Here is a 476,397-nt window from a genome sequence, read left to right on the forward strand (position 1 = left end):
ATTGGAATAAATTAACGGAAAAGTATGCAAATTAGGAACAGATTTTTGTTTTCCCTTTTTCGTCTTCAGCTCTATCCGTGCGCTCCGTGGAGGGAGGGCGCAAAAACGGTGGAACCGTTGTAACAGCCTTGTTAACAAAACGGGCCAACGGAAACGCTGTCCACAGAACAAATGGTGCAATTTGTTGTAATTAAAGCGATGCTTTGGAAGACTCGCTGTTGTTACACTTTTTGATGAATTTTTATACAAAAAAAAGCTTAAAAAATTAAATATTTTTACTTATGAAATCACAGATCTGTAAATGTTTGCTAAAGTGTTCCGAATAGTAAAAATACATTTTCAATTCAAATCACCTGCACACTACAAAAAATCTAAACAACAGCTCCACTAAAGCTCTCAAAATGCATTGAACCCTTCCCGGTGAAAAGTGGATAAAAAGAAGAACCACAAAGAGAAAAAGCGAAAAAAGTGCGATTGCAGAATCCGAACCGACCAACTCATGGACAGAACAAATACAACATTTTTACAATCGATCAAAGAAGACGGCAAACCAAACGCGGACGGAAACAGAACAGAAGAAAAAAAAATGCGCCCAACACAAACCGGATAAACAAACAGGACCAGGAATCACGAGCATACAACCTAGGAGCTAGCATACAAAAATGTATTTAAAAACAAGCATAAATACTCTTTCCTTCAACTTTCTTTTTTCTCTCTTTCTTTCCTTTTCTCTCTCTTTCTCTCAAACACACACGTGCATTCTTTTACCATCAACGTAGGCGAGCGTGTCTGCTGGGTGCGTGTATGTGTTTGCATGGAAAATCTCTAAATATACCAAGGAAAACTCGGGCGCCCGTTTCCGGATGCCCGAGCATTAGGTGTGTGTGTGTTTCAGCCTTTGCCCTTTTCCCCTTTTGATTCTTCCGCGTTTTGCCACCCGGCTAGCCACGCGGCATGGTTTTTCATAACCAACCTTTTATGGGAAATGCGCTCGATCAAGACAGGTGCGTTTATTTATTTTGTGTTATTTGATTTGAATTGATTTCGGGATTGGCAAACATACTCACACACACACACATACATACACATCAATATTCGAAAACTTATCGTAGAGTGTACACAGGGGCTCAATTGTATTAGTACGGTGCGTTTTGAAGTGATTTATTTGAAAAGTAATGTAAAAAATCTCATAAACTGTTTTTGTTTTTTTTTAATTGGACAATTTCATGCAATTTTCCTCCGTTTACGTGTTGTAATGTTTTCTATCTACTTATTCTCTTATCTATTGCTTTCTTTGCCGTTCCTATTTCTGTTTGATATTTTTATTCATAAAGTTTTCATGCTTAGGTCTTCTCTTTGCCTGTGTTTGATGTTTTCAATATATTTTTTTATTTTTTCCTTTTCTTTCTTATTTTTTTTAATTTTCTGCCAGTCTTCTTTATTTATTTTGTTATGTTTCGTATATCGTGTTGCATATGATTATTATTTTAGTAAATTTACTTGTTTAGTTACTCATTTAGTAATTTTAATATTTTGTTTTTTTCCTTTGTTATTGCGGTTTTCTTTATTAATTTGATTTGTTTTTTTTTTAATTCCTGTAGAATTGTAGGAATTAAACTTGTTCTTACATTTCGTTCTGCTTATCTGCATCTTTTGATTTTACAACTAAAATGAACTTTCGGGAAACATCAAATTTACTCTTTCTTGGCTCATTAAAACATCCAAAACGATCCAAATGATTAGCCAATAAAGAAACATTATTGAATCACCATTTCGTTACGGTAGTTCCGTACTCATTTCAACAGTCTCGTTTATTCGTTTTGATTTGCGCAGCACAGTTCCCTGCCACAACAACAGATTCCCTATTAATTAGTTTTCCATTTACACCTAACCCACAACGCACACCTCTTCAAACGCCTACTCGTGCGTGCCACGCACACATGAGTTGATGCTTTTCAAAGCGAGAAGACCTTTCGATAGACCCCAGCGAGGGGAGCGGTATGGCTATTAGTTTTGAAATTTTCATCCAGATGATTGTTTTAGAAGCGTTTTTTTTCGTCTCTCCGTCAGCTTACAAAAGTTATGCAAAGCAATACCTCGCTCGCTTTCCTCTAACTTTCAACCTCCCAGACGATTACTGATAAGGCCAATCTCGCTGACCAGCCCGGCAAAAGCACCGGCTGACCTATCAGGTGAGGAATTGTTTGCTTTTAATATATTCATTTTCGTTTAATTATAACTACCTGCCTGCGGAACTGACAGTCGCAAACCAGAAGTCGGTGGGAGATGGGCGCAACGAGGGATGGGTCCGGCTGGATGCGCTAACAAATGGGTGCTTCATCCTAAACTCACGCAAATTAAACCGTACCGCCAGAATAACAACCGAAATTCAGTTAACCGAATTGCCCCAACCCCTACCCCTTCTCTCCCAAGTAAGCATGTGTTAAGGGGAGTCAAAAACTTCTGCTTTTATTTGAACAAACAAGCAAACGGATAGTTTGGATGGGTGTGTGTACGTGTATATTTCTAACGCTTTTGAAACACACGCACATGTAAAACGCTACGCAATCAAGCTCTTGTGCAAACTCGGAACAGGACATCAAAACTATGCCGGTGTGTTTTCACTGCCAGACAAAATTTCCTTTCCAATGCTCGAATTAGATGAGTTGGTTTCGGGATTAGAAGCAAACCAAATCTTACATTATCTGTCTGACAGGAATAAGGGTAGCATCCCGCAACTCAGTGAATGTAGCCTAAGCTGTAAATTAATTTTAGTACGCGTTATTCCCCCCATCAAAATTAATCGAGGTAACATGTCTGCTAGCTGTCAGCAAGCTAAATTGCTACTTTTTAGATTGAATTTTCTCTGTAGGAAGTCTCTAAAATGTTGAATTCTGTTCGCTTTAGTTTAGGGTTGAAAAATAAGTTCATTATAAAAAAGCTAGTGTGCACTTCTTCTTCTTCTTCGGCACAACAACCGCAGTCGGTCAAAGGCCTGCCTGTACCCACTAGTAAGTGAGCTTGGCTTTCAGTGACTTGTTGTTACTATAGCAGGATAGTCAGTCCTACGTATGAGTCACGGTCTATTCGGGACTTGAACCCATAACGGCTAGTGTGCACATCAGGTACATCACGTACAAAGTAAAACTGTTATTGAATCCACATGTTTATAAGCCATGAAATCCTGGAACTAGTAGTGAAACTCATACAAGTCCTGGGAAAAATACTGGACCCACAACGGTTCTGGAGCTAATACGGAACTGATACTTGACCCACACCAATCAATGAATATTGAGCCAAAACTGGTCCTAGATTTGACACTCAAGCCATACCGGTCTTGGAACTGATGTCGAATCCATACCAGCCCTATCTTATTTCTGAACCTATGTCGCTCCTGGAACTGTCACTGAATCCTTCTCTCGCCCCCTCTTGTTATCCTGTTCACGATAGAGCACGTCGACGTGACATGACTCGGCTAACAGTACTTCTCCAGGATGCTCGGTCCCAACCATGGCTGCAGCCTCCCATCTATGGAGACTCCCGATCTCCGACAGGTCTCGCTTCACCTGATCCAGACATCGAGGTCGCTGTACTCCCCTACGTCTCATTCCGTACTAGGGATGGCTGTTCGACATCCCCTTGATGGTTGTTCTCTTCTTGATGGGGAAGATGAGTCCAGCATCTTCATAACAAGCCAGAACCATCGTATCCTACCCGCCTTTGCCACCGTCAGGATGCTCGTTTCGCCGTACAGCTCAGCAAGCTCGAGGATCATCCTTCTCCTCTAAACTCCATGCTCGAATATACCGCCAAAGATGGTCCGGAGGATGCATCGCTCAAACACGCCCAGAGCGTTTACATCCTCCGCTCGAGTGGTCCAAGACTCAGGTCCATAGAGGACCACCAGACAAATCAATGAGTGATATATCTCACATTTTGTGCGGACTTGAAGTCTTCTGGATCTCAGCAGTCTATGAAGCCCATAGTATGCACGATTCCCATGCACAATACGTCTCCGGATTTCGCTGCTGATGTCGTTGTTCGAAGTAACGACCGTCTCACGATAGCAGAAGCAGTAAAGGAGCCTCGATATTGTCGCTGTCAACTAATGCACTATCTCCCATTTGGGACCTATCACAGACCGAGCCTCCGGCAAGCAGGTACTTCGTCTTCGTCGCATTAGCCAAAATCCAATTCTTGCAGCTTTGTGTTTGAGTCGAGTCAACCTGAACCCATACCAACCCTTGAACTGATTGCAAATTTATACCGTTCCTGTAACTGATACTGAAAACACGCCAGTCCAGCAACAGTTACTGAACCCATACGTATGTTCGAACTGATACTGAACCAATAGCAGTCCTTGAACCGGTCACTAATTCACACCGATTCTGGAGCTGATCTTAAACCCATACCGGTCCTGGAACTAATTCTGAACCTATACCGATTTTAGAACTGATACTGAACCCATACCGTTTCTTAAAGTGATACTGATCCCATACCGGTTTGGAACTGATACTGATACCCAAACTGATCCTGGATCTGATGGTGACGTCATATCGATCATGGAACTGTTCCCAATTTTCTTATTCTTCTATTTGGCTATTAAAAGATGATAGAAAACTCATCGATTTTAAAGACATGAAGAGCGATTAAAATCTTCCCAAATCTTCACAAACCATCCCATCGACAGCTCAAAAACAAACCCACCCTAAGCGTCTACCTTCATCCATCAATGCGGCAGTGTTCGATAAGCAAACCCAACCACAGCTCAAAACCACAATCGTGCACTCGAAACTATCCCTAACAAGCAATTCAACAAGCGAAGTACCGCCGAAATGCAATCATTTCGAAACTGCCTCTCAAGTATCATCGAAGCACTTGCCGTCGTTCGAGAAGACGGCGTTTTCCCGTCGAGAAGACAGCCAGCCACAGTCGTTCTCATCCGACTCAAGATCATCACACGGGCAGTGCCACACACCCATCACACGCGCCCCTTGTGCACTTGCTTTTCTTCTGTGCTCAACCTGCTACCATCCTTCCTTCCGGTGTGCCGGAAATGACAGTAACAATAATAAACTTCGCAGGACACGAACCTTACAGTCAAACTGCTTCCTCTTGTCTCTTCCTCACTCTCTTCCGTTTCTCTGCAGCTGCAACCATCCGTCGCCCATTCTACGAATCTGCAAAATCCGACCAACGGCCTCCACAAAGCTCCACGGGACTTCGATTCCGGGAGATCGGTTTTTGGGCTTTCGAGCGGTGTGTGTGTGTACAGGGCGAGCGAGTGATTTTTCAAACGCCAAAACCAGATTCTTCGCCCGATATCTTGTTAAAAATCACCCAAATGCGCCCTCTGCGCTGGTTTGGCACGGTTTCGACTCCAGCAGCGTTCGGGATGTGAAATCAATCTCCCGCCACCCGCGTGTGCAATCCGGTCCCGGAAAACCGGATGAAGGTTTTTAGTACGAAAGCGATGCGGAGTGGAGGAACACCGAGACACCGAAACAGCCACGTTTAGTCGAGGGACGTTTGATGGTTGTACTCGGAAAAAAACGGACCAAAATAGGTAGCTTGTCAAAGGACACCGAAAAAAGTACATGACATGTACAGATGCGTACTGGAAGGAAGGCGCTACAGTTGTTTTAAAGGTTCAAAAATTAAAAAAAAAATTCAAAGTGTTTTACAATAATTTAGATAGGTGTCAGTTGAATCAAACTGAGCATGAAGTTGTACATTATGGGAAGATATTTAATTAAATTAATAAACATTTTGATATAACTTCGTAGTTTCAGCGACAAAAATATAAACATTCCAAAAATAGAGCCCAAAAAAACAAATATTTACCTTCCCTAGGCGCAGTTTAGTAACAGCATGCAGCCGACAAACCAGACTCTCTACCTTTTCCCCTATCAGGTACTCCATTCCCTTCCCAAATGTACAATAAACTGCCCAAAAAATTTACGCCAATTTTTGCACGACTGGTAGTGACAGAAACAAATTAACGCGCTGCGAACGATTTCAAACCTAGCTGGAGTGACCCGGTTTTCACCCTGTGCCATGTCCAACCGTCACTGACACCTAAGCCGTACTGCGTGCAAATAAAACAAACGATTTAACACAACCTGGATGAGTAATGGATCGCTGGGTGTCGGCAAAAAAGAGCCACATTTGAAGGAAATGCATGATTTCTTGCCATTTTTATGCCTAAACATCCTTCACTCTGTACAAATTTAGCTTCCTTTCAGTGCGTTCTATACCAACGCCAAATAAACTGACCTTTAAAAAATGTCAACCCGAGAACATCTCACTCCACAGTTTAAAACTTTTGTCGGTTTGTGCTGTTTGCATTCCCTTGCGCACAGGTACAAGGTTGCGTGAAAGTTCTTGTTCTATTTTCCACGACGTTCATCAACAATCAAACTGTACTCTGACAAAATTTGGCTACGTTTTTCTCCATCCGACGGCCACCCGTGAAAAGCAGCTGTCAGCGGCAAACGATGCGTCTGGTGGAAATTAGCTAAGGAACCCCGTAGCGAACGTGGCCGGGCGCATTCACGGTACGCCGTTGGACACTTTCGCGAATCGAGCCCAAGAATGTAAAATGTTAGCAGCACGGCCTGCTGTAAACCGAGCTTGTTAATAGATTGTAAACTTTTAGTCAAGGAAGGATCAGTGTACAGAGAACGAAGGTAAGTATTTCATTGTATCTGTTTTATACTAAAAATATTTATCATGTTATTAAATTTTACTTTTTCGGTGAAAGCAGTTGTTATAGAGTCTCCCAAACATGATTATGTGTTGAACACATTTTTAAAACTTATTTATTTATTTAATTTATAACTAAATTATTTTTCAGCTACTAGATCATAAATCTAGGGTAACTGTATCAGTATTGGGCAATGTACCTGTTTTCGGCAGGGTAACTAAAAACTTGTAATTACGCAAAAACGCGTTGAAAATAGTCTCCACACATATTTTTTAAATAGAGATATACTCACTTGTTATTCATTTACTTGCAAATATTTCAAAATATCAAACAAAATGTGCAGAGATCACAATTTTTCGGCAGATTTGCTGTCAGCCAATAGTTCGGCAGGTTTCATTATTAAGAGAAACAGAGCACTAAAACAAAGACAGTGTGGTTTTTATGAAAGATTCTATGATTGCAGAATTGATTCCAGCCCGCTAGGAATTTTAAAATGACGATAAACAAGTATTTTTTCACTTTAAATGCTGCCGAAAATAGGTACACGGTAAATGTTGATTTTTGACAGATCAATGTTGTGGGCTCCTGCCGAAACTTGAAACAAAAATACACTTTTGATTTCGTTGAATATTCATTTAAAACTTTATCAGAAAACTGCTATGCGTATGTCGACACATAAAACGACATTTCTTATATCAAATATCGCCAATTTCACTATAACTAATCAAATAGCTTGAGAGAAAAATTATAATTTGTGAGCCGGTGGGAGCCGTACTCCATAGCCATTTCTCCAATGCCTACTTTGATTGTAACTCACATCAAAGTAACTGTAAAAATTGCGAGCAAAATGCCCAAAATGGGCAACATAAAATTAATAATTTAAGTACTTTTCAACACTAATTTTAGGAAAGTGAAAGTGTAAAACTGTTTTAAACATTTTTGTCTACCTTTTGGCATTAATTAAAACATTTACCGACCCGTATTCGCGTTGCCGAAAATAGGAGCACAGCCTGCCGAAAATAGGACCAAACTGCCGAAAATAGGAACAAAACCATTGTTTACATTTTCATGAATTTCGCTAGAAAATGCCTTTGAAACGGCAAAAAAATAGCACAACATAATACGATAGTTTATCGTCCATAATAATGTCACATTTAAGAAAAATAATAAACATTGTAAGTGTACGAGCAGTTTTAATGAAACTGCTGCACTAACCTGCCCAATACTGGTACATTTACCCTAATCTTATATAGGAGAAAGCACAAAAACTGAAAAAAATTATCAGAAAATCTTGCAAACTCTACAGGGTGGCATCTTAGAAGTGATGGTGTTGGTACATTTTGACAGATTCACTTGTTTATCATGTATAGTTTAAAATTTACACTTAGTATTCAGTTCAGTTTTCTAATGAACTGTAGAATATAGTCTGTTTCCGACTTACACGGTTCTCGACATACGCAAATTCGGAGACACGCGGTTTTCTAAATTTGACAGATCAAATGTGACTTATCCCAATTTAAGTCGATTATTTGTTTACCGGACCATCAAGCGACACGAGAAGACAGGCAAGGTTGTTCCAAAGAAGAAACCGGACAAAAAACGGAGTGTCTGGAATCCAGCGGTTATCAAGTGTAAAGGTGAAATATTTGAAATACTTTAAGTGAAAAGCAAGTTTAGTTCTAAAACATGTTATTTTAATCGATTTCGATGAGAAATCCAACCTAAATTAAAAATCAAATAAAAATTGGTTTCAATTTTGTTACATAAACAATAGCATTTGATATTTTTAAACATTGTGTTAAGGCATACCGTGTGCCATCGTAAAAAAGATATTAATACGGTTAAACAATGTTCAAAAATATCAAATAAGCATAGCAAAACATTCTTCTTCTTCTTTGGCTCAACAACCGATGTCGGTCAAGGCCTGCCTGTACCCACTTGTGGGCTTGGCTTTCAGTGACTAATTGATTCCCCCCATAGCAGGATAGTCAGTCCTACGTATGGCGGCGCGGTCTATTTGGGGATTGAACCCATGACGGGCATGTCGTTAAGTCGTACGAGTTGACGACTGTACTAGGAGACCGGCTAGCAAAACATTAAAAAAACTATTTAAAAATTATTTCATCAAACAAACTTCTAATCCCCCAAAATAATATACATAAGCGCCTAAATTTATGCTAAAGGATAAACTAATAAAAAATTAATAATTTAAATTGAATTTATTTAACAAAAAAAAATAATATTCATTGAACAATTCAATGCTTTTCATAAGAAATGTCAGGAGCTAAAAAATATAACAAAATGTTTGACCATATCAAATTGAGAAAAAATCGTTGACAGTAAAATCAATACAAAATTGCTGCCAAAAAGAGATGCAGCGCCTACGTGTATGCTAATCAAATAAAAATATAAAATACGCAGACTCAACTAGAAATAAAGCATTCAAATAAGTAGAAAATTCTCAAAATATATAACATTGTGCACAAAAATAATGAACAAACTTAAAAGCAGTAATATAAACCAAATATGCTTGAAAAAAAAAACTAATCGCTCCAAGCAATCGCTACATCAATTAACAAGACATCCCAAGTCGTCATCAATGGCAATACACTAGTAAACGGCTAGATATTATGACGGCCCAAAGTAAACGGTATTACTAGCCCCATCCAGCTACTACTTCTCAGGCCTGTGCGATGCATATCGTCCTCCAGTCCGCTCACAAGACAACAAAACATTGCCCCGGCGGCTCGATTCTACCGTCTCATGCACATATGCACATGATAGTACCAACCATTACAAACGTGAATGAAAGTTACGCTGCCCCTTTCGCTCTCCACCCACTTCCATCCCAACCACAACACAAGGCTCTCACAAAGTCTTGATGTACCGTAAGCATCAGTGCGTAAGGCACCGGCAAGCACACCCACGTCACATATCAAATCATGATGTGGATTTTAGCAGCACTCCCCAGGGATAGGATACACCCCCCTGCTTACACTAAAACCCAGATCCGATCCGAGATACAAGCGCAATCTTGCCCGGTTTTGCGTGCACCACCCTTCAAAGATGTCACGCGCAAAAGTGCACCGGCCTCCCGAGTGCACCACCGGCAGCCCTCCCGTGGTCTTGGACCTTCGGGAAGATGAAACAAATTAGCCACTCTCTCCCCGCTTCCGCACAATCCCTCCAGCCCGGCGTACCTTGACGGAGATCTTGTACAGCGCCACACCGGGCACGCAAACCGTTTTGCACACAAGACGTCAGTGAAGGAAATGCGCAAGGATGTCTGACGGAGCCTTTCGGCTGTTCCCGAACCTCGGCTGGTGCGGGAAATCACAGACAGATCCAATTTCGGAGTCGGACCATAAACCGTAAAGCGCAAGGGCGAGATGCATGCGAGAATACGCACCAACTTGCGGTACGGACCCACCACAATTTACCAAACCTGCACCGAAATCGTATGTGGTCGCGAAATTACATTCCCTTCCACCCGGCCGGCACTTCGGTTCGGCGGTTAGTTCAATTAAATTAGAAATACACCGGAGTTGTTGGCGAATATGTCGGAACTGCTAATCGCAACTGTCAAACTGCACCGTAAGCGCACAGGATTCGGGAGGGTGATCAAATGATCAAACGATTTGCGATTGCAGCTCGCTGTCGCTGCAGTTGCTGCGTGTATGCGTGTGCTGAGGGGGATAAATTACGTTCCTGGGTGCAATGATGCCGTGTGTGCAGCATCGCGAGAGAAGATAACGATTCTTGGATGAAATGAGGGATATCCAACGGGTTTTGATTACCTGTGTTTCGTAGAGTCGTGCCGGTTTTGACGGATCTCTGCAAGCTGTTACTGTTGAACGATTTGGATGTCGATTTAACTGAAAATAAATCATTCACACAAATGTTTATGAAACATGGATCAAAAGAATCTCCTTAAAGATCCTTTAAATAAAAAGTTGCTAACGTTTGATGATCTTGATATTATACAATATTTAACAATTTAATTTAGCTTCTTTCAATTTTCTCAACTACACAGAACTACTTTTTATCACACCATCAACCCTTCGCTTCCTTCCCCTTCCCTTCGTCTGCTTCTCCACCGCACCACCACACTCGCGACACTTCCCATCATCGTCCAGCCGGTGCCGCCTAAAGAAGCGCAACTCTTTTTCGACCTTTTCAATCTCCTCCAGCAGATGATACGCTTCCCTCGCTGTTTCGGGCCGTTTCGCATCGTACTGCAAATAGATGTGCCGCTGCCCGGCACCACAGTCACCGCTGCCTCCCGGTCTACGCCAGTGGTAATTGCATACCATCCACCGTCTATTTCCCAGCCGCGAGCACGGCATTATCGAGCGCTGGCTAAACATGCGCAGGCACGTGCCGTGGTACAGATGACCGCAGCTTACCGCTACGACACCTTCGATCAGCCACTGGTTGCAGATGGTACAAATTGGAAGCATGGCGGACGATTTCGCTTTTATTTTGCTTTCTTCTTGAGAGGGGCCGTTTTTCTTAGCTTACTAAGGATTGTTTTGGATAACCTTGAGGAGAAATAAACGTTTAGACTGCTATGAAGATTGGGAAGGATAGCACCATCATCCAAGTGAGCATCTTCTTCCAGTGTTAAAGGTGTTGTACAACCAATCTTCTACATCGTTGCGTTTCTATCCGAAATCTGGTTTTGTTTCTGGAATGATGGAATTTGATCTCTTTCTTTAGTATTAGTAATGCTGAAAATATTTACATTCTCTATTGAAGATTTCAGACTTTGAACTTAAACCATCCAGATCTTGAATAGATATCATTTCAAATTCTTGATCTGGACTTCATCTGAATCATCCAGGGATTGATCTTCAGAATTGAGGAGATATCTCCTAAACTTAAATTCTAGACAATCTAGAACCACTTCAGCTGCAATGCCGTTGTCTGCCAATCCCCGATATTGAAGGCATTCAAGCTGTTTGGGAACTTCAGCTTGGTTCAACCAATGCACCTACTTTACATGTTAGCAACCAGAGAGGCCTTGCAATAGATAAGTTCAGTAGCATCTTCATGACATGTTCGGACCAATTAATCGTGTAATGATATCAAATTATGAGACATATTATAGACAGACTGTAGCGGCTTCTTGAACGAAGTTTGACGTACACATTGTACGTGTCATCATATTGAAATGCTCTTTCAAGGTAGGTTAGGTTGTACACCTAACTTATTGCCCACGAATGACTGCTTATGTAACAAAAAGACATTCGTGTCAAAATGGTGAGACGTGCACGTGGCTCACGAAATGCTTAAAATTGAACCGAAGTCGTATCAAAATTGAAAAAAAAACTGCAGAGAGCAGAGGATGTGTCCAATCTACCCTCACAATTACTCTTTTGAGAGTTGTTATGCTCCTTATGTATTTCTTGCCACTGAATGTACTTGCACTTGTCTTCCACTTGTAGTTCCTTGTAGATATGGATGAAACGATCCTTCCATATTCCACACTCATCAGTGACTAATCCAATGCCTTTTTCAAATTGCTGAATAACCCAAAGCTGAACGCAATCTATCTAATAAATCCCTCGATTTAAGGCCATCTTATCCTCCTGTCATGCTCAAATACAAATATTCGTCTCAACAACCTGCAACGACCACTACACACACCTCTGAAAGTTCGCTTATTTAATCATATTCACAAGTTCCTGGAACTGAAATGTTGCACAGCCCAATTTACACTTTGTTTGAGCCACTCCCTTCCGTTCGTTGCTTTCTTTTTATGCTTCCAGTTGCAACATTACATTCATCTGACACACAATTTTCCACACTCACACACTGCAGCATACCCGACGTGACGAAAGCGTTCGACCGTCATCTCTCCCCCCACCGGTAGGCGGACACAATTTTCAACTGGTCATAGTTGTCGCTCTGTCAACGACAGCTTTCTTTTGGCAAGCGCAAAGCGAACAACCCCACCAGTTTCACTTCCGTACACCCCCCCCCCCCCCCCACCATCCAAAAAGCGTCACACATATACAACAAGGTACACTAAATGGGGACCACGTGGAAAACACATTAATGGTTCCGGGCAGCACGACAGACGACGAAATGGTAAAAAAGAACACCCTCTCCTTGCTCACCTCACTGTGAAGGCATGTTGTGCTGTAACGGAAATCTCCCGCACATAATTACATTTCGCAAATGCAGCAGGGCAGCCACGGCACCCCCACTCACCATCCGCCAAATCCTCGATGTAACCGGTCGACTGTGGCTGATGTGTTCGGTAATTGATTTTATTGAAAATTAATAATGTCAAAAGCTTGCCGGTCGGAAGCCATCACATCTGCTTTCTGGAGCTTGGAGATGAGGTAGAGGTGGAGGTCGTTTTTTATCCTCTCCCAGCGGTGCCGCCGTTCTTTTCATTGACTGTTTTGGTGGGTGTGTTTCGGATACGTTGTGGTTGTGTTCGAATGGGGACTTTTTTTGACAAATCAGGAAAATTTGTGGCAAGGGTAGGTAAAATGTATATGAGGGTAAGAAACACGAACTGGTGGGTAAATCATACACATAATCGTGCTTTTGATTGATTTGTCTAGCCGCAATACGAAACCATTTACCAATTCATTTACCTATCCTAGAAGTGGGACTGAAACAGGAGTGAAAAGCAATTTATTCCAATGGGTGGAATGGAATGTGTAAACACATGCCAGAACGGTAAATAGCAATGTCTGGAAATTTGGACGTTCCAGTAAAAAAATCGGCAAAAATGTAACGGTGAATTCAACTAGATTTTTCAGTTTATTTTATTACTTACAAACATAAAAGCTTTGTGAAATGATGTCTTTAAGCTTAGAGCAACACGTTTATTTCTTGAGCAGTGCTTTATACCATTTGTTAAGTGTTTTATACTCATTTTCGCCTCATTTATTAGATTTATTTGATATTTTAAGCCTAAAAGACCAATATACCCTTGAAATTGTATAAATTTAGGCGCCTTGGCATAACTTTCGGCGCATTTGTATTACTGTTTGAGTAATTGCATATAATTAGGCGTTTTATATTGTTTTGTGTATAAAAAAAGCAGATCCGCCTCTCCCTTCTATTTATCATATTAAATTTTTATTCTTTATGAAATTCACAGTCAGATATCTCCCTTTTTCATTGCTTTAGGATCAATGATTCTTACATTTTTGGTCGCTTTAAGCAGTCATTTGAGAATCAATATTCATTTTATTTGAAAACTTTTTATTTATTTTGAAAATGCAATTTATTGCAATGGGTGGAATGGAATGTGTAAACACACACCAGAACGGTAAATAGCAATGTCTGGAAAATTGGCCGTTCCACTAAAAAATACGGCAAAAAATGTAACGTTGAATGTAACTAGATTTTTCAGTTTATTTTATAACTTACAAATATAAAAGCTTTGTGAATTGATGTCTTCAAGCTTAGAGCAACACGTTTATTTCTTGTACACAGTGGCGGATTTAACGGTAGGCGGACTAGGCGGTCGCCTGGGGCCCCGCCGATTAAGGGGCCCCGTAGATCGCCATTCTATAGTATGCCGTAGGGACAGAGTACTAGCGCCAAGGGCCCCCGGAAGGATGGACGTTGGGGCCCCGAGGTTGGCGAATCAATTGCACCCCCCCCCCCCCCCGTCAGCAAAAATGCTAGAGCCTGTGACTGATAATCGTAGGGCCCCCCGACGGCGTTCAATCTCCCAACAGCCAGCTTAGTGCCGCAACCACCCCCCCCCCCCTCCGAACACCAGTTACCATTTACGGGGGGCCTCCACTCGTCTTACCGCCTAGGGCCCCCGATACCCTTAATCCGCCACTGCTTGTACAGTATTTTTTACCATTTGTTGAGTGTTTTCTACTCATTTATTAGATTTATTATACAGGGTTTTCAATGATATTATTGACATGTTCAGCGAGTTGTTGATTCGTTCGGGCATATAATTGACACTTTCAGCGAGATATTGAATTGTTCGGAAGCAGGCGTTGACATGTTCAGCGAATCTGTAGTGCTGTCATTTGTTTTGTTTACACACTGTGCCGCAGGGTTCAATTTTTCGTTCTTAAAAGTCCTAAAAGTAGCTAATAATAAATCCCCAAGCTATTTAATACATGAATTAGTTAAAACAAACATATTTTTACGAAAATCGTTTGTTTACCTTCTGATGAGAATGATCCAAGCTGCAGTCCAAGGGGTACGAAAGTGACAGCTCTATAGTATCGCCGAACTTGTCAACGCCTGCTTCCGAACAATTCAATATCTCGCTGAAAGTGTCAATTATATGCCCGAACGAATCAACAACTCGCTGAACACGTCAATAATATCAATGAAAACCCTGTATACTCTTTAAATTGCATAACTTCAGGCGCCATGCCATAACTTTAGGCGCATTAGTTTTAATGTCTGCATAAATGCATATAATTGGGCGTTTTATCTTATTTTGTGTGTAAAAAAAAAGCATATTCGCCTCTCCCTTCTTGTGTATCATATAAAGTTTTAAATTCTTTAGAAATACACAGCAAGATATATCTCTTTTTCATTGCTTTAGGATCAATGATTCCTACATTTTTTGTCGCTATAGACAGTCATTTAAGAAGTAATATTCATTTTATTTGCAACTTAAGATTTGCAATATACCTTATCTTATTTCCTAACCTATCAGCATCACAGCACTAACCCGAAACAACGATCGATCTGATTTGTTTCCATATTACATCCCTCGTTCTTAGTTCTACTTTTCCAATATAAAGGCACCCTTACTCTTTCACGCCAAGTGCTTTATGCTTATGTTTTATTACATCAGTCCACTACTAGTGCACCGTTCGAGTGCCATGATCGATTTTTCTTCCATCCTTCCAAGCTAGTGTTATATTATTTTAATTTTTCTCAACTTCCCTGTTTGCAAACTCTCAACAACCAAAAACGGGATAAGCAGTCTATCCGCTGCGCGCACCGTGGCGAATTACTGGAAACTTCCTCCTTACCTTCTACTTAGGAATCCAACCAAAATTGTGCTACAGGGGGGGGGGGGGGAGAGAGAAAAAATCAAGTTTGTAGAACAGGTCCTTCCAGAGACCGACCCAACTAGCCCTTTAGCTCGATCACATCGTGGACGGGTTTGGTGACGGTTGCGTTTGTTGGGTGTTTGGTGAAATAAATTTTCTTTAAAATTCAATTAAGTAAACTTTCGATCGCTCCCGCCCCTTTTGCTATTGGTATTGGAATTTAAACTCCCGTTTAAACTACTGCAATGAAGCATTGCAGGTGTGGAAAGTTACGGTGTGGAAAAAAGCTATAATGCGCTGTAACAGCAGCAGATGGTGTTGGTTGGGAGTTGTGCAAACGGTTCTAACCGGTTCTATAAGAATCCTATGCAATGGACGACCGAGGGATTGTGCTAGTGAGGAAAAGGTTCGAAAGGTTTGCAAAGAGAAATTCAAATTTTGCATTCGAAATTCATTAAAAAAATCAATACAATTTACCTTAATTTGCTTGTTTATTTGTGCGCTCATTTTCATAGTATGGGAAGCAAGGTCCTTAAACTCGTGATGAGAGTTGCAGCTGTTCGCATTACACTGATTGAGAGAATAGTTTTGTAATGCAAAAAATACGAAAATTGCACCTATAAGCATTAAAACTGAATTCAATCAATCTTATTAAGTTCCATTCCAAATCCAGTTCAAACACAATGGTTCAAAAGGGAGCTTCTATATCGCTTGAATATCTGTCTTGCTAAGCATACGATATGCAATAGAACATGAACATTTGTAGTGAAAATTGTGACCAGCAGTGGACAGCTAACAAAATTACAAGAACATCCCTAATGTTGTATTATGTATAAGCTTTCATCTTCGAAGGCACAGTTAAATACATCAATCGATTGATGCAATGCAAGAATCTGAATCCCTAATTGAAAAATGACCAACTTGTCAACGAAATATATCCCACCCGATACCATGCCAACTCTTAACTGCAGTTTTTCCACACTCTCTCTGCTCCTTCTCTATCTCTCTTTGCCATTCCTACTACGCTGTCCAACTTCATGCCAATTCCCAATTTCCTCAATCAGTTGCAGTTAAAAGCACGATTTCCTCCTGCACATTTCCTGTCCAACCACCATCTCCTGTGACCAACAGCAACCATAATGTTCCGACCATCCGGTGTGCGGTGTAAAATATTTATGGAAATCGAAAATCATTAATTACATCTGTGCCACTTCCAATAACGATGCGCCACGTGCAGTCCCGAGCAGCAGCAGCAGCAGCATCAGCAACAGCAGCAGACGGAGTTCGTTTTACTTCTTTGAGGGTGAGGGGTTTGTCCTGCCTGATGGGGAGCTTTTTGAAGAATTTTTGACAACATGCCACCCACAGCCACACAAAAAAAAACACGAAAGTCAAATGAAAGAACCTAGCGTGAATCTGGCACTCAACCCAGTGTCTTAGTGGCGCTCCTTCCTTTCCTTCCTTTTCCTCACAGAAGGTAGCCATCTGCATGGCATTGAAGTTGGCACGATCAGTCCTGCTGCGTCTTGCAAGCGAGCAATAAAAAAACCGGTGAGCTACCCATCGACCAGGAAGACGTCGGTGATGCCAATAAGAAAAACGGTACCGCTCGGTGTCAGGTGCGACTGGCATATGCTGGAATGTGGAATATAAATGGTTTGGTTTTCGTTTCTGTTTTCGAGACAGTTTTTAACTGCCTCAAAACTTCAAAATAGTGACTAGATTTGAAGGTAGAAAAAAGGGGCAAAATGGGAGTTCCAAAATGCATATGGGTGTTGCTGGAAATTTGGTGCAAATTCTTCCTCAAATCTTGCTGCTTAGAATACTCTCAACTTTCTTACATTTCCTGCTATTAGCAAGGGCTTGCATTTGAGTGATTTTGTAAACTTAACATGCTCACACAAAGGGGTACTACACACCCGGTGGGAGTTTTCAGTTAGAAGAGTTGCTTTGCCCTTGATCCTTACCTTCCCGGAGTGGAATTGATGCGCCAGTGGTTAGAGAAACGCGTCGACCCAACTCCCCAAACTCTATGTATCGCGTGGTTTTATCTTATTATTTAGTTCACCCGACGAGATAAGACGGATGCCAAATGCAGAACTACTGTTCCTGTTCACGGATCAGGAGAGAGAGAGAAGAAGAATGAGTTTGGGAAAACGGGTGTCCCTGGTACCGGTAACCCATGTTGTCGTTACGTCATGGCCAGTGATTCAAAAGTTTTCACCTTCATCCACGTGGCAAGCTGGCAAGACAAGAGGGCTGCACCACACACAAGTGTACCGGATCACTCAAGCATCCGACCGAACTCAGGTAAAAAGGACGGGGGAAGTCGTAAGTCGAGAGAGACCACCGTGTGGGGTGAAAATTGAGTTTCGGCCAGAAAACTGTTAGCGCATCTATCGGTGGGACTAATCCGAAACCAACAATCATGACGTTGGGGTGAAAGGGCACAGAAAGGGAAGGGAAGTATTTTTCTTTCTCTCGCTGTACTTTCCCTTTCCTTCATGCTTTCGGGACGCTATTTTAGGCTACGTTGGGTGCTGTGTTGGGCACTGTTTTCGACAGTAGGAAAAATCAAAAATCCTCTCCTGCTGACAGCTAAGAGGGAGCTTTCAGATAAGGAAGGAGAACAAGTTCGACCAGCTGGGTTGGTGCTGTTCTGTTCTGGGAATTCTTGAATTCTTTAACATCAAGAATTGTTATTCAACAGTTCAACACTTAATCAGGTTAAAATAATGAAATAAAATGAAAAGATTACGGCAGTCTTGTCTATATCAGCCTAATAACCTAGACTTGATATCTGAGACCAAACTTACTTTGAATTTTGATGTTTCAGTTAATTTTTTTTCATTTATCGATCACCCCAAGTAATTATTTTATTTATTATTAAGATTCATAACTCCTCAGTTGAAGTGTGTTGTTTCTCTTATAAGTTTTGATATTTCTGTTTGCATGTTTAATAATTATCTTTTCATACATTTCTATCATATTACTTGTTTGTTAGATTTTTCATTTTTCTTAGTTTTTTTTGAGTTCCGTAAAATTCTTTCAAATTATCAAGTTCAAGTTCTTTTTCATGGTATTTTTTTTTTGATTGTTTTTTATTTTCCATTCGAAGTTGGATGTTTCTCTTTCTTGTTTTACATTCTGTGACATCTATACGTATCGACGGACTGGACTAGACTGACCTACTTTATTACCAATACAAGTTACACTTTAAACTCACATATACTAATACATATTACTCTTAAACTAAAACCTCACGCATACACTACATTCTCCCGGACTAACTTGGATTTACACTATTTACAATATTTTCTTCTAGGCTGACCCTTTAATCGGTCAGATCGTCTGATCGGAGGCGATACCTCTTTTGCGTATTTGATTAATGTGGACTAATCTTGAAGATCTCTTTAAATTTACTAAATAGATGAGGGGGCTAACTTTCTTTAATACCGTAGCCGGTATCCATCGCAATATCTCTTTAAAGTGATTCCTGTACCATATTTTTTCACCATATTTATATACTACAATTTTGTTTCTTTGGTACTTCCCCTTTCGATCCTTTCTATCTTGTTTACCACTTAGGTAGTTTTGTTCGTTCGGCTTAGTGACGGAATCTGATATAAAAGAATGCGTTACATCGTATTGCGTTTTTGGTCTATATGATAACATCTTACTAGATGGTGTTACTTTCGTTACTGTATGCGGCGTATTTCTATAATTTATGAGGAATTTGTTTATCTTCCTTACTAACGACAATGGTTTGCTTTTTTCATCCAATAAAAATTTACTCAGCACTTCCTTGACAGTTCTCACACCTCTCTCTGCTAAACCATTCGACTGTGGGTGGTATGGTGGTGATTTTGTAACTTTGACTTTATGTTTTTCTAGAAATACTTTAAATGCTTCGGAATTGAACGGAGGACCGTTATCAGACACTAACTCCTTTGGACTTCCGAAGTAAGCAAAGACTGACTCTAACTGTTCGATTATATCTGTAGCTTTCGACATATTAAGTACTCTCACGTCAATGTACTTTGTATATGCGTCTACGATTATTAATAACGTACGCGACTCAAAATAGAATAGATCGACGTGTATCCTTTCAAAGGGCTGTTCTGCTTTCCTCCAAGTGGTGTCAACTATTTCTCTCTTTATCGGTTGACGTGCTTGACATATCTCACACGCTTGTACAAATTCAATTATGTCTTTATCCAACTTTCTCCACCTCAAATGTTGCCTTACGTGCATTTTCATTCTAACTATTCCTTCGTGGTTTCCATGAAATTGGTGTAGTATTTTCGTTTTCAAGCGTTTTGGTACCACCACTCTTTCGTCGAAATATAAGACTTCTTGCTCAATCCCAAAATGATACCTTATTTTAAAGTATGGTATAAACTCTTGGTTTAGTTGTTTTGGCCATCCTTTCTTAACGTATTCATATAATTGCCGTATCTCTTCATCACTTTTTTGACTTTCTTTTAGTTTTTCTAGATCGATTGTCTCTTCTTCTAACACTTTTAGACTCAACTTTGTATCCTCTATCTTATTTTCCTCTGACAAAGGTAAACGCGACAGTGCATCAACATTGCTCATTTTCCTTCCAGCTCTATGTTCTATTGTGTACTCATAGTTTGCTAGTATTAACGACTATCTCTGTAATCTTGCAACAGCAATTTTCGACGTTCCTTTCGTAGGATTGAAAATCTCTTTGACTCCACTGTTGTCCGTTACTAATCTAAATTTTCTCCCGTAAAGATAATTGTGAAATTTCTTCACTCCGAATACAACAGCTAGCGCTTCTCTATGGACTTGAGCGTAATTCTTTTGGGCTTCTGATAGTGACGCTGACGCAAACATAATTGGCTTTTCCTCGTTATTAATAACATGCGACAAAATTGCACCTATTCCATATGGACTTGCATCGACTTGACATGATTTAGTCCATTCAAACTTTTTCTCTTTTCGCAACAATTGATATAAAGGGCATAATGTGGTTGATACATTTGGAAGGAATCTATGGTAATAATTCAGTAATCCCAAGTATGCTTGAAGTTGACTTATATTACTCGGTACTGGTGCTTTTACAATAGCTTCTACTTTGGATTCAATTGGGTGTATTCCATTACTCGTTATAGTGTGACCCAAATATTCTATACGTGACACATAAAAAACTGACTTATTCGCATTAATCTTTACGTTATGACTGTTCAATTTTTCCATTACTTCATATAAATTCGTTTTGCATTCTTCCGCATTTTTCCCTCCGACAATAATATCATCTATATATGCCAATCCTTTCGTATTTCTTAATATTTGATCTATTATACTTTGAAAGATCGCTGGGGCTGTATGGATTCCAAATGGCATACGTGTATAATTGAACAATCCTTTGGATGTATTAATCGTGCATATTTGTTTCGCAGACTCGGACAATTTGACTTGTAAATATGCACCTGATAAATCGATTTTACAAAATAATTTCCAATCAGAAATTTTAGCAAATATATCCTCAATTTTTGGAAGTGGATAATGTTCCATCGACAAATACTTATTCAGCGTTGCTTTTCCATCTAGACATAGTCTAACAGAACCATTTTCTTTTTCCACTATTACCACAGGACTCGCCCATTCGGAATACTTTGTTGGCACTAACACACCTTCTTCGACCATTTTGTTTAACTCTTCTTCGACTTTCCTTTGTAAGGTGAAGGGAACGGAATAGGCTTTATGAAAAATTGGACAATAATCCTCTTTCAATACTAAATTTGCCTCAAATCCCTTAATTGACTCATTTGACGCATTAATATTACACGGAAATTTTTTCTGTAACTCAGCCAGCACATCTGATTCTACACTTTTTAACTCGAATGCTTTTCTCCAATCCGGGAACAAAACATCTAACCAATTTCTTCCTAGCAGTGGCGTAACACTTCTTTCCGATCGAATTATTATTAGTTCTAATTCAAATAATTTAGCGCACCTCGCTATTTCCACTTTTACACACATTTTTCCCATTGGCTTTATCGCTTGCCCTGACGCTGAGAAAAAGGATTCCTCGGTTGGTAGTATTTGTACATCGTTGAACATTTTAGTATATGTTTCTTCCGAAATTACACTAACACACGCACCGCAATCTATCTCAAACTCTAATTGCTTACTATTACAAGCAAGACGGACCATCTGAGGATTTTGACCTTTATCGCAATCTACTTTCCGTAGCTGACCTCTACTAGCGTTACTCATATGTTTTTTTGCAAACCGACACTTCGATGAAACGTGTCCCATTTTTCCACACACGTAACACTTCCACGCTTTTGCTGGACAAGTTGCAGGATTGTGCGCACGACCACAACGATGACACTCCGCACTTGTCTTTTGCTCCTGGCTGCTTCGACGATACACATACTCTCGTTCCAACTGCTTGCTCTGCTGCTGTACAGGTGTTTTACGCACGCTCGCTACCGCATGCCTCTCCTTCTCCACCATCGCTGCGTTCTGCTGCTGCGCCCCTTCCCACGAACGCGCTATTTCACACGCATCCGCAAATTTCACTCTCGATTCTCTCAGCAACCGCGTCCGTAGCTCATGGTCTCGGATTCCAGCAACAAACTGATCCCTTAGCGCATCCGGTAAAAACGATCCATAATCGCACGATTGCGCTTTCGCTTTAAGGCTGATAATGTAGTCGTTTATCGACTGATCCGATGACTGTTTCAGCTTGCGAAACTGGTAGCGCTCCGACACGATATTCTCCACTGGTGTGAAATATTCACTTAAGGCATTCACTAAATCCTTATACGACTTTTCTCGTGGATCATCCGGTGAACAAATCTTTACTGCGGCTGAATACAATGACGCTCCCGCCATTGTCACCATGATCGGCACTTTCTTCTCTTCGGACACATCGTTGACCAAGAAAAACATTTCAAGCCGACTAGTGTACTCCTTAAAACATTCTCCCAAGACGTAGGGCTCAATGTTTCCCATAGTATTCATTTTTAACACTTCGACTTTTACTACGGGCTTGTTTAAAACAGGCTTGACTTTATCCTCGTCGCCAATTTGTGACATCTATACGTATCGACGGACTGGACTAGACTGACCTACTTTATTACCAATACAAGTTACACATTCCAAGTATGATATTTATGAATCAAAGTCTAAACATTCGGCCGGTCTCGTGGTACAGTCGACTAACCGTATTGTTGCGAATGCAACTCCGTCGGCTCCTCGACGGCAGCGAACAAGGAAATTAACGACCGTTCTTAACAACAAAATCAACTAATACATTATTCATTATCGGGTCGGCCGATACTATCACTGGGAAGTACAAGTTGTCAATAAGTTTAAAAAACGCGGTCTTCGTTCGCAGGTTTAAAAAAGAGACCGTTTGGCCTACACGCGGCGTATTTATTCCTTTTTTTCCTGGTGATGGACGTTGCACCATCACGTTACGCAGCGCACATTGCCCTTTTACCGATCGACCTTGACAACCGATGTGTCCAAACCTATCTCCTGTCATTTGCTTGTTTGTCTATGTTTTCGCATGCCATAAAAAGGTCTCGCGGTTTGTCGACACGGTGACTCGTAACACGTACGACTTAATAATATGCCCGTCATGGGATCAAGTCCCGAATGGACCATGACTCCATACGAAAGGCTGACTAATGCTGATGAGGGTAAATCAATAAGTCACTGGAATCGAAGCCCTCTAGTGGTACAGAGGCCAGGCCTTGGCCAACCACGGTTGTTGTTGTACCAAAGAAGAAAACGACGAAGAGAAAGAAGAAGAAGAAGAAAAACTTTAATCAATCCTTATCAAATGTGGCATTATATTTCTGACGACATAGTTTACAATAGCTTTTCGAATTAATGTTTTATTGTTTAAAATTGCTGTTTTGAAGTTTGATGGTTCTGTTTGTAAACCTGTTTTGTTTTTCTCTGATATTTGACACTTTTTTCACATATTTATTCATATTTTTTTCTTTTTCAAACGTTTAAATATTTGTGATTTTGTTTGCTGACTAGGTTTCTTAATCTTATGCATTTAATTCCCTTTTAATATTGATTTATCAGTTTGTACTTAGATATTTACTGTTCAAGGGCATATATTTATAGCTCAAGGCTTTCTCTAATACTGTTTAAGTATCTTATCTTCTCTAATGAAGCAAGTGACCAGTTATTGTCATTAAATAGAGTCCCAAAATCTGTATTACACCTGAATAACCATTTTGAGTCCCTTCTACAGCACGCACACCGTTAAATTCCATCATGACGAAATTAATTTGTAATAAAATCCCTTTCCCATACGGTCTCAAATGGTAGGATATTTTCTAGCACCGCAAGCACAGCAGCTACACACACACCGATCGTTCAACTCTCCCTCCGACCGATGACGGATTCGAGACATCCAGTGCGCCTAAAATATGTTTGTAGGGAAAATGTTCCACTCTCCACTCCTGCGGTGCATTTGTTGCAGCTTTACCGTCTCCTTTTCCACAATTGCTCTCCCCAATGTTACCATTCCCGTTGGTTCCCGTGGTCATTATCCTTCCGCTTTTCCATTAGATTTCTCTCTCGGCACTCGGTGCGTGTACGTGACGGTGTGTATGTACGCTTGTGCCACCATGTCCTACATTCAACCCCGAGAGAGGCGCATCACGGGCAGAGATTCAATTCAAACATCTGTCATTTTGATAAAAACATGTGTTTTTGTGTTCCATCGCTTTTACTTATCGCAAACTCAAATCCATTAGTGCACGACGAGCACAACGAGCGCACACGGACACGGGAACGGAACCCAGGAGTTGGTGAAGATGGTGGTTGGGAGCACTGGTTGGGAGGTTGGGAGTTGGGGAGAAAACGTGAAGCTCCCGTTGCAACTTTTTCGCCTTTCACGTTGAAAATGTGTCGAAAACTGTGTGTGTTTGTGTCGAGTGTTTGGGGAGGTCCATTCCACACACTACTGTTCCCACTCCTCTGCCAATGGATGGTAGTTTTAGTGCGAACAAATTCCGGCTTCGGTGGGGCTTTGCGAGGTAGGGGTAGTGAGCAATGCTCCTCAACACTGTTTTCGCGCTGTAGCAAATTCATTGCCACTGATTCGTTTTCTAGCGAAATCTGTCATAAATGTACTTTTACAACGCTTTGACGCTTAGAGGATGAAATTTTAGCGTGAAGTTTTATGTTGCTGTAATCGGACAGGGGAGACGTTTGATGCGTTGCCTGCTCCGGTACAATGTAGCGCCGGCTGTCATTCGTAGAGCGGAACCGAATTGTATGTGCAGAAAGCATCGATTCGCTGACAGTTGCTTGTCGTGTGCGTTGGATGCGTTTCCGAGGCAATTTATAATATATGCCGTTCGAAGCGGTACCGATGGTGTGGAGCTAAACGGCCGGTAGCAGAGCAACTGCCGGCAAATCATTAGATTGATCGCTCTTGCTTAGTTAAAAACGGTAAATCATCAACGGTAAATTATCTAAGCTTGGCTTACTATTTTGAAAAGAATAATCCACCACAGTCTATTTGACCTTTGTATGGTGGGACGATTCGAATGGATATCCAACCTTAACTTACAGTAATCAGAGAAACCATTTCATAACAATACAACTATAAACTACAAAGTCCTTTATTAGTATCGAACTTCATTCATTCCTATAACAATTCTAGGTAACGAGTAGAGCTCAACTTTCGTTCTTCATTTAGTTTTTTTTGGTTTTGGGGCTCGATAGGCGACCTTTGTCTTATCTGAGGATATTATCTTCAAATTTATTATAAATGCATTTCGTCTTTCATCCAAGTCTTTCATTGTCCGTCTTTATTGATTGTAACTCATGGCAGCCTTCTATGTTTATCCTATCCAATGAGTGGACTCGTGGTACAGTCGTCAACTCGTACGACTTAAAAATATGTCCGTCGTGGGTTCAAGCCCTAAATGGGCCGTGCCGCCATATGTAGGACTGACTATCCTTCTATGGGGATAAATCAATAAGTCACTAAAAGCCAAGCTCACACGTGGTACAGGCAGGCCTTGGCCGACAATGGTTATTGAGCCAAAGATGAAAAGAAGAGAGATGATGTAGAGGCTCTTCGTTCTCTATTTTCTCTCAATATTGTTATTTTTATTTTATTTTATTTGCTTTATTTAACATATTTTTTTATTAATTTTATTTATTTTTTATATTAATGTTTTATATTTTATTAGTGCAAATTTCTCAGCCACTTTGGGTTTTCAGTAGTACTAACTAACTAAAGCTTACAGTACTTCAGGAGAAAGTAAAGGACGCAAAGACGAGGAATGAGATTATGATATGAAAAAGGAGCGAAGACGGGATCGGAAAGACGGAAAGGGATAGGTTGAAATCGAACAGATATAAAGGACTATTGAAAGATGAAGTAGCTCTTAAAAATGGCTTTGCGAGCAAAACCTGTACTGCTTATCAGTATGTGGAGACGAAAACAATAACGTATTTTCGACAAGGAGCTCAAAACATAAACACGGGACAGAAGGGAAGGAGCATCGATCGTATTAAACAACAGGCCAGCCACCAAAGAAGCCTGCGCTACCGAGAGGCGGTGTTTCAACTTAGCTAGGCCTAATAGAGTGCATTTATCGTTATACGAAGGAAGGGGAATAGAGTGATAACTCAGCGAACTACGAAATACAATCCATGTATTTCGTCTCTGGATCCTCTCAATCCTTTGGACCATAGATACTTGGACAGGAGACCAGATGATACAGGCACAATACAATACGGAACGGACTAAACAACAATAAAGGGACTCGAAGGATCGCAAATTTCAGTGGACATACGACAAATATAACCAAGACATTTATAGGTTTATTGATGACATAATACCTATACTCTTTCAAAAAGACTCGGATCAAATAAGGCGCCAAGATCCTTAGACAAAGACACGCAGAGAATAGGGGCATCACATAAACTGCATATGACTAGGCTGTTAAAAGCACACCATGTAGAGAATTTACAGAGCCAGGATTAAAGGACAGTCAGTTGTAGAGGATACAGGAAGACAAACCTTCACGTCATCCTTGTATAGCTAGAAATCTTCTAAGTCCTTCCGGCCAAGATTGCCATTAAGATTAGAATTCAATGAGGAGAGAACATAGTTTCGTACCCATTATCGCGTAAGATTTCAAACTGTTGTACTTACTAATGAAATTTAAAAATGGAAATAAAAGAACTAACTAACTAACTAACTAACTAACATCCTTGTATAGCAAGAAGCCGTTGACAGGAAAGATAGAAGTACAGTCAGTCATTGAGGAAGAAAATAAAGGGTTAACTCGAGGAATTTAAAGCATGCACAAATGATAGAAATGCTTCGTACCAGCAGGAGGTTAGTTGCTAGTATGCGATCGCCTTTCTTATGAATGAGAACGAGTCAGGCTAGTTTCTATAGAAAAAAATCCTACACTATGCTAACGGACTGGCAAACGAAGGCGCGAGCGGTTTCGGACACTCCTGAGGCGGGCCAAGACCGCAAAGCGGTTGTAGCGCCGGATAAGTAAGTAAGTAAGCTATCGAGAAAAAAACATGTGAGAATAGGAGTGAGGGTATTGATTCATCTTTTTCAATACCTCGGCAAGAATGGCATCTGGGCCTGGTGAAAAAGAATTTTTAAGTTTGGACAAAGCATACTTCACATTACATGACAAAATATCAGAAGTAGTGTGGGACAGGCCTACATCACAAAGACGTTAAAGGAACTGGGAGCGACACATTTACCATTTCAGAAGATTATTTCATAATTATGTCATTACTTTTTGCAGACTCAATCTTCTGGGCCGGTCCATACGACTTAACAACATGCCCGTCATGGGTTCAAGCCCCGTATGGAAAGTGTCCCCTCACTATCCTGCTATGGGGACTCACTATCCTGCTATGGGTTATCAATAAGTCACTGAAAACCAAGCCCATTAGTGGTACAGGCAACAGTTGTGGTGCCAAAAAAGAAGAAGAATTTTCTGAACATTCAAAGCGTATAAAAAACTAACGCAAAAATAAATTTACACTGAACCTAATTTTATACAAGGATCAAGTACGGTGGAAAACAAATCGTCAAGGATTCGAGTAGTTGCGTTGCTTTAGAGACTCGATGCCCACCAGCACTCAGCTAGGTTTGAGTTGTGTTAGATTAAGTTAACATAGACAACACATTAAATTTTAATTTGTGCACTTATTTCTACATTTATTTTTTATTTATGAAACCTAGCCTCGTCCACTCTGTGTCCTCAAAATAGACGAGTGTGTTTTACTTTACATATTGCCATAACAATAGTGCACTTGCGCGTTAAACTTCGCGAATCATCATTCGCGAGTATGCGAAACCTTCAAACGAGTCTTTGTAGTGGAACCATGCTTTGAGGGAATTGCCATTTTTGTAGCGTCCACTAAGATTGGATGTGGATAAACGGTTATACCACCACGCTCCCTCGGAAGTAGTTCTTCCATCAGGTTCCCGATCGTTTGTTATAAACTTCATTCCCTTATGAAATTTTAATGAATCTCCTGCAGTGCCTGCGTACACACCCAACATTTTCAGCGAATATTGCTCCACCTCACTGCCAATCTTGAACACACTGTATCGTGCGTACTTGTACTTGCCGGAGAAATCTTTCAGCTCCACCAACAACTCATGGATTTGTGCCGCGGTAATGCGATGTAAACGCTCCAGCCCGAGCCAAAACTCTCCATCGACACTACCAAAACCATTCCGATACGCTACCCAGTCGCGGTTAAAATCCACCGATCCGTTAAAACGATACTGGAACACAAGCCATCCTCCACCGAAACTAGTTTGTTCGCAATAGCCCAGAAATGGTTCGTCGTGTTCGGTAGGTTTTATCCAGTACTTGCCCGTACGCTTCGATGGTTCCTCTTTGCACGATCGAACTAAGACTGCACGAGAGACTGCCAGGCCAGAACTGTCCTTGAGCTGATCTTCCCGCGACACGTGAATCACCTGTGGCATATAACATTCGTGATAGTTGCCTTTCTGCTCCGTGATCGTTTGATTCCACTGATGCTTCTGCGGTGGAGTGGTGCAATTGTTACTTATCGACCTTAGCTGATTGATGGCTCCAGTAAGATCGACTAGATTGTTACTCATCCGCTTCATGACTGCCAGTATCCCTTCCGATATCGCTTCTTGATATGCCAACCTTCGATCGATGATCACACGATCCTCCTTTAGCGAATAATCCATCACCGTAAGCTTGTGCTGCAAGTAGTCCAGTTTGGCTGTTAAGGTTTTATATTCAAGCCCTTCCAGGATTGAATCAGTGACGTTTCGTTCGTCACCGTGAGCTTTCGTTATGGTAAGTAACAGAAACGCTAAGAACAACCGCACTTTTAACACACTCATGATGATACAATGGTGAACAGTGTATTTGCCACTCCGTTTTATACTGGCCCAGCGGCAGTACATCAAGCACTTCAAGCAAAGCAAGGGACGTGCAAAGGGGCTATTTTTGGCGTACAGTACCGTTTCATATCACTTCTTATGAATAACATACTTTGCCAATGACAAAATATTCCCCTTCCTCAGGAAAAAAAATCCCCTTCTAGAACTAGATTGTGACTCTAACTCATCCAGTTAATCATCGAAGTGACACGGGATTCCCCTCCAAAAAATTTGAGACTATCCTAAAATCACAACCCAGTCGACACTCAAGTTGTCGCTTGTGAGGTCACATGGTATCTTCCGGTAAGCAGTACGACTCTTTCTTGGACAGACTTCCTTCTTTATTTCTTACAGCATCCGGTGACTTCGTATCAACGATATCTTCTCCACATAACATTCTATTGCTGCTGCCGGCACTTGTTCCGTCCTATATAAACAAAACGTGAGGGGCAAAATGGTCACCTCAAAACAGCTCTTTTCTGCAGTATTTTTTGACTGGAGCAAAATAATGAGGCTATGATGTAAGCGAAGGTCGCTACAATATGTTTGTTTTACTTACATAAAACAATGCTTTATGTGTACTCTATCGAATAGAAAAATAACAACCAACAAATGAACGATTGAAATATTCCAGCATTTTACTAAATTATTTACCAAAAGACGTAAATACGAAACATTAATCTCTACCCTTACAATTCGACATATATACAAAGGCTTAAACCATAGCATAAAGTCCAATGTTGTGGTCAATTTTGTCCCTTTGTTTTGATGTATTTATACATTTGACATCATATACAAGACCATTTTACCCCATAGCAAGATTAACCCGCATAATACATTTTCGCGACTTTAGATTTCATTTTCTATATTTATATTTGTTGTTAATACATCTACTACTACTTTTATTTAATGAATACAGGGTTTTACAAGTCAGTTTCGAATGTAAACATAATTTATCACTGCCTCAAAGATTTTTTTCAACAGATTTCAGATGATTTATTTGAGTCGTAATAAAATTTCAGTTCTTACACATGATTTTCAACACATCATAAAGAAATGTCAAACTCAATCCTACTTAAGAGTGTTGAATATCATGCTGAATAAACGGATATTATGATGATGGAAATGAAGTACCGCCATGTTCCCGAAAATATCAGAATTTTCTGCACGAATCTTCTTCTCTTCTCCTTCTTCTTTGGCGCAACAACCGCTGTCGGTCAAGGCCTGCCTTGTACCAACTGGTGAAGTGAGCTTCTTGGCTTTCGGTGACTTTTTGTTACCATAGCAGGATAGTCAGTCCTAACACTACGTATGGAGGCACGGTCCATTCGGCGCTTGAACCCATGGCGGGCATGTTGTTAAGTCGTACGAGTTGATGACTGTACCACCAGACTGGCCCTTTCCAGACCGGGTTTCTGTACGAATAGTATCTGATAAATGATAAATTGTTTAAAACAACCATATTTAATCAAAAATATCTAGAAATCAAATGTATTTCAGCTGAAAACGTGAAATTCGATAGAAGCAGATAATCGAGTTACGCAGATTCCTCCGGATCGTATAAACCGTGATTCTCGGGAACAGACTGTATAAGATTGATGTAGATTATAGGCATTTCCAAGTTACTTACTAATGTGTACATCATTTTTCAACAGCAGATGTAATTCAACAGCTGCCAAATGGTGTATTTGCATCGGAATAAAATTTCAGCTCTTACACATGATTTTGTAATCGTGCACCACAAAGCACGGTCAAACTCAATCCAGCTTGAAACGTATTGAAAATCATGTGAAAGAACTGAATCATTATCTCGCAAGCAATGCAAAATGTTGTAGGCATCGGAATTTGACTCTGAAAACCCTGTAACATCTTGCACACGATTAAAAACAACGTTTACATTCTACACTGACTTGGAAACCCCTGTAAGACGTTGAAGCATCGATTGCCGTCAAAATATCAGTGTAAACTGGTTTACCCAATGAGATAAATAGCGAAATCTTAAACAGTGCCATTATGCTCCGCTTTCCCCTGCAGGATTTGTTTCCAAATTGATAAAGTAGTTTACACAGTCAAACTAGTTGAAAATGCCCAATGTCTCTTGTTCCTTATTATTGTTGGTATATATTGGTCGTTGATTCTTGATGCCTAATTGACGATAGACAAAAATTCAACAAAAAAACTTATACTCTGCTACGGAGGAAATGGTCCAAATGAGGATCGAACTATGTTTGTGGGTTACAAAAGCCAATAAATCTACCATTAACCCTTTTAATTGTCACAGCATAGTCCAGCCATTTCTTTAAAATAACGACCACTATCATAGGATTTACTATCCTTCTATAAGTAAAACTAATTAATATGCCTTCACTAATATATCAAAATGGAGTTGTCAATCAGAGAACTATAGCTGGATTTGGACGGTCCTGTACGACTCATATAAAGAGTTCATTTGTTTAAATTCCAATATATGATAAATGGAAATTGGATTTAGGTGTTTATTCTCGGCTAGCTCGGCTGTGTTATCCAACTGACGTTTTTGACAATTCAGTTGGGCAAGGTTTATACAGTGCTTGTATAATATTATACTGGTATAGACCAGTTTAAGTTATACCACTCATAACTATATGTTAATTTGTGCATGTTTGACTGTGTTTGTTTGTATTTATAGCATAATAGTTTCTCCGATATCTGTTGATGATAATGATGATTTTTTATCAATTGTCAAATTTTTATGAACTTAATTAAAAAAAAGAATGACACTCTATTGCTCTATTGCTTTATCTCAACTGCTCTAGCGGATTCACTGACCTTTTAAGCATGGCAACGGGAATCCTGTCGAGGCTACGGCAATCATCTACTTACAATTTAATTTTCCTTTAAATCTACTTGGTCTACCATTAATTTCTTCGTTTGTACATTTTTATTGTTTTTTTTTTTTTTTTAATAAGAACAATCTCTTCGTAAACTTTATTATTTTAACGATAGCTTCATCATCTCAATCCTTTGCAGGGGTATGAGGTGAGCATCACCATCATTAATAGTCAAGCACATTACTGGTTAGAGCAGGCAAAAACCGACTACGGTGCGAAATAAAACTAGAACAATTGGGCAACAAAACTAAGCTGTTTTGACTTGCTTTACAAAATATGTAACATATTTTACATTTCTGTGGCAATAACATGTGCCACTTTGTGTTATCGTTACTGCGTTTGCGTTTAATCTTATTAAGGGACTAGCAATGAATGTAAATTAACATTCGTTCTTGATAGACTCTGTATAATCAACTATTAAATGATCGTGTTCAAATGTTCGTTAGGATCGTTAGAATTTCGGAATTTTTTGAATTTTTATTTCGTCATTTCCGTCAAGAACGAGCTCATGTAGCATGCTGGCCAAAAACTGTAAAGTCACTGTACTGTAAAGTAAAAAATAGTAGAATAGTAAAATATAAAATATAAAATTAACCTACGATCATTCTTCCCTTCGCCACAAACGCGCGATGGAGACGCCTGGTAGCTGGTCATCAGCGGTGGAGTGTCCCGAACTACAAAAAACCCTTCCCAGCTCCCAGTCTACGCAATGCCTCACCACGCCCTAAATAATGTAAATATTCATCGATAATACAAAAGCCACCGTGGTCCTCGGTGGTCCGATTAAATTAACGATCGCTACACACTTTTATCGCCAGATGACCAGCAGCACCGGCTTGATGGTGCAGCAGAGGAACCCGCCCGGGATCGTACCGGGCTGAAGTCCCCTTCCATCAATCTTTCGAAATAGTTTTCCACCTAAAGCTCCCTGCTCCCTTCCGATGTTTTTGGTGGGGACCGGGAACCCCGTAATCTGTCGATAACATTCTGATTTGTTCAATCATAACCGCACCACCTGCTCCACTCCCTCTTGCGCTCTATCTATGTCTCTCTCTCCCTCTGTGCGCTTTTAATAGTTGCGCGTATCGTGAATCATACATTTTGACAGTCCTCTCTCTCTCCCTCCCTCTCTGTCTCTATGTATGCAGAAAAGCAATTTAATTCCCGTTAGATGCCCCTTCCCCCTTTTGCAGCCATCCCCTCCCTCCTGCATCGCACACAAACACACACACACACGGGTTTGGATGCAGGTTCGGCATCGCTAATTGGTTATGCGACGATAAGTATTTGTTATGACAATAGCAACACCAAATTTGCATAAACACTACCAGGACACCTCGCAGCGTTCACATCGCGGTCGGCATGTGTGTCCGCGTGTGTGCCAGTGTGTGTATAGTCGTCGGCTTGTATTTGCTCGTCCACCCTTATCTGCGTCCCCCACCGCATTGTAGGAGAGGCCTTTTGTGTGCCCCGGTCACTTTAGCATATTCGAGTAGGTGCGCGCGTGTGTGTGTGTTTGTAGCGCTATCCCCCCCCCCCCCCTCCACCACCTTCCTGTATAGCCAAACAAACCACCCATCATTCGGACCACCCCTCCCATCCCCGTTCTGTTTTGTGTTACTCCACAATTATCCTCTTTCCCCTCCCCCCTCCCAACGGACACCTAAATGTGTGTGTGTGTTTGGATGAAACTGTGCGGGACGGGGATGGCAGAGGTGCGTTGGAATCGTGGCAAGTTGCACACCCGTTTTTCGGGTAACATGCAGCGACATGCATGCTGTGGTGGGCTGGGTGTTATGTGTATATGTGTATGTGTATGCCAAAGCAAATCGAAAAGTGCTAAATTGAATTTTATGGAAATTAAACTCCCCCCTCCCCCTGCCTGCTTGGGTACGTCTATCCTGTTTTTTTCGCTCCTTTTTTGCAAAATGCTACTCATTTTTTCACCTACTCTCTCTCTCTCTCTCTCTCCTTCTATTCCTCTTGTGATCAACCTTTTTTTTGCTCCCAAAATATCAACCAACCGTCGGGCGAGTACGAATTTGATATGGCGAAAATAAATTAATACAAACATTAGCGTTTATTTTCTTCCCGCTCGCTATATTATACATACATAATGCGCTCACCCCTTTCTTCTTGCCCAACGTGTTTGGAGTGTCGTTTTTTATTTCTTTATGCGCACCATTGGCAGGTGGCTGGGCTGCAATCATAGGCTCAGCTAAATTTGCATTTTGTCATGCTGGCAGGCGCAAAGAGAAAAAAAATGTGCAATTGACATATACACACACACGTCCATCCTAACATGGCACACAAACAAAAGCTTGAAAATGAGCCACAGGCCCTCCCCCCGTTTGTGTTTTTTCTGTGCGTGTGTGTGGAAACAAATGGGTGAAAATTATGCATCTCTATTTGATAATTGCTGACTCGCGTGTTTACTCAGCTACGTTTTTTATTCTCTTTATTTAGCTTATTGCGCATTTTGATCCTGTTTTTTCACACAAAGGTTTGTTATGCATTTTGCAAACAAAACAAACCTTTTTTTTTTTGTTTGGGGCTCCATAAATACATTCAGTTGAGTTTAGTTCAACAAAACGTTTAAAAGTCAAGTGCGCCTGTCATCCTTCACTTTTTGCATTCTTTTTCCCTATAAACGTTTAATGAAGCAAATAAAAAAGCATTGATTCGGATATTTTAGATGAATACACCTTGCAATACACACTCACGTTGAGTATTGTACGAATATAGACACTAGCTTTATTACTATCGCTACTGGTTAAGCTTTCTTACCAGGTTGGCGCAACCAACCGTCGAGCATGAATTACAAAATGCAGCAAAAAAACGTGTCCTACAAACGATATTAGAGACTAATTTCTCTTCTCCTTCTGTCTCTCCCACTCCTTTCAATCGAGATTGTGTGCAGCTCTTAGATACGAAGGGGATTCAGTATCTTCAAAGATAGAAATTTCAGTCCATTGTTTTTCCTTATTATTTGGTTTGTTTAGTTTTTCTTGTTTTGTTTTTTGTTTTTTTTTTTGTGTTGATCGTACCGTTACAGTACACCTACAACTACACGCTAAAAGAGAAAAAAACACACCCAACTAATGGAATCGCTTCACGCACATATCGCCCGTCTTTTTACAAAGCCTGTCTACTCCAGCCCACCATAGCCTCACTATAGCCTCGCCTTGCCGCTCTTGATCGTTTCGTGATCGTCCGCCGTAAACCGTCGGTAGGTGCCGTTGCTTTGCAGGAAATAGATCGGATCCTGTATCTTGCCCAGATCGTACCCGTCCACCTGCAGGTCGCGCTTCTTCAGCTTGAACGTCGTCGTCATCGGCACCTCGGACAGGACGCGTATAAACAGTGGCCGGGCGTACGCGGGCAGGCTAGCGCGAATGCCGGCCGCAAGCTGCTCCAGATCCACCTTGCCCTCCGGGTCGACGATGGCAGCCATGCCGGCTTTGCCCTCCGTTTCGGGGATCTGTTGTGAGTGTGATAAGAGCGCATATACATTAATAGAAAAATAACACTGATAACGTCAAATAAACTTACATCAACACCGTACACAGCACAATCCTTCAAACCGACGATCGTGGTGATGACTCCTTCAACCTCCGATGTGGCAACGTTCTCACCGCGCCATCTGAAAATGGAATCCAGTTAGATTTTTTTTTGCCGAAATTAAGCGTTTACTCGATGCGCCCAAACGTATGCAAACATTGCTAAAAGCAATTAATGTATTTTGTTTGCATACTTTTAGGCGCCCGCGCACAATTGTACCCGTTCGTACCTGAACGTATCGCCCGTTCGGTCCTTGAAGTAATAGTTGCCGAGCAAATCTTGCACCAGAATGTCGCCAGAGTTGAAGAAAATGTCGCCCTTGCGAAACACGTCGTGCAGTACCTTCTTCTCCGAGGCTGCCTTGTCCGCGTACCCAACGAACGAGTTCAATGCCTTCTTCGGGTTGATCTTCCCGACGAAAACGCCCGGCTCGCCCGCTTTACACTTAATGCAGAACCCATCCGAGCCGCGGATAATCTCACCCGTTTCTTCATCACATCTGTACATTGGGGGAAATGGAAGATTAATATCATAATTAAATAAATACAAACAATGGCATGAAGATACTTACCTTATCAGCGTTACGGGATAGATGGCTTTGGCGAAGTTGGGAACGAAACCGACCGCTCCCATCGTGTTATCGATGTTCACTGAAACAACCAAAAAAAAAACGCCACAAAGACTCACATCAGTTCAATTGCATTTCTCATTAAACATTAAAACCATCCCACACTTACACAAGTTGGAATTGCCTTCGGTGGAGCCGTAAAACTCGCCGATCTGCTGAATGTTGAAGCGCGACACAAACTGGGGCCAAATCTGGGGCCGCAAACCGTTGCCAAACATTAGCCGCACGCTGTGCTGGGTGTCAGTCGGTTTCGGCGGTGTCATCAGCACGAACCGACAGATTTCCCCAATATACTGTGCCACCTGCAACGGTAGTACAGACGATGGACATGGGTTTGAATTGTAACACACACACAAAAAATCGAACACAAACGCGCAAAAAACTTTTTAGGTACCAAACAGGCAGGCAGCCTCTCACTTACCGTGCACTTGTACCGGATGCAGTCCGTCCAGAAGTTGGAAGCGGAGAACTTTTTGCGCAGGGCAGCGGTCACACCGCACAGCAGCACACTGCCGACACCGATCATACCGCCCGCCGAATGATACAGCGGCAATGAATTATAAATGATGTCGTCATCGCGGAAGCTCAGCATGTAGTAGCAGCCCAGGGCCATGAATGTGTACCTGTTCGGGGTGGTGGAGGGAGAGGACAGTTTGTTTTATTTTAGATTCTATTCTGCTTCAGGTGGTGAGTGATGGTCACACAAGACAAATGACACTAGCGATAAAGCACAACAGGGCCGTTACGAATCATGTGGCTACATACATTGTCGTGAGGATGACAACGATAGACACTTCATAGAAAAAGAGAAGAGCTTTTTTAGAAGTAAAGGGTGCTTTCAACAAATTTGTTCAGTAATTATTTTGAAAAAAGGGGTATAGTTTGGTGGAAGAGTCAATTTAGTGATTTAAAATATTATATAACACATGATAACTTCGATAAAGTAGCATTATTAAATGTACTGGAACCATTAATTACAAATGTTTATAAGGTTTTGTTATAAGTAACTGTAGTGCTTCATTGATATAGAGGGATCCGGATAGGTGGAAAATGGGATCCAATTAGAATTTTTTTGCCGAAATTAAGCGTTTTCTTGATGCGCCTAAAAGTATGCAACCATTGCTAAAAGCAATTATTGTATTTTGTTTTCATAGTTTTAGGCGCCTTCGATTACGATAAAATAGCATTATTAAATGTACTGGAACCATTAATTACAATTTTCTATAAGGTTTTGTTGTTACTAACTGTAATGCTTCATTGTTATAGACAAAAACGTTATCAACAATTAACTACGTCTTAGGAACTACATCGTTAATGCTAGCAAACCAACTAACTAAATATGCGCAATTTTCTGCGATTAACCGTTTCATTTACGACCGTAGCGCTATTCTCTTCAGCAAGATTCAATGATAATATATTCATGTATGTTTATAGTCATAATTATGTTCGCTGAATATCACACTGCTGACAGACGCTTCGTCGAAACTCACGCATGTAACAAGCGATGTAAACTACACGCCTTACATTCAACGATCGTTAACTCAATGCGTTCGCAATGTCACAGTCGAGTAGGTTTTAACGACTATTGTTAAATTTTAACGACTAATAATTGTTAACGATTGCTTTCGCAATACCGGCATTATCTCTAGACGGCCTTGCTAAGCGACTAAAGGTATACACAATACAGGGTTTTGCACGTCATGTTTGAATGTACACATCATTATTCACCGCCTTCAAGATGTTTTTTTCAACAGCTGTCAAATGTTGTATTTGCATAACAATCTTACGCATGCTTACATTTTACAATTCTTACGCATGATTTTCAACACATCACAAAAGAACTGTGCAACTCAAACGAGCTTGAGACGGGTCGGTTGAGACGGTAGAGACGGGAAAATTTATTGTGATGCTAATACAACATTTGACAGTTGTTGAAAAACATCTCGCAGGCAATCAAAAAAATGTTGACTTGGAAAATCCCGTAAAAATCAATCACATTTCTTGCTAAGTTTGTTTTAAAATTGCTTGAATATTTAACAAAACTGTCAATATTTCAAGCGCATAATTTTATTTGCCGTAATCTGTACTCATAGCGGTTCATTCATATACAGGGGTTTCCGAGTCAATTTTCAATGTCTACAACTTTTAGTTTTTTTTTAGTTTAGTTTAGTTTATTAATCGATGGACTATGAAGCCCTCTCGAGTCAAAATTTGTTTACAATACATTACATTAGATAACGAACAGAACATTTATATATTTGCTAGCGAGATGTTTTTCAACAGCTTTCAAATGTTGTATTTCCATCAAAATAATGTTTCAGTTCTTCCACATCATATTCTTTCATGTGCACATTCGAAACAGACTTAGAAAACCATGTAAAGATTCATTTGCCTCACTTCATTTGAATCACGATCAAATAGCCATATGATTCGCTAATCGAATCAGAATCGAATTCAAATCTTGAACTCATGCCTAATTATTTTTTGGTGGAATATTTTACGGTTCGTGAATCGCGTGTTTCATGAATTACGAAAGCGGCGCAGATTTTGCAATAATTCAGATATTTGATTCATAAATTCATTCATTTTTCACATTCAGGAACCCTCAAAAAGCTTGATAAGACTTCAATAATCAAGAATCTAGATCATTTGAATTTAGAATCATTCGGGATATATGGTTCTTCACAATTTTGGTAACCTTCTTGTTTTGATATTCATGACATGTTCAGATTAACCCCAACATTAACTGTTTCCCTTGAAGTAAGAGATGACTAAGTTGATTCTCACTAAATATGTGATTCAGATATTTGTTTCGCTAGACTGGAATTCCGTACAATTTCAATAGAGAATTTAGAATCGCAATAATTATTACTAAAGACATCAATGATGACTCCACTATTAAGGTAACAAGCTTTCAACAACCCATCCACTGCACAATGATAGGAATAAATTCGCAACCAGGCGCAGTAAATAAGCACCCCAAAGAAATGACTCGCAAGAATACACTCAACAAACAAACAAAAAAGAAAGACCCCCGAACGCAACTCACCTCAGGTTCGTGATGACGGCCGCCTTCGGCATACCGGTCGTGCCGGACGTATAGATGTAAACCAATTTATCTTTCGGTGATATATCATTCGGGATAGCGCTTAAATCTACGTATGAGCTACTGCTGCCGCTACTATCCAAGCTGAGCCTTAAATCTTCGGCATCTAAAACAGAAAAATTGCGACCACACGTGAGAAGAGATGATTTATGATTATCAATTATATCGTATCGCATTAAAAGGCGCTCTCGCTCGGTCGCTTGCGTTCGCACAAACGTTTACATATCTGTGGTTCTGAGTGTGTGGTGGGAACCAGCTCCATCAGCTGCGACACACACTGTACGTTTCCGCCCTCCCTCGGCATCAGTGAGGTGTGAGTGTGTTGGAGTACACCACCACCACTAACTCCTAGAGAGCGATTCACACCTTTCACACCAGGATAAAACTTCGTGCCAGACCAGCCAGCCAGCCAGTCATGCCAGCAGACACGAAGCAAAGGGAGAAGAAGCCCATCCTCCCCCTATCGTGGCTGTTCGGTTCCCAGGGCTTGAGCGCCCAAGGTTGAAAGAAAAGGCACCGTTACGAATATTCATCATCGGAATCGAGATGTGTGCAATTTATGGGAAAACAGCAGAGGTTTCGGACAGGCTCCTTTGGCGCTCTGTCTCACGCAGACCGTCGAGCGTCCCCACCGAAGCGGAATGTTGTGGGAGCATGACTCGGTAGGGAAGGGTGTTCTTAAACGCTCTCCAGGTGGATTTGTCCTCGAGCAGTGCCGAGGAGGACTGTCGGTTTCGGTCACGGTACGGTGACCATGAATACGAACGATGCTGGAAAGCGAAAGGTAAAGGAATGGCGACGAACGATTGAAGCGCGCCGAGCGCTTTAAAAGGACGCTGGGGAAAATTGGAAATCCTTTCTCATTGGGTCAGAGAGGTGAGCCCAACGCAGGAAGAAGAAAATGTGTCCTCCTGCCGCCAACCCCTTTAGCACCCTTTCAAAAGAAGAGCAGCAATTGAGTGCAATTGAATAAAAACTCATTTACCTGGCAATGGGTCACTGCTGCTGCTGCTGCTGCTGGCGGTATCCGGGGCACCGTCGGAGCGGAATAGATGTACCGGCAAGCCTTTTATGCCTTCCTGCTCGTTTATTTCGGCGATCGCTGCAAAAGACAGTGAGAATATTAACGATTTTTACTCGCCCTTTCTCCAACGGTGTATTGTGGCGAGATTGTGTGTATGTGTGTGTGTATTGCGGTGAGTGTGCTCGATTAAGGTTGGGGAACCGATGAAAGGGAATGGGTTATGATTTCTTAATTACTTCCTACAGTTATTGACGGGGAGAGGTTTTGTTTGTTTGTTTGTTTTGCACTGCTAAGGTACTCTAGTGGAAGCTATTTTCTATTTAATCTGATTGGAAAATGGGGACTTTAACTCATCACCACAACGTGATGCTGATTTCTATAGAAAACGAGCTTCGAGAAAATGACGTAAAATAAAGATAATTTACATAATTTTAAAATAAATAAAAAACAAAACAAAAAAACAACATTACAATCCTGCATAATTATGATATGTTTCAAATTTAATATTTAAAATAAAGAAAGACAGAGTACGATGGCCTCCTTTATTATAAATAATTTGCATTTTTAAAACGACTAACCCTCTAACTATTAATCGTACAACAAATGCATAACATAAACACTAAAGTAAACCAAGAAGTTCATAATGACAAGCGCGTGGACGAAGGAGAAAACGAAAAATAGAAAAGGAAAGACACAAAAAAACATACACAGAATTTAGAACAACAAAAGCAATGAAAAAGCAAATAAAGCCAAATAAAGGAAAATAAAAACAATGTAGAACAAAATAAACATGGACAAATAAAGAAAACAATAAACGACAATAAGACAGACAGATAGATTCAAGCATACATAAACATAGATAGATATTTCATTTTAATAAATATTGTTTTGTACTTTCACTCTCCTATTTTTCATTGTTTTCAATAGGGAGATATAATGTTTACATACTTTTTCCTTCTTTCTATGTTTTCTTTTTTACTTATCATTCTTATTCGATGTTGTATTTTTTCTTTAAAAATTTGTATTTTGTTTTGTTATGTTTTAGTTTTTTACACCTTTCTTCATAAATCCTTCTTATTTTCCCTAATGTGTTGTTCCCTTTAGGTTCTGTAACTAATTTTGCATTCTATTTTCTCCCCTTTGATTCAATGCTTTTCAATGCTGACACTGTTATAACCAGTAGTTTAGATCTTTACGTTAAATGCTTGATTTTTTTTAATCTTGGCCCTCATCTTCGCCCCTGGTTACCTTACACAATTATACTTCTGTAGAAGCTCATCTAACCTACACCCAACTTCATTCTCGGAAATAAAACAAAGCACAGATGTCTATCAAAAATTGCATCTATTCACCGATGCACCTAGCTTCAAGCGATTTGTATGATTAGTTCGGGTTGATTAGTTAAATCATTCGCAAAATTATTCAATTATCCGGGCTCTTTTTTCGCATCTCCATAAACTGACCCAAAACCGATGCTCATTTCCGAGTGCATCGCAAACGTTATGCAAACTTGAGCACACACTTCACTTTTTAATTAAAAAATCGCTCGAAAGCTCAATTTCAATCCTGTCTCAATGCAATTCGTCAGGGGCGGAGGGGCAAAAAACAACACACAAACTGATTGCTGCATTCGAGCAGTGGACATGCATCAAATGTGCCCTCTTTCAAATGTGCCTCCTGATGGACGGATGAATCCAGCCCGAAAGGTGCTCTATTCCTTTTTTTTTTGGAGGCCCGAAGACAAACGTGGAGGAAAAAAACGTATCCCCCATTAGGATTACCAATCCTGTGTTCGGTTAGCCAAGCTAAAGGGACTGACAATGAGCATACAAACGATTGATGACCGCAAAATGGCATTCCGAGATCACTACTGCCTTCCGAACGAAGGAGTATTGACGGGCCGTTTTTTGCGAGTTGAAGTAGCAAGCTTGTTTTGGGAGTTCAGGTATCCCTGAGCTTTGTGCAATCAGACACACACACACAAGTAGCACAGCACAGCAGTTTTTCTCCTTATCCTTGTGGGAAATGAAGTTCCTAGGCACATCGGTGCGACGGGTGAGTTGCCCAGTGAAGCGATGAATCGGTAAAACAAGAATCCTATTTCACCGAATAAGACAAGGCCCGGCGGTCGAGGTTTTCACCGAGCACAGCGAAACACGAACAAGGGAAAGCAGCTGATGCCAAGATGATTGATTGACAGTTTCTATTATCACTTACCTCCGGCCAGCTCCGTGCTGACGATGATTGCCTTCGAATTAGCCACCGTTATCGAGTGACGCAGCGTTTCCTTCCGCAGGTTCGAATTGATCAGCGCCGTCACGATGCCGACCTTCGAGAGGCCGAGCCAGATGCACGGATACTCGAGCCGCGTCTCCATCAGCAGCGCTATCGTGTCGCCCTTGCGGAAACCTTTCGCGTAAAAGTGGGCCGCCACCCGGTCGGCCAGCTGCTTCACCTGGGCGAACGTAAGCTGCCCATCGTCCATCAGGAACGCTACCTTGTTCGGTTGGCGGGCGACCACACGCTCGAAGATCTGCACGACCGTGGCGCCGGCCCGCTCGTACCGGTACAGGCAGAGGTTAAGCTTCAGGAAAATTATTGCCGTGCTGGAAAAGGAAATAAGATTTAAGGAAATATTCTTCAAATAAGGTTCTAATGTGTGCACATAAAGCGATAGATTGTTATTCACACTTTTTGGTAATTGAGCCCCTTTTCATGATTGCCCATGAGGTGGTTATCTCCATAATCGTACAACAATTTGCGACACGCTTCGTTGCACGCGATGCAATTTGCGAAGCGCAACAAAACCTGCACGGTAATTTTAAAATTGTAAAAATAAATACAGTGGAAGCACTCATAACGAGTACCCCTTACAACGAGTTTTTCGCATAACGAGCAAATCTAAACGCTCTACAAATACCCTCCTTAACGAGTAAAATCTCGCATAGAGAGCAATTTCATTGTTTTTCTCGATAAGAAATCGTGATCATTCCGAGTGTTTCAATACTAAGAATCGTTAAATATCAAGCTATTTCCAAAACGGGCAGTGTATAAGTGCGGAAGAAATGTGTAAGGGAGGTGATTAACCCCCAGTACCTGTCCTGTTCAGCCGGTCTCGTGGTACAGTCGTCAACTCGTACGACTTAACAACATTCCCATCATGGGTTCAAGCCCCAAATAAACCGTGCCGCCATACGTAGGACTGACTATCCTGCTATGGAGGGTGGTAATCCAAAAGTTACTGAAAGCCGACCCCACAAGTGGTGGTACATGCAGGCCTTGACCGACAACGGTTGTTGAGTCAAAAAGAAGAAGAACCTGTCCAAAACTCACGAAGTCATACAAAAATCGAAAAAAATTGTTTACATTTTGTTCGCCACAGTGCATAGCGCCATCTGTCAAATCAAAGCAACGTTACGTTCCGTTAACAATCGATTTTGGAGAGCATTTTCAAGCGCTAATTACTGAATAAAACGACTCAGTTATGGGTCAAACGACACATCATTAAAAAGCTTAAGTTTTCCTCTTTCAGTTTTTGTGCATACATGTGTCAAAATGTGTAAAATAATGTAGAAAACATAGGAAAACCTGCACCTTCATAGGGCTGTCGAAATTAAACTTGGGCGGGATAAAATTAGCATTGAACCAGTCCAAGTACGCACTAGGAGTCAAAGTAAATTTCGTGCTCGACAAAATATGCAGCACATATTGCAAAATGACTTGTAAAACCCTGTATTCTCTGTAACATTTGCATTCAATTTTGAATTTACGCTCAAATTTGCCTTTTCATAAGCCCTGATCGTTACCCACTGAGGTTGAAGCCCGTGGTAGGGTTGTCAAGACGAACGACCAAACGTACGTAATGATATGCACATCATGGGTTCAAATCGCGTATGAACTACCAACTAGAGGTGGGCTTTTCGGTTTTTTTAAGTGATTTCGGTTTTTTCGTTCTTTTGCAAACAGCAATACATGTAAAGTCTGTGAATCAGTACACTATTAGAAAATCGGTAGAACTATCAATCCTTTGGTCGGATTGCATGAAAAGCAAACCAATATTAACAATCTATCATTTGACACTAAAAATCGATTCACACAAACAGTTTCAAATCGGTCATGTCTTGTTTTTACTCTAAATTTGCGAATGTTGGAAGGTTTTTCTGTTCATTATTTCAAAATGATCATAAATTGATATATCCAAAGAGCCATAGCGTTCTTTTCTTGTGAACCGGTTCATTCATTTTTTTTCACGTGAACTGAATGAACCGTACGGTTCTTGTTCATTTGGCACACCTTTACTACCAACCCCATTAATTGGTGAGTGGTTTATTCAAATTGGAATAAATATATTTGGGTCATATAGACTCCAGTTGTCTTTGACTCTCTCGATATTCACGAATCTTCAGAGATTTATTATACATATTATACTTAAGATTCTTGAGTCCCATTTTCTGTAATGAATAGGCAAGAGGGTATGATTGTATGAATCAATCATTATTATACAACTAAGTATAGAACGTCTCGAAACGCCAACAAATTTAAGTTATAGATTTCGTAACTTTTAGATTAAAAAATATTGGGTCCGTTTTAACAAAAAGTACCTTTTCCATCACTACTTTGAGGGCAATGGCTTTGTTCTTTGTGGAAATATTAATTTTTACTACTTGTTTCTAATAGTTTGAGGCGCGAAAATGGGAAATAAAACCCGGTTTTTCAACACTCTGCCGCATAAAAGCGCAAAAAACAATAGAAACTTGCTAATATACCTCTAAACCGAGACCTATATTTACATTCCTTCTACTCCACTTCTACCATCCCATAGCAGAAAAAGAAAGTTCTCAACATCCCGACCATTTCAACCCATTACCTCTCCACCTCGTTTGATCTCGCTTCCAACTGTATGCGCATCAGACATGCGATAACTGTTGAGCGCTAAACCCTGATTGAAGGGTATCATCTCTACTGCTAACACTCGCGAAACCAACGCTTCACAAGCACTGCACTCGCCCCAATAAGATAAGCCTCGCAGCAATATTGCTTGCCTTTGCCCCCGTCCGGAGGGACCGTGCATGCATGAGATAACCCACCGACCGGGGCCGGCTGTAATTTGGCATTGATTTAACGAGTTGTTCGCCAACTGCCACGGATACAGCGGAGAGTTGGCCCGAACCCTGGATGGCCTAGAGAAATTTCACCCCTTCCAGTCGCTCAACATGCACACAGCCGAAAGGTATTACGCATGAACATTATGCCTCTGTTCCCCTTTCTTCCCTTCCCGGGATGACAAAAAGGGGAGGACGACCCTTTCGCACGTCATTAGGAATTGAAATTTGTACCGCGGCTGCAGCTCCACACCGGCGTCTAGTTCTGTGGTGTGCAATTTCGACGTTTCAACGATATGCGAGCGCGCGACGAGAATTGAATCAAAGTTGCGTCCTTCCCTCACTCTCTCTTCCAGTTCACTCCCGGCGAAATCCTGGCCCGATTTCGGCGCGCATTAGAACGTGTTATCTCTACTTAGAAACAATCACCACGCCGGGTATCATAACGGGGGAGGTGACATAAATCATCATCAGTAGCAGCAGATTGCAAGCAAAGTGCATGCCACTGTAGGCGACACCGTTACCGAGATGCGTCCACAGCTTCACCTTCTTAAATGCTTCATCGGTTCTCTCCCATATATGTGTGTATATGCCTTACCGTATGTCCCGCGGCAGCGACACGATGGACGCGTACACGGTGGACGGCCGTTCGCCGGAAATGAGGTAAAAAACGACACCGGTCAGTATCGACTGCGGTATCAATCTTTGTCCGATCGCTAATGATGCGGCCATGGCGGCAGCTGTGATGCCGCACAGTGTCAGAAATTTCTGCTTCACGCTCAACTCGACCAACATTTTGACGGCCGCTGGTGGTGTGCGATGCTCCTGCGGGATGATTCGTATCACACCGGTTTTCACACCGGAACCGAGGGGAAGGCGGATGTGGCGATGTTGTTTGCACTCAGTGGATGGGTTCCTATCCTGGGGTCTGAGATTGTGCCTGGGGATATGTGCCCCCTAGCTTTAGATTGCAAGCGGATGAGTGAGCTTCAATCGAACACTTAAACACTGATGTCACAGATGATTTAGATCTGCAATGAAAAGAAATAAAAATATGTTTAATGCAAATCGCCTTACAAATTTTAGTTGAGAATATACGTGGAAATTATTTTCGATTTTTTTCACTGTTGCCTTTTACTATTAACATTCCTATGGAGGAGTGGGAAACATAACAGTTATGGATATGAACAGTATCAGTATGATCTCTATCGGAATAAGATCAACATCAGATCATTCCAAGACCTAAATGAATTCTGGATTGGTCGCTGAACCATTATGGACGTTTAGAGTGTCAGTTGTTCCAAACAGATTCGAGATTAGTTCTTGACGTATGATTGGAGGGCCGTTGACGTATGACGTATGATGGGTACAGTAGCAGTTCCAGGGTCGGGATAGGCTCGGTATTTGTTCTTGGATTAGGATTCGTTTAAACCGGACATATGCTTTGCAATGGGATATGATCTGTAGCTTCTCTGAGGGATAATATAGGTTGTCCTATTCAACTCCTATCCGAAGGTCCCTGTTTGTGGTAGCATATGTCAGCACATATCCATGCTTGGGTACATGGACTGGCGAAGCAGGAGGGGGATGGGTATTCTGTGAACGTCGGCTCTCCAGTCAAGAGGCTGTCAAACTGTCAGGAAGCTCTCCAGAGGCACTGGAGCAAGGTTTCAATGACTACAGAAAGATCAATTAATTTTAGAAACGGTTGTTCAGTTGTAGCCTTGATTCAAGTTCTGAACCCTATCAGTTCCTAAGCAGACGTAGTATGCAGATCATAACTGAGATATGTTCGAGACAAGTTCCAGACAAGGAACTGTCCCTGGATTATGACACGTCAGGACTAGGACAAGTCGTCGGAATTGATTTCAGAATCAATACCTGAATTTAGATAGGTTCGGGATAAGTTCTGCGATGTTCTAAGATTATAAAATGTCCAGAATCAGTCCCTCCATCCATAGAGATCAGTCCCTGGGTAGGAATGGGTTTAGTATCAGTTCCAGCACAAAATTATAAATCAATTCAAGAAGCGGAACATACTCAGTATCATATCCTAAATTAGATAGGTTGAACATCAGATTTGCAAACAGATAGATTCGTATGTTGGGAATTTTTACCAGACCCAAGATAGCTTCTGCAATAGTCCCTGATTACAAGGTTGTCTTTGAAATAAATCCCAGGATGGTGACATCTTAGCAGCATCTTTGTGAGACTACGTTCCTTAGAATATAATCATCATCTCTAACTCCACGCTTCTGCTCACTCTACACATTTGTGGCTTTTTGATAAGCACATGTTCAATTGAACGAAACGATGATTCAACATTTTTGTGCCATCGCCCACCATCCTCACACAATCTCACATACCGCGATGTGTCTGTTGATGAAACCATCCCGTTGCCCTAATCAATTACCCTAATCAAAATGCATACCCACTAGAAAAAGAGAGTGGTTCGTTTACGGCACGTTGCTGGTGCGTCCTCGTAATCGTGCTAATGATCGAATCCTACTACTAAACGCTTCCCCATTCATTGCGATTAACCATTTCGGGTGATCCCGCCCCACCCCATTAGCGGCATATGTAAATAAACGTTGGAGGTAGTGCGAGCGGAGGCCACACGACTGTCACTTGGCGAATGCGACGCTCTCGATGTGTGTGTGCGTGTACATGTGCCGGGAATTTAATTAAGCACCGGTTGGCTGGAAGGTTAACTGACTATGCAATTGATTATCGCGCGTCAAGTTCAGGGTGCTGTGGAAGACCTTCTGCTACACACGCGTGCCCTGCGTCCGGGGAATGGCGCGCGTAGGCGCGCTGGACATTATGCCAAAGCTCCGCCGAGGTCCAAATAGATTTCTCGACAACTGCGAGTAGTCCACACGGGCGTGCACGATCATAACAGCTGATCAAGAGTGTGGAGCATTCGCAGAGATATTGCGCACCATCATCATCGGTACTAGTTAGCGGGTCGTCCGTTGTCGTCGCCATGGCTGGAAGACGATCGTCGATCAGCCGAACGGGCTCAAAGTCCACCGGACGTGCCTGATTGGCCGCTGTTGTATGTCTCGCGGGCGCACACACACACACGGTCAGGCCGGTTGACACGTCCGGGGCTTGGCCAAACAACTATGGTCCGAGTCCAGCCAATGCGTAGCGCAGAGCGAGATCATCTCTCAGATCCGGAGATCAGCCAGGGTGCGTTGGTGGACTTTAGCACCGGCCGGTATCAGTGTTGGACTTAAGCATTCTAGGTCCACGATCACTTCCTTCCTCGAGCGATAACGATTATCACACCCTAGAACATACCGGGATGAACCTGACAGGCGACGGGCGAGAGATAAGCTTGATTGGGAAGTAAACATTCGCAAGCTATTAACCCACTTCCCATAGGCGCCTACTGGCGCGGGCATTGGACCGTCGTAAACCTTTCACCAGAATGCAATGCAATACCATTTCGGTCGTACTATGAGAGGGTAGGATAGGGCATCACATCCGTTGGGTTCAATTACAATATGTCGCACATTCGCATGGTCGCTCCGACTGCTGCTATTCCAGCTGCTACAACGTGCCGGAGTCGGTCACCTTGGAGCTATGATGCACTAGCGGTTGGGACATTAGCTCATGCACACTACCACTTAGTACCACCTACACTCGATTGAAAGACACAATTAGTAACACTTTATTGTTATATATGTGGCGAACAGCAGCACTTCCAGTGATGACGATCATCATCATCAGCAGGGTGATGCCTATTCCAATGTCTTCCAGTCACAGGCATTCCACTACGTTTCAACGTTGTTGATCCGCATTGTTATGCTTGAAAGGTTTTTACGCTGACTTAATGAGATGGGAAAGAGACGGAAACTGGAAACTCAAACCTCAAAACACACTCAACAGTGTATCACAATCCACAATCCAACGATCGAGTGGCAATCGTAACACCAGAAACTCGAGCACAAAGTCGGCCTATTACCTTTTTTTTCAATTTACTTCTATCACATCCGACCCCGACTTGACTGTTCCGTTCTACCCTACCAATAACGTTCCCGAAACAAGCACTTCACAGCAATAGGGTCGGCTTATGATCTCGGCACAACAGTGAGCCAACACACAACGCACACACTGCGAGGGCTTTAATCTTATCACAGAAACCATATGTCATTCCGATAACCACATCCTCCGTAGTAAAAGCACACAACGATTCCGGAATCCGAAACTCTCTCACCTATGTTTTTCGGCGTTGAAGGGGATTGCTTTTAAAAATCCACGTTCTTCGTGTAGAATCACCGTACCGAAACACACGACTTCGAGTGGGTGGTACGGCAGACAGAAACGTTGAAACTGCGCGCAAGGGAGGAGAACGGGCGCGCGCGTTCTGCGCAAATGTGATCGCAGCGTTCGCGCGAGATGTCACGACCACGCTAGCAGACAAAGATCAACTGTTTGAACGTCGCGAAAGCAACCCAACACCCCCGGCACGACCGGCTGGTAAAAGGGACTGTGTAACATTGGCCGGGTGGTAGACGCGGAACGCTGCACTATGGGCCGATTGGAAGCGACCCGGTGGGAATAGGACGGCATAGATGGATCGTGTTGTCGATAGGGGATTGTTTGAAGGGACCTAACGCGTTATGGCATACATTTTTTCTAGCAGAGTTATTTTTTTGCGTATATACAATGACAAACTAGTAAAGGAAGTACTTAGACATTTATGATTATGATGAAATATATGGCCAATCTTTGTACCACTCTGAGGCCCACTAAATTGGCCCAACCAAAGCAATCATGCGTGACGGAGTTGATGCAACAGAGAAATACAGAGTTAAATCGTTGTAAGGCTTCTTCAAGAAGCTATATCATAGTCAAGTGCAAATGATATCTTGGTCTGAAGATGAGCATCTAGCGTCATTGAAACGTTCAATGATCCTCGCAAGACCAAGGGAATGATTTATCCAAAACCACAGCATTCAGAACAGCAGAGACACAAAAACAAGATAAAAAGATACACGATATTATCACAGAGAACGATCAACTTTGTAACTGATTTTCGTAGGACTGATCAGATTGATCTGACCTGATGCTGAACTTCGCAACTTTAGACTAATTTTAATTAGATATTAAAACGAAATCGCAGACAAGTCTTTCTAGAAAATTATAATATGCTATTGATGTCTATGGCTATCCAAAGAATAACGTGCACAAGAGATGAGATGGTAGATCAACTAATATGATCTTCGTTTAAGTTGATGTTCTTGAAATGTTGAAATTATAAATGGAAATAATGTCTAATGTTTCCATTCTGCTTGCCCTGCTTAATTACAATATCATGGGAAGATCAAGATACAAAACATTGAAATGATCTATGATCGCATCTTCTGTGGACTTGGTTTCTTAAGATAAGGATTATCAGCTTCTAGAGATATTCCACAAGGTATTTTTCTTAGAATTTTTATAAAACTGTGATTCTGTTCTTTTAAATGTCATGAATAAAATTCGTTTGAAGAGATATAAAATTCCCGATGCATGGAATTGCATTAGATGATCATGTGATCAAATATATGCGTTAAAATAGATAAATTGCTTCAAAATAATAGAAATATTTTACGAAAATGATAAAAGCCTAAGTTGTCCGCTGTTACATTTTCTCCCGATCAGTGTGGCAAACACTCCCAGAACACCACCACGCATCCAGAACAGTTCTGAGCAGCGCCCTTGCCTTAATGTCGCCCACTGTATCGTGGTTTGTGTGCTGTTCAGCGTATAACAACAGCGAGATAGAGAGAGACAAGAGGAGAAAAAAGCAACCAGAAGATATCATTCACATTGGTGGAAGTGAGCTATTGTTTCCTTCATTCAGATCGCGCGACCCTAGCAGCCCTCCACTCTCGACCTCCATCCACACCAGAGGCCCGCACGCCTACGAGATGCTTGGCGGTCGCATGATTGGAACGAGCGTGGCGCGGCGGCAACTGCGTCGTACGATACAGGAACGGATGAGGGTAGCACGGGCATTCGCTTTACATCGTTCCGTCCGTCCCAAAGCCGGGCTCTTTTCGATGCACTCTCATCGCTCATCGCACGCTGTGACGCACCATCACCACATCCGAGCTCACAATTGTCCCTCATCGGATGCGGATTAACGTTAATTTAATGCTTGCGTTCTTTCACTCGCGCGGCCTGTAACACAAACACAGGCGCAGGGTGTTGTCTTTCTTTGGGAGTTGCTTTTTTTGCAACCGTTTTTGCCGTCACCCGCCTTCTGTAGACCTAGGTCACAGAGAATGTAGCCCGGCTGTCGCAGAAAGCGAAAGTCATTGGCACCGTTAGGCAATATGTTTGCGGAATGTGATGCTGAATGCATCGACATGTTACAACCGTTTGATCGACGCAGCATGCAGCAAGTAATCTGATCATAGAAGAAAATTTCATCTGTTTTCGATGCAGGCTAATCAAAATTAACAGAAGATCATGTAACTAATTTCTTAGCAATAAAAAAGATCCAAATTATGCGAAGATTTCAATAAAGTTTCATTTTATGAATTTAATTTGTCTTCCCTCATATGACTCATCTTGAAGCAACAGGTAGTTGGTGTGTTGTTTCATGTTGTGAAATACGCACGCCTTGTAAATGCTATTTCGTCAAAAATCGAAAATCTTTAAAAAAAAACTATAACTGATTCTAGTCTACAAAGTTGACTTGATTTTTTATCGGGTTTGCTAAAAACTTCTCAAACATTTATTTTAAATGCGGGCAAGAGAATTTGCTTCCTAGTTTAGTGCATTACTTTGGTACTTAAGGTTGATGTCATACAATAATGATTAATATGTTAACCTTCATTTCTATAACCACCCACCCCGGGTATGTCAAGCGCTTCTTGTAATTCCTACGCGGATATGCCGGCTTTTACAGACTCTCGAAAGTTAATTCATTACCACCCAGCCAGAGAGTCAGTCCTTGCTACCGGGGGGACAGTCCATTGTAGGCTTGAACCCATGTTTAGTTGTAGGCCATGATACTAAATAATTCGTAATTTGATACAATAGAGCTATCGACATCAAATTTTAACAATGCCTAGAAAAAGATGTATTTAATTTTATAGTAAAAAATCCGAATTTTTGAAAATTTTAACTATATCTTTAATTGAACACTCGATTTACTTCTTTAAACCACGTTACTTCTTCTTTACTTCTAGGACCACCTACCGGTGTAGGTAATACATACAATAACCAGGTTTGGTTTCGGTTAAGTCGTTAATTTTGTGATGATATCAATTAAAATGCATATACTCATATACATACATGCTATTCCAAATGTTGTGTAGCTCTAAATATTCTTCTTAAGTTATATACCTTGAAATGCTTGGCCTGATATTCAGGAATATACGGCGATTTATGAGTGTCAGTTGAACTATTTTTTATGCATTAAATTTATGTAGCTATAAACCATACATCATACAGTTGTATTTTTATCATAGAATACAATAACATAAGTTAAAATAATAAATTGTTCCACCAAAAAAAGGCTAATCCCGTTTAAAATGTATGACCTACCCAGGTAGGTGGTTTTAGAAGTAAAGGTGTAGTTTTGGTCATAGAAACGAAGGTTAAGCAAAGTTAGATTAAATCGCTACTTTAAGATTATCTGTGGACGTGGATGTAATAAGCAATTGAACTAATGTTGTTCAAGTTCAAACTGCGTTATATTTAATCCACAAACTAATGAGGGAAGATTATGGTTGAATCGACTTCTATTTAAGATACTTTAAACCACGTTCTACTAATTTTCTTAACTAGCTGATAACGGAATAACGGACTGGCAGACGAAGGCGCGAGACCGTGAGCGGTTTCGGACACTCCTGAGGCAGGAACAGACCGCAAAGCGGTTGTAGCGCCGGATAAGTAAGTAAGTTAGCTGAAAATTAATTAAATTAATTTAAAAAAAAATAATTAATTCCATAAATTAATTCAAACATTACTTACAGTCGTACAAACGAATCTTCTAACTAATAAAAAGGTTTGTTAGTTAGTGGCTTACACGTACAATATTACAGTTTCGGATGTAAGCTAACTTAATACATGTCAATGTTTCAAATTCAACAATAAATCGATCTACTTAATGAACACATCATTTAAGAACCAGCACACACGTCCACTACAGTAACTTCAAATGCCCGACCAACGAATCTATCGCTTCGGTACGATCCGGCCCCAGCCCCAGTACGGTCTCCGTTCCGCTCGCTACCTGTGTCCGGCCGGCGTCCCGCACAATCTCCGCAATAACCCCGCTCGACTCGGCCCGCTCCGTCAGCAAATGCAGCTCCTGCAAACTATCTACCCTAAGCACTATCTTTGGCTGGCCCTGCCGCAACCACGCGTCCAGCATCTTGCCCCTACCCGCAGCATCGCCACCCGCCGACGCTGCCCGCATGCAGCACAGTACGGCCGCGTGTGCACACTGCGACGCTATCTTGCCCTTCTTCAGCCCTAAATCGGACCGCACTACCAGCACCATTTTCATGGGCGCACCACCAACAACACTACCTCCTACCGTGGCGAACAACTTCCGGAGCAGCGCGCTCATTACTTCCCGCTATACTTTGCCCGCTGCTTGTCGGTGTAATCTTGCATGCAGTGTTTGAAATCTTTAACTACGTCCTGACAGAGCCGCCAGTCGCCGGTTTCGGCAATGCACTCCTAAAGGAATAGCACAGGACTTGCATTAACTAGGTACGGGGAGCGTGGTTACCACACACACACTTACCTGCACCTTGTAGTGGAGATTCAGGCAGCCGGTACTCTTTAGCATCTGCTCGACGGGATCCACCGCATCGGACATGATAGATTTGGGGCCACTGTTGGGGGGGAGATGAGGAAAGATCAACTATTTAGCAGACCCGGTAAGCCGCTTACGAAACACAACGCAGCTGCACGGACGCGGCGAGCTGCCGAAAACGAGGAGGGAAAATGCGTTGTTGTGTTCTGCTTCGCGATTGTAAACAAATCTGACAACTGTCAACAAGGCCTTTAAGAAAAGGCCTTTCTAAAGACCGGTTTTCGTGAGCTCGCCAATGCTCCAAATCGGTGCGATTTTCCCTCGCTCGGCGATCATTTTTGCAAGTCTTTGCGAGGGTTTTTGAGCAATTCAAGCATTTCGTAAAAAAAAAACTTACTTGACGCCAGTTTGCTTTGACGTTTTGCCTGACTCGAACTGCTGCGAGCGTGCGGCCGATTTGAACTACGATCCTCTGCGTTGCACACCAATTCCAAACTCTTTAGCTATTGGTCTAATAACATATGCATACATTTTAGATTGATTTTTATGCAAAATACTCAACCAAATAGAGCACTTCTAATTCACATCAGTTACACGGTTTATTTATGTTTTTTCAAGCTCCCATGTGCGCGAGAGAGATGGCATTGTCACCAGCATAACGAAAGGCATATGGAGGAGGCAGAGAGGGGGACGGCTAGAGAAAATGAGCAGGATGCAGCTATTTTGAACGTCAAAATCCCTCGCCATGTTGTACGGGACTGTCATCCGGCGTGAAGTAGGGGTTTCCTTTTTTTTCTCCTGCCTTCAGTTCGCGTTTGTAGTTAGTTCGTGCGCGTTGCACGGCTTTGCAAATATTCCGTGCAGATATTTCGGAAAGTGGAATAAAATTGCAATCTCGTGCCGCCGCGTCCCGCGCGTATCTCGTTATCGCCATAATCTATTTGTTGCTTCTGGCCGGATACGGTAAACGCACACCCTGCAATTCCGAGTAAGAAGTGAAAAGTGCAATTGTTTAACCTCAACCACTGGTGGTAGTGGTGCTGCTGCTGTTGTTGTTTCCCTTTCCCGTTGAAAAGTGTACACACAAACATGCCTTTACACGCCACCCCGACGCCATCAGGTGTGTTTTGAAGTCGCTGTGAGGCTGATGCGCCGAAGGAACAACGGCGTAACACAGTCGATGCGTGAATTTTCGCAAACGCACTCAACTGCAACACACAAGCGAACTTCCATTGCTCGTCTGCTTCGCTGGAGCTGCTTTATACCAGCACCGCCGCTCGTAAAGAACCGCGTTCCTCCCTACGCAGCTCGTTAGAGAAGGGAAGAAGCGAATCGAACGCCGTGAAGAAAATCCCGTTGACCTACAAAAAGAACGGAACGAATGTCTTGGCCGGTCTCCGTTTCACCTTGAGAGCAACTGAACCATTCTTCGTCCCGTACTGTGCGCGTATGTCGCTGTGTGTATATGTTTAACCAAGTGCAATTCGTGCCGTATTTTATGCGAACCGCGAAACATTGCTGGCGCGTGACATCATCGAACAGTGCTGGTGATTCGACGCGAAAATAAACATTCGTTAAGTTACCATCCATCCCCCTCTGCGAGGTTAAAAGTGCGTCCATGTTCCAAGGGGCCAACACTCCAATCATCAACGACTGTAATGAAAAGCAGCGTTAACGCTTCGCCCACCAATCGAGGAAGCTTCTAGGCTGCTATAGCAACCAGCCAACGAAAACAACAGTTCCCGGATCTTCCCGGACCCAGCAAATACGCGCACACCGTGATAGAGAGCAAACCGTGAGCAACTCCCTTTGGCAGATTATGAGTGCGAGCCGATTTCCAAAGTTTCTTAAACCGGGTAAGCATCTTCAGCCGTTTTGGTTATTTGCACCATATGGTAATAATTAGCGAACCACCTTCTCCACATACAGCAAGCACACACTCACACACACGCACACTCTTGGCATCTCATTCACACGTACACGCGGGAAAAGCTAATTGAGTTTGCATGCTTAAGGGAGAAGCGATTTTCCACCACCATCACCGCAACGCCGCCAACTGATGGGGGTAACCGATTTTCACCGAGCTGGCTTCGACGTGCGACGCCGAAGGGTTGGCGCCGACGATCGAACGATCTTGGCCCGCTTTGATTACAATAACCTTTGTTGGATCGTTCGTAGTCGAAGCTAAAGACTATTCGCTGCATTGGCCAGATTGTTTGTGCTTTGCAGCAGATGTGTGGAAACGTTTTTCATGGGAAAATGATTAGAAATGCTGTTTAAATTTTAGGTTTTTTTTAGTTCCCATGCGATGCTAGTCTTGGTTTTAGTCAATTTTCTGATAATTGTCCTTAGCTTATAGGCTAAATTCTTGTATTCAGTCTCATGTTAATGCTTAGTTTAAGTCATTCTGATGCAGTCTCGTGCCTCTCCGCTTCTAGTCCCGGTTCTGGTATCTTTTCCATTATTTGCCTCTATTCTGGATCTTTTTATCAGTTCCACTCCTATCATAGCCCCATATTCAAGATCCTAATCCTGGTTCATGGTATTGGTCTTGAATTGGGTTAACCGTAGAGTTGGCAACCAGATTTACACACGTAAGTTGGCAACCGGCATACCCGGGTATTCCACACGTTTTGATGCAAAAAATTAACGATTTTCATAGGTAAACAATGCTTTCTATATTTTAATGCTGTAAGCAAGTAATGCCGACCATATATTCTCTTCTATTTCATTTATTCATTAAGTTTTTTTCATTTTAATATAAAAATAACGGTCATATTGAAATTTGGAATCGCTTGAATTTGACTCGAAAATAAGCACAATACGAAAAGAGGAAGAAGAGAAACGTCATTCTCCATACAAAATGTATGGAATACCCGGGTATGCTGGTTGCCAACTTACGTGGTAAAGTTAAAAAAAAATCAAAATAAAATACTTACAGGATGTTTAAAATTACAACTTATGCACCAAAAAATCATAAATTAAAAGTTGGGAGGCTACGGCAAATTTCAGGTCAATAAAAGCAATGAATCAAAAGTTATGGCAGTTTAAAGTTGAAAAAAATACCCGGGTATCCGGTTGCCAACTTAAAGGTTAAGGTTCTTCTTCTGCCATTTGGCGTAAACGTCTTAAGTGGACATGCCGGCCTATACAGACTTATTCAGTAGCACGCAGCGGTCCAGCGATGGTCCCGTGATACAGTCGTGAACACGACAGACTTAACAGTAAGCCCATCATGGATCCTAGTCAACAATTTATTTATTTAGTTAGTGGTACTAATTTGAACGCCATTATTGCAGTACAAGCTTCGACGAGTGAGGATGGCTAACAGCGGACGAGGACGGAGATATTTAGAAGGAACGATGACATGAATGATAGAACGAACGTCAGGAATATCGATAGTGCTAAGGATCAAACCAGCAGTGAAGCAAGCCTGAGCAAAATGCCGTCTCTTTTCTAAAGAGTTAATTCCGAAAAGTTGACTGCAACGGACTGCTAACGGGGGCAAAGGAGAAATAGGTATTATGCGCCGAATAGCGGTTCTAATGAAGAGTCTCTGTACTTTAGCCGAGTAATGCGTCTAATACTGGTAGGACCTCAAATTATGTTGGCATATTCTAATCAAAGAGGTCACAACCAGAGCAACATACAGAGTTTTAAAGCAGCGAGGATCATTGAAGTCACCTGATGTGCGAAATATTAGGCCGATAATTTGGCTGGCTGAGCTTGAGCTTCTTATTATTCTTGTTGGAGTAACAACCTACGTGATCATGCTAGCCTATACAGGCATTCGAGACTTCTTGGCAAGTACCACGCAGCCGGATAGTTTGTTTTGCTATGGGGAGACGGTTCATGCGAGGCTTGAACCCACGACAGACATGTTAGTAGGCGGAATCGCACAAATTCAATATTTGGATAAATCCATGAATCCCTGGATTTCAATCGATTTATGAATCTTAAAGACTCATGAATATTTGAAGATTCACAGATCTTTCGATCCTTGGTGATTCATGAATCCTTGATGATTCATGAAACCTTAGAGATTCATTAATCTTTGAAGATTTATGCATCTTTACTGATTCACGTATCTTTGAAGAATCTATTCGAGATTCGAATCACTCATCACTGAAGATTCATATGAATGAATCTCATCGAAAGATTCATGAAACCCTACACTAATCTATCTACTACGAGCACGAGAAAATGATTACTACAGAGCATTATTCTGGAGACACATTTAAAAAGCGGCAAAAGGAGTTAAGAAAAAAGGCTTGAACAGACATCATTTACGAAAAGAAGGATAAGGAGGGGCAGGCCAGTAGGCATTAAATATTGACGGATGCAATTCCGATTCGAATGCCTTTGCACATGCACAAAGTAGGGCGATGCCGCGATAATTGATTACATTGTCCTGATTATCTTTTTTATGTATGGGAAAAAGCCAATTGTATTTCCACAAGGTGGGGAACGTTTGGAACACTGGCTGGAATACCGACCGGACCTGGAGAATAAGAGGGTTTAAGTTTTCCGAGCACAACCTCAACCAGCTCTACATCGATGGCAGGGAAAGAGAACGTTTTCTGGAATATAATTTAAGCACTGAGACAAAGTATTTAGTATTATTAGGATGTATGTACTTGCTCCGGCATGATCATGCATGTCGTTGTGCTATAGAATGACTGGCCATTTTCGGTGCTGACCTTTGACCCCAGATAGGTGAAATTTTGGACGCTAAAATAAGATTCAGATTTGTGAAATTGAATCAGTCCTTGGAATGATTCAACGAATCTTGAATAAATAACATTTAGTTAACTTTTCTCCAACTTTTTTTTTAAATTCATGAAGTTCCCCGCAGCGGAAAAGGGCCGCTCAAAGGTCGCTGACTTCTGTTTCCACCACCTGCCCGTGAAATACTAAGATGCGGCGCCATAGCACGATGAACGACTCACGTGCAAGACGTGCCAAACAACTGCAGGAACCCACCAATTCCGGAACAGAAACGTGCGATCGTGCGTTAATGGTGCGGAATGTTAATGAGTCCACCGCGACGTAGACAGTAATAGTTGATCGATTTGAGCAACCTAGCTTTTCCATTGTGGACCATTAGAAGGGAACATTGTGTAACCCGTTCTGTCATCCACGGTTATCTCTCACTCTCGTCTCGAACGTGTATGGCGTGGGGTTGATGAGTGTGCACAAATGAACGCGCGAGTGAAACACCTCCAACGCCTCGCTGATAAGCGCAAAAGCGTACGAAGGCTAAATTCCACGCGTCATCCTAACAATCGATTAATCTCCCTCCACGAGAGAGAGAGAGAGAAGAAGAGGGCACCCGCCAACAGGTGCTTTTCATTGGCTTTGACTTATCAAAGTTTAAACACGAACGGTAAGGACAACGACGACAACCCCTTTGGAAGATGATTACGACGGACGCAAGGTGCGGCAGCACATCGGCGTGCCCAGACCGGTGCAAGTACAGTACGTGGCACTGTCAAAAACCCCCCGCGCGTCAAACACACGATACGAGTGTATTGGCCAATCTCAGCCACCATCCAACACCATCACCACCACCACCTTTATCATTGTTATCAGTGTAACGAAGTAGAGACGAGCACAAGCAAGTGTGTGTGTGTGTGTGTTGGGCCCGTCCAGTCACGGATCGCGATTTTTGCGGCGGCAGGTCACATTCTCCACCATCGGCGTGTGGTATTGGTGCGGCAGAAGTGCGCCCGACCAAAGCCTCCCCACTACGCGAACTGGACCCGCGCGCGCGAAGTGGTAATTGAATTAGTTTCGCGCATTTGCACGTTCCGATCGGGACGCTCGGACGCTTTTGGAGAACGAATTTGTGCCCGCACGATACACACCACCACCACAGGGGACACAGATTGCAATCCGCTTCCGCTGCTCCATTCGCGTTCTGTTCGGTTTGCTTTGCTGCCACTTTGCAACACTTTTGGTTGATGTAATGTTTACACATGTTTACATGGCGGTGATTTAACACACGATTATTCTAATTGTTTTTTCTCCTCTCTCTCTCTCTCTCTCTCTCTCTCTCTTCCATACTTTCCTGCCGGATAGATGACGAATCGTTTGCCTCGGAACGGGACGCGGCACCAGCGGATGATCACGTAACGTCGTTCGTCTTCAACGCCCACCAGTCGCTGAATCTTGCGGCGCAGCGCGAACGGCTCCCGATACGCCAGTACCGTGACCAGATTCTGTACTGTCTCGAGCATTACCAAACGCTCGTGCTGGTCGGTGAAACCGGATCCGGCAAAAGCACACAAGTACCGCAGGTAAGTGAGAGCAGGTGTGGTGGAGCTGGCGTGTTTTGCAGCAACCATCGAACGCCAATGGTGAAAAAAGAAATAGAAACAAAACCAATCGGCTTCAAGTGTCCCTTGAACGGTGAGGGAAATCGAACGATGTTTCCGGTGCGGTCCCATCCCGTTGATAGCGAAATGAATCACCGGCAGAAGATTAGCATTATCATGTGCAATATAGCGCGCGCTTTCTGTTCTTTAAACGAGCGCCGGTTTCTCGTCGTTCTTATCATCGCTCAGTTATTTCTCTCTTTCTCTCACTGTGGATGCCATGCGATCGTGTAATGAACCGGTCACACACTCGAAGTGGAAATAGATCTTTCTTACGGTTTGCGGCGTTGTTCCGGCAGTAGAGACGTGCTTCAGCGATGAGAACCTAACCCTGGGGTCAGAATGTTTAACGGCCACGATGATTTGTGCAAACTCACGTTGGAAACCGATCCAGTTGGCGTTGATAATTCGCTTGGTTGCGCGCGACAATCACAATCACAACACATGAAACAATCACAAAGCAAGCTTCTGCTTTCCTGCGTGGAAGTCAGTGATATCTCGTGCTCGTTGCTTCGATTTGAGCGTCGGTTTACGCATACGTTTAGCTAGGGATTTGGATTTAGAAATGATCGAATCTCTTTGGTTGAAATTATGGCACACACGCGCAGTGCGCGCGCGCAAAATCTCTCACGTGTGCAGGCCGGACGGGCTTTGTTGATTGCGTTTGCGTGCGTTTGGCGTATTTGTTCGTTACGGGATAAATTGGGTAGTTAACAACGAGATGGTGTAGTCATATAATTGTTTATTATGTGTTTTTTAAGCCGTGCATTATTACGAACCTGTCTTGATATCATGTGCTTCGTCTTGATATCATGCTATTTGAATCGATTATAGCAGATGTGTCTATATATTTTTTTTTCCTAATTTCGTGTATAGGAGTTAGTACTCTTAATGTTATTTATCCTCTACCCGAAAACAAAGGGCATGAAGAGCTCTTGGAATCTGTTTAATGGATTTTATTAATTTTAGGAATTACAATGTTGGTATTAGTGATGGAAAAAAATGAAGTTTTGGTCGGAATCGATTCCGACTAGCTTAAATTTTTTATGGGATCGATTCCGGATAGTAGGTCCGGAATCGATTTCCGAAATCGGCTTCGGAATTGGCTCCGGAATCGGCTACCGAATTGGAATCGGCCCCGGAATCTGAATTGGATCCGAAATCAGATTTGGGTTAGGCTTCGGTAGATAGGCGTTTTGGGTCCAATGATACTACGTATTGATAGCCGCAAAAGAATCAAAGTTTACCTGTAAACTATCCCCTCTCTTGGAGATTCCTGGACTATTTTCCGGACTAATTCCGGACCTAATTCCATTTCTTTAATTGGTCCAGAGTCAACTTCGGAATCGGCTCTGGAATCGGCTCCGAAGTCGACTCCCGAAACAACTTTAGAATCGGAATCGATTCCAGTATCAGAATCGGCTCCGGAATTGATTCCGAACACAGAATCGGAATCGAGTTGGTCCGATTCTGAGTTCCCACCACTAGCGAAGAGCTCTTGGAATATGTGTTTTATGGATTTTATTATTTTTTGGAAGTACAATGTTGGAATCGCTGATCTGCGTTAATTTCCAGCGGTTGCTTGGATGCGTTTAGTTTAGCTTAGGCTGGAAATAGACGAACCGAGATCGCCGCGGTACCGCGAAATTCGCGCCTTGTTTATAACAGTTGTAGAACTTGTAGTTGGGCTGTCAAATCTGCCGCGCCTCCGATGGCGCCTGCTGTTTCGTAGAGATACACATCTTCCGTATTCCTGAGATTTTCGCGGTAGCGCGAAACGATTGTTTTTACTTTTTCTGGTGAATTTGTTTGAAAAAAAACATGTAGAGAAACGAGTTTTGTATTTTATTTTGCATAGACTATGTGAAATAAATAATTTGATTCGCAAATTGATAAAAAATATTTCTTCTTGGCACATTCAATCGTCACCAGACCTCGGATGGTTCCATACACGAACTGCGTTTTATCTCGCCTATCTGTCAGATTTTATAACAGAATTGACAGCTCAAGTCATACACGATTTTCGCAGTACCGCGACAATCTCGGATCGTCTATTTCCAGCCTTACATCCATACAATAGCAACCGGAACGATTTCGAATAAGTGCTCCAAGGAACTGTCCTGGAAGCTTGAAAATCAGAAGATACGTGTCCTACTTGAGGTGGTCGTCACTTTAGGTCCCAAGATATAAAAATGTCACGTTAATATTTCTACAAAAAAGTTGTTGCATCCCGAAAACCGGTCGGATGCCGGCTGTCGAGACTAATTAACTACCCGATTAGTCAATCATTGCTTAGAGCGACGATCCAAACGAGGCTTGCACCCAGGACGGGCATGTTGTTAAGTCGTTCGAGTCAAAACCACTGGGACAGATTCAGGTATTATTTTTGGAGACGAATTAAATAGGCAACAGTATCAGGGCCCGGAATGGAGTCAGGATCTTTTCTAGGACCGATATGGAATCTCAGAGAATCTCATCTCAGACCGATTAATCAGTTCAAGGAGTAGTCGGGGTTTGGGATCAGTTCCAGTACCGGTAGGTATATGTTACAGGATCTGTAACATATACTAGTTACAGGGTATATGACATTTTTGTAGAATTTGGCTCTTTCGGTCGTAAAATTTGTCGACGGCTGGTATAGGGCCAAGATTAAATCCAGCCCCGGTATGGGATTGGGATCAATTCCACAGCCGGCTTGGTGTACTGTTGGGTTAATCTGATTCAGATTTATGAATCTGAATGAATCTTTTAATGAATTCAATGAATGTGAATCTCGGTTAGAAATATTCATGATTCCTAAAAAAAATCATGAAACTCAAAGATATGAGAGACGCATGCAGTCGTGAGGCTCAAAGACTCTATGAACAAATAAACCAACCAACCAACCTCAACAGATTCATGAATATCAAAAGATTCACGAATTTCGAAATGTTCATGAATCTCCAAAGATCTCGTCAGTGGTCATACCAGCCTATACAGGCTCTTGAGACTTCTTGGAATGTACAATCCTGCCGGATAGTTTGTTTTGCTACAGAGAGACGGTTCATGCAAGGCTTGAACCCACGACGGGGATGTTGTTAAGTCATGCAAGTTACACACTGTACCACTGATCCAAGGAAACCACCAATTTATGGCAATTTGACAATCGCTACGATAGTTCTCAAATTCGATCGAGTTTGGGAAAGTGGCTGAATATTTTTAAAATCATACATCCCTAAAGATTTATGAATCACTTGGAAGATTCGTGAATCTTAATGGATACCTGAATCTTGAAAGATTCATGAGTCTAACGAGATTCGAATCTCTCGTCCCTTTAGATTCATATGAGTTCTGAATGAGTTCTTCATGAGTCGGTATGATTTCTTAATGATGTTTTTCTTAATGTGGAGTTAAAAGTCACAAGGAATTTGCATTTATATTTTCAAAAATCCCAAGTTTTTTAATACTTCTGAAAATATAGTGCAAAACCCTGTAACCGGGCCAAATTCACTAGTGTTTAAAAAATATCTGAGATGATGTACTAGCTGTGGACAAGTGTGAAAGCAATAACAAGACGTCAAAGGTTTTGTCGTGCCCCGTGGACAAGAAAATCCATTAACTATTGCTATGGATTAATACAGTAAAGTGCATTTTTTGGCAGTAAGATCATAAAAGAAGCGCACGCGGAATGTGGAATCTATAGATTTGATCAACCCTTCTACTCTAAGGATAATCCTTTTGTCAAGCAAACGTCTCCCCTTAGTCGCCCAAAATATCTCGGACGCACACTCAGCATGTCACAGTAACGACAAAACAAACAAAATCGACCCGATGGTTCGCATGGCCTCGCGAGCAAAAGGCGCACACGTGGCACGATACACTAAATCATTCATCCTATCTATCCTAACGATAGGTATGCATCTAACATCGTAAAAATGGGCTATACTAATGAGGCGAACGCCTGATGTGTCCTGTACACTATTTTTAGCTCAACCCCCATCATCAGACAGTCAGTCAAGCCCACTGTGTTTGATCGCTCCTGTTTGTGTGGTACCACCAAATGATGTTGTGCCGGCTCCTAACGTAATTGTGACACGTTAGGAAGCGAATGTCACCCAGGTTCAGGAGAGATGGTGCGTTTTTGGCTTGTCCCTCTCACACTCTTGGTCGTATCGTATCGAAACGATCTAAACTATTTATGGCGGGACTATCAACAGTTTATGACGCCCCCAGATCGTCCGTCCCGTACCCGTGTATTAACCGACACGATACATTCGAAGCCACGCCAAGCCAAAACACTCACAACCAAGCCATTCCGGAGGTCGGAATTTTCGTGTGCAATATTTATGAAATCGAAATCGGAAGGATATTTTCGGGCTTTCCTTTGAAATACGGACGGTGTCATCGTACCCAACCGGAATATTTTCACAGACACACACGCTCGGAACTATGGAATGGCCCCAAACATATTGAACCCTCCGCCCTTGTGAGCCTTGCGTGTGCTTGTTTCTTTGGTTTTGCTCCAATTTCATATGCATGCGAAGAATAGTGCAGAAAACAAAGACCGCGGACACATGATGTCGTAGGAAAACTGAGCTCATGTTGATTTGGTTTAACACGTCGAGGCCTTTTTGTTGTGCCCACAAAAAACGGGTTTAGAGAAGATACCTTCTCCTCAGTAGTGATAGCGCATTGCGTTTTCTACACCGTCTTCTTCTGCGTCTTTCCTCGGTGTTTGAACGCACAAAGTGTTTTGGGCCTCGTTGTGGCGTGGTCGAAGCATGATAGTCGTCGCTTTTGCCAATCTAGTACTCACTGACCACCGATACGCTTGTTTGCGCACGAAAGTTTTTCGTGTCTGCAACGAAAAGGACTGGTTTGCGGACAAAATCAGTGAAAGTGGTCGCTGCTGCTGCTGTTTGCTTATTGTGGTCGTTTTATTTCTGTGATATTGCGGGAAATTTTGATAGTGAAAAGCGTTCATAAAAGCTGAATTTCTAAAATAGGTAGCTAATTTTTAAATATTAGGTCATTTTTACGGCGTTTTTTAAGTGTAACGGCATTAAAACTCCTTTTAATCGAGATTGGCAACATCCTTCGCTTGCATGTTAATCCCCTCCCATTCCCTACGCTACAAAAGCTCCCACCGTTTTTCTGCTCCGTTAAGCGATTTGTATTCCATTTTAGCTTTTGCGGCTCGAAAATCGACCCCTCAGTACCCATGCCCTCTCGGGACACCGAGCAAATCCGTTCGCTCGCCATCCATAAGTTCCTCCCCACCTTTTGTGCATTATTCAAATCACTCATTCCTCAATCTCCACCCACAACGAGGACAACGATGAATGGATGGACACGGCAAGCGAACGAACGAATAGAAGAAAGGGGACATAAAAACGCGCGCAACATGAAAAGCACCCAACTCACCCACTCACCAGTTCTATTTTATGTTTCGTCCTACATCCGGGTTTCCTTGGCTTTCCCGCTGTGGGTAAATCCCTATTCCCTATTTAACCCATTCACCCCCCCCCCCCCTCCCCTCCCGGAACCGTTCGATTTTCTAACACGACCACCAACGCTCTCGGTTCGGACCTATGAAAAGGATTGGCGCTTTAGTGATATTACCTTGATAATGTGACATTTCCCGACCGCGCCCCGGGCCACACTACTCTTACAATTGTGTCACCGTTTTCTGTCCCTCGGCCTCGGAATTCCCCAAAACGTGCACGCTGGTCCTTTCCAACCGTCACACAACAACGTTCAGGGCGATACGAAACCCCAACCAAATACACACACACACACACGATGTCAAGGACTCGCGGGGTAGTGTATGGAGTAGTGGTGGGTGCTCGGAATCGGACCTACTCGTTTCCGATTCCGTGTTCGGAATCAATTCCTGAGCCGATTCCGAAGGCTATTCCTTAGTTGAATCTGGAGCCGATTCCGGAGTGGACTCCGGAGCGGAATCGGAATCGACTCCGGAATCAGAATCGGGTCCGCAATAGGAATCGATATTGGAATCGCAATTGGTGCGGTAACGGAATCAGAATTGACTCCAGAAAAGGAATTAGTTCCGGAATGAGAATCAATTCTTGAATTGAAATAGGAAGTTTCAGAAGCGAAATCAGTCGGGAATCTCGATGAGAATGGATCGTTTACAAATAAATTTGGACTCAGCTGTCAATACGCATCATTGGACCCAAACGCCTTTTCCGATTCCGAAACCGAATCCGATTCAGGAGCTGATTCCTATTCCAAAGCCGAATCCATTTCCGATTCTGGGGCCAATTCCTGTTCTGATTTCAGAACCGATTCCGGTTCCGATTCTGGAGCCGATTCCGGAATCGATTCCGACAAAAAACTACGTTTTTCCCATCACTAGTATCAACTAGTATTTTTCCCACGAAAGGATCAACTCGCGGCGCGAATGACGCCATACTCTCATACTCCATACGGTCTCCATCGGTCGTGTCGTGTGTCCCGAGCAATGTCTCACTTATGCAAATTGCTGCACTCTTCCATCGTTTCGTGACTTTCAGTTTCAAATGGACGCGGTGGGGTCGCTCCCCCCTATCCACGTCTTCCTGTGGTTGGGGAGTCCGTCTCCGTGAATGGGGTATTGAACGATGAATTATAGATTGGTGCAGCCCACTTCTTTTTGCTTTTGTGAAGGTACCACTTTACAGATTCTATCACCCTCTATCACCAGGGGTGGTGAAGGTATGCAATCCTTGCACAAAGCGCACAAATGGCGCTTCGGAATGAAGAAGAAAAAAGATTGTCGCCATAAAATATGAAAACCGACACAGGACGGGTAAACAAGTTGTTCAATTTGTTGATATTGACGTGCTGATACACTGTACTTAAATTGATTCCTAGATCTTTATGAGTTTCCAATTCGCGATGGGGTTTTCCGTACTTAGGCACAAACTAACCTTTAGGACACGCATTGGTCCCTTGCAACATTTCCTGTTTCTGTTTGCTCTGTTCCGCATTCAGCGCACATCCAATGCACATGCACACACTAGTGGACACACTCAGCAATATTTTTGCATCCGTCATCAGCAAATGCGACAGCACTACCACTACTACTACTGCTACTCGGTTTTGTTTCAACCCTTTCTTTTTGTTTCTCTTTCCGTTTCGTTTCAGTTCGTCGCTGTGCTGTAGAACTGCTGCGAACAGAACAGGCGCAACGAACGAACCTCCACGTCCCTTCCCTCCGCCACCCCTCCCGTTTGTTGTGAGGCACATCGTGGGTGTGCCCGGATCGCGAAGGAAAGGACGCTAGCACGCAGTGACCGAACGAACAAACGGACGGGAGCAAAACGAACGGTTCTTAGTAGTAGTTGGTGTCGTTGTCGTTGTGTTGGTCGTGGTAGTAGTGGTGTTTTAGTCATTGTCCACCTGTTAGTCAGGGACCACAGGGGGACCGTGTCAGAGTCGCGCTGGTCAGTTAGTCTTTTGTGGTCGATTGTCACACACACAATCGTTGAAGTCTGGGAAGTGTACCCAATAGTTGTTAAGTTAAGTTTTTGTTATCACCTCCATAGGGAAGTGGGAATATAGTTGTAGGTTAACTAAAGAGAGAGAGAGAGATAAATAGGGAACGATAAGGTTAAACATAGTGAAATACATCTAGGAAAGGTTTTTTTTTTATTTTAACGTATTGTTTGAAGGACCAAAAAGTAATCCTATTTATAGCAGAACGGTACACAACACGAGTAAAAACAACCATGGTGGGTCCGAGTTCGCAGGTCAGCAAGATACTGCTGTCGCTGCTGTTTCTGCTCATCGCGTTCTTCGCCTGGATGGACGTGAACCTGTACATTCGCATCCAGGACTATCCGATCCGGGACACCGATCCGTTCCTGCTGGCCGCCAACAGCACACTGCTGAAGCCCGCCTCCGCCGGTAGCCACCCGAGCACGGTCACCTCACCCCTGCTTGCCGCGTCCTCCTCGATGCCGCTGCAACTGAACCGACACATCGTGCGGTACGAAGACGTGGCCTGGGTCAACTGTGACCTGAACCCGCTCTGTGACGTCACCGTCAAAGCGATGATGCTGGACCACACGAACCACTACCTGTTCGCACCGATCGCGACGATCGTCGACAATGTGGCCGGCTTTTCCCAGGGCGATCTGGTCACCCCGAACATGATCTCCTTTTTCCACGTGTTCGTCGCGATCGCGGCCGGCCGGATGATTGCGTCCGATTCGCTCGGCTACCGGCGGATCGGGGTGGTGCTGTTCCAGTTCCGCACCTTTCTGGACGATCTGGACGGGCATGTGGCGCGGGCGAAGAAACACATCCGCGGCGAACGATCGGACATTGGTTCGGCGGGCTACTACATCGACGGGATCTGCGACGGGCTCGGGTGCATTGCGCTGATGATTGGGGTGTTTGTGTTTTTGAAAAACAATCCACCCCGACGGGGATACACCCAGCTGCAGTCGATCATACCGGTGTCGGAGTCAAAGTCCGGGTCCGAGTCGGGCGTCATTTACAAGGTCAAGGTAACGACGAAGAAGGTCGCCCGGAAGGTGCTGTGCTACACCGGCATGCTGGTGCTCAGCTCGACCGGCTGGAACCGGTACATCGCGATCTACCAGGATATGCTCGAGCGGGAGAATGTGACGCCGGCCCAGTACCTGCACCAGGAGTCGGTGTTCCGGTCGACCGGGTTCTTCGTGATCGCCTGGCTGTGGCGCATCTTTAACGTGCACGCGCTGCTCCACTTTCTGCTGCTGAGCGTGTTCTGTGATAAGCTGTGGGAGTACCTGCGCATGATCCAGTACGCCGGGTACGTGGCGCTGCTCGTGATCATCAGCTTCGCCGAGATGCATCTGCTCGGCGTGCAGACGTTCATCTACAAGTCGCTCACGGTCAACAATACCTCGTTGTGATTGCGCTAAACATTGCGCAAAAAAGCGCCGCGGCGGCTTGTCAACGATTGTTGTTTTATTATCTTTTTTTTATTTCAGTTTCATCATTTATTGTATTTTGTGTATGTGTTCCCCATACACGTGTGTGCCCACGTGTATGTGTGTGTTTAGGATTATATTATACAGGCGTGCGGTGTGTAAGTGTTAGACATTTTCACCGCAAACCCCCTCCACCCTTTTCCGTCACTGAAACATTACGAAAACCACGAAATTATTATCAACAAATGCTAAAACAATAAGCAGCCCTCCCTTCCTTATTAAGCCTTAAGAAGAAGCGTTTAAAGCAGGTGTGAATGGATTATGTTGCGCGCTCGAACCTAGTAAGAGTATTGCAATTGCATTCGGACGGTTAGGACGTCCGTTATGTATGTGTGTGTGTTTTTGTTTTTTGTTTTAGATGAGATCATTGTATATCTACATATTATGTATGTGTTGTATAGTGTGATACAAGCGCGAACCGGACGCGTCTTATATTTATCGTGAGAGATAAAGCGCGTCTGCAGAGCAATTTGTCGTAAAAAAAATCAAAACCAGCCTTCATTACTATTAGTACGATCCTTTCTATCTACATATATATACTATACATGATGCTACTTTCTACACGCGCGCGTGTGCGTGTTTATGCTGTATTTTAGTAATCCGTTTTCTAGTACGTCAGTGTACAGTGTTGTAGTAGCAAGCACCAAGCCACTCAGAACGCATCCAGAGGGCGCTAGAGAGTTCTTTATCAATTGAAAAAAAAAACAACAACAAACCAATTGTGTACAGTGATTAATGGCTAATATTTGTACTGATTTTTTAACACACCGGTGTGGAATAGTTATATATTTCTAGGCAAGAGGTTATTTTCTCTCAAGTACCGCTACTTTTACGAACATGTGTGTGTGTGCGTGTGTGTTTGTAAGAAAATCCACTGATGAATTCTGTCAGCTGGGTCATCGCGCTAGCGCGCTTACCCTTTTGGTCGCCTTGTTGTGTAATTTGTTAGCAGCTAAATAATGCAGTTCAGCGCCACACTCACTAATCACACTACTAGCAAATACACAGGCAAACGGAGGTGCGTTCATTAACGTGTTCTCTACTAATCAACAAGCGGCATAAATAAGTTCGCCCTCCTTTTATGCTGTCCCTCTCATTTTCCCTCCATCCGGGGAGGATTTGTTGTGTCCTTTCGTCCTCGTTCGTCGTTCGTCCATTTCCCTGGACAGCATAACAAATCGACGACGGGGCAAACACGGCTTGTTCTTAACATTTAACCGTGACTTTAACAAAACAAAACAAAAACGGAGTGAGAGATGTGTCATTCTTGCCAGGAGAAAACAAGAAGAAAAAAACAACATTTAACGGATGTTATAAAACAAAATATATTAGAGAGAAATAAATATTAAGATCCGGGAGAGCGAGAGAAAGAAAATGGGACAAAATGAAGCGATAGAGAGATTGTGGATTATTTATAATGAGGAAGAATATATATATAAAGAGGGAAAACAGAGAGAAAAAGATATCTTTGCGTTGTGACTGTTGTCGCAGAATTTGCAAACTCTATGAGGTGCGATTATCAAAAATCGAAAAAAAACAAATCACACACAAAAAATAACAGATTAAATAAAACTATTAAAAATGTCCAGCTGTTTGTAATAATGCTGTTGTATTATTATTGCCTTTATTTTAATGATTGGGAAATTAACTCCATGATCTACACAGCGCATCGTCTCTTCTCCGAACCGAACCGAACAATGTCTCTACTACATGACTGACATGTTTACTTTTAGCTGTCCAAACATTTTTGGATGCTTACTGAATCCTTTTTAAATTCGTCTCACGATTCATTAACCTTTTTGTGTTTGTTTTTTTAATTCGTTCTTATTTTATGTACAGATCTTTTCCCACTTGTCTTTGAATTTTTGGTATCGTTTCAAAATTTTCGAATTAAATTATTCAACATATTTTGGGTAACAGTCAATAAATCGTAATATGAGCTGAAACATTTTCGGGAATATAAAAAAAAACCCACACAACATACAAAAGATTTTTTATATAACTATCGCTTTGATCCATTGATCTTTTATAAAGATTCATACATAAGAACTTACAGTAATGAGTTATTTAAATCCTGCATGGAATCTCCAAAGATACATGAATCTGTAAAGATTGATGATCCTCTGAAGAGTCAAAAGTCATTAGAGTCATGAATCTCTAGAGGTTCACTTGTCTTCTGGAGATTCATTAATCATTAAAGAATCGTAAATCGTCGATAGTTCATATGAATCGTGGAATTTTTGATTTTTAAAAGATTTATTTGTATTTTATGGATCACATCAGGCATTAAAATACAAAGTATCATTCAGAATATTGATTAAAATTCATTAATCTCAATCAGTGTTACCCATCTCTAGTATAAACGTGAAACTCAATTTCAATGGTTCATATAATAATTTATATAAATAACCATAAAAATCATAAAAAAATCTATTATTCATATGAATTATAATAGATTCATATTTATGTTCCATGATTTATGATTCTCTAAAAGTTCACGAATCTCCTATCTTCAACGACAGATGAACCTCTAGAGATTCGCGACTCTTCAGAGACGTTTGACTCTTAAGAGGATCATCAATCTTTACAGATTCATGAATCTTTGATATCTTCTTAAGACTCCGTTTGATTCAATCGTTATTATTACAAATATGACCAACAAAGACAATTTGGAATAGAATCTATAAGAACTCTTCATTCTGCGATCGAATGATCTTTCAATAACTAAAAATCAACGAATCAAAATATTCCTTAGGACCACCCTTTCATATTTGGATCATATTCTCTCTTTCCAGTACCTGTACGAGTTCGGATGGCACACCAAGGGCCTGATCGGCATTACGGAGCCGCGCCGCATCTCGGCGATCACGCTCGCCGACCGGGTCGCAACCGAGCGGGGCGAACTGTGCGGCGAAACGGTGGGCGTCTCGATCCGCTTCATCTCCAAGTGTGACCCGGCCCAGACCAAGATCAAGTACATGACCGAGGGCATCCTGCTGCGGGAGATGCTGGCCGATCCACTGCTCACCCAGTACGCCGTCATCATGGTGGACGAGGCGCACGAGCGCAACACACTCACCGATACAGCTCTGGGGTTGCTGAAGAAGATTGCCCGCAAACGACCAAACCTACGCATCATCATCTCATCCGCCACGGTTGATGCGGAGTTGTTTCGCGATTTTTTCAACCTAAAGTCCAAGGGTGCAGCTAAAGACACGGCCGTCATTCTGACGGTGGAGGGTCGGATGTATGCGCAGGAAATTTATTACCTACGCGATCCGTGCCCGGACTATGTGAAGGAGACGGTCAACACGGTGATGAAGATCCATCGGGCGGAAGGGAAGGGTGATGTGCTGGCGTTTCTTACTGGGCAGGAGGAGGTGCTGCGGGCGGTCGATTTGTTACGCGAGCATGTGGAGGCGAGCGGCAAGGAGGACATGCAGATACTGCCGATGTACGGGACGCTCTCGAATGCGGATCAGCTGAAGGTGTTCTTTACCGCGCCGAAGGGCGTCCGGAAGGTGGTGCTGGCGACAAACATTGCCGAAACGTCCGTCACGATTCCCGGCATTGTGTATGGTAAGAATTGTTAGGACTAAGTTTTAAACAAACTCGTTGTCGTTCGATGGTAGCAGAAAAAGGTGCTAGAGAGGAGTAGGATATTGTATAGGTTTCTGTACTGGGTCAGGGTAGTGATCCTTTGCTTGGATGATACAGGTACAGTTTTGGGACCGGAATGAAAAAGGGAGTAGTTTCAGGAAAGGTATGGGTTCATGATCAGTTCCAGGAATGGTTTGAGTATGGTATCAGTTCCAGGGACTGAGTTGGTTGAGGATAATTTCCAAAATTGGTTTAGGTATAGGTTTAGGTATCAGAATAATTTCTAGGACTAGTATGGATTAAGCATTAGTTCCAGGATCGTTTAAGATCAGTTCCTGGACCTGTATGGATTCAGTATCAGTTCCAGATCCGGTAGGGGTTCAGTATCAGTTTAAGGATCGGTATCAATTCCAGAACCTGTATAGGTTCGAAGTCGGTTCCAGGACCTATATAGATTCAGGATCAGTTTCAACCTGTCTGGGTTCGAGATCGGTTATAAGACTTACATGGATTCGGGGTTGGTTCCAGGAACGGGGTATGGTTTCAGTATCAGTTCAGTATCGTGTACAATTTCAGGATCTGTATGGATTCAGTATCATATCCAGAACCAGTATGGGTCCAGTATCAGTTTTAGAATCGGCATGGATTTGTTATCAATTTCAGGACTTGTATGGGTTCAAGATAGGTTCCAGGACCTACATGGATGCGGAATCGGTTCCTTGACCGGTATGGATTCAGTATCAGTTTTAGGATCGGTATGGGTTCGTGATGAGTTCCAGGACCTTTATGGGTTCGTAATCGGCTCGAGGACCAGTATGGGTACTGTATCAGTTCCAGGACCGGTATAGGTTCGAGATCAGGTCCAGGACCCTATGGGTTCGGGAGCAGTTCCCGGACAGATATGGGTTCAGAAGCAGTTCCAGAATCGGCATGGATTCGGGATCGGTTTCCGGATCGGTTTGGGTTCGTGATGAGTTCCAGGACCTATATGGGTTCGTAATCGGTTTCGGGACCGGTATTAGTACTGTATCAGTTCCAGGATCGGTATGGGTACTGTATCAGTTCCATGACCGGTATGGGTTCGAGATCAGGTCCAGGTCCTCAATGGGTTCTGGAACAGGTATAAGAGCTGTATGGGTTCGGGATCGGACCAAGGACTGGTATGGGTTCAGTATCAGCTCCAGGACCGGTATTGGTTTTAGGAGCAGTTCCAGATCCGGCATGAGTTCGGGACCGGTTCCCGGACCGGTATGGATACAATATCAGTTCCAGGACCGGTAAGGGTTGATGATCGGTTCATGGAGCAGTATAGGTTTGTGATCGTTTCCAGGACCGGTATGGGCTCAGTGTCCATTCCTAAACCAATATGGATTCAGTATCAGTTCCAGAACCGACATAGGTTCAGTATCAGTTCCAGGACCGGCATGGGCTCATGATCGGTTTAAGAATCTATGTGGGTTCATAATTAGTTCCAGAACCGGAATGGATTCGTTATCAATTCTTAGGCCGATACGGGCTAGGAATCAGTTGCAGTTGGTTCCAGTTGGTATGGATTCAGGATCCATATCACGATTGGTTTTCGTTGAGTATCTGTTACAGAACCGGTTAATGATCAGTTCCGGTACTAACACCGATTCTGGATAGGTAGCAGAGCATGGATGCAGGATATATTTCAGCATGAGTATAGGTTCAGTACCAGTTCCAGGACCAGTATGTTTCAAATCCGTTATAGGTTCAGGATCAGTCCCAGAACCGGTATGGGTTCACCAACAGTTTCACTTCGGGTGATGATTCAGAACCATGTTTTGAATTTCATCCAAGCATTCCTTGTATGTAAGAGCCAACTGGGAATTGCGTTGTCATTAAAAACCCTAACCCTTTAACCATGCCAACGTAACTATAACTATATATTCTTGCTCTCTCCTCTTTTCCAGTTATCGATTGCGGCTTTGTGAAGCTCAAATGGTACTCGGCGGACAGCACGACGGACAGTTTGGTGGTAGTACCAGTAAGCAAAGCGGCCGCCGAACAGCGTGCTGGCCGTGCCGGGCGTATTCGTAGCGGCAAAGTCTACCGACTCTACACGGAAGAAGCGTGGGAAAAGCTGCCCGAACACACACCGCCCGAAATGCGCCGGTCGGACCTTTGCAGCACGGTGCTCTTCCTGAAAGCGCTCGGTATCGATAACATCCTGCGCTTTACCTTTCCATCGCCACCGCCGGCCAAAAACCTGCTCGCCTGTCTCGAAACCCTTTACGCACTGGAAGCGCTCGATGCGGAGGGCCAGCTAACGTCCCCCGTTGGATATTTTCTTGCCGAAATGTCCATCCCACCGATGATGGCAAAGATGCTGTACAAAGCGGGCGAAATGGGCTGCTCGGAGGAGATTCTCATCATCATTGCGATGCTGCAGGTACAGTCCGTGTTTTCCAAACCGGCCGGCGGTCAGGCGGCGATCCGTGGGCGGATCGCAAAGCGCAACTTTGAGGTAGCGGAAGGTGATCTCATCACGCTGCTTAACGTGTACTGTGCGTTCGTGGAGTCGGGCCGAACGAAGGAGTTCTGTGGCCGCAACTTCCTCATTTACCGCAATCTAAAGCGTGCGCATGAAATTAAAACGCAACTCGCGGGCATGCTGGAAAGGGAGTTAAATATTCCGCTCCTTTCCGCCGGTGGCAATGTGGAAACGATTTGTCGCTGCATTGTGGCTGGGTTTTTCCCGTACGCGGCCTATCTGCACCATTCGGGGGTGTATCGGACGGTGCGGGGCAACACGGAGCTGAGCATACACCCACTGTCCGCCCTGTACACCGAGCAGCAGCCCCAGTGGGTGGTGTTCTGTGAGCTGATTCATACGACCAAGCTGTTCATGAAGGATTTGACCGTGATTCAGCAACAGTGGCTACCGGAGATAGCGCCCCACTACTACCACAAGGTGACGGTGCGTGACCATCTGCTATAGAAGTGTGAACGAGAAACGAGAAAATCTTTTTTTAAATATATACAAATACACTTTAACAACACTTAGTTTTATTGGCCAACCGTCGTAAGCGTTCGAACCAGTTCCCTCAACACTTCGCTCGTCGTACAGTCGGGCAGTTCCTTCACGCACGCTTTGCCCGTTCCGGCCAGCTCACCGACGCGCGGATCGATCGGCAGCGTGCCGAGATGGGGCACCTTGGCCAGCTCCGCCAGCGAATGTCCACCGCCGGACGAGAAAATGTTCGTACATTCCGAACAGTTCGGGCACACGAACCCGCTCATGTTCTCCAAGATCCCCAGTATCGGAATGCCTGTCTTCTTGCAGAACGTCACCTCCTTCCGCACATCCTCCAGGGCCATTTCCTGCGGTGTCGTCACGATAATCGCACCCTCCGTGCGGACCATCTTCAGACACTCCATCACGGTGATGTGCTCGTCGGACGTGCCGGGCGGTGTGTCGATGATCAGATAGTCCAGCTCGTCCCAGTTCACGTCCTCGAGGAACTGCTTAATCATGGCGGTCTTTTTCGGCCCGCGCCAGATGACGGCATCGGAACGATTTTTCAGCAGAAAGCCGATCGACATCACGGCCAGCCGCTTTTCCGCGCTAGTGTACACCGGCACCCAACCCTCGTCGCACTGGTGCACATCGCGATCCTCCAGCCCGAGCAGGTACGGTACGGAAGGGCCGCAGAGGTCGATGTCGAGCAGGCCAACCTACAATGGAGGGGGAACATGCGTGTGTTAAGATTGGCCTCAGCGAGCTGATAAGAAAAGATGGATTGTGTGCACTTTACCTTGTGATCGGCTTCGGCCAGCGTTAGGGCGAGCTGTGTGCTGACGGTAGATTTTCCTACCCCACCCTTACCAGAAAGCACAAGGATAATGTGTTTCACTTTGTCTAACATTTTGGCAAAGATTGTATCAATTTCACAGTGGAATGACTAAGTTCCTGTGGGAGAGCGGTGCGTGCGATGAAATTCAAAACAAAACAAACCAGAAACAGCTGACAGCAGCTGATTTGACAGCAACGAGCGAACGTGACGACTCAAAGCGTTCAAAACTGCTGTTATTTGAGGAGCAGCTAGGGTGCTCTCTACTACGATCTACATTAGTGATGGATAAAGTTGGCAAATAGTCGGATTCGCCTCCGATCCGACTTTGAAAATTTCGAAATCGACTCCAGGAGGTAGGTCCAGCCAGCTTTATCTGGAGCCGTCCGGAATCGTCAGAATCGGTCTAACCATAGTCGGAGTCAGATCGGAGTCGTGGGTGCACTCCAGAGAGCTAACCACCCCAAACGCCACAGATTAAGCTTAAACGACTGAAAAATCAAATACAGTGAACCCTCTCTTATTTGACACCTCTCCAATTTGAAAAACCTCGCTTATTTGAACATTTTGCACAGTCCCTTGATTTCCAGTACATTTTTGTTCCTCTAATTTGGAAAACCTCTGAAATCTGTGTCCCTCTTATTTGTGTATGGTGTTGCCATGGTTATTGAATGATGTATGCTCAAATTGGCGATTCTGTTCGCAGTTTCCTATAGCAACAGTTAAGGCTGCATACTAAATGTTCTGTCTCTTTCTTGTTTGTATGAACCTTTCATTCACTTTCAACCTCTGTAATTTGAAAACCCCTCTTATTCGACAGTCCCATCGCCTCTCAAATAAGAGAGGGTTCACTGTATCCATAGAAAAAATGAAAGCTATATATGATATGAATAGTCGCTTGGTCAGATACCATTGAACATTATTAAAACCGCACTTGCTTCAGTGCTGGTGGTTTCCATTGGAGTTTAATATTTAAACAATCGTATCGCTGTTCTAGTTCTAGCGATGCATGCTTTAATGCGAAACCATCAGTACAGAAGAAATGAGAAAGATCTCCTCCAAGCGAGGAAGCTCCACTGGTTAGGTATCCCACAAACAGATGGCACCACCAGCTTTTTTGCTATTTTTAGAACGAATGAGTCGTTCACCGTCTGCTAAACGAATTCTTTCTAAGGCCAAAAATACACGGACCGGAATTTCGCGGTCGTGGAGTTCCACTTGCTGAAAAATGTATGGATATGACAGTTCAGGAAAGTTGCTGTTGACACTTTGTATATGGGTTTGACAGCAGGCGGAATTCCGCGGCCGCGAAATTCCGGTCCGTGTATTTTCGGCCTAAACCCAAGTGCCACAAATTCACTAAACGACCACTAAACGGCTTCTAAACAACTCAAGCACTCTACCTAAACGGAATATAGAAAGACTTCGTTTAGCAGACGGCAAACGACTCATGCATTCTAAAAATAGCAAAAAAGCTGGTGGCGCCATCTTTTTGTGGGATACAAAACCAGTTGAGCTTTCTTGCCTGGAGGAGAGCTTTCTCATTTCCTCTGTACTGTAGTATGGTTTCGCATTGAAGTTATGCATCGCTAGAACTAGAACGGCGATACGATTGTTTAAATACTAAACTCCAATGGAAACCACCAGCACTGAAGCAAGTGAGATTTGAGTAATGGTCGTTGGTGATGATACCCACGTATCTGACCACACGACCATTCATATAGATTTTTGGTCAGAAAGTTAGAAGGCTATATAGGTCATGATAAAATGAAACTTGTCGAAACACATTGCAAGAAAAGGATAGCAATATAATGATGAGTTGTAATACGCCATCTATTGATCAAACCAACGAAGCTGTGGAGCTTTCATTTTTTTTCTATGGATATTCAATTTTCCAGTCGTTTAAGCTTAATCTGTGGCGCTTGGGAAGTTTCTATAATCCGTTTAGGTAGAGAGCTTGAATCGTTTAGAACCCGTTTAGTGGTTGTTTAGTCGTTTAGAGAGGGAGAGAGAGAGAGAGAGAGAGAGAGAGAGAGAGAGAGAGAGAGAGAGATAAAGAGAGTAGTTTAATTGAATTTTCGGTTGTTGGTCATGTTGGTCCATCACATTTGGTTTCGTTGGCGTTGAAATGATTTTTATTTTTATGTAATTTATTTTAACACATAGTGCTACCCAAGCGCCACAGATTAAGCTTAAACGACTGAAAAATTGAATATCCATAGAAAAAAATGAAAGCTCCACAGCTTCATTGGTTTGATCAATAGATGGCGTATTAAAACTGATTATTATATTGCTATCCTTTTCTTTCAATGTGTTTCGCATAGCTTCATATAATCATCCCAAGTGCCACAAATCCATTAAACGACCACTAAACGGCTTCTAAACGACTCAAGTTCTCTACCTAAACGGAATATAGAAAGACTTCGTTTAGCAGACGGCAAACGACTCATGCATTCTAAAAATAGCGAAAAAGCTGGTGGCGCTCTCTGTTGGTGGGATACCCCAACCAGTTGAGCTTCATCGCTTGGAGGAGAGCTTTCTCATTTCCTCTGTACTGTTGTATGGTTTCGCATTGAAGTTATGCATCGCTAGAACTAGAACGGCGATACGATTGTTTAAATACTAAACTCCAACGGAAACCACCAGCACTGAAGCAAGTGAGATTTGAGTAATGGTCGTTGGTGTTGATACCCTCGTATCTGACCACACGACCATTCAAATAGATTTTTGCTCAGAAAGTTAGAAGGCTATTTAGGTAATGATAAGAAGAAACTTGTCGAAACACATTGCAAGAAAAGGATAGCAATATAATGATGAGTTGTAATACGCCATCTATTGATCAAACCAATGAAGCTGTGGAGCTTTCATTTTTTTTCTATGGATATTCAATTTTCCAGTCGTTTAAGCTTAATCTGTGGCGCTTGGGATGGCATATATACCCTTCTAACATTCCGAGTAAAAATCTAATGATCGTGTGGTCAGATACACGGGTATCAACATCATCGACCATTATTCAAATCTCACTTACTTCTGTACAAATGGTGCACAATGAAGTTTAGTATTTAAACAATCGTATCGCCGTTCTAGTTCTGGCGATTCATAACTTCAATGCGATAACAGTACAGAGCGAAGGAGAAAGCTCAAAAAACGAAAAAAGATTCACTGGTTGGGGTATCCCACCAACAGATAGCACAACCAACTTGTTTGGTATTTTTAGAAAGCATCAGTCGTTCACCGTCTATTAAACGAAGTCTTTCTATATTCCGTTTAGGTAGAGAACTTGAGTCGTTTAGAAGCCGTTTAGTGGTCGTTTAGTGGATTTGTGGCACTTGGGTATTTAGTTAATTTTACATAGCAAGCAATTTCAAATATGCAAAATCGTTGATTTCGATACATTTCCCGCTAGGGTTTTGATGTCGACAACGACCGACTTAAATCAACTCTGGAATCGACAGAACACGTAGAAGTTTTCACCGAAACTCGCACTCTTTACACATTTCTATGTTAACCTCGAAACCACAATTAGAAGCGGCAGAGTTTAGTTGCAAAGTATACCTGATTTCTTGAGCAATATTCTACTCGACGTCGATGCAGTTTGGTTGCAATTAAAGAACAAGCCTGCAAAACCAAACAAAAGTCAATCTCTGCATACGGTAATTTAAAATTTTCACCATATTCACCACACCCAACGGTCTATTACTTGGGCATCCTTAGCCAATGCGCCTTTTGAACTGTACTCAAACCGCACAATACAAACACGCAGCCATTTTGCAGCTATTGTCAGTGTGGCCAGATTATTTTGGCGGTTTTCGGTAGGCGCATCAAAATTTTGTCTGTAGTTTTCGGTAGGTTAAAACTCGAAACTTAACTGAGTTAAAAGAAGTGAAAGCGAAAGAAGTGTTAAGCGGGGGGGAGGGGGGGTTGCTAATGCGCAAAATAAAAGTTCCATCTCACGAGAATATGCAACCTTTATCTAGGATATGGATTAGATTTGGTTCAGCGGTTACACAAATGAAGTTCTTTCTGAAGTGTTGCTCTGAAAATTTTACTAGGAATTCTAAGCCAAAGAAGGACTAAGATGCTATTTTTTTTCACAGTTCTTTTTCTCGGGGCTCCACGCGACCGCTTAGGGCCGCAGCAGTGCTCTATTGGATACGATTTTATCGTACGTGCTGTCATTTGATTTTCGCTGGATTAATTAGATTTATTTGATTGTTTTTCTGAGTTTTATAATTCAATGATTAAAAAATTTAGATTTTTTCCTTCAAACTTTAGATTTTCCCTAGACATCGGTATTTCTGGTCACTTTGCCTACAGGTCAAGGTGAGCTTTTTGGTGGCCACCGTCGCAAAACGTCAAAACCGACGTCACAAGTACTTAAAAACGACGTCGCCAGCAAGGTGTTATAAATGACAAGGTGAAGTTGTTCAGAGCAAAATGACATTTCTCGACTTGACATTTCTCTTCCTGGGGCTCCAGTATAAAAATCGGGGAGGGGTGGTGCGGGGTAATGAAATTTGTATGTAGAGAGTGACAGATGTCCCCCACAATGTCGCCCAGCAAAAGCGATAAAAATCAACCTTCTAAATACATTATCCTTGGTAGGAATACAGATATATCGGTATTTCTGGTCACTCTGGCTATTGTTGAACGTCAAAAACCCTCGCCCTGCCCAACGGGGCTCCAGCCAAAAAAGGCGCTTTTGACATTCCATCCCAAACTGGGCTGGAAGAAAAGGGCTTTTAACGCTCCCGTCGCAGACGACACAGACACCAAGGAAGAGGCTCACCAGTTTGTGATCCGCTGCTCGTCGCGCATTAAATACCTTTCCACAGTTTCGGTTTCCCCTCGTTTACAGTACTATCGTGCGTTTAATTTCGTATCGTTTTACGCGTGCATCCTTCTCTTCTGCGTGAGGTGATAGAGTGAGTGCGTGAATGCTCAGCAAGGTGCAGAAAAAGATGTGTAAATAAAAGCAACGCACACGCACGCACGCACACAGCGCTACCTTTTTGTAAGGGTAAGGGCCGGGCGCAGGACGCGGATGTGAGGTGGGGTTTGCCGCGGGGCTGAAGAAGCCCTGGAACTTACGCGAGCCAGCAATACACAGTGAGCGAGAAATAACAAAGAAAAGGAGCGTGGTGTGCATCTCTTGGGAGTTGGGGTCTTCGTCCCCCCGCTGAATTTGTCATTCGGTTTGGTGGTGCACCAGCGCTGTCCCACTTCCCGGGGCGACGGGGTTGAAGTTGCCCGCGGAGCATACATTCCCCTACACACAACACATGCAAGGTGTGTTTGCGAGTGTGTGTGTGTGCGCGCGCGTGTCTGTCTCGCTGTGTGTGTCGCCGCGTCGTCGTCGTGTCCGCCTGTGTGTTATGTTGTTGAAGGCGCAAAGGGGCGGCTGATCGTCCGACTTCCGACGCGAGTGTTGTGAACTCTCCGTGCAGCATTCCACACGCCCGTTCGGTCATTCCCAGTTTTGTAAGAAACGTGTCTTAAAGTGCCTTACTTAAAACAAAACACAACTCGTGTGTGTACGCTTACTGTGTTGAGAGGCTTCTTCTGTGTGCTTGTGTGCAAACGCCAACAACAGCAAAAAACCAGCAAAAATGTTCTCCAAGAAAAAGAAAAAGCCCCAAATTTCCTTCCCGAGCAACTTCGAGCACCGGGTGCACACCGGGTTCGACAAGCGGGAGGGCCGCTACGTGGGGCTGCCGCTCCAGTGGGCCTCGATCGTGGGCAACAATCAGATCCTGAAGTCATCGAACCGCCCACTCCCGCTGGTCGATCCGTCCGAAATTACGCCAACGGAAATACTCGACCTGAAGACGATCGTGCGCCCGCACGGCCCGCAGGGTGGTCCGCCGGTAGCGGGAGTACCCGGCGGTCACGCGGTGGCTGCGCCCGACCAGCAGGGCAAGCTGATCCTTCCCAAAACGTCCAACGTCGCCCGGTCCAACTCGCTGCGAAGCTCGAGCCCTCCGCGGGTACGCCGGGGAGATTTGCGTGCCAACACCAATGTGCCACCATCCGTGCCGGAAGAGCCGTCCCAGCAGCTGGGAGGTGGACAATCACCCTTCCCGGGGATGAACAACAATGGCGCGTTCCCGCCGGTGCCGGCCGCCAAGCCGTCCGGTGCAAACTATCCGCCAGTTTCACCCACCGGCACGATGCTGGAGACGAACTTTAACAACAACTTCGAGGCACACCATCAACAGCTTCAGCAGCAGCAGCAGCAGCAGATGGCACAGCATCAAATGCATATGCACCACATGCAACAGCAACAGCAGCAGCAGCAACACCACCACATGCATCCACATCAAGCAGGCGCCGTTGGCGGGAATGTACAAGCAGCAGCAGGCCATGCAATTGCTCCACATATGAACGGTGGCAACCTATCCAACGCGGCCTCGCTGAACGGGACGACGGGCTCGAACGGCAACCTCACCAATCCGGTCAGTGTGCTAACGGAAACGTCCTCGCTGTATCATAACAGGTGAGTGGTGGATGCGACACAGAACCGGATTATGTTACGACGCCAAATGGTGCGGACCTGCCTGCCTGCGGGGCAGTGTGGTCAAATTTCGATTTCATAGACGGGGAGGGTCGGGCTTACAGGGTTTTTCAGGTGTTCTCATAGCTGTGGAACACTTAATTGACACCTTCTCACGTGAAATTAACTTAATGTAATGTGAATTGGACTCTATAGCACCCTTATTGGACATATCCAATAGGAATTTTCAAGTAGGATGACATAGAGTCCAATTGCCATCTTATGAAGTTCAATTCCCCTAAGAAAGAGTCAAGGAAGTGTCCCACAACTATGAGAACCCCTGGGAACCCCTGTTATGCTTCTTTTCTCTCCGTGTCTGTGGTTAGGTAAATGCAGAGGCCACACGAGGTGCATTTGGGGGCAAAATCGATCCAAGAAGCGCTGTGTGTAAACAAACATTAAAAGTGTGTTTGGTGGTAGACTTTGTTGGAATGTGTGAGATGCGCTGCAACGACACACCAAGAAACGCCCCGCGAACGTCCAGGGAGGCCATCAAACAACGCGTAGTGCGCAGTGGAATGTGTTGTTGTTTACCTCCAAGAATGTGCGCGCGGTTTGTTTGCGTTTGCGAGGGGTTCCCGGGGGGCGGTGTGGAGAAAGGGTGTGGTTTTGATTTTTATCATATCCATTGCTTTTTTTTGTTCACCCAACACCGGGGCGCACATGCACATTAAACTTTGACTCTGTTTTCTTTTTTAGATGTTTTTTTTTTCTTCTCCATTTCCTCTATCGTTTGCCTTCTCGGGGCTCGAAGCTGCACTGGAAGAGAGAGAGAGAGAGGGAGTGGAAATGCGACGGCAAAGCGACTCTGATTGCATCCGGTGGCGCGGCTGCTGCATGGCCCAGATCTCCGTGTGCAGCCGCGTAACCATTTTGCGGAAATAGAACGCAAAGACGCCTATCGGTTGCTTAGCCAGCCATGACAGAGCGGATGGGGGCTTCTCCGTTTGGCTACTAGGCAACGACGCCGCGCTTCCCTGGAGGAGAGGGGGGGGGGGGGGGGCAAAGACACAAATTGCGCGACACCTTTTCTTTGTACAAGATGCTTTTCCTAGCCATGCTAAGGCACATCTGCTGCGCTTAAAGTGCAATGTTTAAAGGGCAAAACGGGTTAATGACTTGTTTAGCTGTTGTTTTTTTTGTGTTGCACTTGGTGTAGAGAATTTTTTGTCATTTAACGCTTCTGTTTTGTTGAATAATTGATGAAATGGTTGTATGTTTGCCCTCCAATTTCTGCAAATCAGCTCTCCAATGTTTATTTAATCTTTTTTTCAAATAATTAATGTCAGTTGTTTGTTTTTAAATTAATCATATTTTGTCTTAAATTCAATTATCCCATCTGTATGGGTTCAATTTACCAAAACAATCCCTACCTATTCTCTACCTGCTAAACAACAGTGATCGGTGAAGTTCGAAATCAATGAACCGGAACTAACGAAAAATACAAAAAAAAAACGCCGGAAGCACTTGACACACCACCACCCTGCACAAACAACAGAACGGCGAGTAATTGATACGTAATTGAGCAATCGCAGCCAAAGCGCAATGTCAATCAAGGAAAGTCGAAAGTAGAAACTAATGTCGTTCGGCCCCCCTCCCTGTCTCTCTCTACTCTTTCCTCAACGGCATTTCACTCCGGCATGAGGGGAAGCTTTTTACACATCCATCCTCATCAGTTGTGTAATCTAATTAGCTACACACGGCCAGCCGTTTGGACGCCGTTTGGTGCTGGGGGACAATGTTTGTGGCTGTGACATTCTCCTGATCTGCTGTCTCTTCTTTTTTTTTTGGAAGGTGACGTTAAAATTGAATTTCACGCGCATCCACTCCCGAAAAAGGGATGCGAAAATTAGATTTTTTGTAAAGCTACACCCAGACAAAGCTTAACACAATTTATTAAATATTTAAAAGCCACCTTCCCGCGCGAAAGTAAATACAAAAAAGGGAACGCAGGGAAAGGGAAGAAAGAAAGCTACCAACCGCTAGAACGAGCGTGTTGTAATTAATGCTTTCTGGTCACGTGTATGTGTGAAGAGATGAAACTACCGACCAGCGGGGGTGAGAAAGGCAGGTGAGGTAACGGTAACCGGTAAAAGATTTGGTCATTTGAAGTCGTGCCACGCGATGTTTTGCTTACGCCGGACACGTTTTCGGCTCAAAATAGCACATTCGATTTGCCGCTCACAGCAGCACCAGTTTCCCCCATTTCAGTTTCTCTCTGTCTCTCTCCCTCCCTCCACTGCTGCTGCTGCTCCGTGTCAATCGCTTTAGGGTGATTTGGAATTCAAAATCTTTGAAGCGGCTGGCAGCAGCCCTATAGGGTCCACTAGCACGCTGGCTGGCTGTGGTGGAGTCACGCCAAACGGTGTGAATTAATATTTGACCCACTAGTCCCTCCGGAATACGTGCTTATCGTGATGTTGGTGGTGGAGACCAAATGAAGTCTGATGATGTTAAAAAAGCATTGTAAAATGACTGTCTTTTGTTAGTCGATAGCCTTATCTTGAGCCTTCATGTTAATACAGCACGTGGTTGCCGTTTTACTGGGCGCATTCGACAGATATTGGTGTGAAAACTACAGAGCAACTAAATTGTCAATTCAAAGTAATACATTTTCTTATCTTGTATGCAAAACTGTATGTTGTTTGGAACTATTTTTAATAAGTTATATGCTATCTTATTTAATATTTGCCGTTGGTAGCCACATGTAGATGCAAAGTTAATGCGCAATTTCTTATTTTGTGCGCAAAATACTATGTTTTCTATGCAATACTGACTTGAAACATTTACTAATTGTATTGTAAAATTAAATTTAAAAAAAAATCTTGTCAAAATCTAATAGGCAACCAAATATTTGGATAATGGCTAATAGGAAGATAAGGGCAGCAGCTTTAAACAAACAATACCAGGACGAAATCTCAACTGTTTATGACAATTACTTTTAAATTAATAGTTTTAACTAGCGGTGGGAACACATTTTTCATTGCTTGCGAGATGTTTTTCAACAGCCGTCAAATGCTGTATTTGCATCACAATAATTTACAGGGTTTTTCAAGTCAGTTTCTAATGAAAACGATGTTATTCATCACGTGGAAAATGATATTCCACATCGATCAGACATTTCATTTTCATCATAATAATTTTTAATTTCTTCAACATGATTTTCAACACTTCAACTGTCAACGGGTGATGCGATCCGGCTTCAAATCTCGCTGAAAAAACAGCAGCCAGTTGAAGTGCCGAAAATCATGCTGAAGAAATTAAAAATAATTATGATGAAAATGAAATGTCAGATCGATGTGGAATAACATTTTGCACGTGGTGATTAACAATGTTTACATTCAAAACTGGCTTGGAAACCTTGTATCCAGTTTATCCTTACGATTTTCAACACGTTTCAAGCTGGATTGAATTTGACTGTTCTTTTTGTGATGTGGTGAAAGTCATGTGTAAAAACTGAAATTTTATTATGATGCGAATACAATGTATGACCGCTGTTAAAAATCATCGTATAGGTGGTGAATAATGATGTGCACATTCGAAGTTGACTTGGAAAACCCCTGTTACATTACCCTTTACAGTAATGGGAAAACCTAATTTTCTTTAAAACAGTAGTTCGTTTCCCAGAGTCACCAGCGCGCTCATCGTGCATCGATTGTGTCTCCTCCTGTTTTTTTCTGGCTGTTGTCTTACTGCTGTGGCCAGATGTGCATTCATCCGTGGCCAGCACTTGCACATGCACTGTTTGGTCGCTGGAACGGGAACTTGCGGGATGGATAACACCGCTTGCACGTTTGCCCATGCAAAGGACAGCAATGAACCGGAACGTGGCAAGCGTCGATGGTGGCCGGGTGTTCAATTTCATATTCCTGTCCCCTTTGCGCCGGCACAACAAACTTTCATCCCCATTTCCTCCGTTCTGGCTGGACACCGCACGGTCTAATGGACTCACGAGCGCTCTTGCGTCGCTCTACCGGGCGTTCGATTTGTTTGGCAAAAGGGAGGAGCAGCGTTTGTTTTCATGCTATAAACCTCCCCCCGTAAACGTGGTGTGGGAGTTTAAAATATAAGAACTTAATTGTGTCTCGTTCCCACACCGAAAGGAAGGAGAGATTGTGTTCACTGGATGTGCTGTGTGTGTTCCTTGTTTGTCGATCATATGAGCACACCGAAACCGAATGTTGGTTAACCTTTGTGTGTTTTAGGAGGGAAGCGACGTTTTTTGTTGAAACAGAGTCCGAAAATTTAAAAACATTGTTAAAAAAGGGGGAAAAATCAAATGTTTGTATTTGTTGGGACAAGCATCTACATTGTTTGGAATGTAAATTGCCCATCAAAACACCCTCACACACACGCATACCATACTAAAAGCATTTTGTGTTTATTTTTAGATCGCAAAAATCCTCCCCCACCGGTTCGGATGGAATGCAGCGGCCCGGCGGCTACCCGAATGCAGCACCATATCCTGGCCCGATGCAGGCCGGTAACAGCTTCCCCGGAATGGCCCAGGGTGCTGGTGGTGGTGGTCCACCACCTCCATTACACAGTAAACCACAGGGACAAAACCATCCCGGACAGCAGCAGCAGCAACAACAGGACCCGCACGGTCATCTGAGCGACGCTAACAATGGCAACCATCTTCCGCCGGGTCATCACCATCACCACCATCATCATCAAATGATGGGCGTGCAGGGTGGTAACACCGGTTCACAACCCTCCGGTTCGCAGCTGTCCCCGTCCGGTCTGCACCATCATCATCAGCATGCTCACCATCATGGAGCGCAGCAGCAGCAGCAGCAGCAACAACAGCAACAAATGCAACCGACGCCATTACAGATGGGCGGCAATAATCAGATGCCAAATCACCATCATCACCATAACCACAATGCGATGGTGCACAACCATCAGAAGATGCCATCCCCGTCGTCGTCGTCGTCCACTGGCGCTCCGACCGTAGCGACCGACCCGAACCACATGTTCAGCAACAACAACTCCATCAGCAATGCGAAGAGCAATTCGCGGGCCTCCAGCTCGAGCGGGGGCAATGTGTCCGTCGCGCAGAGTACCGCGTCCACCACGCAGAGCGGTCAGAGCCAGCAGCAGCCACCGGTGAAAACGGAGCAAAGGCTTACCCACGAGCAGGTACGGGCATCGTTTTGTTTTGTTTTCATAACACACTTTTAATTGATTATTGATTTGTGTTTCCCTCCCTCCCCGCCTTTTTTGTTCAGTTCCGTGCCGCGCTGCAGATGGTGGTGTCGGCCGGCGATCCGCGCGAAAACTTGGAAAATTACACCAAAATCGGCGAAGGATCGACCGGCACGGTGTGCATTGCGACAGACAAATCAACCGGTACGTTTCTGCTCGGTGAACTGAACGCCAATCCAATGACAGGAATGGCCTTTTAATTAATCGTTTTTGTGTACTTTTGTAACTCCCCTTTCCCCCATGCACAGGACGCCAAGTGGCGGTGAAGCAGATGGACCTGCGGAAGCAGCAGCGCCGGGAACTGCTGTTCAACGAGGTCGTCATTATGCGTGACTACCACCATCCGAACATTGTGGAAACGTACAGCAGCTTCCTGGTGAACGACGAGCTGTGGGTGGTGATGGAGTTCCTCGAGGGCGGTGCACTGACCGACATTGTGACCCACTCGCGCATGGACGAGGAGCAAATCGCAACCGTGTGCAAGCAGTGCCTGAAAGCGCTCTCGTATCTTCATTCACAGGTGAGTGATTCTTAAAAGTTTCTCAATAAAAAATCAAATAAAAGCTAACACAACCACGCTATCTTCTTCCTCCCACCCCACAGGGTGTCATCCATCGAGACATCAAGTCCGACTCGATTCTGCTCGCCTCGGACGGACGCGTCAAGCTGTCCGACTTTGGCTTTTGTGCGCAAGTGTCGCAGGAGTTGCCGAAGCGTAAATCACTCGTCGGCACACCGTACTGGATGTCGCCGGAAGTGATCTCCCGATTGCCGTACGGCCCGGAGGTAGACATCTGGTCGCTCGGCATCATGGTGATCGAGATGATAGACGGTGAGCCACCGTTCTTCAACGAGCCGCCGCTGCAAGCGATGCGCCGCATCCGCGACATGCCACCGCCAAAGCTGAAAAACTCCCACAAAGTATCCAGCCGGCTGCAGAACTTCCTCGACCGGATGCTGGTGCGGGATCCGGTGCAGCGTGCGACGGCCGCGGAACTGCTCGCCCATCCGTTCCTGCGGCAGGCCGGGCCACCGTCGCTGCTCGTGCCGCTGATGCGTGGCGCCCGGCACAGTAACTGTTGAGGCCGGGAATTGCCATTCCAGAGCCATTCCAGCGCCATTCCAGAGCCAACCAAAAGAATCTCCTCTCTCTAGCACTCTGCTTGTTTCCGGGAAAGCGGAAAACGGCAAACGGAGTTTTGCACATCGAAAACGAATGCTCGTAAAGCATATATGAGCATGAGAACAGTAATGGGCGCGGCAAACCACCCGTGTGAGTAAGACATTTTGTTGCATTTATTTGTGGGAAGGGTTTTTAGCGGAAAGTGAAAGGATTGTTAAGCGAAAAGAATCGCTTTCCTTCTGTTCGTTACGTATGGTTTCATCTTAAACGAATTATTGCTGTACATAGTTTACCCAGCGACATCGAAACATTGAGGATACACGTACAATAACGACGTGTTACTTAGGGTGTAACGCGTTACACTACGTACGAATCGGACGAATCAATTGAATCTGCTTAACACAACTGGTAGCTGTAACACATGAGCCTAGTATTTAGCTACGACATTCCAGTATTTAGTTGCACGGATTAAACTTTTAACATTAATCTCCCTTCTTTCTTTGATCCCCAAAACGAAACCAATAAAGAAACGTAAATGGTTTCCGCGTATAAACTGGCAAGCGAAACAGCAAAGGGGCCATTGTTAGGATATGTTTCTGTAATATGTTTTGTTTTTAACATTTGTATAATCCCGCTTACCGTTACGTATTAGGAGTTGAAAAGTTGCATTTTTATAACACCGAACGCGAGAGTTAAGTAACACTTTGCAGTTAAAATGTTATATTTAAAGAATCGCGAGTGAAACGAAACGTTGTTATTACACAATTAGTGCAGGTGCAGTGTAGTGTTGAGCTGCTGATAGTGCGGCGTATTTTAACGTGTATTAGATATTAACCTCTGTGGCCTTTCCCGTATTTCAAATGTATAAAACAAAAACACCGAAACGAACGAAACTCATTCACTCCGAAGAAAGTATTGGAGCTTGGCTAGCTTTATCTCACCACTACCCCCCACACAAATACGTCAATTAACAAAGACTGCACGAAAAAAAGCAGTCAAAATGCGGGTTTAGACCTTTTTTCGCTTTTGCGCTCAATCTGTTGCTCACTGTACTGGTTTTTGAGAAACTTTATGAGACTGTCTCCTGTTTTCCTCTTGTCCGATCGGGTTAGAATCTCCTCTGGTAGTAGGAAACATTCCTTGTGTGTGTAAAACACACACACAATCACACCGACACTTATACATATAACCGAAATGTGCCGAACAGAGTGTAATCGTTGTATTAGGTGCGATTGCTACAATAACAACAACAAAAAAGCTGTAGTAGAAGAGCGATAGTTGCAAAACAATACAAAGTATTATAAAGTGTGAGACAAGAGACGTTTTTAGACATAAACAGCTAAACACAGAACACAGACAGAAAGGGAAGAGAAGTACACGCGCTTACCTACCTTTCCGATAGGGACAGTTTGTAGCAGCTGTTGGAGTTATTTTATACTACACAAAAAACGACGTTCGAATTTTGGGAAATAAATTGATTAAAAATCTCACATTATTATTTGTGATACAGCACAGCGACAGAGAAGAGAAAACACATCCGATGAGACCACCGTTTTGAATGTTGTAAGAATTTATTGTTAGAATTGTTTTTCCCACTATTTTTAAGTGATTCCTATTTACACGGGGTACGCGATTGGTATTTTTGCAGTATTATAAGGGTAGTTTTGTTTGTTTGTTTGTTTTTTTTTTCAATACGATAGCCTGTAAAACTTGTTCCAGCATAATACGACATTTAATAATGCTCACATGGATGGGTTCGATTTACGACACCAGGCGAACAACCAACATAAGCTCATCCGCTCTCTTTTTGACCAAACTGTCTCTTATTCATTCTAGTCTTTTTTTCTAGTGTGTAATGCTTTATCTCGTTTAGCTTTCATGCAGCAAAACCTATACTAATCGCGCCAATACTTTCATTCTATTTTGCCTCACATCATCAATTCGCACCATTAAGCTGCATCGTCACACTCGCTGTGCCTATTATTGGCCATATTGGTTGATTATATTTTTATTTTTATTGGTTCCTCGTTAGGTTTAAAATTATGCCACTTTGAAGCAAAAAGCCACTTAACATGTCACGGACGCTCCTGCCGCCGCCGTCTTTCTACCATCCAAAAATGTGAAATCTGCTCTATCTAATCGATTTTAAAGTCTATTTAATGTAAAGAAGTACGGTATCAAAACACCAGCGACGTGTGGTTCGTTTGTGGAAAAAACGATGGCAAAAATGGCAAAATATGGCGGGGATTGCTGCGCGGTAGTGGATCTCTAGTGCATGCTTCCACCACGCATATTTAGGACGATTAAGGGAACGGGGGGAACGATCTGAGAACCTGTAATCCTTCACAACAAGTAAAAACATCGATGGCAACAACGGGAAAACTGTAACCGATAACACCGATGACCTGCAGAGCGCTCACACTACACAGGCCTCCGCGTCTCTATACCCTTTACTATAGTACTTTAGTACGTTCAACAGTGACAAGGTTGTGGCTCGCTTTGCGCTTATTATTCAGCAGCAAACCACATGCACATTCATATGTGGAAAAGGGAGCCTTTTCGTAAAATATATGCGTTTATTTGTTAATGTTTTGTTGCTGCATTGCAGACACGCTTAGCGACGTTATAGCGAGCGAACAAGCGCGTTACCCCTCTTAGTAAGCGTTAAGTTACTGCGCGTTACGGTTACTACACTCTACGTTACTGCTGTTTGGGTTGCCGTTTTTGTTTGGTTTGTTTTGGTTGTCTTTTTTTTAGTGATAAGTCTTTTTTATAATTGGTTTTTACTGTAACTGTGGTAGTATTTTGGGAGTGTTAAACGTTAACCATCAAGAAGACATATGTATTCTGGGTGTATGATACGCCCGTGGTTTCGGTCCTTGTGAAGACATTTTATATGTATCGTTTTGAACTGCTTAATTGGCATCATATTTTTTGGGGACGATTCTCGTTTACTGTAGATGGTTGTGTTTGCGGTGAAAAAGGACAAGAGTGCTAAGCAGATACATATACACTTTTGCCTTTAATTTACAAAAAAATAAGAGAGAAACAGGAGTTCTCTTGGAACCGATCAACTAAAATCCTAAGAGACACAGCAAATATAACTTAATACGTTACGTAGAAGACATCACATATCGTATAGAAGTAGTTTTTCCTACATTGGAGGTATTCCCTTGATTGCACACTGATTAGTAGAAAATAACACAGTTAATAAGAAGTATTCCAAAAGAGAAGAAGCTTTCCCCTTACAGAAGTGAAGAGTACACGTAAAGACCATTCCATCAAACATCAGCTAAACCTCAATTAAACTACAACACACGCACGAACTCCGAATGCACTTTGTGACACTTTGTAAAAGCAGGACGAGACAAACTTGCTGGGGACGAGGACTTATTCTGGGCTCATTTACTTCCTCCTCTCTCTCCCTCTCTTTGTGTGAGTATGGGTAAATAAATCTTACTCTTTTGTGCAGAAGAGACTTGGGTCGCGTCCTCCTCTTCCTCCTCCTCCTCCTCCCGGGAGCTCCTGCGGCGATCAGTTCTCGATCTCGAGCGCCGTATCGTCGATGGTGTGCAGCCAGTTGAAGATCAGCATGTGCCGCTCGTACTTGGACAGCGGTTTGCCCCGCTCGTTCTCAATGTCGTGGAAGGTGAGATGCTTCTTCGGACCGTGGTGTACACCGCGAGCAACACCTCCGCTTGTCTTTTTACCGGGATGGTCCGCGAGTGCCTCACCACCACCACCACCACCCGGTGGTGCCGGTGAGCTGGTCGATTTTCCACCCACGGGTGAGGCGGACGCATTGGACAGGCTGGTCGAGGGTACGATCAGCTCGGTTGGCCCCGGATTGGTGGCGGCAAAGGCGGCCGCCTCTAGCCGGTCGAGGTTGAACTCGCTCTGGGAGAGTCGCTCCAGCGCACGGTAGGTCGTGAACAGCCGGCGGCGGATGTAGTTCTGCCGTATCTTCTTGTTGACCGAGCTGATCAGGTCCGTTACGGTGAAGCTCGGTGCGGGCGGGTTGGTCGTGGTCAGTGTCGGTACCTGGCCGGACGATTGGCCACCGTGCGGGGAGGGAAGTTGCGAGGTGGACGCTAGCTCACCGACCGCTACCCAGGTCGAGTAGGAGCGGGACGCATGCTCCAGCCGGGAGTGATCGAAAAGGTACCCGACCTTCTGGAAGGGCGTGAGCGCGAGCTCCGACGAGGACAGACGGCCAAGTTGGTGCTGATCGGAGGGCAGCTGATAGATGTCGGTCGTGCTGAAGCTCTTGTGGATGCCCAGTGCGGCCGACAGTGTGGCACAGTTCCGGATGAGATCGTTACTTTCGTTCCAGCGCTCGGTCAGGGTGGAGGACCTACTTTCAGAATTTGAAAGAAAACTTTAGAAATCACAACTCCCAGATATATGTAGTGCCCAAAACCATTCCCCCCTCCCCCCCTCCCAGTTCCTTTCATACCGATTCCTTTTGCTATCCTTTGGATTGAGCAGACTGCCGAGCTTTTCCTCCATCGTGCGGTTGAGCAGGCTGCAGCTGGACCGGTTCAGTACGCTGGTCGCCTCCGAGTTCATGGACGACACGGAAATCGATATCAGGGACAGGTCGGTGGAGAAGCTTTCGTGCGACGGCGAGCGCAGGATACGGTTCGTTACCGCTAGCGCCGGTGTGGTGGTGGAGGTGGAGGCGGTGCTTTTCTGTGACGCCATTCGAGTTCGGGACGCACCGGGGTGGAGTTGTCTGGAATAAACGCAGAGCGGATGCCTGATGCTTTATGATCATTGGAAGTAGTTGGTAGGTGTAGGCTCCATGCTGTTTGTCTAGTAATATACCAGCCCTTCCCCAACCTACAACTTCCAACCAGCAGCGGGTGAATACAAATGAGCTAGCAACCGGGCTACCTGAGCCTGGGAGTTTAAATTTAGAATAGCTGCGACAACGGATTAATGCCAATCAATTTCCCCCGAATGATGCGACACCGGGCACCGGGCTCAATAGTTATAATCGCTTTCACTGCTAATCGCGATGTATGGATTATTAAGTAGAGCCACTGTGTGTCCTTTTTTATGGACACGGTAATAATCGGAAGGTTCCAGTTTTTTGTTCCAGTTTCCTATGAAAGGATGTAGTGAGCGGTTGCAGAGCTCTAGAGATGGACGGCGCGCGATACCGGTTGATATGCATGAAAACCGTGGCAGGCGTTCGTGCCTAATGGGATATTGTGGTGGATATATTTTTACACCATCGCCCTTCCCTGTTCCCCGTATACTCTATTGATAGTCGGTTATGGCAGCATCGTCACCCGGCGCGGGTGTATGCATGTATGATTTATGGATGCTCGCTACGCATGGAGATAGACTAAGAATGGGGACTTTTGTCTTTTTTTGTTAGTGGTGCTTTTTTTACATTAATTGGAGCACACCACCAACGTCTGTTTACTGTCTATCTTCTAAAGAAGATCCTTTAAATGTATTGATGGCAACCAAAAAGAGTTATACATTTTCCTTCTTGATGTCATCCAGAATTTTCCAAAAATTCTTTAAAGATTCCAGAATTGCATTCATGTATATCTTGAGGATTGGAGAAGCCTGATCTGACCTAGACCTTGAGAGATGACTTCGATAGGTTGAATATGAGTTTGTCCCCAGATAGGTACAGGGTCCTGAGACAACCAGCAAATGCTCGAAACCAATTCTTGAATCCTGACAAGTAACCAGCACTAGGACCAGGGAAGATATTATTTTGAGGATCCAATTCCAAGAATTGTGTAACCGTTTTATCAATTCATTTTCTTCTCTTTTCGATTTGTCACCATAACGTTAGTCGATCTATTCCGGCCATAAGGCACTAATTGACTTCTGTGGACTACCTGTGACGGATTTGGTTTACGGGTAATAGGATAGTCAATCCTCAGCTAAGTTGTGTAACGAGTGTTCTACTGGACTGGGGTAATACGTTCTACGGCTGGAATAAACTAAAATATCAGTTCCTGGTTAGTAATAGATCAGGCAAGATGGTTCCAATGGTTCTTGTCCTCTACAAAATACTTTGCATCGTAGCTCAGCAAATTTACCAATGAAAAGTTCAAGTATTCCGTACCATGAGAAATACGAGATATGAAGAGTACAATTCTTAACTTATTTGAATAAACTTATCGAAATAGCTGCATATGAATGCTCGTTATTCCAGAATGATTGTTTTTCGTTAATTCCAGCTAGTGGAAAAAGTTTCTAGAAAACCTCTAAATCTGGCATCAAAAGTAACCATTTCGCAGTATTTCACGTTTCCAGCGAAGCGTCTAATTAAACACCTCCAATAATCGGCAGACATCTGCAGAAAGGATAGAGCAAAGTGTAATACGAACAAATCCGTCGTTCGACATAATTGCAATTCGTACGGACCTTTAGCACGCCATAGCCAGTGGCGGGGGACAATGAGAATCGTAGAATTTTGCACCAAAAGCCCCTTTCTTTCCAAGGCATATGTTTTGTCACAATTAACTCAGCAAATCAGGCCTGTTTTCCCCGACAACGACAGTTTCCCCGAATGTCTATTTCTGGCCCCCTTCTGGGAAAGTTTTCGTACGTGTGCGAAACACACGAAAAAGTGGAAATCATGCTTTCGCTGCCGGATCGAACGCGATTAGCCGACAATCGTGGTGCGTACAGTTCTTGCCCGTTTTTCTGTGTAATTAATTAATGGGGTTAAAAACAGACTTAAGCGCCTTGGCATGATGTCTCTAGAATGTTCAAAAGTCACAATTGGGGACAGGTTACACGAAGGTTTGGAAGGTTCGTGGAACAGGGAGAAAACAAGCCACTGGGCATACTGCTGCATAATTTAGTTGCAGCCAGTGCCTAATTCACGCTTTATGTCTCTTATTTACCTTGTGTCACACGCCTGGCTACTGGGTACCGGACCAGTTGACACGGTTAGTAGCGTCGTCCGTCCGTTCCGTCGGGTGTTGTTGATGATGAAGTCCTTAACTCCAAATCAGGACCGAAAATCTCGGAACAGTGTGTATGTGTGTGTGTGTTTGTCCTGTTGAATCAATACCACACACGCACGCTGTGATTTTGACTGGATACGTTTTGATGTTTCTATTCACAAAATCCTGCCAGACAACGATAAGCTACGAATAATCGACAAACCGTCTTACCGGAAGTCGCGCAAAACTTTCCACACGCACACACAGTTTTTGGCACTCCCAAGATAATCTCCCCGTTTTTCTGCTTTTCTATGTGACCATACAAACGAGTCAATTCCGACACCGAAACTCCTCGTGCCACTGGCTTCGGCACAAAACTGAGAGGCCGCTGGTGTTGCAAGCTGTCCTGCTCTATCCTACTCGCTCGCCAACCGGAACCCGCTCGAATATCGATTAGCTGCTGCTGCTGTGGGGCTCCCCGGGGCACTTGGCGTGTGCACTGGTCCACTGGTCATATGGCACGGTGCCAAGTACGGGGACGGCGGGGGCAACATTTACCAACAAGGAAGTATCATCCTGTCGGCATCCTGTTTCTCAGGGCAGACAAGGGCGATGTAATAATAACCACAGCTGGGAGCTGGGGCGTCCGTATGGTCTACTACTGGATATCACACACACAGTTTTCACGCACTTTTCACGCCTGCCTTCCCGACATCAAACATCGAATCAAGGGTCCAATCCCGACAGGACCGATTTATTATCACAGATTACCCCTATCCACAACGGACACGCTTTGATCTTGGGGTTTCGCACACGTCAACGCCCCATTCGTGTTATGTTATCCTGCCTGGAAAAAAGGGGGGCTTTTGCGACGGAGCTTTTTCACGTTTGGTTTTTCGCTTTTTCCGTCGGCCTCGCTTTAGCCAAAACACCCACAAGAAGGCTCCGCGTTCACGATGTTCACTTCACATGCACACACACACACACACGTGCGCAGTTAAATTTTGCTCCCACTCCCTCCCCGAGGTCTGGCAGAACGTTTCCCTTTTCCACCTATTTCTGCTGCCTGCCTAGACCGTGACCAAGCGTGCTAGCAACCAACGGCCGCCTTTGATGGCGAAAATCCAATGCGACATTCGCAACACGTCGTCCTCGTCGTTGTGGTCGATTGTGCTGTAATATTGCGTCCGTCCGTCCGTCCGTGCAGCGTCGAGACTGAATGCCCGAGATGGGCCCGAGCGTGTGAAGGAATGTTCCCTACGACCCGGCATTATTATATTTTGGCCATCGCAGCCTTCCCCATTTCCTAAAAACCCTTCCCTGCTGATGTTAAGCAGCTCGTTCGTCCGTGTGTCCGGTCGGTTCGGCTACTGTTCGGCTTCTCTTCTCGGCAAATCGGGCCGAAGGGCTGCGGGCTCTCGTTTGCTGCTCGGAATTTTCCTCGCACAGTGGGAAAACCCATTGGCCACACTTTCGTTCAGTTTGGGTTTCCATTTTCTCATTAATTTCTCTCCTTTTCGAGTGTAAATGTGGAATGTTTTTTAGGTGATTTTAACGTTTTTTTCTTTTTGATTTTATTTCCACCTAGTGTTTTACATCCTTATCCGCTACCCCATCTCCACAGACACACACACGCGCTGTGCGGAGAGGGGAGGCTGGGTGATTAAATATGTGCTAAAAATATTTTACCTATAAACACGGAACAAAATTAAAAACACGTTGAACTTAAACTCAAACGATGACCCTCTTAACTGTTTAAATGGTACCAGTTAATGTTGCATTGAATATCATGATGCGGTGACGAGCATAGGAAAATGGGGGGGGGGGGGGTTTGCACGAAAGCATGGCAGCAATAGCGGGAAGCTAACAAGAACACGAACCGGCCGCTCCCGCCGCCCGATTGCCGTGCAGATCGACCCCACCATCGCCGTAGTCGTTCCGTTCCCACAGTCCGTCCGTTTCCATAATCTGCGCAAAAAACAGAGCGAATTACATCAGCAAAAAATCCTTTCATAATACACCCCTCACCCGTTTCCACCTTACCTTGCGCACCACCTCCTCGAATGCGTCCTTCACGCCCTCGCTCGTCTTCGCGGACGTTTCGATGAACATCATGCGGTGCTTCTTCGCGAACCGGAAGCCCTCCTCCCGCCCGATGGCCCGGTTCGGGTGGTCGATCTTGTTGCCCACCACCATCTTGGCCATGTTGTTGCGCGTGCCGTAAATTTCCAGCTCGTTCAGCCACGACTCGAGCTTCTGGAACGTGTCCGGCTTGGTGACGTCGTACACGAGGATGGCCCCCTGCGCGTCCCGGTAGTAGCTGGGCGTCAGGGTGCGAAACCGCTCCTGGCCGGCCGTGTCCCAGATCGCCAGCTTCACCTTCACCCCGTCCAGGTCGAGCATCTTCGTCTTGAAGTCGACCCCGATCGTGAGCGCCTGATCGCTGTCGAAGTCGTTTTCTGTGAAGCGTAGCATAAGACTACGGAAGAAAGGGGTGAGGGTATCAAGGGCAAACACAACACCAATCATATGGTAAGTGCGCCATTCGCGGAGTGAAAGAGGAAACGTGACGTCATTGTTTACATGTTTTTTGGGGTCCGATTACTCACTGTACGTGGAGCCCGGGAGCTGGCCCGGGAGCTCTACCACAAACGGAGGGAGGGAAAAAGAAGAAAAACATACCTAGATTTTCCAACTCCGCTTTCGCCGATTATTAATATCTTGAACGTTGCCAGAATGCGATCCGGATCCATGATGATGGGCTGTTGTCGTTGTTGTTGCTGTTTGTGCGAGCTTTGGTGCGTTTTTCTTCACGGAAGGGTGCGGCGGCGAACCTGCACCGCTAATCACAGCTTGTACAATTGGGTTGGGGAAATAAAATGCACACGCACAAAAAACAATAAAGAAATCTACAACAAACGGAGAAAGAAGGTCGTTTTTCGACCGTGTAGTTCCGTGTTTTTTCTGCGTGCTTGCCTTCCCTTTTGTAGAACGTATCTGACACACACACACAGGTCCGAAAAAAACAACAAAGCGAATCAGACGGATGATTTTGACATCACCGACACGGATGCTGTCAGCTGTGGGCACAAAATGCTGCTTGGGAATGGATGGAAATAATTTACAGTGTACTGAGAGTGGAATTTATTTAAACCCTGTCACTGGCAACCAAAAAAAAACAAAAAAAAACTTCATCTTCCAGGCAACCGGGCTACCCGGGTAGCCTGCGATTTTGGAGGCTTATAACTGTTGAATGCGGAATACAATATTTATGCAATGTTCTGATGAAAATTTAATAAACTAATCTAGTTTCTATAACAGTACTTAGATCGGTTCAACTTGCTACCGTTTTTATGTTATAGAGCGTTTCTACATACACCCAGAAAGCAGCTGAGAAAATAACTGACAGCATGCTTTGACAGCGACTGACAGCGTTTTCGGCGAGAGAAATCTCCTCGGCATGCAAACCCAAGCGCCACAGATTAAGCTTAAACGACTGGAAAATTGAATGTCCATAGAAAAAAAAATGAAAGCTCCACAGCTTCATTGGTTTGATCAATAGATGGCGTATTACAACTCATCATTATATTGCTATCCTTTTCTTGCAATGTGTTTCGACAAGTTTCATCTTATCATGACCTATATAGCCTTCTAACTTTCTGAGCAATAATCTATATGAATGGTCGCGTGGTCAGATACGTGGGTATCAACACCAAGGACCATTACTCAAATCTCACTTGCTTCAGTGCTGGTGGATTCCGTTCCGTTTAAGTGGATTCCGTTGCGGTTTAGTATTTACAAACAATCGTATCGCCGTTCTAGTTCTAGCGTTTGATAACTTCAATGCGAAACCATACAACAGTACAGAGGAAATGAGAAAGCTCTCCTCCAAGCGAGGAAGCTCAACTGGTTGGGGTATCCCACCAACAGAGAGCGCCACCAGCTTTTTTGCAATTTTTAGAATGCATGAGTCGTTTGCCGTCTGCTAAACGAAGTCTTTCTATATTCCGTTTAGGTAGAGTGCTTGAGTCGTTTAGAAGCCGTTTAGTGGTCGTTTAGTGGATTTGTGGCACTTGGGAAGAACGATGGAGCTGAGAAAAAAATGAATTGGCAGTTTATGGCGACACACATTTTTCGCCTTCGATTGCGCAACGCTTGGATTCGGCACGGTTTCTTGTGGTTGTTGCAGTATTAACAAAATTAATGTTTTGATTTATTGATATGTATGGTTTGTACAGCATTTTGCTACATGGGTATCAACACCATCGACCATTATTCAAATATCACTTGCTTTTGTACAAATGGTTCACATTGGAGTTTAGTATATAAACAATCGTATCGCCGTTATAGTTCTAGCGATGCATAACTATAATGCGAAACCATATAGCAGTATAGAGGGAAGGAGAAAACTCTCAAAGCAAGGAAAGCGCTCCACTGGTTGGGTATTCCAACAACAGATGGCGCCACCAGCTTTGTTTTTGCTATTTTTAGAATGCATCAGTCGTTTACCGGCTGCTAAACGAAGTATTTCTATATTCCGTTTAGGTAGAGAGCTTGAGTCGTTTAGAACCCGTTTAATGGTCGTTTAGTGGATTTGTGGCACTTGGGAGGTCTGGATTGGATAAAACTTGTCGAAACACATTGCAAGAAAAGGACAGCAATATAATGATGAGTAATAATACGCCATCTATTGAGCAAACCAGTGAAGCTATGGAAAAATCTGATATTCAGGACAAAACAGAGTCAAAATGTATAAAAAAATAATTTAAATTACATGATATTATCTTTGTTATACTAAAATTTTTAAGTCTAAACTTACTAAAAAACAGAACGAAAAGCCGTTCACCCTGCCGATATCGCTGCAAAATGCCACTTGGGAAACGTCCCGTCGAGGTAAATTCTAGAAATCAGTTTGACAGTTCTCTCCCCCCACCAACATTCGCGCTGTCAAACGCACGAGGAGGTTCGGAAGAAAAATTTTCCAAACAATTGCATCATAACTTGCTCCAGCGTTGAACCGTGCGTGCGGATCCCACGAAATCCCTAGTGCGTGTACGTGCGTGTGTGTGTTACCGAAAACCGACCCCACAGAAAGAAACGAAAATGCTGAAGGCAGCCAGATATTTGTCCCGCACGTTGGTGGAAAACCACAGTTTGCTACAAAATGTAAGTAGAGTTTGGTTGCTAGGGAGGGGAAAACATCGAGCCTCCGTGCCGGTCGTGTTCGCGATCCGGAACAATCTTGCACTGCTGGTGGTGGCGCAGATTGTGAGGTTAGAAAACATGGGGAGGGCTTGTGTAACAGGGCTCGCTCTCCCTATCATGCGAGAAGGGGGTCGCACAACTTTCGATGGAAAGGAATTGTTGTATGAAATGGAATAATATGTGTACATTTAAATTAAAGTCTTTAATTTCGTCTCATTGCTCAATCTCATGCAACTAACACAAGCTCTACCGTTCGATCATTTCTATTACAGGGACGAGCATTGCCCAACAATGTGCTGGCCCGGTTCAAGTAAGTATGATGAAATACTGCGTGAGCAAGATAGATTAAGGAGGAAGTGGTGCCGAAGTGCACATGACACCCGGTTGCGAAACTAATTTCAAAGGGATGTTATTACAATATTGCAACATCGAGACAGGAAACTGCAGTGAAAATAGGCAATTTGAAACATAACGCGTAGTTAGGCAGTGCGGGCTGACCTGCTGGTGCGTAATTAGGAGAAGGGTTAGCTGATCGAAGAAGTATGTAGTTGCCGATACACTGCGGTGGTGTTGCTGCGTAGAACGTTCTAGATTGCAGGTGTACCCTGCTGCATCCTGGCAACTGTGATGTACGTTTGTAAAAATAGGCTTACAGGAATGGTTTATTGTGACCTGACGTTTAGGATTTAATGTTCATCTGTTGACCTTGACCATGACTAACTGCACAATGACGTAAATTCGGTTCGAACCATGAGGGTATGTTGTACCGGCAAGCTCTTTAAATGAAAATGTGCATCTTCTGTCCTCGAATGTCCCAAGCTCAAGCAAAGAAAGGTTTAGAAAGGACTTTTGAATAGGTTGAACCCCCCTTCCCTCTTGCTTCCGCTCACCCCTGTCCTGTCTCATCTCCCTATTTACAGATCGGAACAGGTCAAGGGTGCAGTTATCGGTATCGATCTCGGCACCACCAACTCGTGCGTCGCCGTGATGGAGGGCAAAAATGCCAAAGTCATCGAGAATGCGGAGGGCGCCCGTACCACCCCGTCCCATGTGGCGTTCACCAAGGACGGCGAACGGTTGGTGGGCATGCCGGCCAAACGCCAGGCCGTCACCAACTCAGCCAACACATTCTACGCCACCAAGCGACTGATCGGCCGCCGGTTCGATGACGCCGAAATCAAGAAAGATCTCGCCAACCTGTCCTACAAGGTGGTGAAGGCGTCGAACGGTGACGCGTGGGTGCAGGGCAGCGACGGCAAGGTGTACTCGCCCAGCCAGATCGGTGCGTTCGTGCTGATGAAGATGCGCGAAACGGCAGAAGCGTACCTGAACACACCGGTCAAGAATGCGGTCATTACGGTGCCGGCGTACTTCAACGATTCCCAGCGCCAGGCGACGAAGGATGCGGGACAGATTGCGGGCCTGAACGTGCTGCGCGTGATTAACGAGCCGACGGCGGCCGCGCTCGCGTACGGTATGGACAAGAGCGAGGACAAAATCATTGCGGTGTACGATCTGGGCGGTGGTACGTTCGACATTTCCGTGCTCGAGATCCAGAAGGGTGTGTTCGAGGTGAAGTCCACCAACGGCGACACGCTGCTGGGCGGTGAGGACTTTGACAACCACATCCTGAACTATCTGGCGGCCGAGTTCAAGAAGGACCAGGGCATCGACATCAAGAAGGACGCGATGGCGATGCAGCGGCTGAAGGAGGCGGCCGAGAAGGCCAAGTGTGAGCTGTCCTCGTCGGTGCAGACGGATATCAACCTGCCCTACCTGACGATGGATGCGTCCGGGCCGAAGCATTTGAACCTGAAGCTGACGCGTGCGAAGCTGGAAACGCTCGTGGGCGATTTGATCAAGCGCACGATCGCACCGTGCCAGAAGGCAATGTCCGATGCGGAGGTGAGCAAGTCGGACATTGGCGAGGTGCTGCTGGTCGGTGGTATGACGCGCATGCCCAAGGTCCAGTCGCTCGTGCAGGAAGTGTTCGGCCGGCAGCCATCGCGCGCGGTCAACCCGGATGAGGCGGTCGCTGTGGGTGCGGCCGTGCAGGGCGGTGTGCTGGCGGGTGATGTGACGGATGTGCTGCTGCTCGACGTGACGCCCCTGTCGCTCGGTATCGAAACGCTGGGCGGTGTGTTCACTCGCCTGATCAACCGCAACACGACCATTCCGACGAAGAAATCGCAAGTCTTCTCCACGGCGGCGGACGGCCAGACGCAGGTAGAGATTAAGGTGCACCAGGGTGAGCGTGAGATGGCGTCGGACAACAAGATGCTCGGTTCGTTTACTCTAGTCGGCATTCCGCCGGCACCGCGCGGTGTGCCACAGATTGAGGTTGTGTTCGATATCGATGCGAACGGTATTGTGCACGTGTCGGCAAGGGACAAGGGAACGGGCAAGGAGCAACAGAGTGAGTATTTGCCCCGGGGGGAGGACACCATTCATAATTTGCAATCATTGAAATCTAATGAATTATGTCGTTTTTTTTAATGCCCACAGTCGTCATCCAATCGTCGGGCGGTCTGAGCAAGGACGAAATCGAAAACATGATCAAGAACGCGGAACAGTATGCACAGGCCGACAAACAGAAGAAGGACCGCATCGAGGCGGTCAACCAGGCGGAGGGTATCGTGCACGATACGGAAACGAAGATGGAAGAGTTCAAGGATCAGCTACCAAAGGAAGAGGTAGGGGAAAGAATCATTTGAATTTGAATTTTAACACAAATTAATCAATTTTTTCACCTATTTTCCTGCAGTGCGACAAACTGCGTGAAGAAATTGCCAAGGTGCGAGAAATTTTGGCCAACAAGGAGGAGGCCGACCCGGAGGAGGTGCGCAAAACGACCAGCGCCCTGCAGCAGTCGTCCCTGAAGCTCTTCGAAATGGCGTACAAAAAGGTAATGCATTCGTTGCTTCCTTTTATAGATGAATTAACGGTTCAAAAGGAGGGTTTTTTTAACTAAAAATTCAAATATTCTTGCTTACAGATGGCATCCGAGCGCGAGGGTAGCAGCGGTAGCAGTAGCGGAAGCAGCAGTAGCACCGGCTCGGAGGAAGCGGAAAAGAAGGAGAACAAAAACTAAAAGAGCCACCCCCAAAAGACTCAAACCACCACCAAGCAAACCCCCCATCACTCCAGCTACACAAAAAGGAAAATAATAAGGCATACAAACCACCACATAAACACAAAAAGGAAAGGATTATAGGTATATGTAACTGTAGCGTTTAAACCTCCGTCGAAAATCGATTTGTGTAATAAGTGCTGCGTAAGAATTCTATTTTGAATTGCACTGCTGCAAAGCACAATATCCCTCGCTCAGAATAAACACACAACTCTGTGTCTGTGGAAAGGAAATGATTGATTGTCAAAATCAATCACCACCGTAAAATACACAGCAGCTACTACACGGATGTGATAATTATTTGCGCGCCTAGCAGTTGATTTTGCGGAGAAATTTCCTTAATAATCTCTTTCGCTTTTCGCAATCCTCCCATGTTGACGAGAGAACGGGAGAGAAAGATTGAGAGATTGAGAGAGAAGAATTCTTTCAAATGGCCAGAGACCCTGAGACAAAAAAGGGCATGTAAAATTGCGTAGTGTTATCGGTAGTGTTAATTGTAACTTTCTGCCTGCTGCTCCACTTGTGAACATCGGGGAGAGAGAGAGAGAGGGAGTAGCTTCCCCCAGGAGCGCAGGATTAAAATCACAAAGAAATTATGATGCAAAAAGTTAAATAGTAAAGAGCATTTTATTAGGGGAAAAAGGGGTGACGAGAGAGACAAAGAGAGGTCCCACTTTAGGTTCAAGCTGAAGCGGAGGACGTCGTCGTCATTGGCCCTTTTTCCTCTACTATTATATTACACGGAAAAGCAACATATGTTTGTTCTTTCGATTTAGCGCTTAATCGTCAACAACTACAATAAAGATAAAACTTGCAGTTTTTTAGTTGTGTAGAATAACAGTGAGTAGGAAATTTTGTATTTTTTTTTTTTAATTTGAATTTTACATTCGTAGTGTTTTAGTGATTTTTTTTGTTCTTTTCAAACTCGTTGGCAATAAATGGATAACATTTTAAAGGTATATAACAACAATTTTTGTTTTTTATTGGTCTATAAATGCATTTTCGTTCGTTGTCTCTTTTAGGAATCAAGTTGATCCGAGGATTTGCTAAGTTCATCGCTCTTCAAGAGGCATAAAAAGGACAAATTGAAAAGAACATGTTATAGCATCATCCAGGAGCGAAGAATTGGCTAAAACAACCTTAAAAATAAACACCAAAATTACATCTTCACATGTAATAGATATACAAAATATTTAGATTTTCATGAATCTCGAGATTCATAAGAATCATGTGATTCGTGTAATTCGAGTCGCGATTCAAAACACTCTTCATTGAAGGTTCGTATGAATGAATCTTTACGAATGATTCATGAAGCACAACACTAACAAGATCCTAACGTACTTTATTCTTCGTTTGAGAAGATTCCTTGATATGAATTATTTTCCATTTTAAGGCATTTCGCTCTCGAATTGAATCATGAAACCGAATATTAAGAGTTATGTTTCTTTCTATCTGCTTGAAACGTCAACTAAGAAAGTTTTTCGAACGGTTCTTTCGTCATGATTGGAAAGAATAAAGGAAAGTATTAAAAAAGGGCATTATATGAAGTATCCGGAATTGTTTAACATCTTGTTGCATGTTCTCTTAACTGTTCAATTAACTCAACTGAATCAGAATGAAGTTTGAAATTGAGTTTTTTTTTTAAATTTCAATCTAAAAGCGTTAGATTCTTGAATCGGTATATACTGATGAATCTTTAAATGACCTTAAATCCATTGATATAAATGAATCACTAGAGATTTATTAATCTTTAAAGAATCGTGTTTCCCTTCGGATTCGTGATTTGAGATTCAAACCATTCATCACTGTGTACATTCATTCATATACGAGAGAATCGCGAAGCACAACACTAACAAGATCCCAACGTATTTTATTCTTTTGAGAAGATTCATTTATATGAATCATTTTTTATTTTAATTGATTTCGCTCTCGAATCGAGCCAAGAAACCGATTATTCTGAGTAGTTCTTTTGACATGATTGGAAAGAAGAAAAGAAACTATGAAAAATATTTATTATTTAAATTATCTGGAGTTCATTAACACCCAGCTGCACCATGATATCTCAACTGCTTAATTAATTCGATGAATTTCACTGAATCAGAATGAATCTTAAAAATGAATGTTTGAATTTGTATCTCAAATCTTGAGATTTGATTCGAGAATCGAATCGCTCATTACTGAATATTCATATGAACGATTTAAAACGAAAGAATCACGAAGCAACAACGTTTTTTTGAATTTTGAATGATTTGTGAATCGCTGAATTCATTGCGATATTCTTACCCAACAAATCCAATTCATTTGATTCCCTTTAAAGACTCATTTAGATGCATGAATCTGAATCCAAGATACGCTAAATACAAAGTAGAGTCACTAAGTCCTGATTCGGAGACACAAACAACCCAAATTTACAGCGTCTAGTACAAAATTGTCAGTCAGAAAATACCAGTAAATCAGTGAAATAAACGATCAATTCAAAACCCCATTAGTAGACAGCCTGCATTTAAATAAAACACAATCATAACTAGTAAATTTTGAAAAAGAACATCATTTATTAACATTAATATGTGATGTATTGCGCAGAGCAGCTTAGCTGTACCTTGTTACCACCGAAACTTACTAGGTAAGTGAAAAAAAAATTTAAAAAAAAACCTGTAGATGAGGCCACTTCAAAGAAGACTTTCCCTTGAACTACCCATTCTCCCCAGTTACACTTCAAAAACATTCAGTCAGGACGGCAGAACGAAATCAAGTAATAATCGCACTACACGACTACTGAACAAAATAGTTCCCTTCTTATCGCCCCTCATCACCCTTATCAACTATGGTTGGCAGCACGCGGGCGGGGTTTACTTTACATTCACTTTCACCCGGCTGTACGCATTGCCGACGACACCCCGCAGATTCCAGATGTTCGCGAACGATTCCGGCTGCGTGTTGTAGTTACTGTCGACCGCTTTCGAAACGATCTCGAGCGATGCCCCGCGCTGCCCCTTCGGTACCGGAATTTTCGCCGTCCACAGTGACCACGACCAGTGCCGCCCTGGCCCAGAACCCTTCTCACTCTCATCCAACGTTGCCACCGTCCACGTTTTCCCACCATCCGCCGTCAGATCAACGCGCACAATCTCCGACCCACCGCCGGACCAAGCGTACCCCCGCACCGTCACGTATCCGTCCTTTTCCACCTGCACCGTCTCTCCGCTGGCCGGTGTACAGATGGCGGACGTGACGGGCATGTTCTGTATCGCCGGTGCACTCTTAAAATCGACCGTATCCCAATCCGTGCTGGGGCTGAAAGATTTGTAATCATTCTGCTGCCAGTGGGAGGAACTTTCCGCCCGCGACACCACAATCCGGCCCAACCATTTCACGTTGCGCGATCCAACCACCCCTGGGACAATCACGCGCACCGGGAAGCCATGATCGCGGTTCAACGGTTGACCGTTCATCTCGTACGCCAGTATCACGTCGCCCCGCGGGTCCATCGCTTTGGCCAGTGGAATGGACGCACCGTACGGTGTGCTGGTTGGGTCCGTATCGAGCCCTTCGAACTGTACGTGACCCTCTTCATCGCCCTCCTTTACGCCCATGTCCCGCAGGACATCGCAAAGTCGTGCACCGGTCCACTGCGCATTGCCGACGGCTGAAGCACCCCACGGCAGTCCCTTGATCGGTTTGACCTCCATCATTTCACTTCGTCGATTGCCCCCACACATAATCGTTGCCGTGACGGTGTGCTTCGGGTACTTGAGAAGATCCGGAAAGCGAATCGTTTTACTCCGGCCCGTCTTTTCGTTCTCCATCTCCAGCTCGTAGCTTTTAATGTCCACCTCCGGCACCGGGAGATGGTTGCGGACATAGAAAAATTCACTAAAATATAAAAACAACGTTAAAAATTGGGATTTAAATGAGATGACAGTTCATTGCTTACTTCGGCGTCAAGAAACTGTCCACCAGCACGGACGCCGGTGGTTCCGCGTTGAACGGTTTCTGTGTTGCAGGCTTCAGAATCGGATGGCGCTTCGGTTCCGCAGACCAGGGATCGTGCAGGTCCTTCGTACTGACCACATCATCCGCCCGCAGATTACCGATGCGGTACGATTCCAGCAACGTTAGCACCTCCTTCGTGTTGTGCTGCTGGAAGATGTGCCAGAACGGGTCGATAGCCCCGCCGGCCGCTAGCATCACCTTATCGCTGCCCGGGTGCTTCGGCACGAAGGAGGTTATGTCGTACACGCCGACCCCGTACGTTACCCAGATGCCGGCCGAAGGGCCGTTGTGCTTCACAATCTCGTCCATCGTGTATTCGGGCAGGTCTTTGCGCACGGTGTCGTGTGCTCTGCGGATTTCTTCCAGTGATGATGCTTCCTTTGCGTACACACTGTTGCTGGCTTTCTCTGCAAAAAGGAGGGAGAAAGATGAAATTTTAATATTCAAGGGACTAGTTCCTTCATATGTACTCTTCAATACATCTGAAGTACAGCTTGGTGGGATTGGTTACTAGGCAACCAACCTAGGTTTCTCTCTATTGTTGTGACATTCATAACTATGCTTTCCTTGGCATATCTAACCCTAACAGTACAGCCAATGCTTGTTTAATTAGTTCCATAATTGCTTTTTAATCTATCTAATTACCCCAACATTCTTATCTCATCTCTTTGCCATTTCAATTAATTCGCATTCAAATATAGAGGGAAAGTGGTCCATCCCACGACCAACACCCCCCACTCCCTATTGTAACCACGTCAAGCAAAAGATTGGCAGCAAACCAGCAGACAAGCAAGCAAAAAGCAACACGTACTTATCTTCTCCGTTATCAAGTATGTCAATAACGATCCACCGAAGATGACGGCGGCTGTCGCCGATAGCGGCGTACTATCAGCCGGCCGGTTTCCACCCCTTCCACCACCTGATTGATGCTGTCGTTCATGGTAAAGTGATCGAGTTTGCACAGTGCCACCGTCAATGCTGGTTGCATTATCCGCAAGTGAAATCACACGGCACGAGGCAGATTGCAACAAAAGACGGTGCCTAAAAAGAGAGAAGCAGAAAAAAGACGACACACAAATTATCAATTTTTTTGTTTGCAATTCTTCTGCAATGGCGAACATCACCTCCCTTTACTCGTACCTGTTTGAGGCGAGAATGCGTCTGACAAACATGGTCTAGTGGCTGCGCTCTTCCCGTTGCTATGTAACAAACCGGTTTCTTCGAGCGAAACGATGTCGTCTCATCCAATTTGGGCACTTGGATTAAATGAAGCTGAACCACAACAGCAACAACAAGTGTTGGGGTACGCGCTTTTTGACGATGCGTATGCTGCTGCGTATACGCTGTAACTGGGACGGGGCGCGTTGTTTGCGCCTCAACCTGTACCTGCCCACAACGTGGCGCAGGTATGCTGTTGTCGCGGTTTATGTTTTCGTTCTGCTACGATGAAATCTACAGCTGATAAGAGATAAAGTGTTTTCTTTTGCGGGGTGTCTTGTTTTGGGGCCCGCTGTTTAATAGATTCTGTGGGGGAGGGCAGGCAACTTCGCAATCATACCAATTAATCCACTTGAAATGCTCTGTGAAGGAGTTTGATATTGAGTTTTTTAACGATATAAGGGAGGGGGCACACCTCCAAGGATGCACACAACAATGTACGTCTAATTTACTTTTTAAAACAAATCCGCAATATCAGGATTCTTGCTGTTCTTTTATCACTTTTTTATAACACTCTTTACACAAAATATTCGTACATTTAATTAAAAATAGTAATCCAAAACCAGAAATAGCCCGATTGCGATCGGTACGAAAACAACACCGCGATAGGGACTGACAGAACAGCTGAAAATCATCGTTATTTTTGTGCAAAACAAACCGCCATCGATAAGCGGCGGCTAGACGAGCCGGCAACATTCGAGCACCAGTGCACTGCTCGAATCGAGGGAGATTTGTTCGTTCGAGTAGCTGTAGGTGCAAAAAAGACACTTTTTTAGGAAATAACAGAAAAATCAGCGAATTTTGAGGACACATTTTTTGCAACCAAGAATAATTCCTTGGACCGACCAAGTCTTTATCGCAAAAGTATTGGTCACAAAGTTCTTGGTCGCAAACTTCTTGGTCGCAAACTTCATGATCGAAAAATTCTTGGTCGCAAAGATCTTGGTCGCAAAATTCTTGGTCGCAAAACTCTTGGTCGCAAAGATCTTGGTCGCAAAACTCTTGGTCGTAAAATTCTTGGTCGCAAAATTGTTGGTCGCAAAATTCTTGGTCGCAAACTTCTTGGTCGCAAACTTCTTGATCGCAAAACTCTTGATCGCAAAATTCTTGGTCGCAAAATTCTTGGTTGCAATATTCTTGGTCGCAAACCTCTTGGTCGCAAAATTCTTGGTCGCAAAATTCTTGGTTGCAAAGATCTTGGTCGCAAAATTTTTGGTCGCAAAAGTTTTGGTTGCATTTTTTTTGTTTTTGGTTTGCAAAACACTTTTTAGCTAAAATCTTCGTCGCAAGGATGTTTTTCACATAATGCGTGGTCGCAAAATTCTTGTCTGTCTGCAAATTTCGTTGCTGAATTGTTTTATGTAGCATATTTGTTGATTACAGATTCCAAAGATTGAAACCAAACTCACACATCACCATCGGCCACAAGTACATAGTGGGCACAACATTAAATTAAATTCATATCAACAACCCTTCATCACCAGCTCACCCCAACGCCGATGCGCCTCATATGCAGTCAATCCCCTTAGCGACGACCACGAGCAACCACGAGCAAGTATGCTTCGTTAACGACCGGTACACATGCTCACGTTTTTGTTCCTCCCGTGTTTATGATGCTGCTACTCCTGCCGCTGCCCTGTGGACATTTGCTCCCCACCAAACGGTAGCATAGCGGCAATTGATGTGGGGAAACCTTTGCCCATCCAAAAGTGTATCTTGTGTGTGTCGCTCGCTGGTCTGGCGGTTTATTTTTACATCACACCGCGACAGTCCGCCAGTCGGTGACCGATCTCGATCGTGAGCATCGCGAGCTGCCCAGAAACTAGTTTGCTGTGGCGCGAAAAAGTGGCATAAAAGTATTATCATAATAAGTTTGAGGTTATGGTGCAACTTTAGGGTGTGAATTTTGAAAACAGAGAACGAAAAAGTTTGAAAAGTTACTTACTTACATATAATAAACGAACGACCATGGCAACCATAGAGCAGCTGGGCTACAGTGCATTCTTCATTGCGCTTACCTGCATCTTCGCGATCGTAGCGCGCCGCCTAAACGAACGCATGTCGAAAGATGGGCTGGTGAAGGATTTAATTTTCGAGGCGATAGCAGCGGCAGAACTGTGCGGATGTTGCTTCGAGCTGATAATTGGTAGTGAAGAAAGACCAAAAAGGGAACAATTTCGAACAAGTTCTAATGGTTGAAGTTTTTGTGAACTTATTACAGTGGCGGACAATTTTGGCGTCGCGACGTACGCGGTGTTCCTGTTTACGCTTACCATTTGGTGGGGCCGCAACTGGGGCTCGGCTACCGCCTGCCCTTACACCTACATGGAACAGATTGTCGAAGGTTAGTGGTGGCTTTTGTTACATAAGAAAAAACACTCTAACTGACTGACGAGATCAACGTTTGATCGTTGCCAGTGCAATTTGATTTAGGGCTCAAATGACCATCCGACCGTCTAGAATCGTCCGTGGAATGTGCAATGATCTGTGTTCTCTGTAAAAAAAATCTGTGTCCTATTCTTTTATGCGTTTTTGTTTCTGTATTTTTAGTGTTTTGCTCTTTGCAAAACACAACCTTCATCATATAGGCTTGCGAGAACGTTTTATTTTTAACTGCTTTCACCATCATCATCAGCTGCTAGACTAGGGCGGGTTTTGTATGTGTTTTTTTTTGTATTTTGGTCTAAACTGTGAGACACTTGCCAACCGGAAATGAGCGTTGCTTGGTTCGGTAGCAAAGCAAAAAGAAAAAAAAACGAAAAAATGTTTGCAAACAAATCTATATTAACGGAATGGAGGATGAAATCATTTAAAACAGTAATTTGTAACAGTAGTAATTTGGAGCATTTATAAAAGCTTTTCTTAAAAAAAGGTTATTTTAAAAAAAAAACCTTCAATATAATTTGCCTCTTTGGATTCTGAAGTTCTAAGAAGGCTCCAGGGACGCGAAAACAGTTTGGCTTGCGCAACAACCAACAACACCTAGAAAACACAGCATGTTTTACTATATTATATTACTAAGAACTTGAATATCCAACTAAGGTTCCATAATAGATTATCTTCGACTAAAATCATTGCTGTAATTTATTAAACGCTTAGTCATTACTCCATGAGATCATCTCTTTTTTTTGTAAAATAAATATTTCAGAATTTTAAACGATTTATCATACAATTTTTCAAGATAAGATAATTAGATCAATTAAAGGAATGTGGCATTCCTCTTTCAAGTGATTATCAGAGTTAACTATGTTGTGATAACGCCATTCTTTTATCGGTTCAATAACGACACTTATTGGTTTCTGAAGATACGGTAAAACTATTGTATTATAAGACTTCTTGCCCGCGCAGTAATCCACAGTCTAATGCCCCGTTTTGCCAATCGACTCTCTTTATGGGCCAACTTGCTACACTCACACATCACCCGAAGACCATTGCCTGTCATCAGGTGGAGTCATAACAGATTAAATTATTCGTGAAAACCCGATCTACACAGAGAAAGTTTGAGTAGCGTAGTGTAAGACATCATGTATTTCCCAAGATGGCTCAAGATCACCTACTTTTCAGTAATGATTTGATAGAGGAGTGTTCATAACCGTATCAGAAGATCATCAGGGCATGATGATAAAGACATTCAGAGTGACAGTAGGATTAGATAATTAATAAGATCAATTCTTAGATAATTCTTGATAATTCTTCATACGGCTTGAAAGATCGTTACATGTTGTTGAGAATACGAGATGTTTTTTGAGACATCATCCATCTGATCTTTTGCAAACATCTGCTAAACCATGATTCTTATTATCAACCATAATACCATAATCTTCCACACAACAAGATCACTAAATATCGTGACTATTTCTATAGGTGAGGTAAGCTTCAAGGAGGCTTCGCTCAAGATCTGGGCCCAGCTGATGGGAGGCTGCTGCATATTCCGCTACGTGCAGCTGTATTGGTGGTTTGAGCTGGCAGAAACTCACGAAGGCCGTGCCTTCGAAGACTGCAAGGCGGACCTACAGGTAAGATAAATATAAACGATAAACCATCAACTCCTCTACCAATACTTTGCTTGGATTGATTGCACAGGTGAACCAGTACCTCGGTGCGTTCATCGAAGGTTTTGCGACGCTCTGCTGCCGGCTCGCATCGAAAGTGATCTCGGAGAAGGATGCCCGGTTCGGTGCGTTCATCGATTCGTTCATCGGAACGAGCCTGGTTGTTGCCGGTAAAGGGAAATCCGAGCAGGAGCGCGATGCTACCGGCACGAACGTAACGATACAGCTATCTTTGTATTTGCAGCGTTCAACTACTCGGGCGGCTACTTCAACCCGGTGCTGGCGACCGCCCTGAAGTGGGGCTGTGCGGGCAATTCCGCCCTCGAGCATATCATCGTCTACTGGATTGGATCGTGCATGGGTGCGGTGCTTTCGGTGCCACTGTTCAAGACGGCCACCTTCCGCAACATGTTCCTGACCGACACCAAGACCAAGAGCGAATAAGATGGACGACATAGGGGTGGAGGGGGGGGGGGGGGCGGTGCTTCAAAAAGCGTAACCTATTTCTAGTCAACGAATGAAGCCTGTGGAAGGTTTATTTATACAATGTTTATTCAATCCCTTGAATTCTTCTACCCCTTACAAGCTGCTAGCTACGAGATCTAACGAAATTTGTGGTAATTTGTGGTGCATTTCCGTCCCAGCGTAAGAATAGAACGAGCTATGTGTGTGCGTGTGAGAGAGCTATGTGATACAAGCTTTATGTCCTATTCGATTAATAAAAGGTCTTCCAATTACTCTCCACTTCACAGCCCATTCTTTAAAACCCATCCAGCACGTTGTCATCGTAGAACGGAAGATCGAACCATTGCCACATATCACTGCGCGAGGTGTCCAGCACGTACCGCACGCAGCGTCGAAGGAAAATTCTACAGAGAAGAGATAATTATAAGACATCTAATAAGGAGTTAAGCTTTGCTGAAACTTACTTGTTCGTATGCTCGGCACAGTCCACTATTGGGTGTTGCTTTTTGTAGCACTGATCACGCACGGTGAAGTAAAAGTTGCCCAGCTTATTGGAGAAGGTCGTATTGACACGTCGCAGACAGTTCTGGAAGTCGCGATCACACTTGCAGTGCAATCTGAAAGCAATAAGGAGCATGCTAGTTCGACAGTTCATCTCCAGTACAACGTATTTTCGTACCTTGTGAAGTAATCGTTGTTCTTTAGTCCATATTTCGATTCTCCAGCCGGTATGTTATCGCAATGATCGTGATCGCGGCAGCACTTGTCCACTTCCGAGTTCGATCCAAGATCCTCATAATCGCTGGCCGTATTACCCGGTCCACACCATTTAGTTCCTGTTGAAGATCGACAATGATCAATCAGAGTGATCGTTCCAAATCTCTTTCTCAAGACACTGTACCTGGTACAGTTAGATTGATGCGTTCCTGGGTACGATTTGCACGTGACTTTCCCTGTTCGCCGTCACGATTCTCCAGCTCGTTCCCAAAATCGAACGTTTCTACATTTTTGTACAGCAACTTCGAACACACCGTGCGCACACCGAACGAAACGACACACAGCAGTGGCAAGACAGCCAGTCCCTTCATGCTAGTAAGATGTAGTAAAGCACTTTCGGCAGTAAAGGTGCAGCGCGTAAAAGGTAACGATCGCGTTCGCGTATTTATACCGCGTTGGTGGCGCGTTGTTGTCATTCCAAGCGGTCGCATAGTTGCGATTGCTGGAACGCCGACGACGAGACGCCCTGCCGTGTTTCCAGCGGGAAAGGTACCGCGCGCTCTACAGCTATCAGCAACGCGGAACTATGCATAAAGCAGGTCGGAAGTGTTTTCTTTTGCGAAAAATTCTACTCCCGCTTGGGAACTGCTCCGTCGCATGGTGTGCTTTGGAAGGTTTAGTGTGCCAGTGGCTTATGCGTCGTTGGATGATAACCTCCCGCGGCGCTGACCTATTGAAGGTGTTTATTGGGCGCAAAGAGGTATAGGGAGTGGTTGTTACTGTGTTGCGGAAATGTAGAAAAGTTTTGCTCAATTTATTTTTGGGGGAGAAAAGTGCGGCTGCCAAAAACCGTTAAGGTAAGAGGTCATTGTATGAGTTGATTTTTGGAGGTTATGAAGAGTTCAAGTTGAATGTTGAACGCTACGGAAGGTCAGATGTTGATATAGCATAGTTGTATGGGTGCATAACCCGGAAGCTCAGAAGCTTTTTTCAACATTAATTGTGGCGTACAACGTCGATACCGGTCTATACAAGCTTCCCAGACAAGTAGTCAGTCCTTGTGTCGTTGAGGAGGAGCCACATCTATCGAATAGACCCCCAGGCCAGCATTTTCTTAAAACAACAATGTATGATTGTGGTCAATTATTTTGAATTGACCCATTGTTTTGAATATTTTTTCATTTTTTTTTTTCATGTAATCCTCGATCCTGTATTCTAGAGGCTAGGAGAGATCAGGTGAAAAGCTTGATTATTATCATAAATAGTTTGAGGCGTTGTGGTTTCCGTAGATATTTATTATAATAAATATTCATTTGTTCATTACAATGCATTGATTATTTAAGTATAATTATGTTCTTAATCCATAGGTTCAATCTGTTTTTGGCGTTTAGCACAGCAATCTCTGAAGGAATTTGAATCTATAGCACAGTTATTGGACAGACACATAGGAAATTCCAAGTGAGTCTAAAAGATTCCAATTGGATTCCAAATGAGCTTGCCCAAAAACGGTGCTATTGGGGAGTTAACTAAGAAATTAAGAATTTACAGTATCTGTTAGAATATTATGTGAATATTGAAATTCTTCACTTTAGTTGATCTTTCCCAAATGGGATGTTCCAAATGAGAATGTTCATCGTTTATCCCATGTTCTTCATCAGGTAATTTAAAAATACTAATGACTCTGCCGAGCAGAAATGCAAAGTATCGTTTAATTGAATAGAATCAATTCTGACATAATGAAAGCGAGCAACACAATCTTTACACAACAATAGAGTTAAAAACAACCATCAGCATATTGCTAACTCCAAATACTAATAATATGAGTATATTGAGAGATATAATGGTCAGGGTCATCCCATGCTTCGCGTGATGTGTAACGGGTATGCCTGATGTATGTGTATCATTATTTATAAAAGAAACGATTAGATCAATAGGTCCGTCTGTTAAATAAATAAATATTAAACAGTGAACCCTCTCTTATTTGACACCTCTCCAAATTGAAATACCTCTCTTATTTGAACATTTTCCACAGTCCCTTCATTTCCAGTACATTTTTGTCCCTCGAATTTGGAAAACCTTTGAAATCTGTATCCCTCTTATTTGTGTATGGCATAATTCCAGCATATACAACAGGGTGTACAGTAGTCTCATCGAGTACTTCTGTGCCCAATAGGGGCCTCATGCACGAAGAGACTCATAATTGTACTTGGTGTCTAAAAATGATCTAGAGCTATCCCTTGATAAATTTTTTTTTATTATATCGTTTCATAGACTTCAAAAAACGTTGTACTTACAACCATGCCATGTTATCGCTTGCATTGCCTTCTGCTTGGCCTATAGACGCTCGAACACCGTTATAAAGTAAACCAATGTGTATTTGTTGCTAAAAAAATACGTCTAAAAATCGAATTAGACGTTTTTTATTCGAGCAGAGCAACATTTACGTGCCTTCGAGACCTCTTCGCTCTCATAACTTGCTTGTTGGTGAGAGCAGGCATTTCTTATATGGATACAATGAGCCGTTACTAGCTATGACAAGGCAATTCAATACATGGTCTTATCACTTGGATTTTAATTTAACGACCAACACATTTAAAGAGAATATTTTATTAATTTTTATTTTTGGCGATACCGGATTAAGGCAGATGTTAGGGGAATAAGTTAGGGATTAGGTGTTGAATAGCTATATAAATAAATTAAATTAACAAATAAATAATTAAACTTTATAGGTACTCGAGAGATCTTAAACCCCCCCCCCCCCCTCCCCGCCAGCAAACCATCACGATGAGTTTGAAACAAAGCCAAATGAAATACCCCCCCCCCCCCTCGCTCGACACCAATTAGGGCCCCTGATACCCTAAATCTGTCACTGCTTTCAACTTCTGTAATTTGAAAACCCCTCTTATTCGGCAGTCCCATTGCCTCTCAAATAAGAGAGAGAGTTGACTGCAACTATAAAACTTCTAAAAAGCACGACATGTTCAATATATTGGATGTACCGATATCTCAGATATCATTTACAAGGTGTAAGGTTTTAAATTCCTGTCGAAGATCACACAGATAGCAATCGATATCTTTCACGATCTTCACCAACAACATCTGAGAGTAACGGAAAGTGTGTTATAGTTGTCTACTATGCCAAGGTCAATGCAAGGTCAATGACATTAAAATGCAGTTTACAAGAGGATAGTGGCAATTGATATCATTTCCATATTGTAGAATAATCATTGAAAACTTCTTTGTAGCAAATTGCTGTTTATGTTTCAATAATTTGTCATAATTTGTTAGAATATACCTCTTAAAAAATAAACGAATTTCTTCCAAAATTCCAAAAAAATCTACAAAATCTGGAAATTTGTATTCTACCCAACCCTGGATTCAAACGTTTATGATAACTCGCCTGATTCGCCACCTGATTCTGTCATTCCCTGCCAGCACCGACCACCGACACAAAACCGACCGAAAACATCCGAAGTGCGCACGTGCAGCCATCGCCAAAACGGCACAAATCGTCTGATAACAAATGTGCGCAGGAGTGGAAGAGAACTATACCCGAAACCTACCGTCAGGATAATTGCAATGTCATCTCGTTCTGGCACAAACGCTCCGGCTCGTAGAAAAAAGAAAACCTCGGAGAAGCCAAGAAAAGTTAGCCCACCATAAGGAAGGCTGTACTTGCACGGGGTGGTCCACTGTCCACGGGCAGTCATTTTCTTTTCGACCACTGCGCTCAGTGCACCGCCGGAGTTGTGTTTTGTGCAAGTACCTAATTCCAATAGAATCAGGCTTTGCTGTCCTGACCAGCCTTCCTTGCCTCCCCTCTCCAGCAGAATTCTGGTAACGATCCAAGTGTGTGTTCTCGCGCCCGCGTGTGTGTGTGTGCAGGTGAAAAAAGAAGCAACTAAAACCACCGAATTTTCCACGCTTCCAGTTGTGAAAAGAGAGAAAAGAATTTGGCTTTTAACCAACGACCACCCGCGCGCAGTGTGTGATATAGTTAGATAATTCGTACGGGACTGGCAGGAACTAGCCCCGGACAGAAAAAAAAGTTAGGCTCAAAAGGTTCGACACCGTGTCGGATTACGTATACTCTGGACTTTTTTTGTTTTTTGTTTTAATTTGGTTTGGGTCTTCGTGTGAAGGCTTTTATCTGTACGGTTTTCGCCTACTACAGATCCTTACGAAGGTGTTGTAATTTTTGCGAGAGTTACGTGTACAATAGCCAGTGCAGGAGGTACACAAGAAACGGATTGCCAAAACGAAGCAAGCACAGAAAGTAAGAGGTTACAGCAGAAAGAGAAGAAGAGAAAGAGAGAGGTATAGCTTTACCACCACACCACCAAAGTTGATTTGTCTCAAAGACAAGTTCAGTGGTGATAGTATTACATAAACTGGTGCTCTAGACTGGAGCAGCAGTTAATAACCTCAGTCAACATTACGGAGACACACTTAGGCACCATAGTATTAGACTACACTATACCGTATTGAAATAGTTAGACATTGAAGTTGGAGGCGACCACTTCGCGAACTTCGCGCATAGGAAAATTCTAGATTAAATCCTCCTCAGCGGGTGAGGACCGCGTGACAATACTGTAGTGAACAATTGTTGTAAAATTCGTAAGCAAGTCATTCGGGACATTCGGCAGATTCTGGAAAACCCAACAAAGAGAAGCGTTTCGTGCTACAGAAAGAGTTCCAATTTCCTGCGCCATACAAAATGTGTGACTAGACACATACACACACACACAAAGAGAGTGTGAGGAACGGAAGACACATCGTCGTTCTCATTTCCGGGAAGTACGAGTACGAGCTAGCAGCAACAGTAACAACAGTATTACAGTGGAGGCTTGTCCAGCACAACTGTCGTGAACGTGAACGGCGGCAATTGCGTGTGTGTGTGTGTTGGGAAAGCAGCTCGGGAAGTAGCAGGTGTATCTGCTCTGGTGCCATCTTGTCGTGTGTCCACAGCACACCGCCGGAAAACTACTGCCGACCGAAGAAACGAACCACGGAACCAGCAAACACCGTTAGCAGTCCAATGAAACCAAGTTTCAAGAACGGAAAGTTCGCCACATCCATCTACGAAAAATGTCTCTGCCAAAAGAATGGAATCTCCAGGTAAGTGAGGCGTGGCAAAGGGGGTTGTTAAGGAGAGGAAGCGGCTGCCCTTGTCATTTAGCTGGGGGGGTTTTGATGGCACTGTTGCAGCAGCAGAAGCAGCAGCAGCAGCAGCTGCACAAGTTCGTGGAAAATCGATATTGTTTCATCTCCACCAACTCCCTCACACGGAGGTACGGATCACAACACTGTGTGGTCGGAGATCCGGCCCATTCTTTCCTCTCTTTGTGGGTGAAGGTATCATTTGCTTACAGTCGCAATCGGGGATGATGATACCGATGATGATGACGATGAAACCAGAACCGGTAGCGTACTTGCGCAGGAACGTGCTTCGAGAGTTTTGGAGCAGGAACATTGAGGAGCCGAGAGTACTGAGCGCGGAGTAGGCGTTGAGATAGACAGACATTGCGATGGCTTCGGGCTACGCGGGTGATGTTGTGTGTCACTTTGCTCTGTTGTGCTGCAGCAGGCAGGATCTACGCTACTGACGACGGATGGTTACGAAACACGGGATGCAGTAGTAGGCGAGCATTGGGTGAGGTCTAGAGTTTCACTCTCAACGAGCCCGTCGGGCTTTCGGGCCTACACATCGGCAAACAACAGCTGAACGGAAATAAGCTCGCTGCAAGGCACTGATGCATCATCGCCGCTTTATGCGGGGAGCGCGAGAGTTATTAATTAAAACAAAGACGATCTGTAGTAGGTGACAAGCACACATACATACAGGGCAAAAATAAAGCCACCAAAACCCTCCTCTTTGTCATCCTACCAGGATGGATGTGGAATGCAATGGCGGAAGCTAGAGCTCTCGGTGCATCTGCGGATGCCACGGCAAGTGGGTCGTGTGCCCTTGCACTTTGTATCAACGACTCTTTGTGTGGTGCGGCGCTATGCCGGTGGATGCTGCATAAAATGTGGGTCACAGACACAGGCAGGCAACACACCATCGTTAGGTTCCAGCCATTGGTTGGAGCGTGGATGGCAGACACTGGGTGGCTGCAGTTATCATCGCTCCCCCCTTTTTCTTTTGCTATGAACGGTGGTCCTCTCTGCCGCAGTTGTTTGTTGGTCCGGTGTGCCGCAGTGCCATTGTTAATGTGCGCTGTCTCTAATAAATGATCATTATTTTCGTATCGTTCTTTGCTTCTTTTTCGGATCTTTTGCAGCTCGGAGTATTTTTGTCGAGTAATTGCTGTGTGGAGAACATGGGGGATATAATTTAATGATGGCTTTGTTTATTTTTAACAGCAGTTTTCCTGTCTTTCGTATTGCACAAGAAAGAGGCAGGCATATGATTGATTATTTTTGAAAGGCAACGGAAAAAAATCTAATCCAATTATTTGAACATCGGAATTATTTAGTGTTGTTCTTCGATCGCATTGGGCAGGTTATTCATTCAAGCGCCTTACTAGTCAAATTTATATTTTAATAATGATAATCTGGATATCAGCACACTTAAGCTATGTTGACTACTATATTATCATTATTTTTAATTAATAGAACAAGTAACCTATTCATAAGTTACGTATAACAGGGCTCCTTTCCCTTTTAAGATCGTAGGCCGAAAAGCCATAGCCATAGTAAACCGGCTGATAGTTTGCATTGTATAGCAGTTTTAGAGAAACTATCAAAGTGGATATAATATATAGATGGTTTATTTCATGGTGTATGTATTTAGAAGGTTGATTTTTATTGCTTCTGTTTCAAATAATCTTCTGATAATAATAATGTTTTGTGTATTCGTCAAGTTACCAGAAAGCCTGTTTGAGCAAAAGTTTTCACCAGTCCAATCAAAAAGTGACGTTCAAATTTGGTAATAAAAAACATGCTACGAGACCACCTGGTCTACCTACACTTTGATTCCAGATTCCACCACCTGATCTCTCTAATGCACTTTGTGATGAATGAGAACACGATCATGTTTTGACATTTTTTCGAGCAAGTACTCGAATATAATTCTAGCTTTGAGGCTGTATTATCTATGCTTAACATTGCAAGCTATGGAGTGTTGACATGGTTTCAGCAGCCAACTATCAAAATCCGTATAAAAAGCTGGCTAGTATCGTGAAAGGCACTACAAACAGCATTCATTTTAGCTAATGTTTTTGCTAAATCTCTAATGTGTCTTGGTAGATCAATAAAGGTATTGTCCAACTGGAGCACTGAACGAAAGCAATCAATAAGTACCTGTTTATGTTACATTGTTACTTGATCAACCATCCGTTGGCCTAGCAACTCAGAAGAAACGGGTGATGGTGTTGTAGGACAGCTACAGCAGAACGGAACAAATTGGTACATGTAAAGCAGACTGTTAGCGGTTGTACTGTCTAACATAAGAATGAGTCACGAATATGGATCGTTCTTTTCTCCGGTGTAATAATCTAAAACAGTATGGAAATGATGCATCCATATTGCGATTAAAGCAGTTGTTTGCGCACTGTCTAAATTTATTCCGTCATCTCCCGCAGCAAAAAAACAGGGCATTAATGCATCTCTAGATGTTCACAAATAGAGTGAGCTATACCACAACGTCTGAGATATACTGTTAAAAGAAGTTTCTGCTAAATGAAGAAGCTACAATTTTCTCCAATTTTTGTCATAACATAATTCCAGTTTTTACTAGACAGATAATGCCACTTTGAATATGCTTTTAATGGATGATACTTTAATCGCGATAGTAACCATTAAACATTAATTTTATTTCACCACAAACACCTGCTATACGAGCCAGCCTTACGATAAAGTCGTAAAATATCGACTTAGCAGTGTACAGCTAACTCGTACTCAGCCCTCAACCATTAGGATGAATAATACATGGTACTTGACGAAGCGCCTTATTATTGGGTCGATCAATAGGACACATACAGGCAACGAGTTATTGGTTAGACAAAGAAGCTTGTCAACCCAGTCAATCCAGGAAATAATACACTAAGTGGACGTTTGTCTTGCTATTCCAATCGATTTTTCAGCAAATCTGGTTAAATTATTAAATGTATTTAAATTGCATACTTGCCGGCGCTTACCATAGCTGCCAAAAAGAAGTTTTTAATTTTTCACTCACAGTTTCATGTTTCGTTGACTGGCTATTTGAAAACAGATTGAAGATAGAAGTGAATTTGAAGTTTGAAATAATTTGAAGAAATTTTGGAATAGAAAAAGTAATATACTTTTTTTTTACAAAAGCTAAAATAAGTAAAAAGCTTTCGTTAAGCATGAGCTCATGCAATTAACATAAACCCGTCGTAAAAAGTCAGAAAACAATCAACATTGCATTCCTAGGAATTCCCTTTTTTAATCGTTTCCTTCCTCACGGGTACCACCCGTACCCCCTCTTTCCCTTACTCCCATCGGCAAATGGGTGACACCATTTTATGTAGCAGTAATTGCAAAACGAAAAACGATGACATCATTATTAGCCTGTGGGACACACACTGAATGACTGATATTGATTGCCTGTAATAATCATGCCTTCTTTCCGCCCTGCGCCCATGAGTTTCCCGGTTGAAGTGGCATTAACAATGCAACATCCTCCCGCCCGAGTTCCAGCACACACGTCCATCGAAAGGTTGGTGTGCTGTCTTTGTACTGGGTAAAATCCTTTACTCCCAAGCACCAGTACAGTCGAACAGGCGCACAAAACAACAACACTTTAATGGTTTCGTTACAGAACTGTTCCGGCAGATTGTCTGGTGTGGGCTGCTTCATGAACATGTTCGGCTGGCATTTGTTGTATTAGGAGCTTTTTCAGTAGAGAGAAAGGGAGAAGAGGGAGAGAGAGAGAAAGAGAGAGAGAGAGAGAGACAAAGAGTGAGAGGAAATCAATCAATTTATTGTGTGCACACAGCCAGGAAATGTACGGCCATGGCCGTGGGACAACCACTCCCCAGCAGTGTACCATCGCACCGACACCGAGAGCTGTTGCAGTGACAGGTCGGGAAAGACGTCACCCACACCCTCGGTGGTACGTCTCCGGGCCGTGGAGTTTTCCGTTTGCCCTTGGGGATGATGATTGGGTTGAAAACAGTACGCGCCCGGCCAGCGCAGCAGGCCACTCGCCTTTCCGATCCAACGAGAAAGCTGCGGCGCATTTGGTGTCCTTTCGCAATGTTAAATCGCTAAATTTAGCAGCTTTCAAAAATAATAAACAGCGTTCGAGCAAGTTTGCTACACGTACGTGACGCAAGCGTTTGTTTGGAGTTTATAGACAAAAAAAAAAGAATTTGCTTCGGTAACAAACTAGCCTACAGTATGCATAAACTCGCCTTATCACAGATCGATTCGGGCGCAGAACAACAAAGCCATCGAAAGACAAAGTTTGTCCACGCACACTAAAAAGCGAAACCCAAAAAAAAGTACGAAACCCGAAGGCTTTTCAAAGTTTAATGAGCATAACTATTAATTTCAATCTCGCACGACCTTGCTCCTCCATTTTTTGGGAGGAAAAAGCGATAAACAAACTCTTCTTCGTCTTTACGTGCATCTTCCTTTTCTGTGCTGTAGCTGATCTTACAGCGCACAAAGTTTAAAGTTTTGTCGATAATGGCTGTCACCGGACTTGGCCGGTAGACATGAGACAGTAGGGGAAGGAGTAGGAGGGAAATTACATGCTATGTAGAATGGTTTTTGTTCAACCCCACCTCTCTCCCTCAAGCTGAGCATTTCGCTGCTGCCGATTGAAACATTGCTCTATTGTGAAGCTCCAATCGATCGAGCTTTTCTCTATTTTGTTTGACTGATAAAGCAACGAACCCGGGAAAGCGTGATGGAGCAGCCTGGTACTTCACGTTGTGCCGTACAGTTAGGCGCATTTAGCATGATTTAATGGGTCAACTTTTACGTTTGGAAGCAACAATCAAACTCCATAAAAAAGATGTGTTGTTTAGTAAGTTTAGTAACGTTTTTGTATGGGATTAATAAAACAGATTCCCCGCTATCGCTCTCTGCTTGCGCGCGCGGGCGCCATATTGTGCAATACAGCCCTGGACGACACGTGCCCTGTCAGCGGGCCACGTGGGCAAACAAACAAATCAAAAGAGTGGGAGCGGGAGGATTTTTTTCCTCGGACCATTTTGATGCCACATTATGAAGAAAGGGAGCATTGTTGCGTGTTGCTTTGGGACATTACACAGGGCCGTTTTAACTTGTCATGCATTGTGGTGGGTTATTGATTAAATAGTTCCAACAAAGTTCGATTTGTAAAGTGAATCATGTGAATCATTCGTCATCTGGAATGTCCCGTGACATTTCAAGGTCTTTCGTGGCCACGTGCGGATAGCGTATGAGTAAGCGAGCTTTTCCTTCCAAATTGGTTTTGTACAAAAAAGGGGATAATAAAAATGGAACAAAATTAAGGACATAATAAAGGGGTTAAGATTTTGGGCATTTAGTTTGATCAATCTCTGTTTCGTTTATCTTTTTTCCCTGCCAGACATCGCAGGAGTGTCTTAATCAGTACCTGCGCCCACAAAGCCTCTTTTCGGAGGATATCGAAATACAGCCCCACGCGGACGATAACCGGCTCCGGTTCGACGGCGTGTACCATCCCTCCATCCCGGAGCAGCGATGCCGGGCGCCTCTCAATGCTGCCCTGCTGGCCGAGTTCGAGAACAGTGGCTCCATGTTCTCGATCCAGTCCGCACCGGTCGTTACCGCTGCTGCAGTCTCGACCACGGCCGCACCGACGACGACGACCGTCACCGAAGGTCCGAGCCTGCTGCTCGATGACTTTGGCATCCCAACGCAACCGGTTGCAGGAACGACGACGACGACCAACGGCGCCGGCGATGAACGCAGCGACACACTGCTCCGGCCTTCCTCACTGGCCCTCGATACGCACTACAACCTGGCCAAGCCACACACTGGTAAGATCTTTGATAGCAATGTTGTTGAGTGTGTGTGTGTTTGTTCGTGCTAAAGGTCCACTTTCTATTTATAGCAGTGGAGCCCCAGCCTTCGACCGAGCTGGACGAGGACGACAACGAGAACCTGTTGACTGTCTCGAGCCTAACCGCGCGGCCGCTGATAGCGAAATCGCGTGAAATCCGAAACAAAAAGTAAGTACCATCACATTCAAAAACCCAAACAGAATTACAGTGCCTACCATAACTATATGAAAATTGCTTACAATCCGGAATAGATACAGTTTCGAACAGCTATTCAGAGACAACTCATCGCCTCACCTCACTTTCCGTTATGAGTTCCTTTTCCACAGGCTACTCACTATATGGTTATATGGGTCTGAACTCAATTAGTATCATTTCTTATTCTTCTTCTATTTGGCGTTACGTCCTACGCGGCTTACATGCCGGCCTATACTGGCATTCGAGGCTTAATTCACTACCATGCGGACGGTACCATCCGGTTAGTCAATCCTTGCTGCCGGGGACGGTTCATCGTAGGCTTGAACCCATGACGGGTATGTTGTTGTCGTGCGAGTTGACGCTTGCACCACGGGACTGGTTCAGTCAAATATTTTCGAAATATTAGCGATTGAACGCTCGAATATTAGCGTATGTCAAAATTCTAGGATTTCAGTTAAATTATATCTAATTTTCGTATAATTTCACATGCAGTGGTAGATTTTAGCTACTAAATTAGTTAAGTGATTTGATTTCATCTAAAGATTAAAATTTTGTACCTTTTCCAATGGTTTTAAAAATTTGAATGAAAGGGAATTTATGATGCATTTGATAACTGATGTTTCAAATTAGTACAAATTGCTCAAATAACTGTCATATTTCAAAATTGGCGTTTAGCGCAAGGTCCATAAATTACTGCAGGTCGGTTCGTCCAGTGTATTTTAACAAGTTGAAGATATTTATCAACTTTTAATTTAAATAAATTATATTAATTTTTTTTAATTGGTCTTGTATTTTGAAACGTTTTTAAAATGCATTATTTATTGCCAAATCAAAACTGTTTGGAAGTATCTTAGTTATATAATTGCCCTTAATAGCTTTTTTTACAAAAAATAGTTTTGAAAGTATGCGAAGTTGTGAAATCATATTATTCACAAATAAAACATTCAATTTTTTATCTCTTCTGGATTTTAAATCAACTTAATCGGGAAAAACGACTGTCCATATAGTTATGGTAGGCACTGTAGAGCTTTATGGCAGCTCCAGCCGGAACTAACACACATACATTCTTGCACTACCCTCTGCCAGACAAAAGCTTCACATCCAGAAGCAGCGGAAACCGGTAGCGTCCGATACGAGCGAGGACGACGATGACAGCCCACCGGACGGTGGGTACGGTTGGATCATCGTGTTCGGCGCCTTCTCCGTGCAGTTCTGGGTGGCCGGGCTGGTCAAATCATACGGCGTGCTGTACGTGGAGATAATGGAAAACTTTCCGAACGCGTCGGCCACGACCGCCTCCTGGATACCGGCGATACTGTCGGCACTGTGCCTGGTGCTGGCACCGCTCTCAAGCGCACTGTGCCAGCGGTTCTCGTGCCGGATCGTGGTCATCATTGGAGGGGTGTTCTGTGGCCTAGGTCTTACGCTGAGCTACTTTGCAACGAGCATGTACCATCTGCTGTTTACCTTTGGAATATTGACCGGTGCGGCTGCGGATTTCTATAACGCCGTTTGAGTTATTCTAATATTCCATATGTTTGCAGGTATTGGCGGAGGACTTTCGACCACTCCTGGGATCGTTATCGTGTCGCAGTACTTTGAAAAGCATCGCGCCCTAGCGAACGGTATCACAATTTCGGGAACGGCTGCCGGCAGCTTCGTCTTTCCGATGCTGATCGAACGGTTGATACATCTGTTTGGATTTCACGGTACACTGCTGATACTGGGTAAGAAGTCGTTACTCTATGCCTATTCTTCTGGATTATCGTTTACTAATCCAATCATTCTTCCCTCCAGGTGGATGTATGCTGCACGTATGCGTTTCCGGTGCTCTTTACCGACCGGTTGAGAAGAAGCAAGACCTTGTCCCCTCGAAGGAAGGCACACAGTTCTCGTCCCGCAGCGATTTCCGGGAAAACCTGGGCCACCTCAGCTCATCCGAAGACCACCTGAGCAAGCGCTGCCTGGAGGATCTGTTTCTGGACGATCAGAACCGCAACAGCCTAACGATCGACAGCAAGTTCGGTAAGTACGACGTGTTCTACGCTCTCTTCCGCGTACTCTCGGTGCAGTTCCATTTTACTGCTTTACTGCGCAAACTGTTATGAGTTGTTTCTTGTGTTTTTCTTTCTTTCTTGCAAATCCGCAAGAAAATACCTTTTCCTTAATGCCTTACACACGTTTTGCTAAAGCGGCAGGGTGTCTCATGAGGGGTTAGAGGTTAGAGGTGTCGTCCTTCCTGAGATTTGTTCCACTTTCTTACAATCTGTTGAGGGTCTGTGTTGAAGTTGCTCTGTCAGGTGAACATCGTTTCTTTGTTCCTTTTCCTCATCATCATTTGTTTGGCTTATTTCCTTTTTGATTGTTCAATTGTTTTATGTTGGGGGTACAGGGTGATCTTGAGATCTTGGGAACTAAACGTAGAAGTCGAAATAGAACCGTTTAGTCTTGTGTTTGCAGCTCTTCCACTACTCGATCATCGTTAGGTTTGTTGCTCTTCTTCTCTTCGCTTCGTGTAGCACATGTAGCCAGCCAGTTCAGGGGATGGAATAGTGGGGACTGGCTTAGACACTAGGCTTTTCTAGTTCACGACGGAGAGTCTCTAGGGACAGTTCGGCGGCTAGAGTTCGATTACAGTTGTAGACACTTTTCACCCAAACATAGGACAGCGCATGTGCATCTAGGCATCTGCTTTGGATCGCTCAAGTCTTTCATCTCGAATCGGTTACTTCACACCACAGCATGATCAGAGTTGCAAGGTGTTTCATTAGACAAGCGGGGATTAGTACTAGTCTTCATGCAGGAGCTTACTCGTGTCCACTGTGTCCACATTGCACGTGTTGGCTGGGTTTTGAGGGTTTGGCGAGAGTGTCCTATTGGTACGTCGTACGTGCGTTCGTCGTTTGATCGTGTTATTATTTAAACAAATCTCCCAATATAATGCATACTGTTTTTCTTATAATTTTAGCCATTATGTCCGCGAGCCTCCTCCTTTTGCCGGGGGCATTTCAAATCGGCTTCGTGGGTGTTAAGCGGGGGCTGTGTGTGATTCACTGTACACCACAATCAAGTGTTACTTATGTTGCGATTTTACTCACAAAACTCATCATACAGACACAACAAAATTAAATACATTATTCCCCAAAAGAACACCCTCAGACACACACACACTCACAACAACACACACACTTATACTTTGAAATGAAACACTGACACATCGCCACAAATCCACTCCACTCACATTTATATGCTCCTCCATCTTGCCCTTCGTCGGGTAATTGTTAAGCAGCGCATAAAATCGCTTCTAATTTTTTCTAGATTTTTTGCAGATAAAATATCTCTCATCTGTACTTTGTTAAGAAGTAGCCACCCCATAAAAAAAAAAAACAAAACCAAACCTCAAAATACCCTCCATACGATTTTGGGGCTTAGTAAAAGAGAGAGAGAGAGAGAAAAAGCGCGCGCTTTACTGATACGTTGAGACGTTCAGAACTTCAAAAAAGAAAACAAAAAAGAATGTTACGATGCTTAAAAATACTAAAATCGAATGAATTACCGCCAAATGGCATGGACGATGCATCGGTCCACACACTGTGTCCATGTGATTTGTAACGGTGCGGGAGGTGATGTAACGCGTCAACGTGTTCAGCGTGATCCAAGGTGGGGGCAAAGAGGTGGGCATTTGCACCTCCCAGTAGTAGTGATGCTGTGCGTTCAGCAAGACAGGCGCTCAGGGAGAGTACAGCAAAAAGAGGAAAAAAGGTATGAGGCGATGTACACGTGTGTGCGTGTCTGTGTGTGTATGTCGGTGTGCATATCCGTCCGATTATGCGCACAAACATCACACAACATTCAGTATCACATTACATTACCTTTGGTCCGGTTTTTTTACTGTCATCATCAACAACATTACTTGCCGTAATGATGCCGGAAATGTTGAACCTGACCCATTATCAACCCCACAACCAAACCGTGTCGATCGTGTTTTTTCTCTATTGTTTTACTTACACATTTCTTTCTCGCTCATTGATTGAAGTAGACTTTTACACTATCATTTGTGTTGTGTTTTTTTTTTTTGGTTTTGTCATGGTTTATGTTTGCCAACCTGTTTGATTTGTGTGAGAAGTTGAAACACAACCGGCTTGAAACAATATCAACGTTGAAATGAAAAATGCACATTCTCGTTAGTTTGACTCATGTTAAAGATTAAGATTTGCACAAACTCTGTTTAAGCTGCTTTCGGTCCAAGAAGTCTTGTTTGGGATGCTCGGTTTTGATAGATTGGAAATTTAAGTATCAGTTTGTTGGTGTAACTACTTTCGGTCCATTCGGTCACAAGTCTATGTCCTTATAACCTCTCGAATGAATGAGCTGTTTCAAGCCAAGAAACATTTAATTTGTAATATGTTTCCATTATAGTTTTACTTTACAAAAACAAAGCAAAAAATAAACAATCGGTAAGCAGCTTCGGGTTCGGGATGGGGGAACATCTAAAGGCTCTTCCTGGAATAGGCCAATACATGGAATGACAGTGAGTTTACCATAACTAGTGTGTCATTGCGTGCCGTGTGTGCCGATACAGGGAACTGTGTGTATGCGTGTGTGGAAAGCAAAAGGGGATAAAGCAACAATAAGACCATCGGGACACTAGCACTTCACAGACTAGGCAGATGTACTATCAGTGTTATAATTTACCTATTACGATATGACGAAGTTAAAAGAGAGCCTTCGGCATGAGATCTTGCTAGGGGTGGGTTGTCTCCTCTAGTATCATTTCCTTGGTAACGTCAAACAGTTTAGTGTGAAGAAGGATTATCCCTTTAAACTGAGAAGGAACTCTTGTTGTGTGGTACTACTGCAGACATTAAGAACTTAACCTCCCACACCAGGCAGGTTGAGTCATCCGTAGTACCAATACCGTTCAAGGTCCCCCAACATTTGTTTCCCCTTCACTCTCTGTATCTGTATGTGTGTGTGTGTTATTAAAACAAAAAAACCCGTGTTACGTGTTTGCCAGCAAGCAAGAGCGGATAATCTATATACTTTTCTGCCTACCTATGTATCTGCCCACCCACAACCCGCCCCGTCCATCCATTTTCTAGTCAACATTACCGAAAAAACGCTCCAAGAAAGTGAAGACGAACTGAAAGATATCCTCTCGAGTGCAATCTTTCTCAAGCCCATTTCGTCGATCCGTAGCTGCAGCATACTGCACTCGGTCGAAGATTTGAGCACCGATTCGACGTGCGTCTATAAGAACCGCGCCAGTGGCTATGACTCGAAGCGGAACAGTATGCGCTACAAGCAGCAGCAGCAGCAGTTGCACCAGGCCCGACCTCAACAACCGCCACCGCCCCAAGCAACGGATCAACCGGTTGGATCACAGACGACACTGGGAATGGCTGAAGGTGGTGGTGGTGGCGAGGCACCACTGTTGGGACCACTGCTGCTGGCACCGAACGAGCTGGACAAGCCGGTATCAAAGGATGTTCCGACGAAGACGCTCGCTGCTAATGCTGGCCCGTTACCGACGGTGATGAGCTCGAACAACATGTGCGCGATGGTACCGACGAAGGGACTGGCGCAGAACAACAATCGTGGGCTGAGCAAGAGCATGATCATACCGACACCGGTCTGCGATCTGGACGAGATCTTCGACGAGGACCCGTACACGGTGTACAACGCAACATTGCTGGAAAAGATTAGCCAGTAAGTGTGAAGATCGTTCGCTTCTCCAAAAAACATCTGCCGTTAATTTGATGTAATCTGGTCGTGTGTCTTCTACCCAGGTATCTGGACATTACGCTCCTGCAGGACATCACGTTCATACTAATGTGCCTCTCGGTAGCTTTAATGTCGGTTGGATGTCCGTACATGCTTTACTATCTGCCAGCGTACGTTATTTCTGCCGGTAAGTGTTATTTTTGACGACTTCTGGAAGGAATCTGTGATCACAACAACAATTTCAAAATGCTATGCCTAGGCTACACCAAATCGGAGGCAGGATATTTGGTTGCTGTCAGTGCGGCCTTAGACTTGATTGGACGACTTGCTCTGGGCTGGCTCTCGGATTTGGATCTGTTTGATCGCAAGAAGGCTTACATTGTCTGGTAAGTAGATGAGTTGATACACTATTCTTGTTAGTATCTCCCAATCTTAATCTCTTAATCAATTATGACTTTCACATTTTTGGATGTCTCCCCCACAGTATTCTTGGTGCTGGAACGGCCGTACTTACCATCCCGACGAGCAGCAACGCCTGGTTCGTGATCGTGATCAGTGCCGGATGCTACGGGCTGTGCTTGGGCAGCTGGTACCTGCTGGTTCCGGTACTGCTGGCCGATCTGTTCGGGACGGAACGGATCAGCTCGAGCTATGGATTGGTTCGGATGTTCCAAAGTATTGGTGCAATCTCGGTGCCACCACTAGCAGGTTTTTAACCGACGGAAACCAGAATTATCGATTCCGTCGCACTTTCCACAAAATCCGCCACCGGTGTGGACCGAACGTCCCATCGTTACTAACATATTTCTTGCCCTTGTCTTCTTTCTTTTTCTCTTGCTTTTTTTCTCTCTTTCTCTCTTTCTCTTTCTTTCTCGATGTTTCGTCCTTTCATTCTTCCACTCCTTCGCTCTCGTTCGATCGTGTTCCACTCGGTTCGCTTGTTCGCCGACTGCCAAATCTTTTCCATCCACCAAATGCTTAACTATTATCATCTTCAATATCTTCACATCACATCACAAAAACTAAAAAAAAAAACAAACAAATCAAAAACACTGCTAAAATACAGGTTTGCTGCGCGATCTTTCCGGTGGGTATGAGATCTGTTTCTACTGCATGGGGGTTTGTATGGTGATGGGTAGTGTGCCGCTGGTCGCCATTATACTGCGGGACTCGATCGCACTCAAGGACAAACGGCTCCAGCTGGACCAGGCAGCATAAGGTGGCAATGGGTCGAGATCTCTACGATGGATTGGAAGGACAGACAAACACACTCACAAAACCCATTTGGTGGTGCATGATGAGGAGAGCAAGTACATCCAGGGACGGAGGGAATTAGAACTGAACTGAACTGGCGACGACCTACAGCTAGTAACTAAGTAATGCATGCATATTAATTCTAGTACGTAAGCAATCTGAACCAAAACAACCAACCACAACCACAACACAGAAAAGAAGAACAATAAAGGAATAAAAGACGTAACATGGTTTACAACTCATGTAAACATACATCAACCTGTTCTGTTTTTTTTTACAAAATTAACAAAGTTTTGCAAAGGAAGACTTACATGAGAGCGAAAGATGAATTCTACAGGCTGTTTCCAGATGGTCTCTACATGTTCTTGTCATCTTTTCTTGTCTCTACATGTTCACCATAATCAAATCTTTCGATGGTGGTTAACAATAACCTTCTTTCATCGTTCATTTTCTGGAGGCCAGGACGGTTTACTCGTACACAAAACTGAACTTCTTATCACAATAAAGCACGTCGTCGTAACATGGCCTAGTGAAAACAGATTCTCCAGAATGCTCGGGCCTTTTGATATTCGATGTAGGAAACTGATATTCGATAAGTCTTTCTTCACGTGATGCAGCCATTGACCTATGCTCTCCTACGCCTTGTACTTTACTGGGGACGCTGTCGAACAGCATCTTCTTGGTGCTACCCCCCCCCCCCCCCTTTCGGACAAATGTGTGCAGTCACGAGTGACGTATGGACTGTTCAGATGAAATTCAACGCATGAGGTTTTCGTAATGTTCAAAGGTTGCATGACCAAAAGACGTGGACTTCTGTTACTGACCGTTTACATAGTAACATTTCATTACTCAAAGGCTTCAAAATTGTTTTTTTTTATATCATTATTGCGTTGAAAGGTATATTTTTTTAATTGGAAGAAGAAAGTGGCGATCTCAGTACCGAGATTGGTTTGGGAACGATGTAGGTTCAAAATATTTAGGATGTAGGATTTAGTATCATATCCAGGAGAGGTAAAGATTCAGGATCAGTTCTAGGCCCGTTATTAACTGTTCCAGGTTGATGACCAGTATCAGGACAGTTCAAAATCCCGCTTTCGGTTTGGGATCGCTTTCAGAAAAGGTATGGTTATGGCATCACTTCTAGGAATATGGGAAAGGGTATGGGTTCAATTTCATTTCTTAGAACGGTATAGTGTTGTATCGGAATTATAGTAAGCCGTATTTGGGTTATGAGTAATTCAATTATAGCAATTTAATTATAACTAGCCGCACCGAGCGTCCCTGCCGAGAGCTCTTGCTCGATCGGCCTTCGTGCACACTTCTCAAAAGTCCACTCACACTGCACACTTCTCAAAAGCAAAAAGATCTGCGATTGTCACAAAAAGTTCTGCGGTTGTCGCAAAAAGTTCTGCGATTGTCGCCAGTGTGGACCTAACGGTAGGTGGACTAAGCGGTCATCTGGGGCCCCGCCGATTTAGGGGCCCCGTAGATCGCAAGTCTATAGTACGCCGTATGTATTACACGTATGCCGTATGGACAGAGTACTAGCGACAAGGGCCCCCGGAAGGATGGACGTTGGAGCCCCGAGGCTGGTGAATTATTTGCATCCCCCCCCCCCTTCTCCCTTAGCAAAAAATTTGGAGCCTGTGACTGATGATCGTAGGGCCGCCCCGACGGCATATCAAGTTTACTGTTCAATCTCCCAATAGCAGGTTCAGTGACAGGGGACCTCAATTTGTTTTACCGCCCCGGGACCACGATACCCTTAATCCGCCACTGCGACAAACCTGCTGCGGCGGCGGATGCATTGTTGTATCCAGGGTGGCCTCGCCCTCGAAGGACACTGTTGCTGATGTTGTTGATACTGGGCGGCATGGACCCTCGCCCTTCCTTTACACGCTCCTGCTGCCCGCTGCTGCTGGTGCTGCTGCTGATGCTAGTGATGCAGCATCCAGAGCGGCATGACACCCTCACCCTCTTGGTCAGGATGCAGCCAGGCCTGCTGTTGTAACTGCAGGACGACATTGACCCTCGCCTGCTGAAGTTGGGGCTGCAGCCTGGCGGATGACGCTCTCGCCCGTAGCCCGGCAGCAAGGTGGAAAGCTTCCTCGCCGATGACGCTGCGATGACGCCGATGTTGCTTGGGCTGCAGCCCGGCGACCTTCACACGTCGCCGAGAGTGTGCACCGCTGCCCATACGGTCCCTTTGATGGGACGCCAGCCGAGGGCCTCGGTCTTGGCGGTGGCGGCTGCCCAATCCTTCCACGGAATTTCGAACCTTTGCCATCGCGATGGCCGCTTTGCCCGCGAAAGAGAGCCCAATCGCGATGGCGTCTGCGGGTTCGTACTGGGATCCCCCTTCACAGGAGCATCCCATCCTTGTCACCACTGTTATGAACTGATTACTTTGCACTTAATATTTTATTAACATATATTAAAACACACTTAATCAATAATGACAAAACGTACAACACTTTAAAACGTATACTGCACGGGCATTGAGCGCCCCTGCCGAGAGCTCCTGCTTGATCGGCCTTGGTGCGCATTTGACGCTTAGTGTGTGCGACAGTGTGCGTGTCGCTGGTAAGCGATCTAAAAAATCAAGCAGTGCTAATGGACCGAAATGTCGAAAACGCTCGAAATTTGGCCATATAGCGAAGGATTCCTACATCACGAGGAGAGACGATTCGTTCTGTGTAGTGCTTTCTAAATGTGAATTGAAGGAAAACGGAAAATGGTATTTCGATTCCGGAGCGAATGTCCACATGACAAAAAATAGCAAATTTTTGGTGCATGCGAAACCATCCACTGGTACTGTGGTAGGAGCCAACGGGGAGAATAAACAAACACCGCGGACAAATTGGTTAATGGCTGGTATCATTGAATAGTGAATAGTTATTTACTGCAGCGTTGTAGGACCAGGCACAAGAAATGTTTTGCCATCCTTAGAATTTTAATCGCTTCTCGGCCTAAAGACTAAGGTCAAAGTTTAGTATCCCTAGAATTTCTTGTGAGTACCGTACTTTCCCGCTATGAACGGATTCAATGATACCAGCCAATCAAATTGTGAAAAGGGGTACTCCATTACGTTCAACAATGCCGGAGTCAGAGTCGTCCAGAGTCGTTCGGAGTCATTCAGAGTCGTCGAAGTCGTCCGGAGTCGATCGGGGTCGGAGTCATTCGTAGTGGTCTAGAGTCGATCGGAGTCGACCGGAATCGGAATCGGTTGGAGTCAACAGGAGCCTTGGTTGACTCTGCTTGTAATTAGGAATTTCATTTCGTTGTGTTTTTGTCTTTCACTTTGCGCGTGTAGTTCGTATACAGGGTTTTGTTTCGAAGGCTGACACCGGTCGACTCCGATCGACTTCGACTCCGGACGACTCCGGACGACTTCGACTCCCAATAACTCCGGACGACTCCGAACGACTCCGGATAACTCCGGCTCCCAATAACTCCGAACGACTCCGGACAACTCCGGACGACTTCAAACGACTCCAGAAGACTTTAGACGACTCCAGACGACTTCAGACGACTTCAGACGACTCCAAATGACTTCGGACGACTCCGGGCAATTCCAGACGACTCCGGACGACTCCGGATAATGCAGGGCGGACCTACCTTCCAGAGTCGATTCCGAATTTATCGTAGTCAGATGGGAATCGACTCCGGATTTTTACCTACTTTATCCATCACTACACCGTGCTACAATCTGGTTGCCTGCACTTCTCCCATCAGAATTAAAACATGTTAAGTTCCTATACCACTATGGGTCGAGAATTAGCTCCAGAACCGGTCAGCCTATTTTCGACCTTAAACGACTGGAAAATCAAATATCTATAGGAAAAAAACGAAAGCTGCACAGGTTCACTGGTTTGCTCGATATATGACATTTTACAACTCATCATTATATTTTTTATGTTCTTTAACTCATACATAAATAAGTCCGAACACCAGGATAAAATACTTAAAACAGTATATTACAATAACGGTTTAACAACGCATTAAAACTTTACACATAAACACCGATACGCCCGCTAGTCCCTAACGCTCGCGCTCGCACCTGTTAACGCTGATGGCCTGCAGTGAAGTGTGTGTGAACTAGTTGGCAAAAATCCGGAGTCGACTCCGATCCGACTCCGATAAATTCGGAATCGACTCCGGAAGGTAGGTCCGCGCTGCAATATCCGGAGTCGTTCGGAATCGTCCGGAGTCGTACGGAGTCGCCCGGAGTCGCCCGGAGTCGCCCGGAGTCATCCGGAGTCATCCGGAGTCGTTCGGAGTCGTTCGGAGTCGTCCGGAGTCGTTCGGAGTCGTCTGGAATTGCCCGGAGTCGTCCGGAGTCATTTGGAGTCGTCTGAAGCCGTCTGAAGTCGTCTGGAGTCGTCTAAAGTCGTCTGGAGTCGTTTGAAGTCGTCCGGAGTTGTCCGGAGTCGTCCGGAGTCGCCTGGAGTCGGAGTCGTTCGGAGTCGTTCGGAGTCGTTCGGAGTCGTTCGGAGTCGTCGGAGTCGTCGGAGTCGTTCGGAGTCGTCCGGAGTCGTCCGGAGTCGCCTGGAGTCGGAGTCGTCTGGAGTCGTTCGGAGTCGTTCGGAGTCGTTCGGAGTCGTCCGGAGTCGTCCGGAGTCCCCGGAGTCGCCCGGAGTCGGAGTCGTTCGGAGTCGGAGTCGTTCGGAGTCGTTCGGAGTCGCCTGGAGTCGGAGTCGTTCGGAGTCGTTCGGAGTCGTTCGGAGTCGTTCGGAGTCGTCGGAGTCGTCGGAGTCGTTCGGAGTCGTCTGGAATTGCCCGGAGTCGTCCGGAGTCATTTGGAGTCGTCTGAAGCCGTCTGAAGTCGTCTGGAGTCGTCTAAAGTCGTCTGGAGTCGTTTGAAGTCGTCCGGAGTTGTCCGGAGTCGTCCGGAGTCGCCTGGAGTCGGAGTCGTTCGGAGTCGTTCGGAGTCGTTCGGAGTCGTTCGGAGTCGTCGGAGTCGTCGGAGTCGTTCGGAGTCGTCCGGAGTCGTCCGGAGTCGCCTGGAGTCGGAGTCGTCTGGAGTCGTTCGGAGTCGTTCGGAGTCGTTCGGAGTCGTCCGGAGTCGTCCGGAGTCCCCGGAGTCGCCCGGAGTCGGAGTCGTTCGGAGTCATTCGGAGTCGTTCGGAGTCGTTCGGAGTCGGAGTCGTTCGGAGTCGGAGTCGTTCGGAGTCGTTCGGAGTCGTTCGGAGTCGTCGACTCCGGACGACTCCGGTCGACTCCGACTCCGGGCGGATCTAGTGGTTCCATTTTGCCGGAGTCGTAATCGAACTAACAATAGTCGAAGTCGGATCGGAGCCGTGGGTGCGCTCCATACAGCACATCACTAGTGTGAACGGTCACCCCGAGGTCGTCGTCCCGACCTCGGTCCTCGGAAGGATCGCGATGGCTGCACCCTTTAGCTGCACATGGATGTTGACAGCTCTAGTGTCTGAAAGCCGTCGCTTGTAGCGAGCGGCCCAGAGCACAATGTTGCGCAACGTTGATTCCGTCCACAACAATATTGCTGTCCTTTTCTTGCAATGTGTTTCGCTTAGCTTCATATAATCATGGCCCTTCTAACTTTCCGAGTAAAAATCTAATGATCGTGTGGTCAGATACACGGGTATCAACACTATGGACCATTATTCAAATCTCACTTGCTTCTGTACAAATGGTGCACATTGGAGTTTAGTATTTAAACAATCGTAGCCGGTCTCGTAGTACAGTCGTCAACTCGTACGACTTAACAACATGCCCGTCATGGGTTCAATCCCCAAATAGACCGTGCCGCCATACGTAGGATTGACTATCCTGCTATGGGGGGAAATCAATTAGTCACTGAAAGCCAAGCTCACTTCACTAGTGGGTACAGGCAGGCCTTGACCGACAACGGTTGTTGTGCCAATGAAGAAGAAGAAGAAGATTTAAACAATCGTATCGCCGTTCTAGTTCTGGCGATTCATAACTTCAATGCGATAACAGTACAGAGCGAAGGAGAAAGGTCACAAAACGAAAAAAGATTCACTGGTTGGGTATCCCACCAACAGATAGCACAACCAACTTGTTTTGTATTTTTAGAATGCATCAGTCGTTCACCGTATATTAAACGAAGTCTTTCTATATTCCGTTTAGGTAGAGGGCTTCAGTCGTTTAGAACCCGTTTAGTGGTCGTTTAGTGGATTTGTGGTACTTGGGATATCGTGTAAAATTGTGAAATTTTTTGGATAGATTAAGGAGTGAGTATATAGAAAAATCATCAAAGCATACAGTTTGGTATGGATCTCACTGTCAAATCAGGGTTTCATCCTCTTTTTTATTTTAAGAAGTCAAAGGTTGAATTGTAATGAATAGAGAATAATCCAGGGTTTTAATGCCTTTTCTCATATTCTAGATTTATTTAATACCCCCTCCATTATTTAGATGTTGCTATGTAACCGGGAAAAATTAACTAGCAATAAAAATGACTCATACAAAAAGTTATTTGTAATAACGGCCAAAACAGTCAAATCTTTATACCAGTTTTAAATCTTTGACAGCTGCACTTAATTATACGCCGCACACTGTAACTACACTGTTTTCAATGCACAAACGTCAAACATGTTTTCCATTCCGCCACCAAAACAGTAAACAACTCAGGTGCAGTTGGAAAATTTTGGTTTTACCACCGTAAAAATGAAATTTTCATGTGCAATTTGTGCGGAAGTGCACAATTTAGCGCAGTTTAAGAAGCTGCTCGATGTGGCGGAAATATTTTCCCAGCTCACATCGCTGGAGGTATGTGTGGAAGGCAGCGCCAGGGCATGCACCAAAGCCGTGTGTGCATTCTTCCGTCGCTTCATGTCTCATACACACTCTTCTGTTTCCTTCTCCGCAGGTGTCCTCGTTGAACGAGGTAGAGCAGTTGAGAGTTTGTGAAATTTGTCACCAGAAATTGATCGATTTCCATAGCTTCCGTTCGCTGTGCGTTGCTGCCCACACCAAACTCTCACAGGTACGGATTGACCGGAGTGTTTATGCCATTATTGTGTAAGACATTACGGTTTCACATTCATTGTCTCTTTTTACATACCCCCGCAGGACCATGAAGAGCTATCCAAACTGTGCATCGTCAAGCTCGATGAAGCGGAATTTCCAACCGACTGCCCAGGGGAAGATGGTAATGACGTATTGGCGGATAATGACGCCTCCTTCGAAGAACCATCGCTCGTAATTGAACCCATTACCAGCGTCGTCGTGAAGGAGGAACCAGATGCGCACGAATACGACGAGGAACGGCCCCAGGACACAGCGAGCGAGGAAGAATTCGTCCCACCGGAGCCGAAAAGACGGGGAAGAAAAAAGTTGGTCACCAAAGAGAAGAGTGCCCCGGTAACACGCCGGGTCGAGCTGGCGTGCCATTTGTGCGACGATAAGTTCCGCACCCAGAACCGGCTCGATGGGCATCTGCGGATGCACCAGGGGCTGAAGCCGGCACTGTGCAAAGAGTGCGGCAAAGAGTTTGCCGGCTGGCGGAGCTTGCGGCGCCACATGAAGGAGAAGCACCTGAAGCTGGACATTGGATACTTTCCGTGCGATTACGAGGGCTGCACCTACTCGTACACCACCCGGAAGGTGCTGCTGCAGCATAAGAAGAAGCACGAGCCGGGCTGGGTGAAACCGGTGCCGAAGAAGTGTGTCTGCGAAACGTGCGGCAAAACGTTTTCCTCCGCTGGTTCGCTGAAGGTAAGGACTATTTTCATATTGGTTTTAAAATTTGTCTCATATTTCATGCTCTCGTGCGTTACAGAAACATACACTCATCCACACGGGAGAGCTACAGTTCCGGTGCGAAATCTGCGACAAGCGGTACTGCACCGCGTACAAGCTGAAGGTGCACGTGATGCGCCACCAGGGCATCAAGAACTACGAGTGTACCTACTGCGGGCAGAAGAAAACCACCCCGGACGAGCTGAAGCGGCACATGAACTTCCACACCAAGGAGAAGGTGCTGAAATGTGACCTGTGCGGACAGGTGTTTCTCTCGTCTGGTAAGATATAAGAATTCAAATTAAAAAAGGCAGATTTTTCATAGTTAAAATGCAATTTTTCCTCCCTCTCCGCAGGCAATTATTCGCGACACCTGAAGATTGTGCACTGCGGAATAAAGAACTTTAAGTGCCCACACTGTGAGCGTAGCTTCGGGAAGGCGGAAACGCTCAAAAACCACATCATGACGCACACGGGCGAAAAGCCGTACGAGTGTTCGATCTGCTCGAAGCGCTTCATCCAACAGTGCGCACTGAAAACGCACCTCAAAACGCACGACAAGCGAAAGAAAGAGCCGAAGCAGAGTAGTAGTAGTAGTAGTAGTAGCGCAGCGGAGGTGCAGTAGGCCGCGAGAAGCGCGCTATCAGTTAAGTTAATTTAAATTTAGTTAAAATTTAAGGCAGGCAAAACTGGAAGTATTTCACGTAATGTTAGCACAGAACAGAAGTAGGGGGCGGTTTTACGCTTTCTCGTGTGACACTTTATTAACCACAGAAACAATTTAATACATTGATAAATGCATCTTTGTGTGAGTGTGTTTTGTCTTGTACGCATGCAGGAAGAAATCTTGGGACGGTGAAGGTTTTCCAGTAATCTAGCGTCTACTCGTAACAGTTTCGGGAGGTTTTCTTTTCTCCACCCCGATCTTACACAAACACGTACACATACGATTTACAGGATGACTACATGGACAAACGGCTCGATTCAACAAACATTTCACGCTACGAAACTAACACCGAAAACTGAGCAAACTTTTGTTGCGGTTTGATTTGCAAGAACGTTGCGTTAAACTTCTTGTACATTAATATGCAAAAAACAAACAAAAAAAACAGAGAGCTCTTGAGATTGTCGTTCTCTTACGGGGGCCCCTTCCTACTTGCTACCCCCATCGCTCTGGATGATGATTTTGTTCTTCTCGCGCGTCACCTTCGTCAGCGAGGGCCGGGAGGCGCCCTGCAGCTGCTTGAGATTCTGCTGCGGTATGTCGGACTGGAAGATTTTGCGCTTATCGCTGCCATGGTAACGCGACAGCACCTGCAGCTTCGAGAACAGCTTGCTCTTGGGCCGGTGCTCCTTTTCGCCGAGCGCTGCGAGCGGCGGTTGCTGTACCTGCTGCACGACACCACCACCCCGATGAGCGAGCGCTGCCGAGTTGGAGCTGTGTGCCGCTGCTGCTGCCAGTGCCCCCGGTTTGTAGTGTGCCAACTGTTTCGAGCTGTGGCCGGCGGCGAGCAGCGATGGCTCGGCGCTGGTCGTCGTTTCACCATCGTCCGTTTCGTACTGCACGTGATGATGGTAGCGGGCCGCCCCGGACCCCAGCACAAACTCCGCATGGTACGGTGGCGGGTGCTGCTGTAGCGCATTGTCCGGTATAGTGCTCGTGATCGAGGCGGACGTGTCGGCCGCAAAGTGGCGCAGCATAAGATTGAGCTTCGTCTCGTGCTGCTTCTGCAGCGCCACGATCGACCGCTCCTTCTCGAGCCGCGTCTGCCGGATCGTGTTGGTCAGTATCTTCTCTTGCCACTCCCACGCGTCCCGTTCGCGCTCCAGCGCAATGAACTGCAGCTCCAGCTTGCGGCTCGCCTCCTTCAGATCGACCACCTTCTGGAAGTACTTGTACAGCAGCGTGCGCATCTCGTCCAGCGACAGCTTGTTCAACCGCGCCATCAGCATCTGCTCGCCCTTCTCCCGCTGCAGGCTCTCGTCCGTATCGATGCTCTTCCGCCCGCAGATCAGCTCGTTCTTCATCTCGATCGCCGCATCGATCGCCTCGATCGCTTCGTCGCACTCGACCAGCTTGCGCTCCTCGTCGAATGACGGCATCTTGTCCTCGCGCAGCTTCCGATCGAGCTGGCACCGCTGCTCCACCAGATGGTCCCGCGTCCGGCGCAGATTGCGTATCTCGCACCGCAGCGACTCCTTCTCGGCGCTCTTCTTGTTCACGTACTTTTTCAAGCTGCTCGACTTTTCCTTCAGCACGTGCTCGATGTGCGAGATGCGCTCGTTCATGTTGCGTATCTTGCTCCTGCTCTCCGTCAGCTCCTGCAACGGTCCCCCGCTGCCGCCCTGCCGCACCGCCTTCGCTTCCCGCTGCGCCACCTCCAGCTCCTTCTCGAGCGATTCCTTCCGATCGAGCTCCTTCTTCAGCAGACGCTGCAGCACGTCCAGCTGCTTCTGCGAGTCCTTGATCGATTGCTGCAGCTTCTTCTTCTTGTGGCCCGACTCGCCCGCAATGAACCCGATCGACTCGAGGTCCTTCAGCCGCTGCTCGAGCTGTGATGTTTGGCTTTTCAGCCGATTGATGTCCTCCTTGTTCGCCCCGTGCACGACCGCCTTGCGCAGCTGCTTCTTCGCCTTCTCGTACTCCGCCTCGAGCTTGTGCTTTTTCTTGCTGAACCGCGACTTGGCGACCGAGCGCGTCTCGCTGTTCTCGATCAGATCGGCGATGTACTTCTGCTTCAGCGCGATCGTGCGCCGGATCTCCTCGATCTGCGCGTGCAGCGACTCGATCCCCGTCTGGCAGATGCGCAGATTGCTGCCGAGCGTGTCGAGTCGCTTGTCCAGGGCGGTCGGCGCAGCCGGAAGGGTGCTTTCGCCTTTTAGCGGCAACATCAGCGTCAGCTCGGTGCTGCTGTTCACCGTTTCGCTGTCAAAGATCGATTTCCTTCGCGCTGGGTTGTGGAATTTGTTCTCCTCGGTGCGAGTGGGCACCGTTTGCAGCTTCTGCTCCTGCCCATTCGCACCCTCCAGCGCACCAGCACTACCACCAACACCACCACCGCCCACCGCGGGTCCCGTGGGGTGTGTTTTGAAAAATTCCTCATACTTCTCCATGATCAGCGTGTTCGTTTTCTCCTGGAACGTTTTCATGTAGCTCTGGATGCGATCGCTCACGTCCGTCAGATGCGTGCAGATGTCGGAATCGCTCTCGTTGTCGGAAGGAAACGCTTCCTTCCCGCTTCCATGCACCGTGGTCGTGCCGTCTTCCGCCTCATCGATCTCCTCGATTGGGCCGAGACAAGCGCGCGCTGGGTGGGGCGTCCCCGTCGGGATGCTGACCTCGGTCGAGCTGAAACAATCGTCACATTCTGCCTTCAGGTACAGCCACTCCTCGATCTGGCTGCGCTCCGTTTGGTTTAGCTCGCCCGTACTGAACAGCTTGGTGAACAGACATTCGGCGTTTTTCAGCAGCTTCGCCCACTGCTGGGACGCAAAGTACAGCCCGTCGAGGTTGGTGTTCGGGCCGGCGAGCGGATCGTGCTCGGGCTGGTCCACGATCGGCACGTTGTTGTCGGAGAACGTGTTCATCACCACGTGGTTGACGATCTCTTCCGCCCGTTCACCGAACTCGAGATCGCGCGCCGTACCCTCCGTTTCGAGCGTTGTGGCAGCCACACACAGCAGCAGCAAGGTTTGTGCCCGGCCACCGAACGAATCCTTCAGGAAGGCGGTCAGTACGGACTCGTTGTACTGGTCGCTTCGCCGCACGACGATATCCTCCAGCTTGTGCAGCCCGTTGTCGAGCGGGCGGAGGTCGTGCCCTTCCCGCTCCGAGCCGCGCAAATCGCAAAAGCTTATCGTAGATTGGCGGTGCTGATTGAGCCCCCCGACCGATGTCCACTGCTGCTCCAGCACCAGACTAAGAATACTGTGATTTTCCCCATTCCGTCGGTGAAGGCCCAACCCGAGAAGGGCGTACGTGTCCTCCACCGAGAAGCACTGCACCATGGCCGCATTTTCCAGCACGTCGATCACGTCACCGCCGGCCGTAATTTCGCTCCACGCAATACTGATCGAAAACATGCGCTCCGGGTGCGCATTCAGGCGGCAGAACAGGTCCCGCACAAAGCACAGCACAATGCCACACTCTTCCTCCGGCGGTGGTGATGACGGTGAGCCGCCGGTTGTGGCACCGTACAGGGTGAAAGTTTTGCCCGTGCCCTTCGCTCCGTACGTGACGATCGAAAAGTCGTACCCCTCCAGCACGGACTCCATCAGCCCGGCGACGGACTCAAAGTACAGCTCCTGATTCCGGACGGGCGGTGTGCGTGAGACGTGCGAAAAGCGAAACGTTCGTCCGCCGGCACTGGTAAGGTGTGTTTCTGGGTCACTTTCATCTCGCTGCGGGTTGTTACCATCGTTGCTGGTGCATGGTTTGTTGCTGTCCTTCGACGGATCGGACCACAGACGCACCACAACCTTTAGCGGTATGTTCATGGTTTATTGCTAAAAGCAAAGGGGATGTTAGTGATGATGTACAGAAATAGAGAAAGTGGCACAGAATGTATGTTTCAGCTTACCTTTTTATGGCATCGAGGAACCGATTTGTGCGCGTTGCGAGAATGGCTGCAAGGAAATGTTTATTTTTCTTCGCCTTTAGTTTTCAAACGCAAAGGAGCCCGTTTGACAAGGTGCAGACAGAAAGAAAAAATCGCTCCCCAGCAAAAGGGTTTGACAGTAGAGTGACCAGAAAACCCGTGTAGGGCATGAGATTAACCCTGTCACTGGCAACCAAAAAATACCTCATATTCAAGGCATCTGGGCTACACAGGGCAGATACTTTGGAGACTTATAACTTGCGAGTGCGCAGTCCAATATCGATGCAATAATCTGATGAAAATTAAATAAATATAATGCAGTTTCAATGACTATGCATAGATTTCCTCAACTCACTACCGTTTTTATGATAGAGCTTTTCAAAGTTGATAGAATTTTTTTTTAATAGAGGCGAAAAAACATTTTTTTATTACTTTACAAAATTTTCACAGCAATAGTTGACACTAACAGTTTTGAGGACTGTATGTTACACGTCTAGTGTTTTTATGTTCTTTAACACGTAAATAAACAATCCGAACACCAGGATAAAAAGTACTTAAAACACTATATTACAATAACGATGTACAACGCAATAAAACTTTACATACAAAAAACCTATACGCCCGCTAGTCCCTAATGCTCGCGCTCGCACCTCTTATCGCGGATGGCCTGCAGTGAAGTCTATGTCAACGGTCACCCCGAGGTCGTCGTCCCGACCTCGGTCCTCGGAAGGATCGCGATGGCTGCGCCCTTTAGCTGCACGTGGTTGTTGACAGCTCTAGCGTCTGAAAACCGTCGCACGTAGCGAGCGGCCCAGAGCACAATGTTGCGCAACTTTGATTCCGTCCACAACATCTCCCCCTGTTAATATAGCTGGTACTGGTCCAACCAACGTGAGGGTCTTATATTTCTAGAAGACCTACGTGGTACTTGTACCAGCTGTTCTTCTTCCTTGTGGTCATCTAGTTCATCTGTTGGAGACTCTTCAGGTGATGTAGGTGAACAGGAAGTGTAGACTGAACCCGAATTGGACGATGACGATGGCGAGGACGCAGACGATGTGATAGCAGACTCAGGCGGTATTGTAGACGATGGTGGAGTCGACGATGACGATGGTGACAAACAACTCGGTGATGGAAGAGACGTTGTTGGAGCCAATGATAACGATAACGGTGGCGCCTGAACAGGTGATGGAGTGCACTGATCGTCAAGCAACGGTGGTGGCTCGTGCATTACATTCCATGAATCCAGAAATACATCCAGAGCTAAGGGTTTCGAAGAGCGGCTCTGCTGATGACGATTTCCGTTACGCCTACGCATTTGATTTACATGCCTTCGAAGTGTACGTTGATCACCGGTTACAACTTCATACATAACGTTGCCACATCTTCCGGTTATGACTGCTGGCTCCCATTTCCAAATGTTTCTGCTGTATGTCTTGACGTACACTAAATCTCCGCAGGACAACTCTCTCACCTTCTCAGGTACACTGTGTTTAAATGGATTTAAGGTAGGACGAAGCAGATCCAAAGTTGTTCGCATTTTACGACCTAACATGAGCTCAGCTGGTGATTTCTTTTCTTCTGTGGACGGATTTGGAGTCGATCGATAGGTTTGTAAAAATATGTCCAATGCCTCCGGAAGTGATGTATCTTCTGCACTAATCTTTTTCATCGATCTCTTGAACGTGTCTACAAACCTCTCAGCCTGGCCATTTGACTGAGGATGAAATGGTGCTGTTCTCAGATGTTCTATGCCATTGTGAGCGCAAAAATCAGCAAAAATCTCGCTAGTAAACTGCGTGCCATTGTCACTTACAAGCGTGACTGGATTTCCAAAACGTGAAAATATTCCTCGTAGAATTGCTATAGTCGCCGATGCCGTAATGCTTGATGTTTTTACAATCTCTGGCCATTTTGAGTATGCATCCACGACAATTAAAAAATAGTCCCCTTCCAGAGGGCCAGCGTAATCGATATGCACACGCTGCCATGGTGATGAAGGTTTAGGCCAAGGAACAGGAGCTGAATGAGCAGGTGACTTTGAAACAGCTTGACACCTCTCACAAGAGGCTACGCATTCGCTTATGTCTTTATCGATGGATGGCCAATATACGTAGCTACGAGCTAACGATTTCATTCTTTGAATGCCAGGATGGCCACGATGGAACTGTCGGAGGCATCGTTCCTGAAGGCTGTTTGGAATTATGACTCTCTCGCCAAATAATAAACACTCATCCACTGCTGATAACGCTTCCCTTCTTGCATAAAAACTTGCTAATTCTCCTGTATAAATAGTATTATGTGGCCAACCGTTTTGTGTAAAATGTAGTACCTTTGATAAAATTGAATCTTTTCCCGTTTGTTTGGCTACTTCCGTAAAATTGATTGGTAGGGATGAGATGTTGCTGATGACTACTGATTTTACATCCTTCTCTAGCTCCAAATTGGCGATTATATAGTCTTCATCTGGCTTGCTGTGCTCGCTTATCAATCTTGATAGGATGTCGGCATTTCCAAATTTCTCCGTGGTTACATATTCGATTTCAAAATCGTACATTAAAAGCGTAAGGGCAAAACGCTGTAACCTGTTTGCAGTGTAAACAGGAATACCTTTCTTGTTTCCAAATATTCTTAGCAGAGGCCTGTGATCTGTCTGAAGACGGAAATGCCGACCAAATATCATCTTATGAAATTTGGTCACTGCGAAAATGATAGCTAGCCCTTCCCGGTCGATTTGACTGTATCTTTGCTCGGCTTTTGTAAGAGATCGTGATGCATGTTGTACAACCTTCATACTGCCATCAGAAAATTTGTGACTTAGAGTTGCTCCCAGACCAACGGAAGACGCATCAGCTGATACCACTATCTCAAGTCGCGGATCATAGTGGGTTAATAATAGGTTTGAAGACAATACTGACTTGAATTTTTCAAAAACTTTCTGGCATTCTGCAGTCCACGCAAATTCTCTCCCTTCTTTTAGTAGTGCATCCAGTGGGTACCGCAAATTTCGTAGATTTGGAATAAAGCGCCCATAATAATTGATTGCTCCGAGGAATGACCTTACTTCACTGACATCTGATGGTGCTGGCAAATTGGTTATAGCTTTAACTTTTTCCGGATCTGGTCTGATGCCTTGATTATCGATTATGTGCCCTAGATACCGTATTTGCTTCTCATTAAAAAAACATTTTTCTACGCGAATTGTGAAACCATAATCTTGAATTCTAGCGAGCGTTTCATTTAAAATATCATCATGTTCTTTCTGATTCCTACCTCCGATAATGATATCATCCATGTAACTGGAAACTCCCCGCAATCCAATGAGCATTTTGTCCATCAACTGTTGAAAAGCCGCAGGAGCTACCTTGATGCCCGGTGGTAGTCGGTTGTAGGAGTAAAGCCCTTTATGCGTGTTGATGGTTAGAAACTTCCGACTCTGCTCAGCAATTTCGACCTGAAGGAAAGCATCCGATAAATCTATTTGTGTAAAATGAGTGCAATTACCTAGCCTGGCGAAAATATCTGCTGGTAGTGGAAGCGGGTACTCCTGGGGGTGCAAGGCTCCATTGAGACCGGTCGAGTAATCTCCGCAGATCCTTATCTGACCGTTTGCTTTCCGCACGACGACAATTGGTGCGGCCCAGTCAGAGAAATCGACCGGTGTGATGACTCCTAGCTTCTCCAGCCGGTCCAGTTCCTTGTCGACTGCATCCAGCATAGCGTACGCAACTGGACGTTTAGGGCAGAAAACTGGACGACACTTTTCTTTCAGCTGCAGAGTAACGTTTCCCTTTGTACATAGGCCCATTTTTTCCTGATTTTTCTATGAGTAATTATAACATGAACATACCGATTTATCTGTATTCCTACCGATTTTTTATATGACTACCGAATCACAGATGGGCACTGTAAAACTACAGATGTTTTAATTTTCTCTATTGAAAAACACAGTTTTTCGATAATACTGTTATGTAGCTATCCTACCAACAGACGGCGCCACCAGCTTTTTTTGTATTTTTAGAATGCATGAGTCAATTGCCGTCTGCTAAACGATTTTTTTTAATATTCCGTGTAGGTTCAGAACTTGAATCGTTTAGAATCTGTTTAGTAGTCGTTTAGTGGGTTTGTGGCACTTGGGTCTCCTAAAAATAGATTAAGGATGCACATGAAATCGTCATTTGAAACATTCGTTGTGCAATTCCCCCCTTTAACATTAACACCTACCAAAAACTTCAAATAAAATGTTGGTGCTCTTACCAAAATTCTTCAAACTTATCTGGTCACACTGTGTGACAGCTCAAACTTGGACCAGCTAGGACGAAGATGGTTAGACAAATTTATGCCAAAAAATGATAAAAATTACACTTAAATCATTCTGTCCCTGTTTAAATAACGTTTCTGGTTTCTCGTGTAAATTCACAACCAAAACAAACCCTCAAACACTCATCTCCAACATGGCGCCCGATACCATCAATGACGCAACCCGCCTCAGCCGACACCTGTCAAAGCGCACTTTGCGTTTGTGTTTTTTCTTCTCCCGTTCATCGGACCCCGGCTGCACAGCAGAAGAGCAGACACAAAACATAGCATTTGGTGTTTGGTGGGTGAGGAAGTCGTGCCCTGAAAGTGGTCCGCTGAAAAAGATCCGTGTGTGAAGAAAAATCGAATTTTCACTGTGAATACTCGTGCAAATCAACATCCCTGCCGTACAGCACCAGGGTAAGGAGCAGAAGTTACACAATTTAGGCCGTGCGGAAAAGCGTCCCATCGTCTCCGTCTCCCCGGACGTGTATCCTTTTTTCCAGCAGCAGCAGCAGCAGCACACACATACACACGGGTGGTGCTGCTTCCTGTTTTCCCATTGCATTGGCGTGAATGGTTGTGAAAATTCTTTGCCTTTTACCATCCCCGCTGGAGAGTGTTGTGAAATTCTTGGCCCTTACTTTGTAGGGAAAATTGCATTCGCTGTCCGCACTACTGTTCATGTCCTGCATGTCCTGGTGGGAGCGGTACCAAAAACCCCCCACCTCCCCGCCCAACCCAGCCCCGACTAATCGATTTTATTTTCCATGCGTCAACTTTCTTTCACGCTCCCTCCCGGTCGGTGTTTCTGGCGACAGGCGCGTGTATCCTTTCGTGTTCGCGGGAGGAGTGAGCGAAAGCAGCCCCGTCGTCGTTTTCCCCTCGCTCTCAAGGTGCTGGAGCTCCCGGTGGTGCTCCAGACACAGGAATCAATCCACCGCCACCACCACCGAGTGTGTGCGACGGCATATTAAAAGCGAAAAATCCTAGTGTAAGCGCGCGTGTGTGTGTGCGAGCGTAAAAAAAGGACTCTCCGTTGGGCGTAATCGCACGGCCAACTGCAGCCAGAAGCATACAAAAAAGGAGCAAAAAACAGCAAACCACCCCCAAAGATGGTGATGCTGGTTCGCGAGACATCGCGTACCGTGGCAATCGCGACCGCGTTGCTCTGCCTATTAAGTGGCTTCAATTGTCTCAATGGTGAGTAGATGTGGCCGATGGTGTTGCTTGTTACAGTGGTTACCTTTTTTGATTGGATTTGTGACCCGGTCTCGACAGACAAAAAAAGAAAAAGATTTGCCAATAGCCGCTTCTTGGCCTGCTAGATTGGGATTTCTTTATTGGCAAGAAGAGGCGTGTGTGGGAAAGTCGTTCTATTTTCTTTTAAATAGAAAATTACCCACGCTTGAGGGGAAAAAGCGGGGCCTTTTCTAATTGTTTTTCTCTCAATCAACAACAGGAGTGGCCGGCGCAGGCAAGGTGGACGACTCGAAGGGGCCGGTCTTCCTGAAGGAACCAACGAACCGTATTGATTTTTCCAACTCGACCGGTGCGGTCGTGGAGTGCAGCGCAACCGGCAACCCGCCCCCGGAAATGATCTGGATCCGCAGCGACGGTACGGCGGTCGGCGATGTGCCCGGACTGCGGCAGATCCTGCCGAACGGCAATCTGGTGTTTCCGCCGTTCCGCGCCGAGGACTACCGGCAGGAGGTGCACGCCCAGGTGTACGCCTGCATGGCTAAGAACCAGTTCGGGTCGGTGATTTCGCGCGACGTCAACGTACGGGCCGGTAAGTGTGCTGTGGCGGTGCGGTGTCTTCTCTTTCTCTTCTTTGCTTGTAGGTTGTGGAAATGTGGGCACTACTCCGTACGAAAAGAAAAAAAAAACATCTGCCCGGGGTTTGTGGTGCAGGCGAACATGGAGCTCAAAGCGCAAAGCAGGATTATGTGTGCGAGTGTGTGTGTGTTTTAGTGAGAGAAAATACGAAAAAAAAGGATAATCTAGATCCTTTTTTCGTTCTCTTTGTGTGAGGGCGCTTCGTTCAGCGTGGAAGCTGCCGAAATTGAGAATGCGTGTGAAATGAAGGAATGGTAAAAATGCCATGTGTTTCTCCAACACCAAAAAAAGTCATGCATACTTACAGTGTGAGGAAAATCATATGCTTCGAAGAGCATTTATGTGAATCGTCTCCGTATGTGTGGTGTGTGAAGCGTAACCGACCGACGAAAGGTCGAAGCAAAGAAGGCCGGTGCCATTAAGAATGGAAAAGCAAAGCCGTACAAGACGAAAAGAATTCCCTTTCGTTAGTGGTGGTGTTGGTGGTGGTGGAAAGAAATGGGCGAAACGAGCTAAAAAGAATGTAAAAGAAGTAAAAAAAAGGTGAAAAGTACCCTAATGGTGGTTGCTATGGTGAAAGAAGAGGGCCCTTGCCCAAACGTGTGATGAGAAGTGCATGGCAAGTGCGACCGATTGCCGATCGAAAAGTGTTTGTTGGTGGGTGTGTGAAGAAAAGATGAAAGGGAAAGAAAGCAATGTTAAGTGGGAGTGAGAAAAAAAAAGTTCAATTGCATCTCGGTGTGTACCATAAAGTGCATTTTTGAATCACAAAATGCAAAAAGAGAAAAGAAGTAATGCGAATATGTGTGTGTTTGTGAAGTCGGTGGAGCAAATATGATTCCCTGAAAGAGGAATACCGTGTCAAGGATGATGCGTCATGATGTCCTCGTGCGTACGTGATGATAAGGATAACAAGCGGATTAATAAGCCAGCGCATCTCTGGTCCCGGCCGGCAGTCAACGTTCCGGGCAAGCTGCTAGAAAAAACCCACCACACCACACCACCCCCCCCGGGCAGAAAGGATTACTCATCAGATGTTTTCGTACTGGAGGAGGGTGCCCCATTTTCCGATGTTTATTTCCCCCCCCATTTTTAGGCTTTTAAACTTTTGCAGCTCAAGAAGGTTTCCACCGAGAGATTGGTTGTTTGTTCAGGCGCCTTTGCTTTTCCCTTTCTCTCTACTTCACGTGATCTTAATCGTTCGGTTTGTTGTTGTTGTTTGCGGTTCGAAAAAAAAAAAAACAGTCGTTTCGCAGTACTACGAGGTGGATGTCAACAAGGAGCACGTCATACTGGGCAATTCGGCCATCTTCAAGTGTCTGATACCGTCGTTTGTGGCCGATTTTGTCGACGTCGTTTCGTGGACCAGCGGCGACGATGAGGAGGAAACGCACGTCTACTCGGCCGATGCTTACGGTTAGGATTGAGCAGGATTCTGCTGAGCTAAGGATTAGGATGAGCCCCCCGGAAACTCCTTCATCGTTTCATTTCCTTCTGTTCTTTTGGCCATTTTCGGTGAATTTTTGAATGATTGGTGTCCTGAATAGCTGCCACACTTGACATGTTGTTACAACATCCTTAAAAATTAGTTTAATTTCGTTTGGACGATGAATTTAGTCCATCAAGAACGCTAGACCGACGAGGAAACTGTGTGTAATCGTTTCGCCAATCGCTAATTCTACTGCAATGTCCATCTTTTATTGGCTGTCCTCCGCCTGTCGGGCGCTTATCAGTGATCGCACAGTACTACGATGTGGACGTCAACAAGGAGTATGCGATCCGGGGCAATGCCGTCCTGATGAAGTGCCAGATACCGTCGTATGTGGCCGATTTCGTCAAGATCGTCTCGTGGCACACGGACACCAACGATAGCTTCTATGCCAACTCCACCGACGAGGGTTTGTTGTGCTCCAGCCGGAACCTCCAATTCTGAGACGACCTCCTTTTCCCGTTTTTCCCATTGAACACGTGCGATCCTAAAATTATCGAATAATTCATTTTTTACTTTAGAGCCTTTATGAGTTTGGTATGATGATTTGAGGAGTGCCTAGGGGCTTTGGTAAATGTTTTTGCTCCTTCCCATCGTTCTCCAGTGGTCCAGCAGTACTACGACTCGGAGGTGAACAATGCGTACGTGATTCGCGGCAACTCGGCCATACTGAAATGCTCGATACCGTCGTTTGTGGCGGACTTTGTTGCGGTCGTGTCGTGGAACGATGATGCCGGCAATGTCTATCAACAGCTCGACAACCGCACCGTCCAGTCAGCCGAGCTGGAAGTTGGTTCGTGTCTGCGTTTGAGAGCATTCCTTGCGGGGAAATTTCGTCCAAAATTCCCTTCGTCCCTTGTCAAAGCATTCCCAGTGGCCTTCCTTTGCTGGTTGTTATTAATTTTGAGGCTCTTCTAGCATTGATGTATTAGTTTACTCCAATTTCCATTTTGGCCATATGTTTCTTTATGTTTCATTATCATGGAATCATTTCTGTTCTACTACCAAAAACACACAGTCGTTAATCAGTACTACGAGGCGGAGGTGGTGTCTGAGTACGTCATCAAAGGTAACACGGCGGTGCTCAAGTGCAACATTCCCAGTTTCGTGACCGATTTCGTGAAGGTAGAATCGTGGATCGGCAGCGACGGTAGTCTTTACAACGCATCGAGCTTCGATACTGGTACATCCCAAGGGTCTTCCTCTTAGGGCTAGTTCTACAGAGGTCGTCTGCTGTTCCCATTGGTCCCAAAATCCCATCCCCCAATCAAAATAGTTTCGTTACAACTTATTGTTTCAATGTAGCAATCTCTTTAAACACGGAAGAGCTTCCTTTTGCGTTACGTTTAACATGACACACGCCACGCGCTACTGGTTCGCGTGCACCTCTATCGTCTTCACCTTTCACAGTCATTAATCAACACTACGGCGCGGACATACTGATGGAGTACGTGATTCGGGGCAACAGTGCAATCCTGAAGTGTTCCATCCCGTCGTTCGTGTCCGATTTCGTGCGCGTTGAGGCGTGGATAGACGAGGAGAATAATGAGCTTGTTCACTCGGAAAACTATGGTTAGCAGCGTTTGCAGCGTCTTGGGGCAAAACGAAACAATCTCCCGCAAAATCATCCTCCCATCCCGCAATTCCTTCCTTCACCACATGTCGATTAAATTTCAACATTTCAATCTCAGTTACAAGAGTTGCTTATTTTATCATTTTGTTTTAATTTCTAAACGTCTTAATTCTCCATTTTTCGGTTATAATTTCCCCCGTTTCGTTGCGTATGTCAGTCATCAATCAGCACTACCAGCCCGAAATACTGACCGAGTACGTCATCCGGGGCAACTCGGCCATTCTCAAATGTTCCATACCGTCGTTCGTGTCCGACTTTGTGCGCGTCGAGTCGTGGATCGACGAGGAAGGCAACGAGCTTGTCCAGTCGGAAAGCTACGGTACCTACTGCTAGGATCTGACGTTGTCATTCGCTGCAAATTCCCAACACTTCCCAGTCCTCCCCATAACCTCCCAGAATCAATTCCCGCAGATGCATCAATCCTTATCGTTTGTCTCTTTATGAAGGTCAGCAACCTTTGGTGGAAGTGTGTGTGTGTGTGCGCACTTTTTTTTTTAGAATTATGGTTTGCCATTTTGTTGTCGTTTTTGCTCATAATTATGTTGTCATCTTCATCCTCCAGTCGTTAATCAGTACTATCAAACCGGCTCGGAAGACGAGTACATCATCCGGGGCAATTCGGCCATCCTGAAGTGTAAAATTCCGTCCTTCATTGCGGACTTTGTGTTCGTCGAGACGTGGCTCGATAGTGACGGGAACGAGTACCACTATCAGGGTACCGACGATAGCAATGGTGATTGCCGGGGGAGAGGGATAGGATTAGCAAGTGTTTCGAGATTCCTTACTTCCCATTCACATCTTCCCAATTCTCTGTACTTCTCACACGTTCGTTGGCATTTCTTTTGGTTTAAAATTTACATTTGTTTCACTTAATTAGATGCAATTTTGAGCTAACAATTTGGTTCCTTACTTTGTCCTCTCCGGTCCTCCGTTGCAGTTGTGAATCAGTTCTATCAGACGGACGGTGAAACCGACTATGCCATCCGGGGCAATTCCGCCATCCTGAAGTGCAAAGTGCCATCGTTCATTGCCGATTTCGTGCACGTTGAGGCTTGGATCGATAACGATGGCATCGAGTATCATAGCGGAGAGCAGGATTACGGTTGTTTGTTTACGCTTGTTAGCTTTTAAGAAGCGAGGGAGAGGTTTGATCTTTGGAAGGAGTCCCTGTTCCCTGTATCCTTTAAGTCTTTCCTTTTGTTTTCTGTCCTTTCTTCGATTATTTTGAGATAAAGTAGTCAATTTGGCACAAATTAGTTTCTATTATTGCGTGATTTCATTGCTTAAGAAATTCAAATTAATAAATAAAACCCATACTCTATCAGTTTAAAATGGTTCCAAGTTGTCGCGTAGATTTCAAGGTCCTCTCACTGTTGCCCTTCGCATCTTTCACATCTCATCTCCAGTTGTCAATCAGTATTACGTGACTGAGGCTGAAAACGAGTACATCATCCGGGGCAATTCGGCAATTCTGAAGTGTAAAATCCCTTCCTTCATTGCGGACTTTGTGTCGATCGATGCCTGGATCGACGATTCGGGCGAGGAGTACAACCAAGCGACCAATAGCGAACAATTGGGTTAGCTAAAATTAACAAGGGGCCAATTCTTCAAAGTTACTTTCACGCCTGAAATTCCTGAATATCCCAAAGTTCCTCTTCTTCCCGTGCTATGAATTTTCATGATACAAATGTCTTTTTTTGTTACAGAAAATCGCATTTTCTTTTTCCTTGATTTTGAAAATATGTTGTCCAATGCAAGGTTTTTCACTTGTTTTTGGTTGCTTCTCTTCTCCTATTTGGGCCCTTAATTCCTCCACACTGTAGTGGTAATTCAAAGCTACGAAGCGGAAGCGGATAACGAGTACGTCATTCGGGGCAACTCGGCCATTATGAAGTGCGAGATACCGTCGTTCGTGTCCGACTTTGTCGCCGTCGATCTCTGGTCCGATTCCGATGGGAACGAATACTATCCGGGCGCAGAGCCAAGTGGAAATGGTAGGCGTGGAAATAGTACACCCCGTGGTCATGTTCGCTTGCGTCTTCGTCCCAGCTCCGGCTCCTGATTGTCTGATTTTCCCTGAATATCCTCGTTAGCTTTAAACCTCTTAAGATACGTTTGGTTTCAATTTTTGTTGGATTTCTTTATGAATATGTTTGTCAATAATAGTTCATCTCATACCCTCCTCCCATACGTTCGTTTGTTCAGTTGTACATCAGCACTATCAGATCCGGGTGAACGATGAGTTCGTGCTGAACGGCAATGCGGCCATCCTGAAGTGTCTGGTACCGTCCTTTCTGCAGGATTTCATTACCATCGAGTCCTGGGACATTGACGATCAGACCGTAATGATCGATGCGGATGAATCGACGAACGGTTGGTCTTGCTTTGGCACCGTGGTTCATAGAGCGTTCGACTGATAATTCCTCTCCATCCTATCCCCTCACATTCTCGACAAAGTCCCCCAGTGTTAGCAACATTTTTATGAAACCGTTTGCTATAATTGCAAATTACAATCTGTTCCTTCGATTTAACCAACGTTCAGTTAATGTAGGTTTGGCAAAATAAGATTATCATTGATTTCGTTAGCTTCAATGTTGCGTTACGTGCCTATGACGGGGTTTAAATGTATGTTCTTGATCCTGCAGTGGTCCACCAGTACTACCAGACGCGACTGACGGATGAGTTTGTGCTGAACGGCAACGCTGCCATCCTGAAGTGTTTGATCCCGTCCTACATTTCCGACTTTGTGTTCGTGGATGCCTGGTTGACGGATGAGGGTGAAGAGTATCTTCCCGTCACGGATGGTGGTTTTGGTAATTTCGAGCTCCAGGATCGTTGATATCTTCCTCCAGTGATTCCTTTTTATATGTCCCTGATGCTTTCCCTACATCGTCTTTAGTATTTGCGTTTGGAGGACTTTGAACATTGTTGTGAGGTCATGAAAATTTGGATTTTTGGTTTTGCTTTCAATTTAGGAAAAGGTTAGAAGAAGTGTCTTTATTTATCTCAAATTGCTTGTTTTTGTATTTCTGGTATTTTGTTTCTTTTGTTCAGTGATCCATCAGTTCTACAATACTCGCGTGATCGATGAGTACGTGCTGAATGGTAATGCAGGCATCCTGAAGTGTCTGATACCGTCGTTCGTGTCGGACTTTATTAGCGTTACCGGCTGGTTGGCCGACGATGGCACGGAGATTGAAATGGATGATTCCACCGGTACGAGGGGATAGGAAAAGGAATATTTTTACAATATTTTAAGAATAGAGTAACTTGCTTGTGATACAAAATCCTTCCTCTCAAAATGTCCCCCTATTTTCTCGATTTTGCATTGGTTTACATTTGTACTGGTATTAGATAATTGTCTCAAATATTCTATTGTTTTTGTCTTCTTCTTTGTGCTTTAGATTAATGATCTTAGGAAGTTTTCTAGATGCGCGCGTGCGTGATATGATGATGATATTTTTCATCCGATTATAAGCTTTTTTGGATTAAATTACACCTGTTTCCATCTACGTTCGAATCTCGTGCCGTTTGCATCGAATCGCAAACCGCCTGCTTCGAATCGCATGCCACTACGATCGAATGCGTGCACCCATGGTTGAATCGCGTGCCAGTACGGTTGAATCGCGTTCCACTATGGTCGAATCATATGCCACTACGATCGAATCGTGTGCCGCTACCATTGAATTTCTGAAAGCAAGAGCATAGTAAACTGTTTGTTTACGTTTGAAAGCTGTTTCCTTCGTCGCCGACGGCATTTCATTTGTAAAATACTAATAAAAGGGAATTATTCAATGATTATAGATAAACCCGACGAATATTGGTTGAAACCATGGATTTTACCATCAACAACGAACACCGAATATTAGTTGAACACAAGGATTTTACCATCAACAAGGGACCACGATATTCGTCGATAACAAGGATTTTACGTGTAATCAGTGAATAACTGCCTTTTATTAGTACAATTTTACAAATGAAATGCCGTCGGCGACGAAGGAAACAGCTTTCAAACGTAAACTAACAGTTTACTATGCTCTTGCTTTCAGAAATTCAATGGTAGCGGCACACGATTCGATCGTAGTGGCATATGATTCGACCATAGTGGAACGCGATTCAACCGTACTGGCACGCGATTCAACCATGGGTGCACGCATTCGATCGTAGTGGCATGCGATTCGAAGCAGGCGGTTTGCGATTCGATGCAAACGGCACGAGATTCGAACGTAGATGGAAACAGGTGTATTTCACACTACTACTAGTACAAGTTAGTTGTTGATGGTGTGTTGTCAAGATTAGATTTGAACTCGTGATCTTTGGTGTGTCATGCCGACGACATTGCAACGACACCATAAGAGCGTTGCTACAGATCAGCGCTTGGTGTGATATAGATTCTGTTCAACATCATAATTCATTGTTGATTGATTTCATCTAAATATGCCTATGACTCTTGTTTGTTCATGATTCATGACTATTATTCTTCGATTTCATTCGCCTTTTCCCTGCTCTACAGTTGTGAATCAATACTATGAGGCCCAGGTGTACGATGTGTTTGTAATCCGCGGCAATACGGCCCTGTTCAAGTGCCAAATACCGTCGTTTGTGGCCGATCATGTCGAGATCATTGAGTGGACCGCAACCGATGGCACTAGTTTCAAGAAAGATGAAACGTTTGGTAATTTTTATACATGAATAATTACTCTTAGTTGCTGTTGCGTATTTTCCCTCCATCCAGTTCGCGTTTGTCTGGCGTTTTTGATGTTCTGTTTTCATTTTTGTTCGGTTTAATAATGGTGTCAAGATTATCTTACGAGTAAAGTCAATTTGTTGTCATGTTGTTGTTGAGATGTTGTTCATCACACTTTCTTAAAATGGCGTGTTCAGGATGCTTTCAATTTAGTTTTTCATTTATTATTTTATTTGTTGATTTACTTTTGCATTGTTTGAATTATTTTGATGATTGGCACGGTTTTTGTTTTATTTTCATCCCAGTTCCACTTCCTTTTCCAACACTCCATGGGTCTCACGGCCTACCTTTTCCTTGCGATCCTCCTTCCTGGTAGTTTGTAAGATAGTTCGTAAGCGTTGTCGATCGATTTGAAATTCATTAAATTTAGAAACTCGTTCTCCGCGTTCCTAGCAAACACTTGCGAATGAGAAGAAAAAGAAAATAACGTAAACAAACCTAAAGCGCTTCCACAAAAAAGAAAAACAACGAACAGATGGTTTTGATCTTTTAATTTTTTTTATTTACTTTTTAGCTTCCATCGTTGATTGCGGTTACGGCAGGTGTTTGTAATGAAAATTAAAACTCCAAAAAAGCTTCATACATACACACCCGTATGTTTTTGTGTGTCTTAATTCGTAATGCTACAGTTTTGCTTCCCCCTTTACCACCATAATCGTCATAGTCGTCGTCGTTGTCGTGCGGCAGCATAATATCGCGAAGAAAGCTTCGTGTCTGCTTTGCAGCTCGTAAGATCGAAGGTGATCTTGAATGCGTATGGGGTCTGTCCGTTCGAGCTGGGTGATCAACGAGAGAGAGAGAGAAAAAAGCGCAATCTTCCCACTGCCGGCCTCGTTTATTCAATCTATCCAATCGTGGCAGCTGTGGTGGCGATGGTTGATGTAAACATATATCCTCTACCCACCAACGGCACCAAACAACGGCTCAAGAAAGCGGTCCAGTTGATGGAGTTGCAGTGAGACAATTTGAAAAGGGGAAGAAGAAGACAGCACGACTATTTTCTTCAAACCATTTGGGTGTTTGGTGTGCATGGTGCATGGAGCGGCAGAACTACTTTGCCAAAATGCCGTCCAACTTCGCGAAACAACTTGATTTTCAGTCCCGCTCGAAATGCTCTCGTTAGAAAGCATCGGTTGAATAAACATTTGGTCCACACATGTGTGTGTGGGTCGTGGTGTTTTTTTGTGAATTGAAGCTGACTCACTGTATGTCACCGCGTTTAGCATGCGTGCACGAGGGAAACAGGAGGGTGCAGCGAAAGATGAGAATGAAATGATAATTTTGTGTTGTTTTGAGTTCGTCTTTTTTTTGCTGCCAATCATCACGACGCCAAGCGAGCGTGTACGTTTGTAGCAAAAATGCGCGTACGGTTGCGTTTATAATTTATGGACATTTTTGTGTGTGTGTGTGTGTAGTAGCCCGGCGCTAGGGTGTTCGTTTGCTGTGTGTCGTAGCCGAAGCGTAGTTTAATTTTTTTACGACCCTTGCTTTTGCAAATGACCGTTAGAGTCGGTTGCAATTTGTAACTGTCGTGCGATTTGAATATTCGTGTTTGTTCATGTGGCGGTTGGATTTGATTTTGTTTCCTTTTTTTCGTCATTTTGAATTATTTGTTTGAAGGATTCAAATGAGAAGAATAATGCCTTACGTTTGATTTTTTTAAAGACTTTTTAATTTAAAAATTAAAATTAAATTTAAATTAAATTTAAAATTTTTAAAAAATAAAAAGTAAACTAAAATTATTTTAATATTTTTTAATGAATATAGAACAAGTATTTTTAATTTGCTTTTTACTTTATTTTACTTCTTCTTTATTTTGCCAATTAAATTAATTAAAATTGCTTCTTTTCATTTAATTTAATTAATGTTTTTTGCCTCCTGCAATAAATGTGGGAAGAGCCCTTTGCAACATATTTTCTACTCTATCACCACTACACGCACAATACGCACCCTGTTTTTTGTTGTACCAATCGCAACTCCATTCATGACAACGCCATAGTGGTGTGTCCTAGATTTTTTTTCGCTGACTCGAGAAGGGTGAGCAAAAGCGGTAATCCACGTTTGCTAGTGAGGGAGGTCCTTGGGAAACGGTTTTCGCGCCCAAAAACCTTTGCCCGCGGACTGCGCATGTGCCTGCGGGGCCACGATGTGTTGTTGCTATAGCAGCACAGCAGGAATCGATTTCGGGAGAAGGCACACTATTTCTGCTCTGTTGTGCTGTCGGCCGGGAGTGGAGAGAAAGGAAAGCAAGGATGGGGGGCCCGGGGTGTTGTCACTAGGGCACTCACCACGCTTTTTTTTGTATCGCGTTGCCATGGTGCTGCTACTACTGCTGGTGGAGCACTCACACGGACGGTGCAAAGCAAAACACACGTTGGCTTCGGTGCAGCGCGCAACAGGTTGTGAATGGGCTGTGTGTGCCCACTAGTATTTAGTGTGAACGCTCACTAACACCCGTGTTGAATGGGAGACCGTGGCACGTGGGAAGGTGGAAAGTCCTGGACAGCCGTATGGTTGGTGTTTTGCGTTGGTTGGTGTGAATCGCACACTATCGGACAGTTCGGCACATGCTCAGCAATCGGTCTGAAGGTTGACGTTCGTTAGGGGCCAAAAAGAGACGAACAGGACGGGGTTTGCATTGGGGTCGGTTACGGTTACGCCACGCTTTCTCGTAAAAAGCACGTGCTTTTTGGTGGGCGCCTGGCCACGCGGATTTTCCTGCCATACCGGCGTCGACTACAACCGGCCGCTGCTTGGTTCAATGAACCGTGGGGTTTGTATCAGTGAACGCGTTTGGTATTTCGTCGGAGTGTGTGTGTATGTGTGGGTGGGGGATGAGGGGTAAACTAAAAAGAAATAAATAAATTCGCATATTCTACTGTCAAACGGTGGCGACAACGAAACGAAACGATATGGTGGTGGGTTACGACAATTTTACGCGCCATTTTTCAATTACGTTCAGGAACTGCAAAGAGCATTAAATTAGATTTAATAGCGCATTACAAAGGTTAAAATTCTTGAATATTTGAATAACTTATTTTTCTTAATTTTCTCTACAATTTGATGTAAATAAACATTTCGTTTTTCGATTTCGCTAGGATACAAACAAATGAATTTCAATCGATCCACACAACAAAGGTAGATAATTGGATGGATAAGAAATAGAGCCGATCTTGCAAATTGATCACGTGTGGGATGCCGTTTGTGGATGCATTTATGTTGCAGTTATTTTTAACCGCACGGTGTTACAGGAAGCGCGCATGCTGGTGCTGGTAACACAATACACTGACGGAGGGGACCCAACGTGATCTATTTTGGGACGAAGAAAGCAATAGCAGCACTATTTGTTTCCATCGGAGTTAGTAGGGCAATAGTGTGTCGATGCAGGAATCGGGAGAATTTACGAAACGATTTCATGGGCTTTGTGGCACCATGAAGCGGAAATAATGTTCGTATCGAAATAGATATGAGTCAATCATTGGGTTGTTCTTTTCGATTTACAATGCAGTTAGAGCTATGGTATCAATTAAGAATGTTTTGTTTGTGGAAAACAAGCTATTCATTATATTGGTGATAGACTCAGATAGGGTTGACATACCTTTATCCTCTTAGTAAAAGATATTTCAAGAATAATGCATTGCTCATTCCTATTGTCATTCAAATAACACAAAAGTAAAAAAGCAAACGAAAAGATGAAAATAACTACAAGAATTTCTAAAAAGAACGTTCGAACTGCATCGACAGTGAAGAAGAACAACTCATCGATGATGTTTCCCTCTCAGACGATCCGCGTTTCGATTCGATCGAACTCAGCCGGCGACTCATTTACATACGGCACGCAACAGAAACAAAACGCTCCTCTCTTTCGGTGCGGAAGAAGCACCAAACGATGCTTGATTGCTCTTTGCACTCTTTGCTGGTTCGTTTGCAGTAGTGGTGGTGGCGGCAATGGTTACGACAAATTCCAGCCATAATGTGATGCTAATGTTTACTCACGCGATGTTAGAGTTTTATGTCGGTTAAGCGGCTTGAATCAACACGAATCGCCTGACCAGCCCCCCCAACCACACAGTGTTCCATAGTGGGCGGCGGCGGACGTTTAGCGGCATGATGAATTGCAGGGTTTTACTGCTTGTTTTGGAAAACGGTTCATTATTCGATTTTTTGTAAATATAACCAATAATTATGAGTACATTCTTCAACAAATAATGTTGATAGTCCTGTGTTGAAATTGGTAATTGAATTTCAAATTGATAAAATAAATTTTAATAATATTAAAACCAGATTCGGTCAGTATGAATTGAGGATCAATGATTATAATGAGCTTAATTCAAAATATAAATTTTAGGACAGAAAATACATTTTAAGGGGACTCAGATTAAATCATAATATTTTCAAATTATTCTAAATGAGTTTTAGCATTTTTACAACTTTTTCAATCAAACATTAAAAGCAAAATTAAACTATAAACTTTACTGTTAGTAGCTACGCTTTTGTTAGCGTTTATGCATCTGCCGTCTTACAGGGGTTTCCAAGTCAGTTTGTAATGTAAACATTGTTATTGATCGTGTGCAAAATGAAGTGAAGTGGTTGTTGAAAGTGTTGAAAATCATGCTGATGAAGTTACAAATTATTATGACGAAAATGAAATGTTAGATCGACGTGGAAAAACATTTTGCACGTGGCGCTTAACAATTATTATATTCGAAACTGACTTGGAAAACCTTGTATATTAGGCTTCATTAGAAATTCATTAGGAGATTTTCAGCTGCATTTGTTTTCCTTTCTTAATGAATATTTTAAATAGCTATATGAATTTCTTTTTTTATAAACATCATTAAATTTAAGATAGAAGTGAGCAATATAAAAACAGATTTCTTTAATCCGATTTAATTTAATTTCCAATCGAAAGTGAAATAGATACTAAAAACGAGCAGTTAACCCCTGCATCGTGCACCAAACTAATAGAGTTGTCGCACATTCCTCGTTTCTGTTGCGTGTTTTGTAATGTGTGTGTGTATGTGTCGTCTGTAATTCTTTTTTCTCTGAGTCTTTGTTTTCGGAAATGCGGAAACGCCTGAGACGGAAAAGACTCTCTGGCACACGATTTGCCCTACGTGCTCGCGATCGTTGTGACGCAAAGAAGGGTTCGGGGTAGGCAAGTAGATTCCACAGCAACATGGCGACGGCCGCTCTACTGGTCGGTGTCATCATGCCGGCAGACTCAACATGGAGATGCAACAGTTCCACCCGCATAGCAGCACAACCCTTCATTCGTGTGTTGGTGGGTGTGAACAGTCATCACGCAATGCTGGTTCATGCCTTTAACACGGAGCAGGAGGTGTGCTGGAAGGCGGTAGCTCTCGTTTTGTAGCATAAATTATCTTCCCCACGCCATGTTATCTTTATTAGAACACCGGGCAAACGAGCCCGGTGACAGGAACTTGCCTCTCGGTTTCGTGGCAAGTTTGTTGGCCCTACAGGTTAATTTTCTTGGAAACCGAAATCTGAAGATGCCCTGGATGTTGTAGAAAGGGGGCAGGCCTAGAGCTAGATAAATATCGCTACAAAACGGACTTAAATGTCTAAACGCTCGCTCTTCATTAGACCCCAGCTCGCGCAGTATGACACCGACCAGTAATGGCATCCCGTTTGCATGTTGGAGTGTGAAGCTAAGATATGCATGTTTGTGGGTTACACCCTACTTCTTTGCTAGCGCGTATAGTTTCTAACAAATTTCTTCTCTTATCTTCCCCGTCATCATCAACTACCCAAATGTCTGCGATCGTGTTGCCGCCTTGTGTAGACGGTAAATACATGGTGCTACCCTCCGGTGAGCTGCACATCCGCGAAGTGGGACCCGAGGACGGCTACAAGAGCTACCAGTGCCGCACCAAGCACCGGCTGACCGGTGAAACGCGCCTATCAGCCACCAAGGGACGACTGGTCATCACAGGTAATTTGAAGGCAGGATCGCTCGGCCATGACACGCATTAATAATGCGCCTGGTCCGCGCACCTCTCAGCATCACTTCGGTCATCGTCACACACATATAGACTCATTTGTAGCTACAATCGACGGTCAGTAGTCGGCAAAGAAGTTCGGTGGAGTTTGGAGCAGGATGTTCCGATTTTGGTTCTTTTCTTGTAATTTTGAATTCAGAGCACGAAAGAGCTCAAATATTAAGACACGTTGTGTGACGTCTGTTTGAGATGCCTTTGCCGGCTGCTGTCCGCTGGGAGACGCTGGTCGATCACTTGAAATATAATGTAAAGCATTCTCGCCCCGCTATTAACGCTTTTTCGTTTCGTTTGTTCCTGGTCCGCGTAAATGGATCCGCGCGCGCGCCTATATTAAACACAGCTTCATCACATTAGTACACCCTTCCCGAGCGCTCTCACCATCATTGGTATGCATTTTTATCACTCACTCTGTATGGGGGGCTGTATGATCGCCGAAGATCGCCTCTTTTAGAGCTAAATTAAATACCACCACCCCCAGAATCATTATTATTGTACACCGCACTTGTGGCACCGCATCATCTGCTTCGCGTACGTGTAATATAATCCCACGATCGATATGCGATATCTCCGAGACAGAAGTCTGCCGGAGCACTGGACACAGTTAACTCTGCTGCACTACTTTTACACTTCATTTCGACACGATACGGTTTGATGCGCATGTGGAAGGGGTTTTCGAAGTTTACTCACGTAATCGGAATGAAAGTGAGCTGATTATCCGGTGGATGATCGTCGAGATGATGGGTTGTTACGATACTTAAATTGTACGATAGAATCACATAGGATACGCGGTAATGGAGATACCTTGAGTAGCCGAATGTATTTTAATGAGTGATTAAACATTAACACGTGATGTTGTGGTGATCTTTTGATCATAAATTGTAATTAATTGAAGTAATTTGGGTGATAGTTAGCAGCAGAAGCAGAGTTGTAATCATATTGAATTCAATATTGTACTTAATTTTTCAAACGATATGCTTTACATTATTTTCTGAATCTGCCTGTTCGTGTCTATGTGTGATTGCAATGCCGAAGTGATTGCCGAAGCGTATCGTAAGTGTTTGGAATCCGTGATCCGCGTTCGTCTTCACCCATCACACTAATCCGGTCGCGGTTCGCATTCCAAATTTCCCGTGTGTGCGATGTTGGTCTTACTCCTGCCCATTTTGCCCTCCACTCGATCATGCGCGCGCCCACCGATTATTATACATCATGCTTCCAATCACTTGCGCTAATTCCGTCATCCGTCATAAAAATAATAAAACCTCAATTCCATCGAATCTGGAGCTTTATCGAGCTGCTTGATTTTATTTCTGTTTTGTTCTAAAATCGTAAAGATTTAACTTTGTGCGTGTACTGCACCACCATTCATGCTGTGTTACTAAATCATGTCACAACTAATATTGCGTCCCATGCTCCTCGTGAGTGTACTCGGTTACATTTGTGTTATATTATGGTTCGCGTGTTTTTTGTGTGCTGGGTGAATAATCGTTTCGCTAGTACAAGCTACATGAAAGCAAGCACATGAGTGATGGAGCAATTGCTTCCGTTATTCCGTTTCGTGGAATTGTCGCTCGTTCAACGATCACTACATGTTCAGCTTTCCATTAAAATCATTTGCGTTGGTAGGGTGTAGTATCTCACGAAGGCCACCTGTTGGAATTTGCTGGAGTAGAGAAATGTAAAGTAAGATATCCATTATTAAAGCGATGAAGTCACTGCGTGCTTGAGGAATAGTTTAGCTTTTTCATGTAGATAAATGTGATCTGAGTGAGAACTAGATGTAGTATTTGTTCGTTATTAACGTTTCATCTGCGCTGAGAGACATTAGTCTATTTGATACGTGACTAGACTCCTACATCGTCGGACGTCGTTCTAGTCCCATTAGTTTCAAGCATGTAATAATCAACACGAGATATATTTGAAGATTTGATTCGTAAAAGTTTTTAATTAATCTAGGAAGAATTGTATATTAGGTTGTTTTACTAAAAGATGTAGGAAAAAGAAGTATTATGTCAGTATTGTAAGCACTGTAAAAAGTTTAAAGTGTAATTTAGCGTTAAATTCTGTCGTTCCATTAGATTCGATAATGAAACTGCATTAAATTAATGTTATCATCAATTAATTTGGTAGGTTACAAAGTATTTTCTTAAATTGGTTATATTTCAGCCTTTCCAATTATCTTAGTTACCATTACAAGCGACTCTAAATGACACTAATCGAAAGCTGAATGTACGTTGTGTGCTGCGTTGAAAGTGATGCGAGTTTTATCTTATTTTTATGACGCTGATGATCACCGGCAGCAAAATAAACAGAAAGAAATGCAATCTCACACTTATTTTGCTGCCACCACTAATCATAATTCCAAATCAAAACAAATTGCCTGAATGTTGGGATAGGGTACCCTGTGTTGCGTGTAGAAAAATTGAATGTCCGGGCACCTACTGGCGCCTGTTTGACGCAGAAGAATTACAAAATCAGTTTAGCAAAAATGGTTGCAAGAAATAGGTGTCTCAAATCAGATCGCTCGTGTTTTAACCATGTTGGTGTATGTGTTGCCCATAAAAAATGAGTTGGAAAAAACGGAAACTCGGTTCAACATTGCTGACAATTTGTGCTACTAACAATCGTACACAGTTATGAAGAACACACTGGACCACGGTGCATGGTGTGTCACACGCGTGCTTGTTGGAGTGCTTCTCATCACAGTATAGGAAGAAAAAAAGAGCGATACCCTGCCCCCTCTTATACTGCCACAAACAATCTCCCCCCTCCCCCACCTGGTACGGTTTTGCACTAGCCTTGGTGCTTCCAGTTGTGCCTCACAATTAATCAAATCAACTAACAATCCACCACATCTCATCCGGCCAATGCTGCGCTGCGGGTGAGATAATCGCGTGCGTAAAACGAGGTGAATGTATGCACAAACAAACACACACACTCACGCATCAAATGCACCCGTTTACATCAATTAAAACAGACAGAAAGGGAGAGAAAAATGCTTGACACAATAATTGAAATCCTTTTACTTCTACTCTAGAACCACTTGGCAGGGTGTCTCCCAAGCTAGACTCCACGTCCAAGATCGTGACGGCCGAAGTGAGGCGTAGTAATACGATCGCCCTGCTTTGCTCAGCGCAGGGCTACCCGATAGCAGTGTTTAGGTAACGTGTCTTTAGTTCCTTCAACCTTTAACGGTCGGTCCATTGGCGTGTGCGTGAGTGAGTTAGCGGCCACGGTTGCGCATCCCAATTCTCAGCACGGCAATCGAAAAGTCGGAACAAGCTAGAACAAATGTCAAACAGTTTTGCGCATAGTAGCGCCAGGGAAAACATTGATATTAATTCCAACTTCTCTGTTTTTGCACACCTACTGCAGAGCCACTGGCAAGCGTTGCGCCACGTCTTACGACCGGTGACAAGAGCCGCAACGTGGACATCCGAGAGGCGCACAATGTAACACTGCTCTGCCCGGCACAGTCCTTTCCGGTGCCTGCCTTTAGGTGAGCTGCCACATCGAGTGTCAATTTTCACTTGTCCGTTGGTGAATTGTTTACCAAAGGGCTTCAAGGTTTTCATGTACTGTGGGATGTTGTGACGTAATTGGCATTACTCTTGAAAGATCAGATGAGGTCAGAAACATGTACAGACGTTGATGTATAGAGAGACATTGTTTTTTTTTGCGTAATTAATTGGCAAGAGCACTCTGTTTTGTTGTTGTCTTTATTCCCGGATGTTGGTGCATCACTTCTCACTGTCTTCCTCCTCCTCCTACCCCAGAACCTATTGGCAGCGTTGCACCACGGCTTACGTCCGGCGATGCGATGCGAGTGCAGGTGGAACGGGTCACCGCCAACGCCACACTGCTCTGCCCGGCACAATCATTTCCGGTTCCTGCCTTTCGGTAAGCCCGAATCTTTTAGCTTTGTACACCAATATCCCAACATTTAGAGAAAGAATGTCCTAAAATAGTTGATGTAATTACAAATTACACCAATCACTGTCTCTTCTGGGGATATTCTGCAGAACCTGTTGGAAGCGTTGCACCTCGGCTAACATCCGGAGATGAGAGTCGGAAGCTGCTCGTTCAACGAGACGCAAACGTAACAATGCTCTGCCCTGCTCAATCGTTTCCGGTGCCGGTGTTTAGGTAATGTGGATAGATTTCAACTTTCCTGAGAGATGGATTCTTTTGGGACTTTAAGGACCAAACTTTAGGGACTTTTGGGACTCATATACCAACATTCTTACAACTTGTGGAGAATAGGAGATTTTACGGCACAGATATGTCATCTGTGCCGAATAAGAAACTTCATAGAAGAGATTTTGTTTTGTGGACACTTTCAGAACCGGTCTCCAGTACCGCACCTAAAACACCCTCCCTGACACAGAAACCAATTTTTGCCGATCCCAACAGTGATCTTGCACTACTGTGTCTGGCGCAAGGCTTTCCAGCACCCAATTTTAGGTGAGATAGTAGGATGAGCTTTTGAGAAACAGTGGGTTTACCTAATATCGATCAATAGTCGTTCAATTTGTTTTGATTTTGAGCATCAAATATTTTATTTGAACTTCAAAAAAAAATAATGCTTTAGACGAAGTTGTCGATATGGCTGTTCTCAATTTCTAGAACCGATCGGTGCAAAGCCTCCGGTACTTTCGTCCGATAGTAAAAAGATCTGGATGGAGCGTCGTATGAACAGCAGTGTAGTGTTTTTCTGTCCCGCTCAGGCGTACCCGGTTGCTTCATTCAGGTTAGCTTGTTATTTAGCACTAAAAGTCTATCTAAACCCGTAATTCCCACTTCTTAGAACCGATCGGCAGTAAATCGCCCTCGTTCTCCAACGATGCCGTTACGGTTGCGGTGAAAGCAGCCAGAAATACGAGCATTGCACTGACCTGCCAAGCACAAGCCTTTCCAGTTCCGGTGTTCAGGTAGTTAGAGCGCGTGACTTGGGGCTTATTCTATTCCAACATTTAGGAACTGTGTTTGTTTCGGGGGGTTTACAAGAAGGCAGAGGTAGGTGTGTGATTGATGGGGGTTGTTATATTCGTTCAATCAATCCCAATACAGAACCGATCGGCAGCAAGGCCCCCTCACTGTCTTCAGAAGCGATTGCAGTTGTAAGGGCTGCTTCAAACGCCACGATGGCACTGCTCTGTCAGGCACAGGCATTCCCAGTTCCCGTGTTCAGGTATTTTGTTTTTTTTTGTTGGGTTGGGTCGGTTGTAGATGCCGTAGTTTTGAGAGCTGGGCCCACATTTGTCTATTCTTTGTAGAACCTATTGGGAGTAAGGCTCCTTCGTTTTCGAGCTCCGTGATCACGATCATGATGACGCAGATGAACAGCAGTGTTGCGCTGCTCTGTCAGGCCCAGGGTTACCCTACACCAGTGTTCAGGTAGGCAGCATAGTGCCTTGTGTTGATTATTCAATTTTGACGAATATTTCATAGAACCGATTGGAAGCAAATCACCTTCCTTCTCGACTGATGCTATGGCATTCGTAAGAAATTCAGTGAACGGAACGGTAGCACTGCTCTGTCAGGCACAAGCTTTTCCGGTCCCTATTTTCAAGTAAGTTTACTTTTCCACTTTTTTTGAGAAATCAATTTAGCTCTTCGATGACTTTTTGAAGGCTATAGTGTTAGTTTAACTGGGCCATAAAGCCTCATTTTGAGAATAATTTAAGGCGAGGTTAGGACCCTTATCCCAATACATCAAGGCAAGATATGGTCCATTGGTACATTAACAATCCCAATGATCGTTTGTACGTCGTTCATATTCCAATCTAGAACCAATTGGTAGTAAGGCTCCTTCGTTTGGATCGAACATTATGACCTATTTGGATGTCCGAGTAAATTACAGTGTTGGCTTACTATGTCAAGCGCAAGCATATCCGGTACCGATCTTCAAGTAAGTGCAGATAGCAGCAGTGCAACCCTACTCCAACAGACACCAATTGGCACAGTTTGTTTCTTTTTGTTTATCGTTATCATATCATTTCCCAATACTCGCCCACTAGAACCGATTGGCAGTAAAGGACCTTCGTTTGCTACGCATTCGATGAACTACGTGGATAGCTTGCTAAATCAAACTGTTGCGCTGCTGTGCCAAGCACAGGCATATCCTGTACCAGTGTTTAGGTAGGCAAAGGGTACCTTTCACAGTTGACGGCATTTTGTAGTTATTGGTTTTGTTAAAAACTTGGTTTTGTTTGTAACTATCCATCAGAACCGGTGGGATTTAAGCCTCCGAGTTTCAACAACGATGCGTCACAGTTTGCACTATCGTGGGAGATTGGGACGCGCATTACGCTGCTCTGCAATGCCCAAGCATTTCCGGTGCCTGTTTATAGGTAATTACTCAGTGATAGTAGTGTGTAAAAGGGTACCCTGATCTTTATCTGGATGGCAAGATAATTTGCATTATCTGTTGATCTGATTAACTTGATCGTTTTTGTTGTCAACCACGAAAAAAACAGAGCCCATCGGATTTAAGGCACCTTCATTTAGTAACGATGCGGCACTGTTCGTGTCGCGCGTTGAAGCTGGGGAGCGTCTAACCTTACTCTGCAACGCTCAGGCATTTCCCGTCCCAGTGTATCGGTAAATCTTAAACACTTTTTCTCTCTTAAATGTACGCACCACACATTCTAGAACCGATTGGATCGAAGGCACCTACATTTGCTTCGGACGAAAACAGTCGATCGTACACAAAAATGAGCGATCATAGTTTGGCTCTATTCTGTCAGGCGCAGGCTTTTCCAGTTCCCATCACTAGGTAGGTTTGGGAATGCAGGAACGGAATTGTACAACTCAGGGTAGCCAACATTCTCCAATATTCAGGAATTGAGGTCCGAAAGAGGTCGAGTAGGTTACGAATAAGTCTTTACGAATTTTTTGCAGAGCCAATCGGTTCAAAAGCGCCAACATTTCCATCTGATGCGCGTAGCATTACGTACAACAAACCTAGCAACACGAGCTTGGCGTTGTTCTGTCAAGCCCAGGCATTCCCCGTACCGATTAGTAGGTATGTCAAAGATATAACGGAAATCGTTGTTAAAAGGTCTACCTTATCCCAAACATGAAGGTCATGAATGTAGTTTCACGCGGTGGTAGAAGAGATCATTTTTAAGCTTGTCTAGATTATTGTGATCAAAGAGATCATTGTGGTAGAAGAGATCATTACAGTTGGGTTGTAACTGTTTTGCAGAACCGATCGGCTCAAAGCCTCCCACGTTCAGCTTTGACTACAAGAAACTGTACTTCGTTAAGCCGAGCAACTCGAACATTGCACTGTTTTGTCAGGCCCAAGCGTACCCAGTACCGGTGACCAGGTAATCCATAATCCACCGTTCCCTTCTCTCATTCGGGCAGTTTTGTTTTGTGGACCGAAGAACTATCAAAAATTTCAATTATCTTGTGCTTTATTATCTTATTCTCTCATAGAACCGATCGGTTCGAAGGCACCGACGTTTTCGTTCGATTCTAAAACGTTCACCTTTATGAAGCCGAGCAATACAAGTGTTGCACTGTTTTGTCAGGCACAGGCTTATCCTGTTCCGATCACAAGGTAAACCTATGCTTTCCCCATTCCTACACGCATCTCAGGCAGTTTGTTACGATTCTTGGGCCAGAGTGCCGTGGTTTTTTCTTGGCCAAAACCCATTTTCCGTTCCATTTTTTGTTCCTTTCTTAAAGAACCGATCGGTTCCAAGGCACCCACTTTTCCGTCCGATTCTGGCACGAGCTCGTTCAAAAAGCCGGCCAATTCTACGATCACACTGTTGTGCCAAGCGCAAGGTTTTCCTGTTCCTATTACCAGGTAAACTGTCATCCAACATCTCTGTCAGGCAATTTGTTTTGGGTGGGTTATCTTCTCCGTTAGAATGTAAATTTAAATATTGTGTTTTATGTAGAACCGATCGGTTCGAAGGCTCCCAGCTTTTCATCCGCTTCAAAGACGAGCTCCTTCGTTGAACCGAGCAGTGCTAGTTTGGCCCTTCTTTGTCAGGCGCAAGCATTTCCAGTCCCAGTAACAAGGTAACACGTCCCAAGCAAATTCAGGCAGTTTGGAGAGGTTTCTAGAATAATTTTTCGTTTGAGTCAGGCACTGATATTTCCCAACCAATTTGTTCCACAGAACCGATTGGACTGAAAGCTCCAACCTTTTCTTCCGCCTCGCTTAGTAGTACGTTCAAGCTGCCAAGCAGTTCCACTATTGCTCTATTCTGTCAAGCACAAGCGTTTCCCGTACCGATCACAAGGTAATTCGCACATTGGGGAACATCTTAACCAACATTCAGTATTACGAACCGAGCTTCTCCGGCAGGCCACGCGAAGGTTTGGCCCTCAGCAAGAGTTGCAGGGTTGTAACGGAGGAGAAACAAACAGCAGCAGAGTGGACAGAGTATTTGATACTTCGCCTACTAACCAGTCCTTCCCGCTAGTTGCTTCTGATCCAAGGTTGGGAAGCCTATGCAGACGGAAGGGGGTGTTTGGCTCGGAAATCCAGGGGCTCTGTCCTATTTCGGATATTTAGAATTAAACCTCTTTACTCCAAGAGCTTCTGCGTTTGAATCCTGCTTTATTCAAAATATGGCCTACTTTTATACTAAAATTATCCTCCCAAGTTTACCCGAACATCCGTTCGGACGGGATAATTCGTGTTTCCAGAAACATCTTATTTTGACTTGGAAGGATAAACAATGGTTACTACGATTAGATTGGTAAAAAAAAAAATTAGAATCGCGTGCGTAACATTCAGGGTTTTAAGATTTGATCATAATACGTATGGTCATGATCCAAAGATTGATTCACAACATTTTTACGTTACTTTAGAACCTATCGGGTTGAAGGCACCATCTTTTGCATCAGCACTGCTTAGCGGTTCGTTCAAGTATCCGAGCAATACTACGTTCGCATTGTTCTGTCAGGCTCAGGCTTTTCCGGTGCCAATTACAAGGTAGGCCTAGAGGTAGAGAATAACCTAACCACAACACAACGGGCAATTTGTAGTTTGGGGCGTAGAGATAAGAGACACTACAGTTGATGTATTTTCATACGTTCGTTCAGAACCTATTGGACTGAAAGCGCCCTCCTTCTCTACGACGGCTCGTAGCAGTTCGTTTGTGGAGGCAAGCAACAGGACACTGGCTCTGTTTTGTCAAGCTCAAGCATATCCAGTTCCTATTACAAGGTATGTGACAGAGAGGTCGATATTTTCGATCGATTTGGGTACAAAAGTACACCGTTCCACGTTCAGGCAGTATTGTGTTTGCATCGGAATTGACTCATTTCTAGACAATACGTCATATATGTTTTTTACTTCTGTTAATTGTTTCTGATAGAACCGATCGGGTCTAAGCCACCGACATTTTCCACCGACTCCAAGATTAGCATGTTTGTCAAACCGAGCGACTCCGTAGTAGCATTGTTTTGTCAGGCTCAGGCATATCCGGTGCCAGTTACAAGGTGATAAGAATATAGAGACTCTCATAATATTTGAAATGGTAAATCGTTTTGGAAAATCCAAATTCCAATATTTAGGCAATATTCAGGTTAGGAATGATTTAATTTACGTTTATTTATGAAATTGCTCTATAGAACCGATTGGATCCAAGGCTCCCACGTTTTCATCTGATTCGATGGGAAGCATCTTTCGGCGGAACAGGCATACAAACTTTGCACTGTTGTGCCAGGCGCAGGCTTATCCGGTGCCCATTACTAGGTTAGTGTTAGTGTACTGTATAACCATTCCATTGAAAGCCTCTAAAAATCTGAAATGGAGTTTATATTCAAATGACACAAAAAATTAAACACACCAAATGCGCAACACAGATCGCCAACATCAAACCTATTGCAAGTCTTATAATGGCTGTGGAATTGATTATTACCTTAACCTTCCCTGCTTTTCCGGTACGACAGAACCCGTCGGTTCCAAACCGCCAACGTTCTCGTCGGAATCGAAGGGGAGCATTTTCGACAAAGCGGCCAACAGCAGCTTTGCGCTGCTCTGTCAAGCCCAGGCGTTCCCGGTTCCAATAATGAGGTAAGCAGTGCGGTAAAACAAGACACAGCAACAGCAATGCTTATCACGATCAGTTTGGTCTGAAGAAGCGAAGGAAAACGAGGCGACATTGGAAATGAAATAGAGCGGTTCTAAGGTACCTAACCTACAAAAAGAACTGAATCAAACGAAAAATTGGGATGTCAGACATATGAGATACCCATTGAGATAAGCATAGCTGTAAGACTATGAGTTTTTGTTTCTTCCTTTTTTCTCTCAGTTAGTATACTTTCTATTCGTACCTGTTGTTGTTTGGTTAATGTTACTTTACTCCCAAACCACTTCTTACGCTCTCACTCTTCTTTTCTTTCCCCGCAGAACCTGTCGGCAGTGTTGCACCGAAAATTTCCGGCGATCGCCTGCAGGAAATGCGTGTAACAAGTGCGCAGGATTTTGCAATACTCTGTCTCGGGCAAGCCTACCCAACGCCGGCCTTCAGGTGATTGCTGAAATAGTGGCTTTGATTTGCGTTGCGTTGCAGTGTCTTGTTTCCGTTCTGTTTTTTTCCTCGATCATAACCGCACAAAAAGTAAAAAAAAGATACGTTGCTGCTGGTTGGTTTTATGCAAGAAGAAGCATCAGCGTATATTTGCGTTTACCTCGATCATGCTTTTTCTTTTTCTTCCTTGCGGGTTTCGATGTTGGTGCGTCGTTTGTTTGGAGCGATCTTATTTATCGGTGATTCTGATTTTGTAAATTCTTTAATTTTGCACTGGCAGGAACCCTTGTTTGCTTTTACTTGTTTTCCCATATCGCTATACCCATTACTCTGCCACATTCAGATGCGTTTTGATTGGATAACAGGGAAGAAATAAGGATTCCAAATCTGAATGAGTTTATATTGCTATTTCTAGAACCAGTAGGCAGTGTGGGACCTAAAGTGTCCGGTGGACGGCTGCAGGAGATGATCGTGGAAATGAATACAACTTTTGCACTGCTTTGCCTTGCACAGTCCTTTCCAGTGCCGGTGTTTAGGTAATGAAGATCTGTATGGTTGTGTACCCTAGCTATGTCTTGCGTTTGAGGCAATTTGTTTTGGATGTGTTCACCATTGAGCGATCACAGGACATTAACCACAGTCCGTATGTATGATCTCACTTGTTAGAGCCTATTGGAAGCGTTCCACCGAAAATTGCTGGACATCATCTGCAGGATTTGCTTGTTAAGGCCGGGAATGATTTTGCTATTCTCTGTCTCGGGCAGTCGTATCCCACGCCAAATTTTAGGTAATTTTGGTAGGCTTTTAGAAGGAAAAAAGGGCATTTACCAGTGTCACAATACCATATATCCCAACAGAAAGATTTTTTTGTTTGTATTTTGGGACTTTAACGTTAATACTAATGTTCAAAGGTATTAAACGTATCTGCAGAACCAATTGGTAGCGTTCCACCCAAGATATCCGGGGGACTGTTGCAAGAAATGAAGGTGAAATCGGGTGCAGATTTTGCCATCCTCTGCCTGGGCCAATCATTCCCAATGCCTAGCTTTAGGTAAGCAGAAGAGTACAGGGGCCATGTTTGACATGAGCAGTACGTTATTACAACCAATGGATAAGAAACTGTTCATTGTTTTTGCACTATTTTGTGTACTAAATAATTGGGATTTCTAGAGCGTATTTGGTCATAAAAGTCATCCTCGAATGGGTAACTAGTTAGTTAAATGTACAGAAATGCAGATTCATTGGTAAGTATGGAGTAATGAAAGTAAGATCAGAACAATAACCATTCAACGAAACGTTGAAGTAGATTCCATTTCTTGATAATTGAGTATCTTAGTATCATATGTAACTTTTCCATTGTTGTTTGATCTTTCGAAGCTGTGTTTCTTTGAAACAAAGTCAGATTAATTTGTAAAGCAATAAAAAATATCTCTTCTAATTGATCAACATAATAATTAGATTAATTCCTGGTGTCAATAAGACACTAACTTATTTCTGATCTTACTTTCATTCTCTGAAAGGTAATTGTATAAATTAAGGAGGGTTTTTGATCGTCCTCGTTAGAATTCAAAATATTGTGCATAAAAAAACACCAAAAAACATCACAAGCTATATTCCATAGTCATTCGAGCTTATATTTCCTATTTTAGTTTTCTTGTGTGCTATTCATCGAATGTGAAGACTTTTGTTCGTTTTCATTTTGTTTTACTTGTTTCTAGTTTCGCTTTCAACTTTTCATATTTTTTTTTTCTATTTGTATAAATTAAAATATAGATTTTCTGTGTTTTTCTTGTCGTTTTTTTAATTGGACTATGGAAAAGGCTGACCTACACTATTGCATCTTGCTAATATGGTTTCAATTTTCTGCTCATTTTCCCCCGCTCCACAGATGGTACAAATACATCGAAGGAACTCAGCAAAAGAAGGCCGTCGTGCTGGACGATCGTGTAAAGCAGGTGTCGGGAACGCTCATCATTAAGGACGCTGTCGTGGACGACTCGGGCAAGTACCTGTGCGTTGTGAACAATTCCGTCGGTGGCGAAAGTGTGGAAACCGTCCTTACCGTGACGGCACCGCTGGCAGCAAAGATTGAACCACGCACGCAAACGGTAGACTTTGGCCGACCGGCCGTGTTTACGTGCAAGTTCTCGGGCAACCCGATCAAAACCGTGTCGTGGATGAAGGATGGCAAGTCGCTCGGTCACAGCGATGCGGTCCTGCGCATCGAGTCCGTCAAGAAGGAGGATAAGGGCATGTACCAGTGTTTCATTCGCAACGATCAGGAAAGTGCACAGGCTAGCGCCGAACTCAAGCTGGGTGGACGCTGTAAGTAGCATGAACAAGGAATTCTTACGATATTTCGATGTTTCATAATATCCATTTTTCTTTTCTAGTTGACCCACCGATCATTCGTGAGGCATTCCCGGAGGAAACGCGCCACCCAGGACCGTCTGTGTTTCTGAAGTGTGTTGCCGGCGGTAACCCAACGCCCGAAATCAGCTGGGAGCTGGATGGAAAGAAGATCACCAACAGCGAACGCTACCAAGTCGGACAGTACGTGACGGTGAATGGAGACGTTGTGTCGCATCTGAACATTACCTCGATCCACTCGAACGACGGTGGCCTGTACAAGTGTATGGCAAGCAGCAAGGTCGGTGTGGCTGAACATTCCGCCAAGCTGAACGTGTACGGTCTGCCGTACGTGCGAACGATGGAAAAGAAGGCGATCGTTGCGGGCGAAACGCTGATTGTCACCTGCCCGGTAGCCGGTTATCCAATTGAATCCATCGTATGGGAACGAGGTAGGTTAATAAATGAAATTTAAGCTTTGTAGACATATTTTAATGAGTTTTCGTTTGATTTATAGACAACCGACAGCTGCCGATCAACCGCAAGCAGAAGGTATTCCCGAACGGAACACTCATCATCGAAAATGTCGAACGAAACTCGGACCAAGCCACATACACCTGTGTCGCGAAGAACTCGGAAGGCTACACGGCACGCGGTACACTGGAAGTGCAAGTAATGGGTAAGTTTAATGTTCCAATATGACATGAGATTGATACATGTTGTGCAGAGATATGGTAGTGACAGTGAAATGTCGCTTGGTTGTAATTTTATTACAATCGGCATTACTGGTTGCTGTCGCTACCGTGCTCGCAATATTTATATACGTGTAAATAACAGGGTACTAAATGTTGAGTGTACACTGAAGATGGTTACTAGCGTGTTTCACAGTGTTGAATGTGTTTCGTTACGAGTAACTAATATTGTTCGTATTTGTTGGAAATGAAAGGTAAAATGCGTGAAATAACTTCCTCTTGTTCATGTGATCGCACACAGTTCTACCGCAAATAGTCCCATTCGGGTTCGGTGAGGACCAAATTAACCAGTTTGACATGGTGTCTACCATGTGTACGGTGAACAAGGGCGATATGCCAATCGAAATCGCTTGGGAGTTCACGCCAACATTTCCTAGTCCAGGAAAGGCGAGAAAATTGTACACCAACGATGGTATACTGATCAGTCGAACAAGTACGCGCATTAGTACTCTTAGCATAGACTCGGTACGTGATCGACACAGTGGAAATTACACTTGCCATGCGAAGAATCAAGCAGGGCTGGTAGAGTACACGGCAGTCCTCTTTGTGAACGGTGAATGTCGCTTGTTTGTTTACATTATCCTGCTGTTTTACTGCCTCCAATATTCACCTCACCACGATTAATGTTTCCTTTGCGTTCGTGGAGTTCAATTCCACATTATCGTCCAGGGACATTAGACAGATAGGTTTAAAAACAACTTCGAGGACATTTTGCACAGTTTCTCCGCAGATCGTTCCGTTCGACTTCGGCGAAGATGCAGTGTTCGCGATGGACATGGTATCGGCAACCTGTACCGTGAACAAGGGCGATCTACCGATCGATATCGTCTGGCTGCTGAACGGGCACAAAATTTACTCGAACGATGGCATCCTGATCAGTCGGCCGAGCCCGCGGCTCAGCACGCTCAGCATCGAATCGGTTCGGGATCGGCACAGTGGAAACTACAGCTGCATCGCGATGAACCACGCTGGCAGCATGGAGCATGTAACGCCACTGTTGGTGAACGGTGTGTGTTTGCATCTGCGTAGATTTTTGCAAGCTTTTTGCGCTCGCTTTCGACTTCAACCCAAAACTTCTCCCGCGTCACCCGTCCACTGAGCGAACGTGTTTTTCGTTGGCAGTTCTTCCCCAGATTGTTCCGTTCGATTTTGGTAGTGAGGAAATTTTCTCCCTCGACACGGTGTCCGTTTCGTGCACGGTTAGCAAGGGCGACTCGCCGGTTGATATTCGTTGGCAGTTCAACGGGAACCATCTGACCACCAACAATGGGGTGTTGATCTCACGCCAAACGCAGCGCACCAGCTTCCTAACGATTGAATCGGTTCGCGATCGTCACACCGGCAACTACAGCTGTATTGCGGAAAACCCTGCCGGACTGGCTGTTCACACTGCGTCACTGTTTGTGAATGGTTTGAGCTGTGTTCTTTTCTTGCCGCTTCTGCTTCTTTGTTTATTGGTTCCTTGAAATCAGCAACTAACAAAACATCCCCAATATCCCCCTCCATCGAAGTTCTTCCCCACATGCTACCGGTCGAGTTCGGCAGCGACATTATTTTCCTGAACGATATGGTCACGTCATCGTGCACGGTGAATAAGGGTGACTTCCCGATCGACATCTTCTGGCGGTTTAATGGCAGGCGCATCGCGTCCGAGGACGGCATTACCGTGAGCCGAACGAACCAGCGGATGAGCGTGCTGACGATCGAGGCGGTGCGCGATCAGCACAGTGGCAACTACACCTGTGTGGCTCAGAATCGTGCTGGGCAGGTGCAACAGACGGCACTGCTGCAAGTGAATGGTTAATACGCATTCAGCAACACATCTGATTAAGCATTCCAGCATTAGATTTTGATATCCCTGTAGAGATCCTAAACCAACATCCCGGAACTAAAACGAGTACTCTGCTCTACCTTTTCAAGTTGGACCGTCGGTGTTTCCGTTCGATTTTGGGGATGAACCGGTCGACATGATGAACACGGTTTCGATCAACTGTGTCGTGTCTAAGGGTGACACACCTATCATGATCGAGTGGCTGTTCAATGGTAATCGAGTAACGACGAACGATGGGATCAATATTATGAAGAGTGGTCAAAAGATTAGTATTCTTTCAATTGAATCGGTTCAATCACGTCATGCCGGAAATTACACATGCGTGGCAAGGAATAATGCGGGCGAATCGCAACATACATCGGAGCTGAAAGTGATTGGTAATGTTTAAGAGTTAGGATACATGCGGCAGTTTTAAATCCCTTCCTTCTTCAAGAACTTCCTCGGTTTTCAATCGTTAGGTCCTCCAGAGATTTGTTCCGATATTCGGTAATGTCATCCAGAGATTTTATTTCGGTATTTCATGTATGAAATATTATAAACGTCATTTAAATTTCTACAGCCGTTCCTCAAATTATGCCCTTCGAATTTGGAGATGAGCCATTCGATTCATCCAGCACGGTTTCGATCAACTGCGTTGTGTCGAAGGGTGACACTCCGATCATGATCGAGTGGCTTTTGAATGGCAATAGGGTTACGACGAATGATGGGATCAACATAATGAAGAGTGGTCAAAAGATTAGTATGCTTTCGATTGAATCGGTTCAATCACGTCATGCCGGAAATTACACCTGCGTGGCTAGGAATAAGGCTGGAGAATCTCAACACACATCGGAGCTGAAAGTGATTGGTAATGTTAAAGAGTTAGGACACATACGGCTTCCTTAAATCCCTTCCCTCTTCAAAAACTTCGTCGGTTTTCGATTGTTAGGTCCTTCGGAGATTTGTTCAGATATTCGGTTATGTCGTCCAGAGATTTTCAGTTAGGTATTACATCAATGATTACAATCGTCATATACATTACTACAGCCGTACCTCAAATTATGCCCTTCGAGTTTGGAGATGAGCCGTTCGACTCATCCAGCACGGTTTCGATCAACTGCGTTGTGTCGAAGGGTGACACACCGATCATGATCGAGTGGCTTTTGAATGGCAATCGAGTTACGACGAACGATGGTATTAATATCATGAAAAGTGGTCAGAAGATTAGCATTTTTTCCATCGAATCGGTTCAATCACGGCACGCTGGTAACTACACCTGTGTGGCAAGGAATAATGCAGGCGAATCGCAACATACATCGGAGCTGAAAGTGATTGGTAATCATTATGAGTTAGGATACACGCTGTCCCTTTAATTCCTTTCCCTTTTCAAGAGCTCCCTGATGGTTTCGGTCGTGAGGTCCTTCAGAGATTTGTTATTTCAGTATTCTACCAAGTTGTATCATCTACTGTTGCATTACTATAGCCGTACCACAAATTATGCCGTTCGAGTTTGGAGAGGAACCGTTCGATTCGTCCAGCACGGTTTCGGTGCAGTGTGTCGTAACAAAAGGCGATGTTCCGATCGATATTGGCTGGATGTTTAACGGTAGACGTATATCCAGCAACGATGGCATTACTGTCTCAAAGCTGGGTCAGAAAATGAGCACGCTCTACATAGAATCGATTCGTTCGCGACACGCTGGCAACTATACCTGCCGGGCAAGCAATGCGGCTGGAAGTGTAGAGCACAGTTCGGAGTTGAAAGTGATCGGTAGGAGAAGTTAATTGTGTCTGACAACATTTTTGATTGTTTTTCCCTTTCCATTTCCTGTATTTCTTTCCTTGATATTCCTGAAAATTAAATAGTTGTCCCAATCATTCTGCCGTTCGAGTTCGGTGAGGAGGCGTTCGATAGTGGTAGTACGGCGTCGGTTAGTTGCATCGTCACGAAGGGTGACACTCCAATCGATATTAGCTGGATGTTCAATGGAAGACGGATAACACTCGATGAGGGAATTCTGATTACGAAGGGTAGTGGCAAGATTAGTATGCTTTCAATAGACTCTGTCCACTCACGACATGCGGGAAATTACACTTGTTCAGCCAAGAATAAGGCTGGTAGCGTGCAGCATACGGCTGAGCTGCAGGTTATGGGTAAGAGATGTACAAAGTGTTCCTCAAGATTAACCCTTTCCCTATTTTCCCATTGCCCTTCTGAATTTTTTTGCTGATCACTCGCGAATGGTAGTAACTCCACTGATCCTGCCGTTTGAATTTGGGGAAGAAGCGTTCGACACGGGCAGCACGGCGTCGGTCAGCTGTATCATTACGAAGGGAGACGTACCGATCGACATTGGTTGGTCGTTTAATGGGCGCCGGCTAGCGGCAAACGATGCGATCATGATCACCAATGGTGGACCACGCGTTTCCATATTGTCGATTGATGCGGTTGACTCACGACACGCGGGCAACTACACCTGCCACGCGAGCAACCGTGCTGGCAGCACCAAGCACACGGCAGAGTTGCAGGTTATGGGTAAGATCTGCTGAGTTTCCCTCTTCAATAATTCCTGCCCCCGTTTTGGTTTCCTCTTTCCTATTCTGCGTGATCTCGGAAGTCGTTCCGATCGTGTTTCCGTTCGAATTTGGTGACGAAGCGTACGATACGGGCAGCACGGTTTCGGTAAGCTGTATCGTAACCAAGGGTGACGCCCCGATCGACATCAGCTGGATGTTCAACGGACGCCGACTGTCTTCCAACGACGGTGTTTTGATCAGTCCAAGTGGCAACAAAATCTCAATCCTTTCCATCGAATCAGTACTTTCCAAGCAGGCCGGTAACTACACGTGTAGTGCACGCAATCAGGCAGGAACTGCCGAGCATACGTCGCAGCTGCGAGTGATAAGTAAGAAGAGGGTGTTTGTACCAGATAGCTAAGATGTGCACTTTTCTTTCCTTCCTTCTGTTCCCATTTTGTCCACTCGAATCGAATAGCCATTCCTATCATTCTACCGTTTGAATTTGGCGACGAACCGTTCGACACTGGCAGCACGGCGTCAGTCAGCTGTATCGTTACGAAGGGTGACACACCGATCGACATTAGCTGGCTGTACAACGGGCGTAGAATTGCGACGAACGATGGTATTTTGATCATGAGAAGTGGCCATAAGGCTAGCATGCTGACGATCGAGTCGGTACAGTCTCGGCATGCCGGGAACTATACCTGCCACGCGGCAAACAGGGCTGGCGAAGTGACGCACACGTCACTATTGCAAGTTATGGGTTTGTGGAGAATTTCTGGTATAAGTTGCTGTTCTCCAAGTGTTAAATCCTTCTCCAAATTGTCGTATTTCACGATTCCACTTCGTTGTTCCTTTCTGTACAAGTTCTGCCTGTGATTCTGCCGTTTGAGTTTGGTGAGGAAGCGCTGGATGAGGCGAGTATGGCAACGGTGAACTGTGCTGTCACAAAAGGGGACACTCCGCTTAGCTTCAGTTGGTTGTTCAATGGACAGGATGTAGTGTTAGGTGACTCCGGTATACTCGTGTCGAAGAGTGGTCAGCGCATCAGTATGCTAACGATTGAGTCCGTCCAATCGTACCATGCGGGAAATTATACGTGCATGGCGAAAAACGTTGCCGGACAGGCGAACCATACGTCCGAGCTGAAGGTGATAGGTAAAGTGTGATTTGGGAAATTGCTTCAGTATATGTGTTTGAACATCTTCCGTTGAAATTGGAAATTTCGATCCTATTCCTACAACTCCTCGTTCTGTTCTCCCCTTGTGAAAGTGAAACCCCTGATAATGCCGTTCGAGTTTGGTGAGGAACCGTTCGATATGCTTACCACGTCTACGGTAAGCTGTGCGGTAATCAAGGGTGATACACCGATCGAAATCAACTGGATGTTCGGTGGGGAAACGTTAGGCACGGAGGATGGCATTTCGATTACCAAGTCGGGGCCGAAAATGAGCATTCTGTACATCGAGTCGGTACAGCCGCGACACGCTGGAAGGTACACGTGCGTTGCGCGGAACAAGGCGGGCTTCGCTGAGCATAGTTCCGAGCTGAAAGTTATAGGTTAGAACGTACTTTCTTATTACTGTACCCTTCCTGTCCGTTTTCCCTTTCGCACACTCCTGCTCCATGTCTAAGTTGTGCCTGTGTTGCTTCCGTTCGAGTTCGGTGATGAGCCGGCCGATGTGCTCAGTACGACGATGGTCAGTTGTGCGGTGGCGAAAGGTGACACGCCGCTCGCGATAGAGTGGTTGTTCCAGGGGCGTAAGATTGAGGCGAGCAGCGAAATATCGATTACGAAAAGCGGGCAAAAGATCAGTATGCTGTCGATCGAAACGGTACAGCCGAGGCACGCCGGTAACTACACGTGTCTGGCCACCAATCGAGCCGGTTCGGTGGAACACACTTCGGAGTTGAAAGTGATTGGTAATTGTCTCGGAGAGGGGTGGTTTTGGGTTAATTATTATGTATCCTATTTCCTACTGAAGAAAATGCTTTGTCAGCTTCCCTAATTTCCTTTGTCTACACTTACCTCATAAGTTCCGCCTATACTACTGCCGTTTGATTTTGGGGAAGAACCGGCAGACGTGCAGAGTACAACGTCGGTAAACTGTGCTGTCGCAAAGGGTGATCCACCGATCGAAATCAATTGGATGTTTAATGGTAGCAAACTGTTCACTTCGGATGGAATCCTAATCACAAAGAGTGGTCAAAAGATTAGCTTTCTATCGATAGAATCAGTCCAGGCTCGGCATGCCGGTAACTACACCTGTGTCGCTAAGAATCGTGCTGGATTCGCTGAACACACCTCAGAGTTAAAAGTGATGGGTAATGCTTATTTGATCCTTCCAGATATAATATCTTTCCGTTTGTTTATATCCTCTCCAAAGTTCCTCCCATTCTGCTTCCGTTCGATTTTGGAGAAGAACCGGTAGATGTTCACAGCACCACCTCTGTTACCTGCGCGGTAGCAAAGGGTGATCCGCCGATCGAAATCAACTGGCTGTTTAATGGTAGCAAACTGTTTACCTCAGATGGCATCTTGATCACCAAGAGTGGTCAAAAGATTAGCTTTCTGTCGATAGAATCGGTACAGGCACGTCACGCTGGCAACTACACATGCGTTGCAAGGAATCGTGCTGGTTTTGCTGAGCATACGTCAGAATTAAAAGTTATGGGTAACAGGCATTTGTGTTTCTTGAGTGTAATATCTTCCCGTCGGTTTATTTATCCCCTCCAAAGTACCTCCCATTCTACTTCCGTTCGATTTTGGAGAAGATCCTGTAGATGTTCAGAGTACTACAACGGTTAGCTGTGCTGTCGCAAAGGGTGATCCACCGATCGAAATCAACTGGATGTTTAATGGTAGCAAATTGTTCACATCTGATGGAATTCTAATTACAAAAAGTGGCCAAAAGATTAGCTTTCTATCGATCGAGTCGGTACAGGCACGGCACGCCGGTAATTACACATGTGTCGCAAGAAACCGCGCAGGATTCGCGGAACATACGTCAGAGCTAAAAGTGATAGGTAAATAATCAGCCTTGGTACATGTCGAGTAATGTTTTTCTGCATTCCTGTTCAAATCCTTCCCCAAAGTGCCTCCCATTCTACTTCCGTTCGAATTTGGCGATGAACCAGCGGATATGGCTAGTACCACTACCATCAGCTGTGCCGTCGCGAAGGGTGACACACCGATCGAGATCAGTTGGATGTTTGATGATAGCATGATATTCTCGAATGATGGTATATTGATCACGAAAAGTGGTCAGAAGATTAGTATCCTCTCGATCGAATCTGTGCAACCGCGCCATGCCGGGAACTATACGTGTATTGCTAGAAACAGGGCCGGCACAGCGGAGCACACCTCGGAGTTGAAGGTGATCGGTAATGTGCTCTCTAGCTTATAAAGTACAAATTTTGCTGCTTATTTTGGGTTTCAATTCCAACCATATCCTCCTAATATCCTGTGTCAAAAATTATCTTCGTTTTAAACTTCCCAAAGTTCCTCCGATACTTCTGCCGTTCGAGTTCGGCGAAGAACCCTCGGACATACACAGCACAACGACAGTGAGCTGTGCTGTCGCGAAGGGTGACACACCGATCGAGATCAACTGGATGTTTAATGGTAGCAAAATCTTCTCCAACGACGGTATAACGATCACGAAAAGTGGCCAGAAAATGATTTTGCTTTACATCGAGTCAGTACAGGCACGCCATGCTGGCAACTACACCTGTGTCGCTCGCAATAAGGCAGGCTTTGTGGAGCACACGTCTGAGCTGAAAGTGATCGGTAGGAGTGAAGATCATTTGAATATAATAGTTTGTAAACCCCTTCTTTGTTACCTTTGCCTGTATTTCCAACGAAAAAAACCTCCCTGTCTACTGAATGTGGTCCTTCTTCTTCTCTGGTTTCGCAAGTCACGCCAATCATAATGCCGTTCGAGTTTGGGGATGAACCATTTGATATCTACAGCACCACTACGGTGTCGTGCGCTGTTACGAAAGGTGATTCACCGATCGAAATAATCTGGTTGTTTAACGACTACCGGCTGCGCACTAGCGACGGTGTGCTGATCACAAGCAATGGGCAAAAGATAAGCTTCCTCTCGATCGAATCCGTACAGCCGCGCCATGCCGGGAACTATACGTGCATTGCAAAGAATCGTGCTGGCGAGGCGCAGCATTCGTCCGAGCTGAAGGTTATGGGTTAGTTTTTTTGGGAGTTTGTTTTAGTTTTTATGTTGCATTTCGCATGCTTGTTTTTGCTGTTTTAATGCCTTTCCTCGTGTCTCCAGTCATTCCAATTATTATGCCGTTCGATTTTGGTGAGGATCCGTTCGATATCTACTCCACGGCGACAGCGACTTGTGCCGTTACGAAGGGTGATTCTCCGATCGAGATCAGTTGGTACTTCAACTCTTATCGGTTGCGCACGAATGATGGTGTACTGATCACACCTGGCGGGCAGCGGGTTAGTATGCTCTCGATAGAATCGGTACAGCCGCGACATGCGGGAAATTATACATGCATTGCGAAGAATCCTGCTGGATCGGCGGAACATTCTGCCGAGTTGATGGTGATGGGTGAGCGTGGGATTTAATCTAAGCCTATATTGAATTCCTATGATTCCTTTTCCAAATGTGAACCTATTTTACTGACAGCAACAATAGTTTGAAGGTTACCATGTATCATGTCTTCTTCAGTACTTCCCATTATATTGCCATTTGAGTTTGGTGAGGATCCGTTCGATATCTACAGTGCTACCACCGTCAGTTGTGCGGTTACAAAGGGCGATTCTCCGATCGAGATCAGTTGGTACTTCAATTCTTATCGACTTTATACTAATGATGGCATACTGATCACACCTGGCGGTCAGAGAGTTAGTGTCCTCACGATAGAATCGGTACAGCCGCGACACGCAGGAAACTATACCTGTATTGCGAAGAATCCTGCTGGATCGGCGGAACATTCTGCCGAGTTGATGGTTATGGGTGAGCGTGGGAATTGATCTAAGCCTATATTTGAATTTCCTATGATTCCTTTTCCAAATGTTGTTTCCAAATGTTCCAAATGTTTCCAAACCTATTCTACTGACAGGAACAAACGTTTGAAGTTTACAATGTGTCATGTCTTCTTCAGTACTTCCCATTATATTGCCATTTGAGTTTGGTGAGGAACCGTTCGATATCTACAGTGCTACGACCGTCAGTTGTGCGGTTACAAAGGGCGATTCTCCAATAGAAATCAGTTGGTACTTTAACTCTTATCGTCTTCACACCAACGACGGCATACTGATCACACCTGGTGGTCAAAGAGTCAGTATGCTTACTATCGAATCGGTACAGCCGCGACACGCAGGAAACTATACCTGTATTGCGAAGAATCCTGCTGGTTTGGCAGAGCATTCTGCCGAGTTGATGGTTATGGGTGAGCGTGGGATACATAATTTAACCTTATTTTTAATATATCCTTCGAAAATCCTTTTCCAAACTCCTCTCCTGATGGGAACAATACTTAAAAATGTGATGTTACGTACATTGTGTAATGTTTTCTATAGTACTGCCCATCATTTTACCATTTGAGTTCGGTGAGGAACCATTCGACATCTACAGTGCTACTACCGTTAGTTGCGCCGTCACGAAGGGGGATCTTCCCATCACTATTGCTTGGTTATTCAACGATCGTCAAATTCATAGTGGTGATGGAGTATTGATTACAAACAGTGGACATAGAATCAGTATGCTTTCGATAGAATCAGTTCAGCCTCGACATGCAGGAAACTATAGCTGTGTAGCTAACAATAAGGCTGGTAGTGCGGAGTACTCCTCCATTCTAAATGTGATGGGTTAGTCGTGCGGTGGCATAAATATTTATTGTAAATGCTTGTTAAAATCCTCACCTCTCTCTCTACAAAAAGTACAACCAATTTCCACTACCATTCGTTCCTCCGTCGTAAGTTCTGCCCATAATACATCCGTTTGAGTTTGGTGAGGAACCGTTCGACATCTACAGCGCGGTAACAATTAGCTGCACCGTCACGAAGGGTGATTTACCGATCAACATTACTTGGACGTTCAACGGACAGGCTATTCTGACGGGTGAAAGTACCTCCATCACGAGAAGTGGTCAACGCAATAGTCTACTGTCGATCGAATCTGTGCAACCGTGGCACGCTGGGAACTATACCTGTGCTGCACGCAACGCCGCCGGAACGGTCGAGCACAGCTCGGAGCTTGTAGTGATAGGTTTATCAAGATGTTCTATAGTACATCTCTTCTACCTTATAGCTTACCTTCCAATGTCTCTAACCTTTCTACTCCTGTATTTCCACAAATTCGTTTGACGCTTTCAACTAGTTGTCCCCTACATAATGCCGTTCGAGTTTGGAGATGAACCGTTCGATACGTCCAGTATGACGACGGTTAGCTGTGCGGTTACGAAGGGCGATATGCCGATCGAAATTGTTTGGTCGTTCAATGGACAGCCACTATACACGGATGGTGACAGTGGGGTCATCATAACGAAAAGTGGCCATCGCGTCAGTATGCTGACGATCGAATCAGTTAGTTCGCAGCACGCCGGCAACTACACCTGTCTGGCCCGTAACAAGGCCGGCGAGGTGCGCCATGTCTCGCAGCTGAAGGTGTTAGGTTGGGTTCAATGTCTTCTATTAGAATTAATTGCCTTTCTATCCCAACCCCTTTTGTTCCCTTTTCGCTTAGTACCTCCCTCAATCACACCGTTTTCCTTTGGAGAGGAACCACTCAACTCGGGCGAAAGCACTGCAGTAAATTGTATGGTATTTAAGGGTGATGCACCTTTGGAGATACGTTGGTATATGAACGGTAATCAGCTACCGACGAACGAGAATGGTGTCATTATTGGGCGCGTTTCTGAGCGACTAAGCTCGCTCAGCATCGACCCGATCGGTTACTTCAATAGGGGGACCTACGAATGTCGGGTTAAAAATCGTGCCGGCGAAGCGTTCTACTCTGCGGAGCTTGTCATTAATGGTATGGTTGGTCTTTTTTTCTGCTGTTTCTAATCCCCTTTCCCTATATTTCCTTTGTTATTGGGTCATAATTCCCGGTCCTTGTAGTGGTACCCACAATCATGCAGTTTAGCTTTGGCGAGGAGATCCTCAACACGGGCGACAGTGTTGCGGTCAACTGTATGGTAGTGAAGGGTGACTCTCCGTTAGAAATTCGTTGGTATTTGAACAACGTCCCAATATCGTCGGAAAATGAAGGCATCGTGGTAGTGAAGCTGTCGGAAAAGCTAAGTTCCCTCAGCATAAATGCAATCGAACCGCAGCATCGTGGGCTGTACGAGTGTCGGGTGAAGAACAAAGCTGGAGAAGCGTCCTCTAACGCTGAGTTGATTATTAATGGTTTGTTTCGTTGAAGTGCTTAAGTTTAGTAATTTCCTTTGTTTTTTAATCCCAACTGCTCCATTTCGTTGAAAAGCTCTGCCAGTCATTAATCCCTTCCACTTTGAGGAGCATGTCGATTCGGAGGAAAGCGTTCAGGTTACTTGCCACGCCTCCAAAGGTGATCTGCCGATCGAGATTAGCTGGCAGTTTAATGGGCGCTCGATACGCATCAGTTCCAACATTGAAATTACCTCGATCGGTAAACGGTCCAGCTCGCTCAACATCCCGTCCGTTGGTGCGGACCATTCGGGGGTGTACACTTGTATTGCGAAAAATGTTGCTGGCAGTCGGAATCAGTCTGCCGAACTGTTTGTTAACGGTACGGTGTTGGGAGGCTAAACTTTAACTGCGCTAAGTCTGCATGTTGCATCTTTTACATGTCCATGTCCTATTAAATGCATGACCTTGATTTTATTCCATTTAATTTGATACATTATTTTTACTTAAATCCCTTTGATGTCGGTGAGTAGTGCTGCCGAAAATATTTCCCTTCTCGTTCGGCGAGGACCCATCGCACATAGACAGCTTCGTGACGGTACAGTGCGCTGCGACGGTAGGTGATCTGCCGATCGATATCGAATGGCTGCACGATGGGCAGCTCGTGTCGAGATCGAACGATTACGGCATTTCGATCGTGCACTCCGGTCGGCGCGTCAGTACACTGACGATCGAGTCGATCCGGGACCATCATGCTGGCAACTACACCTGTCGGGCCAATAATCAGGCAGGCACGGTCGAACAGAGTACCCAGCTGATCATCAATGGTTTGTGGCGTGATTTTGCTCCAGTATCTTATGGATTTCCTCCCCCTTTTCTCTACTTCTATCTCTCTCTATATCTCCTAATGGGGCCTGGTGCTGGACAGTTCCTCCCAAAATATTCCCCTTCAGTTTTGGCGATGATCCGATGAACGAGGGCGACTCGGGTTCGGTTCAGTGTAATGTACCGTCGGGTGATTTGCCGATCGGTATTCGCTGGTATTTTAATGGTGCTGTGATCGAGGATCTGGCCACCACGATCACCAACATTGGCAAGCGGGCGAAGGTGCTGACGATCGATTCAGTCGCGGCACGACACGCGGGCAACTACACCTGCGAGGCGTCGAATCTGGCTGATGTCGTACATTACAGTGCCTCGCTGGTAGTAAATGGTAATAAATCATCAGACACACTTATATATTCCTTTCTTTTTACTCCTTTTCATTCCAATTCGCCTGTGCAAGTTCCACCCAAAATTGTTCCGTTCAGTTTCGGCGATGAGACGATGAACTCGGGCGATTCGGGCTCGGTTCAGTGCAATGTGCTCTCCGGCGACTTTCCACTTTCGATCCGGTGGTACTTCAATGGGTATCTGATAGATGATCACACGGTTACGATCACCAGCATTGGCAAGCGACTGAGCGTGCTGAACATTGACTCCGTACACGGGCGACATGCCGGGAACTATACGTGCGAGGCTCAAAACAAGGCTGAAACGGTGTCCTACACCACGGAGCTGCTCGTGAATGGTTTGCTTTTTAGTTGTTTTGGTGGCTAGAATAGTAGCTTTAAGGTTTGCAATATCCTGATCTTTGTCCTCGAGATTTCCCTTTTGCATTCTGTAAAGTTCTTTTGGTTCTGGAACGACTCCAATGCCTGAAGATCCTAGATTGATGCTCCAGAATATCTTTAATAATTACATATGGCATTGTATTTGCTGTCTGAGTGCTTAATCCTTTCGCTGTTGAAACTTCCAGTCCCGCCCAAAATAGCACCTTTTACCTTCGGTGATGAACCCCTGAACTATGGCGATTCGGCCCTAATCTACTGTAGTATTACGTCTGGGGATTTCCCGATTAAAATCCAGTGGTATCTCAATGAGGTGGCCGTTGATCAGTTGGACCCGTTCTACAACATTAACCAGGCTGACTTTGGCAAGAAAGCCAAGGCTCTATCGATTGACGGTGTGAACGAGCGGCACGTTGGAAACTACACGTGTCGTGCGACAAACCAAGCGGAAGTGACCACCTTTTCAGCGGTGTTAAATGTTAACGGTTAGGACCCGTGTAAAGACGTCTTTAATGTTGATTACTGTCCCTCTAGCCCTATTCCTTTATTGTCTTTAGAGTTTGAATTTGAATGTCGTATTTTGTTTTAATTCTAAAGCTCCTCCAAAGATTGCTCCTTTTGTGTTTGGCGAAGACGCGCTTAATTACGGCGATTCCGCATCTGTCCAGTGCAGTGTAATCTCTGGCGATATGCCCATCATGATTGAGTGGTTGTTTAACAATGCTTCCATATCGAAGGCGTCCTTTAGCGACAGCGTGAACATTGCGGACTTTGGCAAGCGTACTAAAGCGCTCGCTATAGACGGTGTCGATGAGCGGTATGCAGGCAACTACACTTGCCGCGCCACTAACAGGGCCAGCTCGACCTACCATACGGCGGAGCTTATTGTGAACGGTTTGTAGCAATCCCAAGCAACTCTACTAACAGTGCTTTTCCTTTCTGTGTTTTATTTGTTTGTCTTCCCTTCAATCCCCGTTGAAACCTTCTGTCGGAATATAGTGCCACCGAAAATTCTACCCTTTAGCTTCGGTGCCGATCCGATGAACTATGGCGAATCGGCCTCAATACAGTGCAGCGTCATCTCGGGTGACTTTCCGATGACGATCGATTGGCTGTATGAGGGGCGCGCGATCAGTACGATCGACAGTCTGCATGGGATAACGGCGCTGGCGTTTGGGAAGCGTGCCAAAGCGCTCAGCATTGATGGGATTGCGGGCAGTCATGCGGGCAACTACACCTGTCGTGCCACCAATGCTGCCGGTGTTGCCGAACATACAGAGCAGTTGATTGTGAACGGTAGTAGACACTAACTCCTCTCCTGTATTTTTTCGTTGCTTCCTTTCCTTTTTTTGTAGTTCCTCCTAAAATATCGCTTATAAATACGGGCGAAAATCCAACGTTTGTTGATGAGTTCTTCCAGATCATCTGCACGGTGGTGCATGGTGATCTGCCCGTCGACTTTGTGTGGCTGTTCAATGGTGAGGTGAATCTTCACTCCAAGCACGTGCCGGGCGTCCGGATCGAAACGAGAAAGCGGGGCAGCACGCTAAGCATTGAGGCGGTTCGTGGTGCTCATGCTGGGAACTATAGCTGCCAGGCTACGAATGAGGCAGCGACAACCATCGCTACCGTCGAGCTGATCGTAAAGGGTTAGTTGGGTTATCTGTGGGTGATCGTCGTTCAGTGCCATCGCGGCGACTTGTATTAGGATTTTCCCTGTATCGCCCGTCTCCTGATATTCCTGGTTTCAGCGCTCCGTTTGAAGATTAAAATGGGATTCCAATGCCTATCAAAAAGAAGATCCTCTGGGTACAACGAACTTATTGAAGTCTACATTTTAGGGACATTGCCCCACTATAACGTCGTTGGCTTTTCTTCTCTTTCTGCCGCATAAAGTGCTTTCAAACTCCTTTCAAAACATTCCCACAGATCCCTGTTCCCATCCTGCACAGAAAGCACTTCTCTTCGCTGCCTAAATGTCTGACGATAGGGCGAACTTGGGGCCTTCCCATTACCCTTGAACTGTCCCATATCCTTATCCTATCCCATCTTTTATGGTTTGTAGTAATGCGCACATTTCGAATGTGTTTTTCGACGTATTCTGCGCCCTTACGGTCAAGAACACACATTCGCAATAGTGCCGAGTAGTGCATGCAACTCCTAAATATCCTCACCCCCCCCCCTTTTTAAGTTGTCCCATTTATTGCTTTCTTGCGCTAAACGTGAGACCCACAAGGCTCTTAGTTTGGGAAATCATTCTGGTTGTCGATGGATGTCAAGTAACTTGTGGGGACAAGATCCTTAAACACAAAGTAATTTGCATTTTCCTTGTAAAGGCGCTTGTGCAAAGAAATGCAATACAGCATCGACAACCTTAATGTATCTTGTGAAAATACAAATCCCAAAGTAATGAGCGTGGGAAGAAAAATAGTACATATCCTAATGATCTTATATCTTTATCTATGGAACATCCGCGTTGTCCTGATCCGTCCTATGACTTGATGCAACAGTACCTCCGAGATGGATTCTTGAACCAACTGACAAGGCTTTCGCTCAGGGATCAAACGCCAAGGTCGAATGTAAAGCCGATGGTTTCCCGAAGCCGCAGGTCACCTGGAAGAAAGCAGTGGGTAAGTATGAGCGCAAACAGTGCCTAAAGATTTGACTTTGATGAACCCCAAACTCTATTACAGGAGACACTCCCGGAGAGTACAAGGACCTGCGATCGAACGACTCAAGCATCCGTGTTGAGGAAGGCTCGCTTTTCATTCAGAACATCCAAAAATCGAACGAAGGCTACTACCTGTGCGAAGCAATCAACGGCATCGGCTCGGGACTGAGCGCTGTCACACTGATCACAGTTCAAGCGCCGCCAGAGTTTGTCGAGAAGCTACGCAACCAAACCGCCCGCCGTGGTGAACCGTCCGTACTGCAGTGCGAAGCGAAGGGTGAGAAACCAATTGGCATCCTGTGGAACATGAACAACATTCGCCTGGACCCAAAGTCCGACAACCGGTACACGATTCGTGAGGAAATTCTACCCAACGGCGTCACCTCCAGCCTGTCGATCAAGCGCACGGAGCGTAGCGATTCGGCACTGTTCACCTGCATGGCCACGAACGCGTTCGGTAGCGACGACACGAGCATCAACATGATCATCCAGGAAGTGCCAGAGATGCCGTACGCACTGAAGGTGCTGGACAAATCGGGCCGCACCGTGCAGCTGAGCTGGGCCAAACCGTACGATGGAAACTCACCGCTGAAGCGCTATATCATCGAGTTCAAGCGTTCGCGCGGCTCGTGGGAAAACGATATCGATCGGGTGATTGTACCGGGTGACACGAACGAGGCGCAGGTACAGAAGCTAAGCCCGGCCACCACGTACAACATTCGCATCGTGGCGGAAAACGAAATCGGTGTGTCGGATCCGTCGGATGTGGTAACGATCATTACGGCGGAAGAGGCACCGTCCGGCAAGCCGCAGGCAATCAAGGTGGAAGCGATCAATCAGGCGACACTGCGCGTCAGCTGGAAGGCACCGCCGCGCGCCGAATGGAACGGTGACATTCTGGGATACTATGTGGGATACAAGCAGACATCGCTGAACACGTTGTACGTGTACGAAACGGTCAACTACTCGCCGGAAGGTGGAGAAGGCAAGGAGCACAGTCTAGAGATTAACAATCTGAAAACGTACACGCAGTATTCGATCGTGATTCAGGCGTTTAACAAGGTTGGCGCTGGCCCGATGAGTGACGAAGAGAAGCAGTACACGGCAGAAGGAACGCCCGACCAGCCACCAAGCGACACGATGTGTACCACGCTAACCTCGCAGACGATTCGCGTGTCCTGGGTAAGCCCACCGCTAGAATCGGCCAACGGTGTCATCAAGGGATACAAGGTGGTGTACGCACCGAGCGATCTGTGGAACAACGACAAGAACAAGGACTACAAGAAGACGGCCTCGAGCGATACGGTACTGCACGGGCTGAAGAAGTACACCAACTACACGATGCAGGTGTTGGCGACCACTTCGGGCGGCGACGGTGTGCGCAGTGCGCCGATCCACTGTCAAACGGAACAGGACGTGCCGGAAGCACCGACCGCAGTGAAGGCGCTGGTCATGTCGGAAGGATCGATTTTCGTTTCGTGGCAACCACCGGCACAGCCCAACGGACTGATTCTGCAGTACACCGTGTACATCAAGAGCGGCGATCAGGAACCGAAGAGCTTCAAGGTACCGTCGTACCAAATCAACTACGAAGCGTCCGGGCTGGAGAAGAATCAAAAGTACGAATTCTGGGTAACGGCGTCCACCACGATCGGGGAGGGTCAGTCCTCGAAAACGCTTTCCGCCATGCCGAGCGATAAGGTCCCGGCCAAGATTGCATCGTTCGATGACAAGTTTACCGCTACATTCAAGGAGGACGCGAAGCTGCCATGCCTGGCCGTGGGATCGCCGGCGCCGGAAATTACCTGGAAGATCAAGGGCGTAGAGTTTGTGCCAAACGAACGCATCCGTCAGCTGCCGGAAGGTTCGCTGTTCATCAAGGACGTCATTCGACAGGATGCGGGTGATTACACCTGTACGGCGGAGAATTCCATCGCCAAGGATTCGATTACGCACCGACTGATTGTGCTGGCGCCACCACAATCACCCCAGCTTACGCTTACCGCAACGACGACCGATTCGCTCTCGGTGAAGCTGAAGCCGCACGAATCGGACACTGCCCCGCTGCAGGGTTACACGCTGCACTACAAGCCCGAGTTCGGCGAATGGGAAACGATCGATGTGGCGCTGGAAGCACCGAAGTACACGATCGAAAAGCTGTACTGTGGCTCACGCTATCAGGTGTACGCGACCGCGTACAACTCGATCGGTGCCGGTGAACCGTCCGACATACTGAACACGCGCACGAAGGGCTCGAAACCGTTGCTGCCGGAGAAGTCTCGCTTTATTGAAGTTTCGTCCAACTCCATTACGCTGCATCTGCCCGCGTGGAAGGATGGTGGCTGCCGCATGTCGCACTTTGTCGTTGAACACAAGAAGAAGTACGTGTGCGGGCGGATTTATTTGTTGAACAACGGTTTAATGTGCTCTTACATTTTAGGGATCAAATTGACTGGAACCAGATCTCGAACAACGTCAAGCCGGGTGGTAACTTTGTGGTGCTGGATTTGGAACCGGCCACCTGGTACAATCTTCGCGTGACCGCTCACAATAACGCTGGATTTACTGTAGCGGAGTATGAGTTCGCTACTCTCACCATTACCGGAGGTAAGGTTTTAAGTTTGTTTTAATTAATGCTTTGTTATGTGACGAACAAAAAATAAGGGTAGGATTATTGTTGCTTATTTTTATGTTTAGTAAAATATGCTTTATCGATCAATTAATAATCATAATGATGATAAACTACATCACATTTAAATATTTACATATTGTAAGATAGCGTATTCTTCAGCATCTATTTGGTCGTCATATTTTATTATTTGCTAAATTGTTTTGAAATATGATTTTCTTTTCCTTTCTTCATCATTCATACTATATTTTGCTGAAAGTTACAAATCAAAGAACGACTTGCGCGGTTGCTTAAACATTTATTAAATATCAAAATTTAATGCGACTCGTTTGAACATATTGGCTATTGGTTGGTTAAGATGAAAGGTAAAACAAATAAGTTGTTCTTTTTATTTAGTTTTTGTTTGTTTTGTCATACCTTTTACGTTTCAGCTTATTCATTGTTAATTTTATCATGTAATTTAAATTATATTACTTTCATTCAACATTTACATCAAATATCTCTGAAACAACCATCAGAAAGTTACTGGAGCGAACGAAACCACCCGAATTGCGTTTAATTTTATCGTTAAGAGAGAGATTCGATAGTAATTGAAATACAGTACACATTGTCATTGCATAAGTGCAAAGTTCCACTTACACACATCATTCAATAATAATTGTTATTGTTTGTTGTGTATAATGTAAGCTTTAAGATAACCGAGGCTTAATAGAAAAATGTTTAGTATAACAATATCCAGAACTATCTGTTATCATGAATTTTGTTGCTAATGAGCCGACAAATCCATATCATGGAAAATAAGACACTTCACTAACACTGTTGTGCAAAATTTGGTTAGATTATAAACGATTATTAATCCGCAACGATTGATATGTTTTCCCTTGTATAAAATAACGCACATAAACACACACACTCACACATGTTGTTGAACATTTTAAATTAGTTTATAGTTGATGTTAGTTTTCAATTATTGTTTCTTATCCCCTCAATGTCAATCAAGTCATAGAGATTAACGCAGAAAGGTTATACAGAACCGAAAAAATAATTTAATTTAATTTTGTTTTGTTGTGCCGTAAGCAAACGCTGAAAGTTACAATCTAATTTACCGGATGAAGATATTTTTTATTCATTTAGTTTATTCGCTATCATCTTCATCTTTTCTCACACCTACAGCCTATAAACTGGAGTGCGTGCGCATAAGCACATCTCCCTTTTGCATTTTTGTAGTAGTTTAAATGTTTTTTACTCCATAATACGTATGCAATATCAAGGCACGACTTACTTGTTACCAGTTCTCAGCACACTTTCCTTATAAGCTTGACTTGTTGTTTTTTTTTAATAAACTGTTAAACCACTTTTTTGTGTTAGCCCCGTTGTAGTTGTTAATAGAAGTTTTTATAGCTGTATTTTTTATGGTTACTTTTATACGTTGCTGTCGTTAACTGTATGCCTTGCCAAAACAATAGTTTCCTTTTCGAAACGAAACGAAAGGAACATTATGTTCTAAATCGCGCAACAAAGCAATAGAGCGTTGCTCAAGATCAGGAACGTAATTGAGTGTACGCCCCTTTCTATGCGTATCGGAATGTAAGAGGAATGTTTACGTCTAACGAAAAGAGAACAGGTGATCTATATTTTCCATTTTCAATCGTTCAAATAATTGTTCGAATGGGTTTGTAGTGTGATCTTGTTAAAAATCTAAACCAAAACGTTTAAGTGTTAAACTGTTAAACGCGCGCAAGCCTCCAAGAAGAGAACCAAACTATTAATGCAATCTCCCCCATTCAATCTCTCTTTCTTCTTCTTTCTTTCTGATTGGTTGTTTCAGGGACAATCGCACCCACACGCGATATACCCGAGCTAACGGCTGAGGACACGATCCGTATCATCCTTTCCAATTTGAACTTAGTAGTGCCAGTCGTAGCCGCTTTACTTGTTATTATCATTGCGATTATTGTTATCTGTATACTGCGTAGCAAAGGCAACACTAACAAAGGTATACTGATGTTGGAACATCTTTTTTCTCTCTTTTTTCTCTTTCTCCGTTCTTGTTTTTCCTTTTCATAAATATGCGTATAATTTACTTTATATTTGTGGCTAACTATCTATTCGGGCGATTCTGTCAATATAAACAACGCCATTTTAAATCTGTTAAATGGTTATCTTGTGGGGTATTTTCGAACATTGAAACGATACAAACAATAATCATGAAACACAGGAACGGTTGCGCCCATCTTCGGCTCTGTACAGCCCGGTACTATCTACCCGCCGTGGATTCCGCACTGGATCGATCTGAACGTGATGGTACCACTGATCGCAACCGTGATCGTGGTGGCGGTAGGCGTACTAGTGATCTGTGTAGCCATTTCCCGGCGCCGAGACGACGATCCCCGATGCGGACCGAAGGATGTATACTGTAGGTTACTTTACTGGCATTATTGTTTGTATCGTTCTAACCCAGTGGTTTCGGTGTTTTGTGGGGAGTGAGTTTGCGCATAAACTTTAGTTTTACAAACGAAGCCGCTCCTTATTGACACACCCATTAAACCACCAGTGAGACAGAATCGATCCCCGATCTAGATACTTAGCGATAGGGTTAATTGTATTGTCGAATAATATGTACTACTTTTACCTCACATCTGCTCAATGACGCTCCATCGCGAAGACGATGTCGTGTACAATCAGTCGATGGGACCGGCGGGAGCCGCCACACTGGACAAGCGACGACCGGACATCCGCGATGAGCTGGGTTACATTGCACCGCCGAACCGCAAGCTGCCACCGGTACCGGGCTCAAACTACAACACCTGCGACCGAGTTAAGCGCGGAACTGTCATAAGTGAGTATGGGGGAAGGGTGTTTAGGGGGTTGAGGGGCAGTTTGATTTAGGGTTGAGGTTGTGGAAACGCGGCTTTGCTGCTTAGCTTTTAATACCGTAATATATTACGCAAATCAGCAGTAATCGTAAGTATGGTTTAGTGAACGACACCGAAGGAAATGGAAGAATGGAGTAACTGTGTTAGTATTTTGGTATCTTTTAAGTGTTTAGATGTCATCTCTCTTTGTATTTGTCTCGACGTTTTAGTCACTCTTCAATCATTTGTTTCCACTTCCGCTTCTAGTAATTCTCCATGTGTCGTTTGGGTGTCATCTAATTTAGTCTTTAGTACTTAGTAAGTAAACAGTTTGAAGAGTAGATGGCGCTATAGTCATATCATATAACAAGTGTCTTCAAGGCTTTAGTTTAGATCTAATCTGAGTAGCTTAGTCTCAAGACTATTTAAAAAGTTTTTTTTATTCAGGAGGGACTGCTTTGCCGTATTGCTTAAAAAAGTACCCTATTGTTAGTATCTAAATACTAATATCTAAAGACTAGTATCTCTCAGATTTCAAGATCTCAAACGTCAGCTAGTAAATAATTGGTGAGAGATGTAGTTATTATAAAGAACACCATCTACTCTTTCAAACTGGATACTACTATTGGATGACGCCCTTAGTGGACTGTAAACTGTGTGGCTTTCTTTTTTTCTTTGCATCTGAGCCGCTTATTATGCCCTTTTGTTTTTACTTTACATTCGCTGCGCTAAAATTAAATTTCTTTCGTGATCTGTGAACCATTTCTTAAAAAATCATCCACTAGCATCACGCTGTTATGATTTTCCATCGTCCATAAATTTGAATATAATTTGTATTGTGTCAAATTAGGCCATAATCCTTCCATAAAATCCAACCATACCACTTGGGACCCGCGTCGTCCGTTGTACGAAGAACTGAAGAAAGCGCCGCCACCACTGCCCAGACGTTTCAACCATCCGCCGGCGTGCTATGGTAAAGTTGTTTTACACTGTTCCGATTTTTTTGTTTTATGTTTTTGTTCTAAGTCACTTTAAACTACTTCTTCTCTCGAGATCACGAAGTTGTATTATTAGATTTGAATTGGCACATTTTGGTTTGAAGTTTTTTTTCCATCCTTCTTAATTTAACCCTTATCATGCTTGCTATGTAACATCATGACCTATTTGTCAATCTTACCTAGATTACACGTGTTTAAACCTATCTTTCTATCTCTCTTCTTAAATGTATAACACAACTTAACCAATTGGACTTTTTATTACAAAATTCAAATTTCACCGTTTGATTACAATAAAAAAAACTATCTACTAACTCACTCGGCGTACTAAAGATAAGGGTAAGGTGTACATCAATTGGATTTCTCTTGTGTGAGTGTGCGTGTGATTACTAACGATTTGCAAAACTGTAATGTTTGGGGTTTTCTCTACTAACAAACCGTACGTTTACCTTGTGAGTGGCTTCATTTTATTTATGTTGTTTAATTTAAATTTTCCTATTTTTGCGCCGCGCTTCCTAAAGGCATGGAAGATGAGATCTGCCCGTACGCCACGTTCCATCTGCTTGGATTCCGGGAGGAGATGGACCCGACCAAGGCGATGAACTTCCAAACCTTCCCGCACCAGAACGGTATGGGCGGCCCGGGACACATGGGAACGATGGGATCGAGCATGGCGATGCAGGTGCCCAGCCACGTCCACTCGCGGTCCGGCTCGCAGTCGATGGTAAAGTATAGAGCAGCCAACTTGCTCGAGAAAGCGTCGCTCATTTGCTCACTGCTAGAATGATGAGTTCGTAACGTTTTCAGCCACGCCAGAATCGCTATGCCCGCAAGAACAGCCAGGGCGGCCAGAGCAGCATCTACACCCCGGCACCGGAGTATGACGATCCGGCCAACTGCGCGGAGGAAGATCAATACGTAAGGAGGAAATGAAAGCTACTTTTCGTAATTTGGAATGAGGTTTCATGTTGTCTTTTTCCACCTTTTTTATTATTATGTTTAGCGACGTTACACACGCATCAACTCGCAGGGCGGCTCGCTGTACTGTGGCCCCGGACCCGAATACGACGATCCGGCCAACTGTGCTCCGGAGGATGACCAGTACGGTTCGCAGTACGGTGGCAACTATGGCACACCGTACGAGCACTACGGCTCGCGGGGATCGGTCGGACGCCGTAGCGTTGGCTCGCCGGAACCGCCACCACCGCCACCACGCAACCACGATACGAGCAACTCGTCCTTCAACGACTCCAAGGAAAGCAACGAAATCTCCGAAGCCGAGTGCGATCGCGACAATGGGCCGCGCGGAAACTATGGAGGTAAGTAAAGGGGGAAAAACAAAAAAGGTTCCTTTCTTAGGGATGAAAATAAGAGAAAAAACGTTAGCACAAGAATGCCAAAGCTAAGATGCTGCTGCAATGTGAAGAATAATCCGTACACGTTTAGAGATCCTGCTCTAATGCTCGTTTTGTTTAAATTTTCCATATCTCTTCTGCCGGGTTTTTCGACACCAAACCAATGCCAATTTGCAATTGATTCAACCCCCCTTCCCATATCGGTGACACGATTTGCAGAACCGTCTGAGGGTGAGTTGCCGGCGTTGTTAGTTGTGCCTGCAAACGTTACTTCACCAGTTTTGTATGCGCATATTCTCCCCCCTCTCATAACCTCACGGATTCGTCAATCGTTCATAACCTTTTTGTGCTCATATACTACCTGTTTGCATCATCCGTCACCATTCACTCACATACATTCTATGATTAGCAAACATTTTTTATAGCGAAAGTACCTAATAGATTACCAGGAACATCATTGTACCTTACGATTTCATGTTCATGACTTCTTTTTGTTGCAAGTTAGTTGGTTTGTTTTAACTTGTTAGCAACTGTTTGTTACAAGTTATTCAAATTCAAAGTCATTTTGATAGCAAAATCCGCTTATTTGTACCCAGGTAATTTAATTGTGGCCATATTTAACATGTACTCGTCGTGTGAGCTACTAACTAAAAGCCTGGCCATGCCTAACTAAACATAAATCCTTTACATAGATGCATGGATATTACCAGGCATTCCTTACATATTTGTGTTTTAAGGCAGAGAGCACCGTCATCCTTTTGTCAATGACCTTCATTCTAAAGCAGGACTACATGTAGAAAGATGAATTGAAGGTCGTTTTTTATTTTATTTACTACCAGCAAGAATTTAATATACTAAAGTCTCCAGAATTGTGACGTCAAGTGACGTTCTTTGGTAGGAATTCAGCTTCAACGAAAGCGTGTATTAAGATGGGTTAAATTGGCAGAGAGAATGCTCTGTTAAAATAATTTTGCACCAACCGTGTGCAGCAATTTCATGTCGTTCACTCACTTCATACTCATGTTCACGTTTACCAAACTCTCAGTGTTAACAAACCTTTCCGATACAGTAATTATGTTTTAATTGCATCACCGAATTCTTTGCATGCATTTGCGTTTCATGTGTAGTGATAATGCATAATAATGTTCGTGCGAGTGTGTGTTTAGCAGATAAGTTTCGATTTTTTTATTAACTCCTACGCTAATTTATAGAAATTATAATTGATAACATTGTTTGGCCTAATGTCCCCGGTTCGAGACCATTCTAACCATTCTAGAACGGCGCATATTCATGCATATCTTCAAAACTGCTGAAACTTATTCGTTTGTTTTTTTGTTTTCTTCTCAAACATACTTCATATTTTATGATTTTTCTTTCTTTCTTTTTTTATATTGTCTGTGCTCGTCCACAAAAAAACCCGTACTCGTCTTCTCTTTTGTAAACCAAAACAATGTTATTAAAATCGAAAACAGCTTCATCGAAATCCAACGATGCTATTAATGGTGACGAAACAGAGAAGTTGTTGAAAAGGTAATTATGTGTTTTATGTTTGTGGGTGAGGACAAAAGGGTGTTTTGTGGTGGATTACGTAGATAAAGTTGTGTGATATAATTTAATTGGGGTGTCGCTAGTATCGTATAAGTTGCATGGTCATACAAACAAACAATGGTTCCCTTCTCGTTGGCTTCTTCTGGGTATACGGTAATGTGTGTGTGCGTGTTTTGTGCATTAACAAACAACTCTAAAATTTCTAATGCATTAGGCATAGATTTTAGAGGACTTTCATTTGTCACTAATTGTGTAAGTATTTGCAGGGTGATTTGAATACCACATAGCAACAAATGTTACTGTTTTTTTTTTGCAAATTTTATAATCTTTCTTTGTTTTATTTGATAGCATTTTTTATGAAGCATTTTGACGTATTTTTAATTTACTTTCCTAGACGTAATTTGTATTTTGTAAATATTAAAAACAGAGAAAAAAGTGTCACTTATGGAAGAGCACTTTGTTTTTATAGTTCGAATTGTTGCAGATTAATTGAATGATTGCGGTAACTTAATTTTTTTACAAGAGAATGTATATCCCTTATGTACAAAATAAAGGTTGAATACGAGAATAATCGTCTAAGGACGAAACAAACAGCACCAAAACATATCAAACAGCACATCGTTTCCTGTACGAAGAAACAATACATACGGATAGGTGATAGCGCCTAAGTCGGTTGTGCAGTGCCCTATTGCCAACTAAACCATATCCTTAGAATGTACTAATATTTGAATTTTTGTTCTTCCAAATTTCCCCCACCAAAAACGCAACTACCCGCCGTGGCTACCCCAGAAACGAAGTCAAACCCAAGTACACCAAACAAACAGCAGCCTCCGGTAGCACAGGACTCACAGCCTACGATACTATGGCAGTGTAATCTGTAAGCCCGCCCTGTGAACGCACGCGTGAAGGCATAACACTTCTTCACACCTTCGTCAGCCAGCCAAGCAACAATTGAAGGAAGGTAATAGAGACCGAAGCAAACATCTGTAGTGTGAAGATTGCTGTACCATCCTAGGAGAAGTGTATGATGATGATGATAAAAACGATACGGTAATCTACGTATCAACACGGTGACGTTTTTGTCAAGCAGAACGAGTCAGGGGCAGAACGCACGAATTTAGCGCATTTACGTTAATTTATATACATATATCAGGAAAAAAGCCCACTTTTAACGTGCTAAAACTCCCCAAACTCCCCCGTCAGTCAGTCAGTTAGTCAGTTATTGAAGAAAAACTTTCACCGTGTATTCGTGCATTGTATATGTGTCCTGTGTACTGTGTCCTATATACGTTCTGGTAAGTGTGGTTTTTACGCAAACGATCACCAAAAAACCAAAAAAAAAAAAAGGAAACCACCGCCATTACAGACTTACCACCAAGCGAACGAGTAATTGGCTGACACGATGTGGTACGTTTTTTTATTGTGCATATTTTATTAGGTGATATGACTACTCTTATTAGAAACAAGCCCACACTTTGCTTCGCATTTGATATTAATATTCATGAGTTAGAAAGGAAAGCCAAATAGTGGTGAAGCAGCAGAGGTGATTTTGTTTCGGTATAAGTTAGAGTTATTTAAAAACTCCCCAACTACAACAGTGCGCACACAGATTGAGCCACCAAGGCCGAAGGATAGAGCAGAAAATGAGGGGGAAACTGTGTGAAGTCTTTAACACTTTTACGACTATCTGTAGTAACTAGTATTTAATCCCTTTCTCCTAGACCTCCATACCCTATGCGGCGAAGGATATGCATGTAAACAAAAAGCAAAAGAAAATTGACTTAATTTTTAAATTTCACACTAGCGTGACGGTATACCAGTGCGGTGGTATAGCAGTAATTTAATGATAGACATGTGTTTCATGTGTCTACGTAATTCGTTTAAATGTTTTTTACCAACTTTCTTCCATTCTGGTAATGAGAATGAAACACTTTTTTTTATAAAGATCGTATTTTTACTCCAAATTGATGATACATTCGCACGATTAGGAAGAATGCTACATTGATTGCTTCTTGATTCTTGATATAAAGACTTGAAAGACTCAACATCCGAACGCGCATGCATTGAATTTAGCTCCTCCGCACACCCGTAATGATAAACTTTGCAAATTATTAACTGATGCATCACTACTACTGTCCAGGGAAAATAGCGTTAGGAAGAGCAATTTGTAATGTATTACGAGAGTTTTGAGCACTGTATTGGATACGAAATGGGTAAGAGAAACAGTGGAGGCCCAAAACATTGGAGAAAAACACATGCGTAGCGAAAACGTTGTACGAATTGTTCCGTCGTGAAAAGGGGAAAAGGCTGCTGCTGGAATAATTATTTTAAAATTCAGTTTGCACCATGGCACACACTACCGGGGAATGAGAGTATTCAACTGGGAGAGTAGCAATAACGCAGCACGGATAAGAGAGAAAACCTCTACCTTCGTTTAAGTGTCTACTGTCTGTTGTTACCTTTCTAGCCATTCACGCTTAAACTAGACATCGACTACACCGCTTTTTCTTCTTTAGTAAGGAAAGCATTCTAAACCTTCGCGTAATAAGCAGAGTACGAGCAAAAGTGCACACCCAAAATCGACACTCTAGGTAGCTAGGTTTTTAAACAAATTGACGACGGCTCTTACAAACGGCGCGGAGGTTCGTCGCTTTTGCGGACGGTTAAATTTGTGTGTTTAACGCGATGACGCGATCGCGATGACGCACGCGCTGAGAGAGCCGTCGGTTTTGCTCAATCTATTGCGAATGACTTATTGGGTTTTTTCCTTAAGGCTCACTTTGCACACACAGACACACTTTTTACCGTACGTGCGTAGTTTTTGCTCTCTTGCGGTATGTGTCCGTATTTCCCGTTCTTTTTCGTGAAAGATTCTGTGAGCTCTTTTCTATACCAAAAGAGGTAACATCTAGTAGAAGTGTATGGCGTACGCGGTGACCCGGTAGAAACAGTATGTGTAAATGATCTTTCTGTGTCCGTCTTTGCTGTGTGTATGAATCGATTTTGATGAATTTTATTTACCCGTTTGATATGCGAACTGTTCACGCGGTTAACACAGTGTGAACACACCCACCTAGAAAGCCGCTTTGAATCGTTTTTCGCCAACAGAGAGAATGTTTTTACTATCTCTTTCTCTGCCTCGTCTGCAGTTGTTTTATTTAGAATGTCGTGCGACACACCCAAGCGGTGGGAAGTGCTTGCTAAAAACGCTACCAAAGTGTTTGGATTTTCTGTAGCGAACGAAAGCATCCAAAATGGCTAGTAAAGTGAAAGTGTAGTGTATCATCGTCTCTTACCCTCCCCAAGTACATGTGTCCGTGTGTTTACCTCCGCTTATTAAACTAAAACCAATATCAGTGTGCAAGTAAATAATGCAGTTACAGCAAAGAAAATAGTAAACTCTTAGACATTACTACTCCTCGTCCCAATAACCAATTCAGCCCACAAACACAAGCAAACCACTCGTAAGCAAAAAAAAAAGATAAATTGATAAGAAAGTTTAAACCAAAAGCTAGTAATGGCAGTAGTGCGTAAATGATAACCCACAGAACAGACACACATATACAACAAACAAACAAAAAACCGTACGCAAGGTGCATAAAAGTTCGATTATAGGAGCGAGGAATGGGTTTGCGGTACAAACAGGTTGATGAAGCTAAATGAATTTAATGTTTTTTCTTCCCTTGTATAATGTTCACATTACCTTTCGAGGTAATTGATCCTCTGACTCACATTGATTCACATCGGTAACAGTTTACATTCGTGAAAAAACAGTGAAAAGAAAAACAAAACAAAATCAGCTTCTAGTCATTTTCTTCCAGCATTGGTCTAAATTAGCCGTTAACAAAATGACATTTATCAATGTTCGTATTATTTCCGGAGCGTTTATGAAGCAATGCTTAATTAAGAGCTATTTCAGCCACTGTGCCATACTAATTTTGAGTAGTGTTTTCGTATTGCGCATCACCATAACCAGCAATCGATCAGCGAGACTCAGTTGCTCTACTAGTACCGGATCTCCTCAACCACAACCAAACTGCAAAAAATAATTGAAAATTGTTACTTGTGTTACGCATATAACGGACAAAAAAGGAAATTTAATCAAAATTAATGCAACAATTGTTGTACAAAAAACCAAATAATAGAGCATGATGATGATTGATGGTTGAAAGGATGGATGGATAATGAGGATGATAAGTGAGGGCATGCTTTTCGTACCATATAATAATATTTAGAGGACGTAAGAATAGGCAAAAGAAGAAAAAACACACACACATACAGAGAAAATGACATTTATTTACACTGTTTGGGCAACTGAAATGACAAATTAGGCCACAATTCTGATTTATCGTAAAAATGAAACAGAAATCTATAATTTAATTAAAGTAAATCATTTTCAGTGTCGCTTTTATTCCCTTTCTAAAGTGTCACATTTGGATCAGCTTTTTCCCTACATAAATAGTACCGATAATAATCTTTAGACGGCCCCAGGTATCTCTAATGTCGTAATGTGTCACTCAAACTCAAACAAAAAAAAAGAATTCTTGGACTAAAATTTAAAACAGCTCTGTAGTATAATCCTTATACGATAAGCTCGCAAAAAAAAACATCACGTAATCAATGTAATCACTTATTGGAAAAGGTGTGTGAAACTAACGTTTAAGAAATGTTCTGAAAAGCTCTGGTTCAATGGTTGGCGGCGTTCGGTTTTGCGAAAGAAAACATCACCCCAAACAGGCAAACAAAACGAAAGAATGGAACGGTGAACCACGACACGAACAAAAACTAAATGAAACAAATATACGAACAATCACCGTTCATTAAGGAAACAACAACAAAAAAACACATAATTTCAGTAACATTACCCATTAAATGTAGTGGATTGCTAATAATTGCTTGCTTGATATTCGTCAAACACAGGAAATAGGCGTGTATGTGTAGGGCACGTGGAAAGAAGTAGTAATAGAAAACGCAAACGAAAAACGAATGAAAAATTGTGAAAGGATGAAAAGAAGGGAATGCGAAAAATCAATTCCCCTTTGCAAAAGAGCCAGAAAAAAGCCGAACACAGAGAGCAAAGATATGGAGAAAAAGGTACGCAGAATGACGGAGTTCACTAATAAGCATATACTCTTTAAATTTAAATAATACACTAGCAACTTAAGTAATAAGCTAACTAATGAAACAAGATCAGAAGAACAACAAACAAACAAACAAGCAGCCAAAATCAACTACTACTACTACCACACGACAACAAACAACAAGAAGTAAAAACAAACACAATACAGAACAATTTGCAAAAAAAGACACAACAAACAACTATAATGCAAACTATAATGCAAAACTACGCAGAACTTTTCAGAACTACTCAAATTATTACCAAAACGAAACGTAAAGAAGGAAACAAAAAAAAATACATACACAAACAACACTCCCAAACGAAAAACTAAAAATAAAAATAGTAAAATAAACAAAAAAAGACAAGAACTAGTTTTTCTTTAGCTTTTGTTTTTGATTAGCTTTTGATTGATTATTTATTTGTTTTTGTTTGAGAACACTTAGAAGTATTCTAGTTTGTAGTTAGCTGGGCAGATTTACTCTGACGATTTGACAAAAATACCTGAAAAAGTGTCCTAAAGTCTAATGGCGCCAACGACAAATCTTTCTCAATACTTAATTAATGATCGGTTTTGATAAATTTCTATTCAATTCTCTATGTTGTATTCTACAGTTTTTAAGACTGGTCAGATTATTATGACCATCATTGGACTCTCTCTAAAATGGACATCATTGGACTGTAAGAGTTAAACTTTCTACATCTTTGTATTGCAGGTTTGCATGAAATTTCAATGAGAAGAGAACAGACAAATAGGTTCTCAAAATCTCCCTATGGTGTGAGAAGGTCTTTAGAACGAACTTGTCATCTCACGCTATGAAATTCCTTGAAATCGTTGAGTTCCAGTTTTGGTAAAATACTTCCTACACCAACACGGTGATTCCATGCACGCCTTAAAGCTTACTATAATGATTCTCGTGCACCACATACTCCTTCGTGATGTCCGCGAGCGTTTTGCAACCGGCCAGTGCCATCGTCAGGTCCAGCTCGTTGCGCAAAATGTCCAGCACGTGCTCAACACCCGCCTGCCCATTGACAGCCAATCCCCAGAGGGCAGGGCGGCCGAAAAACACCATCCGCGCACCGAGTGCCAGCGCCTTGAACACGTCCGTACCTTGTGTGATGCCACCGTCTAGAAAGATTTCTACCCGTCCACCAACGGCAGCGACAATTTCCGGCAGTGCTTCAATCTGGAAGGGAGCAAGGGTGATCGTTGATCAACAAAAACGATTGCTTGTAGTTGTGTATGATGACACACTGACCGATGCTGGCACTGAATCCAACTGCCGCGCACCATGGTTCGACACGAAGATGCCTTGTACGCCGAGATCGGCCGCAATGATGGCATCTTCGCGCGTCAGGATACCCTTCACGATGACGGGCAGCTTGGTGAAGCCGAGCAGCCACTTGACGTCGTCCCAGGACAGTGTTGGATCGAGCTGTTCCGCGATGTACTCGTTGATGCCCGAACCGCCCTGGCTGCGGATGCTCGCTGCCTTACCGACGAAGTTCGCCATGCTGGAAGCAATTGGTAAGTGCGAATTATTGATTACTGTTAAAAGCTCCTTTTATACCTTGTTTCATGTTTAAGCAATTTTGAATGAACGAAAGCAATGCTGGCCAAACTCATCTTCATAAGAGTCCAATGGGTTATCGTTCCAGAGGACAGACAAGAGCTCACAGATGTGTTCTTCAAACAAATGTTGGAAACTTTCAATATTAATGGAAGAATTGGCGAACTTTGAATATCTTGAAATGTTTTTGGACTTTATCGAATATTGAAAATTGAATCAAACCATATTAATTGATCATGTTACAAGGTTTCCCAGGAGTTATCATACCGGACACTTAATTGACAGGTGGAGAATGAAATGAACATAATGTAATGGGAATTGAACTTTTAGTACCCAAAATTTTCCAAGAAGACTGTCCAAAACGGATACCAAAAAAATCCAATAGGATTTGACTCTGTGTCCCCTAATTTTTTGGCTGGAAGAAAGATTTATGAATGTGTCCCACAAGTATGAGAACCCCTGAAAACCCCTGCAACAACTTCCACAAACGATGCAATACAACAACTTCGACAATCCCGCAATGGTCGTCCGTGATGCACATTCTCAGCAACCATAGCTAAATATCTCTCGCAGCTATTTTAAAGCGCCATCTGTTGGAGAGTAGCAGTATCACTCGTAGCTCTATTCCTTTTCAAATGCGGCTGGCCGTTATTTTGTTTACCGTTTTCATCTCACATCTTTTTAGGGAAGAAATTAACGTATCAAGCGCTACATACATGAGTTCATATTTGAACTAACAATCTACACGACGCAACTAAAACCACTCGTACGTAATCGCACTTATCCGCCAATCATGCAACCGTCTTCTTTTGCGCAACTGCATTTGAGCGAATTAATTTTCCACTTGCCACTGTAAATCAACCACTTGCAAGTGTGCACCAACACGAAACGCAAACGCGCAATTGCTTCTCACCTCAGGTGCGGTGGTAGGGAAAACTTGTTGCGCATATCCGCCCGCCGCAAACCGAACAGTGGCGCATCGACGGTCAGCACGATCGCCCGAAAGCCGGCCCGTTCGGCCCGCCGTACCAGCTCCTCGGTCAGCTGCCGGTCGCGGTAGATGTACAGCTGGAACCACTTCGGTGCGTTCGGTGTCGCTTCCGCCACCTGCTCGATCGAGCTCGTGCTGATGGTGCTGAGCGTGAAGAGAACCTGCCGGGTGGCGGCAGCTTTCGCGTTCGCTACCTCACCGTCGGGATGGGCCATCCGTTGCATGGCGGTGGGTGAGATGGCGATCGGCATCGAGAAGCGCTGCCCAAACACGGTACAGGAAAGGTCCCGGGTGGAGCCACCCTGCAGCATCCGCGGTCGGATCCGGAGCCGATCGAAGCCGGTTCGGTTAAGGTGGAGGGATAGCTCGTCCCCGGCACCGCTGCGGTAGTAGTCGAGCGCATTCCGGGGTATGATTTCGTGGGCACGCTTCTCGTAATCACGAACGGACACTAGGGCCATGGCTGTGAATAGGCAAACACTGGCAACGTCTGGACCACTTGCTAGTACAACTTGAACTGGCGTGAGTTTGCCGTTTCGCCATGAGCGGTTTTAAAAGGTGGGAGAAGACTTTATGGGCTTGCAGGAGGTTTGGTAGCGTTTAAGCGGGGTAGGCATTGTTTACAATCAAGCTAATAGCGCAGATAACATGGACGGACAGTTGGTAGAGAATTATCTCCCTACCAGCGTAGTGGCGGGACCGGTCCAGATGGATGGACTGTGTGTATGTATTAGTGGCACACGATTGAAATTGTTTTAAAATCACAGGGTGTTGCTGTAAATTGCTTTAATTATTGTTTTGTTTCAACAGGATTCAATTTAAAAAATTTACACAAAAGCTAAAGGGAATGTTGCAGATTTATGAAATGTATAATATGTCAGAGGTTCTTAGCCTCTTTTTTTCCAATAACACAGGGGTTTTCAGGGGGTTTCATACTTTTGGACTCTTTCGCTGGAAAAGTAATATTTTTGACGTGCTAGTGATACAAGGTTTACAGGTGCTTTTCATAGCTACGGGACACTTAATTGACCTTAATGGGAATTGAACTCCTATAGTAGTGATGGGAAAAATAAATCTCAGAAGGGATTCGAATCTTCGAATCCCAGTCCTAGATGGGATTCGAATCTTTGAATCCCAATCCGAATCCCAATCTGGTAGAGCGTTTTATAGTAGTTTGCAGCCAGGGCGGGGGGGGGGGGGGGGGAATGAATTAAAGCTGGAATAGGAGGTTCTGTTTTACTCCAAATTATTTAACTTTGCAGTACTTACATCATAATTAGGTCCCCGAGATACGCGGACCATTATTCAATTGTACTATATTATTATTTCAGGATATTATTCAATATAAAATAAAATAAATTGTGTGGTGATTATAATTTCTCATAAAATGCAACATTACGCCAACATTTGCTATATTTTGACTGAAAACTTTGTGATTCGACTTCTGAAATTAGAGATACGTGGTTTTTCTCGACCCCCATTATAGCGTATCTCGGCGACAGCCTCTAATTTCAATCGCAATCTCAATCCCAATCGCCATCAGAATCCCAATCGCAATCAGAATCCAATCGAATCGAATCGCAATCCGAGTCGAATCTCGTACGAATCCAAAACTCATTCGAATCGCAATCCAAATCCCAATCGAATCGCAATCCAAATCATATGAAGTTCACTACCTATAAGATAAACTCAAGGAAGTGTCCCACACAACTCCTGGAAAACTATGGCTTTCTGCCTTATGGCTTTCTGCCTTAAAACTATGGCCTTATGGATAGGCGCAATGTTTTCAATTTTATTTTGTATTATAGGAGAGAGCTCTTAGCTAGCTCTGTCTACTGTGTCCATTTAATTATTTTTTTTTCTTCTTTTTTTCGTTTTGGCATAACAACCGTTGTCGGTCAAGGCATACCTGTATCCACTGGTGAAGTGAGTTTGGCTTTCTTTGACTTATTGTTACCATAGCAGGATAGTCAGTTCTACGTATGGGGGCACGGTCTATTAGGGACTTGAACCCATGACGGGCATGTTGTTAAGTCGTACGAGTTGGCGACTGTACCATCATTAGTAGTTGCCGTATTGGAGAATGCTGAAGGCAAATGTAATTAAAAGTTTAATAAGCTTAAAGTAGTCATAATATGAAAAAGAAGTAATAGTAAGAAGGTTAATAACCTTACACATAATGGATGTGTAAAAGATTTTGAACCACTTGTAGAGGCACATTGAGCGCGGGCAGCTACATTGAGCTATAATTCAACTCACCGAGCTACCTTGAGCTTACTGAGTTAGAAAGAGCTTTTAGAGCTGCGTTAGGCTTTTGTAGCAATACCGAGTACGCTGAGCTACATTGAGCTTGAAGAGCGGAATTGAGCTAGCATTGATACCAATCGAGCTGCGTAGAGCTTGTGGAGTAATTGAACTCACTTCGAGGTACTCGGAGTTTTACTGTGCGTGAGGCACTGTATAGAGCTCACGTCGCTCTTTTTGGAGCTCATTACCTCAACATTTTTACCAACATTTTAAGGGACATTTTCGGATGATATACACAGAGAACAACACACAGAGATGACTCGCCTATTTTAAATGTTTAAATATTTTCATAATATATTTTATCAATGTCTATAATAGCCCTTTTTTCCATCACTACGTGATTGTTTAATATGTGTGTGTGTGTGTCTGAGTGTATTTTTTGTGTTGAGTGGTGTGAAAATGAGAGAGTAATGTTCTTCATTCATGGGATTCTCCCTTTGGTTTAGCTCTACTCAGCTTTTCAGCACTTGAAACGAATGCTTAGGTGTAGGTAAAACTATACGACTGCTGCTTCTATTCTTACCAATAGAATGTGTATGTGTGTTTCTGTGTTTGCTTCTATTACAATAGGAATACGACACCTTTTCTAGCAGCGTCTAGAGAGTTCTTGGAGGAGGAAGTACTTGAGTCATTTTGTTGCGAGTTGATTCCCTTAAGTAGGATTTGCACAACAAAAAAAGACCTTTGCTGATATAAACTATGACCAAAAAATGGGACTCCACGTTGCGTTGCGTGTTTGTGCTTCTTCTGCTGCTTGCTATTCAGCAACGTGTAATTGAAATCGATGCAAACAGAAAGGAGAAGATTCATTTCTCCCTGAGTATGCACACTTCCCGTTTTCACACACTTACACACACACGCCCTTGCGTGTCTCCTATTTAATGATTAATAACTGACATGACTTTCAGTGATAAATATGGGTTTTTTTGCTCTTCAATAGTACCTTCTCCCTCTCTCTCTCACTTACTACGGTGGCACACACTATTCAACACTAGAACGGAATCGTAACGTTTTTCCTCCTGCTTCTTCCCCCTCTCGCCTACGAAAGTTAGCCCGGGTGCTCTAGTACCCGTTTACAGTACGCAAAAATGCAGGGTTCGTCTACCGCTACCTTCGCGCTACCATCCGCTATTCGCACAGAAAAGCTGTATGCTTCGCTTTGCTCTTTTCTTCCCTACTGGTATTGCACTCACAACATTCCCTCATATCAGTGGAGACGCTAACGAACTTTCATTAAGAAAAGAAAAGAAACTTATTGAATTGTGTACGAGACAAAACAGGTGCTGTGAGTATGTTAGCACCACCAACTGTTTTACATATATGAAGTGGAAGAAAAACCGTTCATCCTTCTGGCTCCTTTCAACATAGGAAGAGTTCTTTTTTGGCATTCGATTTACATTCTTTTTCTTTTTTTCTCCTTCCTTCCACACACTGTGTGTTTCTCTTTTTCTCTAGATCTTTCTCTCTCTCTCTTTCTCTTTCTTGTTCTTTTTAACTTCGAAACCTATATAAATGGGGGAGCGCTTCGGATTACATTTACATTAAGTGTTTTTTGGTTTAATAATGATTAAGTTAGATTTAATCTTTGCCTTTCTTCCCTCTCTCTCTCTCTCATTCTTTCTCTCACTTTCTCTCTGTTAAATTTACCTTCCCTTTGCATCCTGATGATATGGGAGTAATAGAGAGAACGAGGGCTGAGCGTAAACTTATTTATAGTAACGTGAAAGTGAAGGAAACCAGTGAGTTTTTATCTTTTCTTTTCTTTTTTTTAGTATCAACAAAACGAGTACCGCCTCTTGTATCACAACATTTGAAACGACATTTCTACACACAGTTCTGTCTACATCGTTTTTTTCTCTCTCTCTCTCTCTCTCTCTTTCTCCTTACATAGCCTCTCTACTTGCCACTATATTGCACGCACACCCAATTGCATCCCTATTTCTGCATTCGGTCCTGTCCAGCAAACCCTTCTTTTACCAACCACGAAAATTGCCGTTCCGTTGCTTTGCGCGAACAAAACAATTATATTATTGTCACCAATGATAAGACTTACCAAACTCAAAAACAACTGCTGAAAACACAAACGACTTAGTGAGTGAACCCTTACTTCTCTCTCTTTTTCTCACTCTTGCTACGGTAAACTGAGGATTTTGCTTTGCTCTCCGTTATTTTTTTTTGTACACAAATTCTGCTGCTAAAAGAGCTCCTAAAATGCGGGCTTCTAAAGGACTCTCTCTCTCTCTCTCTCCACAAGAGCGGGCTTTTCTAAAGTGTGTGTGAGTTTGTGTCTGTTTATTTATGTTTTCATGTGTTTTGTGTTAACTGCACGTTGCATTGAAAAAACTGCACAATCATACCATTTTTTTTGCAAATCATGTACCTTTACCGTGTTATTTTGGTTGCTTTTGCATGAGGTTAACGTTCTTCTACATTTTCTAGAAGACTATCAGGCGCTGTGTTTGGTTTTTGCATTTTCATAAAAAACTGTGTTTTTTATTTGTGTCTTTTTGTTCTGTGGTCTATTTTTCATTAAAAACGAAGCCGCCTACCGCGATGGGAAAGGGAGAGCCTACCTTTGGCGTGTGCAAAATTGGCGCTACGCTGCTGTGTGAATTGCATACTTGCAGGCGAAATGTCTCTACACATTCACGAAAAGGGATAGAACGCCTAAAGTTATGCACTGCTGCATTACAAAATTAGCGTTTTTTCACCTTTTGTATGCATTTTGTTACTGTGTTGTTATGTGTGTGTTTGCAGGTAAATCCCTTTCTACGGTATGTTTATGTTCTTATTATCCTGTTGCTTGTGTTTTCGTCTTCTTCTTCTTCTCCTCTCGGCTTTAAACTTTCAGTTTTTTTTGTTTTTCAAACCACCACCAAATTTACAAAACCAAACGCGTAAAAGCGGCTTCCTTCCCAGCTTCCTGCGCTGCGCTTATAGTGCAGCTCATAGGATTTGCGCAATGACCGGCTCGAGAAGACACATGTGCTCGGCACCACGGACCGGCAGCCGGTTCAGGCAGAAGTGCCTGATCATGTCCGGTATCGTTGGGAACGGGCGGCTAAACTGTCCGAGGATGAACTGGCCCGAGTCGGCGTCCCGCTGTATCCGCATGTGCATGAAGCCTTTGGCGCTCCTAAAAGAAGCAACATCAAAAAAATAATTAATGTTATGGAAAGGAATTCAAGAGAACGCTGTACTTACTTCAGCGTGAGTGAATAATCCTGTCGGGTTGATTCGCTGTTACGTACGAGGAAGCTGCCCTCCGACAGTGGTCGAAGGATTTTCTCCGCATCGATCCGGCTGATGGAACCATGGTACCAGCTGCAGGAGAGGCACAGATAAAAGCAAAGAGTTGAGGTTAGTATTTCTCTTTCCCATGGTCACATGGTAATAAAAAGATATTTATTGATCGCTTACCCTTGCCGATCGAGTGGAATGGATGCATCGATGAGGTCCACGTTTGGCCTGTTTGTGCCCAGGTTCAGGCCAAGATCGAGCGTGCCGAACTTTTTCGGCGGCCGCTGGCCACATTCGTTCAGGTTTAGCGTCAAACTTTGCTTGAAGAATCCTGCAATGAGAGAGGAAATAGATGAAAATATAAACATCAATTATGTACCAGATGTTATCTATTCTTTTATCAAACAAATCGATAAACAGTTCTCCATAATAAAAATAGTAATAATTATCATTATGATGATGATGATGATGATGATGATGATGATGGTGATTAGTATTATTAGTATTATTATTATTATTATTATTATTATTATTATTATTATTATTATTATTATTATTATTATTATTATTATTATTATTATTATTATTATTATTATTATTATTATTATTATTATTATTATTATTATTATTATTATTATTATTACTATTATTATTATTATTATTATTATTATTATTATTATTATTATTATTATTATTATTATTATTATTATTATTATTAGTATTATTATTTTTATTATTATCAGTATCATTATTAGTATTATTGTCATTATTTTTATTTTTTATTTATTATTTTATTATTTTTATTCTTTTTATTATTATTAGTATTATTATTTTTATTATTATTAGTATTATTATTTTTATTATTATGATTATTACTATTATTATTTTATTATTATTTTTATTGTTATATTATAGTTGTTATATTATAAAAAAACTATAACCTCATTAAAACTTACTTTGCATTTTTGCAAAACTAGCGAGCCTTTCTAAAGTGTGTGTTTGTTTATGTTTTATGACTGTTCTTATATGGAGATGAAACCAACCAAACAGAACGTTGTATTAGTAGTGGAAAAGATGTATCACCGCAATTGAATCATCCATTATATCCAGCTACTGTGTAAATTACACTCTGTGAACACAATTTTGTATTATGATCGATATTATACTATTGTTAGTTGTTAGGTTCTTCAACCTGGGAAGAGCGGACATGATCAAGCCAAAGTTGAACTGGGAACGAGCAAAAAAGCATCCTCCATTAATCCCATCATGAACGATGTAGCAGTTCAGTGTTGGATCCTCACTGCGGACCAAAAAGCGAAAAGCGATTGTACCGTAAGTTAAGTGTATGTGTTAGTATTAGTAGATTGATAGTAGATGATAAGGTCACATCCACTTGGTGCACCAAAGGGACTTATTTATAAGAGTTACATTTTAAATATTTATATGCTTATCATGAAGGAGAAAATGAACAATAATTTAGAATAATTATCTGTCTAGTTGTGTTAGTATCTGATCATGCCGGGAAAGGTCGTTCGATAAAGTATGAGATCTAATAGAGTTTCTCGAGTTTCTCGCTACTAATTCATTGCAGTCCAAAATCAATATGAAGTTTGGATCTGTTTTTGTCGTTGATAACGATCAAAAAGGCGAAAAACACAATTAATCACGCAGAAGAGTATGAATGATAGTGTTTGCCCTTCACTTCGTTCGTTCCAGAGATTTGAATTGTTGGCTGACACTGAAAATTATTTATCAATAATCTGCAAAAACGGTCCAGTCACCAAATACACCAAATACAATCGAAACTGAGTCATTTCATACATTTCCACCAACTGTAAAATTGTAATCAGCACCATTTACACTTTCCAATTAGAATACAATAGGATCACGGCTCGTCAACGGAATGCCCAGCCGAATGCCCTTCACTAAAAGCATTGGGCACCATTGTCTCGTTAATGCTTCGGTTAGCATAATCCTACCAATTGTCTACCGTCAACACAGACATAGAAAAAGAGAGAGAGAGGCAGAGACTTTTCCTAGTGAAAAACACTCGGCTCGTTATCAGCCGACGTCTCATTGCCATCCAAACGCAGCACCACCATCTGTGCGACCACCATCATCAAGTTCAGCCGTTACTATCGGTGCTAATGCTGATTGTTATTGTTTGACATGCCTACACGGCTGCCTGGTTTGCTCAAAATGGGAAACAAACCGTGGTACGTGATTGGAATGTCGCAAGGAGAGTTTTCCCGAAAAAAAACACAATCGAATTCAAACCCGTTGCACCAATTACTTTCTAACTGATTAATTCATTATTTATTCGCCGCACGGTGCGGCCCCATGCACGAGGGGCACATGATTTAAATATCTCCACATCTCATACCCAGCAGCCAGCGTGGTGCAGCATCCGGTCGCGATTGTTGTGTTTGGTGACAACGGCAATACATTAAACATTAAACAATTGTGCGCAGAGCTCGTGTATAGGGTGGGGTTTGCGGGCAAGCGGCTGTAATTACTTGCTCGTTTTTGTACCCTGTGCGAGGTCAGCAAAATGGTCAGCCCGAAGCCGCGTAGTTCAGTGGTTTTAGTCACCTTCGTAGCGACTTCTTTCGAGGGTAAATCGGCCATCGTAGCTGGCTGCAAACATGTCGGCTGTTAGTCACACACAAAAAAAAAACACTACAACGACTAAATACATCACGTCAGGATGTCCCTGCGTGTCCCTTGCTAATGCTAGTAGGGCGCTCTTCCCCCAGTTTAAACCATTAGCCATCTCTTCTCGATGTTTTTGCAACTGCTGAGCGATAATGTTTACAACATTTTTCACTTCACCAGCCGGACTCTGACCGTGGACGACAACACGCGTGGCTGGTTGGTTGGTTGGTTGCTGTCGTACACCCGGAATACTAAAATACTAACCGTGAAACCATGCCCGAAACATGGCTGCAAACAACGGTGCTAAACGATTGTTTATCACATATATACGCGAGAGTTGTGGGGATGAAAAATGTCAAATCTTTGGCTCAACTTTGTGCGAGAACGGGGGGAAAACTTTTACTCCCCTTTGCTTTGCGCTTGTGTGTGTGTGTCCGTAACAGTACGCAAGGAGTACACGTTTGCGCGAGTGACGGTCGAAACCAACCACACGGATACAGGCGTTTCGATGCATAATTTATAAGCGGGACCCTCTGTAACTTCCGTTCGAGAACGCAGGAACTGCGAGGAAACTGGACAAACCTGCCCGCACCCATGCCAGGATCGCGCGCTGGACAATACGTTTCATTGTCGGCTTGTCGGTAACATGTGCCATTGAACGCCAAAGCCAATGCCTAAATCTCTCAATTCAAAGAGAGAGAGAGAGCTTGATGGTGCGCCCAGCAAAGCCTGCTGTGATGCGGCTACCTTAATTAAGCTGTGCAGCGCCACCAACGAACCAACGGGACATGTTTCTGCTAGCGTCAGGGGTTTTGGGCGTTCTTTGTTGTTCTCCCCTGATAGTAGCAGCCGATTTTGCTGTTGCGATAGATGAAATGATACAGTATTGGACAGTGTTTTTTGGAAAGGGAATTCTATAACAGTGCTTCGATCAGCAGAAGCTGTAGTATTTGCCGGAAGTAAGCCTAGAATTTGATTTAACGTAAAAATATTATAAATTTTACATCACAAAGCTGTTTTTTTTTTTTCGATAGTAGCAATTGAGTTATATTGAACCTTCTTCTTTTTTTAGTTTGAAGTTAGTGAAACATTTTAGTTGAACAATACAATACAACAAAGAGTAAGTAAAAAACGATATTAAGGTTCTAATTCAGGGGTCTCCAAATTACAGCATGCGGGCCGCATGCGGCCCTTAAAGGCCTGTATTGCGGCCCGCGATGACTTTGTAAAGGTTAAAATAAATAGCTTATTTTATTGACTAATTGATCAAAATTCAAATATTTACTTTTAAAAGACGAAAATCCAATTTCCATAAAAGAAAGATTTAGAAACTTGATACATTCAATTTATATTTTCTAATTAAAACGAGATTTGAAATTTTACCTATTGTAAAGGTAGCGTCAAAATGGCCCTCAACAACGTTAATTGTGAAGCAATGCGGCCCGCGAACTGAAAAGTTTGGATACCCCTGTTCTAATTGAAAGCTTTCCATTCCAGACCGAACGAAACTGTCAACATTACTACGATTAATCGGAATCCTATTGGAAACCGAAGACTGCCAATTGTGATCATTCTAGTGATGGGAAGGACTGAATCAAAGTGTGCGAGTGAAATCTTTACAGTGAATGCATTGAATCGCGAAGAGTTTATTGGACTTATTTAAATCTCTGCAACTTATTTAAATCGGTAGCAACTCGTTCACCGTGAATTACATCAATCGCGAGTAAAATAACTGTGATGAGAGTTAAATCTCGTTTAATTGCTTATTTTTTTTTATCTATTTTAATTAAGCAAAATTTAACTGTTAATTTAAAGTAATGTTTGACTCAGTGAGTTACATTATTCGCAACCTCAATAACTCTTTTCTAGAGTTGCGTCTCAATGAGTAGTAAAACTCTGAGTGATATTTGCCAAATCAGCCAATATCATGAACTTTGGCTATATTTAAATCAGTTTCTGGACATTGGACCATGAATCTTGAATATCCAACAATTGAGATCGTTTGCTGAATTTAATTTTGCTTTATCGTTGTTTTCCTACCAATATTTGACCTACAAATGGTCAAATTAGTCTCATAAACTTTATTTTTTTGGATTGCAATTATCTGTAAATCATCCCATAAAGAGCAACATCAATTTGAATGATTGTAACAAGCATAAATAAAGCTCTTCCGTAAATTGAAATGAGCCTCCTACTGAAATTGAAATGCTCTACTAGTTTTTACTGTTATTTGATGCAAATCCTTTACTTTGTATTCTAGTGCAACCTTTTTACATGTTATCTCGGATGTACTCTAAATGACATGATCATATCATTTTTTGTCATGTATTACACACGGTGTCGTTTTGTACTTTCCAAAACAGTCCTCCAAACAAGGCATTGTTTCCTCCTATCAATTAAGCATTCCACCCCGTTTTAAGCCGAACGAGTATGCAAACGGGATCTTTATCTGCTAATGGAGGATTCTGCACATCATCCGCATCATCATGATGCCTTTGTCCGGTGCGTCTAGGTGTGGCAGGTGTATGTGTGTGTGTGTGGTCCGCACTGCCATAAATCAATTACCAGCCCGAGCCACGCAATCCTTACGCAAATGTCGCCCTAGTCAGCCCCAAAAAATCTCCCCCCAAATACGCACCACGTACGTGACGAATGTTGCAAGTAAACATGTACATATCATCCATTTATCCATGCAGACCGTGCAATGAAATGGTCATTACACAAGATACTACAAGCTCTCTTTCCCTCCCCTGGTATCGCTCAAATCGCAACTGTTACAAGATGGAAATCGATGTCATTCGATACATCCGAGTGGAGTGGAAATTAATTATTAAAATGAATGTACCGAGAGCTCCGTATCATGCGACACCAATGAGGGTGATTGAAACATCACTACCTAACCGCAATCGGTACCCGACGACGCGGAGGGAGCGTGTACTTACCTCCTGCTAGTGCCAGCTTGCTATCGGAGTCTCGCATCGACAGGCTGGAGGAGGCTTGGGACAGCCCGCTTGATTCGGTGCTCGTCTGCAGCAGCATACCGCCGCCCGATGTCGACGCAGCCGTGCTGGTCTGGAATGGGTGCTGCTGCAACTGATGCTGCTGCTGCTGCTGCTGTTGCTGTTGCTGTTGCTGTTGTTGCTGTAGCAGCTGCTGATGTTGCTGATTTTGGGACAACCTTAGCCGGCGCCGCAACTTCGGCATATCGAAGGGTAAATCACCCACGTCCACCGACGTGACACTGCCAGATGTGCACGGTTCCTGGTGTGACGGTTTGGAAGGAAGGGAACCCCATCAGTGTTTTGATGTGAAAGATGATGAGAGAGTGTTCGTCTCGCCATCACCACTACTACCACTACTTACCTGCTGCAGGTGTGCTCTTCTTCTGCGCAGCTTTGGCATATCGAACGGCAGATCGCTTAGGTCCTGCGGCAGTCCCGACTGTCCCTTGCCGTGGTCGCCCTGCTTGTCCTGGCCGAGGGAGGCCCGCTGAAGGCTGGCGTTTAAAAAGTTTGTCCGGGATTTTAGATCCTCCCGGGAGTGTAGCGAGATGCCACTGTCCGAGCCTTGTATTTCGGGACCTGGGTGAGAGTTCAGTACAATGTTATCAGTAAAGCGTATGTACAACAAATTAGAGCACAGTGGGTATTTGTAGGGATGACATATTCAAAATCCTAATTATTATTTTTATAAATTCAAAATTATGTTTTTATAGTCAGACGTCAACCTAAGTTGAATAAAAAAAAAAGATAATTTGTATGAATTAGTTTAAAGGTTATGTTAACTTTCAAAGTCTACCGGAACAGACTTAAACAGGATTTGTTCTTATTGCATTGAAAATTCTTCAATTTATTCTAAAGTTGAAAATAAAGCATCATTTTCAAATGTGTTATGGAAATTCTCTAAAAAATGTTAATTAAAAATAACTTGATTATCTACAATGATTATTGAACAAAAATAATAATTAAATACATGCTATAAAATAGTCAATTTTATATGCTAAACCTTCTCCTGAAAACATCTGAAGACATGGCCCATGGCTCAATTTTAATTACACATTGTAATCTTTAACTTTTCTTGTCGTAAAAATGTCAAAAGTTATCTAAAAATACTGACAATACACTACAGAACGTACTTGATTACGTAAAGGGAATAGAAAACTAATTATAATTTTATAAACATTAACATAAACCATAAGAAAGTTTACAAAACACGAAAAACAAACAAAACTAACACAAGAAAAACACAAACAAAGGAGGAGAAAAGAGGAAGAAAGAAGCCAAAAAGGATAAATAAAACAAATAAGACAAATAAATATTATTAACCAGAAGTCTTGTTGAAAGTTATAGTATTTTGACACGATTTGCTTCGACATTTCACTTCAACTGAGTAGATCCAATTTTCGTTTGTTTTTGTTCCCTTCTTTTCATTATAAAACTTATCTACATCGATAAATGTCTCAACATTCTCCCACTGTGCTAGTGATTCTCAACCGAAACCTAACTTACCCGTTATTAACAGCAATGCCTTGTTCGGTGCCGAACGTCTCTTTGTGACGTTCGTTTTCACAGCCTCCGTACCTACGACACCACCACCAACGCTCTCCTCTCCCTCCTTCTTGCCCAACGTACCACTTCCTGCACCAGCAACAGCACCACCACCACCCGTAGTACCATCCACCGGCGACTGCTTCTGCGAGTTGTTGTTGCGATTGTTAATGTCCGACGTCTCCGAGCCCGGCTCTTGAGACGACTTGTCCGAAATCGGACTCAGTATGTTCAGCTTGTTGTGTATGGCCACCGGCACCCTCAGCGGGAACGCCAGCGACGGTCCCGAGTCGGAACTGTGCGAACTAAGCGACGAAGAGTGGCGCGAGTCCGAACTGGACGTACTGCGGTTCCCTTCGCTCGTACTCGACTTTAACGACTCCATGCTTCCGCCACTACTCGAAGTAGCCATACTTTCCGTGGAGGAAAAGTTTCCACGTCCACGCTGATGCTGCTGCTTACCATGATGGTGATGGGACGCACCACGATGACCTCGCTTCAACTCTAGCACCCGCTCCGGCTCGAGACAGAGCGTCGAACGGGGCCGTTCACCCACCTTACTCCCATGCCCAAACGGTGCCCCCTCGGCAATGCTGCCATCGCAGCTACTCCCACCCGCACCGTCATTGTTCCGCACGTTCTGTATGTCCAACCGCAGATCCTTCAACCTCGGATGCTGAGCGCCCGCATTGGAGGAGGGCAGATTCGGTGCACTCTTGATGCTGCTAATAAAGAACCGCTCATGCTTCCCTGGGAACTTCATCGGCAGGGGTGCCGTCGACGGCGGGGACGGCGTATAACCCCGCAGGGGCAGCTGAGAGGAAGACGTGGAGTTGGCGTTCGCTATATTGTCCATCTGTTTGTCGAGCTGCAGCTTCTCCTGCAGATCCTGCGCCAGCTGATCCGCCTTGGCTTCTTCCAAGGCTGGCTGAGCCCCTGCAATGTCCTGCCCACCACCGGAAGGCGTTTTACTGCTCGCGGATTTGGTCCGCTTCGTGTCCAGCCGCTTAGTGCGGGACGCTGGTGGTGCTCCCCCAGTTACCATGTTGCTCGCACTACTGCTGTTACTCTTCGTTAGCTGCAGCAGCACACTCTGGTTGGTGATCCGGTCCACCTCATCCAGATCGTCGTCCGAGCGCGTTATCTTTGAATCGAACGCCGTCTCGTAGATTTGGCGCGTGCGCACGTTCGCCATCTCGTCCTGTGCCGGGGTGGAACTCTGCAGATCACCTGCCCCTCCTAGTGCACAGTCAGCACAGTCGGCGGCGCCCGGTTGGTGCACGTAGAAGATACTGCGCGGACGGAACAGCTCATCATCGTTGTCATCGTCGTCGCCGAACGCCTGGGGCGTTGCACAGGCACAGACTGCCGCCGGTCCGAGCAGACGGTGCGGTGGCATCGAGTCGACGCGCGGCCCAAGGTTACAGGTTGCCCGGGTGATCGCTAACGCTTGCGCCTGCCACGCCCGCCGCTTGCAACATTCGGAGCAGTCCGAATCGTCCGAGGTAGTGGTGGATGGGGAGTCGCACCGTATGATCCGTACGCCCTCCTCGGTGATGGAGTATCGCTTCGGTAGCGGGACTTCCTTCTCCGCGCCCGGTGTGTCTAGGCTGCTGCTCTTTTTGTAGCGGACGGGAGGATCACGACGGACCGCTTCTGTTGAGGGCGTTTGCTGTACTGTTGGAAGATTCGCAGGTAGTCCAGAATCTGCTGGAATTAGTTCAGTTCCTTCCCTTTCGCGCTGTTTGTTCTTCAGCAAGTCGGAGTAATAGTAGGGCGATGGGTTCCGTTTGGCTGTATCAGGGCCTGTTGTCTTGATGGGGCTTTGACGCAATGGTAGTGCTTGCACGAGATCGTCCGATATACTGTCCGGCGAGTTCAGCTCTGGTATCTTGCTGAGCTCGTCCTCCTCTTCGTCGTTATCTTCCTCCTCAGAAGATATCGGTGCCGATGAACCTGCAATTCAAAATCATGCCTTTCAAAATATTGAAATGCCATCGAGGGGACTTGTTCTACTTACCGGAGCTAAAGTTTTGATTGATGTATTTCACCTCCGAACAACTATCTGGACGCCTTGTACGGCTTCTAGCGCGATGCCTGCCGGCCGGCTTATAGCTCCGACGGGTATCGAAGATCTCTTCGAGTGTTTTGATGGCGACGGTATGAGCCGCTGCTGTAGTTGCTGCGTCCGGACCTGGCTGTAGTGGAGGTATAGGGCACAGCGATGGACCGGAAGCTGATGGGACGAGCGGGAGTGATGGACGACCGATGGTACCGGTACCTGGTGGAATGCCGGACGATGCGATCGTTACACTGCCCGGTACGTTATTGCTGACGATGGTCGGAACCGCTGACAAGGGTTGCTGTAGTAGCAAAGGTTCTAGAAATGAAACCTGAAAGACAGAGAGGCAGATAAAAGCGCTTGGTTAGAGTTAGGAATAATTGGAAGAAATGTTGAGCACAAATTTGGTACTAACATTCGAGAAATCTGGAGAGATTTAGAATCGTTGAAACAGTCTGGAATCATCTGGAACGTTCTGAACCATCCATAATCTTCAAAGATACAGAATTGTTTCTCCAGAAAATTTCCCACCAACTCATCTGATAGTTACACACGATTCTGGATGGTTCTGGGCTGATCCAGGTGATTCCAACTGGAGCTGGCGCTTCTATTTCTTCAGAGTTGGAATAGGAATTAATCTAGCATGAGCTGAATTGGAACCGTTAGTGTACTCCCAGTGAATCCATAAATACAGTGGAGTCTTTGTAAGTAATCTGCAGTCTTTCCAAATCAATTTTTCCAGTAGTCCACTCCATCTAGTCTGTAACCCGACAAGACTGTCGAATAGGCATGGTTTTCATATTTGTGTTTTCAAATTCTATTGAAAAGGTTTTATGGAGTAGAGTAGCAAAAATGGCCTGAAAATGAGGAAAATGCAAAGTCCTCAGAGAATATCTCCCATAGTTCTTCAACCGATTTGAGTACCAAGACTTAGAAATTCCAAGTCTTTGAAACCATTGAAGTAACGAATGTTCACAGAAATAATGTATACTAAGGTCCAAGACTAATGCTTAATATCTTGGATAACCCTTAGCAACATGTGGCTTTAGTTTTCCTAGAATAAATGTCTTTTCTTGGGTCCCTTGGAGATTCTATTCAGGAAGACTTCACGGTATTCTCAATACCTGATTGTGTTACGGATAATATTAAACTACCAGTAGATACTGTGAACTAGATTTCCCGATTACCGGCACTGATTTTGAACCCTCAAAACAAACGAACGTACGTGGCGAAAAAAAAAAAAAACAAACAAAATCAATCCAGAAGTTATTTCCAATATCAAACTATAAAAAAACGCGCCAATACCATACGCCAATCCCCCAAAGGTACGATTTCAAGCCGGGAGCTTTAACCAACCATAAACATTTCAAAAATCGATTATCTTCCTATCCTTTGCTCTCCCGGTGCTCACACAGGTCACAGGACATGCTCCTCCTGGTGCCGTTCCTTCCCCGAGGGACCCGTTTAGGGTCATGGTATATCTCGCTCATAATCCTACCCATCCTTTTGGCACACACACATACACACACACATACCCACAGATGGCAGTACAACACGCCCTCAGGCTCGTGGCTATGTGTCCCACACTCGGGTGAGCGCTCGCGCGCGCTTGTGTGTGAATTGATGGATCCGTTGGGGCTTCATTCACGCGATTCACGGTGCGATGCCGTGTAATGCCAATAGTGCAAAACCCCCCGCCAGCCAGCCAGCCACTTGTTCCAGTGTGGTTGTTCTTGTTGTAGCAAAAAACGCGAGATCCCACTCGCCACGTTTTGCACCAAGAACGCCAACCCTGGAAGAATGTCTGTCGCCAGTTTCCACACGATTTGCTCGAGGCACGCCAACCGTACGAAAGGTGACATCTTGATCCCTTGGGCGACCAGCTCAAGTCTCCCCCGTGGAGTAACTGCAACACACATACACTCGCGCAGACACACACACACACAGAATGCCTTCAAAACTGGTAATTTATGACAATTTTAATTTATGGTGTAAACAGAAACATGCAAACCCAGGCACCCAGGCAGCAAACACGCACAACTAATACCGCTGCTCCTACAGGGGAAGAGCTTGTTGCCGAAAAGCTTGTTGCAATTTTTGAGCATCACGTCATGATGAGAGTCACGGAAAAACCACGGGGGAAATTGAATAAATTTCTTCGCGTTACGCCGGGTTAATTCGATTAGGCTCATGAATATTTAGCGATACCCGATCGCACTGCGCGAGGTGCCTGGTGAGCGTTTGCCATATTTTCCTAGAAAAAAACTTTCTGCCCGATATTATCACTCTCTGATCGGTGGATGAGGTGGTTGGGGGACAATTTTTCCCTTAAAATGAGCAAAGAAAAAGTGTAGTCAGTCTCTTTCCCCTCCCCCCGATTGAAGCTCCTCCAATCTGAACGTGCACTCTTGCTAGTAAAATACAATTTGAATAAATTTAAATTGAACACTCTTCGGTGTATGAAGTTTATCCGAGTAGGTGTGTAGGGAAAGGTGTCATTGGCGTAGACCATTTGACTGTGGGTGTGTATATTATTTAGCGCTAAAATGCTCTCTCTTTCTCTCTTTCCCTAGACAGATAGAGCGAACCACATATGGGTGGTGGGGAATTATTTTCCTTTTATTTAATTAAATTTAACGTCCCATGCTACCTCTCCATTTATAAGGCTATTACGGCATTCCTTAAATCTCCCAATGGCTTATATAATTGCTTTTTGATAAGGGGGGAACGGGGCACGTAGAAATAAAGGCAACAAGACCTAGCTCTGCCTCTTCCATCTCATTGAAATTAGCTTGCAATGGAATGTGAAAACCTCGACGTTCTCTCATTATGAAATATTTATCGAACATTATTGTTGAGGTTCCGTTTCCGATCCTCCTCCTCCACGTGGCTTGTCCCGCAAGCGAGCACGTCTATTTAATATTCCGCGTCTGTACGACAACATAGCAAAAAACAGGGACAATGGAAACGAACAGAAAAAATAGAGGAAAAATACTCTCATCTCGATAAGGATTTGCCGTCCTACAGGCAGGACAAATTTGAACGCCAACAGAACGCCAGACTAGGAAAAATCCAATTCATAGTAACGATCTAAAAGCTACCCCATCCAGTGGTTGAATTCCGCCGAGTGTAGTCTTCAGGCTGGTCCACCAAAACCCAACCGTATGTAAAATATTTAAAACTCAATATTGAACGATTATAAATTTTGCCACCAGCCCAACAAGAAAATACACGAGCCGCCGAGCAAATGACTACGGAATTGAACGGTTTACGAAACCGGCTTCATCTCCCATTTGGGTAACAATGTGCAACAATGTGTCCGTCCGTACGTCCGTCCGTCCGGGGGTCGTCTCTATAGCGATACTTCGATACGATAACACTGCCCAAAATGGTAGACGAAAACCAATAACAACAACCAGCGGAAGTCAGTAGCAACAACGAGCCAAAAAAAAGAATGTCGGGAAAATGACTTCTCTGTGCCTAAACTCTAACTCCTCCAGAACTTGGCATTGTCGTTGGAGTGCGTTCCCTCGGCAATCGAACGACTGGCTTCTTGCTATCAGAAACAACACAAAAAAGTGCACCGTTTTGAAAAGCATTCAGACTCGGTACGGCAAAATACCTTTTGTTGTTCAGTTGCTTTTGGCGGCTTCTCTCTGGTTTGGCTAGAAATATTGAGCACAAACCGTGTCATTTAAGGCCCTGCCAGCCGGATTGAATCCTATTCGCGGGAGGCTGATTGCGCGCCCGTTGGTCGGTTCGTAATAGTAAAAATTCTGCGCTTTGCAATCCCACTCGGATATCGTTATATCGGTTTTGCACGCTCAGGGCTTTCTCATCAATAAACGTTGCGACCACCATCAGACTTTTCCAACAACTGTTTTCTGCCCGCTTCGAGGGGAGAGGCCATTGTTTGGTAAAACTATACCAGCGCAATATGGTAGGAATGCAGGATTAGTAGTTGTAGAAGCAAACAGGGCGAACATACAAACACACCTATTACCTGGTGGTGAAGCGGATGTGCACATGGTAGGGTATTTCTGGTATGAGCAAAACCATCGGCAACAACAAAAAAAAAGTACGCCTACCACTTCACTGCACCAGCACCAGTGTTCCGTTGAGCAAAAGACACTCCAAGGTCTGCCGACTTCTGGTCGCTATATTTAGCAAAGTTGAGTGCAACAACAGAAAAATGAAAAAAAGAAACACTCCTGCATGAAGAACATTGTGAGGTCCGCGATATGTCTGCACGTACAGCGGCACAAGTGCACAAGTGATAAGGGCTGTCGTTTGTGTGTGTGTGTTCTTGTTCGCTAAACTTGCCATTTTAAGCCCTTCACCGACCCATCCTGTATGTGTTTTGTCTTTCAAAGTTATTGATTTGCTAAATGAAGCTCACATTTGCGTCATCAGAAAGTGGCTCTGCAGCTGTGCAGTTACGTTTAGGGGTATTTGTAGGATATTCGGGGCTTTACCATTTCACAGAAAGTTACAGACGTTTGATATCAAGATCAGCTTGTAAGGCAAAATTTGTGGACGTCCTTAAAGATGTTGCATTTGCTATGTTGAGAATGACCTAGAACTGCATAAACGCAACGATGTAAATCCATGGAGCTGAGGCTAAGGCATAAGCTGAAGGCAACTTAATGCAAATGACACAGACCTTTTCATCAAAGGTAAGTAACTTCTGAGCTCCTTGCCACTAAAACGACTTGTTTCATCAATGCAAGGGATACTTCAATAGAATAAACTAGAAAAGAATTTGACAGATTCGTCATATCATAATTATCTATACCTTCAAGTTTTATGAAATACGTATAGATATTCTACCATTTGGTTCCAAAAGCCATGTCAACATATAGTTCTGATTTAATTTCGAATGTGCTTCTGAGACTAAAAATGATATCCTTGACTGTATAGAACCTTAATCTGGATTTTTTTTGCTAAGAGTTGAGGTTAACTTTTCATATTTAAAAAAATAGACACTGAACTGAATGCAACTGATGTTAACTTCAATGTAATGTATAGAAAAAACAAACATTACCAAATGCCAAGAGAAGTAATATATACCTATACTCAACTATTCAAACTATCTGAAATCGCCATCTTCGAGAAGAAAACACCTTTATTTCACGATTTTAAGAAAGATGTTCTACAATTATTCTATACACTGACCATGAAAATTCCAAATTGTTGAACATTGAAATGAACATTGAATGAAGTATTTATGCGAGATAAAGCGAGATATGCGATTATGTGAGATAACAAGGCTCCAGATCCCTATCAGTTTTCGGTTATCAGAATCCACCGTTTGACCTTTATTTACAAAACTTTCTAATTGAAATGCAAATCCAACGTGGAATCAAAGCACATTATCAACGATGCAACGCATCACCATCTACGGCTTTATTGAATTTTGCATTGCTCCTTAAAAATGCTAATCGAAAAAAGCAGATGAAAAAACCGCAAAACCTAAGCCTGGTAGAGCTTATAACCTCATAAAGTGCACCTTTTTGTAGCGACAAAAGTGACCCTCACCTCTCCCTTTTGTTTCTGTTCTCTCTTACACATTATAACATCCGCACTGATACAATGAATATTGATTTTTACGATTATTAGTTGGATTTTGCTGGCCACTTTTGCGAGCATAACTGGGAGTGTGGGCACAAAATTATCCCATACCTGTGTCTAATGAGTTTCGCTGTCGAGTTTTTCGCGAGCGTCAAAATGGAAGAATACAAAACTTTTTCGCTAATTTCAGTAGAATGTAGCAAAGAAGTACGTACGAAGTACGAAGTCGCCCAGGGTTCAGGTGTTTATAGAGTGCTGTTGCACGATGGAATTGAGTCTGTCGGAAGCGATTAACAACAGTGGGCCAGGTACATCCTGGCAGGTCCACGCGCTGTCACAAGACCTTCTGCACAAACCGCGTGCTCAGGAAGCAGGAAAGAAACGGGCGCTAAATCTACCTTGACATCCTATTATGCTTTAATTTCTTCAACCGCGATGAGCGAACGGAAGAAGGCAAACTTGCGTTTAATCTGGACGGGACGTTCACAGATGGGTATACATTGTAAGCCGTGGCGTTATTGTTCATTGCTTTCGAAACAATTTAAGCCACTCGAGCGATTATGTGTCGACTTGTCAAACAGTGCTTTTTTCTTCAACGTAAAGCTGTAATATGACACTGAAATGAGTAAATTGACAGTAAGGATTGAAAAAGTGTCATAAATTTAAGGCAATAGTTAAGCTGGAAAAATGTACAACAAATCTTGTACTTTAAGGACTTTTAAAGAATTCCCTACAAAGCATTCATTACAATAAAACTCACCTCGACTCTTCTTTTCAATCTCTCCCCACTTGCATACATTTCGTATCACTTGCCGTTTAATAATTCATCAACCCATCGCACCGTTCGCACCGGCAACAATCGACATTCCAACACCACCGGCAGAACCAGCCTTACCCAGCATCAGGTTCATAATTTATTTACAATCACCTTCATCCATTTCGTATTGCATCCTAGCTCACCGCAGGAGGGAGGAGCGTTGGTTTCGCTTCACACTCCAAGATGAATCCTGGCAATGGTCGAAACGCAGCTAGAAACGCACTTGAATCCCCAGCTTCGCTCTCCATTGCTCCAGGTGTATTCCAGTCCATATGCTTACACCCTCACGGACGGACACACACACTCACCAAGCATTCAACGTAAAACGGGCGGCACATAACAATAACAAACAGCCTCGAATGCTCCCCAGACTTGGGAAAGTAATTTATTTGCGTTTTAATTAAATTCTAATTCAATTAAATTATGGTAGTTCAATTTTTTGTCCATTTAAAAAGTAATTATTTGCACCACGGGGCGATTTTTCAGTGCACAGTCTTCGGTGCTCAAAAGAGATAGCGAGAGAGTACGTTGCTTGATGATCATCGCATGCTCTTGTAGTACGCCAGGCATCGGTAAAAGTAGTAATCAGGGCGTGCAGACTTCTTCAAAGTGCGACCAACGGTAAAATGTGGAGTGTTGTTGATTAAATGGTGTGTCTTTTCCAAGTGGTTGTTCACCTTCCCACCCAACGAACACGGGTTGCATGATTTGATTTTCCACAAGAATGCTGCTGCTAAACGTCAGCAGTTAAGGGGTTGTTTCAATTTGTTTAGAGGGCGCGTTTTTTCAGTGTTTTGCATACGACGGAAGGAATTGCTAGTTTGCCCCAAAACTACTGTCTTAATGTTAGTAATCTGATGGTAGTCTGATGATGGGGCATATTAAGAGTTTGTACTAAAGTATCTAGAAGTTGATCCAGGCATTCAATCTTCACTATAGTGACTCTAGAACATGATGATCTTCATAACACAACTGATGACAAATAGCTCAGTAAAGTCTAGATCATACGGATAAAAACCTAGGACTCTTAAGTGCGCAGTTCTCACTTTAGTCATATTTAATCAATTGCCATACATTTAAAAAAAAAACTTTAAAGTTTACAGATAAAATCTCCAAAATATCACAGTTTCGTTTAAAACAGATGAGTTGAGGTTGACAATTGAACCATACACTTCAAGGATTAACAAAACTTGAGGGCCAACAATCTGACTTCACGAAAAAGTGTGCAAAAGTAAGGGATAGGCATCAACATTAAAAGATCGTAAATTTTAAAGAAAATGTCAACATTAAATATCATGCCAATTTTCCTTTGCAATATCCAAAAAGTTCTATTATAATATGAATAATAGGTAAAATGATAAAGACAATCCAGAATGCTCCTTTTCTAAAATGATAGAAGATTTCCAAAATTCAATCAATCGTGTATATCCTGATATTAAGAGTGAGGCTACTGATCAGTTGTATCAAGTGTGTAGTGTATTAATCTTGGATCAAGCCTACAATCAATAGACGAAATGTGCCAATGTCCCAATATTGAGACACTTCTTGCTTCATAATTTAGTGCCTAAGAAGTAAACAATTGCAGTTTTAAATGCACATAACACATAGGATAAGATTTGAACTACTTTTAGATCTCCATGAGCCCCTTAAAGTATTTAACACTTTCAACGAGTACTTACGTGTTCTGATTGTGGACTTGGAGAGGCCCAATTGGTTGGTATATGCTGTACGAGGCAGGGATCAAAACTGGACGGTCGTTTCTTTACAAAGTCAATCGGTAAGCTGTAGTCATCACAGACGGATATCTGAAAGTACAAAAACAAAGCAACAAACTAGTAAGTGGTTAAGCTTCAACAACGTAAACACTAAACTACCGTCTCCAGCACTACACAAGAACTCTTGCAAAATGTTTTATAGACTCCCTCCCGAAACTGGTCCCTCCAAAGCCAGGCATCCTTGCCACCACCACAAGTGCCTTTCCCTCCAGCAGCTGGGTTACTTTGTATATGCATCTTTTGAAGTACCAAGCAAACGATTTCCATTTCCCGGTTACAACAATTTCCATATTGTAACCGTTGTCGGTGGAAATTCCACGGCTTTAGCACATACTCTTACTCCTCGCTCCTTCTCCGGAGATATGACGCACCACGCTTTGACGCCCTCCCCTCTTTTTTAAGTTTGTCACACCCCGGTTTTGGAATTTCGTTTATTTCGGACCTCCTTCAGATGTGCATAAATTTTGCGAATTCTATTGTTTTCGTTACATAATTCATATCCGTACCAGCAGCACACAACAGCTACCTTGGCGCTTAAATCCGTGGGGCCCCGGCCCGGTCGGGACAGATTTCCGATACGCCTTCCGAAGCGTTTGCCGTTGATTGGGAATGTTGCGAATGGAGGGATTGCTTCGTTCAACGTTTATGTTAAATTCAATTTTGCTCCGTGACCACACATTGTGGGTGGGATCGAGTGTGTTCACCTCCCTAAGCCGTTTGTCCTTGTTGCAAAACCCATCTAAACGTAAACGAGCCGGGAACCCCTGTTTGTTCTAGCGAACGTAGGTGGTAATGATACGACGATTAATACCCCACGCACACACACATGCGGACTGTTGTGCGTTCCCTTCGAGTTTCGACGACGACGTATCGACAAGTGTTTGCGTCGGTGCGTTTTGTTTAAATATACACACACACCCACCGCTACACGCATGCACATGCACATCCACTTCAAAATCAACCCTTTATTTATGGACTTGGGCAGGGCTAGGGATAATGCCTCTCAGCCCCAACGACACGGGAATGTGGTATAAATGTGGTCGTAAAACGTTTAATAATTTGCATTATTTTTCCGAGAACTTCAGGACATGCCTATCGTTTTATGTACTAATATTTGTGTTGTATTAATTGAAACATAATTTACTGCTGTTTGAGTATACTTAACAACTTATACATTGCATTGATTATTGTATATCATTTTGATTAAATAATAAAAAATATTAATATATTCCATACTACAGCGCATAGTGCAATAGCACACCCTTCGGGGAGCAAAAATCAAACCCTATTCCTCGTTTTACACTCGGTACACACTGAACCGTGGCCGGAAGTGACTGCTGGTGCCGGCCAGCAACCAGCAGCGGCTGGAATGCGCACACACACACACGCTCAGTCCAGCAGCAACCCTTTTTCCGCCCCATCCCATCAATGCATATTATTCATATTCATGATTTACGGTCGCATTAACCTTAAATACGTACAGCGGCGTTGAGCACGGGGTTCAGCTCGTTGTCGTGGCCGTTCACCGCTGTGGGGGTGGAAGAACCCATCCCAATGAAGTGAAATTTATTAAGCAGTAATCATTGCAAACAATGCACACCAACCACACCAGCTACCCCTTTTGTGCGGGATGCTTCCAGGAATGACTCGGAAAAGCCGAACGAGGAACGTTCATCAGCGACCTACGTATCATAATGTTTGGTTTTCATTTCCGTTCATGTCCTGTTTTTTCTACAGACTGGGAGGATTTCTTGTGGCTTTCCGAGGGAGAGGGGGTTAGTGCTAGAACAGGCAGAAAAGTCCACGTGCGTTGTTTTTCTTCTATGAGGGGAAATGACTCCCTCCCGCCGAAAAAAAAACAAGCAAACAAACACGAACCGGCCTGGTCATTTGTTAAAGGGGGTAGCTTATTGAAAGAATAATTTATTCCAAATGATTTCGTATCAATTTCAATTACGCTCTGTATTTGTTGCTTTTGATGATGGCTGCATTTTATGACCCGCGCGTGCGATAAATTACGACGATGCGATAATTATCGTCAAAAAAAACGCCGCAAACGCAAGCAAACGAGCCTTTTCATTTTTTGGTGGAGCCTATTTTTAATTGTTTTGGATGTCATTTTCGGTGGGAAATTAGGTGATTGAAGCATCATACATCAGGCAGGCTGAAACCGATTCTACGCCAAACTTAATTAAGCTCAAAAGTCACATAACGTATATGAGGCTTATAATGTAAGTGTTATAAGAGGGATTCTTTAAATGTTATTCAGTCCCATAAATTAACAATTCCGATAGATAATTTACTTCAATCTGAGAGTAAATATTAAAACATTTATTTTCATCCAACGTCACTAAAACAGCAAAATTGTGCAATAATCATTGCATTATGATTTTATAACTAAATGAGTGTCTGATCATTACAGACAAATGTTTGTCAACGTGACTTCATTTCGAGCTTCGTAAACTTTATTTGTTAATTTAATTAACAATTTCGACACATTTTACTAAAGCTTCTTTATCAGAAGGGTAATAGAAAATGGAGGTTGAAGTCAAATTTTGAAGAAATTTGATTCTTTTAAGGATGTACTATGCTTGAATTATACACGGTTTACAAAGTCACATTGGAATGTGCACATAATTATTCATCGCATCCAAGATGTTTTTCAACAGCTTTCAAATGGTTTATTAGTTTCAAAATGAAATTTCAAATGATTTTCAACACATAACAAAGACCTGTCAAACTCAATCGAGCTTGAGTCGTGTTGAAAATCATACTGAAGGAATTAAAATTTATTATGATGGGAATGAAATGTCAGAGTGATGTGGAATAACATTTTGCACGCGATGAATAACAATGTTTACATTCGAAACTGACGTGGAAAATCCTGTGGTTATGACGTAAAAACAATACATTCTACAGTTTTACAAATATTTATTATTATAACAACAAAATAAATAAAAATTTCCATTTCAACTGAAGCAATTCAATTCTGGATATACGGAAGAGCTAATGCATGAAAAGAAAAGGGTCGTGCCAATTTGTCCCATCTAAATATATGCTACAAACAAAACAAAGCAACACATAAACCAAAACAAACCCTTGAGAAATGTAACATTTGTCTCGGAAGCAGTTTGTGTGATTTATTCCAACCTTCCAGCCTGATGTGGAGCTGATCTATGAAGCCTCCAGCTTCGTACAATCACAATACAATCAGCTCCCAGTGCGCGCCTTTTTTCACATTAAATTTTCATACCTAACTCTGATAAATTGTATCTTTTTTGTTGTTGTGGATGGGGTGTGTAGCATAGATATGCAAAAGGTAGTGGAAAAGAAATGTTTCAAATAAAAATATTCACACCTTTACACGACGAATAACAGGTCCCACCGAACGAGCGGACATAGATTTCACTTACCGCTAAAGGCAACTCCCGAATCACATCACACCCTTTCCTCCTGACGCTAGAACGAAGCAAGTAAGCAAGCCAAAAAAACGAACAAAATCCAATCCAACAGGCAGGCAGGCAGGCACACACGCCAGGGTGGGGTGCAAATTCAATAGGAACAGGTACCACACAATTTGTTTCGCCACCCCTTTCACCAGTGCGCATAAATTCGACAAATTACGGTAGCCTAAATGGGAATGGCGTGAGGTGCTCGCAAGGGCAAATGTTCAGCGAAGGGAGGAAAAAATCCACCCGGCGTGTACCATCTTCGCTAAAGATTTTGGCGAAAAATTTGGTTCCCCACACACACGCACATACACACACACGAGACGCGCGTGTCTTCTTCTCGAAACATTCGGACGGATTTGCTCCAAAAAGCCGTCGAAGGAAGAAGCAAATCAAATCAATTTCCGGCTATAAATCAAAGGTACGGATGGCATGGCGGGAGATGATTCCAATATCTTCTATTTTTTCTGGGGCCTTTTCTAGGTCCTCAGAAGTGCTAGCCAGCTCTGTCGTCTCGTACGCTGCTCGCTGTGATCGGCTTAATGGCCATAGTTGTCGTTTGGCGCGGATCTACACATCCCTCAAGGGGAAACGGTGAGTCGGTACTACACGCGACCCTGGAAAGACACTTTCTATTTCATTCTATACCCCCTTCACGTACAGGCGCTGGAGAACCTTGTAACAATCACAATCCGTTGTGACGGTAAAAGACAGAAGGTTCGCTAGAATACGATTCCACGACTCTGTACTCTGACTCCGGCAGGAAATTGCTCGTTTCATCAGCACACAGCAGGGAGAAAGGATTCTCTGTATCCGTTGCTGGCCCGGAAGCGTTGATCTTCTACCACCACCGTGGTGCACAGAGCGCCCTCTCTAGATCAAGCAAGAAGCGGTGAAGATTTATGGCATCTCATTTGAATGGTAGTGAAAATGCTCCCGATCACAAGTATTTGCTACAGGTTCGCCCCCATAAAGCATCCTTCAGCACGTTGGAGATACCGTCACTATCGCCTCGATGTCCGTCCCAATGCAGACATGTGAGGGGGTATGTAAATAGGGGTTTATTTATTGAACACACTATTTACATTTTATATTTATAACATCTAATATGCATGGCTTTCTCTTCGCGTGAATGTTGCATGTACGGCCCCTTGCATGTAACATTACAAATTGTTCGCATTCTTCCGTCCTTCGAAACATAAAAGAAGCAAACCAGATGGAGCTTATTCACACTATTCTACCGAGCGAAGCATGAAGGCGACTGCAAAGAGGTGGTGACGGATTGCACACAATGTATCCTCCGACCACATGTATTCAGTCGTTTTTTTTATTCCTGGTAAAGGTGTACACTGATTAGATTTCCCAACGCCATTCCCTAAATAGAAGTGCCGAAAGGCACTACAATCACTGCTCCTTGTGCTTTCCCGCCGTCAAACTACTCTCGTGTATATGCCACCGCAAGCAACAAATGGGTGCCATTTCCTTGGAACCACGCGCCACTCCCACACCAGGGTGGGCTACACTAACGGCCACTCATCGATCTACTTGTTCGCGGGAATTGCAATATACGTTTTCCCGAAATTGATTCCATTTACACGGGTTTTGGGAAGCGTTATTACGCACCATTTGTAACTGTGCGTGAGTGTGAGAAGCTGTCAGTAGCAAACGACCGATGCTTGCAGACAATGTACAACCGTTCTCGCATTAGCTGTACTGTAATCAGTGCGCAAGCGACGAACAAAGCACTGCGAAACGGTGGTTCAACTTTAATTACCATCTGGCCGTCGAAATCTGGCAGTCCAAATTTGCATTTTACACCCAATCAGAGGGCAACATGTTGCTCGCAATATGCAACATTCAATTACTTATCCATTAGTAGAAATAATGGAAAGGAAAGAATAAAAAAAACCCTGCCAGATATAGCGAGCGCCAGTACCACATGATCCCAAGAGTACCGCGAGATTAATAGTGGGATATAAAATTTAATTCACTTCCCTTCCCAATAGAGAGGCAAAGGTTGTTATCCTCATCCTGGCGGCTTCGAATTTCGTACTATTTCATCTGAAAATCCGGATGCTGTGCTGCTGGTGTAAGGTGTAAAACAGCAATAACTACATACGCTTGCTACATCCCCTGGGCCGACAGTAAAAATTCATTAAAATAGACTTTTATAGACGATCAATTTAACGCACTGACAGTCATTAACATATTTGTCCCAACGATAACGGGGCGGCCCGCCTGCGGTCATCTCCGGCGTCCAAGAGCGTCGTGCTAAGCGCACGTTACCAGACACTTGTCCTCTCTCTCCCGCTCTATACAAGCTCCCAGAATCCCCCGAGTTGGAGCTTATCCACTGTGTGGTAATGGTGTTTTGCGGTGAGTTTTATTTCTTACAAGTTGGTTGGTGCGTGCGTGAGAGAGGGTTCGAATGGGTTAACTTTTATTGTCCACCGACAGGTAGTCGCACCGACGTGGACGTGCGCGCGGAACCTCCGGGAGTCTCCGGGACCCGGGACAAATGGTTATTTTATCGTGGGAATGTCGGTGTATGTGCTGCTGCTTCTATCAATAGCACGGTGCACGGTGCCCGTTGTCGTTACCAGCCCGAGGTGTCTGTGGAACGTGTGCCTGAATGTCATCAACACTTCTCCCCCCGCTATTGGGTGATTATTGTTTGACGCTGTAAACATTGCTTTGTTGCACCGTGTCCGTGTCGAACACGTATGTTTGGTAGTGGGCAAGTCGTGGTTGCAAGTAATTGTGGCGCTTGTTATATAAAAGCATCTCAATAACACTGGTTATTGGAACAAAAGAAAGTGGTAGAGATGTACAGAGTGGGTGTTGTGGACATGTGTATATTGATGGGGTAGCCATTGTAACTAGGCGATTAACTAGTGGATTAACCTTGTTGTGGAGTTCAAGAAAAACACAATCAGTTTTCAATTCAGAGTAACTGGAGCTCCTTTAATCTCCAGTCGTTATATTACAGCTTAGAAAATCTAGGAAACCTATCTTATTTGGACCAAAACATCGATACAAAATGCTTAATTTCTTGAAATAGATCAAACAAGTTGTCCTCAGACACTTCATGCTTAGAGAGAATGAAGTAAAGCAAGGAATTGATTTAGTCTAAGCCCCAAGAAAATCCTAGCATCATAATCGAATAGACCCTAGCTATGGAGGAGTTTCGCTCCAATTGCAAACTCTAACACTTCCAACTCCGACAAGTCCAAATATTATGAAATTGTGAGCTAATTTCGACCAATTTTAGATCTGAATAAGAGTTATCTTTATTCAGATGTGTTAAAGTTGTAACACCAAGAAGATATGAACCTTTAAATTATGACTTATTCTTCGTTCAAAATAGCTAAGATTTTTGGTTTCTACAAACAGTCTTGTATAGCGTTATATATGTCAACGCTCTGTATCAATTTTCATCTAGTTTCTACTAACAAGTCATAAGATTACTAGAATTTTTCTGCACTTTTAAATCAATTTTAGAACTTTTCTGCACTTATAAATCATTCTGAAATAGGATAGGGAATCGATCCTTGATATTATATTCTTCAGATATTCCTTGATGCAATCCGGAAACCATTTGGCGGCACACCTTTAATAAATTTCACAAAAATCGAATTTGCCTGAATTCACCGTTTACCCGATAAAGAAACTGCAGACATTTCACGTACTTCGTACGCTTCAGCAAACCCCGTCACGTAACGACGGTAAATCCTGGCGTCGAAACGAAGTCGTGATTTCTGCAAACATGATCTTCCTGTTTGTACGGGCGGTTTCTTTTTTTGCGTGTTCTGTTTCGATTTATCACATTTTCTTTCTTTTTTCAATACCGTTACATCCTTACAACACTCACCGAGAAATAATTTCTTGCTCTAAATGCTTTACAAAAGCCTTAGCAACTTGACTAGACAACCACCGGGTGTTGCCACTTTCCACCTTCTCCAAGGCTGTTCCTGCGCGCACACCACATCTGGTTGGTGCAAAGTTGCCGAATAAAAAATGTATACATTGCTTATGACACCGAGCCGGGAGCGTGTAAGAAGCGTGTTTTGTGTGCACGCCAAAATCAATGTGTTGAAAAATGACGCATCATTATTCTCGCACACAAACAACAATCGTTGTCACGGGCAGAGTGGCACAACGATCATAATTTCCTCACTCCTTGGGCGGTCCTGGCTACCTGGTTGTCACGGGCGTAATAAAGAACAGGAACCGTTTTCCCACCTTCACCCTCTGGGTGGTGTTTTTGTTCCCATTTCCTCGCCCCTCCGCACCCGCAAAAGAAACCAGATAAATCTCCGACGCCCTTTACGCGGTGGTTCTGCAAGTTATTGCTCTTATTATTACATAAATTGCTTCTTCACTTTGCCCAACCGAGCGAATAAAAGGAGGCCGATGGGAAAACGGTTTTTGAAATCACTCAACTTTTCACCACACCCACAACACCACACCGGTGTTTCGAGGAGGAAGTCAACCGTCGTGAGTGCTTTGCTGTGGAAGCAGCACCGCCCCCGCAACCACTGACCGAAAGCGATAAATTATGCTTAATGTATCTCACTCTCTCTATTTCCCCATCCGGAAAGCCACAGAAAACTCCAAATCCACAAGCAAGCCAAATAAAAGGCAGAGGCGCGCTTTTTCCGGTTACATCCAACTGCTCCAGTTGCTCTAGACGCGCACTAGTTGTTGCTGAAGATACGGGGGATAATAAAGGGGAAAGAAAAACTTTCGTACGCAAAGACGCGCACCAAACCACAAAAGCAGACACCGTGACGCCATTCTTATCACCTCGATTATCGCCAACAACCCAGGCGGCGGCAGTGTTTTTATCAACGGCCGAGCCTAACCAATAAGTATGGTAAATCTTTTCCTGCTTCTATTTACATAAATCCTTGCCGCACCCTTCTAACTGGCGCAGAGAAACTGTCCTGCATGCTGGACTGCTGGCCTGCTGGCAAAAGATATTGTCTCCCCAAACTACCACCTCCATCCACCAGCGCTAAGAACGCAGAAGGAGAGAAAGGCAGACCAAATCGAATCAACATAAACACTGGCCCCGGCAAAAAAAGGATTTACTATCCAATCTCCCAGCGGGTTAGCAGAAGTTGGGAGTGGGGACCGTTTTGCGGGAGAGAGAGAATGATTCAATAATAATCATAATTTTCTTTGTCATCAGGGCTCGCTTGCTCTGTTTTTGGCTCTGTAGCCATTCTGTAGCCACACGTATAGCTCTGGACACCGTTCCTGAGATATTTAACTTTTGTCCAACAATGTGCCAGAGAAAGAATACCACACAAAGATATGACTAGGCCAGGGAGATAACTTCAAGGACGTCTTGCAGCAAATATTGGAGCAGAACGTCCGTTGGCTCTGGTCCAAACGAGCGACTGGTACCTACAAAACTCCCACCCGCCCCAAACAACATCTCATTTCCGGCCAACTACAGTCGTAACTATTTATTGAAGTCGCTTAACAGCTTTGGACGGCTCGCACCAGCATCGCCACTGTCATGCCATTGGCAGCATTGCAAGCATATTCACACATTTTTTGGTTATGACAGTTCGTTCCAAGATGATATCTCCCTACCTCTTGAAACACGTATGGTTTTCCTTCATCAGTTTCTTCTCCACATATGCGAAATCTCCCCGAGTGGAGTTTTTCCGTTGATCCTTAAACGGTCCTCAAGTTGTTGTCGGAACGGAAATAAGGCAAGAGACTTCCCGCTGGCGGTCCGTTGACGATGGATCCTAACAACGATGTCCACACATCCGTTGCGTTATGAGCGTATTGCGGATCAAACGCAACGCCAGCTAAACATGGCTGACGAGAGAAGAAGAAAAAACTCCGAAATGGAATGTTTCATGAGCCTATCATGTACCGAAATATTTCCCCCCACCTCACGGGGTTTGTACGTATCATAGTATATCTTGGGGGTTTTGATTACCTTTCCAACCAGCTGCAAAGGTACATTGGAGGACCAAAAGCTATGAAAGAACAAGGCCGGTAATGGTATCGACAAAACGTAGACACACACTCCCACCACACGCGTGCTTGCAACGCGTCTCTTATCCGTGGAGCTCTAAGAGTATGACCGGTTCATACATGATTATAATCCGAGAAGGATTTGTACCATCATTCCCTTCATCGTTTGAAGTTTTTTTTTCCTTCCTTCTTGCTTTTCAAACTCTCGAACTTCTCCTTCCAAGGGGAAAAATCCCGATAAGATTTATTGGACGGCTTATCTGTTGACGCAGTGATATGGTCCAAACTTTCGGCAGATTTGTAGACCGGAAGTCGTAATAAGCAGCCGAAATAATCTGATCCCCTTTTCTAAACCACTGGAAACATATATTTGCCTCCCGCCACGGGGTTTGGCCCGTCTTATCCCGTCTGGGGAGATTGACTTTAGCCCAGAGCTTGGAATATGAGGCCTATCATACATTTGTGAAGGAAACGTGAAAAAAGGAAGTAAACGAATATCTCAATGCTGCTGTAGACTTGGACATCTTGCGCCGGCAAACCACTTTGATGAAGCTGTACCCAAACTAACATTTCGTATTCATAGAATAACGTAAATCCCAGCCGCAGTCTCATGCATATGAGCTCCATTTGCTCTGCCGAGACGCACTGCATAATTCTACTCCGGCAGCCCCAACGCCACACTTCCGAGACGGATCGATAACCGAGTGCCTTCCGCTTGTGGAAAGCGCCGTTGCCGTTAAGTGACGAACGAAGATGCAAAGAAATGAAGAAACACAAAAAGCGGAGCAATTCCTCAAATGCGCTCAAAGTCAGTGCACTTTAGCGTGTGGAAAAATAAATGACATCCAACACCTGCAACCCTTCGGAGTCGACATTCCACCACCTCAGTGTCTACTGAAAGGTTCGAATAACTCGGCGCCTCATCAAATTTCCACCTCGCACGGCGAAAACGGCGTGTCGGCGGCGCGTATGCACTTTCCACGATTCGTCAAATATTCATGAACCTCAGGCCCTTCTTCAGCAACCTTCCTGGCAAGCGAAAAAAACAATAGACCGTGTTCCGACCCGGGCTGTGGATGCCTGAAGGTGTATCAGCACCAGCAAAAAAGACATCACACTACGGTGTACGCATATCCTTCCCATTGTCACGGCAAAAAATCTCCATGTCAAGACCTTCTCCAGCTCCAAAAATGGCAGAATGAGGAGCAAAAAAAAGAAGGAAACAAACACCTTCATTCGTTCCATGCACTCCTTCCCTCCTAGAAGCAGAAGGAAGGATTTGGTTTCATTTAGTCAACTCCCAGCTCCCAGCAGCTTCCTCCGCCCCCTTTATCGTGTATAATTCGTCCTCTCAATCAAGGAAATGGAAAAGGACACTTTTGTGATGCTGCCTAGCGTAAACCGTTGGGTGTGATAAATTAAGATGTGTACGAAGTGAAACTTTATATCCTACGGATGGTGCCGAAACCTCGTGACAAGATGGATAGGGCACTGAGAAGGGAGGGGAAAAAAACACGGAAAACAAGGCACATAAAGTCCAGCGAGACGTAAATGTCAATAAAGGTGATTTGGTTGTGTTAGCGGAGATGGTACCGAGCAGCATAATGATGAGATGTTTTGACAGCTGCGGTTCAGTTAGCATCAATTAGGATCAGGTTCTCGGTTGCCGTGTCCCAGCTTCGCCTCTGCTTCTAGAGCGCTAGATCATAAATATTAAATTTTCGAACAATTTGCACCGTCGTTGGGGGTTCCGCGTGAGGTTAGAAGGTTGACGCTGCATCACGTGGTAGCCTGGTAGGAGGATTTGCGGTCTTTTTGCTTGGTCATTGGAAATGGTCTGGTCGGCAAATAGAGCAATTTTGCTGACAAATTGAAACTAATGATTCATCGCCGCCTCGGTTCAATCGACCAGCGTCGAACAGCGCAATCAGTGCTAATGAAGGGCATCGGCACTAAAGCCTTCTCGGCGATGACTCTTCGCTGAAAATGTTGAACACGTTTCCAGAGGGCTTTCAGGGAACAGGAAGGCTTGCTCGTTCGATCGGGGAATGATACCAACCTGAAATGAGGCGAAAAAAAGGCAAAAACACAATATTAAAAATCAATATTTCACTCAGATGTCGGTCAGTGTGAGAGCGGAGGGACGGAACAACAACGAAAAAATGAGCTCCAAGATAGACACCCAACCCGTTTGGGTTGGTTGCTTGGTCCGAGCGAACCTCTATATGCGCAATCCTAACCTCAATCCCCATGTGGCCAGGAGTCGGGAAGTAGAAGAAAAAAATGTAAAATTCATAAGCTACCTCCAAGCACACCTATCTACGTTGTTGCCGGTACGTTTTGCAAAGGTATGTTTTCGCTTGCCAAAAACCTCACCGGGATCACCAGCGGGACCATTTGTTTGCGTGTTAGAGTTGGTGCAATTTTTTTCCTGGGTGGGCCACTATGTTTACTCTATCACTTGTGCCGGTGTCCCTTTTTTGGCAGACCGAAACTATTTCTACCCCCTTCGCTCGCTCCCCTGGTGCCTTCCCGAGCCCCCCCGAGTTCAGCGGGCTAACGTCCTTTTCAAGGGCCTTTAGTGAGTCATTTTTTTACCATCTTTATGTGACCATTACCGAGGTTTTCCTCGTGACAGAGAGAAGGAGACAAGCAACCCGTTGTAGCTCGTGCTTCAGGGTTGTCTCAGTGTGGATGTGAAGACATTCGAAACATAAACAATTTTATGAGCAAACTTTCCTTTCACCGCAGATAAACAATCTGTTTTGCCCGCTTCCACCTCCATTTCCACTATCCTGGTTGGACATTGGGAGTGAAGTTTGGTGGAAAGGCGCCGACAAGAACCTCTGGCATTTTTGTATCTTGTTATTTTTTCGGCTTCTTCATGTTTTACGCGTTTGAGTTTTCGATCTATCGTCCTTTTTTCTGTGTCAGGTGAACCTTCCCCTGTTCTGTTTTGCTAAAGGTAAGTGGTCCTGTCCTGCACACTTATGGTAGGGGTCGAGTGGAGCCCTCGCTCTATCACTCCCTCCAACTCCTTCAAGTCCTTAGGAAACAACCGAAGTGGAGGAGTGGGCAAGTTTGGCACAGAGCAAGACACCCAAGGACGATTGCTGTTGCTTTTTCGCAAAACACACTCGCACAAACATTCCTGCTGCGCATATGTTACGTAACCATAAAAATCAAAATGAAGGTATACTCCCCCCGCCAGGTTTGAGGAATTTGAGGAATTTCCGGCACTTATATCCGCAAAAGGCATTTCGCGAACCTTCCGAGTGAAGATGCGCTACGGTGTTTGGGTTGAAAAGAAAATTAACATTGTTGCCCAACCGTTTCTGTGGTTTGAGCTGAACCTCAACGAAGACGAGGTTCTAGTAGACGCTCTATTTTGGATTTCTACTGAACCAGGTTTTAGTATCACTCCTCCACAAAAACCACAGACATTGTTGCCGTTTAGAGCTGTTACAAACACATCCCAGAGCTTAAAATTGCCCTCAGAGAGGCGACTTAGTGGCTAGATTATTTTGTGAGCATTCGCCGATACAACGGCTTTACTTAAACACAAAGAGAAACATCCAAAAATGCTTCCCACAGTCACAACTTTAAAGTTGCAACATTCCGTTGCAAGTGTGTCTCTGAACGTTCCACCAACAACAACAGCAATAAAACACAAGAAAACATTCATTCCTTATTTATCCGCCCGAGTCGAAAACGGGTGCGTGAAAAAGCGTGCTAAAATAATAAATCAAGCCAACAAAAATGTTGCTTCACCAGCGACGAAACTTCTGCTTCGTCCCAGCCATTGTTCTCGAGTTTGAAACGGTAACAAAAAAAAAACAAAGAACAAAAAAGTTTTCCAGCCTCTAAAGCACCACCGTTTTGCGATTTTTGTCTTATCATGCAACGTAAACGGGCGATAGCACGGATTGAACAACCATCAAAGAGCGCGTAGAATGAGTATCGCATATCCCTTCTTTTTTCTTGCATTCTTCCACCAAAAAAGAATCCATTCAGCCGCTGGATTACATTCTTGGCGTGAAAATCTCTCGCGCACAAAGCGATGAAACGACGCACGCGGGCTGCAATAAAAATATAATTTTACAACACTTCCACTCGGGGCTTCTCGGGGAAATTTGGGGAAAGTTTGGCTTCCAACGGCGCCAGTGTATTGAAAAGGGAATGGTACTGATATTGAATGTGCAGCGGAGAGCGAAAGTGAAACATAAAAAAGCTATTCAAAATTATGTGCACAGTGGTATATGGAGTATTGGAAAAAATATATATGCAGGAAGTTCTTCCGTGATTTCCATGCAAACTGATGTAACTTTAAAGGGTAGATTTGTTCTTTGGAATGTTTTCCTAGTTTAGCAATTTTGAAGCAAAAGTATTCTACCAAGGATATAGAGTTAAACTCTTTTTTGTAAATGATCAGAAAATATCACAATTGCAGTATGTAATATTACTCACCACACATAGAATCATGAGTTTCAAGAAGATAACATCACTTTATAAGATTGTGATATTAACTGAATACTTTTATTTATAGTTTCATAAGGTTTGTGGATCTATTTTTTAAATATTCTCACGACGTTTGAAGTGTTTCTTCTCAACTTGGCGCAACGTCCTACACGGACATACCGGCCTATACAGGGCTTTAGAGACTTATTCAGTACCACGTCGCCGGATCAGTTCTTGCGACGGAGGGAGGATACGTCGGAATAAGGCTTGAACCCAAGACGGGTACCTTTTGTTATGTCGGTCGAGCTGACGACTGTACCACGGGTCCGCCCGATGCATTTATTCTCTTAAAATTGCTAATAAATCGGAGAACAAACTGAAACATGTGTGGGGAAAAGCAAAACTTGAAACGTTCAGCAAAACATTGAAAGAGTGCCAACAATTAAATATTTTTGATATTTTATTTCGATTATTTATACGACATTCAAACATCAAAATGAAGTAACCATACATAACCATTCATTTTGGACATATTCTTCTATTATTTCCAATTTTTCTGAAATTTCAACTCAAATACAAGACTGAAAATCCTTCGAGGCAGTGATTTTGCACATTCCTACACACACATTCACATGTCACCCGAAACCCCGAGTCCCAATACTCACATGAAGAGCAAACTGTCACGATAAAATAAAATTTTACTATCTTCAGGCACCATTTACCGTCATCCGCCACGCTTAACGCCTTCGCTAATGGCAAGTCGCGAATATGATTCGAAAGGCTTCACGCCATCCCGCTTGGAGCCCAATTTTCATATCCCTGTGCTAGCAATTGCCGTAACATGTACGCAAATAAGTCGTTTAACGTGGAATCGAAATAAAAACGACCCAGAGTGCAGCACAATGGCGTGCCGCAAGCTTGGAAGAGCAAGATATACATTAAATCTGAAAAATGGAATATTTAACACCTCCGGGCGTTTCAAGTGGAAATACACAGTTTCCACGAACTGTCCGGGAATTGGCAATTCCAGTGCGCCGTTAAAATCTTCGCCCAAAATCACAACTAAACAGCGAGCGAGCGAGCGACCGAGAGCCGTAATTATCATTAATCTTTCGGCCCTTGCGGCAACGCAGATTTTTGGATGAATTCCACCCGCCTGGCTCCGCCTGTCAAGATTAAAACATCTCCTTTGCGCCTGGGCACTTTCACGTGCCTGCGAGTACTAATTTCCCGAACGCTCTCGTTGGATGGATGGATTTCCACCTCCCTCCTGGTTAGAGGTGTTCTTTCTCCATAAAGGTTTTACGGCATCAAAACTTGTCCGACCCCGGGTAAGACGAACGCGATGTGCATAAATACGATTATGGATAGGGGGCCCGTGGGGTTTGGCAAGAAATGAATGATTAATGACTCCATCGTCCCGAAGACAGGCACGTCAACTTGAGACGAGCGAACCCTATTAAATTTTGTTTCCGGGGCACGCGCTCCTTCTGGGTTCGCCGCAAAATCGAATAAAGATGATACCTAATTCCAAAAACTCACGCACACCCCAAAAACGCCCAACGAAACGCGTTTCCGATGAGTTGGGATGGTAAATATTGCAAAGCACATCACCTAAGTGATGTGCCTATAAACGCAACGTGTTGGTGCGGGCCAAACGGAAGCGAGATAGTATGTCTCCACTTAATCCCAGTTGCTCTCAGCTGCTTGCCACTGATTCTTGCATCATTCGAGCAAAGACGCTTGATGGTACCTCTAGTACAATAGACACACATTTAGGAGGCATCATGTGCACTCATAAAATGAAGCCAAAGCCGGCGAGAGCTCGGGTTTTCATTCGAACGCGTTAAAGTGGAGAGTGATTAGTCGCAGGAAATGGTTTGCACGCAGCATCCCCAAAACCGTTAGGACCTTCTCCCAACCAATCCTATGCTTGTTTTGGACGCTCCCATCCGTTGGAGTGGTGCAATTTGTTGAATAGAAATGGAGAATCCCCGGATCATCCATTGTCCGGCTATGGCTACCAGGGAGCGAAAAACCCATTATGCACCGATGCCGTACCGCACGATGGACAACCGTGGGCAAAAACCATCCCGACTTCGGCCATTGGTCTATGAAAAAAACGGGAAGCAATTCGGTACCAGGCGCAGCTGGGCCCAATTTTAATATGCTCCTGCACGAATCCCATCAAACCGGGCGGGTTGGGAAAGCGCGCACGCTCCGGGAGGTTTAAAAATCCCGCTCCCCCAACATTATCTTCCTAGGACATGCTGGCCACTAGCTGCTGCTGCTGTAATTTGAGCCACGCAGAGGCCCAGCAAGGGGCATGCTCCCGTCGTTACATAAATTCTGCACAACATATTTTATAAATTTCCAACAAGCAGTGAAATTGTCTGCACTTAAGCGTCTGGCGTCCAGGATGAGCCCGTTGTGGATGAGCACGTGTGGACGTGTGATGCGAGTAAAAAGATGTTAGGCGAAAAAAAATACACCCCGAACCATCCTGGCAATGCTATGGAAACACACCGATACTACCGTGTTACACACCGTGCGTTCATCCGCTTCGTACCATAATGAATTGCAGGTGTTTTTGTTTCGCGTGAGGATTTGGTGGACTTCAGGAGAAGATGGTAGAAAAAAAACAACCAAACCATTAGCAGAACCACGTCAAAATAAGCATTTGCATAATATGATGAGGTGATATTTGCATAACAGCTTTTTCGACCGATGCAGTTACTTTAAGTACTTTGTTATATTGCTACGTCGTTTGAAGGTCAACGATGCACTTTAAGGTCATGTTATAGATAAATATTGAAACCTTTTACTAGTTCATCTGGTATCCACTTTTAAACATTTTTACTGCTTATCAGTCTTCTATTAAAACATATGCGATATCCCTTATTTAAAATTATTTTTCAATTTTGTCTTAATAATAATATACTTAAATCTTAAAAACAATTCAATAAGGATAGTTTCTACTCGAAGCATTTTAATTACATCCACGAACTACGATATAATCCTAAAATAGTTACTATTCAACGAGATGTCGATAATGCCGTCGAATAGAACCGTACATAAGTTCTCGGTCTCGCGTACGAAAGGGCGTGCGATCGAATCTAAGCTATGAATTTCGTGGATGTTGATGGTTTTGAGTAATGGCTACATAAAATCAAGATAAGAGTATTATTATTTACATAATCATTGCTACTCTGTCTCATCTACCCACACCAAGAAACTTGTTAACTTTCCCAACGGTAGTGGGGGACAAAAGGGGAAGAAATAGAGATTTTCGATTTAGATTTTGTTGTGTTTATCTACAAAACACAATTTAACACACAAACCAAACATCAAACCCCACGTCAGCACACGCGCCGTTTACTACTCACGCCCAATGTTTACAAAAACGTCGTAATTGCGTCCGTGTTGGATGATATGACGGTCATTAACACAGGACAAATAATTGTTCACACTCGGCGTAATACGCATTTCAGCATTTTCGCGTGCCAACATTACTTACTGCTCACAGCACCAAACCGAGACGTGAGAATGGTGTTTGACCGATGGTGGTGAAAATCTCGTTAAACGTACAACAAACACATTCACGCAAAACCATGCTAAAGCAACAGATATATAGCGTGCGCGCTTCTAACTCGCCACCAAACCTCGCGATGGTAAGCTACCCAACATTCCACTTTCACGCTATTACACATCGCGCTGCCGGTTCATTCTGATTACTGTTTCCTTCACCGAGGCCTCGTGCGCTTTCCATTACCATGCAAAATTGAACACGCGAAACAAGGCTCCTCGGCCTCCCAAAAGGGCCATTGCAGTCCAAGGGTTGCGCGTTCTCATCGTGTGCGCCTCGGAGTGTACTGTGTTGCGTATTGTACCTGGCCCAAAAGCCATAAAAAACACCAGAGAGATGACGGGAGCAGGTGGAACCGAAACACGGTGTTGGGCCAACTATTATTATCTTATTTCACGCACCACTGACCGGCCAGCATTAGGCGGATCTGATTTTCTGACCAACTGACACTGGTCACTGTACTGAATAGTGTTTGAGTGGGTGTGTATGTGTCGTTAGCACTTGCAGAGCACTGAACCAGTTCACTATTTTCACCAACACCTACAACAAAAAAGAAGCCAAATACCCCGTAACTCTTAACCCATGCGACACGTGATGGTGTACCAGTAAAGCATAACTAGATCCTCAGTACCGGAACCTCCCCCAACGTTGGAGCGTTCGAGGGTGGGCTGGCTTTACACAGATTGAGATAATTAACCGGTAGATGGATGATTTACCGCACCTAATCCATCCACACCGGCAGCAGCAAACGGGGGAGGCAGCAGCAGCATGTCTCCGCTGTGGTCTATTAAACTGCCAGAGTTGGCCATGAAGTCTGGCAGTTTCGCAGAAGATTCATTGCGCTTAGGCATTACGTTCTGGCAGGTCATTGAGGTTTGAGGACAGCAAAAAAACCACTGCAAAGGGGCGTAAATGTATCCTGAACACGCGACAACTCCAGCCACAAACTGTTAAAGCAGCTCAGTCTCGATGTTGGTACATTCTGCACACATGCCACCACTGAGTAAAACCCATAAAAGGCCTCCATACCTTCCAGTGTGTATGTGTTTTGCTTATCTTTCAGTAAGTTTTACTAACACCTTTTGAGGCAAGTCAATTTGCTGCACATTGTCCCGGACCTAGAGATATGAAGATGCACATAAACTCAGAGGGGGAGCAGGAAGTCGCAAAAAAAAGAAACATTGTCCTCTAAATCGGATGTACCGCACGGCTAGTAGTAGCCGGAAAGGCACACAAACACAAGCCCCCACTGCCTTTAAGCCGAATTTACATAATCCACCCATATGTAAGTGGCGCTGATGTTCATTAAAATCACTTTCAGTGAGAACCAGTTCACTCCCCACACCTCAGACACTGGAGACCAGAAGGAGGAAGGCGAAAAAAAACAACAAGGACAGAGCCGCCACGACACAGGATGTGCTGCTTTGGGGGGTCTCGCTCGTCCAGACGAAAAAGTTTATCGCAAGATAGATCCTATTTGTAGACGAGACTCTCTATCCGGAACTTCCGGCAAGCAGGAACACACACACTCGTTCCACATCCAGTAGGGAAGGGCACTGAAACAAAGACGTCCCACCACACCCGTTGGAATGGGTATAATTGACGAAAAATGGTAATCAGCGTTCAGGTTCCCAGACAATAAACGAGACTCAAACTTCCGGGATGCTGGTGGTGGTGGAATGGCGGTAGTGGTTGACTGTTCGGCTAACTCTTTACCCCTTTTTCTGGTGGTTGTACTTGCGAGGATCGGGGGATATATTTAAATGAGATTATTATTAATTTCCGTAAGCCATTTTATCTGCTAAAGGGAGAGAGTTAGAGCGAAACAGTGATGTGAAATTAGTGTCTTATTTGTTGAAAATGCCCAGATGCCTCGTTTGCTACAAAATGGAGTTTAACGAAATGAGGATAATGGTTGTTTATTTGTCTGAAATCTGCTAATGTAGTTTGTTGTGTGCTTGCATACCTAGTTGTAGTGTTTTAGTACACATTGTAGGACAGTTGTATGACAGTTTCTATATGAGTAGTTTCAAAACAATCTCAGTTTGGACCAACAACGCACACATTTCTCTTGTAATTAGTAAAGTTAATTCCTAACGCTTAGAATTAACTCATCGAAATGAACACACTAAACAAGTTTATACTCGAGAATTATGGGATTATGGGATTTAGTCATTAGATGCGTGACAACTAATCACTGATGTGGTCATATACAGACACATCAGTCCATTTTGGCAAAAAAAAAATGCCAACAACAGGAGCTTTTGTTGTGACTTCGAGAAACTTATTAGAGAGAAAACATAAATTCCTTCGAAGAAATGAACAAGTTGAACAAATGAATATTACTTTCCTTCGAAGAAATGAACAAATGAATATTACTTTCCATTAAAAGCCTATTTTTTCTTTCCAAAGGATTTCAGGGTTTCTGGCATACTTATCAGAACATTTAATTTCTAATTAAAAATGTTCTCTGTCAATAAAGGTACCCTAGGACATGACAATCACCAGCCAAAAATCAAATCCCGTGCGAAAAAATCCAGTAAGTGTTATAAAGTATCAAAACCGTGTGTCGTCTCTGCTCTTAGTTAGTGAAGAAAGTTACTGAAAATAGAAAAAAGCTCTCATTTTGAGAGGTTTGTCAGATTGTTGTCGCTTCTGTGCTGTTCACCTTTTTATGCACGTCAAAAAACACTTCAATAAACATTCTCTGTTTGTTTAAAGCTTGTATTGCTATTCATATTAAACTGAGCTTGTGAGTGTGGAACTTATTTGCCAACCCAGCCGTGCATACTGTTGTGCCCATCGGGCTCCACCACATATCCCATGACGCTCATTCTGACCGAAATGCCTCTCACCCCCGGGAAGATTCAGCGCTGCACAGGAAGCGGCAACTTTTTCCACCACGCAACACTATCACCGCCTCCACATCAAAGCCCATAATCAAGTCATAAAAAGCGGATGATAACGTCACCGGGATATGCTTTTGTTCGTTAGGGATAACATTTTCCCCCCTTTCGGTGCAGGTTTCGTGTAGGTATCCTCACCCCGCACGCTTCCATGTATCGTCAGCTTTATTTTTTCCGTCTACTTTTTCCCGCTTTATTCAAACCGGACGTAGGCTCGAATGTGGAATTGACGACATAAACGGTAAACCAGGATGGCCGAGAGGGATGGCAGGATGAGTTGTTCGGTGTTCGGCTTGTGTGTGTGTGTGTGTGTGTGTGTGTGTTTGTCTATGTGAAAGTTTGTCCGGAAAGTTCAACGCTCGTTTGCTGCCTCCAATGTTCCATCAGCCAGGCTCTTATCTTTCCCGAAGGATCACACGGCGGGAAGTGGAGAACTTATTTTTAGATCCTTTCACGTTGCATTACACTCAGCCCACCAAACACCATGTTTGACCTCAAAAATGTTCGCCTCGCCACAGCGCTCCGCGCCCTCTAGTTTCCAGGGAACACTCTCAGGCACCAATCTCAGCTCAACAACCTGCGGTGGTGGTGGTGGAGAACCTGTGTAGGCATTAAACTATTCCGAGACATCTTTAGCAGTGGCGACTAAAGCCGCATCCATTTTCACGGCTTGTCAATTTTTCGCCCAACCTGTCAGTCGGGTTTGCGTCAGTCGCTGATGGGGCGGAACCTGTATTGGAATAGAGGACGTCATTTCTACCTCCCAACAAGGTTCTTCGTACATCTATCCACCCATCCACCCGCCAAAGAGTTCAGTGAGAACACAGTGTTACAATCACCGCGTGATGGATACTTAGGAATCTTCTCTTCTTAAGCTTCATGACAGCAGCCCATTATTTGAGCAGTTCATCAACCACTTTCCAGCAGAAGATTACTCACTCTATCGATCGATCCATGCTTAACGAAGCAGCACCGTCATCCCCCAAAATTTTCGCTGCCAATGTTTAACCTCTTCCAAACTCAGAAAACTGTCCAAAAAGGTGGAGTGAGCATGGAGCAAAAAATTAACATCACCAGTCAATCTACAAAATGTTCTTCCCATTTTCCCCCTTTCCACAGTGGCTTAATGTACACGAACATGGAAATTTGAGCACTCTACACTGTTCGTGGCTGCAGAGGGTGGTCATTTTACCGAACGGTTGAAATCAAATTCCAAACTCTACCTAAATTTCTGAAACATTGAGTGCCTCGCGGCGGTTACGGTGCTCTGTAGCCCCGTACATGGTACCGTTCCCTTGGATACACGGGATGATGGAACCCCCGGTGGCGTTTAATCCTTTGCCAGACGACTTCATACGTACGCTCTGGCCGTTTGCGTTGCGATCACTGTTTTATACAACGTCGGTGTAATATGATTTGCGATGATTTAGTTTGCACGTAGAGTTAATATGTATTCTCTCCCTCAGTTTACTACGTGCTTTAAAGCGAACGTCATCAGCAAATGGTTTTCTACTCAATTGCTATTGCTATTATGAATATTAAGTTAAACTTATCGTGTTTAAAGGCCACGCTACCCTTCGGTGTTTTGAAATCCAAAATCTGTCTCATGAACGAACGGACTGTACTGCCTCGGGGTAGCAAACAAAACGACCTTCCCATCCGTCCATCATACTTCAGCTTCACAAACTTGTCTATTGCCTGCAAACATCAGCATCGGTCCCAACAAAAAAATACACATCATTTCTTCAGACTTTCTTCAACTTCGAACTTCCCAATTACAAAGATTAACGATGTCACGGCGGGAACCGCTACAGATGCGCCTCCCTCTACACACTCAAAAGAGTTACAATCGTACCGAATTATCTGTTCCAACCATTGGAAGGAAACTCTTTTCCGAAGGATAGAGCTTTGTTTTTTTTGCTTTGATCTTTTCTTTTATTTTGGTTCCTTTTTTCCATTTAGAATGACTGACTGCTTCGACTCTATTTTCTAAGGTTCAAGAATGAGTTTAAAAATCGAAAAGAAGTATTTCCTTAGAATAAAGAAACACAAACAATCACACTGCTTTTTAGTCTAGGGATGTCTTCTTTGTCAGAGGTGAAATAAAGCGTTCCATTTCAATCAGATAAAGAGCCCAAAAAAGTATGGAGAAAGTCTTCTTTTATTTTATTTTCGCGCAATGTTTAAAAAGCATGTATTATTATTGTATGTATGTAGAGTCTTTTACGTGATTTATACACTTCCTCCGGTTTAGAAAATCAATTCATACATCGAATAATGGTGGCACTCCAGGTTGGATTTGAACGCTTTATCTCCGTTGTGGTACGCAATCGCTTTTGTCAAGGCTCCATGCGTTCCTCATATAGCATGGGCATCAATAGAGCAATAAAACCTGCACACAATGCACCCACCACTCCTTTAAAATGATGCTTCCACATAGTGATTATACTTTTAGACGAGTTTCGGCGCATTTCCATCGATGTAAAAATGAAAGCAAAATTGGCAATTTAACCTTTAATTAAACTGCTTGTTTAGAAGCTTCGTTTACACATCGCCCTCTGTATTACGCTCGATTACTACTGCACCTTAGCATGGTTTATGCAGACAAAGCAAACCGTTACTTCCGTGCTTCAAGCAAGCGGATTGACCCTCTGCACTCCCTTAAGGGAACGGCAGAACCATAAATCATATTTTCCCATAAGCTAATTGTTGTGCGCTCGGCCGGCTGGCTGAAAAGTCCACTTGACATAGGTTGACTAGCCTTGAAAATGGGCTCAACATCAGCAACAACAGCTCACCTTACCGTGAAGTGTTATCAAAACGATGAAAAGCGGTTAAAGAAACAAATAAACAACCAATCCCGAAGGGGCGAAGGCTTTCCCTTTTTCCTTCTAGTCTGTGTGTTTCAACGGTTGGATTGGAAAGATTTAGCCAAAGGGGGAGGAGGAGGAAGAATATTTACCCGATCAACTGGTGTCTGTGTGTGTGTGTGTATTTGAAGGCTTGGTTGGCAGGGAGTATGTATATCGAATCGAACATGATAAGGATGGAATTTTACTATAACTAACCCTTGTCGACTGCTCCTTCCACTTCATAGTCCAGACAGGAATTCAATTGCACAAACCGAATTGGCTGATTTATTGATTTGTAATGCACTTCACATGTCCATTCTGTGGCATCGGCGGTACCTTGTGAACACCACTGTCCCTCCTCTTTTCACATTTGGGTATTTAGCATATAAAGCATCTTCACTTCGCATCTCCACTGTTGGATCAATACTTCCACACCCCGAATCTGGCAGGAATTCTAATTTGACTCAAAAACATCTCCCCCAGCTCTCTTCCTGCTCTTTCCTCCGGTGCGCTGGAATGGCTAACAAAATGGCGTCCCTCCCAGGCAGCTTCAAAGCATTTCCGGCCGATCTGATATCACTTTACCCGGGCGGGGACGGGAAGAATTTCAAACCGGACATTTCGTTGCCGTTGGTAACGGCAGCTCGAGGATGGACGGAGAGATCGATACCCGGAAAAGGGCTGCCCATCATCATCTTTCTTTCTCTTGCACACACAAGAGACTGTTTTCCATCTGTCAGGATGGATGGTTGGCCCGTCGGGACGCAAAAAGTTAATGATACTAAGTGATGCTTCTTTACGGTTTAACGGACGCGTCGAAAGTTTTCAAGTGCCCACGTGGCGACCTTTTTAAATCATTAAAGCACGGAACATGTTGATACTCGAAAGCACATAATTGGACCGGGCGTATTGCTGCTGGTTGTATGATTCGGACCGGACTGAATCGGGGCTGGGGATTCGATATGAGAAATCTAACTGTCCAGGTCGCTGCCTAGGGGGAATTCAATGTTTTGCAATTTTTTTACACAAATTAGACGATGAAGGACAAAGTAATGGGCAAACAAAAAGACTTTGTTTTATGCTCCGTTCCTGCTGTTCCGTAATTTAAGAACAACTTCTTTTTGAAGTGCGATGTGAAGTAATTTTATGAAATATTTTTTTTTTTTGCGCACAAAAAACTCCTATCAAACGCATCTTTCTTCATCCTTTCACTCTTTAACAGCATGAACATAAAACAAAACAATTTTACCTTTCCAAAGCATACATCTTCTTGTGCATTGCTTCTTTCGCTGCCTTACGACTCCTTCTAACACCTTCAGTACGTTAGATGAATAATAGCAATTGCCCCTCTTTCCTCCTCTCAGTCATTTTTTTTTTTTCACTAACATGAAAGTAAATGTGGCCTTCGGATGACATTTCATGTCGGCACCGGCACCGGTGAGTGTCAAAAGCGTTAGCTGTGCACAAAAAAAAACCGCACAACCTTCCCTCATCTAACCAAAAACGAGGGTTCAGTGTACAGTGCCACATACACACACACAGAAATAACCCTTTGCGCTTCATAAATTCAGCCTTCAACCCGGACGGCGTGCCAAAGGTCGAACTGAAGAGGCTGTCGTACGCTTTTCGCTCCGTTTGCCATAAGCCACAGCCCCAGCAAACCACTTAAACCACCCTCCTTCTGGTAAGGAACCTGGCCGCTTACCTTTGCCGTCAGCATCCAAACGCCTCTCGCCTAGCACTGTACAAATGCACTCTCTATCCTATCCTTTCAGATTATGCTAGGAATATTCATACATTTTGCAAGGAGAGTACAAAAAATATTATTCTACACAGTACAGGAAAACATTTCTCGCACTTTAGAGCTGCGGTAAATGTCTTTATGTCCCTCCGGTACGGGCAAACACACCACTGCAGTTGAGCGGGAATCTCATACTTTATACCTTTTAGTTCTTTTTTGTTCTAGGTTTTAATATCTCTCCCGCTTCTACCCAACTGGTCACGCTGTGAAGAGAACTTTAAAACTGCAGGAAACATAAATTTCACATAAGCTTGAATTAAGATGCAAGCAACGAACGGAACAAAAAAAACAAACACGACACATCTCCACTCCACGAAGGGAAATAATTGCCGACTTGTTTCACGAAATTAAACGAAACGTAAAGTTTCCGATTCTAGGAAAATTCACAAAGGAAAAATTAGAAACTTTTTCTCTTCCTATTATCTCCCACACCCCCTCCCATATCAACATCATCCTTTCCGCACGGCTCTAGGGTGTTTGTGTCCCGTCGTTAGCCCCCTTCATTCGTTCGCCCCGCGAAATAGAACTTTTTTCTACTGTCCCTCTGTTTTGTGTCTGTATGTTTCGGTATCTCCTTTTGGGACACTCGTAACGATATGATAAAAAAAAGTATGAATGAACACCGCCCAAAAGCATTCCGTGAGCCGAGGGTTTAATTATTTTTCATAATTTTTCATCCTATCGAGTGGTCATAGGTATGGGGAAAGGAACCCCCTACAGTGAATGAAATGAAGAGCCTCGATTATCTTCCCCCCGTCAACAGTAGCCATCTAGCTGTAGCATCATCAGGAAAGAGAATCAACACAGGAATAAACAAATCCAAACAAAACAAGCAAAAAAATATAAAATAGAAACTTTTTTCCGAGCCTTCCGTCCTGGGGAAAAGGTAAAGCTGGATTATTATTTCTTCCTTTCCATTTTGCAACCGCCAGGGGAAACATTACAGTGCGGGAATGGAGAGACCTGAGGCTGGAAGCAAATATTCAATTTACTGTGCTCGTCAAAAACTTCCACCAGCTCTAATTCTCGGTTTCAATAATCATATAAACAAATGTTTGCCTGCCTGCCTGCCGGTAGCCACACTAACAAACACCGAGACCGAGGATGCTGCTTTTAGATGAGATTGCGCAAAAGCTGTGATTATCTAAGGGAAAACGATCGCCATCATCGATTGACCCGGGTCTCTGGGTGCATTGTACAGCCACCGCAACAACACGATGGAAAGATTTTAATGTATCAATTAACTTTTACGGCAGTCAGCCAGCATGCGACGCGGGGAAACAGCAAAGCTGTCTCAAGTAAAGGATGAAAAGCACAATAAAAGAAAAAAGAATATCCTGCCAAGCCGTGCGAATATCTGCACCAAAACATGAAAAGTTCCGTGGCAAAGATGTCTACCGTCGATTCCGGCGAGCACTGCGTGGGGGCACTACACTTGGCAAACGATTTAACTTTTCTATCAATTTGCAACATGAAGTGTTAACAAAGAAGGCAAACCGATATGGCAAAATCCACTTTGAGAGAAGGGCAAACTTTCTTTTGACCGCTGCAAAAGAGGCAAGCAGTTGCAGGAGCAAGTTAGTTTGGCGTGAAAATAGCTTACTGTTGCTTGCTCAAAAGAATTTTTATTGCATTTTTCTTATTTGTATTTGTTGTTGCTTGTGTTGAATCCAATAGACACCGCAGAGAAAGATCAAACTCGTACTCATTAGTGTGTACTTTCAAACAAAGACCCAGAATGGTCCTTCGAACCGGATTGTCATTAGTTCGGTAATTTAAAGACACCTTTTTTGTTGTTTTTCTAACTTGTCACAAATCAAAGAAGATTTCAAAACCTAGAAATATTACGAAATATGTTGTTTAAACAAGTGTCAAATTATCTAGCACATCTGATATACATTTTAGACCTCTCTATAACATGAAGTCATAAGTTCAGGCATATTGTATTGTCATGTCACAAAAAGTTGAGAAAATGCGGAAATTGTCTCAAATCAAGTGAGAATTTCAAAAGCACTCGTATAGTTAATACATCGCGAGGCAAAATAGCATACCAGTCAGTATTAATGAGCATTAAAGGAGTTAAAAAATAACAAATTTTCAGTGTCTACTGACGCTTACCAATGAAATTAAATCCCGAAAGACTGGTCAATACAAATAGCTCATCTCAAGACATGAAAAAAAGACCTTCCGCACAAATCCCGCACAAAAATTGACTTTAACTTTATGTACATAAAAATTACGTTCATAAAACACTGATAAACTGAAATACTGTGCGCAATTTAAATGCAGTTATCAAAATGTCGTAAACATTCCATCCCCACCCAAACAGGTACAATTGTCCCAACGGTTCGACTGACCGACCCATCGTACCAAAAGGGGAACATGCATCGAAAACGCCATCGGCTGTAAGCGAGAAAATGGATATGATGATTGCTTTTGTTTCGGCAGTAACACCACCATCCGGTGGATTTTCCTCTGATTTTTTACAATACAAAACCATACAGGATGCAGGGAGGTGGATGCGCCCCAATGAAGGTGTAAATCATCACAGTTTGCTGTAGACACGCTGGTCAAACAACTGTAACGCATCGAACACCAATAACTTCCCCCATTTCTCTTCCCTGACAAGCGAACAATTAATTGAGGAAATTGAATGTGGTTTTAGGGAATGAATTATAAGAGGACCGCCAACGGACAACGATTGGAAAATTTACGAACACACGCACACGTGTAGCCGCAATTTAATAGAAATAAATGTAAAAAGCCACTCTCTCGCCATATTCGGATGGCGAGTAAGGACGGTAAAGCCCAGACTAGTCAATATACTATTATGCCTGCCCAGTGCATCCTCCATTTGGGGATGCATCGCAAGCAGTCCGCTAACGTACGCGAAACAGGGAAACACGCCATAATTTCCATCCCACCAACTGGCCGAAAGCATAATCCACTAAATTAAAATAGCGGATTATAGTTAATTTTTACGATAACGGGGCTCATAACAAGCTGTTCGCCGTGGCAAGCCCCGTGGTGAGTTGGTTTGGTTTATCGCGTGTTGAAGCGCGAAGCAGAATGCGAAAGCTCGGCGGAAGTGGGAAACTCATTTTAAATCAAAGTCCTCCGGCAGGATCTCACTGGCAGGAAAGAGGGGCAGGAACAGCCGTGTTATAGTCGGCGTAATTAATTACGCATTTCACCAATAATGCACCGTGTTTCCACAGTGCGCTACACGACTCGTTTAAAGAGCAGTATTTTTCCCCCGGAATCTTCCCAAAAAGAACTTCCCATATTGAAAAAGCAATATGGTGGAACGTGCCTTTTGCGAACAGTATTTTTATGTGACACGTATGTTTGGTACGTGTGAGGGAGTGCTCACAGGGGTTTGGCGAGCTCTCTGGCCGGGAGGTACAAATATTAACTTTCTATCATCATCATCATCACGGCCCACCAAAAAACCCTCTTGCCCCACAGTGTCAACTTACGCAAGGATCAAGCGTATGTGGCACCACTTGGCGAAAGTTAATGCGTTCAACTCGCCTGGAAGCCATCAATCAATTTCGGAGGCCTAAGGAAAACATTTTGCTCTCCCGCCTCTCACTCCAAAGGCACACACACACACAGCAGGTCGTCATCTGTTGATGACAGGAAATGCTAGGCGCTACAAGGACGCTAGAAGCAATGTTACCTTGTGCCAAAAAGACGTTGCTTGTGCGAACAAGATCCCTTTTCGCCCGCCGTCAGATCGCGTGACGAGCGTACATGGGTTTGCTCACCGAACGAAAGTGCGAAGAGAGATAAATCGAGGGTAGGTGCAACGCAAATAGAAGAATCCTTATGCTTCTCCAGGACGCAAGGAGAAGCAGAAGTAAGCAGAAGGCGCTTATACACCAGCTGCTCTGCCGCAGCAGACGAGGTTGCGTCACGGATTTGCAGCAGCATTTCATCCTCATCTGGACCCAACACCAATATCGTCGTCGTCGTTGTTGTCGTCGATGAAGTACAAGCTATTGAAATATGATTTCGGGATGAATAAATAAATAGCAAGAAAATTACAATCTCTCGTAGCGATTACGAACCATTGCGTCATTGACTTTCCATCCATGCGGCGGTCTTCAGGCCCGGGATCGTTGGGACTTTTGCAATCAATAATCTATTGAACGGGCAAGCAAGCAAAGAACGACCGGAGAAGCAAAAGCAAATTCAAATCCGATCAATATGGAAGTTCTCAAACACTGTCGCAGCCGGGTTGATAAGACACAGCCCGACGGGAAAACATAATCGATACGCCATTGGAAGGCGCGATGAACCGGGGTCGGTGTTCAAGGCGCATGTATTCTCTTCAATGTGGATACAACAGCTTATTAATCTCTCGCTGCCCGTACACTTTGTTTGCACTGCCTGCTAGTGGATTTGTTTGTTTTGACGCGGAACAAATTTAGTCTCTTTTAGTGGTTCAACGGGAGGCAACGGCAGTGCTAAATGATTGTGATGAATTGTGATGGATGACCTTTCACTAAGAGGGTTTACTTTTGTTTGTGGCCAGTGTGATTGGGTGGTGTTTACCGAAAATATGCTACTATTGCACAATAGTGGAGATAGTACAGTGGCTGCAATGACGTATCCGATTTTGGTCCTTCGAGCCGGATCACGGTTGATTAATAAATCTAACGCCTTTCAATCAGTGGCGGATTTAGGGTGTTGGGGGCCCTAAGCGTGAAAAGCAGTGGAGGCCCCACGGTTGGTGTCGAGCGGGGAGGGGGGGGTGCATATTGCTCATTAAGTTTTGAATCAAACACACTTAAATGGTTTGCTGACGGGGGGGGGGTGATCAGAATCCCTGTACTGGGTCCCTATAGTTTATGAGTCCTTTCATCCATGGGGCCCCTATCTAGCACAGAAGATCTCGCTGTGACTACTGTACACACTCTTGAATTGCTGGAATTACCATACACGGGGCCCCTACATTGACGGGGCCCCCCGCGGCCGCTCAGTCCGCGCACCGTTAAATCCGCCACTGCTTTCAATTGAGTTTGTTTGACGTGGGAGGCATTTTCTCACATACTTCTTCGAATGAAGTCTTTTCTTTGACATCCAGTAACCCTGAGGAAGTCCAGCAAAACTAAATGAACTGTTTTATTCCTCATCATCATCATCAATTAGATTTAGGACGTTCTCACGTCCAGCAGTTTTGAAGTTTTACTAAATTCGATTGGCGTCCAAAACTGCACATAAAGTGGGATTGCTTGAATATAACTTAACAAATAATCTTTCAATCCACGATTCATTCAAATTCAATTCATTCATTCTAAAAATATTCTCAAAACTTTAAGCTTTTCTGGAAGTTTTCAAATCCCTGACCAACAGCTAAATCTTCCCACAGCTATTCGAGACACTTTGGTCCATACTCAGTTAGCACCCACTCAGAGATTTACAATTGTTTCGGCAATCATCGCATCCACCTTAATGGCACACTTGCAACTGGTCATTTCATTAAGCCGCGCGATGATTGCTTGCTCCTCATTATTGTACGTGCCTCTTTATTTATTTTACTTCTTCGTCTTTTCATGCTGCGTCAAGTTTTCCCTTTCTCTTCAACCATCTGCGCTTTGTTTCATTTTCTACAGACATCCTACAAAAAAAAACACAGGCATCTTTTGTTACCTTTTACTAAGACGCAAACACACCAGGAGACCTTTCCATTTATTTTCCCACTCCCCCTTTAAGTGGAGCAAACGCTGCGCAAGGCTCACCCAAGACGCACCTGGTCTAAAATATATATCGCACCCTCGGGATACCCCTCGCGAGCCCACGGCGAAGATATCTCCCGCTGGGACAAGTTGCCCATTACCGTAACTCATTAAAACATTTAGCGCCATAAACAGAGACGTCATTGTCAAACTTTTCAGCTGTGGCAAAGCGCGAGAATGCACGCGCGCGTCGACAACATTATGGACCAATAATTATGATTAAAATTAATATTTAAACAGACATTACCCCAAAAGCAGCAGCAGCAGCATCGGTGATGTAATAATAGCCGATGATGTCCCGTACGCGCTATTTTCGCTCCGGCAAACCGTCACCGGCACCGCTCATTGCAGGCAGAAGGATTGCATCGGGTGCCATCGGCGTGATGACGCTACCCAAAACGGCCTTTCGTAATGGTATTAGCCGTTAAGCCTAGCAAACACATTGTAATTAGAGCGCGAAACGCTTCAAAGCGGCCAAGCACCAACAGCCTCGGATCGGGGACTACCATGGCTGCCCTGCAATGCGCCACCGAGCGCAGAGTGACGACCACGACCGCCGACGACGTCTTTACGGCCACGTTGGACGACGGTTCTGCGGGAGGATGGCCCTCAAAGCACGTCGAGCCGGGCGCGCTTTAATTCAATTAGAAACCATTTCCCCGGAATGGGGCACACGGAAATTTTAAGGTTTCTAATGCCCTGCCAACTAACCATTCCCACCGGGTGGCCGGGCAATCGGAACCATTTTCTCCTGTGTGTGTGTGTATATGTCTGTGCTTCTAAAATACTATAAAGAAAGAGATTGTGAACGCTACGAGGGCAACGTTTGCGATGGCCCTCTCGAGACCATCTCCGCCGCCGTTAAGTGTTGAGCATTATCCGAATGTCAGGTTTTTATTGTTATTGAATGAAGACGAAAGCATCGTCCCGGGAAAAGCGCACGGGAATCCTTTCCCGGTGCTTCGAAATCTAGGTTGCAAAACGAAAAACAAAAAACCTTCGTTAAACATCTTGATTGCAAGCGCCAAAGCCCGAAATATGAGTTTGCTCTTCCTTGGGTTTGTCCGCAACGCATTTTGTCGCATTTTTATTCACCATTCCGACAGGAAGAGCGCGTTGCTTACTGCTACTGCTGCTGCTGCTGCTTTACACCAAATCGGGCGGGCCAGATATTATTTATGACAAGCTTTATTTGTCTAGCCGCTGGAACGATCCCGGCAAACGCCCTTGCCGGAAAACAAGTGCCACTTTTACTAATAGAGATAGAGAAAGGGAGCGTCGTGGCGGGATCCCATTTTTGCAGCAAAAATCATCATCACACCCATCCAATCACACGGCCGCACAGCGGAATGAGAACCTTCCAGAGTTCGTAATCCCGGGCACAATTTCGCATAATAGTTTTATGCTCCAGCCTCCGAAAAATAGCACCAGCCAATGCTTCGGAAAAGGCCTGGGAAAAAGTGTGGTATGAGACGCATCGCAATAATCTTACACACCAAGTGGTGCGACATGTGTGGTAGCGCGCGCTGAATGGCATTCAATTCTGAAACGCCATGCTGTCAGGGATTGAAGATAGCGGCATTACACTGACTGTGGTGCAATAGTTTTTCTGAATTTTGGATTCACAGCGCTGTTCCCCTTTTATTTCCACCGGGTAAATGTTCCAATCCATTTTCCTAAGCGGTTTCCCCCAACCGGCTTTTTTTCTCGGTTCGGTTTGCTGCCCGGCACGTGCTGACACGTGTGAGGAGCGGGGAGGAGTGATGTTGCTTTCGTCAGGCGTAGCGGATGGCCTTACCGGCCGGTAAGAAATTGCCTGCATGTGTCGCACATTAGTGTGGTCCATTTGATTATCTTCTATTTAGATAATTGCATTCATTTGTCTGGATTATTGTGCTAAACTACTGGCGGCGATGGCAGCTGCATTTTAAGCACAAGAAAGCTCCTAACCTTTGTGTCTGATGAGTGTCGGTGGATTGCAGGTAGCACTATAGGTTTAACTGGATTTTAGTCGCTAAGTAACTTCTATCAGAGGATTTTTATTACATATGACAGAATAACCATTGTTTCACGGTGGAGAAATAGCAAGAAGAGCTAGTTCATAGACATTCTTACGAAATAATTTTGTCTAGAATGTTAGGAGGTAGCAATTAAGATCTTTGTTGTACCTTAATTGTATGTGTCGTCATCTTCACAAGATGTCTGAAATTAAATGAGATTTCCAAGGCTTGTTCTCCAACATTTCTAATCAGCTTGAACACGTCAAATGCTTATGCTGCTAAGTAGAAATTGTGGTTTCGCTTGTATTACATAAATCAATTTAAAAGTTCCGAAAACGCCCCGTGTTCGCTTGAACTTTGCCCGACAACCTGCCGAAAGTCTAATTTTTCTTACACAGCTAGACCACTCATTTGCAGGACACACTGTGCGGCTGCCGATGTCCATCGTGTAATTTATTGATCACAATTAATTTTCTTGCCACTTCCAGCCACTAATTAATTTTACGAAACCTGCTTACAAGCAGTACCGCACAACCGATAAAACTTTGGCGAATGATTCCAAAGTCCTGGCCCATACTCCTTTCGAATGCTTCTCCAATGCATGGGCTGTTTTATCGTGTCTAGTGCAGCTGAACTTCACGATCAACGGCAATAATTCTCGTCTCTCAGGCTTCCTCGTGAAGAGGTTCCCCTGACAACGCAATTCCAATATTGATGGGCAGTGGAAAAGAGTTACACGCGCGACAAAAGGGAGCAAAAAACGGGGCGATGACTAAGGGAAATTATAGGAGATCCCATTAGTTACGTGACCTTTCCCCAGGGGAGGTAGAGGACGACACTATTGTACGAAGTTGGAGTTAGTTGGATGCAAGCGAATAAATTAGTTTGGTTGTCCAAAGCTCAACTACCACAACAGAACCAGAAGAAGAAGTCATTTCTATTCCGCCCTCCGAACACTCTACCCTCCATCATTCACCGCCTCATTCGTAAATGGGGATGTTTCCGGGAACGAGATATGGTTGATTTAAGTTCACCTGCATATTTTATGATTTTATTCACTTACAATCCAAAGGTAGGCTCAATAAATTCTTTTTCGCAAAACCGAATCTCCCGTCCGGCTGTGGAGCAAACTCCCCAAGTTGGTATTTTTCCGGAATTTAGAAATCAAATCTTCCCCTGTCTGACACATTATGGTCTGCTCCAGAGAAGGGATGTTCTGAGTACCTGAGCACGATATGTTCCGTTCCAGCTTTGGTGCACAAGATACTATTGTAGTAATTTTCGCATTCCAATTCTATTTCGTCCTAATGGATTCGCCAATTCCAGACCTAGTTCCACGTTCTCGCAAGAAGGGGGGAGTGTCTATTTTATTTCGCCTAAAGGTAATTTTACGATTATGCGTCTTATCTGAAGGGACACGCTTGGAGATATCTTCTTTTTCTATTACGTCTCACTTTTTTTTCGCTAGATCTTGCGCACACAACCATAAGAAGTACCTCAAACACTCAAACACGTGTACTAACGGTGGTTTTAGCCTAACCGTCCACGTCTGTCTATCCCTTTTCCGGGACGTCCTTAGCACCGCGTACACCACGTTTGGTGGCTTTTTACATTATTGTTACGGGTTTTTGCAAACCGCAGCACTAGGTTCTGACATCTCAGGACACCGACGAACGAAGGTGCGAAAGAGCTCCAGGTTCCAGCGCCACCAGCTCGTAAACAAACCGATCCCAACGAATCCCGCGTAGGGTGTAATGGCGCATCTTTTATGGTGTCGTCCCACAGTTACTGCAACCCTCTCTCGTTCTCTCTCTGTCTTTCGTCAGTAAGCGATTCAACCAAGTCGGCGCGGTACTCTTATTCAATATTTATATGCAATTTATAAGTTATCATAAATAAAAGCCGGGCCCGAGTGAACCCTCCTACCAGCGGAGCTGAGAATCTTTTGCCAGAGCTTACCTTTGCCGGAGGGTTGACTGACATTCGCGTAACGACGGAGATAAAAGGGAAAACGGACTTCTTGCACACACACACACGCATGGAGACACCCGAACAAGGAAGAATTTCTACGGTAGATGGGGTGCGATGAATGAATAATGAAAACATGTACCACCGCAGCCGAGAGAAGAGAGAGAGAGAGAGAGAGAGAGTGAGCGAGAAAGACAGGCAGAGATCAGAAGCCCAAAAATGTCTTCAAGTTGGAGGAGAATGTAGACGCCAGGGGGGTTTGTGTGACCAGGAAAAGGCGTGACACGAAAGACACAACCCCGACACGGTTCAGACAGACCCCGGTACAGTTGAAATGTCAGCAAAACTGACGGCCGGCCGGTTACTGGTCGGAAGCGACCGGAAAATGCTGTACGTCAACACTCGAAAAATCTTCGTCCCGTGTGTCGAGTGTGCTATCGTCGCAATTTTACGCTTCCGCTCGAGCAAAATCGTCCTCTTGAAAAGTCTCACACACACACACACAAGTCCCAAGTAGTATTCCCATTCCTGCACAGATCCATGGCTGGTTGGAATCGTTTTTTTCCTCTTTTTTTCGCCTTCCGAGCTACTTTTTAATGATCGGAAGAAGCTGAAAGAAACCCCATAGAGTGATAGAGATGGCGAACAAGTGGTTCCAAGGAATCTCGTGACTGATTCTGAGGAATGCTTTCACGTCATCCTTTTCTTTGCTCCGGGACAAAGAGTCGCTCACATTCGTCATCCCGCTGGGGGAAAGTGGAAATTGGAAATATCTACCATTTTCACGCACCAAACTGGATGGGGTTCGCTTTTTTTTATTTACTGTTCAATAAGGTTCGAATGGCGTGCCATGCGACTGCCACATCCATTCTTTGGTCTGTGGGGTGGAGGAAGTTTCAGTAACAAAGCTAGTAAAACCCTCTGCTGGAAGTTTTTATTTACAACACTCCACTCTTCGATTTGTATGATGGACCTTCCTGTTCACCAGACCACAAACAAATTCAAGCGTGAATATAACATTAAAAAGTTTTTCTCCCCCTTTCCAAGTGCTCTCCCTCCACCAGCAAAGCATTGTTTTCCAACTTTGACAAAGTTTACTCGGTCAATCTTATGGAAAACGGAACGGAAGTGGCAGGCACAGGAAAGTTAATCATCCACTTCATAAGCGCTCATCAATATCAAATATTTACTGAGCGAAGCGGGCAGTACCTGCAGTACACCAATCGATAATTGCTGCTAATTCTCTGCTGCTGCTACTTCTTTGCGACCAGAGCACAGATTTTAAGATTTGGCCCACCCAGCCTACAAAGAGCACGCACAACGGAAGTTCAAATAAAATTAGCAAACGTCGCAGTGTGTTTTAACGGAAACCTTCTGTGTCTGCAATAACGATAGCATCAAAGCAAGAGCGTGTACTATATTATGTTGGCTCCTGCCCAAATCTTACCTGCAAAAATGTCTAGTCCACTAATACTCCAAAAAGCCACCCAAAAGTGTGCTTCATTGAGTTTCGAACGGTGCGCCGCTTTGACCGAGATTTATCTAGCACAAATCTTTTCCATTAGTGAAAATAGGCAACTCAGCGAATCGTTTTCAGCATCCACAATCACATCAAAAAGTGCCGTGTGTGTGCTTCTTTTCAGCTCTCAGCAGGGTCTGTGTGGAAAATAAACGACGAAAAACTTTTATCTGCTGACACTCATCACTCATCGAGCAAAGTGTAGAAGATGGTGGTGATGCTCATTGCTTCCACCATTGCTTTTAACCTCTCGCCCGGAACGCGTGCGAAGGAGAATTCATTTATCAAATGCCGTTTTAGAATTATTAAACGGCTTCACCTACCGCCTACCGCCCTTCTGTATCGAATGGGACCGAATAAATAGCAGGGAGGCAGACGGAGTATGATAAAAGAAACCTCATAATTGAATGACATTTGTCAAATTTTGTACTGCTCGTTTTAACAGGAAGATCGAAAAAAAGGGCGCCGAAGATGATGTACACAAAAAAAAGATAGAGTAACAACAAAGCCAGCAGCCTACAAGCAGCACAAACCTGACAAGAGATGTGGTCCAAGCGGTGCCTACTTGCCCGGAAAAAGCCAACAACTCAAGGGAGGGGAGAAGGCGCACGTTAGGAAGTCTATTAGAACCGGCAGGCGGAAAGCCTAGCAGTAGACAAATCTTTTCGACCCATCGTCGTGCGTCGAAGAAGAAAAAAATGTATCGAAAGAAAATATTCTTCTTATGCAATTTCCCGCCGAAGAATGATTTTTGGTTTCTTTTGTTTCGGTAGTGCGTAAAGTTGGTAAGGCTTGGGTTTTCCCAGGATGGCCGGACAGCATTGAAGTCGGTTTAGGTTTATTGTGTTGCGTGGCTCGGGAGAAGAATCAAAATAATCCCCCAATTTGTTGGACACATCAAATCATCTTACAATTTTTATGATTTGATAAATCCCTAAATTACATTACTTCAGTGAACCGATATGGCCAAGGGGTTTTGGAGGGGAGCGGGTTAATAAATAAAAGTTGAATTATGTTTTGTCTTGATTTTTTTTTTGTTTTTTTTTATCAATATCAGTAAACGATTGTTTAGAACGGTCATTCTTTCATGTCACGGTTCGATGCAGCATTTGTGCAAACTATTCGACTTGAATTATTTTGTAACAATAAAACAATAAATATAAATCCGTATCTTTAGTATGAGCATAGAGAATAAACACATAAAAATAGAATGGGTTCATTTAAAAAAATAAATACTAAAATAATTAATAATTACAGTAGATAACGTATCATCTCAAAAGATGATTTTTTGCTTTGTGTTGTAATTTATGGATGATCCCCCTCTCCCGTTACGTAATTTATGGACGATCACTTAGTTATTTAATCAAGCTAAGATTCGCTCAATAAAGGAAAGATTTCTTAGTTAGCGTAATTTGTTCTAATACATTTGATCTATGCTATTCGAACTTTATTTAAATGCCCTACTGTTAAACAATAGCTTACCGACTGTGTACGATTTGGACGATATGTACATTATGTCAACATCGTTACTGTTATACGTTATGCTAATACTCTATTTAATTTCGAGTTAGAAAAGCTTTTATTTCAATTTTAACTATAAGCTCTGTATCATGTAAATTCATACCGAACAGAACATTTACACCATTAGTTTGTTATTTTTCAGACACAAGCAACAAGCAGCACTTCATTTCAAAACACCCGCCTGAAAAAAGAGCGTAAAAGTAGCTTCCTGCTTCCTATTTCATGACACACTCCCTCACCAGACCGTTAAAATAAACTCAAAAGCGTAAACCCAATTTAACGCGCGCGTGTTTCGTTTTATCCTGTAGAAAATAGTCTTTCAACCGACCGAAAGCCATCCCAAGCGACTAGTGTTAGTGCCTATTTTCGTGCACACTCAACGCAAGGGCTGTCGCCACGAATACTACCTTAGAAGCGATGCTGGCGGACAAACAAACCGTGAAACTACCGGCCGAGTAATAGCCAGACCCCTCCACAGGGCCCACGATGGCGGCAAGCACAAGCTAAGTTTGTAAATAAACCATAAATTTATAACACTCATAAAACTCTCACGCTCAACTTGCACGCTCAAAGTGAATTGCACTTGAATGGTTTTACTACCAGTTTTTCACTGGTTTTTGTTGTTTTTTTTGTTCTCGTTTTCGTTGTTGTTGCTGCTGCTGTCATACATCTTTACACCCCGGTCGGGGTTAGTACACGCCAAGGACAATAGGTACAGAGAAGGAAGGCGGGTCCGTTGTCGATCGTAGTTACGGTATCGTAACCACATTATGGAGGCCACATTACATAAAGATGAAATCTACCATGATCTTGGCATTTGTGGGGGTGTGTGTTTTTTGCACATCAAACGACCATGTTTCTGGACGGATTGGAAAGCAATAGCCTATTACTATTATTGCTACTTGGATAAAATGGGCTTGAGCAACGCTGGGAGACGTCGTAATACGTACTCCTCTCCAGTTGGTATAAATACAAATTGTTTGTGAAAATGTTTCTTCTCCTTTCATAATAAGTCTGAGCGGTTCCTCAGACAATCATATAATCAATGGCTTTTCGTTTCCAATTTTTACGATAAACCAATTAGAAGACTCAATCATTTTGTCAATTAATGTCTCCACAACGCCCGCATTGATGTGTAGCAAAGTGTATTATTTTAACCCCGAAGCAACCCTTTTGCGCTCATCATCAAACGTAGCTGACTTCCAGGCTCCAAATTGCTTATTTCTAACCCGTTCGGTTCATGTGTGGAAAACAGTTCCCATCGCTTCTGGCTTTGTCCAAATCCATTCGTCCCTTTATTGACTTAATGCTTTATCAGAAATCCCATCAACGTGCACTTTTCGCACAGGAAGAAATCCACTTCTTCGTCAACCTTTGCTTTGAGAGATCGAAAGCGAAGAGTAATAACAAAAAATAACCCCAGCTCCTCCTAATACCAATCTTGCCCGATTTATCCCTAGAGCACATTTCCCGCTGTGTTGACTAAGACGAAACATAAATTTTCCCCTTTCCCGGGTGGTGCAGAGGGCGGGCAGATGGTTCTGCCGTATTGGCTCGTAATTAAAATCCTATCGATCCTTTCCGGACCGAACATTTTCCCTCTGCTCCGAGGAAAACAAAAATCAGTTCCATCGCTCTCCTTCCGTCTTGCCACCATTAGCTCCGCTCACATTTCTCCCCCTTCTATACCACTACATCACAGACGGGCGGAAACTCCGGTGTGCTAATCGCCAAGGGAAAAAAACGCATGTTTACTGTCAACCTAGCGTCGCTTTATGTAGCAATTGTGGGCAGGCAACTGATTAAATATTGAACAACGGCGACCACCGCCGTCGTGCTTTGCTGTCCCTGTTGCTTGTAGTTGAGGGCGACTACACTTTTTTCCCCAAATACCAAGAGATAACACTCCGCGGGAAATGAACGCTCGAAGGATAAGCAAGCAGATTCATCTTCAAGTGGAGACGGTCGCAAGGAAAGGCAGTCATTCATCAAATCACCCCTGCACAAAAGGTGGAATAGGAGAGTGGCAGTAGTAATACCACCGGGCAGACTCCCTAAAGGACAACGTTTTGTTTGGCATCTTCCATCTGGTCGAAATGGAAGCAATTCCCTCAAGCCTTCATCTGTAGCATCGTACATAGATGGGAAAGAGAGAGAGAGAAAGTAAACAAACAACGGCGATGGTGCATTCAGGGGCCCATGAAAGAAGGACCTATTTGGGCAAGCTCAAGAGCACACGATGTCACCGTACGCAACCGCGCTGTGCCAATCGGAACACGTGTAGCTTTTCAGTGTTTTCACGAGGGAAAACAAAAATTACGTGCTCAGACGAAAAACTACCCTTTCCTTGCTGATGAATACAGAATCACAACTTAAATGCCGTAAACTAAGAATAAGGTAATGCAGAATACGCTCAAGATCTATTTTTTTGGAGTTCCTGAGTTCCTTGAGATCTTCTCCATTGCTGAGATATTTCAATTCCAACCTTTTCTGACTATAAACCACCAAAACTTCGTGTCCTTACACCAGCAACAAACTTGCTAAACTTTTCACCTGCTTTCCCCACAAAAAACAACAACAACATCAACGTTTTCAAGTGCAATCTCACTAATGGCCTGAGGTACTTCTAGAGGGGGTAGAAAACAACAAGTACAAGTGCACACACCTCACTTACCAACTCACTTTAACGCATTGGGTGACTCTTTATTGACTGTTTTTTGCTGGTAGACCCACCCTATCGCATCCAAGTACTTCACTAACTGGCGAGTAGTAAGCGACGAGGATGTTCCTGACACACACCTGTCCCCGCAGAATTCCTCGCAGGCAAAAACCCAGACAAGATGCTCGCCTCGCTGTAAAGTGCGCATTATTATTTATAATGAATTTTACTACCACACAACAATCTTCCGAATGTCCAACCTTCATCATCAGCCTTTCATCAGAGCCGGGAGTGGGGGGGGGCGTACACTCGTCATCACTTCGTCAGCGACGTTCGTGTCTTCCAGTAGCCGTGCTACTGCCATTGCGGTATTAAAGTTTTCAACGCAACCAAACAGACCAAAACCCAACCTCTGCGTGGATTGACGCAGTTCCGCAGGAGACAAAGTCATCTCGTCCCGTGCCAGCTGGCATCCCAAAAAATCGCAAGAAGACAGCAGTTTTCCTAGCCATTCAGTCTTACCCGCCCACAAAAGACAGGCAGGCAAGTACAACGGCGAGTACAAAAGAAGCTTCGAGAAATTTTCAACTAATTTGCATGTTTTCCCTCCCCGCTACCCAGAGCTCACGCAGGCCTCACACCAACCGCCACTACCGGAACAAGGGACAGTTCTACATGCGTTCCCTGGGAAGCAGCCAAAGTACCCGGCTCCTCCCCGGTTTCGCATATTAAGTGGAGTGAGTTTTTATTTCTTTTCCCCATTAACAAATACGTCCTCCTCCGACCATCGGTGCGGCGGGGTGAGGAGTTTTTTGCCCACCCGAAACACGTGGCAAATGGTAACAATCGCGCCATCAAGCCTGAATTGCTGGCACTGAGTGAAATCTTGAGACGAAGAACTCTTCTCGAATTTTTTGTGTACATTCGTTTTGGCAAACTGGCTGGGTCGTTGATTTGTTTCGTTGGTTTGCTGCTGCTGCTGCTGCTGCTGTTGCTTAAGGTTGCTTATTTTTACAAACTTTCCAAGCAAGCCTTTATCCTTCCCTTGAGAAGTCTGGCCCAACTTTGCCGTGGAATGTTTCCAAGTGAAGGAACTCCAATATGCAGACGGGTTTTCATAATTTCAAGCTTGGCAGGCTCAAAGAACCAAGCAGTTCAAGTCTCCCGTGGGATGGTGGCGAAAGAAGAATGGCGCAACCAAAGTCGGAGGGATTATTTCAATTAGATTCAGCGAACGAAATGACAATGACAAATGGTTCCTGGGAGTTTTTCTTTGAAGTTTCACTAAATGCAAAACTACTGCGCGCTTGTCAAAACATTGGTCTTCCTGCAGGAGGAAAAAGGGAGCAACGGAGTTGTGTGGAGTAAATCATAAATCCCAACTTTCCTCCTTCAGCAAGTGGCTAGGTACAAGCTATCGGCTTTACTGTGGTCATCGGAGGACAAAACCGTCCGACCGAGCGATCTATCTAAAGTACACATCGTTTGCAGGCTTTTCTTTGGCTTTGGTAGGGAAAAATATGCCTTTCATCATGGAACTTTTCCACGTCCACAGCTCTTTTCCTTTCAACGGGAACTGTTTTGGGATGAGGTCTGGCACAGCGTGACAATACGGACGGCTACAAAATACCTGAACTAATTCCAACCCAGCCAGGGCAAGAAGGCTTTAAGATGTCCCGCAGGACTAGAGTTCTTACAAGACAACACCAAACGAAGGAAATAAAACAACAATGCTTGATGTTTTCGGACTGCGACGACGGTACAACTGTTTCCCACCGTACATTCTGACACACATTCCACCCCAAAAGTTTTCCACCAGAATCCCTCTTGCGTGTTTGGCAATGCGAAAAACGATCATTATCATTAGGTTAATGGATTTCGTATCTCCATCGAGCAAGGGCAAGCACACATCTTGGGCCGCAGCGAAGCTGCTTCTTTGCCTTTGCCAACCCGGACAATCTCATTTGCGAAGGAACAATTGCTTGGAAGAATCATCTGAATTGGATGAAGCAAGGCGAAGAATGCGCATTGCAGTAGACGCTTTCAAACGCTCCTATGCCCGGTAGCCACTAATTGATTGTTGATATCCCATCACCATCCCATCCCATTGCCTGCGATAATGATGATGTAGGTGAAGACATACATGCTCGTAGCTAAACGTTGGCAAAGACAAAACACACATCCATGGGAACAGTACCCTTTAGAAAGAGAGTGAGAGGTGTTTGACGCAATGAAGGCCAACGAAGCGACGAGCTTCCCAAAAAAGTAGTTGCCTTTCGGGGAGGTTAAACTAGCACACCGTTTTGCTCACAACAATCACTCTCAAATCGTGTTGCGTACAGCGGCGTTGTACTTTTGCTCTTGCTGAAGGGTACTCCTTCTCTGCTCGTCGATTTCCTTACACCCGGTTGAAAAGGTTAACGCAAACACCTTTCGCTCCGGTAGTTGGTTTTTATTTCCTCGTGATCGACGTGATTCTTCCGTTCCAAGAGAGGAGATCGCTTACCCGTGATACCACGACGATCAACTGCTACAGAGCGCCGAAGTAAGCTATCGGAGCGTTGATCAGCGTTACAGATAAGCGTGAAGCATGATTGATGAAGGGCACCATGAACCGGGAGGAAGGTAACCCTAACAACCCCTATGAGCCAGGTTCGTCGCCTGCTGAAGACGATTCCATAAATCGCTCCTTCGAGCAAGCTTTGATCCTAACCCGACCGACCGTCAGCCCGATTATTGGTCCCCATTGCGCAGTCGCACTGATCCGCACAAGGTCACTGTACCAAAGCAACAGCAAATCGTGAAATTGTACAGGTGAAGTCAGCGGCGCCTCTTTTAAGTACCGAAAACAGCCACCCGCCGGTACCGACCGAGATTGGTGCAATTTTGACGAGCGCGCCGAGCTGAGCAATATGCCACACAATAAGCAAACGGATGATTGATCTGGAAGATGGCATATCTGTGCGGCTCGCTGTGATCGCAGAGCATTGGAAAATCCAGAACTTATGCAAAACAGAAGAGAATTGAACGGGAAGGAGGATTACACACCAAATGATCATCCTTTGCTGCAAAAGTGAGCGTTTTGGTTCGTGTTTGAAAGGGAACGACACTGACCGACCTTCGGCAAGACGACAGTTTGGAAACAATTCAACGCGCGATGACATCATCGAAGACACGAACCGCCAGGAGATATTTTGCGATTGATGATAATTGTGCGCTTCACGAAACAAACACCAAAACGCTTCAAAACCCTAACGGCAAAAGGGTTCCGCGAAGGGAGAGCTCTCCGTTCATTAAATGTAATGCCTATGTTCGCAGCATCCTTGCGCAATTTGTTTCCTGTCTAGGCCCGGCCGAGCCAGCCAGGGCCCTGCGTACCTTAATTAATTCCTGCCCCAGAGGAGGGCAGATCTTCATTCGCCTAAATTGCTCGAATTGTTTCCTGTTAAACTATTGAGCGAACGCGCGCGCGCGCACGCTTGCGTCTAATGATTCCGTCGTTCGCGGCATCATTACACGGCCTTAAGGTCTCGGTCCGGCTCATCCCGCGTCACGAGCTGCGAGCTAATGATATCAATAGTTGACCCGTCAGCGAAATGGATCTTTACATCGGCTACAGAAACGACCCCAAACGACCTGACCCCGTGTGCTGCCGACGCCACCGTGCCGACGTTCGTTAGCGAGCATGAAATTCAAGGCACTCCTTCGCGCACCCGGCATCATGGTTTAATTTCACGAATCTTCGCATGCTGACTGATGATCGGTTTTTGTTTGAAAATTGAAAAGCGTAGCATCAAATCAATCAGCTCACAAAGTACGGCTGTAGCCCAAATATGGGCTCTCTGAAGGGGGTGAGGGAGTCAAACAGTGTTTCCGGCGCTTCCTGAAATCGATTATTTACGTACCTAACCTTGAGCCGGGCGATGTTGTTGCGCTAGCCGTACGAAAACGGGGCTTTGCATAACAGCAGACACGAGTTTTGTGTTGTGCGGTTTGTGTAACATATTGGTTGGCTTCGTGATGCTTACCTGCAGAAGGGGAGAGTAGAGAGAAAACGAAATGGAATCAATAAACGTAAACAATATTATGAACGCTTGTCATATTATAACTACGAAATGTTATGATAAATTGTATTTTTAGACTTAATTATGTTGTTTATTTCTCGCATGGCAACCGGTTTGGCACAGTTCTGCTCACATCCTGGTTCGTTGTTTAGAATTTCTTATTCCCATTAGCTATGCAGATTTAGCAATGCGTCTACACACACACACACACCATACCTTTTCTAACGAGCATTACCGGATGCATCTCCATTTAAATACCCCCAGTTTCCGGGGCGGAGGTCAACGGCCTGCCCGAGAAAAAGGGCCACCCAGTCGGCTGTCAATGCGTCAATCATCGTCAACGCCATCATTTCCATCACAGAGTAATCAGAATGGCCACAGACACAGGCACCATACCGACTTCCGGGATTCAGATTTCCTGCCCCAATGCCCCACTCCACGCAAGCCACAGACCAAAACGAGGGATGCAATTTATTCATGATTCGTACACATCAATGAAATTTATTTCACGCCCATAAGCCACAATCATGTCGCCGGGATGTGGATGGGTGTGTGTCGCCAACTGTACTGACCAAAAGGGTGACATTGGTGATGGAAGAAGCATAGGGAGGAGGAAGTTAAATTTAACGACTGTATTTTGTACTTGCCGAAGAATAGGAGAATGAAGGAGTTTCTTGTTTCGATATTGCAAAAGTGAACCATTTGCTTCGATTGGGGAAAGGTTTTATTGGCAGTGGCTCAATGGAATTGATGGTTTAGCTGCATCAGATGACTACGGTTTCGGGGTTTCCAGCGAATTTAACACTACGCATGACGTAGAAACGTGAAATAGCATTTCATATACAATTTTGGAATTACAACCTGTCAAATTCATGGTAGCAATTACACTTTGAATAGCAGTAAAGAGTAGATAAATCATTAAATGCAATGTTAATATCATATTCTCCAAGAGAAGAGGTTGATAGAGTTAATTAATTCACTTAAAGAAAAAAATCTTATAGAACTACTCCAATCTAGATTTATCATTGTGTTCGAGAACTTTGGTAGCTTTGGTTATTTTACCAATTTTCCCAAAAAAACATTGAAAAAACCCCTATATTCAGTCAAGATAGCAGACAGAACCCAATACAGAATTAAATACACAAAATCGTACAACCGACAAGAGTGACTCTCTTATCTCTAGTGTACATCAAATAGTGTCCAAACAACAAGAAAGACAGTTTGAGACAACATGCAGAGATTAACTTTTTAATATTATTCAACCATGAAAAAGGTTCTCAGCGATTATCTGGGAATATAAAATGGGAGCTTTTGAACTGCTAGAATACGTTTCTACGTCGTTTCTGATCAAAAGGATGATATCAACAAAGCCCCAAAATAATTACAAATTTGCCCTGGATTTGAGTGGGTTGTTCGTTTTTAGTGTCCTTGAAGACGACTGTGTGTGAGTCGCCTTTGCCTTTATGAAAAGATGACGAAGCAAGGCAATTTAGAAATGATATTTCATGTTAGGTTGGAATTACCATATAGAACAATACATCATGCTGACTACAATGACTAGCAGCGTAGCAAACATTTAACGTAAACACACAATAAAGCCATTTTGTCCTATACAATGTTACACTTTTAGATCGTGTGTTAAAATAAAACAAACGATAAATCATCCACCAAGAACATTCACAACACGGAAACTATCGCAAACAGTAGTCATTTACTGAGCTCATGCTATTTTAAACTTCTCCTTGACCTACGAACCGCGACACAATATTCCTTTCCAAAGCACCCACAAAATTGAACGTCGTCATCGCCTTAAGACACTTACACTTTGCACCATTCAAATAGAGCAGGATAAAGTATTTATCATTTGTTTTGATTATGTTACAATATATTATGCAAATTCATCGCCTCCATCACCATCTCCGAGTGAAAACCACAACTCGTGGGAATTACAAGAAATGTCCGATACTCACACACACACACAGCGTAACTACCGCTGTTGACCTTTGCTAAGGGAAACGAAAATTACCTGTGTAAAGCAACAGCAACGGTTGACACTTTTATTCCGGTTTTATGCAAATGACCAACACCATTTGCACTGGTAGTTGGTAGAACCGTGTTTTGTTGCTGTTACTTTTCCCTCTTTTTTTCGTTTCTTCAACCAAACGCTAACACTGACGGACGACAAGGGGTGATGACAATTTGGACGAGTGCCGAACAACAGCAGCAAAAAAAACCGAGCTGTTAACCAACCGTCAGTATCTCCCTGTGCTCGGACTTTACAGGACTTTGCGGACCAAATTACTAGCCACTCAACTGCACACAGCCCGGATCGGTGGGCGGTTGGAGTGTGTAAGTTATCCTGGAATAGGAGATTTTCACCATGTACAGGCTTCATTCGATCCAGGCCCTCCAGTGCCAATCTCAATTGAAGTGTAGTGCTCCCATCGACGAGACCCATCGACGCTGGGTTGGAGTATCAATTTCAATTAAAAATAGAACACGTCCGTCCTGCCGTCCCTGCTCTTCTACGCCGTCAATGACTAACTTCAATCCAACAAATTGACACCTGTACCTGTTAGCACAGCAACCACACACATACACAGCAATGGTATTTTGGGGTTGTTCTACCCTCAACTCTCTCGCTGGGTGCTCTTCAGTGTACTTCCGTTGGATTTTACCATCACGTGCTCCTTTTTCATCCATTTAAATTGAACAACAAAGCTAGTCATCTCTCGCTTTTTTTGGTTTGGAAAGTGAAAGAAGAACAAGGAAACAAAAGTCCTTCTTCACTGCTCCAAATGGGGCCCACTGTGTGAGCTAACCAACAAACGGGAACCCCTCGGTTGGAATGGAAAGGACCTTCTGCTAGTCAAATTTAACGATAGAAAACTTTCACTTGCCGCGTGACCCTTGCGTGACATTTTCAAACCCAGCCCGGCGCACACGGAAGCCGTAGCCACGGCATGGAGCAGGAGAAAGAGTCGGCTCATTGTTTCTCGCGCTGTGGCATTATTTAATGAATTCATATCGTATCACCAAGCACCATCGTGTCCAAACGCACCACTGTCTGTTCCGCTGTTAATTAAATATGATGTTTACAAATTCACTGTTGCTCTTGACGCAAAAGCCATTGAGATCCGTGTTACGTGTCCGTCGAAGCTTAAATACAGTGAAAAGTTTCTGGACGAGATGTTCGTCAAAAAGGCCACAGAAGTAAGGGAAGTAATTTCCTTCGCAGACTAAACATCCTAAGGCGCTTGCCACAGATCTTCTGCAGACAGCGCTCGATGCGACACTTCGAAAGAGACAAACTCCGTTGCTTGTATGAAATTGAATTTCCGACAATTTAATGATCCTAATAGAGATTTATGGACACACACACGGCGGTCGTTTGTCGACGGTCCGGGGTTTATTGCACCGTGACCGTGGGTTAGGTATTGCACACAAAAAATAAGACCGTCCCAAGAGGACGACCCTTTGGAAAACTACAACTCTACACCACTCCACCCCAACTCCAAAGCTGAGTAAACTGCTTTCTTTTTAGCTTTCTTCGGATTTTTTTAAACGATGGATGGTCTTTGTACCTGCTCTTCTGAAGGTTCTCGGTGATAAGATTACAGAGGCGTCAATGTGAAGTACATCCCAGGAACTAAAGAAAATCCTCTCCTTTGATGTCTTCTCAAGGGTAAGTTTTGGTAGAAGAAGAACAAAACCCCTTTTCCGTCTTCAAAACCATTTGCGGTGGATTAGTAACATGTGTGAAAGTTGATTGGCGAATAGCTTTAACATAATGCTTCCTTCAGAATTCGATTCAATGCTCAATGACTTAGGAAATAGTCGAAAGCACCTTCTTTTTCAGCAAGTCCTCCAAGAAGTTCCGTTTTCCGACTCTCGTACGCTAAATGTAAAACAATTTAAAATTATGGGCCAAAGAAAACATGTACCATACTAATTTACATTTACATTTTACCAACAAAACATAACAAACATCCATTCAATTCGTTGTTCGCCTCCCTGGCTCTACTCTTACGTCCAACCCCAACCACTCCATGGAACACACCTGTCTTCCCTTGTTTCCCCTACTTCCTGTACAAAAACACAATCGTTCCGCACGCAAAAACCAAACTCCCACCCGATCCACCATGTACACCATGCTCTGTGTGCGTATTTCAGTAATTATGCTAAGACCATCGTTAGGCATGCTGGAAAAAATACCATCCTAAGCCTATTGTGCGATTCCTTCAATTCTAATTTTCCACATTAGCAACCGCGTGGGGGGAGGCGCCCTAATGCCACACCGCGTTGCGAAGGCTGCCTCCACCAACGGCCCTGTCAGTTTGGCAGCCGCCACGAACAACTCGTACTTGCTGCCTTCGACATAATTAATTAACCCCACGAGAGCAGTTCGGCGGGGCAAAAGCTTGCCGTACCGCGCTAGAAAAGAAAGCAGACAAAATATGCGCACGGACAACATCTTGCAGCAACACTCGTGGAATGCTGCTTAAGAAGAAGAACAGGCCTGGAATAATGCTGCCTTTTTCTTTTCAAATAGGCATAGTTTCCACTTTTTCTTTCCACTTCAAACACGACTCAGGGCACACGCCATCTTTTGAACTCCGGACGCGGGGTTACGACGTTGGGCTAATGATTTGACGAAACCATGCTTTCGCATAATCTCCGTACCATTGATGATAATGGAGCCACGGTTTCGAGGATGCGAGCAGCTCCTTGTAAGCTGTAATCCCTTTCCCAACTAGCGACTAAATCCGCAACCGCTGGTACCGGCAGGCATAAGGAAGCAGCTTACTTTTTGATGTTTTAAGTATGTCCGGATTATCCCGAAACATGTGCCATCTACTTCCCATTAAATAGTACAAAGAAATGGTGATACAGAGCAGAAGGATTGTTTTCACTAAATAAGAAAGATCTTGAGCGCACTCCATTCTACTTCCTCAGCGATGATAAACAATACCAGCTAATCATTCTCGGCTTTCACGCATCGAACTCCAACCAAAATGAACTATGCTCAAGCCCGGCGATGCGTCTCGTGAAGTTTATCGTCATTGGCAGCAAAACAAACAACTTTATCATTTGCGAGCTAACACCGATTCGCAAAAGCACACATCTTCAGCGGTCCTTAACGAACATCGTCACGATGTAAACCACCATTAGGCTTCCACAAGCTGAGGGAAGAAGACAGTGTCAACGTATTGTCTTACACATTAGTCACGCTTCGCCAGCCACATCAAACGAGTTCATCAATCCACCTCGCTGGTCACCCAAGATCAAATGGGCAATCTCATTTCGCGACCCACCGAGCCATGAGAAAACTCGGCACCCTCCCGCATGTTTTGGCACACAGACGGGAAACATTACCATCAATTTGCTCGCACCACACACACACACACACACACGATGGGATGTGTTGAAGTTGCGCCGGGCAGATCACTTTTACAGCGCCAAATTGCGTCATCAAGTGGCGATTACATTAGGCTGATTAAAAGTGGCCTTGAACGTGCACCCTGTTAGTCCGCTTGACGTAAAAGATTGATATAATAACGTTCATCCATTCACAGAAGTCTGGTGTAACTCAATTACGAAAGTTGTTGGGACAATCTTCAAGAGTCGGTTTAAGCCGAAAAAAAATATTTGTGAACTCCTTCCAAAAAGTCTGAATTACGTGTCACCGAAGGATCCTACTTATTAGCATAATACTTCATTCATTAACCCCCAACAGATATCATCATCGTATCCCTATATGATATGGCTATAATCAAAGTTTCGTCACAGTCTCAATAATCTGTTCTACACCTTGAATTTGTAACCATTCGACAAGACACGGAAGACATGCTCTGCCTTCTAAAACAGCTCGCCCTATTTAGAAGACAGTATTCCACCTCCAAAAAGGCACATTAATACATCTACCACACTCCAGGCCTATCTCAGACCATCGTAGACGACGTGTTTATCAACAGCATCTACACGCGGTACCGGCGGGAACGATGATGCCTTACACTTCTCCGGCACTACTCGGTCTGATTTTTCCCCGTGAATGGGTCTTGGCTTCGAGAACGTGCTGCGCAATAAATAGGCCACAACTGAGGGCGATGCGGGCGAGATGTCTACCCGGCACAGGCGAAACGAGATATTAGACGACGATAGCATGTCTTGCCAACATTAACCCAGAAAAACATGCCCAAAAATCTCTCCACACACATACACTCATTTTCACAAGCTACGTGAGCCATGAGGCAAATGATAATGATCCTGATGATAGCACAGAAACAGGTTCATAGATATCGCGTTTCAGAAGCTTGCAGGAGGTTGAACTAGCGGAGATTCTCTGCTGTCAATCATTTGCAGCGAAGTAAACGCTGCTACTTCAGAGAAGGTTTTTGTGGTGAACATTTTGACATTTCCCAAAGTCATGAAATGGATGTTACGAAAGAAGAAAGATCCCCCCCCCCCCTTACGAGAGTTATCTCGCGTAGACCGTCCACACTCAGTTTTATGCTCCAAGGACAGGCAATCACTCTCACTCTCCCAGTTATTCTATTTTTGAGCTGATGAGATATTAAACGACTCTCCATGTCTCCTGGACTGCGAGATGATGTTCAACAAACATTGGCATGATGCTGCTGCTCTGCCTTGTGTACAGGAATTTCCCTCTTAAGAGAATAATCTTTAAGGTACGACGACATCAATAACGTCAACGCATTACATCTTGCCTTGAGGGAATCGTTCAAGGTCCAATATGTCCAAGATGTCCTTGCGGAGCGCGCCACTTTCCCATCGACAGAGAGAGAGAGCACAACACGAATAACAACTCCGACCGAACAGCGGGAAAAGAAAACAACAACACCAAACAGCACTCCCAGGGAAAGCCCCATCATCGGGGGGTCTCCCTCTATTTCCACGCGATACTCATTGGCGATGACTCATAGGTCGGTAGGTCGCCATCACCTCATATACCTTGTGTTATTTTTACGATGTTCGCCTTCTCACGCCTTCTGCTCCACCAGCCGCACAAAGCACAGCAGGTCGGAAGTGGGTTTGCCAACATAAGCTCGGGCTACACACCTGGAACCTGCCCTGGATGACACTGATTCTACACTAGCACGGCACAAAACGGACACGTCGCGACACACTGTTCGCTTTTCGCAAGCGGTTTTGGAGCGCAAAAAAGGGTTACACACAGCAATAAAAAGAACTGGGCAAACTGTCAATTTAATGCCTGGAGTGGTTCCAAAAACATACACACACTCACAAAACTTCACATTTACCACTATCCTATTTCGGGGCTTTTCACTACACTTTGCCGTCACTGAACGGGGACGCTTCCCTCGCAAAAAAACACCGTGTGACCCGGTCTCTTAACTCACAATTTAGACACGCCACACATTTCCCGATAGTCCGGGCGAACACACGGCGATACGCACTTGTCAAGCATACTCTGTGTGCATGTCTCTCTCTCTTTCACTTCCCTATTTCCACTGGAAGGTATAGCTTTTCCACCCGCTCGGTATTGTTGTTGTTTTGGGGCGACGTTGGTGCTCGCGCAACGTTTCGTACCGTAGTGCGACCACCGTCTGCCGGGCCCGCTGCTCTATCCTGGCGGATCGAATTCGTACACTCGGTAGCACGAGGGCTGCTGATGATTCATCCCTGCAACATCGCGGCCCGCAAGGAAACCCCGAGCACATTAGCGCGCGTGTCCCCCAACAGCCCACCAACCCACCCCGCGCACACTCACACTCTCAGAAGGGCTGATACCTCGTCAGCTGGATCAAACTGACTCTCTCAGCCGTGGGCTCATGCCTTTTCCATCGCATGCTCAGTTGTCGAGCCACTTTATGCTCGAAAATTTCACTCACAAACTCTCGCTCTCACACACAGCAACACAGCATGCGGCGAGGGAAAACTCATGCAGCGAGTAAAATGGTAAAGGAAAAACCCTCTGCTTGTGGACGGGAATCGGCGTGTTGCCTGGACGGGGACGTGGAAGGCGACGGTCGCATCGATGTCCTTATGCTCTCGGGAGGAAATCTCGGAGAGATGGAAGATTTTCTTGCAGTTTGTTTTGCCTGCGGCAATAATACTGCTACTGTTGTTGAAGTTTTTTCCCAATTTTTCACACCGAAATTCTTGCATCAAAACTTATAATGGCGCACAGCGTTGGATTGGCTCGAATTAAAACACTTCTGGATACGAACATTTCATCTCAAAACACTATCTGACACGATACAAACACGAGGATTCTTTGGCGGATTCTGATGTCGCGTTTTGCGTCACCGGAGATTGCTGAGAGCGTTTCGCACACGTTTCCTATTCACAACTCCGAGTGGAAAATCTTACTGTACAACACCCAATTTCTACTGCCACTCTGCGCTGATGATGCGTTTGATAACGTCCTTAAAGTGTTTGTACGCGTAACTGTTCAACTCATTGCCCAACTTGGAAGCCCCCGAACCCAGGACGGTCCACCCAGGACATGACCAGCGCGGCGAAAATGTTGCGGACAACTAAATGATGTCATAGGAGCGGCTGGAGTTTTTAGAGGCAAAAAACATCCACTCCACATCACCCTCCGCTCATCTCAGGCTGGTAGGAATGCTATGCCTGGCAGAGCGTGACAAGGATAACGCGATGGGAAAGGTGCGTTATCTCCTTTTCCAGCGGGACTAAATGAGTGCCCCAGTGAGTGTACTCACTCACCGGATCAACAACGCGCCTTTCGCAAAAAACCATTCTCTATTCAGTGGAAAAAGGTTTGGAAAATAGACAAGAACTCATAGGAAATTCGAACCTTTTTTGTACGGGGAGTATGATACCGAACTTCCGCACCAAAGAGAACGAGTGATGCTAAGTGACGGTGTTTGCCGAAAACGGGTAGGCTAATGGCATCCGCTTGTGACGTAAATCGGAGAAGTTGTTTTGAGTAACCTCGGCCACGAAAGCATATCTCTCGCCGCTGGACCTGCGCACTGCCAGGCTGCTGCTGAAATCGCAACGTTCTTGCAATACCGCACATATCCTGCCGCCTTTTGCTTTGCTGTTCACTGTGAATAGTCTGAAACCTTTGGTGGTGAATTTTTGTTTGGAGTTCGAAATCACAACGTCGAGCGCTGCTTCCTCGGTTTGCTCTATCGATTCGCTTATCGGAAACAAATGCTATCGCTGCGATGCTGTCAGTTGCTTGAGCATCTTTCGCTGCGTGGAATGGATGTGGAATAGGGAAAACAGCACCGTTTCCTAGCGACTCCTCTGGTTCGGTTACGTAAACAAATGCTGTCAGTTGGTAGCGCGGCGGAAGCTGACAGCCGTTGTTTTGGACGACGACAGCACTGCCCGGGAGATGATGATACCGCCACCTGTCAGCACAGTTGCTGTGCGTGATTGTGCGATAGCGACGAAATTCAAATTGTTTTCTGACAGTTGAAGCAAGTGGTCACACACTGGGGCGCATTTTGCTTTTGTTTTTGTTTTTTTTATTTCGTGCTGTATTCTTGAATAATCAGGAATACATGTTGATATCTATTTTGTGTTGTGCTTTTGCAGATTACTTCATGAGTTGCTCATTAATGACATATTCAGCCTTTGGTCCTGGGATTTAGTCATCTATTACCCCATGACCCGCATGAGACATTTGGTAGCTAATGTAGTACTAAAAATTACACTACAATAAAATCAAGGATCCTAGGTTTTTATTGGATCGGTCTGGTGGTACAGTCGTCAACTCGTACGTCTTAACAACATGCTCGTCATGGGTTCAAGCCCCGAATAGACCGTACCCTCATACGTAGGACTGACTATCCTGCTATGGTAACAATAAGTCAAAGAAAGCCAAGCTCACTTCACTAGTGGGTACAGGCAGGCCTTGACCGACAACGGTTGTTGTGCCAAAGAAGAAAAAGGTTTTGATCAGATTCTAACATTTAAAAGTTCAGCTAACAGATATTCAACTGATACCGAAAGTTTGTTTCAACTAAATTGGCTTCTCGTCAGTTTTATGCAGTATCACGCAAGCAAACGTGATCAACCAACAAGTTTGAATGGGAATTGAACCCATCCCGACCTGCAGGAACCAACGCGTCTAGCGAATATACTTTTGAGACTTACGCAAATTGGAGCCGATAATTTCAGAGACATTAAACACACTATTTCTGAGAAATCCTAAGCATCCTGGGTAAAGTTTTTATAACAAAATTACAATCTTATACAAACAGCTACCTTCCTAGAATGAAAATTCCGTTCAACTACAAACAATCCAGACATAGCATTGAAAGCCTTCTGAATACTGTCGTCCTCAAGCTCCATTGAGGCGCATCATCTTCTTCGGGTTCCGTGGTGAATCACGTCGCACTGCTGCAGGACATTCCCGGCACCAGCTCGAGAACCTAATTGTTTACAGTTGTTTCCGCCCGGCGTACGCAACCCATGCGCCGACTAAAGCAAACAACAACAGCACTCGGAAGCTCGGCCACCGCCCTCCGCTTTCCAAGTATTCCCACAGGGCGTCGGTGTCGAAAGTCTATTTTTGGACGCGCTGGGTTGAAGTGTGCACCGTAAGGCTCACCCGTTACCATGCACAGCAAGGCCAAACCATGACTTTTGTGGATCTGTTTGTGGCTCGGTATGCCTAGCGCTATCGGAAAGTTACCTGCCACGTGGACTCTGCGCAAGGCAAAGCGAAAGTCCAAGGCAACCGTTTACTTTGTAGCGCGGGAAGTCAACATTAACACGGATGGATTCTCGCCCCGAATGGTGAAAACCCCTTCCAAGGTGAAGGGCTTCCTTTCGCCCTGTGCTATTACTGTTATCCGGAGGGTTAGTTTTCTCGAAATACTCTCTCTCTCTCCCTTCTGTTACTTTTGATGTCTTTCTCCAAAACACCACAACACGATGACAACGATGTTAGATTGGAGGGCGACCGAGAGAAAAAAGAAGAAGCGAAAATCATTATTGTTTCCCACTCCCGCGAGCGGCCGCACGCAATCTCTTATCAAATATTTACACTAAATTTATTTGCTTGCACTGAATTATTAAACCCCCGACAACAGCTACAGCAAACAGTTCAACTCATTTACACAACTTTTCCGCTCAAACGTAGCGTGTAGTAAGATAACAGCAAAGCAACGAGTGATTGCATTTTTGCGCATGATTTACATTTGAATCCTGCCAATTGCCGGTCTGGTCCCGAGGTGATGACTTCCTGTCTGTATTTTTTTAGAGCCATAGCCATACACACGGCACTCCTGTCCATCATCCCGGAACTGCGAAAAATGGAGCCGTTCTATGTCAGCAGCCGGCAGCCACGCGCGCTGTGATTAACTTCGCACCGTAATGATAGCTATTAAGAAATATTTGTATGCAGATATGACTCGTGCCGTTTTGGATTTTTTTATTATCCATTTTCATTGCTGCTACCCCCGTTCGGTAATGTGCACCGAGAGACGGGGGCCCAGTGTATGTTGTGCACGCCGAGCGCCCGTCGTTTAGTTCGCAGAGTGACGTGTGCTTGAGTGGCTCTCGTCGTACGAAGAATGCAACTGAGCCGACCAGTTTTATGACCACTTTCAAAATCCACCATACAACACCGACCGTTTGGTGGGGAGGGCGAAAGGAAGGCATGGTGGCCTGGTTCGGTGCTAAAAACTGTCCAGTTCGTCGAGCGCATTCCGTGATGCGTTTCAGTTCCGTGCTTAAAAATGCATTCAGTACATTTGCGGGGGGTTCTGTAGCAGCGGTTGCTGCGTGCGGCGGCACGGAGCCGTTGTCATAAAAACGCGACTTAAAGCGATGCACTTGAAAAAAAGAAAAATCATTCACCACTGTTCCGGACAAGTGTGGCAAGTGCTGCGGCCCGGCACTCTGTCCTATCGGATCGGAACCGTTTCCAAGCGGCGGTGGTGATTATTTATTCGTCTCACGCAATCTGTGATGTCATGGTTAGTCGCTGTGCTCGAGTGATGTAAGACAACAATGGGCCTCATCGCGAACGAAAGTCGATAAAATTTATTCGATCGGTTAATTTGCTCGAATCCACGGGTGGAATTTATTTTCCACCGGTGGATAATTTTCTCCACCGGTGGATAATTTCTCCACCGGTGGATAACTCTTTCCGATTCGAGTAGCCATTGATTTTGCCTATCTGTCAATCACACTTTTGTTTACATTTAGAGGTGTTGTTTTGCGGAATGAATAAAATAGTAAATTTTGCTTATTTACGGACCATCTAGTGAAGAATCCACACCAGGCCTTAGACAGTACTGACTGTAGGCCTATTCAAACAATCCGGGTAAAGTATAAAACGGGTTGTAGGCTGAACAAGTCTAGTTGAAACAAAATCGTATGAACTGGAGGACGAGGTTTGAATCCTTTCTGAGCTTGCCACCTTCACTGACGCTTGTCCTGTGCCATATACCATGTGCGTCCATCAATTCCAGCCACCGCGAACGTTGGATCCGTCAACGTCCGTATTTTACGCCCTCGTGCAAAAATATATTGAAACAACGCGGTACACTTATTCCATGCAATAAGGAGTGTCCGAAATCGCTCACGGTCTCTCGCCCTCGCCAGTCCATTATCCTGGCCTTAATGACTGACGCTTCCAAGTCATCTGGCCACTTAAATTTAAACCTACTACGCCCTCTCCGCAATTGCGGATTTAACCGTAAGCGGACTGATTGGCCGCAGGAGGCTCCGTGGATATAAAGTCCAGCATATATGGTGTGTACAGTAGTCTCATCGTGGACCTCCATGAACGATAGAGGCTCCATGGACGAAGAGACTCAAAGACTACAGGGGCCCATATATGAGGGATTCCGACCAATACCCCCCACTCCCCCAAGAAAAAAATTAAAGTGTATTTGATTCAAAGCCAAGAGATGAAATCTCCCCCCACCCCCTCTCCCTGCACAACACCTGGGACGATCGTTTCCATGCCTTGAACAAGGACCGTCCACTGAAGACTGGCGAGCTTGATACGACAATGAGTGTGCTTCCACACGTACGATGATGATTGCGTCAGATTTGATAAAAATAAAATAACTACGTTAAAATTGTAATGTATGTGATTCAGAAGAGAAGCTATTCAAGTGTACATATTCGTTTAAATGGATGAACACAGAAAAAATCATTGGATGACGCGTTGGTCACGAGGCGTGGAACTTCGCGATGTGAGAGTCAATCCGAACATTCCCGGGTTGTATCCATCCATAAGCGACCCCGAGGTTTTGGGGATAGTCCGGAAGGTACAAACGATTCCGATCGGAACTCGCCGCTCCAACGGATATGAGTTGCTTATAATTTCTTGTACCTAGTGATAATACTGGTCTTCCTAATCTCGTTGCATTTACGTGTCGGAACCGATTCTAACATGCCATAAGGCCATAACATAAGGTTGGATAAAAGAGAAGGATTAGCAGAAAAGGATTTTTTTTTGGTTTCTTATTTCTTAGCTTGAACTATAAAAACTAGATACCTGTTATAAACCTAAATTTATGTGTTTTGATTATTTATTAAAAAAACAGGTAAATTTATATTTTCTAAAAAATAATATTTTAACTAAATCGAGTGATAAAACATCTTAAATAACTCAAACAGCGATAAAACATCCTTTTTTGCGAGCTGTGAAACATGTTTTTTAATATTATTTAGTTTTCCACTGTTATATCAACTGGGGTGGAGCAGTAGATATGGCTATCCGACTGAAATGGTTTTTTTTATATGAAGTTTTCAACTGCATATCCTACTGCTCGACTTTTTAACCACGTTGCTATGGCGGCAAACACTATTCCACTCCACTGCCAAACCGATCGGTTAGCGAAGATTCTGATTGAGAAAACGCAATTGGATAACATTGGAATTTTGCTAACCGATCGGCTAAATTATCCACTCCGTTATCGACTTTCGTTCGCGATGAGGCCCAATGTAGGGGAAGATGGTTTAATCCGTTCAAGGTAATGTTTGTTTTGCATACTTTACGCAGTTAAGTGAAACCTGATGCTACATACAAGAAGCGTTCGAAGGATACAGTGTGACATGTTTGTTACGAATGAGAGAAGAATTGGGAAACCACTTCTAATCAATTGATGTAATAATGTACTCAAGAAGTCATGTTAATATAATTATTTAAAATCAAAACATTCGCCAAACACATTTACTGAGTAATTCTGTATGGTTTGTCAATGCCATAATCAAGACGTAATCGGAACATGAAGTTGTTTTAAGACGTTAATGCGTACGGTAAACGATTACGCTTCTCTTGTTCTGCGCAATTTATCACCTGATGATGAACGGCGGGCTGTTTTTTGTTGCCTTATTTGTCCATTGCGGTACAGAGGAATATGCGCCAGAAGCATGCGTAAATCACTAGCGCACGAGGTTGAACGCGCCTTTTGGATGTCAGTTAATTAGGATGAGTTGAATGAGCATGACACAATGTGATGTTAATTAATTCGAACTGCTTTGATTGCCAAATGTAGCAAAAACGTGAGATAAAGGAACCACAAAGTTATTTGTACATGAGACAGAACAGAACTGAGACAATGTGTTGCAGAAATAGACTAAAAACAATAATAACTAAAAAAGAAAAAGAAAAATAAAAGAACATAAAATAATAATGGATTTAGAATAAATGAAACTGAATGCATACAAAACTAGAATGAATCAATGCAAAGTAAATACAGGAATGAAGTAGTAAAAGAAAAATCGCAGCATAAAAAATGATAAAACTTATCGTAAATTTTCACAAAAGGGCACAAAACTTTAGCAACTTGTTAAAACCCGTAGATGACTTATTCTTATTATTTTTATTGATATTATTTCAAATTGCAAGACAAACCCTATGATAAAATTTAGAATGTGATTTTTCGTTTAGAAACTAAAAAAATAAACAATCAAAAATAAATTTTAAAAATAAAACTGAGTAATAAATATGTTTTTAGCTATCAACATTTCTTGACTACTATTTTGTTAAGAAAAACGAGATATTGTTAACAATGTTTGCCTCATGTTTGTTGTTTTTGTTATAATTTTAATATTTTTTCAATTATCTTTATCTAAGACACGAACTAAATGACGTAAAGATAATTGAAAATGACAAGCCTAACAGCGAGAGTGAATGATCTCTACACCAAGATATGATCGCTCCAAGAACTCTATTCATCTTTATCACACGTTTGGTTTGACTTTTTTTTTATTCTGCCAGTGCTGTTCAAGCACACTCAATAAAAAAAACCTCCTCCCAACCTATAGTTCAACATTGTTGTGCCAAAAACTGTATCTCATCGCTTATTATTACGCACCCTTTGCCAAAATCGACACCCTGCAACCTCTTCGATACAGCCGGAGCTTGACGAAGCGACGGCCTGATCGGATCAGTTGCTTGCAAAACAATTATTCGAACCACTCTAACAACAACAACAACAAAACTAGCCAACTAATCAACCCATTTCCTTTTCGTGACTTGCAACACAAAAGACGTCACCAGCATCATGTTCTACAGAGTGCCGAGCCATCGCTCGTCTTCCCAAAACCGTACAGTTTCTTCGTCCAAACTCCTCCTGATCGGAATTTCCTGCCCCTCCACCGGGTGCCCTTTCTTTCGCCACCCTTAAGCCACACACACAAACACACACGGGCATCCGGGTTGTAGCGTGAGGTTCACCCGCGTCGCTAAAAATAACCGGAATAACCCCAAAAACTTTGCACGATCCAGGATCTGGCCGTTGTCGAGATGTTGCCACCTCACGACCCACACGCTCTCTGACTGTGGACGCAACTGTGGATATTGCAAAGCTCACGACTGTGCTGCCATACGACGCGGATCCATTCTCATTCTTCTTGCTGCCTCGCTGCTCCAAAATCCGAACGTTAGTTATCCACCGAAAAATCTCACAATTCTGGCAAATTCCCAGGAATGTGAACATACAAAACACTCAACCATTCTGGCGGCTGTGTAACGCAAGCGATGCCATTTATTAATAACATCCGGAATGTAATTCAACCTGCCAACACGGCCGCTATCTAAGATCCCGGGGCGCATTTAGTTGTGATTTTCAAACGCCCTGCACGCCCGACTAATTTCATCATCTCCATACAGGGGAGTGTGAGAAACTGCATCATACACACACACCAAGCCGACAGCATGATTACACTAATCACTTCCAACTTTATTGGGTACCTTACTTTTCATTAGCATCAAGAACGCCGTCACTTTGCGATGCAACTTCATCATACCTCATACCGAGCGCCCCCTCGTCATTCGTCTTTAGTTGCAAAGGTGACTTGCATGTCAATTGAGTTCTTCTTGACATATCTCACCCTGGAGCTTGCTTTAAAGCGTGCGATGAGACACGCTATCATTCCACAAAGAGCTCGTGGCATTGACGCTCCAGCATCTCCAAACTTTTCTGGGGTGAGAACACGAATCGCTTGCAGTACCTCATTCCCTCCGGTAAATGATTATCTCTTCAACCTGCCCCGCATTATTTCCCCCCACAACTGCTCACTTTCTTTCTCATTCCCCACATCCAGACATTCATGATTTTAAAAAGGGGTTTATTTCAGAGCTTCGATTTACTTCCACAATGAAGAACTTCTACAAGAAGATCGTGGGTGCGTTTGCCAATAGCACCAACAGTCGAAGAGGACGGTGCAGCAAAAGACGAGAAGTGGAAAAAACCGTCTCACAAATGATTATTGCTCAATCATCTTCATTCATTTATACACATTTCCTCCATTTAACGCTTTTTGGCTTCCTAAAGCGTCATGAACCGCATCATCATCATCATCATCGCCATCTGAACCTCCATCACCATCGTATATCCATTTTATACACTTTACCCCTTTTTTCTGCAGAACTAAATTCGTTTCAATCGCAGGTGGACGGAGAACGTGATTATCTACTTGAGATTGTACACCGTCGTTGATCCTATTTTGCGTTTTTTTGTTCTACTCTGCTCTCTCTCTCTCTCTCTTCCAATTCCATTCCAATTTGCTGCGTCCGTGTGCCGTCAGCTTGAAGCGGGGTGCTGAACAACAATGGTAGCGCTGTGTGTAGAGCCACAAAATGACGCGCACGACCCGACGCGCCATTGATTAATCAAATCGTTTGTTTCGAGAGCGCCAGCCAGCAACGCTGCAATATGCAAAATGCGTATGTGAATTCAACCAACCAACCAACCAGTCAGGTTTGCTGACGGTTTGAAACACAGCATACGTCTGCTACTGTATAAAATGCGTTCCTTACCCCGTTCCGGAAGTGGCCCCGCAAGCACTTCGAGTGGAGTATTTGAACAGTTTTATTTTATTTTCAGTATCAACAAAACAATGGCTGCTAATCCCTTTTCCCCCTCGTGCTATATCTCTGCTATGTCACAAAACATCGTCCATATGGAACGTCTCCAATGGTTGTACCGCTTTTCAGCCCCCGGGAAAAGTATCGTACTCTGCACGGGACAAGCAACGCCGGATTATGCTCGGATGCCATTTCACCGACATAAAGACGCCAACGACCAACATCCCTGAAGCAGCTGCTTGTTGCCTGGCTCGCGTGCTAAGCCTTCCGTTCCTGTCCCAAATATCCTAACCCCAATATCTCCCGGGAGGTAATGATTTACGCCTCCCTCGCACAAACCGTTGATGATCCCTGGCAGCGCGTAAACGTCACCGAACGAGCAGCAATCTTCAATTAGGCACCAGATTATGACGCTTCAACGTAACGGCTTCTTCCGCCGGCTTAAGCCGCCACGTATCGCCACGGCGCATCTTCTCGCGAACGTGAAAGGTGCTTATGCTCAACGGACCGTTTGCCGAGACGGTTTATGCTATACAAGGTTGCACATACACTCACCCTTGGTTGGCTACCGTGCGGAACGTGTTTACGCTTCCCCTGCCAGTGGAGAGCCTGCTGTAATCGTCTGGACCGAAAATGGCCTCCCAGGATTCCCGGATGCAGCAACAACAGCCAGCAAACGTTTCCCGTGTACACCAACGCATTTTTGAAAGGATGATGGCTGGAGGAGAAACACAAAAAAATGCTCCCTCCCCCTTTACACCCATCCGCACAGATATATCATGCTGGCAACACTCCATTAGCAAAAAATTATGGACAGTAAAAACGCACCGAGCCGCCACTACAAATTTTAATGGCCTTGAAGATTATCGTTTTTATCCCGCGTTCGTTCTTTCGCCGTGTCGTGCAGCATCACACACCTATCCCGAAAAAGGGTTCGCTGCTTGCGAGCAGTGAGTCTTTTGCTGAGAGAATGACAGTGAAGTATTCAAATTAACTGGCGGTCCTTTTTTCGGGGTGGGCAAGGGAGAAAGTCAATTTTTCTTCCTTTCACATGTTTACTTTTAAGAGCTCTCGGTGCCATAATCGGGTCCCATTTTCTATTTTTACACACACACACACACACACACATAGAGCACATCACAAGTCTCGCCCGCCCCTCTTTTCTAATTGTTTCAACCTTTAATCATCAGCTCGACACACATCAACACCCTATGTATGCTGTCCTATGCAAATGATGGGAAACCTCGAATTGGGTGAACTTCAAACACATCAAAAGCCATTGTGACAGAAAGGATACTTTTTTTTTGTTTTTTACGTACCTATACAAACCAATTCCAAACTCATGCTGAGAGATTGTCGACTTTTCGAATCTTAATTTCAACTGACCATGCCCACCAAACGACGAACCCGGTTTCTGGAGTGGTATCCTTGGACAATGTTGCCCCTTTGCCCGTTAGAAAGGAATAAACATGCCCAGTTTTACAGCAAATTTGCATAATATGCGCCACACACTGTCATTGTGCTGATGTCGCCCCATACACACATACATCGGCATGAGTAAGTGGGTTTTTTACTACGATGTGTGTCCGACCGCTTTGCAGTTGATGTCCCTCCGTTGAGCGCTTTGTGTTTATTGTAAAGTTTAGAATTTGCAAAATAGGGCCCCCGCTGCGACCCTTTTCTCCACCACGGGGACCGTTTGCATATGAAAGGGTAATTTGTCATCGACCATTGTGTCTTCATTTGCAGTCCACACTGAAAACGAGAGCGACATGGACAGACCGACAGGCAGCGAACCCCAAACTGCGCAACCAAAAAGTCAATCATCCGGAAAATAGTCAACCCACTACACTGAGATGCGATGGAAGAGTGAGCATGTGTTTTACGATTAGCCGGCCAATTCAATGCACTCAGCAGAAAAAGGTCACACACCACACCAAATGGCCCTTCAGCATCGGAAAAGATGAAATGTTTTCATTTTGGCAGCCCCCTCCTCCCCACCGGACCACAAACGGACCGGAACTAACGTCTCTTCCTTCGTGGCGTTGCTCTCATGCATCGAACAACAAAGGGTGCTTGAGAAAGCCTTCGAATTAGCCCCAAAACACGGCCTCTAACTTCAAATAGCAATCAAGGGGGGCGAAGAGGAAGAAGTGGCGGTGATCGGTCTAGTATGCAAATAATCGCCCGCCGCACGCCACTTTCAGCGCTCAAGTGCACCGGCTGCTCGAGTGCGCGATGATCCTTCAAGTCAATAAGATCGTGAGTGAGTGATTGTGAGTGATCGATGCAGATCAGTCATTGCGCAGTGAAGGCTGCTGCGCATGATAAAGCGCTGGCTCCTCTGTTCCCCATTGCTGCCCCCTTGGTTTGATGTGCAAAAAGCATCTTTGGGACAGGGCACACTTTTGCAACATTTACATATTGGGGGATGCGCTCACTTTCAAGGCGCGCGGCGATTATATTCGGCACAACCTTGACATTTCCAACCCCCGACCAGGTTAGTACGCCGATCTAGATGCCGCATCGCACTGACGCACTTTTCCGTCCTGGGCCAAGCACACCATCCAAAGGGAGGTGATAGTTTGCTCACATCGGGTGCACCCCTTTCGGCTGCATCGCGTATAACGCTCCTCCCCCCCTTCGCGTGTCATAAACCGGTGCAGGGTTTGTGCAATGTAGGCACACGCAGGCTTCTCACGGTGGGTAGTGAATGTAGTTACCTTTCGCTCCGGTCGCCCGATGATGATCCGATGAAGACCCACAGCCCGCATCAACTATCGGAAATCGCCACCGCGTTCTTGGTTTGTTTTTAATCGCCCCAGTGTCAGTGCATATGACTACCGCACGCTCGAACTATCTAGATCGAAGGATAGCGTGCATCCACACCGACGCAAGATTCACGTAAGATGTCCGCCGCCGCTCGGGTGGTAAATTATAATTATTTTCATTGCGAAAAGGTGAATCGCTTTAATGAGATCTACGCTCACTTCTTGCGTCCAAATCCACCGGTACTGGAGCTGTGGTTTTGGGGCCGCCACGAGTCCTCCCCATGTATCCCGAGGGGAGAGAACCTGTGTGGGTACGATTATTTATAGAATGCCAATCACCACCTGGAGGAGCAAATGTCACACACGGGGGAAGGTTGGTTTCATTTTTCGGATAAACTTCCATCATCTGCGATGATATCTCTAGCAAAAACACCCTAACGACCAGTAGCGTCTCCCACACACACACACTGTTCAAGATGTAATAGCAAGGTCCCGTACACAATGTACTGCATAGTAACTCTGGTGTGCGCCGGTGGCAGTGACGGATCGACATTCGGTTTACGATATGCCGGAGGTGATGATTAAACTACTTACCCCGGACTCCATCGTGTGCGAGTGACCACACGACCAAACGCAAACCTCAACCACCGGCGACACTCTGGCGACCTGTCCGAGCGGCTGTCCAGAAATAGACCAGCGCTACAGACATTAATCTTACGCGCAATCTATCGCGTTGATCACTTGTGGATTATTGATGGCTGGAAATAAAGACTCCATCGCACTGTTCAGATGTTTCTCCCTTAAGCTGGAAAAGTTTTCAATTTGTTTTCCCATTTAGAAGTGTGTTGTACGGTTTTATTCCAAGATTCTTCACTAAGATGCCGCCCAGAAGTTACGCTAATGTCTGGATGTTAGTTTTTTCCGTATTGATACCACTCCCGCTCACGCTCTCTGACAGCATCAGCAGCATGATAAAGTCTGCCGAGGCACAAATCGATTCCACTGAGGGATATTGTTATAATTCAACCGACCGTGCTGTTGCGTGCCTTGCGAAATGGCGTTGCAACGTGTGCACGAACTAGATCAGACATCCAGACCAGGAACACCTTCACAACGCAACACCTCCAATGATGTTCCTCCCGCGCCACACCACCTCCCCCCACACATCTTTGCTTAACGCTGGTGTGCTTTATGAATTCATAACTCATACATAAATTATTACTTTCTTCATACCTCCTCGTTGGGGCTACATCACTTCCCGGGGTGCTTCTCACTTTTTCGAGTGATTTCTGCTCCCTAGCAGTGCCATCCGCACGTCCGCCCACAGTAACGGAGCAGCGGAGAGAGCCGAGATGAAGAAACAATTTCTGCTGCTGGCTGTGGACGTTCCACTCCACTCTCTACATTGTGGTGCATCTTCGTTCGGCTGTTGATCTCCAGCCAGGATTTGCCAATGTTTTCCACACAAAACGCTTCACAACGCTAAGACGCGCGGTGCGCATGAAGTACATTGCTACGGGTAAGCCGTAGCCTGCGCGCTTTTTGCCATAAATTTCCCTGCATTATACCGCGGGTGTACGTTGCTGACTGCTTTTCCCTCTCGCTAAACCCCTGGACGCGGGCAGAAGAAAAGTGCGGAAAAGTGTATTCACACCAACATTTGAGCTTGCGAGGGTGATTCGTGACGGCTGCAGGTGTGCAGATGGTTCGTACATTCTCATCAGCCCGACGATCTTGGGAATGTGTTTTGTCTGTTGGCACACGGCGGCACACAGCTGGACGTTCTCGAGCAAAACCGAGGCGAGCAAAATAAGTTTAAAATATTCGCCCTGTCCCCCTTGTATTCGGACGACTTTCCTCGTGTTTTTTTTTTATAAATATTTATCGGCAATTCGATACTTGGCGAAGGATCACGTCTGGGCATGTTTGGAGAGTTTCGGTTTGCCACCTTCCCCAACCCGGCTGATGGCCATATGTTGTGTGGTTTCCGGTGTACCCTCCTCAACAGTTTTCCCCAATTCGCAACTACAAAACAACAATGCAGCCAATACAAAACGGAGTGTATCCACGGTATCCTTGCATCGGGATAAGCTCCCATCTTCCCCCACCCTTACGATTGGATGCGAATTTATGGCCACCGGTGCAATATCACCGGCGGCTGGCTCACCTTTACACTCCCGCACCATTTGAAAGGTTACATCGTTTGACTATTTGTAGCAATTCTTAGCGAATGAAAATTTATTCATAGTAGAGAGCATGGCTTTGATTTGCTACAAACGCTGCCCCTCCGACGACGCCACGCCGCGCGACTGTTAGATGCAACAGTTTGGCAATCGATACCTCGTTAGGCGAAATTGAATTGGCATGTTTTATCATCGCTCCTGTTAAGCGGCTTTGTGGAGAGAGAAAAAGTGATACTAAAAAAAAAATGCACAAACTTGCCAGGTTTAATGTTAAATTTAATGAAAAATGACTGCAATATTTGTTTTACTATTTGTTTAGAATCTTATGTTTAATATTCTGTTTTGTTTTGTTCGGGAATTTCAATGAAAGCTATCACCTTTTTGAATTCAATTTGTAGACCTTAAACTTCAAAAACAAATTGTTTCTTTTACATTCGGCGAGTAATACATAAGTTTAATTTAAGTTAGTGTTTAGGCCGACTTTTTAGCCATACACTAATTAATTAAACTAATTTTAAAAAATCATAAATTTATTGTTATTATTTGGAAGAACGCCCAAAAATGGCACTGCTACTATTAAAAAGCGGTTAAAACACAACCAATAACGTGGCGGCCCAGATGTCCATTGAATGACTATGTTGACTTCTTAAGAGCAGAACAAGGTTTAATTCCCATCCGGGGTACCATTCAACCTTTTGCCCGGGTACAAACGCGTTGAAATGTCTTATTTTAAACCGGATACAAACTAAAAACTTAAATTAAACATTCAATTTCTCACCACCAGATTTACCCCACACTTAATCTTTCACATTTTAGGCACAAAAGCGTTATCCAATCCAATCAGCAACACCTGGACTTGAAACTTTTACTCGACCGACGAATGACTTTCATGATTGCTTAAGTATCATTATCTTGTAAACACTTTCGTTGTGGGAAACCGATCAATAAGATGCTCAAATTTAGCTTCAATGTACATTATCGGCTCAATTAGCACTACCTAGAGCCAGCGCGAGTAGCAGCGTTTGTCTAAAGCATCCAACAAAATAGCACAAATATGCTATCATTCACTCGGCTGGCAAAATTGCTCATCAACCAAGCAAAACTTCCACAACAGAGATGTCGTCGATGGCTTAATTGCATGACCCCATACTCCCCGCCAAGCAGACCGAATTATAGATGGCATGTCAGTAGTTATGTATCTTCTTCTGTGCCATCACAGCCATCCTCCGTCTCAGTTTTGATTAATGATCAGGCTGATTAATTTCTTGCCAATTCCAGACACTCTAATTAAGACATTAAAGTGGAATAATAGAAGAATCGGAGACACATTTTTTCCCAAAACGTAAAAACACCAGCCAATTGTGACAGCTTCATAACGAGACACCAATTGAATTTCGTTTCGCAATACACCGGCGCGGCGCGTCCGTGCTTAGCAACAGATTGAGCATCACAGAGTATGAAATAAGTAACATTGAACTACAAATGTCTTCGATTATGCCAAAATCAGCAGGTACGCGCATCAAGCACTGACCATGGCATTCACCTCAGCTGCGCACGCGCATGTGAAAGTACGGGATGAACCATCACTTGCCTGTTTGCTCAGTACCCTTAAAACCCCCCATGTACATAATAATGTGCCTTCTTCAGAAACAATAAAGTGTCTCTAGGACACGCCGCTGCAAATCCTTTTTAATATCTGCCGGTGGCGAGTACATTCTCCTACTTATCCCTCGATCGCCCGGATCGATTAGTACTTTTACGGATTATTACCTTTTGCAAAACCGACCGACATCATGCCGCTCCAAACCTTCACGCATCCACTAATGGAATCAATAACCTCAAAAAAGCATCTCAAGTAACCGTTCCCCATGGTGCAAAGGGAGGGGAAGGCCACATTACCCAACCCAGACCCAAATCCCATCGATCTCCGCGCGCGCTTCCTTCACCTGCTGATTTATTTGATCAGCAATTTTTTCACTTAATTTCACCACCACCACCACCACCATGGGGATTCTGTGGTGTGTCTTGAGCCATCTTCAGCCGAAAGGCGGATCGAATTGGGTGAACGAAAAACTCGGGCTGCCGAAAACAAAAACCTAATTCCGCAAGGGCGCAAGAGCCCACACCGGTCTCGTCGGCTACGGACAGTCACTAAATGAACCAAAAAAAAAAACAAAAAAAAACATAGAAAAAAGTGACATGAAATTGAACGGAGCCTCTCCACAGTATCATCTGCTTCTTGGCAAAAGTGAATGTACTCGCACCGCCGTACGCAAACATGTAAAATCGCACTATCGAATGCTCTGTGTGTCTTACCGAAGGGGGGGAGTTGGTGTGATCGAACTAAATTTCTAGCCTTCTCCAACTTCTGCTCCAAGCCTCCAAGGAACCTCCAAAAGCCATGGACGGCGACGCTCAACCGGAACGATCAACTACCAGCGATCATCATCTATAGGGGAGCTGCTGCTGCTGCTCCACTACGATCTACAACACAATCGATAATGACGTCTTGAGAATCAACCTGCCATTGTTAGTGACGGGGGGTGTTGAGGTAGACCATAGCGGGGAAGATACTGCCACCACCACGCACCACGCAAGACCCAGAGATTGGACACCCGCGTGCCACCAAAACTGGGGGGAGGTTATAGAACACGTTCACCACGCGCCGTGGGCTCTTCACCTTCGCCGTCAACCCGAAGACCGCCGTGGCAGGGGTTTTGGACCGTTCGCGGATTATGACGGGGGAGTTCGTCTTCAAACGACAACACTCGAAGCGACCGGGCCAGGCCTTCCACCGAACGGCCGAACTCCCCCACCCACGGCCCCCGTGCAGCGTTCATCATCATCATCAGCATCACCCTCTGCTCATCACCATCCGGGTGTGTGTTAGAATCGGCGAACGGCGTCGCGCGCGCGATGCTTGTGCTTATATAAAACCGCAACTCATCTTCTACAAGCATTAGTTCAGTTCGACAACTCCTCGAAGCTTGAAGCTTCTCTTGCGCATCCACACACACACAGACACTGTGTAGTTAACAGGTGTACAAAGCTGCGTGTGTTCGATATTTGGATAGTGCCTTATTCCCTGTTTAGCAACATTTTTCCAACTACTGCCTTTACGATGGTGCACAAGACGGTAATGCTCGTCGCTAAAAGTTCTGATCCTTCCGCAAAAAAACACAAGTTCTAAAACCCATTTCTCCTCCTTCCGGTACATCCAGCTGTTGCTCTGTGCATTCCTGGGCCTCGCTAGTGCAGCCCGGCTCGACAACCTGTACGGTGCTCCGGCCCCAAGCGCCTCCTTCCAGGGTGGTGCCGGTGACGGCAACCTCCTGAATGCTCCGCGCCAGTCGCCAGCCAACCAATATCTGCCTCCGTCTGCGCAGGGACAGCAGGGCTACCCGTCGGTAGCACCGTTGGGCCAGCAGGGCCAGCAGCAGTCCGGCTTCAACACGTACAATCCGCAGCCTTCCGGACCGGGATCGTATCCAGGCTCGGGCAGCGCCCCGAGCGGACCGACCGGTGGAAGCTTCCAGGGCACGAACTACCAGCAAACGACTCCCATCCCGATTCTGCGCTACGAAAACGTCAACAACGGTGACGGCAGCTATCGATTCGAGTAAGTATTGAGTGGCATCGGCTGCATCGTTCAGGTGATTGATCGGCGCAGGGGTTAAAGGCTGCGCTATCAGCACGGTGTATCTACTGATTATGACTAATTAATCACTTCATGAGCTCATTCGTTTGCCGCGAAACAAAACGATCGATGTTCATCATTGAATTATGTATGTGTATGTGTGGCTGTGAGTGTGTTTAATTGTGCTTAGATTGTTACAAAACGTCCCGATCGTGCTAAGTGTTTTTCTACAGTACGATTTAATCACAGTTTAAAAGTTCAACAATGTGACTTGCTGCACACTTGGAGTTCAATATGATGTGCAATATGGTTTGACCAGTGTGGAGAGCTCAAAAGTGCATCGAGTAGTGATTAAAAGGCATAAAAAATATGGTCACGTACAGAGTTTGCTGAATACGAAGTTGCTGGAGATGATTCACAACAGATGGGGGCGTCGGTATTACACACGTTCCGATGCACGTGAAACTATGAGTGATGTGAAATAGCTTCTTCCTTCTACACGTGAAATTTAACTAATCAGTGGTTTCTGGTTGCTTTTTATGTGTACAGTAATAATCAAGCTTACTATATCGTGATTTGTAATGCATTCCGAATCAAGAAAATGAACTTCAAAGTGATCTTTTTTCCATACAATAAGCCATCATTACGATGACAAAACCTGTTAGACAGTGGCTAGAATAAAATATACACGCGTGTATGTTTGTTAAATTTTTTAACCAGCATAGTCCAATAATGAAAGTCCTTTTGAATGATGGATTCAGTCGGTCTGAAATAGATTCACACCCATGATCTGTGGTGTATAAGGCCGTATTCTTCGCTATAAGAGATCGTTTAAAGTCGTTAATGTTGCACGAGTTTTTGTTTGTAGATTTTTATGCGCTATTTGAACCAAAACTCGTAGGTTATGAAATTAAACTCAATTAGTCACAATAACTTAAAGATCATATAGTCCGTTTCAGTTCATTTTAAACCAAACAACTGCCAAGTAGCCTATTCAACAGGTGCTTTTTTATAAATTCAGTTCCCTTGATTGTATCCAAATTAGATTCCACTAAAGTTATGCCTTAAACTACCAAAGTCATTAAGTAGACCCAATATTTTAAACTCCATCCATCTTTCTGTTTGCTTCCTCCGCACAGCTATGCCACCGGCAACGGTATTCAGCACCAGGAGGAAGGCTTCCTGCGAAACCTAGGCCCGGAAAAGTCGGAACAGGTCGTGTCGGGCGGCTACTCGTACACCGCTCCCGACGGTCAGCTCTACAGCGTCCAGTACAAGGCGGACGCGAACGGATTCCAGCCCGTCGGTGACCATCTGCCAACGCCACCGCCACTGCCCCAAGCGCTGCAAGAGTAAGTACCGTACGCAAGCCTGCGCTGTTTGGCAAACGCAAAAACGCTAACAACGCGCTGTATATCACCCACCCCCTCCTCTCACTTTCAGAGCGTACGATCTCCACGCTCGACTGCATGCCGAAGCTGCCGCCCGGCCCCAGAACCCCGCCTACCAGGAACCGCAGGCCCAGTACGGTGCGCCCCAGGGTGGATCCCAGCAGCAGAGCTCGTACTACCCGCAGCAGCCTCAGCAGCAGCAACAGCCCCAGTACCACCACCAGCAGCAGCCGCAGTACCAGCAACCGCAGCAACCACAGTACAGCCAGCAGCAGACGCCCCAGTTCAGCTCGCCGAACGCCATCCAAGGTTACCCGTCGGCACCGGCCAACCAGTACCTGCCACCGGCCAAGCGGCAACAGGGCTTCAATCCCAACAGTGGCTACACTTACTAGAACCCTGCGCTGCCTGCATTCTATCGATTTCAGTATTTATTTGTGCTCCCCAAACAAACAAACAAAAAACCCGAACTTACACGCTAATAAACCAGTGGTGCTGCTAAGATACATGCGCGCGCGGCACACACACAACCATTGAGGGTGAAACCCTTCAAACTTCGAACTACGTGTCCCGATGTATTCTACTTTCACTGATCAATTCCGAATTCTGTGAGGTGTTCTTGTGACACTTGTAAGTCAGTTATTGAGTACGACCTTGTCAAGTAATGGAGGAAGTTACCATGTGTAGCTCCTGATCAAAATCCTGAAATCCTTTCTACCGCTCCGGAACATGTTGGACAATGTTACGCTCGTACATAACAGCTTCAATGCGCTTCCAAAATCCGTCTAACCTTGCCTAAAATCTGAAAGCTCTCAACAATCACTCGGATCTACATCGGAATCACGAAATCGAAGTCAAAAGTCAAGACCATGACCCTGACATTCGCCACACTTCTGCTTCACACTCTCGGGGCATAATTGAGTTAAAGGCGCTTTTCCAACTGCAATAAAAAGGCATGGCTTACACCATTCGGGCATGTAAAACTGTGATTGTCCGATTGCTGTTTTTCACGAAAAGTGGCACAACCCAGCGGCAACACACAGCGTCACAAATCTTGCATTCTTGCAAAACAACCGAAAACCCTCGTACATCACCGTAATGAGCTTTTGTACAGGTGGGCGCGCTACTGGCCTGCTGGTTTTTGTTTTACCTCGCCAAGGGGGCCTGTGTTGCCTACTTTTCACGCTTAACCAGCCGCCGAGAGCCGCCGTTCTATTATGCAAACCTCATTCAGCCTCTTACGGGTTTCCCCCGTAAAGAATGCCCTTTCGACCCATGTCGGTTGCGATGCTCTTGTGTCATGTCAAAGGGGAGCGAAGGCGTGGTGGTGCCCGTTGTCATAGCTACTGTACTGTTTGTCGCTTGAGTGCGTTACGGCCCTTAGGCCGTGGGGCAATCTTCTCCACCAGAAGTGTGCGAACTGTCGAAGCGCATCTTTATGGACTTCCTACAAACGCATACAAACCCCTTCGTGCCAGGTGCAACGTGCAACACCGAACACGCCAGAGGGCGCTAGAGATGAAAGACAAATACAAATCAGTCACCGAACGCCCGAGAGCGATAAATCAAAGCACGGGCCCATAATTATCATAATTTATGTTGTGAAAAAAATTTACGACCCACACGACCACAATCACATACTGCGTGTGTGTAGGGGAAAGGGAGTGAGAGGTGATTTGGATTTGGACCGATAAGATTGGCTTTCTTGAAGCAGCCAAGCATACATATGGACCCACACATATAACAAACACCTCAAGTGGGTGCATTTTTTTACACGAACGGTGCAACATTCTCCTTCAAAAGTGTGTCCCTCTCCTCTGGTTTGGCGAGAAAAGGGGTGGGATAGTGAACTGGGGTCACCGGTTCGGTTCTGTTCGATTCGGTTTCTATGCTATGATTCTCGCGACGGGCAGCCGATCATGGGTTGCCGATAATGGACTGATCGGCGATAAAATCCGCCCCCCAGCGCTCGTCCATACATCAAACGACGCGCCAAGGTGCGAGAAACAAAGCAATTGAATTGTTTGACGTTGGGTTGATACGAAAGCGATGCAGTGCTGCGGTGCTGCAAAGCGGAAGAGAGATTAGGTATGGGGATCACGCTCGTCAGATAAGGAACTGGACAGTTTCAGTTTTGTACGGCGAGAGTTAATTAATTTAATTGACACACTCGATGAAATTGCTGCTGTAGCTATCGTTACGTTTGATCGCTGTGTGACGGCAAAAAGCATTAGATGCATCTGTATTCAGCATTCTTATTATTAAGGGCGATAAATTGCAAATGCATCTCGCAAAGTAGAATTGAAAGCATCACTGACGCTACGACCTAGCCCGGGATGGTTCAACCTATTCTATTACCAGACGAATCGGTTTACGGAAATCGTATCAATGGGCGAAACCATTTCTGCAAGCGATTTATGATGTGGCCATCAGAAACAATGTTGCGGTCCAGGTTATCAGCCCGTGCTGATCAACGCATTGTGCGACTAAAATATTAACTGCAACACACCTGTCAGCAAAGATGTCAATCAGTATTTGCAGTGAAAAGAGGTTATCTTTGGTATTCAGTTTCTATGCTATGATTTTCGCAACGGACAGTGTTGTTTGGAACCATTACATTTAATTTTGATATCTGAGTATGTTCTTATTCTCCAACGATTGTTTCAAATATTTTAGTTCTTGTATTCAATGTTTAGTTTAGTTTAATGTTTATTAATCGATGGGCTATAAAGCCCTCTCGAGTCAAATTGTTTTCATCAGAACATTGATATATTGTTTTCATTGGACGCACTTTGAACTCTTAAACGTGAAGTCAATTTAGCTATCGTCATTCCACGCTCGTAGAGATCGTCAACTGAATTTAGTGAACGGCACATACAAACAAGGAGATTGCGAGTGCCAAAGGTTGTCCGGGTTTCAGCGACTGCCAGCATTGGCCAGCGACAGAGTATTCTGACAGGAAGATAGAGGTGAATTTAGCGAAAGCAGCTCGGGACAGTGGATGGTTCCGTTTAAGATTACGGTGATAAATGCGAGCCTGGAGTGCTCAACACGTTCGGCGGGGAGCGGGATCCCAAGCAACTAACACCTAGTCATGTAGTCGAGACGATGCGGCCAATCACGGAAGGCGAACCGCGTATTCCAGCGTATTTATAACCAAACCAAGTAGCCGATTACAACTAACGACTACTTGGCCTATCTGTTCCTCAAAAGAGAGTTTAGCATCTAGGAGGACTCCTAGATCCTTGACACAGTACACTCTTTCGAGGTTCTGACCGTCAAGCGTATAATTGAATTACGCTGGAGCTCTTGAGCGGTTGATTGAGATTATGGCGTAAATTCAGTCACAAAATTTAGATATCAAACTAATGACAAGGTCGTTGCGCGTCACTTTCAAGACATCTCCATCATATCGTATTAATGTTAGCATTGTGCGCATTTCTTGAACATAATCTGAACATTTTACTTGAAAAATTACTAAAGGATGTAAATGATATTTACAAAAATATTCATTGAAGTCCCTGTTTAGACTTCCCATCCCGGAATTTAGTAATGTATATTTTTCGTATTGCTTTAAAGTTTTATTTTATAAGAGTGCCTCTTAAAAATGATGTCTATGTTATTAGCGTTTCAAATTATGTGGTATTTTCCGAAGGTCTAGCTTGGGTCTCTAGTAAACATAAACGGAATTTCATAATATATTGCCATTTACAAAACACATTCCACTAAATTTTATTTCAGTAGATAAGAAGATAACTTTGGATATGAAAATATAAAATATTTATTCAACTTTTTGATATCTGGTAACCGATTTCAAAATAAGGAAATTGATCAAGAAATTTAGATAGAATCAGAAAAATTCTGGATAAATGGTTTCTGAATTTATAACAATCATTGAGAAACTGGGAAATTGCACCAACGGACTTTGAACCAAAGGGCGAAATATTTCCAAAAATGCACTTTGTGGGTTGTACTGTATAATGTACTATAGCGTACGTATAGTCCAGGCGTACTCCCTTGAGTAGTATATCCACCGTTACTATCAAATTGATGCAATCTGAAATTCGATTTGCCGCATAATTCCAGATCCTTCTATAGAAGCTTTCCAAAGTTCACCATTGTCTAGAACGCCTTGTGCGCCAGAAAGTCATTTTTCTCCATCAGTTCTATCACCAACGATCATCCTGCTAAGGAAATGTACCATCGCCAGCCTCAAAATACAATTCGTCCGTTGTCCCGCAGTCCTATCGCACTGACCCAATCTCAAACCACACATTTACTGACAGTTTAAATTGTACATCGCCGGGGCCACGGTTCTACCGATCCGCCATCCGATACAGGAAAAAAGCTTAATTTACAACCTGCACAGAACACCCACACACATATATACAGACACCCACAACGAGGCAACAAAGTAATCACATTTGCGTGATACTTCCATATCAATTACCCGGCACGAGTTCGCAAGCATCCGACACTTGTGCATGGGATCGAAGTGCTTAGATGGCGGGAGCACCTTTTTCCTTTACCTTTTCCTGCACCACGCGTTTTGGGTTTTTGTTCCCGATCGCACCGGAATGAAAGTTCAATTGCTTAGCACCCCCTGCTCCAAAACTGGTGGAAAAAGGCAGCGAGTGGAGTGAACCACACAACACCCCATCCCGCACTCACGCCAAAGCACTCGTGGGAAAAGAAATTACAAAACTCCCGTTGAGTGGACCGCGAGCACAGGGCAGTTGGGGAGGGCGTTTGCGGTTCGGCAAAATGCTTGCACCCGGCTTGCGGCTGACAAGTCTTCGGACAAAGCATATAATTCAACATCGTACGTGTACAAGTGGACCACCGGTTAGCAGGAGTAATGATCTGGGAAAAGCTTGCCTGATGGATTTATTATGGACACTGCCGGCGTGTCCTGGGTGACGTGAGTCCGCGCCTGAAGGAGCCTGAAGTTGCGGTGCGGTTTCGGAAGGCATCTAACTCCCCACCAACTTCTCAAGCACGCTCACGCCGGGAGGCATGATTTATGGTAGTCTTGTTGCAGGACTTACTTTTCCATTAGTGAATATTGCGCGAAAGAGTTTCCACCCGTTCCATTTCGAGCTTGATCTTCCGGGCAAAGTACAAAAAAAAACAGTACTTCCTACGAAGTTTCCCAATTTCGGGTATGAACAGGGTTAAGTTTGTGCGGTAAACGATTGTTTTAACGATATGAAGCAAACTCCCGCCGGACATTAGCACGCACACACGGTACTTTCAGGGAAAACACATGTTCGCTCTGCATGCTCTCTGTACCTCCGAGGTGGGGGGGCAAGACAAAGAATCAATCGGTTAAACTTTCCACCACTTTCAATTGACCATCTCCTATCTGATTTGTGGCCAACTGTCTTTTATGGAGATTGGAGGTAGAGGGCGAAGATTAGAAACCCTTTGGAGTTTCCTGCCGAGGATCCTTCTTTCGCCCTGTCTCTTTCTCTCACTATGAACACAACAAAAGGATGCATTATTCATATTGGAAACTAGAAAACTTTTCCTCACCGTTCGATAGTAGGAAGTAGGAAAAACCTGCTGCAGGTTTTTGTACCCCAAACATAAAACCAAAGCGCGATAAAGAACCGCTTCTTCCGTATCCTTCTTCTGCTTCCGCGGTACTATCTGGCCTGACAGATGATTCTGGTACAAGATTGTGCAACCACAGCGGCGGCATACGGCGATGGGAATGAAAACTTTTCCAATACAATTCATCTATCTTTCTTTCCTTTTTTTGTTGTTGCTGAGCTTTTTTAAGATGTACGAGCACACGGGAAAATCCGAACGGACGCGCACACAGCCGGCAGCGTCAGGGCTGGAATCCAATTTGATGTCACACCGGCTTACTTATGCTCACGAGACTTGGCTCCAGTGTCTTTGTGATTGCATTTTCGGTTAATGTCGTGCAGATGGGTGTATATGGGTGTGTGTGTGTGTGTGTGTGTGTGTGTGTGTGTGTGTGTGTGTGTGTGTGTGTGTCTTTTCCTGTCTGGGACTCTTGACTCTTGGCAGCTCTGTTAAAACTTCATTCCTTTACTCAACGGTTGAATTCAGTTAGCACAAACTTATAACCCTGTCGAGGCTTTCTTTGTCTACCCTATCTAGGAAAGGTTTCTTTTTTGGGGATGTTTTTTTTTTCGTTTGCTTTACAATCAATGATATTAAACTGTATCAAGAAATGTTTTCAGCTGATTGCTTTGCTAGCTGTTTTCATAAGATATTAAATTTTAATGCTACAAAAAAAGTTCTCTCTATTCGATCAATTATAAATGCTTTCATTTAGAACAGATTTGAGACCCAACAAAATGGCATTTTTGGTACTATTTTTCATTCTTTTTTCATCGCATGTTCTTGTTTTTTTTTAAGAGCCTTTCACCTGGTTGGAATCATTCGTATGTTGTAAGTAAGCGGAAGTATAACTCTTCATGCGTCATTATTATATACAGTAGAACGTCGATTATCCTTGGACGGATTAACCAGCAGACTGCTTAATCGTGCGCATGAATTTTACATATTTTCAATCGCTGTGAACATTTGCAGCTATTGTCAAGTTGAAAAACATTTTTTGTAGCTATTTAGTATCTAGTGTTATTTCGATTTTTTTGTAAATTTCGAATTTTTATTGAAGAACATTTGTTAAATAAAAAATATTCTGCTAATGATGTATTGTTCGGTAGTACGTGAACTGTTAGTATAACGAGTGAATTTTATATTTGTTATATAAATTCGAAATTTGTTGGACTATCATCAGTGGATATCAATTAACCGGAAACCGTCCGGTCCTGAAGTGACCAGAATATTGACGTTTGACTGTAAATCAATTATCCTTTCCTTGAGCGCAGTACTCTCAATATTTTTTGAAAGAAATATAATTGAAATTTCATTTTATTTTCACTTCTTCTGCCTCTGTTTGGATCTTTAAGGTTACCTCATCCCGAACATACTTAATAAAAGGTTTTTTGTAAATAAAATTGAATAACTTCTGGCGTTATAATGCAGAAGGTCTATGTATGCAGCAGGAAGATTCATTTGAGTTTTATTTTTTACCAAATTTGATCGATTAACTTAAAAGAAGAAAAAACAATAAAGAACCATGAAAAAGTTTGATGTATTGTTCTAGTTGTGCTTGAAGCGATATGAATAATGAAGTAACATCAAATTACCTTCGCTTGTCTTGTTTTAATTTATACAAGAAGCGAACAAATCGTTACAAAATTTCCACTGTGATAGATCTCTCCACTTTGCTTACAAAAAAATACTGACAATTTGCAACAATCTTCGCCCTTTAGAATTCTGTGTACAAGCAGTTTTCCCGTTCCCCACTACGTGTCTTTAATTTAATTTATGATCCTTTTTTTCTTATAATCACAATGTTGCATCTCCATCCAGACTCGTGTATTTCAAAAATATCTTCTCAAATAAAAAAATACGCTGCAAATCTTCAAAAACTTTCGCCAGACTAAAAAAATGCTACAAATTTCTTAACACAATACCGTACAAATTAATATGCAGACAATGCGGCAGTCTTACACTACACCCCCTACATGTCCGGGGGATTGTTTTTGCTTCAGGTGACTTTCGCCGATGATCTATTCTACCCTCACCCGGGGCTCAAAGAAACCTGGGCAACCAGGAAAAAACCCCAGAACGAAAATTGCACCATAAAATATCGCTTAAGTGTGCAATAATACCGAACGGCTCTCGTTGCAAACGTATCATTCAACCGATCGTTCATCTAAACATTCGCTAACACTGGCCGGCCACGACAACTTCCCGTTCATCCCGTCCCGTCTGTCTCACTGGGTTTGAGTGTTTGGATTTTCACCCATTGTGCAGTTTGCCTGCAATACTCGACATGAATATGCAATGAGCTCCTGGGCGGACGATGTACAACGCGCGCACTCAAGTAGCATTCATGCATCCCCCAACGGTGGTCCTTTGCCAGCTTATTCAGCTTAGAGTATTTTTCTATAACAAACAAACATCTAAATTTCCGTATCAACGGGACCGATCCTGCTCCCGATAAGATCGGCAACATAGACGATTGGCGGGGGGAGCGCATACCAGACTAAGCGCGGCATCATCCGCGCCCGAAAAAACACGTCCGTGAGGTGGAAAAACAGGTGCAGATTTTCCACCAGCACCTCCGGACAGCGAAACGGTTCGTGTCAAGAATACTGGAGCTCCACCACGGTGTGTGTCTGTGTCACATGTGTTTCGCGACCGTTCGGCCATTGACATCCCCCATTGGGTGGCATTCGTATGCCACCCGTGGAGCGTTAATTAAACGGAATGAAATCGTATAACTCACTCGGCCCCTGGTTCGCGGGAGCAGTAATGAATAAATCCAGTCGAGAGTGTTTGTGTAATAGCGAGGCATCAGCAGAAGGTAGGGAAACGTTCGTACACTTTCAGTTTAATTTAGCTGTGGTATGAGTAGGTGGCTGGTTTGAAAATTCATTATTTGATGTAAAATTTGATTCGATTTTTAATGCAAATATTAGATTAATACGATTATTTAACTAATTCAAACAGTAGAAATTTCAATCTGGTATTAAAAAACAATAGAGTTTCAATCTATTTTGGAAATTTTGGGGTCAACCTTAGACATTACTCTATACAGATTTGATGGGTTGCCTTTACATAAGCTATTGTATTTAATTATAACTGAACCCATGCTAAAACTTCGAAACAATACGCCAATACTACTACATGCCCTGCCTCTCTCTTGCCATAATCTTACTGTTTGCTGAACCAATAAATCGTCCAGACAAAGGATTGAACTTCCCATTCCAAACTGTCAACCCTATTTTCCAATCAAACGGTTCGACGGATAAAAGTTCGCTTAATTTCAATCAAACCCCTTGTGCCGATATTCCGAAAGCGATCCTTTCGCTTACTTTCTTTTTATTTTACTTTGAAGCATGTCAAATTTGCACGTCTTGTCAAATTGATTCGGATCGCTTGCTTTTTTCTTCGTTTGGTGACCATTTCTACGGTCAAATTAAAAGAGACAAACCGCCCTAAGTAAATATAGAAAACCCGCGATCTATGGCAAACAGCGAGAAAATTAACATTCACTCTGCCAAACTCGTCACCAAAGTGGGAGTAACATTTTGTGCTCCAAGAAACCCAACCAGAGAACCTATTTGCTAGGACAATTCAAGTACAATCACACAAACCAAGAATGACTGCAGTAACCTGGAAGGGAAACAGCCAGCCGCAACAAATAGAAAAAAAAGGCAGCGTCAAAAAATCTCATAAAAATGTAAATTTTCAATAAAAATCGGAGTCTTAATCCTATTGCACGAACCGTCCGTCTTTGCCGCGCCCAACACGTTGCTGATTAGGACCCACCGAAATGCCAAAGCCAATCGTCAGAGCCAATAACAAACCGGAACGGGAGAAGGGAGTGTTCACAATTCCAGTTCTTGCTCATTTTTTTTTACCACGTTTTATGTTTTCGTCTCTTTGCTTCACATTTTCCCGTTGATGCGTTCGGCTGCCAACTTTATCACCTTGAATGAGGAAGCGCTACAATTCAGGAAACGCCGTCGGCGTAGAAGCTGACGATTGCGATTGCGATTGAAGGCACAATTTGCACGAGAGCACGAGCGCTAATAATGCACGTTACTTGCAACGAACTGTTATTGATTCATTATCGATTTGATTGATTGATCATGCTGCAAAATAATGTTCTTTTATAGGTTTATACGCGCTGGAACTCTCTAACGAGAACCATTTTGCACTTATTTAGTTGAGATTGAAATGTTTTCAGTTTTTTTTTTAAATGATGTTTCATTTTACTCAGCTGTAGCAGTCGTTTTAACACTTCACATCACTGTACGGATCATTTCACACTTTCACTATACCGAAACAACGAATAAAATGCTAAATAGACTCCATTTGTGCAACCACGGGGGTGTAGCTCAGATGGTAGAGCGCTCGCTTAGCATGTGAGAGGTACCGGGATCGATACCCGGCATCTCCAGAGAGGAATACTTTTATCATTTAAAACCTTTTTCTCTTATCAAAGGCTTTCGTTCATGTTACGTGTTTTTGCTGATGAACAACGAAATGCAACCAAAATAGATATTAATTGTTTTAAGGAGGGGGGAAATACAGGGTTCTCGTGGTTGTGGGACGTTTTCCATGACTGACTCTTTCTTATAAGAAGTAGGCTTATACAGGCGGTTCCCGAGATACACGGTACCTCTTATACGCGGATTCGGAGATACGCGGTTTTCTAAATTTGACAGTTCTTTGAACAAATTGTACTGATTTGACACATCAATTGTAAATTGCCAAATAATTTCCGTTTCGATGGAATGTTAAAAACTATTTCAAAAGGTTTAAAACTGTTAAGTTCAGTAAGAATTATAAATTATATCGAATATCAAATAATTAATTTGGCGGCTAAGATCACCCCCTACTTGCAAAATTACACGAAAATTAGTGATATTTTAGCTGGAAATCAAGAGATTCGACTTACGCGGAAATTTGAGATACGCGGTATTTTGCGGCCGTTTTTGGTCCCCATTAACCGTGTTTCTCGGGGACCGCCTGTATGTTGGGATTTGGACTCTATGGCACACGTTTTGAACAAGTTCCTTGATAATTCCTATTTGATTTGTTTAAAAAGGATGCTATGGGGTTTTTAATTCCAATCGTATAAGGTAATTTCCAAAAAAAGAGTCAAAAAAGTTGTCCCTTACTTATGAGAACCCCTGAAAAACCCTGTGATTACGGGTCCCCGAGATACACGATTAATGGGGACCGAAAACAGCCACAAAATACCGCGTATCTCGAATTTCCGCGTAAGTCGAATCTCGTGATTTCCAGTCAAAATATCACTTATCTTCGTGTAATTTTGCAAGTAGGGGATGGTTTTAGCAACTTAACTAATTATTTGATATGATTCTTACTAAATATAATAGTTTTAAATCTTTTGAAATGGTTTTTAACATTCGATCAATACGGAAATTATTTGGCATTTTACAATTGATGAGTCAAATCAGTACAAATTGCTCAAAGAACTGTCAAATTTAGAAATCCGCGTATAAGAGGTACTGTGTATCTCGGGAACTATCCATAATTAACAACACTTTTCAAATCAAAGATATACTCAAAGATATTGTCTTAAGATGGCAATTATCACTGTTTAAAACTGCATGTGGTTTAGAGTAGTAACACAAATAATGTTGAAATAGGTTGAGATTCATTACATGTACGAACTTTTCCATAAAATACAATGCAGGATCATGCTAACGCATTAAATTAATTTAATCAATAAAACTAACCATAGAAAAACTTTCACATTGCTTCTGTTGACGAACGTTTTAGACTAACAGTGATTCATATTTTATTTCTCCAGTACTGACAACAGTACGTCCAGAAAAAAAAAAACACAAAAAGGCAATAAAACGTCTGTCTAGTTCAGACGGAATGAATATCGTGGTCCTTTTGGTGCAAACAACAGAAAAAAGAAAGAATGCTAATCACAATACGTAAACGATTCGCCGAGCATAAATTACGCACACGTACGCAGAGCACGCACGTACGCAGAGCAACGGCGGTTGCACATCGTGCTTGCCCTGTTCGCCTCACGCTTTCATACAGTTTAGACGCGTACCGTGCGAGAGTGGCCACGTACTGTGAGCGACCAAACGAGCGACGGTAAAGCTTTATAAAAATCCTGTTTCTCGATTGTTTTTCTTGTTCTTTTTGCTTCCATTTCTTCCCCTGTTCTAACCGCCGAAACTGCAGCAAACTGTCAACGGGTAGATCATACGTTGCCCGCCAGAAATAACTTCACCAAAGCGCGGCAAGCTACTCTCTGCTACCAGTCGTGAGCCGGCGGCTTCGGTGCAATCCAATTCCCGCGACATGGGATGGATAAATTGTTGCCCATCGTGTCTCCCGGTGTGGTGTGTGTATGTGGTTTAACACGGCAGCATCATCCATCGCACACTCGAAGAGCCTGTACGGCCTGTTGTTCGGCCAGGGATTTTGCACGGCGCAGAAGTTTATTTACTGCAGAGCTCAAGCCAACCAATCCACAGCAGCACAGCACGCGGCGGCTGCTGCGGTAGTCCCAAAGCGTCGGTTCATCTCACCACGGGCCGGGAGGAGGATAACGTTTTCGCGTACAAATACGTATCTGTTGCACCACTCGCATTCCAAATGCGAGTCTAACGGCGTGTCTTACTGCATCGTTTGCAGCTTGAAGTGCGAGAAAAACACATTGGTTGCAGGATGAAAAACATCCTCGTGTCCCTGAGGGTATGTTTGTATACTCGGTGACTTTAAAACTTTCAACACAAGAGAAGGTTTCCCAGTTCCTGACTGAATGACATAGAGGACCTACAAAGCTTAAAACATTTTTCTAAGCATCCCATTACCAATCAGATACTCAAATGATGCTCTTATTTATCTGGCCATCTCTTCTCTAATGGCCAAAAACTCCAACAAAAAGACCCATCCCTTTGAAATTCTAAATACTTCTCTAGGAATCCTTATCCTACCAGCGGTTGCACTGCTTCACACTTCATCTTCGACCAGTCTGTGTGTGTGTGTTGCGACAATCGGGTTTTGCCTAACTCCCCACTCGATGATGATCCCATTCTCCCCAAGAAAAGAATGGAAAAAAAACCACAAACCACATGGCGCTTCTGCACATGTTGGAGCATTTTCCAACACATAATTTCTGTACGATGTCGATGTGTCCAAAAGGGAGTGGAGAGGAAGACACCGGAAAGGCAAATCGGCAAATGGCGTCCTTGTTGTCGCATGCATCTTTTGGCCCAGAGTGCTGTCTCTACCCTCAGCCGAGTCCTCAGACCACTAGGCATCAGTATGACGTTGAATGGAAGTGACACATGAAACATTTCCATATTTCATCCCTCGCACATCCAGTGCTCCCCCCCCCCCCCTGGAAAAGCCCATCCCAGCAATCGTTGCAAAGAAACGACACCCAAAAAGTAAAAGAGCAAAAGGCACCCACCAGCTAACACCCCGGAGGGCAACCACACACCACACGCACACCCAACTGGTTGAGTTGGTCGGTCGAGGGAAGGCCAGTTGTGTATTGAGAGCATAAATAAAATAAATAAAATTATTATGCAGGCGAATATTTGATGTTTTGATGCTGTCGAACCTATCCGCCGGTTAAACGGGACCCGGCCAGCACCGTATCGACTACCCATCCCACCCAGACTCCGGCCACAAAGAAGGGAAGAACCCCCCAGGTTTCGGGACGGTTGTTTGGTTTTGAATATTAAATGGTCGTCCGGTGCTATTACCCGTGCAACGTGAGGTTTTTCACTTTTTAACTTCCGTGACCAACCAGGGAGAGGCTGTTTTTTTTTCAGGGCAGAGCAGCCGCTTTGTTCCATAACAGTTTAGCTAAAGGTTTTCCTGTTTTTTTTTACCTGTGTATAAGCATCAAATGAAATTAAAAACTGGATGCAGTTGTAATATTTTCCGACGTGTCAGTCGTGCGACATGGTTTCCGCTAAAACAGATCTACCTGAACAATTAGCAGCAGAATAGACAGAAACAGACAGAGAGAAACAGAGAAAAAACGGCAGACCAATTAAATCATTGGCTGACAGTTTATTTTGTAAATGAATTGTGGCCGTTGGAAATTGAACAGATAAACTGTGTACGGAACGTTATGGATGAATATTTCATTTTTGACATACAGGGAGCTAAAATAACAAACAGGCAGTCGTACAGAAAAAGGATAGTTGTTAGTTTATGTACGAATCAGTAATAAAATATGGACAACTATTTTCCGAAGGCTTTTGGGTAGGCTCAATGATCCCATGGACAGACTAACCGACTTTCACAAGGTCCGCATTAGCTCGAACCTGGACCGAACCTAGATGAGAGGCTGATTTTATCAATGAAGATATTGTACCTGATTATTTACAACATCTCTGCTTTTTTTAGACTTGTGTGTTTATGACAGCTTCTGCATAGTTTTCAGATATTCTAGGCAGCAAGCAAACGCATGTTCAAGGTAAGGTTGCAAAGTGAGATTCTCTTGTAAATTCCCTTCTTAATAATATGATCTTCTCACTCTATATGAGATGATAAGATCTGTTAGAAACATTTAATCACATCTCATTGCATCTGATGTCAATAGACTCATAGATGGTATCGGAAGCGGAAAGAATCTTTAATAAATCTTGGAGCTCGTAGAATACAGGTGGTCCTCGAGATACACGGTACCTCTTATACGCGGATTCGGAGATACGAGGTTGTCTAAATTTGACAGTTCTTTGAGCAAATTGTACTGATTTGACACATCCATTGTCAAATGGCTAATAATTTCCCTATTGATCGAATGTTAAAAACTATTTCAAAAGGTTTAAAACTGTTTAGTTCAGTCAGAATCATATCAAATAATTAATTTGGCGGTTAAGATCGCCCCTACTTGCAAAATTACACGAAGATAAGTGATATTTTGGCTGGAAATCACGAGATTTGACTTACGCGGACATTCGAGACACGCGGTATTTTGCGGCCGTTTTCGGTCCCCATTAACTGTGTATCTCGGGGACCGCCTGCATTGTTCTTTAGTGTTGCAGCAAAGTAGTTTGGAGCTATTTCTATACTCCTCTATAATAACCATTCAGTTATCGCTCGATCCAAAATACGGAATTTACTTTCCCGATGTTGATTTGAATTGAATGGAATCGAAAATTTCAATTTATTAATAAAGGGGGCGTCCATAAATTACGTAACGCTCAAAGGGGGGGGAGGGGGTTCCCTGTAGCGTTACGGTTTGTTACATAGGGGAGAGGGGGGGGGGGGGGTTCACATTCTGTTACGTAACGTAATACAATCCTATCACTGGTCACTGACAAATGATCGCCCACCTGGGTAAGTTTTGCACTTTTATTTCTTTATATCTTTTGATAGGGAATACGAACTTGACATTTATAAAATACCAAAAAAGGGGTTTGACAGGAAATTGCCATGAAAAAATCCACCGTGTAATACTGGTTTAAGAGCGGTGTATCTCAGGTAAAGACTGTAGTTTTCAATCTTACCGTCAACAAAATTCAAACAGTTACATGTCATTCTACGCTAAACGCATCGACCTGTATATTATTGTTGGTAAACAACAGTCGTGCGGTGCTGTCAATCAGGATTAGTTGGATAATTCGGTTGCCTGGATCATCCGGACCACCCGGATGACCGAGAAAGGGAATTCGTAACGTTACGAGACAGGGAATGATTAAGCGGTAGTAGCGAAGAAACAGGCAAATAAAGCGCAGCAAATTTTTAACCCTCCCTTCAAAAAGGTGTTCAAAGATCTGTTTTTTGTTTAGCAGTTTCGCTACTCTTGTTACATCCGTAACAAATTAAAAATTTGGTGCAAGTTAGAGTGTGAGAAGTGCCATGGAGGGTGAATATACTCAAAGCTGTGGTGACCAGCAGGCGCATCGAGCCGATAGCGACCTATTGGCAGGATCGACACCGAGACGTGGAGGAGTCCACAAAAGTGAGACGCCGACGATCCTGAGCCCAGCAGCGAGGCCATCGAAGAGTAGAAGAGAGGATTCCCTGCAGGATGACCAGCGTGTGGAACCGTTGGCGTACTCGACACTGCTGCAGTGAACCTAGAAGTAGCTATTTTAATGTAATGCCGGAGCAATTCTTTTCTGCACCGATTCGCATCGAACAAACAGATGATGGACTAAAAGCTGTTAACCCCAATTTATTTGACAGCGGGTCATATGTTTCACTTTTTCTTCGAAATTCCATAAGCATTGCTAAAATACTTCCAAAATCGCTGCTTTCGTTTAGGGAGCAGCCATACGATTTATATTGCCCTTCTGTCCAAAAGATTATACAAAACCGAATTTGTAAAAAATGTGAAATATATTTTGCATCACATGTTTTGCTAAACGAGCATTTGAGAATGCATGCTAGCCAAGGAGAAGGGAAAAAACCTTACTTCAGAACAAAAGAATGATGATAGGTTTAAAGAAGTAATACACATACATAATGAAGATGCCATATGGAATGAAGAAGATGCCAATGTAATCGAAACAGATAGTGTTCCCATCATAAACATTACTGAACAATTGAAGCCAATCTGGCAAGATGTCTAAAAATGCTCAACATATATATTATGCGTTTCTTTAATTATAAATTTTTTATCTAACTTTCCTTTCATTAATTAAACATTAATTTTAATTAAACATTAATTAAAACAACTCTGCATACTTTATAAAAGCAATCAAATAAAAAAATATAAACCCATATTTTTTGTATTTGTTGATGCAAAACCAAATTAAGGGGGGGGTGTTCGATCATGCGTTACGTAATTTTGGAAGGGGGGTCTCCTCCAACGTTACGTTTTGTTACGATAGGGGGGGAGGGGGTCGAAAAATCCCAATTTCAGCGTTACGTAATTTATGGACGGCCCCAAATAGTTAGTATACAGTTAGTATACAGTTAAATCTCTCTAAGGCGAATCTTCAAGGGACCGTCAGCTTAGAGAGATATTTATGTTTAGGAAAAGTAACATAGATGTTGCCATGAAGTATCTAAACATCCACGGGAAAAGCATGGTATCCTTCGAACATGTTTTGTGAATGGCAGCCCAAAAACTCATCTGAGATAATTTCAGCTGCCAAATCGCATATGCAGCGTGAAGAGTTTTCGCCTTAGGGAGAGATTCATCTTGCAGAGACGTAAAATGTATGGAATATGCCGAGTCAAAATGTTCATCATAAAGAAACAATTCATCTTGAAGATACTTCATCTTAGAGATATTTCACTGTATTTTCCACGAGATACAGTACACAGCACTTTGCAACGTCCATATGTGTGACTACCTTGAGGCTTGACACGTAAGATTTTGAAATGGATTGCTATATAGCCTCAGTATGGCTTTTTAAAATTATAACTAATTATAACTAACCAACTCTTGTACAGCAGGCTTCCTCATCTACAGCCATAGTGTAGAATTCCTCAAACAATTCCTCATGTCTGATGGTGCATTTACAATCATTCTCAAAATTATATTCAACTTGATTTGTATTTAATGCAAATGTATTGTAGCGCAATTTCCCCATACAAATATAACATTTTTTAATATTTTTATTTTCTTTGGGAGTTTCTACTACTTCTCCAACAGAAAGATTTTGTTTCACAACTAATTCCCACCAAGACATTATTGTATACATCCATACAATGATGGTTGCAATGTCCAACAAACTTTATACAACGTTCACGTAACACTTTAAATGAATCCCTTTTTGTCTATTACACTTAACGAAACGATGAAGACACAGGTTTTCAAGAGCTCAGTAAAATCACTACAGTGCACACTCGCCAGTGAAAGAAACAATCGCACTACACAAAACACTCCATTGCTTCCATTGACACCCAGAGCCTGTTGGGTGCGACCTTTCGACCGATTGAAAAGCTTTCCTCTTTCGATGCATTTTTCTTTGCACCAGTAACGGGCAAACGCAGAAAACAGGACACTATATACTTCAGCAAACACACTTTCAGCGTTCTTTTCACCAACTGCAGCACGAGCGAACTCGTTCAAAAATATCGTTCTAGGCCCTCTCTCTGTACACTTTATTCTTCTCAAGTTGTCTGAAGCTTATTGTTCTATAAATAATGTAAATACTCGAGAGATACTCGAACAAAACCGCCACGCGCAAACCAGCCAGCCAAGTTCGCAGTCCCACTTTCACAGCCAGGATGTGAAAAGCCGGAAACTCACCAAAGGGACATCACTACGACAGCAAACGGCACAAGATCAAACCCGATATCTGAACACCAGCAACCAGCGGAAGAATAGTAGCGTCGGTTTGCCGACGCAATCACTATTTTCGTGATGTGGGCGCGAAAACGCTATGGAGAGACATTAATAATGCATCGACTAATATTCTTTTGTTTCGTTTTGCACATTTCCGAACAGTTTTTTCCTCTCTGGTGTTTGTGTTTTGCTTGTGCTTCTCCTTCTCCTAACTAGGGAATAATGTTGGAGGATTTTTCTTTTTTTCACTCTCACATCTTGGAAACCCCAAAAATTACGCTTCCTTTGAATGTACGGCTCTTTTCGCCAAAAGACAAACACAAACCAAAGATAGAGAGAGAGAGAGAGAAGCTGAACGGTTGCTGGGGCCAAATAACTTTTCCGTTCGTTTTTCCGCGCTACTACGCTTTCAAAGAAGAAGGAAAATGAGTTTCCTGCAATGTTTCAACGGCAAACACCAAAGGCGAGGGAAAAGAAGCTAGGTGCACGAAAAGAATGTTCGGTGCGAAATAGTGGTAGTTGCCTTCTACCTTCTTGTTTCACCTTTCTTCTCTTGTGACGCCCAAGCGCAACCATGGAAAAACGCAAGGAGGAAAAAATATTCTACTCCAACGATAAGCGATTGTGTCTATGTGTGTCGAAGTTTATTCTCGTAAATGAAAAGCTTTTCTACCGCGTGCCCCGGTGTGTACACATCATATCACCTCGTCCCGTAAAGTGTTTGCCAGCAACAACTACTGCCGAAATGATATAAATAACATCGAGCATCGGTGCTAGTGGCAAAAGCGGGCGATGCTTTCCCACAAGTCATGCCGAGAGTGTACGGCGTCGTGTTGGAAGACAACCGTGTTGCCATTTATCAACAAACGAATGAAAAAAATGGAGTAAGACAGCGCACCACTTTGCCATATTAAAATATGGTCACCCCATGCCAGCCTCTGGATTGAGCTTTCGTTGAGGGAATTTTGCACAGGCCTAAAAGCTAGATGCTAAGCGCGAGAGACGGAGTCCTCAGGGAATTGTAAACACAATAGCGAGCACGGACAAGTGATGCATTCAGTCTTGTCTAATTTGATCATCCGTCCTTTATACAGCGTTTTTATCCCTCCTGACAACATCTGTGTAACGAAATAAAGCGCGATGTGGTGCAAACTTTGACCTAGTAAGCAGGAAGGTAATATCTTATTACCTGGATGTTTCCAAGCTGCGACATTAATTATTTTTAAACGAATTTTATTGGATTGACGTAAAAGATTGCTGCACATTTCTCATACATTCCATAAAAACATTGAAATAAATCAATCAATTGTTTTACCAGTAGCATAGAAAGGTTTGTTCTCTCCAATACCCAGATTATCTCATTTCTACCCAGTGTCCTAACAGTCAATCAAAAGAAACCCATTCTTGTATGGAAAATGAAAACTTATGCTTATGCATTGGAGGATAATTTATCTAAAATTGTAGACAAAAAACTAGTTTGAAGAACGTATTGGATTCAAAAACTAAAAATATGAATTTATCTTTTACATACACAAAACACTATAAAAAAGAATTCAGCGATAAGCATTTATATGTATATCGTTGATGAAGAAATTCAATAATTTGTATATGTGGTATTTGTTTAACGTTTTATACTTTTCGGCCTCATTCCGAAGCAAACAAACGCTACGTGTACATTAAAATGTGCCACATTTGAATCAAACCGCCAATACGGGAAATATCTGCAGTTTATATTTTGACATGTAGATGGCGCTATGTGCTTCCCCTGTTTGTATGCAATTCGCAATACTTGTACGCTATCGGAGCACGTTCGCAGAGCACTGGAAGGGCTACACTAAATTTAAATTTTGTCTTTAATAGTATGTTTCTTAAATATTCTAATATTTTTCAGCATTAAAAGAGTTGTCTTAATTTGACCTGATATCCAAGAAAGCCTTTTATCTGCTTCTTTCACTTCGTACCCAGATTGAGTTGCTTGAGTTTGTTGTTATTCGTACTGCTATTTCAAAATAAATCAGTACATTGGAGTAGTAGATCGAAGACCACTTCCGCGAAAATTCTTCAATAACTGTTGTAAGTATCAGTCTGTAGGGCTAAAATATTTGCTGATGTTGTAAAAACACCATTTAACTATTCAAATGAAAGTCATTCTGACAGTTTATTTTACCTGGGATACTTCCCTCTAACTATTCAAATATCTGATATTCTGAATTAACTTGTATGTGAATTAGAGTTCAGAAGATTTCAACAAAACCTGATCAATTAAATAAACATTTAATCATCATTCTGTAGTTCAATAAACTGCCATCGCTGTATGGTAAATCTTGTAACGGAATTTGACAAAAATACTTCATAGAGTTAATATATAACAAGAGCTGAATATAACTTTGAATTATCAATAAAAGAAGTGTTGCAGACAAATTGATTGTTAAATTAAACAATGGTGCGATGAAGTTATTTAAAAAATATTTTTAGAAACGACCTCCTGACCTGTCCTAGCATGAAGTAATTTGTATAATAAATACATCAAACACTCCGAAACTTTCCCACCAGCAGCCTATCCAAACAAATTCCAACTATTTGCAAAGTACTTTCGTTCCAACTCTACGGACGGCGGGGTGTCCTTAGAGAGGTGAAATTCGAAAACCTTTGCGCCCATGCAACAATAAATAAAGCAGACTGCACTTTGAACAACAACAACAACAACAACAAACATACCTGTTTCCGCAGCATTGTCCTGGCGCCCGCTTCCATCGGGTCCTTGCGTTCGAACCGCTCGAACTTGAAGCTGTTCGAGCGGTAGAGTTCGTTGTCCTCGCCGCGCCGATTGCGGCACAGCCTGCGAGTGATAATGTTGCCGCTGCTCTTAGGCCTGAAGAACGCGAGCACCGAGAACGGGCAGAAGCAGCGAAAAACGAGTGCATAAGAAAATAGAAAAAAACACACACACACAAAAGCTTACTCAGAGGAAACACGAAAGGCGTCGGGATGGAAAAAAGTAGGTCAACCTATTAAGGAAATTGCAGCCCCGTGGCTAGCAGCAAAGCGCTAGAAACAGACACCCATCCGGGAATGGGAGTAGGAGCCGCAAATATCCTTTCCCGCCTGTTGTGGTTGGTCGGGAAGATACTATTCGGGGTTTATTTTTCGGGACAGACAAACATCACGCGAAAAGCGAAATCTCTTACCCGCACGGTTTGCACTGCGTCATGTGCAGGTCCCAGTTGAGGTTGAAGTTGAACATCTTCAACCGTGCCACGGCTCGTTGTCTGAGCGATTGTTCGTTGGACTGTTGCGCGATGGTGACCGATTGGCTGTTGCTCCGCCGGCCGCCCGATGAATGTCCTTTGTGGTGGCCTCCCGATCCGTGGCCACTTTGCGATGCGCTGTAAATGGAGAGACGATTGTTGGAATGCAATCATTTTGATTTGTGATTTTTATTGCACCATTGTTTGCTACATTAAAATGGGCTTTAGAGGTAAAAAATTACATGACAATTATGAGTCTTTCTGGAAGCAAAATTCCACATAATGACATTCGAAAAGGAACTATACTATGCTTAAGATCTTATGATCAGCAACGATCGGAAATCATCTCCAGTTTACCTATATACTTAAACTGAACTAAGTCCTTCCATTTCCCCTAGAGAGCACAAGTTATGTTGAAATACGAGGACAGAAATAAATCCTTATTCTTGGACATTCCCATACTACACAATGACAGTCAGCCTTGAAGAACACACCAGCCTGCAAGGCATAGACCATAATGTGATTGGTATCAAGCATTGATCAATTTAGTCTAACCTCGGGTTAAGTGGCATCATCCTAGCATGTTCTGGTCACACTAAGGCCTCTAAGAACTTTTTTCCATGCCTATAATACTATTGAGCACTCACACGTGTTCTATACATGATAAATATCATATCAATAGAACTTTTATAGAAATCCATTTGTGTCCATTTCAAGAAAATACAGCGTTAAAACGAGACATATCGAGATCAAGAGCCATACAACCAACCCAGGCCTTAGAAACTTCAAGAGATCCGGTATGAATGGGCACTAATGTGACAATTTGATGTTCACTGTTTAGGACAGGGGTCTCCAAATGGATGATCTTTGGATTTAACCGGATGAATGTCAATGTTATATTAAAATGTTGACTTAATAGCGAAATATTTATTTTCACCTTTACAAAGTTATTGCGGATCACATTCAAGGCTCTCAAGGCCGCATTGGGTTCGCTTATCATAGTTTAGAGACCCCAAAATTTCAGGGCCGATCTCGTGGTACAATCGTCCATTAGTAAGACTTAAAACATACTCGTAATGGGTTCAAGCCCCGAATGGATCGTGTCCCCAAACACATTATCCTGCTATGGTAGTATGTAGGCACTAAAAGCCAAACCCATTAGTGGTACAGAGGCGGCAGGCATTGGCCGACGACGGTTGTGTTGTGCCAATGAAGAAGAAAATTCAGAAACAGACAAAAGTTTCATATTTCAGGATATTTAGATTAATCTATGTTGCGAGAGAACTCAGAATTATGGATATGGTGTAGATGTTCTGCCAGATTATAAGTCATTAAGATGAATTGAAGAATTTGTAAATATTAATGAACAATGATTTGCTGTACTTAAGATGAGCATCCACAAGCATCAACATATGTTGATAGCAATAAAACATAAGCATCGAGATCAATGTTCTGTAGAGGAGCTGTTGAATGTATAGGCTACTGTACTCTTCGTAAATATCAAATGGAATGAATGTCTTCTTCTTATTTTTACAAACGTACATCAATGAAATACTTGTATAGGGGAATTACTAAATACTAAACTAAATACATTACTAAATAAGGCATTACTTAACAACAGTTTGTTTTACAGGATTTTACAGCAATTTCTAATTTAATTAATAACGTTTGTCATTAATCTCAACATCCCTGATTTCGATGTCAATCTTTTCCAAGGCTTGAAAGAGACTTGGACGAAATGGTCGTCTCATAATAGACAGGTCCAAGGAAAGGTCTCATGTTAAACTTCTAGTCATACCAAGTCTTCTTTAGTTGAATTTAACTTGAATGAAGGTGGGTTAGAAGTATCCTTAAACGTTTAATCAAGTTTTTCTTAGTCTTAAATCTTAATGTATGACATAAGAGATCATCAACTTATGTTTGTTATAGATTATTTTTTGTTGAAATCCAGTCTTGACTTAAACTTAACATAAAACCAACATTTATAGCTATATTTAGTAGGTTTAGAAAAATTATTCTATTTTTATCTTCTTATAAATTCAAATAGAAATGATTAGCAATTTCAAATTGGAAACATCATTACTCTACACTCCTCTCCCTCAATGATTCATCCTGCTGTCAGAAAGATCAATGATTCTTTGGAAAAAAGACTGTTGATTCACCACCTACTCGGTACGAACTTCGGCCAAGCGTACGTCATGAAAAATGCAAACCCCCCCCCTCCCCTCCCCTTCTCTTTTACTTACCCTTCTCTGCTGGGGCGACTGCGGCGCCGCCGGCGTCGCCGCTTTTCCGACGAGGCCGTGCTCGCCTGCGGCACCACCACCGACCGGCGCCTTTGCACGGCCACCACCTGTGACTCGCCGAAACCGGCCGAACTGGTCGTGTCGGTCGAATGGTGCGTCGGCCCACCGGCGGAAGGACCGGCCGACGGACCTGCCGTGACGAGAGACGCAGCATTTGGTCCACCGCTTGTGCCACCACCGGCCGTTGCCGCCGCCTTCGATGAGGAGGATCGTAAAGTGAGGCCCTGATTGACTTTACGCCAAACCCGCTCCATCGTTCCTTGGACACGCGGAGGATTGTTTCCTAGAATACACAAACACACACACACACACACACACACACACACGGAGGAATTTCCCACAGGGACGAAGCACCGCTACTGTACGATGTTGCCCATCGTAGAAGGCGTGGGGCGTAGTAAAGAGGAACTTCACTTCAGCAGGTGTAAAGTGCGACTTGCAGTGTGGTAAGATACATCCTTTCACCACTCGCTGGGGCCACAGAAAGGGGAACAGAGAGCTGCTATTCTTATTCAAGATTTTCACACGAAAGCTTTTCCGACCACTAATCGCTTGTGAAAATTTCCATTCAACATCACTCACTCATGTCACTCGAACCACACTTTCCACTCGGCGGATCACACCAGCGGCGAGGATACGTTCACACTTCCGCACTTTCTTTAACCACTCCGCTGGTTGACGACTCGCTATATGGGCGACAGGGCGACAGGGCCACCGTCCTGACTCTGCCTTCAAGGTGTCTCCATCACAGTGCCACACAGTGCATCCACAACTTAGATTCCTTCCTTATGCGACCCACAAAACCAGAAGACGCGACTGGGTGTTGCTGTGCTATTGTTCCCGATCCAAACAAAGGACAACATTTACGGGAGTTTGGGATATATTCCAAGTTAAAAAAAGGCCTCACGCACAACCTACATCTCTATAGATGTACGTGATAAAACGGCTTTTGGCAAGATATTCCGTAACCTTCTTGATATTCACCGTCCCGATAAAAGGAACAGCTTCCGCGAGGACTATTCACCCACTTATTTGACACATCTCATTTCGCACATCCGCTCTCTCCCACGAAGGTTGCTTCGATCCGTTCACATTTAACACCAACATACACACACACACAAACACTCACGCATACACGCAGTCACATTTCCATCATCCGCGGTTTTTGTTCCCACGGTTTTTTTTTGTCTCACGCTATTCCGAACACTAATTTCCAAACACCGTCATCCGTCGGGGAAGAACATTTGATTTCAAGATTTTGGTACCCTCTCATTCTTTACTGCTTTGTATCAATTGGCTCTCTCTCTCTCTCGCTCGATCTCTTCTTTTTCTCTGATGTTGATGTGTACGGTTGATCGGTGGCTGTGGTGAACTCCCCAAAGAATATCCATGGCCTACTCTACCCACATCCATATGCTTGTCACACCACGAATAGCACTTCTTACATAGCAATGCTTCCGTTTTTTCAGGAACTTTACCCCGATCGGCAGACACTGAATGCTCCAAATGGAGTACTGCAACCCAAGTTGTTACAGGAAGGGTTGTTGGCAAAACAAATACACGGTGCACACACAACAAAAAACAACAACCACGGGGCCACCATACAGGACACAGGTACGGCTCACGAGGGAAAGCCCCAAACTGTGGAAACGTCACGAGGAAAATTTTTGACAATAATCAAATCCATTTTCCGCTCTTTCCAGAGAGCTGAAGGAGAGTGTGTTGCGGGAGAGAGAGAGAGCGCACCCACGAGAGAACATCCTCCAGCGGAGGAACATCTCGTGTTCTTTTGTGTTCTCTAATAAGGGATGCTTGATGACTAATTCTGTGTACTATCAGTGCGGAAAAAGGGGTGATGAACCTGTTTTCCATAATTTGCCATCACTAAGTAGACACAGAGATGTAGAGAGTGTCCAGTGGCCAACACTGGGCAGTTTCCATTCTACAACTCAGAAAAACATGAACAACGTTCCTCCTCTCGCCAAGATTTTCCACATACAAGTGAAGAGAATTAGACTGGTAGTTCCCCCAATGGCAGGTCCCATGACTCACACGGTGGGTGGCCACAAACTCTCAGACTCCGAAACTCCGAACCGAACCGCTCTTCCTACACCATGTGATTCCAACGGCAGTGCGAGAGAGCGGGAGTGGAAAAGTGTGAGCAAGAGAGCAAAGCAGCAGCTGCCGTACAACGGCAGAGTTCGAGAGGAAAAACAACCACGTGTGTGTAGCCGACGACGCAACGGAAAAAATGCCACCACTTCCTTGGAAACCAGCCGCCGCCACCAGTCGCAGTAGCTCTTTTCGACCATCGCGTACCGGTACACGCAAGTAGTAGTACAGTATACGCCGGGAAGGGTGGTGTGCACGCAGCTGATGAGTGGGGAATAATAACAAAACAATTACGTTTGGGCGATGGGGGTGTGTTTAGTGTTGAGAGAATATTGTGTGGAGGAATCTCAATGTTTTCGGATATTAACAGCAGAAGTTTGAAGATTATTTTAATACATTGAAATTATTAGATATGGTAAATAATATTATATTAAAAACCCCTTTTTTTAGTGTTATAATAACAACAAATAAAAGCTTTGTATTAAATCCAAACACTGAAAGATAAAGAGGAAGTGATTATTGCACGTGCTCCAATCCGGAATCGATCTCGAGAGACTCTTTACGAGCCTGCGTAGCTATCCAATAGGCCACCGAGCTGAAACTAAGAGACGAATGTTAAAAGGCATGCAGTTACGTCTGGACTTCATTTCTAATGAGTTTTTAGTATGAAAATTTTAAGAAACTAATTTGACTTATCGTTTATTTATGAAATAAAAACCAAAAAGCAAAACGAACGATTTGGACCGTTCCTTCCGAATAAAAATAAACTAAAAATAGGAAATATAGAAAATTTTGAGAATAACAACAAGTATAAACTGATTTACATTGTAAATGGCACAGACTCGGAAAAATAATAATTAAGATACACTCTGTGCCTGTAAGCGAACCCTCCTCCTCACAAACCAAGTGTTTCTATTCTCCGGTAAGCATATCAGCTGTTGCCTTTTCCCTGAGGGATAATTGACTAACTTTTTATCCATTTACCGGATAAGCTGTTTTTGCATCACCGGAGTTTAAAGGGCAGTCGAGCCGAAACCAAAAACTCCCAACGAATGTCGAATGCTTTAAACGAAAAAACGAAAAACTAGTTACTAATTTCTTTCATACAAGTCCATTCAATCACACACACACCATTCAATTAATTTGCGAAAGGGACACTCGCGTTTGCGCAATTAGGTGTTGCGTCCCCCTCTCTTTCCATCTGTTTACTTGTTCACATGTTCAAGCGTGGTTTTACTTTTATTGTTTTGCTGTTCAGGTTTAAGTTAATAGCTCTCAAAAACTGCCCTCTCTCGTGCTAACCACCAGCCCTTCGTTCAGTGTCTAACTATTCAGTCGTCGTCGGCCCATCGTTTTCTTTTTTGTGCCGACTGACTCCGACCACCTTCCTAGTTGTTCTGTTTGCTGATACGTACTGTACGTCCTTTGCGGCATTGCTTTGTTTTTCATTCTAAATTCTTATCGCTTATCTCCTAAATATGCTATTATTCTGCTTAATGATGGAGTGGTATTTCATATCGTGAGAGAGAGAGATATAGAAAAACAAAACAAAACAAAACAATAACTAATAATAATGCCACCATTAAAGTGTTTGTGTGTGTATGCCGCGCTATGCATAGTATAGCGCCACAATTGAAACGCATTAATAATAATAATAATAACATTAATAATAATAAGAAACTAACAAAATAATCATTTTTTATACATAAAATAAGTTCAACTAGCAGTTTTGTTCGAATTCTCGCTTCAATTCTTAAACGATACAGGGTTAGACTCTAGGTTTGCTCATCATGTACAGTGGTAGTGTATATTAACACCCAATTCAAGTAACGGGCTTTTGTTTTCGCTTTGCTTTTTGGGAAAATAAATAAGTTTCTGCTGTAATTTAATGAACATAGCAACAACACTTTAGGCAGCCCTGCAGGCCTTCCCCCTGCGGGTGTGTTTTAAGCAGCATTTTGTTTGTTTTTTTTTTTAATACACAAATACTGCTCTGTATGTGTTGTGTGTGTGTGTGTGTTAGTGTTGCAAGCAGCTCACGCACAGTCGGTGGTTAACACAGTACGAATGGAGCTAATCGCCCCCATATTCGTATTGCTTAGACACATTTAGCGGAACGAGGACGTTTTTTTTAATGGGGTGGAAGTCATAGGACATCCCCTCAACCGGTCTCCTCGTTGGATGCTTTCCCCGGGTTGGAATCTCGTTTGCTTGCGCCTTGTCATAATCCGCTCAATCAGTCTAATGGTTTTTTTTTTTTTGCTTCTTCTTCTAATTTTGCAAACCAATCTTCAAATTCCAATTCTCTACTAGTGCAGTGTGTCCTGAACTCTTCCCTCTCAGTCATGCTAATGCTAAATTATCTTATGAATGCATGCGGTTTGTTTGCGTATATTCGTTTGTTCGGTTAGCGTAAGTGTTGGTTTTGGCGAGATTTGTTTTAAAAGGTTCTCGTATGCCTTACACAAAAGGTTGATGTGATTTTTAAAACACTTAATGATTACCTAAGAACTGATTCTAGCACTCTTCGCTTACACATTTTCGATCGCGTGCGCGCGCCGTTCTTTGTTGGCGTGTTGGTATTTATTTTATGCTAATTCGCGTTCATGTGTTTGTGTGTGTGTGTTTAAATGAAGTGTATTTCTACATCCCACGACTCCTCGTTTCCGTTCCGTGACACACCTTTCGTTTATTACTTCACAAGCACAAGATAAAAGATGCGAACGTTAGTGCGCTCTTGTACCCATCTCCCTCGAAAGAGAGAGAGAAAGACCTAATTATGAATAAGTTATTTCTATATAAAGTGGATTCGCATAAGAGCGATAGTAACTTTTGTTTCATATGCTGCTTTTGCCACTACTCCTAGTACTGTCCGCCTGCCCGCTGCTGCTTACTACTTACTGCTTAAATTCCTCATTTAACACTACTAATCAAAGAGTGTCTCTGTGTCTGTGTATTCTGCTTTGTTTCAGTTTCTTTACCCATATACATAGTAAAAAAAAGAAGAGATTCGTTCTATATGTGTTCATACTTTTCCTTTCAATAGAAAAGCGATAAAGAAAATCAACAAAAGAAAAAACGTGAAAGAAACATTGCAACAAAATCTACTTTTAGTACATCTTTTGATCTTCGCAACGGAAAGAGGCTTCGTGTATGTGTGTGTTGAGTACAAAATCAACTTTGTGGCAGCAGCAAATGGGAGAGTGCGGGGGGTTGTTCATTCTCCTTTGCATATTCGAAACACTGTAATTCTGTAATGTTGTTTGGACCTAACAGAAAAAAAGCAGCTGTACTTGTACCCAAACAAACCCAAAACGAACGCAACACAACAGTGCACACAGACGACGAACGGCGTCTGCAAAGACAAGGAACTAGAGCGTTGACTAAAACGTATCCCCGCCGTACCAGGGATGTATCCACGGGGCGGAAGGGGGCGGCGTCGGTGGGTAGATGGTGGGCGAAGGTAACGCACAGGACCGTGCCGCGGTGCTGGTAGTATCGTACACACTAATACTGTTCCCACCAGCAATGCTTCCTCCACCACCAAGACTACCAGCGCTTGTTCCACCTCCACCACCACCCTGCATTGGCGGATGGTAAGGTGACCCAGCGGCAAAGTGGGGTGAAAATAAGCTGTTGTTTACGGCTACCTGCTGCTGTTGCTGCTGCTGAGTTTGCTGCTGGTGTGTTGCTGCAGCATGTTGGTGATGGTGATGGTGGTGATGGGCGGCAGCAGCCGTATGATGATGCTGGGCGGCTGCGGCAGCCGCCGCCGCCGCTAGTGCCGACTCTTGGAATGATGAGTAAACGGAGGGGGGTACTATGGATGATCCGTGGCCAAGCATACGGCTGGCGGCGGCAGCAGCGGCTGCAACCGCTGCCGCTGCCGATCCGCTGCCCGCTTCAGCGCCCGCGGCGTAGTAGTCGGCAAGCGCGGAAGAGCTTATCTGCGCTGTGGCAGCAGCACCGCCCTTTTCCTGCTGATAGCGGCACGATGACATGGTTTTCTTGTCATAAAAGCTGCCCCCACTACTGGACGAGCCGGCCGAACCGCTCAGCGAAGGTGAGCTGAATGCACCGCCACCGGAAAACAGGGCCGCTGCCGCCGCACCGGAAGGTGACACTACCGAGGACGCGGTGGCAGAGGGCGAGATGCCCGCCATCGCCAGGGCGGCAGCGGCGGCTGCTGCTGCCGCTGCCGCCGCCGCAGAAGACGATGACGACGCGGACGGCGCGCCCGTTGACGACGAGGATCCTTTTCTTGCGCCACCACTGCTGGAATGAGTTCCGACGCCTCCGCTGCTGTTACTGCTGCTGCTGACCAGCGATAACGATGAGGAGGACGGCGATGGGGTCAGGTTGCTCCAACCGGCCGCCGCTATCCCACCACCAACACCACTGCCGGTGAACGAATCGCCCATGCCACCGCCAACAACACCACCGCCACCACCACCACCAGTGCCACCGCCAACACGACTCGACGAGGAGGATGATATTAAATCCGATACGATCGTGCTCTGAGGGCACTGCTGCTGTACCCCCCACCCCAATTCCTAGCTGATGCGGGCCCGCTTGTTGGCCTGCGACTCCTGGTTCAGGTTGCTGCTGCGGATCATGTACTGCAGCTGCGGCATGTACGTCATCACGTCCGTCACCTGTATCATCGGCATCTTGTCCACGTTAGTGCGGCCCGCCTCCTGCAGCGCCTGGTACTGCAAGCTGAAAAAGGGTTGGAGAGGGGTGAAGAAATTATTAAATTATTGTCAAAGTTTAATGATGGGGACTATTCTAGCAGCATAATGCTATGAATTACAGGGTTCACCTACTCATATTGTACAGTATTGAAGAGTATTACAGGGTTTACTGAGTCGTTTCCGAATGCCAAAACTACACAGGGTTTAGCGAGTCATTTTGCCAACGTAAACAGTATTACAGGGTTTCGCCTCACTTTCGAATGTGAACACGTTAATATGATTTTCGACACCTGAAATATCCTATTGGACTATAACGCGTGGGCAATCATATTGAAAACATATTAAATTTCAAATAACATTCAAGTAAAATTCTGTAAATTTTCACGAATCTGCAATGTCCATAATTCGGTGAAATTCGCAGTTGCATTGCATTGCGCCATTGCAGCTACAGTGAAATCTCTCTAGTTTCTTCAAGATGTATTGCTTCTTCAAGATTAACATTTTGACATTTTGGTCCGGTCATATTCCTTACATTTTATGTCTTTTCAAGATGAATGTCTCCCTCAGGCGAATATTATTTAAGCTTCAGCAGCCCAAATGATCTAAGCTGAAGATTTGGAGGACAGGTCACAAAAGTATCAAAGGATGCCAGATTTTTCCCAAGGTTTTTTGGATACTTCATAGCAACACATTCATAACCATTCCTCAACATGAAAATCTCCCTAAGCTGACGGTCCCTTCGAATATTTATCTTAGAGAGATTTCACTGTATCATCTGTTGACATCTTACCGCAGGACTCCAAGGTGTATGGATATTAGGAGGTGAAGTGCTTCAGAGCAAATTGACATTTCACGACTTGACATAACAATACTGGGGGCTCCGGTATTAAAATCGGGGAGGACTGGAGGGGGGTATAGAAAATTGTATGCGATTTGACATAACAATACTCAATGATGGCGCCCGGAAAACGCGCTAACAATTCACCTCCTTAATAAACACACCTTGGCAGGACTCCACACAGCATAACACGGAGCGCAACATAACAACTGACAGCTTCCAAACGCTTCAATAGACGCTTGCGGAAGGAGGTGAAGTGTTTCATTACCTGTCGGTCATCGCAGTAGGTTGGTAGCTTTTCTACGAGCAATGAGCGGCCTACTAAGGATATTCAAAACATGTTACCAGGAAAGAAGCGTTTTCTGAAGCGTTTGGCAGCTGTCAGTTGTTATGTTGCGCTCCGTGTTATGCTGTGTGGAGTCCTGCGGTTATGGTTGAGCAAGAAAAACAACCCTATCGGTTCGTCTTCCCGTAAATAAATATATACAATTCTAAATGATGGTTGACTACGAACTGTTCCTATCTTCTTCAAGCCCGTAGGAGCTTTTTAATTACCTAATGAAGAATCCCCTTTGATTCAACATTTCCATTGCTGGATAGTTATCGAATAAAAGTAGCTTTTGCGAATAAAAGGTTTTAAAGGTAAAGGTTTCTGAGGTAATTGAGTTTAAAGTCTGTTAGAGGCCTTAAGAGATCATCCCTAAATTACGACCTATTACACGATCCTTTTCCTCCTTACCTATTGCCGATGAACAGATTGATGTCGAGCGCGTTCAGCACCCGCCGGCACACCTCCAGGCTGATGTACGGGAAGAACACGTCCTTCAGGTCGAAGATCGTCATCAGATACTCGGTGTTGCGGTACGGCGTCTTGTTCACGCAGTAGATGATCTTGTTCTCGACCGGTTTCTTCACCACCTCGTACGGCTTGTACTGCGTCACGCCCATGTTCATCTCGGGCAGCACGATCATGTTGCCGTGCCGCGTTTCCGTCAGGCTGTTGATCGCCGCCGCCGCCGCCGCCGTGGCCGCCGCGTGCTGCTGGTGCTGTACCTGCTGCTGCTGGGCCTGGGCCTGCTGCTGCTGGAGCTGCTGCTGCAGAGCGGCAACGCTGGCGTTGCGGTAGCTGTTCACTCCTCCGCTCGCACCGTTGCCACTGTTGCCACTGCCGGAGCCGCCGCCGGACGAGCTGCTGTTGGAGATCGCCCGGCCACCGGATGACAGGCCGGCCGATCCGGACGCCGCCCGCCGACTAGACTGTGACTGTTGCTGCTGCTGCTGTTGCTGGGCAACGGCGGCGGCCGCCGCCTGCTGGGCGGCCGCCAGATGTTGCGGCAGCGTGGTGCCTCCCATCGTGGACCTTTGGGTAGAAGATAGATCGATTACATCCGACAGTCCTGCTGCGATCAGCGCATTCAGATAGTGTGTTCTTCCGTCACTGGCCACGCCACCATTGCCGCCACCCGCACTAGTGATCACGCTCTGATTTCTTGTGTAATCGTGCCTACTGCTACTACTATTACTACTACTACTATTGCCGCTCGCTCTACTCTTATCGTGCACTATAACGCTAGGGCTGCCCGTGTTGGTGTTTGTGCTTTCCCGGTACGATGGTAGCTGTTTGCCGCTGCCGCCGCCGCCGCCGCCGCTATTGCTCGCCTCCAGCAGGCGCTCGTTAATGATCTCAATGTCCTTGCTCATCCGCAAATGAGCCAACAGATCGACGCCATTCGCTACGAGACTATCCATCAGCTCGTTATTGACGCCGCCACCGACCGGTATTAGGGCCGGCGGCGGTTGCCTTGCTTGACCGCCCTTCGGTGAGGCACGCGTCGGCGAACCAACCGGCACCGCGGTGATGGAGATCGGATTCTTAGGGTACGCTACCGGCTGCCGGTTGCCGTTCACAGCGTAGCTCCCCAGCCCGGCCACCGTCAGCTCGTCGAGCGTACTTGCACCTCTCTTCCCGGCCGGTGTGATCGTTACATTCCGTCCAAGCGAAAATCCATCCAGACTGTTGCTACTGCTGTTGCTGACACTACCACTGCTTCCCGCCGTGCGACCACCAGAGTTCATGGCCGCAGTAAAGGAAGCAATGGCAGCGGCAGCAGCGGCAGTAGCAGCGGCACTAGAGCTACTATTGGCGCTACTACGGCTCGACTTGCCGGCGGCGGCGGCGTTACGGTTGCTGCCGCCACTGGACGCCACCAGGCCCGCTCCACCGGTGCTGGCCATCGTGAGCTCGCTGATCTGTTGCTGATTCAGCCGGGACAGGTTGACGGTACCGTTTGGGCTACTGGTGGTTGCGAATATGGACAGAGCGGGGTTTAGGTTCGGTAGGGTATTGCCACTGCCGGCGGTACCCGAGGAGGAGCCCGAGCGAAGGACTGAGGAGGATGCGCCACCGCCACCACTCGACCTGTAGAGGAAGGCACATTACGGAGTAGTTTTCGGTTTTTTGTTTTTGTATGCAGTTTCTTTGGTTTGGTTAAGGTACATCGGGAACAAAACGCTCACCAACAGACACACTCTGCCTTCATTACAGCCTTCGTTTCACGCCAACACTCACGCATTGTGACACGCGAGGCATTCAGAAACGGAGCACCCACGAATGGAGCGTTCTTGTTTCCTTTCAAAGCTTGTTTCCCATGCAAATTCGTTATTATGTTTTTGTTTTGTTAAGAAAAAGGATTAATGTTCGGCAACGAACTGTTTTTTCCAAGATCATTCCGTTAGTTCTACCATCGTTTACACATTAAATTCCATCCTACAGCAAGGGATGTATCTGCCTTTAATGTAATTCTAATTTTAAACTGCATTTTCTTCCAAAAACTCGGTAAACAACAGCACCGGAACAATCTCTATCATTCACAGTTGCACACAGTTGGCCAATCTCAACCAGGTCGAATGGGGCAAAATTGAAAATGGGGAATTACGGGGCGATCGGGAGAGGGCAAACATGGGTGGGGGTGCCGAGGGGAGATAAAAGGAATTCTGTAACTAAGTGGCGCGAGATTCTTCCTCCCGGAACCTTTCCGGTGCAAAGCAACAGCAGCAACACTGAACCATGTCCACGCCGCCAGATGGCGAAGGGTAGAGAAGAAGGAAAGCACACACCACACCACCACACGGGGGGCGCCACGGAAAATGTGCACGGCTCTGTACTGCAAACGGCGCGCGAGAGAGTAAGAGAGAGATACGGACGCTACTCTGAAGTGAAGGAAAAGCTAAGAAATTGATTTAGGATATATTAAACGCTTGTGTTTTTTAAAAAAAAAGATACATATCACAGGACGGACAATTTTGCTGTCGTTGTCCAGGTGGGTTGCCACTACTGAAACAATAATGTTTTTACCCAGATAAAGCAGGTAAATAAAGTGAACCCGTGAAACAATAGTAATAAATAATAAACATAGTATCACGGATAAGCACAACAAAAAACTGGAAAATCGGCCAACATTACAAACTGAACGAAAGAAAGAAACAACAACACGCGTTACAAAAAGTCTACGTCCAATAAACCTAAAATTTGCTACGACAATTAAGTAATGTTCTTTTTTGTTTCATACTAGCCTATAATTTTGCTTCAATTTAGCGTTTTACAGTAAAAAAAAAAGCTAAAGACACGATGCCTAACACACTAACAAAACGTCGTTGTTGTTACTGGGACGGTTTGGCAATCTTATCATCTTTTTGTTTTACAGTTTAGCTTCACCTCTGTTTTACGACAATCTTTCTGTTTTCAGTTTTCCTCTATCCCTAGATTTTCTTCATTTATCATTTGTTATCCTCTTTACAAATTATTAATCTTCTGTAAATTACTTCTTAGTTTTTCTTTTCAACAATAAGGCAAACAAACTAAACAGCCTCTGCTTATTCACGCAACTAAGCAAACGGTAATTTTACGCTTAAAAGCACAAATATAGATTAAACTAGTTTAACTACGGCAACAAAAAAAGCCTCCCAATTGCTTTGTAAAACAATCCAAAGCACAAAATGAGAGGACCGAACGAATGTCATGTATTGAAGGAAACAAACTAAAAAAAAAACTTTGCAAACGCTACTCAACAGTATAAAGTATAACAACTACTGCATACAAGTACATACAAAAAAAAAGAGCGCAAAAAGGGGTCTTATACAAATGAAGAACACAAAAAGTGTCGGTAACCCCTTCGTGCGGCGAAACAAGGGCGCGTGTACCAGTGTGTGTGTGTTTGTGTGAGGAAGAATGCACCTATCGCTAGTTACTCTCTTGCTTTCTTTCTCTCGCTCGTTCCCACGGGGAATGTTGCAAATCGCGCCTACTGCCACCACTCGCAACATTCCCCGGAAAACGGAGATCGAAAGGCGACTTCTTTGCGACGCTACTTACAGATGCGCTTGAACCTGTGCCGATCGTACTAGCGGTGGCGGTACCGCCTGATTCTGCGACGTACGGGACGTCAGCGACATGGCGCTGTTCAGGTAAGAGTTGTACTGCTGCATCGTGTGCATGTTCTGCATGTTGCGTATCTGGGCCTGTGCTTGGGCCGCCTAAAACAAACAGAAAAGCGCATTTAGACGTTGAGCTTTCAGGGACATGCGGCCTACTTAGAGGAGGTCTCTCTTTCGTCTCTCTGGTTACCTGTTGGGCTTGGCTAAGTCGTATCAGCTGCTCCTGCTGGGCGAGCAGATTCGGATGGTTCGAGGAGACCATGTTGTTCCAGTTGTTAGTAAGAGCCTGCCGGAAGAGACAAAATGAAAAAAACATTGCGCGTTAGTACCGACCAGGCCTCTCGTATCGCCCCAAAACCAGTGAGGCACACATGCCTCCTCTTACACCCAAAGGAACGAACCTGTACAGCGGCAGTAATACTGGTCATTTGGTTGTTCGATTTGGCAAGGTTCTGCTGGGTCTGCAGCGTCTGGTAGACGTTGTTGGTGGCCGTAGTAAGTAGTAGTACAGTATACGCCGGGAAGGGTGGTGTGCACGCAGCTGATGAGTGGGGAATAATAACAAAACAATTACGTTTGGGCGATGGGGGTGTGTTTAGTGTTGAGAGAATATTGTGTGGAGGAATCTCAATGTTTTCGGATATTAACAGCAGAAGTTTGAAGATTATTTTAATACATTGAAATTATTAGATATGGTAAATAATATTATATTAAAAACCCCTGTTTTTAGTGCTATAATAACAACAAATAAAAGCTTTGTATTAAATCCAAACACTGAAAGATAAAGAGGAAGTGATTATTGCACGTGCTCCAATCCGGAATCGATCTCGAGAGACTCTTTACGAGCCTGCGTAGCTATCCAATAGGCCACCGAGCTGAAACTAAGAGACGAATGTTAAAAGGCATCCAGTTACGTCTGGACTTCATTTCTAATGAGTTTTTAGTATGAAAATTTTAAGAAACTAATTTGACTTATCGTTTATTTATGAAATAAAAACAAAAAAGCAAAACGAACGATTTGGACCGTTCCTTCCGAATAAAAAAAAAAACTAAAAATAGGAAATATAGAAAAATTTTGAAAATAACAACAAGTATAAACCGATCTACAGTGTAAATGGTACAGACTCGGAAAAATAATAATTAGGATACACTCTGTCCCTGTTAGCGAACCCGCCTCCTCACAAACCAAGTGTTTCTCTTCTCCGGTAAGCATATCAGCTGTTGCCTTTTCCCTGAGGGGTAATTGACTAACTTTTTATCCATTTACCGGATAAGCTGTTTTTGCATTACCGGAATTTAAACTGCAGTCGAATCGAACCCCCAAAGATTCCAACGAATGTCGAATGCTTTAAATGAAAAATAAAAAAAAACTAATTACTAATTTCTTTCATACAAGTCCATTCAACCACACACACACCATTCAATTAATTTGCGAAAGGGACACTCGCGTTTGCGCAATTAGGTGTTGCGTCCCCCTCTCTTTCCATCCGTTTACTTGTTCACATGTTCAAGCGTGGTTTTACTTTTATTGTTTTGCTGTTCAGGTTTAAGTTAATAGCTCTCAAAAACTGCCCTCTCTCGTGCTAACCACCAGCCCTTCGTTCAGTGTCTAACTATTCAGTCGTCGTCGGCCCATCGTTTTCTTTTTTGTGCCGACTGACTCCGACCACCTTCCTAGTTGTTCTGTTTGCTGATACGTACTGTACGTCCTTTGCGGCATTGCTTTGTTTTTCGTTCTAAATTCTTATCGCTTATCTCCTAAATATGCTATTATTCTGCTTAACGATGGAGTGGTATTTCATATCGTGAGAGAGAGATATAGAAAAACAAAACAAAACAAAACAATAACTAATAATAATGCCACCATTAAAGTGTGTGTATGTATGCCGCGCTATGCATAGTATAGCGCCGCAATTGAAACGCATTAATAATAATAATAATAACATTAATAATAATAAGAAACTAACAAAATAATCATTTTTTATACATAAAATAAGTTCAACTAGCAGTTTTGTTCGAATTCTCGCTTCAATTCTTAAACGATACAGGGTTAGACTCTAGGTTTGCTCATCATGTACAGTGGTAGTGTATATTAACACCCAATTCAAGTAACGGGCTTTTGTTTTCGCTTTGCTTTTTGGGAAAATAAATAAGTTTCTGCTGTAATTTAATGAACATAGCAACAACACTTTAGGCAGCCCTGCAGGCCTTCCCCCTGCGGGTGTGTTTTAAGCAGCATTTTGTTTGTTTTTTTAAATACACAAATACTGCTCTGTATGTGTTGTGTGTGTGTGTTAGTGTTGCAAGCAGCTCACGCACTGCTTACAGTCGGTGGTTAACACAGTACGAATGGAGCTAATCGCCCCCATAATCGTATTGCTTAGACACATTTAGCGGAACGAGGACTTTTTTTAATGGGGTGGAAGTCATAGGACATCCCCTCAACCGGTCTCCTCGTTGGATGCTTTCCCCGGGTTGGAATCTCGTTTGCTTGCGCCTTGTCATAATCCGCTCAATCAGTCTAATGGTTTTTTTTTTTTTGCTTCTTCTTCTAATTTTGCAAACCAATCTTCAAATTCCAATTCTCTACTAGTGCAGTGTGCCCTGAACTCTTCCCTCTCAGTCATGCTAATGCTAAATTATCTTATGAATGCATGCGTTTTGTTTGCGTATATTCGTTTGTTCGGTTAGCGTAAGTGTTGGTTTTGGCGAGATTTGTTTTAAAAGGTTCTCGTATGCCTTACACAAAAGGTTGATGTGATTTTTAAAACACTTAATGATTACCTAAGAACTGATTCTAGCACTCTTCGCTTACACATGTTCGATCGCGTGCGCGCGCCGTTCTTTGTTGGCGTGTTGGTATTTATTTTATGCTAATTCGCGTTCATGTGTTTGTGTGTGTGTTTAAATGAAGTGTATTTCTACATCCCACGACTCCTCGTTTCCGTTCCGTGACACACCTTTCGTTTATTACTTCACAAGCACAAGATAAAAGATGCGAACGTTAGTGTGCTCTTGTACCCATCTCCCTCGAGAGAGAGAGAGAAAGACCTAATTATGAATAAGTTATTTCTATATAAAGTGGATTCGCATAAGAGCGATAGTAACTTTTGTTTCATATGCTGCTTTTGCCACTACTCCTAGTACTGTCCGCCTGCCCGCTGCTGCTTACTACTTACTGCTTAAATTCCTCACTTAACACTACTAATCAAAGAGTGTCTCTGTGTCTGTGTATTCTGCTTTGTTTCAGTTTCTTTACCCATATACATAGTAAAAAAAAGAAGAGATTCGTTCTATATGTGTTCATACTTTTCCTTTCAATAGAAAAGCGATAAAGAAAATCAACAAAAGAAAAAACGTGAAAGAAACATTGCAACAAAATCTACTTTTAGTACATCTTTTGATCTTCGCAACGGAAAGAGGCTTCGTGTATGTGTGTGTGTGTGTGTGTTGAGTACAAAAACAACTTTGTGGTAGCAGCAAATGGGAGAGTGCGGGGAGTTGTTCATTCTCCTTTGCATATTCGAAAAACTGTAATTCTGTAATGTTGTTTGGACCTAACAGAAAAAAAGCAGCTATACTTGTACCCAAACAAACCCAAAACGAACGCAACACAACAGTGCACACAGACGACGAACGGCGTCTGCAAAGACAAGGAACTAGAGCGTTGACTAAAACGTATCCCCGCCGTACCAGGGATGTATCCACGGGGCGGAAGGGGGCGGCGTCGGTGGGTAGATGGTGGGCGAAGGTAACGCACAGGACCGTGCCGCGGTGCTGGTAGTATCGTACGCACTAATACTGTTCCCACCAGCAATGCTTCCTCCACCACCAAGACTACCAGCGCTTGTTCCACCTCCACCACCACCCTGCATTGGCGGATGGTAAGGTGACCCAGCGGCAAAGTGGGGTGAAAATAAGCTGTTGTTTACGGCTACCTGCTGCTGTTGCTGCTGCTGAGTTTGCTGCTGGTGTGTTGCTGCAGCATGTTGGTGATGGTGATGGTGGTGATGGGCGGCAGCAGCCGTATGATGATGCTGGGCGGCTGCGGCAGCCGCCGCCGCCGCTAGTGCCGACTCTTGGAATGATGAGTAAACGGAGGGGGGTACTAGGGATGATCCGTGGCCAAGCATACGGCTGGCGGCGGCAGCAGCGGCTGCAACCGCTGCCGCTGCCGATCCACTGCCCGCTTCAGCGCCCGCGGCGTAGTAGTCGGCAAGCGCGGAAGAGCTTATCTGCGCTGTGGCAGCAGCACCGCCCTTTTCCTGCTGATAGCGGCACGATGACATGGTTTTCTTGTCATAAAAGCTGCCCCCACTACTGGACGAGCCGGCCGAACCGCTCAGCGAAGGTGAGCTGAATGCACCACCGCCGGAAAACAGGGCCGCTGCCGCCGCACCGGAAGGTGACACTACCGAGGACGCGGTGGCAGAGGGCGAGATGCCCGCCATCGCCAGGGCGGCAGCGGCGGCTGCTGCTGCGGCTGCCGCCGCCGCAGAAGACGATGACGACGCGGACGGCGCCCCCGCTGACGAGGAGGATCCTTTTCTTGCGCCACTGCTGCTGGAATGAGTTCCGACCCCTCCGCTGCTGTTACTGCTGCTGCTGACCAGCGATAACGATGAGGAGGACGGCGATGGGGTCAGGTTGCTCCAACCGGCCGCCGCTATCCCACCACCAACACCACTGCCGGTGAACGAATCGCCCATGCCACCGCCAACAACACCACCGCCACCACCACCACCAGTGCCACCGCCAACACGACTCGACGAGGAGGATGATATTAAATCCGATACGATCGTGCTCTGAGGGCACTGCTGCTGTACCCCCCACCCCAATTCCTAGCTGATGCGGGCCCGCTTGTTGGCCTGCGACTCCTGGTTCAGGTTGCTGCTGCGGATCATGTACTGCAGCTGCGGCATGTACGTCATCACGTCCGTCACCTGTATCATCGGCATCTTGTCCACGTTAGTGCGGCCCGCCTCCTGCAGCGCCTGGTACTGCAAGCTGAAAAAGGGTTGGAGAGGGGTGAAGAAATTATTAGATTGTTGTCAAAGTTTAATGATGGGGACTATTCTAGCAGCATTTTGCTATGAATTACTGGGTTCACCGACTCATATTGAACAGTATTGAAGAGTGTTACAGGGTTTACCGAGTCGTTTCCGAATGCCAAAACTATACAAGGTTTAGTGAGTAATTTTGCCAACGTAAATAGTATTACAGGGTTTAACCTCACTTTCGAATGTGAACACGTTAATATGATTTGCGACACCTGAATTATCCTATTGGACTATCACGCGTGGGCAATCATATTATCTCTAGTTTCTTCAAGATGAATTGCTTCTTCAAGATTAACATTTTGACATTTTGGTCCAGTTATATTCCATACATTTTATGGCTTTTCAAGATGAATGTCTCCCTCAGGCAAATATTCTTTAAGCTACAGCAGCCCAAATTATCTCAGCTGTGACCTGTCATCCACAAAAATATTGATCCAAGGATGCCAAGTTTTTCCCATGGGTTCTTGGATACTTCTTAGCAACACATTCATAACCATTACTCAACATGAAAATCTCCCTAAGCTGACGGTCCCTTCGAATATTATTTATATTAGAGAGATTTCACCGCGCGGCTACATGAGGTGAAATATACAGCGAAATGAACTATTTGACAGGTGAAATATCTGACAGGTACAGCTAAAGGGCTGGGAGAGACACAACATCCGCTTTCGAAATTCTATTAAAAATAATATCTTCTCAAGCAGAACATTCCCTAATTGGAAGAAATTATAATCTGTTGACTGAAAATTAACCAAAGACTTGATATTGAAGATATTTAATGGATTTAATTACGATTTTGTACACGTTATTTGTTTGCATTGCACATCAGCTGGTTGCTGTGATGCGTTATCCGTCAGATATTTCGCCTGTCAAATAGTTCATTTCGCTGTATATTTCACCTCATGTAGCCGCGCGGTCACTGTATCATCTGTTGACATCTTATGGTTGAGCAAGAAAAACAACCCTATCGGTTCGTCTTCCCGTAAATAAATATATACAATTCTAAATGATGGTTGACTACGAACTGTTCCTATCTTCTTCAAGCCCGTAGGAGCTTTTTAATTACCTAATGAAGAATCCCCTTTAATTCAACATTTCCATTGCTGGATAGTTATCGAATAAAAGTAGCTTGTGCGAATAAAAGGTTTTAAAGGTAAAGGTTTCTGAGGTACTTGAGTTTAAAGTCTGTTAGAGGCCTTAAGAGATCATCCCTAAATTACGACCTATTACACGATCCTTTTCCTCCTTACCTATTGCCGATGAACAGATTGATGTCGAGCGCGTTCAGCACACGCCGGCACACCTCCAGGCTGATGTACGGGAAGAACACGTCCTTCAGGTCGAAGATCGTCATCAGATACTCGGTGTTGCGGTACGGCGTCTTGTTCACGCAGTAGATGATCTTGTTCTCGACCGGTTTCTTCACCACCTCGTACGGCTTGTACTGCGTCACGCCCATGTTCATCTCGGGCAGCACGATCATGTTGCCGTGCCGCGTTTCCGTCAGGCTGTTGATCGCCGCCGCCGCCGCCGCCGTGGCCGCCGCGTGCTGCTGGTGCTGTACCTGCTGCTGCTGGGCCTGGGCCTGCTGCTGCTGGAGCTGCTGCTGCAGAGCGGCAACGCTGGCGTTGCGGTAGCTGTTCACTCCTCCGCTCGCACCGTTGCCACTGTTGCCACTGCCGGAGCCGCCGCCGGACGAGCTGCTGTTGGAGATCGCCCGGCCACCGGATGACAGGCCGGCCGATCCGGACGCCGCCCGCCGACTAGACTGTGACTGTTGCTGCTGCTGCTGTTGCTGGGCAACGGCGGCGGCCGCCGCCTGCTGGGCGGCCGCCAGATGCTGCGGCAGCGTGGTGCCTCCCATCGTGGACCTTTGGGTAGAAGATAGATCGATTACATCCGACAGTCCTGCTGCGATCAGCGCATTCAGATAGTGTGTTCTTCCGTCACTGGCCACGCCACCATTGCCGCCACCCGCACTAGTGATCACGCTCTGATTTCTTGTGTAATCGTGCCTACTGCTACTACTATTACTACTACTACTATTGCCGCTCGCTCTACTCTTATCGTGCACTATAACGCTAGGGCTGCCCGTGTTGGTGTTTGTGCTTTCCCGGTACGATGGTAGCTGTTTGCCGCTGCCGCCGCCGCCGCCGCTATTGCTCGCCTCCAGCAGGCGCTCGTTAATGATCTCAATGTCCTTGCTCATCCGCAAATGAGCCAACAGATCGACGCCATTCGCTACGAGACTATCCATCAGCTCGTTATTGACGCCGCCACCGACCGGTATTAGGGCCGGCGGCGGTTGCCTTGCTTGACCGCCCTTCGGTGAGGCACGCGTCGGCGAACCAACCGGCACCGCGGTGATGGAGATCGGATTCTTAGGGTACGCTACCGGCTGCCGGTTGCCGTTCACAGCGTAGCTCCCCAGCCCGGCCACCGTCAGCTCGTCGAGCGTACTTGCACCTCTCTTCCCGGCCGGTGTGATCGTTACATTCCGTCCAAGCGAAAATCCATCCAGACTGTTGCTACTGCTGTTGCTGACACTACCACTGCTTCCCGCCGTGCGACCACCAGAGTTCATGGCCGCAGTAAAGGAAGCAATGGCAGCGGCAGCAGCGGCAGTAGCAGCGGCACTAGAGCTACTATTGGCGCTACTACGGCTCGACTTGCCGGCGGCGGCGGCGTTACGGTTGCTGCCGCCACTGGACGCCACCAGGCCCGCTCCACCGGTGCTGGCCATCGTGAGCTCGCTGATCTGTTGCTGATTCAGCCGGGACAGGTTGACGGTACCGTTTGGGCTACTGGTGGTTGCGAATATGGACAGAGCGGGGTTTAGGTTCGGTAGGGTATTGCCACTGCCGGCGGTACCCGAGGAGGAGCCCGAGCGAAGGACTGAGGAGGATGCGCCACCGCCACCACTCGACCTGTAGAGGAAGGCACATTACGGAGTAGTTTTCGGTTTTTTGTTTTTGTATGCAGTTTCTTTGGTTTGGTTAAGGTACATCGGGAACAAAACGCTCACCAACAGACACACTCTGCCTTCATTACAGCCTTCGTTTCACGCCAACACTCACGCATTGTGACACGCGAGGCATTCAGAAACGGAGCACCCACGAATGAAGCGTTCTCGTTTCCTTTCAAAGCTTGTTTCCCATGCAAATTTGTTATTATGTTTTTGTTTTGTTAAGAAAAAGGATTAATGTTCGGCAACGAACTGTTTTTTCCAAGATCATTCCGTTAGTTCTACCATCGTTTACACATTAAATTCCATCCTACAGCAAGGGATGTATCTGCCTTTAATGTAACTCTAATTTTAAACTGCATTTTCTTCCAAAAACTCGGTGAACAACAGCACCGGAACAATCTCTATCATTCACAGTTGCACACAGTTGGCCAATCTCAACCAGGTCGAATGGGGCAAAATTGAAAATGGGGAATTACGGGGCGATCGGGAGAGGGCAAACATGAGTGGGGGTGCCGAGGGGAGATATAAGGAATTCTGTAACTAAGTGGCGCGAGATTCTTCCTCCCGGAACCTTTCCGGTGCAAAGCAACAGCAGCAACACTGAACCATGTCCACGCCGCCAGATGGCGAGGGGTAGAGAAGAAGGAAAGCACACACCACACCACCACACGGGGGGCGCCACGGAAAATGTGCACGGCTCTGTACTGCAAACGGCGCGCGAGAGAGTAAGAGAGAGAGATACGGACGCTACTCTGAAGTGAAGGAAAAGCTAAGAAATTGATTTAGGATATATTAAACGCTTGTGTTTTTTAAAAAAAGATAAACCTCACAGGACGGACAATTTTGCTGTCGTTGTCCAGGTGGGTTGCCACTACTGAAACCATAATGTTTTTACCCAGATAAAGCAGGTAAATAAAGTGAACCCGTGAAACAATAGTAATAAATAATAAACATAGTATCACGGATAAGCACAACAAAAAAATGGAAAATCGGCCAACATTACAAACTGAACGAAACAAAGAAACAACAACACGCGTTACAAAAAGTCTACGTCCAAAAAACCTAAAATTTGCTACGACAATTAAGTAATGTTCTTTTTTGTTTCATACTAGCCTATAATTTTGCTTCAATTTAGCGTTTTACAGTAAAAAAAAAGCTAAAGACACGATGCCTAACACACTAACAAAACGTCGTTGTTGTTACTGGGACGGTTTGGCAATCTTATTATCTTTTTGTTTTACAGTTTAGCTTCACCTCTGTTTTACGACAATCTTTCTGTTTTCAGTTTTCCTCTATCCCTAGATTTTCTTCGTTTATCATTTGTTATCCTCTTTACAAATTATGAATCTTCTGTAAATTACTTCTTAGTTTTTCTTTTCAACAATAAGGCAAACAAACTAAACAGCCTCTGCTTATTCACGCAACTAAGCAAACGGTAATTTTACGCTTAAAAGCACAAATATAGATTAAACTAGTTTAACTACGGCAACAAAAAAAGCCTCCCAATTGCTTTGTAAAACAATGCAAAGCACAAAATGAGAGGACCGAACGAATGGCATGTATCGAAGGAAACAAACTAAAAAAAACTTTGCAAACGCTACTCAACAGTATAAAGTATAACAACTACTGCATACAAGTACATACAAAAAAAAAGAGCGCAAAAAGGGGTCTTATACAAATGAAGAACACAAAAAGTGTCGGTAACCCCTTCGTGCGGCGAAACAAGGGCGCGTGTACCAGTGTGTGTGTGTTTGTGTGAGGAAGAATGCACCTATCGCTAGTTACTCTCTTGCTTTCTTTCTCTCGCTCGTTCCCACGGGGAATGTTGCAAATCGCGCCTACTGCCACCACTCGCAACATTCCCCGGAAAACGGAGATCGAAAGGCGACTTCTTTGCGACGCTACTTACAGATGCGCTTGAACCTGTGCCGATCGTACTAGCGGTGGCGGTACCGCCTGATTCTGCGACGTACGGGACGTCAACGACATGGCGCTGTTCAGGTAAGAGTTGTACTGCTGCATCGTGTGCATGTTCTGCATGTTGCGTATCTGGGCCTGTGCCTGGGCCGCCTAAAACAAACAGAAAAGCGCATTTAGACGTTGAGCTTTCAGGGATATGCGGCCTACTTAGAGGAGGTCTCTCTTTCGTCTCTCTGGTTACCTGTTGGGCTTGGCTAAGTCGTATCAGCTGCTCCTGCTGGGCGAGCAGATTCGGATGGTTCGAGGAGACCATGTTGTTCCAGTTGTTAGTAAGAGCCTGCCGGAAGAGACAAAATGAAAAAAACATTGCGCGTTAGTACCGACCAGGCCTCTCGTATCGCCCCAAAACCAGTGAGGCACACATGCCTCCTCTTACACCCAAAGGAACGAACCTGTACAGCGGCAGTAATACTGGTCATTTGGTTGTTCGATTTGGCAAGGTTCTGCTGGGTCTGCAGCGTCTGGTAGACGTTGTTGGTGGCCGCCTTGCGGGCGGTCGCGTTCGCCATGATGGTGGGCGCCTTCGGCGGCGGCTGGGCCGGCTGCCGCGTCCAGTGGATGGTGTTCGTTTTCGGCCCCGAAAGCAGCTGCGAGTCGACCACCTTGCTCGGCCAGTAGTCCTCGAACTCGGTGCCGGGCGGGAAGTACCCCTTGATGTCGGTCAGGCTGATGACCGCGACCGAGTCACTCGCGAACAGCTCGTTCCGGATGCCCTGCACCTTGCAGCAAAACTTCAGGTACGACAGATCCCACCCGGACAGGTTGTCCGCCTTCAGCTTCAGGTTGTCCGTCTCGCCCTCGAAGTAGAACAGCGGCACCATCTTCTGGTAGTCGCGCACCGTGTACGGCACCACCGACTCCTTGTTGATGCGGATGAACCCGCACTTGTCGTTCGGGGTGCTGCATCCCATCAGCAGCTTCTTGTAGCACACCTCCAGAAACTGGTAGAACTTGTACGCGTCGGACACGCGCACCACCAGATCCTTGAGCGTGAACAGCTCCCGCCCGAAGTGCATGTCGCAGTGCTTCTGGTTGATCTCGTTCAGCAGCTTACACTCCGCCTCGGTGATGTAGTACGACCGCACGCACGTGCACGTGTAGATGTCCTGGTGCAGGTAGTTCAGATACTTGTTCAGCAGCTTCATCTCGACCATCCGCACCGCGCAGTAGCGCTCCTGCTGCCGCAGGATGAACGGGATGTGCACCTTGGCCGGGAACACCTCCCACCCGAAGTGTCCCTTCTGGCTTTCCTCGTCGTTAGCCTTCTTCTCGGCGCCGTTCTGGTCCGAGGATCCGCCGCCGTCGTACGCTTTGCCGCTGCCGTTCGACGTGACACTTTGGCCACTGCCGAGCGGGACGGCAACGGTAGTAGCCGCCGACGCAGCCGCCGCCATCACGTTGCCGGCTGTGGCGGTCGGTTTGCGCGTCAAGTAGTTCAGTATGTTCGTCTGGCCGGTCGTGACACCGTTGGCAGTGACGGTGGCCGCCACTGCGGCCGGTCGGGCCGGCACCTGTTGCTGCTGGACGGCGGCCGCCGCCGCCTTCGCCGACTGTTGCTTGTGTGCCTCCACTATCTTTGCCGCCATCTCGTTGATTTCGGCGTCATCGTGCCGCTCCTGTTTTACCGTGACCGGTGCCGCGGATGACATTTCTTCCACCACCACCACCGGAAGCGCTATTACACGGAATCGGAGGGAGAGAACACTCACACAAAACGAATACACACAGGTCGGGGGGAACACTCAAGACCTGGTCTTGTCGGGTGTGGGAGGTTTTTTTTAGGGGGGGCTGTTTTGCTTTCTCACACGCACACGAGGAGGGGTGGGGGCGATTTTCACGTAATCATAATCACGGTTTCTACCACTACTACTTTAGCTTTACAGCACACACAAACACACACGCACAGACACTTTCACAGTGAGGAACTTTGGATGTTTCCAACAGGAAGACCCCCTCCTTTCTTTCAGCACAACTGTCGTTTTGTCAACCTTTCCATCCAACACAACACACACACGCACAGAAACACACACTCGCAGGAACTCCGAGGAGATGTCACGCGTGCCTTTCAGCTGTCAAAATCTGCTGTGTGTACTTTGATTCTTTCGGTACTTTCCACTGCCAACAGACACGCGCGCACGCACACAACCACCAATTGCTTCTATAGCCGTATTAGAAACGTGCACACACACTGCCGCAAATCAACATTCCACCGGAGTGTGGACACCGAGCGGCGGAACGGAGGACGGGAGCCTCACACACAGAGGGACGGGCGTGTACCACCAACCACACCACAGCCCACACCAAGGTTGTTTTCTTCTTGCTCTGCTTGTTGTGCTTCTAACCGACACCAACACACTACACTCTGTGTGTGTATCGCAAATGCCTGCTTCCTCCACACACCACACACACTCCACCGTTGCTCTCGTGCGAGCGCACACACGCACACACAAGCTTTTGGATTCGCAACTGTGCGCGCACACACACTTCACGGGATTTGCTGGAATATCGCACACACAGGCGGGGAAGGGGGGCTATCTATTGCTGGGCTTTTGCCTTTTCCACGAACGCACACAGCACGGAGAGGCCAGTTTGCACAAAAGCGACCCCCAACAATGGGTTTTTTAAAGCTCACCGCAGTCGCTGCTGCTGCTGTTGTTGTTTGCCTCACACAACTGTCACGAAACTGAAACACTTTCCCGGGTCCAGATTTTCTTTCCAAACAAAACAAAATCAAAGCAACGGGAATTTCCTGCTAAATCCACTACCGTCTACCCTGCTAAGTAGCACCACCACACGGCCACAACACAACGCTGTCCTTGTATTGCCCGTACACACACACAATACACACCACCGCGATAGAAATTCCCTTAGTATCTTTTTTGTTGTTTTTTTGTGTTTTCGCGTTCTGTCGCTTTTTGTTCCGAGAGGAGCGCGCGCGTGTGCCGAGTGTCGCTGGCCTGCCGTTACACTACTGCTCTCATCCACACGTCGTTATTTTGTGTGGTGACGGCGGTACGTAAAACACCGAAAAACCCCCGGATCGAAAATCGCCCAACCGCGCTCGAAGAGAGCGAGAGCGAGAGAGAGAGAGCGCGCACACGGACTCGAAGTATACACAGCAGTGTCAGCAACACATAAAAGCGTGCAGCAACACATAGCAAGAGGGAGAGAGAGCGAGAACCACACACACGCATCGGGCAGCGTACCCCTTGGGTGCGAGAGCGAGAACGGCCACAAACACATACAGCCAAGAGCGCGGTCTTGAGCCCCCGTTCGCACGCTGCTACTGCTGCTGCTGCACACACAAAAACCGCTCATCCGCTCGGACGTGTAGTCTCGCACAACGAGGGCAGGCGCCTGCCAATCGGTTGGTCGTAGTCGCCGTCGTCGTCGTTCGCCATACTTCTTCTCTCGCGGGCGCTGACTCTCGCGCGCGGCGGCTCGCACCGTCATCATCTCGTCGCACCGGTTTCGCTCCCTCTCCCTTTGGCCCGTTTGTTTCGTACCGTGTGTGTGTTTGGTTTTGGGTTCAATCTAGTAGCGTTTTGTTTGGGGGACGGGTGGTGATTGGAGAGAGAAAAAAAAAAACGTTACATACACAATCTATATTATATGTACACGAAATATAGGTAGAGACAGGGAGTGGGATAGCGAGCGCGTAAGGGACAGCCACGGTACAGTACGCCCTCATTTATTTTCGTTTCATTCCCCCCCCCCCCCCTCCCCGCTTGTTCCTCTTCCTCTTTTTCCGCCATCTCCATCCGTAACTTCGTCCTCAGCAGACGGCGGCTGTTGTTCAGCTTGAGCCTCGCTTTTCCACCGCTCTCCTCTCTGCTAAGCGCACGCTCTCCCGCCAAAGGGAACACGATCGCTCTTCGCGCGTGTGATGTGTATGTATGTACCTGTGTGTGTGCCTGTGTGTGTACAAAAGGCAAGCGAGGCGAGAGTGGTGGTAATATAAACGAAAAACATACTTTGGCGCCTTTGCTCCGGGTCGTAAAGAGTCTCTTTCTGCCTCTCGCTCGCTTTCTTTAGCTCGCTCTCTCTCACTCGCGCACGCTCTTCCTTCCTACCTACACACCCCTTTTCGCTACCCCGTTGGCCGATTTTCAAGCTCCTTTCTTTCCTTGAACCTTTTTACGATCTCCCCCGCAACACTCTCACTCTATCTCCCTCTCTGCCGGCTCTTCCCTCGCTCATTGCATCTAACAAAACCACCGCGACGTGCATTTGCGTACGCCGTGCTGCTGCTGCTGCTGCGTTTCTTCTACGCGCTTTTAGCCATTCGTTCGTGCGTACAAAAATGAATTTCGCGTGTTCGCGTTCGATTGGAAACTGCCGTCTGGTGGTGAGGATGAAACAATGGGTGGAGGAGAGAAGTCAATTTTTGGGAAAGGTTGCATACCATCCAAATGGTATGGTATGTGCGAGTCTTGCCGGTTGCAGACGGCCAGCAGGAGCGCAAGGTCATTCTGCAGGCAAAATGCACCACCGAGAGCGTCGTTTGCGTTGCGTTACTGCGCGAGCTGCAACTATTTTCCAAGAAACTGTAAAGACTGTCGAGCGGGAGGGTTCGGGGTCGCTGGAAGAGGTCAGCTGCGGACAAAGAATGGCCTTCCTGAAAGCGTGTATCGTTAGAGGAAATCTAATTAACCACCAAGGGCTAGCAAACGATCGGGATTAAAAACTGATCACTCTTTATTTCACTTCTTTTTTCAGATTTATCGTTTTTTTCTATTATTGCTTTTATATTAGATGTTTATTTCGTATAATTTATGTTATTTATGACTGATTGATGAGGAGATTTTGAGCCTATTGGTCTAGTTTGTCTCGTAATTCATACCCTAATAATATGACGTTATTTACCGTTTTTGAAATGTTTGATTTTTGGTTTGTTTGGCTTTATTGTATACTTTTATTTAATTAAATTCGTTTGTTTATTTGTTTTTATTAATCATGTATGTTTCGTTTCGCATAATTATCAACAAATGGCAAATTTAGGTATAATATCAAATATTGTGAATAAACCTTATAATTAATCTTAATTTATTAACAATAATTCATAATAGTACTTGAACCATATAATATTTCAATTTATCACAGTATTAGTATTAGTTAATTAAAATTAAATAATAGTAATATGGCCGTAGTATAAATAAGAAAAAATACATTATAAATAAATATATAACATTCACATTTGTACTCCATTCTTACATTACATCGTAAGTTTTTTTTTTATTTGTCATGTTTTCATAATTTCAATAAGGCACACAGGCTAATGATAATCTCATTTCCTAACTGCGTTTTACATTTACACAAACCCAACATTAATTATCGCTACACGCAATCTAAGGAATTTTCCCTTTCCCGCCCCGGCCGACGGCATCGTCGAAAGCGATTGTCCCGACGGCCCTACCGATCGTCACACACACACACACACCACCACGCACTCGTCTTCCGTTCCCCGTTTCTCATTGTCTCGATTTATATGTGTTAAGTGAGTGAAACTGTGTACATATCTCTGAAAAAGATATTCCAACACAATCGCACACACACGCGCATACGCACCGATATACACCCATATACCAGCTAGCCTCGCAGTTCCCTGATTGCAAGACTTGAGTGCGCGCGAACAACCAACAAATCCAGCAGCAACACAGGCAGCAACAACAGAGACAGAGATAGAGCGTCGAATAAGCAAACGCTGCTCAACGTACTGCTGCTGCTCTTCTCACACGCCCTTATACATTGCAGTATTGGTGGGCTCCGACCACGGGGTCTACTAAAACTCGACGCCTCCTGTGCCGAGCGAGAGACTACAAAAACACACCACACACCGTGACGAAACGGCTGCTGCTATTGCTGTTGCTGCTGTGGTTGTTTAAGCTAGCCAACAAAAGTTCCGTTTCGCTCAGCGACAGGCGAAACCCGAACCCAGCTCCTGATACCTCCCTCACTTACCCTATTGTACACACATTGCTACACTTCGGGCGAATAATTTATGCAAAGTACGTGCCGTTTTTTTCGCCCCTTTTCGCCCAAGATATCCCAGTAGGCAGGCGCCTATTACTCATCGCACGAGATCTTGCCGAGATAGTAAACAGTCATCCCCTTGGAGCGTGCTCTTCTTTTTCTCTGCTTTTTTTTGCTGCTTTGAACAACAACAACAAAAGCAACTACTTTCTCCGTCGCTCGTTTTATTTTCGCACAAGACCCGTTGCGCATCAATAATAATCGAGTCAGCGTCTGTATGTGTGTGTGTGTGTGTGTGTGTGTGTGTGTGTGTGTGTGTGTGTGTGTGTGTGTGTGTGTGTCCGTGTTTTGCTATGCTTTGATTATAGAAATTCCGCTTACGGAGCAACAACCACCGTCGAACAAAACATCCAGTACGGCTTTCTGGAATAACGCGATTTGGTACACGATCTTCTGGGAATTTCCATCCAAAATACACAATTTTTCCACTTAGCTCAAAACACCCCGGGTGTTCGGCATTCAAGTACCCAGTTTTACCCCGCAAAACTCTTATTCAACAAACAAAAAGAGGAGACAAAACCCCGCACACACACACCCCGCTCCTGGGCAACAACCATTTCGTAGCCATCTTTGAAAATAATTTCCGAGCGCCTTGCGAGCGAGACTACGACTACGTTTCGCCTCGGCTTATTTACGTGTTGCTAAGGGAGGGAGGTTTTCTTGCTACCTCTTTGTGTGTGCCTTATGTCTCTCCCTCTATCTCTCTCTCTTTCCCTTTCCCTCTCTCTTTCTCTCTCTCTTTTTCGCTCACTCCTTGTTGCACGCATACACTGGCTACCTATTTCACCCAGCTGTATCGATAATGTCTCTCCTTCTCGTTTCGGTTTCCATCGCTCTCTCGCTCTGTTCTTCGTTTCCTTGAACGGGGTAGAAAAGTGTAGGCACCCGGGGTCGGGTTTGGCGTCTGTTGTACTACATTGTATAAAGTTTATGCGGCGAGGGGCTATTCACCCAAATACCCTAAATATCTTCGTGTACCCGGTCCCGTAATGGTTTGTAGGCCCCGATCGATGATTATACCTCGAAAGCAATTAAACTGGGTACAGCAACACACAGGCATAGGAGACTATCGGAGATTAGGAAATACTTATGACATGCGTGACAGGCGCTGGGATGGTCTGACCCCGCTGGCAAGCGCACGAGGTCAGCCGCTTCGCTTTTGCCTGACGTCAGTCGGATCTTCTAGTATCGGGTTGGGGGTACAGTATGAGTCATCCAACACTTGAAGTTTTTAAGTGCTTAGCAGGGTACATTTCACAGTAAATTAATGTCAAAACTTGTTTAAATACCTTTGAAAACTGTTTCACATAAAAAGTTTTAGTTTTTGTATTAGATCCAAACATATAAAAAAATTATCTAAACTACATGACAAAGTGAAGTTTATGAGAGAGTGAGAAAAGAGAAAAAGAGTGTGTGTGTGAGAGAGAGATAGAGAGAGAGAGAGAGAGAGAGAGAGAGAGAGAGAGACAGAGAGAGAGAGAGCGAGAAAACTATCCCAGGGAGAAAAAAGAGCTCAAGGTAGATTAAACTGAACAATAAGGAAAGGACTTAGATTATTACCTGTATTGAAGAATACATTACCATTTGCATATTAGGCTTAGTTTGGGCAAAATCGGTAGCGAATTATCCCACCTCAAGGTAAAACTCTACGCGTGGAATAATTCTAGCATCGATGTATCCAGGTAACATTCACCAACCCCGTCTGCTCCGCTCGTGCCCAGAGGTAATAAACTGCTAGCTCAAGTGTTGTAAAATATCCTGCGCCTGTCAAGATTTATGACGGTTGCTATGTACTGGTGACCTTATTAGTGATGTAAATATAAAGAATGGAATAAAACAATACAGTTCACTGGGTCGATTCAGGTTCGTGAGTAGTACAAATAGTAAGACAAAGCTGAAATAAAATAGTCTCTCAATATAGTTTTTTTTAAAGAAAGCGCTTGCATTTGTGCTTGTGAGGTAGATATGCGCTTGTCTGCTTTGTAATGGACAATTTTATACCATAAACAGACATGAGCGGAAACTCCTATGGCTTGCGTCTGGACGAACGCGTTGCGAAAACGTTAGCTGTCAAAGTGTCTTGACAAACTGTCCTTTCTTGTTGCGAGGGCTGTTTTTTGTTATAGTTGCGTGAGAAATAAATTGATGTTTAGTGATGGATGATTGACGGGTAATGTTTCACTGTTGCAGGAAACAATTTCAAACAAAAATCAAGAATAATGCCATATTACTTTCATACTACAATACAGGCTTTTCCCGAGTAACAGGAATAATCCGTTCAGGAGACATTCGCGTGAATCGGATTTTCGCGCATGTTGAATGTCATATTTCACAGCCAAAATATGGATGATAAATAGTTTTTTAATGATTAAATTTAGTTCTTTTATGAACATGATAACTTATTTCATACAATTTATGTAGAAAATTTAGTTTATTCTGATTTTTTTGGGATTTTTGGGAAACTTGTAGCAAAAATGCAGTTAATTTTGCATTTGAAAATTGTCGGAGAACATATGAACTGTCAAAGTAAAAAAAAAATCGCGTAACTCGGCGAAAGACTGTAGTCATCTTTAAGGGCATAGAAATAAAATATGTTCAATAAATAAATTTAAAAAAAACCATAACATTGTTGTCTACCTTGAACAAATGCTTCAGCACCAAATGCAATCCAGACCAAAGGAAGAAAGAAAGTGATCTACAATTTCTACTAATGACATGGCCAGACGATAGACAGCTACGAGATCTTGATTATGCGGACAGTCTCACTCTCATTAACAGCTTTAATTAAGCTCGAAAGCGAAGAAATACGTGACAAAACAGAATAGCAAACTCCCGTACAGAGCCGCGTCGGGGGATCGTAACGAGATTTGAATTCACGCTGGAACATTTTGCTTAAAAAATGGCATCGCTTCTATCAACTACACTACTCAGCAGCAGCTTTGTCTGATGAGTTTGAAGTGCAATAAAAGACGCCTCCAGCAACGAAAAAGCCGGGTTTATGGACGGAAGCATCTGAAACAAAACCAATCAGTGATTAAACGTTCACCTCTATAGTGCAAAACTAAAATAATCTTTAGCCAACTGATATTGTGCTGCAAGTCACCGCTGAACGCACGATGATAGGTGGATTTAATCTCCACCACCACCACCACCACAGCGGGACCGAGCGTACATACAGCGTACCAGCGGGCGAGGGTCACGGGATCCCCATATAGTTCGACCCTCGCAGGGACCCCACCCTGCCGCCGCCCCCCCCCCCCCCCCCCTGCTGCCACTGGTGCAATCTACCACCCTGTTGTTGTATTGTGTACTTTCCGAGCGAAATAATTTTTAAGCAAACAAAAACCACACATACACACACACGCGGCGCGTTTCGTTAGCCCTCAAAGGCCATCGTCTCCGGCGGTCCCTTTTGTGTTGTTTATTAGCTAGTGTTGGTGCAATGGGTAGAATGGTAAGGGGGGGTCTTCGTCGCTTTTTCATCGGGTTATCGGCAGCAACGTGCTTTTTTTTGTTTTTGCAACTGCGTGCGGACCTTAGAGGTGTTTCGTTTCCCGTTTTCACCCGTCCGACTCGACCCCTCCCCCAGCATCTCGTCATACCCACACCAAAACAGGCACGTTGGAAAAAAGGGCGAAATATTCACCCAAAAAGCCCCCTCCCCCCGCCCCCTCACGGCACACCAAGCATCCAACATTTCGTTGCGTACGGGTAGTGAGAGCGGTTGGGGAGGGAGTTTTGTAGAGAGCCTCGTTTGCTGATGGTATTGATTGCTACGATCGCAAAGAGAGGCTGGGGGGTGCGCGCGCGTCAAGGTGCTCTCTTTCGTCTCTCCCGTCACACTCTCCCTCTCTCTCATCGCTCTATATAATTTAGCACACACAGCGATGCCCTTCTATTCATCAGCAGACGGCGGTGGCGGCGGCATCGGCAGATTCGATGATGCTTTAAAACAACGAAATTTCGTCATCGTATGCGAGCCGCACTGTTGTGTGTGTGTGCGTAGTCTAGCAACATTCGTTCACCGAAAAACCGTCCGTCTTTCATCATCAGCCCCTCTCCACACATTGCCGCCCTTCCCCTCTTCGGTCTATCGCTGCCGCCCTATCGCTCCCCCTCCCCCCCCCCCCCCAACCACCACCATCCCTTTTGCAATGTGTGCATCCTGCTTTTCATTCACCACAGCGCGCAAAGTGTGTGCTGTACAGTGTGTGCGTGTGCGATGGAGAAGAGAGCCGTCTGCGCTTGTGAAGAAACAGCTTCGCACTACTAACACCGCAAGCGCGCGCGCTCTCTCTCTCTCTCACACACACTCACTCTCTCCCGCTCCCTCGTCGTTTGCTTGGACGCGCTAAGAGCTTGGATAGGAGCAAAGCACAAACAAAATGCGCAGGCTAGAGTAGGTGTAGTAACCAACGCAACTAGGCTGCTGCACAGACCACATGCTGGATGGAAGTAGAAGGTAGAAGAAGAAGCAGAGGTACGGGGCCCCCCGGGGCTAGATGAGCGCGTATGTATGTGCTGTTTGCTGTCAGGTCGGACCCGGGCCTGTGTATGTGTCGTTGCGCCCTCGTGAGCGCTAAGTGGTGGTGGTGGTGGTGATGGTGTGCTGCGGAGAATGCGGGAAGCACATACACAGAGCGCGCGCGGGCGACCGCCATTTTTCCGGTGCCTCTCCGGGGCGAGCGCGTGCGAGACTATTTCAGGTTTCGGGGCCAGGCGGGTTTTAGATTTTTCGTTGTTCGTTGTTTCTCGTCGTCGTGTGTCGTCGTGTATGTATGTGTGTGTGTATATCAGTTTGTATATTATATTTTTACTGCCTTTGCTGCTGCTGCTGCTGCTGATGTCGTTTCATTCTTCACACTTCTCCTGCCCTTTGCCCTTCCTCGTACCCTCTCTTCGCACGCTCGCTCGCTCGCTCGCTTCTTCTCGCACACCGTCCGCTCGTTTCGTTCCTTCTCCTGCTGTCCCTTTTTTTTGTTGGTATTGCCATGCTGCATTTATCATCTTTTCATCGCAGATGTTTTGCTTGTTTTTCGTGTTGGTTGGTTTCCATGTACTCATTGGACGCTTCATGTTGCGAAACCCCCCTCCCTCCTAAAACTTACGAAAGGAATCAAGCCAACAAGAACAACAACAATACAGATCCGTTTATTTAGGTTGCCTTCGCAACTTTTGTGTATATATGTGTTATAAACTTGTAAATTCTTTGTGTAGTAGTGTGCCCTTTTGTCCCTTTTTCTCGCTGTATGTGTGCAGCTGTAATTTTGGCCAAGCTTTGTTACATGTTTGTTGAGGGAAGTTTGAATTTAAACACTGTTGTGGAATCCATTCTTCCACCAGGTTCGATGGTGCAACTGCAACACCAATCTAAGTTTCTGAGTTTGAGTGAAAAAAAATCCCACTCTCTTCCACCTCTTCCTCACCGGGTCACAAGGTTTCGTGAGATAGTTTGGGATTGTTGCTGCTGCTGCTGCTGCTGCTGCTTCTGCTACTACGATCACCCTCTCGCCCTCCCCCTTAGGTCACCTAGCAACGGAGAGCGCAGCAAGAAGTGTTTGCTGTTTCCCTTTCTATTTTTTCCATCGATTTTACCGCAGCGGACCCGCTTCTAATCCCACACCCTCCCACCGCGCGTACTGTCTCCCGGCTGTGTTTTAGGTCTTTTTTTGCCCATCTCTTGCCCCATCTCCATCCCCTCCCAGCAGCATGCCTTACCATGCAAGAGCCAGTTTGGGTGGGTACTGTGTCCCCCACCACCCTCCTCCTCCGCAGCTCGATGCTTTTTTTGCAGGCACGCAACCTGTACGTACCACCTCTCCCCCTTTGCTCCTCGCTTTAGTACATACATACAGTGCTCGTTGGAAACGACACCGCGGCTTGGTGGTGTGTGCCCTTCACCTGGTTTCCTATCACCAGCAGCTACCCACTGGGCGCGTGTGTGTGTGTGTGATGTGTGTGTGTGTGTGTGTGTGTGCGTTTCCCAGCAGAACTGCCGTCGTGATGGAGGCTTTTATGGTCCCTGGTGCGTGTATGTGTGCGTGCATGTGTGTGTGTGTTTTTTTCCCAATCCACAATCAACAATCCCGATCATTTGCCATTTGCCAGTGTGTTTCGTGAGTGAGAGTGTCATATTTGCTAAATTTTAACATTTTGAAAGAAATGCTAAGTTACTGTAAGTTTATTTTAGAGTTCGATATTAGATTAAAAAGATAAGCAAAAGATCATTATTGTATAAATCGGTTAGAGAACAACCTAATTTATAACATTGTTCAAAAATTTAAAAAGGAAAATAATACCGTCAATACTAATATAGCATTAAGAATTTTAATAAAAGTTATAGTTTGTAATAATGATAACATATAACAAGACAATCCTTGTTTGTTAAGTACAGCACATGTTATGAACATAAGGAACCACAAAGGAACAAAGAAATAGTTACAACAAATGAATACCAATCAAGAGCTGGGATGCTCAGAATTTGAAACAGATTGAAAAAAGGTCTCAAATGCTCCAAGAACCAGTTATTCAAAAAATAACTCTTTTCGGAAGGATATCGAACCAACATCGTACCTGGAATTTCAGTGTACCTTTGAGCACAAACATCACTACCCTACTAAAACTTTGGAAATTCCATCGAATGGTAACAGCAAGATTCTACGAGGTATCAAAATACGAACAAGCAACAATAATGAGTACAGATGAACAGCTATATTAAAAAAAAAAAAACAGGAAAAATACACCTCAATTTCTGACAAACTGAACGATTAGCACATACACAGAGGGTATATAGTAAAATAAATAGAGAATTCCTAGACATCCATACGTATTTATGGTTCTCTACACATCTTGAATAAACATGTCGCAACTACTGTCAGATCCACAAGTGCATTGCCACAGATCGAGGTTTGCCGAAAAAGACTCTCCTGCAAAAAGCAGACAGTTTCAAAGGGATACGTAAACTACGAAATATCGACCACTGATATTCCATGGCACGTTGAATAATCAAGATGAATTCCGAATCATTGGATTGGCTAATGATAAGTCAAGCTAGTTGAAAAGTACAGAAAATCCTGATAGTGAAGTGACGAAAATTGGAAGAATACTAAGGCACAACCATGTACAATAGAACCTTACTGGTTGGGATGTGCGTGTAAATGTGTACTAACTAGTTAGCTATAGATTTCACACTCGATAGCTAGTATAGTTGGGCCGGTCTGGTGGTACAGTCGTCAACTCGTACGACTTAACAACATGTCCGTCATGGGTTCAAGTCCCGAATAGACCGTGCTCCCATACGCAGGACTGACTATCCTGCTATGGTAACAATAAGTCACTGAAAGCCAAGCTCACTTCACCAGTGGGTACAGGCAGGCCTTGACCGACAGCGGTTGTTGTGCCAATGAAGAAGAAGAGCTAGTATAGTTGGCGGATGTAAAATATTATGCACAAAAATGATAAAGAAAAAAATCATTCAAAAAACTTTGCGAAGCAAACTAAAAATACATCGCAAGAGCTACACGTTATAGCTCCATTGCAATCACTCTTTAAATGTCGGTGTATCTTTCTGTCAAAGCTCGTTGAACGTACACCGTACTTGAAACATGCGGTTACAACAGCTACAGTAATGAAAAACCCATTTGAGACTTAACTGATAAATACTGAACATGTAACGTCAAACCCAACCTGTTACGTATCGTGTAGAATCATTATCGCAATCCGCCCAGTACTGAATTTCATCGGTATGCGTAGGCCAATAAAAAAACAAAGACATCATATCTTAAATCCGTACAACGTTGGAAGATCAAATAAAGAACGAACTGCAGGGTTAAGGTGCAGCATGCATACGGATAATTGAATCCTTTCAGTTGCCAAGGCATGCCGCGTAGGTCATTAAATCTCAAGTGCGTTTAGGAACAATATAAAAACGCGTAGAATATACATAGGACATAAAAAGACCAAGGCATAAGAAAACGCATAAAAACCACCAAAAGACTACAGAAACAGATCTATGCAAAGACATTCAAAGAATGAAATGTATCGATATCTACTCATCAATATAAGATATGCATACACAACCAACGCTTACAAATGGTTCCGATGTATAAATTGGAGTTTTCATAGAATTAGGGAGAAACTGATACACTGGAGACTGTCAAAGGTTTGTGTTTTACTACAAGTGCTCTGAGTGTCCCTGTATGCCCGTTGTAAGGTTTCCTAGAAAGGAAATTTCTTTTAAATGTTTAAGATCGCCTAGACGACGGAACCATTTACAGTAGTGCCATAGAACGTTATTAAAACATGGCTACTGTAGTTATACTATTTTTTGTTAATAGATGATGAGAACATATGACAGATAATAAAGTCATCGAAAAAAACATCATAAAGTTGTTTTTTTACAGTTTGTCCGAAAAGCCAACTCGACGCCATAAAAAATACCTTAAATCCATAAAAACCCTGGTGCTGCAAACGATCTGACACGCGGGTTGTACATGTCACTAAATTAAAATTAAATTTACAATTGCTGCCACCAAATCGGCTTCGGTGCATCATTCATTCAAGTGAACATAATCAACATAATCGTAAAACAATGTTTAAAAAACTCTCTTTATGACCCGCATGACCTATTGCGGGTTAAGCTGTACCGGCCCTTTACACCGAAGGGTTTAATACCCCGTACAGCCAGTACAACCTTTTGCTGCATCCATAGCCCGACCACCACTACCACCACCGCCACCATGGTTAAATGCCTTGCAGCTTTCGCAGAAATTTCCCCTCAACTCCCCCCCCCCCTCCCCCCTTCACATACTTTCTGCGGGTCGACCACTACCGCCACCACCAAAGCTTAGGTCCCCGGATCATCAGATGATGACTGACAGGGCGCAGCCAGGGTGTTTCGCCGAACACAACAAGCACCGGATGTCGCTGGTGAAGAGTGTTGGACCAGGGTGGGATGGGCAGGAGAGAGAGAGGGCGAGAGAGGAAAGGGAGGACCAATGCTGCGGTGAATAGCTGGTGCTGCTGCTGCTGCTGCTGCTCTGCACATCGAAGTAGTCTCGCACCGAACGGAGAGGCCCCGCGCGTTCGAAGTGGGTTCACGTTCACATTCACGTTTGGCTAGAGCTGCTGCTGTTGGTGTTTTTCGGCCTCGGAGAGAATAACAACACGACGACGATGACGACGACGGCGGCCGTCCAACCAAAAGCGTACACAACAGAGCCGCCGTGCTACGTGTGTATGTACACATTGGGTGGTAGTGGTGATGGTGGTGTGGCGGGGGATATAATACACGCCCCGGTCCCATGTCGATGTCGGGTGCTGTCGAGCCCAAACACCCCAACTCGAAGCCCAGGGGGCCTTCCAAGAGGAATTTGGAGGAGGGCATGCGAGGGCTGCAAATGCTCCAAAAGGTTCGGGTTCCGTTTTTAGGCTTTCATTATGTGTTTTGCGCGCGGCCATTGGCGGTCCAGGTCCTTCCACATACCACCAAACAAACTCCCACATACCCCTCCCACTGCATTCCTCTTTCCCGCTTCGCTAAATATTCCACCCCCTTTTTTGACCCCAGCAGGTTCCCGGGTATCCGGCTAGAGTGTGGCAAAAAAGCGTCCTCTTCCCCCCACTAAAAAAGCCTCACAGGAAGTCTCCCCGAGGTGTTTTTTGTTTCATTCCCTTTTAAAACAAAGCCAAAAAAAAACAACACCCAGCAGGCCCTGCTTGTTTGTGTTTGCTAATAAAGGTTTGAAGGGTTTTTGTCATGTTTTTTCTTCTTCTCTGCTTCGTTTTCTTCCTACGGGTTGCGCCGCTATGCCCGTTGATAATGGTGGTGGTGGTGGTGTGTTATTTCCAGCCTCCTCTTTCGTATCGTGTTTCGAACAGGAAAGACATGGTCCTCGCACCACACCCCGTGTCCACCAACACCACCACTAACCGAATTCGCTCTAAAATTATGTTTACGACATCTTCTCTTTCATTTTCGCCTTCTCTCTCTCTCTCTCGTTCTCTCTCTCTCTCTCTCTCTCTCTCTTTCTCTCTCACTCTCTCTCGCTCAATATTGTTTCGATATTTACCCCACGAAGCACATATATACAAACATACACACACACACACCTTTCACCTCTATTATAAATCGCGTGTTAAAGCCTGCTGCGTTGCCATCACTCCGCGCCACTCACCTCCTCCCCTTCATCCAACCATACCATACCGGCTGGAAAGGGAAGGTTCTAGGTTTCAAATATTATCAACACCACCTACCTCCCGCTTCATGCTGCCCCTCCTCCAATTATGCCCTTCACTGATTCATTAGTATTCTTCCAACACACACACACACACATACACCCACGCACTCACTTTTTCTTGTTTCTCCTCTTCTCGACTCACCAATCTTCGACTCCAATCGCCGTATCGTTTGATCTTACGAAAGGCGGGTGCACCACCAACACACCACCATCAACCACCGTTTTTCCGGTGTCCCACACGCATTTCGTTGTGTGCTTTTTTATCTTTATATCAACGCTTGCTTCGATTTTTCATGCATCCCATAATTTTCCCACCCATATTCGCGCTATGTTGGCAACTTGGCCGTTGGTTGGACGAAAGTTGAATTTTACTAGCCAACCGCTGCTTTTTACACCTTTTCTGGGGGTTTTCTACATTTTATCATATATTTGTGTGTCTTATTTTAAGCAAAATTTCTCTTTTTCTTTCTTTTATTAACCATATTTTGGTTTTCTTAATTTTTTATTCATCAAAATTGAAAATCAATTGGTTGTTGGGAGATCCTTTTCCTATTTTCTTTTATTTTTGGTTGTTTTAGTACAAACTGTTCGTTATGTATGTATTTGTATGACTACATACAACTCACACAAGGCTATATGTTGTAAAAACACACACACACACAGTCGTGCATAATTTTGGCTTGTATCGTCATGGTCATTGGCGCCTAAACGACCACGGGAAAAACGCAACCATACAAGGATAAAATTAAACCCTTCGTTTGTTTTGATTTTGGCCACCACCAGGGCAGCGGGAACCACCAGGGCCGGACGGAAGGATCTAGCTCTCCCAGGCTCCCGTCCGACTGCCGGATAATAAATACCGACGGTGGAGCGGAGATACGCTCCGGAAATATTGATCATTCGATATAGCCGCCCGGGGAGGGTCGGGGTCGGGTATTGTAGTCGTCACGAGTTTCGTCCCCTGCGAAACGGACTCACAGGTATGCGGGGAAGAGAAGATGCGAACGATTTAATATTGAAAAATTAAATAACCTACACCGAAAGGGGTTTTGAGAAAAGGATACTTTTTAATGCGGGCTAGCATTAAATATATTCGTTAGCCAATTGTTTATAAACGAATTAACAGTTCAAAACCTCAAAACTGGAGGATACAGCTGAGTGGATAATAATAGTAGCATTATGCAAAGTTATCTGATTGATAAGACAACAGATATTTAAGGTACTTCAGAAACGTTAGCAACATTAATTCAAACTAATCACAAAACACAAACTACGTACATAATACACTGAACAATTTTATCTCTTGCTGGGTTGCGACAGCCAGATTTAACCAAAAGAGCTAATTTTTAAGATTTTTCAACTATAAAAGTTCCCTAAATATGGGCTAAAAGAGTTTTCATTAAAAGAGAGATTAAATAAATTATAGATATTTGAGAATAAGTGAAAGAAAAATATCAAAAATCTTTATAAAAAATAACTGCACAAATGCTAAAAAGAGTTGTATAGAACACCGGGAGAAAAATTCTAATTTTCTTTACAGGCGATGTACAGGCGTCAAAGAAATGTTTGGTATTTATTAGAACAAACAAGTTAAAAAAACGCAATGAATCTTTTCCAAGTGAGTTGTGTTGGTTTACTGTATTGGTTGAATCATTAGTATATTTCAATTTATAGCTGTGAGCTATTCTTGTAACCTTCAGGATACTTAGACCTAGAGTTACTTTACATACCGAATCAAGATTCACACATTTTGGAGCCAATAACCCTCTGTTACAAATGGCCAACGTTTACAACTCGTTAGGAAACAGTATAGATTTTAGTACTAGCTTAAGTAGCATGAGGACATTTTATCATAATTTAGTAACACGATTTAAAAACATGTCAATTATTTTACCGTTCAATGTGTGTGCGTACTGTGTTTATTTTGTTATTATGACGGTGCAGTTGCGGTCAGTTTTGTTTATCGCTTTTTATTTTATTTTTATAATCATAAGAATGTTATGTAGGCTTAATATAGCTGGATGATATAAATCAATAAATAATGTTAATAAACAATAATCTTTTAATAAAACTCGCAGGAGTAAACCTTCAGCTATTAGATCAGGGTGCTTTCACCAGTTAGATTCAGAGTGTTAGACACCAGACGATAAATTGAATTACTAAATAATGTCGCTAATATCAAAGTGTTTTCTTCAAAAACCCTACTTTCTTTACTCTTCTTTACTTTGTCATTATTAATTCTTTGTACATTTTTGTACCATTCCACGTGGATGAAACTCTTCACATTTCTAATTGTTTGGAAGAGCATTTTTTTCAATGTGAACAATATTCAATTAGCTTGACTCTCATGCAATAAGAAACATCAATATAAAATTAGAGAACTATAAAATCCTCGGGTAGTTTAAAGATCGGAGTGCTTTAATATATACTGAATGGCGTCATATGTAAATATTTCTCTAAATAAAAGATTCCAAAACTGACCTAAAACTTGAACATATTGATAAAATAGAAACTAATTTAATTTGTAGCCCAGCTGCCACTTTCCAGGCACCATCAACATCAACCACGTGCTGCAAAAATATCGTCATCGGTTTGCGCAAACATCGGTTCCCGTCCTATTGCCCCGACAATCACTTAACACAACACATGACATAAAAATTCCTATTAGTCATAATACTGCTCATCATACCTGTTAAATCGTAAAACGTACATACGCGATTCCCAGACATACGATTTTTCCATCCAAAATGATTGCATTCCGGAAGACCTGCCAACAAGTGCTTATCAATCGATGATAACACTTGCTTGGCGAAATTATGTGTTTATGTTTTAGCCATTATCAATTCAATATACGAACTCATAAGGGTTTTTAGTATAATCAAACATAGCAGTTTAATTTACTACTTTTTGTTCGCTATAATGTCTCTGTCGATGCATGGTCAATATTGGTCGAAACATGAGCACAAAAACCCGCATCACTTCAAAAGAAAGATGGCTGCAATGTGCGCATCAAGCTGATAAATGAAGCAGACAAAGCGATAAGAAAACGAATTAAAACACAATACAACAACAACAACAACAACAACAACAACAGCAAAAAACATTCGAGCGAGGAATTAATACAAAGAAAGAGATGCAACCAATCACCCAACAAACCAGGCGTGCAGCAACGTGACGTGCGCGGTAAGTGAGTGAGTGAGTGAGTGAGCAAAGGCCCCGGGCAGACGCGAATAGTCTCGCAACTAAGGCCACAGCGGCCAACGGTTGGCGGGCCGCACCGAAACAACTCTCGTCTCGTGCCGATGAATAAGCCGCACACAAAACCGGATTCCGGCTGTATCGGTGCGCGGTAGAAGGTTAACCTCCGTCCACCCCGTCCGTCCGACCATCCCGTCCGTCCATTCCCTGTTCGGGGCATTTCCTTCCGAAATTGCTGTATTCCGTACGGTTCCACGTTCCACGCAACCAACTTCCACCCGTCTTCCCGTGCGGGGCATCATTCGTTCCTGTGCTGTGTACGCGCATCTACCAACAAACCCCCAGGGAAGATTTGTATTGTTTTATGGCTTTTTTTCTGGGTTTGTTTTGGTATTGGTGAATGATTATTACTTTATATTATTCGTATACGCATCAACGTATGGGCGCAAAGAGTGTGTTAGGTAAATTGTGTGACGAGGCAAAAAAGGAAACAACATGCAAATGTGTTTTGGAGTAGCGCTAGCAACCAATAGATGGCGCCACCCGATGCAGGTAGCAAACAGTAACCAATTCTTGGGAGGTGTCGGCATGGAAAGACATGCAGGAGGAGATATTCATAGAACAGTAACAGAATATGTCTCCCTAAAACTCTGCATTATCCAATAACAGCATAATAGGCATTAAATTCTAACATTAAAAATACATTAAATAGCCCTCTGACTATAATCCCTCTGACCCCAACTTTTAAAACCGGGGGACACTGTCTTCACTGAAGCTGTTTGTGGTCATCGAGGGAATGGTCGTGCCGGATCTCAAATAATGGTGGTTTTTTTACCGTTTTTTTGTGCAAAAATGGCTGAAATACTTGCACAACATATTTATCTATCAATTACAAAGCTTTTCCAGTGCAGTTAAACTAAAAAATATGGAAAAACCTATTTCCTGATGCGCTAGTGAAAATTGAAACTACGCTAGCGAGTACGGACAATGTCCCCCGGCCTTAATGCTGATAAGACCTAGGTGTGTAGACATATGCCTGATTTAATGTTGAAACGAGCTTTGGATAAGGAGGAGGAGACTCCTTGGCATACGTTTCTTGCAGACTTCATGTTGCTTTGAAGTGTAACAAAACACCTGTTTTGGCCTTACAGGGTTTTTTAGAGGTTCTCGTAATTGTGGAACACTTTGTTGACTCTTTCTTATAGAAAATTAACTTTATTTGATGGGAATTAGACACTCTAGCACCTATTTAGCAGACATAAAAAGTACATTTTTGATAAGAAAAAGTTACCCCGCAATTATGAGTCTTTAGTCCTACAATTATGAGAACCTTCAAAAAACTCTGTAAGGTAAATTTACTAAGGACCGAGCCAAATCAGGAAGAAATCCGACACGAGATACAACAAGACCATATGATTTGAAAGCCGAGTTGCACGAGTTTATTCAAAACCAAAAACTGTTATAATATTGTGCCTTTCTTTATGTATGGCATCCGTTCCATGGAGATAATCTTCCCACAATTGCTCGTTTCCTTTGTGGTTTGTAAAACGTTTGTGCAATGTGTTATATACTTTGTTGCCTAACTACGATGAGTTCAGATTAATAGCTTTATTCCAACTGACTATTCTATATGGTTATACATTTATACTACGATCGTACAATAACTATTCAATATGGTTGTACATATGTACTGTGATATACAACATCTCCCCCCTTATGGATTCGGCATCCAGTAAGATTTGAACCGTTCTGGTAATTTGATAACTCTTCGACTTCTTTCCAAAATTGATGATTGCTGCTCTTGCTGTTGAACAACTGGTTCTTCTCCCTCGGATTCTTCTGCGTTGTCATTTTCGGAACTAATGTTACCCAATTCAGAATGATCTGGAGTTGAACAGAGTGTCTGAGATGCTAGTTCAGTATCGCTTGATGTTGTTACAGGTTCATCACAGGAAACAAACTGTGACGACGTTGATTGTTGGTCTGACGCTAAAAGTGTTTTCAAACCAAAATCATCAAGCAGTATAGATAGTGGTGTTGAAAATTCAGCCATGTTTTGCCCGTTTGCCATTCGAGATTTCAGCTGGTTGGTATGTGATCGTACTAACTGCTGTTTTTCTTTAAGGAAAACGTTGTAATAAACGTTGCCGATTTTCTCGATTACGGTTGCTGCTTCCCACTGCCAGGAATTTCTACGATATATCTTGACATAAACAGCATCGCCCTGTTGATAACATCGTTTCACTGCCCCGTGCTTTTTGTTGAAAATTCGGCTTCCTTCATTCTGTTCCTCAGCTCAACATCTCCGTGCCCGCTTGGTTTGAGGAGCGACGATATAGTTCGTAATGGTCTAGAGAACATAATGTCAGCAGGAGCTTTTCCATCCAAATCTCCAGATGGTGTGGTTCGACATACTTGAAGGAAAGTGGTTAGTGCATCTTCGAGAGATTCCCCTCCCTTGCGATTTTTTTGAATACTTCGTTCCAGTGTATCCACAATTCGTTCAGCTAACCCGTTGGATTGCGGATGATATGGAGCAATGCGCAAGTGTTTGATGCCTTGACCAACGCAAAACTCCTTAAACTCGTAACTGGTAAATTGAGTACCGTTATTAGACACGAGAACTCCTGGCACTCCGAAAGTTGCAAAAATTTGTTTCAAAATTCTTATTGTTGTTCTCGCAGTTATTGATCTGGTAGCGTAAACTTCCGGCCATTTCGAGTGCGGATCCACGATTACAAGGAAGTAGAATCCGTCTACTGGGCCTGCATAGTCAATGTGTATTCTGGACCATGGTTTTGATGGTATGGGCCAAGATTCCAAAGTTGTCTTTGTCGGTGTTTTCGCTGTAATTGCACACGGACTACAAGATTTAACAAAATCCTCGAATTCTTTATCAATACCAGGCCAGTAAACAAAGCTTCGAGCGATGAAATTGTTGTAGAATCTTTTTTTGAAATATATTTGGTACAACAACTCTGTCACCAAACATCACGCATCCATGGACTATTGATAATGATTCGGGCCTCGCGTAGTAAGGTTGGATTGCAGTTGGAAGATTAGTGGAACAATTCGGAGTGGAATGAATTTGCAGACTGCTTGTAGTGTTGAGCTTGCAGCGGTTGCTTTACGGAATGCTTGAAATGAAATCGGAACCTTCTGTGTTGTATCGGACAGAATGCTCGAAAGGTCAGTGTTGCAATTACGTACTCTTCTTCCGGCTGCTTTCGGAAGTTTCGGGAGGATGTAATTGGTGTACTGGTTGTGTGCTTGTGCATCCAACTTCCTCAGTAAAAGCCTGACTTTAGCGACATCTTCGAGATCTTTGGCATCCGACTCGACAAAAATTTTCATAACGTCGAAAAGTTCCTCCGTTCTCTGGATCGAAGGTAAACTCGGTCATGTTCATTGCCACGAATCGTTCCGTATTATTTGTACCCGTTGATGTTTCTGATAGCTTCTGCAGAGCCTTCAAAATCTCTAATTGAATGTTCTGATTTTCGAGAGACATTCTTGCTTTTAGTTTCAACTATCCTCGTTGCCAATTGTTAAATACTTAGTTGCCAGACTACGATGTGTTCAGATTAATAGCTTTATTCCAACTGACTATTCTATATGGTTATACATTTATACTACGATCGTACAATAACTATTCTATATGATTGTACATGTGTACAGGCGGTCCCCGAGATACACGGTGCCTCTTATACGCGGATTCGGAGATACACGGTTTTTTTTAATTTGACAGTTCTTTGAGAAAATTGTACTGTTTTGACACATCAATTGTAAATTGCCAAATAATTTCCGTTTCGATCCAATGTTAAAAACTTTTTAAAAAGATTTAAAACTGTTATATTCAGTCAGGATCATATCAAATAATTCATAAAATGACTAAAACCGCTCCCTACTTGCAAAATTAAACGAAAATTTGTGATATTTTAGCTGGAAATCACGAGATTCGACTTACGCGGAAATTCGAGATACGCGGTATTTTGCGGCCGTTTTCGGTTCCCATTAACCGTGTATCTCGGGGACCGCCTGTACTGTGATATCCAACACAAAGTAGTGTAGTATATCTGCTATACAGAACTTATAGCTTATAGTGAGTAGAACTTATAGTGTGTATAATACACTATCAGCTATAGAGACATTGTAACACACTTCGGAAAGCCAAATCACACCATTGCAACATATTCATTATAACACACTCAGCAAATCAATCCACACCAAAGGAACATACCCAGACCATACCGTTTATAGAAAAAAAAAAAAACAATTGAGACACATTTATCGAAAACAACCGAAACGCGCAGCAATTCAATTCAAGCGTTACCGCAGCAAACCAGACAAACAGAGAACACATAGCAACTTATCGCTAAAAACGCAGCGTATACAAAGACCGGCTAACGCACCCGTTCCTTGGCTAGAACAGTTGAAACTTTCCAGAACATTTGTAAAAACACTTAAAGCGCAGCATAGGCACAACATGACAAACACCTCACTCCGATACAATGTACAAATTGCACCTCATACCAATAACCTTTAATTGGCACAAAAACACAACCCAAAACCAAATGTACCAAACCCATAACATCTATTGAGTATATATAAAACCAATTCCGATCGCGGCAGAACAGATTCGTTCGGACTGTCAAGATAGGACGTTACGCTGCCTAAAAACTTCGCCTTCCAACTTATTTCAAGAGTTTAGTTATTTATTTTAGTTTAAGTTTGGTGGTGAGGCTTCTAAACTCCAATGTTTCCAGCAAGGGAAACTCCTTCCGGGTTTTTATGATCGCCTGGACGATCAAGTGATGAAAAGTTCGCTTCGACCAAAGTTTTATTCTAGCTCGATACATGCTCGATACATCGATACCGCCATGGTACGCGTGGATCAGTTACCGTATGTACGCTCATCAGATTACATGGCGACCGTATATAAAACCGAACATACTACATGGCGACCGTAACTATCTTCAAACTAACTACAGTAGAAACTTCAAAATATCAGGCCTTCAGACATTAGATCACGCATTGTAAGGTACTGCATAGGATGTGTCAATTCTTTTATAAGAAACATTGATTTTAAAGCTATATCCAACGAGTCACCTGTTGAGAACGCGTCAACACCTGTTTGAATCTAATCAATTGTTTTAACGCACATTTTTTTAAAAACCTTCAACCGCCAACGACGATGTTCAAATTCCAATTGAAATGATTTTCTTTATAACCAATTCACGGAATCAACATAAATGGTATTTTCTTCTTTACCATGAACATGCTTTATCCCCGCCATTTGAAATACGGCTAAGCTGATCGCAGTCCATAAAAAGGGTGACCGCTCAGCATGCTCTAACTACCGTGGCATTTTACTTATTTGCTCTCCTGTCCAGGTCCTCGAATCCATGATTCACTCTTCACTCCTACCCTCCATAGTTAACCACATATCTCCTCATCAATATGGTTTCCTCCCCAAACGTTCTACGTCCACCAATCTTATGTGTCTCGTCTCATTCGCTCTCAAGAACATGGTGTCTGGTCACCAAACCGATACTATTTATGTGGATTTTAAAGCAGCTTTCAATAGCCTGCCTCTTAACCTGCTGGTGGCAAAACTCGATCTTCTCGCCGTCGGGGGGTAGACTTCTAACATGGTTTAGTTCCTATTTAATTGGAAGAAAGTATAGAGTTAAGATACAGTCCGGTTTGTACGATTCCTTTGATGGTTGTTCCGGGGCACTCCAAGGAAGTGTCCTAAGTCCTCTCCTCTTTATTCTTTTACTAAATGATTGTGTCTCTACCCTCCCTGCTAATTGTTTTCTGTTATATCCAGATGACGTCAAAATCCTTTTGTGCCCCGATAAATGTTGTGTTATTTCTTTTGGCAGATCTCACAAGATCGTCCACAATTACGCACTTTTACATTAGCGTCCACATTAGCCGTGTAAAATCGGTGAAGGATTTGGGAGTGTGGCTAAACAAGACGCTGTCTTTCAATGTTCATATTGAACATGTCCTTAAAAAAGCCAACAAATCGCTAGGTCTAATTGTTAGATTGTCATCTGAGATGAGGGATCCATGTTGTCTTAAGGCTCTGTACTGTTGCTGGGTTCGGTCCACCCTTGACTATGCCGCCGTTGTCTGGTCACCTCAGGCTCTGTGGCGATGGCCAGGGTGGAGAGTGTTCAGCGTAAGTTGACGCATCCTCGGTAGCTCTCAACAGACCCTCCCCATTTATCCCATCCGCTGTCGTCTTTTAGGGCTTGATCCTATTCCTACATCCAAAACAGCTTTATTGCTAGTATCCTCTCCAACGACCTTGATGTTTCTTTCCTCCTGTCCTCTATTCCGTGTTATGCTCCATCCCGTCGCCTGCGTGATAGACCCCCGTTTATATTCCACCACGCCATACTCGCTACGGAGCTAATGACCCGTTCTTAAGGGCACTATCGGCTTTCAACGATTCGTATCACTTGTTCGACTATAATGTATCTGTGTCTTGTTTTCGTTCAAGTGTAATTATGTGTGGGCCGGTCTGGTGGTACAGTCGTCAACTCGTACGACGTAACAACATGCCCGTCATGGGTTCAAGTCCCGAATAGATCGTGCCCCCATACGTAGGACTGACTATCCTGTTATGGGGGTAATCCAAAATTCACTGAATGACAAAGCTCACTTGACTAGTGGGTACAGGCAGGCCTTGATCGACAGTGGTTGTTGTGCCAAAGAAGAAGAAGATAATTATGTGTGTTAATCCCACGAGGAAGACAATAGCAAGTTATAATAAATAAATAAATAAATAAATAAATAAATAAATTATTTAAAATGAGCAAACCATTCAAAACTCGTGTAACCTTTTGCTACAGCCTTGGCAAACAAATATGTATCGGCGCGATAAGCAACAAGGATCTTCTTCTTCTAATTGGCGTAACGTCCTACGCGGACATGCCGGCCTATACAGGCTTTCGAGACTTAATTCATTACCACGTAGCCGGATAGTCAATCCTTGCTACGGGGGGACGGTCCATTCTGGGTTTGAAGCCATGACGGGCATGTTATTGAGTCGTTCGAGTTGACGACTGTATCACGGGACCGCCCCAACAATGATAGTGATCCTTAAAACAGCATAAGTCTAGGAAAATAATCACGCATCCGGTAATGGTCAATAAACAAACATCGCAAGTTAGGAGAAACACAAACTTAGAAGAATCCCGAATATTCATGCAGCTGAACAAACTTTAAAACATCATACAGGGTTGTCGAGGATTCTATAGACATGTTCAGCGAGTTGTAGATTTGTTCAGGCATATAATAGACTCCTTCAGCGAGATATAGAATTGTTCGGAAGCAGGCGTTGACATGTTCGGTTAAACTGTAGAGCTGTCACTTTCGTACCCCTTGGACTGCAGCTTGCATCATTCTCATCAGGTAACAAACGGTTTTCGAAAAAATATGCTTGTTTCAACTAATTTTTGTATTAAACAGCTTGGGGAATGATTATTACCTACTTTTAGGACTTTTTAGAATGAAAAATTGAATGCTGCAGCACAGGGTGTAAAAAAAAACAAATGACAGCACTACAGAATCGCTGAACATGTCAACGCCTACTTCCGAACAATTCTATATCTCGCTGAAAGAGTCTATTATATGCCTGAAAAAATCTACTACTCGCTGAACATGTCTATATAATCCTCGAAAACCCTGTAAGCATTCATTTTATAACACCCTTTAGCACAAATGCGCGATACGTTCGCTGTGCAATAAACAGCATCCGCTAAACATCCAAATGCAGAACCTAACTAAATAAAGAAAAGAAGCTTCTTACAGAATGATGCGATGTATAAACAGGGTACAACAACAAACAGGCCAAGCAAGTTCAAAAGGGATTGCGGTAAAAAAAGCTATATGCGATATAAAGGATAAAACGGGCGAACATTTACAACATCGGTCCTCGCGTAAAAAGAAGGAGACGAACGATCTACTTCTTCTTCTTCTTTGCACAACAACCGCTGTCGGCCAAGGCCTGCCTTTGTACTCACTAGTGAAGTGAGCTTGGCTTTCAATGACTCATTGTTACCATAGCAGGATAGTCAGTTCTACGTATGGGAGCACGATCTATTCGAGGCTTGAACCCATGACGGGCATGTTGTTAAGTCGTACGAGTTGACGACTGTACTAATAGACCGGAACGATCTACGAAGAGAAGGAAAAAATACCCCGGAAAGTTGGGAGAGCGTAGAAAGTAAAATAAAATATAACGAATTTTTGAATTGTTAATAAACACTTGCTATTTAGGTCTCAAATCGTAAAGATCACGTAGGTCAGTGTCGGTAATTCTTTCTTCCTCGACTTTTGAAAGGCGGTACTGCCAGCGCGTGGGCAACGGTCTCGTTCAGTCTCCTGATCGAGCCAAAAAGGTCTTGTAAATGCTTCAAAGTTGTAGATCACCATCCTCCTAGCAAGGGTCGTCATTTATATATATATATGTATATATATGTTTATGTTATATATATGTTTATATATATATCTCTCTCTCTTTCTTGTTGGCCTGCTCACGATAGAGCACGTCGATGTGACATGGCCCGGTCAACAATTATTCTCCAGGATGTTCGGTCCCTGGCTGCAGCCTCCCATCCATGCAGACACCCGATCTCCGTCAGGCCTTGCTTCACCTGGTCCAGCCATCGAGTTCGCTGTGCTCCCCTACGCCTTATGCCGGGGGATCGCTGTCGAACACCTTCTTGGTGGGGCATGAGTCCTCATGACATGCCCCAGCCATCGTATCCTGCCAACACACCGTCAAAGATGGTCCAGAGAATGCGTCGCTCAAACACGCCCAGAGCGTTTGCATACTCCGCTCGGATGGTACAGATATATCTCACATTTCGTGCGGGCTTGAAGTCTTCTGGATCTCAGCAGTCGGTGAAGCCCATAGTATGCCCGAATCCCCTGAACAATGCGTCTCCGGATTTCGCTGCTCCGGATTTAGCAAAACTCCTTTACCACCTCGAGACTGTCGCCGTTAATACACTGCTTCCCAGATGGTCTGAGTCTCCGGCAAGCAGGTACTTCGTCTTCGTCGTATTGATTCTCAATCCTATTTTTGGTGCTTCGCGTTTGAGTCGGGTGTACACTGGTGGACATTAAAATAGGAAAAAAAATTGTGTGTGTTTTTTTTGCGTGCACTAGGTGTGTCATCGCCAACAGTTCGAGGCGTACTGAATTTGCAATAGCCGAATTTTGCCTTTTATACTCTCATTTTTGGTGCGCTACTTATCTGAGTTTTGAGTGCCGGCAGCGTTTTGCGGCAGTATAAAAGGAGAGCCAAACCGTGTTGTGCTTCATTCTTCCATCAGTGGTCAAGGTGATAGGTTGCTGTTTAAAAATTCCACAAAATCATCATGGGTCGCGGAAAGCACTGCACAGCAGAGGAGCGAAAACACATTCAGGGGCTGTATCGTGAGAACGTGCCAATCAAGACAATCTGCAAGGCGTTCGGCCGTTCGCGGACGTTTGTGGACAACGCCATTCGTAGCGAGGCTACGGGTAAATCGACAGGTCGTCCGCGAAAAACAACAGCCGACGTTGACGCGCAGACTGTTGAGATGATCAGGGCGGATCCTTTCAAAACTTGCACTCGTATCAAGCAGGAGCTTGGTTTGCAAGTTTCGGCGAAAACGGTGTCTCGCCGTTTACACGCCGCTGGGTTCTGTGCCCGGAGACCGAGGAAGGTTCGTAAGCTGCAACCGCACCACGTAGAAGCGCGCATTCGGTTTGCCGAAGAACATTTAGCTGCATCCATCTTTTGGTGGAGCAAAATCATTTTTTCGGATGAGTCCAGAATCAATCTGGATGGTTCGGACGGCATTAAATACGTCTGGCGCTTTCCTAATCAGGCGTATCATCCGAAAAATACGATAAAAACCCTTAGTCACGGAGGCGGCCACGTAATGGTGTGGGGTTGCTTCTCCTGGCACGGCACGGGTCCTTTGTTCCGTATCAACGGGACACTGAACTCGGAAGGGTATAGAAAAATACTTTGTCGTAAGATGTTGCCATACGCCCGACAACAATTCGGAGACGAAGAGCATTACATCTTTCAGCATGATAACGACTCTAAGCACACATCGCGAACAGTTAAATGTTATTTGGCAAACCAGGATGTGCAAGTTCTACCGTGGCCTGCGTTGAGTCCTAACCTCAACCCGATTGAAAATCTGTGGTCAACTCTCAAGCGTCAGCTTAAGAACCAGCCTGCACGTTCAGCCGATGATCTATGGACACGCTGCGAGGTTATGTGGGAACGCATACCCAGAAGCGAATGCCGTAAGCTCATCGGCGATATGGCCAAACGCTGTCAGGAAGTGATAGCGAATAACGGTCACCAGATTGACCGTTAGAATGTGTTTTCGCTCAGTGGAACACCGCAACACCTCCTCCCAACAACCACTTAAACAGTCCTTTTCAGGGTTACCAAATATTTCTGACAAGAACTATGTCTTTCGGTCACAGAAAAAAGATCCTATTTTTATGTCCACCAGTGTACGCCTCACACACCTTTGCTGTTGTCCTGCCGATGATGCAGATGTCATCCGCGAAGCCAAGAAATTGGAAAGATCGGTGGAGGATCGTGCCACGGATGTCGTTGTCTAGCTCCGCGCCTAGAATGACACCATACAGAGCGATGTTAAAGAGCAGACAGGAGAGTCCGTCACCTTGCCTCAGACCCCTGTGTAATTCGAACGATTCCAACGTCAAGTTCGATACTCTCACCTTGCGCTGCTCCCCGTTCATGGTGGCCTCTAATAACCGGCTCAACTTCCCAGGGAAGTGGTACCGCTCCATGATGCTCCATAGCTCCTTCCGTTCTATGGTGTCGTAGGCCGCCTTGAAGTCGATGAAATTTCATTTTTTTTAATTTCTCTACATCGCACGTTACGCCTAGGGCCTTCTATTTTTCTTTTTAAACTTTTTTAGCAATTTTGTATCAAAGATTTAATTTATACCATACATCTCTCAGCTCCTACTCAAGGGAATGACAAACCGACTGAGTGGAATATAATAAGTCTTGTCAGGCTGTTACTCATTGACTTCAAAGCTGCATATGATAGCACAGCCAGGGTAAAACTGTACGACGCTATGAGCTCTTTTGAAATCCCGGCCAAACTGATAAGGCTAGTTAGAATGAGTATGACCAACGTCACTTGCCAGGTGATGGTGGATGGAAAACTCAGGATCAATTCTTGCAACTAAAGGCCTGCGCCAGGGGGACGGGCTTGCTTGTCTCTTATTCAACCGGGCAGTAGAGAGGGCCATCCGTGACTCGAGGGTGGAGACTACAGGAACCATAGTTCTTCTATAAGTCAAAACAGATCCTGGCATACGCTGATGAGAGAACCTCGGATTGCAGATAAACGAAGCAAAGACAAAACTGATGGTGGTAACATCAGCGACCCTACCAAAAACAAATCAAAACTTACGTAGGCGTTACGTACAGATAGGTAAACGCACTTTTGAAATCGTCCCAGAATTGACCTATCACGGGTCAAAGGTGAACTGAGAACGCAGTTCACCTCGCAGAACCTGACGCGACGGACGCTGTTGGAACTATATAGCACCGGTATTATGGTACCCGCATACATGGACACTGTCCAAATCTGACGAAATCCTCCTAGCCACGTTTGAGAGGAAGATGCTCAGAAGGATCCTTGGCCCTGTATGTGTCGAAGGACAATGGAGGAGCCGTTATAACTACGAGATGTGCGGCGATCTCACGTGCAGTGTATGAAGTTCGTCAAGCATAATCTGTGGCGCTTGGGTGTTTTATTCAATTGTTCACCTACGACCTTCTGGCACCTATCGAACAAAACATGTTTATATACATAATTGAATGTGTAGTGCTTTAAATTTAAGTTTTGAGCTCTGCATACCTGAATGCAGGTTAGTGCAACGTGAAATCGGATTTGCAACGGTTTTTAGCATGGACAGATTTAAATTTGAATCCACAATAGGCCTATTCCACTTTCGACAGGAGTTCAAAAAAGAAATGTAAAATTTTTGCTTCACGAAATCCAACACATCATTTGCATAATTTAAAATCAACTCAAATCAATTGCACTTAAAAACATGAAAAAGCATCAAATAAACGATTAAAACTATTTTTTTCTAAAATTACTTAATTTGACAGTTGCCCTACATTCGAAAAGGCTTTTGTTGCTCGAAAACGTCACCACTTCGGGTCCGCCCCCGCAGACCAAAATTCGGTTTTCGTGAGCTCGCCAACGCTGCAAATCGGTGCGATTTTCCCTCGCTGGCGATTGTTTTTGTAAGTTTTTAGCGAGGGTTTTTGAGGGTTCAAGATGGCCGCCAAAAAGCTCGAGCTAATGTGCGATTATGTTGGTGGGCAAAATTAAATAGCAAAAAAAAATACACTCCACCATCTCCCCCGCCCCTCATTGACCCTACCGGGCCCTATATTTCATGTTTATGCCATATTAGCATCTGCGCTCCATCGTCTCACTTGCTCATACATGTTCCGCTATTGCATCAGCGATTCGGTGGTGGCTTTTTATGTACAGTCTTCATTTGCGGGTGCTCTTGATGTTGAGGAAATCGAGGAAAGCCGGTATCGAACTTTTACCGGTGCTTTTAATAATATATTTATTTCGTGCTAGTTCTAACGAATCCATTCGCGTGAGTTATCAAATGCGTTGGACTGCGTGCGAGCGGCGCATCCTCCGGATCATTATTAACAATTTAATTCTAAAATGGTTTGCCAAAAGAAAAATAAAACATGCTTGAAGCATGGTGTGTGCTTGCGGAGACCAGTAGCTGAAGAGTGGATACATGCGTTGGCAAAAGGGTTATTAAATACGACATGCCCTTCGGCATTATGCGCAGAATCGCCAGCGAGCTGGAGGGCAGGATCAGATTGAGCTGCGCCTGTTCTAAATCGGAGACAGACGAAGACGGATGGGAAGCAGGCCTTGGCAGAGCGCCATGGAGAATGGATGGCACCTTCACCTTTTCTACTTGCTCAACCGTGAACAGTCCACCTAAACCGATGAGGCAAACATACAAACAAACAATTACAAACAACAATTACAACAATTAAATGACTTGAAAATCAAATATCCATAGAAAAAAAATGAAAGCTCCATAGCTTCACTGGTTTTCTGAATAGATGGCGTATTATAACTCATCATTAAATTGCTGTCCTTTTCTTGCAATGTGTTTCGACAAACTTCATCTAATCATTACCTATATAGCCTTCTAACTTTCCGAGCAAAAATCTATACGATTGGTCTTGTAGTCAGATACGTGGGTATCTACACCATCGACCATTATCCAAATCTCACTTGCTTCAGTGCTGGTGGTTTCCATTGGAGTTTAGTATTTAAACAATCGTATCGCCGTTCTAGTTCTAGCGACGCATAACTTCATATTCCGTTTAGGTAGAGAGCTTGAGTCGTTTAGAACACGTTTAGTGGTTGTTTAGTGGATTTGTGGTACTTGGGATAAAGCTTTTTAACAAGCACACGGTACTTGTTGGAACTTTGTGGCTGATTAGCCTAATGTCCCAAGTGCCACAAATCCACTAAACGACCACTAAACGGCTTCTAAACGACTCAAGCTCTCTACCTAAACGGAATATAGAAAGACTTCGTTTAGCAGACGGCAGACGACTCATGCATTCTAAACATAGCAAAAAAGCTGGTGGCGCTCTCTGTTGATGGGATACCCCAACCAGTTGAGCTTCATCGCTTGGAGGAGAGCTTTCTCATTTCCTCTGTACTGTTGTATGGTTTCGCATTGAAGTTATGCATCGCTAGAACTAGAACGGCGATACGATTGTTTAAATACTAAACTCCAACGGAAACCACCAGCACTGAAGCAAGCGAGATTTGAGTAATGGTCGTTGTTGTTGATACCCACGTATCTGACCACACGACCATTCATATATATTTTTGCTCAGAAAGTTAGAAGGCTATATAGGTGATAAGATGAAACTAAGTAAGCTACATGATAAGATGAAACTTGTTGAAACACATTGCAAGAAAAGGATAGCAATATAATGATGAGTTGTAATACGCCATCTATTGATCAAACCAATGAAGCTGTGGAGCTTTCATTTTTTTTCTATGGATATTCAATTTTCCAGTCGTTTAAGCTTAATCTGTGGCGCTTGGGGTGTATGGATCACGATGGAACTCAATGACTTATTAAGAAGATGTGCCGAACTTGGTACAAGGTGGCTCTTGTCTAAGTGTCTAAGACTAACGCCGTCAATTTTCTGGAGTTTGTAGCAAAAGTTAGATTTGTTAATTGAAGAAGGAACAAGGAGTTAAGTAATTATGGTTTTTTTAGTAAAATTTGTGAAATTATGTGAAACTCAAGAGCATTTAAAGTTTAAAATAAACATGCACATAGTAAAAAAAACAACTCGTGTTAAAACGATTGTTTATTGTATTGATGACGCCTTGCTTGAAAATAAAACACAAAGGAAAATAATCCCCTGAACAGGGGCAGCTTTCTGCTTAAGCTCTATTTAAAAGAGCCACAGGGATCTTTGATGCTATTTCTCTACTGCAAAGGGCGAATTAAAGCAGCGATCTTTAGCCAAAGTTGGCTGCTTAAGTAAATTTGGCTGTTTTGAGGGGCGAACACATAAGCTCACTTTGAAACGCGCACTGTCGGCAAGTAAAAGAAGGGTAGAGCAAATGAGCGAGATGCAGCGATATTCGAAAGTCAAAAACCCTCGCCATGTTGTACGGGGCGCTCGTCGGTCCGGTTTATACAGCCAGCGCTCGGGGATCGAATATCTTTGCAGTTTGACTTTTGTTGCACCACCAGCCAGAAAACTACAGGCACAGAGAGAAACAACGGAGCGAGTGTGCGAAAGGCGCAACCAAAATTAGCATTTGCCAGTGGGTTTTTGCTGGTTTGCGGACGAACCGAAAACCTGCACCGTGCAATTGCAACCGTGTACCAACACCAACACCCCCCACACGTACTCAAGCGAGTGAAACGATTGTTTTTTTCCAGCACAGCAGGGGTGAAGAAAAGTTTCGAGGAAGTGAAAAAAAACATACCAACACTGTCCCCGTGTGTGCGTGTGACCTAGTGTGTGTGTGCGTGCGTGTAAAACTACAGCAAGACCCGTGGGCTAAGCAGTGTGAGTAAAGGTACGGTGTGTGCGCACACACACACACGTTCAGCTGTCACTGTGCGCCAGTGGTGTGTGTGTGTACGCTCTAAAACACACACACACACGTACGGAACGTCAGAGAACGTCGTTTTTCTGGGGCACCCTTCTATCGCGTGTGTGTGCTTTTATTTGTTCCGTGTAGTTCGTCTGCAGGATAGGATCATTCTGTCTCGCTCTCTCGCACACACTATCCCGTGGCGTTTGTGTGTTGAAATTTCGATTGCGTTTTACCATCGACGAGCGAGATTTCGGGGTTTTTCGTGGTGTCACTGCAGCCAAATCGAAGTACATCGTCGCATCGGGAAGGAGATTGTTGTTCCTTCTCCACATACCCACACGCACACGCACACGTTTGTAAAGTTTTGGAGTGTTTTTTTTGGTTGCTTAATTATTCCCACTTTAGAAAAAACTAAAAGAAGGTAGCGAGAGCGAACGAGAAGCCAAAATTGATTCGTAACACACACACACTACGTGCGCGCTCAGTGTGTGTAGGTAGTGTAGGGTGTGCTGCACAAGAGGAGGAAGCACAGTGTGCCGTGGCAGTGTGGCACCGATCTGCGAAAAGTGTGGTGTTGGAAAATTCGAAGTGAAAAAGGCGTGTGAAGGTGACACACACACACGGTGTGTGGCCGTCTACAGGGCGGAGAAGCAGTTTGTGTGTGTGTGTGTGTCTCGTAGAGTAGACGGAAAAGCTCACCCGCAGCGCCGCCCACCCATCGTCCCAAGATCTGCATCACAAATTTGCACAACACACATCAACCACTTCCGTGAGCAAATCGTGCAAAACGCGCAGTCAACGGGAAGGAGCTGCACAGTGTGAGTGTGACGCGCGTGAAGAATCTGGTGACCAATCATCACTCTCCCTTCCTCCCCCTCTGGCGGTCGCGAATTAGCGAGTTGGATTCAAGTTCGTTTCAAGCGCTACGTGTAAATACACACACAGAGAGACACGCACACACGCACGGCGGATCATCAACCTAAGCGCGTGTGTGTAGGCCAGTCACAACAGTCACAACAACAACACACAGCCGTTTTGTGAAGTGAAGTGAAGGAAGGCCTTGACGGTCTCGGCTGTGTTGTGCTTTGGCCCTGCGGAAGTCTCAGGTGCCACCGAGCGCGGGGAACATGGATTCCGACGATGAAAGCTTCGAGGAGCACGACTCGGGCAACGTGTCCAGCGGGGACGACGATTTCGCGATGGACGTCGATATCAACAATCCGCGCGACCGCGGCCAGGAGACGGACGAGTACCCGTACGACGTGCTGACGACGGACGAGATCGTCCAGCATATGGTCGACTGCATCAAGGACGTCAACACGGTCGTGGAGGTGAGTTTTTGAGGCGAGGGAAAGGTCGCAAAGGGCGGAATGGAGGGGTTCGTCTGTTTGACCCCCCTCAAAGAGGCTGTGTGTGTGTGTGTGTGTGTGTGTGTGTGTGTGTGCGGTTCACCCAGGGCCGTAGAAAATTCGAGGTCATTATTCGAGTGTTTGTGTGTGTGCGTATGTGTGCAAAGGGTTGAGGAAAATCCTTGTGAGTGGCCAGCGCCTGTGGCCAGAAGGTGTGTGACACCTTTTTTCGCCCCCTGTGCTCCACAACACACAAGACAGCCTACTTGTTTGCTGCTGCGATTTTTGTGTGTAAGTTTATGTGTCACCCTGTGCGCCTCCTTTGTTTTGGCTTTTGTGTGCGGAGTCAGTGGACGGACCAGCAGCAGCAGCAGCAGCACCAGCAAACTGTCAACTTGTGTGTTGTGTTTTTGTGTGCGCGCGCCCATATCTAGGTCATTTTGTGTACGACTTTTGGGTGTGTGTGTGTGTGTGTGTGTATGTATCGTATCGCCCCTGCCCCTCCCACTCGTAAAACACCCGCTCGAACTGTCCTCCTTGGTGTGCTCATTATGGAAAATCATTTGTGCATATGATTAAACCTTCTTCTTGCCAGCACCACCGCACCCAACCAACCCCCAGAACTTTGTTCGCATGTCACATGAATTGTTTGGGAGTTGGGGTGGCCAAGCATAAACATCTCTCACCCTTAGCCCCGTAACCGTCTACGCTGTAATTATTCTGCGAAATCCGCACCACTGTATGGTCTATTATTTCGTCATTTCGATATAATTGCGTTATGATTTTAAGCGCACCCCCCAAAATTCAACATACCCCACTCCCCCCATTCCACTGTAGAGAGTCAGCTGAGCTTGTTTTTGGTATTGTGTCTTTGTTTCTCTCTGTGTATGAGTGTGTGTGTGACATCAACACAATTTGCGTATTAGGTTTTTTTTGCCTTCTCCACTTCACTGTTGTGTGTTGGCGCACTGGTGGGGGATGGTTGTGCGTGTGGAAATGCGCGTGTGCGTGTGCTGCTCGTGAGACGAATGACGACGACGGCCTCCCCCCTCCCCCCCACGCGACGGTCAAGGTGTTTTCAAACGAGGGTATACTACCATACCACACACATAAACACATGGCCCACACTGTACTGAACAGTTGCGTGTGTGTTTTTGTTGTGCATTGTGCATTGCGCTGGAAAGAAAATGCTGCAGCAGCATGCAAAAGCAAACAAAACACACACATATAAGGAATTACACACGTGAACGAAATAGATGATCAACCAAAGGATTATGTTTGGGAGTATGAATCAGGACTTGCTTTCTTTTAGCTGATGATGTAGTGAAGACATGCAAAGGGTCTAAAAATAATAAAATAAAATGCAAAAACAATAAAAGACGGACACTTTTATGGACAAGTATTTGTCAAAACAGAACATTATAAGCAATGGCCTTAATTTAATAATCAAAAGTGGCATAACAATGTGTTAAAATGATCGTTAAGCAACTGTTAGCAATACAGGGGTTTCCCCAAGCCATTTTCGAGTGTAAACCGTTGTTTTTCACGTTTCATTTTCCTCATTATATTTTTTTAATTCTTCAGTTTGATTTTCAAACACTTCTACGGTCTATTGCCATGTTTTTTTTTCCTTTCATCGTGATGTGCAAACCATTTTCAAAATTACAGGGTTTTCTAAGTCAGTTTGGAATGTAAACATAGTTATACATCGCATTCAAGATGTTTTTGAACAGCTGTCAAATGGTTTATTTGTTTCAAAATGAAATTCCAGTTTCAACACATGATTATCCACACTTAACAAAGAACTGTCAAACTCAATCTAGCTTGAGACGTGTTGAAAATCATGCTGTAGAAATGAAAGATTATTATGAAGGAAATGAAATGCCAGATCGATGTGGAACAACATTTTGCATGCGTTCAAAAACAATGTTTACATTAGAAACTGACTTGGAAAATCCTGTAATATTACATTCATTTTTGATGCATTTTAATCATATTTTCGCTTTAAACGGCACATAAGTATAAAGCTAAACCTTCATCATTTTCAAATTGGTACTCTTTTGATATAAAAAAAATGCATCAACATCCATGTAATATAAATTTTAAAAATGTTTTGAATGAATTTTGATCATATGAGACTTCTAAATCCCGGTGAAAAAACAATGGCAAAATACCGTTAAAGTGGCGAAAATCAAGCTGAACATTGCATGCTAGGGTTTCATTTAGACGAACTGAACGTGAATCGCGATTCATTCGTGCATTTCAGTTAATGAAAATATGGTAAATGGTTTATTTAGCAAAACGAATATAATTACTTTAATACATCTTGAAAATTATTTGTCAGACCAGAACAATATTTATTTCGACGGGTAGCACGTTCTTTCGTTCTTTAGGATAAATTGAATTAATCGTACAGTTCTGGCTCTTAAGGCACAACTCTAGTTTACATTCGAAAGTGGCTTGGAAAATCCAACCATGAAACGAACTATAAAAACGTTAGCCTCAAACTCTGGCGTGACCGGCCTATCATAGATTAGGGAAACGGCAGCAATAGTATGTCGCAAAATTAAACAAAATCATTTGAATCATAATAGAAAATGGATAGGTAGAAGCTGAAGTTACTGATAATAGAGGAGGTTTGAAAGTGGAAATGCTGTTGAGAGTACATTTCATACCTTGATACCTAAATGGGAAGTAAACATGAAGCAATAGGTGACTGATTTTCTCAACTTTCAACCAATTAGTAAAGTGCTTTACAGCCAATATGAGCATTTCAATGTTATTTTAAAGAACATTTTCATTGAAAACTTTGTTACCATTCTATCGATTTATAATTCATTACAATCTATCTAAAATTCGAATAACTCCTATCAAACTACATGCTAACCAGATTAGCTAGAATTCTAGCGACCTACATCCAGATTAAACAGAATTTTGAAAGGTTTCTAGGAGGGAATTTCCTTTCCCGGTACTTTCTTTTCTTACATTTTTGGACACAATTACGTTTCTTTTACCTAAAACAGTTAATAAAATTGCATACTTTTCTCGAACATCTAATCTGTACAGCCTTTTTGCATAAATGCATCGCTTTTAAACAAACAAATGCTCCAGTCTTTAGTTTTGATTCTAAATCAATTTAAATTTGTTTAGGGATAATTATAAATTATTTATATTTTTATAAATTAAATTTAAATAAGGAATAAATGAGAAATTTGGATTCATTTGCTTATTAAAAATAATAATTTTTGCACACTTCGCATATTCAAACATGAATAGTGTGCCCCAAAGATTTAATTTATTTAGAAATGGTCAAAGTGAGACAAAGTATTGAAATGGAATGGAACATATCGAAATGATGTAAAGGGCCTTTAGGAGGAGCAAACTGCGCATAGGACTGCAGGAAGGAATAATTAAGCGCGATCATAGAATGTTACAAAATATCATATCTTGCTTCTCCAAATGAAGCTCTTAAACCCTAAATTAATACAAATATTATATATCTTTCTTTTCTACTTCAACCCCCATCCAGATCCCAGCCACCATTACCCGGATTCTGCTGAACCATTTCAAATGGGACAAGGAAAAGCTGATGGAACGATTCTACGATGGCGATCAGGATAAGCTTTTTAAGGATGCGCACGTGATCAATCCGTTTCGAAAGCCAAGTATAGCACTCAAGCCAAAGGTAGGTGGGAGGAAAGAATTTTCCACCCCAACACAACAGTGACCATTTTCATTCACCGTCGTTTTCACTTCTTCTTTCTATTTGCAGATCAAAAAGTCCAGAACAGAGGATTGTGAAATCTGCTACTCAACGTTTCCTCCCAGTGTAAGCGCGTGTTTCTTTGTTTCCTTTTTTTGGATTTTCGCCCCACCCAAGTAGGGGGATGTTTACCCTTTGATCCCGCGGCACGGTGATCTTCGCCAACAGGACGAACGTACTGCTGCAGTGTGTGCCCTTTGAAAGTGAATCTTTCGCTTCCTTGCCCTTTCAAGCGCACCCCAGCAGCAGCTACCCAGCTCGGTGTGTTTGGGTCCACACCGTAGTTCTATGGCGTAGTATTACGATTGGCGTGCTGTGGTTGATCGACGGTGTTTGGCGCGTTTTATTTTGAATGTACACACTCCGACCACATCCTGCGGTGTGTTGCCCGTCCACTGGGTGGTTAAATTTAAACACCCCCCTGCCCGTCCCTACTGAGAGCTTAAGTGTGCATTTTGCCAAAAACACCTCTCGCTGCTGCGGCTGCAGCAAGTTCTGTAGCAAAACAAAAACAGTGCCGAATGTAGCCAAAAGTCAGTGCGGTCGCAGGCGGGGGCACCCGCTGCGATCGTTTCTGGTGTGAATTTTGTATCGTGTGTGCGTTTGATTTTGTAGGATGGGACGGCTTCAAGGCCATCAGAGAGTTGCATTCCATTCTGAGGAATTGGAATTGGTTGATGTTTTGTTTATTGAGGTGGAATTGTGTTTTTTTTGCTTTTTTCTACCATTTGGTATCATTCAATGCGAGAAGTTCTATTTTTGCAATGAACTGAATGCAATTGTGAAGGAATGTACAAACGAGCGAGTTTAAAGAATCATGGCAAAATTGAAGATTTTTTTCAATAATGGCAAATTTTTATCTTTTAAGAACGCTGTATCACATGAGAAGAATTTGAATTGTAACTTTCTAGTTAAAAACTCAAATTGTATTTGTTTTAAACTATAATGATATGTATTTCACGTTTAGTTGCAAGCCCTAAATGTTTAGTCTGTATGAAAGATTATGATATTATTCAGCCATGTAAAATTAATGTTAATTGTAATTTCAGTTCCAATCAATCAATGGGCCCTTTTCTCTTTAAAGACAGTAGGTTCAAATTTCAGCCTGTCAGCTGTTTGAATTGTATAGCAGTTTTCGAGCAGCTATCAATGTGGGTATAACATACATATGGGCTTATCCCTAGGCGTATGTTTTTAGGAGGTTTATTTTCATCGCTTCTGCTGGGCGACATTGTGGGAACCATTTGTCAATCCTTGCATACAAATTTCAAAAGTTTATGTAGACCAGGTTGTCTCATAGCCTGTTTTTTATAACCAAATTAAAATGTCATTTTTTCACAGGGCGGGTGGAAACTTTTGCTCGAACAGGTTTTCTGGCAACTTGACGAATACAAAAAACACTCTTAAAATCTATATTATACACACTACAAGTTCTTCAAACACGTGAAATATTGCTAATTATAAGCTATATCAAATCTGAACGACTTAACGTTCATCTATGTTTTGATACAATATCTTCGATGAGGACACCAATGTCTATGGAAATTAACTTCATCCGTTCTGTCAAATGGTGTTTTTGTGATTCATAAAATAGTTGTCAAACTACAGTGAAATCTCTCTAAGTTGTAGTCTCTTCAAGATGAATTGTTTCTTTAAGATGAATATTTTAACGGTCCCGTCATATTCCATATATTGTGTATCTCTTCAAGATGAATGTCTCTCTAAGGCAAATGTTCTTCAAGCTGCATTTGCGATTTGGCAGCCAAAATTCCCTAAGATAAATGTTTCAACAACAGTTCACAAAAATATTGGTTTAAGGATACCAGGTTTTTTTGGTGGTTTCTTGGAAATTTCATAGCAACTACTTCATTAGTTTTCCTCAACATGAATATATCTCAAAGTTGACGGTCCCTTGACGCCCAAGCTACACGTATCGGACGTCATCGGACGATGCCATAAAATGTAGGACCGCATGGAACAAGAGATTCGCGTCGGATCACAGCGGGCCGATTTTGTTGGGGATTTGACAGTTGCCGTTAACGAATTTATGGCATCGTCCGTTGTCCGGTACGTGTAGCTTGGCCGTGAAGATTCACCTTAGAGAGATTTCACTTTATATGGGACGAGATCACATGGTCTATGTACACTTTGATTCTAAATTCCTCCACCTGATCTCATTTTTTTGCACCTTGAGAGAATGAAAAAACCACGACTTTGTTTTGACATTGTTTCGAGCAGGTACTCGAATCTAATTCTAGCATAATTCTATCTAAGGCTAGAATAATCTAGACTGAAAATTGCAGGCTAGTTTTGTGTGTGGTTTTGTATGCAGTGTTGACATGATTTCAGCCGCCAACTGTCAAACTCCACACACAAAAGCTGACAAGAATCGTGAAAGGCCCCAATATCAGTATTACTTAAGGCAGCGAACGCGCAAAGTACGGCTCGCGAGCCGCATGCGGCCCTTTGATTTCGAGATGGCGGCTCTTAGCCGTTCATATGTTTCATAGAACTTGCACACATTTTTACTCTTGGTTTATTTATTTGATACTTCACGTTCCATGGAACTATTTCTGCTTTAAAACTCCTGTGAAAATAACTGTTTCCCACGAAAAATCGAGCAGAGTTTGGTGAATATTTTTCGTGCAAGTTTTGCCATTCGCTGTAGTCTGGTTGACACAAATCTTTACTTGTAATCTTTTGATAGGTGCAAAGAAAACTGCGTGTTTTTGTTATTAAACTTATTTTTGGAATTCCTGCGCACGAGAGAATATTCTTTTAAAGGGTTTTAATGATTTAATGTCTATCAATTGTCCAAACTTTCACAGATGATGACCGGTCTGGAATGCGGACACCGTTTCTGTACGCAGTGCTGGCAAGAGTACCTGACCACCAAGATCGTCGAGGAGGGGCTCGGCCAGTCGATAGCGTGTGCCGCCCACGGATGTGATATTCTGGTCGATGACGTAACGGTGATGCGGCTGGTGCAGGATCCGCGCGTCCGGCTCAAATACCAGCACCTTATCACCAACAGTTTCGTGGAGGTAAAACCCACCGTCCCGCTGTGTTGTGTTGTGTTGTAGATGAATATCAGCATCATCATCATCGGCACTAATCACCGATCACCGAGGCGTTGTTTACTAATTTCAAACGCCCTACTCAGCGATGTCTCTGACCCGTGTCTCATGCTCTCTATCTCTGTTTCTTCCTCTTTTTTTTAATAAAAATGCAGTGCAATCGATTGTTACGATGGTGCCCGTCGGCCGACTGCACGTACGCGATCCGGGTGCAGTACGTCGATCCGCGACCGGTTGTCTGCAAGTGCAACCACGTGTTCTGCTTCGAGTGTGGCGAAAACTGGCACGACCCGGTACAGTGCCGGTTGCTGAAGAAGTGGATCAAAAAGTGTGACGACGATTCGGAAACTTCCAACTGGATCGCCGCCAACACGAAGGAGTGCCCGAAGTGTAACGTCACAATCGAGAAGGACGGTGGCTGTAACCATATGGTAAGGGTGTAGTAGTACGCGTGGGAAGGTTTTACATACCACACAAGTGACAATTACAAATGGGTCTTTCTTGCTCTGTCTCTTGATTTAGGTATGCAAAAATCAAAATTGCAAACATGACTTCTGTTGGGTATGTCTTGGATCTTGGGAACCGCACGGTTCGTCCTGGTACAACTGCAACCGGTACGACGAGGATGAGGCCCGTGCGGCACGTGACGCGCAGGAGAAGCTGCGCTCCACTCTGGCAAGGTAGGGTGGTTTTTGCTCTTTTCATGGAAAGAATATCGTTAAAACGACGCTTTAATATCTCCATCGTTTTGTTTTACCACAGATATCTCCATTATTACAATCGCTACATTAACCACATGCAGTCGCTCAAGTTTGAGCACAAGCTGTACGCTGCCGTCAAGGAGAAGATGGAGGAGATGCAGCAGCATAACATGTCTTGGATTGAGGTACTGCTGTTAGCGCCACATAGAGCTTTTTCGTATAACCAATTCCCAAAAATCAATGCTCCTAATCGTGTGTCGCGCCTTAACTTCCAATTGTAGGTCCAATTTCTGAAGAAAGCTGTGGACATTCTCTGCCAGTGTCGTCAAACACTCATGTGCACTTACGTGTTTGCCTACTATCTTAGAAAGAATAATCAGTCCCTGATCTTCGAGGAGAACCAGAAGGATCTGGAAACGGCGACGGAAACCCTGTCCGAGTACTTGGAGCGTGATATAACGTCGGAAAATTTGGCGGACATTAAGCAGAAAGTGCAGGATAAGTACAGGTGAGCTCAAACGAGAGCGGACGTTGTTGAAGGTGCTCGTTACTAATAACCCTTTAATCCTTTCTGTTGGCCAGATACTGCGAGAAGCGTCGGAAAGTGTTGCTGGACCACGTGCACGAAGGCTACGAGAAGGATTGGTGGGAGTACACCAACTGATGATCATGATCGTGAATGCTGATGCAGATATGACGGAATGATGGTGGTGTGTGCGTGTGTGTGGTGTTGAATGTGAACGATTAGAGTGTTGGATCTGAAGCAACGCGTCGTTCGACTTAATAACTAGTGGTTCAACTAATAATTTATAACCCTCGTAACGCTTCGGGGTCCCATCGGTCGAACGTGGTCGAGGGAGGTCGATGTGGTGTAGTGTCGGCGCAGCGGGACGCCTTTACCTTAGTAAGAACCGAAATGCGAGACGAGAGCAATTCGACCAATTTCAACTGCCCCCTCAACCAACAAACACACACACACACACATACGCAAAGAAGAGTCTTCGCCGTCGCTCGTGTTGTAGCAAAATAGATGCTCTGCTTGGTGTGTGTGTGTGAGAGAGAGAGAAAAGTCCCGATCGCGCCACATTTAAATTAATCGAAAAAAGATGGTAGCCAAAAGTAGGTTTTGTTATCTACCGCTGATACGAACGGGAGAAAGGGAGATAGAGAGAGCTTAGCACACACAGTTAGTAGCAGGCAGATATCCTTTTTCAGCTGTCCCCCCCCCCCCCCCCCCCCATTTGAACTCTTGATTTTGATTCTCGGTTAGGATTTCCTATACTTACCAATTTGGATATATGTGTTTGTCTGTGTGTGCGCGCGCGCGCTTTGTAAAACATGAAACCCTTCGTTTTGGTTTGTTGTCTTTACTAAATGCACGTAATTATTTTAGAAAGCAACCGTTACAACATTATAAGCCCTAGGCTAGTCGCAAGCGAAAGAACGATATAAAAAATCACACACAGAGCTGCTTGGAAGGATTGTATCATACTTTTGCACACACACATACATTTGCAAAACTAAACAGTATGAAAACGGAAAAAGAAAAATAGGAAACAGAAAAAAAAAGAAAAAAAAACGTTAACAAACCTTGACCCACTAAACAAAACGAACCACTGTTGTGTTATCGGTGTAACCTTCGCCACACAAAGGGGCTAGAAGAGCGGTAGAGGGAAGAGAAATGAGAAGCAGAGAGTATGCTTTCATATGTTGTGTGTGATATAGGGTGCCGTGTGCGTGTCATGTAGCTGGGGCGTTACATTTTATAATTTCCTTTTTCCTTTTTCTCCTATTTTCGTGCAAGAACTGGCTGCTACCCTGAACCATCCAACTTTGCATCCCCTCGGAATTAGAGGAAGAATCGTGTTGTCCTTTGTTATGCACCACCCTCTGTTTTGTAGTATTTTACGGGCATCTGTACTTTGCTGTGTGCTATTGGGGCCAAGACACAACGTGCTTCTTGTAGCTATTGTGGTGCGCGGGTGTGTGTTTTGATTGTTTGCTTTTGTTTTTCTCTCATCACCCATAATTGCTAGTGTAGCGAATTTTTTAACATTAAACAAACGTAACGGCGAAACACTACTCTTTCATGTCCATGTGATCCTCCTACGTATATTGTTTATGGTTTTGATAGGTTTCCCCCCCCCCCATTTTTGTCTTTAAATGCTTCATCAGTTAGTTCCTTTTTCCTCCATTGTATGGACATAGTTTTCTTGCCATTCTGCTGCTCTGGGACAACAACTGTTTCGGATTTGTTGCAAAAAAAAAAAATCAACCCCAAACGAAGAGCTGCCATCTCGTGCATACTCTTACCCCGATAGTGGTGTTGTGTAGTAGTAGTGTGGGGGGGAACATGTGAAAGTGTGATAATAAAATATACAGGTGGTACAAATCTGAGATGGACGCTTCGTTTCGTTTTCTTTCTGCCTCTGTTTGTCCCTTTGTGTGTGTGTTTTTGTTTTGTTTTGGACCGCTTTTGGATTCAATTTTGACTAGCGAAGGACGGTATCAACCTTTTAAACTTAGATTTGTGAGCACCTTCTTGCAGCATAGCTGCCACAAACTTCTACTTATTACTTCTTAAATTTATTTTTTTCTTTTCTGGCTGTTTCTCTTTCTCTGAAATTGGTTGATAGGTTTGTTAATCCCTTTAGACGAATAAACAAAAATAACATTTTAACTCGATTTCGTAACCTTTGTACGAAAAGGGAAAGCTGTTGTTGTTAGGTCTGGTTTCGTGACGCAACCAAGCGCGAGCTGTCGATTGGTGGAGTTGAGCAAAGCAAGCAAAAAGCAAGAAAAAATGCATACTTTTTCCTCCAAAAGTGTACATAAACTGTGACATGTGACTCTCATTACGCAAATGTCCCAAAGAGGAGGAGGAGGAACAAATACACTAGCAGGCGGTAGTGCTGAGAAGAAGAAAACGTACATTTCACGAGCGAGCGAGATGTATCGAATAATTGCACGCAGTGAAAGTTGTAAGTAATTGAAAGCAGTTGAACAAAATAGAGAAGCAACAAAAAAAACAACACCCAAACACGTGTGTATCTGAAGATTATTGTTGATTATGAGGTGTGAGTGAGGCAAAGCGTTACAAAGAGAAGAGATATAAATCAGAGAAGCAAAAAACATAACTATAGCAAAATGAAAAAAGAAAAGAAAACGCGCGTGAATAATAACTGTATGTATGTATAGAGAAAAGGAGATAGAAAAGGGAAAAAAATGAAAGAAAGTCGTAACAATTAACACTTTGTTAGTGAACCGTGCGATGATGTTGAGGGCGAAAGCAGAAATTAGCTAACGAGAAAAGGCAAACAAAGTATAAAACAAAACAACTGATAAAAAAAAGAAGATAAACAGAAGTTTAAGAGTGATGAATCGAACATTATATATATATAGTGAGTGCAAGAAAAAAAAAGAAAGAGAGAAAGGAAATGAGGAAAAGCATCCGCAAAAAATATATATTATATACATAGTACGACAATGGAAAAAACTCGTGAATTTACAGTAAATAAAACAAGGAAACGCAAACAGTGATCAAATATATTTGCGCTAACAAATAGAAGAAGAGAAGAAGAAAAAAGCAGAGCAACCAACACAGAAAACGAATAAAAAACATAAACAAAAAAAAACCATCGAATGCGTGTGTCAATTGATTAGTGAACCGTGTTTGGCGTAGCAACATAAGCACACGTACTGTCGTCCCTATCTGTCATGCCCGCAAGATAGATAGTCCACTGGTGGTGGTGCATCTCGGATTACTACTAACACGGATGCACCTAAAAGTGCATTAAATGCAAAATGGAAGATAAAAAGAGAGAGAGAGCGAAACGATTGCAACATAATAGCCCTGTCGTACTGTATCCACAGCCTACCCTGGTTAGAAGCACCTTAACCTCCAGGTTTCCATCCCCCATTGAACGCGTAGTTGTGCCTTCACCGTAGTAGGCGGCCCCCGTTAGGAGGGGCCGCCTGAGCAGGGATGGCGGTTTTGCGCATGGGTTTTGATGAAGCGTTGCGCACCCGATTGGGCATTGTTATTGGATTTACTATCCCCTCGCCGCGCTGTCGCCACGTTTTGTATTTTGAGTAGTCACTGTGGAGGGGCGGACTGGGGGGGGGGGGGGGGGGGGACAAGCTTCCGGGTGGTGTGGTGGAGAGTTTGATAGAACGCGCTGCACGACCCCGTGTACGCGGGCACGATACATGCGCGCGCGCGCGCTCAAGCATTCACAAGTGATACATTTAGCAAATGGTAAGCCGTGGTCGCGGTCGTCGTCGTCGTCGTCGTCAGTGTGTCGTCTTCCAGTGGATTCAGTGTGTATACCACCGTGCGAAAACCGTGTCGAAGCCGAAGAAGCCGATCATCGCATTTGTTGACTCGAGTTGCTCGGTTGCTGATGGCTGCTGGTGCTTTGGTGGAACATCCTTGCGAAACGGAGGACGCAATCGCTACCGCACGATCGGGATCGGTTGATCGATAGGCGTTGCACTACGTACGTTCGTCGTTTGCTCTTCGGACAGAGAAGTTACGCATACCAAATCCTGATTTTCCCGTGTAGTGTTCAAGGTAATTGACTGGTCCTGATGGCCGAATGACTGACTGAACTTCCTCATCAAAACAACAAAACTGTTTAATGTTTAATGTTTGTGTGTATATGTGTTTGTGTCCATCGAAAGTGACAAAGTGACGATTGTTTGCCCCCGCCTGCTAAGTGCATTACCTGACTTATCCTGAACCTCTCTGTAATGTGTGTCTATTTACGCAGTTCCGATTGTACCACTCACCCGGACATTGTGTGTGTATTTACATCAACAAAAAGAAGGAAAAAAGCGTTGCCATTTTTTAGGTCAACCCGGGGCTTGGTGTCCCCGTACCGAAAACCGAACCGGTGCCGATAAGTAACCTGTTTTATTGTTGTTGTTGTAGTGAGCATCGGCAGGGCCCAGGTTCCACCAGCTGCATGTGGACACGCGCCAAACGGTGTTAACACATTAGCACCTCGGCTTTTGATACCCTTGGAAAGAGGGGCAATGGGGCAGAAGCCGCGGACACTGATAATTGTGAGGGCAAATATCGCCAAAAAGGTGTTGCGTCGTCATCGGTAGCGCCTCCTTTAGGGGGGTACACGTTTTGAGATCGAGATTTGTTTTCGTTCGTCGCCTAACGCGCACCTGAGTCATCGCAAAATAATGGAGGACGCACTCCGCTCTGCAACTGTTTGGTGTGATCAATTTAAGTTTGTGTGTGTGTGTTGATGTTTTGAAATAGTATGATCAGTGTATGATCAGTATCAAACATTTGGCGCCATTTTGAGTGGAGAAAACCTTGTCCTTTTACCACATTTTGCTGTGTTGTATCTACAACCTTGACTGCAAAGGTGGCAAATCTATTGGAGTTTTTTTTACCTACATTAACCACACAAGTTATGCGTTGTTTGGGAAATACCATTATCAGCACAGAAGCATGCCCGTTGGTATGTGGTACCTTTAGTGTGTAGGGCGCGTCGCACGTGTTTGCTTATCGAAACACAAAAGGTGCTAACGGGTGCGATGATCGTCACTCGGTCTGTTACGGTTTTGAGAAGCAATTCATTCCAGGGGCAGACAGAGAGAGCGAGAGAGACATTCTTATAGCTGCAGTTGCTGTGCAGTTTATCTAGGTTTAACGTTCTGTAGAGTTTGGCGGGAATGTCTACTGGAAATTCCCCTTTTTTAACGTATTTGCAGCCCTTTACACATGCTCTATTTGTACAAAGTTCTGGATACTTTTGGTACGTCATCGGCGTCACACACACACACATACGTAAAATGTCGTCAGATGATAAGTGCGCGATGAAAGCGCAACGAGACAAAAATCAACAACAAAGTCGCGAGCACCGGCACAGCCGAGGGGCTGCATCACGTGGAAACGTGATCGTGGCCATGAATCACCACACTACAAGCGGCTGTTGATGGGCTCGCGTAGGAGAGCCGAGTGATTTTTACTGTGTATAAGATCGTCGCACGATCAAACATAACAAGATGCCGGTAAAATGTGTTTTAAGTTTGTTTTTCATCCAGGAAAAAGGAGAAAAATTGATCATTAACACACACACATACGCTAAAAATCTCAACACATATGATAAGGGTGCGCGCTAGATGTGCTGTAGTGCGTACTCTCTACACAAAATAACGTCCAGCCAGCGGCTGTTGCGCCAGTACGGTACCCAATTGAGCCAAATTGAATTAGAGATGGGATGACAAATTTAGATGGCGAATAATTTGATTATCCTGTTTCTACTCTTTCCTTTCACTAGGGGTTTGCTCTACCCCCTTTTCAGGCTGCTCTGCTGGTAGAGCACACTTGACTAAGCTTGGTCCAGCTTTGACGTTCGGGATGGTTTGGTGGCGGTTTTTTTGAGGGTCGAATGTGACATCGTTTTACTCGAATCAGGTCCGAAAAGGTTTTTTTTTAAGGTGTAATATGAAATTTGAAAGTCGGTCTCGTAGTACAGTCGTCAACTCGTACGACTTAACAACATGCCCGTCATGGGTTCGATCCCCAAATAGACCGTGCCGCCATACGTAGGACAGACTATCCCGCTATGGGGGGAAATCAATAAGTCACCGAAAACCAAGCCCACAAGTGGTCCAGGCAGACCTTGACCGACAACGGTAGTTGAGCCATAGAAGAAGAAGAAGAGAATATGAAATTTACATACAAGGAGGTTAGTTGATCGTGATTGTAACTAAATCTTAATGATCTTTAGAAATTTATTGTTCGAAGTAACCGATCGATTGATTTAACCGAGTCTTATTTAACTGAGAGTCGAATGATCAATTTTACCAGTATGTCTGAGCAAAATTGTATAGGTAGTCAACCAATAAATACGTGACAATATCAAAGGCAATGGCAGTGAAATACCGCTAGAAGATATACCAAATTACCCGAATTTATTATTTTGGGATATTATTTGATTATTTCGTTTCAATCCAAGAGAAAACCTAGGAATTTTCATTTTAATGACCTTATACGAGATTTCTTAATTAGAATCCATCAGGAATGACACGGGTGGAATAATATACAATATGTTCCCGAGTTACTCGGTTCTCGGCTTACGCGAATTTAGAGATACGCGACATTCCAAATTTGAATTTGAATTTGAATTTGAAAAGTGTGTAAAAGTAGTGAAGTGTAAAAAAAATGAGCAATCAATTACATGTTGGTCAAAAATCGTGATATTCGACTTACACGGATATTCGAGTTACGCAGTTTCCTCGGGAACACATAATGACCGCGTATCTCGGGAACAGAATGTACACAAACGTGTTTTGGACATAGCACGATATTCGATATTGGAGAATGACCTTTTCTAAGAGTGTGTTTTTATTGTAAAGTTTTTCAAATATTTTATATATCGTTAGTAAGCTAGCTAAATGAGTACATTAAAAATATTCAATTTATACAATTAATGCCATTTAGACAGAGTATTTTTCATAAGAAAATTTTCACAAATTTTTGAAGAGGTTGAATCCTCATGTTCTCTTCACCTCTTTGATGGATGTCATGGATCTTCTTCTTCTTATTCTTTGGCACAACAACCGCTGTTGGTCAAGGTCTGTCTGTACCCATTAGAGTAGTGAGCTTGGCTTTCAGTGACTTATTGTTACCATAGCAAGATAGTCAGTTCTACGTACGGGGACACGGGCTATTCGGGACTTGAACCCATGTCGGGTATGTTGTTACGTCGTATGAGTTGACGACTGTACCACCAGACCGACCCATGGATGTCATGGATGCCTTAACAATAATCCCAAAATGCAGATTACAAGAACGATCTTGAACCCTGACTTAGACAGAAAAGTGAGTCATGTTCTCATTGAAAAGATTAAATTCTTGTAATCCTCTGTTACTAATGATCGATAAGAAGAGAAAGCTTCTAATAACTTGTACCTAACAGCTTCTAACAGCTGTAGTACCAATGTGATAATCCATACGTACAACATAGCCAACTCACCGGAGCATGGCGAGATGTGATCCTACAAGAGCAGTATACGTGAAACAAGACAATGTACATAAAAATATTAGTGGACATTGGATCATGTGTGAAGATCTTCTCGAAACCTAGTTTTAATTGTTTTAATGTTTATTTATCGTAAAATTTTTCAAATATATACTGTATTTGAAATATTTATGTTATCAACAAGCTTGCTAAATATGTGCATTAAAACCCCATTAATGTACAAATTTGAAAAATATCACTCATACCAACTTCTTCTTCTTCTTCTATTTGGCGTAACGTCCTACGCGGACATGCTGGCCTATACTATACAGGCTTTCGAGACTTTATTCATTACCACACAGCCGGATAGTCAATCCTTGCTACGGGGGGACGGTCCATTCTAGGCTTGAACCCATGACAGCGGGGATGTTATTGAGTCGTTCGAATTGACGACTGTACCACGCGACCGCCCCCCAACTATTTACCACGAGAATTTATTTAGACATTTGTATCCTATCGTCTTCAATTATCTTCATATCTCAAACATGACAGACAAGAAGAACGATCTTGATCAATATGAGTCCAGGTTTAAGCATAAAAGTGAGTCATGTTCTTATTTAAAAGATTAAGGTCCAGTAATCCTCTGTTACTACAATACATAAGTTGATTATGCTTATCTATTTCCCAAGAAAATTATCATACTACACGTTCGTCTTACGAGTCATGCGCATGAATTACGAAGTCAACTCCACTAAGGCAAAACTTTGAAAATTATGACTAATTTTCAGCCTCTTAATGGTCTTATTCACTTTTTGGAATAGATCTAGGGATAGTAAAAATCGAAAAGAAGAGAAAGCTTCCAATAATATGATCAATCTATAGTACCTATGTGAGAACGTTGCAGATCTTTTGCAGATCGCTGCAGAGTCGTTTATTGACTTCTGATAAGCGCATCATTGAAAATGAGTTTACTATTCGACCCAACCTTATACTACAGGTTTATTAAATTATCAGACATAGAAACATAGTATCAAGAACAGATGCTAAGTTCTAATGATATCCAGACTAAAGGTTAAAGTAATCATTCATAAGCCTGATATGGGATACATGCCAAACAAGCCCCTAATGCCGATCGAGAGCAGGTAAAAGAATATCACAATCAGCAGCATAAAATCCTGAAATGCTAACCTCGACTAGTTTCAACCATTTTAAACACTTTCAAACTCCCACAAAATACCATCGAGTGCTTCGAAAAGACCGTCACACCATTACCGGTACACAAAACACCATATTCTGGGTTCATTTACCACACTCCAGCAAGATCTCCACCACAACCACATGACATGCATGCCGCCCAGTGTACGGCGTAAGTTGATACCAGTTTTTGGCAGTTTTCGCCGGCAGCCAGCCGCGGAGTTAATGCGTGTCGCGAGAGTCCATCCATCCGATGGCCATGAACGACGCCAGCAGAGTGCGACGCAGCACCACTTTTCGTTAGGGGCCGTGTGATGGAAGACCGGGAAAAATTAACCGGAAGTGTATGGACAGTGTATGTGTGAGTGTGTGTGTGTGGGAGGGCTCGTGAGTCACTTAATGCTTACAAATTGAGCGGACTGGATCGTGCGCGGGAGAGTAATTTTGAGATTGTGGATTGGATCTTGCAAAACACTGTCAAGTAGAAGCTGTCCCAAAAATAACCCTAAATGCGTCTCCAAAAAATCGCAAAAAAAAACCCTAAAACTAGATTAGGTTGGTTTTAGAAGCTGAAGGCTTTTACAGAATAGAACCCAGTTTGAACCAACTGAGCGTTGCATTGGATGACTCTAAGCTGTGTTATATTACGAATTGATCAAACCGTACACAGTGTGTCATTAGAGTTAGCAAACTTAACGTAATTGCAACAATTATTTGTCTTTTTTTGGTTAGTGTCGTTCGATATTTGTCTTGCCAAATCCATTGATATATACAAAGACCAGAGAGAAGAGACCTTCAGCATGAAGGCGAGTCTATGGATTGCTAGCTTGCCAAAAAAAAACGAACATTGCTCCCTGTCGCTGCCCGCGTGGGGTTGGTGTATTGATACAGCTGGCCAGACCTACCGCTGCTGCCGTACAAAGCCACACACACACACGAGCACACGAGCACACAATACAACAACCTCTCGTGACAGACAGGCAGTTTGCCGAAGCTTAAGCCTCGTAACGACCATCCGATAGATGCATCCCAACGGAGATCTCCAACAAGATCTTCTCGTAAGACCGGTAGAGAGCAAAAGGAGAAGGGAAAGGTGTTTGGGATATTTTTCCGAGTTTCTGCACAATTCTCAATTTCACAATTGGTCACACTAGCCGGGGTCCATTTTTGGACCTGCAGCAGCACCAGCAGCAACTGGGACCATAAATAACTTCGCAAACAGTAGCGCAAACCTTATCACTATGAGCTCATAGCAGCACCCCTTTTACCATCTTTTATACCCCAGAACTTGAATTTGGACTTCTTGTTGACGAGGGAAGAGCCTTTGGGAAGCTGGCAGAAGCTTACGATCACGTTGGGAAGGCGTTTTAAGCTGTCGCGTTTCGCGTGATGCTGTTTGCAGTATGATAAGCCAGAACAGACAGGGTTTATCTCCGGCTGTTAATCTTTCAGTCGCACTCGGGAATGGTAAGAAATGGTCTTGCATATAAAAGGCGTACGCCGGTAGCAATCCTACCTTTCGAGGTTTGCTTGCAAACCCCGTACGAGTGCGAGTACTCCCGGTAGTAACTGATCTAAGTTGGGAAAGGACAGTGTGGTGTGGGCCTGTGCTGCAAGGTGTAGTGGAACGCTGCCATAACCAGTAGTGTTGTGGAGGAAAGAAAAAAGAAAGGTAAGCAGTAAGTGAAAAATGCAATCAATAATGCACATGCGCCAAACGTTGAAAGAGCAGAAACTTCAGAAAGGGTCTTGCGAAAAGAAGCTTTCCACGTGGAGCCCGTGCTTAATGTTGTTTATTTACGCAAAACGTAGCGCACAGTGGCGAAAGAGAGTTGGTGTCGCAGTGTTGCAAGTTTGTAAATACATCTGTCCTTGCCCTTTGCCACCAGACAAGCACGATCGCGCACACGATCGATCGACGACTACGAAATTAGGCTCTACCAATTATTTGCAAACGATATTGGCAAACTCTATTGAAACTGTGTTAATTGCTCTGTGTGTGTGTGTGTGTGTGTGTGTGTGTGTTTGGTTTAGGAATTCTTCCGAAAAAGATAATGCGCACTACACCAGCATGAAGCAAACAAGACAACAAAAACTTAACCCTCCCCGCCCGTTTTGTGAGGATCTTTTTGTCGACTGAGTCATCACACCCGATTCGCTACGCTCTCTGGGGAATTAGAAAGCAAGCGCTAATTAGAGACCAGGAACGCTATCGGCCATGGGATGATGGTAGTGGTGGTGTTTCCCGCTGCTAGCGGCGGCGAAAGATGACTTTGAAATGGAGCTGACATGCAGTAAGAGGTTCTCATATTCTCAGGCAACAGCCTGCGGAAGGAAAAGGTTTCGAAAGGCTGTGCGTCAATTACGGTACCGCGTCTGCAGCTTACAAGTCGAAACATCTCAAAATGGCTGGAAGCCTTTGTCCCCTCTGGACTGCCCAGACACAATGCCAGACGTGTAGTACATGCGCATGGTTGCACTCCGCACGCACAACCTGTCGATTGCGTTCGATCCGCTCCGCTCGGCTTTAATTTGTGGGAGTTAAGCCCCCCGACCCGGCCTAATCGAAAGTGAGAGACGTCGGAGAATGCGCGTAAACAGCAGAACACCGTAAGGCGTTAGATCTTTTTACACGCTGCAGTCACGCGAAGCTGGGCGGAAGTTACTGTTTTCCCCGGCGGTGAGATGTGAATACAAGCCCTCCTGACCTTTTTATGAGATTTGAAGAGGGTGGAGCTTTCCGACGTTCCGGAGCATTATTGTGCAGACGATTAATGAAACATTAGAGCTAGTACGGTCGGTCGCTACCCAGTACCCAGAAGGTGAAGGTTCTTACTGATTTGCGTGTTAGTGTTTCGTCTTTTTGGAGGCTTGATTTAAGGCTTCCTGGATTTTCGTGAAAATATCAGGAAGTCTATTTGTTCTACCTTAAAAACTGTTTAAGATGCTGTGTGCATGAGCTGTAAGTCATTGCGTCGTCTCGCTGTTCACGTGACGTACGATTGGGATTAAGATAATAAGATAGCTTATCTTGTTGTGTTGTCTTAAACGTTTTAATCGCTCTGGGATTATTTTTGCCTTTTTTGTAATTTATAAGCAAAGAAGATCTCTATCATAAATATTTCACGACTAAGCTCTGAACAATTGTAGACATGTTTATACAGTTATTCTGGTTCTTGTTTTGAGTTTTTCAGGTTGTTTCCCATATTTTAACTCTTTAATCATCTAACCGACGTCATTACTGAGCTGCCAAGCTCATTGAAATGGACTTTTTTGGACCTTACAGAAACCTTGTATATATTTACCTTGTGCATGATCATAAACAATGCGTAATACTCTTGTTTTTGAGACCAAAAACAGATGTCCCGGATTCAGAACAACAGCAAAACTTGTATTATTTTTTGCGAATTTGTAGATTGTTTACGAACAACGATCGCGTTTTGGGACAAGATGATCGTTGTTCGTACATGCTTTCGTGATACAACTAACATTCAATTATCAAATGGACAGGAACATTCATTTAAATGTGCCTTCTGGATCCTAAAAACATCGGATCTTACAAGGATCTTCAAGGTTTGAACCCGATTTTAACTATCGTTTTATTCCTTCCCCTTCGGATTTCAAGGGTGTCCTTCCCAGCTACAGGATACTTCATAGATTTGAAACAAGAATTCCAACAAATCATCATTATTATAATGATTTTGGAAAGGTTTAGAGATGACCTGTGGTTGGATTCTTTGAAGATTACATTGGAAATATAAAGATATTATCTCATCATCAAATCCATCAAATCATCAAATTAATTTCTTCAAATCCAACATCAAATTCATCCACAATATTGAGTTCGTCAAATTCAAACCCATTGATTTCCGTTGTTTGATAACGTCGAGCTGATGTAGAGTGATTCACTGCAACAACACTATGCCAGTCGTGCCTCCCAGATAGAGAGAGAGAGAGAGATTCACCTCCCATGAAATGGTGAGAATTTGTATTGCACGATGGTCACGATCACGATGGTCAGAATCATTCCCCCTCAGTAAAGACAAAAGCGCCCGAACCTGATCCCACCGGCAGACCCATCCCGTCCGCAAAAAGGGGTTCCATCGGTTCTAGCGTGCTATGCACCATTTCCCGCAACCTTCGTACCGTGCAACAACAACAACAGCAACAACAAAGTTTGCAGTGCGATAACTCCCGATAAGCCGAAAAAGAGTCGAAACCCGAATCGAAGTGTCTGTCTATTGTCTGTGTGTATGCGTGTCAGATGAGCCAACAATACCGCAGTATCAACAACTCACCAGAGAGTCATTCTAATAAAAGGGAAGGGGAAAGAGGGGGTGGTTTTATCACTGTGTTGTAGCTACCACCCCGAGCGCGCACGCTGTATTGATTCATCCCCCTCGTTGGGATCGTTGCGCTCGCAAAACGGCTAGACTTTGGTGATCGATCCGCCGGACACGTTCAGTTGTAAAGCGTCCGTCGATCGTTGCGCACCAAGTCGAGTAGAGGCACCAGTTCTGCAAGGTTCTCCTTTGCGATCATCTATACATCTAGCAGTGTGTCACTCTCGATCAAGCGTGTGTGTGTGTGTGTGGCTGTGTTTTGCCATCTGCGTTGTCCAGCCGATCGTGAGCCACATTCACTCGCCAGATATCGGTCGTCTAGGACGCAGGCAGCCGTAGCCATCAAAGGATCGAACAGATCAACAGCCCTGCTGCCGCTCTTGCCGTACACAGTGGATGATCTCGTGCTTCGTGATCGTGTAAATGTGCTCCTTCCGCGTCAGTTCTTCCTTTACTAACGGTGCTTGCGAGCATGTTTGGCGGACTTAACGGCAAATGCAATTGAGTTAACCCCATTCTTTTAGGGGATTTAGGCACTCTCTCCGGTGTGTTTCTGTGTGAAGTAAACGAAACAGCGTGTGTAATTCCAGTCCATTCCAAGCTCTTCTTCAAACCAAAGAAAAGTCGTGACCAAATCCTGTGCCTGCGTGGTTGTGAATGTTTGTTTGCGTTTTGCCCACCTTTGCGCGTTCGCCCCTCAAGCAGCAGAAGTGTTAATGTTTCACGAGCTGGTACGCTTATTGGCAGTACCGTGCATAAAATCGACCATTTCCAGTGACAAAGGTAGCAGTAAAACGACCCGTTTGTTCGAGCGAAGATCCAAGCCCGCCAACTGTTGCTTGTGACGAAAAGGTACGTTTTGTTTTCTCTTGCGGATGAAATCGATTTCTTCTAATCGAAAACAAGGAGCCGGTTCTTGTTCGTTTAATGACGGGGCTACGGTTGAAAATACTTGTTTTGTACATTGCGTGGCACTTTTTTTTCGGGATGAATAGATCCGCCTTCCCCATTATACGCAAAACAAGGCACTACTTTTGTAGCACCTGCACTAAGTGAGTTTAAATTGCCGTTCGTTTCGCTTACATCACCACGCATTCGGTGGTGAACTCACCACCCATTTCGATGTCCACCGAGGCGTTGGGCTTCAGGGCAGCATAAAATGCATACCTTCCCCCGATCGGAACCTCGATCGGAACTACGGATCTCCCACGCCCTTGGCCATGGTTGTGTAGCGCCTAGTATGTGCCGCCGGCAATGTGGAAGAATTCACACGCTGGCACGGTATATTGCAGCAATAGTAGCAATTATTTGCTACGCGGAACTACCGCACGAATGCATTCGGATGCACCGAATTTCGATAGCGACTGGTGGAGGGTGTATTTAAATTCTGATCGACGGCTGACGGTGTGTTTGAAGTTTGCACTGTAATAGGTGATGATGATCGATCGACGGATAAGAGTGGGATGGGGGGCTTGTTTTCATTCCGACAAGAAGATAATCACTGGTCAGGGTACCAGGTGGGGGAGAGTGATCTTGTGTGTATTTTAATGCATAATGGAAGATGCGAGAAAATGAAAGCGAATGACCCTTCAAAGGTTTGCGAGTGGCAAAGTTAACGTGAACTATCCACGCGAAGGTGCCATCAGTGGTACAGCGGGCTACAAAATGGATTACAAGAACTATCTCAAAAGGTGATCTTAAGGTGTTTATGTTTGAAGTTTTAGTTTAAGTACCTTGATGGTCCTCCAACTTTTTTACTTTTTGATCTTATTCTTCATTAATCTTATATGGATTGTTAACCCTGTCGTATGTAGAATATGATGGATAATGGTTCAGAACATGAAGATGTATAAGAGTCCGCCAATAAAGCTTCAAAAAAGCCTTTCGCTACACTTTGAAGATTTTGGCACGCTTGTTTGAGTAGGCAGGTTACATTCCACGTTGAACTATGTTTGATTGAGAATATCTTTCCAAAGATTCTGGTGTCATAAGTGCAGTCGTTAAGTTGTACGACCTAAAAACCATTTCCGTCACAGATTCAAATCTTGAATAGATCGAGAGCATACCTGAAGGAAGAGCATAAATTGTTGTTTACGGATAAAACCTATTAGAACTTCAAAGGGTTCAAAGGGTTAGCAAAAATTATATTCAACAGACAAAAATGTGTCAGGCAAAGTGAGAAAAATTTAATAGAACCACACAGACAATATCATGCCCGTCATGGGTTCAAGCCTACGATGGACCGTCCCCCCTCGTAGCAAGAACTGACTATTCGGCTACTTAGTACCAAATAAAGTGTCGAAATCCTATATAGGCCGGCATGTCGACGTAGGACGTTACGCCAAATGGAAGAAGTCGTCTATTACCTCTAAAGCACGAAATTTGGACAGACTTCTTAAATTTCTGCATTTTCAATGTACCATTTTTGCCTTTTTGAGCCAGTATAGTCGATATAACAATAATCATTGAAGTATGGATAAAACGTAGTTAAGTAAAACACACTAAAATACATTAAATTTGTAGTAAAATACTTACTACACAAGAGTCTATCATTGGTGATAACGAGGCATAGCTTGGTATCTTTGGAACAAACTTTGAGAAGCGCTGTCAGAACCTGGAGCCTTAAGGACAAACACTGATGACTTTGAGGCAATATTTCACAATAATAAATGTAATTGGGACAATTAATTCAGTCCTAACTAGCTCAATTTAACATATTCCTCTATGTCTGAAGAGTCTTTTAGTTAAGAAAGAATGCTTTAACTAAAAAAAATAGTAGTTTTTTAAATGATGTAGTTATGGAGTTATCCCTACATCCTAATTAGTCTGTTTTTAGTCTATGACTGAATACTTTAAGCTGTATGTAATTGTTACGATTGTAACACTTATATTTGAACTTGGTATTGTTGAACCCTTTCAATCCTATTCCAACAACCACCATCATCATCATTACTGATATTTCGTTTTGTAATAAAAAAAATAATCTCTTTTAAGAAGTGATGTTGCATTAATTTTGTAGATTTACAATGCTTACGGCTAATGTAGCTTCAAAATGAACAGTGCAAGCAATGTAATTTAATGATTTCCTCCTTAATGGATCTCTAATCGTAAAAAAATCCATTTTAATGATGATTCCTAACGAAACAACTCAGTTAGAAAACCAGAGGATAGTGTAAAGGCCAAAACAGTTCATCATCATAGTGTTGGAGCTGTTGCACTGCGGTTACGTTAACATTAATGTCGAATTTGTTCGTACCTTGGGATGACTATTTTCAGCTCCAAGTGTCAACGAGCTCGTAAACAAACATTGGAAGCAATGGAGAGACACACAACACCATCCACAACAATACACACACATACGAAACCACTGATAAACAGCTACGTCCTTGTGTGCTTTCTCTCTCTCCCGTGGTTGTTGTTGTTGTTGTGGTGTCGTTGCAGTGCAAGTTGTTCGTCTAATTCCACCACCGACGATTCCGGTAATCAGTTTCGATTGAAGAACGTTCCAAATAAGCAACTTTCGAGTCGAGTCGAGTCGAGTGGAGGAGTCCTAGCTTGGGACAGAAATTAAGATGTCCGGCAATTTGTCGTGGATGATGGATTTGGAGCATTTCGACATGTTCCGCATAGCTGCGCCAAGAGACTTGAGTCTTGCGCACTCAAGAACGGCAGGGTGTACCGTGCACAGCAAGGTCGCTTGAGAGCTCTCTCTCTCTCTCTTCAGGGCGGCTTTAATTTGATGATTTAATTAGCAAAACAAATTTTCTAATCAATGCTTAATGTGGCCACCCCTCCACGAGACAGATCACGCGCAGCGTGTGCCTAGAATGTAAGTGTACGCGTGCTTGTACGGTGCACCGTGCACAGGGGGTGGAAAAAAAAACCGGAATAGCGGTAGCTCATTCGCATAACTGGCCACGAGTAGACGGTTACGGTGCGCAAGAGCACTGTCTGTCTGGGCACCTTTCTCTGACGTCACTCTCGCTGGTGCATATGCTCGATCAAGCGCGCGATCGCGGCATGGGAAGGAGTTAATGAATAGTTAAACGGGTTTAACATATCCGGGAAGATTTAGGCGCTCAATGTACGCGCAAGCAAAAGGTTTGGGAAACCGGGGAGGTAGATAACAAGCCACCGTTCGTTTACTGTGCCGAAGGTCAGGTTTTATCCTCCCCCCGGAGTCTGATGCAAGTCGGCGGGTCAGTTTAAACTAGATTCGTGTGGTTACCGATCAGCGAAAACGGGTTCATACTGATCGAGCTTGCGCTGTTTCATTATTAATGTTACTGTTTTTGTTTTGCATGAGCTTGGTTTTTGTAGCTTTTACGTCGTCAACTGATGGACATTCAAGTGAATCGTTCACATAATCAATTTCAGCTAATTTTGAGGTTGATTATTCATAATGTGATTTGGGAGTACAAATTCACTAGCTAATAATTCTTATGGCTTTAAAAATTGGATCTGAAATAACAAAATATTATAAAAAAGTAACCGAGTTTTGGTTAATTAAGTTAAACATTCAAATATATGAAGAATATAAATATGAAAAACAGCCATAACATAACATTAGAAAGATAATGATCGCGAAACTACGAGAACGAACATATACAATAATGTAAAAAAATGTACGAATAATAATAAGGATGTTCGTTTACACGGCCAAATCGTAATGAGGATCCGTTTTCCCATACACTTGATCTGCAAAGACTTGCGTGTCGAATTGAAACTAACAGAAAGCTTCGTTTTTAAAATGCCAGACAGCTTTAGAACTCATTTCATTCCACTTTGCGTTGATCCAGATTGTTAAAATTTGCATCGCCACACGTTAAATGATTTAAATCACAAACGTGGAATATAATTGGCACGTAGCATAAATATTCATTGGCCAGTTTCTCGCAAAGATAAAGCCGCCCGGTCCGCCGGTCTGTGTTTTGTAGTTGGTACTGAATGCTTAAGCATTCATTTTCTCACGCGGCACTGGATGCGCAATGGACAGTAAAAACGAAGATTGACGGAAAATATAATTCTCACTGTGCAATTAGACGTCCGGAAACGTGCGAATACCTAACGCGATCGCGGAACTAAGAACTTATGGGAATCTGTGTCTAGTATCTTATATTTCTTCAACATTTTGCATTTCAATATGACACCTGCTTGATGACTGGGGGGGGGGGGGGGGGGGGGGGGGGGTGCAAATAATAGCAAATAAACGGAACAAATGGATTGATAAATTGATTTGTGAGAACGTTGGAATGAAAAACGTACTTAACAACCCAATAGAAATGACAAACAGCTATTTTGTAATAGATTAATAACCCATATTTTAACATCTTATCTAAACACTCGATCAATCACTCGGCATCGCTGTTATTATCGTCGCTCGCGAAAGGGCCACACAAACGTAATCAGCTCGGTTGAATCACCCAATTAGTGTATCGGTGATCATTTCGTGCCGGGTTGTTGCCGGGTTGACGCCGTGCTGTTGGTTTGGTCCCGGCGACACTAGCGCGGCGAGGTGTTAATTTTCAAAACGATTCACTTTTGTGCTCTGTACATACACAACATACACACACACTCACACAATTACAGCTAATTGCACTTTCAATTCCGAGATTGTCTTGAGATGGATCAAAAACCCGCTAAACGAACGAACTCTGACGTACATGATTAGTGCACATCGTCAACAACGGCCTGCTTGCGATAGCTGTTTAATATTTAAGATACCAATCAAACGAAATCACATAATACGTAGCAGGCAACAAGTAGACGACAGTCGCCAGTGTCTGGGCTTTGTTGCGGGGCTGCACAGGGCAGAAAACATTTCCGACCGGTAGTAACGCTCAATTACTTCAATCATCCTTGCTGCGGCTGGGGCCGAATTTCATTAATCTAGTTTACAACTGTTGACTGTCACACACTCGTACTCGGTCCCCGGTCTTCCTATCATTAGCCACCATTAGCGTGTGGCGTTGCACAGCGCAGCGAAAACAAATTACACACGACCAGGACGGGCTGTTTCTACGACCACCAACGCTAACGATGCCGATCGCTACATTCGGGATGGAGTGGCACCAAATTGAAATCATTCCAAAGTGAAGTAAAAATGATTTAATATTAATACAATTGTGGTTGTGTAAAATGGAAATGGTGTTTGGAAATAATGGAACACAGGAACAGTAGTCTGATTATGAATTCCAATCGATTAAAACTCGCTAATGATCGAAGCTGACTTGGAACGGCTTCGTGGTACAGTGGTTAACGCACAGGGGAACAAGCATGCTGGTATTGAGTTCAAACCTTGAAATGGTCGATCTTTTTCTAGGCTTTTTCATGTAGGTGTTTGATCAGTATGCATTTATTCTGCATCGTTAGTATGGAGAAGAGATCCTTAATTCATAAAAAGATTAATAAAAAGAAGATTAATAAAACTAATAAAATCGTCTACATCTCTCTTTTGCTCTCTCTCAATTTCAGTTTACGATCCAAAAACAAAACCAAATCTCAATCTATAAATCGGATAAACGCGTGCTCGCTCTATCCGCAGCTCAACTTCTTCGGAGAATTTCTTCCTTGTTTATTGAATTTTACCAGCGCAACCGATCAACCACACTTCTCGCCTACATAGGATGGTAGAAGGTGACACCGATCAGAACCAACCAAAGTGTAAGTCTTCAAGACTCCGCTCCACTCTCCATCAACCGCTCAAAACCCAGCCCCTCACTCTTCAAAAACCCCGCTTCTACCATTCCCGAACAGATACCGATGTAAAGGACGACAGAGTAGCGAACGGTGACAGCAAGGATCATCCGTTGGCGGGAGGAGTCGTTGCCCTCTCCCTGCACGAGAAGTCGCTGGACCACACACAGGCTGTACTGCCACCACCGGCACCCGGCACCACTGGGAACGGCTCGGCGGCCGGTCCGCTCGCCCTCAGCAAGCAGCACGAGGCCAACTCGGGCACGGTCGGTACGGACCCCGAGCGAGGGGTCGCACCGATCAAGGCTGACTTCGAGCAGGCGATAGAGCTGACTGGTTATGGCAGGTTCCACTACATCCTGCTAGCAATATGTGGGCTGGTAAGCACCAGCGAGGAGATGGACGTCATCTCGATGTCGTTCATCCTGCCCTCCGCCCAGTGCGATCTCGACCTGAACACGCAGAGCAAGGGCTGGCTGAACTCGATCATCTTCATCGGCATGATGTTCGGGGCGTACATCTGGGGCAGTGTGGCCGACTCGCTCGGCCGCAAGAAGGTGCTGATCGTGATCTCGATCATGAACGCGTTCTGCATCGTCGCGTCTTCCTTCTCCCAGACGTACGAGGTGTTTATGGTGTTTCGCTTCCTGAACGGTGTGGCGTAAGTTGTGTTGCAAAACGAATAACCCCGGAGAGTTGTGCGGTGTCGTTACCCATCTTTCTATTACCTCGCTACAGGTTAGGCGGTAGTGGTCCCGTCATCTGGCCGTACTTTGCCGAATTCCAGCCCAAGTCGAAGCGTGGCTCGATGCTTAGCTTTATGGCGGCGTTCTGGACGATCGGCAATCTGCTCGTCGCCGGGCTGGCCTGGCTAATCATCCCAACCGGTAGGTGTGCCGGCTCTTTAGACACACTTTAGACATCTAAAACTGACATCTCCAACTGTTTCTGACCCTCTTAAAGGTATCGGCATCACAACGCCCGCCTTCACGTACAATTCGTGGCGCATCTTCCTGCTCGTCTGCTCCATACCGTCGTTCATTGTCGCTGCACTGCTGCTGTACCTGCCGGAGTCACCGAAGTTCCTGCTCTCCCAGGGCAAGATCGACGAAGCGCTGGCCATCTTCCGCGGTATCTACGTGACGAACACGGGCAAGTCGAAGGACCAGTACCCGGTGCGCGAGCTGCTAATCGACGAGTGCTTGCGCGAGGAGCTGGAAGCGGTCACGAAACCGATCAAGAACAAGTACAAGCGCATGCTGTACGACATACTGGACAACAGCAAGCAGGTGTTTATGTCGCCGATCCTCAAGTTTACCATCATCTCGATCACGATCAACTTTACGTTCCACATCGGCTACTACGGGCTGATGATGTGGTTCCCGGAGCTGTTCAACCGGTTCGATGAGTTTACGCGCGCCCATCCGGGCGTGGAGGACGCGTCGGTGTGTCAGGTGACGGACTATGTCGTCGGCATGGGTTCACACTCACAGACGGGCGTCTGTTCCGCGACGATACCGAGCACTGTGTTTATGGAGTCACTCATTACGGTGGCGGCGGCGCTGCCCGCGAACGTGATTGCGGTGCTGGGGATGGATCGGCTCGGGCGTAAGTTTTTCCTCGTCTTCAGCACGATGGCGGCGGGCGCTTGTTCGGCGTCGATGTACTTCGTCACCAACCAGCACCAGAACCTGGCCGTGTCGGCCATCTTCAGTGGCGTCATCTCGATGGGCAACGCGTCGCTCGACTGTCTCATTACGGAAGTGTTTCCAACGAATTTACGGTGAGGCGGTCGAAAGGATATTTTCGATGTCAGGATTTTTAACGGAAATGCTTGCTTCTATTTTGCTTGTTTTGCAGTGCAACCGGTGTGGCGATCTCGATGGTGGCCGCACGGTTGGGCGGTATCATCGGCAACGTGGTGATTGCCACGCTGCTCGACCTGTACTGTCCCGCGCCGACGTTCATCGTGGCCGTCCTGCTGGCCGGTGGCGGTCTGATGTGTCTGTTCCTGCCGAACACGACGCGAACCGCCCTGTCCTAAGCACTGGGACGGCGCAACGCGCAACTTCACACCACCGATACCGTGGGCCCCGGAAACCGCTCCCCCGTGCTTCCCACATCTCCCCTCAAAATGCCAGCGTACATCCGTCGGCTGGTGCATTCAACAACGAGTCCCATTCAATCATTGTTTTTTTTTTAGTTTTTTAGAGTAGACTTTTTCTGTTTTTCATCGTTTTTTTTTGCTAACGCAAACGGGTAACCAGGGGGGATAAAGAGATTTAAGTATAAGCCACAGCAACCAAAAGAGAGAAGGTTGTTTGTGTGAAAGAGAAAGAGAGAGAGAGAGAGAGAGAGAGAGAGAGAGAGAGAGATGGAAGGGAAGAGCGTAGCTACCTATACATATCAAAAAATGGCAAAACGGGGCCAATTATGTGGCTCTTTTTGATGGAAGTTTTTTTTACTACTCCCAATTCCTCAAAATCTTCCCCTTCGCCCCCTATTATGTCAATTCCCCTCTCATCAATTAACGTCAAAAAAAACCAACACGTGAAGGATTGAGAATGAATTGAAGCCATTTATAACCACTTTTCCTAACACATTCGCTGGTGACGCAAATGGCGCAAGCGGGTGGGGAACAAACAAATAGTCCCCCAAATCCCTCACTCCCTCTAGATGTTTGTCAAAAGAATTTATTGTAGTGGTGAGTTTTGTTAGCTGTCGCGGGAAGTGTTTAACTTAATCTTAAAAGAAAAATAGTAAGCCAACTGGTCTGCCTAATGCGTTAGGCTGATAGGTGGGCGCTGCGCGAACGTAGCAACCCCTCCCCAGCATACGTGAGAGAGTAGCCAAATAAATGTTTAGCAAAACAAAACCAAAAAAAAAATAGAGTTTGTTTACGCTGTTTGATAAGAAGTGATGTTTTTTTATGCTTTGTACTGGAGGTTTTATAGGATTAATTGAGAACTTTATTGCATTTTTGAGATTGTAAGTGGAGCTTCATCGGTGAAACACCAGGCGTCTCCATCGCCTTTATGTCCTAATTGAAAGCATTGAAAGCCTAATTGGTCTGCAAACGTTTTATGAACGATATGTTATGGTGTGTAGATGTTTTCAAAATAATAGGAAGGATAGGACACAAGGACTAACCAATAGTTGCAAAATAAAACGAACAGTGGAACGATTGTTTCTCTTTGCCATGAGCATACCAGTTGATTCCTTTCCTTCCTTACAAAATGTCGCCCGAACGATTCCTTGCTTACAAAATAACGACCGCTCATAAACATATAATCTATTTTCTATTGAATTATAATACTTTGATGATCAGGTGCAAAAATAGGCTTTCAAGTGCTTTCATGACGTCTATTTTTCAATGTCGTAAAAAAATACACCTTGCAATGGAAATAACTTGTTTTGAATGAAAATATCAAACAATAGGAATATATGATAAGCTTGCACTACTATTTACAACTACTTGCTTAATACAGAAAATTAATTTAATCTCTGTGACAATAATTGAACCATTTAACCGTCAATTTGAATAGTCGTGTAAACCCATTGGTTTGGATTATTCGGGGTCCGTACTCGAACCGTTATTTTTCGAGCAGTTCTTGTGCAGCAGTTTTCTCACTTATTTAAATTTTCTCACGCACGATTTGTTTGTGCGACAAATTGTTTCACGCTGCTGCTTGATGTTTAATTATTCTACTCCAAATCTACTTGTATTAATACTGTATTATTGCCACTGTTAATATACAGGTAATATTCCAGCGCTGAATTTTTATGCTGCAAATATACAGCCGAGAATGATTCTTCGACTTGTGGATTCAGCTACTGGATCGAAACAGGAACTGTATCGGTTCCAGGCTCGGTGTAGGTTTTTGATTAGCTCCAGGACCGGTATGATCAATTGCAGAATTGTTATGGATTCGTGATCGGTCCGGGAACCGATATAGATTCAGAATCTATTGCAGAACTGATATAGGTTGAAAATAAATTCCGAGACCAGGATTGTTTCGTGTTTGGTTCCAGAAATGGTATGGATTCAATATAAACTCCATGATTAATGGTATGGATTAATGGTTCCAGGACTGGTATGGGTTCGTAATTGGTCCCAAGACTGGTTACAGCTGCTTGAGCACTTCGACTTCAAGGCGGTCTACGACACCATAGACCGGAATGAGCTATGGAGCATCATGCAGCGGTACCACTTTTCAGGAAAGTTGATCTGGCAGTTAGAGGCCACCATGAATGGGGTGCAGTGCTAGGTGAGAGTGTAGAGCTTGATGTCGGAATCGTTTGACTCTCACAGGAGTCAGAGGTAAGGTGACGGACTCTCCTGTATACTCGTATTTAACATCGCTCTGGAAGGTACAATTCGAGGCGTGGGGCTAGACAACGACATCTGTGGCACGATTCTCTATTGGAGAGACCAATTTCTTGGCTTCGCAGATGACATCGACGGATGAGGTGAGCAAGACAACAGCGAAGGTGTGTGAGGCGTACACCTGACTCAAACGCAAAGCAGCAAGAATTAGATTGTGAAGACGAATGCTGTATCAGGTGAATCAAGACCTGTCGGAGATTGGGTGTCTACATGGATGGGATTTCAGAATTCCAGGAAAGAGTATAAATTGCTCTTCTGTGAGCATCCTTGATTTCTAACGCTCCAAGCATTTTTGAGCAAAGAATAATACAAACAAACTATTTTGGACATTCTGACCAAAGTGGGTATAGGGACTAGGTGGGCTTATAGGTTTGGCGGGAAGGCCATATTGGACGAACGAATGACAGGAGGGGATTCGATTGTGATACGTAGTTTTTCACCCACACTACGACACATCATCCAAAATAGCCATTGGAATTCACACGCATACATCAACAAATGATCGAATCCCCTCCTGTCATTTCGTTTTCATTTTTCTACAGCACGGCTGTCAATTTGTTCGGGATAAGCCCACCCCAAGCTCCCGACCACGCTGGTTTTCGCTGGTCTTTTCGGGGATAATTCGTTAACGAATTATCCCCGAAAAGACCAGCGAAATACAGTTCATTTTCGGGGATAGTGAACACACGTGAAGGATGAACCCATGCAAAAAAGAGCTAAAAATAGAAATGAACATTCGGATTCATTCCCTTCCCTCATATTCCAATTCATGCTCATGCTTCATCCTTGATGCTACCAACCACATCGCTAATTCTACTTCGAATCACTTTGCCAGTTGCGCCACCATATTATTATTCATGATCGTGCTATTTGCTTGTTTTGTTGTATGAAGGGGTACTGATACTAAATGAATTAAAAGAAATAAATAAAACAATAAAAATAATAGATTGACTATTAAACACGCATTTCTAACAATGAGTAAAGGGGTCTGAAGTTACTGGAGCTGCATGTTTTAAAAAGAAATCAAAACTTTAAATCATCGATGAAAACAATAAAAATGGAATTGAACTCATGTTGACCATGGTGCAAACATTACACCATTACCATTTGACCACTACTAGTTCATGAACATGAATCGTCATCTATCAGTTTTAAGCCCTTCAAATATAGCACAATGAACAAAGAGATGTGTAAAAGTTCATCGATGCGTGTGAGAGAGTAGAGCTGATGAATAGAAAGAGATGGCATGAGTTTATGTTCATTATCCCCGAAAAATTTCGCTTGGGGTACCTGTATAATAAACCCACTTTGATTCTGACGGTGACCAGATCCGGAAGGATGCGATACTAAGGCAGTGGTAATCGCTACTGCGGGCGTGCGGGCGTGTGTGCGGAAAAATCAAAATTGTTTGATTCAGACGCATGCGGTTGCAAACTGTCACCCGCTGCGGGTGTCAAATTCCATACATTTTCAGAAAACGCACGCTCGTCCGCATCAGCGATTACCGCTGCCTAAGGATGCAATTCTAAGATTCTAATGCATGATGCAAAAGGCAGGTATTCAGTAAGACGAACGTATTTTGTTTTAGTGTAGACGGAGTTCAGTGGTTAGAACCAGTGGCGAATTTAACGGCAACCGGACTGAGAGGCCGCGGGAGGCCTCGTTGATGGTAATTCCAGCATATATAACAGTGGATACAGTAGCTTAATCGAGGGCCACGTAAATACGAGAATAATGAACTAGCTGTAATCCTACAAAAGTCTACAACCTTGATCGAGTTTGTTCTTGTTTACATTGCGCCAAAACATTCCCATGCTGCTAACGCTTGAAATTTCCTTTTTTTCGTTAAATTACACTCGAATTTATCAAATCGTATGACTTACCGCCTAAATTATCGTTTCAATCTTCCAAAATCACTGTATTAATCGCAAAAACCTTATTTTCCTGAAGAGCCACAACATCTATTGTTTACGTCCAGCATCAAACACTCGGTTCAAATTCCAACCTGCACGAAAGCTGACATCCAGCGCGTGACACCGAAACGTCAGCGGCATTAGCGTAAATTCTATGTTCCGCTCACAAGTCCGCCATATTGAATGTTTCGCCTGACAGTTGTAGCCTGTGTAAACAGAAGATATTGTTGTTTTAATCTGGCAAATTCCCATTATTTTAAACATGTGTATCAATTAAATCCTTTTTTCTGTTTTAATACATCAAATTTGTTCCGGTTAAATTCAAAACGTACCAATTTATAGCTCTTTTCATTGCCACCAGTCATGGTCGTACATCTGTCAAACTACGGTCATCTGTTGACGGTGGCCTGCAGCCGATGCACACACCTCCTCCGACCTGGCGCCTCTGGATCGTGCTGTGCTGTTGAATTTGCAAAATTTCGTGGACGTGGCTGGTCGTGTGTGCGTGTTTTCGCGTTTCTTATTGCCTCCCCACCCGCGATAGAAAGTGAACCCATCCTTCGCGATAGTGTTAATCGGTTTTTTCGTTGCTGTATTTCCTTTCCAACCCAATCGTTCCCTTCAAGCTTCACGAACCGATTAAGAGGAAGGTGGAGGAAGGTCGAACGTTTTGTGTCACACAGGGCGCGACGAAGGACGGTGCAGACGGGAGGATAAGATAAACGGGGGTGAAAAAATAAGAAACGAAACCCCTGCAGCAGACCTGCGTGCGTGCGTGCGTGCGTGTGTTTTCACCCATCCGTTTCTTTCCACCTAGGACCAGGGGGGTGGGCTATGTGTCTGTCTTCGGATGGAATATTCGATTAGCTTCGATGCATCCCAGCAGTCGCCGTCGTCGTCGCCGTTGCCAGACACCGCCAGACACTGCAGTGTCCGTGTAAAAACCGTGCTTTTGGCCTGACCGTCTTTGGGCTTATGTGTGTATGTGTGTGTGCGCGCGTGATTCGTGTGTTTTCCGTAATCAATAAAATCCGGTACGACGAAAACCAGCAGCAGCGCTACCACCACTACCACCCTTCATCGTGCAGTGCGTGCTCTTTCTCTCTGTGTGTGTTTGTGCTACTATCGCAGTGTGCGTGTGTGTGTGTGAGAGAGTGTTGTGTGATTGGCAACAAAAACAAAGCCTACTTGACACGGTCGGAAGTGAAACAGAGACTGCTGGCGCACACAATCGCTGCTTGCCGTCCATAGAAGAAAGAGGTGGTCGTCGTTTGTCGTCGACGTGGTGTGTGGTCACATCAATCGTCATCATCACCATCATCATCATCACGGACGATCATTTCGGGGGTTCTGTTTTGTATTCCGTTTGCCGAAGAAGTGGCCTTCAGGCGTGTTGTGACGCAGCGTACAATCTTCTGCCCGTGTGTGTCTGTGTGTTTGTGTAAGTGTATAGGGGAACAAGGGCGACCAGAGAGAGATGTCCGAAACGCCCATGCCCGGGATGGCGAAACCTGCCACCCCGACACCACTGCTCGGCCCGTCCGTGGTCGTGCCCGGTGGTGTGGTAGTGGCCCCTGCCGTCGCCGCCGTTGCTGCGGCCACTGTCCCGGCAGCGACCGTCAATGCGGCCGCCGCCGCCGCCAGCCTCGCCAGCGGCAATCCGAACGGTGGATCGAGCACGTCCGTGGCGGCCGCCGCATCCCAGGCCGAGCCGGACATGAAGGGCTGGCTGCTCAAGTGGACCAACTACCTGAAGGGCTACCAGAAGCGGTGGTTCGTACTGTCCAAGGGTGTGCTGTCCTACTACAGGTGCGTGGACGTTACGACATCATCACCCGAGCGTGCGTGTGTGTCTCTTTGTAGCGGTAGCTTGTGTTGTTTTTTTTCACCAGGGCCCTTCATTTCCATACCCCCACGTAGTAGCGAGACACTGCCCCAGTGGATAGTGTTTCCGGAAAGGGAGACACTTATATTACACACACACATACAGCCACACACATACTGTCCACCTGTCACCTCCCAAACAAAAATACACAAAAAACGCTCTTCTAGTATGTAGAGCTTGTATACGCGGGAACGAGAAAACAATGTGACCTTCTCGTGTATCTCTTTGTTTTTCTTTCTGTGTTTTATTGTTTTTCTCTCTCTCTCTCTCTCTTGTTTTCTTTTTCTTTACTCTCTATTGGATTAGTTTATGTTATTTTTAATTCTTATGTTTTCTTTTCTTTTTATTACTAATCATTTGTATTTGTTGTCTTGCCTTTTGAGAGTTATTTGTTTTTTAGTTGGGCAAAGAATGGTGTATTAGTTGTATTTTATTTTAATTTGTTGTTTATTTTTTACTTTTACCTCGGCTACTGGCGACTCTTGAGTATTTTGTTTCTTTTTTTTATACAAAAACGTATTTCTTCACCAAAGAAACCGTATTTAATGTTTTATTTTTTCTTTTAGATTGATTAAAACATGTAAGCCACCTAACAAGCTAAAAAAACCCTCAACAAGACATGAAAATGAAAAACAGATACTTTGAGAGTCGCCCGTCGTCGTCCTCCATGTGTGTGTGTGTGTGATCCATCTTCCGTTCTGCCACAGTCTGCGACACAGCACGGATTTGAGAAGATTGAGTTTGATTGGTTTAATTTCATTACAACACATGTGCGCCTCATGCTCATCCAACCTCCCCGCTTTTCACAGTAGTGCAGGCGCCCTGTGTTGGGTTATCCAACACACAAGCATCCAAATCAGCTGCTTTTTCCATGCCCGGAGGGCTCCAACAAACCCATTACCCATCCTGTGTCATGCTTATTTTTCTATCTTTTTTAGCACAAACCCCCCTATTGCCATTCCTGCCGCAAGCATTTTGGGGGGATCTATTGAAACGGGGAGAAAGAGAGCAACATGCCATGCCCTCACCGAGCAATTCGCCCAGTGCAAGTTGGGGGCACAAGGCCCTTCCATCATCGCTTTGGAAAAGGAAGGCTCATAAAGCAAGCAAAGGAAGCTCTAATTTCGTTTCAATGACGCCTGGCTGGCTGCAGTTGTGATGCAACAAACACGCGGACAAATGCCTTAAGGTGGCACCTCCCTCCCCATTTGGTCTTATGGGAAAATGTGCTGTGTGTTGGTGCAGGCCCTATTTTGTTTGTTTGTACCCAACGAACTGTGCTTTTCTCGGGTGGAATTGAAGCTGTGTTAGTGTGAGTGCAAGTGTGAGGAAGCTGACGTTTGGTTTTGGCCAAGGTGCACAAAGTGTCCGGGGGGTGTTTGTGGGGCGTGTGGTTGTTTATCTGTTGCCCCGAAATGCTCCCTTCCTCCTTTCCTTCCTTGCTCTTGGAACCGAAGGCACACGCGACACACCACTGACAAAGGACATTTCGAAATTTTTGATATTTGTAATGATGATGGTTGCTATTTTTGGGAGGTGCCGTGCATAGCATCATGATGCACGAAACGCTATTAGAAGGACATTGTTTTGAAGGAGGTACCCTGCGCACAGAAAAAAATGCACTTCTGGAAGAAATGTGCCACGGAAAGGGCCGTTACGTCACGGTGCAAAACGTACCGAGGGTTGGGTTTTTTTGCCCACGTCGTACTACTACTTCCACTTCTTGCATAATCATAATGTTCGGTACTTCACCATCAGTACCATTTGGCACAAAAAGAACTTCCTGTTCTAAAGATGTCTTATAATTGTTTGTAAAACCTTTGAATCATTTTGATTTAGTTTCGAAGCGGCATGGCAAAATTAGGAATTTGGTCGAGACATCTTAGCCTTATCTGGGATGATCCCACTTTGGGGTTGGGCCCCGTGGAACAAACACACGCGTGTGTCCAGTGTTCAAGAGGTGCTGCCCGCAACACAAAGACAAAACCGTCCCTTCTCTCCCTATCAGCGGCCAACACAGTCCCACCGGCTCTTCCCGGAGCTCCCTTATCAGCGATTGAAATCGAACGTTTTCGAGTACATTGGACTTGGGCGAGTGGAATTAGAAATGGCTCGTCGCAGCTGTTGGTGAAATAATGATTTAATTGTCCTTTTTTTATTTTGGTTTTCATGCCGAAAACCTATTTCGAACTATTTTCCAAATGTTGGGTATTTTAGAGGAAGCTTGTACGAAGAGCTGCACAGTGAAGAATGCAACGAAAACATCTGCAGCTTCATAGCTTCTCTTGGACAATACGTTATTTATTCATGTGCTTGGCAAATGGCAAATGGGAAGCGTGTTGGTTTATGTTATTTATTATTTCCTCCCCTTTTCAAACCCCCCGTTCCCGATTCCAATCCCACTCATACAACAATACACTGTGCACACACAAATGTAGATGGTTGTTTTTTTGTTCTTTCATTTTCGAGCTGCTGTGAATATGCATGAGTCGCAAAAATGGGGGTTTTCTGGTGGTCACGGGTGTATTAAGAATTCAGATCGAAGAAATGCATCATACTATCATTTAATTTACATCTTATCACACTTGGCCTTTTTGGGGGAAAGGAGCCTCTTGGATAGTGTTGTATCTATATTCATTATTACATTAATACTATCACCTGCTTTTTTATTATATCGCTCGCTTGTTACACTAACTATTCTTTGTTTTGCAATCCACCACAGTTTCTAATCACTCATCGATTTTACCGGTTTTTGGTTTGTGTACAAAAGTGGTTTTACTAGCAAACTCTCTTAACCCATGAGCAGCATGATTTGATTTGTAGTTTAACTTTATTTCTTTAGTATTGTCCTTTTTATTTCTTTTTTTGTTCAAATTGACACTTGGTTTCTTATTAATTTGGTTTTCATTGTTTCACTAACATCAAATAGCTAACACACAATGATAACAAAAAGAAAGATACGCTAAATACATTCGCTTGCTACTATGGTTAGCTGATAAGTAAATGATAATAATAAAAACAATTAATTCATTAAAACAAAACAAAAATCCTTTCCAATACGGTAAAAGCGATACAAACACACACACTTACATACCTGCCATATCAACGTTTCGTTTCATGCCGATATCGTAAAATAGAACCCTAATAAAATATAAAATAAACACTTTTTATCAATTTTAAACCGCAATATGATCGATATAAAAAAATAGTTAAAAAAAAACAAAACAAAAAATCCAAAAACAATCTGATTTGACTCTGGGGTTTGCTATTAAAACAGGGCTGAACATGGAGCCGGATCGTATGCTGGGGGCAGGAGTGCCGCGGGCAAATTATCTATAAGACGCCGCAGGAAAGGTCCCCGACCCGAGTGAGTAGCGTTTCATTTCCTTCTCCTCGTCCTCCTCGTCCCCTGCCGCCTGCCCCACAACCTACGGATGGGTGGGTGGGTATGGGGAGCTAGTGCGAGAGAGAGAGAGGTAGCGAGAGAGGGAAGAACCAAAACAAAAACAAAAAAAAAAACAAAATCAAAAACAATTCCAAACACACGACGTGGAATGAAACAAAAACATAAAAACAAAATAGCAAAGCTCTACGCAATTATATTTTTCCTTCTTCTTTTCTTCTGCTCTCCTTCGTTTTCTATCGAATTTCGGAAATCGTGTCTTTTCACACTAGGCTTACTTAATTCATTCTTGCTACTTTCAAAGCATTCGATTCATGTTTGTTTAGTTTTCGTTGTTTATTTGTTTGTTCGTTTGTTTTCTCTTTACTTTTTGATTATTTTATCTTTTTTTTAGTTTCCATCATTCATTCGCTACCTTACGCTACCTACATTCGATTGTTGTTGTTTCTATCTTTCTCTGTTTACTTTTCTTTATGCATTCCACTGCTACTTGTTTTCTCTTTTAAAATCATTGTTTTTAGCACTATACGAAAATAGAGTTAATATGCGTTTCAATCACTCTTTGATTGAGTTTTCGGTTTTTTAATACTTATTTCGTTAGCTCGTTGAGGGGAAATAAACATATTCTGAAGACTCTTTCGGAAATCTGGTCACCGCTTTCGGTCTCATTATTGCAACTGCACTGCAATAGGGTTGCGTAAACATTGTGGAAGGTTCTGCTTTCTAGAACGAAACGTATTGCCAACCAGTTGGGAAGCAAAACTCAATAAATCTCCCGTAGCCGTCGATGCTTTTACTGAACATTTTTAAAATGCTGCATGTTTATTAATACTCACATTAACATTAATTTGGTCATATGCATGTTATAATATTGCTTTTAATTAATAATTTCACTCAAAACAAAAACATCTTAACATAAGCTTCATTTTTTATATAACATTATAACATATTATAAAAGAAGCATGTTTATTTTTAAAATTCCATTTAGTAAATAGTATTAAATTACCATTAACGGTTGTTTTGTGGTAAACTAAATCAAATTTATGTATGAGACTAATCGTATTATTTAAAAAATAGATAAAATAATGCAAAAAATAACCATTAAAGTAAGCAAACAATGAAACAAGAAAAAAACACCATACAATAAAACAAAACAATAATCCAAGTTTGTAGAGTGTTAAACAAAAACAGAATGATGTAATGCGTCATACCCGTGTTAAAGAGTATCCCTTCTACATGTCACAGCTAGTCGTTAAATGGCTGTTGGCGTCAAATGGAAGCAACGTTTGCATCATGGCACTTAGTTTTTTATTACATTTTTTACCGTTCATTGGGAGTGCATGTTCTTTTCAAAGGGTTGAGATAGAAACGCATATTCTTAACAGAGGCATGATAAAAACCCGTTTCCATGTGCTCTTTTTCATTTGGTTGAACATAAACACAACAAACCCTAAAGCACTTTTTTATTATTTTTATTTATTTATTTTTTGTTTTCTTCTACATTTTTTACCTTTGGAATGCATTTAATTGCCACATTTTTATCGTTTTATTAATGTTTTATGTTTATTGCGCATTGAAAAGCGTCAGAATCAAGTTCGTAAGAATGCCTATACACTTTCCTTTATTTCTTTTTTTTACTTATGTTTGTTTTGTTTTCGATGCATTTTCCAAATTCGATACTAGAAAAAAAACCCACACACACTCACCAAACCCGGGCAACTGGGCGCCTCCACTACCTTTCCTTCTTCTCCTTTCACCGAACATCCTTCTCTTTCGCCAAACTGCACCTTTTATTGTTTTTCTCTCTTTCTCTTACTCTCTCTCTCTTACTCTCTCTCTCTCTCTCTCTCTTATATACAGTATAATGCAGCTATTGAAACAAAAACAAAAAACACACACACTGACCTTTTTTACACTCCTTTTTCTCCCCCTTTTTCCCCCCTTTCCCCCCTCCCTGCCCCGTATAATTTACCCCGCAGGAGCAAAGGAACCATGATGCAATGCTTAAGAGCCCCACGTTCGCCAACTAGATTGGTGGTACCCACCTCCTCCCTGCCCGACTCGAATAGCCTTAGCAGCAATAATGCGCTGATGAAGAAGCATAGCAAAAAGCTGAAAAAGTAATTAAAACTAAAAAAAACAAAAACAAAAAAAAAACGACACACGAATCACATATGCGCGCACACACACATATGCGCTCTCAACTCAAACCACTAAGAACGTGTAACGTGCGTGTGTGTGTGTGTATAGTGTATTTATTAATGTTTTTTTAGCCCCACCGGTAGTAGAGGGAAGCGTTGACACAGGTGGGGTGTGGTGGTAGTGGTGGGTTGTAGTGTGGTAGTTGTTAGTGTAGTTCAGGTGTTTTGGTTTAAGGTTTAAAATTCTCTCGTTCTTCGTTTGTACATTACTGTGTGTTTCTTTCTTACTGGGTGGCGGCTTTCTCGTAGTAAAAAAATAAAAAAAAATCATAAGCAAATCATAATGCTTCTTCCATACAACTGTACATGTGGTGTAACATAAATGGTCACTAACCAGAAAGGCTCTTAACCATTAACACTAACTTCGGTCCTCCATTGCATTGTGTTAATGGAAAGTAAATACAGCAGCAGCAAGCACGGTATATAGAGTAGAGAAAGGTGTTGTGTTCCCTATGTGGGGCGTTTTTCCCCTTGCTTTTTGTATAGAGAGAAGATTCAGTTAATAAAATAGAAGAAAAAAAAACAGTTGGTGGTGGTGGTGTTGGTAAACAATAATCGCTGTTATCGCATTCATCTTCTAATGTCCTTAGCGCCGCACCTTCCAACTTTGCCCACTTCCAATATGCTTCCCAAACCTTCAAAGTTCCCTCCAAAGAATTGCTTTTGTTTTTTTTACTACAAATACACATCCACATTCGTCTCCTATTTTTCTTTCGTCCCATTGCTTGCGTTCTCTGTTGTTTTACACTTTTTTTGGTGTTTGTTCTCATTTCGGTGGTCATTTGTGCTTATCTTATTATCTTTTGATCTCATTTTGCTTTGCTTTGTTGTGTCTGTTTTCTTCTCTTGTTTTGTTTTGTTTTGTGTGTGCTTTTCATTTTCGATAACTTTGTACAAAAGGATTCCTTTTTTCATTTTTTTTTCTTAAATTTCTTATCAGATTTACCCATTGTTTTTGCAAACGGCATATAAAAAAAGAGAATGCTTCCTTTTTGCAAATACGATCGGAAAAAAAGGAATCCTTTCTGTCTGCCGTTGGGTTATTGATAATAAAAGCATCACACGAACCCCTTTATGGTCCTTTTTAATGCTTCCCTTTTCTTCTTTTCTTTCTTTCTTCCCCTTTACATCACATACACACATGCTTACTTGTATACTGGTACATCCTATCTCGATTGTTCCTTACCATATACGAATTTACTACTGGTTTTCCGTTTTTCCTTTTTGTCTTTCTGTGCTTGTGTTTAACGTTTGCTGCAAAAAAACCCACACACATACACACGAACACAAACACACAACACGTGCGTCTTGAATGCTCCTCATCGTTTGCGCTCTGTCCCCATGATGACTGACTGGCCACTTCCTTTTCTTTCTCCCTTTCTCTCTCTCTCTTTCTCTTTCTTTTTCTGTCTATTTTGTCTCTATTTTCCACCGACAGAAATCAGGCCGAAATGGCGCACACATGCCGCGGGACGATATCGCTGCACGGGGCCCTCATCCACACGGTCGACTCCTGCACCTTCGTCATCTCGAACGGCGGCACGCAGACATTCCACATCAAGGCCGCGAACGAGGTCGAGCGGCAGTCCTGGGTGACGGCGCTCGAGCTCGCCAAAGCGAAGGCAATGTAATGTATAACAGCTGTCCTTGCGGACGTGTTAAGGATGTGTTTGGGTATTAATCTTGATTTTGTGTGGTCCCGCCGTCGCCGCTTTATTTCCTTTTTCATTTTAGCCGCGCCATGGAAAGCGACGAAGAGGAGGAGGACAATACGGCCAACACGATACCGAGCGAGGAGCTGAATTTGGTCGTGCGCGAGCTGACGGTGCGGTTAGAAAATCTGAAAACCTGCTACGACCTGATCACCAAGCATGGGGCCGCCCTGCAGCGCGCCCTGTCCGAGCTGGAGACGGGCGACGATCTGGCGAACAAGACGAAAATCGTCAGCGAGCGGGCGACACTGTTCAGAATATCGTCCAACGCTATGATCAATGTGAGTATACGCTTGAAGAAGAAGCAATCACGACGACCGACGACGACGATGACGACGACGGTTTCAACATAAAAAAGGAAAAAATACGGACAAAAAGAGGTTCAGCTGACGGTGACGACATCGACACACACACTTCCCATTATCATAAATCGTTCACAAAAGCGATTAAATTTGAAACCTCCGCGCAATCAGCGCTCCAGTGCACAGTATCAGGTTCGCTTTGGTCGCCGCCAACTGCGTGTATTGTGTATTGCAATTTGATTTTTCGTGTTTCGGGCGGCATGTAAGCATGCCCGCAAGGAATGTGTGTCTCTCCACGGAACACACATTGTGGCTAAATAAAGAATCGCAAAGATAACACAAAACAAAAGCCTTCGACACAACCCTTAGCCGGCCCTCGTATCGGTTACACCAGTCATGTGTGTGTGTGTGTACGCTGGTGCTTACCATCCGGGCACGTGAATGACTCGGCACACTTATCGCGGATGTGGGTGACAATGCAGGAAGGAAAACACATTCTAAGACCTAGACCGATTTGCTGTGAACACAATTTCTTTGTCACGTAAAGGAAGGAAGGAAGCGAATCACCATTTCCCCTACTCATTATTGTTGATGCGAGTATACACGGATGAGCTGTACTGGCTAAAATTTACGTCTGTTAGATAATCTTTACATTTGTCTGATTTACATTCGGTCGTGGAATGTCTTTCTTAAAGATTTTTATTTCTTTTTACATATTTTGAATACTTTGAGCTTGTGTTTTTCTTATTCGCTTTTAAATTTAGAAACGAATTGTTAAGAAATAATACGATTAGACATGGTTTTGGAGGGACATTTCTTGAAACATTCTACCCAAAAATATTTGTGTTAGGCCTCAGTTACTCAGTTAGGCCAAATATCACTAAGGCAAATATTGTGTAAGGTCATTTTTTAGATTTACACTTCGTTTTCAATATGTTGTGTACTTTCATCTTGTTTTTCTATTCGTTTTTTAATTAAAAAAACAAACTGTTAATAAATAATGCGGTAAAAGAAGGGTTTAGGTGAAAGTATGTTAAGGAATTGTACCCAAAAATCGAATCTCTCCATTCGGTTTAGTTTAAATCATTCCTGTTCTTATTGTGAAACGACTTACACTCCTTTTTCAGTATTTTGAGAACATGGAATTGATTTTTAAATTTAGACATGATTGGTTAAGAGTGCCAAGCACTTTTTGTTTAAATTTTTTATTGCTATCATATATGATAGCCAATACCTCCAGGGAAGTGTTTATGAATATAAACAAACTAAAAGAGGATGAAAATAATAATTTTTAATACAATTTTTGTTGATTTCTTGCTGTATTTTCATTGTTTTGCTTTGTTTTGATCATTGTATAGGGTAAAACAACAGTTTAAAGTTATAGGTAGATTTGTTTTCAACAGGATGCTTCTTTGAAAAACGTTCATGTAAACAACGTTGACACTTAGATAATATTTTGACTAACATCTGCTGTTTATCAGCCGTTTTGAAAACTCACATTATAACTAAAATATATGTGGCTGCACTATATTGATCGAAGGAATTGTTGAATTATTGAGTATCAATAAATTAATTTATAAAAAGGTAAAAAACAAAAATTTGTCAAAACCGCTTACACTACAAAGTTATTTCACATTTTGTTGATCTTTTTGCAAAATTTCATGATAATAGACACTATCTGTTACAAGATATTAAGATTTAAAGTCAATTATTCCTGGCTATCATATATGATAGCCATAGCACACAAAACGTTTTGCCTGCAAGGCGTCAATTTCACTTTATTTACAAAATTTAACGTAATTTCTGAAACAGTTTGTTGCTAAATTATTGAAATTAAGTTCAGAAGTTCGTAATTATGAATTGAATAATATGAATGAGTAATATGTATAATTAATATGAAGTTCGTAATTGATAAAATTTAAAATATAATAATTCTTATATCAAATTTGGAAGTTAATTTAATGATGTGAAAAAAGTTGCATTTTCAGGTGGCTGAACAATGATTAGCATTTCTGAAGTTTAACTATTTTTTCACTAAAACAATCAAATTATACGGTTTATTGTTCATATGATGTTATATTACAATTGTCATTAATATACTCAAATATCTTGTAAAATTATCACGATTCCTACAACAGTCAAAAATAGATGCCTTAGAGCCAAAATTTGACGGCAATCACTGTAAATTTTCTTCAAATATTCTTTTAAAAAAACACACTCACGTACAATGTATTTCGTTTATTAATTTTATTACAATGTGCTTTTTTTTAATTTAACATGCGATTGTTGATAAGAAATGAGTTTCGGGATGACGTATAACTATAGTATTCTACCCGTAAAATCCCATGTCTATACTGAATTTAATCTAAATCAGTCTGGCAGATATTACGAAACCTTTCCCAAGTACCGACCGACAAGGCTACGAGCACTCATTAAATCTATGTTATGTCTCATTTTATTACAAGATTACTAATAAAAACGCTTGTATATTACCACTCTACCATCCCCCCTTCATCCCTCTTTTCCAGGCCTGTTCCGACTACTTACAAACGGCGCAGACACAGGGCCACAAATGGTCCAAGATGCTACAGCACGAACGTGACCAGAAGCTGCACCTGGAGGAGATGGTCGAGCAGCTAGCGCGGCAACATTCGCACCTGGAGCAGGCCGCCACCCGTCACAGGCCAAGTGAGTATTAGCGCGAAACGACGACGACAACAACGAACGGCAACGGGGATTGCGCAGACCATGACGTTGTTGTAACCCCGTTTTTGTACATAGAAAAGGTTCTCCTGCTCTTTCTATCTCTCGAGTGGAAGCAAAAAAAACAACAACTGTCACACTACTCATGGAGAAGGAAAAAAAAGAATCGAACACTTGTCGTGTTGGCACAGTGGTTCGTACTACCAAATAACAGGATGCTGTTGGGAAGATTTGCCGGTGAGGTGAGAAACTGCTCGAGTCTCGTTGTGAACCAACCGAGAAGGCGATTTACGCTGTGACGCGGCTGTTGTCCCTCTCCGAGCCTTTATTGACCTTCCCAATTTTGGGACGGCAAATTGAATTACCATCAATTAACCAGCCCGAGACTGGACGATGCCAGGAAGGCCAACCGTTTTGCCAAACCACGGACACGGGATTTGATGCGAACCGCTGGGGGTGAGAGAGCAACAGCATTGATTGGAATTGGAAAATCCACACAGACACGCCGAGACGCCGATGTGTTCGATGCTGGTGCTTTTAGAGAAGACTTTTTGCGAATCATTCCCCGTAGGTGACGTCAAACCGTAGCTTCAACAGTGATATAATGGACCGTTTGGAGTTTTTAGCCTCAATGAATGTTAACACGAATGCTTTGGAGGTTCCAAAATGTCTACTGGCACGTGTTAAACTACAACCGTTCGCTGGCCAGAGGGCAGTAAATAGTAATGAGCAGCAAGTTGTGTCACATAAAATGTTTCGTGCGCGCAACCCGATCCCGCAGCTACTTTCCATATTTATGCACAAAAGGTGGGCTGCTAGGGTTTCGACCCACATGCAATGGCGTGGCGTCCAGCGGCCGCCGCCTAACCGATTGAAGGTCATCAATCCGTCGGTGCCCTGTGCACACCCTTTCCGCCCGTAGTTAGCGAGTAAATCACGCCACACTGGATTGAAATAGAGTACACCTGCACTAAACCTCATACTGGCGCATTGTGTGCGCTGCTCGTTGACGATTATGATGCGTTTGTTCGTGCTTTCCTCGTCATCGTTACACAAGTCTCAAATTGGTGCTGCCCTTGCCAGTTCACAGTGAGCTGGATTTTCATCACGAACCCCCCGACCAAAGCCAACCAACGATTACAATTGGTGATTAATCATAGGTAATGTCGTGTGCGTGGTACCATTTTGCGGAAGTATCTCTCCGGCAGTGTTGAAATTAACCGCCAAAAATTATCCACCAACAAGACAAAGAAGCAAAAGCACTTTGCACGCGGACACGTGCCCCAATGTTGTGGCTAAGGTTGAAGGGAACGGGAGAGGGGAAACGCTACCATTGGGTAGGATAATCGCATGGTAACAATTCCGATTTTTATGATCCCGAAACACGCGCACCTGGTGGGGCAATTTCAACAACAGTTCAGAAACAGCAGCAGTTTTACTCTTTTGCCGGTACGATTAAAATCTAATGCTGCTCTCCCTATCCGTCACAGTTAAGTGAAGTATTTGAAATGCCATCCATTGTAATTGTTGATTGTGATTGCCGACCGGCTGCTCGAGTTCTGCTGTTCGAGTGTCAATTGAATGAATCCATGGCGATAAGAGCAGATACAGTAGCGTGCGTCAGATTTCTCTGGTTTCGCTGGTACGCAAATTGTGTTGTGAAGAAGATAAAGCTCTGTGATGTTGCACTTTTTAATGCAACTTCTTCCCTTGCTATCAATGCTCTTGTTCCTGCTCTGATTTGTTTTGATTTGCTCCATCTGTATTTACGGGCTACCATTCAACGAGATCTTCTAAAGATACTATCTTTCACGATCCTCTACCATCCCCTGTCATTGACAGATTGAAATTTCTAGTGACGGTATGGTTCAGATTTTGAAATTTTAAACAAACTTACCAAACATCTTCCGACAATAAACGTGGATTGGGGCATCAACTCTGCGTAATTTTTACGGAATACACTCACATATTGATGTCAATTAAAAATGTACACAAGATATAGCACAGCGAGCTTTTTTCGATCTCAGCTAGCACTGTTTGACAACTACGGCAACGACGCTGAAACAAAATCACATCACTGTAGAAAACGCCTTGTGCCTTAAAGCGGTGAATGTCCGGTATCATTCTTAGGATGATCGGGATAAGCGTGCGATAGAAAAATGTACTATTTCGAATAGAATATTCTTAACATCTTGCCTTAATTCTTAGATTCGATTTATGGAGCAGAAGCCATGTTAGTAGTGGAACAATAAGTTTTAGTTCAGGTGGTTTTTGGGCACATCAAAGTGCAAAATAGACGATGGTGTAATGGTAGGGTGTAGTGTTGGGTTCCATGAATCTTTCGATGAGATTCATTCATATGAATCTTCAGCGATGAGTGATTTGAATCCCAAATCGCATATCAAAAGATTCATGCATCTCGGAAGATTCATGTATCTATAAGATTAATGAATCTATTAAGATACATAAATCTGCAGGGAATCTTGAATCTTAAGAGATGCATAATCTTCAATATATTGAATTTGCGAGATCCTACAGTGGTAAACTTGTACACCTGTAATAACATGCCCGTTATGGGGTCAAGCCTCGCATGGACCGTCTCCGCGTAGCAGCACAAACTATCAGATTGCGTGGTACTTGCCAAGTAGTCTCGAAGGCTGCCATTATCACACAGGTTGTTACGTCAAGAAGAAGAATTAGAAGAAGCTTAAGCTTTATACATCTTTAAAGACTTATGAATCCTTTGAGATTCATGAATTCCTAGAGATTCATGAATTTTTCGAGATGTATTAATGTTTTGTGGTTCGTTAATCTTTCCAGATCCATGAGTCTTTCGAGATTCATGAAGCTTTCGAAATTCATGAATCATTCTAATATGTATATAATCATATCAAAGACTCGTTCAGATTCATGAATCGGAATGTCATTTACCCAACACTAGTAGGGTGTACGGGTGGTCCTGGGGTACAGTCGTCAACGCGAACGACTCAATAACATTCCCGTCATGGGTTAAAGCCTAGAATTGACCTCGTCCCGTTGCAAGGACTTGACTTTATCTGGCTACGTGGTACTGAATTAGTTTCGAAAGCCTGTATAGGCCGACATGTCCTTATGCCGGCTAGGACGTTATGCCACATAGAAGAAGAAGTAGTAGGGTGTATAAGCGAGTGGGTAAAGGCATCTTATAATTGGACACAATAACCATAGTCGGTCATGGTCTTCGCCTAAGACACTAATGGGTTTGGCCAGCTGTGTGACTTAAGCTAACTATTATTGAGCACACCAAATCCTGCGTATTGTGGCTCGGTTCATACGAGAGCTTGAACCTTTGCCACGCATTTAGCTAAAGGCACGTTATGCAAGTTGACAACAGTACCACAGAACCTGTAACACGGTGTTAGTAGGTCATAATGCCAAACAAAAAGGAAAATTCTCGTTACTTGCATGGTAGAATAGTGTGAGATCTACTAAGTTTGTAGGTGTATGTTATGAAATGTATCGTTCTCCACTACATTTTTTGCATGTGAGATATATTATCACAATGTTTGCACTCTTCCCTACAGCAACTCGGTTGCGATGGCACGGACAACGGTGTTGTTTGTTTACTTCTATACAGACTTAGGACCGATTTACAGAACCAACAACAGTCTACTGCAATCAAAAGACTTCAACGTGGTGACATCATTAAATGCAAACACCCCTGCAATACGTGGCAACAACTGTAGAGCTTAAAACGAACACCTGCTTTAAAAGCAAACATTTTGAAAAAAGTTTTTCTGTATTTCATGACGATGAGTGTAAAATTGTTTCTTATAGGAAAATGTTTTTAAAAATCATATTTACTGAACACAATTCATTGCACCTACTCCGGCAAACCGCACTGTACGTTCGCGTAAAGCGTGTGTTTGTAGTGGTGTTGCAACCATCGCAACTGCATGCGAGCGAGAGAGAGTGTGTACGCCAGAGAGAGAACGAGAGCGCAACCCCGGTGTGGCCCCGTCTTTTCTTTTCTTTTTTTTTCGCCACAATAATTCGCACAACCACCATACGGCGCGGCGGGGCCGCAGCAGTTGACAGTTCGGTTCTATCGCGAGTCCCCGGCGGCGGCGGCGACAGTGGCCACACAGTCAGCAAAGCGCGGTCCACGTTCCAGCCCCGCTGATAAGCCCTTTTTGCGTACGTGTGCGTGTAGGTGTGTGTGTGTGTGTATTTTGGTAGTGTGTGTGGGTGGGTGGATGGTAAATCGGTGTGAATCTGTTGCGCTTTGTGTTGCGGTCCGTGGTTGTTTTCTTTTATCCCAGAAGTTGTGCCAAAGTTATCGCCGCCCGCTTAGAAGAAGACACTAGTCGTCTGCCATTACCTTTCTAAACGGTTTGTGTAGTTGTGTGTAATCGTGTAACGTTAGAGAAAGAGAGAGAGAATGGCAAGAGCGAGAAGGAGAGAGAGAGAGAGGTAGAGCGTAACAATTGGCCACAGGAAGAAAAGAAATAGCACACGAATGGGACAAAACAGATATTTCGGCACCACCAACACCACCAACAGACAGATACGGCTATTATCGTATGATTCGTGACGTGGTAGTACCGACACACATATGTGTGTACCATCCGGTCGGTCGGTGAAGTAATAGGGCCCTCACACTGACTGTACAAAACACACACATCATTTGAATTTCGGGTTCCTGTGTCCTTCCCTCTTGCTGACCCCGTTTTTTGTGCCTCCTCTCACCACCGCCGGCCGTTATCAGTGTTGAGCGGTCGGTGGTTTGCATGACGCTTGACTTATGCTTTTCCACGAACAAATCAGCTGATTGTGACATGACGCGTGCGTTAATCATCATCGTCGTCTGCTGACTGATAGGAGTAAAGTGATAATTGATTTGATAATATTGTGCTCTTTATAAACAACCAGAAACCTTCCCCAGAACGGCGGCCCCCGTTAAGAAAATACGGCCTACTCTTCCACACATCAAATGCCAATCGTGACATCACCATCGGTCACGCATACATACGGCATACTGCAAAGCAGCGGCAGCAGCAGCAGCGGCAGCAGCTGCTAACCTTGTACGCGTGTACTTTGCGAAGGTTTCAGCGTGCTACGTTTGCAGCAGAATCGCGCGGCAGTGGCAGTGTGTGCGTGCGTGCGCTTCCAACGGTAGCGCAAGTCCAGGGCCGTTTGCGCTTAGAACTGTGTACTAGATTGTGCGCCACATCTGTGTTCGTTCGCGCAAAAAAAGGTGTGACGACACAGGGAATTTGTAGGAAGCAACGTGTCAGTTTGCAAGCACGGATATACGGACTTTAAATATAGCAACATCCTAACTGAACGCACCTAACCGATGTTGGGTGGTCCGATACACCCGCTCGGCTCAACAGTGTCTGGCGTTATTTCCGGCCCTAATACGCTCAACGCCGTGCTTGTTTACGTATGCAACGAAAAGAAAAAAGGGGGAAAAGGAGGAAGCACAAATTTGCATACCGAAACAACACCGAAAGGGAAAGCTGTGTGAGAAACCACAAGGTGTCTGATTGCGTGGAAGATTTTTTTTTTTTTTGACGCGGAGAAGTCATTGTCCAGTCACTTGATCTTGTGGAATCAACCCCCCAAGGTCTGCGTCTTCCACTTACGCTTTGCCTTCCCTTTTCCGATTCTATTCTTATTGGGAAATAAGACAATCACCGTCATCAAGGTGATGTCGCGTCGGTCACAGCGAGTACACAGTGACGGCAAAGAGGGGGAAGGGACCTTGAAACACGGGGCGCGCATAAATTGACAACACTAAATAACGCTCGCCAACCGTCGCTGTGCGTTCCAATTTTGCAATCTAAAGGGATATAAATATAATGCAACAATTTAATGCAAACAGCGACGAGCGAGAGGGGAGAGGCGGTCGATAGCTCTCCGTTCTGGCCAATAATATGGTTCATTTTTTGTTATTTGTTTTTTTTTGCGCAAAATTTAATCATAAAAAGCTACAGCTTTGTTACGAATTCATACACTTTGGTGCGGTACAATTAAAACCCGCGTACCGTAATTACTTATTTAGTGTGTGTATGTTTTGCGAAAATAAAACACAACAACCATACACACTTTGGGTCAGATTACGGTCTAACTTAATTATTTACGCACCGTCGTCTAACGGTCGAACGCACTGCGCGGCCTAGAATCCCGCCGGCGACCACCGCCTGGCTCCACCATGTCTGGACAATATTATTATTTCCTGGGAAGTTGTTTGTTCGTGTGTATGTGTGTTCTATTTTATCCTTCCGTTTTGGGTTTTTTTTTTAGGCTTTACTACTGGACAGTCTAACAAACGGAAAACGCCGGTATAAGTACACCAAACCGAAATGGCAAAAGTTGGACACTGCAGTTACACTTGTCGACAGCTTGAAAAGGGCCTGCAGGGATAGGAAGAGAGATAGAGAGGTTTAAATGGTTTCCCTGTATCCTTCTAACAGCGCAATTTGCTGTATTAAGGACGAGAACTAGCGCCAATTTGTTGCAACGTGCCACTACTAATGTGGCGCAAAGTGCATAATGACATCGTTGACCTTGTTTGTTTTTTGGTACAATCGTGGCAAAGCAATGACGGGAAGGGACTGAGTTTTAACTAATTATTCATCTTTAGAAGAAGCGTAGGAATGGTATGCTTTATTTAGAAAGAAGAATTCATGTGCTTTCAGCGTCACACAATGTGTGCAGTTATGATCTCTCTTGGTATTAGTAGTTGCCATGTTTAATAAGCATTTCATTCACGATAGAAATGATTCATTGCGTTGTAATGTCGCCTATGACGCACATGATCTTGTGGCTTTACTTAGTTTAGTTCTTTATCTATTTAGCTAACATCCACATGATCTGCTGAACCGACTGTACAATTGATCATTCGAATGATCGAATACAATTGATCAACAAAAATTACAAAAAGGGAAAGAAAGTTTTAAATTCAATAAAAGAGAAAAGGCATTAAAAAGGAAAGTGTAGAAGAAGTAATCAAACAAACCAAACAACACCTGGTACCATCGGTATTAAGATTAGCGAGGAATTTGTGATCATCAGGCGGTGTAGCAGTCAAGTTCTTGCAGCTGCTCACTTACTTGACGATTTGACCGATAAGGGGCCTGATTGTGTTTGCTTTGCAAAAAAACGACTCTCCCATCCTCACAGATTGATCCGGACGATTTTGCTTTGACTAAATTCTTTCCTTTGTTTTGTGTGTTCTTCCCCCTATTTGCAGACGCAGCCACATCCGCATCGGATGACGAAGATAACGAGTTCTACGATGCACAGGAGGAAGGCGGCTCTGTCACGCAGGAAGATAGCTCATTCATACTAAACATACCGGTCACGACGCATCACAACCATCGGCGGAACTCGAACGACGCCACCGGAAGCTCATCGGAAGGGGAGGACGGCAATAGTGAAACGCAGCAAGTAAGAACGGCCGCACCTATTTTATTATAATTTCCACTCCCCAATCAGTGCAGATCATTAACGGCCGGCCACTTGTCGCTGTCATTCTCGCCCCCTACAGGTATTAGTGGTCGCCGAGAATCTAGACAATATGGATGTGACCGATAGGATATCTGTACATAGTAGCCAAGCACTAACACCAACGCTAGCGAACCAATCGAAGGTGGTGCGCAAGCGGCGGACCCGCGTCCCCGACAAGCCCAACTATCCGCTCAACCTGTGGTCGATCATCAAGAACTGTATCGGCAAGGACCTGTCGAAGATACCGATGCCGGTCAACTTTAACGAGCCACTATCGATGCTACAAAGGTAAGAGAACACTCGTACATAGGAAATCGAATTTAATACGGTTTACTTAATGGTCATTTATTTGTTTGTTTGCTGGGGCGCAGATTGACGGAAGATTTCGAGTATTCGGAAATACTGGACAAGGCGGCACAGGCGAAGGATACCTGCGAGCAGCTCGCGTACGTGACAGCATTTACCGTGTCCAGCTACTCGACCACCAGCAACCGTACCGGCAAACCGTTCAACCCGCTGCTGGGTGAAACGTACGAATGTGATCGCACCGACGATCTCGGCTGGAGGTGCATTAATGAGCAGGTGAGCAGGAGTGAGCGAGAGAGATAAAGAGTTAAAGATCCTTCAATCGTGTGCATTCGGATTCAGCATTATTGATCAGAATGAATACTTAAAGTAATTGAAACTTATAGCTCGCAATTTAAGCGATTCACAAATCAGAATCATCGATGATGATGATTCTCAGAATCAGATACGTAACAAAAAACTGATCAAGAATCTCGATTCGAATGAATGTTAAATAAAATAGGGATAATTCTTCTGCTTTGAGAATAATAATGGAAAAGCTGACTCACACTCATGAATCTTTTAATCGAGTCATGTTTAGATTCTTGGGATGCTTTAATGATTTTAGAATTTACGAAGTGTGCAAACATAGTTTTTATAGCTTCATGAATCTTCAGTAAATCAGGATTCTTTTATGATTCATGAATCTTTTTATGTATTGTGATTATTTCATCATTTAAGAGTCTGTTATGATTAATGATTCTTTTATGATACATTAATCTTTTTTATGTTTTGTGATTCTTTTATCATTTAAGAGTCTTTTGTGATTAATAATTCTCTTATGATTCATTAATCTTTTTTTATGTTTTGTGATTCTTTTATCACGTACGATTGTTTTATGTTTTGTGATTCTATAATGAATTACGAGTTTTTAACGATTCTGCTTTTCTTAAATATTCATTCATATGAATCGTGGACTGAGTGATTCAAATCACAAATTGAATATCTCAATATGAATACCTCGTGATTCTATAAAGGGGTTTAAATGTAAACATATTCATAAAACTCTGAATAATCATCAGTAATCATGAATCATGATTAATCTGGCAACTTAGTTTTATAAATATGTTTACATTTAAACCCCTTTACAGAATCACAAGATATTCAAATTGAGATATTCGATTCGCGATGCGAATCACTCGGTACACGATTCATATGAATGAATATTGAAAAAAGAACATTAGTTTCGAATCTTGAATTTTAGAAGGTTAATCTATTTTGTGTTTAATAATCATGATTCAGTTCGTGATTCAATTGACTCTGACTCTGACTGAATCGATTCAAGCACAGCACACTCATCTTCCCCGTTTTTCATTCCAAGGTATCCCACCATCCACCGATGGCCGCCCAGTACTGCGAGGGGCGGGGCTGGCGCTGCTGGCAGGAGTTCACGATGACGTCCAAGTTCCGCGGCAAGTACATCCAGATCGTGCCGCTCGGCTATGCGCACGTCGAGTTTCCCGCCACCGGCAACCGGTACACCTGGCGCAAGGTGACGACGACCGTGCACAACATCATCGTCGGCAAGCTGTGGGTGGACAACCACGGCGACATGGAAATCTTCGGCGAGCGGAACGCGAAGGGCGTCAAATGTCACTTGAAGTATCTGCCGTACTCGTACTTTACGCGCGACACGCAGCGGCGCGTCAAGGGCGTCGTGATGGACAGCTCCAACCAGGTGAAGTGGGTGGTGAACGGTACGTGGGACAGCAAGATCGAGATAGCGCCCGTGACGTCGACGAGCGGCTCGACGGAGAACCCGGTGTACAAGACGGGAAACTACAAGACGGCCTGGACGCGCCGCATGCCGCCGCCGGACAGCGATCGGTACTACAACTTCACCCTGCTGGCCTGCCAGCTGAACGAGCCGGAGCCGGGCGTGGCGCCGACGGACTCGCGGCTCCGGCCCGACCAACGCCTGATGGAGGACGGCAAGTGGAATGAAAGCAATCAGGAGAAGCTACGGTAAGTGGATGGATGATGCGGGCTGAGGCGGTCGGTTAAATTTGGATTTGGCATTTGTGTAATTAAATCATCACACATCCCGCTTGCTCTTACAGGTTAGAGGAAGGTCAGCGCGCACGTCGCCGGCAGCGTGAGGCCGAAGCGGAAACGGCCGCAGCGGAAGGTCGCCCCTATCCACCGTACGAACCGATCTGGTTCGGCAAGGAGAAGGAAGAGGGTACGGATAATCTAGTGCACGTGTACAATGGCACCTACTGGGACGCGAAAGCTAAAGGGGACTGGTCGAAATGTTCAACCATTTTCTAAGCGCTCCCTTCCGGTGGCGCCCCCAAAAGGGCAAAATGGTGTGCAACGTGAGCGTCGTCACCTCCCATTTATACTCCAAGCAAAACCAATGCTTCTTTTCCTAATGACCTAAACGTGTCGGTGATAAAGCGAGAGATATAGAGGGAGAGAGAGAGGGGGGGATATTGTGTGGTAAGCATGTTGTGGTAAATTGTGTATCTATTTAAAGGCAAAGTTAAATCATCAAATACAGGATTCTTTACATGTTCGAATAACACGCAACTCCTTAACCGCAGCAGCAACAGGGGCAGTAAGTCCAGGTGGATAAAGGAGAAAAAGAGAAAGTGTGCGCACCTTTGTCGCCGCATTGATTAGCAAATATGTATTGCCATGATTCTCCAATCCCTCTGTATTGGTTTAGCGTGAAGAAAAGTAGAGGAAAGGAATAAATTGGGAAACGAAGCGGAGCGCATTTTTTGTATACCATCTACCAGAACACGAATCGGCACCAGGGCGAATGGGACTGTGCAAGAAAAACAAAAAAAAAGGTAATAGGACAAGTACACTGGGACAGGGGGAGAGGGCTAAGCTAAGGGGTGCAAGGGTGCATATGTGTGTAAGGCTCAGGCGCATCGGATTAGAAATGGACCGAGCTTTTTCAAATGTTACAGGATGATAGCAGGAGGACAAGCAGGATGGTTTGTCCAAAGTGGCGAAAAGCAACCAACAGAAAAGCTGCAGTAGTTGAAACTTTCTAAACTGATACGAAAAGAAAAACGAGGAAAAAGGAAGAAAACGATTCTCATGTAAGCAAAACCAAACAAAATAGTCCTTATACTGTGTTGTACAGAGAGATAAAAGGAGAGAAAGGAAGAAGTAGAAGAAGATGAAGAAGCGATAACTAACAAACTTCCCTCCTTCCTTCCCAAAACAAAAACAGAGGGTAAAATATTAATTAAATATTATAAATTAGCAATTAGTCTCTCAGAAGAAGAAAAAAAGAAGCCCGTTATGAGAGTGTTGCTATATTACTGTGTTTGTTTCGTTCTCTTGAATATATGATAGTTGTACCACACTACTGTGTTAGTGAGTTGTTACATTGTTTTGTTTTTTTTTCTTTTACTTTTTCTCTACTTTTTCTTCATTTTCTTTTCTTTTACTCCTCTACATGTCCTTTTTTTCGACTTTTAGGTGTAATTTATATACTTTCTGTAAGTTTTTACTTCTTTTATTTATTCGTTCTACCACTTTATTGGTGAAATAATCGTAATGCAATGGTGTGTAGACGGCGGCAGGGATGAAAAATAGGTGCAAAACACACTTGGAACTTGTTAAAATATTCAGACAACGAATGACTTACTCTCAAAACTGTTCTTAATCGAAATATTCGCAACAGTAGTGCGCAATCGTTTCGCCCGTGTTTGCGTTGAGCTTAAAAACGCTCCCGTTGAAAAGCATTTTCTAGCAAAACAACAACAACAACAACAACAACAACAAAAACATTAAAAAACTTTCTTCTTGTGTTCTTGTGTATTGTAATAGCTTTTCCCGATGTGGCGCGCTCGATGTATTATTGAAACCAACATAACAACAAAAGGAAAACCTACACCACCATTTAAAAATGTGCACACACACCTATTAGAAAGTTCGTTACAAAGCAAAGCAAAAAAGCAAAAGTAAAACTAATACTACTACCATTACTACCTACTACCACTACTGGGCCCGTCTACAAATAAATATTACAAAAACAAAAACAAAACAAAACAAAACAAAGCTAATCGTGTTGGTTCCAAAAATGGCAAATGTTTTTAAAAATGGCTAGCAAAAACAAAACGGTTATTAAAACAATTTCTTACAATGCAAAATTTAGAGCAAAACCAAAAAAAAAAGGAAAAAAATGCGCCAACCCCCAAAAACAAAAGAGGAGACATGATCGAGAGAGACAGAGAGAGAGAGGAGAAAATAGAGAAGATAATTAAATAGGTAATTCTCTACAGAAACGTTCGAAATAATAGTAGGCTATGGAATGGGTCCTCCTTTTTCGGCATAAGCATAACGCCAGCATTAGGTAAATGTTTGCCGAATATTCTCCATCTCCCCAGGATCGTTCGAGGAAATTGGGATGGAAGGGGCGGAACAGTGGGCGAGAAAATGGAAGAACAATGTCCAAGAAAATTCGTTTGTTACGCTTATGAAGCTGCTATCCAATTTTGTGGTAATAAAAACAAACCCAGGACGACAAGGAGGGTGCGGTGTGCGGTACAAACATCGTCCAAACATAACCCAACCCGCGCGCTGTTTTGCGTAATTGGATTTTCTCATTCATTCGGGGGAAGGTAAGTAGAAAAAAAAAACAAAGCTGCTTGTAAGGAATATTTTTTGTATATATTTTTCACGCCTCCTTTTTTGTTTCTTATCGCTTTCTCATAAAAGATCCTTGATTTTGTCGTGACATCCTTTCCTTTTTTCCCGAATGTATCCCGTAGAAGAAAAAAAATCACTCCCCTTCTCCTAATTGGTTTGTGGGGATGGGGGCATCACCAACCCCCCCTCGCCCTAATACACCTTCCTTTTCCCCTTCCTCTCCCAACTATTAATTATCTAGATTCGGCTAGTTGTGTGGGTGTTCGCTGTGTGATTTCCGGTTAAACGATTGCACGAAGTTGGATTGTGTGTGGAATTCAAATTGGAATTAATGGTAACCATTGCCATTAAAGGGTTTCTATCCAGTTGTTTGTATGAAATGAATGGGTGTGTGTGTGTATTTGTGTGACTAGCTGCATGTGTAAGGATTGGATGAACCCCCGGGGAGATATGAACTCTTTGACCACTGCTCCCCCCTTCAAGTAGCCCCCCTACTTCATCAGCGCATGCACAACGGCCTTCGCGTTCAGCGCCTTCAGATCGGTGTACGTTTGCCCGGTGCCGACGAACACGATCGGCTGCCCGGTAATGTACGTCATGGAGATGGCCGCACCGACCTTGTCGTCGATCGTGTCAAACTTCGTCAGCACAATGCCGTCGATGATGTGGGGCCGCTCGCTCGACGAGTAGTCGGCCAGCGCCTGGTTGAACTTCACCAGCTGATCGACCGCCTCATTCCCCACCAGCGCCTCGCCCACAAACAGCACCAGGTCCGGTTCGTTCACCTTGATCAGCTTCGCGAGCGCACGCATCAGCGGCTCATTGTCCTGCATCCGGCCGGCCGTGTCGATCAGCACCACATCGATCTTGCTATCGTTCGCGTACCGGATTGCTTCCATCGCAATGCCGGCCGCATCTTTCCCGTATCCCTTCTCGTACAGCTGCACCATACTGCGGCCGCCATGCCTTTCCGCCGGGTGTAGCGCGTTCAGGTGGCGCATGTGCGTGCGCAGCTGCTCGACCGCACCGGCACGGAACGTGTCGCAGGCCGCAATCAGCACGCTCAGATTATTCTCGATCAGCCAGAAGCAAATCTTGGCCAGATTGGTCGACTTGCCCACCCCGTTCACGCCGCAAAAGCTCATCACGAACGGGCGGCCGGCCCGCTTCGCCTCCAGACAGTCGCGCAGTATGTCGACGCGCCGCTTGGGCGACAGTATCTGCACCAGCGCCTCGGTCAGCGTGTTCCGCACCGTGGTGGCGATCGTGTCGAACGTGCCGATCACGCGCCCCTCCAGCTTGCCCGCCACCGAATCGCACAGCTTCTGCGCAATGTCCGACGCGACGTTCTTGCCGATCAGATGGTCGCGCAGCTTGTCCAGTGCCGGCTGCATGTCGTCGCGGGTCAAATTCTTCGACCCGACCAGCCCCTTGAACATGGAAAACATGCCCCCGCGGGAGGAGGAGGACGGCTTTTTACCACCACGCGGCTGCTGCTGCTCCTCGTACTCTTCCTCCTCCTCGTCCTCGTCCTCGTCGTCCTCCTCGCTGTCCGACTCAACGGCCAGATCGCGGATGCCACCGCGCATGCTGCCAATGATTTGATCGTTCGGCGTGAAGTCGCTCTTCACGTCCTCCGGCCGGTCCTTGCTGCGGTCCAGGTTGGGCAGATCCTTCGTGTTGCCGCCCAGATCCCACACGCGCATCTGCTTCCCCTTCTGCGGCTGCTGCGGCGATTTCGGCGACTTTTGCTTCTCCAGCTTGCTGCCCTTGCCGCCGCCGCCGCTACCGCCCTTCATCTTTTCCGCAAACTTTTTGCGGCTCTCCATAATTAGATCCTCGCCCAGCTCGGGCGGGCTCCCGTTGGAGCGGGGTGAACGGGGCGCCTCCATCCCGTCACTGTCCACCAGCAGCTCACTCGCCGCCTTCTTCTTCTCCGCTATCTTGACCGACTTCTTGCTGCCACTGCCCGCCCCGGCCGGTGGCTTCTCCTCGCCCTTGCGCTCTATCATCGAGGCGACCGTTTTCTTCGATTTGGCCGAATCCTCGTAGCTGCGCATCTGCTTCGGCATGGTGGCCTGCTGCCGGCCCCACTTTTCCGCCCGCTCGAGGATGCGCCGGAAATCGGCCCCGAACTCAAAGTCCGCCCCGTAGTTGCGATTGTCGACGCGCAGATCGTTCTTGTACCGGTCGCGAAACTCCAGATGCACATCGCTCAGAAACTTGTCGATGTAGGAGAGCTGCAGTATCTTCTGGAACGCGACCACAAACACCAGCTCGAACTCGTTGTCCAGCTTGTACTGGAGCGACAGGCCATCGTGATCGTACACGCCGGAACGTTCCTGAAAGGAGGCAGAGAAGCTGTCAATTTTTTGGCTGCCTGACCACGGGAATTGCGGGAAGAGGAATCCCACATTACCTGTAGGATGACGCTCTTAATAAGCGCATTTACTGACGGGGCAAAGAGCTGGTTGGTGCTGCGGAAGCACCACAGCACGATGCCACCCTTGGTGAAGATCGTGAATAGGTCCAACATCCTGCTGCCTCACGTGAACACGCACTATACTGGTACTACGCAACTAAATAACAACGCCTCGGTCTGGGTCTGGGCAAAACAAAACAACGTAAAATACTACCTAATAACAAATGGAAAACGGAAAACAACAACAAATGGCAACAATGGCGTGCAGTCTCGTGCGTGCGAATACTTTTGCACTGTGGGCTGTTTTTTTATTGGTCCTGCTGGGAAAGAAAAAACACGACCCTTTTCTCAGCTAATATTCACAGCGTTTCCAGTCCAAAGTTTGCTGTGTTGGCGATAACATTGTTTTGAAACCGATTGCGTTGTCACGTACTGTCAGTGTCGGGCGCTGTCAATTTGCGCTGGTGTGTAAACATGGCTGGTATCAGCAGCGGGTACGGCTACCTTTTCCAAGCTGAATGTTGCTGTACCCATGAAACATTTTCAGTGGTGTTGAATTTGAAAGCTTTCGGTTGGAATTATGATGAGTCGGTGTCAAATATTGTTAATGAATCACTTTATGAGTTTTTGTGCTTAAGAAATGTTAACCGGTTTGCACGGTCCCGTGGTACAGTCGTCAACTCGAACGACTCAATAACATGCCCGTCATGGGTTAAAGCCTAGAATGCCCAAGTGCCACAAATCCACTACACGACCACTAAACGGCTTCTAAACGACTCAAGCACTCTACCTAAACGGAATATAGAAAGACTTCGTTTAGCAGACGGCAAACGACTCATGCATTCTAAAAATAGCAAAAAAGCTGGTGGCGCCATCTGTTTGTGGGATACCCAACCAGTTGAGCTTCCTCGCTTGGAGGAAAGCTTTCTCATTTCCTCTGTACTGTTGTATGGTTTCGCATTGAAGTTATGCATCGCTAGAACTAGAACGGCGATACGATTGTTTAAATACTAAACTCCAATGGAGATCATCAGCACTGAAGCAAGTGAGATTTGAGTAATGGTCGTTGGTGTTGATACCCACGTATCTGACCACACGACCATATATATAGATTTTTGCTCAGAAAGTTAGAAGGCTATATAGGTTATGATAAGATGAAACTTGTCGAAACACATTGCAAGAAAAGGATAGCAATATAATAAACAGTTTTAATACGCCATCTATTGATCAAACCAATGAAGCTGTGGAGCTTTCATTTTTTTTTCTATGGATATTCAATTTTTCAGTCGTTTAAGCTTAATCTGTGGCGCTTGGGTATTTGTAGATATGCAGTTTTCTTAACCCAAGTGCCACAAATCCACTAAACGACCACTAAACGAGTTCTAAACAACTCAAGCTCTCTACCTAAACGGAATATAAAAAGACTTCGTTTAGCAGACGGCAAACGACTCATGCATTCTAAAAATAGCAAAAAGCTGGAGGTGCCATCTGTTGGTGGGATACCCAACCAGTGGAGCTTCCTCGCTTGGAGAAGAGCTTTTTCATTTTCTTTGTACTGTTGTATGGTTTCGCATTGAAGTTATGCATCGCTAGAACTAGAACGGCGATACGATTGTTTAAATACTAAACTCCAATGTAATCCACCAGCACTGAAGCAAGTGAGATTTGTGTAATGGTCGTTGTTAGAAGGTTATATAGGTCATTTATTTATTTATTTATTTATTTCTAAAAATTTCCGCCTCGAGGGCTTAACAATGTTTCTTAATTACTAAGGAAAGGATAAGGATGAGGAAGAGTGAAGATGAGAACGGAAGAGGGCTAAAAGAGTGTTAAAATCGAACAAATGATAGAATTAATTAAATGCAATCTGAGCTTTAAGGAATGGGTCATTTTGCCCATATCGAGTATACGGGTGGGAATATAGAGAGGTGGCCTATTGCGAAGATGGCGGGAAGGGGCATAAAAGGAAATAGCAGATAAGAGATAAGGAACATCAAGCTCATTAAGGATGACGCTGGCAATGAAACAAGCTTGCAAGTGCGAGTGGCGAGTTTTTATCGAGTCCAGACCCAAGAGTAGACAACGATGTGGATAAGACGGGATTACTGCATTATCATGACCCGAAAGAAAACGCCTCGTGGCAAGTCGAGTAAATTTGCGTTGAACACCTTCCAATCTAGCAATATCCTGCACATTATTGGGGGACCAAACCACACAAGCGTAATCGAGAATGGGGCGTACCCAGCAACAATAGAGAGATTTTAGACACAAGGGATCACGGATAAAATGAGACAGACGGGTAATAAGGCCCAAAGTACGGTAAGCTTTGCTTGTGACAAAGTCGATATGGTCTTTGAACGTAAGCTTTTCATCCAACCAGACGCCAAGATCTTTGACGGAAGTTACACGATTCATGGGAATATCTCTCAACGTGTAGTTCCAAAGTACCTTACGGGTGGACCGACCAAACGAGATGGTGTTGCATTTTAGTGGATAAAGACACAAGCCATTATGTTCACGCCAAACAGAGAAAGAGGAAAGTACATTTTGAAGTTCACAATCCTCAGAAGAAGAGACAGGAAAGAAATTTTTTAGGTCATCCGCATACATAAGAAGACCATCGCGGGGAAGCACGTTTACACAGTCATTTACAAACAAGACAAACAAAATGGGGCTTAAAACGCTCCCTTGCGGAACACTAGACAGGCCCACAAAGCGGTTTGATACCCGCACCCGATTTTTATACCGGAGCCAACGGAAGAGATATGTCAAGTCGAGAAATGTCATTTTGCTCTGAACAACTTCACCTTGTCATTTATAACACCTTAACCTAAACGGAATATAGAAAGACTTCGTTTAGCATACGGCAAACGACTCATGCATTCTAAAAATAGCAAAAAACCCAAGCGCCACAGATTAAGCTTAAACGACTGGAAAATTGAATATCCATAGAAAAAAAATGAAAGCTCCACAGCTTCATTGATTTGATCAAAAGATGGCGTATTACAACTCATCATTATATTGCTATCCTTTTCTTGCAATGTGTTTCGACAAGTTTCATCTTATCATGACCTATATAGCCTTCTAACTTTCTGAGCAAAAATCTATATGAATGGTCGTGTGGTCAGATACGTGGGTATCAACACCAACGACCATTACTCAAATCTCACTTGCTTTAGTACTGGTGGTTTCAGCTGGAGTTTAGTATTTAAACAATCGTATCGCCGTTCTAGTTCTAGCGATGCATAACTTCAATGTGAAACCATACAACAGTACAGAGGAAATGAGAAAGCTCTCCTCCAAGCGAGGAAGCTCAACTGGTTGGGTATCCCACAAACAGATGGCGCCACCAGCGTTTTTGCTATTTTTAGAATGCTTGAGTCGTTTGCCGTCTGCTAAACGAAGTCTTTCTATATTCCGTTTAGGTAGAGAGCTTGAGTCGTTTAGAACCCGTTTAGTGGTCTTTTAGTGGATTTGTGGCGCTTGGGTATGGTTCACGAATGAATTTAAAAGTTTGTTAAGAACGTGTGCCTTACATGGTGGATTTGTATAGTTTTGGATGCATGAAATTGATAGTTCTTGAGGAAGTGTAATTATTATTATTATTTATTTAATCTTCAACGGGCCGTATGGCCTATTAAAGATGTAACAGTTCATTTAAAAAAAAACATAACAAAAACAAGATTTGCATCGCAATTCACTGCGGCCATGGCAAAAGCCGGAGACGTTCCTTGAAGCACTGAGTTGAGATGTCGAAGTCAAAGCAATCCGAGACAGTGTTGAAGACAGCCGACATGCGGAACATAGGGTCAGACCGACCAGCGCTGGAACGGGGTTGAGCGAGCCGTAGAGTTTCTCTAGACCTAAGTGTTCGGGATGGTGCATAGATATCGACTCGATGCAACAAAGGCGATGAGTCGATAGAGCCATTTAGCAAACCAGCGATGAAACAACACTGTGCATTACGTCTTCTAACCGAAAGAGGTTCAAGGCCTAGAAGACGGCACCGAGCAGCATACGGAGGAAGATTATTGCGATCCCCGAACGAACGATACAGTTGTAGACAGCTTTGATGCAAATGGGGTTGCGGAATTCATTAGTTGTCCGGATAACCACGCCAAGTAATTGATTTCCTCTGACCACAACGTCATCGATATGCTGTTTAAAGTTCAAACTAGAGTCAAGCAGAACGGCCAGGTCTTTGGCATGATTTTGTCGATTAACTGCAGTGCCGTCCATGAAGTAGGTGCCAGTGACTGGGCTCCTGCATGGACTAAAAGACACACAGAAGCATTTCTCGATGCAGATAGTTAGTCCATTACGCTTGCACCACGAACAGAAGATTTCGCTGCAGTCTTGCAGGAATGTACAATCACCTGTGTTGTGAATAGGCGCAAAAATTTTTGCATCGTCGGCAAACAGACTGACACTGTCGGGAGGTAAAGCGAGGGTAACATCGTTGATGAACAATATGAAGAGAAGCGGGCCAATATTGCTTCCTTGTGGCACACCCGAGCTGCTGACTATTTCTTTGGACATGTGCTTATCAATTTTCACGATGTATGTGCGATTAATTAGTGTTGTGTCCGAGCAAATGATGTGTTACACAATATTGAAGTATTACACGGCACAAACAGAACGTTTTATATTTACAGATAAAACAATGTACAATCACAGTAAAACGGGCCGCGTGCCCTGCCAAGAGCTCCTGCTCTATCGGCTGTTCCACACACTCTGATCGTGCGGTGCTTATGGATGCGCCGGAGTGTGCGTGCGCACACTGGCATCCTCCCTGGGACTCCACCATCGACAGGACGACTGTCGCGGTGAGAACAGGGGTGGCCTATCATCCACAACATCTCCCCTTTTTAATTTATACGGAGGGGTCCTGCCAACGCGGGATATTCCATTGGGGAATATCGGCGTGGCGACACCCTCCGGCCAAATTTACGTGCGTTGCGGGGTGTCCAGAGATGTGTGGGTGGCGACGGTACTTGATGGTCCCATCGGCTTCCATCGATGATACGGTGCGGTGGAAGGTGGTGGCGCGTAACATCGCCTGACGAAACTGGTACTCTAGGCGGCATATGATTCGCACTGTAAGGCCGCAAATACACGACCCGCATTTCTGCGGGCGCGTCCAAACACATAACAGTTCCCCAGATATATCCAGCACGACCCAAGCGCCACAGATTAAGCTTAAACGACTGGAAAATTGAATATCCATAGAAAAAAAATGAAAGCTCCACAGCTTCATTGATTTGATCAAAAGATGGCGTATTACAACTCATCATTATATTGCTATCCTTTTCTTGCAATGTGTTTCGACAAGTTTCATCTTATCATGACCTATATAGCCTTCTAACTTTCTGAGCAAAAATCTATATGAATGGTCGTGTGGTCAGATACGTGGGTATCAACACCAACGACCATTACTCAAATCTCACTTGCTTTAGTACTGGTGGTTTCAGCTGGAGTTTAGTATTTAAACAATCGTATCGCCGTTCTAGTTCTAGCGATGCATAACTTCAATGTGAAACCATACAACAGTACAGAGGAAATGAGAAAGCTCTCCTCCAAGCGATGAAGCTCAACTGGTTGGGGTATCCCACCAACAGATGGCACCTCCAGCTTTTTGCTATTTTTAGAATGCATGAGTCGTTTGCCGTCTGCTAAACGAAGTCTTTCTATATTCCGTTTAGGTAGAGAGCTTGAGTCGTTTAGAAGGCGTTTAGTGGTCGTTTAGTGGATTTGTGGCACTTGGGAAAGCAGGTGGCGATATCTGTTGGTGGAAAATAGTGATATCGATGTAGTAGTAAATAAGTTTACCAATATTGTCAATTCCTCCTTCCCCCTATGTTGTCCTCTCCTTTCTCCCCCTCCCTATCCTGCGTGGTCTAATCGAACCTTAAGAGCACTTAGAGCAGATAAAAATCGTAAACTACGTTTATATCGGCGACAACGTACTTCATATTGTCTGCGTATATACAAATATGCTGCCACACGAGCATACAATCTGTCAACTTTTAGAAAAAGAAGAAGAATTTAAAGGCAGCAGCCGCACTGTAACGGGAAAAAAGCCGATTTATAAAGTTTGGTTTCAAAATATAAGTTTTTAGTGCTGAACGCATGTTTATCAAATGTAAACTATTTGACAACTACCGTCGATTCTATTTTTCTGCCTTTTTTTAACCGTAGAGTTGGCAATCAGATTTACACACGTAAGTTGGCAACCGGCATACCCGGGTATAACACACGTTTTGATGCAAAAAATTAACGATTTTCATAGGTAAACAATGCGTTCTATATTTTAATGCTGTAAGCAAGTAATGCCGACCATATATTCTCTTCTATTTCATTTATTCATTAAGTTTTTTTTCATTTTAATATAAAAATAACGGTCATATTGAAATTTGGAATCGCTTGAATTTGACTCGAAAATAAGCACAATACGAAAAGAGGAAGAAGAGAAACGTCATTCTCCATACAAAATGTATGGAATACCCGGGTATGCTGGTTGCCAACTTACGTGGTAAAGTTAAAAAAAAATCAAAATAAAATACTTACAGGCTGTTTAAAATTACAACTTATGCACCAAAAAAACATAAATTAAAAGTTGGGAGGCTACGGCAAATTTCAGGTCAATAAAAGCAATGAATCAAAAGTTATGGCAGTTTAAAGTTGAAAAAAATACCCGGGTATCCGGTTGCCAACTTAAAGGTTAAAGCCTTCATTGTCAAATGTTCTACATGACGACACCTCCTTTACATCCACTTTGACTCTGAGTTTTTGAATATTGCTGAATCTCGTTTCGTTCGTTGGGTATTGCAAACGCACCGCTGACTGTCGCCAACTGTCATCCAATGTTAGCTGGGTCCGTCCATCACACGCACACACACTCGGAAATGCACCGCTCTGCGGCACAGCACGTCTCGCTCTCACTGCAGCAAGTGCTCTCCGATGTAATTGTCAAACGGCGCTCTGCCTCATTTCGGTGTGGGCTTTCGGAGTGTGTAGCAGCCAATTTCGCAGAACGGTGGCGTTGTTCGTCGCGCACAGATATCAGTGAGTGAGAGAAAAAAGTGAAAAATCAAGTGAAAGAAAATCCAAAAGTAGTGCAACAACCGTGTGTCTGTGTGTGGTTCAAAGTGTAGCTAAGAAAGTGTTCCAATTGTACAGCAAAATCAGGAAAACATACATACTGCAGGCGGCCAAAAGGGAAGCGAAAGAAAATTTGCCGTCGTTCTGCGAGTGTGTGCGGCGGGGCGGTTCAAAGTGTAGTGGTGTGGCGTGGCGCCCTAAGAGAAAAAAATTCTGTAGCGGTGTACTCTATACAAGCAGAGCAGATATTTTAGCACTTCTTCAATTTCCCGGCAGGAAGAGATAACGAAAAAGGTAAATTGAAAAAAAAAAGAAGAAATAAGTTCACTTCAAACCGTCGCTCGTTTTTCCCATATTCAGCTAAAATCTTTTGCTCGTTTTGTGCAAGTGTGTGCATGTGTGTGTGTGTGAGTGTGTGTGTACGCTGAAGGCGCCAGACGGTGGCCCCTAAATTTGGGTTCCCCTTGCTTCTTTCTTCCCCTCGTCTTCGTCTTTGTTGTTGTTGTGGCTGTGCTTTTCTTTTCGAATGACCTGAGAAAGATAGAAAAAATGTACTGACGCTTGGCTCCCGACCAAGTAGCCCTTGGGTCGCCGTTGCCGTCTTCGCTTTAGTGAGAAAAATGCGTGAGAAGAAGCTTACATGTGTGTGTGTGTGTGTTTGTGTGTTCATTTAATGGGAGATCGAATTTGAAAAATGAAAAAAAATGGAACGAGCCTCCTCTTAGCGCATCTCGAACAAGAGAAAAAAACGCAGAGTATTCCCTAGTTCTTCGTCAAATTATCGATTTTTCTCGCCTCGAATGGGGGAAGGCAAGAAAACGCGATTTCCATTCCCTTTAGGGAGCGGCGAGAGCAGCCGCGCTTGTCGTTACACCATTTTCAACACCCCGGGTGCGAGTGAGACGGTAACTGATTTGCGAGTGAGAAGTGAGGATAGAGCGTGAAAGAGAGGAGAGATAATGGGAAAGACTTTTCTCGCTGCATTGCGAACGAAAGAGACGGAACAGGACGTGTTCAGGCTGAGCAGGACCGCAGCAACCTTAAATGAGTTTTTCCGGTAGGGTGTGTGCGTGTGTGTGTGTGTGTTGTCTGTGACTGGTCTAAAGAACGGTGGAAAAGAAAAACCAGAGGGAAAAGAAAACCTTCCCAGGAACAACAGGGAGGAAAACTCGGTAACGACGCATCTCTCTTCCGCCACAAGGTGGCGAAACTGGTGGATTTGTTGGGGTGTGTGAGCGTGGCTGCGACGAAGGGGGGGGAGGTGAATTTTCTTTGGTCAAAACGCCATCGAAGATTTTTGGGGTGCTGCTGCTGCGTGCGCGTGCGTTTAATTCACTGCGTGCTGCCGGATGCGCTTTGCGAGTGTGTGGAAGTCGACGACTCTGTGGCGAAAAGCCTTGAAGTGAAGTTATAAAAGGGCAGCCAGCGCGCGACACACGCTCGCACGGAAGAGCAGCCAAAAGCAGTTGGTGTGTATTTGTGTGAATTGTGGAGAAAAGTAGAGAAAATTTGATGAAATAGTGAGGAAAAAAACCCAACGCAAAACGGTTTTTGTTGACGTCTAATGCTGTGCGGCGTGCGGCAACGCCCATACGATCTATTTAGGCAGGTTTTTATTCCCCCCTTTGTGTGTGTGTGTGCATGGCTGTGTAGTGTATACGGGAGAAGGTGGAAAATGAAGATGAACTGCTCTTTCATCCACTTCCCTTACACGTTGTACCGTTAGCAGAGGGGTTTTCTAGCCCCGCGGGAAAAGACCGAAAGCAAAGTGGGAAAACAACACGCATCAAATGGGTCGACCGAGGGAGTGGTTGTGTGTGTGTGTTATTGCGTGAAAATGAGGAAACAGGGAAGAGAAATTCGGTCGCCGTCTATCAAAAAGCCAAACGCGAACACTCCAACGCCATCTTCATTCCAATTTGCTTGCCTGCTCACTCCCTCACGCGCGCCCGATTGCGGAAAAGCCCGTTCGCGTGAGCAGGCAGCGCAAGTGAGAGCGAGCAAGCGAGAAATGATGGGATATTTTTATTTTACTTGATGACATCATCGGTCATCTTTTACTGCTGCGCTCTCTCTCTCTCTCTCTTTCTCTCTTTTATTACTTCGACGCGCTATGTATGTGTGTGAGCGAAGAGGAGAGCGAGAAGAAAGAGCGTAATAGAAGTTGATTCAAATTGTAATTCATTTTAACTGCATTTGCAATGAAATACAAAATGAATTAAATTTTGCTTTCGTTTTGCTGTTTGCAATTTACCGGTTCATTTGACCAATCAACCTCTCTCACACACACATACATACACATCTATACGTACGATTTGGAACGCGACAAGGGAACACGAACAGAAAAAAATGCTCCCTTGCGGTGCTCTGCGTGGATCTTTCACCCGTTCGCTCGCGCTCGCTTGCTCTCGCTCTGACTGTGCCGGAGCGAATGAGAGCGAGCGATGGGCGAAACAGCGCCGTTTACACTTTGCGTGGGGACGAACGACGAGATTTGGGGTTCTGTTTTTATGAATTTGACCTCAAAGCGGCAGCAGCAGCAGCAGTCCCGTGCAAAGAAAGAGAGAGATAAACATACAACTGTTTTGGGGCGAGCGAGAGTGGAGAGTGTGCTAGAGCGGGAGTGTTTCTCATTTGTGTATGAGCAAGAGCGAGAGCAGGAACGGTCGAAAGGGGTCGCCATTAGCGACGAGAGAAAGCTGCGGGCTGCTTCTCCATCGCACACATCGCGCTCAGTCGGGATGCATTAAAATGCGTGTGCAGAGCAGTTTTTGATCCGGTAAGGAACGCATACAGCAGCACCGCCACATCGAATTAGTGTGTCGTGCCCGTGTGTGTGTGTGTGAAGCGAGACTCGTTTTTTCTCGGGTGAGAAGTATTTTCATTTCGAATTAGTGTCCGATGAGTTAGAATATTCTGGAGCAACTCCTTCAGTTGAGTTTTAGTGCTTAGTGTAAGTTGTTGGTTACTGTATGTTTTACCCAGGTCAATTAGTATTAGTGAAGTTGTCTCCTGATGCAGTGAAAAAGGGGACTCATCATGTGGTGTGTGAAATTTGTAGAGAACAAAACGAAGAAAAAGAAAAGCAAACGCGCGCAACTGTGAGTGACACACACAGGACAGGAAACAGAACCCTCACAGACACACCACAGTGCTGTACTTTTTGGGCTCTCCCCCCTTGCTGGTAAATGGTGAACAAGTGATACTGTGTTTGGTCTGTGACTGTGAGAGGGTAAAGCGAACGAGACGAAGAAAAAGGGGAAGCAAAAACGGGGGTGAATGATGGTGCAATGAAGAAGTGAAAGAAGCAATATAGAACGGGCGAGAGGTGTAATAAAACACCGCACACGGAAAGTGAAGAAGAAAACGCGCAGACTGTACAGTGTACACACACACAGCCACACGTGCTGGTGTTTGGTAGGGAACGGCTCACATGCACACACACTAGCATCGTGGTTCTGCTTCCAATTTCTCCACCGTAAAGTGCGTGCGTGTCCACCTCTGCTGCTAGGGATGGAGCGCGCGTTTTCTCTCTCTATCGCTCTTTTGCACTTGAAGTGATTGCGAGCGCAAGCGAGAGAGAGAGAGAGATGGAGCGAGAGAGCGCTTTTGCCGGTAGATTGCGCAATCGCGACGTGCTGCTGCCGTCAGCCGCAGTTTCGTTCCGCTTGGGATGTGTGAGTGAGTGAGTGTGTGTGCGTTTTTTTCTTCTATTCACATTCCTCTCTCCCTTTCTCTCTCTCTCTCTCACTCTCTCGTATCACCCAGAAGGAGTTCTTTTCGTGCTTGGTGTTGTTATTTTCATTTCCTTTCTGTATCCGCAGCCCTGCTTGCGCGGGGGGAAATTGTTGTTTTTTATTCGTTCGTTTGTTTTTGGAAAATGATTTTCACACCCAGACAAATGGACTTTTTCGCCCTTCTTGATTGCAAAAATAAGATCGCAAAGTTAAGGAAACATAAAGGAAATCTGCTTAATGTTGCTTACACGTGGTTTCACGTAAGCAAAAGGTTTGCGTATATCCTCCCATTGTGGTGCGAGGATAATGCAACAGGAAGTAAGTGGATGTAGCGCTTACAAAATCGCTGAAAATCGATGAACCCCCCCTAGTTCGTTCCAAAGTTCGCACGAGAAAACCCATCCAACTAGCTCCTGAGGTTGGTGGGTCGGTCAGGTGAGCGCTTCGAATCCGGTCGTGTCGTGTCGGTGGCTCTGCGGTTTCGTGTGTCCTCTGTTTATTTGGTTGACTTTGGGCACAACAAAGATAAATATGTTTGCGTATGTATGTGTGTTAGTGATTTGTTTTTTTTTCTTTCATTTCTTTGTTTTGCAAGTTAAAAAATAGATAACGGCACGTAAGCACGCAAATATCGCCGTGGATTTGCCGTTCCGTGTTTTGGTGGGAGGGTGGTTGACTTTTGCTACATTTTTAGTCCTATCTTTTTTTTCTACGATATGACTAAACCCTCCGGAACGATGGGGAGTCTCTAAGGAAGGTTTTATATCTTATCCTTGTAGGAGGAAGGAAGGAACAGGAACGTTGTGCCCTTGTGACATTTAACAGTAAATCAGTTTTTTTCGTAGCCGAGATGAGCAACTTCCGAACGAAATTGGAAAATTGATTTTAATTCGTTTCAGAATCATCGATTGAGTTTTTCAAGTTTGTTTATGCAACTTTATATTTGACAAACATATTTTTTTCAGTAGCCAAATTAGAGGTTGGTTGGTTGCTTATTTTGTTTTTGCTTATAGAGACTTTAGGGCCAATTATATGACTCGAGTGTTCGAGAAAAAATGTGTCAAAAATTCTGATGTTCTATTATGATCCGCATTAGACATCTCAATTTGTTTCTCGTTTGACATATCTAACTGGACAGGAAGGACATTTGCATTAACAGGCTCAAACGAAGACCGTTTATTTGTCCAACAGCTTTTCGTCAGATTAAAGCTATGGAAAGCATTATGTTTAAAGGGTTTACTGCTAATTAAATATTTTTGAACTACAAGAATTGCATGTAATTACTTTCGGATTGGATTTTTTAAATCTTTCTGTACTTTAAATCGTATTACTGGTAAACTATTTTGTGAACAACAAAAAAATGCAAAGGAAGTAGAGAAACAAGCGCTACTTTCCATGATATGACATTGACTACATTTTTCATTGATTGCGAGATGTTTTTCGACATCTATCAAATATTGTATTTGCATCACAATAATGTTGCAGTTCTTCCACATGATTTGACAGCTGTTGAAACATATCTTGGATGTGATGAATAATGATGTGCACATTCGAAAGTTACTTGGGAAACCCTGTAATACACCATACACGAGGCACCAATTTACAAGCTCAAGATAGCTTTCACTGTTTTCCGGGTCAGTTTCTAATGTGAATGGCATTATTCAACAATCACAAGAGGTTTTTTCAACAGCCCAGATGTCAAAAATAATGACTGTTGAAAAACATCTTGAAAGTTTTGGTTAATGCTGTTCACATTGAAAACTGAGCTAGGAAACAGGATGTTATGAGCCTGTTCCTCACCAAAATAATTGATCTTTTAGTTAGTCAAGAAAGCCTGTATAGGTCGGTGAGTCCGCATAGGACGTTACGCCAGGGTGAAGAATAAGTGAGTCTTTTGGTAGAACTATGTTGCACAGTTCAATAATGAAACTTGTTTCAATTCGGCATTTAGGACTGGATAAACATCTTTTAACTCTTTATTCTGTTGGAAAAAATCGATTTAGACAGCCCGATTTTATTTTAATGCCTTGACCAATATACCAAAATCTGGACCAAGCAGCCAGTTTAAATAATGATGACCTCTCTCACTCTGAACTCAATGGTGCTCCATATCAGTAGCTGAGATCGGAACTTCAAAAACCGTATTGTACTGTGCTAATAACCATAAAGAAAACATTTTAGAACCTTCTCAAAAACGTTCTTCTTCTTGCAGAGAAGTAGGTCCATAAATTAGCTCCATTACACAAGCTGAAACTAATTTCAAATTAGTACACCCTTAAACCGTTGCCAACTGATTACGTACTCTGGAACTACTCCTTAGCAAAAAAACACAATTTTTGCTGATGTCGACAACGATCTGTCCTCTGCCCTTTTGGAGCAGGCCCAAATGTGTGTATGTGTGTGTGGATGTTTTGAGAGCGGAAAGGTTCCGGATTTTTTATTCCCTTTATTTTCTTCCAACTGCTTTTTATCTGCAACTTCCTTCCTGTCACGAAACTGGCCAATAATCGGTCCTGCCCCAGGACCAGGAGGAGGAAACACTTTGCAACCTGCACACACTGCACCCTACACATACATAATTTGCTTGAACCGACACAGAACCCGGCCTATGGGTGGCGATATAAAAGTTAAATTGCTTTCGTGTGTCGGGCTGGCAGGGAGCCAATACCAACAACAACCTTTCGACAAGGTCGACAATCAGGCAGAGAATGAAGCTTTTTTGTGGGTTTGATATTTGCCAGCCAGGTATAATAGCATATTGTGCCGCTGTACAGATCGTAATTCTTGCGAATTTGTTAACAGAAAATGTGTTTTTTTTCTAACTTTTTTAACTTGTTCTGTTTTCTGTTCTATTCCTCTAATTACTTCATTTTATAATCAACAAATGCATTAAAGGGTTTTCCAGGGGTTCTCATAGTTGTGGGAGTCTCCCTTAACTCTTTCTTATAAGAAGAGAACTGCATTTGACGGAAATGGCAACGGATTCTATGGCAACCTATTTGAAAATTCCTATTGGATATGTCCAATAAGGGTGCGAATGAGTCCAATTACCATTACATTAAGTTCATTTTGCGTAAGAAAGATTCAATAAAGTGTCCCACAGCTATAAAAACTCCTGGGAAACCCTGTATATTTGCCACACGTTAATTTCCATCATCGTTAAACGTTACAATACTTCTCAGCAGCTCTTGTTGGTGCCACGTATTACGGACAATACCAGCCGGAACGGCAAACCAGCTACTTGCGCTGGTATAGAGACCAGCTACTCGCGCTGGTATAGAGAAAACAATAGTGTTTTTGCATTATGCTGCGGGTTGTAATATTTTTCAAAAGCAGCGCACCCCCTGTTCTACTCTGCGTATGTCGCGGTACACCGTAAATGACGCGAAAGAATGAAAATAAAATGGAGAAAATGGACCGGCGGAAGTATATGAGGGGTTGGCTGCGGTTCTGGCCAGGGGAAAATTCCGACACGCCATAATAATCACTCACGCTGGCATGCGTAGTTTCTCATCGGTTATGTTTGGCCTGTGTGTGTGTCTGCACATGTGACACGGTGCATTAACACCATTTTGATTCGAGAGAGCAACCACCATTTGTTCTAATGAACATGTTTTATATTAATATTGAAAAAAGTCTTATTTTTGGACTTGTTTTTCACAAAAAATATGAATCAAAACCATTTCTTGTTTAGAATCGCACCATTAGCAACGCTTCAGATGTTCATTGCGACATTAAAAATGATTTATTTAGCTAACTTTCTTCTACAAATATTGCCAAGGAAATCAATAATAGAACAAAAAACTAGTTGTTAGATTGAGGCGTTCATGTCAACGTGTCTGATTCGCCTGCAACAGCAATATCGCCATAACGAACGCATGTTGCAGATAGTGCTGAGTTTTTTATTTCATTCAAACATAAACCAATCAAACAAACGCGGGTGAAAAATAAAACAACACCCCCCACACCAACGGTACGCGCTAGCCTAAAAGGGCACCGAAAGGGCAAATGAACTTTCGTTTCTAAACACTATCGGGAATGGGAAGGCACATATACACACCACCACAACCACCAACACCAAATCTAACTGGCCATATGGTTCTTGAAGCGTGCAAAGCCCTCCGCCGCATCCGCATTTTGTGTGCCTTTTGTGTGTGATGTTTTATGGAAGGGCTAGGGTATGATGATGGGTTTGGGAGAAGAAAGGCATAGTTGGTCAAGGTGTCAAACTATGACAGGAAGTGAAGAACACGGTCGGAGGGAAACGTATTGGGGTTAAGCGGTGTATTTATGCGAACGTCGTGTGTCTGTGTGTCTATGCGGGCATGTGTGGTGCGAGGTAGCTTTATTTGATTTTATGCTACAAAGGAACACATGAATGCCAAAGGGGCAGATCCATGACACAAAGCATTTGAGCATTTGCATTGAAGATGGAAACAAAAGAATGGAGGAACTGAATTTAATTTCTAAACAATTGGAAAACTTTTTTAAAATGAATGAGTTTCGATCAAATGTTTGTGACGTATACTCCAATGTTCAGTTGATTTGACAAAAAATGTGATCAAAATCAAAAAGAGTGAGTACAAAATCACAAAATAGACAATAAGTAGCAATCATTTATAATCAGTATCGGTGTGCTATCATTGGTCAGATGAATTCACGTCTTTGGCACATGATAATGCAAACAATATACTGAAGTTTGAATCTACAATTTCGGCTCAATATGTCAACGGAATTGATATTTTCCAGTGGCATGTTTGTGAGGATTTGTGGAATAATTTGTGATTACAAATGCAACCATATGAACATTTAAAAACTTGCCTATTTAATGCAATAAACGTTTGCTTCCACACTTTCCATACTATATATACTAACCAAATAAGGATCGCTTCATCCGGCGGCATTTTGGTTCAAATCGCTTGAACAAGAAGGGACCATCCAGATGGATTATGAAAATAAAATTTATTATGGCAGGTGTAGAAGTAACTTGACCGAAAAAAAACGGAATAAGACATCCGGATACCACTAACAAAGTTACTTCTAGGCGGCTCTAAAACCTGCCCTTTCTTCGACGACCTTTTTTCTTGAAGTGTATTGCAAACCTTACATGATGCCACTACAAGCATAAAACTCAATTCCATATCATCGCGGTGCGGTATCGTTGGTATCTAGTAGTGTTTTATTTTCGTAACTGACGCCGTCGCCACTTGACCCTACGCGCGGGATGCCACTCTTGACCGCCGGAGGTGCAAGCAAGAAAGCGATGTGTAAAGATTGGCAAAGCGTGGAGAAGCTGCCGCCTGCTGCTGCTAGTGGCGAAATGCGGTGACGTACGGTTTTGTGTGGTACTTCTGGATTGATACCAAATATAAACGCCCAGCGAAGGAAGAGCACATTAGCTGCAAAGCTCTGTCGGGTGCTGAGAATCCCACCATCAAGAGCAGTGTAGAACATGTGAGCTCTACCGTTGTGTGCTGTTCGTTGTGTCGATGATGATGTTGATGTGCCGATGATGTCTCCTTTGGGCACAGTCCCCGTCTTCGTATTCTCCCCGTTTCATCCCGGGGAACGGGAAATAAAAATAAAACATCGATTTCGAAACGCACTTGTTGGGCTGGGCGAAGGAAAAACGCTGTGTTTTTTATGCTACAGCGAAAAGATGCTGGTTTTTTGCTGCGCTCCGCGTAGGCATTCATTTGTTGGAAGTAATAACATTTTATTGGAGCTTGGGTGCGCTCTAGTAAGCCTGTTTTGGTGTACAAAAAATCGTGACCACACATCGGGTGATCACTCTAATTATAATCGTTTAATTTGAGCGTAAAAAACAAGAAAACATCAATAAAAATGATGACATTCTAGAACGCAGACATTTGCCGGACGCACTGATGTAATCAGAAACCCAAACCCTGAGGTCATCGCATCGTTTGACCCATTAAATGTTCTTTCTCTCCCACCGTGCTGTATGCCCCAGCTCTAGTCTTTTATGTCTCACCGTACGTTTGTTAAGGTTTTTGGTGTAAATTATATATGAATCTGACACTGGACTGACGTAACCTTTCAACCTGCTGCGAGTTCATTGTGCTTTTATCGTGCACCAGAAACATACAGTAAGGATATCCCGGAAGAGCATATGTGCATGAGTATGTGTGTGTGTGTGTTTGTGCCACAGGAAATACAGGACTAGAGGGAGAGATATACACACAAACATGATGTCACACACTGGCGCCATTTCCATCACATGCGCAGTAGAGACTCGCGGGATAGAACATTTTGATTTTGGAATTATTTTTTTGCATCCTCAGAAATTGTTTCCAGCCTTTGTAACCTATCTTGGGTTTAGTATGAGCCGGATAAGGACTCTCTAAGTGTCTTTTTTCCTATTAAATATAGTTTTTTTTTATATAAATGTATCTGTTGTTATACAATAATCTGTAAGCGTACGAGATTTGTCATTCAAATGACACTTCCCTGCTATTGGCAACAGTGAGGACGTAAGAAGGGCGTGCACCGGTGTAGGTGTAAGGGGCGGCAACACTGGACTTCTCACTAATGATGATGTCACTGACTAGACTTGCTTTTTCCCCACTCTGTCGTCCGTATCGGGCCCGTATCACCGAGTGCATTAGTGTCACCAGCTTTGCGTAGCCTCTGTGTGCGCCTGTCTGTGAAGTGCATTTGCGGGTGGGTATGCTGTCCCCCCGGTCGTAATCAATGTTCGCCCTCGCCAGTGTTATCTCTATTGTTTGAAGTAGTACGGTGTGTGGGAACACTCCTAAATTGAATTCGAACCACTGCGAGTGCTGTGTCAACGAAGGGTCATAAAAAAATAGCTAAACAAACTGTGTTTGTGTGTATTTCATAATACAATGTTTGAGGTACTGTTATGTGTTGATTGTATGCACGGCCTCATGTCTAAATTGTTTTGCTAAAAGAGAAATATGGAAAAAATAAATTTTATAATATTTATTTAATGATAAGATATCTATTTACAATAACCTCGCAAGTAATTCGGCTTGCTAATCAGATTTAGTCAGGTTAAACCACTTCCAAATCAGAGATATATATATTAACTCTTAAGAGTGAACATTGGAAGTAGCTGAATAGAGCCGTAGGTAAGTGAGCGGACTCTTACAGTCAGGATCGTGAGTTCAAATCTAACTTCAACTGTTGGTTAAATTGTGTTTTCCGGCTTTGTTTAGCCTTTTTAACCAAAGACTAGATAAAATTAAAATACGAAAAATGTGGTTCAAGGCTCTAGCGTTTGCGGCTGTGTCTGAAGAAACCAGGTTTTATGGTTTCGTCTACCTGTGCCACGCATCATTCATTAAATTAATAGCTTTGCCTGTCTTTTTTGCTCCTCCGTGCCCTGGTTGTTACTGCTGCTAATCAACTTTCGCAAAGAAGCCTCCTTCCCTCATGTTTCCTTTTTTTCCCCTTGGTTGCCCTTCGAACCATCTTGCGTAACTTGTTCAACCACGCAAAGCAGAGGTCAGGTCAGAGAACCATTGGTATAAATTGTTCGCTCCATATCCTCCAATCATCATCACCACCATCGATTTCTGTGATTTCTGCTTCCACACGGGCCTCCTCCACAACAACCGACCGACCTAAAGAAGCTATGTTACTTGTTTCGGTTTGCGATGGGGCCGCTCCGTAATGAAATCTAATCTGTTCTACACTTCTGTTACGCCCTCCTCATGTGTTCCCGTTTTCGGTACAAATAATAAAAAGAAACCCGGTGCAGATAATCGGGCCGGTATTGGTAAGGTTTCTTTCCATAGCAGAAGAAAACGGACAGAAGGGAAAGGGAAGAAGACTATCCCTCAATACCTGCAAGCTATAGCGCCGACATGCCAAGATAAGAAACTATAGAGAGAGACTGGTCGTCGCTTCCCATTTTCGTCCCGAAAGGTGGTTTAATATTTAAACAAGATGTGGAGGGATGGGTGAGATACTGAGAGGGAGTGTTGTGGTGGTGTGTGGCGAACCGTAACTGTCATGCGACAGTTAATCTTCATTAATTTAGCACATAAAAAAACAACAAACTCTTGCAAAACAGGAAGAGAGCTTATAAGACGTTATAAAAAAAAAAACCAGCAATGTTTGTGTGACACCATCAGAACCATCATCCTTCGAACGTCTTCTTCGACTGCTGTTGCGATGATTTGTTTACTGTAACGCCTTACTACACTCCGATGACACCACCATTACGCTGTCAATAAATGTGTGGTAATTAGCTCCCCATTGCCTTCCTTCTAGCGTCTCGGAAGTGTAGTAATATTGTTTCCAACCATTCCCTGAGACCTGTGGGACATCGTCTTCTCTAGGATGGGATGTGTGCAGAAGGTACTGCAGGCCGGCCGAGTGGTATCACTAATTATTATGACCTAGTGTCGAACGCCACGCCATCGAAACCGTTCGAAGCACTGATGGCCCTGATGAACCACCGCGAGACCACACCCTTTCCTGCTGCAGTGTGCTTGTCGAGTGTGTTTGGTTGGGGTGTGTTGGAGATGTGCTGCTGCCCGTGTGTGAACGTGTGGCACAAAATAGAAACAAACGCCTCCCCGGAGGGTGACAGTAATAAGCAAATAATGTCTAACATAAAACAAATGTTCCACCGTTCCGTTGCACGCTCTGTCTCTCTCTCTGTTTGTCGACTCGAACCTGTGCCTCATTAGAATATTCAATCACCTCATAGACGAGCTACTACTACTGCTGCTGCTGGAGGAGTCGCGCGTCACTCTCGTTCGTCCGCTGCTGTATTGGATGGGTCATTTCCTGCCCGCGCGCGCTCGTTTTTGGTGTCACACTGTGCGGGTCTTCCTCCACCTTTTTTGTACCCCTTCTGCTGTGCTGCTGCTGTTCAGTAGTTTTCGTTTGACCATTTGTGTTGTGTGCGATGGTTTTGATTATTCATCCGATCTTGACGGTCTTGCGCCCACGCGGCCCCACGCGACAAGACACTTGGGTTCAGTGAGCAACTCAGATGATGCACCGACCCGCCCCCCTGAGGATGAGCGGTGTTGGATTATTTCGGAATTGTAATTGTGAAATATGAGAGCACCTTTTCAGCTCACTCACTCTCTATAGTGTGTGCTGTTCTGTACTTACGATGCAAAACCCCAGAACGGTTCCAGCTCGTCGGGTGGTGCCTTTCTGCTCGCTGCTCCACAATGCGGCGGTATTGAATTACGTCCAAAATGTGTGACTCCAAAAATGGAACAGCGGCAACGAAGAATTACGTTCTCGTTTACACCGATTGTCTTTGCAGAGGGTAGTGACGTGTGTGTGCGCTAGAGTAAGAACGTTAATTTGGTTGTTTAGACATGTTTAGAAGAAAGACATAAAACCGTAACGTAATTAGAACTTGCGATTATATAAGTACGGAAAATGTTTTTAAGCATATATATGGAACATTCCTTTCTATATATAAAAGAACGTACAACTATCAGCCATCAAAAGGATTTAAACATGAAACGAGAAACGGAATATTGAGATGATAAATAATGACATAAGTTGTCGGTCGTTCCAAATGGTACGAAAATGAATTTAAACTTTTTTGTTTTATAATTAACAAAATTTGAACGGTAAACAACCAACATTAAATATTTATCACTTAATCTTATATAATTGGCACATTTTCTAGACTAGTTTTGACATGATTTTACACTGGTCATACCTTGTTTAGTGAAATCATGTTTTGACGTGCCAGATTAATTATTATTGTAACACGCTGTTCGATATTATCCGACAGATAGCAGATGATTTTCAAGATTTTATCACTTTTTCTCATACAGTTGGCACATTTTATAAAATATCGATCACGTACGTTTTTTTTTATCTTTTACGACATACATCACTAACATCTCACAAAATACAAAAACAAGTGAAAATTGCTCGAGATTAAGCGATACCTTAAATGTGGGCGAAGCTTAAATTCTTTTGAAATAGTAGGATCATCTTGTAAAAGATAACCAATTCCGTGTTATTATTCTCTGAATGGCAATTCTAGACTGTCAGCGGTTGACTTACTAGAGTTTTAACTTAATCTCATAAGGTTTTTTATCTTTACTAGACTTTCTGAGAAACGATTTCAAATTAGTGAAATTCAAAAATTAGTGAAATTGCTCAAGAATAAGTAAAACGCGATGTAGTGTGTGTTTAATTAAAACATATGTTAAAGGTTATCAGTTCCGATTGTTAGCAGCCTACTTAGAATATGTGTCATTTTGTCTCAAATAGTTGGCATATTTTCTAGACTACTTATCGATTCAAAATTTGATAATATGTGGAAAATTGCTTCAAATAATATAACAAAATCATAAGATTGCACACAAAATAAATAAGATTTTCATTTGATTAGCCTAGAAGTTATTGTATTTCTACGCAAAAGCGTGAGATGAAGTCATCCAGAGCAGCGCCTAACACACCCATAAGTGTGCTAAATGTGTGCACCGCACCACAACACCGCATTGCACAGACTGCAGCAGCAGTAGCAGCAGCAAGCGCTCAAGAAGAAGGGTTTTCCTTCAATCCGTTTTCCGATAAATTTACTGCATTTTCCTCACTCACACACTCACACATACAGCCGTGCAAAAAACAACTTTTCCCACCCTAAGGAGCACCGGCAGCAGCAGCAGCATGGTGGTGATGGCGGTGATGATGGGAATTTAAATCCAAATTTTGCGTCGTCGTTGTTGGTCCAAACACTACTAAACCACTACCGTTTCCTTTCTTAGCTCCCCTCTTTCCGCAGCGATGGTGAGAGGCGGCGGTGGCGCACACGTCCGTACTGTGGACTTTAACAAATTCAACGCTGATTTAGTCATAGCCTAAAAATAACATCCCAACCGCGCGCTTCTCGTACGCTCAAGTGCCGCAGCAAAAGTCGGTGGTGCTGCTGGTGCTGCTGCTGCCGCTGCTGACTCTGTTTGCTGTTGCTGCATTGGCGAGATAGGTCGCGCTGCTTGTTTTGTGTATGCGGTTTTCTGACCCACTTGCTCTGTTTGGTACAAACATCTCTCTCTCCCTCTCTCTCTGTTGGTGTGTTTGGCAGACTGTTGTATGGATCAAACCGCCGCACCACCAACCAACGTGAGTAACGACCATGAAAATCAGATTCAGAAAGGGCAAAAAGACAGGAGCAGCAGCAGCAGGAACCTGCCGCACACAGCTCTCTTGCCAAAACATTTCAATCAGAGAGAGAGGAGTGTGTGGCCGTTGAAGTATTTGAAGTATTTTGAAAGGGAAATTACTACGACTGTGGTCTGATCATCGTTGGATTAAGGTGTGGTTAACTTCAATATAGGATAGGATTACAAATATATATTTAGTTTCAAAGGTTCCTGAAGTCGAACAAAGCAATGTTTGAGATATTGGCTGCCAGTTTTGTGATATCAACTGATAAGGTTGTCATTTGTGTGGCTTTTGAAATGACATTTGATGCGCTAGTTGCGTGAAATAATTAACAGTTGTGAGATTGTGTGATGATTTTGCGATGTCTGCTGAAAAAGTCTTAAGATGTAGTGTTATCCCGCATCTAAAGTGCCATAAAAAGGAAGCCAAAGTTCAATGTTTCACACTGTGTTGTGTGAGCTCACCGTTCTTGGAACATTCGTTATTTTTAAATATCTGATTGATGCACTTAAATTTGCACAAGCTCTCTTCTCATCACAAGCAGAGAGTGCGCAACGTCGGAACTGATTCATACGCTTAAGTATAAATGTGTCTACTAAATGTAGTACACCTGAATGTGCAGAGAATGTTCTTCACATACAAACACAAAATGAACAAAAACAAGACAGCTAAACACGTTCTCTCGTGCTCCACTAAACCGGGCTAGTGGAGCAGACGTGGTGGTCCCCGCTTGGAAATGCAGGCCGGCTTTGCCTAATATGGAACCAAAGTGTTGTTGTGAGGGGATCCGCTTTTGGGCAGCAGTAGTAACTCGCTTTACAGAGCTCTATCTCACTTCGCGAAAGCTCTGCCGGCAGCGAGCTAAATCTCTGGCTTTAGAGTTGTGTATTTTTTTATCGCTATCGATAGATCTCGTGTGTGTGTCATGTGAGTCTTTTCGATTTTGGTTCGGTTGGTTCAGGCAACTCGTGATCTCGCAACGACGAGGAGCTCCCAGGCCTACGTCATCGATGTATGAAGTTTTAGTCTGAAGTTTTAGTAAATTCCTTTTTTTCAATAAATAACGGATCTGTTATATTTGTGTTTGTGTGTTGCATTGTTTATCAAAAACACATGCCATGTGATGTTTGATTTATTTGAAACGTTCGTTAACAGCTCGCCTTACACACAACACCAATGTGTTAAACATTTATCATGTTGCAAAGGTCTGACAAACGCAAACCCAACCCTCCTCGAACTCTCCATTCGAACGAACCCACCCAAAAGCATGTTTACAGTGCACACTTTTAACCTTTTACCGCTCTCCGATGATGATGATGATGCTGCTGCAAGGCCATCGGAGATGATGATGATGGTGATGCTCAAACCCTTCTCCTCCTTGTACTACCCATAACCCACCCAAATCGACCACAAACAACAACAACAACAAGTTGTGAAAATAAACAAATCACTCGCTCACATTTATTTGCTTATCTATCTTTTGAATTAATTTATTTCATTTTCAAACTAAAGTTTTAAAATTCAAGTATAATGTGAAATATTCTTCCAACCCCTTCTGAGATAGAGCAATAGAGTATGCTTGTGTGAGTGTAGCAGCAGCATATCAGGCACCCAGTTCTCGACCCTCCCCGGCTGTGTGGTGACATCATGCCCGGCCCGGGTTATTGTGTTTGATTCGATGCGGTTCTCCTGCTCGCCCCGGATGACCGCCACTGCCCCATCCCTCCCCATCTGTCTTGTGTATTTGGTAATCATTTCCGAATCGCACGGACGGGGGAAGGCCGTTGATGGTGTACCGCTGGACGCGGGGCTGGATTGCTTCGTTTGTTATCACATTGTGATCGTGACCGTGCCGTGCTGGTCAACAGAGGGAGAGGAGAGAGTGAGGTGTGGAGGTGGTCTGCCTCTACCACTTGACAACGGCTCGGCACGGCGGTACATAATTGACTGTGTTTGGTGTACTCCTCTTAGGAGGGCCGGTGATGCGTGTATGTGTGCGACTGATCATGATGTTGTTTGGCGTCGATTGTGCAACACTGTGTTTGACTCTCTCTCTCCCTCTCTGTTAGGGGGTCTTTGATAGTGAACGAATGACATCGACATCATTCAAAGATGGGTTTTTTTAAAGAAGAAAAAGCTTTTTTTCTATGTCCCTTTAAACCTCTCACCCTTGGAGAGTTACTCAAAAACCGCACTCATAACAAGCTTGCTTCTCGTAACACACTGTTTTCAGCGTGAAAAGAAACATTAACGTTTCATTGTTTCATTCCGTTTCTCCATCCAATAATAAACAGTCGATGACGGACGGACCCTCCCCCGGAGCGGCTGGAATGACAAATCTAATGGAATAAATTTAACATTTAACCTCTTTTCCGAGCGATGTCACCCGCTTCTTGCGAACTCTTTAAATTCATGAAGTCATTCCGAGTGGGAGATGTGATCTTTCGTTGCAATTGTTCTCCATTGTACACTATGACATCACTGGGGCAAATTCTGCACTGGAGTTAACGTAATGCATTCTACATTTCTACCAATAAAGTCACTTTTCATGGAAGTTACGAAAGGAAACGTTTCTGTTATCAAGTCTTAGTCAACACCAACGATATCTCTGATAACAGTGAGTCCTCTGTACCAGTGGAGTGAAAGGAGGGGTTGTGCATTGATCGAAATGTTGGGTGCATTTGATGATGTAGAATTTCCACAGAATGTCCGGAGTAACGGCCAGTTCCAGCAAAAATACCCCTACTCCAATAAGGGTCGTAAACCTAATTCACTCGAATTTCTCTATCATCCTATAAGTCCCCCCCAGAGTGTCAGGTCCCCTTATCATGGGTGTGTGTTTTTCGTTATCAGCAAAAAGGGTTTTTTTAAACTAACGCGAAGAGAGTTGGAACGTGATTTTTGTGCTCTTTTTTGGATGTTTACTGCCAAGGTACGTACATACACGGCACTTGTCACATCAGATTGTATTTTCGAGAAACACGCCACCGAACACCACACCACTGTCTTCGTCGACTGTTTCCCGAGAGGTTTTAGAGAGGTTTTGGGGTATGTGTGTGTGTGTGTGATCGCGGCTCGCTCGCGGCGTATCACGTCTCGTTTGGACAACGCCCAAAATAGAGTGAGTTGCGCTGTGCTGTTGTCTGCCTGTGCCTCTGACGTATCACTGCGGCTCAGACGGCGCTCTAACATACACCCTAAAAGTGTGTGTTTTGTAGACTTGGTAGTACTAACATAGACGGGCACAAGATGGGTGGCAGAGAGAAGCAGAAGAAGTGCGTTCAATTGCTTTCGATGCAGCTCTGGAGTCGTCTGTGAACGATGATTGAGCCGGGAGAGCAGCACCAAAGCAAGGGAGCGGAACTTATTTCTGACGTGTGAATGTCCAGAAGTGCGCGCGCGTCCGCTTCTACCCCGTGCTTTTGATCGCTAGAGCAGAGTTGAGATCATCACTGATGGTGATGCTGCCGGTGTGTGTGTGTGTGTGTGTGTGTGTGTGTGTGTGTGTGTGTGTGTGTGTGTGTGTGTGTGTGTGTGTGTGTGTGTGTTTGTGTGTGCAGTGAGAAGCATAAAAATTGGACATTGTTGCTGCTTATGCTGAGGGCGGTCCGGGCATTCGGGCGGGGCGGTATGTGCTGCATTCGAGTGATTATTCCGCCGATGAGAATATTTGTTCGGTAGAATCACTTCGGAATTCAGCGTGAATGTGGTCGACCATTTTCCAACCCCATAGATCAATTAGGTCTCCAACGAAGTGGGCAGACTGGGAGAAGGAGGGAGAGAGGAGAATAATTGAGCCATCGCGAGAGGGGATTTCCATTCGCCGCCTTTGGTTCAGTTTTGTTTCATTGAGCTCAATATAGGATGGAAGTTGTCGTGTGATAGTTCAAAATGGGTGGAGTGCTGCAAGAACTCTGGTCAGAAGATATTTTCGTTATTCGTGGTGATCAATTGTGATACAAACATAAGAGCAGTGAAAGTTTGGAGTTTAGTTGGATCTTGAACGAAACGAACAAAGTTAATGGTGATCGCTCAAAAAACATCAAACTAACCGTAATTTTCGTTCTTTTTTTATTCCCAACCAAAACCAGATACAACAATTGCAATAATTCACACCGAATCAGTGCTGAGGAAAGAAGAAGAAGAAGCAGTATAAGAAGGCGAAGGAAGGAAGGAAGAAAATAGCGATTATTTCCCGTTCCATTGCTTCCTAATCATGACGACTGACATTTCCGTGGTGCGGTGGGACCCGAGCCAGGGTCCGGGAAATGAAT

The 476,397-nt window shown here is 43.9% G+C and overlaps 30 protein-coding genes and 1 non-coding gene across 104 annotated transcripts in view; 14 read left to right on the plus strand and 17 right to left on the minus strand.

The window, feature by feature from the left end:
- Positions 1 to 17,267: 17,267 nt before the first annotated feature.
- Positions 17,268 to 22,803, minus strand: LOC120961245 (uncharacterized protein K02A2.6-like). The gene is made up of 2 exons (XM_049608975.1): positions 20,669 to 22,803; positions 17,268 to 17,346 (listed from the first exon to the last, which is right to left on the minus strand). The coding sequence occupies exons 1-2, from the start codon at positions 22,786 to 22,788 to the stop codon at positions 17,268 to 17,270; spliced, it is 2,199 nt and encodes a 732-aa protein (XP_049464932.1). The 5' UTR covers positions 22,789 to 22,803.
- A 5,020-nt stretch (positions 22,804 to 27,823) lies between these two features.
- LOC120957523 (microfibril-associated glycoprotein 4-like) lies at positions 27,824 to 29,202 on the minus strand. Its single transcript, XM_040379771.2, has one exon. The coding sequence runs from the start codon at positions 29,168 to 29,170 to the stop codon at positions 28,034 to 28,036; it is 1,137 nt and encodes a 378-aa protein (XP_040235705.2). The 5' UTR covers positions 29,171 to 29,202; the 3' UTR covers positions 27,824 to 28,033.
- Positions 29,203 to 34,740: 5,538 nt separating this feature from the next.
- LOC120959225 (long-chain fatty acid transport protein 4) lies at positions 34,741 to 54,289 on the minus strand. 2 transcript variants are annotated; one of them, XM_040382477.2, is made up of 11 exons: positions 54,199 to 54,289; positions 46,036 to 46,468; positions 42,553 to 42,941; positions 40,297 to 40,413; positions 39,255 to 39,417; positions 36,627 to 36,828; positions 36,315 to 36,507; positions 36,149 to 36,227; positions 35,807 to 36,076; positions 35,569 to 35,659; positions 34,741 to 35,497 (listed from the first exon to the last, which is right to left on the minus strand). In XM_040382477.2, the coding sequence occupies exons 2-11, from the start codon at positions 46,230 to 46,232 to the stop codon at positions 35,189 to 35,191; spliced, it is 2,010 nt and encodes a 669-aa protein (XP_040238411.2). In that variant the 5' UTR covers positions 46,233 to 46,468; positions 54,199 to 54,289; the 3' UTR covers positions 34,741 to 35,188. The 2 variants fall into 2 exon arrangements, with proteins under 2 accessions (XP_040238411.2, XP_040238410.2); XM_040382476.2 differs by lacking the exon at positions 54,199 to 54,289 and adding an exon at positions 49,663 to 49,928.
- LOC120959228 (uncharacterized) lies at positions 53,523 to 54,018 on the minus strand. The gene has a single exon (XM_040382482.2). It carries the CDS (start codon positions 54,016 to 54,018, stop codon positions 53,590 to 53,592), a length of 429 nt encoding a protein of 142 aa, XP_040238416.2. The 3' UTR covers positions 53,523 to 53,589.
- LOC120959229 (cytochrome c oxidase assembly factor 4 homolog, mitochondrial) lies at positions 54,018 to 54,283 on the minus strand. Its single transcript, XM_040382483.2, has 2 exons — positions 54,199 to 54,283; positions 54,018 to 54,131 (listed from the first exon to the last, which is right to left on the minus strand). Exons 1-2 carry the CDS (start codon positions 54,271 to 54,273, stop codon positions 54,018 to 54,020), a joined length of 189 nt encoding a protein of 62 aa, XP_040238417.1. The 5' UTR covers positions 54,274 to 54,283.
- A 328-nt stretch (positions 54,290 to 54,617) lies between the features above and the next one.
- LOC120959223 (probable ATP-dependent RNA helicase DHX35) lies at positions 54,618 to 76,171 on the plus strand. Its single transcript, XM_040382475.2, has 4 exons — positions 54,618 to 56,066; positions 60,292 to 60,509; positions 72,346 to 73,129; positions 75,085 to 76,171. The coding sequence occupies exons 1-4, from the start codon at positions 56,030 to 56,032 to the stop codon at positions 76,110 to 76,112; spliced, it is 2,067 nt and encodes a 688-aa protein (XP_040238409.2). The 5' UTR covers positions 54,618 to 56,029; the 3' UTR covers positions 76,113 to 76,171.
- On the plus strand, positions 60,395 to 71,152 carry LOC120959226 (ceramide phosphoethanolamine synthase). Its single transcript, XM_040382480.2, has 2 exons — positions 60,395 to 60,509; positions 67,716 to 71,152. The coding sequence occupies exon 2, from the start codon at positions 68,300 to 68,302 to the stop codon at positions 69,470 to 69,472; it is 1,173 nt and encodes a 390-aa protein (XP_040238414.2). The 5' UTR covers positions 60,395 to 60,509; positions 67,716 to 68,299; the 3' UTR covers positions 69,473 to 71,152.
- On the minus strand, positions 76,159 to 77,142 carry LOC120959227 (cytosolic Fe-S cluster assembly factor NUBP2 homolog). Its single transcript, XM_040382481.2, has 2 exons — positions 76,930 to 77,142; positions 76,159 to 76,849 (listed from the first exon to the last, which is right to left on the minus strand). The coding sequence occupies exons 1-2, from the start codon at positions 77,038 to 77,040 to the stop codon at positions 76,181 to 76,183; spliced, it is 780 nt and encodes a 259-aa protein (XP_040238415.2). The 5' UTR covers positions 77,041 to 77,142; the 3' UTR covers positions 76,159 to 76,180.
- Positions 77,143 to 81,370: 4,228 nt separating this feature from the next.
- LOC120955598 (serine/threonine-protein kinase PAK mbt) lies at positions 81,371 to 91,339 on the plus strand. Its single transcript, XM_040376625.2, has 5 exons — positions 81,371 to 83,461; positions 87,910 to 88,660; positions 88,750 to 88,870; positions 88,975 to 89,246; positions 89,330 to 91,339. The coding sequence occupies exons 1-5, from the start codon at positions 82,575 to 82,577 to the stop codon at positions 89,807 to 89,809; spliced, it is 2,511 nt and encodes an 836-aa protein (XP_040232559.2). The 5' UTR covers positions 81,371 to 82,574; the 3' UTR covers positions 89,810 to 91,339.
- LOC120955599 (uncharacterized) lies at positions 89,902 to 98,218 on the minus strand. Of its 3 annotated transcripts, none has more exons than XM_040376628.2 (3): positions 96,731 to 98,218; positions 94,306 to 94,584; positions 89,902 to 94,203 (listed from the first exon to the last, which is right to left on the minus strand). In XM_040376628.2, exons 2-3 carry the CDS (start codon positions 94,551 to 94,553, stop codon positions 93,384 to 93,386), a joined length of 1,068 nt encoding a protein of 355 aa, XP_040232562.2. In that variant the 5' UTR covers positions 94,554 to 94,584; positions 96,731 to 98,218; the 3' UTR covers positions 89,902 to 93,383. The 3 variants fall into 3 exon arrangements, with proteins under 3 accessions (XP_040232562.2, XP_040232560.2, XP_040232561.2); XM_040376626.2 differs by having other exon boundaries at positions 89,902 to 94,206; XM_040376627.2 differs by having other exon boundaries at positions 89,902 to 94,206; positions 94,306 to 94,608.
- A 103-nt stretch (positions 98,219 to 98,321) lies between these two features.
- Positions 98,322 to 167,810, minus strand: LOC120955601 (ras-related protein Rab-18-B). Of its 2 annotated transcripts, XM_049609953.1 has the most exons (4): positions 167,801 to 167,810; positions 99,455 to 99,736; positions 98,816 to 99,251; positions 98,322 to 98,740 (listed from the first exon to the last, which is right to left on the minus strand). In XM_049609953.1, exons 2-4 carry the CDS (start codon positions 99,523 to 99,525, stop codon positions 98,636 to 98,638), a joined length of 612 nt encoding a protein of 203 aa, XP_049465910.1. In that variant the 5' UTR covers positions 99,526 to 99,736; positions 167,801 to 167,810; the 3' UTR covers positions 98,322 to 98,635. The 2 variants fall into 2 exon arrangements, with proteins under 2 accessions (XP_049465910.1, XP_040232563.1); XM_040376629.2 differs by lacking the exon at positions 167,801 to 167,810 and having other exon boundaries at positions 99,455 to 99,792.
- LOC120955774 (heat shock 70 kDa protein cognate 5) lies at positions 101,721 to 105,959 on the plus strand. Its single transcript, XM_040376907.2, has 6 exons — positions 101,721 to 101,938; positions 102,250 to 102,287; positions 102,898 to 104,393; positions 104,483 to 104,670; positions 104,742 to 104,882; positions 104,973 to 105,959. Exons 1-6 carry the CDS (start codon positions 101,876 to 101,878, stop codon positions 105,066 to 105,068), a joined length of 2,022 nt encoding a protein of 673 aa, XP_040232841.1. The 5' UTR covers positions 101,721 to 101,875; the 3' UTR covers positions 105,069 to 105,959.
- Positions 107,636 to 110,935, minus strand: LOC120957357 (sulfite oxidase). Of its 2 annotated transcripts, none has more exons than XM_040379534.2 (5): positions 110,771 to 110,935; positions 110,241 to 110,680; positions 109,912 to 110,141; positions 109,042 to 109,507; positions 107,636 to 108,980 (listed from the first exon to the last, which is right to left on the minus strand). In XM_040379534.2, the coding sequence occupies exons 2-5, from the start codon at positions 110,270 to 110,272 to the stop codon at positions 107,957 to 107,959; spliced, it is 1,752 nt and encodes a 583-aa protein (XP_040235468.2). In that variant the 5' UTR covers positions 110,273 to 110,680; positions 110,771 to 110,935; the 3' UTR covers positions 107,636 to 107,956. The 2 variants fall into 2 exon arrangements, with proteins under 2 accessions (XP_040235468.2, XP_040235469.2); XM_040379535.2 differs by having other exon boundaries at positions 110,241 to 110,558; positions 110,659 to 110,935.
- On the plus strand, positions 112,041 to 115,114 carry LOC120958967 (aquaporin-11). The gene is made up of 5 exons (XM_040382062.2): positions 112,041 to 112,464; positions 112,540 to 112,662; positions 114,183 to 114,334; positions 114,402 to 114,540; positions 114,615 to 115,114. Exons 1-5 carry the CDS (start codon positions 112,287 to 112,289, stop codon positions 114,812 to 114,814), a joined length of 792 nt encoding a protein of 263 aa, XP_040237996.1. The 5' UTR covers positions 112,041 to 112,286; the 3' UTR covers positions 114,815 to 115,114.
- LOC120958968 (phospholipase A2-like) lies at positions 115,124 to 116,989 on the minus strand. Its single transcript, XM_040382064.2, has 4 exons — positions 115,737 to 116,989; positions 115,515 to 115,671; positions 115,300 to 115,452; positions 115,124 to 115,239 (listed from the first exon to the last, which is right to left on the minus strand). Exons 1-4 carry the CDS (start codon positions 116,041 to 116,043, stop codon positions 115,131 to 115,133), a joined length of 726 nt encoding a protein of 241 aa, XP_040237998.2. The 5' UTR covers positions 116,044 to 116,989; the 3' UTR covers positions 115,124 to 115,130.
- Positions 119,192 to 133,986, plus strand: LOC120957067 (uncharacterized). Of its 3 annotated transcripts, none has more exons than XM_049609949.1 (12): positions 119,192 to 119,401; positions 119,484 to 120,670; positions 126,099 to 126,531; positions 126,606 to 126,723; positions 127,837 to 128,234; positions 128,295 to 128,477; positions 128,548 to 128,775; positions 131,853 to 132,459; positions 132,540 to 132,661; positions 132,734 to 132,860; positions 132,959 to 133,182; positions 133,541 to 133,986. In XM_049609949.1, the coding sequence occupies exons 2-12, from the start codon at positions 120,641 to 120,643 to the stop codon at positions 133,690 to 133,692; spliced, it is 2,622 nt and encodes an 873-aa protein (XP_049465906.1). In that variant the 5' UTR covers positions 119,192 to 119,401; positions 119,484 to 120,640; the 3' UTR covers positions 133,693 to 133,986. The 3 variants fall into 3 exon arrangements, with proteins under 3 accessions (XP_049465906.1, XP_040234952.1, XP_049465905.1); XM_040379018.2 differs by having other exon boundaries at positions 119,192 to 119,389; XM_049609948.1 differs by having other exon boundaries at positions 119,192 to 120,670.
- On the plus strand, positions 140,290 to 142,257 carry LOC120957192 (zinc finger protein 501-like). Its single transcript, XM_040379256.2, has 5 exons — positions 140,290 to 140,484; positions 140,585 to 140,701; positions 140,788 to 141,432; positions 141,497 to 141,737; positions 141,813 to 142,257. The coding sequence occupies exons 1-5, from the start codon at positions 140,383 to 140,385 to the stop codon at positions 142,079 to 142,081; spliced, it is 1,374 nt and encodes a 457-aa protein (XP_040235190.2). The 5' UTR covers positions 140,290 to 140,382; the 3' UTR covers positions 142,082 to 142,257.
- On the minus strand, positions 142,194 to 146,206 carry LOC120957191 (kinesin-like protein costa). Its single transcript, XM_040379255.2, has 2 exons — positions 146,037 to 146,206; positions 142,194 to 145,962 (listed from the first exon to the last, which is right to left on the minus strand). The coding sequence occupies exon 2, from the start codon at positions 145,951 to 145,953 to the stop codon at positions 142,609 to 142,611; it is 3,345 nt and encodes a 1,114-aa protein (XP_040235189.2). The 5' UTR covers positions 145,954 to 145,962; positions 146,037 to 146,206; the 3' UTR covers positions 142,194 to 142,608.
- Positions 146,599 to 149,856, minus strand: LOC120961308 (uncharacterized protein K02A2.6-like). The gene has a single exon (XM_049609947.1). It carries the CDS (start codon positions 149,770 to 149,772, stop codon positions 146,917 to 146,919), a length of 2,856 nt encoding a protein of 951 aa, XP_049465904.1. The 5' UTR covers positions 149,773 to 149,856; the 3' UTR covers positions 146,599 to 146,916.
- Positions 150,606 to 210,537, plus strand: LOC120959410 (Down syndrome cell adhesion molecule-like protein Dscam2). 50 transcript variants are annotated; one of them, XM_049609941.1, is made up of 22 exons: positions 150,606 to 150,773; positions 151,175 to 151,556; positions 151,816 to 152,145; positions 153,438 to 153,608; positions 165,868 to 166,017; positions 170,107 to 170,230; positions 178,478 to 178,914; positions 178,983 to 179,390; positions 179,456 to 179,617; positions 190,743 to 191,033; positions 195,510 to 195,629; positions 195,693 to 198,051; positions 198,111 to 198,277; positions 200,128 to 200,295; positions 200,965 to 201,138; positions 202,005 to 202,127; positions 202,671 to 202,873; positions 202,957 to 203,067; positions 203,153 to 203,468; positions 203,724 to 203,735; positions 204,977 to 205,034; positions 205,842 to 210,537. In XM_049609941.1, the coding sequence occupies exons 2-22, from the start codon at positions 151,469 to 151,471 to the stop codon at positions 205,924 to 205,926; spliced, it is 6,057 nt and encodes a 2,018-aa protein (XP_049465898.1). In that variant the 5' UTR covers positions 150,606 to 150,773; positions 151,175 to 151,468; the 3' UTR covers positions 205,927 to 210,537. The 50 variants fall into 50 exon arrangements, with proteins under 50 accessions (XP_049465898.1, XP_040238700.2, XP_049465900.1 ...); XM_040382766.2 differs by lacking the exon at positions 200,128 to 200,295 and adding an exon at positions 200,518 to 200,715; XM_049609943.1 differs by lacking the exon at positions 170,107 to 170,230 and adding an exon at positions 170,428 to 170,548.
- Positions 210,538 to 210,750: 213 nt separating this feature from the next.
- LOC120959414 (uncharacterized) lies at positions 210,751 to 213,259 on the minus strand. The gene is made up of 3 exons (XM_040382783.2): positions 212,656 to 213,259; positions 211,431 to 211,686; positions 210,751 to 211,358 (listed from the first exon to the last, which is right to left on the minus strand). Exons 1-3 carry the CDS (start codon positions 213,192 to 213,194, stop codon positions 211,062 to 211,064), a joined length of 1,092 nt encoding a protein of 363 aa, XP_040238717.2. The 5' UTR covers positions 213,195 to 213,259; the 3' UTR covers positions 210,751 to 211,061.
- Positions 213,260 to 215,307: 2,048 nt separating this feature from the next.
- On the minus strand, positions 215,308 to 332,539 carry LOC120959657 (uncharacterized). Its single transcript, XM_040383244.2, has 11 exons — positions 330,834 to 332,539; positions 328,528 to 328,725; positions 328,058 to 328,211; positions 235,612 to 235,737; positions 227,503 to 227,875; positions 225,444 to 227,438; positions 224,299 to 224,516; positions 223,878 to 224,196; positions 218,461 to 218,611; positions 218,245 to 218,364; positions 215,308 to 218,176 (listed from the first exon to the last, which is right to left on the minus strand). The coding sequence occupies exons 1-11, from the start codon at positions 331,145 to 331,147 to the stop codon at positions 217,987 to 217,989; spliced, it is 4,158 nt and encodes a 1,385-aa protein (XP_040239178.2). The 5' UTR covers positions 331,148 to 332,539; the 3' UTR covers positions 215,308 to 217,986.
- On the plus strand, positions 305,430 to 308,079 carry LOC120959659 (pupal cuticle protein 20-like). The gene is made up of 4 exons (XM_040383248.2): positions 305,430 to 305,626; positions 305,712 to 306,109; positions 307,267 to 307,479; positions 307,571 to 308,079. Exons 1-4 carry the CDS (start codon positions 305,612 to 305,614, stop codon positions 307,911 to 307,913), a joined length of 969 nt encoding a protein of 322 aa, XP_040239182.2. The 5' UTR covers positions 305,430 to 305,611; the 3' UTR covers positions 307,914 to 308,079.
- Trnaa-agc (transfer RNA alanine (anticodon AGC)) lies at positions 317,464 to 317,536 on the plus strand. The gene has a single exon. It is a non-coding gene; the product is annotated as a tRNA-Ala (tRNA).
- Positions 332,540 to 336,388: 3,849 nt separating the features above from the next.
- On the minus strand, positions 336,389 to 337,426 carry LOC125907347 (homeobox even-skipped homolog protein 2-like). The gene is made up of 2 exons (XM_049608976.1): positions 336,743 to 337,426; positions 336,389 to 336,586 (listed from the first exon to the last, which is right to left on the minus strand). The coding sequence occupies exons 1-2, from the start codon at positions 337,424 to 337,426 to the stop codon at positions 336,389 to 336,391; spliced, it is 882 nt and encodes a 293-aa protein (XP_049464933.1).
- A 120-nt stretch (positions 337,427 to 337,546) lies between these two features.
- Positions 337,547 to 356,685, minus strand: LOC120959658 (serine-rich adhesin for platelets). The gene is given in 10 exon segments (XM_049608977.1): positions 337,547 to 337,724; positions 339,277 to 340,956; positions 342,910 to 343,070; positions 343,162 to 343,257; positions 343,373 to 343,634; positions 346,644 to 347,978; positions 349,282 to 350,958; positions 352,909 to 353,069; positions 353,161 to 353,256; positions 353,372 to 356,685. Coding segments are annotated over 10 exon segments (6,891 nt in total). The 5' UTR covers positions 354,629 to 356,685; the 3' UTR covers positions 337,547 to 337,558.
- A 30,551-nt stretch (positions 356,686 to 387,236) lies between these two features.
- LOC120959756 (E3 ubiquitin-protein ligase ariadne-1) lies at positions 387,237 to 398,941 on the plus strand. Of its 2 annotated transcripts, none has more exons than XM_049609951.1 (10): positions 387,237 to 387,623; positions 388,060 to 388,985; positions 392,533 to 392,688; positions 392,776 to 392,832; positions 395,595 to 395,810; positions 395,999 to 396,274; positions 396,366 to 396,523; positions 396,606 to 396,729; positions 396,826 to 397,052; positions 397,127 to 398,941. In XM_049609951.1, the coding sequence occupies exons 2-10, from the start codon at positions 388,782 to 388,784 to the stop codon at positions 397,206 to 397,208; spliced, it is 1,500 nt and encodes a 499-aa protein (XP_049465908.1). In that variant the 5' UTR covers positions 387,237 to 387,623; positions 388,060 to 388,781; the 3' UTR covers positions 397,209 to 398,941. The 2 variants fall into 2 exon arrangements, with proteins under 2 accessions (XP_049465908.1, XP_049465909.1); XM_049609952.1 differs by having other exon boundaries at positions 387,237 to 387,375; positions 387,494 to 388,985.
- An 8,287-nt stretch (positions 398,942 to 407,228) lies between these two features.
- On the plus strand, positions 407,229 to 419,648 carry LOC120959755 (synaptic vesicle glycoprotein 2B-like). 2 transcript variants are annotated; one of them, XM_040383386.2, is made up of 6 exons: positions 407,229 to 407,398; positions 416,544 to 416,732; positions 416,826 to 417,426; positions 417,504 to 417,652; positions 417,729 to 418,548; positions 418,626 to 419,648. In XM_040383386.2, exons 2-6 carry the CDS (start codon positions 416,696 to 416,698, stop codon positions 418,807 to 418,809), a joined length of 1,791 nt encoding a protein of 596 aa, XP_040239320.1. In that variant the 5' UTR covers positions 407,229 to 407,398; positions 416,544 to 416,695; the 3' UTR covers positions 418,810 to 419,648. The 2 variants fall into 2 exon arrangements, with proteins under 2 accessions (XP_040239320.1, XP_040239322.1); XM_040383388.2 differs by lacking the exon at positions 407,229 to 407,398 and adding an exon at positions 410,191 to 410,921.
- Positions 419,649 to 423,511: 3,863 nt separating this feature from the next.
- Positions 423,512 to 446,457, plus strand: LOC120959918 (oxysterol-binding protein 1). 4 transcript variants are annotated; one of them, XM_040383685.2, is made up of 11 exons: positions 423,512 to 424,874; positions 428,228 to 428,317; positions 430,333 to 430,473; positions 431,993 to 432,181; positions 432,289 to 432,547; positions 435,097 to 435,256; positions 442,509 to 442,705; positions 442,806 to 443,053; positions 443,137 to 443,347; positions 444,432 to 445,075; positions 445,171 to 446,457. In XM_040383685.2, exons 1-11 carry the CDS (start codon positions 424,543 to 424,545, stop codon positions 445,379 to 445,381), a joined length of 2,682 nt encoding a protein of 893 aa, XP_040239619.2. In that variant the 5' UTR covers positions 423,512 to 424,542; the 3' UTR covers positions 445,382 to 446,457. The 4 variants fall into 4 exon arrangements, with proteins under 4 accessions (XP_040239619.2, XP_040239621.2, XP_040239620.2 ...); XM_040383687.2 differs by lacking the exon at positions 430,333 to 430,473 and having other exon boundaries at positions 423,513 to 424,874; XM_040383686.2 differs by lacking the exon at positions 428,228 to 428,317 and having other exon boundaries at positions 423,513 to 424,874.
- Positions 446,458 to 447,723: 1,266 nt separating this feature from the next.
- LOC120959919 (signal recognition particle receptor subunit alpha homolog) lies at positions 447,724 to 450,569 on the minus strand. The gene is made up of 2 exons (XM_040383689.2): positions 450,144 to 450,569; positions 447,724 to 450,066 (listed from the first exon to the last, which is right to left on the minus strand). The coding sequence occupies exons 1-2, from the start codon at positions 450,258 to 450,260 to the stop codon at positions 448,216 to 448,218; spliced, it is 1,968 nt and encodes a 655-aa protein (XP_040239623.2). The 5' UTR covers positions 450,261 to 450,569; the 3' UTR covers positions 447,724 to 448,215.
- Positions 450,570 to 457,099: 6,530 nt separating this feature from the next.
- LOC120955574 (spectrin beta chain) overlaps positions 457,100 to 476,397 on the plus strand; it is a 35,129-nt gene continuing 15,831 nt past the window's right edge. For 4 of the 13 annotated variants that reach the window (XM_040376567.2, XM_040376559.2, XM_040376566.2 and 1 more), the window contains exons 1-2: positions 457,101 to 457,541; positions 476,215 to 476,397. The exon at positions 476,215 to 476,397 is cut by the window's right edge and continues 78 nt beyond it. In XM_040376567.2, coding sequence (XP_040232501.1) covers positions 476,340 to 476,397 — 58 coding nt within the window. In that variant the 5' untranslated portion in view covers positions 457,101 to 457,541; positions 476,215 to 476,339. Of the gene's footprint in view, positions 457,542 to 458,582; positions 458,717 to 459,891; positions 460,201 to 475,307; positions 475,347 to 476,214 lie in introns of those variants that run through there. The other 9 variants (XM_040376568.2, XM_040376569.2, XM_040376570.2 and 6 more) reach the window with 8 other exon arrangements.

Source organism: Anopheles coluzzii, chromosome 3 (assembly GCF_943734685.1).
Source record: "Anopheles coluzzii chromosome 3, AcolN3, whole genome shotgun sequence".
NCBI lineage: Eukaryota > Metazoa > Arthropoda > Insecta > Diptera > Culicidae > Anopheles > Anopheles coluzzii.

Coding starts and splice junctions, on each gene's coding strand:
- LOC120955774 (XM_040376907.2), top strand. CDS start 101,876: ATGCTGAAGGCAGCCAGATATTTGTCCCGCACGTTGGTGGAAAACCAC. Junction 101,939..102,249: donor ACCACAGTTTGCTACAAAAT/GTAAGTAGAGTT, acceptor TTTCTATTACAG/GGACGAGCATTGCCCAACAA. Junction 104,671..104,741: donor ATCAGCTACCAAAGGAAGAG/GTAGGGGAAAGA, acceptor ATTTTCCTGCAG/TGCGACAAACTGCGTGAAGA.
- LOC120961308 (XM_049609947.1), bottom strand. CDS start 149,772: ATGCTGGATGCAGTCGACAAGGAACTGGACCGGCTGGAGAAGCTAGGA.
- LOC120955598 (XM_040376625.2), top strand. CDS start 82,575: ATGTTCTCCAAGAAAAAGAAAAAGCCCCAAATTTCCTTCCCGAGCAAC. Junction 88,661..88,749: donor AAAGGCTTACCCACGAGCAG/GTACGGGCATCG, acceptor TTTTTTGTTCAG/TTCCGTGCCGCGCTGCAGAT. Junction 89,247..89,329: donor TCTCGTATCTTCATTCACAG/GTGAGTGATTCT, acceptor CCCACCCCACAG/GGTGTCATCCATCGAGACAT.
- LOC120959227 (XM_040382481.2), bottom strand. CDS start 77,040: ATGTTAGACAAAGTGAAACACATTATCCTTGTGCTTTCTGGTAAGGGT. Junction 76,850..76,929: donor TGGCCGAAGCCGATCACAAG/GTAAAGTGCACA, acceptor CCTCCATTGTAG/GTTGGCCTGCTCGACATCGA.
- LOC120959918 (XM_040383685.2), top strand. CDS start 424,543: ATGTCCGAAACGCCCATGCCCGGGATGGCGAAACCTGCCACCCCGACA. Junction 430,474..431,992: donor CATAGCAAAAAGCTGAAAAA/GTAATTAAAACT, acceptor TTCCACCGACAG/AAATCAGGCCGAAATGGCGC. Junction 442,706..442,805: donor GCAATAGTGAAACGCAGCAA/GTAAGAACGGCC, acceptor CGCCCCCTACAG/GTATTAGTGGTCGCCGAGAA.
- LOC120959919 (XM_040383689.2), bottom strand. CDS start 450,260: ATGTTGGACCTATTCACGATCTTCACCAAGGGTGGCATCGTGCTGTGG. Junction 450,067..450,143: donor TTAAGAGCGTCATCCTACAG/GTAATGTGGGAT, acceptor GCCTCCTTTCAG/GAACGTTCCGGCGTGTACGA.
- LOC120957523 (XM_040379771.2), bottom strand. CDS start 29,170: ATGTACTGCCGCTGGGCCAGTATAAAACGGAGTGGCAAATACACTGTT.
- LOC125907347 (XM_049608976.1), bottom strand. CDS start 337,426: ATGGGCGATTCGTTCACCGGCAGTGGTGTTGGTGGTGGGATAGCGGCG. Junction 336,587..336,742: donor CCGCCCAGCATCATCATACG/GCTGCTGCCGCC, acceptor CCGCCAATGCAG/GGTGGTGGTGGAGGTGGAAC.
- LOC120958968 (XM_040382064.2), bottom strand. CDS start 116,043: ATGCGACCGCTTGGAATGACAACAACGCGCCACCAACGCGGTATAAAT. Junction 115,672..115,736: donor CATCAATCTAACTGTACCAG/GTACAGTGTCTT, acceptor GATCTTCAACAG/GAACTAAATGGTGTGGACCG. Junction 115,453..115,514: donor AACAACGATTACTTCACAAG/GTACGAAAATAC, acceptor TATTGCTTTCAG/ATTGCACTGCAAGTGTGATC.
- LOC120959657 (XM_040383244.2), bottom strand. CDS start 331,147: ATGGAGCGGGTTTGGCGTAAAGTCAATCAGGGCCTCACTTTACGATCC. Junction 224,197..224,298: donor GAAGAGCACACCTGCAGCAG/GTAAGTAGTGGT, acceptor CCGTCACACCAG/GAACCGTGCACATCTGGCAG. Junction 218,177..218,244: donor GATTATTCACTCACGCTGAA/GTAAGTACAGCG, acceptor TGCTTCTTTTAG/GAGCGCCAAAGGCTTCATGC.
- LOC120957191 (XM_040379255.2), bottom strand. CDS start 145,953: ATGAACATACCGCTAAAGGTTGTGGTGCGTCTGTGGTCCGATCCGTCG.
- LOC120959755 (XM_040383386.2), top strand. CDS start 416,696: ATGGTAGAAGGTGACACCGATCAGAACCAACCAAAGT. Junction 416,733..416,825: donor CGATCAGAACCAACCAAAGT/GTAAGTCTTCAA, acceptor ATTCCCGAACAG/ATACCGATGTAAAGGACGAC. Junction 417,427..417,503: donor CGCTTCCTGAACGGTGTGGC/GTAAGTTGTGTT, acceptor ACCTCGCTACAG/GTTAGGCGGTAGTGGTCCCG.
- LOC120959414 (XM_040382783.2), bottom strand. CDS start 213,194: ATGGCCCTAGTGTCCGTTCGTGATTACGAGAAGCGTGCCCACGAAATC. Junction 211,687..212,655: donor TCCCTACCACCGCACCTGAG/GTGAGAAGCAAT, acceptor AATTGCTTCCAG/CATGGCGAACTTCGTCGGTA. Junction 211,359..211,430: donor TGGATTCAGTGCCAGCATCG/GTCAGTGTGTCA, acceptor GCTCCCTTCCAG/ATTGAAGCACTGCCGGAAAT.
- LOC120959226 (XM_040382480.2), top strand. CDS start 68,300: ATGGTGGGTCCGAGTTCGCAGGTCAGCAAGATACTGCTGTCGCTGCTG.
- LOC120959223 (XM_040382475.2), top strand. CDS start 56,030: ATGAGTGCGAGCCGATTTCCAAAGTTTCTTAAACCGG. Junction 56,067..60,291: donor TCCAAAGTTTCTTAAACCGG/GTAAGCATCTTC, acceptor CCTGCCGGATAG/ATGACGAATCGTTTGCCTCG. Junction 60,510..72,345: donor AAAGCACACAAGTACCGCAG/GTAAGTGAGAGC, acceptor CTCTCTTTCCAG/TACCTGTACGAGTTCGGATG.
- LOC120957357 (XM_040379534.2), bottom strand. CDS start 110,272: ATGTTTGTCAGACGCATTCTCGCCTCAAACAG. Junction 110,142..110,240: donor CGCATTCTCGCCTCAAACAG/GTACGAGTAAAG, acceptor CTCTCTTTTTAG/GCACCGTCTTTTGTTGCAAT. Junction 108,981..109,041: donor GACAGTTTCTTGACGCCGAA/GTAAGCAATGAA, acceptor TTTATATTTTAG/TGAATTTTTCTATGTCCGCA.
- LOC120957192 (XM_040379256.2), top strand. CDS start 140,383: ATGAAATTTTCATGTGCAATTTGTGCGGAAGTGCACAATTTAGCGCAG. Junction 140,702..140,787: donor CCCACACCAAACTCTCACAG/GTACGGATTGAC, acceptor ATACCCCCGCAG/GACCATGAAGAGCTATCCAA. Junction 141,433..141,496: donor CCTCCGCTGGTTCGCTGAAG/GTAAGGACTATT, acceptor CGTGCGTTACAG/AAACATACACTCATCCACAC.
- LOC120957067 (XM_049609948.1), top strand. CDS start 120,641: ATGTCTCTGCCAAAAGAATGGAATCTCCAG. Junction 120,671..126,098: donor CAAAAGAATGGAATCTCCAG/GTAAGTGAGGCG, acceptor TTTCCCTGCCAG/ACATCGCAGGAGTGTCTTAA. Junction 128,776..131,852: donor AACGATCGACAGCAAGTTCG/GTAAGTACGACG, acceptor TCCATTTTCTAG/TCAACATTACCGAAAAAACG.
- LOC120959225 (XM_040382477.2), bottom strand. CDS start 46,232: ATGTTGGTCGAGTTGAGCGTGAAGCAGAAATTTCTGACACTGTGCGGC. Junction 42,942..46,035: donor TCGCTGCCGCGGGACATACG/GTAAGGCATATA, acceptor TTCCTTTTCCAG/CACGGCAATAATTTTCCTGA. Junction 36,228..36,314: donor CGAAGGCAATTCCAACTTGT/GTAAGTGTGGGA, acceptor TGGTTGTTTCAG/TGAACATCGATAACACGATG.
- LOC120961245 (XM_049608975.1), bottom strand. CDS start 22,788: ATGTCACAAATTGGCGACGAGGATAAAGTCAAGCCTGTTTTAAACAAG. Junction 17,347..20,668: donor TTGTTGCGAAAAGAGAAAAA/GTTTGAATGGAC, acceptor TCCACATTCCAG/CATATGCCAGTCGCACCTGA.
- LOC120959229 (XM_040382483.2), bottom strand. CDS start 54,273: ATGTCCGATGCGGTGGATCCCGTCGAGCAGATGCTAAAGAGTACCGGC. Junction 54,132..54,198: donor ATCTCCACTACAAGGTGCAG/GTAAGTGTGTGT, acceptor CTATTCCTTTAG/GAGTGCATTGCCGAAACCGG.
- LOC120959228 (XM_040382482.2), bottom strand. CDS start 54,018: ATGAGCGCGCTGCTCCGGAAGTTGTTCGCCACGGTAGGAGGTAGTGTT.
- LOC120955601 (XM_049609953.1), bottom strand. CDS start 99,525: ATGGATCCGGATCGCATTCTGGCAACGTTCAAGATATTAATAATCGGC. Junction 99,252..99,454: donor AGCGGAGTTGGAAAATCTAG/GTATGTTTTTCT, acceptor TTTCTTCCGTAG/TCTTATGCTACGCTTCACAG. Junction 98,741..98,815: donor TCGAGGAGGTGGTGCGCAAG/GTAAGGTGGAAA, acceptor TTTTTTGCGCAG/ATTATGGAAACGGACGGACT.
- LOC120958967 (XM_040382062.2), top strand. CDS start 112,287: ATGGCAACCATAGAGCAGCTGGGCTACAGTGCATTCTTCATTGCGCTT. Junction 114,335..114,401: donor ACTGCAAGGCGGACCTACAG/GTAAGATAAATA, acceptor TTGATTGCACAG/GTGAACCAGTACCTCGGTGC. Junction 114,541..114,614: donor AACGAGCCTGGTTGTTGCCG/GTAAAGGGAAAT, acceptor TTGTATTTGCAG/CGTTCAACTACTCGGGCGGC.
- LOC120955599 (XM_040376626.2), bottom strand. CDS start 94,553: ATGGCGTCACAGAAAAGCACCGCCTCCACCTCCACCACCACACCGGCG. Junction 94,207..94,305: donor AAGGATAGCAAAAGGAATCG/GTATGAAAGGAA, acceptor AAATTCTGAAAG/TAGGTCCTCCACCCTGACCG.
- LOC120959659 (XM_040383248.2), top strand. Junction 306,110..307,266: donor GACGGCAGCTATCGATTCGA/GTAAGTATTGAG, acceptor TCCTCCGCACAG/CTATGCCACCGGCAACGGTA. Junction 307,480..307,570: donor CTGCCCCAAGCGCTGCAAGA/GTAAGTACCGTA, acceptor TCTCACTTTCAG/AGCGTACGATCTCCACGCTC.
- LOC120959756 (XM_049609951.1), top strand. CDS start 388,782: ATGGATTCCGACGATGAAAGCTTCGAGGAGCACGACTCGGGCAACGTG. Junction 392,689..392,775: donor GTATAGCACTCAAGCCAAAG/GTAGGTGGGAGG, acceptor TTCTATTTGCAG/ATCAAAAAGTCCAGAACAGA. Junction 396,730..396,825: donor ATAACATGTCTTGGATTGAG/GTACTGCTGTTA, acceptor TTCCAATTGTAG/GTCCAATTTCTGAAGAAAGC.
- LOC120959410 (XM_040382737.2), top strand. CDS start 151,469: ATGGTGATGCTGGTTCGCGAGACATCGCGTACCGTGGCAATCGCGACC. Junction 200,716..200,964: donor CGGACCGAAGGATGTATACT/GTAGGTTACTTT, acceptor TCCATCGCGAAG/ACGATGTCGTGTACAATCAG. Junction 202,874..202,956: donor GGTCCGGCTCGCAGTCGATG/GTAAAGTATAGA, acceptor TAACGTTTTCAG/CCACGCCAGAATCGCTATGC.